The 487,584-nt window shown below is 43.0% G+C and overlaps 5 protein-coding genes and 8 long non-coding RNA genes across 29 annotated transcripts; 8 read left to right on the top strand and 5 right to left on the bottom strand.

Moving 5' to 3' along the window:
* Window positions 1–19,024: 19,024 nt before the first annotated feature.
* Window positions 19,025–25,115, top strand: LOC128344254 (uncharacterized). 2 transcript variants are annotated; one of them, XR_008315751.1, is made up of 4 exons: window positions 19,025–19,395; window positions 21,718–21,805; window positions 23,403–23,534; window positions 24,793–25,115. It is a non-coding gene; the product is annotated as an uncharacterized LOC128344254 (long non-coding RNA). The 2 variants fall into 2 exon arrangements; XR_008315750.1 differs by having other exon boundaries at window positions 19,031–19,395; window positions 23,403–23,482.
* A 5,001-nt stretch (window positions 25,116–30,116) lies between these two features.
* Window positions 30,117–37,072, top strand: LOC128344255 (uncharacterized). The gene is made up of 3 exons (XR_008315752.1): window positions 30,117–33,909; window positions 35,284–35,970; window positions 36,652–37,072. It is a non-coding gene; the product is annotated as an uncharacterized LOC128344255 (long non-coding RNA).
* Window positions 37,073–38,222: 1,150 nt separating this feature from the next.
* CEMIP2 (cell migration inducing hyaluronidase 2) lies at window positions 38,223–132,141 on the bottom strand. 7 transcript variants are annotated; one of them, XM_053294017.1, is made up of 24 exons: window positions 132,025–132,141; window positions 112,272–112,590; window positions 106,656–106,796; window positions 103,987–104,548; window positions 93,524–93,693; window positions 91,736–91,924; window positions 85,522–85,691; window positions 83,508–83,717; window positions 78,703–78,908; window positions 76,201–76,270; window positions 74,801–74,929; window positions 71,446–71,534; window positions 69,468–69,599; window positions 68,566–68,601; window positions 68,053–68,208; window positions 58,148–58,325; window positions 57,125–57,346; window positions 56,355–56,563; window positions 55,501–55,683; window positions 46,257–46,476; window positions 44,209–44,307; window positions 42,456–42,619; window positions 39,485–39,588; window positions 38,223–39,250 (listed from the first exon to the last, which is right to left on the bottom strand). In XM_053294017.1, exons 2-24 carry the CDS (start codon window positions 112,576–112,578, stop codon window positions 39,030–39,032), a joined length of 4,167 nt encoding a protein of 1,388 aa, XP_053149992.1. In that variant the 5' UTR covers window positions 112,579–112,590; window positions 132,025–132,141; the 3' UTR covers window positions 38,223–39,029. The 7 variants fall into 7 exon arrangements, with proteins under 7 accessions (XP_053149992.1, XP_053149993.1, XP_053149991.1 ...); XM_053294018.1 differs by having other exon boundaries at window positions 132,029–132,099; XM_053294016.1 differs by lacking the exon at window positions 132,025–132,141 and adding an exon at window positions 128,207–128,523.
* LOC128344258 (uncharacterized) lies at window positions 129,266–178,081 on the top strand. Of its 2 annotated transcripts, XR_008315755.1 has the most exons (4): window positions 129,268–129,402; window positions 129,601–129,745; window positions 160,412–160,504; window positions 163,644–164,346. It is a non-coding gene; the product is annotated as an uncharacterized LOC128344258 (long non-coding RNA). The 2 variants fall into 2 exon arrangements; XR_008315754.1 differs by lacking the exons at window positions 129,601–129,745; window positions 163,644–164,346 and adding an exon at window positions 177,770–178,081 and having other exon boundaries at window positions 129,266–129,402.
* Window positions 152,509–178,947, bottom strand: ABHD17B (abhydrolase domain containing 17B, depalmitoylase). 3 transcript variants are annotated; one of them, XM_053294025.1, is made up of 5 exons: window positions 178,805–178,938; window positions 176,992–177,072; window positions 164,343–164,817; window positions 157,524–157,703; window positions 152,509–156,872 (listed from the first exon to the last, which is right to left on the bottom strand). In XM_053294025.1, exons 3-5 carry the CDS (start codon window positions 164,807–164,809, stop codon window positions 156,653–156,655), a joined length of 867 nt encoding a protein of 288 aa, XP_053150000.1. In that variant the 5' UTR covers window positions 164,810–164,817; window positions 176,992–177,072; window positions 178,805–178,938; the 3' UTR covers window positions 152,509–156,652. The 3 variants fall into 3 exon arrangements, with proteins under 3 accessions (XP_053150000.1, XP_053149999.1, XP_053150001.1); XM_053294024.1 differs by lacking the exon at window positions 176,992–177,072 and having other exon boundaries at window positions 178,805–178,947; XM_053294026.1 differs by lacking the exon at window positions 176,992–177,072 and having other exon boundaries at window positions 178,755–178,860.
* A 423-nt stretch (window positions 178,948–179,370) lies between these two features.
* Window positions 179,371–233,090, top strand: C2H9orf85 (chromosome 2 C9orf85 homolog). Of its 2 annotated transcripts, none has more exons than XR_008315749.1 (4): window positions 179,371–179,511; window positions 209,244–209,350; window positions 209,702–209,753; window positions 222,519–222,632. XR_008315749.1 is itself a non-coding variant. In XM_053294027.1 (4 exons), the coding sequence occupies exons 1-4, from the start codon at window positions 179,371–179,373 to the stop codon at window positions 232,836–232,838; spliced, it is 549 nt and encodes a 182-aa protein (XP_053150002.1). In that variant the 3' UTR covers window positions 232,839–233,090. The 2 variants fall into 2 exon arrangements, 1 of the variants encoding a protein (XP_053150002.1); XM_053294027.1 differs by lacking the exon at window positions 209,702–209,753 and adding an exon at window positions 232,652–233,090.
* Window positions 233,091–240,562: 7,472 nt separating this feature from the next.
* LOC128344256 (uncharacterized) lies at window positions 240,563–301,696 on the bottom strand. Its single transcript, XR_008315753.1, has 2 exons — window positions 301,337–301,696; window positions 240,563–241,119 (listed from the first exon to the last, which is right to left on the bottom strand). It is a non-coding gene; the product is annotated as an uncharacterized LOC128344256 (long non-coding RNA).
* On the top strand, window positions 256,556–278,931 carry LOC128344259 (uncharacterized). Its single transcript, XR_008315756.1, has 2 exons — window positions 256,556–256,641; window positions 276,821–278,931. It is a non-coding gene; the product is annotated as an uncharacterized LOC128344259 (long non-coding RNA).
* A 13,469-nt stretch (window positions 301,697–315,165) lies between the features above and the next one.
* On the top strand, window positions 315,166–402,130 carry GDA (guanine deaminase). 5 transcript variants are annotated; one of them, XM_053293714.1, is made up of 14 exons: window positions 315,166–315,405; window positions 332,662–332,750; window positions 340,538–340,709; window positions 344,846–344,933; window positions 351,009–351,114; window positions 360,167–360,194; window positions 362,329–362,436; window positions 368,899–369,006; window positions 376,580–376,677; window positions 378,333–378,400; window positions 379,285–379,431; window positions 390,404–390,522; window positions 393,236–393,263; window positions 395,802–402,130. In XM_053293714.1, exons 3-14 carry the CDS (start codon window positions 340,548–340,550, stop codon window positions 395,870–395,872), a joined length of 1,131 nt encoding a protein of 376 aa, XP_053149689.1. In that variant the 5' UTR covers window positions 315,166–315,405; window positions 332,662–332,750; window positions 340,538–340,547; the 3' UTR covers window positions 395,873–402,130. The 5 variants fall into 5 exon arrangements, with proteins under 5 accessions (XP_053149689.1, XP_053149687.1, XP_053149686.1 ...); XM_053293711.1 differs by lacking the exon at window positions 315,166–315,405 and adding an exon at window positions 315,428–315,786; XM_053293715.1 differs by lacking the exon at window positions 315,166–315,405 and adding an exon at window positions 316,101–316,143.
* Window positions 345,647–358,897, bottom strand: LOC128344144 (uncharacterized). The gene is made up of 2 exons (XR_008315696.1): window positions 352,425–358,897; window positions 345,647–349,391 (listed from the first exon to the last, which is right to left on the bottom strand). It is a non-coding gene; the product is annotated as an uncharacterized LOC128344144 (long non-coding RNA).
* Window positions 402,131–439,051: 36,921 nt separating the features above from the next.
* Window positions 439,052–450,770, bottom strand: ZFAND5 (zinc finger AN1-type containing 5). Of its 2 annotated transcripts, XM_053295884.1 has the most exons (6): window positions 450,340–450,770; window positions 445,582–445,734; window positions 445,362–445,473; window positions 444,870–444,970; window positions 441,850–441,975; window positions 439,052–440,707 (listed from the first exon to the last, which is right to left on the bottom strand). In XM_053295884.1, exons 2-6 carry the CDS (start codon window positions 445,730–445,732, stop codon window positions 440,559–440,561), a joined length of 639 nt encoding a protein of 212 aa, XP_053151859.1. In that variant the 5' UTR covers window positions 445,733–445,734; window positions 450,340–450,770; the 3' UTR covers window positions 439,052–440,558. The 2 variants fall into 2 exon arrangements, with proteins under 2 accessions (XP_053151859.1, XP_053151860.1); XM_053295885.1 differs by lacking the exons at window positions 441,850–441,975; window positions 450,340–450,770 and adding an exon at window positions 449,871–450,004.
* Window positions 450,771–450,806: 36 nt separating this feature from the next.
* On the top strand, window positions 450,807–452,915 carry LOC128344886 (uncharacterized). The gene is made up of 2 exons (XR_008316108.1): window positions 450,807–450,936; window positions 451,216–452,915. It is a non-coding gene; the product is annotated as an uncharacterized LOC128344886 (long non-coding RNA).
* Window positions 452,916–480,865: 27,950 nt separating this feature from the next.
* LOC128346267 (uncharacterized) lies at window positions 480,866–486,562 on the top strand. The gene is made up of 3 exons (XR_008316869.1): window positions 480,866–481,036; window positions 481,683–481,763; window positions 484,232–486,562. It is a non-coding gene; the product is annotated as an uncharacterized LOC128346267 (long non-coding RNA).
* The last annotated feature ends 1,022 nt before the right edge of the window (window positions 486,563–487,584 follow it).

Here is a 487,584-nt window from a genome sequence, read left to right as displayed (position 1 = left end):
TGCCAACAAATGTGTTGTTATGCAGATGCTAAGTAGCTCTGAAGGACAAGTGTCCTTTGTGCAATGTGATGCGATTCTCCTTTCTCCCAGCCCTGCAGCAGCTGAAAAGCTTACTTAGCTTGTGCCTAAATCTGGCACTGAAGAGGATACACTTTTCTCTTTGTCTAGTGTCTCTACAGCAGGCATCATGTTGCTGGCCTCTGTTCTGCCCATTGTTCAAGTTTCATTTTTCTGGGCCTGGTTCAGACTTGTGGAATTCCCCTTCCATTTTCTCCTCAAAAGACCTTGTCAGTTTTCAGGATTGGGTGCTGTTCTTTAGATCCTTTTAATTCCCTTTAAGTTCCTTACATTTCTAGCTGCCCAATTTGTATGTATAGTCAGACTTAGTATAACACATTACTTTTGATGCTGTTCCCTGCCCCTTAGATCTAATGTTAGTATGTGTAGGAATCCTGGAGACTAGATTTCTAATTCATTTATTCACATATCTTATGATGCCAAATCTTATTAGAAGTAAAGGTAAACTGTGTCATCGTGATGAAGTTAGCGGAGCGAGCGGTCCCCTAACCCCATTTGGTTGATCATTTGGTTGAGCACCGCGGCAACATATATGGAGACCCCCGCTGGGAGCCTAAAACATGCCTCCCGGCCCCCAAGGGTCTCTCTGGAATGCCCCGCGTGCTTGCGCTGGGCATCATGGAACTTCTGAGGGCTGGCTGGCCCCCAATCTCCACCGCCCCTGCCGCTTCGTGACAGAGCCGGCAATCATGTGGGCGGCCAATCCGGCCACCCAGGGACAGCTCCTTGCCTGTGTGTGGGAACAGCGGGCTAAGCCCGCTCTCCCTGCACTAACCCGAATGGTGTTTCATACCTATTGTGTGAAGCGCCTCACTGTATCCAAATAATCAAGTGTGCTAAACTTCTTTAGCACCAGAGCATACTCTACTGTGTGAGGACTTTAATGTTTCTCCTCACACCCCTCAATGTATTATAGAGCCATCTCTATCCTCTGCTGTCAATGAGGTGCCACAGCTGTTGGCTTCTCCTTCACTTGCACAGGAAATTCCAGCAAGAATAAAGCAACTCTCAGACTTTTAGTTCTTGAGAGAACATTTCACATAAGGTGGCACACTTCTTTCTGACTCTCGAATTACAAGTGCTAGAGTTCCCTGTACAAGCATGAGTTCATGGACATGTGTGCACGCGCGCGCGCGCACACACACACACACGGGATGTGCATGAAACTGGAGGGGGTGAGCAGGCATGCAAGCAAGCGTACGCACGCGTGTCAGGTACTTCCTTTAACTTCCAGTCGAGGAGGATACCAGAGCAGCAGGGAGATACACTGCCACCCTGACGGAGACTTTCCAAATGGAGCACCAGTGGTGAAAACACGGCAGGAAGGATAAGGGCACCCTCCCCTGCCCTTAAAGATGTGCCCTCCACCTTTGAACTGGCAGAACCGCAGGTCATTCGAACTAGTTTGGAGTAACCATAAAGGGCCTCCGAACCAGTTCCATGCACATCTCTCTCTCTCTCACTCTCTCTCTCTCTCTCTCTCTCTCACACACACACACACACACACACACACACACACACACACACACACACGTCCTGTAGACATTCCCCCAACCCCTACCACCACCACTATGAGTATACTCAGTGCATAAATGTTTTAACTATTAGTTTTATGCTGTTTCTATGGTTTTGGGTTTAATTGTCAATAGATTTTAATTGTTTTTACTTTGATGTAAACCGCCTTGAGCCAATTTTTGAAGGGTGGTATATCAATCCAATCCAATCCAGTCAATCAATCAATCGCGGGGAAATAGGATCATACCTGTTGGCCACAGTACATATTGGAATCCTTATTGGGAACACATGGTTAGGGACACCAATGAATGGCCCTTTCTCTCTAACACTATTCATAAGTTATGTTCAACACATGTACAATCTGCAATTATGCCAACATTGTTAAACACATGTACAGCAGTACACTTCCTATATGCACCCTGCAAATGAATGCATATGTACAGTCATTTACACATAATCATGTGTAAGTTTACACATTTACACATAACCATGTGCATGTGTACAGATACATGAATACACATACAATGTCAGGATGTGCATGAACCGAGGTTCATGCACAGGTTTGGCACTGCCCGGTAGAGGGGAGAGTGATGAGCAGGATCTTTAAAAATGAAGAGAACAGATTCTTACCTGCTCTCCGCTACCCCATGCAGCTTCCTGCTGTGACAGTGCTGCTCCCAGGAACCAGCACATGGCACCAGCACACACATTGTGTCCATGCTAGCGCCACACACAGGTTGTTGGGAGGAGTGCCGTCACAGCAGGAAGCTGCATGGGGCGGCAGAAAGCAGGTAAGGACCTAAGTCTCCTGCTTTTCACCACTTCCTCCTCCCCTTGCCTCGGCGCCGCTGAACCTGTGCACGAATCTCGGTTCATACACGAATCTCGGTTCATACACACTCCATAATACAGTATAATGTCTGATTAAGGCTTCTTTTTCTGATCTAGAGGAGGGCTTGGGCAACAGTTCACTGTTCAGAATGCTGCTTGTTCTGTTCTAATACTGCATGTGATTGGCTCCACCAAATCTTACAATATCTGAATGTCCCATATAGATACAGAGAAGTTTGCATAAATATCCTCAAGCATCTGCAACTAATTTTTTTCTTCATGGTAATGGGCTTGCTGCAGGCTGGGCCTCCTAGATTCCCAGACCAGGGAGAATGTTCAATTTCCCTGCCCTCCTCAGTTGTAGTCCCTCCCCTGCTAAACCAAAAACCTCAAAAGCTTCAGCTTTTCCCCATTAAAATTTCCCTGCATGGAGAAGGCTAACACATCAGACAAAACATCAAACCTGAAAATCTCATCGTTTAATGGTCACAGTGCCCTCTGCTGAAATAAGGAGGGTTGAGCAAGAGAGAGACTATAGCTCTATATTCCTTTGAGTTCTGCTCAACCTGTAAGCACTCTGCAGTATTATTGATTTTCTCCTCAGCATAATACATTTTCTACATATTGCAGTTTAACAAACCTTAATATGCCTGAAATATTTGATTTGTCACAAGGGAAATGTTAACCTGAGAAAGAAGGAAATGTACTTTTTAAATGAGTAGGTATTTCAAATAAATTAAAGCATACATAAAGGTTCTTGCTCCTGAATAAGTTCCACAGAAATACTAAATGCTTCCTGCCTCTCCTCTGTACATACAAATGCAGCCTAAGAGAGAACATTCATTTCAGCCAACAAGAACAATTCTAAAAAAGATTTTGTTCTAACCAAGTATGAAATAAACTTCAGTTGTCTGAGAGAACTGATCAATCACAAATCCTTCTTCATTTAATTAATTTTATTTATTTATTATTTATTTATTGCATTTCTATACCACCTAGTATAGAAATCTCTAGGCAGTGTACAGATTAAACCATATTATAAAACATTTAAAATTCATAAAAACAGATAAAAACCACAATAGATAAAAACACACATTAAAATTTAAAATTTAAATTTCAGTTAAAAGCCTGGGAAAATGGGTATGTCTTCAAGGTCCTCCTAAAAGCAAACAGAGAAGGAGATGCTCTTATTTCAGTAGGGAGCATGTTCCAAAGCCCTGGGGCAGCCACAGAGAAGTCCCAGTCCCGAGTTGCCACCAAACGAGGTGGAGGCAACCATAACCGGACCTCTCCAGATGATCTTAATAGGTGACAGGGTTCACGACAGAGAAGGCATTCTCTTAAGTACCGTGGACCTGAGCCATTAAGGGCCATATAGGTAATAACCAGGACTTTGCATTTCGTTCAAAAACCTATCGGCAGCCAGTGCAGTTCTTTTAGAATCGATATTATATGGTCCCTTCGGGTAAACCCAGAAACCAGCTGGCTGCTGCATTCTGTACCAATTGTAGTTTCTGAACTATGTACAAAGGCAGCCCCACATAGAGTGCATTACAATAATCAAGCCTAGAGGTTACCAGCATATGTTCCACCGTTTTAAGGTCATTTGTCTACAGTAATCAAGCCTAGAGGTTACCAGCATATGTTCCACCGTTTTAAGGTCATTTGTCTCCAGAAATGGACATATCTGGCATATTAGCCGAAGCTGATAAAAAGCACTCCTGGCCACAGCCCCAACCTGAGAAACCAGGGAGAGTTTGGGATCCAGGAGCACTTCCAGACTATGAACCTGAACTTTTAGGGGGGATGTAACTCCATCTAAAACAGGCAGATCTAAACCATCTATCAGATCCCGACCCCCTACAGACAGTACCGCTGTCTTGTTAGGATTCAGCTTCAGCTTGTTATCTCTCATCCAGCCCAATATCACCTCCAGGCAGGCACTTAGCAGGGTCATGCCATTTCCTGAGGAAGTTGGTATGGAGAAATAGATCTGGGTGTCATCAGCATATTGATAGCATCCCAGACCAAACTTCCTGACTATCTTTCCCAGTGGTTTCATGTAGATGTTAAAAAGCATTCAAAACAGTATGAAGCCTTGTGGAACCCCACACTTTAGCTCTTGTTTTTCAGAGCAACAGTCTCCAAGTGACACCATCTGGAATCTGCCAGAGAGGTAGGAGTGGAACCACTGTAAGACAGTGCCACTCAATCCCACCTCCATCAAGAAACTCAGCAGGATACCATGGTCAATGGTATCGAAAGCCGTCGAGAGATCCAAAAGGATCAGCAGAGTCACACTCTCTCTGTCGACAACCAGTTGGAGATCATCCATCAGGCTGACCAAGGCAGTCTCAACCCCATAGCCCACCCGGAAGCCAGTCTGGAAAGGATCTAAATAATCTGTGTCATCCAAAACTGCCTGGAGCTGAGAAGCAACCACTCACTCAATCACCTTGCCAAACCAAGGAGGATTAGAGACGGTCAGTAATTAGCTAACTCTGAGGGATCCAATGCAGGTTTCTTCAAATAAGATCTAATAATAACCTCATTAAGACAAGGAAGCATCCTGCCCTCCCTCAGCATTTATGATATTTACCAGACCCTCTCTGATAATATGATTGCCAGATAAAATAAAGTTGGGCAAGGGTCAAGAGAGCAGGTGGTGGGGCGTACAGTCCGAAGCAATTTGTCCACATTCTCAGAAGTAACAAACTGAAAGTGATCCAATTCAGTCCCACAAGAGGGGTTGCTGGGTACTTCTACGATAGACTCTGCAGTAAATGTGGAGTCCAGTTCAGCACAAATACAAGATATTTTATCTGCAAAAAAGTTGTTAAACATATCACAGCAAGTAACAGATGGTTCCAAGTTCAAATTCAAGGCAGAGGGGGAATGAACTAGCCCCCTCACAACCCTAGACAACTCAGCTGGACATGAACTTGCAGAAGCAATGCAGGCAGAGAACTGCTTCTTTGCCGTCACACTGCCAGAGCATAGATCCTCAAATGAGCTCTGTGTTGCAATCTGTCAGATTTGCCCTGAGTCTTCCTCCACTTGCACACTAGTCATCTACCTCGCCGCTTCAACTCCCAGAATTTTGTATATTCTTCTCTCACAAAATATAGTTCCAGAATTTGTACAGCTGTGGGAAAGAAAAAGAGTGTATATGGTGAGAGTTGTCCACCAACTTCCTGAAAACCTCCCAGCACAATTCAAACTGATGGTTATCTACAGTGCTGTAAACAGCCTAGCCCTTACCACAGCTGAGTTTGCACACCCTGGAAATTCATCAGGAATTATACTGAGAAAATGTTTGGCAGAGATGACGACTAAATCCAGCCTCCCACCCTAACTGGGTGCTAACACAAGTTATCTGCTCAGGCTATATACCTGTAGCCATGACTAGCTGGCTGGTCTGAGGAATTGTCTGCGATTTGCCATCCAGCTCAGGATGCATGTACGGAAGCAGGCTGTATGACCACCAACTGGACTGAAGTGCCCAAGCCCATCATATCTTAAGGGACAGGTTTCCAGCCTTGGATCCCTGGATGTTGTTGGTGGACTACTCCCATCATTGGCCACTGTGGCTGGGGATGATGCGAGTTGTAGTCTAACAACATCTAAGCACATAAGGAAACACATTTGGGAAATGTCTTGATTAGCAAGCCAGAGGTTGCCGGTTCGAATCCCCACTGGTATGTTTCCCAGACTATAGGAAACACCTATATCAGGCAGCAGTGATATCTGAAGATGCTGAAAGGCATCATCTCATACTGCGCAGGAGGAGGAATGGCAATAGTAAACCACTCCTGTATTCTACCAAAGACAACCACAGGGCTCTGTGGTCGCTAGGAGTCGACACCGACTCTACGGCACACTTTGCTTTACCTTTAATCCTGCTAACTGAGCAAAGAGGCATCTTTTAAAGTGGTGATTTTCTTGTATTTAGTAGGGGGGGAACAACTGTTCTTTTCCAACCTCAGAACAACATTCCTCCAGTATTTCTGGTGCCTAGTAAGTTATTTTTTAGGTTTTGAGTCCTTTTGAGACAGGGAAACATCTTATTTGTTTGTTTTCTATGGTAAACTACTTTGGGAACTTTTGCTGAAAAGCAGTATATATATTTGTACTAGTAGTAATGATAGTAATAGTCTCCACCAACAACTAGATTAAGGCCAACAGATAAAGCCCTGTTCCTCTTCCCTAAGTAGGGCTTTTGGTTTGTATTGCAGCATTAATGTCTAAGACTATTTTCTTGTACAATTTTGGAAGACAAAAGCATTTTTGGTCACACAAATACCTGTTGATGCTGATCTTGTGCGTTAGTGTTTTATTCATAAGACCTTTTAATTAATGTTTACATTTGGGTTTTGTTTTTTTAATTGATCTGTTGTAAACCACCTTCAGCTTTCATAAGGATAGAAGAATGAGTTTTTAAAAATAAAATCCTAGGACTAGCAAGACCTACCTTTATCTATTTATTATTTTTAAAAATAAGTTATCCTACCCTCCTAGAGCTCCAGGAAGTTACAATCCTGTATGTAAAATTGGTTTTTAAAAGTGTGTGTGTAAAAAGCAGGCAAACTACTCAATTGTGTAAAATTTTTACTCAATAGTGTAAAAATAACAGCAAACTGCAAGTAAAAGTTTCCCCAAAGCAGTAGCCACCAACTTTTCACCAAAAGCTCATTGAAAAGGGTGAACTTCACAGAACCTCTTGTATCTTACCAAGGAACCATATGATGAACATTCTATGAATTCCAAAGCCTTACGGCCACTGCAGAAAAAGTATCACTCCTTCCTTCCAGTGACTTGATCTCCCCAAGACACTGGTCCCCTGTGCAGGATCCTACTCACAACCAGTTTTAACTGCTAAGGGTATGAGTATCCACCTATAGGAGGAGATTGTGCTATCCAAATAACCACCCCCATCCGGAAACAGATCACCTTGTTGGACGCTTAAAATTGGTAGGTAAAAGCACCATTTTGAATGCTTTAAACACTCATTTTGCCTTGTGAAACATTCTGCTAAACCCATCAACATCCCATTCTAAATTACCTGTTGGTCTAGTAAAAATATAGGTTTACCAGTTCAGCATTTCTAACTTAAAGCCACGAGTTATCAAATTTGAACCAATCAAGCCAAGACTTGATGGCTAAAAAGCAGATTTTCTTCTAATCTATAGTACAGCACAGGACTCCTAACCTCCTAAATTTTACTTGGGTTACCTAAATAATCTATAAATACAACAGAGAACCGGGATATTTTAAGACAGTATCCTGTACTGATTATACAGAGATGGATGACACACACTTATTCAATCTCCATATACACAGGTTCCCTTTGATGAGGCACATCTGCTGAAGATTTCTAATAACGAACATCTGGAAATTAATTATCTAGAGTGAAACATAAAAGCTCTTCTTATTCAAAGTCATTTGTGGTGACTATTTTAATCCACCCTCCAACCCAGACATCTTTCACTCGTATCCATAGCAACCACTCTTTGTGTTTCTTTATGCTGAACTTCTGCAAATAGTGTTAATTCAGTTGAACCAGAGGTTATTTCAAGACCCTCCTTCATTATAGTTTTGAATTAGTGGCATACATTAACTTTAATGATTAAAGTGACCTTTTACGAGAAAGGCTTCACCTTAATCAGTTAGAATGATGGGTAGCCCCTTTGTCTGGTTCTTTTTGTCCTCTGGAGACTTGCTGTTTAGACGGCAGCCTCTGTTGGCTGAGTGCCAAGATCTACAACAACAAATGGTCCTTGTAGTAGGCACCAGGCAGTGTTCTATCTGCAGGGCCAATCTCTCTGTATCTGGATCCTCTAGGGATTTTAGATGGCAAGTAACATAGTTATCAGTAAGTGCTGTGCCTTCTTCCGGTTGGAGGAGGAAAGAAGCAGCTCCTTCAACGGTGCCTTCCAGTTCTGTCAGCTGGATCATACGATGCATTCAGTAAAAGTGGCCCAAGAAAACAGGAGCCTCTCTTGTGCAACCAGCCTCTAAACAATATTAAGCATTTGGGAGGGAGAAGAATATGTGCATGAATGGATAAAGAAAATAATTGTACGGTATGAAGTAGTCCTGGAATTGTGATTTCTGACCATGGTGGCATTTTATATAATGGACAATATGTGGTAATTGTTACAATATCATTGGCAGTGACAACACTCTTGCACTCTCCTGCACAGAACTAGGAACCATTTATTTAGATATTAAAACTTTTTGGAAAGATCTAGGAAAAACTCTTTTTCTGTGAACAACAAAACTGATCCCTGGTTGGCTGCAAGTTGTTCTTGGCCTAGTTCAGACCCAGCTTTCCATGAGAAGAGATTAGGGATGTGCACAAACCTAAACAAAGATATTAAAACTTTTTGGAAAGATCTAGGAAAAACTCTTTTTCTGTGAACAACAAAACTGATCCCTGGTTGGCTGCAAGTTGTTCTTGGCCTAGTTCAGACCCAGCTTTCCATGAGAAGAGATTAGGGATGTGCACAAACCGGCAGATGGCCGGTTTGGTGGTGGTGGTGGGTGGGTACCTTTAAGGAACAGGAAGGGTTCTCTTATCCCACCCCTACATACATTTCCCCCACTGATGCTGTGCTCAAAATTGCTGATGTGGGGCGTAAGCTTACCCTCTTGCTGACCTGGTCAGTGTCAGACCGGAAGTGGCTAGAGAAATCTCAGAGCAGTGTATGCCAGGTTAGGACCTCTTGTTAAACATAGCTAGTGAGTAGCTGTATCTCAGTTGTTTGATCATCTTCTTGTAGAGGTGCAACTAGGTAATTTTGGATCCTGGTTCTAATGAGCTTATCCCCTCACTCCACCCAGCAGAATAAGCAACCTTTCCATATATATATATATATATATATATATATATATATATATATATATATACATTTTACCACAAACTCACAGGTCTGGGCCAGAGTGCTTTTGCTAAAACAACAACAAAAACAGACTATGCACGCCCCAATGGATTCACACAGCTTCTTGATCATTCACAAACTAACTGGGACATAACATGTATTCCTTGCTCCACAATTCAAACACAAAACCAGCCTGGACATATAGTGCATTCATAAGGAAAATAAATTAAAACCACAACACATCCCCCTTGCTTCACATTTGTCATGCATACCTTTTAGATCACAATCCACCTTGAGTATAGTACATCTGTGTAAAAAAAAAGTTTGTTTATTCAAATGTAACAATTAGTTCCACTTTCACTAGGTGTGAAGTACATGTGGCCCTTGTTATTTGTGGGGTTTCCATTCCCACCAATTAGTGCAAATACAGAAACCACAAATAACGAAGTCTATGGGCACTGAGAGGTTAGGCTCCGAGAAGGGTGAAAAAGCCTAAAAATGTCTAAAACATGAGAAAGGGGGAGAAATAAGAGTAGAATTGCACAATAGCTTGCTCTCCAGGACTCTAGAAATGTCTCCACATCAGCCAAACTTTTGCATAATGATAATGATAATAATAATAAAGATAACAACAACGACGACTGCACCAGGTGCTAGAGTCCCTGGACATCTGGTGGCAAGTGGGCTACAGGACTCAGGATCTTCCGTTGAGCAACCAGGGCTAGAGACTGCAGGGTTACTGGAAGAAACATCGCTTAACCAGAAAAAAATATACGAAAAATGCCAAGAAGGAAATAATGATCTGCTATTACAAGTCTAGTCCAACTAGAAGGAGGTTATTTAAAAAGAATGCGCCAAATTTGGAAAGAGAAGCATCTAGATACAGATATAACAGATCAAAGGCTAGCAGACCAGAGAAGATTCATAATAAGAAATAAAGTATTCACAGGAGTTGAGCTGGAAGAACTGCAAAGAGCAACACAGGCTCAAGATATGGAAGAAGAGTTACCACCAACTGAAGAAGTTGCTCAGGTGCAGGTGGAGGAGAGGTTGGAAATAGAGGATGCCACTGTTGCTGAATGGTTTCAAAATCAAAACCAGGCAACCTCCCCTTTGCCTTCACCTCAGAAACCTGAATGCCGTTTAACAGAAAATCAACAAGAACTAAAGCAAAAAATAACTGATCACATGAACCAAACAACCACCAGGGTTCGACTTCCAGCTCTAAAAACAGTTGCCAAAAAACGATTGCTTAGGCATTAAAAGATGTAAGTGCTGCACTGGCAGAAATAACTACCAATCATTTGCAAGAAACAAACCAACTAATGTACAGTGCAGCAACAATAACAACACAAGAGCTTGGATATAAGATCAGTGGACCTGTCAAAAAAGAAAGTAGTACATCACCTAAATGGAAGATTAGATTAGAAAATAAAATCGCCAGGCTTAGATCAGATGCTAGTAAATTGAAAGATATGAAAGACAAGAAGCTGAAGAACGACAACACCAAACAGTACCTGATCCAAAAATACCACCTAGATTCAAGGAAAATTAGAGAAGTCCTGGAAATAATAAAGCAGCAAATAACAACAGTGTCAAAGAAGATTAGCAGAAACGAAGCTAGAATTACACAACAGAGGCAGAATCTCCAATTCCATTCAAATCAGAGATGTTTCTACAAAAGCATAGAAGGAGAAACAATGGCTAACAACTGGGAAAACTCATCTCATCATGAGAGACCCAGCAAAAGGTGCAGTTCCAAGTAATTATAGACCGATAACCTGCTTGCCAACCATGTTCAAATTATTAACTGGAATAATAGCAGATGAAGTGATGCAACACTTATTAACTAATAAGCAGCTTCCAGTTGAACAAAAAGGAAATTGCCTGAACACCAGAGGCATAAAAGATCAGCTGCTGACTGACAAAATGATTTTAGAAAATGGCAAGAGAAGAAAAACCAATCTAAGTGTTGCATGGATTGACTACAAGAAAGCCTTCGATTCATTGCCTCACACATGGATACTAAAATGTTTAGAAACAACTGGTGTCAGCAAAAACATTCAGATATTTATTTTAAAAAGCAATGAGCATGTGGAGTACACAGTTAACAATCAATGGTGAGACACTTGGACAGGTTAGCATTAGAAGAGGTATTTTCCAAGGGGACTTACTATCCCTTCTGTTGTTTGTAATCGCCATGACTCCATTTTCACAAACACTAAACAGAACAGGCCTCGGATACCAAACATCTAAAACATCAAGTAAAATAAACCATATGCTGTACATGGATGATTTGAAGTTGTATGGAAAGTCCCAGTCAGAAATCGAATCACTGCTAAACACTGTCCGTATATTCAGTAGCGATATAGCAATGGAGTTTGGACTAGACAAGTGTGCTGCATTAATAATGAACAGAGGAAAAATAACAAAAATAGAAGGAATAGAACTGCCCAATGGAAGCAACATCAAGAACCTGGAAGAGAAAGAATATTACAAATACTTGGGCATTCTCCAGGCTGATAACATCGCACACACTGAAGTTAAAAGAAAAAATGGAAGTGAATACATCAGGAGAGTTAGAAAAATCCTCAAGTCCAAACTCAATGGCGGGAACACCATACATGCGATAAACACCTGGGCTATACCTGTTATCAGATACACTGCAGGAATAATAGACTGGACCCAGGCAGAGCTAGAGATGCTAGATCGTAAGACCAAGAAAATAATGACTATCAATCATGCTCTGCACTCCCGCAGTGATGTAGATAGGCTATACCTACCTTGCAGCTCAGGTGGAAGAGGAATGCTGCAAGTCCATCAAACAGTGGAGGATGAGAAAAGAGGCCTTGAAGAATATATCAAGGACAGTGAAGAAGATGCACTTCAAATGGTCAATAACGCGAAACTATTCAACACCAATGAAACAAAGCAGGCTTACAAGAAAGAACAAGTCAAGAACCGAGCAGAAAAATGGAGAAATAAGCCCCTGCATGGTCAATATTTGCACAATATAAGTGGAAAATCAGACATCACCAAGACCTGGCAATGGCTTAAGAATGGCAACTTGAAGAAAGAATCAGAGGGTTTAATACTGGTTGTACAAGAACAGGCACTAAGAACAAATGCAATAAGAGCAAAAGTTGAAAAATCAACAACAAACAGCAAGTGCTGCCTTTGTAAAGAAGCAGATGAAACAGTGGACCACCTAATCAGCTGTTGTAAAAAGATCGCACAGACTGACTACAAACAAAGGCATGACAAGGTAGCAGGGATGATACAATGGAATATCTGCAAAAAATACAAACTACCTGTAGCCAAAAATTGGTGGGACCATAAAACTGAAAAATTGTAGAAAACGAAGATGCAAAAATATTATGGGACTTCCGACTACAAACAGACAAACATCTGCCACACAATACACCAGATATCACTGTAGTCGATAAGAAAGAAAAGTCAAAATAATCGACATAGCAATACCAGGGGATAGCAGAATAGAAGAAAAAGAAATAGAAAAAAATCACCAAATACAAAGATCTACAAATTGAAATTGAAAGGCTGTGGCAGAAAAAGACCAAAATAATCCCAGTGGTAATTGGCGCCCTGGGTGCAGTTCCAAAAGACCTTGAAGAGCACCTCAACACCATAGGGGCCACAGAAATCACCTTCAGCCAATTACAAAATGCAACTTTACTGGGAACAGCCTATATTCTGCAACAATATCTATAACAACAGCAACAACATTGACAATAAAATTCAGCCATCCCAGGTCCTTGGGAAGGACTCGATCTCTGGATAAAACAAACCAGTCAATAACACCTGTCTGGCTGTGTAAACAATAAATAATAATTTTTAAATAAAGAGCCTCAAAATGGCTCTGTGCTCTAAAATGGCCAGAAATGACACTGGAATTCATTTCCAGACACTCTGCAGCCATGAAGAGGCAAATTTTAGCCTATTTTCATACCACGATAAAGAAACCAGGTATCTAGGGTCCGTCTGTGGATACACGAAACCACGTTTCCCTAAATATGGCTGATGAGGGCCACCTATAGTCTGTGGAGATAAATCTTTCTGGCAGCTTTACTGCAGTAGGAAACATTTCATTAAAAACCACAGGACTGACTAATTTCCTTGAAATAAAAATAAACAACTTCCTGCCATCCTGGGCTACATGTGTGTCCAATTTCAGAACTCTAGGCCTAGCCATTCGAACCGGCAACCTTCTACTTGTTAGTCAAGCATTTCCCCTCAGCACCAGGGTCTATTTAGTCCTGCATCCTGTTTCAACAGTAACCAATGAAATACTTTTGGGAAACCCATCAGCAGGCTATAAAGGCAATAAGCCTGCCCTTCTACTGATCTCCCAAAACTGGTATGTACTTTTGTCCTTAATTGACGCTAGTAGCTCTCTCTGATATGTCCACCCATAGTAACACATTTTATCTCCCTTTAGCAGGCACAGAGTTTTGTTCATTCAGCCCCCAAAGAAGAAAACACCTAGCAGCCCACACTGAAGGATGTGCTGGCTGATGCATAACAGTTTGGCAGTAAGTTACACAATGGTAAGACAAAGGAAGGAAATCAGTAGCCGCCGGAGTGCTTTCACTGTTGGTGCCCACAACTTGTTGCTAACACAACTTGTGCTTCATCCCTATTTACAGAAAAGCCATTTCCTTTATGAGAATCAATTCCTGTTTGTGACATGATGCTGCTGGGAAAAGGAGCAGTCTAACTGTCACCAGCCTTCACAGACATTATCTGGAAGCCTGTTGGCTGCCATCACGTCACCATTATTTCGATAGGTGTATTTGCTCAGAGATGGCATCTTTCTTTATCACTTCCTCCTCTGCTTCCCTTTTGGCTGTCAGCTAAAATGTGAACGCCCAGTAGGATCTCAACACAATAAAACTGTTCATAGAATCTTGCTTGTTAATTGACAATGACAAACTCACCAAGAGACTGGTGGGTACAGAGTGACTGAGGATGCTTAACTCTGAGGAATGCAAGAATGCTCAGTGTAAGGTCCAAGGGGTGTGTGTGTGTAATGCTTCTTGACTTCATTGGTCTTGTAGAATAAAATGACATCTGGAACATTTCACCTGTTATTTAAGCAAACAGGTAAATTAATGATTAAGTTTCACAACTGTGCAATTCTGACCACAGCAGGAAACAGAATATGGCTCAGAAACCAAACCAGTATGCATTAACATTTCATTATCTGTCCCTCCAGTTCTGGCTACATAAGTCCCACAATTACTCAGCTCTTCCTACTGGATAGTTTAACTCAATAAATTGACAGCACCCGCTCTTTGTTGTTCCATATGGTTTTTGTTGGGGTGTTTTTCTGTTCTCCCTCCATAAGATATTCAAACTATCCCAGCCTGGTTAGGTCATTCAGCTACTCTCGTTTTAAAAATATACAATAAAAAACAGATGCTCAACTGTCATTTTATCACAATCTTTCCAAATGGATCATTTGCATGACATTCATAACTATCTTGGCTGTATGCATGCAACAGCCTCTATACAAGCAACTTAAGGTTGGTTTAGTCTAATTTCTTTAACACCTCCAAGAGAAGACCCAGAGCAAACGCTTATGGTTGCATTCGGACATAACAGGGAACCTGAGGTGAACTTACCTCAGGTTTGCCCACCGTGTTGTCCAAATTATTGGAACCATGGTTCCCGGACCCAACCACGGTTCTGATTTCATCGCCAATCCTTGGAATAAACCCTTGGTTTGTAGTGAGTTTCACTCACTCAACCGAGGGTCCGTTCCCTGCAGCTTGACATCCGGATTCTGAATTAACTCCAAAATGGAGTTAAGGGTGGAAGCTCCTCCCATGGACTGTCACGCTATTAGTTGTCCTTCCAGGTCGGAAGAAGCCTGCACAGCCACTTCCACTCCCATCGCCGACTCCTAGACTGGGACTGTGATTGTCTGGAAGCGCACATGAGGGGATGGGATGGAGGCAAACTGCAGGTCTGTTGGACCCACAGTTTGCCATTAAGTGCAAAGAGGACCTATGTCTTTCTCTCTGTTCCAGTTCTGGTGGTGTTGCTCTTGCTAATGCTGGGTTTGTCTGGTGCTACAGTCTCTCAACAGCTTGGCCTGAAGACGCAGAAATTAGCAGTAATTTAGTCAAACACCAAGCTGCAGACCACTTCTCTTCTGAGGAATAGTCTCCCTTCTACAGCTGACAAAGTAATTTGCCACTTGCAATGCATTACGTGGAAACAGTTTCCAAGCTGCACATGTTCATGACCTTCTTGCTTTCTGTATCCAGACTGATTGGAGCCATTCCTCAGAATGCCAGCTGCTCTCCCCATAAAATAAACTGATAAGCCAGTTATCTTAAGGGGCACAATTTTGAACCCCAACATAGAAAATAATCTTGGTTTGCAGCATATCTGGGGCATGATTACTGCCCCATCAATTTTAATTTTTTGTGTCTAATTTATTTTTATTCCCATCTGCTATGTTTAATCCTAGTCACATAGACAATTTATGTCTATGCATTTAAACCAGTTAACAAGTAAATCATACAAGTGGGGTACATTTAATAGTGAACTCTCAGGAGAGGTGGGTGCTCAGCCTTTGCAATCAAGTAGATTCTTGTCTTCTGGAGCTTAAGTGACTTCTCCTGACAACTAAGACTGGTGTCAGTTGCACTGGACCTTGGGACAAAGCCCTGCAATGGACCACTATCCCACTCCACTTGAGGAAAGCAAAATAGTTGCCATGTTCCATGCAAAATGGAAGCCAAAAGGAGGAGAACAAAAAAGAACATGTGCATTGGTAAAATTAAAATAAACTGACAAGAGGAGATGTGAAAAAAAGAATGTGAGGACTCTATGATTAAAGGCATCAAGGTGAATGATAAAAACTATTTTAAGTACATCCGAAGCAGGAAACCTGCCAGGGAGTCGGTTGTACATTAGATAACAAGGGAATGAAAGAGATATGGAGATGGCAGAGAAGCTGAATGAATTATTTGCATTTGTCTTCACTACAGAAGATATAGGGCAGATATCCATGTTTGAACTTGACTGCTCAGGGAGGGAGCCTAAGGAATTGAGTCAAACAGAGGTGAATGCTTAAGAGAGTATGTTCTATGATGTATTGACAAATTAAAAATGAATAAATAATCAGATCTGGGCAATATCCACCTGAGAGTTCTTAAAAACTCAAATGTGACATTACTGATCTTCTAATAAAAGTATTTAATGTATCACTAAAATTGCCAGAGGGCTGAAAAATAGGTCATGTAACTGTTTTTTAGACAGGAATCAAGGGTGTGGGAGGAAATTACAGGCTGATTAACTTAGTCTTTTCTGGATAAATTGGTAACCTTAAAATCAGTAAGCATGGGGGGGAAATACTTGTTGAAGGAGAATCAGCATGGTTTCTGCAAAGGTAAATCTTGCCTACTTTTTAGAGTTCTTGGAGACTGTCAACAGACATGTGGATAAAAGTGATCCATTTGACATTATTTTCTTTGGTGTTTAAAAAGTTTTTGACAAAGTCCTTCCCCAAGGGCTCTTGAATAAACTTATCAGTCATAGGGTAAGAAGCCAGGTCTTTTTATGGACTTGTAACTAGTCAAAGAACAAGAAGTCAGCCCTTGACACAAGCGCAGAGGTGCTCTTACCCCTGGACTTTGGGGCCAAAGTCCGGGGCCTCCACACCCCCTGGCCCCCACCCCCAATCCTCTTTAGTCTGACCTGGATGATGTGGTTTGTGCCCTCAATAACCTACGTGTTTAAAAAATGATGCTTAACTTGCAGTGGGGGCGGGGGGGGGAGGCCCTCCAAAGGCCTTTAGGTCCAGGCTCTAAAATTACCTCGGTGCACCTCTGCACAAGTGGCTGCCTCTCACCCATAACGCACTGCACACCACTTTGAGGAGTCAATAATGGTGGGTGCTTGATCAAGTATTAGTCAGCAAACACTCACAGCAAACTTATAAACAAATGTAATACGAGCAAAGAAAAGGCAGGTGAAAGCCTGCTGATACTCAAGTGTCTTCTTTGTATAGACGAGCAAGTGTCACCATGGTCACGCTATCCCCACCAGGAGGTAGCAGGCAACGGTGGCAAGGTTCCTGCTTTGGTTTCTGTCTGAGGATTCACCTCCAGGGTAGCACTGCTTTAATGTCCACATTGCCCACCTCAAGGGATGGCCAGATATTCATGGGCGACTTCGTAGGGCCACTCAGAGGGAGCCCAGACCTGACTGGCTAATCTAGCCTGTCTTGTCTTCCTCCCAAACAGCATGAGCGCAAGCAATCTCCTGCCCAAAAGCAGGACTCTGGTCACAGGCAGATACATTATCATGTTTTCACACTTGCCTAACAAAACACGTTTCCCCCTTGTCTTGGAGTACCACAATTTCAATTAAATCATACTAGTCTGGATGGACCTATCTAAAAATCTGTACGCCCTCTGTGTACTTTCAAAGGTCGCTTTTCATGGCTGTGCCAGACTCAACTTGTGCAAAAGGCTTCCAAGAAGGCCTGATAAAAGCTAGTCTTATGGGGTGTTTAAGAAGAGAATTGTTTGTATATAGGAAGAATGGCTTCGCTTATTTAAAGAACTGGCTGATCATATAGAATGTATTCACATCAGACATGAATCAATTTCATTTTGCCAAGTACAAGAAGCAGATGGTATAAGCAGAAACCTTAATCATTGCCACCTATAGCTAATGGTTACTGTTTTTGCTCCAAAACAAACAGTTCTGCATTGTAAGTACTTACAGGGTAAGTGGAGTGCACTATGGGTATATATATAGAATCAGGCACACACTTGAATACTTTGTTCTCCTCTAGGTTTTATTACACCCCATAAACAGCATCTGTTAGCACATGCTTATTAATGTTTGCTTAACTTACTGACCTCATTTTTGAAGTAGGCTCATGTATAACTTTTAACAACGGTGTCACAAAATCACTTGTGCTTCTTTTTAAATAGCTCACATTAATTACTTAGGTCTGGCAGACAAATGTGTAGCACACTAGAAGACCATTGATATGGAGACCAAGAAATCAATGTTTGCTAAAATCAACATGACTGTTTATTCTTATGGCCTAACCCCCATAGAATCAGCCTTAATGCCACACTTAACAAAACTCCCTATTCAAGAAGCAAAATGCCAGCAGGTCCAGTGGCTATGACAGGCAGCTCAGAGTCTACATTTTGATTGCTTTTACAACTTAATTGGCTCTGGAGGACTTCATGATGCATTTTTGGGCATCTAATAGTCACACTTTTTACTGCAGCCATGAGCAGAGAGAGGCTGTGATCTCAAAGGTGTGATGTGTGCCCCATTGAGGGGTGGGGGGGGGGCAAGGGTTGCACGAGAGTGCTGCACATTCACCTGGGACTTGTTTTCAATGCAGATGTTCCCACTGCCTAAAAGACGCTTTTTCAGGGTGGGCCACTTTTAAACCTCACTTTTTTAAAGCTTCTAAGTATCTTTTACCTTTTAGAGAAGCAATCTTTACTTATCTAATCTTTAAAAGGTTTAAAAGGAAACCTAACTTTAATATAAACCATTACCTAGGGCTGCTTCAAACAACCCAACATGGGTAGTGAGGAGACTCACAGGAAGTCTTGTCCAGCTCAGAATCTCTCTCTCTCTCTCTCTCTCCCCCCAGCTCTGGAGTACAACTGTGATGCAAACAGCCTAGTTTGTTTAACCACAGTTCTGTATCTTGTCCAAACAGGGGAGCTGTGGTTTAACAATAGTTCAGAAACTAGGATATGAAACTGGATTAGATTGCAGTTTCGTATCCTGGTCTCTCGGTTAAACCACAGCTCCCAGGTTTGGACACCAGGTGGAGCTGTGCTGTGTACAAATAAGGATTCTCTGGCATGTGAGGCAAGGAAGAAAGGAGAGGGGGAGGGGTTTGCATGGGTTTGACAGGCTTTGGGTCACATTGAAGGCCCATCAAGGTTTGCTGGCTTGTCTAGACTGGCCCACTGCCTCGTAAAGTGAAGTCCATAGGCCTTGACATGCACTCTGAATTAAAGCGTGCCTTTCTATGCGGAAATCAGACTGGGACAGGGAGAAGGCAGGATTTGAGGTCAGCTATTAAAATGCCCCAATCGTTTGTGTATGCTATCTAGGGTTTTGCGACATGTCCAGGATTGGCCTGGACAATCCAGGAACTGGATGTTCTGTCCATAATGTAGAAAAAGTGTCATTCTGGGTACAAAATATGCAGGAATTTGAGTGGGAAGATTGCTTTTACTCAGGGCTTCCAAACCTGTGGTACTCCAGATGTTGCTGAACTACACCTCCCATAATCCCCAGCTACAATTGTTGTTGGGGATTATGGGAGCTGTAGTTCAGCAACATCTGGAGTACCACAGGTTGGGAAGCCCCGTGTAACTAATTTTACCCAAGTAGGGTTTTAGAATATGCCTTCCCTTCTTTTGACTGTTCTGTCCAAGAATTCTCTCTGATGAATGTATCATCCCTAATTGTACCTGTGACTGTGGCAAAATACCAACATTAATGATCTTGTTAGACATTGTGGGCATTTCCTTTTCTATTCACATATAAACACTGAGGGCTCTCCACACAAGCAGTGTAGAGAGCTGGATGGGGTTTGGTGAGGAGAGCAGGCAGCCCACTCTCCCTGCAGATGATTATACAGCCCTCCCTGGGCGGCTGAACTGGCCGCCCACACAACAATCGGCTCTGTCATGGAGCCAGTTGGGGCTGCAGGGATCGGGGGCCACCCAGTCCCCAGAAGTCCCAGAATGCCCTGCATGAGTGCGCTGGGCATTCTGGGGAGACCCCTGAGGCTGGGAGGCTTGCTGCAGTGCGGAGGCACCGCTAACCTCGTTTTAGAGGAGGGGTATTTAGGTGGGCTAGCCACTGCCTAAGCCACCCTTAGCCCGCTTTCCAGCGGTCGTGAGAATAGACTCAATGTTGTGGCCAGACTTTGCTTCTGGAAAGTTCCCAGCACATAGTCTACAATCCAGCACACTTAATCCAGACATCAGGTAGAACTTGCAGTGTGTCTGCATGTGTACAGAAAGAACAAAATGAATATCAATCACGTGCCCTATTGTCTCTAAGAAGCTAACTGGGCAAAGAGGCACCTTTTACCATGGTGATTCTCTTTATTTAGCAGGGGGAGAGTACTTCCAGTGACTGTAGCTGGGGTCTATCTTATGTTTCTTTTTAGAATGTGAGCCCTTTGGGGACAGGGTTCCATCTTATTTATTTGTTTGTTATTTCTCTGTGTAAACTGCCCTGAGCCATTTTTGGAAGGGCGGTATAGAAATTGAATTATTATTATTATTATTATTATTATTATTATTATTATTATTGAAGCAAAAACCCTGTGCACCAGGAAGTTTTTCACACAAGGCTTTTAAAACCCTTTAACTTGCATCTCCTCCAGAATGGAGGATGTGCCTTCACATATTGGGCAGGTTTACCCCGAAGTCCCTGAGAGCTATCGGGGAGCACTTAACACACAATTTGAGTTTTCCACTGCACATTAGAGTGCAGCCCGATTTATATGTGGGGTAAAAAAATCCACTTTTTGCGTCTGATTTTTGGGATAACTTTGAGTTCACAGTAAAGCCTCACAGAAAACCCACGGTAAAGCCTGCAGTGTGGAGAACGCACAAGAGTTTTAGATGATGATCATAGATAATATAAAGGCTCTATTTAACCAGATAAAACCAAACAAATTTGTTTTGTTTTACCAACCAGTTTAGTTTTACCAACCAGTATCTACCCAGGATTAGGAAATACATGAGCTACAACATGAGAAAAAAAAATTAAATAATTGATTTATATGACACCTTTAAGGATTTTAAGCTGAAATGAAATGTCTCTTTAGCAACGGAAAGGCTGCATGCACCAAACCAAAACAAAAGAAGTGCTGGCAACAGGCAACATTTCCCCTGACATGTACATATGATGTCCCTGGGTCAGGGTTTAGAGAAATTCATGGTTTAAAAGTTATAGGTGGGATTCTCAGGATTCTAACGTTGTATGAAAATACTGAAATGAACTGAAAATAATGTAACGTTTTTCATATGAAAATAGTGTTAAGTCAGGGGGTGCCAGGTTTATGGATCAGTCCCATAAGATGCACCAAATCTGCAATACGATACAGAAACATGCTTATAAAGATGGATAAAAAAAGAAATATTAACATCACAATGCCTCAGGCATGATATTCAATGAAAACCGATTTACATTTTGAAAACACAGATATGCTGCTATGGTTAGGAAGAAGAAATCAGAGGAACTACAGGTTGCTTACCTGTAACTTTGGTTTCTCTAGTGGTCATCTGTCCTTTTACACTGATGGGCTTTGCACCTGTGCAGAGACCTCATCAGAATCTAACAAGCTCTATTCTCCTGATTTGCGGCTCAGTGACGGAGTACACCTTCAGTAGACCCCAGTGGAAGGACAGGAGGGCGTGTAAAAGGACAGATGACCACTAAAAGAACCAAAGTTACAGGTAAGCAATCTAGAGTTCTTCAATGTGGTTTATGTCTTTTACACTGATGGGCACATAACAAGCTAGCACTCCAGGAGGAGGAAAACTTGGGGGTGGTGGGGAGGAATACACACACACACACACACACACAACATAGACCAGGTGAAGTAAAACAGAAATTTTTTATTTTATACAATTAGAGCAACTCAAGTGAAAATAGACTGAAGGACAGCTCTGCCAAACTTAGCATCATTATGTGACTTGGCATCAATAGCTTAGTGTTTTATAAACAAGCCCATGTAGCAGCCTGACAGATAGTCTCTAATGGAACTGAACAGTCAAAAACAACCAATGCCGCCATAGTCCTTGAAGAGTGAGCTCTTATACTCCCTGGCAATTGCTTTCTCGCCAATCTGTAGCAAAGTTCAGTAGCGGAAACGATGCACCTGGACAGCTATTGTGATGAAACTTGACCTTTACATGGGCTGTCATATTAAATGAACAGACGGAGACTTCCTCCACTCCACCTACCTCTGAACATAGAAGGCTAATTCCCTTCTAACATCTAAGCAATGCAATTTGTGTTCTGCCAGAGAAGATTGATTTTGAAAGAACACAGGCAAATTAATCGGCTGAGGATGGTGAAAAGTGGAAAGAACTTTAGGAAGAAACTGAACATTGGGTCAGAGCATCACTGCGTCTACTGTTCTGGGCTTGTCTGTCTCATGGTGTGTCCTGGCTGGGACAGGTAGGACGGCGGTGGTGGTCCTGACCCAGTTCCCCGCCGTGTCTTGTGCCTCTGTGGCACTGCAGCATTGTCTGTTTGCATCCCTACCGATTCTGAGAGCTTCGGAGTCAGTTATGATAGCCTCGGGGCTGCAGGCAGCGTCTGCGCATGCACAGTAGCAGATTCTGCTGATCCCATTGAGGAGCCTTATCCTTCTTGCTCTTATGTCTCTTGTGCCCGTGAGAGGAAACCACACGTGAAACCGCCCGATTAAGGCTTACAGCCTCAGAGTCCCTTGGGGCGGGGGGGCAAGGCAAGTGGAGCATTTGGTAGCTCCAAAATCTGCTGAGCTGGTTGCATGGACTGTTTAATGGAGGCAGAGGGAGTCAGAATAGGAGTTCCAGGCCCTCCTAGCAGCTAAGCCGCCATCTCCAAGGGAATAATCCCCACTGTAGAAGTTACCCCAGTAGCTTCACCCACCTGCTCCACAGTGGTTGGGTCTGGCAGGGCACACTCCCACAGGAAGAGGTGTAGTCAAGAGGCCCTGTTTCGTCATGCCTGTTTAGAGAACTTGAGGCAGTGAGGGCAGGTCACCATGAGGTGTGATTCAGCTAGAAAAAATAAGCATAACTTGTGGTCATCATAGGAAGGAAAGGCTGATGGCACTGGGAACACCGTTTGAATGTTACCTTACTGGCCATACACCAGAAATAGGGATAGTAGTTCCCCTCACTGGGGGGTGGGTGGGGGTGGGTGGGTGGAATAAAGTTGGATACCAGTCACAAAACCAAATAAAAACCACAAAACTAAAGGGGGGAGGGAGTATGTGAAGGAGGAGACCAGAAAGAATAAACATGAAAAATAAAATACCCTCTATATTTGTTGTGACAGAAAGCTTGTAAGTATGTCACGTGAAGTGTCTTCTTCGGCAGACAAGAACTGAGGAGGACAGTGCGAAGCACATGACCAAGGTATAGTGGAGGAGCCTGTCTACCTATTAGAGAGCCAGAAAAAGATTAGCTTGTGAGTATTCTGGAGGTTTCTTCACGCAGGTGTAAAGCCCATCTGTGTGATGGACAGAGACCACTTACTTGCTTCTGCAGTATATACAGATCCCCTTGGGGAATCCTGGTATCAACCAACCAGGGAACGACCATATCTTCCCCAGTCTCTTCCATACTTACACTCCCAGGGGCACTCTCCAGTGTCCCAACACTCCTCTCGATCCCTAGGGAGAGTCTGACCAACCCGTTTGAGAAGTGGTGAGTGCGCATCTCCCTTGTCTGACGTAAAAGCTTCATAGTCCGACCCACTATAATCAAGGTTGTTCTCCCCCTCCAATTCTTCTCCTAGTCCTGGGGAATCACTCCAGGTTGGATAATACAGAGAAGCTCAATCCACCAATGAACATTTTTGCGGTGGAGACACCTTTCCCCTGGGTACCAACTGCACAGGTGCCATGGCAGGCATGTTACCCAATGGGGCTTGCACTGTTCCATTTTCCTTGTCTGAAGAAGTGATTTTCGGCTTCTTTTTCTTTGGTTCCTCTGAGGGAGCCACCGGTTGGGGCTTCTTTTTCTTAGGTATTGGTGGGAGGTGCTGCCCCACTGGCTGCAACGGTTCCTGGGGAGCTGCCTCCTTCTCCTTCTTGAGAGACTTGGGAGGTACCGTAGGACGCACCAATCCCAACAAAAGAGGGTTTGGCACAGGCAATGCACCCAATGCTGTAGGGGAAACTGCTACCCCAGCCACTTCAGGTGTCGGTACTGAAGGTGGTACCAAGGCTGTTTCAGGCTGCATCAGAGTCAGAGGAGCAGACTCCAGCTGCTCCATCGAAATTGGTGAAGCCATTTTCAGTATCCGCTTCAATGATAAAGCCTCCAACAAATGGAGTGCTAATTCCTACAGGGCTGCATGCAAGCAAGAAGCCTTATTTTTATGACCCTGCTTTGTAAGTTTCTGGCAATGTGTGCAGGACTCAACAATGTGGGACTCCCCCAAACAAAGCAAGCACTCAGTATGGGTATTGGGGGAAGGGATCTTTGATCCACACCGGACACACTTTTAAAAATTAGTTGTACCCAGCATAGAAAACACAGGTACTTACAGCCTTGAAGCCCCATCCTGTCCAGAAGCAATTTCCAAGGGGGGTGGGGGAATTATAACCCCCCAAAAATACACAACTACTCAAAAATAAAATATATTAAAGCGTGAAAGGGAATAGCAGGAGAAACAACTAATAGAAATAAATTTACTGATGATACTTTTCTACTCATTGCAGAGCAAGCAATTCCACAACGTCTACTGAAGCATGGACGAAGACTGTGGGGATGAGGAGAGGCACATCTGCATATAGCGGCTGGGGGCGAGGTTCCCACTCAAATCAGGAGAATACAGCTTGTTAGGTTCTGATGAGGTCTCTGCACAGGCACAAAGCCCATCAGTGTAAAAGACAGAGACCATGTCAAAGAATCAACATAATGTTCTCCCTACTTTGGAAACATGGTTAAAACAAAAACAAAAAAGGGAAGATAGCCTAACAGCAATGAGATAATGAAACTCCCTAAAAAGAAATAAAAGTTCACAAGTAGGAGAAAGTTCAAAGATATGCTAAATGAGAACCTTCTGTTGGGAAAGAATGCTTTTAAAACTTCTGCCCAGTATTTGTTTTTCTAGGCATTGTCCCCATCCCCTGGAGAGAAATACATGATAAGAGTATTACAGTAAAGAAACCTTCAGACTGATGGAAGTAGAAAACATTTCAACATGTCCAGCTGAAACTGGTGTTGATTGTTGCCAATGTTGACTATCATATGGTCCCACCTAACTGGCTTAGAAAGGGGATTAAATGAGAATGGGTTTAGCAACAACTAGTAACCATACTAGTGAAATACAGTCACCAGGTAAAGAAAAGGATGCCACTGAACATCATCTCTTGTGTGGGGGGGTGGACATTAAAGGGCTATTGCCTTCATGTCACATCACCCTGCAGGGGTGATGGACCTATTAGGATGGTCCGCCCAAAAAGGCCGATGGACCTAGCAGGTTTCCAAAAGGCCTTGGAGGGTTTTGAAGTTGGTGCGGCCCGTGATTCTGTCGATGCCCTCCTGGGAACCTGGAATAGGGAACTTACCAGGGCAGTAGACATGATTGCTCCTAAGCATCCCTACCAATCTGCTTCAAGAATAGTCCCTTGATATACCGAGGAGCTGCAAGGTCTGAAGCAGATGGGTAGGTGCCTGGAATGCAAGTGGAGGAGAACTCAGCTCAAATTTGGCAGGATGCAGCATAGGACCCATTTGAAGGCTTATGCAGTAGCAAATGCAGTAGCTTATGCATGTGGCAAAAACCAGATTTAGGTCAGTGCACATTTCATCTGCGGGTTTGCGTTCAGCAGAGCTATCCCAGGTTGTATCATCAGGAAATGGTGTTCATCCCATCTGTATCATCAGGAAATGGTGTTCATTCCCTAAATGCCTGCCTACAGGCAGTAATGGGCTGGATGAGGGATAACAAATTGATGCTGAAGCCAAGCAAGGCAGAGGTTCTCATTGTAGGGGCTCAGAATCTGAGGGATGAGTTAGATCTTCCTATGCTGGATGGGGTTACACTCCCCTGGAAGGAGCATGTGCACAGTTTGGGAGTACTCCTGGATGCAGGCCTCACCCTGGTATCTCAGGTGGAGGCTATGGCCAGGAGTACTTTCTATCAGCTTCAGCTGATTCTACAGGAATCTATTCCTTGAAGAGGATGACCTCAAAAGAGTGGTACACCAGCCGGTAACCTCCAGGCTTGACTATTGCAATGCACTCTACGTGAGGCTGCCTTTGTACGTAGTTCGGAAATTTCAGTTAGTTCAAAATGTGGCAGCCAGATTGGTCTCTCGGGCAACCTGGAGAGACCATATTATGCTTGGTTTGAAATGGTTGCACTGGCTGCCGATATGTTTCCGGGCAAAATACAAAGTGCTGGTTATTACCTTTAAAGTCCTGAATGGCTTAGGTCCCGGTTACCTTAGAGCAGGCATCCTCAAACTGTGGCCCTCCAGATGTTGCTGAACTACAACTCCCAGCATCCCTAGACACATTTTTTTGTGTCTGGGTATGCTGGAAGTTGTATTTCAGAAAGATCGGGAATGCCGCAGTTTGGGGATGACTGCCTTAGAGAGTGCCTTCTTTTGCATGATCCTCACAAGGACCTTAAGGTAATCCGAAAAGGTCCGTCTCCAGCTACCACCGGTTCATCTGGTGTTGACTCAGAGGTGGGCCTTCTCTGTAGCCACTCCTGGGCTGTGGAATGCACTCCCTGCAGAGATCCGTAATCTGAATTCTTTATTGGCCTTCAGGAGAACCCTCGAAACCTGTTTGGCCTGGCCTTCCAGGGTTTTTAAATTGTTGTGAATAGTTTTAATGTTGTAACCTGGTTTTTCAGGGTTTTAAAACTGTTTTGAATGGTTTAACTGTTATTGTTTTATGGTGCTTTACAACCTTTGTTTTTAACTGTTAATTGATTTTAATTGTTTTGTTTTAATGTAAACTGCCCTGAGCCATTTTGGAAGGGGGGTATAGAAATCAAATGAATGAATGAATGAATGAATTAATGAATGAATGAAATCATAAATAAATGTCTCAATTTGGGGTTCTTGGAAGCATCTGCATGCCAGGTTGCTCAAATCCAGCAAGACTCTACACTTGGTCAGAAGAACATATGAAGAGTCTTCATATGTTCTTCTGACCATTAAAAAGAAGAAAGAAACCAGACTCGCTCCTCTCACATTTCCACTCTCTCCCTTCTATTCTTTTCTCTACATTTTATCAACAATTCAAAGCCAGGCTGCCATCCACTTCTTCTCGTGACAGAGCCCAGTGCAGATTCACACAAACCTTGTCCAGGCTTGGGTTGCTTTGAGGCATGTGGCATGAGCTATGTCTAATTTTAGAGTTCCACATTTCCTATTTCCACAGCCTAAATCTGCAGAGTGCTTCCTTTTATGAAGTGCCCTGCCAGTTCATATACCCAATATGGACTAGTGCAGGTATTTTGCAGTGAGCATGGTGGTCATGGAAAAAAGTTATTTGCTTTTCCTTGTAGTCACGATGTCTACAGCTTCAAAGACGCTGTCTTCTGCAAGGGTAAATATGAAAATGGGGAGAGATGTATGTAGCATTAGCACATCTAGGCCTTTTGGTCCTGTAAGCCATTCTCTAATGACTTGCAGACCAAACACCTATTGAAAGAGTGAAATATGCCTGCAATACATGACTGCACTTGCACTACTTGTTCTTAAGGTTATTGTCAACAAAATGAGCAAAGAATTGCTCTGTGCAATCAAAGCATATTGCAACTATATTTGATCCTTTTTTGTAATTCTCTCACAACCCCTGCTACAGCCACCAGGTGTATCCCGCAACCAAGAGATTTTTCTTTATCAATTGCCCCTGTTCAGTTCCACTCCTGAACTGAGTTGCCACACAACAGTATTGCTAATTCACATCGCTCGGGGGTGGGGAGTAAAAGCTGGATATGGTCCATATGCTTCACATTGCCTACCCTTGCCTTGGAGCTTTCGCACTTTATGAAGTGGAACCATTATTTATTTTTACCTTTCTTCCCAGTTTGTGAACAAATTGCGGTTAATCAAACCATACTGCTCACTTTGGTTGAAATACAGGATAACATTTCAAGGCTAGAGACTGACAAGAACCCAAGTTTTGAGTCCAGAACCCAGGGAGACAAGACAGCGTCTTCCAAGTTTTATTTACAAATCTGGGTCCAATTTAGATTCAGGCAGCTACTAGAAACTAAATCATGCTTTCTTACAGCTTCACCTCCTCGAGCAGGAAGAGGAGTGAACAGGAGCCATGAAACAGTGCTGACCCAAGGGAAGATACTGTACAGTGGGTAACTAGTTGATCTCTGCTGACAAGAAAATCTCAGCACTGGAGAAACTCCGGTGGTACCAAAAATTAGGTTCCTCGGCCAATTGAACTTTCTTCTTCATTCCAAGCCATTTCAATGCTCAGCAAAGACACATATGGAAGCCTTGATGCATGTTTCCTGGAGTCTGAATTATTGAAATGTGCCAGTGAAGCTGTGACAGCTCTTCACCTATACATCTGGGAAGCCCCACTGGGAAATCATTCAAGCCCTTTCCTCTGTTTCTTAACTTCTACTGTGATGGACTGCTTGTTACCTTTTTTTGGTGTTGTGAGCTATCAGCAGTTATGAGTTGTGGGTTACATGTAGCAGTGCAGATTCTACATTTGGGCAAGGAATACCATGTAGCATAAGAGTCCTGTAGTGAGAGGGAACAAGGGCTGCAGGCTCATAGCAAATTTAGAGAAGTCAGAGTTGGCACAGCTCCGACCCTGGCTAAATTGACTGTTGGAGAACTTGTTGTATGCCCAGCAGGAAGGATCACCCAGGCATCAATATTTATGGCAGCTTTCTGCAGTTACAGATGTTTCTCAACATGGATATAGCTCCCACTGATTAATGTATATGAATGCATGAAGCTGCCTTCTAATGGATTAGAGTATTGGTCCATTTCCAGCTCCTTGTTATCTACACCAGGTGTTCCCAACCTTGGATCCCCAGACGTTGTTGGACCACAAATCCCCAGCTGCATTTATTCATTTTCAGGTTTATATACCAATTTTCATTACTAAATCCCTGGGCAGTTTACAGCATATTAAAAACAAAAAGATCTATACCAATTTAAAATGACCAATGATAGAGTTAAAAAAACCCCACACACTCACAGAAAAAGGAGCACATCTTAAGATATGTTTTAAAAGTCCAAGTAAAAAGCCAGACAAAATTCTGGGAATGATTGTTGCAGTCCAACCCTGTCTCAAGACCCAAGGTTGGGGACCCCTGGTCTGCACTGAGGCTCAGGATTTCAGGCAGCAGCTCTCCAGGGTTTCAGACAGGGATCTTTGCCCATCCTGTCTGGATGCCAGGGATTGAACCTGGGACCTTAGGTATGCAAAGCATGTGCTCTGAGCTATGGTCCTTCTACCAAACTAGTGGAGACAATTTCCCCATGCTGCCTCTTATGCTCTCACTGTTTGCCTTTTACCTTTCTCTTATCCTGTTTGCAGGATAAGGGACTGTCTAGGGATGTGCAGAACTGGTCCGGTGGTCCGACGGTTCGTGATCCAACTAAACTCCCCCCCCCTCCCCGGCTGCCGGGTCCGGTCTGGAAAGTCTGCATTTTTTTTAAAAAAAATTAAAAGTCAAGCAAGTATCTGTAGCCCCTTCGGGGGGCTTGCTGTAGCCGTGGGTGTGTGTGTTCCCATGGGTTCCCTCTCCCCCCACTGGCCTTCCTCATCACCACCACGGCCGGGTAAGTGAAGCCTTTTTGGCCCTTTTGGGCCTCCGTAAAAGCCAGCGGCCACCATTTTGGTGGCCGCAGCGCATGTGCAAATGCCCTCTTGAGGCGCAGAGGGCATTTGTGCATGCGCGGTGGCATCTCGCTTTTATGTAGGCCCAAAAGGGCCAAAAAGGCTTCACTTACCAGGCCGCGACGGTGATGAGGAAGGCTGGCGGGGGGAGAGGGAACCCACGCAAACACACACACACACACACACACACACACACCCCATGGCCACAGCAAGCCCCCCGAAGGGGCTACAGGTACTTGCCTGACGTCAATTTTTTAAAAAAGAAGTTCACGGTCCGGTACCGGGGGTGGGGGCGGTGTTCAATGGGGGCCAGACTGAACTGGCCTCGAACCGAACTGGGTCAGACGGTTCCGTGCACACCCCTAGGACTGGCTTCTGCTGGAGACTGAAGAAGTGATTGAATTTCAAAGGTCCATCCACATTCCTTTTTGTGAGGATTCTCTAGCTATTTTAGAATATTACAGGTGCCCAATCCAGCTAAGATTAGGGGGGAGTCAGAGGGTAGGGCTGGTTGTTTTTATTTAGGGCCATCTACCACCTAATTAAAAAGTGGGAAAATGACTTGACTAGCAAGCCAGAAGTTGTTGGTTCAAATCCCCTTTGGTATGTTTCCAGGACTATGGGGAACACCTATATCGGGCAGCAGCGATATAAGAAAATGCTGAAAGGCATCATCTCATACAGCGCAGGAGATGGCAATGGTAAACCCCTCCTGTATTCTGCCAAAGACAACCACAGGCCTCTGTGGTTGCCAGGAATTACTGACTCGACACCACACTTTACTTTTAGCTTTCCCCTATGATCCAAGTGCTACTTGATGAGTTGTGAATATGATGACAGCAATACAGAAGAGCCATGAAGCTCTCAAAGAGCCATACAGAATATGGTGCCATTATTTTGGTGGGTGAGCAATTGGTTGTTATAATCCTCTGATTATGCAGATGGCTGCTTGGTTACACACCTGTCATATTAAAGAGAATATACACCAAAATGATTTATTAGTAATGATTAAGGCAGCATATTCTGCAAGGCAACATGGTGAACAAACTCCACACCTCTTGCATAAAAGGCACTTTTGAAGGGGGAAAATATTTTATGAATACCTGCAAAATCATATTTTGTCCTTTGCATTAAAATATGACTAACTGTAAAGAGATGGGAATACTCCCCTACCTACCCCCGCCCACAACTGAATGATATAGTTTGGTGATAACCAGAAGGGGCTGAATGGAATGCCCTCTATTGTCTTTTTAACACTTCTGCCTATTCTTTAGCTTAATGAAAGGGTTGCTATGAAGAGCACTAATCTGTGGATATTTCATGGCATTAAAATATTAGTTACCCAGGACATTAATTTTCTTCCCGAAGACTCCAGAGAACAGTTGTTACATTTTCAGGAATGGAAGGAACATATTCAGGGTGGGAAGTTTGTGACACACAGATGGACCTTTGGATCAGCTGCAGAGCTTTCTACCCCAAAGCTGCATCAGCTGAAAAAAAACAGGGTGCTTACCTGTAACTTATGATCCCTGTGGGGATCCATGGTCACTCACAACTGTGTCTTCTTCGCTTGCGCAGGAGGACCTCAGAAAAATTCTTTAGCTCCTTTTAGGCGCTCACTGGCCATTTAGGCGCAGTGATATCAAAGCCTATGAAGTTGGCTGTAGAGTGCCTCCCTCTTCAGTTCCTGAATCAGCCACTGCAAAGTGACTGAGAATATGGATATACTGTATACAGAAGAAAAAACAGCAAGCAATCCACAGCAGCACAGGTAAGATGATACAGATAAGCTAGCAGAGGTGATGGCCGGGTGGGTGTTGTGAGTGGCCATGGGAACCCCACAGGTAAGCAACCAGTTTATCTCTGTAGGGATCCATGGTCACTCACAACTGGTGAGTAACTAGCTCCCAAAAACAAGGAGGTGGGGACTAGCAGCTATAGCACTTTTATCAAGACTGCCTGACCAAAGTTAGCCTCTGAAGCAAAATGTAAGTCCACAGCATAGTGACAGACAAAGGGCAGGTCGGAAGACCAAGTAGCAGCCCTGCAAATGTCCTTCATACTGATGCCAGCCATGTGGGCAGATGAGGTAGCCATGGCTCTAATGGAATGCACCCTGATTTTAGAGGGCGGCTGAATGCCTTGCGTCTTGTAACACAGGAAAATCAATTGCACTAGCCAATTGGATAATCTTTGTCTCGAAATGGCTAAACCTTTTAGTGACTCCTGCATAGGAGATGAACAGTTTATCAGATCACCGTAAAGTCTTAGTGCGATCCAGAAAATAAAGCAAGCACCTGCAGACATCCAGGGCATGCATGAATGTTCAAGAGGCATGGAGGAGTTACAGAAGAATGTAGGTAACACAATGTCCTGATTAATGTGAAAATCCGACACACTCTTTGGATGAAAAGCACGATCCCAATGCAGGATAACCTTGTCCGGGGGGAAATTTGTATAAGGTGAGTCAACTCTCAAGGCCGTAAGTTCACTGACACGTTTTGCCGATGTGATGACTACCAGAAGGCAGTCTTCAGGCACAGTAACTTCATGGAAGAAGACAACAGCTGTTCAAACGGGGTTCTGTGAGTGTAGGTAACACAAGGGACAGGTTCTAAGGTTCAGCTCGTGGCCATACAGGAGGGTACAGGTTGTTAACCCCCTTCAAAAAACACTTCAAGTCAGGATGAAGAAAAAACCAGCTTGCCATCCCAGCCCAAGTGGTGAGAGGAGATGGCAGCTAGGTAACCCTGAGGGAAGAATTTGAGAGGCCCAAGCCTTTGAGTGAGGTGAGGTCAAATGCCTTTCAAAATGCATAGGACTCAACGCATTTCTATTTGCATTTGTAGTCCCGCCTCAGAGGCCTTCCTCTCATTCAATAGGATTTCATCTAAAAGTTCAGCCTCCATGCTGTCAATGAGAGGGACTGGAGGGCATGGTGTAGGATCAAGCCCCTGTCTCTCATAAGGAGGTCCTACTGAGGTGGAAGGCAACAGTAAAACCCTTTGCATAGTCAGAGGACAGCTGGAAACCAAGGTTGTCTGGGCCACCAGGGGCAGATTAGGATGCGCTGGGTGCATTCTTGCAATATCTTCCCCACCACTCTAGACATTAGCAGAAAGGGGGTGGGGAAAGAGATAAAACAATTTGTCTTTCCATTGCAGATGGAAGGCACCCCGCCAGAGAGTTTGGGCCGATGCCCGCCCTAGAACAGGACAAAGAACATTTTGCATTTTGTGCTGTGGCAAACCAGCCAATATTGGGGACACCCCAAAAGTCAAACACATCTGACAGAATAGTCATTTAACTCCCACTCATGGAGATTAGAAAATGAGAGGTCCTGACTAAATGAGTCAGCCAAATTGTTACCTTTCTCTTTAATATGTATTGCCATTGGGGAGGATGTCAAATCTCAAGCACCCTTCCCATAACTGTAATGCAAGGTTTTTCAGGGACCTCGAAACAGTGCCTCCCTGGTGATTTAGGTAGGCGATAGCCGTAGTATTGTCAATGTGAACCTGAACCACCTGGCCTAGGAGGATGGGTAGGAAAGCTTTAAAAGCAAGAAACACTGCCAAGAGCTGTAAAAAATAAAAATGAAGCTCTTGTTGGGAGTTCCACAGGCCTCTCACCCATAGGGAACCACAGTGAGCACCCCAGCCCTGCGTGGAAGCATCAGTAGTTACTGATATTGTGGGGTTCAGTTCTTGAAAAGAATTGAACCTTGAGAAAGCGAATCAGGCAGGGACCAGCATAGCAGGTCTCGCAAATGTTCTCTGGAACGACTAACCATTCCTTTTTATTGTCCAGGTTTGGTCAGAAAACAGACAGTAGCCAAAGCTGTAGTCTCTGCATTTGCAAGTGTGCGTTCATCACAGTTGTGGTGCAAGAGGCCATGAGGCCTAGCAGATGCTGAATGGAATGAGCCCGTTGTCGTGGGGTTTCCTGGAAAGCTACAATCATGGAAGAAATGGCTTGGATGCATCCTACAGGTAGGTATGCACATTTCTCCCTCACATCCAATATCTCCGCGATATACCGGATGGTACGTTGAGGGGGTCAACACTGATTTTTTCTGATTGACACTGATCCCCATATCTGCCAAGAGAAAGAGAGTAAACTTTAAATTGGACAGTAAAGTAGACATGTCCCTTGCTGTAAAAAAGCCAGTCATCTAGATATGGAAAAACCGAGATGCCTTGGACGTGTAGGTAGGCAATGACAGCCGCCATGCACTTAGTGAACACCCTAGAGGCCATACAGAGACCGAATGGGAGTACCTTGTATTGATAGGCCTTAGCGCCAAGGCGGTGACGAGGCCTTATAGGTCTAAAGACCCCAACCATTCCTCTTCCCACAGTAGCGGTAAGATTGACTGTAAGGAGATCATGTGGAATTTGGATGTCTTGACAAATTTGTTTAGCTCATGCAAGTCCAAAATAGGATGAAGCCCACCATCATGTTTAGGTTCCTGGAAATATCTTGAATAGAATCCAGCATGCGGAGAGAGATGAGGGACTGGTTCTATGGCATCCTTTTGGAGCAGCATAGAAACTTCTTCATGGATAAGAGTTGAGTGAATGTATTTTATGCCGGGGGGGTGGGGCAGAGAGTCAAATTCAATAGCATAGCCTCTGGCCACTATGCACAACACCTAGGCATCGGATGTCACTTGATGCCAGGAGAAAAGGGAGTGCGATGGGTGCCATATGAGGGGACAGTGAGCGATATTTCCAGGTCCAACATATTAAAAAGGACTGCTTGGGTTGGTCCTGGGATTTGGGTTTTGACTGCTGGCCCATTTGGCCCTGGTGGAAAGGGCATCTGCCATAAGGCCTGGAACCTCTACGATAATTTCCCCCATCTTGAGTTGTGTGAACCTGGTACCTTTGTTTGAAAGCAGGGCTATACCTCTGCTGATAAGAGGCCTGCTGAGATTGGGTAAAAGTCTTCGCGGTATAGCACAACTTTTTCAGTCTTTCCATTGTTTTGGCTTTAGAAAACAGTCCTTCTCCACCAAAAGGAAGATTTTCAATCTTCTCTTTCATATTCTGTTCCAATGGAGTAGAGCATAGCCAAGCATGCTGCCGGAGCACAATAGAACTAGCCAATACCTTTGATTCCATTTTGGTGCTTGGCAGTACTCAATTGCTGTCTCGTGAGGTCTCCATATTTTGACAAAGTAGTCAGAAACCTGCTTTTAAAGGGTTCAGGTAGAGCAGAGGCTTCTTCCTTCAAGCCACCCCACAGCGTATGTTGATACTTGGCCATACAGGCCAAGTAGTCAGCCACTTTAAGCGAAAAAGAGCCCGCAGAATAGAGTCATTGTGCCATGAAACCCAACTTATGGTCCTTCTTGTCTACAGGAGCTGAATGGGTCCGTATAGATTTGGCCTGAAGTGCATAATACATCACTAAAGAGTTTGGTGCCAGGTGTTTGAACAAAAAGGACAAGATGTTTTTTGAACTCTGTACAGGTTCTCTACTTACTTGCAAGGGAGGGTCAAGGTTACTAGAGTCAACCATGCTGCCTTGGAAGCAGCCACTAGAGAGGGCAGCATCGGCAATAGAGCAGGATGCACCACAGATGTTGAAGCCAGATAGCTGTCTGTGACAGTCTCTTCCGGAAGAGGAACTTCTATGCCCAAAGCCTTCACCATCTCCTGGATCTGTACCTGGTATGACTTGGTTTCCTCAGAGGGGAAATCTGAAGGCCGGGTACCCACTGAGTCATCGGGTGGAGTACACAGGGGTACCTCAGATACATCGGACTCCAGATCAGATGGATACGAAGACTCATCGTCAGAATCAGAAATTTGTGGGACAGGAGTCCTCAGTGTAGGGTGAGGTAGTGTTCCAGGCCCAGATGGAACCAGGTGCCTAGGAATAGGAGTGCCCAACAGAATAGGTTAATTTGGCCATTCTGGAAGTTCAGGACATTCTGGAATTACAGGAGCAGGTGACAATGGCAGCACCGGTGTGGGTGGCAGTGCCTGAGGTAGTGGCATGGTATGCCAAGATGATACAGGTGGTATTGCTGGTCTTTTGAAAAGGTAAACAGGCAGGACACTCAAGAGATCAGGGATATCCCCTCTAAGATGCATTGCCTTCCACAGCCTGTATTCTTGGAAACCATAAGGCAAGGCAGGTGAATTGTACATAGAGCATGAATGGATATGTTCCCTGGCTCTAAGTCGCAGTGAATCAAAAGACCCTGGAGAACTATGATAGTCCAAGGGGTCAGTAGGAATATGTGATGTAGAGAAATTGAGCCCCCTGCTCTCTCTAAGGAGCAATAGAGGGACATGCCAGGGTAGCCCCTGAGACATAAGGAAATCCTTAAAGGAGGTATCAGAGAAGTAGAACTTATGGACCCTAAGAGGCATTCCAGCTCCTCTCGGAGCAAGGCTTGCAATGCAGGAGACTCTAATGATGGTGTTATTGGTATTGGTGAGGCAAATGGGCTGGGGTCGATCCCTGAATCATTACAATAGGCAATGGCAGTGCCGAGTGTATGGGAGAAATCTTGTGGGCCATCAGTGCAGAGGGAGTCGATGTCGAGACTGCAGAGGGCAAGGAATGCCTCGGTGTTGATTGCAAGTCTGACGTTGAAGCTACTGGTGTAGGTCCCACTCCCATTGACGCTGATACCTTAGTGACTGGTGCCAACATCTGTCTCTTTTGAGGTTTTCGGTGTTGAAATAGCATCGATTGATACACAATCTTTCTCATAGGAATGAGGGAATAACTAAAGCAGAACCTTCCTGGGGCAATGCAAGCAGCAGACAAGAAAGAACTGAAGAGGGAGACGCTCTACAGCTGTCTTTGTAGGCTCCAATATCACTGCACCTTAAGGTCCAGTGAGTGTCTAAACGGAGCGAAAAAATTATTCCGAGGTCCTCTTGCACAGGAGCAGAAGACCCAACTGTGAGTGACCATGGATCCCTACAGAGATCAAGAGGTTGCGGTGCCTAATAATGGAACCTCTGATGCCTGGCTTCACATGCTTCTTCTAGATTAGACCTTCACCATGAGGTTGCTATTATCACCCTTCACCCAGTGAGCATAAGCTCTTGAGATGGAAACCTTCTCTGGTCTCTGTAAATATTAGTCTCCTAGGTAGTGATAGTCTAGATATTGTACCTTTCTTCTCACGGTAAACTCTCTTAAATAATCTTTGTTGGTGTCCAATTTTTTTAAATGTCTGGGCCAAGATCGCTTAACATTTCCTCACAGGAGCCCTGCTTCTTGACTCTTAAAAGGTAAAGTGTGCCATCGAGTCGGTGTCAACTCCTGGCGACCACAGAGCCCTGAAGTTTTCTTTGGTAGAATACAGGAGGGGTTTACCATTGCCATCCCCTGCGCCATATGAGATGATGCCTTTCAGCATCTTCCTATATTGCTGCTGCCTGTTGTTTCCAGCGGGGATTCAAACCAGCAACCTCTGGCTTGCTAATCAAGTCATTTTGCCACTGCGCCATTAGGTGGCTTTTCCTGACTCTTAGATAGGTACAATCCAGCTAGGAGTATGTGCCATGTCCTCCAGTGCAGTTGCAGGAAGAATCTTTGGTTGCTGAACTAGGAGGTGAACTTAGGCTCTTAGCCCTATAGAGCCATTTCCCTTTTTGCTTTTATACTATTGGAGCTACCTTGGAGGCTGTCCTTGTGATGGCAAATAGCAGTCCTGTAAACCCAAAGAATCTAGAGGTTTCAGATATCAAAGGAATATTCCATACTACCAAGCAGTGAACATGCACTTGCTTTCACTTCACTTCACTTCCATTCACTTGCTTTGCTCAGTCAACTTTTCTAAGAGAGGGAATAACTAGCCATCGGCAACATCTATCCCCAGACTCACTTGCAGTCTTGGGGGGGGGGGGAGGGGAAGAGCATGCTTTAGAATTTGGCACGACCTCTAGGAACATAGGAAGCTGCCATATATCAAATCAGACCATTTGTCTATTTAGCTCAGTATTGTCTTCACAGACTGGCAGCTGCTTCTCCAAGGTTGCAGGCAGGAATCTCTCTCAGCCCTATTTTGGAGAAGCCAGGAAGGGAACCTGAAACCTTCCGCTCTTCCCAGAGCGGCTCCATCCCAAGGGGAATGTCTTATAGTGCTAAGGGGACAAGTCATGCTTGCTGCCAGAAGACCAGCTCTCCTCTAGTTCCATTAAATTCTATTGATTAGGCAAGTGTTTGCACTTTATACATTGGAAGCAATAAAATCAATTCCCCTCTTCTCTGCATCATTCTGCGATCAACACAGACTTTTTAAAATGTGTCAAAAATAATGGAGATGAGGGCATAAAGGGTTTAACAGATTTATTATGAAAAGTCAGTTCTGCATTAAGATACTTTGATCCATCATAGCAGCAATCCAGTAGATAGGCTGCTTAGCTTACACAGATTGATTGCAGACCCCCTCATGGGTTTCTTGTGATCAGAGCTATTTCCAGGATGAAGCTCTGCCCATGGGCCTGCCCTCTGCCACTAGGGTATGTACACAAGGATTCATAGGGTGGCAGTTTTTTTAGGACAATGTCCTGGTTTTGATCTCAGCCTTACAGCAAGCCAGGAGGTATGTCAGGTTTCCACTAAATATCTGAGGGAATAAGGTTTCGTTGTCATTGTGAATAAGAGCCTGCACCAACTGTAATAGCACTTGCATCAGTGGAGAATCATGCTAGACTCTTGGTGGAACTGGGTGTTTCTGATGACAAGAGTCTGAGTTTATGCAGGTTCCATGTGCAGCTGCTGCCAGGGAGATTTGGCAAATCTGACACATCCTTTGGGGATTCTAGTAATCCTATATTTTCTTCATAAAATCTTGCAAGATGGTGGCTATTTCCAGCATCTGCTCTGCTTGAGAACACAAACATATAAAATTACTTTTTATTGTATGTACAAACATCAGACATTTCTATTCTGCCAAACATGTGTTTTTTAACAAATACTTTAATTCTTTAATATTTTGTACAATCCAAAGGTGCGCAAATTGGCATTCAAGCATTCAATGTAGGCATATGTCCATATCAACACAGCAAAGTGATGTACTTGGAATAATAGTACATTTTAAAATCCCATAAAATAAATAAGTTAGTTCACATTGTCTTCAGTGCTCATATGCACCATAATTTCTATTGCTTTTAATAGCCTTTTTTAAAAGTTCCAAATCTTTCCGTTGGATGGAGTTCACTCCAGTACAACCATACTCCTCCTGTTGGAGAGGGATATACTTTTCAATCTGGCCTAGGCCCTGCCCTGCAGGACTGGTAAAGAGCTTTATCCAAGATGGTTTAAAGTTTCCTTTGAACCCCAGAAAGCTTGTGCTCCCTGCAACAGAAGATCAGAAGAATGACATAAGTATATTTTGGAACGGAATATGTATATTCACTTTCAGATACAATAACTATACTTTAAAATTCTACTGTCAGCCAAATTTGATTTGAAAATAGGCAAATTATATTAAATATAAAATATATAACAGTAGTTTGCATAGCATCCTTAAAATTAAATGTACAGGAAAAGAAAAGGGAAGGCACATGTTGTTTGTAAAGAGGAACTAACCCATCTTCTGAAGAGATGCTGGTTTTGCTGCTCCAAGGGTCATTAAAGCTTGAGAAATGTTAAGATTTTTTATATTCCCTCTGCTGCTTAATATAACTATTGACCTGAGAAAAAGGGAATGAAGAGGTAAGGTTGGAGGGTGGGGGAAAACATAGATTTACTGCCACTATTCACATTATATTTGATAGAATAGTGTGTTACATACTGAATTATCAAATTAGCACACAGTAGAACCAGCATTGTGGAAATATTTGTTTATATTATCTTTTTCTGGGAAAGACTTCCACTAGTGGTCTGGTGCCGGCGGGGGTCTCCCTTTAAGGGCGGGGGGTTCACTTACCACTTCTGCCGTTTCCCCCCCACTGGCGCTCCGTTTTGTTGAAAAGTTTTGGGGGTGGCAGCATTCCTCCCTGCCGCCCCTGCCCCTGTTGTTGTTTGGAAATACCGGAAGTAGCGGTTGTGCGCGCGCCCGCTGCACGTTGCATGCACACGCTGTGTGCATGACATGTGCACACTTGTGACATGTGCAGTGGGCGCATGCGCAACCGCTACTTCCGGTATTTCCTGACAACAACGGGGGCAGGGGCAGCAGGGAGGAACGCCGCCGCCCCAAAAACATTTCGACAAAACAGAGTGCCGGCAGGGGAAAAGTGGCGGGGGGGGGGAGTGCAACCCCCCCACCCCCGCCCTTAAAGGGAGACCTCCTCCGCCGGCCCACATTGAAACCGGTTCGGAGGCCTCTATAATGGCCTCTGGACTGGTCTGTGCACATCCCTAATTCCCACGTGATATTAGATTAGCCATATCAAAATGCGTTATTCATATAGCCACACTGTGACATCAATACTTGTGTAATTAAACCAAGTTTCCAGTCAAAATAGAAGGTGTTGGTTATAACCTATAAAGCCCTAAACAGCTTAGGTCGAGGATATTTAAGATAATATCTTCTTCACTATGAGCCCCATCGCCTATTGAGATGCTATGCTCACGCGCTGGCAGGGTGTCTCCTAGCTGCCCCTGCACTTCGCCGGCACACACATGGCCGCCGTGTGTGTGCGGAGACCATGTGTGTGCTGCATCATGCAGGGGCAGCTAGGAGATGCCCCACCAGTGCAAGAGCATAGCTGGGGGAAGATTGCGATTATGGAAGTGGAGGCGAACGGAGGAAGAGCATGTATGAAAGGGGATGTGTAATCCTCTGTTTTAAAGGGATGTGCTGCGATTTGGTTTCTGAATTGTGTTTCGTGCACATCCCTAAACAGAAGGGCCCTTCTGCTGATGGAGCACTGTTCTATAAAAGTGTAAGAGCCGTCCAATGAGTGATCTCTTGACATTTTCTTTTATGAAGTAGCTTAAACTTTGTTAATAGGTCTTCTTCTGGAAACTTCAGTTTAAGGAAAAGATTTCTCGCATTTTATACTTTTCCTGTGATGTAGTAATTGACTAACTATTATCAGTTGCTCTAGCCTATTGTTCGTTCCATGTTTGTCCATGCCTCTCCTCTCCTGCAATCTTGAAACATCTTTTGCCAAGGATGCCAAGAGGAATTTTGATTTTTAAATCCAGGAATAATTATTTGATTTGTATGATGCTTTCACCTACAGCCTTAAAGTAACTGACAATATCATTTTTTTAAAGTACAATAAAAACATTACCATCCCACCCTCAAATTATTAAAGATAGTGCTGTACTCTACCATAGGGAAAGGCCTAGCTGTTGGATTGGTTCTAACCAAGCTAGCCATACACTGGCTAACGTGACCTAGGGCAAGTATTAAACCTAAAAAAAAAGGGGGGGGGTATTAAAATCCAAAAGGAGTTTGGATTTTCCATTTCTTTGTTTTCAGATCTCTGTCCTGTGTTCTCCTGTGCATGTTCAACTCAGCATCTCAGTTAATTAAACCTGGGTATACAAATCTGGTAGGATTCTTACCTTACCCTCAGTTAACACCTTTAACCTTTCAGTCAAACTAAGACACAGTCTTATTACTCTTGCTGAAGTCATAGACAGACTGGAAGGTGGCAGATTTCTCTCTTAGTAATCCAGGTGGATTTCTAAACCAGATTTTTGTTCACAATCCTACTGCTCTGTCATTCAACAGAGCTCTTGATTTATAGTGTATGTCAGTGTGTATTTAGTACTGACAGGTAAAGCTGGGGGTGAATAGCTCCCCTTCACGATTCAGTTTAGCAATCACTACTGCTCTGTTGGGGAAAGGATACCTAAAATAAGGTTCGTTAGCAGGGATCCACTTCTAACAAAACTACTACAGCCTCCTTAGGGAAGCACAAATATACTAGTGTTCTTAAGATTATATTCACATCACTCCATTTGTTTAAAAAACGGTAACAATGTTCTACTGCCAACAAATACAATCAGGAAGTGTGTATTCTGTGCTGCTCTTATCATAGCATGCAAAGTTATCTGATACTAAGTGCACAGTTCAGCATCCTTTATTATTTTAAAAAAGCAAGTTTAAAGTTCTGGTTGCAAATGTAGTCCTCAAAACATATGGGCAATTGTTGGTTAAGTCTCAGAAACCAGAATGAGTCTGAGTAAATTCTGGAGTTAGGTAGAGAGAGCAATGAAGAACTATTTCCTTGCCTCTCTTACACAGCGAGCAGAAGAGTTAGATAAACCAAATATATGCACATGTCTGATTTGCACAATTTATTAGGGTTGTAGAATCCATATTTTATTGAAGAAAATTGTATTTCTTTTTACACTGGGTTAAATGTGGCATTGAATACAACTTATACTATCCATTATTTATACCAGATTATATGAATTCCTCCCATAATTTCAAGTATAAAAGAATGAACAATTCATAGCAACAGTAGAAGTCCCTTAAGCACTGTTCTGAGAAAAATGTCTATGATGACAGAGCACCTCTATGTATTGCAAATTGAAATGTGAAACAATCTAAGCACATTGCTCACAGAAAGCTGATCGGTTACACTCCACCACATACCTTTGGGGAATTACAGTTCTTACATATTCTTCTAGCTGCTTGATGTTCACTTCAGGAAAAAATTTCTCTTTTGCTTTTGTTTCTCTGCTAGCAGAGTAATAACAGGCATCAATGACTACGGTGAGTACGCCCACACCTCTGAATGGAAACTTAATACCATTGACCTGAAATGAAATGAGAGACCTCATAAAATATATTTCCCCTTTCCCCTAACCATAATTTGTAAATACAGTAATTTGCTATAACTAATAGATGCAAGTTTTGGGCAGTATAGAAATATGTTAAATAAATAAAAATAATAAAAGAAGTAGTTCCATCATAGTTAAAATAATTTAGCTTACAAATGGCAATACAGGAGAACCTCAATATTTGTGGGGTTTCCAATTGGGGCTGCAGCCATGGATATGGAAACCACGAATATCGGGTAATTGATCCTATGGGGTCGCGGGTTCATGGTCAACCAAAAATGGTAGAAAATGGCCAAAAATAGGCAAATTTTGTGGAGGGAAGCTTCTTACATTGCTTTCCTGCTCCCCCAAGTCATGTTGTGCCTCCAAATTGGTTGAAAATCGACAGTCCCCCACCCTATTTTTTTTTAAAGGACATGAACCATTTTGTGGCTCCGTTGAAGAGAATGGCATCTGGAATGACCTCCACAGTAATTTCTAGCCACTTCTGACCCACAGATATGTGCGGTTGGCATGTCCCCCCCGCCTTTTTCACATATGCCGAGGTCAGGCATCTTTTCTCCAACCACGGGTACACAAAACCGCAGATGTAGAATCTGTGGATAACAAGATCCACCTGTACTGGTTTTCTGGCACTAAATCATTTTTCTTTAATCAAGCAATTATCAATTTGTCTCTTCAACCTCCACCTCCCACTTTCCAATAACTCTCTGGCCAACATCCAGACTAATCCTTAACTGACTCATCAGAGTTTTCTGTTGCACTAGAGGGAGGGGCTATTTCTGGAGATCTCCCCTTCCTTATGTCTCTCAAAATTATGTCCCTAAGGGTCCCATAACTCGCAGGGCAAAAGCTTCAAAAGGTAAAGGTAATTGCAGAATGAAGGGAAGATCACAGAAAACCTTTGCACATCGGTGGACTATTATGCTGGTCTCTTTATAGGATTTCCAGGGCCATCAGGGAATGTTGGGTAAGCCAACAAGTTTCCTTAATGAATAGTTATTAAAAACCCAGACTAGAAGAATCCTCAAGAACCTGAATTTGCCACATTACACTTTCCCACACACACAAAGCTAGTCTTATTTTGCTACTCACAAAAGGGTTCAATAATGTTTACCCTTCTTCTAAGACAACATATACATAGAGGATATAAATCTCAGCACCATATCTGGGCCCAAAGTGGAAGAGAGGCAACAGTCCAAGAACTAGTATTACATCACTGTATTTAAACCACAAGAGCTGAAGCAATCTTTAAGGGGCATTAACAAAACATACAACTGTTGGAGTAGGTAAGTTACTGCTCATTAGTACAAAATCTCTCTCTAACTTGCATTTACCAAAGATATTTTATAGAAAATGTCAAAAGATGCAGCAACTAATAGAAATGCTTTCTTCAGGATTATTTCCCATTTGTGCTAATCTTTAAAGCCCACTGCTTATATGGCAAAGTCCAAGTTTTCAATTGCTTTGCAGGCCTTGGTAAGATAGGGCCTGACATCATAAGGGCTGATATCCTTGCATGAAATTAAAAGCCTGCAGCACAGAAAGATTACAAGCATATTTACCACAATAGAAGCTTCTTCATTCCTTAGCAATTCTTCTGTACTTGGAGAATGAATTTGCACAAGGAAGTAGGTTTTATGAGGATCACTGGTAAATGGCATCTAAATATAAAAAATACAATAAATATTTAAGTGTATAGTAGTATTACAGAACACCTCTTTGAACAAAAATGTGGAATGACTAACATTATTATGCTAAAGACATTTTTCTGTTTTACTGGGAAAACAAGTCTATTCGTATGTACAATTAACATAATAAATTGGGAAAAGGGAAAATTATACGTGGAAGCAAAGGAAAAGTATTAAGTATGATACAGTTCAAATTATTTTTTTCTGTTAAACAGTGACAGGTAAGCTTTGAAAGTAAACAATTAAACAGCACAGTACAGATCTAACAGAAGATATGGCAGGAATAAGTCCTTCTATTTGATGATCACAAAATCACCTTTTTCTTATTACTCTATTCATGTCTACTTGTTTTCATGGATAGTGCTGAAGCATACACATGAGACAAATTCTGCTGAGTGAACCCTAGAACTTAATTTTTCCAACTTTGGCTAGCTCCACTGAACATCAACTACTATACAACGCTGAAAAGTAATCTTTTTTTTAAAAAAATCGATGGTGTGTAATAACACAATTAAGTGCTTAAATCTAACTGATCCCACTAAGAATTTTCTTAGGATTGTGCAAACACATTATTGCCACCACTACTCTCTCAAGAAAAATGATCTAGCTACAATTCTCCAAATGTCAGGAATACATACTTTTCCAATAAAACTCAGTGGTCCAGCAAATAGTCTAGTTGTATAACTATGGTCAAATAGGCTCTACTACTCACTATTCTGTACATTTCTCACACAGCTAATGTGCAGACACACGCAAGAGAAGTATGATTTCCCTTTTAAATAAAAACAATCTTTTTTAAAAAGGGAGATGTAATACTTTTTCAAAAATTGCAAGGCCCTTCTCAAGACCTACCTGTTTCACCAGGTGTTTGCCCTTTAATTTTTTAAAAAATTGTTATTGGTATTGTTGATGTTCACCACTTAAGAGTCTTTGGAGGAAGCGGTATATAAGAATTTTTAATGAATGAATGAATGAATGAATGAATAATTTCAAATTTTGCTCAAATTTTAAGCTTGACACTGTGACTTGTTTCAGCTTGTCCTCCTCTCCATTTGAAGGCTTTTCTCCATTATATAATTTACTAGTATTTTTCAGCCCGTTGAAATAACGGGCGTTAGTTGCCTTCTCCGCCCTCCCCCGCCGCCTCCTCCCGGCTGGACCTTCCGCCTTCCGCGGTGGTTTTGGGTGGGGGGGCCTCCGCGTTGGTGCCGCCTGCCGCTGCCTTTGGCCTTCTGGGCGGGCGGTGAGTTCCACTACCGCCACCAAGAGTGGCGCCTGCCGACCCGCCGCCGCCTCTATCCTTTTCAGCGGGTGGGCCAGACCAGCCGCCTCCGCCTCTCCTCTCCCCGCGGCCGGGCTGGACCCGCCGCCGCCTCCGGCCTCCCCTCAGCCAGGCTGACCAACCGGCCAACATGGCCACCTGGTGCTTGCGGCCATTTCTCCCTCGGCCGTTCTGGGCATGCGCTCTGCGCATGCCCAGAACAGCCAAGGGAGACACGGACGCAGACACCGGAGGACACGGGCGCACACCCAGGCACTTTATTATAGAGGATTAATTTGATTTCTATACCACTCTTCCAAAAATGGCTCCGGAAAGTTTACACAGAGAAATAATAAATAAATGAGATGGATCCCTGTCCCCAAAGGCTCACAATCTAAAAAGAAACACAAGATAGACACCAACAACAGTCACTGGAGGTACTGTGCTGGGGGTGGATAGGGCCATGCAGTTGTACTGCATGCAAAATACCTACGTCTCTCCCACTATTCATCAGTTCATCTAACGTTCCTTCCTTTAAATCTTGCGCCATATATCCATGGCTACAAGTATCCTAGCAACATGGTGGAAAGCCTTGAAGAGAACTGCAAGAGGCTAAGTAAGTAATAGCACATATTCTCTCCATTCTGTGCTCTTTTCTCACCTTAGTTGCACCACATTCTTTACAGAAGCCTTTATTTTTTGTGGGCATTCTCATCACAACAGTTGGCTTCTGGGAGTATTTTGGATAGGCTTTCTTCAGGCAGTTACTGATGGGCTTTGTCTTAAAGTTGGCCTGAATCTTGATTCTTTCACACCCCTGAGATGAACAATAACTGTGGCCATCCCTGTGATATTTGGCTTGAAGAAACAGAAACAGCAGCCTATACAAGAATACATAAAACACACAAATTGCAAAACCAGAAGTAATGGAATATTTTCGCACACCTCTCAAATCTTTTTTAAAAAAATCTGTTTTAATATACCCCACACAGGTTCAAAGTGTACAGAAAGTACACAAGAATCCCAGGGATATTCTGTTTGCATTGTGCCAATCACACTGTTTCTGCTAACCTGTCCTCCCTCTTGACCATACATACCTGTCCTCCCACCATACATTCTTCTAGATCCGCCATTTAGATCAGTGGAGATCATCAGAAGAATGTCTCATTCCAATATGGCTTGTCTGTCAAGCTAGCCTGTCATCCACCCCAAACATCCTCCATCTGGAAGCAGTCCCTGGATTAATGGTGTTGGCTCTTAAGGAGGCAATTCGACCTCTTTTGAAAAAGCCTGCATTGGATCCCTCCGAGTTAAGCAACTACAGGCCTGTCTCCAATCTTCCGCGGCTGGGCAAGATAATTGAGAGTAGTCATGTGCACAGACCGGTTCGGAGGCCATTCTAAAGGCCTCCAGACTGGTCCGGACACGGGGTGGTTTTGGTTCGGGAGGATGGGGTGGGGGGTTCCAATAAGGAATGGGGGGGGCATTACTCACCCCAGAGACAACCACGCCATATTTCATTGAGCACTCGGGCGGCAGGATATCTCCCTGCCACCCGCTTCATTTCCCGCTCGGCGCCACAGCTCCTCTTTTTGAATTCAGAATCGGTCGGCAGGACATCTCCCAGTCCCTGTCGCCCCCTTCAAAGCCCCGCTTGGCTGGCGGCCGCCCCCTTCAAACCCCCTGCAGCCCCCAAGATGACCCCTGCTGCCCCTTCCCCTTCCAAGAGATCAGCACTCGGCAGGAGAACTCCCTGCCGTCCCTCCCTTCCCCTTCCCCGGCTGGGCTGCAAATGGCTTCTAAGAAGCCTTGCTCGTGAGAAGTGCCAGGATCAGGGTTTCACATGAGATCGGGTTCTTGGTGCTGCCTGAGTTTTTTAACTCAGGCTTCTACTCCAGGTCTTGGGCCGTGTGTATACTTCGTACGCAAGCAACCTGAGCATACAAAAAATGCTTATGCATTGCACCTTGGGATTCCTGGAGGCCAGGACTCATTTTCCCGGCATCCAGAGATCCGTGCTGCTCAGAGCAGTGCGGATCATATGGGCATGTGAGCTGTGCACCACACAGTGCTTCGTCAATCGTTTGGGAGGGGAGGGAAGGTAGGTTCGACCCTACCTTCCCTGCCGTCCACCCCAGAAACGGCTGTGTTTATGACTTCATTATTTCCATATTACACAAAAAGGAATGGAAGCTCCGAACTAGTCCATAGCTCAGCAATGGTCCATACTATCCCTTTGTGTCCTTATTGTGCAACAGGAACACAAAGCAGTGTAATATAGAACACAGAGGCCACTTTTGTTTATTCTGTGGGCTTAAGGGACAGAACTTGCTCACCATAAAGTAGTGAAGAGATGGAAAATCTGCTGACATTTGTACTGATTCCTAATTCTATAGATATAGGTTATGGATAAAATACAAAAATATTACTTAAATACATCAATGTTATAAAAACATTCGTCTTACCTGTGAAGCATTCTGTTTTGCAGTAATCAGAGATCATATATATGTGTGTGTGTGTGTGTGTTTATTTGTTTGTTTGACAGATTTGTATGCTGCCAACTACCCAAGTCTCTTTACAACATAAAACAAACCAAAAATCTAACATCGAACAGTTAAAACATTTTTTTAAAAAGAGAGCCGTGTTACCCAGCATGCCTTGGAAACTGACAGGATTCAATTCAAACCTAGGGCAGAACACCAAACAAAATAGGAAAACTTAGACCCTGGGAGTTGTCCACCCCCCAAACTGGCAAAAACGCCTCCCACCTGCAAAGGACCAGAGGAACCAGAGAACATTAAGACATCCGCAGGAGAGTCGTCGGATGGCCTCAGATTACTGTGAAAAAGAATCCTTCACAGCTAAGACCAATGTTTATTTTTTCTGCAGTAATGGTAATCATGCTCAAATAGAGGGACATGCTGAAGCAGAGAATGAAAGAAAGGGAGGGAAGATAGATAGTTAAACCACCCATTGTAGCACAGTATGACCAAGTATCGCCTGAGAAGAATGGAAGGAGATTTTGTAGTGCTTGACGAAGGGAGTGACTGATGACCAGGTTGCCATCTGGCAAATGACCTGAAGGGGACTTTGGCAGAGAATACCGCAGAGGTAAAAGCACTGTGGATGGAGTCTGCAGTGATACCTTTGAGAATTGGAAGGTGCAGGGACTTGTAGACCATGGAGATGGAGGTATGAATCCATTTGGAAAGTGTAGATTTAGAGACCTTGTTTCCCAGAGAAGAGGGGAGAAATAAAACTAACAACGAATCTGAGCGACGGAAGGGCTTGGTCCTGCGGATGTAGATTTAAATTGCATGCCTGACATCTAAGGTGTGCCAACTCTTATTCTGCATTCAGCAGTGATGGGCAGAGGGATGGTAATACTACTTCTTGTGACCAGTAGAAGATGAAGTTCACCTTAGGAATTAAGCTAGGGTCCAATTTAAGGATAATTGCATCCTGCTGAAACATGCAGAATTCCTTGAGGACAGAAAGGGCACTGAGTTCAGACACTCAGCGTGCCGAAGTAACCACTAAGAGGAAAAGAACTTTGTAGGAAAGAAGTTTAAGGGTGGCTAAGCGTAGAGGTTCACAGGGAAGCTGTGTCATGGTATTTAGAACTTGTTGAGGTTCCAAGAGGGGAATCTGTTACCAGGGGTGGGGGATAGACTGTTTGCTCCTCTTAGAAATCGAATGTGGGGGTGAAGCAGAGGAGATCCCAGAGAGCCGAGGTCAAGGATGGAGGCGAGCGCTGATGTGTGTCTAAGCAAGGTGCTAGGGAGGAGGCAGAGTTAGAGACCTTACTGTAGGAATGTTAGTACCTCAGAAACCCCTGCTGATGTGGGGGAAAGATGTTTTCATTGTGCCCAGCGAGAGAAGGCCATCCAAGTCGCCTAATAAGTTCTGTTAGTGGATGGTCTCCTGGAGCCTAAGATGGTATTTTGGACTTGCAAGAAATAACCTCATTTGGCTAGTGCTGCCTGGTCAATGTCCAGGCACAGAGTTGGACCCAGTCTAGGTCCGGGTGAATTACTGGCCCTTGAGATAGAAGATCTGGCTGGTGAGGGAGACCAAGAGGGTCAGGTGGAGAGGGAGACCAGGTTGGAGAACCACAGCCTTCTGGGCCAGTAGGAGGCAATGAGGATGAGATCTGCTTCCTTATGGAAAAGTTTCTGTAGAACCTTGGCTATGATGGCCATTAGTGGGAAGGCGTAATGTAAGCCCATGGGACTGACAGGGCATCTGTTGCTTCTGCTTGGGGAGCTGAAAACCTGGAATAGAACCTTGGAATTTGGCGGTTGTGAGGAGTCATGAATAGGCCTACCATGGGTGTGCCCAGTCCTCTGGTCAGCTGTTGAAAAACATGCGGATTGAGGGTCGATGGTCTGGCAGATGAGCCAGTTTGCTCTCAGGTTGGCAGTCCCACTCAGGTGTTCTGCTGTTATGGACTGAAGGTGTTGTTCCGCCCAAGTGAACAGAAAGGGGATTCCATCATGAGTGAACATGACCTTGTGCTGCCTAGATTGTTTACGTGCGACTTTGCTGTCATGTTGTTGGTCTTGACGAGGACATGGTGGTGTAAATCTGTCAGGCTAGCCAGACAAAGCGTAACAGAGGCAGAAGCATAATAGCAAAATCTTACAGGAATAAATTCGCCAAACCAGGTCCAGTCCAAGTCAATCCAATAAATCCAACATAGTCCAAAGCGAAATCCACAGGCAATGTCAACACAGTCCAGGGTCTAAACACGGTCAAGGTAATACACGAACACAGCCAATTAGCTCACAGGAAACTGTTGTTGTGCTATCAGCAGGGTAGCTATGTTACAAGCGTCTTAAGTAGGCTGACCCCCAGTGCTGTTAATTAAGAGCTGCTGAGTCAGCAGCTCTGCTTGTTGTTCTACACATGTGGCTCCTTAACTCTTGCTGTCTCTTGGAGTGGTGCCTCTCCACAACTGAGACCGGTCACGCCTCCTCCACAAGAGCTGCCTCACCAGGCTCTAATTCATTTTCTACTCCCTGTGCATCGGACCCACTCTCCTTTGCAACTTCTGGTCCTTGTCCACCCTCCTCTGCTGTCAGCTCTGTCTCCGCCTCCAACTCCTCCTTGGAGTCTTCCAGCATGCCCATGACAGGTGGTTCCAGATGACCGGTAGGAAATGTAGATGTGCCACGCATATTGCTCGCAGTTCCAGCCAATTAATGCTCTTTTTTCTTTCTAGTGAGGTCCACTTACCCTAAGCGTAGGGACTGTGGCAGTGAGCCCCTCCAATGTGAGCGGGAACATCAGAGGCTGGCATCGGTGGTGATGACGATGTGAGAGGGGGGTGTCAGTGGAAGACCTTGTTGCATTGCTGGAGATAGCTACCAGCGGAAAGAGACACAGAGTTTGAGTGGTAGGTGTAACTCCTTCTGAGCGTGAGAGATGATCAAGTCCTGGAAGGGTAGAAGATGACATGTGTATGAGAGTGCCATCTGGTCCAAGTAGTGCATTCCAGACAGGCAATCATGGAACCCAGGGCTTGTGCCAGGAGCATGAGGTCTGCTGAGGATTTCTTTTGCAGTGGAGCTATGAGAGTTGAGACAGAGCCCAGAGAGGTGTTGAAGAGAGCTCCCAGATGCAGGAGAGACTGCGACAGGTGGAGGTGGCTCTTCTGGAGGTTGACAATGGACCCATGGGCCTGGAGCAGATGCAGGGATCTTTGGATGTCCTGCTAGCTGTAGAGAAGGAGAGTGGATCAAGAGATTGTCTAGAAAAGGATGGATATGAAACAAAAGGATGGATATGCAATCAGTGCCACCATGATCTTTGTAAACACTCTTGGGGCTGAAGAAAGCCTCAACTGCATTGCCCTGTATTGGAAGTGCTGCTTGTTGTAACAAAAGTAGAGGTACCGGAGATGTGCAGGAAGGATCAGAACATGGAGGTAGGCTTCTGAAAGATCAATGGAAGCCAGGTAGTCATGGGCCTCACTGCCTCTTTAATTGTCTTGAGGGATTCTATTCGGAATGGGTGCTTGAGGATGAAGCATTTCAGGGCTTTGAGATCCAAGACCACCCTTCATGAACTGTCGTTCTTTGTAACTAAAAATAAGATTGAATGGACGCCTTGACACAGCTGGGTCAATGGCACCAACTCTATGGCTTGTATCCAGAGTAGATGCTGAATGACCTGATTCATCTGCTGAAGTTTTGTTGGCATTCTGGAAGGAGAAGTGGGGATAAAATGGATTGGAGAAGGAGAGGAGAACTCAAGAGCTAGACCTCTGGTCACCGTGTCTTGTACCCAACAGTCAGAGGTGGAGTGGTTCCATACCTCCGTGGAGCCTGCCCCGACTGGAGTGGAGTCACTGTTTACGTGGCTGAGATGAGAATTGCTTGGAAGGCTGTGTTCTTGTGTTTCCCACTGCGTTTTTGCCACTGAGTGTGCCAGGCTGGTCTGGAGTTGAAGCTCCTATTGTCCCTGAAAGAGGCTGGATTGACTAAAGGGAGCCCTGTGGGAATGAAAGGAATGAGCATTACTCCTGAAGGGTCTGCGAGATTCTAACCTGCAAGCAGGCACTGCTTGCTTTTTGTCTTGTTTCTCTACCAAGATGGGGTCAAGTGACTCTCTGAATAGCTTTACCCTTGTGAAGGGAATGGATGCTAGGTTAAAGTTGGATTTGGGGTCTACTTTCCAATGTCTGAGCCACAGGCATCTTCTGACTGCCACTGCCGACACCATGGCCCCAGAAGCATGTTGGAAGCAATCAAGGCTTGAGTTGGCCATGAAGGCTGCTGCTTTGGCCAATTTGTTGATGCCTTGGCCTAGTTTGGGGTTGTCAGGAGGTATGTATTGGACCAGTTTCTTAGCCCCTAAAATGGAAGCCCTGACAAAAACTAAGTTGGCAGCCTCAGCCTTGGTCACTGTAGCTGAGGCATCATGAGCTTTCCTGAGAAGCAATTCACATTTGTTGCCTTCAGGAATCTTAAGTTGTTCATACCCTTCCTTGTTCAGGATTGCTCTGGACACCAGCTGTGCCATAGGCCCATCCACTATAGATGGAGCTAGGAGTTTGAAGACATCCTGTGGAAGAGAGTGCATCTTATTAGGGAAGGGAATGGTGGTTCTAGATGAGAAGGGAGAATTATATTCTGCCATTATAGCACTGTGAAATGTGTGTGTTTGTGGGGGGGGGGAGTGAGAGATGAGGAGGAAGAAGAGGGAAACACATTCTTGTCTAAATGGGGTAGAGCTATATCAGAGGGTGAAATAGCACTGATAGCTCTTCTTGCCTTCAACATCAACACCTCAAATTCAATTGCTGAGAACAAATGTGTTATGTTAAGTACTTGTGGAGAGGTCTCCTCCTCGAATAGTTCGCCCCCTTCTATGTCAGAAGATGAAGCGTAATTAGATCCTGTAGCATATGAAGCCACAGGTCTGCCACAGGTCTGAGAGGGATAGGGTGAACACGTGGATTTGGCCCAGGTAGGGTAGGAGCAGCGGGAACTGTAGGGATAACCAGGGTGGAAGGTTGAAGGAAGGGTCTTTTCTGGGTGTGGGGGGGTGCGCTTTCCGAGAAGGATGGATCAGGTTGCCGTTTATGACGGCGAGCAGGAACTCTTGGCACAGAATGTCCTCTTTCTTCCAAGGGAACAGTGTTCTGCCCTGGACTGTAATCAAGAGAGGAGGAGAAGAAGGGTCAGGCTGGAACTCTGGGAAGACAATGAAGATTGGTGGAAATTGGAAGAGGCAGAGGGGCAGGAGGAAGAATGAAAAGTTTGCATTTCCTCTCAATACATTCCCTTACCCAGTTAGAAACATTGTCTGGAAAGGGAGACAGTTTTGGTTTGCTCCTAAGGAGAGTTACTCATGGACATCAGCGGAGTAGTGGTTGGGTCTGGTTGTTGTAGATCCCTGATCAGTCATATTAGAGGTAGAGGAACCCCATGATCCTGTGGTGTCTGTGTTGAGGTTGGAGCCTGTGCTGGCTAGGATGCGAGGGGAAAGCACGGTGCTGCTGGTTTCCTCTCCCACAAGTTGGTGCCAGAGTTGTTGGTTGCAGGCGGTAAAATGGTGCCGGTCATGCCAGCCATTAAGGTAGCGCCCTTGTGGGGTATGAGAAGAGCTGTGGTAAATGGCATGGCTGCCGCTGCCGAAATACCACTTGTATAGGCAAGCATTGACTTAAATGAGCCTACCAGAATTTTGGACTTCTTTTTCCATGCTTTAGTTTTCCCTGTGGTCAGCGCTGCTATTAGAAGCACATGTTTGGATTTTGTATGTGCTTTCTTATGCAGATTCTTAGGGAGATCAGAGCTACCTGTGGTCACTGAAGAAGGCGCCAGGCCTATAGCATGTGGAGAGGAAGAGTTGGAGCATTTTGGTTTGGTGGTTGGTTGAGCTGGCAAGAATGCCAGGCTTCCGTGGGAGGCCCCTCTGAGAAGGAGCTCACTAAACCCTCCCCTGCATGGGAGGGTTCCATGTTGGGTTACAGAGGGACCGCAAGTAAGGATTTAGCAAAATCAGAAGAAAATTGACTCCATTCTGACCCTGGCACACTAGAGATGAAGAATAGGGAGAGACAGAAATAGAAAACTGGCCTGAATATAAAATCAGGAGCTCTCTACAAACGCCATTTCCTGAGGCATGAAAGGAACGGAACTGGTGGTTTGGTGCCACCTTTTTGTTTATTTCTGGAAATGTGCTTTGAATTGAATCCTGCCTGTTTCCAAGGCATGTTGGGTAACACAACCCTCTATTCGAGGATGACCTCCGTTACTGCGGAAAATATAAAAGCTAAACACAAGACACAGGTAGCAATAACAGGAGAATAATCTTTCTCAGGTTGCATAATTATAGTTACAGCTAATGGCCAACATCCCTGCTGATGCAGCAATAATACACAGTCTTGCTGCACAAGTGTATGTGAGAGTGAGACAGATTTTCATTGCTCTCTCCTTCCACCAAAATTACTATTTAATACTCCTATTTCCATGAGGACTGTGCAACCCTGAGGGACATATTTATGAGTGCTAAAGAGTGCTTTCAGGGAGAGGAGGGATTGGCAAAAGTTCCCCGTCTGGAGGACTCTATATTAGTGAATGCTGAGGAGGCACTTTGCTGACCAATATTCATTCTACTAAGCTAGGAGAAGGTTTGAGGAATTTGATTTACAACAGGGGTGGGGAACCTTGGCCCTCCAGCTGTTGTTGAACTACAACTCCCATCATCCCCAGCCACAATTATTGTGGCTGGGGATGGTGGGAGTTGTAGTTCAAAAACAGCTGGAGGACCAAGGTTCCCCACCCCTGATTTACAAGTAGAGGGTTAAAAAAAAAGAGTTGCACATCTGCACAAGGATTTCCCATATTCTCAGTCGGGTGCAACAGACTGCAATCTAAACTGATGAATACAGTAGTCCTGTTTAAAATTTACAGAAGTGCTCTGCAGCAAGTATGCTTTATATGAAAGCTGAATGCATCACTACATATAGAGGAAGTAGTCCATGTTGACTGCAACTGACTATTGTGCAGACTGGTGGGAAAGCATGGCAAATTGTGCAAATATATAGCAGCTTGTGGAAACTGGGTGTGTTGAATAAAAGCATCTGAGCCCTTAAAAGTTTTCAATGCAGAATATGCCCAAAGATGAAAAATAAATTACTTCCTGAGAAGGAAAGTCATCTTTCCTCTGTACACAGAGCAGCCTGCATTAAGGTAACTTTGGAAAGCTGACAACTTGATAAACTATTTAATTCATAATCGCAACTCATGCAGATTTCTCTCAAATGTATCTCTCTCTCTACATTCACAGTATAGTTCTCCCTCCTCTGAGAGTTAGGCCAAACATACTGTACACTATTAAAATGAACATTTAAACCAAAAATGCATTATTCTTTTGATGTGCTACACATTTACCCAGTGCTGTCATCAAAATAAAACATCCTCTCTGTTTGCCTCTTCTGCAATTCTGCCAGTGAAGATACAGAGACATAGTCTTCCACACTAGTGTAAGCAGATGCTTGTCTTTGGAATACATCAAAGGTTACTTGAAAAGAGGTGTCGGGTGGGTAACAGAGGCCCACCTGAATCCAGTCATTTCTAAAAACAGGAGACAACACACATATATTAACATATACTTTTAAAGAAACTGCATAGTTGTCTGCTACTGCTAAACCTGTTCTTCTTCAGCTGCTCTCATGGAGTACTAAACTCTCCCCAATATTTATCCATTGCAGCCAGCCTCACCAGAACTCTGCAGCAAGGTAACAGTTATTCCCACTTTATGCATGGGCAAGCAAAGTTAAATGTAACTGAACAGATGAGATTCCTCAGCAACCAGCTGAGCTGTTTGAAATCAACTTTTTTGAGTAGTCTGTCCACTAGACCATGCCTATTTTGCTCATTTTGGTTTCAGTAAGACTTCTGGAAGGCTAAAACAAAAGCATTATTCATTTTCTGTGCAGCATTGGATAGAGAGGAGCACAATCCAGCTGGACTCTCCCCTACACAAGCAACACTGAAATGATTGGAAACTGCAAAAGAGTGCTCCATATTATTTTCTACATTTCACCGAAAATTGGTTTCATAAGTTGGTTTACAGAAAATGATTCAAAGTTATAAAAGACTAAAGCGATGAAATGTTAAATTATATTTCCCTTGTTTTTGTCACATTGTTTCATATAGATGCAAGTTCATGTAGAGACACTTGGTTGCATTAAATCCTATGCTATACTTTTGAGTCAAAAGTGACCATTAAAAAACAGACATACTTGTTGAAGTTAATGAGGTAAAGGTATGTTGTTTGTGGGGCTTGTCCATTCCAATGTATTGTATAGCCTTTTCCGAGCATCACAACTGGCTGGTATTGCTGGAAAGCAGCTCTCTGATTAATACCCCGTAGAATCATAGGCTGGGAAGGATATTCATCCCGCACCATAGTAATGTTCAAATTCTGTGGATTCCATGCCTGGATATACACCTAGAAAGGTGAGAAAACAAAAAACCCAAGTATTAGAAAAGGTGGTGACCACATCAACTGGAAACAATACAAAATGAAAAAAAGAAAGAGATGCGCACTCTGCCCTCATATGTTTGAATGGATATACAAATAAGTTCAGATCAAATGTGAACTTTGGATGACTTGATGAATTGAAATGAAAATTTTGTTGCGCAAAAGCACAATTCAACACATGGTCTGAATATTCATAAACAAACCACAAGTTAGTGTGCTCCCCTCTTCTTTTTTTCTGTTTAACTTGCCAATTTAGCATTAACCTGGAAATATATATCCAGGTTAATGCTAAACCTGGCAAATATGAACACCGCTGTTATTCTAAGCCCATCAGATAAGCAGAGTTTAAATATAAACCAGTATATAAGAGTATAATAATTGTTATAATTATTTAGGTGTAATTTTAATTTTAAAATATACTTTTATAAATATTTGTCATATTCATAAAATTGAAAATAAACATGGTTTTGATATTCAGGTTTTATGCATATTCATAATAATTAAAACAAACAAGGTATATCCTTTAACCTGAGCATAGGTCCCACTGCAGACCACACCATTCCATCTGGTAATATTGATACAGTCTGGATGTCTTATCAAGTAGTTATCCATTCTGCCAACATAGGTGTCCTTGTATTCAGTCACAGATCCATCTACATCATGGAATATCGAGTTCTTGTCACCATCAAGATCACACTCCTCAAACCAAGGACCCAACCCCGGTTTACCAAAAAATACTTTCAGAGAAACCTTACAAAGAAAAGAATATATAGTAATGAGTCTCATTCAAGAGCAAGTGCTACAGCAGCTCAACATTTATTTGTTTTGTTAAGAAAATTAGTACATATGATGATGATGATGATGATAGGGCTGCACTATTCTGGAATGTGGAGGAGGCTAAACTAATATACACAAGCCATTTGTTTTGTGTCAGATTTGTTAACTAGATCACAATTCTTTATCTTTAGCAACAGCAAAAACAGTACATCTTAGGAAAATGTATAGCTATGGGGTGGGGTCGGGTGGGGTATTAGCCAATTAACTTGAAAGAGAAAGAATGGAGCAGATATATAAATACATGTGGGGCTGTGATTCACATAAACAGTGGCTGACATCCTGACTAAGTAAGTCATGTATTAAGAACATAAGAACAGCCCTGCTGAATCAGGCCCAAGGCCTCTCTAGTCCAGTGTCCTATTTCACACAGTGGCCCAACAGGTGCCTCCGAGAAGTCTGCAGGCAAGAGGTGAGGGCATGCTTTCTCTCCTGCTGTTGCTCCTCCTGTATTAACTAACAAATAGAGTATCAAATACAAGAAATTTCTTTCTAAAAGTCACAAATCCATTGAGTATCAGATATCAGGATATAATGATGTTTGTTTGAGATAGTAACCTTACAGGACTAACAAGTCTCATTACAGCAAATCAATTCAGGAGGAAGAAAAGTGTGTTAAGAGGTAAGCAAGTACGCATAGAGTCTGAAAAAGGGGGGGGGGCATCTTCATTTATCTCTTCCCCATCTACAGAAAGCTGTTTCAACCGAAACACTTACATTTTCACCAAATTTCACAAGGGAAATATTGTTTTTTGGTGCCACTTGCCAAGTGTTTTTCAGTAGGAATCCAATTGCACTCGTGAATCTATCTGGAGTTGGCACAAAATTATTGAATGTACATTTACTAAGATGAATAGGTCCATCATAAATCTGAAATCCTCTGATTGGAAAAGTCCTGTAAAAGCACATACACCATTTAGAAATATTTTATCCATATAAACAGAGTACAGCTAGTGCAGCTGTTGATTTAGCAAAGTGAACTCCGTGGGACTAACTTCTGAGTAAACATACATAGGATTGAGTTCTAAAAATTAACTATGTATACCTTGAAATGCAATCAAGTTCAAGTCCTAAATCCATTGCATAGATCTTATACAATAGAGTGCTTTTGTTCTGTGTTCTATCTGAATAGCAAATAGCCCAACCACACATTTTCCAAATCTTTCGGCATCACACACGAAATATCAGATTGAGGACAGGTATCAAAGCAGCTCTTAATTCTCTCCCTCCCCACCTCCTGCTCTGCCTCTCCTGCTCCTTCTGTCCACATTCCAGGAGCTTCCAACCACTCGGCTATAATAGCCTTCACTCCCTCACTCCTCCTCCCTGTTTCATCCCAGATGCTGCCTTTACTGCCCAGGCAACCACTATTGTATTAAGATTTCAAACAACACATTTTATATTGGGCTTCTGCATTTTACAAATAAATTGTATCAATTCGTTTCAAAGGCCTTGCATCCATGTCTGTTGCTCTTCTGGGGGTACCTAATACTGACATTGCTTCTGACAAGGGATGTGCATGAATGGGTTCGTGCACTCCTGGAAGGTGAGGGAGATTACCTTTAAGGAGCAGGGAGGGTGCTCATCCCCACCCCACTGCATTTCCCCCACCAGTGCTCTCCCCAAAAAAGCTGGTGCAGGGTGGCAGTGTGCCTCCTTGCTGCCCTGGTCAGCATCGTACCGGAAGTGGTCAGTGCACGTGCACCAGTCACTTCCAATACGATGCTGACAAGGGCAGCAAGGAGGTCCGCTGCCGCCCCACACCAGCTATTTTGGGGAGAGCTCCAGCAGGGGAAATGCGGTGGGGCGGGAATGAGCACCCTCCCTGCTCCTCATAAGGTAATCCCCCCTGCCTCCGAACCAGTCCAAACACCGGACCTCCAAACCGATTTGTACAGATCCCTACCTCTGTCTCTGGACTGTGGTCTGTTTATTAATAATGCTTGCAAATTCAGTTTTGAGCACATTCTCCCAAGTTAGTAAAAAAGCATAGGTACACATAGGTGTAGTATACATGTGTGTGAGGAAGTGTGTTAATGATGGATCAGCACAGGAATCACACTACTGAATTAATGGACCTGAGATCCATAAAAAGCCTTTGTGTAAGCAAAGCAACCTTAAGACAGTCCTACACCCTATGACTGGAGTAGGAAACACCAGTATTATACTGCATTTCCCACAGCAAGAACATTAAGCAAGAGTGTCATCCATGTGTGTACATGCATCCCTAATTAGGCCAGTGTTCTCAGACACATCCAATCCCACCTATAGATGGATGCGCATAAAATGTAATTCATCCATAATTTGCTTGCTATGGAAAACTCCTTTAAAGTGTAGAACTGCCGTAAGTATATGATCCTGAGGTTAGCAATAGAGAATTTGGGAAAATTACATGCTCTTCCTTTGTTGGCTTATACATGTCCTATTAATTACATCAGTCCTATTGCAGGAAGTATTTATGCACACACAGTGGTCAACACCCTGACTAATGAAGCGCTTGAGCTTCTAGAGGATGCCATGGAAGGCCTCACATATGCCCGGAACCAGCCATGACTTGGTGTGTGGGCAATGAGGTTAATTTTCAGCACATTATTGCATTAAAATTTATTATTAAAAATATTTATGAAAGTGAGGGGCAGAGGGTTGGAGTCAGGAAAGGCAAGGGGAAAGCAGGATAGTGTCAATGGGCAGGATCTGGTCTCAAGCAACCAACTGCATTGAGTTGCTGGTGCTCCTCAGGAGGATGGGCCAAGAGTTCTTCAATGCTCCTACTGTTGCTGCACGATATTTCATCCTGAGGGCCATGAAAAAAAGTCCCCATGGGCCAGATCTGGCCCATGGGTCTTATGTAATGCAGGCCTGGTCTAAAGATTTGTGTGCCATTCTGTTCGCTTCATTAGTCAGGTTGTCAAACAGTTTTTATAATATAGACAGAGAGATAGATCGGGAGAGCAGTACTGGTGAAAGACTCGCAAGTTAGGCTGCAATCTGCAACACATTTGCTTTAAAGTGATTTCACTGAAGCAGGACTATTTCTAAGTCCCAAATAGGTATTGTTTGGTACCTCATCCGAGATTTGGTTTTTCTTTGTAGAGAAATTTAAGGCAGACTGGTATATGGATAGTAGGAGCATCAATTTTGTTATTATTATTAATTTTTTACTTTTACAGTTTTATATATCTATTTAGAGTTGGTTCAAAGAATTCAGATTAATATACACAAATTGTAATGAGAATCATTGTATTTGCCTTGCTTATTTTATTTTATTTTTCCTTTTTTCCTAATGTCTCATTTGTATTTCTGATAAAACAATAAAAATATTATTTTAAAAAGAGAAATTTATTGTGTAAAGAAAATTATGGAATATAACATGAACTTCTGGCTGTCATCCAGACTTACAGTAGGTTTCATACACCCAACAACATTACGTGCATGCAACAGGAGTGGGGCAGTCTGTCTGATTATACCTTTTCTCTGCAGCTTGATAAGACCTCCTGAAAATATGTCCCCAAGGGTCATGAGACTATAGAACATATTTTCTGGAAGCACACAAGGTAAAGGAGGCATTGGCAAAAATTACCCTTCTATTGCGTGAGTGCAACATTAGTCACCTTGTCCACCATTAGTCTATACCGCCCTGAGCCATTTTTGGAAGGGCAGCATAGAAATCGAATGAATGAATGAATGAATGAATGAATGAATGAATGTTAGCTCCAAAATCAAACAGTTGCTTACTTTATTGTATCAAATTAGAAGTTCCAGCTTTGAACTTACACTCATTAGATTCTACCCATTTCTCCAGGCTCCACAGCACTAATTAATATGGCAGTTAATATGACACTAATTAATAATGTCGGAAGTGAGGTAGAGTGGGGAAGCTATATATTAACAGGTTGCTTGCCTGTAACTGATTATCTTTGAGTGGTCATGTACATTCACAATACTGTGCGCCTACACAGCAACCTCGCAGATAAATTCTCAAGCTCCTTGAGGTGTTCCAGCCCTGTCCTTTGTGCTCAGTGTTACTGTCAACTTTGGCTGTTGAGTGCTCAATGCTCATTTCCTGGACAGCCACCCTGAGCTGACAAGCAATCCTACAAGGACTAGAAAGGTAAGTTAGATAGGTCAGTAACAGTACTGCAGTGGGGTTGGATGGGAGGATCATGTAAATGTACAAGGATCACTCAAAGATCACCAGTTATAGGTAAGCAACCTGTTTATCTTTGTCATGATCCACTGTACATTCACAATACTGGATGATTAGCTGGCTTACCCCTGGGAGGTGGGAGCAGTGATGTCACTGCAGTACTCTCGAGTACTGTCCTCTCAAAATTCATCTCAGCTGCAGACTGTATGTCCAGTACTGTATGGGCTGGTCCGATGCCCATATAGCTGCTTTACAGATTGCTGCTGCTGGGGTACCTGATAACCTATTCTTGTGGAGTGCGCTTTGATAGACAATGGGGGTTTAATGCCTTGTTTTCTGTAAGCAAACACAATTAATTTGACCAACCAATGAGAGAGTCTTAGTCCAGAAATTGATTTGCCTATATTCTTTCCCTTGTATGAAATGAACAGTTGTGTGCCCTTTCTGAAGTTCCTAGATCAATCTAGATAGTAAAAGAGAACCTGGCAGGACAACGAGCAGTTCCCTTAAGGATCCGGTAAGGAGCTTAAGGTTCCCTTAAGTACATGTTTGCGAGGGCTCCCAGGTGCAAGTGGTAACCAGGGAATTAATTATTGTTAAAAAGGTACCTCCCGCCACCCCTCACTGACCCTCCTGGCACTGCTCAGAACACTCAAAACATTCTGACTCTGAATGAGTTCATTCTGTTCCAAGCTCAAAACAGGCCCTTCATTTGAAGGGTATTCTGTTTTTAGCTTGTAAAACTCAAAATGGCCCTTTTTGAGTCGGAATGTTCTGAGCTTGGAATATTCTGCACATCCCTACTGTATACCAAGGCTGTATTCAGGATAGAATCTCATATAGGGTGTTAGACCTAAGGGTCAGCAGCTCACTTGACTCTATGCACCATCATGATAACGACCAAAAAGGCAGAACCACTGAAGTGACACTAAAAGTTCAAAAGGTCCTCAGTCAGAGCTGAAAGTACCAATGACAGATTGTACTGGTTTCTTAGATGGCAGACAGAAATTGTTTAATCGTTTAAGGAATCTCTTTGCGTCCAGATGTGAAAACACAGACTTTGAGTCCCACCCTGGATGCTCAGCAGAAATTGCTGCCAAATGCACCTTCAGGGAGGCACTGGTCAGCCTTTTCCCTTTCAAATCTGTCAGAATGAAGCAGTACTTCATTCCAAACTTGTCATATCATTGCTGCAAAAAGGGTCAAAATCGTTTTGGAAAAATCTTTTGGAAAATGTTTGGAAAATCTTCTCCACTTAGTCATAGTTTCTTCTCGTGGATTCTCTCCTCACATTTACCAGAATTCTGTCTGTTAGTTTATTCATCAGGCAAACTAACTTCAGAACTTATTAACTGTGGTGCAGAATCTTTCCCTGATTCTTAAATAGTAAATTCTGGCACTAAGGCAGACATTGGTAATGTTGCTTGGACAAAATGTAGCAGCATTGAGAACCAGGTCTAATGAGGCCACCGTGGTGTCACAAGGATGCAGCTGGTTTTTTATACTACAATTTTGTTTGTTATTGGAATAAAACAAAACCAATAAATTTGTTGTTATTGGAATCAGAGAATCAGAGAAAACATATCAGACTGTCCTTCCAGTACATCTGAAATGCACACACACACATCCTCCCACCCACGGACTGGGGTCAAAGTCCAGCCCTTGAACAGTACCGAGGGAACTTGTGATTTGATGGGGAAAGATCTATTTCTGGGTGGCCCAAATCTTTCAAAATCTGTGTTAAATATTTCCAGGTCAGTTCTATTCTCATTCTAGGATTCAACTGTTTCTCCTGCTCAACTGGCACACTGTCCATCTGCCTTATATGTAAGGCAACTGCAAATATTCCCTGTGTTATGCACCAATTCCAATCTGTACACTCAGGTTGCCTGCCATACCTTGTTCCTCCCTATCAATTTACATAGGCTATTGTTGCGGTGTTATCCATAATCAAATGGACCACCTTGCCATGTAATATTGGGAGAAACTATTTTGCCACAAGTTTTAGAAAATAAATCTGTAGATCTCTTTGTAGAGTGCTTCAGAGGCCTTGTGATCTTTTGTCCCAAAATGAGCTCCCTAATCCAGCACTGACACATCTGCAGTCCCTGTCATCAACTGTACTGGAGGTTGAAATGGAATCCCCTGGCTGAGGTTCTTTTCTTTTGACCACCACTCCAGAGTTTTAAAAATCTTTTGTGGGATTTCCAGCAATGTAAGTAGGCCATTGTAATTCGGCTGGAACTCTTGCTTCGTGTAACGTACTTCCCAACATACTCAAGTCTCTGAACTGGAGTCAGTTTTTATTTCTTCCAATTTACTTAGACTCCGAGATCTTGTAGTAGAAGTTGCAGCATGTACTGAATTTGAGACCAGAGATCAGTTTTGCACATACCTGTCATTAGCCAGTCATTTAAATACAAATACATCCAAACACAAATACATCTGTATACCCAGTGTTCTGAGGAATGCAATGACTATATGCATGCACTTTATAAACACTCTTGGAGCTGGACTCCGCCACTGTGAATACATAAATTGTTGGTGGCATTGTCAAATACCTATATGGAAGAAGGCAACTTTCAGATCTAGTGTTGCCAGCCACTCCTCTCTTATCAACAAGGAAGAATGCCTTGCAATATGATCATTCTGAATTTCTTGGTAAGTAACGAAGTCCTTCAGACACCTTGTCTAAAATAGGTTATATTCCTCCATTTCTCTTTGAACTATGGAAGCATCTGGAGTAAAACCACTCCCAGAGGTTTTTGCATTTTACTGGTTCTATTGCATCCTTCTTCAGCAAAGTCTTTACTTCCTCTTTGAGAGTAGGGAGTGTGTTTGTTTTTATACCTGTAAAGATGGGTTTCTTGAAAATTCTATTGCAAAACCTAAAGTTTCAGTGCTCAGCACTCAAACATCTGATGCTATTAAACACCCGAAGTAGCCAGTCTTATTGAAGTGTTGCTGCTTCTCGATTGCAAACTCAGAAAGTTGTCAAAGATATACCCTGTTTTTGACTTTGTTGCCGCTTTAGCCTCTGTCCATGACCTTTTAAAGCCTACTTTCCAGTAGGCTTATGAGAGCACCCGGCATTCTCTGTGTGTCTGTCCGTGTGTGTGCCTCCCACCCGCAACTTCACAATGCCTGGACCAATATGAACCAAATTGGGTACAGTTGTAGAGATGCATAGGGTTACCTCAACAGCATAGTTTGTGATTATGTCATCCACGCCAATTCAAGATGGTGAATGCATCAACTTTTGAGGTGCAAGTGGGCTAACTTGTGAATTGCTTAACTGATTTGAACCAAATTTGCTATAGCTGTATGGACACATAGGGACACCTCAATGGCATAGATTGTGACGATGTCATTCACCCCAATTCAAGATGGTCGACACAAACCTCTGAGGCACAAGTGCACTAGCTTGAGGACTATCTAACCGATTTGAACCAAATTCGGTACAGTTGCAGTGAGTGAGTGAGTGAGTGAGATCTCAGTGGTGTAGTTTGTAATATCATCCACCCCGATCCAAGATGGCGGACGCATGAACATTTGAGGTGTAAGAGATCTAACTTGTGGACCTTAATCTGCACCAAATTTAGTCCAGTTGTAGAGACAGTGAAAGGAAAGTAGAAGATTAGTTCTTACTAGAACTTGTTTTTGCTGTGATCGAAACTGGCATCTAAAATCTTTATCTGAATTGTGGTCTCTGTTGGCCCAAGCCCTAGCTCTTATCTCCATCAAAAAGGCAGATGTTCAATTTTCTCCTTCATATCAATTTGTAAATTACAGGATCTCAGCCAAGCATGCCTATTCGTTGCAATTACACCAGCCAAGGTCTTGGCTTAGCACTATGCTAGATGTTTTGCTGTGCTCAATCGCTGTGTGCTTACATCTACAGATACTGCATATGTTCCACGGATTCTCTGATGCATTCTTCAGCTCTTCACTGAACTGTTCCCTGATAATGAGATTGTACTTTGTCATATATGCCATGTGGATATCTTACAGCCAAAGGATGGATATCTTACAGCCAAAGAACTCACAGGTAGAATCATCTCCCCATTGCATTGAGTTTTCTACCCTCCTTATCAGTGGGAGTAGAGTGTTTTCTCCCAGTTTTACTCCCTGTAGCACAATCTACAGCCAGGGTGTCTGGAGGAAGGTGTTTCAACAGAAAGGAGCAGTCAGCCTCCTGTATTCTGTAGAGATTTTCTAGCATCTTGGAGGTAGATGATATTGTGAACAGGCTTTGCTATGCACATTATCCTGATTACATTAGCACTGTAGGGAAGAGCAGACGGTTCTGCTTAAGTTGATACAAAATCATAAACAGGTTCCTTGATTTCAGTCGTTTGTTTTCTCTGTGTTCTAGTCAGTACATGGTACAATGCTGAGAAAATGTTTGTGAACCCCCTAGGATGGTCTGTATGTTGGCACAATTCTTATTCAAAACATGATTAGATTCTAAGCTAAGCTTATCAGCTCCCTGATGACAGGAAGGCAACCCTATTGGATAAGTAACTCAGACAAAATGGATATATTCTGAATATTCATTTAACAGAAAGAGTCAACAACAAACACCCTGGTGTGAAAAAGTATTGGTGAGCCCTGCATTCAGTAACTGGTGGCACCTCCTTGATCAGCCGTAACTGCAACTAAATTTGTTCTGTAACTGGTGATCAGTCTTTCACATCAGCCTGGAGAAATCCTGGCCCATTCTTCCGTACAAAACTGTTTAAGGTCTGTGACATTTAAGGGCTTCTTGCACACATAGTTTGCTTCAGGTCTTTGTCATATTTCAACAGTGTTTAGGTGGGGACTTTGACTTGGCCACTGCAAAACATGAAATCTCTTCATTCATTCTGTGGTAGACTTGCTCGAATGTTTAGAATCATTGCCTTGTTACATGATCCACTTCCGGCTCAGAACTTCAATTCATAGACAGATGGCCTGACATTGTCCTTTAGAATTTTCTGATTAGCAGCTGAATTCATGTTTCCATCAATGATGGCAAACCATCCAGGTCCTGATACAGCAAAGCAGCCTCAAATCATGATGCTTCCACCACCATGCTGGACAGTCGGGATAAAATTCTTACTTTGAAAGGCAGTTTTTGCCAAACGAAACATTTGCTATTGTGTCCAAAGTGTTCAGGTTTTGATTATATTGACCCCATTTTGGATGATTCTGGAAATCTGGATGACCCACAAAGCTTCTGGAATGATCTTCAATGGACAGATGGATCAAAAATTGATTTTTTGGACACAATCACAAACGTTTTGTTTGGAGAAAATCTGTGATGGATAATTTCAGATCACAATCGTTACATCAAATAAATGAATGAATGAATGAATGAATGCTGTTAGGAACAGAGAAATCACGAGTCAGTCTGAAAGTGAAGCCCAAAATATCTTATATAATGTAGTTTACCAATATTTCTCTTGTCTCAGTTAGAAACCAAGCTGATCAGAGGACGCAAGTCCTGACAAGGAGTACGCGACCATTGTTAGAAAGGAATTGAGCATCGAGCACTCCAAATATTAAAGTTAACAGTCACACTGAGCATGAGGAGAGGGGCTAGAGTGCCTTGAGAAGCTTAAGAATTCTATCCACGAGGCTCCTGCACAGGCGGATTACCCAATATTGTGCATATACAGCAGATCACAACAAAGATCTATTAGGTCAGCAAGAAATTATGGAACTGGAGCAGCAGAAAGGCTTGTTCTTATGTGCCCTTCTTAAAAGGTACCTGCCAATTATTCCAAAAGTATCATGATATAAGCTGCTTACCAACTTGGCAGGTAACAGATTTTTTATTTTTTTTTTAGGAAGTGGGTATTCTTAAAGGTTAGCATGAAATTTAGTTCATCATCATGACAGGAACATGAAGCTAGCAACTGACTACATACACCACTCACAAATTTGAGCACAGAGTTTCTAAAGATATGTTTCATTTCATTTGACAGAATGTAAATGTTTAAAGATTAAAACTAGTTGCCAATTTTTGATCATGATGATGAAATAAAAGGCGTTAAGAGTAACTTTAGGAACTAAATGAGTTGTGTGTGTTTACGTACATACGTACGTACACACATGTACATATTCAAATGTGTGGATGAATGTTTGTTCTAGCATAAAGAGGTTCAGTAGTGAATCAGGGTATGAGGGAGCTGTTCCTGCATCCTGATTAAGGGAAAACTGTGCCTTCCAGGAGGAAATTACAAGGTTTGCATATTCAGAATTGAAAGACAGTATATGTAAGCTTCTAAAGAAATATTGAATGCATCTTTAGTTTTGTTTAAAAATAAAGTATTGCCATAATGCCTCGGTTCAAGGCATGGGGAAAAGACCTGGAGGTAAAAATCAGGTTTAATCTAAATATAAAGCTTGGGATTTATTGTTTATTCCATATGGAGAGGGAAAATATTATGCTTCTGGAAGAGCCACACTGTTCCAGGCACTGTATGCTTACCGGTTTCTAGGCAGAGTGCGAGATTTACTGTATGCTCCTCCAATTCCCCAGTATTTGTTTTGGCCACCTGCAAAGCCATAATTCTTGCTTTCACCAACAAATAGGGATTCTGAAACTTTCTGGCTGGAGCCTTCATCACTTGGGAAGCTTCCATCACTATCAAAAATAAACCCAGAGATTACTTTCAGCAATGGTTCTGCAGCAGGAGCACTAGGATGGTTGTCTGACTCTCCAAGAGGCAAGCAGCATTTTTGCCTAGTTTGCATTAACAAAGCAAAGCTCTTTTCTTAGAAGTTCTAAATATCAGTATTTTTCATGGTCACAAGTCTGTAACTCATCAAGCACTGGAACTGAAGTTCAGGACAACATTCTGGACTCCTGGCTCTAAAGAAATACTTCAATAGTTTTGATTGTTGTCTCAAGTCATTAGAATGGCACCAAAATCTTAGAGAGAATAACCCATCAGAGCTCTTAAACGGATACCAAAATGCAGAAATTAAAAGTAACACAAACCTGGCAAAGGTTAAACCTATTCCATTATCAGCAAACCTAGAAGAGAGGGGGAAAAATAACTACTTGAAAAAATTTTTAATCCTCAGACAGCACACAAACAGAATAAGTTATTTTGATGGAGTATACCAGCAACTACACCAGCACACCACACGCCATGACATTATGTTACATTACAACACAAGTGTGTTTCGAGTCAGACAATAAGTTAATAAAAACAAAACAAAAAGAAACATGTGCTTTGCAAAAGTAAAAAATATACAATTTCAAAATAGTGCAGGTTAAATTGTGATCTTCTGTATATTTATGCAGAAACAAGTTCCACTAAATTCAATGCACTTTAATCATGAGTACAAATGGAAAGGATTGCAGCCTAAATATCTAAGGCTGCAATCTTATGTACACTTATCTAGAAATCCCCACTGAACACCACGGACTTACTGCTGAGTACACATGTACAGGACATATGAGTACAAATAGCATATAGAAGAATGAGAACAAGGATGAAAAAGCATCTGACAAAAGTTAGGATTTTTAGGAGTGCCTTTAGGACAAAAGCTAAGATTTGTAAGACTGCCTTTATAAGTCTGGAAATGTGTTATATTTGTATAGTTTTTAGAAACGTCTATGTAATGCCACTCAATTAACAACCACAACCAACACCACCTTTATTTGCTTCATGTCTATTCTGGGCTTTGCCCCAAATTCATATTAAATTCCCATCTAAGTTTGAAAAGACATTCCTTTGTTTTGAACAATGCAGTAAGGCAATAACTCTTAATGAACTCCAATAAGTGTTATTTTTATGCCTAGAAATTAACAGTACAAAGATTTACAGGTGCAGTTAGCTACTGCAACTCTGCTTAAAACAACAATTTCCTTTATACTTGCCCTCTAACACCTACCCAGAGTTCTGAATGATGATGTCTCCTCCTCTGATCCAAGCCCCATGATCATTATTTTTATAAGCAATTAGTCGATCTATCAAAGCAGCAACCCGGGGCTTTTCAGGATCTGCATCTTGGTGAGGTCGAAATCTTACATTTTTAAGAAAGGAGAGATGGGGGTCAGAAATAGCTCTAATACAAAACTCTCTATCTCCATTATAGCTCTATTCAGACATTATGCTGTACAAGCGAACAGAGGCATTTACACTCATATATATTTTTGTGCCTGTATTTGTGTTCATTTGAAAATTGAACCTAGGTACAAGCCCCTCAAATATATGAACAACGTAACATTAATAACTAACTGTGTACACTGTAAACTCATTGTATGAGTGTTGCACATAATGTGTGAATAAGGCTTATATCTCTCTATGCAAACTATATATACTTCTGTATATACTGCTCAGCACACATCAGCTAATGTGCAGAGAAAAGGGTAATGTGTTTGAGTTGTGAAGCTAAAAAGCTTGCTTGCATTTGGCTTAGGACTGAGTGAGCCTAATTGCCTTACCACGAAGGGCTCTATAGTAGTTTCAAACTGCAAAAGACAGGAATGTGCTGAGACAGGCAATTGAAGGGTTTAACATTGTTTTAGTTCTTGAGAGAATTTCAGCTGCAGTCACTGCTTCTTGAACATTTCCTCTTTTCTTGATGAAAAGGCAAGAAAGGCAAGGAGAGAGTTGGAAATAATCAAGGGCCAGTTAACTCCTAGCACAAAAATTCAGTGGTGGTTCAAATGTCTCTATAAAAGCTCTACACAGGTGAATGTCATATCCTCAGATATACAAGCCAAGTCCCTGATAGTAGGGATGTGCATGAGTCACTTCAGCAGCTGTGGACGGGGCAGGGAAGAGTTCCTTTAAAAAGGAGGAACACAGGTCCTTTCCTGCTCCACCACTACCCCACCACTCATCTGGGGCTGGTGTGCAAAGAACTGCGCATGGCTGCGTCCCTATTCCTAGAAACCTGTGTGCAGTGTCAGCACACACGGACACCACACATACATGGCAGTCGTGTGCATGCCAACACCGTGCTCAGGATGCTGCAAAAAGGGAAGCAGCCACGCACAGTCTTTTGCGTACCAGCACTGGTCCTGGATGAGAAGTGGAATGAATGGTGGCGGAGCAGGTGTTCCTCCTTTTTAAAGGAATCGATCCCCACCCTACCGGATTGGCTCGGCTGTGCCCACCTGACCCAGTTCAGCGCTCCCATCCTGAGGCACTGAACCAGTTTGTGCACATCCCTACCTGATAGGGATTTTTACATCCTCGGACACACAAGCCAAATGGGGCTCTGAACTACCTCTTTCTATACAGTAATATCAATCTAAAAACAAATATGCCAATAACTACCAATTCAACAGACAGGCACACACCAGACTGGGGAGTGTGTGTGTGTGTGAGGAACTAGGAGGACTGCAGATCTATACATAGACATGTACCAGTGAGGGAAGTAGGAGAAACAACTTGAAGAATTCAGTTATCAGCAAGATGAAAACGGGTGAAATGTTGTGAACTTGCTGCAAGATCCACATAAAACTGGATTTGAGGGGGTTCAATGTGCAATTTGCTCAGAGACTAAAGTTGAGAGGAGAGCTGGTCTGGTGGTAGCAAGCATGACTTGTCCCCATAGCTAAGCAGGGTCTGCCCTGGTTGCATATGAATGAGAGACGATGTGTGAGCACTGGAAGATATTCCCCTCAGGGGATGAAGCTGCTCTGGGAAGAGCAGAAAGTTGCAAGTTCCCTCCCTGGCTTCTCCAAGATAGGGCTGAGAGAGATTCCTTCCTGCAACCTTGGAGAAGCTGCTGCCAGTCTGTGAAGACAATACTGAGCTAGACAGACCAATGGTCTGACTCAGTATATGGCAGTTTCCTATGTTCTAAACAAGGAGAGAATGCTTTTGCTTGATCATTTCTTGCACAGAATATAGTCTACCTTGGACTATTGTCCAAACACAGATACTCCCTTGGATCTTCAGAACTTGCATTGGTGGTTTTGACACCTTTATCAATGAATAATCCAGCCTGCAATACATGAGAAAAGTGAGAGATTAATTCTCTCTGTCTTCAATTACAAGAAACCAATATAGAGATCTGTGTGTCGCGGTATTGTGCACATTCTCTTGCAGCTCTTAATTATACTTATTTACTATAAAGAAACTAAAGAGAAGAGGATCTGGAAGCCTTCACAGAAGAAATCAAGGAATTACTATGTTCTACAGCAGGAATGAAACATCCCAGAATATCTCACCCTTAGGAGGTCAAAGTCAAAGGCAGATCTATTGATATTCTCTCTTTGAACTAGATACAAGGCTAATGACAAAGTTAAAAGCTATGTCATCACTAAACAGAAACACCATTTAGATTTTGAAGGCTCATTTGCCTTTGGGGCAAAATCCAGCTAACTGACATCATTAACATGATTGCTTCTACTCAGTCAAAGATACAATGCTTTTTTTTTTTAAGAAACAGAAAAGGAAATATGCTAACAAACTCAAGATTATTTCATTTGATATAAATCATTAGGAGTTCAATACTGATGTCAAAGGTCAATTCAATGCTCATTACAGAAATTAAGACTCCTTCCAAGAACATCAGATTATTATTATTATTATTTATTATTAAGTGGCCAGCGACTTACTATTCAGAATACAGGAGACTCTCTTTATCCACGGTTTCATGGATTGCGGTTTCATGTATCCAGGGATAGGTCATAAAGGCCCAGTTTCTTTATCCGTGGCATGAAATATAGGCAGTTTTCTAGGGATGTGCACAAATTGAGATCCAAGCACAGATTTGAAGCTGAATCGGTTCATGGGGTGAGTGACACCTTTAGAAGTGCTCTTCCGCTGCTCCATGCAGCTTTCTTGTGCTGCAGGGGCACACACCACCCGCCTAGCAGCCCATGCGCACTGGCAGCCTCCACACCCACAGCAGCTCTTGTGCAGCAGGTGCACACACATGGCCTCTGAGCACACAGGGATTCATGCACATATCTACTAGGGATGGGCCCGGACCGGTCCGGAGGCCATTCTAAAGGCCTTCGGATCGGTCCGGACCTGAGTGGTTCGGTTCGGGGGTAGCTTTAAGAGCGGCGGGAGGGTTTACTTACCCCTCCCGCCGCTTTCCAGCTCTGGCACCGTAATGTTAAGAGTAATTGGGGCAGCAGGATACCTCCCTGCCGCCCCTTCCCCACTGTTGCTCTAAAAAACTCCCAGTAGTCCTTTGCGCGCGCGCACAAAGGACTACTGGGAGTCAGCGGGGAAGGGGCGGCAGGGAGGTATCCTGCTGCCCCAATTACTCTTAACATTACGGCGCCAGAGCTGGAAAGCGGTGGGAGGGGTAAGTAAACCCTCCCGCCGCTCTTAAAGGTACCCCCCACCCCAGTGCCGGACCGCAGTTGGCGGTTCCGTGCACACCCCTAATATCTACCATTTTTGTCTATCTGCGGTTCCCAAGTGTCAGGAAATGACTTCTGATGTCATTTCGCCTGCCATTTTGTGGCTCTTTAAAAAAAAATACTTAAATTTAAAAATAAGAGGATTTGGGCATTCCTGGAGAACAAGGTACTATGCTTTTCTACCTTTCCCTACCTTTTAGGAGGTTTTTTCCCCAGAGCAAGGAACCTAACCATTCTCATTGACTCATGTTTTCGTTATTCATAGTTTCATTATCCACTGGAATTGGCGGGAACGGAACCCTTGCAAATAACAAGGGCCACCTGTATTACTTGTTCTGCTTCTGATTGGCTCCGAAAATCTTACAGTGGAGACCCAAAGGCAGCACATAACATTTCGTAAATGTCCTCAAACATTAGCTACAATTTAGCCTTAGGTGTTTTTCTTCATGATAATAGGTTTGCAGTCTGGGCTGATCCTGGTAAAGTGTACCCTTCTCCCCACTCCAGCCATGCTTGGGCCCCACTTGTAGGAAGGAAAAGCCTTTGTCCATACCAATTAAACATTAGTCAGCCATCCCACATGTGAGCCACAGCACCCTAGGCTACTTAGTAAAAACTGCAGAACTAAATTCTAGAACTCCATCTTCTTCTTAAGTAACCATCTCAAAGAAGCAAGGAAATTATGTATCATGCCCAAGGACTGAAATGTGTTTATAGCTAAAAACGCAAGCCAGGAACAATAGATAAGTGAAGGTTATCCTGTAACCTCTTTACATTCCAAACCCACCTATGCTTATCTAAAATTATATGAAACCTTTCTTTGGGGTGACTGATGTTGGAAGGACACCAAGATGTTTCTGGAAGAACACCAGAAGCCAGTTGGAAAGAAGACAGAGAACTAGATGGGGGATTATTCCATTGTTAAGTAATTATGGTCAATCATTTTATATAATCAAGGATGATTTTGCGGGGCCTTTTGTGCCTGCTCTGTGTCCTCACGAGCAGATCATGCAGTGCCTTTCTCAAGATGCCTAAATGGCCAGTGGGACTAATTCTGAGGGAGATACAACTGATTGCAGTTGATAAAAGACATTTATTATTATCAATTATTATTATTGTTGTTGTTCTTTACACAGTTAGACAGATGCTATTGACTGGTTTGTTTTATCCAGACATCGAGTCCTTCCCATGGACCTGGGATAGCTGAATTTTATTATCAATATTGTTGCTGTTATTATTATAGATATTGTCACAGAATATAGGCTGTTCCCAGTAAAGTTGCTTTTTGTAATTGGCTGGTGGTGATTTCTGTGGCCCCTATGGTGTTGAGCTGCTCTTCAAGGTCTTTTGGAATTGCACCTAGGGCGCCAATTACTACTGGGATTATTTTGGTCTTCTTCTGCCACAGCCTTTCAATTTCAATTTGTAGATCTTTGTATTTTGTTGTTTTTCTAAAATTATTATTATTATTTAGATTTCCATACTGCCCTTCCAAAAATGGCTCACAGTGGTTTACACAGAGAAATTTGTAAATATAAAGCAATAAATAGATGCGATGTTGCTTAACAAAACAATCTGATATTTATCCCTTCTAACCTTTCACTACAGAATATTCCTGACATCAGTGACATCAACACATATACACGTATATAAATGCAAACACAAAGACACAGGTTAACATCAGGTGTGCGTATAACTAAAAATACCAGCCTTCAAAAGGATTTAGCAGCACACATTTTCACACTTTTATATGTATAATAAGTATCTTAAGAAGTATGACTGTGTTAAATTATTATTTTTCTGGCCAAGTAATTAACTGGAAGCCTAGTTTCAATTTACTTTAGACTGCAAACCATAGATAATATTGCAACTTATCGGCCTCATCATTTACCTTAAAGTTGGAATGAACCTTGTTGTTATAGAAAATTCCAAGTGGGCTGAGTTCAGCTTTGGTTTCAGAAAATAATCCATATGATTCTCCTGTAGACACCTTATGAAATACATACCATATTCCAGCATCCTTAAAATAAAAGAGAATAAACTTAGTCATTGCAGGTCAATCTGTATTCTAACAAAGTGACACCATCATTATGTGCTCTCTCTCTTCCCAGCTATACCATTTAAATAAGTTGAAAATAACTATTTTAAATGAAAAAATTGACTAAAGTAAACAATGGGCTCTACAAAGTACTGGCTATTTTAGGATTGTTAATATGCATCCTTTGGTTTTCTCCTTCAAAAGGATAGAGGACAGCAGTCTTTAATGTCTGCTTCCTTCCATGGAATAAAGCAGAAAGACTGGCTCTGGGGAGCTAATCCAGTCCAGGATTAACCCTTTCTAAAAATTGCCTCGAGGAACACCCAGAGTTAAGGCACTGACTAGCAAGAAAAAACAAAACAAAACTCCAGTTTCATAAGCTTTCTTTCATCTTTTGCATCTTAAAAGCTATTATAATATTCATTGATCAGTTCTTAATCTTCTCTCTGGATTATTTAAATATTTTTACATCTTAGATGGCAAAACAGTCATGCTTACCTTAAAATATAGTGTATATTTATACAGTCCCCCCAAAAAACCCATTTTTGTTTGGCTATGCCACCACACTGCCCATTTTGTCAATGCTCCTGCCTAGCATTCCTATAAACTGTCCCGTTAATTTCAGTGGGACTACTCATGGGTAATTTAGATTGGATTTCACCCTACATAATTCCCAATACACTTAGGCACTGAATTCCAGTTTCATTAAGCACCATACTTGCAAATACTACAACGTAGTTAGAGTAAAATAATTGTTATGAAGTAATACTGTAAATGTTTATTACTGCATTATTAGATTGCTCAGCATGCTGATTATATGAGCAAACAACAATAAAGCATCAAAAGAACTTTCAAAGGAATCCTGCTCAATCCAGCAGCACCAAGAATATGCAAACACTCAGAAATGTTTAACATACTACTTGAAACTGAATTCATGGACTTTGATTTAATTAAAGATAATGTATCTGCTTTGGAAAAGAGATTTTACATTACATTTGACCCAACACAATTCTACTGGCTTATAAACAATAACAACTTGAAGAATATGTTGCCAAAGTAAGAAATGTTTTTCCACAAAAAGCACAATCTCCAAAACAGGGATTATAAAGTTTTCTGAACAAAATACACTTAGCATCTTTTGTGCATATGATGATGCTATGCTGGTTTAAATATAAGGGAAAAGGTTAGTCAGATGCAGACACACATTATAAAAATATGCTCGTCTTGTCAGCCATCATGCCAAGAAGCCTCACCTGTGAGCCTGCAGCTACATTATTTATAAGATGATTATTGGGATGAGCAATCCAAAATGTTGAAACAGCCCTGTGAAACACATTGAAATACTATCAATTGCACATCCTACATGACTCTTAGGTTTGAACACAAGAAAGTTAATCGATTTATTTAAGCAATGTTCATTATTATTTAGAAATTTTCTTCATACATTGAGTTGTAGTACTTAAAATAGTACATAAACCAGCAGTTGTTGACAACAAACTGGAATTTGTTCTTATCCGGCTTTTATAAATAAACACTTTCCTCTATGGAGGATTAAGAGACTGAAGTAAGATAAGAATTTGAATTCTCTGGAAGAGATAATGTGATCAACTTGAACTTTGTATATTAAAATGCTTTTCTTTGTGCTACTTGCATTTGCTACTATTACTATTATTATATACCCTATTACAGTGGGTATAGGAAAGAATCACCCCCTTTGATAGACCTTAAATTCCGGTTCCCTTACATCCTGAAATGAAAACACAAAGAAAATTCCCTTCACCAGCTGTACTTATCCAATGCAACCTATAACATCCAACTGAAAAACATCACAATTACAGTCCAGGAAAAGTGTCAGAAATAAAAAACAAGAATTACTGAGATTGAAAAAGGATCACACACACACACACACACCCCATTGTCAATATTTTGTTGAACCACCTTTTGCTTTAATAACAGCCTTGAGTCTGTTGGGATACTTCTCTATCAACCTTCCACATCTAGACAGAGCAATATTTGCCCACTCCTCCATACAGAACTGTTCAAGTTCGGTCACATTGGATGGTAGGTGTTGGTGGACTGCTATCTTCAAATCTCTCCACAGATTTTCTATGGGATTTAGGTCTGGGCTCTGACTGGGCCACATGAGGATGTTCACTTTTTTCTCCTTCAGCCACTGTGTGGTCAATTTTGCTGTGTGCTTCAGATCATTGTCATGTTGAAAGGTGAATCTTCTGCCCATCCTCAACTGTCTGGCAGAGGGTAGCAGGTTTTCTTCCAGAATCTGACGGTATTTTGCCCCATCCATTTTTCCTTCTACCCTAACGAGAGCCCCAGTCCCTGAGGCAGAGAAACACCCCCACAACAGGATGCTGCCACCTCCATGCTTCACTGTAGGTATGGTGTGCTGTGGATGGTGAGCTGCATTGGATTTACGCCAGGTGTACTGTTTGGTGTTGAGGCCAAATAGTTCAATCTTGGTCTCATCTGACCATAAGACCTTTTTCCATTTGGCATCAGAATCTTCAAGGTGCCTTCTGGCAAAGCTCAAACGAGCTTTAATGTGGCCTTTCTTGAGAAGTGGCTTTCTCCTTGCGACCCTCCCGAACAAGCCACATCTGTGGAGCGCTCGTGAAATTGTTGTCAGATGCACAGAACAACCACTCTTTGCCATGAAGTCCTTTAACTCCTTCAGAGTGGCCATTGGCCTCTTGGTAACCTCTCTAACCAGTTTCCTCCTTGCTCTTCCATCCAGTTTGGAGGGCCGACTGGATCCAGGGAGGATAGCAGTCCATCAACACCTACCATCCAATGTGACCGAACTTGAACTGTAATTGTGATGTTTTTCAGTTGGATGTTATAGGTTGCATTGGATAAGTACAGCTGGTGACGGGAATTTTCTTTGTGTTTTCATTTCAGGATGTAAGGGAACCAGAATTTAAGGTCTATCAAAGGGGGTGATTCTTTCCTATACCCACTGTAATTCTTAAAATTATTAGTCAAAACACTAAGCATTTTGTTTCCAAAGTAGGAACTCACCATGTGTGTCTTACAGTTAACAGCAACCTAGTACAGAGTTATCAAATTTTACTTCAACTAAACATTGTTTCTTCTCCTTTCCAAGGACTCAGGGCAGGCTGAAACACATATTCAGCTGATTTTTAATCACAGACTTGTCAGGCCAATTAGCGAGCAGTATCTAGACCAAGTACCACTGGCTGAAATCCTGAGAACAAAGTAACAGCACTTCCACTGATGCACTGGGGAAGCGGCAATTTGTAATTCTCTTCCCTTCCCCAGGAAACCCTCTTGTGCCATCCAAAAATATGTTTCAAAGGACTGTATAACCCTCATGGACATATTTTCAGGTGGCATAGAGAACTTCCTGGGAAAGGGGAGGTCATAAAAAATTGCCCCTTCCCTGGTGCACCAGTGTAGTCAGTCTGGGAGGTCTGTTGATCTGTTCCTCTTGCTGCACTGGCACTTCCTTGGTCTAGATGTCAGCCACTGAAATTAATGGGAATTAAGATAGTTATGACTAACTAGTCTGGATGCTGCCCTGCGAGAGTTGTTTAGCCTAAGATTAAGGTATCCTGATTTCATGACTCAGCACAGATTTTTATTCTCCCATGACCAAACCCCAAACTGTGTCCATTGCACCACACTGCTTCCTTGAAACCATCAACACTTAATTAAGCCCATGTAACAGAAGCAGCTTAGTCTTTCCTCCCCTCACCCTCATTTAGCCAAGTACTCACATGCAGTCAGTGGCTGGGACTGGCACATAGTTTCCAAATACTCGATCCCTCATGACTGGGCACACTGTGATATTCCTGTCTGTAGGAAGAAGTGTCCCTGGTTTGGTGACTAGCCCTAGATTATGGAACAGCGTATTCCTCTGCTCAATACCATCCTCCAGGAAAAAACAATGGCCTAGTGTGTCATAACCAATGGTGTCTTTTACCTGCAGAAATACATGTTTATGCTATGTCATGTCCAGTTCTCTACATGGAAACTTCAGAAGTGTATTATGTTTTTATAATCATGGCACAGCTGCAATATGAAAGACACTTGGATTGTCAAAAACATAACAGAGCCACATTCATCATTTGTGAGGTTATTAAAATGAGCTTAATCAATTGCCAAATAGATTTCCATAGATGAACCAAAGTGTATTTCATGAATCACTTTCTTCATATGAATCTATAGCTAGATGGTAAGAATCTTGAAGTTCAGAATGAACTGCCAACTCAAATGTAATTTTTCTAAAGAAAAACCTAGGCAGGATCTAAAATTAACTGAGCGGACATCAACAAACTTGTGAGCACAGGCATGTGCGCACACCTTAGAGGGAACACGGCTGACCATATCAAGTGTGTGTACTTTGAGTCTGGGGACCATGGGACTTCTGTTGGTATACTGATCACCCCGCTGCCCAACCGAATCCCTAACTGAGCTCAAATCAAATCAGACTGAAAAGTCATACAAGTCATAAGGGGGGGGGGCATAAAAATGGGTGTTAAAAGATTAAAAGACATGAGAGGACAGAAATACATAAAAGCCTGAGTAATAAAACTGGGTAACAGCCAGGCTATAAGGAGCAGTAGAAAAAAGGGAGGAGCACAAGTCTTTCTATTGAATCAGTACTGAGTCAGCAATTGTAGAGGCCACCTTGAGTCACCAAGGATCAGATTGAGGCTGATGGGACTCACTGCCTACCATCTGCTGACAAATGCTGATTGCAGCTGCACAGTGCCTGGCGACGCTGTATGTGATGGCAGGCTTAGAGAACAGCAAGGAGCTGTAAAATCAGCTCAAATGCCCTGGATACTTGCTTAGCAATGGAAGGATGAGGGAGGCGCAAATGTCTCTATAGAACAAACAGCAAAGGAGTACATGCTCAGGAGTTTCGATCTGCCCTGAGTCACAAGGGCATAATTGCTCTGCAAATGGAGTCCTATAACAGCCTTCTAGCACTGCTGATGGACTTGGTGTCAGGCTTGGCATTGGAGTCCCATAGGGCGGTGGGGGTGGACTTCAATATTCACTTTGGGAACAATTTGTAGAGGGCAGCCTCAGGAGTTCATAGCAGCCATGACAACTGTGGGCCTATCCCAAGTTATCTCGGGACCTACGCACATTACTGGTCACACGCTTGTTCTGCTCTTCACTCTGATCAGGGTTGTGTTCCATGGGTGTGAATTCCTGTGATTTCCCCATTATCATTGACAGACCACCATCTGGTTAAGGTTGGACTCATAATCACATCTCACCTCCGCAGGGGTGAGGGATGGTCCACCAGAGAAAATAACTGGATCCAAGAGGATTCCAAGAAGCCTTGGAAGGATTTAGTGTTTGCACTGCTGGTGATCCTTTTGATGCCCTGGTGGAGAACTGCAACAACAAACTCACTAGGGCAGTAGACATGATCATTCCTGAACATCCTCTCCGATCCACTTCAGAACTGACCCTGTTGGTATACAGAAGAACTACAGGGCCTGAAGCAGCAAGATGACTGGAGTACAAGGGGAGAAAGACTATATTCCAACAGATTACAACATGGAGCACATTTGAAGATCTATGTCTGGCGATGCATATGACAAAGAAGCTATGCTTTTCTGCCCGCACTGTGTCCACAAGCTCAGGTCCAGTGGAGTTATTCAGGGTTGTGAGAAGGCTGGTACATGCCCCTCCTCCCTTGAATCAGAATTTGGAACCATCAAACTATCCACTGACATATTTAATGAGTTCTGTGTGGATAAAATCTCTCATATTAGGGCCAACTTAGACACAGACCCCACAATTATGGCAGTGTGCGATGCGCAAGTGTCCAGCAACTCCTCTTATGTGGTTAGGCTGCATCAGTTTCACTTTGTGACTCCTGAGGATGTGAACAAGCTGCTTGGAACAGTGCAGCCTACCACCTGTTCTCTTGACTCTTGTCTGACATGGCTTATAATATCAGGCAGGGGGATTATTGTAGAAGGCCTGGTAGTGATTATAAATGCTTCTCTTATAAATGCTTCTCTAAGGGAGTGCAGGATACCTCATTGCCTTAAGGAAGCAATTATTAGCCCTCTTTTGAAGAATCTGCATTGCATCCCTCAGAGTTAAGTAACTACAGTCTGTCTCCAACCTTCTGTGGCTGAGCAAGGTAATTGAGAGGGTGGTGGCCTCCCAGCACCAGGCAATCTCGGAGGAAACTGATTATCTAGACCAGTTTCAAATTGGGTGGGCTATGGGATGGAGACTGCATTGGGCGGCTTGATGGATAATCTCCAATTAGGAATTGACAGGTGGGGTGTGACTCTGTTGGTCCTTTTAGATCTCTCAGTGGCTTTCAATAGTATCGGCAATTGTATCCTTCTGAAGCGCCTGAGAGGGTTGGGGGTGTGAGATACGGCTTTGCAGTGGTTCTGCTCCTACTTCTTGGGCAGGTTCCAGATGGTGTTTTTTTGAGACTGTTCTTCAAAATCTTTACTTTTGTATGGTATCCCTCTGGGCTCCATTTTGTCCCTAATACTGCTTAACATCTACATAACACTTCTGTGAGAGATCATCAGGAGATTTGATGCAGGGTGTTGTCAGTATGCTGATGACACCCAGATCTATTTCTCCATGTCAACGTTATCAGAAGTCATAAGCTCCCAAAATGCCTGCCTGGAGGCAATGATGGTCTGTATAAGGGACAACAAAGTGAGACTGAATCCAGATAAAATGGAGGTACTTAATGCACGGGGTCAGAACTTGGGAGATGGGTTTGATCTGCCTGTTCTGGATGGGGTCACACTTCCCCAGAAGGAACAGGTATGTAGTCTGGGAGTGCTTCTGGATCCAAGCCTCTCCCTGGTGTCCCAGGTTGAGGCAATGGCCAGAGGTGCTTTCTATCAGCTTCAGCTTATATGCCAGCTGAGTCTGTTTCTCGAGATGAATGAACTCAGAACAGTAGTACATCTGCTGGTAACCTCCAGACTTGATTACTGCAATGCACTCTACGTGGAGCTGCCTTTGTACTTAGTCCGGAAACTGCAGTTGGTACAGAATGGAGGTAGCCAGTTTGGTCTCTGGGTCATCTGACAAGGTGCTGGTTATAACCTATAAAGCCCTAAACAGCTTAGGCCCTGGATATTTAAGAGAATGTCTTCTTCACCATGAATCCCACCGCCCATTGAGATCATCTGGAGAGGCTTGTCTGCAGTTGCCACTGGTTCGTCTGGTGGCTACTCAGGGACAGGCCTTCTCTGTTGCTGCCCCTGGACTTTAGAATGCACTCCCTGCTGAAATAAGAGCCACCCCATCTCTGACAACTTTTTAAAAGTCTTTAAAGACACACCTCTTCACCCAGGCTTCTAATTAGATTACAGTTTTTTATAGTTGTAATATTGTGTTAAATTATAAATTGTTGTAACGTTTTAACCTTTATATCTTGTTTTAATTTGTATTGCTTTGTTGTAAACTGCCCAGGGATGTCAGTTTTGGGCGATATACAAATGTTGTTAAATAAATAATGTATAATGAAAACAAGAGTGTGCACAAACTGCAGTTTGAGCACTGGTTCGGTGTCGTGGGGAGCGGAGTGGGAGCTTCAAGAAAGTATAGAACAGATCCTTACCTGCTCTCCATTGCCCCATACAGCTTCCTGCTGCAGCAGTGCTCCTCCCAAGTATCCCCACACAGCACCAGCATGCACATGGCATCCATGCATGTGCGGGCACCATTTGCTTGTTCAGCAACACCATATGCTGACCATGCAAATGTCACCCATGCTTGTGCCAGCGCCATGTGCATGGAGCCGCATGGGGGACTTGCTCTCTTCTTTCTTAAAGCTCCTGCTCCCCTCCCCGCAGCGCCAAACTGGCCTGGTGCTGAACCAATGCTTGATCTGCAGTTCATGCACACCCTTATCTCCTGTCACTGTACCTCTCTGCTGAAAAGTGGAGCCATTAAAAGCAATCCCTTGTATGCTCACCACGTCCTAAAACTGGTGTAACAGTAAGCTCTTGGTCACCAATATGAAAAGGGAGTGAAAGAACAGGAATATGAACTTCCAATCTCCTCCATCCAGCTCTAGGGATCAATGCAGATCTAACACTGAAAAATCCCAACTATTGCTAGTTGATAAGAAGTGCTTAGTGCTTGTTATCTGTTCTCCAGATAACAAGAAAGCTGAGAACAGGTGGAAGAGAGCAAAAAAGTCTCAACCAGTCTCTTTCCCCCACCCAGAAGTGCAGTAGTGGTGGTGGAAAGCCAGAAGAAAAACTCACAGCGTGTGTTCTAGCTACCTTCTGACAGTAATGTATATTTTGATTAATATTAACTATATAATCAGCATCCAGGTTAGCCCTCTCTGTAAAGTTCCTGCAGCGTATGTGTGCCTTGCCCTATGTATGGGACTACAGGGTAAATTCTCAATAAGGCTGCAAAGATAATCTCAGTATCATGCCTTAGCCAAAAGACATACTCAGAGTTTTCTAGAAGGGAATTAAAGAATAAAATATTCATGTTCCTCCAGCTCCCATTTTCAAACAATAATTTCAGACTTTGCAGTATTTAATGCTCTTACCAACAAGCCATTTGTTGCATGAATGGTTACACATCTAGAAAAACAATGATGAATTGAGAGGCCTTCTACATAAGTCTTGTAACTGTACCCTCCTTTCTCATCCACATCTCCACAGCGATGAAAGTGAACAGGGTAAGCTCCAAGCAGCTGTTGACCCATTTGTTTGAATTCCACATAGGAGAGATGAACAGACGTGAAATTCTTCACAATCTGGAAGATCATAAAAGGATAATCCAACTGATTATTTATTCATCATTCCTTTTCAGATTAACAATAGTTTGTTCACTTACATTCCTTACAACACCCATTTCATCGATACATACATAATACTGAAGGGCATAATACTGAAATGCTATGGCCTTGATTGCATTCTGGGATGCCTGAATAGTTTACAAGTTTACTGTGGCCTCACATGTTCTTTTGCACATTAACATTTCTTTTGTCTGTTTTTTGTCACATTAACTTGTGCCTTCTCAGGGGTGTACCTGACTCAGATGGGAAAGAAAAACTTGTTCAGGTGGACTTTTCACAGATCTAGCCCCTGCATGACAGGCCCAGCTGATCCATTTCAAGATCAAATCAAATCAAATCAAATCTCTTGATTTCGGTCAGCGACCAGCATGAGATTAAAACAAATGTAGAAGAGAAGACAATCAAACTTCTACTACAAACAATAAAACCAAATAAATTTTTAAAAGTCTACTTGAACGTAGATCAAGGTACTGAAAGTACTACTAAAAATACATAACTAAGAATAAAAGGAGACAGCAGTATTTCATACTTATGAGATTATTACATACACATCAGCATTTACACAAGATCAATGTACCCTTTCTTCGTGGCATCAGATACCTGCTTATGACAAGCCATAAATTCGCAGCATGGACAAAAGGGTGGGGGGAAGGGAGAGCTAGCAGTCTGTCTGCTGAATACGTTTTGTATATGGCTCCATTTTATTTCTTTTAAAAGCCTCTTCGGAGGATGAGCACTTCCCAGTTGTAATATTCCAATGCCAACACATGTATACAGCCCTTAAAGGGGGCAGGGTGGGGGGAGTATTGCCCAATACCATCAAGGGTAAACAATCTTCCACCCCACATTGCAACAGGGTTTAAGGCAGAGAATCACCTTTTTGGAGCAATTCAGGATTGTCTACAGTTGCTAAACAGAAAATTAGTATGTACAGTACTTCATTGTTTGTGTATACTAGTAATCAGCAATTGGAGGCCATTGGGTCATTCAGCTTGCTAATGAAGGAAACAATGCTTTGTGCTCATTGTCTGTCCTGGCATCCCAAGTGCCATCTCCACTTCTGTGTTGGCAGAAGAGGAGATAAGGAATCATACAGATAGGTGCTAGTCAACTAACTGGATTTCAAAGGGTTTCCTACTGCAGCCAGAAAGCTATACAATAAAGGATGCATCTATAGGTGAAAGGCTCCATTTTCCCCTCCCCCTTCCTAGAATAGGTCTCTTATAGGTCAATTGTCAGCTGTGAATCTTTGCAGGGCTGTATTTGTTCAACAGCTGATAAACTGGTCCATAAACCAAAGATTATTCAGATCTGGGTCACTAGTATATTCCCTTCATGTTTCCTTCTATACTTCTGTGTACCTTGCCACCCACCAAGGGAATCCTGACTACAATCCTGCTCCTTTTCTTTATATGACCCACAAGACAGTTCCTCTGTGTCTGTCAAGACAAGACTTCAGAACAAAGGCTCTAGATTTTGTACAAAAAACGTTTATGACTTTTAATATCTTAGAATACCTAAAGAATCAAACACAACTCTGTTCACACTCTCATCATAATGAGGACCACTTCCTTATGCCACATTTCAATCTACTTTTTGTCTAAGTAAATTAAGGCTTTGAGAAATTTTTTAGGCAAGAAAAGTTTCACAGGAAATATGAACACGCAAAGTAAGTAATATTTACAAGTAATACTGAGATTTATAGAGGCCTCTTTGGTCTGTCATTAAGCTGACAGGAAGCAAATTAACACTTCTCCCATACCTTAACGTGTCCACCAAAAGTATCATAACTGAAGAACTTGCACTCTCGGCCAGTGTAGCAGGCATCTTCTGTCTCTCCCTTAATTAAGATGTTCCTGGTGAGAACTCCAACCTCTGCCCTCATGTCTACTCCATCAATAATATTTCCTATATGAAGGAACTGAGGAGTCTCTGTTTCAAAGAGAAGTTCATTTTCATGTTCAGAAAGCAAATGAGAGCAATGCTGTTGATCTATTATGAATATATGTAGCTACCACAACTATCATGCTCCATTCATTTCAAGAATTTGCCTTTGTCTACAGATCACAAAAGTCTTTCAATGGACCTAAATTACAGTCTTCTGCTTGAGGTTTAGGCTGCTAGTTAAGAAGAGATTTAAAAACAGAAGTAAGTGTGTTAAAAATAAGTCCTTGCTGACAAATCATGAATATAAATATTGATCGTTCATCTGGAAGAAAGAAGAGCTCATAACCCTACTGTGAGAGAACTGATTTTGCTAGCAAGTATCAGAAATAACACTACAACAAGCTGCAACTAGGCTATGAAAATTCTAATATCTCAGATATACAAACAATGCAGAAGAGTTTAATAGTTTTTTTCAAAGGAAAAAAAGTGCTTTGAAACCATGTGGTAACATCCTTCTTTCCTGCAAAAGGAACAGGAAGTTATTGCTGAAATAGAAGATTGATAGTGCTTCTTGTTTTTTGCTGAAATTGTATTACTTGCTAACATTTCTACAACAACAAAAAGTAACAAAAAGAGCAGGAGTTTCAATTGTTTAAAAGGGGGACACTAAACCTGTCATTAGCTTTAGTTTTTCCCTTTGACATTCTGTTCCATATCATCCAGATGTTTCTTGCTTAAAAGCTCTCTCATATACAACATAACTTTATTAGAAGCAATTGCCTCCCCTGAATTTCTCCCACACACAAGGTGCCCATGCCCAAGTTAGCAGCTTCTTGAAGGCCAGAGATGTTGAATGAAAGAGGAAGGATTTTCTCAACTTGGCGCTCCCTACGATCTGATACCAGGTCTGCCAAGTGCCATAACGAAAATGATCAGGTATGCCAAAGTTTTCATATCTGGCCTGACCTCATGAGAAACATATAAGAATTAGGTAAAAACTGTAGCTGACAAATATTCAAGACCACTCAAAACTTGATTATTTTGTTAATAGATATTATTTATACAAGACTGACATGTAAAAATGTTTTGTTTTGTTTTTTAAAGTCCAACCAGCCTTGTCTGCCATGCAATTAAAAGTGAGGGGATGCATATCCTCATCCGCCACAGAGCACTATTCCGCCGTGCAAACACTCTGGGGTGGGGGTGGGGAGAGAAGGAACATCCCATAATCATGTTTTAGAGTCCTTTAAAGTAGTATTAGAATCCCAAATGCGAACACAGGGTGGAATAGCATGCCAGGGTGGGGAAGACTCTAATGCCCTTGCTTTTAAGTATGTGGTGGGCAGGGCTGGTTGCTCATCCCACTTAATCCTCAGACTAAGTATGCCACAAATGTGTACGTGCTCTGCTTAATAAGGTTTTCAGTCAGACCTATTTGGAGTTCACCACAACTGCCTTAATTTTAACTTGTCACTATTGTGTTACAATCTGTCCGTTTTATTATGCTGAGTTTCTTTTTTTGTATGTAAGTATGTATGTTTTAACTATGCACTGGTCTATGACCGCAATAAAGGACTGACTGACTGACTGTACGTGTACACATAAAAATCCTTCCTACAATATGGTTTTAGCCACAGAAAGGTCTTGTAGAAGTAGTCTCAAGAATGGGGATTCTACTGTCAGAAATGGCCTAGAATGTCTATCCACAGACAATTACAACCTAAAGGAAGAATGACCCAGCTGAAAATGAGAGACTATTGCTATTTATTTATTTATTAAATTTATATACCACCCTTCCAAAAATGGCTAAATAGCATGTAATTATTTTTTGCCAAACTCTGTACCATCCTAGGTTTATATACATTTGAAGATTTGCACCAAAAGTTACAGTGGGGTACTTGCTCAGGAACCTAATGGCACATCAGGGAAATGGCCTGACTACGAAGCCAGAGGTTGCCAATTCAAATCCTCACTGAAACACTTATATTGGGCAGCAGCGATATAAGAAGATGCTGAACGGTATCATCTTATACTTTGCAATGGTAAACCCCTCCTGTACTCTACCAGACAACCACAGGGCTCTGTGGTCACCAGAAGTCAACACTGACTCGACAGCACACTTTACTTGCACTACAGAAGGAGAAAAAACTATAATAATCAGAAAAAGAAGAGGTAGTATTGGTTTCATGAGCTTTAAAGGTCTTGTGGTTGCAGTCAGTAACCATTTTAGAACTAAATGTTAGCATATTTAAAAGAATTGATTAATTTTTTAAATGTATTTTTTATGAATTTCCTTTTATCCTCACACATTAAAAACTACTTTTCAAGAAAATAGATTTTTATCAGCTTGCGTTTACTAGACCCAAATGTTGTACCAATCTACTTCTGTTACATTAAAGATTTCCTCTTACTAGTATATTGTTCCTCTTTATTCCCCGAGCAGGTCAAACAGAGCATCAAAAACAACAAGCTATATTAATTTGAACCTTGGTCACTTAAAAGCTTATGTAAGTTTCAAATTACTCTTTCTGAAAGTGTGCAACTAGTACCCTAACCTAATACCTAAATCCCATAAAACTTTTACTGACCACCTGTGTAGTAGTTCTTTCATAGTGAACCATGCAAGGAATATGATGTTTCCCCCCAAATATAACAGTACATATAGAAGATGTTTCAAAATAATGCAACTCCTATTAGCATGCATACAGTAAAAGGTAGGAGAGAGAACTTTGTTCACAAGCAAGCTGCTCCTGATGTTAAGAGCTGAATCAAGCTCTTGCATCTAAACTCAGCACCATCCTATAAATGGCTCAGAGAAGAAAGTAGGGAGGGATGAGGCTCTTGACACATTTTTGGAACTCTGAGGGAAATTGGAGATTAAACGAACAGAAAGCTGAGCAACTGCCTCCATGTGGGAATAATTTGCTTGCTTTTCCTTGTTCGTGTGAGAGAGTTGGCACAATCTTCTATATATGCTGAAGTCTGAGGACTAAGCAGAGAATAAAATTTCACTAGTAAGATGATGAGATCTGTATTTCAAGCAGAAAGGGCAGCACACACTGCACAGAAAGAGGTTTGCCCCAGAGAATACTCAAGATTACTGTGAAACCAAAAAGGCAAAGACTGTAGAAAATAAAACTCCTAAACAGGCAATTCTGAGAGCCTCAAGCTATGTAGTTCTTTGCATACAACAGCATATGTATATCAGTGCTACAGAACCATCTCCAATCCTGGATATTTTAGCACAAGTTCTCTCTCACCAGTGTCCAGGCTTGGAAGGTCTCAACTCAAGCTCTCAATTTATCATCCCACATCCCAAGTCAGTTCCAAATGCCTTATCCATATGTTCCTACTCAACTCCAACATAGCCCTTAACCAGGGCTTCCAGCTGGCTCCAAGTCCTACACTTTTCCACCACTCGCACAATCAGTTTTTCTTAGATGGGTCTGAACAAAGCAACTGAAAGCGATGTACTGCCAAGGACAGTTCTCTCTGCTCATGACATGCTCCTAATGGAAGACTGCATGGACGAGGCGTGTATAAACCATGCTCACTGGGCAAAGAGGCACCTTTTAAAGTAGTAATGGTAATGTGTGTCGTCAAGTCAATTTTGACTCCTGGAGTCCACAGAGCCCTGTGGTTTTCTTTTGGTAGAATACAGGAGGGGTTTACCATTGCCTCCTCCTGTGCAGTATGAGATGATGCCTTTCAGCATCTTCCTATATTGCTGCTGCCCAATATAGTACCAGAGGAGATTCGAACTGGCGACCTTCTGCTTGTTAGTCAAGCATTTTCCCACTGTGCTATTAGGTGGCTCTCCTATATTTAACAGGAGGAGAGCAACTTCCCTGTTTTAACTCCAGCACAACATTTGCTGCTAGATCAGGATTCCACTTAGAATGGAATGGAAGTTTCTCACTTTCTGCTGCAGAGGGATTGGGGAACAGAAGAGCTTAATGTTAAATGACAGTTCAGCATTTTTGTATGAATAGTTCTATAAAGTATGAATGACAGAAATGAATCCTTAAACATTCAGTTTACCTGTCTCCAGAAGACCCAGTTGGGCTATAGCTTTCCAAAAAGATCTATGTAAGTGTTTTAAGAAACTGCATCTATTGTTCACACTTTACAAATTTATTGCAGAAAATGTGATGTTAACTGTTGCAACAAGATAGCCATACAAATCTGAAGCCAGTCCAAAGACTGTTTTACATAAAGGGCTAGCTAGTGTAGACTGGAGATCTCCTAGCCATGGCTTGTTGTAGACTAAAGGAATGCATGCTCCCTTCCACAGCCTTCCCCTCTCTTGAAAGCCAATATCCTGCTTAATTCTTCCCTCATTTTCCTGAAACATAATTAAGCATGACATTGGCACTGATGTTAATTAACCATGGTAAAGGCTAATCAGGGCACATTTTAAGCATCAACTTTACCAATGCCTTTTTGTAAGCTGTTATTGGCCGACAACCAGACTAAAGAAGTGCCAGTGCTACACAACAAGCAGCAACACTCTTGATGACTTCCTAACTTACACAGTACCAGCACTCACATGGGAGAGTGCATTTTGACAAGCCTTCCTTCCACTGGAAGTGCTCTGTTCCACTCAGAAATGTGTCTGTGAGGGTCTGCTCCCTATCATCTGGGGTGGTGGAGAGGAGTGGAGTGGTCTGGCAGAGAACGGAACAATGATTCAAGTACCATCTGGTAGCTTGGCCAACATATCCATGCCAACAAGGATATTATGGGTGGAAGAAGTCTTGCAAGATGGGGGATGTGGCCATAGTTCAGCAGTAAAGCATCTACTTGGCAGGTAGAAGGTCCTTGGCATCCTACCTGGAGAGCTGCTGCCAGCCAAGTGGGCAATCTGAGCTAGACAGATCAATAGTCCAGCTCAGCAGACAGCAGCTTCCTATGCTCCAGAGTATGCAGGTGCGAGGCTTTCACAGTTACCATGAATGGTTGGAGGGCCAGATGGTAGAAGGGCCAACAAGGAAAGTGATTAGTGGGGAGAAGAGGAGTAAGCTGGAGGACATAGCTACCCAGGGAAGGAGGAGGAATAAAATGCATCCTAACCTCCCTCCTTGCTTGCTACTGAGGCTCCCACAGGAGTAAGAACGATTCCAGCAAAGGAATAAGTGCCAGGCTGGTCCTCCCTTCCCCATGTGGTCATTTGTAAGACTGGAAGATCAAAGAGGGAAGAATGGAACCTATTAAGCACAGGAAGTCAACGGAGAGTATACAGAATGTTGGGTATTGGACAACCCTACTCCTCTACCATACCTGTTCCCCTGGATGTCAAACACATAGTTATGCAACAGCGACTCTCCAATTTCCCATGATTTCAATTCCATGGTTAATTTTTTAACCTTCATAGCAAGAAATTGCAATCAAACCATGAGACTAGAAGAAATGTAACATGTGAAGGACACCCAAGTTTCCCTCTTACCCAGGATGTGAAACTGGATTCAAATCCTGATTAGCCTTAACTGCTGATGTAATTTAACCACTACTATGTTGGCAGATGAAGGGTGAAAAGGGAATTTACTCCTAAGAGCACAGGTGGGCTGTTCCCAATCCCTTAACTGCAATGAAGAAAGGTGAGTATTATGTCTGCACCATGCACTGGGAATCTCATGCTTTCAGTATGCCTGCTACAAACCTCTGCAGCAAGCGTGATGTAAATTCTGGCAGAAGAAAGGACAGTAACACAATATAGAATAATGAATGCCTGAATGATTAAGAAAACAGCACAAGACTACTGAGTGCAAGAAAACTGAATGGTAAATTAAATCATTAATGAGCTGTATTTTAATCATGCCCAGAGCAATACAGATATTTAAACCAACAACATATGTTGCACACACGATTTGAAACTTCTCTTTAAGTGTTGCACTGGTAAACACAACAGTGTGCGCGCATATGTCAAGGTCAAATGAGGATTTAGACAGTAACAAACATTAAGCAGATGGAAAAGTTTCTCAGAGGCAGATAATCAATATGACTGCATTAATTTTTGACAGTATAATCATAATATAAGAAAATGCATATGTTGCAAACTTTGCTTGTTTGTTGTTGTTTTCAGCTCATACCTTTAATTTTGACTTGATATTTGTTACATTCTGGGCAAGGGAGGAGCGTGAATTCTTCTGCCTGGTACATAGAATAATCAGTGCTTGCAATAACAATCTGGTCATTGGGTTTCCAGGAACTGACATCTTCTAGCAGATCCAATATCACTCCACCTACTGCTTCAACTTGGAAACCCGACTTTGGAACACCTTGTAACAACAACAACAACAACAAAATAAGTGAGCAAATAAATAAATAAAAGCAAGACAATACACCATTTACACTGGAAGGGCCAACTGCCAAAAAGAAGAAGGGCTGTACACTTTCTGCATATCCCACCTTGAATTCTCAGACACAATGCAGGGAAGGGGGATAAATCCATCCTTCCCATGCTGTACTGCTCAGGCTGAAGGTTAGCTGTGCATCCAGCCCTAAAACCTCCCCACCACTTCCTCAATACGAACATCACAAATATTTACATACTACTTTTCAACAAAAGCTCCCACAGTGGTTTACATATATTTATATGTGCAACATATATAAATATATATGCATCTATTATACATATATAAAATATTATACTTATACACATACACACAAATATATAAAAATAAATGGCTCCCTGTCCCCCAAATGGCTCACAATCTTTAAAAGAAACATAAGATAGACAACAGTCACTAGAGGCCACTACTTTCCCCCCCGCCCCCCCACCCATCCCCAAAATGGATTGCTTTAAAAGAGGGACAAAGTCATTTTTCATCAAGTCCTCACAGGCCCCAGATTTCTTCTAGCAGGCAGATGAAAAAAGGCTGCACAACACATGTGGGAGACAGGAAGGGAGCTAAAATATTACTGAGAATCTTCCAACGGAACCACCAAATATGGAGCAAATGGCTGTTCCTAGGAAATACATATATATCAGGGTTTCTTAACCTTGGGCCCCCAGATGTTGTTGGACTACAACTCCCAGAATCCTCAGCTGCAATGACTTTTGCTTGGGGATTATGGGAGTTGTAGTCCAACAACATCTGAGGGCCCAAGGTTAAGAAACTCTGATGTATATAATTCAAATAAACAGTATTTATTAATATAGACCTTTCAAATGAAAATCTAGACTCTGATCAGCTTTGAGACTTCACAGGTATGGACCTTTTCTAAATTTTGCCTACAAAACACAGGGCAGAAATGTAACAACCTCCTTTTTTTCTCATTTGCATAAACCTCAATGGACAGACACCTCTTAAAACACCACCACCACATGTACTGGAAGAGTAGAGTAATTACCTGGCATCATATAAATGAAAGAAATGCCAAGACCACAATTTCCTTTTCCTATTTCAAATTAGGACGCTTCAACTGCTGTACTCTTTTAAGTATATAAAAGCAACTTTTCAGCTACCTCCAGTTCTGAGAACAGTCACCACTTCTGACTAATGGAAGATTTTTTTAAAAAATCAGAGCTGCCAGTTACACTAATCTCTAAGGACTGAACTCTGATTCTGTAGAGAAATAAAATATGCAAGTAATGCAAGAATAAAACATCAGTAGCAGACTGAGCTACCCTTGCCTATTATTTTTGCCTATAAGGACATGGATAAAATATTATTATATTCTTTTAAACTGGATTTTTACTTTGGAACCAACACAAAGCTTTGACTTCCAATGCAGCATGCCATGAAGAGAGCACAGGTGTAACTACAGAAAGATGCTTTCTGAGATAAGTCATTCCTGCTGCATAAGATAGCTGAAAACCATTTCACTACCTGGTTTTTTTTTGTTAAACTCTTCTAATTATATTGTTTTTCTACCTTCAATCCATTCACTGAATGCTCTCACAGCAAACTTCTGACCATCCACTGTGAAGAATTCCCTTTGTGCAAGGGCTTTTCCTCCTGTGCTGTGGTTTTCGTAGTCTCTCACAGATTCATTACAAGCCGAATCTCCTTCACCAATGACACCAACTAAAGCCCAGGCCTGCCTGCAAAGGACAGAGCACATGCTTAAATTCAAAAATTTAAAATTTTGAGCTCTTTACAGTAGCAACTCATGAAACATGCAAGAAAATATCAGCAAAAGGAGTATTTCTTTTCTAGAATACTCTTTAAAAATGCTTGTTTACATTTGAAGAAATAATGTTATGACTTTGGTACACCATGCCATGGATGATTACTTTTTATTTATAAGAGCTGCAATGCTAACTGTGAATGCTATAAGAGCTGAGTAGCTGCAAATGCTAGTCCTACCATTCTATTTGCCAAAAGTAACAATGATTTCAGCATTTATCATATTCTTCATAGTCTTCCCAAGAGTAGGGAGGAAGAACAAAACCACACAGGACTTTCCAGAGCTTGTGTGTTAGTTTTAACATTTCTATACTCACAATTGCAGATAAAGGCAAGAAGTAGTAAATACTCAAAAAACCATCTATATAATTATTTCTCTTAGTTGCCCACCGTGGAGATCCGTGTCTGTGAGGGTTCCCGGCAAAGACGAGAGCAAGGACGGAGAAATTGGGGCCAGATTGGGAAAGAGCCGCTCGAGGGAAGCGGCGGGCCCGGACGCGATGGGGAGGCGGCAGCAGGCCCAGCTGCGAGGTGGAAGCGGTTTCGGGCCCAGCCGCAGTGGTGGTGGGGTGAGGAGGTGGCTGGGCCACTAGGAAGAGGAGACAGCCCAGGAGAAGATGGGCCAGCTTTAAAGTCGGCCAGAAACCACGGGTAAGAGGGGGGGGGGGGACCAGCCCGGGTGGGAAACGCCGGCCCCAAATACAGCACAGATGTTCTGTGCAGGGTTGTCTAGGTTAATTTAAATCTCAACTCAAAATTAACCACGGTATTCTTCTGGGATGCCTGGAGGTGGGATTAGGTGGCACTGTTTTACAGTACTTCTGTTTTTACCTCTCAAGTACATTCTAGAGGGCTTCACTTGGACTATTGGCAAAGCGAGATTTACTGTATGGAGTTCCACAAGGTTCCATACTGTCTCCAATGCTCTAACATCTACATGAAACTGCTGGGAGAGATCATTGGGACATTTGGTGCAGGCTGCTATCAATATGCTGATACACACAACCCTTTTTCTCCCTACCAACTGCATCAAGAAATGGCATGACTTCCCTAAATGCCTGCCTGGAGACAGTAATGGGCTCAACGAGGGATAACAAACTGAAGCTGAATCCAGATAAGATGGGAGGTGCTGATTGTGAAGGGTCTAAACCCTAGAGATGGTTTAAATCTGCCTGTTCTGGGTGGCAGTTACACTCCACCTGAAAAACCAGGTACATAGCTTGGGAGTTGTCCTGGATCCAAAACTCTCTCTAGTTTCTCAGGTTGAGACAGTGGCAGGAGTGCTTTTTATCAGCTTCAACTGTTACATCAGCTACACCGATATATGGAGGTGAATTATCTTAAAACCAGAACTTAAAACAGCTGTACATATTTATCTAGCATATTTTTATACCACCTGATATGTACATCTCTAGGAGGTAACCTCCAGGCAGGTAACCTGGAGGCTTGATTACTGTATGCTAGTAACCTCCAGGCTCAACTACTGTAATGCACTCTACATGGGGCTGCCTTTGTACATAGTCTGAAAGCTACAACTGGTACAGAATGCAGCAGCCAGATTGTTCTCTGGGAGAACCCAAAGAAACGATATAACACCAATTGTAAAGGAATTGCACTGGCTGCCAATATGTTTCCAAGCGAAATACAAAGTGCTGGTTATTACCTACAAAGCCCTGAATGGCTTAGGTCTAGAGCACAGTTTCTCAACTGCCGGTACCCGGACCGCTGTCCCCAGGGGGTTGAGTGCAAGTCCTTTAACACCCCCTCCTTTTCAAGCATGCCAGTCCTTTAACACCCTGGAGATTAGCTCCCTGGAGCTAATCTTTAACCAGGCAGCCTTCGCTGCAGGGCTCTGTCTTCCTCCGGAGTCCCAGACAGCCTTTTCTGACTCCCAGCTAATCTCTCCAGTCTCTTTGATGAGAGGAGATAGCGAGAGCGAGTGACGTCACTGGTGTGCAGCCGGTGAAACACACGAGGCAGGTAGCAGGGCGAGTGAGAGGGAGTGCTTGGCTTGGCTGGAGTGCTGCATGCATAAACTCTGTTCTGAACTTCTGCATGCATAAACTCTGTACTGAACTACTACAGAGGAGGAACAGAGGAAGGCAGGCAGGCAAAAGATAAGAAAACAAACAAAAGTAAGCAACAGTGCTGATCAAATGAAAAAAGAAGGGAAAGATAAGAAGAATGAAAGGGGTGGGGGTGAGGGGCGGGCTGATCATGTACTGACTCAAGAGAAGGGGATGAAGATCAAATAAAATGGGATTTTTAAAAGCAAGCATACAGGAGAGAACAAGTACAATCTGTGTGAACTGAGAAATAAAACGGGGGGGGGGATGAGGGTGATGAAGAAAGGGGTGGCTAGGGTGAGCTACTGACTTACCAAAAAGGGGATGAAGCTAACATAAACTGGGATTTTTAAAAGCAAACATGCAGGCAGGAGAGAGAACTAGTGCAATGTGTGTGAACTGAGAAAACCAGCGGAAAAAAGAGATCACGAGAAAGGGGATGGAGTGGGGGCTGGGTGTAGCAAGGTATGAAATGGTGAATAGAGGAGAGAGAAGGAGAGAAAGAAGGATGAAGAAGAGACCCACTAAAAGTCTTCCCACTCATGTGTGAGTACATAGTACTCCCCCCTCCCTTAAACCTCTGCCTAAAAATCATTACAGTTGTAAAAACCTGGATATATATGAATGTGTGGTATGAAGGGTTAAATCACCCATCCCATTCCCTGTGGTTTACTTTCCTAATGTGGATGCCATATTGATGTGTAAAGTTCATTACCATAACATTACCTTTTCAAGGTAATGAGTGTTTTAGTTGAGTGTACTGCTTGGAGGTTTTTTGGATGATGTTTGGTTACAGACTTCCAGTATGATATGAGATGTCATGTTTTAAGCTTCCTATCAATTAAGTTGATAAGCTGGTTTTATGGTAGCAAACATGCATTGTCCCATTTGCTAAGGAGAGCAAGGGCAGTGATTACCAAATGAAGAGAGGAGGAAAGCTGGAGGGGGAGTACTGTGTGTGTAAGAGAGAGTACTATTTTATAAGCAATATTAAATTACTATTTTTATGCATTTAAGAAGCAAGATATTATGTATACAGGAACTTGACACAAGTTCCTGCCTGCATGTTTATATGCAAAATAGATAGATGAGGAGTAAGAAAAGACAGAATTGGAAGAATGGAGTGTAAGGTTGCAACCTATTTTAAAAATAAGGTAATGTTAAATCTGGACTGGACAAATCTCAGGTGCCAGGGAGCCATGATGTCTCATCCTTTCCTCCCTCCCCCTTTTGAGCCAGAACTTCAAAAGTTAAATATTGATTAAATACATTTTCATTAGTTTCACTTTGATTTAATTGATTGATTAAGTGTTATTTTAATAATCAGCACCCTAAAAATTGACCTCGGCCCCTATGAGCCAAGTCACAGTCAGTTTTGGCCCATCAGGACATTTGAGTGGTGAACACCTGTGAACGCCTGTACTAATAGATAAACTTGAAACCCCTTTGCTAACTGCTGGTCTGGGACTAGAAACTGCACACAAAAAATGTAGCGGTCCTTGAAACTCTGCATGACGAATTTAGCAGTCCTTGACTCCAAAAAGGTTGAGAAACACTGGTCTAGAATACATAGAGCACCTCCTTTGTCATGAACCCTGCCACCTATTAAGATAATCTGGGGAGGTCCAATTACGGTAGCCTCCGGCTTGTCTGGTGGGGCTGGGCTTTCTATGTGGCTGCCCCAGGGCTTTGGAATGCACTCCCTGTCAAAGTAAGAGCTTCTCCATCTCTGGTTGCTTTTAAAGAGACCCTTAAGACACAACTGTTTTCTCAGGCTTTTAATTAAAACTAATTTTAAAACTTTTTCATTCTTTAGACTGGAGCCATGTAGAGACATTTGTATGTTGTAAGATGGTAAAGAATCTTTTTTTAAAAAATTACAGCCACAGCTGAATAAATTGTTACATTTTTGTTGTGTTGAAAGAGCTGGTGGGTGTGGGTTCATTTTGCAATGCGGAAGCAAATCTGTGTATAAAATATCACAACAATATGTTATAAACTGTGGCATAAGATATAAATGAGCTGAAGAAACAGATTATATGCATGGGATTTTAATTAAAAACAACCACCAAAGTTAAAAATGGAGTGAAGAGATATTATTGCAACTTCCACATGTCAGGATGGGCTGAGGGAAGAAGAATGCATTTTGCCTATCTTATAAATAGGAAAACTTTGTGAGAGTTTCCCACCAAGCCTGCACTAAGTGTCTGCCTTGGAGTCTTACTCTTTAACCAAAATTATTTATGTAGCATCAATAATGGCGGGGGCGGGGGGGGGAGTTTCAATGCCCACAGTTGCCTGGAGCTTTGATGATAACAGACTGCCAGTGCTGCAGCTGGACATTTTACTAGACTGGCATAAAACCCTCATTGTGGACGACCCATAAATTACTTGCTCAAGGTCACAAAGCAAGCCAAGATCCTCCTCCGCACCCTCCTCCTCAACTCTTTCTTTGAAATCTATACTGTCTTGACATTACATTCATGTCTTTACAGTTACTCCTGATTTTCCTCCTATTAGCACTGATCTAAGCCAGCTCTGTCTTGACAGCACTGAAGCCAAGGGATTTACTCTCTCCCTACCAACAGTCTTTTCCCTTCAAGTTATATGCCAACTGGTATCAATGTTTCCAGCAATGATTTCATTTAAAATTTCCAAAACCGGAAAGTTAAATTTTAGCAGCACAGGACAATTCAAGAAAGCTGTTGCATGATATTTTCAGTAAGTATTCTGTTCCATCTACTTAAAAACAAACAAAAACCCTTGTATTTACCAATTCATTTTAAACAAAGTAGTCCTATTGCAAGAATGTGGTGGTTATGACATTCAGACCAATCCTATCAACTCTCAAGGAATGGATACAATGCTACCTAAGAGGGCTTATATCACTGAAACAAGAAGAGCTGCTCCCTACGCTAGATTTTAAGTGGGTGTGAGGGGATATCATGTGGGAAGGGCATAGGAGTAGCAATGCAAGTGTGCTTCCCAACCCAAATGAGTCGTCAGGAGTGTGCAAGACTGAACTCTTAACACACATCGATTCTAAGACAATATAGAACACCATAGCAGCACACATGCTAATCCAAATGCTGGAAATACACTCCATGAACTCTCCCAATATCTAGATACTAGGGGAAAATAAGCAAAAGGATGTAAGTGGGAAAGCACAGAGAATAAGGATGAAAAAACAGGACATAAGTCCAGCATCATCACCCAAGGACCATGTGCAGAGTGAAGCCTAGGAAGGCAGTTTTGGGGGTTGAAGGAGACCAATTAGAATACAAGGCACATTGACGAACCAATGTGGAAGGAGAAAGGCCAGAATGGGCACAAGTGGAACTATCAGAACTCCAGCCCTTAGAAGGCTGGGAAGCATTGGGCTCCAGTTATCTTGAACACCCCCATTACCACTCTCCTACAATACAAGCAGCCCGACATGCCTGGAAGGAACTGGCAAGACAACTAAACTTCGACCCCTACGCTCATATGGTGGGGAAACCTGCACATTTTGATAGGTAAACAGCCAATTTTATGGAAGCATTGGGTGGAAAAAGGAATCAGTCAGCTATCACAGTTGATAAATGAGGAAGATAACCTTTGCCTCCCTGAAGGAAGAGTTCCACTTACCCCCAAGCCCGTGCCTGGTAGTATATGCAATTGAAACATAGTATATCGCTCGATTTGGACCTGATGCACTGGCAGCACAGCAACTCCAGATATATTAGTGCATGCCATTAAGGTGTCCCCTCTTTCAAAACTAAATAATCTGTATTCCTTCACGCATGGAGACATGGACCCTGGCTTGGATATACTTAGGGACAAATGGAACCTGGAACGTACACATAAACTGTCACCAGCACAATGGCAAGATATTTTAGGTAGTGTTAAATGTATTAAATGGATCTTAAATTGCACCTTATCCAACAGATTATTTTTAGGGCATATTGGACCTCCCTGCCATTAAAAATGGCCTCAAATAGTAATTTCTGGAGATGCAATAATCCCCATGCCAACTTAATGCATATGTGCTGGGATTGCCCCGCAGTGCAAGGATTCTGATGGGAGGTTATTACATGTATTAATTTAGTGATGGATTCATCTCTTGCACTGAAGGTTCTGAATGCAATACTGGGATATATCCCAACTGAGTGGGGACTAAAATTAGGTCCTAAACAATGGCTATGGAGAAGCTTACTGGTAGCCAAGAGATTAATACTGTGGCGATGGAAATCTCCCACTCCCCCTAGGAATGGGTGCATGACCTGCTCAAGTTAGTGGCACACAAAAAATGGGCCCTCATAAAAGTAAATCAACTGCATAAATGGTCAGAAATCTGGGACTTTATTGAACTATTCTTAGAATAATTAAAAAATACAATTAAAAAACAACCCCAAACACTCTTTCTTATTTACCTGCATCTATTGGTGCAACTGTGTGTATCTCCTTCCCTTCTTCTCTCCCTCCCCTCCTCTTCTTCTCTCTCTCTTTCCCTCTATCTCTCCTTTCTTTTCCCACTTCCCCCCAGCCAGCGTAGCGTGCAAAGGCTGGCTAGGGGAGGGGAGGTCGGGCTCAAGGTTGGGGCAGGGCGGTTGGGAGGGGATGGGGGGAAACGGGGAAAGATGTATGTAAAATATAAAATGACAAAAAACATTATTTAAAAAATAATAAAAATACAAGGATATCAGTAGGCATGAAGCACTGGCCATCTGAGGGAGAAGGTACGACTTACACAGAGTGCGGTGGAAATGGTTTGAAGAATACACATTCTCTCCCCTGCAAAGAAATGCTTTGAAATGCAGCAAGTGTGTATTGAACCATTTTCGTCCATACCTAGAATGTCTATCTTCACCCTTGACAGGAAGCCATTTTATTTATTTATGGTATGTGTAAACAGCTTTGGGAACTTTTGTTAAAAAGGAATATATAAATATTCTTCCTATTCATATAAGATCAGGCTGTCAATGGGAATTATACTTCTTAGCATAGACTTAAAACTGGAATGTTAAAACCAAGTTATATGTAGCATTAAGTCTGTGACTGAAGTCAAGGTGCTTGTTTTTCATAACTCAAATAGCAGCTGTGCAGGTGTGTGTGGGTAATCAGGAGTGGGGCCATGGCATGGGATGGAAGGAGACTTTAACTGTTTGTATCACAAGGAAATCAGCTTGCCGGAGGGGGTGGGGGGTGGGATGAAGAGTAGGAATGCTTCATCTAAACAGCCAATGGCGTCTTCCAATGGCCTTGTCAGTACTTCAAATAAAAGCTAGTGCTTTAAAAAAAACACCCCACACAAAATCTGCTACCCAATCAAGGACACCTTTTTAATCAAGTAATCTAACTGATTTATTACCTAAACACTGCATCCCTAGTTTTAAGGATTCCAGCCTCTTCAAAAAATGAAGGGTTGGGGAACATTCGGCAGAGCAAATTCGCTTTCTGCAATTTGACCTAATGAATCTCCATACCCCACAGTCTCACCTTAAAAACATAGAGCCTCCTAGATTCTATACACACACATGTGTATCCCCTCCAGCTTCTCTAGGAACTCTCCCATGCAGCATGGCAAGATTACATATCCCCTCTGCACAGTGTACCAGTGGAGTTCAGAGCTGGCTGCACAGCTAGACTCCAGTCTCCAGTGTAGTGATATACCGTAGTGCAACCAGCCCCAGACTCTACCACAAGGTTCAGGGAAATACACCGTCTGCTTTTGTTGCAAGTCCTCTTTGCCCAATAAGACAGCTTTCTCACCTCTACCGATGTCATTGATCTAACCAAGTTGCCAGACTCAGGACCACAGTCAGCTGGCTGTGGATCTAACAGCCCGATTACTAAGAAAGGAGAGCTGGCCTGGTGGCAGAAAGCATGACTTGTCCACTTAGCTAAGCAGGGTCTACCCTGGTTGCAAAGGAATGGGAGACTAGAAGTGTGAGCACTGTAAGATATTCCCCTCAGGGGATGGAGCCGCTCTGGGAAGAGCAGAAGGTTCCAAGTTCCCTCCCTGGCTTCTCCAAGATAGGGCTGAGAGTCCTGCCTGCAACCTTGGAGAAGCTGCTGCCAGTCTGTGTAGATAGCACTGAGCTAGATAGACCAATGGTCTGACTCAGTATATGGCAGCTCCCTATGTTCCTATGTAAGAGGAGTACACTCAAAAAGAAGGACCAAAAATCAAAAAAGGAGATAGGGGGTTGCTAGAGCAGGCAGTGCACACGGTCTTCAAAGCGTGTACCTTCGGAGCCAGATGGCACAGCAGGAGGAGGAAAGGAAGTTTGGCATGCGTTTGGATACAGGGCAGAGAAAATGGTGGTAGCTTAGGCTCAGGACTGAAGTTCATAGTAGGGACCTAATTTTCTCCCCATCCTCAGCACCTTGGTCTGGAGTACAGTAACAAAGAATGTAGTGCACTACAAATAAACATATATGAAGATTTTTAAAAAAAACAAAAACGAAATACTGTAAAGTCACCACTTGTTGGGGACCATTATTATAGCTTCTTACACTTATTGAAACTATAGCAATAGCACTTACATTTATATACCGCTCTATAGCCGGAGCTCTCTAAGCAGTTTACAATAATTTAGCATATTGCCCCCAACATTCTGGGTACTCATTTTACCGACCTCGGAAGGATGGAAGGCTGAGTCAACCTTGAGCCCCTGGTCAGGATCGAACTTGTAACCTTCTGGTTACAGGGCGGCAGTTTTACCACTGGAATAACCATCACTTCTTCCGACTCAGTCACTACTGCAACTCAGAATCACCACTTTACCTGCACTGAAAGCAACACTGAATATAAATCCACCCTTTAACCATTTTTATGGTTAAAGGTTGCTTTAACCTTAAAGCAACAAAAATGCATTAAATTTATGAGATAACTCTCACTCAAGGTTACAAGTGTGCAAATTTGGCTGATGCAAGGATGTACTGTACCCATGGATATCTTCATATAATAGTGCTGTATCTAGTTATATAGTTGTGTGTCACAATATTTAAAAAATAAATAAATCTTGAGCTGTTATATATTGAAGCAGACAATTATGGAAAACGTTACTTATGTTCTAAAGTCATAGGTAGCTAGGCAAATCTTACATAAGGATTAACGAAAGAAACACCACTGCTTTTGAAACAAACATGCCAGATTTTTCTCTTAACCAGTTTCAAGACTATAAAAACAAAAAACAAAACAATCCCAGCATGTTTCATCGTTGTACTTGGATTCCATTCCCTTCTTTCCTCACTCCTCATCACTTTTAGTGCCATTCCAAAGCAGAGGAAAAGCACTTCAGGGAATTTTAGTAGGAGAGGCATGCTTTAAAAATCCTTCATGGAAGAATTCAAAGTCTTATGGCTGCAGGCAAACGATGATTTTACTACAGATATTAGTTCTGTTTAGGAAAGGTGTGGGTATCTCACATGCAGAACACAAACTGCAACTTTTGCTGTACATGCACAGGAAGAAACGTCCACCAGTTACAGATCTTGTAGTGAGATTTTAAAGGAATTTCCATCTTACTCCCCATTATCTTTATTTTCTCTTTTTTAAGATTTGGGAGTTTTCTCCATAAGCTGGTCACACATATTTTAATAGGATAATGTACGTGGCTGAATATCAATGCAAGCTGTATTATATTTTTGCAGCAAATGATCAATATTAAAAGGAACAACAGCATTCAGACATTCACACTAAAAATGTCTTAATGTTATGAACTTGTGTGCTCCCTCATCCCTTACACACAGAACTGAAAACTTCTGTTCCTGGATTAGTGCTGCACTATTCACACAGTTTATTGTAACACCCTTGCTCTTGTTTTTTAAATGGGAGGTATACAGCTGTGTGGAGTATGTTAGGTTTGTGTGTTTGGGGGGAAACTTTTGTAAGAATACAATGTTTTAAGCTGTAAAAGGGTGTTATCATTCATAGGATTTACATATTCACAATACTATTATGCTAAAAATTATCTTTGTGACATTCCTGCAAGAATTCATTATTCATAGCAAAAATGCTGAACCTATCAAGCCAATACCTTTGCATAAGGGGAGGCCCAGCAGCAGAACTGGCCATACACAAGGCAATTTTCAAAGACATTTTGATTTTTGAAAAAATACAAAATAGAATTGAATGTGGAGTTCTCCTCCTTTTACCTATAACTCAATCCCTTGATGAGTGTACTTCCTAAAAGATTCTGTATAGTTGTTTTGGTTTCCTCCAGTAGGCTTTTAGCAGCTGAATCTCCCACAGCAATAGCAACAATGCGACCAACATCTTGGCTTTTTAGAAAATCCTGAAGTCTTCTGCTGTCATTTTGATAATCATGAGTATCAAACTTTTCTGCCACCAAAACTTGTGCAGTGTCTTGGTCGATAATTCTCACATTCAGGCCTCGGGAAAACTCCTTTTCAAATGTGTATGAGCCAGAGGCAAGCCCTGAAGAATGCAGAGTCTTTGACAGGGAAGTCCATGACAACTTGTGAGTTCCATGAAATTCCAGTGTTGCACCAGGGCCCACACCCACAAACTTTTTGCCAAATGTTGGCACATAATCACTCTCATCAGATTTGCCATACAAAATGATAGTTGCTTTGGATTTATAACGACATTTCTCTGCTCCAATATGAAGCGCTCCACCATCCTTTATCAGGATAAAACGTGTTCGCAGTGTGATATTTCTGGATCCTTTTTCATCATCACCAAAGACAAGTAATCCTGCAAGGATACAATATTTTTGGAGAGTAACCTATTAGAAAATAGTATTCAACTATTTTTTCCAGGAACAAAATGCTTGCTTGTATTCTTTTTACAACAAATTACTGCAGCTAACAAAGCAGCTATTCAAATGTTAGCGAACATGGGATCTCAGTATACAATTTTCAAGAAGAAAAATTGGTTATCACTCCATGTATCAAGGAATATGCAGAAACAAACACAAAGAACTGAACAAAACATTCTCTACTGCTTCCCACAAGTCTCATCACGTCCTTGCAAACCTACCAACCAAATTCTGCTGTGTAAGGCTCCTAGAAGTCAATGACTAAACTCTATTTTTAATCTTAGCACAAAAGCAGAATATATGTCCCTAAAAATCTTGAAAGTCCAGGCAGTAACTCAACAGACCAGACCAACAATGGTCACAAAATAATCAAAATAGCAAAGCTATGCAATTACATACATGTCAAAGTTATTCTATTCCTTTGTATTAAAAAAAAAAGTTGATATTTTAAACAGAAATACTCATGGCTATGGTCCCCCCCCCCAAGGATCAGCAGTCATAAAGACAGGTAAAATGTGAGAGAAACAGCTACTGAGAGAGACATGGTTTTAGCCCTATCTTCTACTTGCAATATTACTGTCAGTGGATGGACAAATCAGCTGGAGAATGGGGGAGATAATGAGATAACATTTAGTTATCTCATTAGAAGGCACTCAGAAGAAGAGTAGGAAGCAGAGAAGTAGTGGAGAAAAGAATGGTAGGTGCTGTTCACTAAAATAACCTGGGGGGAAATTCTGCTTCCATCATGGAATAGATGCTGATTGTCCTAGACAAGTCTTCCCAGATTTCTGGCAGTAGGATCTACTGCCATAGCTCAGTGTGTACTCTTTCCTCTTGCTCTTCCCAGCCACTTACTAGGTTAAATCTTGTGAAGAACAGAACTGTAATATTTTGCCTCCACTGAACAGGAAGTAAACTGGGAAGAAACTTCCTTTCAGAAGAACTGATTTCAATCATCTTTTTTGAAGCTGCACTGTTTATTCAACACTTTCTTTGTGCCCTGTTCCTTTGCTGAAGTTCATATCTGCCAAGCTGAACAAAAATCTTTACAAATGCAAATATGCGTCATTCACAAGGGGACAGTTATCATTTCTTGGAACTCAGCTAATATGCGCAAGTATAAAAATACAATATACATTTTAAGGATATCATCTTTCTTAATGTGCCAAACATTTAGTGCCAAAAACTGCTGGAACACAATTACACAATATCTTAGCAATGATCCACAATACCTCGTGAACCAGTTTCCCCCCTCACTATGCAATCATGCGAGATTCTGTAGTACTACAGGATTACAAAGGAATCAGGGAAAGTGTTCTATTTATTGGGTTTTTAAAAATGCAATATTCCAGGTAACCAATTACAATAAATAACCATCTGTTCACACTATTATCCCTGCTAACTTGGCAAAGAGGCATCTTTTACCATGGTGATTCTCTTTATTTAGCAGGGGGAGAGTAACTGGCCCTATCCACCCCCAGCACAGTACCTCCAGTGACTGTTGCTGGTATCTATCTTATGTTTTGTTTTAGAATGTGAGCCCTTTGGGGACAGGGATCCACCTTATTTATTTGTTATTTCTCTGTGTAAACCACCCTTTCAAGCAATACAATAAAGGAAAATAAGTTCCCTCACACATCCAACTGAATTGGTCCCTAACTTATTACGAACAGTGCTTCTTATTTCCCCAGCAGCTCTCAGCCCACTGTTTCCTCAGGGCACTCCTGGGACAGAACTAACTAACAGAACAAAGCTTTCTCTTCTTCAGTAGGTGGCTGTGTGTGTAACTCCCTCCCAGTCCTCTGGATTGGTCCTTCTGTTTTGTATTTCAAAGCCTTTCCCCCTTACTAGAAAAGGCCTAACCTCCTAGCAATTGCTCTAAGTGAGGCCTAGTCTTCCCCTGACGCCTTGCTATCACTACAACAGATATCTTGCTTTACATGTGAAGAGGGTAGATACACAAACAAACCAGACTAACTGCCTCCATTGTGTGCAGTTTGGCCCTAGGACATGCTGAACATATCATTATGTTGATTTACATACCTCCGCTCTGTATAACTATAGAGTGTACTGTAGCATCCATGTTAAGACGAAACAAGTCTCCCTGTTTCAGTAAAATTTTCTTTTCTGTGTCATGACCAGGATTCCAGTTCTTAAGGCGAGGGTTCTGATCTGGACAGTTCTCTGCAATAAAACGGGAAACAATTATAGATGGCCCTTGTTTTACGTGGTCCCGGCACCTGTTGCTTGGGTCATAGGGATCCAGTTTCTTTATTTGCGGGGCGAAAATAGGGTTATCCATGGTTCCTGAATAGCTGGAAATGATTTATGATGTCATCTCTTGCCACCATTTTGTAGTACTGAGCCATTGTGAGCCTCTCAGGGAGCCACAAAAATGTAAGAATTTTGCTGTTTGGGGTACATTGCTGAAGATACTGTGCTTATTTCTGCTTCCCCCCCCCCACTTCTTGTGATTTTCAGCACACTTCAGTGTGCTTAGGAACCTAAACCACCACCACCCCCAATCCTCACAGGGTTAAGGTTTAGGAAACATAGGAAACTGCCATATACTGAGTCAGACCATTGGTCTATCTAGGAATCTCTCTCAGCCCTATCTTGGAGAAGCCAGGGAGAGAACTTGAAACCTTCTGCTCTTCCCAGAACGGCTTCATCCCCTGAGGGAAATATCTTGCAGTGCTCACACATCAGGTCTCCCATTCAGATGCAACCAGGGCAGACCCTGCTTAGCTATAGGGACAAGTCATGCTTGCTACAACAAGACCAGCTCTCCTCTGTTTCTTTATCCATGGAAATTGGTGAGAGCGGAACCCGCACAAATAACGAGGGCTACTGGTATAATCAAACTGTCAATCTAGTCTTTGCAGCACAGATAGACATCATGTGGTTTACAGATCAGTTCTAGGCCCTGAAGCAATTTCATCCAGCTCCTGTTGGCCCTACCAGATCTATTTTCATAGGAAAGGTTCTCTCACACCTCTTTTGAATTTGCATATTTCCCAACAAAATGACCTGCATTTTTTCACTAATAAATCAATAGACTCTACTGCACTTCTCCACCATCTCATTTTCAGACATCAGCAATTGTGACATGATTCAGCAAAAGCAATTTTGCCTCTGGCAATGTCACAAGAAGCATGCCCTAGGGATGTCCTTGCTATAATCATTACTGTCAATCCTATCTGCTTTTTAAATCCCTGAATATTTCAGATGGTAATAATGTTTTTATTGTTAATCTGACCCACCCTTCATTTCCATTATATAATTTGATATATATCACACACTGGGAGAATTGTGTGGAAAAATGTGCTCTTCAGCCTCTAATGCTTTATAAGATAAGAAAATCATTAACAACAGTATTCAAGTGTTATAGGAAATATTTAACATGTATGAATTCTCAAACTTTTTATGCTTAAAATACTAATCATCTCAGTTACAGTTTAATAGATAACTTGGGATTACCTTCTTTTCATCCCTTCTGTAAAAACAGATCTTTTAATGTTACAGCTGTAAACTCCCTTCTAGTCACCTTCTAATTTAGAAAGTTAAAGTTTAGATAGTCACCAACTAGTTTCAAAATGACTCATTAGGTCATCCTGTGGATTCCTCTTTATCTTCATCACTCCTCCCCAGTGATTCACTGTTTCCTGCTAGTGTGCTTTCCTTTCAATTAAATTGTGAATGCCAAGCAATATTGTTTCTGCCTGACTTTGCAGCCACTTTTACAATCTGAGTTGTCTGTTATCAGTTGCTTCCTAAAATTGTGTGATAAACTATATTCATTACTACCTTGGGTTACCTTTCTCACTTGGTTGTAATGGATTTTTATACAATTTGTTAGATGCTTGTTTGGTACACATCTATTTGTGTTAAGAGAGCATATATATATTTGCATGCAATGTAGAGTTTAAAATCCTGAATGCCTAATTTATAAGGAAATAAGCTGGCTGTATTAGACGGTCATATGATTTTTGCAGACATAGCACTATTCACAACTGTGGCCATCTACTGCTGAAACCGAATGCGAGAGCAGTTGGATCTTTAATCCAATCCAGCAGACCTTGTCTTCTGTTAGGATTGCCTAAGTGGGAAATGTACAGTATGGATTCATTCCTAGTGGTTTGCAGAAATGTTGTAACTTTGTCTTGCATTCCATTCTTCTTGCATTCCTTTTCACTTTTTTGAAGGTAGCAATTTATCACTATCATATACCTTAAACCAGTATTTCCCAACCTGCATTAAAGAAAAGATTGGGGCACACTGCCTCCCCAATTTTCATTTACTTTAAGATCAAAAACATTTGGGACTCATTTGAGTCCACATCAAACTTTTGAAATTAGTTGCTCCCTTATGCACCAGGAGGGATGTGTCCTTTCCAATGCATGGTGGGGTAAGTCAGCTCTAAAAATGGGTAGTGTAGGGTAAACTAGATCAGGACTTGGAGAGAGAGGGCTAAAGCCTCTTTCCCATGCTTTGGTCTCAATCTGAATTAGGCCTCCATGTCTGCTATTCTTTATATAAAAAAGCAGTGCCAAATAACATTGCCGTGTCTCATTCAACTTTGTTTTGTCCATTACTAGCATCTGCATGAGTGATTGGCACCTACCTTCAGATGCTTTGAAGACATACTATATAGTTTTTATACAGTATACAGCAGCACTTCCAATAATCATGTTATTTGGCACTGCTTTTTAATATAAAGAATAGCAGCCATGGAGTGTCTAGTTCATACTGAGACTAAAGCATGGGAAAGAGGCTGTAGCCCCCCCCCTCCCGCCCCCAAGTCCTGATCTAGTTTAACACACAGACAGACACACACACAAACACACACACAGACAGACACAGAGCTGTTCTTTGGCCCAGAAAGGATACTGCCAACAGTACCAAGGAGCAGCTGCTATCGACATTTCTAATGTAATGCAATCTACATTTCTAACAACTTTAGCAGTTATCAGAAATTGCTTAATTGTAAATGGATGTATTTAAACAAAGAAAAACCCAAAGACACATTTATTTAGGATTCTAACCCACTGTATTCCTTCAGTCAACTTTATCACCTTACTATAAAGCATGTTAAAAGTTATTCTAACAACTCAAAACTGAACATGTTTGCTCCAAAGAAAGTCCACTGATTTCAATGGAATTTATTTCCAACTTCACTTTACTTAGGAATGCATCCCCAAACTGAAAAGAATAGGAATCCTTTTTATTACCTCCAACCACTGAATACGAAATAAAAAACTTTTAATGCTATTTGAAGAAGCCAATTCATTCATTCATTCATTCTTTACACTTATATCCCACTCTTCCTCCGAGGAGCTCACTGCAGTGTACATGGATATGTTTATCTTCACAACAAGCCTGTGAGGTAGGTTAGGCTGAGAGTTATGTGACTGGCCCAGAGTCACCCAGTTAGTTTCATGGTTGAATGGGGATCTGAACTCGGGTCTTCCTAGTCCTAGTCCAACACTCTAACCACTACACTATGCTGGCCTCAATGCTTGGACTTTGGCAGAGCTCTCTTTTAGAAGTCAAAAGCTATTGAGTACCTGCCAAAAATGCCTCTATACATGCTTCTGTCGTATGTATTAATAACATGGACAACATTTAATCCTCTCTGTACAAATCATGATGGAGAATTGGGGGAAGAAAACAGAATCAAGCCCCCAAGAGCTTGGTCTCCTACACTGCTCAAAATTAAACTTTGAAGGCACCCTCAATGCAACAAATAGTCAGGATAGATGCAGATATTCTTGTGAGAAATACTTCCACTTGTCTATCCCCCTCAGTCAGGAGACAAGCAGAATGTGGTAGCCACAGCTCAAGTTCTGGACAATCTTTAAGGCCAGTTCCAGAATATTCCACAAGTATGAATCAGGCCTCTGTTCATCCCACTATAACTGGTCTTCTGCACTGTTCAGTCCCTGCCCCCACCGCCTGCCTATGTTTGTATTCTTTTATTTGGGTGACCCATTATGGGTCCATTGAGTAATATTTACATTTCAACTGAAACCTTGCAATTTTAATCTAAGATATTCAAGGAGACAGCTGGTGGTCACTGGCACTGATCCACCACTACCTGCTCCCTGTTCCCAAAGGGCTCACAATCCAAAAGAAACATAAGGCAGACACCAGCAACAGCCACTGGAGGGATGCAGTGCAGAGTTGAATAGGACCAGTTGTTTTCCCTCTGCTAACTATTAGAGAATCACCATTTTAAAAGATGCCTCTTAACCAATTACTGCAGCTTATACCATCCAATTTATAAATACTGGAGGTACAGTTATTAGAAGGTTCTGCACTATTTTGCTACACTGTACATTTAACCACTGTTAAATGCTAGAAATAAAACCCGCACATTGTAATGTCACTTGCAGTAAGCATTATGGACATGCACAGAAGGACTATGATGAGCATGGTATAGTGATGAGAGTGTTAGACTAAGACCAAGGATAGCAGAGTTCAAATCCCCATTCAGCCATGAATCTCACTAGGCAACTCACTTATCTCTCAGCCTGACCTAACTCATAGGATTGTTTTGAGGGGAAACAACCATGTGCAATGCTCTGGGCTCCTTGGAGGAAGAGCAGGACAGAAAGGTAAATAAATATTTAAACCATAAGCATTATTTAGGACTGAGAACTGCACACCTTGAGATATACAATAGCAACAGAACCTAAATCTTGTTAATAAGTTGAACAAGCTGTTTAGAATAAGTATGCAATGGAGAGAGTGATCATGCCAGGATGTACTGACAGCCCTGCATGTACTGGATTCAATGAATGACAACATAATGAATTTACAGTACATTGTGCATACTGTAACTCATGAGCCTTACCACCTCTACTTTGCTAGAAAAATACTGTGGGCTATAAAGCATATGAACATTTAACCATACATAACTAGGCATTAAATATATGCCCTGTCCAAGACGTGGAGATTAGAGGGGCTAATTGGGGGAGGCGAATAGGAGAGCAATGAAATCACATATTAGGAGTTGCCCCACAACTTAATAGGGACAAGAGACTTCAGTCTGCACTGGATGTCTTTAGATTTCAAAATACGTCGTGGTTGGGTTTTGTGGGGGTTTTTTTGGTTAAAAAGCCAAATAAGTAAATTATACACTGAAACTGCATTTTAGAGAAATTTAGAAATCTTTTATCTGAGGGTAGCTAGTCTATAGAAAAATATAACTTCAGTCTAGTGTTCTTGACAGATGTGGCATTACTGCAGAGTATAGAATGCACTCCTGTACTTAGAAGGTTGTTCATTTTATCATACCATGTCCAGCAATTTCTCTTCAGGAAAATGGCACCACACAGAGAACTCAATGGATACTCACAAATCATTTTATACTCAGCAGGTGATTTTGCTGTATAATCCCAGAAAGAGAGCAGACAGAAGATTTTAATATTATCACTATCACCAGTGTCACCTCTGACGACGACATCTAGGTTTTTATATTAGAGGAAAATAAACATCACTTGTTTATTTTCTTTGTCAGATATATTTTAAACCTTTTATTAATTTACTTTGATCTGCCAAAACAACAGCATATAATATTTTAATTTTTATGTTTCTGCTATCAGTGCTGGTGCAGAACTAGAGACCATACACTGCAAGTTGAAAACAACAACTCACCATCAGGAGCATATTTTGATGCTATGCCCATAATAATCCCAAGTGCAATAAAAAATGAAAAGCTAGACATGGCAAAACAAATCAATGTATTTTTGTGTCTTGTCTTTCTGCTTGCTTCTGCTTGAGAGCGCTGCTTATCTGTTGAGGAGGATACTGTTGCATGAGTGGCTGAAACTTGATTCTTTGGAGGGGGTGGAGGGCGGAATGGGACAATTCTTCCTGGCACATATCCAGAAGATTTATGGCTACTTCCATTTTGAGGTTGAAGGAAGACAGGAGAGCTCCCCTTGGGATCAATGGCTTGCATGTTACACAGTCACTAGAACAAGAACAAACGAGACAATTCAAAATTCAAGTTGTGAGATGAATCGTTTTAGTTGTGAACTTATTTTGGGGTATACATCCCACCAGCTTGGTTCAAAAAGCCCCTTGACAGAGCTAATATAGTGCAAAAAACTTTGTGGTTATTTAAAGATGAAAACAATATGCACGTATTGCTTGCAATGAAAGAAGAATTCAACATTTTGGGAGGGGAGAAACAGAATGTGCAACATATAGAATTTCTCAATTCCCGAATATCATTCTATGAAGACCAACAAATGGAATAAAGTGTAAGTGCATAAGCAAGTATTCCAAGCTCTATAAAAGAAATGGAAGACAAGGAAGCACATATCCAAGTTATGCTATGTTTTTAAAAAGAATCTGAATCTTGTGTAAAGAGTACAATTAAAAACCTGAAGAAATTACTCCCAAGTTTCGAACAGTTACAAACCATTACCTTACTCAAACGAGTAAAGATACTGTAACAGGATTGCTGTACATTTGAGATTGTTAGGAAAATGCATCAGTAAATCATTTTAGAACAGGCATTCCAATAGTGCTTTTCTTCTTCTTCTAGCTTCATGCTAAGCGGGCTTCTTATCTGAGATTCTTAAGTTGGTCTGTGATGCTGTGTTTAGAGCAAGGTTGCTCAATTTTGGCCCTCCTGTAGATATTGGCCTACAACTCCCATAATTCCTGGCTATTGGCTATTGTGGCTGGAAATTATGGGAGTTGTAGTCCAAAAACAGCTGGGAGGCCTAAGTTGAGCAGGCTGATTTAGAGTGATGGCTCCTGTATTAGATTAGCTTCCACCTTTGTTGGGCTCTTGACTGAGTCCAAGCACATAGCAAGGAGCTACTCTGCCCAGCTGGGTGGAGGAAAGCTCCACATCAGGGGCGTAACTACTATTAGGCAAGGGGAGGCGGCTGCCTGGGGGCCCCCATGCCTCGAGGGCCCCCCCAGAGGCAAGTCACATGACTATATATTGTGAAGTGTGTGTGTGTGTGTATCAGCGAGGGGCTCATTTAAAAATTTTGTCTCTGGGCCCACTCCAGCCTTGTTACGCCCCTGCTCCACATGATACTAGCTTTATTTCTAAACTTCAACCTGACCACTAAGACTTTCTAGCCACCTACCTAACATCAGGCAGTATGAAAAAGGACCTTGTTTGTATATTTTTAATATGTGCCTTTTAATATCTAATGTATGTAACTTGCCTCTGTTTTATATTTACTTAAATAAACTTTTAAAAATTCATTCTTGTTTAACCATAAAGCTGACTGTGCTGACTTTTAAATACTATGTTTGCCTCCCCACAGTAACCATTCAGGCCTCAGACGACTTTAAGAGGTTGAGAGATATTTTTGATATAATTCTGAAGTTTCCCCAGCAAGAGGTGGTGGTAGCATTATTGATAGGTTTAAAATGCAACCTGAGGCACAGTGAGGCCAGCTCGGACCCGAGTCATCCATGGCACACATGAAATGTTTTTTAGTGCATGTAATGTTTGCCTGGAAGTCAGCCAGTCTCTTAACTGTAAATAATTTTAAAAAACTAATACGGCATGGTGAATACTTTGGATAATAAACCATTAGATTTTGTGACAAGTCAAAATGTTATCATCCAAAGGTCTGCTTTCAGATATGCTTCCTTGGACCTTGCCAGATTTGCAGAGATCCAGGCCTCAAGTGGCACAAGTGATGATCTGACAAATTCATCAGCCTTGTCCAGTGTCAAACACTGATTGTATTGGAAGTACTAAAACGATTTTGGTTGCAGCTCTGGGTGCTTGCCTCTCAAATAATGGAGTGTATGAAAACCCCTAAAACCAAGTTGGTTCTATAGTTTTATCCCTTACAACAACTTTGCAGGGAAGAAATATCACTTATGGTCCATGAAGGTAATAGTAGAGAGGTATTACTGCGGAGACATCAGAAACCAGTTTTTCACCCTAGCTTACAAACCCACAAAGCAGTCTCAGGGAAAGGATTAACCAATTCGCTAAATACAGTGTGACTAAGCACTGACCAAATCAAGTTCAACAAACTGCCCTCAAAAACCATACTCTTCTCCTGCTTAATCTAGCATTTTGTTCTGCTTTGGTTATGCAATACCATATGTTTTTCAGCTATGATGCATAATAATACAATTATATTAGATTATGCTAAACCTCCCTTGAAAGCTAGACTTTACACCTTTGCACTATTCACTCTTGGTTGTTCTTTAAATTTCTATTTGAAATATCTAGCAATATTCCCTCTGACCTGAAAAAGTAACAGAGATGCAGGCTGGCAGTGACAAACAACATAAAAGGAAAGATTGTGCTGTCAAGTCGGTGTTGACACCTGGCGACCACAGAGCCATGTGGTTTTCTTGGTAGAATACAAGAGTGGGTTTACCATTGCCTTTCTCCCACACAGTATGAGATGCCTTTGCCATTGTCACTGAAGTGAGCATCCGCCTCCAGCACCTTCCTATAGCACTGTTGCTCAGTATAGGTGACTACAAATATATATTTACGAGGCACAGTCTGGGAAGCACACCGGCAGGGATTCAAACTAACAGCCTCTTGGTCCCTAGGCAAGCTGCTTCCCCGCTGCACTACCACTGGACAAAACATTCAGGATAGCTGGAGTCTGTTTCATTTATTCAGTTAAGGACCCATAATTTTTCTTGTGCAGCTTCCTTCAGTCAGGGATACGCTGCATTCATTAAGTACCACCAGAGTTTATCAGTTTATTTAACTGGTTGGTGATAATGTTGTAGGTTTCTCATTTTGTTAGCCAGAATGCTGATGCTCCAGGCATTTATTGTCCCTCAGAGCTAACCTAGTTTAGAGGGCTGCAAGGTTCCCTCTTCTCTGCTTTCTTGCGAAGACTAAAAACCACAGTCTTTTCCATTTAACTTCCCCAGGGGTTTTTGCAAGAGTGAAGCAGCCCACTATTTACCTCCTTGGACTCAGAGGACAGGAAGTCCTCTTTCTCCAACTCTGCTGTTGCATGCGCGCACACACAGGTCCCAACTTCCAGCAGAGTGAGCTTGTAGTACCACAAAACAGGTGAGGAGTGCAACAGCTGATGTAAGTTTTTCATTTTGTTAGCCAGAATACTGATACCCAAAAGTTAAGTTGAAAACCAGAAACATTTCTAACTCGAGTAAAGGAGCAAGGAGTTCAGGTGAATAGATCATGTACAAGTAAACTGATGGGGCATTTAAGATTGTCCAAGCTCTGCACCAATCGTTAAACTGAAACAACATAAGTATAGGATGCTCATCAGAAAGCAGGCCAAGTGAATGCAATTAAGACAAAGGAAATCTAAAAACCAATCTTAAATACTATGCAGAAACATAGCCAAGACTTTTATCTTATTCTTTCAAAAGCTGCCAAGCCTGATATCTTCTTGCTCTCAGACAATGAAATAAGTACACCTGAATGGTTTCAAAGGAGACTATCGCCTGTTAAATCTACATATAGTGAGAGCAAACAGGACTAAAACATCAAGAGGAGTACAGGGTGGAAAATATGCCCACGATCTTCATGTTCCTTAGGCCTGGTCCCTGTGTCAAATCACATGTCAGAGTCATAACTGATGGTTCACAGCCAATCTCAGTGCATTGACATTGTGTATGTTTCCTATTGTCCTTTGTTTCCTATTGAGAACAAAGCTGACATACTGATAAAGTGGGTAGCTTTTGAACAGAATCGCATTTTAGAACTGTAAGAAATTGTACAGCTTCCAGCCATTGGTAAACATCCTGACAACTGCAGGAACTGCTGATAGGAAAACACTCTTGACCATTCAGAATGTTCATTATGTCCTGGGATAGTTTTTGAAAAATTCTTAATGCACATTCTGGTGCTCTTCTGGAACCTGAAAGAAGATAGTAGAGCCAAATCCCCACCCTAAGCCTTTAATTCAAAACAGTAACAAAAGAGGTTTTCATAGTCAGATTTGTTCTTTGACAATATATATTCACTCTTCCTTCTGCTATTCTAAATTTGTTGCTCATAAGCAGAAGCAATATTGTCTTCCTATTTAAATAAATGCTAAACTAGAGATGTAATGTTTCCAAGACTACTGCAGACATTTAGGAGAAATATTGCACAAGAAGTTGGAGTACCTACAGTAGTAATTACTTACAAAACTTTTTTCTTCTAGCCCAAGTATATTTCATTTTACTTAGCACATACCAATGTTGTTTAGTTTTCAAATGATTCTATTTACTTTATTTAAGCAATAAAATGCTAACGTGGTGTAAAGGATAGAGTGCTGGACTAGGAACGGGGAGACCCAAGTTCAAATCCCCATTCAGCCATGATACTTGCTGGGTGACTCTGGGCCAGTCACTTCTCTCTCAGCCTAACCTACTTCACAGGATTGTTGTGAGGAGAAACTTAAGTACGTAGTTTGGGCTACTTGGATGAAGAGCGGGATATAAAATGTAATCGATGTAATGTAATAGTCCTGGAGCGATTATGAGGATCACTTCAAAGAGTAAGAAGTCTGGCCTTCAGAAATTTTTACTCTTATATAATAATAATAATAATGATGATGATGATGTCTTCTTAAGAATGGCAACTTGAAGAAAGAAACGGAGGGTTTAATACTGGCTGCACAAGAACAGGCACTAAGAACAAACGCAGTAAGAGCAAAAGCCAAAAAATCCACAACAAACAGCAAGTGCCACCTTTGTAAAGAAGCAGATGAAACAATGGACCACCTAATCAGCTGTTGTAAAAAGACTGACTACAAACAAAGGCATGACAAGGTAGCAGGGATGATACACTGGAACATCTGCAAAAAATACAAGCTACCTGTAGCCAAACATTGGTGGGACCATAAAACTGAAAAAGTTGAAGAAAATGAAGATGTAAAAATATTATGGGACTTCCAACTACAAACAGACAAACATCTGCCACACAATACACCAGATATAACTGTAGTCGAGAAGAAAGAAAAACAAGTCAAAATAATCGACATAGCAATACCAGGGGATAGCAGAATAGAAGAAAAAGAAATAGAAAAAAATCACAAAATACAAAGATCTACAAATTGAAATTGAAAGGCTGTGGCAGAAAAAGACCCAAATAATCCCAGTGGTAATTGGCGCCCTGGGTGCAGTTCCAAAACACCTTGAAGAGCACCTCAACACCATAGGGGCCACAGAAATCACCATCAGCCACTTACAAAAAGCAGCTTTACTGGGAACAGCCTATATTCTGCGACGATATCTATAACAATTGACAATAAAATTCTGGCATCCCAGGTCCTTGGGAAGGACTCAATGTCTGGATAAAACAAACCAGTCAATTACACCTGTCTGACTGTGTAAACAAGAAATAATAATAATAATAATAATAATAATAATTATTATTATTATTATTATTATATATTAAAAATGTAAGAGTAAAAGCTTCTGAAGGCCAGACTTCTTACTCTTTGAAGCGATCCTCATAATCGCTCCAGGAGGCTACCCCCTTCTGTTGAGAGGAAGCACGAAAGCACTTACCTCCCCACAGACAATCACTGCCTCCTCTCCGGACGGCCAAATCGGCCACCCACACGACTACTGGCTCCGTCTCGGAGCTGGTAAGGACGGTGGTGATCTGGGCCCACCTGGAAGACTCAGAACACCCCATGCAAGGTTTGTTCTGGGGAGACCCCCAAGGCCAGGAGGCTTATTGTTGTTGTTATTATTATTATTTTGATTTCTATACCGCCCTTCCAAAAATAGCTCAGGGCGGTTTACAAAGAGAAATAACAAATAAATAAGATGGCTCCCTGTCCCCAAAGGGCTCACATTCTAAAATGAAACATAAGATAGACACCAGCAACAGTCACTGGAAGTACTGTGCTGGGGGTGGATAGGGCCAGTTACTCTCCCCCTGCTAAATAAAGAGAATCACCACGGTAAAAGGTGCCTCTTTGCCCAGTTAGCAGGGGTTTGTTGGAGCCTCCCGGTCATGGGTGTCCTCGTGAGTTGCTATGGCGTGGAGCCACACTGGGGGAATTAAGTGGACTAACCGTAGTTCTCACAACCGGTCAAAAGTAGGCTGGGCTCCTTTAACCCGCTTTCAAGCAGTCGTGTGAACAGCCGCTTTGTCTAGTTGTCTGCAATAGCAGGCCAACTAGGTAAAGAGTAAACTCTGGTACAACCCAAAAGCATGAAAATCAGTTGAAGTTCTGCCATTAAGTCCAACAGGGGACAGGCTATGTTTTCCATATGGTTTTTCCCTGAACTAGAATATTAGTTTGTCTTTGATTTAGATGATCACAGGGGACAGTAATTTTCAAGTCCGACTTACAGGGTCAAAATTTCACTTGGCAGAACAAGTATCGCCAGAAGAAGATGGGAAGTGATTCACAAGACAGAGCACCTGGATTTCTCCAGCCAAGTAATTTCCTAGTGATCGATGGTGTCATGACAGAGTTACATGAATAAATTTAACTGCTATTTGTATCTTATTTGTTAAGCTACTTTTTAAATGTATAAGGACCTTCATAATATTTCCCTACCATCTAGCTGTAATTCAAGGTTTTACAACTGTTTTCATCCATCATATATATGTATAAACAAATAATCTGAGTCAGCATCAGGGAAGAAGGCACAGTGTCCTTTTGAAGCTGCTTTGACAGCATATTTAGATGTTGGCTAAGAAAATAATACAATTACATCAAGTTACTGTCCTACCTTTTAGTCATAACCTCAATTTGATCAATTTTTTAAATTATTATTTTAAAAAAACCAGGTACTAGTTAAATCAATGCTGTGATCAAGTGTTATTCTCATCACACTGGTTCCCAAGAAAAATGATAAATGGTTGTGGAAGTGTTGAGGGGCAGGGAAGGTTATTTAATCTCAGGCACAGTATCAAGTGATTTACAGGGGAGAGGAGCTGCTATTTTGTGAGCAGAAAGAAGCAGTTCAAGAGAGTATCTTGATTTTCCATATCACGTTTTTCTCACAAGTGGGGCATCTTACCCTACAGTGTCACATGAAAGGGGATGGTTAAGAAGTGCTCCAGATACTTCTTGAGTGACCTTGTAAACCTGCTTGGCTGAAAACAAGTGGATGATGCAGGCAACAAGATACGTAGCAGAAATAAGGAGTGAATGGACCAAGTAAGGTGTAGCACTGCAATCTAACACTGAATGAGGAGTGGGAAAGTCATAGCCTCTTGTTTATGGTTCATTCAGCATAAGTAGAGATGGGGGGCTCTTACAGATGGAGTTGTTCATGAGGGCTATGCAGTAAGAACTGGGAACCAATTTCATTGCCGTTTGTCTACAAACACAACTTCTCTGTGATTTTTCTCCCCCTTTTTTCCTTCCTCATATGGCCAATTTCACCAAGGAAAGCTTCCGGTGCAACACCTGAGGCTCCCCTTCCCTTTTCTCCATGCCCACCTCAATCTATTTGTTGCTTGCATTCTCTGACAAGTGTCAGTAAGAAGGTGGATGGCCCCTTTCTCCTTTGCTGAAGAGAGTGAAATGGCAATCCAGCCGCTTACTGCTGCATGAGTCACCTCACAATTGGTGTTAAGGCGGTGGGCAGGAGAAGCAGCAGCAATGGCCTGAGATAAATCCTGAGAAGACTTAGCAGTCATGGGATAAGGGGACAAGTACATGTGTAGATTGCTAACTGGTTGAAGGACAGGAAACAGAGGGTAGGTATAAATGGAGAGTTTTCACAATGGAGGGAAGTAAGAAGTGGGGTCACCCAGGTATCTGTACTGAGACCAGTACTTTTACATTTATTCATAAATGATCTAGAAGTAGGGGTAAGCAGCGAGGTGGCAAAATTTGCAGATGATACCAAACTCTTCCGGGTAGTGAAATCCAAAACAGATTGTGAGCAGCTCCAAAAGAATATCTTCAAACTGGGTGAGTGAGCGACAAAATGGCAAATGCAGTTCAATGTTGGCAAGTGTGAAGTGATGCACATTGGGACAAAAAAATCCCAACTTTCATGAAGTATACGAACATGGGGTCTGAGCTGTCAGTGACTGACCAGGAAAGGGATCTTGGGGTCGTGGTGGACAGCTCACTGAAAGTCTCGACTCAATGTGCAGCAGATGTGAAAAGGCCAATTCCATGCCAGCGATAATTAGGAAGGGGATTGAAAACAAAACTGCTAATGTTATAATGCCCTTATACAAAATTATGGTGTAGCCACACCTGGAGTACTGCGTACAATTCTGGTCACCACATCTAAACAAGAACATTGTAGAACTGGAAAAGGTGCAGAACATTGTAGAACTGGAAAAGGTGCAGAACATTGTAGAACTGGAAAAGGTGCAGAACATTGTAGAACTGGAAAAGGTGCAGAAGAGGGCAACCAAGATGATCAGGGGCCGAGAGCACTTTCCTTATGAGGCAAGACTATAACACCTGTGGCTATTTAGTTTAGAAAAAAGGCGACTGTGGGGAGACATGATAGAGGTCTATAAAATCATGCATGGTGTGGAGGAGGTGAATAGAGAGAAATTCTTCTCCCTCTCACATAACACTAGAACCAGGGGTCATCCCATGAAATTGACTGCCAGGAAATTTAGGACCAGCAAACAGAGGTACTTTTTCACACAATGCATAATCCACTTGTGGAATTCTCTGCCACAAGATGTAGTGACAACCAACAACTTGGATGGCTTTAAGAGGGGTTTGGATGACTTCATGGAGTAGAGGGCTATCCTTGGCTGCTAGTCAGAGGACTATAGGCCACCTCCAGCCTCAAAGGCAGGATGCCTCTGAGTACCAGTTGCAGGGGAGTAGCAGCAGGAGGGAGGGCATGCCCTCAACTCCTGCCTGTAGGCTTCCAGCGGCATCTGGTGGGCTACTGTATGAAGCAGGATGCTGGATTAGATGGACCTTGGGCCTGATCCAGCAGGGCTGTTCTTATATTCTAATAGAGGCCAAGCTCCACAAGCAGCATCAGGAGTTGCAGCAATGGCAGCAAGGATCTGCCACAATGGAGGCAGTGTTCCACAAGTGGTGATGGGGGCAGTGGCCGGGAGAAGCAGAGGCAATGACAGCAGGGCTCTGGAAACAGTGGCAGGATAGGAGGAGTGGTGGCAATGGTGGCAGGACTCTCCAAGCAACAGCAGAGGGGGGGATGGTGGCAATGGCGGGAAGGCGCCACAAGTGGTAAGGATAAGTGACAGCAAGGGTAGCGATGGTGGCAATATGTCACATTTGATTCAGGACTTGAGAGGAGGTTTGTGTTAGCAAAGGTAGCGCTTTTGCACTTTGATGTTCATTCCCTCCCCCCACATGGCCCCCCTCTGACTTTGCTAGCCCCTGCTTCTCTTGGTCAAGAGTCGATGGTTCAGATGTGCTATGAAAGCTCTGCACAACAACAACATTTTTGTTGCTTTTTGTGAACTGGAGGGCCATTTGCCAAAGGATGCAGGAGGAGCTGTATGTCATCGGAACAAACAGCAACTGTTAACACAGGCAAGTCGCTTTCAACCATCATCAGTAAAAGCTCATGTTTTCCATGTTAAGGAGATTAGTTTTATTTTTACCTTTAAAATGCAAGACAAGGTAGCAGCTCTTCCCCATGACCCTGAAACATCCATATAAAAGGGAAGCCTGCATGATCTGTCCCTAACCAGCCCCAGGCTTGTATTTTATACTGAAGTACCTGTAAAGTGTGCCCTTAAGTCGGTGTCGACTCCTGGCGACCACAGAGCCCTGCGGTTGTCCTTGGTAGAATACACGAGGGGTATACCATTGCCATCTCCCGTGCAGTATGAGATGGTGCCTGTCACCATCTTTCTATATCAGTACCTGTACCCACATTCAAAACTTCTTGTCTAGCAAGGCTGTGAAGTAGCAGCCCTCAGGCACCGTATCTGAACATTTTTTAAATTAAAAAAAATTACAGGGAAGGAAACTATTTAGCCTCAAAGAACAGTAATCACATACATCTATCAGGCAGCAATTTCTACAATGAAGTAAGCTGTCCAAAGAAGTCTGAGGGGGATAAGCTTCAATGTATGCTTTCAAATAACTACAGGAAACTTGCTTGGTGAAAGCACAGTGGCACTGGAGACTAATAAAACAATTGCTGTCACCCGATTAAGCAATCTCTTAGGTCTGATTACTCAATTGAAATCCACATTATATTTGCATACAAGTAGAAACAATAGTTATAGAGCAAGAAACATGCTTTGATTTTAGACAGATGTATCACAATAGGTGAAATCGTGGAAGAAACATCCCCTTCTGTGGGAAATGCCTTTTAAAGTGGTACTTGCCACCTGCAGTCTTTTAAAGTACTTTAATAAAGATAACATGTACAATTAAAGGGGTACCCTTTAGTTTGGGACTTTACAAATCCCAAGTGCAAGGGAGCCATGGCACTTACAGATTTTTATTAAATAACTCTACCACTGAATATCCTAATCTAGGTGCCATGTTAAATTTCTATTTGTCCCAGGCAACACTGTTTCTGTTCTAAGTATGTTACTTGTAAAGTGGATAATGAGAAGTCCATTTGCCCTCACCCTCCAGAATGTCCATCACTAAGTCTGGTAATTTTGTCAAGTATCCACTGTCTGGCACTCAAGTTTGGGGGCTGGTTCCTAGATCCAAAGAAGATTTGTCAAGGTCTCTTTTAGGTCTCTTTTAGCTGACTAACATTGCAGTCCTAAATAAAAACTATTCAGACAACTCAGTTTCATGTGACTTACATCACAGTCAAGTGCAACTTGCCTCACAATTTGAGGGGGGGAAGTAATTTGGATATCCTTACAGCAGTAAGGACTGAGTCCACTAACCTCCAAGTTTAAAAATAAAGCATGTACAATCAAAAGTAAAGGAGCTGAAATCCTAGGCTATTCACTTACCAGAGAGTTCAACATATAAGCTCTATTGAACACACAAATCTTACTTCTGAAGACTTGCATAGGATTGTGCGGCCCAACAATAGCCCAAGGCTAGTTATAAATTGCCAGTTTGCTGGCTCCACCCACTGCTTTCCTTTATGCTGGCTGGTTTAATATAGGCACATTGCACAAACAGCATAAAACTCATTTCTACATCCCTCTTGCCAATATTATTCTTCATAGCATATAAAACAGTATAAACAAGACTAGATGAAAACTAGTAGAATTCTTTGTACATCATTTTGAAAGCTCTGATGCTTTGGGTTTGAAAAATTCCTCAGATAAGTTTATTTCCTTTTTTTTCATTTACTAAAATTAGTTTAATTCTTCCAAAACTACATGGGAGAGTGCCAACATTCAGTTTCTTTACTAGAAATTTGCAAAATGAAGATGTACAATTTAGTTTAAGCAACAATTTACATGGCTTCCTTTCCTCTAGGTCCCATAATATAAGAATACAATCTTAGCACTGAATGAGTACAAAAAATTGTGCTTACCAGTAAACTAAGATTTCAAGTTGTTGTTAACAAACTAGATTTACTGTAACTGTGATTCATACATAGAAGATAACCAGTGTACATTTCCTTTCTTGGACTGACAACCCTTCCTGTTAAATGATACAATTCATTCTGGGCATATACATAGAGAAAATCTGAATTCATTAGATGCTGCTACTGTTGCTACATTAGCGCACAGGCAAAGCAAATAAGACACAGAGCAAGCACCATGGAGAAACTGGTTATTTCAAGTGACTGTACATAATGAAGTTGCATTACATTGAGTAAGACCAGCTACATGACAGGTACTGGCTCGAAGACCCAAGAGATAGTTCTTCCCAGCCCTGCTAGCCAATTTCCATGCAACTTTAAAGATTCAACTTTATTGGTCTACCAGTAAAGTCAACACTGTGTGGATAGACACTAGCCCAAAGTTCCTATGGTTCTATAGACCCACAGCTTCTTGGTTTCGCACCTTGCCCTAAATTGATAAGACTCTTACTATGTGGAAATGCTTGACGAACAAGCAGAAGGTTGCCAGTTCGAATCCCCACTGGTACTACATTGGGCAGCAGCGATACAGGAAGATGCTGAGGCATCATCTCATACTGCGTGGGAGAAGGCAATGGTAAATCCCTCCTGTATTCTACCAAAGAAAACCACAGGGCTCTGTGGGCACCAGGAGTTGAAACTGACTTGATGGCACACTTTATGTCTATAGTTGCCCTTTTATGATTTTATATGTCTTCACATTTTACATAACTTTTAAATGTATTCTTGCTTCTCTCTTTTATGCCTTTTTAGTGATGTTTTATTATGCCTTTTATAAATATTTGTACCCATCTTTTTATGATACTCCTGAGGAAACTTAGCAGTCATGGGATAAGGGAACAGGTACATGTGTGGATTGCTAACTGACTGAAAGACAGGAAACAGAGGGTAGGTATAAATTGAGAGTTTTCACAATGGAGGGAAGTAAGAAGCGGGGTCCCCCAGGGATCTGTAATGGGAACGATGCTTTTTAATTTATTCATAAATGATCTAGAAGCAGGGGTAAGTAGCGAGGTGGCCAAATTCGCAGATGATCCCAAACTCTTCCAGGTAGTGAAATCCAAAACGGATTGTGAGCAGCTCCAAAAGGATCTCTCCAAACTGGGTGAGTGGGTGACAAAATGGCAAATGCAGTTCAATGTTAGCAAGTGTAAAGTGATGCACATTGGGATGAAAAACCCCAACTTCAAGTATATGCTGATGGGTTCTGAGCTGTCTGACTGACCAGGAGAGGGATCTTGGGGTTGTGGTGGACAGCTCGTTGAAAGTGTCGACTCAGTGTGCAGCAGCTGTGAAAAAGGCCAATTCCATGCTAGAGATCATTAGAAAGGGGATTGAAAATAAAAAAGCTAATATTATAATGCCCTTATACAAAACCATGGTGCGACCACACTTGAAGTACTGCGTACAATTCTGGTCACCACATCTTAAAAAGGACATTGTTGAACTGGAGAAGTTACAGAAGAGGGCAACCAAGATGATCAGGGGCCTAGAGCACCTTTCATATGAGGCAAGACTACAACACCTGGGGCTTTTTAGCTCAGAAAAAAGACGACTGCGGGGAGACCTGATAGAGGTCTATAAAATCATGCATGGCGTGGAGAATTTGGAGAGAGAGAAATTCTTTTCCCTCTCACACAACACTAGAACCAGGGGTCACTCCATGAAATTGATTGCCAAGAGGTCTAGGACCAACAAACTGAAGTACTTTTTCACACAACGCATGATCCACTTGTGGAACTCTCTGCCACAGTACTAGTGACAGCCAACAACCTGGATGGCTTTAAGAGGGGTTTCGATAACTTCATGGAAGAGACGTCCCTCAATGGCTACTAGTCGGAGGGCTGTGGGCCACCTCCAGTCTCAAAAGGCAGGATGGCTCTGAGAACCTGTTGCAGGGGAGTAATGGCAGGAGAGAGGGCACACCCTCAACCCCTGCCTGTGGCTTCCAGCAGCATCTGGTGGGCCACTGTGAGAAACAGGATGCTGGACTAGATGGGCCTTGGGCCTGATCCAGCAGGGCTGTTCTTATGTTCTTATATGATGTTATACGCCTCCATGGTTTTCATATAACTTTTAATCCATTCCCGATTATCTCTTTTATGCCTTTTTAAAAATGATGTTTTAATGACAAATATTTGTACCCATTTTTGCTGTTAAACATTAAGGGTCATTTAGTTTGTTTTCTTGTTCTGTCTTCAACAGCCATAGTTTTATTTTAAATTTTACTTTTACTCCCAATTTCTATAGCCTTTTCTCATAGTATATGCTGGTATTGTTCACCCTTAGGCTCTTAGTATCTACTTTTACTTTTAATAAGTAATCACCCCTTTTACTTTATGCTGGTCTATGACTGTAATAAAGACTGATTTGTGGCAACTCATGAAATCAGTCATTAGTGAAGCCTTATAGTTCAGCTTACTTAGTAGCAGAAGGAAAAAAAGAGACATTAAAATGCTGCTAAATATGGAAGGATTCTTATGTATATATCTGGGCCCCCTGTACAAGTATATGGCCTTTTGCACTCCTGTGTATTTACATACAATTCTGGCTTGCCCAGTCCAGCACTAACTTGTTGCCGGGAGGATGAATCACTATTGGGTCCAGCAAGTCTGAAGCAAAAGTATGCAGGATGGCTGGAGGAAATGAAGACTCCTCTTTCCTACTGAAATCACTGCCCCAACATGTGTGTTTTGCAGAAAGAGCTGCAGAGTTGGGGAAAGAAAACTTCTTTCCCCCTCATCTTTACTTTTTCTAAGAATGTGGAGAAAAGCAAGCTCTTTAAATTAGGTTACATGCAAGGGACAATAGATGCCTGGAGTCCCTGCTAAAGAAATGAATTGCTGAGGAATGTGGCAGCTGTGTTCCTCCAAAGCACTCTCAAGGTGTTAGCAGCAGTGCAAACACTGCAGCAGCGGTGTGCAGAGAACCGGAACCTGCTGGTTTGAAGGTAGGGCAGGCTCTCTTTAAGGATGGGCAAGGGTGCTCTTACCCCACCCGCCACATTTCCCCCGCTGGCACTGCCTTTTAAAACATGTGCATGCGGCATGCGCAGTGGCAACTTCTGGTCACTTCCAGTCCGAGGAAGCACCCAAGCAGCAAGGAGGTACACTGCCACCCCACCAGACTGTTTTAAAAGGCAGTGCCGGCAGGAGAAGTGTGGTGGGAGGAGTAAGAGCACCCTCCCTCATCCTTAAAGAGACCCCCCCTTCGAACTGGCTGAACCACCGGTCTTTTGAACCGGTTCCATGCACATCCCTACGCAGCACTGCTGTGACCCAAGTGAAGAGCCAAAGTAAGCCCAAAAAAGAAGAGGAAAAACCACAAGATCCCCCACCCTTCTCCCCTTCCCAGTTCAAAAACTGGAGAATTATGAACTATAAATCTAATCTAGTCTGGCAACAATATAGGCAGTAGTGATTGCCAACATATTTTAGAGCAGACAGAGGCAGCTTGGATAAGGAGCATCAAGAAAAGTTGAGATGAGAGAGAAAACCAAGAATAAAAAGTAACAGTGAGGAGGGTGCATCCGAAATAGAGAGGGAAACAGAACGCAAGAGGTATCAAGTAATGGCCCTTCACAGTTTAACTCATCAAAACAGTAGCAGCGGCGGCAGTTTATATGCATGCATACATATTCACTCGTCACAGATTAGCTAGTCCTGGATTTGACTCCATACCAGCCTCGCATCGGGATGATTAGGGTGGATGTTCCCACTCTTTCAACAGCTACTTATAACTGAAGATATTTTAAGTTGTCTTCGTTAAGGGGTTCTGCGAGTAGAGAGTAGTAGCTCCATGCCCCCCCCCCCCGCCACTTCCGAATCTTGTGTAATGCAGAGAATGCGGAGTGGGAGGACAGTAAAAAGGAAGGCAACAACAATGAAAGCAGCAAGGGCTTGAAGACGAGCGAGGGAGAACAAAAAGGCAAGACAGGAGGCAGAGGCTCCGAGGTAAAAGACAGAAACCTCGAGCCCAGAAAGGGGGTGGGGAGGGAGACAGGCAGGCAGAGCGGGAAGTCCAGCCACCGAGAGGGGGAGAAAGCGTCGAAGCTCCTGAGAGGAATCCGAAGCGCCAGGGCACCCTTGTAGAAACGGCAGCAGGGGCGAGAGTCTGCCGACAGAGCCCAGAGACTGAGGCAGACGGGGTGGGAGAGAGGAGGGGGCGGCACTCACCGTGGCCTCGAGAGCAGGATGTGCAGGAGGCGGAGGCGCGGTCAGGGCGGAGGAAACTGAGACATGGTGCTCCTCGTGGGTCTAATGCAGCCGGCTCACTCCGCTTGCACCTTTAGCACAACTGGCGCCCGACACCCCGCTCCCCACAGCCCCGTGTGGGTGGAGAAACAGCCCTGCTGCCCGACGCAACGTGGCTCCACCCAGACAGCCTCAAGCACCGCCCCCAACCTGCGCTTGGCCGCGTCCTGTTGCATGCCCTCTCCGCTTTGCCTCAGCAGCGCGAGGAGGAGGAGCAGTCTATCAAGTCTAGCTTTTTTTGTAAAGCTGCTGCTGCTGCTGGGAACAGAGCACAGGGGGCGGGCGCGCCCCAGTCCCCAGCAGGGAAGAAGTCTTCGCAGGGCTCGGCTTCACCCGCCTTCTTCGACATGCTGATAAACTGCACACGCACACCTCGCTTCGTTTTCTGGAGCTAGCCTGGTAGTGCGCCGGTTACTCAAAAACCACCCCGTAAAAGTCCGGAATGTCTGGTCTTTTCTTGCCTTGTTTTGACAGGCAGTCGTTTTCAAAAGTTGAAAATATTTGGAGAGGAGGCGTATGCTTTCGCATTGCCTATACTGCTTAGCTTTTAGTCCATTGACGCCTCTGGCCATAACTTTTGCAGGGTTTGGAAACAATGCGAAAAACACAACGCCTCAGAGCAAAAATGGGGGACGGATGTACTTCTCTGAGCGGTAAAACTTCAATTATCTTGAGGCGGGCGGCCGGCCGACACCAATTTTATTTATTTTATTGTTCAGTTTGTATGCCGCCTTTCGTAAAACATCCAAGGCGGTTTATTGAGTAGATGGGGCGCGCTCTCTCGCTCTTAAATTCATATCCGACGTAGTTCGCGGATTTGGCCCAGCGCCCGTCAACCAACCCGTTTTCCGCAAAGGGAACGCGCGTCCTTGGCCTTTACCTTCGCTCCTTGTGCAATCCTTTCTCCGTCAGCAACTGAGCCCCTGAAGGCTAACGGAAAAAACTCTGTCGAAGTAGGTCAAGTGGACAGTGAAAGAAACTAGCTGTAGCCCATCCTCCCCTCGGTCGGATTTACTCAGAAGTAAATGTCCATTGAATTCAGTGGGGCTGCCTTCCTGATATGTGTGCATCATGGGCTTGCAACTCAACCCTGTGCATGATTGTCTGCCTACTCAAAAGTAAGTTCCACCGACTTGACTGGAGTGTCTATCTAGTCAGTGTGTGATAGGGTTGTATGGTCGTAGATCGCCTTTCGGGTGCCACACAGCACTCTCGGAATTTGCCGAAAATTGATCCCCAGTTACATAGCAGCTTCTTTTACCTCCCTGCAGCCGCAGTCCCCTTTAGCAACGCATTTCTTAATTTAACTTCCCCAGCTATCGGCTTGTGATTGGACCCCCTGCCGCCTCTCACACATTCTACTTCCTTTGCACCTTCTGATGAAGCAGACTCTTTGCTGCAAAAGACTGGCACGGTTACATCTGCAGGTTGACGAGGCTCTGTCGTCGCCAGTCTTTAATAGTAAGGCTATTTATTTATCAGTTCTCTCCTCAACTCCGCCAGATATTTCTTGGCAGAAATCGTTGCTACATGCCTACTAAACCCGTACCTAGGCTGCGTCCCGCCTTATAGTGTAAGTAGCGTAATGACCTCTAGTGGTCTAATAGAGAAATTGTTGTTGAACTCGATTTTGGTTACACTTAATTTTATACTGCAGGACCTTGCTGGGCTCTTCAGTTTGGCCATAATAAGCTACAGTATCAGTAACTTGAAAGAGTTACCATATAAAGAGAGAAAGATTCCCTCCCCCACATCCAGCTATAGTGGATTCAACAAATACGAATTCAATAAATAAGTATAAATATCAGATGAAGATAAATAACAACAAATGACTGATCATAGAAACAAACCCCTTACAAATATGGCACCATATGTACTTAACAGAATCACACCACTACTGAATATCACTCTTAGAGAATACATGGAAATCAACACACTGTCATATGCAATTATTTCTTATTTGTAGTTCTTTCTTAACTTTGTTATTGTTATTTCTTAATTATTGTTAGAGTGGCAAATGTATAGGTGTGTTGATATCAATATTATAATTTTCCAAAAGTTAATAGATGCCATTGTACTGCAAATGTTTTGTATCCCTATCTCTCATTTTAACTGTTTCTGTTACTTCCATCAGCTTGGCAATATGTCAGACTTTAGTAATCCATTCACTATGTGTAGAGTATTGAGGGTTGTTGTTTTTGGACAGTTTTTATTTGTTTGTTTTGCTATTGTTGATCTAGCTACTGTTCACAGACTGGAAACCAATGCTCTATGTCTTCTTGGAACGGATTTAATAACTTCTAAAACATAATCTTGGGATTCATCTTAATGCCAAAAACCATCATCCCCCCCCCATTATCCAAAATTTCTAGACTGCAGAACATGTCCACCACATATATAAAAAGCAAGTGTTATGCATACCACACTATATTAACTTGGTAACCTGCTAACTTGGCAAAGAGGCACCTTTTAATGTGGTGATTCTCTTTTATTTAGCAGGGGGAGAGTAACTGGCCCTATCCACCCCCAGCACAGTATCTCCAGTGACTGTTGCTGGAGTCACTGATGTTTCTTTTTAGTTTAGTTCTTATGTTTCTTTTTAGATTGTGAGCCCTTTGGGGACATGGATCCATCTTATTTATTTATTATTTCTCCGTGTACACCGCCCTGAGCCATTTTTGGAAAGGCTGTATAGAAACCAACCAAATAAATAAATAAATATTTTCACCTGTAAAGAACATTTTATTCAACTTGGGGGGGTTAAATGTATTTATTTCTTATTTAATTTATAACACCAATGAGATAATATAAAATTCTCTTTTGTATTAATACATATGGTATAACATAATATTTTACACATTTATGCAGATATAATCAGTCAACTGAATGAGTAATAAGTTAAATCTTTACTTTAAAGATTTACTTGAGTGACAGTTCCACATATTTTGTAGGTAGGCTGTTAGTCTGACACTCTTCCTACATCTCTTATAATTAAGAAGTTGTCAGAGTTCTTCTGCTCAGCAGCAGATCTGAATGAGGCCAGACCAAACTTTTGTCTTCTGGATAACAAAAAATTCTTCAATTAAAGTGTGTTTTCTAACTTGAATATAAGAATCTACATTCTTGTATTTCACGGATTATAATTTAGCAGATAGATTTAGCAGGCTACATTTTAAAAACCAAACTAATTATAACTAAGTTGGAACACAGTTATGGTTTAACATTTTTATACATTAAATTGTTCAAGATAGCAATTAAGTGTAAAATGTTAAAGCAAACAGTCTTGTCTTTCTAATTCGTGATAAATTGTGACTACCAAATATATGATTGAAAGAAATCAGGATTATGCAGCAACTAACTTCTTGTGAGAAAATTGATAATAGTAATAGTAGTGGTAGTATAATAAAGAGTGTTGTTTGTTCCACTGAAAATGTCAGAGATAGCTGGACACTTGCAGCATAAAGAAAAGTATTCTATCTCAGCATGAGCTAGGAGAGTTCTTGTTATATAGCAAAGTACAATAAGCTCTGTCTTTTCAGTCGTTACTCCCAACATTCCAATAAAATAGTTGTCAGAATATTTCTATGTCAGAAAATTTGACCTAACTAGATTGTAATGACCATAATGACAATCTACATTCTGATATGTCATTCTATGTCAGAAACATTGACCCAAATGGGATGTAACTCAATAATTATAATTTAAAAGTATGTTGTAGAATAATATACTTTTATACTTACCTACTTTGTTAGGGGTGTCCAGAGTATCTAATGGAAAGCAGAGAAACCTGAAACTGCTTTCTTCCCGGCAGTTTTCTATCCTATGGTTTGTTAACATATGAGCAAATAATCTTTTTTGCTCTTATAAAGGCTGAACACTGCTACAGGAAGGGCATTATCTGTCACATTGTTCAGGATGTCATGACAGTCTCTATTTTTCTGACTTAACAAAAACAGGAATTGTCTCATGTGACACATGGTTGAGAGCCAAATATTACTAATAAAGTGATTGTTTAACCATTGAAAATGGCAAGCTTTATTACCAGCATTAGTGATGCTGTCCAATATCGAGTGCCTACTATAAAAACCAAAATCCATCTTAACATTCAGAATTGCTGATTATTAATGGCTCTGTCTCTTTCCATGGAGAATTGCAAATGCATAGCACCAGCACGAATAGATACTGGTCCAACTATTGTACGTGGTTCATGGTTGAAAAACGCTGCTAGGTCATGGAATTACTAGATGAGTTTGGACAACATTATCTCAAAGCAGTTTCTCATGTGTATGAAGTCAGAATAATAGTAATCTGTATCACTGAATTAACAGAGAAGATGCAAATGGTGGAACTGAATTAAAAGAACAAGTGTGACTATATTCAGACATTATGTAAAATACTAATACAAAATGTGTACAGTGTACATAGGTGCATGTTGGTACACAGAGTTATCCACACATTATCAGGTGGCTCAAGGTATTGTGGCACCTGAAGTGAGGCACAAAATGCTACCTTGCCCCATGCCCTTGATGCAGGTCAGCCCCCTTTCAAAATTAAACATTGCGAGTTTTGAAACAGCTTGGGGGACCAGAAAGAAGGAAGGTTGCTAGCAGCCTCCTCGTCTCTCCTCATGCTTCTTGCAGACTTTCCTGGGAGTGTGAGGAGAGCTTGCAAAGGTCAGATTGGTCCCAAGGAGCTGCTCCATTCCAACAATTTGCTGCCTGAGACAACTGCTTCCTTTACCTCATGACAGGCCTACCCCTGCACATTATGTTGACTACAGGTACAACAGTAAACTGCCTATCTGTGCCACGCATTTGAGGTGCTTGTACCCAGCTTTACTTTTTAAATGAATGCAGTAATTCTCACAAATTACACATTGAGAGTGCACAAATTACACACTGAGAGTACACCCTTCAGGACATCCTAAACAGATGTCCAGATGCACTCCTGGCACATACTTTGATCATATGTGGGGGTTTGTCCAAATGACCCCTAAACATGCACTCCAAATATTTGTTTAAACAAGTGTTTGGAGTACGTGTTTATAGGTCATTCAGATGTCTTTCCCCCAAGCATGATCAAGGGGTACATCAGGAGAGTGTTGTGATGTCCCTGGAAGACTTTGATCATGCTTTTGGTGAGCCCCCTCTTTCTTCATGGGTGCTGGGCTGGTATGGTTTGAACTAGCCCATAGTCTGAATAGGGCTTACGTTGCTGGGTATCATGACTGCTGATTTCAAGTCTTGTTTACTCTCCTGATATATACATAGACAGATTAGATATGGCACATCATGAAAATTTAGGGGCTACTGTGAGAAATTGGTACATGTGATATCCAGCAAGACTTATCTGCATGCGTAGACTTCATTAACTAATTAAGATAATCTGGTGGTTGTGATACAACATGACTTGAATGTACACTGAAGCAAACCCAGGCACCTTACCATACAGGAGCCTTTAAATGGATTATGGCTAAAGCTCTAATCTCATACACACTAATTTGGGAGTAAGTCTCATGCAACTCAGTGCCACTTAAGAAAACTTGCATAGGTTCAGGCTGCTTTCATACATCATGCGTAAATCAGCCCTTGTATTACCTATCTGTAATTTGAATGCATGGATAATATTGGATAGAATATTAAACTTTATCTATCTATCTTGGATAGAATATTTAATTTGGTTAGTTCCATTTCTATTCCTTCCTTTCCCAAGAGTTCAGAGTTGGAAACAATAGTGAAAAGTAAAACAAGATACACACACTAAAAGAACATTCCATTAACGTAAAGTTTCCTTGCACCTGCTTAATCCTGGTAATTGAATACCAGCTCAAAAAGGGATGTTTACTTATTTTCTGGAAAGTATTCAGGCTCAGACTTCTAGGGCAAGGGCATTCCATATTGTAGGGAAGTGACCAAAAATGCCTTACAGAGTGTTGTTACAGGGTCCAGAAATTGGACTGCCCACACCCCCTTGGCACTTGTACAGAAGTACCTAGTCTGGTTTGACCTGTGTTTGAGAGAGAAAAAGTCCAAGGAAAAGACAGTGTTTAACACTGGGCTAAGGGTAGCCCAGGAAGTCAAGCAAAGGAGCCATAGCTATTGCATCCGATCCTCATAGGAGTCTGCAGAAGACTCCCCAACACCTTGAAATAGACTCTTCATATGGCCCTGAACATTCATTTTCTGAGAGTCCAGACCAGGCTCCATGACTCGTTTTTCTCGTATTTGTATCTAGGTGTTAAAACCACACAGTTCTTTTTCTCTGGATCTGCCTTTGGCAGGAGGGCCAAAGTTGAGCAGGCCTGCCCTAAGGGGAATATCTTACAATGCTCACACATGTAGTCTCCTATTCAAATGCAAACCAGGCTGGACCATGCTTAGCAAAGGGGACAACTTATGCTTGCTACCACAAGACCAACTCTCCTCCCTATTGCTTTGGTATCCCTTTTGATTCAAGTGACTCTAGTCACTACGGCCCTTCTGTTATGATATAGTTCCAATTGTGCCATCTGTTTTCCCATATGTGCCCCCCTGGCAACACAGGGACCACCATCTCTGCCAGTCTCACCTCCCAGAATGCAACAGTCCCCCTTCACTTATAACTCTGCCACAAAGTTTCCTCTATAGCCAGGAAGCTGAGCCATGACCTTCCCATCATAGAATGAAGCTGGTTCTCACCGCTCTTTCCTAGTTCCCTTACCTAAATCTGTTTGGGCTTCCTTATTCTTTCTCTCCATTGTGTTCTCTTTATCGGCTTAATCTACCTTACTCCCCCAAGTTGTTTGTGCTTTCTTCATTCATCTCTCCATTCCCTTTCCCAGTCCTCCAGACCAATTCAACTTACCTTTGCTTCCTGAACTAGCTCATATTTCCCTTTCTCTCTCCTCTGCTCCTTCAGACTGACCACAATCTGCTTTTTCTCCCCATGTTCATGGGGTCTCCTCTCTATTCTTTCTCACTTCCTTCATAGATCTTTGGACGTGACTCAACCCACTTTCTCTCCCTGGTTTAGGTTGGGCTTCCCTCTTCCTTCCCTCCAGTCCTGTTGACCAAACCAATTCACTTTCACTACACGAACTCATTTGGGTCTGGCTTCCTCTTTGCGCCACTCTTTGTCAGACTGCTTCATCAACCTGGATTTGCTTTCTTGACCCAACCTGACTCACATCTCTCCCCCTTAATATCGTCCACTCTATTCCCATCACCAAATCCTCAGTATAGCACATGCATTTAAAACAGCCAGTATAGCAGAGGTTAAGTATCAGCCCCCAGACAGGTGAATTTCCTATTTTATCCAAGTCTCACTCTGTATTTAATAAGAAGCTTTATTTGGATTTAAGTCTGTGGTTGTGACTTTCTGAAAAACTGCCTGCTTTATAGCTTTAGGCAAAAGTTCCCCAGGGGCATAACAGTGGCTCCTCATAACAATGTCCTTATTGTTTACATTTAGGGCATATTGGATATGACAGTAAAAAAACCACCTTGAACGTTTTGGACTCTTTTACAGTAAGACTACCTTCTTCTATATGAGCCTATAACACACATTCATATCCCTCTCAGAAGTCCAAAGTACAGTGGGTGGCCACATGGAGGATAACCTTTTCAATGGCGGGTCTGGCATTGTGGAACTCTCCTAGATGTGCATCCCTTGCTTTGTGGTGTTATTTAGCTGGTTGAACAAGACTGTGCTGTTCCAGGGTGCTTTTGGATTGATAGTTCATCTGAGATAAACTTGAAATATTAATTGCTGCTGTTAAATGATTTGCTGCTATTTTGATGGATAACTGTTGTGTAAGGCATTTTTAATTTTAAAGTTAGTTGCCTTAATGTGGGAAACAAATGTTTTAATTGAATCAAATAAAACATGCTTTCAATTTACATAACAGTTGCAATGGTAGTGCATGAGAGAATTTCAAAGACAATTTTTATTCCTTGTGTGAAAGCATCTTTGATCTTTCAACTGAAACCAACAAGAATAATATATGACCCTTTTGCAAGATTGTTGATCTTCTACAAATATATGTGTAGATTCTGGAAGAAGAGTTGGTTAAGGTTCCAATGGCTTTCTGAAAGATTCTTTGTGAGTTTGTCTTTGGTAACTAGGTCATCTATTACTGGAAAGCTAAAATGCCTATGATGCAACATTGTTTATGTGTCTTTAGATAACGTCTCTGAATACAATCAGATTGCATGCACAAATATTTTTCAAAAAGGGGAAAGAAAATGACAACTTCTAGAATACGCAACCCCTTTTTAATGACACATGACATCATCCTGCAATTGTTGAAGGAGCACTAAAGCCAAAGAGAAAATAAAATTCAGGAAAGATGCCTCATAACATACATTCTGCCATATGACATACATTCAAGGGATATGTTACAATTTGCAATATAATGCAATATTTATTTATGGTACACATTGACCAAGTTCAGATATCTTGCAGTGCCAGAGCAGGCTTTTCACAACTTCCCCTTTCTCAGGTGTGTCCCCTCCCCCTTTGTTAACAAGGAGGGCAAAGATTGTGTATGTTTCCAGTTGTGGCTCAGAACAAGCCAGATCCAACCCAGTGATCCTGGTTTATTTTAGCCAGAGCTTCCAAATAAACCAGGAACTGAAACTATAATATAATATCTGAGGCTAAGTGACATCATGCAAAACCAGGACACCTGAACCAGGCCATAACACTGACATTCAAAAGAATGAGAAAATGGTTAATTTGATTGCCTTCATAACAACATTGCAGATGATTCAGCCAAAGTTAAATACTTTGCAATGTCATTTATCTCAAAGAGAGAGTTAAACATATGCTTAACTCTTTTCCTGTGAAGTGAGCAGAACTTTAAAAGTGCTTAACGTTGGCTCAGTTGTGTCCTCTTTAGCCTACTTTAAGGAAAGTAAGCTGATGAGATCACCTGGCATTCTGTGTATGCCCCTATTAACTTCAAATGCCTGGACCAATATGAACCAAATTGCGTACAGTTGTAGGGGCATCCCATTGGTATAGTTTGTGGTGGTCATCCACCCCAGTTCATGAGGGCAGACACGTAAACATTTGAGATGCAAGTGGGCTAACTTGTGAACCGTCTAACTGATTTAAACCAAATTTGCTATAGCTGTAGCGTCACATAGGGACACCTCAATGATGTAGTTTGTGATGATGTCATCCACCCTTATTCAAGGTGGCAACTGCATAAACATTTAAGGCACAAGTTAGGTAACTTGTGGGCCGTCTAACATAGTTGAATCAAATTGGTACAGTTGTAGTGTGTGACATGTAGGGACAACTCAAGGGCATAGGTTGTAATGTTTCAAGATGATGGATGCTTGAACATTTGAGGAGCAAGGCTAACTTGTGGACCACCTAACTGATTTGGACCAAATTTGGTGCAGTTGTAGGGACACCTTGAAGGCATAGTTTGTGATGATGTCATCCAGCCCGATTCAAGATGGCAGATGCATGAATGTTTGAAGCACAAGTGGGCTAACTTGTGAACTGCCTAACCTATTTGGACCAAATTTAGTCCAGTTGTAGGGATAGTGAAAGGAAAGTAGGCAGATTAGTTTATTTTCTATTTTGTGCTTCTTTAATACTACAATACACTCACTAAACAAGCCAAATGAACCAGCTTCTTTATATTTTATTCCTATCTCTGTAACACTCAGTGGTTTGTACTAGGGGTGTGCAAACCAGCTCGAATCTGAACCAGTTCGGTTCGAAGGTTTGGGGTCGAGCTGAACCACCCCTGATTTGGCTTGACCCTGAACCGAACACACACACACAGTTTGGGGGTTTGACGGACAATTTTTTAAAAATGTTCCATTTTTAAAAAATCCTCCAAAGCTATTTTGGAGGTCACCACACCAGCAAATAGGCCCAGAAAGGGCCGAAGATGCCCGAACTGGGCAATTTCTAACAGAAGCAAGGCCGGCAGGGGGAGGGGCAACCTCCGCAGACCACCACCCCTACCACCTTGGATAAGCCCCCCAGAGGAAGTAAGTTAAAAAATTCTTTTTAATGTTCATTGAACACCCCACCACCACCAATCCGGAGTGGGGGGCAGGTTTAAAGGGGGGCAAAACCAAACTGTCCCAGTTTTGTTCCAAGTTTCTTTTGAACTTGAACTGAACCAGGCAGGTGGTTTTGTGCACATCCCTAGTCTGTACAGAAAATTGCAGAAGAAAATTGAAGACATGTTTTTTGTTTTGCTGCTACTGTTGTTAATTCATCTTAAGTCTGAATAGAGATCTCATATAATAAGCACGGGTTCTTCAGTGATATTATAATAGGCATGTCAAAAAAAATGTTATTCTTTCCTTCAAAGGGCATTTATCACTTGAAGATATAGCCATGATTAAAACTATGCAAAATATTATGATAGCATCGCCGGAATATAGTAGGGGTTGTTGACAATGGCTAAGTGGAGCTTTCTTTTGCTCCACCCATTTCACCATTAAAGGCTTGCTTCCATGTGATTTATCCACATTATTTGGGAAGCAAGCATCAGTGTGGAAAACACATCTTGAAAACATAGGAATTATGTTTGGATTCCTGACTTTTTCTAGTGGTTGTCTATTCTGAGAACCATCAGTGGAACTTCACGCCTCATTCCAATCAGCAACAGCAGTGTGCAAGCAGGAAGTGCAACAGGTTGCCTCTTCAACGTGTTACTTCCTAGTACAGTGATTCCTATCATTGCTGTTCAACAATCAAAGTAGATTGAAATAGAGATTATCCACCTCAATGTGTGGATTGCAGGTGACTAAGCACAGTTATTCAGAATACCTATCACTCACAAACCTGTTTGTGCAGAAGCACTGTAATATGCAGTATGACACATACTTAAATATTAATAAGCTTTGTCTACTATGAGCAAAGGCAGTCCTAGATATTGGCTAGAGTAGGCAAAGCATCATCAGTACTGTCACATGCCACACGCTTGCTGGATCATAGCCATTGGATAGAGCTGAATTCTATTGCTGGATGATTCCTTTGAACACATACTCACCAACACTGTTGAAATCAAGGTTCTAGTCCCAAGCCTTTTAATATGCAATAGAGAATATGTTACTCATAATAGTGACAGAACTTGACAGGAAATGTATTGTGCGCCGCCCACCCGCCGCCACCGTTCATTTTCCCAGTGTCAATGGTTTTTCATCAGTACTATCATACCATTTTGTCATTAACAGTTTTGTTTTGCTTAGACTAGCTTTAGAGCAGTAATAAAACATAAAGCAAGGGATGTAAATTATTTAGGTGTGCAACATTTGTGGTCCTTGTGAGCTGTTAAGAAAATTACAGTATGATACATCATGGTGTTTCTTATATGAGAGAGGGGATTAAGGAGGAAACCATCTAGTACATTTTATTATATTCCTCAGTTCTGTTCTAAGTTCATAGGTACCATATGCTTCCATAAAAGGACATTACCAAAGAATTGTGTTAATGTTTTGTCCCTAACTGTTGACCCAATCTGCAGGCTTCAGGGCTGTTATTCCTTTTAGGCCATTTGCCCCCAGCAGAGAGACCCACACATAAAGAGTACAGAAATCTGCTCAATGTTATTGGTTGTTATATAATGGTCAATGAACAATACAGAGGGCTGGTTCAGATTATACTCCCCGCCCCACGCTGAAATGGGCCATGCAATTAAAAGGGTGACATGCTGAGAGCATGCTTGCCATGATAAGTACACACTCTTGGCACATCCCCCTTTTAATTGTGCAGGCCAGAAAAGAATAATCCAAACTGGCCCTTAGTTTAACATCATCAAAACAAACAGTAAAGAATAGGTTCAGAATAAAAGAATCAGAGTTTGTACACATGTTGCTTTTGTGAACATCTGGTCAGCTGATCCACAACCAATCCTACTAAGCAAGTAAGCAGAGAACTCTAGGAATGCCTGTCTTCTTGAAATGAATGTGTCTTGCATGTCTGTCGATAGGGATATGCACAAACTGGTTCGGAGGTCCAGCGGTTCTGCCAGTTGGGTTACCTTTAAGAAGCAGGGAGGGTGCTCTTACCCCACCCCCATCTCCGCACCACGTTTCCCCCACCGGCTCTGTGCCCAAAATCGCTGATGTGGGGTGGCAGTGATTTTGGGCACAGCGCAGGTGGGGGAAATGCAGCGGTGGGGGTGGGGTGAGTAAGAGCACCCCCCACCTAATTGGCTGTCTGCCGGTTCATGCACATCCCTGTCTGTTGATGTGCATAAGCCCCATTGATCATGTCTCTTAATCCTGTATGGTAACTTACTTCTGTTAGAGTACTTATCCTTATATACTTCCTAGAGTGGCAGCCCTGAAGTCATATGCATACATTTAATAATGAATGTACAAAGCTATTGTGGGGGGAAAGTTCCTGTATGCTTAGCATTGGACACTTGAACAGCTCATTGGAAATCTCTGTTGCAAGAGCTCTGTCGTGGAGGCACCAATATTTCAGCCAAGAAACGAAGCTGGCCCTGTGCTCATGAGGCAGTTTAAGATGATATTCCATTCTTTATTTTACTGAACATTCTACATACTCAACTCCTTGAAACCAATGAATCAACTGTGACTCTCTGAAAAACTGTTATGGCATGTAAAACTAAGAGTTCAGTATCAGTGGAATTATTTAAAACAACCCACCACTTGGTCCTTGAACCAGTGACTCCATCAGTCAGCTTGCAGTAGCTGCGTCCAGGCCTTGGCCATTATGGTGCAAAAGAACTGGTTACACTCTATTAAGTACCATGCACACTGATGGTGTTGCATAATTAGTTATTAGAAGTCACTTTATGAAAAGGAAAGAAACTCTATTTTCTGAGATATGAAACAGCAGAGCAGAAGCTGCACTTGGCTTCCCAACAGCAAAACCACACAATAACAGTCATGATAGTAGGGCTAACCTAGTATGCTTGCAACTGTGGTCCAGTCTGGATCATACTTTCCCACATTTGCTAGTCACATAATAAAATAAACTTTAACTGGAGCCTAAAGAATGTTTTTAAAGTTCACAGCACAGATGGGAGTGGTGTGATCAGAATTGGGATCATCGCAGAAAATAGGAAGTAGATTAAATCTCCCTACCTCTGCCACCACAGTCCCAATCTAGATCACACGCATTGCATGCTGTTGATATCAGGGGGAAAACAACAACAAGTATGCTGGGGCTGATTATGGGACTAATGTCATGTGTCAATTATCTCTCTGACTCGTGAAATAACAGACCAGATCCCTAGGAGAAGAGGAAATGATTCAGTATCTATTTCCAAAACCATTCCATAATACCCTAGCCAGAAAGACAGCTCATGAAACCTCTCTGCCTAATATAAAAATAAGCATGCACACCACACTGAACTCCTCAGAGGAAGAGCAGGATATAAATATAATTAATTAATTAATTAATTAAATGATTGGCTAGCTGCTCACTGGAGGAAGTGAACCTTGTCTTACCTTGCTCACAAGTATAATAGATGTTAGGCTAGCAAGCTTTACTATTAATTCATTTCCCTGTTACTGTCAGACAGTATGCAAGTTTTCAAACAAGCCCCTCATCCCTATGAATAGTTTGGTAGCAAAAAAATGAGGAATTTCGTTTGAGAAAAGGAGGCAGAGCAGTCCAGCTCTACTTCTCTAGTCACAGAAAAACCTTATATAGGCTTGTCCCAGTTATTGCATCTTCTATGGCTCTAGGAAGCCCTTGGGAAACCAAATAGGGTACGGGAAGCAGTCTAGCTTGGGCAGAGGCAAACTTGATATGAGTCCCTGAATCCTTGCACCCATTTCTATGGGTTGCTATGTCAGTGGAACATTTGAGAGTAGCAGGCTGAAAGCCTGTTGCAGTCCTACACATTCATTTGGTTATAAAGCTTGTTTCACTCCTTTCTCATCACTGGATTTCTATTCACAGAAGGCCCATTCACACATTTTGTTCAACACTTGTACAGTGAGTGTACAGTGTACACAGGTATAGACGTTCACGTTATGCTGAATGCAGGTACAGAAGTACACTTCCTATCTGTACCATGCATTTGAAGGGCCTGTATCCAGGTTCACTTTTAAAATGAACACAGGTATAGTCATTCACACAAACAAGTATATGAGTTTACTGACATCTGTACATTCATACAACATAATGTCTGAATCAGGCTTTAATTACTGATAGATGTGGGAATTTGCTCCACCAAAGTGAAAAAGGGGCACAAGGGAGGGAGAAGTTGGCAACCTTCTCTCCTGCTAGGTGGAGCCCTGACTAATTGCTGAATCTGCAATCTGCACCACCTCCTGTGTAGGTACCTACTGTCTTTCTACAAAAGAATTGCTTGAACCAGGGGCACAAGCTTAAGGGTGAGAACACAAGGGCTCTTGTTCTTGTGGAGAGCAGCTTCTGGACTTGAAGAGTGGGAGGGATGAACAGGTGCGGTGAACAGCTAGAAGTTTGAAGAGCAATAATACTGACGAGAGCAGCACTCTTCATTTTATAGCTGTATCTCAATCTAGGTGGGGTACAGAATCCAAGTTACAATATAAAACAAAATGATTAACACACTTCCACAGAATAAAATAATTAAAACAATTTCACAAAGTAAAAGAACCAAACAGTTTAAAATCCGCTTTAACTAAGAGTCTGAGAAAACAGGTGTGTCTTAAGGGTCTTTTTAAAAAGAGATAGAGAAGCTCTTATTTTGACAGGAAGCACATTCCAAAGCCCTGGGATAGCCACAGTTAGCCTGGCCAGACGGGCCAGCAGCAACCATAACTGGACCTCCCCAGATGATCTTAATAAATGGCAGCGTTCATGACAAAGGAGGCGCTCTCTTAAATATCCTGGTCCCAAGCCACTAAGGACTTCATAGGTAATAACCAGCACGGTGCATTTGGAAATGCACAGGAAACATATTGGCAGCCAGTGCAGTTGTTTCAGTGTTATATGGTCTCTTTGGGTTATTCTGGAGACCAGTCTGGTTGCCACATTCTGCACCAACTGTAATCTCTGGACTATGTAAAAAGATAGCCCCATGTAGACTGCATTACAAATATGACAGAGGTACTGACTGGGAGTGGAGAGGTGTCATGGTAGTCAAGCCTGGAGACTACCAGCATATGTACTACTGCTTTAAGGTCATTTGCTTCCAGAAATCAGCAGGGCCGACATATCAGCCAAAGCTGATAAGAAGTGCCCCTGTCCGTTGCCTCAAACTGAGAGACCAGAGAGTGTTTTGGGTCTAGGACCACTCCCAAGCTATGTACTTGTTCTTTCTAGGGGAGTGTAACCCCACCCAGAACAGCAGATCTGAATTATCACTCAAGTTCTGACACCTCCCCACTCCCAGTCAGTACCTCTGTCTTATTTGGATTCAGCTTCAGTTTGTTATCCCTCATCCAGCCCATTACTGCCTCCAGGCAGGCATTTAGGAGATTTATGTCCTGTTGCAGTTGATAGGGAGAAATAGATTTGGGTATCACCAACATAATGATAACACACTGCACCAAATCTCCTGATGATCTCTCCCAGCAGTTTCATGTAGATCAGTGATTCTCAAACTTGGGTCCTCAGGTGTTATTGGACTTCAACTCCCATAATCCCCAACCAAAGGCCACTGAGGCTGGGGATTATGGGAGTTGAAGTCCAATAACACCTGAGGACCCAAGTTTGAGAATCCCTGATGTAGATTTTAAAGAGCATTGGAGACAGTATGGAGCCTTGTGGAACTCTATACGGTAACTCGCTTTGCAGAGCAAAAGTGTCCAAGTCTGGAGTCTACCTGAGAGGTAGGAACAGAACCACTGTAAAACAGTGCCACCTAATCCCACCTCTCTCAGGCAACCCAGAAGGATACTGTGGTCGATGGTATTGAAAGCCACTGAGAGATGCAAAAGCGGAGTCACACTTCCTCTGTCAATACCTAATTGGAGATAATCTATCAGGATAACCAAGGCAGTCTGAACTCCATAGCCCACCCAAAAAACACGTTGAAATCAGTCTAGATAATGGGTTTCTCCCAGAACTGTCTAGAGCAGAGAGGCCACCCCTTTCAGTCACCTTGCCCAACAGTGGGAGATTAGAGATGGGCCTATAGTTGCCTAACTCTGAGGGGCCCGATGTAGGTTTTTTCAAGTATGCTCTGATAGCCTCCTTAGGACGAGGAGGCATCCTGTCTCCCTCAGATAAGCATTTATGATGTTTACCAGATTCTCTCTGATAATCTTTAAGTTGTTTAACTTAACTTGTTTACTTCTTTTTAGTCTCATGTTGTTGTGAATCAAGCCTGATTTGTACACTAGATATGATCTGGAGCTAGCATATGAAATTAGGCTTGTCTCACCAGTGTCACAAAGTGACCAGTTCTTTATACGGTGACCATGTATAGTCTGGGCACGAAAGTAGAAAGAAGACCAAAATACTCTCAAACAATTCAATGAGCTTTATTGAGTATAAAAGAGCAACAGCATCAACCTAACTGAGCAGAAAACAGAACAATCAATCAGAACTGCTAGTAATATTTTAATGATAGCTAGTAATAACATCAACCCAGTGTTCCTAACTATCATATGTGTGTGGATGCATGTAAGGTCAGTATTAAATTTTCCTAAAACCTATATCAATTCAGATATAGATGGAAAAGTAGGTGGGGGGAGTAAGGAAGGCACAGGAGTGAGATGGTTGGGCATTAGGAGTTAGTAGAGAGAAGAGGAAGGGGGGGAAGGGGAGAGGGATCTAAAGCTGTAGAAGCAGCATATTTACTAGGGTCCGACGTAGGACAGCAAGTGTACACAGCTTGGATCTGGGGCTTGGGAGCAATGAGGCTTCAGATGGAAAAGACTGGTGCTAGATTTCAAAGACAGAGTCAGCCCTTGATTCTTTGCCCCACAGCAAGAATCACTGGGCAGTCTCTTGTCTGCAGGCTTCAGGCCTATGTTAGCTCCGCAGCTAGACAGCAGGCACTTGGGATGCACACATGAGCGAAGATCTGCTGGTCAGGCAAAGCTTGCTGCTCTCTGTCCGGTGAGCTCAGTTCTTATAGTTGCTTCCTTATTTGATCTCCATAGAGTCTATTCAAAATATCGTCATTCTTCCTGGATCACAAAAAGGTGACAATTTGCTGTTACCCTCTCGATACTGTTTTTTAATTGTTGATATTATTTCAGGATATTAGGTCAATCCAGGATGATCAGGATCTGGGTTCCATATCCTGTTAACTGTTGTTGGGCAGAGTATTGTTCTATTGATATTCCTAAAGTAAATCTGCATCTCTGAGCTTGCAAATGGGAATCTGCTCTTGTCCCCAGATTTTCTGGCGCCTGTTCCCCCGAGGGTGTTAAAAGGTGTTAGGAAGGAAACATCAAGGTGTGAGAGAGCAGTTAAGTCATTTTCTTTCGTGTCAAATAATGCCTCTAATTCTACATAGCAAATATATCCTCAGAGAAAGACAGGATTATCCCCTGGCAATTCAAGACAATTCACTGGAGAGCAGAGCAATCACCAATGATCGGTATAAGCTTTCTGTAAGAGGAAATGCGAGCTCAGCACCTAGCTTTCCAGAGACATTACCTGAGAGCAGGTTCAGGCAAATTTTAGGAGTTTTAATCATTTACTCCATTTGAACTCCTGTTGCAAGGAGTTCAGTGGTTCTGGCAAAGATACAGAACTCAGCCTGGCCCACTGGACTATGAGTTCTGATCCAATATGAATGAGCTGGGCACCAACATATCCAGATTGCTAGTGTGTGTAAATCTTAAATGCCATCTATCTGTAAAGGCATTCCACAGTGATAGCATTTGGATATGTGTGAGACAGGAAAGCAATCCTGGCCATTGAGTCTCTTGATTACCCATTTCAGAAACATTGAGAAACAATGCTAGATTACCCCTACCTTCACAAAGCAATTACCATCTGTCCTAGAAGCAAGTCATGAGATCTGGGTGTCATGTCAGTTCATCTGAGTTCAGGCATTAATTGATTCCTTAAAAAAATGGAATCAGACACAGGCCTGGATTCCACATAATTCTGGATTGGTAACTCTGGGTTTAATGTTGGAGTCAAGGTGTCCACAACAATGTTTTACATCATATCTGTTTTATTAAAGTTGTGAGCCTCACCGAGCAGTAGTGTGCTGTAGGGATGGGGTATAAATATTTTAGATACATAAACTAGGCAAGAGTCAAGAGATCATGTGGCAGAACTTGCTTAGGACCCAGCAGCTGAATAGGACCTGCCAGATTAGCTGATTAACCCTGCCCCTGCAAAACTAAAACTTCGGGTACTGATTGTAGCCAGACCAACAGAAGGAGTGGAGTATATCTGGAACATTCCTCTGTTTTAGTAGAAACTTTTTATGTTTGCAGCTTGAAGGTACTTCTGGACCTGATGCTGTACTTGGGGGAGCAGGGGATGGCAGAGTGCAGAAGTGCTTTTTAGTAGCTATGGCCAGTATACCTGCTGTGACCCTACTTGAGGAAGTCTGACCTAACCTCAGTCACTTGTACTTTGGTGACATCCAGATTGGACTACTGCAGTGTGCGCTATATGGGTATGGCTGCCCTTGAAGACCGTTCGGAAGCTTCAGTTGGTCCAGAATGCTGCTGCAAGGATGCTCATGGGCACAGGTTGCTTCATGAGTGTTACATCCATCCTACGGCAGCTTCACTTATTACCAGTCTGCTTTCGGGTGTGATTCAAGGTTTCAGTCTTGACCTTTAAAGCCCTGCTTGGCTTGGGACTGGGGTACCTGTCATACTGCATTTGCCCATATGAACCTGCCAAAACCCTCTGTTTGACATCCCATGCCCTGCTTATGGCCCCACCCCTAAATGGAGATCCAGTTTGCAGAGACTAGAGACAGGGCCTTTTGGGTTGTGGTCCCTCAACATTGGAATACCTCACAGAAGAGCATTGCCTTGCTTGCTCCCTCCCTCCCTGTTCTTTAAAAATAAATAGATCTTTTAAGAGAGGCTTTTAAATGTTTTATTCACTGCTTATATCTGGTAAGTTCCTTAGTGTTTAGCTTTTTAACTAACTTTTAATTTGAAATTTAAAAATGTATAATGTTTAAATGTGGTTTTAGTCTGGGCATTTAACTTCTATAAATTATTAACTTTTTATTGTTCTATAGTAATGTTGTGAGGCACCCCAAGCAGTAGTGTACTGGAGAGGCAGGGTATAAATCTTTAAAATAATGAAAGGGGAGGGCATTAAAAAGTGCTGCTTTCCTGGTGCACTGGTATAATTGGTTTAGAAGTTTGGTTAGGCTGCTGTCTTGCTGTGCTGTCACTTCCTTGCTCTGCATGTCAGCCAGGGACAGGCAGCTAACACAATTAAAAACTAAACACACATAACATTAGAACTACGGCAACAGCAAGATCTACCTGTTACAGACATGGATTTATCACTCTACCAGACACAATCTGAATGGGATGCAAGTATTTTAACAGTTCAGACCTGTAGATGCTACATATCATTAGTTCCTTAGCTGTCACATAGGATTTTTCATATGCCCAAGGGTGGTACAACCCAGTCCTTTGGTTCATAAAGCATGTGATGTAGACTTGTAAAATGTTTGTAATTCACCATTATTTGTAGCGTGAGGGAAGACAATGAGAGACTATAGCCATGGGCAGTGTGACCTTCTGTGTATGAAGAACTTCTGTTGGGAATTCCTGCAGTGTGTTTGGGACAATCTTCCCTTACATACATAATCTGCATAGACATCAACCAGCTTTCTGTATAGCTGGTGATAGATACCAGTAGACTAGGGGTTTAGATAATGTACCAGATACCTTCTGGATGGATGGCCTAAGGGCATCATGCGGCGGTGGGTGGGGGAGAACTTCTACTACAATGACTCCAATGTAAGAGCCATTTTATAATCTCTAAACATATTTCAGTTTTAGTTTATGCTTCAGTGTTATAGCAAAATTTGATTTCATTTTGCTGTCGTATATTAGTACATAGAATGATTACAAAGTACAGTTTTAGATATGGTACTTTTACAGTGATCTCAGGAGGCAGGAAATTCTACAGCCCTCTTCAGAGTTATTTTTTAAAAAGTGTTTATGGCCTTATGAATACACCTTTCATGCAAAGCAGTCACTACAAATATACAATCTCTTGAAATAAAACTCATTATTCAGAATACTGTTTCCAGCATATCAGAATTCAAACAAAAAAGCAGCTTTCCAAATCAAAATCTTTTACATACAAGTCTGTAAAAATGCAAATTTTTAGGGATGTGCCAAATGTTTCACCAGCGAAACGTTCTTACTGGAAATGGGCAGTTTCTAGTGTTTTGAGCTCAAAATAGAACACTCTTTAAATAAAGGGTCTGTTTCAAGCTTAGAGAAGAACCACCCCCATTTTGACATTGCAAGCGCTATTTTGGAGGTCCATTTTTTCCTTGCTGATTGGTTTTTTGGCACTGACTTCCGTTTGGCTTACAGTCTCCTTGTTTCTTGGTTGGCTTGTTATCATAGAAATCAAGTGTTGTCATGGGAAACTGTGCCCCCATTGGCTCAGAGGAGGGGAACACTTTTGGAGGCAATTTCAAAATGTATTCAAAGCGAATAGGAAGCAGAGAAAGCCCTTATGCCTCTCTTGAAGAGAACTTGGGTGCCAGCCTTCCTTAAGTTGTGGTTTGGTTTGTGAGATAGTGTTGTGGCAAGAAATGGACAGTGCAGCTGTGTGTGTAATATTTCTTGGTGGTTGCTGTGATAAACAGCTCCATGTCTGGCCTTGAGACTAACTTGTGCATCTGCGCTGCAATCTGCATCGCAAGGTGTACTCAAAGTGTGGCTGAAGTTGCTCTAGTTGAGCTTATAGCTATGGTTGCTGCTGTGGCAGCTGTTGCAATGCTAGGAAGGAGTCATAATTATGTGTTGGCGAGCAACTTGTGCCAATGATATTACTGCACTGCAGGCAGTATGGCTGGCAGTAGATGCTGGTGATTCTTTTGGACATTTTTGGAATCTGACTGAAGTGTGTGTTCTGGGCTGGGAGGGACAGATTCCCTTTTACTGTGCAGTTGTTCCCCACCCCCCCCCGAGGCAGGGTTGCAAGATGCTTTGCAAATCTCAATGCAAAACATGTGCAATGCACTCTGAGTGCAACTTGTTCCAGCCCTAAGGAACAATGGGGAATTTGAAACACCCCATTGTTCTCCATGGGCACCTCCTAGAGACACAGAACTGGGTTGTGTGGTGGATATGCTCTTTGAAGTCCCATCTCTTCATCCCGGCTATTAATGACATTTAGTTCTAATTGTAATTTTAATCTGGTTTTATGTATTTTTTATTTTAGTGTGAACCTTCCTGTGCCACTTTAGGAAAGGCAGTATATAAATCAAATGAATGAATAAATAAATATGCAAGGATACAATAAGAAATAGAGAGAGAGAGACAGACAGACAGAGAGAGACTGAGGAGCATATAAAAGTGTCAAAGGGGATAACTTTGATAATTTCTTTAAATATATCAGAAGCAGAAAATCTGCCAGGGAGGTGGTTGGACCCTGAGATGATGAGGGCATGAAAGAGATTATTGAAAAGCATAAGGAGATTGTAGAAAAGCTGAATGAGTTATTTGCATCTGTCTTCATGGTGGAGGATACTGACCATTTATCCACTCTGGAACACAGCTTTTCTGGCTGGGAGGCTGAAGAACTGGGCCAGTTTGAAGTGATAAGAGAGGATGTTCTAAACTGTCTTGAAAAAACTAAAAATTAACAAAGCTCCAGGGCCTGATGACATCAGTCCAAGAATTCTGAAGGAACTCTCATGTGAAATTGCTGATCTAGCAAAAATATTTACCTTGTTTCTACAATCAGGTTCTGTACCAGAGGATTGGAAAATAGCTAATGTAACTTGAAAATTTTCAAAAAGGAATCCGTGGTGTGGGATTTGGGAAACTATAGGCCAGGTAGCTTAACATCTGTGCCAGGTGAATGGATGGAAAGCATATTTAAGGACAAAATTATTAAGCATATAGAAGAAAAGGCCTTGCTGAAGGAGAACAAGCATGGCTTCTGCAAGGGCATGACTTGCCTCACTAACCTTTTGGAGTTCTTTGAGTGTCATGTGGATAAAAGTGATCTGGTTGACATAGTATACCTAGACTTCCAAAAATCTTTTGACAAAATCCCCACCAAAGGCTCTTGAGGTTCATGTGTGGCTCAGTAACTGATTAAGGACAGGAAACAGAGTAGGAATAAATGGACAGTTTTCACAATGGAGTGAAATAAGAAGTGGAGTCCCACAGGGATCTATATTGGGACCAGTGCTCTTTAAGTTGTTCATAAAGGATCTAGAAGTTGGGGTAACCAGCAAAGTGGCCAAATTTGCAGGTGACAGTAAACTATTTAAAGGTAAAGTGTGCCATCAAGTCAATTTCGACCCCTGGCGCCCACTATTTAGGGTAGTGAAATTCAAAACAGATTGTGAGGAGCTCCAAAAGGTTCTCTACAAACTGGGTGAGTGAGGGACAAAATAGCCAACGTGGTTCAATGTAAGGAAGTGTAAAGTGATGTATATTGGGGCAAAAAAACCCAACTTCATACACCGATGGGGTCTGAGCTCTCCTTGACTCAGGACAGAAGTCTTGGAGTTGTGGTGGACAACTCGTTGAGAGTATTGACTCAGTGTGTAGCAGTTGTGAAAAACTCAAATTCCATGCTAGGGATCATTAGGAAGGTGAATGAAAACAAAAATGCTAATATTATAAGGCCCTTATACAAATTATGGTGCAGACACATTTGGAGTTCGTACAGTTCTGGTCACCGTATCATTGTAAAACTGGAAAAGGTGCAGAAGAGGGTGACCAAGATGATCAAGAGCCTAGAGCACCTTCCTTATGAGGCAATGCTACATTATTTGGGGCTTTTTAGTTTGGCAAAGAGGCAAGTATGGGGAGACATGATAGAGGTGTATGAAGTTATGCATGGAGTAGAGAGAGTGGACAAACAGCCCCCCCTCACAACAGTAGAACCAGGGGTCATCCCATGAAACAGAAGGTCAGGAAATTTTGGACCAAAGTACTTTTTCCACACAGCACATAATTTACCTATGGAATTCTCTGCCACAGGAAGTGACAATGGCTGCTAGTTTGGATGACTTTAAAAGGGGCTTGGACAAATTCATGGAGGATAGATCTGTCAATAGCCATTAGTCTGGTGACTAGACGCCATCTGCAGAGGCAAGATGCCTCTAAATACCAGTTGCAGGGCAGCAACAGCAGAAGACAGGACATGCTCTCACCTCTTGCTTGGGCTTCTCAGAGGCATCGGGTAGGCCACTGTGTGAAACAGGATGCTGGATTAGATTGGTTCTGGGCCTGATCCAGCAGGGCTGTTCTTATGTCTGGTAGGTAATGATGGGTGCTACCTACCATCCAATCCACAAAAGAAATGGGCAAATGGGTGATTTAAGTAATTTTTAACCTTTCCCCCAAACCCCTATAAGATCCTATCAGACTTTCAGGATTTTTTAAAGAAAGTTTCTAGAAGTTGCCCACTTGCCAATTTCATTTGTGGGTTGGGTGGTTGGTAGCACCTATCGTGCCCTACCACGCAACCCTCTTTCATGTGTCTAGGAGTTCCCCATTGTTTAATATGACTGAAACACTCGAAACGTTTTGAGTTGTTCCATTGTAACAGCAGGTTTGACTGCTGTTTCAGAAGAACATCTTGCCATTTTGTGTTTTGTTTTGAACTCAAAACAGAATACAAAATCCGTTTTGTGCACATTCCTACAAATTGTCATTCTTACTGAAAGGAATGTTCTACTCTCCTGTGTAATAGGAACATAGTATATGGCAGTTTCCTATGTCCCTGAGTCAGACCATTGGTTTATCTAGCTCAGTATTGTCTTCACAGACTGACAGTGGCTTCTCCAAGGTTGCAGGCAGGAATCTCTCTCAGCCCTATCTTGGAGATGCTGCCAGGGAGGGAACTTGAAACCTGCTCTTCCCAGAGCGGCTTTATCCCCTGAGGGGAATATCTTGCAGTGCTCACACATCAAGTCTCCCATTCAGATACAACCAGGGCAGACCCTGCTTAGCAATGGGGACAAGTCATGCTTGCTACCACAAGACCAGCTCTCCTCTCCTATCTATGCATCTCCTATCTGTGCATCATTACCAAGCTATAAGTTTTTTCCCCTTCTCCATCCTTGGCATATATAGAACCATAACGGAAACCAAAAACCCAGTTTTGTTCTGTAAAACAGAACTACACCAAACACATTGAAACACATCTCTAGTTAAAAGCTGGGCTTTATTTGAATTGTTTTAATGTACAATTATCAGCGGACGTTTTGTACAGAGTTAACAGTGAATAAAGCTTAGGTCTGACTTAACTATTGATCCAAATCTTAACAAGAAAGGAAAGAACACAGGCAAATAAGTTAGCCCACAGCTGGTAAACACATTAAAATCTTTTACCTTTAACTCAATGCAAGTAGCTGCTATTTTGGATAATTTCTTGTATTGTTCATGGAAAAATTATGGTTTAGATTCTGTAATAATGCAACATCCATAACTTTAACACATTTCCTTCTGCTGGGGTCCAAAATATCTCTAAGTAACCCGAATAATTTGAGGTAGTTCTCAGCCTGAAACCAGATTGTATGTGACCATTTCGCTTTCAGGCTGCAGAATTCAAATTGATAGCATGCCTTTATTTCCCCGAAACTATGAGTATTAGTGTTGCCCAGCTTGATGCTTCAAAGAAGTGAAAAGCAGTTCAGTCTATAATCCATGCTGCTTCCTCCCTCACTGCAGGTTTTTTTTTTAGCACCAGTCCAAAATAAGGTGGCAAGCCTCTCTGGGTCAATGGCTTCTCACCTGAGACAGTGATTATCTCCATTTACCAGATTGCTCACTAGTAGCCCTATAAGAAGAAGTCTCAGTTAAGAATCAGCATCAGATCATACCTGGTGTTGTGGAGGTAATGCTGGGAATTAGCAGGACTTGGTTTTAACACCCATACCGAGTACTACTGTAAGGAAAATGGATTAGAAGTCATACTTACCTCTTGACAGAAGAAACGACCTCTCTTAAACAAAGAAAGGGGGAGGGTTTCTTCACCCACCTCCTCCTAAAAGTTATCTGCAAAACTAGATTTAAAACAATTTGATTCTACTAATCAAAACATAGTTTTGTCTTGTTTTCTCAAATAGGTTTAGTATTTTGGTAGCCTCAATTACTAGATGGAATCAACATTCCCCCAATCTACAGAAGCTAATGTGCTCAACATATGAGCTATGTCAGTCAAAAGGAGTAAGGAACTAGACACAAGGCAACATTCGGTGTGTTTCTACACATAAAAAGGAACAAGTTGCATGCTATTCTAGCCTTATCCATTAGCAATTATGATCACACCCCCAGGCTGCAGCCTGAAGCCTGCCCCTTTACTGGCCAGTAACAAAATGGGCCACTATTCACACAAAATCCTCCAGAGTAGATACAGATGAATACATCACATAGCAGCCACATGTAAACTCACTGCAAGACAACCAACCATGACTACAGCTGGTTGTCTGCAGCCTCAACTCACATAGGGAGGCAAACTCTCTCATTTTTCCACAGCCACAATCTGAAGTGTACATTTGTGTGTGGATAATAAAAGTCACACAAGCTCAAGTTAAAGATGAACCACATAGTTGCAGCTGCCCTACAGTGAATTTACAAGCAGTCAGCACATGATTTTGTCTCATCCAAACACAAAGTGGAATTTCACATTTCAAGTACAGAGGAATAATATAGCTTCTATCCTCAGCCCCCCTCTTACAGCAGGTATTTAGCTACTTAAGAAAATGTTTCTAAAAAATGAAGACACCATTACCTAAAAATGAAGTTATAGCCCAAACTTACGTGAAGGACAATATGGGCCAGCACTGGAATTAAGAGGATTTATGTAGGAACCGCTTTTAAGTGTACAATTATTAATATTTTGAGTTGTTCATGAAAAACAGTAAACAAAGAATGGACACTTCTAAAAATCTTGTAATGATTTGATCTAGAAGTAGACAGTTAATGTTTCCAGTCCCAGCAATTAATCTGGCCAGTTTCCCCTTCTTGTTACCAACATGGCATCTGGCTCACAGTAAGTTCAGTGTTCCAGGGATGCCACTTTGCAAGCAGAAAGTTGATATTTGAAGATATAGGCATTGTTCCCTCCAAATTATTAAATAGCGGAGTGAAGTACGGACTAAACAGGTTCCTTCTTCCATTAAGGATAATAAACTTGCTGCTTTAGTACTGTAGAATAGGGCATGAGAATCTCTTCTTGTGTAGAGATTAAACCTATAAAAAATTCATGTGTACCCTATAAGATAACCCCAATAAGTTCAGTTACACTTTCAAAGAGTCATACTGTTATGGATGTATGCATATTTTTGCTCTATTAGAAGCCACCAAAATTGACACAGGCACTTAATATCATATGCCAAGTAATTTTTCCTAGATCAAACTGTTTTGAAGTGTGAAGCAAAGCTGGTACACACATTGCCAATTCGTGGCCTTAATGTATTTAACAAAAATGGAACCATAAAGGTATCTACCTTGAGAGTGCACGCATACAAGCACATGTAAAAAATACAGTGAGGGTGCTTTTGATCAGCAATAATAGAAAGCTGTATTTATCAATACAACTCCAGATGTAAACTGGTTGCCTTTCCTCCCCACACAACCCAGCCCTACCTGTGTAGCCAATTTTGCCACGGGGAAAAAACTCTGTGTAACCTGGACAATACAGGGAAAACTGCCTATAGCTATTGTGATCATGGCAGCACTTTTGCCTGTACATGGAGAAGTGTACAAATGTGTAACTATATTATCACATTTCAATTGAGTTTTGGCATTACATTTAAATATAGCAACTATGACAACCTCCAAGTGGTTTCCCCCTTAATATGTTCAGTCCTTCATTTATTAAGACATAAAAGCTATCCAGATCTCTAATTAGAAGCCAGCATGACTTACTTCATTTAAGCAAAGTACAGACTAACAGAATGCCTTGGATCAAGGTGACTGTCTAAAGTAGAAGTGAATGATGAAAATGAAGAAAAGAAAGGTCAGGATAATGGAAGCTGCAGATTTTGGCAGAATTGTCTTGTCACGTTGGGAATTGTGCTATTCTAGCTTTTTTCCCCCTTGTCACATAGAATAGACTAGTTTGGAAGAGACTCATTTTAAGTGTGTGGAATTTCTCTTATTTGAGCTTAACACATCAGAACCTAAGTATTCACAATACATAATACATTATACAATATTCTTGGACAATCACAAAAACTAGCAGAACAAGCAAACTATGTAAGGCTTTAAAATTAGAAGCACAGTGTGTATTGAAGAATTAATTTGTTTACAAATTAGGCTACATTTTAGGTCTAGTTTATTCAAGCAAAATTTATTCAAGGGAAAGGCAACTTATTTTACTATGAGTTAATTGTCAACATTCGTTTCACTATATAGGAGTACATTAGCAGAATTCTCATAATAACTGAAACAGTTAGTTCTACACTTACAACCTTCAAATCAAATTTGAAATGACAACTGCAACTTTGCATGTTTGCCAGTATAAAAATCAGATACATATTAGGGTTATTTGTTAAGTTCTTCTACTTTACATGATCATTTCAAGATGGCCACATACAAAGATCTTTACATATCATACTGATTTCAGAGAAACCATATGTAGTACTATATTTAGTTGCTTTAATACGGACCTTGTTACTAGGACTGGTTATAAGAGAATCTATATGTTGTGCCTTTGTTTTTGTAGAGCAACATGAATGGCCAAATAGGCTTTTTTTGGCCATTAATCATCCAGGAAGAGAGAATAAAGACATGAAAGGTAATAACACACTTGTTTGAACTTGCTCCCTATATAACAGGGCCTGTAAATTCCAGTAGTCAGTTTCATTCTTCTTTCTTATTCCTTCAAATGTAATGGCTATTTGTACTTTACAATTGCTTCAATTACACCTGTGCAACAGAATAAGTCACAGTACACTTTGAGATGTTTTAAAAAATATTGTATATAAACTTCTGATATGCTAAAGCATTTGGCAACACTTACAGCATGTGATTTTACATAATTAAAATTTCATTTTCCTCCCTATGATTTTTTTTTACATCTTAAGAAAACTTGCAAATTGACTTGTTTAGTCTACGAAAACTTGCACAAAATATATGAACTGCACAAGCTCGTCTTCATCATCTGTTGTTCCAGTTAGTACTGGTATTAAACCTTCATTAATTGTGTTTACAAATCATTACCTGTACATTTATGAAGGCAACTGACCCGATTTGAAAACAAATCCATCAGGTTTTATGCTGTGGTTAGCAAGTTGTGCAGTTGTGCAACAAAATTCAACAGCAACTAACTATATAAAGCAATTTACAAATTCACCAGTTCCTGTGATACAAACTGTTTTAATCTTTCAAGATATTGTCCGTAAAGCTCAACATCATTATGCCCTGCTCCTTCTACCCACAGTGGTTCCACAGGTCTTTGGCAGCGCTCAAATAACGCTAGGCCATGCGAAAAGTCAATCACTTCATCTTCAGTCCCATGGATTATTAACACTGGAGATGTTATTTTAGAGATCTTGTCAATGCTGCAGGAAGAAGAAAAGAATCAGTATACAGAAGAGCACCTTCACAGAACATATGACTTACTTAAGCACATTGCCTAACATACAAAGTATGAGTTGTACACAGGGAACACTTCCATACTCACACGAAGGGGAAGGGCAAGTTTCAGCGATTCCTTTGCAACCACCTGAGCCTCAGAAAAAGTGTCTAAGGATTGAGATACTATTAAAAACAAATTTTGGGCACGCAGAGGCAGCTACAGAGGGAAAGGCGGGTGGGGGGGGAAATGGCTGAAAATCACTCCCCTCTCTGCACGCATCAAAGTATTCCTTATGCGCAAGTATTCCTTATTACTCAGTAGGTTGGGCATTAGCTCTGAATTCCGTATTTAAGATATCCGAAGTGAATCAGAAGTTTACCTTGCTTGACTGACATTAGTGGAGGCATTCAAATCAGAATGAACCATTCATGTGGTTTGATTTGGAAATGACCAGATAATCTTATTTAAATCGTATTCAAATGGTTCCGTGTCAACCAAACCTTTCTTTGTTTCCACTTTATTGACTTATTTCAAGTAAGAGTTTAACATGTTGTAAAACCTGCTAGGTTTGCCATGAAGAACATGCCGAGTGGCTAATTTTTCCTCTATAACCCTTGTAAGTATTGCAGCTTACTTTGGGAATGCATCAAAGCAGTAGGTCTTCTTAGTATCAGGGAAAGCTACTCGCATTCCTGAGGTCAGAGGAGAATGAAGAATTACAGCAGCACTTTCATAACGAGCAGCAAGATCCACAGATGGTACTGTTCCTATGCTTTGGCCATATATAATCACATTTTCAGGGCGTATTCCATACCTGAAAAAGTAGTACATTGCTTCAAAATTGAGCAGATAGCCTATAAACATACATACAAGTTTGCTACATGTTTGAATATCCTGGAACAACATTAATTACAAAGTCTGAAGGCTAAAGCATTTTCTTTTCAGTTCTTTTATTAAGTGTAACAAACTTGAAATACATTACTTGCATTCTACAAACACTGACGTTCAGAAAATAATTACTTGCAGACCAAAAATACTTTTAAGATGAAAGAGTATCTGGAATCAAGTAGTGTTCTACTTGAGGCTGAACAAGATGAAGCAGTTTCTGCTCCTTTTAAGTAATGATTGAGGATATAAAAATGGTATTTACCATTTGTCTGGCAGGCATTTGTTCTCTCAAACATTTCAACATGTCCATATCACTTGCTGGAATGTAAGAAGAACTATTTACAAATAACCCAACAACTCTCCAAAACTGTTTTTTAACATGACAAGAGCCATGTTCAGCCCCCCAGCCACCTTTTCTTTGGAAGTAACGGCAGAAGTTAATGGTAGTAAGAGGCTGTAAAAAAGAGGTAGTCAGATACTGTGTCTAGGAGCCAAAATATCAGTAAGGCTTTAGAATTGTGTTTTTCTAACCTGCCCCCTCATGATAACTGAGGCTGTACTTTGCATAGGCCTGATAATCAGGTCCGAGGCACTGCAAAAAAATCTGGAGGATTTTTCACCAGAAACAATTCTGATGAAAAACTCATCTGATACCAGTAAAACATTTGACACAATACTGCCTTGGTATTGCATTGAACAGCATCAGGTGGGGGGTGGCGGGGAGCTTATCTTTGTTGAGGATATTGCTTCTCTGAAGAAACTGGCTGCCTTCTGGGCCAAAAAAAAAGTTGGGCCCTCTAACCATAGGGTGTGGGCATTATTTGTAACAGAAGAGACACCACATCGTGACATTGCCTCCAGTATTCTGTGTAACAGGGATTCCAAGATGATGTTACCTACTATTCCCATAATCCCTAGCTGCAATAACCTTTGGCTGGGAGATTCCCAACATCTGGGAATCCCTGTTACAGGGAACACTGATTGCCTCCTTTCTGGCTCACTGTAGAATAAAACTAGGGAAGAAAAGGCAGCATTTTGAGATGCTGCAACCGCAGCTGCCCAAAGAACAGTCAATTTTTTCAGATAATGAGATTTTCAATCAAGGGAACCTCCCACACCACCCTCCGATGCTGTTCAATACGATGCAGTATTGTATCTCACACTTTACCAATATCAGATAACTTTTTCATTAGAATTGATTCAGGTGGAAAATCTTCCAACAGAAATTGCATTTTAATGAAAAATCCTCCAAAAGGGCTTTACCCATAAAAAAGACAACATCATGATGTTGCTTCCTTTCTTGTGCACTAGACGGTGTGACTAGTTTGTTTTTTAAAAATCTTAATTAATCTTTATTAAAATAAATTTACAATGCTAAACAAAATTGATCCAAACACAAACAGCAAAGCATAGATCATCAATCCATCCACACTCTAGTATTGTCTTTGGTAGGAAAACAACCGTAATTTCCCCAATTGGAATAAAGAATAAGATCTGACCAAATTACATAAAAATAATTATTTGTAGTCTGGTTTGCACGGGACCTAATAATATGAGTTAGCTTTTCTGAGATTGCAATATGCCATAAATTCTTGTACCAGATGTCCATCAACCAGGTTTGATTTTCCCAGTGTTTGGTTATAGCTAACCTGGCAGCATTTACCATAAACACATTTTTTTGGATGTAACATCTGTACTGACCCCAGAAAATAAATTTACTAATGCCAGCTGGCAGCATAATCCCATTTTCTGGTTCATGATTCTGCGCACCTCCGTGAAAACCTCTGTCCAAAAAGATAAGCCCTAGGACAGGTCCACCAGAGATGAAAATAGTTCCTTCATCCCACAACCACTCCAGCAAAGCTGAGAGCAATCTTTTGGGGTGTATCCTATCTTTACTGGTGTCGGGTACCATCTATGGAAAACTTTGAGAAAGTTCTCCTTAATTTGGGCTGAAGAGGAAGTGACTAGCTTCCATTTCCACACACACATCCACTCCGGATCTTTGCTTTCCTGTTGGAAATCATTCCTCAAGTCGTCTTAAGGCTAGGCAATGGGTTAAATGTGTTGTTTATCATATAATTCAGGGCTGCCAAAACCAATACTTCAAATTTTGTTAATTGTCTGTTTGCTTGTGCTGTTATTTCTGGGGTGGATATAAAGGATCTGCACTATAAAAGAGGTATCCATGTACAGTGCAAAGGACCCAAAATTTGCCCTATAGCCTCTAGGGATGTCCCCTAATGAGGGTGTGACTAGTTAAAGAAAGGCAGTGATTTTAAGTGCTGCTGCTGCAGGCACTCGATTTCCTCAAGGAAGCCAGATCTTAAGGTACACTCCAGCAAAGCACTGAGTAGATACCGATGTATCAGTTCAAAGCGATCCAAGCCACCCCAGAGGTAAGAGTGCACAATTTGATCATTACTGGGATTAGGTCAATAATCACAGCCGTGAACAGCCCTGATGACACTACTTTGAGCAAGGGATTTTTATGTCATGTCACCGGAATCTACCGGTGACAAGGAAGCCCTAGGGCACACCTAAGCAGCTCTTTGAATCCTAGCCTGATTGCTTAACTCAAGAAATCACAGTGACATATTCAAGACTAAATGGTTTGTGTACGTTCTTTGGCAGGAATCCAGTTCATCCTGCACCTAATGAAGTTGCTTGTCAAAATTGCAGGCCATACCAAGCACTTAAGGAAACATCTTGAGCATACATATGCAGGTATGTCAATATGCTTTGGTTTTCTTGCTACTACATACAAACATGGCTTCTTTTGTAGAATTAGAATGTCAGCTAAGTATTTAGACTAGGTATGAGTGTTCCCTCCCAGTTGTTCGTGTGTGCATGCACTCACACGTTTTTTGTGTCAGCTCAGTCAATTTTAGATCCTGCTCAGGTGGAATCCGGAATGCACCACTCCGAATGCATGTGCGCACACACTGCCTTGATAATGCTGCCCAAAACAAAACTCATTCCGCATACAGATGAAAAAGGTTAGAGAGAACACTGCTAGGTATCTTCCATTTTTTATAGTACAAGAACTAATAAATACTGTATGACAATAAAACTACTAAAACAGAAGCACCCACAGATTGCAACCCTATATACACTTGATTTGATTGATTGTGTGCCGTCAAGTCGGTCAACTCCTAGCGACCACATAGACAAGATTTTCTCCATGATGATCTGTCTTCAACTTGGCCTCTAAGGGGTCTCAGTGGTGCATTCATTGCTGTCATAATCTAGTCCATCCATCTTGCTGCTAGTCATCCTCTTCTTCTCTTTCCTTCAACTTTGCCCAGCATTATAGACTACTCAAGGGAGCTGGGTCATTGCATAATGTGTCCGAAGTATGATAGTTTGCACCTGGTCATTTGTGCCTCGAGTGGAAGTTCTGGAGTGATTTGTTCTATGAACCATTTGTTTGTTTTCCTGGCTGTCCATGGTATCCTCAAAGGTCTTCTCCAGCACCAAAGTTCAAAAGCGTCAGGGCTTTTTCTACCTTGCTTCTTCAAAGTGCAGCTTTCGCATCCATAGAGTGTTACGGGGAAAACCATTGTCCAAATGATTCTAATCTTTGTAGGTGTCGACACTTCACGGCATCTAAATATCCTTTCCAAGGCCTTCATTGCAACCGTATCAAGTACTAGTCTGGGGCAAATTTCTTGACTGTTGGATCCTTTACTGTTGACAGTGGATCCTAAAAGGCAGAAGCTATCCACTACATCAATGTCTTCATTGTCAATTCTGAGGCTGGTTGCTGTACCCGTAGTCATTAGTTTAGTCTTCTTTACATTTAATTGTAGTCCCATTTTTTCACTGTGTTCCTTGACTTTCACTACTAGAGCTTGCAGATAATCTGCTTTCTCAGCTATCAGAGTGATGTCATCAGCATAACGCAGGTTATTGATGTTTCTTCCTCTAACTTTAAAGCCACGCTCATTTTTTTCCAATCCAGCTTCCCTCAGTATATGTTCAGCATATAAATTGAATAAAGAAGGAGAAAGTATACAGCCTTGTCTTACTCCTTTGCCAATCTGGAACCAGTCTGTTTCGCCATGTTCCGTCTGGACTGTGGCTTCCTGTCCTGTGTATAGTTTTCTCATGAGAACAATGAGATGTTCTGGTTAGGGGTGTACAATTCGGATTTTCGGTGATTCGGTTCGGGACCCGAACTGAATCACCCCTGTTCTGTTTTCTGCCCGAATATGGGCCACCCGAATCACCCTTGATTCGGTTCGGATTCGGATTTAACCCGAATCCGAATTGATTTGGGGGGCAAAGGGCCCAGGGGCAAAATTTTGGGGTGGGGTGGTAGTGCCCAATGGGTGGAAGCTACCACCCCAATTTCAGGGGGATTGGGCAAAGGGCTGATTTTTGGTGAATATTTGAAGTTTTAGTGACTTTGGGGCAGTTCGGGGGCATAGCATGGGAACTGGGCAAAAAGAGTGGGGTGGTAGTGCCTAATGGGTGCAGACTACCACCCCAATTTCAGGGGGATTGTGCAAAGGGGTGATTTTTGGGGAAATTTCTGAAGTTTTCGTGTCTTTGGGGCAGTTTGGGGCAGAAAGTGGGGCCTGGGCCAGAAGAGTGGGGTGGGGTGGTAGTGCCTAATGGGTGGAGGCTACCACCCCAATTTAAGGGGGATTGGGCAGAGGGCTGATTTTTTGGGAATTTTTGAAGTTTTGGTGTCTTTGGGGCAGATTGGGGGCAGAAAGTGGATCTGCCCCAAAAGAGTGGGGTGGGCTGGTAGATAGTGCCTAATGGGTGGAGGCTACCACCCATCCCCAGTTTCAGAGTGATTGGCCAGAGGGCTGGATTTTGTTGATTTTCTGAGGTTTTTCTTCATAAAGTGCTTTGTGGTAGATTGATTCGTTCATCATATTCATAGTAAATGCGAGTGTGAAAAAGTGAAAGTGGGGTCATGAGAGTTCTTTACTTGAAAAAAAAATCTCATTTGCTATCACTGAATGAGAATTCACACCTCAGAAGTTTTTCTGAAGGGATGTTATTCCCTTATTTTCTGAGGTGTGAATTCTCATTCAATGATAGCAAATGAGATTTTTTTCAAGTAAAGAACTCTCATGACCCCACTTTCACTTTTTCACACTCGCATTTAGAGAATCACCATATTAAAAGGTGCCTCTTTGCCAAGTTAGCAGAGGTTGTACAAAATGAATTAAGTTCACAGAATGTGGTTGTTGGTGCAGAGTACAAACAGAACCATGAATTTTGTATAGCTTGGTCTCGAGACAAAAGGTTAAAATACCAATTTAATGTCAACTGGCTAATAAAATGCTCATTATTATGTGTTTGTTAAAATCTCTCACAGATGTGTACAAACTTTCACAATGTCCAAAATATACTTTGTAACCACTGTTTTAAAATAATCATACAGGGCAAGCTTTTGGAAACTGATTTTAGGTTAGGATCACAATCCAGAGGCTATAGCTATTCCTCACTAAGACACTAGCTCTAAGTTTGCCTCCTCGTCTGTTCAGTTGCAAACTGTTCAGTCACGACTAAGCACTCCTGAACCAATGAGACAAGTCAGTCACAGTCATGATTAACAGTGGATGCTGTCCGATTTATAGTGAAGGTCAGAGAAAGCCGAACTGTAGACCATGAGCCATTGCTCCCTCTGCACAGCTATAACAGCTCAAGGAAGTGGGGTGGGGGATACACAATACAAACATTTAGGAAGCAATCTTGGGATGCAGAGACTTATTTCTATTATCTATTTACTAGATACACACTGGAAATGAGGGAATTTTAAGAGCAGGCTGGTCTTTTCACATTTTAACTTAAATATGCCAATATTGTGGAGAATTTATGAAACCTTATTCTGTTCATATTTCAGACTCCCTTCCAGATGTTTGTATATCAATGCCATGAAAATTACAAAGCCATCCTATAAATCTACTTGCTTTATTATCAAACTATTATTTTACTATCTCCACTTACTTACAATTCACACGTTACTCACAACTCTAAACACCATCATCTCATCATTTGAACATAAATTTCTTAAGTAGCTAGAATGTGCAATAAAAGCTCATGATTCAATAGGTGTGTAGGCAAGGATTCATTTCTTTGCCGACACACCTACTGCCATGCTCCCACTAGAATGTGACATTGCACGGAATACCATGTTTTCCTATTCCTGTGCTTTATGTGCTGGTTTTATACTAGGTTTTCTCTGATGCAAGTGAGCATTCAAACGTTCAATTCCCCACCAGATTTTTCAAGTGAACACGGTTACAGGATAAGATGCTTTTCTTGAAAACATGAATCAGATATAAGTTTCAAAAGAAGTCTTTTACTCAGTTGGATCTCCTTGTTTATGCAGAATTGCTTATTTTATTAACACATGCTTTGCGTTCCATTGAAAAACATTGGTTTGCTATCCCATTAATTAATGATTCACTTGGAAGATGAGGGATGAAGATATGGATGAGCTATGTGTCTGTATAAAAAACTTTTATGAACTAAGATATTTTACAAGAACATATTCAAACTCGCATAAATGCATACATTCTAAAAGTACACATCTGTTTACCTTGTTCTAAGTGCTACCCAAGCAGCATCGATGTCAGCATACAAATTCTTCTCAGTTGGTTTTCCAGAACTTGCTCCATATCCAGAATAATCATATGAAAATATGTTGCAATTAATCCGTGAACCAAGTCCTATGTAAAAGCTGCTCATCTGACCCAAGTCAACAGCATTTCCATGCGAGAAGAGCAAAGTATACTTGGCGTTAGGGGAACAACGCACAAACATACAGGCAATCCGGTTACCTTTGCTGGTTCTAGTCATGAAACATTCAATGGCATCTTTTTCTCTAGAAGAGTATTGCCAGTCTGCTCGTTCAGAAAGATGAAGAGTCCAGCGACTCCCACTTTCATCACACATCAGAGTATATGTAGGGTCTGGGGGCAAAAATGCCAGTTTGGAAGCAATTTTTCCAGGACATGGTGGACAACAGAATAGGCAGCACAGTTCACTAAATGAAAGATTATTCATCTTCTAATCTGAAAGAAGAGGGAAAAAGTAGTATTAGCTTCTAGTAAGATTCCTAAACAAACCTTCTCAGAATACTAATATAACAGGGATCAGGGTAGATTAAAAACAATGCTTTAAAAAAATTAAACACATACCGATTACCAAGTTTTAAAACAGATTTTTAGAAGTGTTGGCAATAATTTTACCTTTAAAAAAAACCAGGTTAAAATCAATTATGAACTAAATGTAAACATTTGACCTTTTAAAACTGATCTTATGGCCCTCTTATGAACTCCTAAAATGCTACTTTTCCTTGTAAAGAGAGAACTATCAGGAAAATATCTTCACTCTTCATCAAATGGTGAAAAGCTCACCTAGTTACAGAATAGCTTTATATTGGGTCAGCACAAGTTCAGCCATTGATTTACCTGGGTGACCTTTTACTCCTGTTTTATGTCTAGTTATCACCCAGTCTCTGCAACTGACTTAAGAGTCAATACAGTCATCCCTCACAAACTGCGAGGGTTCCATTCTGGGCAAATTCATGATTGGCAAGGTATTAAAGTAAATAAAAAATAGGGGGTTAGGGGAACCGTGGTTGTGAAAAGACTGAAAAAGAAAAAAATACCAAAGAATAAGCTAAAAATCATCTAGAATCCCTTAAAATCACCAAGAAGAGTGAGCAGATTGAATCTCTGGAAAATTTTGAAACCTCCAAAATCAAAGTCATTTTAAATTGTGAGGAGTCAGCAAGGATAACCAAGAGGAATGAGCAGACTGAACCTCTGAATCCCCCTAAATAACAACTACCCATCACTAACAAATTTTGCCAGCAGTTGATACTCAGGTCGCAGTTGGCAAGTCCGGTCACAATTTACCAGTCTGATGACTGGTCGGATGACTGTACTTTAACTAGAAATTATGCTACTGACCATTAAAAGAACACACTAACTTCCTTTTTTTAAAGATTGCAAGCCCTTTTGGAGGGGAGTATTTTTACATGCCTTTTGCTATGCAAACCAAGTTGGGGATTACAACACCCAATGAGGCAGGAATGACCACAATGCCCATGCAAGTGGCTTGCTCTTATCCAATCTAGCAAACAGGCAGGAGTGAAACACAGATGGATCACCAATCAAGGCAAAAAAGGGCTCCAGAAGTGCTGATGGAGGACTCCATGGGAGAAAGGAAGAGATGGAAGACCCAACAAAACCTACTTGCACTTGATCAGATCTTTAAGAGCTGGTGCATTAAACTCACTAAGCAGGTCTCCATTAATAACCTGACCACTGAGTTCTGAATCAGTGGACATTTCTGGATATATAACATAGCCTGGCTGATCCACAGCATGGATAGTTGTGACCAAATAATTGCTTTTCATAATGGGATAGAGGGCCTATATCCAGGTCCACTTTTACAATTAACACAGGTACAGTTGTTCACATAAACATGTCTTTAGTTTAGTTTATTACTATCAATGATCAAAGATCAGCAATGCAATTTAAAACTTTACAGAAAAGTACGGATAAAAAAGAATACATAAAACAACAATAGTAAAAATCAGAAGGAGAACAAATCCTATTTGCATATAAAGATAGCCGTTATCCAACATCCTAACCGAGCCAAGAGTCTAGAAGACAGGACAGGAAGTTAGTTGCTGTCGAGTCCTAATAGCAATAGAGCAGAACTTAGCTACCTTATACATAATGTAAGGAATTTTATCTGCAAGCAAAAAAGCAACATAAAATTCTTCTGAACGACCAGGTAAAGATAATACAATTGGAGTTTCTCTGTTAAGTTATAACCAGTCTGTACAGGTGTTGAAACAAAGAATTCTGGACACAGAATATCAGAATGACCTTAGTCTTGTTTCTGACTATATCAGGAGGAGATTTGATTTTCCTTTTGGAGGTTCGTCTTCTTATTTACAAACTTTAATCTACCCCCGCCATCAAAGGGCTTTTTTCAGGGCGAGACACAATGTACTGCCCTCTGCAGTGCTTTCTGGGAGATTTTTGAAGGTCCCAAGGAGTGACAGACTTTGTCCTTGTGGTCTAGGCTAGGGGATGTTGAAAATGTACATGTTCTGTTGCATTGCATAAGCATGTGTACAAGTGTACTGTATACTTCTTTAGCCCAATCTGAATTGAGCTAAAGAAGGCCAATGAATGAAGAGAGGATTTGGAGGGATGGATTAGAGCTGAGCAAGGAGAAAACCCCTGTCTGGATAGAATGTAAGGGATAGGGGAGGGGAATAGAAAGTGAAACCAAAAGTGAACGGAACCTATTCATGCAGTCCTGAGGCAAACTTTCCCAAGTGTATCCTCCATTGTAGAAGAGAAACACCTATCATGGCAGCATACCATAAGAGACTCATTTGGGAATATTTTAAATGAAGTTTCTGTACCTGTGGATAAGACAGGCATGCATGTGAAATGCAAACAGTGCAACTAAGAAATGCAAGGTCTGGTATGTATGTATGTATTTATTTACTTTTATATCCCGTTCTTCCTCCAAGGAGCCCAGAGCGGTGTAAGAGTCACCCAGCTAGTTTCATGGCTGAGTGGGGATTTGAACTCGGGTCTCCCCGGTCCTAGTTCAGCACTCTAGCCACCATTCTAATACCTACCTTCTAAAAATTAAACCTAAATCTATCCCTGAATATGTATTAAGGTATATTAGACAACAATAATTTACTTTTTCTAGAAAATGATTAAACAAACTTCCTGACTAGTGATTTAAATAATTAAAATTACCGTATTTTTCGGACCATAAGACGCACCAGACCATAAGACGCACCCAGTTTTTAGACTGACCGCCCGCCCGGATTGGGGGCCGAATCGGCCCAAGCTACCGTACTGCCAACGACGATGACTACCCGCCCAGATTGGGGGCCGAATCGGCCCAAGCTACCGTACTGCCGCCGCCGCCCGCCCTCCCTCCCAGCTGCCCGAGTCCTCACCACCACGTGGGCCAATCAGGGACCCGCAATTGGAGAAGGAGAGAGGAGTTCGCAAACAGAGCTCCTCTCTCTGCAAAACCTTGGCCCGAACTGGCGCTTTGGGCGCAAGCCAGTTCGGGCCGAGGCTTTGCAGAGAGAGGAGCTCTGTTTGCGAACTCCTCTCTCCTTCTCCAATTGCGGGTCCCTGATCGGCCCGCGTGGTGGTGAGGACTCGGGCAGCTGGGAGGGAGGGCGGGCGGCGGCGGCAGTACGGTAGCTTGGGCCGATTCGGCCCCTAATCCGGGCGGGCGGCGGCGGCAGTACGGTAGCTTGGGCCGATTCGGCCCCCAATCCGGGTGGGCGGGCGACAGCATTCGGACCATAAGAAGCACCCTCATTTCCCCCCCACTTTTTTTGGGGGAAAGTGCGTCTTATGGTCTGAAAAATACGGTAAGTCCTTCTGTGAAGCAATTTAAATCACGATTTAAATCTAATCAACCCTGAAGCACCCTCAAGCTATAAACCTTATCTTTAAGGGAAAAGCACTTGTTTAGCACAGGCCAAATATCACAATAATTTATCCCAGAAATGATATTAAGTGTTTGCCTGATTACCAGAGGTAACCAGGAATTATATCCCAGATATATCCTGCCACCACCATCTGGGGAATGGTAGAAGCAGGCTTATGTCTTTTTAAGCCCCTTGCCTTCACTGCAGCAGCAACTTCAGCAGTGCTTCAAGTGCTGACAACAATACTAATTCCTGCCAGTCATCCTGTTTCCCCCCTCTAGTATGAGGCAGGAAATGACCCCATAAGAATCAGCCTGCCACCATCACCAAATGTAAGGCCCTGAGCAGGCAAGCAAAAATTTGAGGCGAGTCAGTTTTATACCCTTTGTTACAAAGTTGATTTAACCCTTTTGAACCAGTGTTTAACTACCCTCTCACTTTATAAAACAACATATGTTATGTTTATCATCATCAGTGAAACAGCTAAACAAACACACACTTTGGTGTGTGTTTGAATTGTGCCATGAACTAAATTGATCACATCAGAAGAATTAACAGAATTGCATCCAAGACGCCTGCAAACTGGGCAAGGAGGCACCTTTTAACGTGGTGATTCTCTTTATTTAGCAGGGGGAAAGTAACTGGCCCCATCTACCCCCAGCACAGTACCTCCAGTGACTGTTACTGGTGTCTATCTTAAGTTTCTTTTAGACTGTGAGCCCTTTCGGGACAGGGATAGATCTTATTTGTTATTTCTCTGTGTAAACCACCCTGAGCCATTTTTGGAAGGGTGATATAGAAATTGAATTAATTAAACAACAACAACAACAACAACAACCACCGAGCAGAAAAATGGAAAAATAAGCCACTGCATGGTCAATATTTGCACAATATAAGTGGAAAATCAGACATCACCAAGACCTGGCAATGGCTTAAGAATGGCAACTTGAAGAAAGAAACAGAGAGTTTAATACTGGCTGGACAAGAACAGGCACGAAGAACAAATGCAGTAAGAGCAAAAGTGCCGCCTTTGTAAAGAAGCGGATGAAACAGTGGACCACCTAATCAGCTGTTGTAAAAAGATCTCACAGATTGACTACAAACAAAGGCATGGCAAGGTAGCAGGGATGATACACTGGAACATCTGCAAAAAATACAAGCTACCTGTAGCCAAAAATTGGTGGGACCATCAAATCGAAAAAGTGGTAGAAAATGAAGATGTAAAAATATTATGGGACTTCCGACTACAAACAGACAAACTTCTGCCACACAATACACCAGATATCACTGTCGTCGAGAAGAAAGAAAAACAAGTCAAAATAATCGACATAGCAATACCAGGGGATAGCAGAATAGAAGAAAAAGAAATAGAAAAAATCACCAAATACAAAGATCTACAAATTGAAGTTGAAAGGCTGTAGCAGAAAAAGACCAGAATAATCCCAGTGGTAATTGGCGCCCTGGGTGCAGTTCCAAAAGACCTTGAAGAGCACCTCAACACCATAGGGGCCACAGAAATCACCATCAGCCAATTACAAAAAGCAGCTTTACTGGGAACAGCCTATATTCTGCGACGATATCTATAACAGCAACAACATTGACAATAAAATTCTGGCATCCCATGTCCTTGGGAAGGACTCGATGTCTGGATAAAACAAACCAGTTAATAACACCTGTCTGACTGTGTAAAATAATAATAATAATAATAATGCCATTCCAATTCAAAATGGTACCTTTAAAACTCCATACAACCCGAGACCAGGATACTTTAAAGGATCACTTCTGTCCATCTGCATCTACTCTCACACTTAGATCAATATCAGAGGTCCTGCTCCCTATCCCCTACCATTTGAAGTTTGGAAGGTGATCCCGAGACACGTCTTTCTTGGTTGATGCGTCTGTTGTGAAATGCTCTCATTAGGAAGGTACAATAAACTCAGTCAATGCCTGCTTTCCATCATATGGTCAAAGCTTGGCTCTTCTAGAGGGCTTTTAAGGATGCTATCATCTGAACATTTGAAGGATTATGGGGCAAAAGTGCTCCTAACTTCATTCATTACCATGTTTTTTAAAGTTGATTTTTCATGTTTCTGATTGTTTTACTGAGAAGGTTGTTTACCACCTTGTGTATTACAACTGAAAGGTGGGCTATAAATAAAAAAGCCAACTTACTTTTTAGAACGCTTTTAAGAACAAGCAATGGAGAGACTTAATGTAGTTCAAATTCTACAGATAGATTTCAGTTATTTTAAGAGCAACAATGAGCAAAATAATTCAATTCTACTGACTAGTTGTATGATTTACACAATGTTACCAAGCAGCTGTTTATTGAATATCATCTAAGAAAAACTGCCAAGATTAAACTAATTAGGCAAGTTCCAAACTTATCTTCTCTAAGAGTTATTAATAGTTCACTGTCCACCTGGGAGAAGCCAACGGGCAAGGCATCTCAGCAGCTCTCCTGGATACAGTATGATTCAATGTTTTCATCAATGCCTTAAAGAACAGACCATATTTATCAACTTTGCCAATGACATGTATCTGAAAGGAGCTACAAACCTTTTCAGAGGCATAAAACAAAGTGATCTTGATAACCTGGAAAAATTGGATGGAAAAACTCAGTTTGAAATTCCATTAAGGAATATGCAAGGTTATTATAAATGCAAAATGGGATAATTGCCATTCTAAATTTTGCATAAAGTTGTACCGTCGAGTCGGTGTCGACTCCTGGCGACCACAGAGCCCTGTGGTTTTCTTTGGTAGAATACAGGAGGAGTTTACCATTGCCTCCTTCCGTGCAGTATGAGAGGATGCCTTTCAGCATCTTCCTGAATCACTGCTGCCCAATACAGGTGTTTCCCATAGTCTAGGAAATATACCAGTGGGGATCTGAACCAGCAACCTCTTGCTCTCTAGGCAAGTTACTTCCCCAAAATGTATCAGGGCAGGATGGGTTCTTGAGAGAGATGGAGCCTCATCTCCCTGAGCCAAGAGCTGGGTAGACTGAATGCCCCCAAGCATGCAGGAGACCCTCACTTACCCACACTGGATTTGGGACATGGCGAAACCTCTAGTGCATCATCATCCTGACCTATCCAGAAGAAGCTTAGAACGAGTTACTGCTTGGAATTAATGCTTGTTTCCTATGTGTACTAAACTATGTTTTCAATAGGTGGCCATAAATATCTTGTTATGCCAGTGTTTGATTAGAACTCCAATACACAGATCTTCACATAGAGAAACAGGAAAGGTTGTACAGGGTAAATTATGTTCAGAAAATTCCCCAACTTGAACAGTTTGAGAAACAATGAATTAAGCAAGGTTCTATGAAGAAATCCTCATACTGGGCTATGCAAGATTTTTTTAAAAAATGAACATTGGTTCTGAAAATCTTATTGCATTTTACTGAAAGTCTGAAGACTGATACCTATGTCACTTGCTAATCTGAGAGGGGCTACAGTTTAAATTAGGTTTTCAAACAGAGCAGTAAGCAAAGACCACTCAAATACAGCGTAGTGGTTAGAGTGTTGGACAAGCCTGGGAAGACCCGAGTCTGAATCCCCATTCAACCATGAAACTCAGTGGGTGGCTCTGGGCCAGTCATGTATAAGAACATAAGAACAGCCCTGCTGGATAAGGCCCAAGGCCCATCTAGACCAGCATCCTGTTTCGCACAGTGGCCCACCAGATGCCGCTGGAAGCCACAGGCAGGAGTTGAGGGCATGCCCTCTCTCCTGCTGTTACTCCCCTGCAACTGGTACTCAGAGGCATCCTGCTTTTGAGGCTGGAGGTGGCCTATAGCCCTCTGACTAGTAGCTGTTGATAGACCTCTCCTCCATGAAGTTATCCAAACCCTTCTTAAAGCCATCCAGGAAGTTGGCTATCACCATATCTTGTGGCAGAGAATTCCACAAGTGGATTATGCATTGTGTGAAAAAGTACTTCCGTTTGTTGGTCCTAGATTTCCCTGCAATCAATTTCATGGGATGACCCCAGGTTCTAGTGTTATGTGCGAGGGGGAAGAATTTCTCTCTATCCACTTTCTACACACCATGCATGATTTTAAAGACCTCTAATCATGTCTCCCAGCAGTCATATTTTTTCTAAACTAAAAAGCCCCAGGTGTTGTAGCCTTGCCTCATAAGAAAGGTGCTCTAGGCCCCTGATCATCTTGGCTGTCCTCTTCTGCACCTTTTCCAGTTCTACAATGTCATTTTTTAGATGTGGTGACCAGCCTGTATCTCTCAGCCTAACCTACCTCACAGGGTTGTGAGGATAAACATAACCTCTGAGCTCCTTGGAGGAAAAAGTGGGAAATAAATGTAAAAATAAAAAAAAGTCACTGTTTTGCACAAACATTGAAACAATTATTGCATCACAATTTTACTAGTCCAGCAGAAATTCTAACATTACCTCAGCAATTAAAATACTCTTTACATATAGCTCAACAAAACAAAAGAAAGAATGGTTTCACATGTGTGCTTAGCTGTGGTTACCTGTTTGCATGTAGCAATCTGGAGTAATACGCCTGCACATTATGTCAGCAAAAAGTAGCCCTGGTGGCTAGTTTGTAACATTAATACTTCCACCAGAAGTGCATAAAATGTAAAAACAAGCAAACTCTACAGCTTCATGGCTTGTTTCCGTTGTGCAATACTTAAAAGAAATAGGATGTTGATGTGTAGGGTAAGATTAGAAGCACATTTTGCTTAAAACAAACCCCCAAAATTTGCAGCCTAAAGCCTCTTTGGAAATGTAGATAAATGCCTAAACCAATATTATGCTAAAAGGTAGCACAACATTCCAATTTCCATACCACTAGATAGTTTAAGTATGTGCAGACCACTTGATTAAATCAATACCCCTATCTCACAATGTAATTATTAAAATTGCCTTTCAGGCTAAAATCAAAACTGCATTATCAATAATTATTCTGTTTGTTACCAAAGGAGAGAGTAGTAAGTGATGCTTTTATAGGTCAGCCTTGTCGTCCAAGTCTATACTGAATTCTGGCAAGTGGTTATCAGATCAAGCCTTCCTAGTGGTGCTGTCCCCAAGTTCATATACCTGGCAACAACTCTTAAAGAGTTTTAGACAAACAAAACTAATATTTGCTCAAAACTGTTTTTACTTAATTTAGCTTATTGAAATTTTGCTGCTTGCTGCTTTTAGAGTTCCCAATCCTATTAATGTTGGATTATTTAATTGACTGCTGTTTTAGTTTTAATATTATGTTGCTGTGAATTAAATCCTGCCTCATCAAGAAAAAAACATTAAGGTGGCTTATAAATATTTTAATGTGCATAAATTTACTTAGAAGCAAGTTCCTGGAGTTTAAGGAACAGTGCACATGATTACAGTCTAATTTTTTTAGTAGTGTCTTCTGTGGATATATCTGTGGACATCTCTCTCTGGTGTCTCACATTGGGGCAGCAACCAGATTTCTATCAGTTTTGGCTGACATGGCACCTGTGTCTGTTTCATGAGATAAACGACCTCAAAACAATCGTGCATATGCTGGCAACCTCTTGACTACTGCAATGAGATCTATGTGGGGCTGTCCTTGTATGTAGTCTGGATACTACAATTGGTGAAAAATGTGCCAGTCAGGTTGGTCTCTGGGTCATCTCGAAGAGACCATATTACTCCTATATTAAAATAACTACACTGGCTACCAATATGTTTCCAGACAAAATACAAAGTGCTAGTTATAACCTATAAAGCCCTAAACAGCTTAAGCACAGAGTAATTAAGAGAACATCTTTTTCACTATGAGCTCCATCCCCCATTGAGATCATCTGGAGAGCTCTGCCTGCAGTTGCCACCTGCTTGTCTGGTGGCTACTTAGGGATGGGCCTTGTCTGTTGCCACTCCAAGACTTTGGAATGTGCTCCCTACCAAAATAAGAGCCTCCCCACCTCTGACAGCTTTTTAAAAAGTCTTTAAAAGGGCATTTGTTTGTCCAAGCTTTTTAACTAGGATTGTGTTTTTAAAATTGTTTTAATTTTTGTCTTAATTCATTTTAAGTTGCAAAACCACCCAGAAATATGTTTGGGGCAGTATACAGATATAATACATAAAATATATTCAGATGTTCAAAAGAGATATGAACTTCTTCCCAGATCTGTCAACAACTCAGCTGTACTTCCAGCACACTCCCAGTCTTTCTAACAGGACAACCGATACTAGGGGTCTGCACAGACGGTTTAGTGTGGTTCGGTTTAAATTTGGACCAAATTCAAGCCAAAATGAACCGGTTCAGTCAAACTAATCAGCTGGGCCAGCTGGTTTGACAAACCAGCTCGAACTGATTCTGCACATCCTTAACTGTTACTTGACTAACAACAGTGTAGAACCAATATGGCTCCGGTAAACACTGCTTTTAAATAAGCAGGATGCAAGTGTTACAAGAACAGCCTGTTTGGGAGCTACAGGCAGCATCCCTCTATATGATTTGGAACTGCAGGCTTGCAGTCTCCATCTTGGCTACCTGGACTCGCAGAACCACAAGCCTCCACATGTCATATTAAACTCTTAGTCACTTAGCAGAAGCAGCATGGGGCACTTTTACCGACTGAAAGGTAACCCCCATGCCCCTGTCTCACAATAACAGAGAAGGATTCTGGCTGTGTAAGACAAGTTAATGAGATGGACTATTTCTCAAGACAACAGTCAAACTCCTCTTCTTGTTGGCACAAAGAATTAGTTGAATGAATCACAAAAGAAGCTCAGATAAGGCTGTATCACTCCCTCCTCACTATCACAGCCTTAATGGTCTGGCATGGACCAGGGCAGAAGCTTGTTAGCATGAAAAGCATTCCAGTTCCCACATCTAGGTGGTCTTCGTATCCCACATAAGCTTTGTGCTCACCCATTTACTCTGCCCCATACAGATTTTTCAAACCATTTCATTCTATTCTCTATCAAAACTGCACATACCAGTGATTGGATCATTCGGCATGTATTCTTTTTGTTAACCACCGATGTCATCCTCTGTCACCAGGAGGGGTGACCTGTGTTTGGCCAGAAGGCATCTTTGTGCCTATTTTAACCCTGAGCTCCACTCAATAGTGTGCTCCTTTGGACCCACCACCTGTGTGTGCTTTGGCTCTGGCAATTCTATCTACCACAGCCATTGCTCCAGCTTCGCTTCCATCTCCTGATTTGGACCAATCTTTTGATCCAAACCACAGACCATGCTTGACTGCCTTAGAGAGCCAGTCTCCCCTGGATTTTCCCTGGATCCCTGGCTTGTGCATGACATGCTTGCTTCCCCTCTACCACATCCTTCTGCTTGGGCCCTGAGAAGGAGGATCCCAGCATTCCCCATCCTGCAAGTGTGACAGACACCCTGACAGAATTGGAAGGTATACTAACAATCTCTCCCCTCCTTCCTAAATCTAAACTCTGCACTCCAGATCCTCTCTCTCTGGCAAGCCTTAAAGTGATTTAATCACAATTTAATCACCCTTTAAAAACGCCTCTTCACAAGTCTCTGATTTACACTGCTAGTTAACGTGTTATTGACTTCATCAAAATTGCCTAACCATTTTTCATTCCCTGTACCACAATAAATCTGATTATACCATATTTTTATCTCAAGCCTTTATTTCCAGACCAAAGCTTTTCACAAATTGACACTGCAATGGACTATTCACTCTCGTCTCGCTAATTCCCAAGCCCAAAAGTAGTCATGGGACGTTACGCCAGCATTCTAGAATAGTTTCATTAACACAAGCTATGTTTATGCTTTGCTTGATTTTGTTGATTAACTTTTCTAAGGGACCGATAGCAAGATGGATGAAGGGGAATGGTGATCTAAAGACCTGGGGAGTGGATGGGCAATACAGCAAGAAGGTAGCAAACAGAGGAAAGTCGACCTCCTCCCCTTCCATTTAAGGAGTTGGGGAAAACAATGGTATAGCTGTTTCTGGTTTTTAAATGGGTGCTGTACAAGTCTTTGAACAGGGTGCCTCTTTTGGTGTTCTCACATTTGTTTGGGAACCAGCATGGCATCAATAGGTTAAAAAGGATGATCTATCAAGCAATTCTTTTGTAATGGCACTTGAGAGCAGTTATGGCTTTCTCCACTTGTACTGTTCAACATAAGTGAAAATCACAAGGTGGTAGATAAACAGTGAACCAAGCCACATTTTATGTAAAGTTCTGATGCATTAAACACCTCAATCTTTGTTAAAGTTCTCCTGCTTCATAAGCTTCCCCACAGGGATGTGCACAGAATGTGATTTGTGTTCTGTTCCGAGCTTGGACCCTAACACAAATTCCCAGAACATTCCATCGGAACAACATTTGGCTAGCTGGTGTTTCTGATGGAATGAGCTCAGAACATTTTGGGTGTTCCAAGCACCATTTGGCTGACTGGTTCAGGCACTGGCTTCTGACTAGCTTGTGATCTCCTTGCTTTTTGGTTGGCTTATATCATACAAATCAACTAGAAAGAAGAAAAGAGACCACAAGCCAATTGGAAGCCAGTGCCTGAACCAGTCAGAAAGGGAAATACAGTCAGCCAAATGGCGCTCGGAATGTTAGGACTTCCAATGGGGTTGTTCCATTCAGAGCATTTGTGGAAGAGTATATATGAAAAAGCATTCCAATAGTGCATTTTTTATGTGTATGAAGGAAGAATATTGCATCAGAATTTACTATGCTGAGATTCCCATAATGATGCTCTAAACAACAATAATATCCATATGGCTTAATTAGATACTTTGCACTATTTCATTATACTCACGTCTCTTTAGAAAGCCAATGAAGCAATCATCAACAAGTGGAAGGTCAGAGACTACAGGTTCAGGACAACATAGCTAAAAGACTAAAGTGGTTGCAAATTAGAAGTTAAACAAAATAATAATTCCTTTTTAAAAATTAGACCAGCATAATTTTGGGTAAAGTATGTACACAGGAATAATAGCATTTACTGATTATCACAAGATACATCAAAGCCAACTGCAATGAAGAACTCTTGACTATGAGCATCTCAGACATAAATTTGAACTAGCAGTTGAGTGGAAATTAGAATTTGTAATTCATTTTACTAGATTGACAAGTAGTAATTTGTGGATTTGGGCCCAAATCCAAGAACACTATTATGCACTCAACTAGTAACAAAGAATACCATAAAAAACAGGAGAGTGATCCTAGGTTTCTATGTCTACAAAAATCTGAAGAGCATATTTGACCAGTGTGAACTAACAAATTTCCAGTACGAGACAATGACAAGCAGTATTAAGATACAACTCTGCTGACAAGGAGTGTTTATTCACACTGGCTGTTCTCCATAAACACCTATCAATTTCTAACAAGTAATGTATTTTTAAGGGAAACAATAAAGCCATGAACAGAAAGTAAAGGGACAGAGGAGCTATGTTTCCCAACTTGTGACAATCAGATTTAATAGTATTTACTCATTCCAAAGCACTACACTATAGCAGTTTCTGTTTAAAAAAAAATCCAAAACACAATCTGTCCATTCATAAGCACTGAAATCCAGCATTGTGTGTATTTTACAGTCTCAAACTGGTACCTCTTTGCACCACCACAAGACTGAAGCTTAGGGAGTCTTCAGAACTTCAAGAACAACTCAGAAGCGAAAATGTTTTTAAAGTAAGTCAAACAAGCAAGAGGCAGTTATTTACAGAAGTACGATCCTTCAAACTCGTCAGCCAGGTTTCCTTCAGAGTTTCTATAAAGATCAAGATCCAACAGGGCTGGACACACAAATGATCGCGGTTGGGGAGAGCTTTGTTCAGCAATAAAGCAAAGCTCTTCTCTTTTCTTTTGGCACAGTATGCTCTTTATACCTAAAAGATGGAAGGGCTCTCTCTCTCTCTCTCTCTCTCTCACACACACACACACACACACACGGTACTAATAATCACACTGTGGGTCTTTCTCCCTTCGAGGCGCTACGGGGGTGGGCATGTGCCTGCGTAACACCAACCGGGCCCTCGACAACGTATTACCACCACCGCAGCCCCTCCACACCTCCTCAGCTTCCCTTCTCTCTATGCCTTCTAAAGTGTACGAGGTAAGGCCAGGCTCGGCTACTGGTTTCGTGTGGCTGCACAGCCCAGGAGGCGAGTCTGTGCGGGCGGCGGCCCCCAGACCCCTCGCAGAGAACCAGAAGGAAGGTCTGAGCCCCGCGACCGCGGAGGCCAAGCCGCCCTAAGTCGCGAGGGGCGAGTCTAACAAGGCGGGTCTCTCTACGACTCTCTTCTGCTGCGAGCCACGAGAGGAGAAACAAAGCGGTGGTCGTCCCAATGACGATAGGGAAAAGGAGACGGCGCGGGGACCAAGGACCTTCACCCGCCCGCCTCCGGAGCACAGTTTTCTGAGGGCGCCCCAGGTGAGCAGCCAGTGGCTCTCCCAGGCAGCGTCCAAAGCACTCCCTCCCTCCCCGCCTGCCCGACGAAAAGCGCAGGCTCCCGCAGTTCTGCCTCAGGCACGCAGCCCGCCCTCCGCAAGGCCCGAGACCACTCAACCCGCTTCACAGACCTCGCTCCACGGTGGCCGGGAAGGAGGAGGAAGAAATAGACAGCGCTCACCTTCCGACTCGCGCTCCGCGAAGAGCGCGCGGCGCGTCCAACTGCCTCGCTGGGTGGCGGCGCGCTTGCTCACTCGCAGGCAGGCAGGCAGGCGCGTGCGGCCGGCCCCCTCCTCCCTCACTGGCTCGTTTAACTGCCGCCGCTCGAAAGCAGCAGCCGGTTCTGCTGAGTAACCGTAGAGACGGGCGCTTCAACTGTAGTCCCTCACTCCTTTCGGTGACGGCAGAACAAAAGCCACATCACAGCGGAGGGTTCTGTGTGCGGCCTGGGCGACAACCCGCCCTTACTACAACTCCCCAGTAACTGAATTGGATAAAAGACGGAGAGAAATAACCCTGGCAATGGGAGTCGGTCAAGGCGGGGCCTGAGCCTTGCGGACCGGCAACAATGAAATACCCCTCTCTACTTGGTGCTGCCAGCAGCCAGTGATCCTAGAAGGAAGGCGGGACTGTCATCAGCGAAACCTATCCCAGCTGTCACGTTCAAGTCAGAGGGCCAACAGGAGAAGTGTATTTCATCTATGGTGTTTCAGCCAATCTGCTGACAGGCGCTGAGGAGCGGAAATAATGACGGTTTACTTCCGGGTGAAAGTGGAGGTTGGGAGAATGAGCTCCCAAAGAGGGAATTCGTCTCGCACGCGAGCGCAACGCCACCAGAATGCGCAAGTCTTCAGAAACGACAAATATGATACTAGTGCTCAGCGCAAGGTACGCCTTGTGGATCCCGGGAGACTTATTTCCACCTTTTCTTGTAGGAAAAGAGCGCTATATGGGGAAGACGATGGTAAACGGTTCATCTAGCCGTGTCTTGAACTTTACCAGATCCTGGACTTTGGATACTCTTGCACTATGTGAGATTTATTTATTTATTTACATTTTATATCCCGCTCTTCCTTCAAAGAGCCCGGAGCGATGATACGTCTCATACTACGGATATCAGTATATCTGTAGTTTAAATTATTTTCTCCACGTGGTCCTCTTTCTCTTTTTCTCTCCAGGATGATTTTCCAGTAAGGCAATCGGGTTCCGGCACCTTTAATAACTATTGAGGGATTTCAGCTGGTATAACTTGCCTAAAGAGGTGATGTCTTGCACGTCTAGAAATCACCCCACTGCACAACTATTAGAGGAGCCCTGCAAGCCCCATTCTCCTTTGCATTGAAAGCTAAATTCTAAAATAATTTTTTACAATTAATTGTAAACTGCCCATAGGCATAAGTTTTGGGTGGGGTATAAATTTAAATAAATAAATAAATAATGGTGGTATCACCCTCTCTAGTGCAACCCAGCTAAAGTCCACTTGTGGGTCCCAAGCTACCAGTTGAAAGTCAGGGTTCTAAAGTAAGTACAGGATAATTTGTTCCTTTTTCATACTGATTGGGTTGAGGGGGGGTTGTTGCTGTAAATGGAGATGTTTGTGGGTGGAAGACTGGTCTAATGACCTTGAATCTTGCTTTCCAACTCTATACATTTCTTTTACTAGATTCAAGTCCTGCAGAGTACAATAGAACTTACATGCAAGTATATATGGTCACAAGATTGTGGCATCAAGATGTCTCTAGTATCTTTTGCACAACTTAATTAGAATTCTTTAGCTTGCCAGACAAGGCCAATGGTGCATAGAAAGCAGCATTCCCTAAATGTAATTTCAAGGCACTTTACTCTTATTATACAGTGGCTGAGGATGCTGTAGTGATTGAGTTTAAGGTGGAATTGTTTGGGTGTGGTTAGGAATGGTGAGTCTTACTAATTAATTTTACTGTGGGATTAGGAGGAAGTCTCATCTTTTTAAAAAAGCCAAAAAAAATTAGTTTTCTAGATAAGTGTTTGGAAAAATTAAGACATAAACATGTTTTTTCACCTTTGAAACTGGAGCTGTATCACTTCTGTAGGAGGGGGAATGAACAATTTGTGTAATCTACAAACTAATTTTAAAGTGATACACCTGCTGGTATTGAGGAGACTAATATGTTGTCAGAGTTCAATCATTCAAAGGGAAGGGAATGATCACACTCCTTGCAAATGTCATCACCAACATTTTATTGCTTTATAACTGAAGTCATCACAAAATGTGTTTTCTGACTGTACTAGAGAATCATTAGTTTATCTTGAGACGGCATATAAATGGTCTTCAGTTTATGGACCTGACAAATTTAACTGACTCATCACTGATTCATCACTAGCAGCTAGTCCTGTGCCTGTCAGAATCTGATAACAGCTTGCAAATTATTTGTGAGATTTAGTGTTGCCCAACTCCATTTTAATTTACAAATAAGAACAAGGCTCAGTCTGTTGATAGTCTTTTGATTGTAAATCTGAAACACTTTCATTACTGTTATGTAAATTCTTATTTGTTATGGAAGCTGAAAAATAAAAATGACTATAAGCAGTTTTGGAGGAAACTGATTATCTAGACCCATTTCAAACTGGCTTTAGAACGGGTTATGGGGTTGAGACAGCCATGATCGGCCTAATGGATGACCTTTACTGGGGAATCAACAGAGGGAGTGTGACTCTGTTGGTTCTCTTGGATCTCTTGGCAGCATTTGATACCATCGACCATGGTATCTTTCTGGGTCGCCTAGGGGAGTTGGGGATAGGAGGCAGTGCTTTGCAGACGGAGGTGTTCATTCAAGCAAGACGAAGGTGTTCATTGTAGGGGTTCAGAATCTAAGGGATGAGTTAGATCTTCCTGTGGTAGATGGGGTTACACTCCCCTGGAAGGAGCAGGTATGCAGCTTGGAAGTACTACTGGACCCAGGCCTCATCCTGGTATTTCAGGCGGTGACCATGGCCAGGAGTGCTTTCTGTTAGCTTCGGCTGATTCGACAGCTGCGTCCATTCCTTAAAGAGGATGACCTCAGAACAGTGGTGCACCAGCTGGACACCTCCCCCGGCTTGACTACTGCAGTGCCCTCTACGTGGGGCTGCCTTTGTATGTAGTTCAGAAACTTCAGTTAGTTCAAAATTTGACAGCCAGACTGGTCTCCGGGGCAACTCGGAGAGATCATATTATGCCTGTTTTGAAACAGTTGCACTGGCTGCCGACATGTTTCCGGGCAAAATACAAAGTGTTTGTTATTATCTTTAAGGCCCTGAACGGCTTAGGTCCAGGTTACCTTAGAGAGTGGTTTAACTGTTGTTTTGTGGTATTTTGACATTTCTGTTTTAATTGTTGATTGATTTTAACTGTTTTTGTTTTATCTGTAAACCGCCCTGAACCATTTTGGAAGGACGGTATAGAAATTGAATAAATAAATAAATAATAATCTGACAGGTTGATTCCAGCTAATCTATTTGTTATGATTATGTAGGATTAAAATAAATTAATTAATAAAGGACAGCACAAGAAATGTGATCTACAAATTACATACAGCCAATCCTATAGTCTGGGGAAGATGGCTGCTATTCTGCCCAGTTTAGGCTAGCACAAGTTAGGCAGGATTCTATATTTAGCCAACCAATATCAGCTTAGGCCCTCCTGCAGATGTTGGCCTACAATTCCCATATTCCCTGGCTATTGGCCACTGTGGCTGGGGATTATGGGAGTTGTAGTCCAAAAGCAGCTGGGGGCCCAAAGTTGAGCAGGCCTGGTCTTAGGTGTGATCTTATTTTCCTTCTTGGAAAGTGCTGATTATAAGATTGCAGCCTTTATGGTACTATTCTTACATGCTGAATCAAATTGACCCAAGCCTGTTTAAGTGCTGCAGTTGCCTCCTACTATCATGAATTTGTGAATGATAGCTAAAGGCTATATAATATATTAAGGATTATCCCAGCTTGCACAAAGAGAAGACTAGTGGTAATTAAGAAGGGCCAGCAGCAGAGGCAGACAAATTAAAAAATTAATTTGAAATTTGTCAAGTTTAAAATCAAGGTTATAGTCCTGGGAATAAAGGGCATGATCTTGACATCAGTTGGTAAATGGGGGATGGAAATCTTGGTGATTACTGAATTCTGACTCTTAAACACATTGTAAACCTTGTTCATAATTGATTTCCAGTCAAATCAATTATGACATAAAGGAAAATCCTTTATAGAGCAATACAGTTTCTATACTTGCAGCTTCAATTCAGCCACTGCCACTTGAACACTTCCCTATTTGCAATTAAAGTACAATTTTAAAAACTAGCCAGACACCTATTTAAAAGAATAGGATTGACATGCCAGTTCTGATCATGTGTATTCCCAAGTGAGATCCACTCATTTTAATGAATTTGTTTAGAAATTGGCGTACTTAGAAATGCAGCTTCAGGCTCCTAGCTATGCACTTTAATTCCAGTGATTTGATGGGATTTAGGATTGTTTAACTTTGCAGATGTTAGTCATATTTTCTTTACCAGATTCTTAAACTGCGGATTACTACCTGCTGAAAGAATGTGGTATTTAAGAGAAGCTAAAGCTGGGTGGAGCTGTAGCTTTATGGCAGAGCCCATATTTTGCATGCAGCTGGTTCCAAGTTCAGTCCCTGCATTTCTAAACATGGCTGATACTGTTGGGCCAATGATATGTTCATATGGGATCTTTGATAGAAGCTGAGCATCTCACCAAATCTTCTGGACTCTCTTTGCCTCAGTTTACAGCTTCCACTATGACACACAATTATTTCTACTGTCAAATCAGAGCAACTTCCTAATATCTGTTTGCAAATGATGAGGTTATGCAGAGAGTCATCCTAAGGTGCAAATGGTATCCTCTCTGAAATTCACTTTTCTAGAGATGTGCTAAAGACTGAGCCAGATTTCCTCCCAAGGAATGGAAAACACTCTTATATGGGCAACCATTTCATGCCTATGAATAAATATGTCACTTGTAATTTATAAGCGTTGAACACTGCATGTGACATTGCATGCAGGATGGTGTGTTGATGCCATTTCCCCTATGTCTAGACACCTAAATGGCAAAGCTTCAGAGAGTTGTGTGTATGTTGGCGGTAGCAGTCCACCTAAGCAACACTAGTACTGGAAAAGCCAGTTCATGCATTAGTTTAGCTAGCAAGGGTGTCACAGCCAGTGGCAAAAAGAAAAATTTATATGTATGCAAAGTTATTTGTAGGCCACTGTATAAATAAAACATAATTCCATATTCACCTTCATAAAGCAGGTGTTTCAACAACCAAAGAAAGCCAAATAAAGGGCTTGCAAGCAATGGATCCAACATGAGGGAAGCCTTCTTTAAAGACAGTCCTCTTTTATATGAATCTTTAGATTTTAATCTCCTTCAGTGACTTGATTTGGCATCAGTTTGCTATATCTTAGTCATCTATGGACACTAGCACAATCCAAGCAGAATCCAAGAAGGTTTACCATGCTTATGTCCCACTGACTTCATTAGACTGTGAGTAATTTTTACATAATGATCCTAAAACAGGTTTTCAAAGGAAATGCATTCAGCTTCCAAATACACATGCTTTGGATTGCAGACTTAATTTTTGTTTGGTTTACACCACTATTAATGCCTGTTTAATTTTGACAACTATTTCTTTGGAGGAACTAATAAGTATTACTAGTGTAATTTAGTTGTAGAAGGATAGTGTTGATGTGACCATTGTGAGTTGTAATATATAGAATATTCATTTTAAGCAATACATATTGGCAGAAAACTGGTAGTTTTATTATTTTTTAATTATTTAACATATTTTTATACCGTCCAAAACACAAGTTCTCTGGGTGGTTTACAAAGCAATAAAAACAACCAATAAAAAGATTGACACCTTTCAACAATTAAAATTTTAAAAGTTAAAACTATTAAAACACGATGTTGTGCTGTGGTGGTCATAAGTGTGGATTCATATTCAGCATGATATTGTTCAAAGTAATATGCTACTCTGTAGGAAATCCATGTATATGTTGATGCTTAAGCTTTTTATGCTCTAGTATCCCATAATTGCATAGGCTTTTTTGTTCATACTTTAAACTTACAGGGGGGAAGTGGGGCAGGGGGCGGAGGTGGCAGAGGGATCTTCAGGTAGGACTGGGAAAGAGTCCCATCAGAAATGCTGCAGAGCTTTTGCCAGTCAGTGAAGATAATATTGAGCTAGATGGGCCAATGGTCTATCTCTGTAGAAGGCAGCTTCATATATTTGGATTCTGAGTTTCCTGTCATTTATTTGAGGTATTTTGCTGGTTCTGTGTGCTGTTCTGGGAACATCTGGATCTCGTTATAGTTGGATCTATGGGTAGGCTGGATGAAGGTGGATCACTGATGTGTGTCCCAGTGTATGTATTTTTTGTAGAACTAATTGAAGGTAATGAACAATTATAATTGGTCCAAATATAGCACACCAACTGCACAATGTTTGCATATGGAGGATTCCTTTTAGAAAGTGGGCTGAATTGTGCCCCGAGTATCTTGACTCTGGGACAGACTCAAGCAGTTACGTGTGTATGCCATGATTCTGCATGCATACAGAAAAAATGTGGTACGGATCTCAGCTTCCTGAGAAGCTTCCCCCTTTTTAAAGCAAGCCTTGGCCCTGTCAGTGCAAAACAGGAGCTGTGCAAGGTCCTGAAACCTTGCCTGTCCCAGCCATCAGAAATGTTCAGCCTCCTCTTCTGCCGCTGCCAGGATACAAGTGTATGGATAGTTCCTACTGAAATCCCAGAGGCTGGACAGGCAGCTCAACTAGATTTCCAATGGCTGGGCTGGGGGCAGGGTTTAAGGCTCTTCCATAACTTTTTGCTACTCTTTGTGACCACAAAAACCTGAAGAATGGTGGTATTGTGTTTTTTCACACCCTTTCCGCAAGGAACGAAGGGCAGTGTACATTCTATACTCATAACATCCCTTTAAGGTAGGTTATGCTGACAGACAATGACTGACCCAAGGTCACTCACTGTGTTTCACAGCTGAGGGGGGATTTGAACCTGGGTATCCCAAGGCCTAGTCTGATGCTTTGACCACTTCACCCCTATGGCTCAAAGAAAATTTTGTCAGATAGAAGAAACTGTATAAACTTGCTCTGTGTGTATAATGTATGGGGTGCCGGATTTTATTTTTTATTAGTGTGGAGTAGAAACCATTTTCACCATTATCCTTTCAACTGATAGCAATAGCAAATATTTAGACTTAAGGGACATTCACACATGAAATTAAGGCTCACCCTTGACTGTTTAGCTAAAAATAAATATTACCTCTTGTTGCTCAAATGGACATCTTCATTACAAACTAAATTATTGAAATACAGAAGTGTAAAAAAACAGGAGCACAAAATAACAATAAAGATGCACACCTATAACATGTTACACATAGCCTTAATTGGTAACATTCATGATGTAGCATGAGAAACCTCAAGAGCAGTAACTTTGTAACAATGGGAAAGGGTTGCCTGGCAACAACATACTCCTTGGTAGGGATGTGCACGAACCGTTTTGGTGGTCCTTTTATGGACCGCCGAACAGTGTTCCCTCTAATTTTTATCGTCAGTGAGTGGAAACAGTTTTGTCCTGGGTGGCATTTTCAAGGTATTGTGTGCACATAACTGTCACACACGGAGATATTAATATTGTGATGCGCAATGCACAGTTTTTTATCTAGCCCCCACCTCTCCTTCTGCAGCTTATTAATAAATAAATAGTACAAGAAGGAACAGGGGAAATCAGTTAGGCAAGAGGGTGCAACCTTACCTAACCTGTGCAGAGGTTTACAGAACCGAGGGAAAATTGAAGAAAATAATTTACAGTTTAATATAACCCAGTTTATCTTAAGTCCACCCTTGTCTTCCATTATATAGATCTCTCATTCTGAAAAAGCCTTGTTTTCCCATCCTTTAAAAACCGACTGATTTGGGGAGATGAGGATCATGAAACACTGGGCGATCCAAGAAAGGTGTCAGGGGTGATAAAGGTGACACTAGCTTTTTAAGCCATCTTCTCCACTCAAGTACTGTTGCTTTAAATTGAGGATTAGCTATTTCCTTGTTGTAAACTCACTGCAATTCAAATGATGTCATTGGCCTCATTAGCACTTAACATGAAACCAGAGATTCCACCTCTGTCCACCCGCTGCTCAGGTTCTTCTGAAGGAAGGATGGAATCTTCTCTCTCCGTTTGCTGCCAGTGTGAGCCCGAGTGGTGCCTCTCCCTGCCCACCACCCAGGCTCTTCCCTCCTTCAGAAGAGCCCGAGCGGTGGGCGGGCAGAGGTGCAGCCCGAGCTTGCACCAGCAGCAAACGGAGGGAGAAGATTCCTTCTTTCCTTCAGGAGAGCCCGAGCGGCGGGCAGAGGCGCCGCTCAAGCGCACCAGCAAACATAGGGAGAAGATGCCCTCCTTATGAAGAACCCACAGCGGGAGGGCAGAGGAGGAGGAGGAGGAGGTTGGTGAGGTGGCGATGGGGAAAGGCGGTGGCAGTGGGGAGCAGTAGCCAAGTGGCAATTTCAGGAAGCGCTGCGGAGGGCTTGGGGTGTGTGCATGCGTACACAGCCATGTGCCTTCGAGAGAAGGCTGCCACCGAACCAGTTTGAAGGGCTGGCAGTTTGAAAGATTCGGCGGGGGGATTACCTTTTAAGGATCGGGGAGGGTGCTGTTAACCCCCACCGCATTTTCCCCACAGTGCGGTGCTTAAAAATGGTCTTGCGAAGCAGAAGCATATCTCCTTGCCGCCCCAGTTCATGTCAGACTGGCAGTGTCTGGTGAGCTTGTGCATGTTGCACACTTCATGCACACCAAGCACTTTGGGCCCGACGGGAATGCTGCCGCCCGACGGGACCATTTTCAAGCAGAGCGCAGGCGGGGGAAATGCAGTGGAGGGGGTAAGAGCCCTCTCCCTGATCCTTAAAGGTAAGCTCTCCCACCACTGCCAAACCAGCCGTCACCGGTTCCGTGCACATCCCTACTCCTTGGCTGGGACATCCTCTAATTTCAGAAGCCATATGATTTCCAAAAAAAAAAAAAAAGACATGCGTTTTCTGATTGAGTTCCTCATAAATATGTGCCTCATCAACTGTGCATATCTTAGCTTGTAATTCCTTCTGTTCTTGTTTATCTTCCAACTGAGCCTAACCCAGGTTTGAGTCACTTTCACTTTTTTAGGTCTACTGCACAAAGCAATGAAGGGAACGGGGGCCTGAGAACATTAGAGTATTGTAAGCTTTGGGTGCATCTGCATGGGAATGACTAGTTTGATATGTCAGCACCAAACTGGAAGTGAAAGAGAAATTGCCTGATTAAGGAAGATTGTGGCATACAAAATGCCACACTGGCATTGTATCTTAAGTGACTTGAACAAAGTTTGCCATAATTCTTTTGCCGTTGGCTGTGGACTGGTGCTGGGCATGCACATGGCAAGTGAGGGTCAAATGCTCTGAAAATGGCTCCGATGATGTTCCGTTTCATTCTTCGATGAGATTGGGGCAGCTATTTCAGAAGAGGTGATGAATAGAGAATCGGATGTTGGCAGGCCGGAAGGCCATTATAGGGGAACGGAGTCCAGTAACTTAATTTCTCTTTTCTCTTCCAGCTGCCCTGTCAACTGTCAGGCCTTGGGGAGTAGTTCCAACACCCCGCTGAACCGAACCATGCTACTTTGTAATTCCAGGTTGGCTCAAAATAAGATTGAAATCATCCATGATTTGATTGTGGATGAAGAAGCCAGACTGGCTAGCATAGCTGAGACCTGGTTGGGAGAGGCTAGTGGTCCTGTTTGGTCCAACTTCTTCCCTCAGGGTACTCTGTTGCTGAGCAGGTTAGGGGAAGTGTGTGGGGTGGGGTTGGAGTGGCTGTGGTCCATAAGACTAGTGTCTCTCTTACCAGGATCCCTGCGAGAGAATTGACATTGATTGTGTGTACACCTCAGGCTGGGGACTCAGGATAGATTGAGGATTCTGTTGATGTGCTGTCCTCCTCGGTGCCAGCGTGGTGTAGTGGTTAGAATGCTGGACGAGGACCGGGGAGACGCGAGTTCAAATCCCCATTCAGCCATGATACTAGCTGGGTGACTCTGGGCCAGTCACCTCTCTCTCAGCCTAACCTACTTCACAGGGTTGTTGTGAAAGAGAAACTTAAGTATGTAGTACTCTGGGCTCCTGGGAGGAAGAGCGGGATATAAATGTAATAAATAAATAAAATAAAATAACAGACTCTGTAACTGAGTGATGCTGCTGACAGCTGAATTGGTCTTGGAATCGCCCAGGCTTTTGGTGCTGTGTGATTTCAATGGCTAGTTTGGGCCTGGCTTGTCTGATGCTGCTCAGGAGTTCATAGTGGCCATGACAACTATGAGCCTATCCCAATTAGTCCTAGAACCTATGCATGTTGCTGTTTACACATTGGATTTGGTCCTTTGCTCGGATCGGGGTGGGGGTATTCTGTGGGTGGGGTCTTCTGTAGTTTCCCAATTGTCATGGACAGACGACTTCCTAGTTAAGGTTGTTCTCACAGTCGCGTCTGACCCCTGCATGGGTGGTGGACCTATTAGAATTGTCTGCCTGAGAAGGTTCTTGGATCCAGTAGGATTCCAAAGGGCCTTGTCGGGTTTGGAGTTGGTTCTGCCAGTGATTCTGTTGATGCTCTGGTGGATACCTGGAACAGAGAACTTGCTAGGGTAGTAGACACAATCGTTCCTAAGCGTCTTCTCTGACTGGCTTCAAAATTTGCTCCATGGTATAAGGAAGATCTATGGGAGCTGAAGCAGCAAGGAGTGCAACTGGAGTGCAAACAGAGGAGGATTCATCTTGAATTCAATAAGATGCAGCATAGAGCCCATTTGAAGGCCTATGCTGTGGCAATACATTCAGCAAAGAAGCAGTTTTATTCTGCACATATTGCATCTGCAAGTTCTCGTTCAGCAGAACTATTCCAAATTGTTAGGGGTTTAACTCAAGCCCCTTTTGTTTCAAATTTGTTTCTGGATACAATGTATTTTGTCCCTGGTGACAGTTGCTTGGTGACAGCTGCTCTTCAAAATAGGAACTGCTGTATGGAGTCCCACGGGGCTCCATTCTGTCACCAGTGCTTTTAACATCTATATGAAACTGCTGGGTGAGGTCACCAGGGGATTTGGTGCAGGGTGTTATCAATACGCTGGCAACACCCTAATCTATTTTTCCTTGTCATCAATATCAGGAAATGGCATTAGCTCCTTAAATGCCTGCCTACAGGCAGTAATGGGCTGGATGAGGGAGAATAAACTGAAGCTGAATCCAAGCAAGATGGAGGTGCTTATTGTTTGGGGTTGTAATCTGCAAAATGGGATAGAACTTCCTGTTCTGGATGAGGTTACACTCCCCCAGAAAATTCATAGCGTGGGAGTGATCTTGGACCCGGGTCTCACCCTGGTGCCTCAGGCTGAGGCTGTGGCGAGGAGCAGTTTTTACCAGCTGTGATTGATTCGACAACTCAACCCATTTCTTTAGGAGAATGACCTGAAAACAGTGGTACACCAGCTGGTAACCTCCAGGTTGGACTACTACAGTGTGCTCTATGTAGGGCTGCCTTTGTACGTGCTTTGGAAACATCAGTTAATTCAAAATGCAGCAGCCAGCTTGGTCTCTGGAGTACTCCAGAGAGACCACATTATGTCTGTTCTTAAACAGTTACACTAGCAATCAATATCTTTCTGGGCAAAGTATGAGTTACTGTAGAGAGCACCTTTCTCTACAAGATCCCCACAGCTTATTAAGATCATCAGGAGGAATCCATCTTTGGGTGCCTCTGGTTCATCTGGTGATGACCTGGGATCAGGCCTTCTCCCTCAGAGTAGGAGGTCATTGTTTATAAAGGGGGTAACTCCCACTCCTTGCTCCCAGTATACAGGAAATTCCAGGTAATTTTCAGGTAGCAGGAAGTCCGTCTTCTCTCCCAGAATGCTCTGGGAGTCAGATTCCCCAGTTCCTTCCTGTCTTTGCACGAGTTCATCTGGTGGCTACTTGGGATCGGCCCTTCTCACTTGTTGCCCTTAGGTTGTGGAACACACTCCCAGTGGATATGCCAGGATTATTTTCCTTGGAGGCCTTCAGAAGAGTCTTAAAGACCCATCTTTTTAGCTTGGCTTCTAATGATATTTAATTTTAACTTTAATTTTTAATCTGCTTTTAATTTTTTTATTTTAATTATTATGCATTTGTTATTTTAATGTAAACTGCCCTGAGCCACTTTAGGAAGGCTGGTATATAAATCGAATGAATGAATGAATAGTATCCTTAGTCTTCATTCTCATATTTAAATGTGACCATAGGAGCTTGGCCTTCTGTCTGAGAACCCCACTGGTTTAGAAGAGTACAATGAACTTGAATTTTCCCATTGGCTCCTAACTGAAGGAAAGTGGCTGCCAGCTAATCTTGTATTGAAACCACCTCAGCCCATTTGTTCTCTTGTTTAATATGAACTTACTTAAATGAAATTTTTGTGATCATGTACACTGAAAAGCCTAGGGAACAAACTGCATTGTTTATATATAAAATTTTATATTCAGAATAATAATTAGGTTCTTTAATCAACCTCTAAAACTTTAACTAAACGTCCTAGACTGACTTTTGTCCATTATTTTGTGTCTAGCTATAGCTTGCACTGAGAGAGGATGCAGAAGAATTCTTTTAGTGACCTAGCATTGAGCTGTCTCATCTTAATTTGCAACAAGGCCCATTTTAAGCAGGAGTATTTATATCTTTCTAAACTTGTAGCATTAATTGCTGAATATCTGCACATTTTCATCAGCTATAAATCCTGTGACATTCTTGGCCTTAACTATAACTTTCTCCAGCTGTTGTCTGAAGTGTATATCTTTCTATAACTTCTTGTGAGAATTCAGATGATCTTCTAAACCTGGGCTGCACAACTTTGGCCCTCCTGCAGATGTTGGACTACAACTCCTTTCATTTCTGACTATTGGCTGCTGTGGCTGTGTTTGAACTAATCACAATTTTCCATTTTATCAGCACATGGAAAACTGATTTGTTCAAACCACAATTCACAAGCATATTGGAGCAGTTTGATTCTGGTTTGGAAACTGGGAGTTTTCTGTACTCAGACAAACAAGAAACTGTGGTTGGCTCAAATTATGACTAGAAGCTTTAAATGTCCTTCCCTTCCCTTGTATTCAAAGGGTATGAGGAAATACATGAGCCTGAGGCTTTCCATGACTGCTTTATGGTGCTCTAAAACATGGTTTAGAGGACCACCTGTATTCAGCCCTTATATACTTATCCAACTTCTGGTATAATTGAATGTTTTATTTTTCTGTTACGAGCTAAATAGAACAATATTACCATATTTTTTCCATTAGGTTACGTTCAAATCATAATTTCCTCTGAACTCTTCATTCTATATATGATTCCAAATGGAATATTGATGTGCTGAAAATATGTGTATTTTCAGAAATTTTCATTTGGCTTTTCCTTGTAAAACCTTTTGAGATTCTTTCACAAGATCACACAGAAATGTTTTGCTTTATGCTACTTTCTTGATCTTGGTCATGCCCTTTTTCTTCTCTTTCCCTTAACTATGAAGGTATTGAAATACTCATGTTCCACCTGTGTAATGTCATGACCACCTGCAGGAGACTCAAAACAGCAAGGCAGAGGATAAAGACCTTTCCAAGATCTTGAAAGCCAAGAGAAACTTAGAGGCAGCCCAGATTGATTTGTGTGTGGCTGTGTACTCCCCCCCCCCCATTCTAGTTTTTGTCTTGTAAAACTACCCAAATGTGAGCCAGGAGGAGCCTTTTTCTACCTTGTTTCCCTCCTCCTGCCCCCATTTTCGGTGTATCTTGCAGTTTGTGTGATTTGAGTTCCATGGTAACATTTAAGTCTGGATACCAGAAATTGGGAGGAGAAAAGTACTTTTTCTAAATGAGACGTTCTTCTGTATTGATTAGTGTTAAGCAGTGCCAGTGCATGGATTCCAGGCAAAGTTAGCTTATGGAGAAACAAGACTGAAGAAGGAAGTGTATGTCAAACAGGAAATGTGGATCATGCTTTTGTTTCATAATACAATATTCCATACTTTGTTGCTATTCCAATAATGATCCTTGTGCTTTATCATAGATTCCTGTTTAACAGGCTATGAGTGATGAATGATTTGAGTAGCTCTTGGGGAAAGTATGTGTTCATTTTAGAGTTATATACAAGGAGCATTTCTGGGCATGGCATCTTGCATTCCAAGTACATAGAAACACCACTCAGCTTGCCTTTGTCATCGCTGAGTTAGACATTTTCCTTTCCAGTTGTGATGTCATCATCCCTTAATGGAATAGTAAAGTATTTGAAAGAAATGTGCCAGTTTTTTCAAACAACATTGCTTAGCAATGTTGAGCTTTTTTTTTGGCTGCCAGCCCTAGAACTGCCTCAGATCTTGCTTGGAGCCTCTTGAAACTATTAAAATGGTTAGTGATGCCAAAGTGCTCTCAAGTATACAAAGACTGTATCTTTTCCTCCGTTTCCTTCTGCATACTAATTAATACAAACTAGAAGTGTGAGGAAGAGCAAGTAGGAGTTAGTTGCCTGCCAGTAAAACATTTCATTTCCTAGTTTTTGTTCACTGGTTTCCTCACTCAAGTTTATCTGGCAACCTTCTTGAAACAAACCTGGGAATGGGAAACTTTTCCTTTACACTAATGTGTTCAATGTATTTCATACTAAAATAGCTATGTGTTCTTCAAAACAAGTGAAGGTTACTTACAGCTAAAGCTTGTAGAAATATCTTCCATGACCTAGAATTTCTTAGAGCCAAGAGCTGCTTTCTGTATATTTGCAGAATTTGTTCGTTGTGGCTGTTTTACCTATCTGCAGGTAAGACTGACCCCGAAGGATTGCCTCATACACCTGCTCCCCCCACCCTGCTGGTCCAGGAGGTCCTGTCCTATGAGTACTTTCAAAAGGTGTGGTCTAAAACATGACAAACACTTCACTATCTTCAAAGCTTTTGCTGTTTGAATTTCATATGCCACCTATAGTTTTTTCTAGGAACTTTTGTCAATAGCCTACAAGTCAATGTATGGATATTGAAGGATTATATGGAGATATCAAGTTGCTCAGTCTTCTATTCTGTGTTTTGCCACTTCAGTAATATCAAATTAAATTAAAAACAGGATTAAACTCTGAGGATTTAACAAAACAAGCAGAGATAATAGCTTGAGTGCCTTCTAAAACCATTGCTTTTTCTGATAAGTAATTTTAAGGTCTTGGATTACTTCGTATCTGGATAGAAAAATTCATTCAACAATAGGACTATTGTACAAAGTATTGTACTTTGATTAGAACACTTGACTGCTGCTGAATCCTATATCTGTGGGTATATTATTTTATATCTGGACACCTCAGTAGCTTCTCTGGTGTCATTATGATACTTTTTAGGTTTTTTTAGTCATCAGTTAGCTACCATAGGTTTATTGTGTCTGTTTATATTCCAGAATTATGGTTCACTGCCTTGTTGATTCCAAATTCCCAGTTCATCTAAAATTGGTATTGAACCATTTAGGAAAAGCAATCTTCTGAATTGTGCAGATGAGATTAAAGCAGTTCTTTTTAGTAGACATAAGAATAGTGATTATGGGTGCATGCTGATGAAATGAGGCACTCCCAATAGACTTAGATGTCTTAATAATTTCAGGCTGGCTGCCCAAAAGTGCATTCAGCATTTAATAGCTAAAATTTGCACAACTCATAGAGCTTTTATTTACCAGATAGAAAACTAGCATTCAAAAAGTTCAATGCTCCTTTTGTTCAAGAATCAAAGAAATCTTTACCATGATCCAGAGAAGACGTTGTTGTTGTTGTTGTTGTTGTTGTTTGTATTTGAACACTTTCAATTCATCTTATATAGTCAAAATTTTCACAAAGATCTGCCTAGGAAATGAAGTAATGAGAAAATAAACAAATTACAGAATGGTAATGCAGGGCGGTGGGCAGGGGGGGACCCTCCTGGTTAATATTGTCATCCTTGCCTTTCTGAAGCACCATGAATGAAACTGCAAAGAGATAAGAAATAAACCATATGTCTCATGCTCGTATTATTCTGGCAAGTTAGTGAAAACAGGAAGTCTGCTATTTAGCATCCCCTCCCTTCTGCTGAAAGCCACCTAATGGTGCAGCGGGGAAATGACTTGACTAGAAAGCCAGAGGTTGCCAGTTTGAATCCCTGCTGGTATGTTTCCCAGACTATGGGAAACACCTATATAGGGCAGCAGCAATATAGGAAGATGCTGAAAGGCGTCATCTCATGCTGTGCAGGAGATGGCAATGGTAAACCCCTCTTGTATTCTACCAAAGACAACCACAGGGCTCTGTGGTCACCAGAAGTCAACACCGACCCGATGACACACTTTACCTTCTACCATTCTGCCAAAGCCCTTAAAGCCATGAACACCCATCAGTTTTCTTTCAGCTGAGCCATCCTGTTCAGAACATTGCATGCAAACCTTCTTCCACTGTATAAATGCTTTCAGTAGTCATATTACCACTGTAATTCTTGTTTGATAATGGAGTTTGAAAGATTAGACAAAAGAAATGTCACTGAGTAGATCAAGTAAAGAAATATTTGTGATTCTATTGTCCAGCTTGAGATTAAAGCTGTAACATGACTACTAAAGTGCTCTGTGGTAGCATAACCCTTTCTGGTTTCTCACTAGCTGGGACAAGAGAAACCCAACAAAAAATGTGGAAATTACACTTCTCCTTGGGTTTCTTTACTATAATACCATCTGGTCACAAGGTCTGTTACATTCCACACTTCTGTTATTGCTTGTAGTCTTTGCACAAATGATTTCGCAATCTATAACTAGCTATTGTAAAATACTAAATGTAATGTTAATCTTAATGATGAGAAATTGCAGTAAATAATTAAACACTTAGGTGAGGAAATAGAGTGGGCAGCAGGACCTCCTGTCAAGCAGCCAAAATGCTGCCAATAGGAAGCAATTTTGCTGTGTGTCCCTGTTGCCTCAGTAATCCTGATATTTTGTCGGTTAAATCAACCATCTCTATTGGAGCGTTTGGTTATTGTCTTAAGGTGATGTTACTTCCAAATACCAGGTTATCTACACGGTACCTTATGGGATGAATGTGGAGCAGCACTTTAAAATATACCATATGGCTTCAAATATTTGTTTACCCAATTCAGCTTCTTGGCTCCCCCCCCCCCGAAATACCTTCTCTCCTTGAATCATCTGTCTACAAGACACATTTTCAAATCTAAGGCACATAATGTATTCTAGCTTATTTATGTGCCGCCTGTTAGCAAAGTTGCCCCTTGGTGTGCCATGATAAAATATAATTTTGAATGCCAACACTATTTGAAAATTATTTCTAAACCTACTCTTAGAAATGCATTGAACAGGCTAAGAATGCAAGAAATGCCATCTTCAGTCTTAGATGGCCACGTCAAGAAAGTATGTTATGACTCTCATCTCTGTTCTTGTGTCAGTGACTTTGTAGAGGACATCTCCCACTTATCTCTTTTACTGTTTCATTTCATCAGTAGTTCAACTAAAATTCTAGGATTTTGTTTTGGAGGGGAAATAGCCAACTGGTCTGAAGATGGATTTTAAAAAATTAGTCTCCCATAAGATGATTCTTATGGAGGTGGGTTTTGCCTGGGCTGCTGCCAATAGTAAAATGTTTAACCTATGCTTCTGAGTCTAACAATTTAATAAAGATTTTGTGTCTCGTTTTTCCCCTGCATGCAGAATCTATTTGTACCGTGAATGTTTTATTTTTCTGTAGTTTGATTTGATATTACCTATGGCTAAAACAATAAAAGCATTTATCAATCTCTTTGTTGTCTCACAGACAGGGCAGCAGCCAGCATCTTTTACTCTTGAAGGAACTGGGGATTTCTCCCCCCACCATGAGATCTCCTATTGGCTAAATAATTACAATATTGTTCCAACACTTAATAAATGTTATTTATATCTCTGTCTAACCGTATGATTATCTGGACCTTCAAACTGGCTTCCAGCCCTAGCTGGTTTGAGATTGAAACTACCTTGGTCACCCTAGTGGATGACCTATGCTCAGAACTAGATGGTGAGAGGTGCATTTCTCTTGGTTCTGCTGTACCTCTCAGCAGCATTCAATACCATAAACCATTGCAACCTTCTGGACTGCCTCTTGGCTGTGGGGATTTGGTGCATGATTTTGGAGTAGTTCCAGCCATTCCTTGAGGGCAGGATCCAGAAGGTGGTGCTGGGGATTCTCCTCAACCCTTTGGCCTGTGGTCCAGTTTTGTATTCCATGCTGTTTAATATCTGTATGAAACCACTGGGAGAGGTCATCAGGAGATTTGGGCTGAAGTGTCAATATGTGCAGGTACATGACTCTATCTCTCGTCATCTGATCCTGGGGAGGGAGTGGATGGAGGCACTGATAGGTTAGATGTGGGCTAGTAAATCCAAATAAGGAGGAGGTACTGTTGGGTCAGTAAGAGACCCAGTCAGGATGAGTAGATTCAGCCAGTTCTTGATGGGGTTGCATTTTCCTTGAAAGAACAAGTGCAGTTTGGGGATTGTTGGACCTGGCACTGCTTTTGAATACTGAGGGTAAAGGCAGTGGCTAGGGGTGCCTTTGAACAGCTTCAGGTGGTGTGAAAAGTCAGATCTGGCCACAGTTACCCATCTGGCCATGTTACTGCAACATATTCAGGGATGCCCTTGGAGAACATTCAGAAACTTCAGCTGGTGCAAAATGCAGTGTAATGACTAATGTTCCATCTGGAGCTGTTTGCTGGGAGCATATTACTTCCATATTGAAAGAGGTGCACAGGCTGCTGATTTTTTCCAGATTCAATTTACGTTGTTGGTTATTACCTTTTAAATCCCTTAATGGTTTGGGGCCTGGAAACGTGAAGGACCACCTGCTCCTGAATGGTTCTGCCTAACTGACTAGGTCATTGGAGGGGGATCTGTTCCATATGACGATGTTGAGAGTGGCTTGATTTTCATGAACACAGGACAGGACCGCCTTTGCTATTGTTCTCAGGCTTTGGAACACTATCCTGGAGGGTGTCTGTTCTTTGGCTTCTCTTTCTGCCCTTAAGCAAAAAAAATACCTTGCCCATTTTACCCAGGCCTGTGCTGCTTTCTCTGTTCTTGCTCTGTTTTTATGGTCTGTACTGTTGTTGTTTTATGTGATTTCATGGATTTTCCTATTGTATTCTTGTTTAATACAATAGCGTGGTGTACTGGTTAGAGTGCTGGACTAGGACTGGCGAGACCTGAGTTCAAATCCCCATTCAGCCATGATACTAGCTGGATGACTCTGGGTCAGTCACCTCACTCTCAGCCTAACCTACTTCACAGGGTTGTTGTGAAAGAGAAACTTAAGTGTGTAGTACACCGCTCTGTGCTTCTTGGAGGAAGAGCAAGATATAAATGTAATAATAATAATATGACAAGTATGACAATGTTTCTCAGAATATTAATAGTCTACTAACAATCTCAGGTTCTTTTGATGATTACATTTGATTATATACAACAGATGTAACTAGTTCAAATAAACCAAGCATATTACAAAACTCATATAAAAGAGACACTCCTTGTAATACCACATACAATCTTTTCTTGATTTGTACAATGGAAATTAGCCAAGTACTTTTTAAGAATCTCATAAATTTAGCTAATCTTTTCAGATAGCTCAGATTAAAATACTTTAAAGCCAATGACTTGTTCTTTTATAACTAAAAATCTTTGTTCCAGTTTTAATTGCCACAGTGGTCCTTTAAATATTTTAGCTCCCAGTTAATCTCCCCTAGTCAACAAGTCCTGGAACTTTTAGCACCTGAACTGGGTTCATTCACTTTTCCTCTTGTTCTCTCAAGACAAAATTTAATGTTTTCAACATTAGATTTTTCCCCTGAGTTGGAGCTCATAACTGATGAGATTAGGTACTGCTCATGCTCGAGACAGGCCGGAAGTCAAACTTGCTAGTTCCTGCTGCTGGACCCCAGTTCTGGTCCTGTCTGCTTGAGGCGTGCAGGACTGAGAGTTTGCTCTCTCCGTTGGCTTTTTTCATTGCTAGTTCCTTGGACTTTTTCTTACCTTTTCAGCTGCCGCCTTCCCCCTCTTAGATTGCGCAAGGCTGGGAAGGGAGCTGACTTAGTTTGATTAATTATTTTTCTACCAAATTTGAACTAAAACAACCTTTTCCAGTTCCAATCAGCTCAATTGGCTTCCTTTTTCTTTCTTAGTTGTGTGCTTACTTTCAGATGTTTTTAGTCCTGGTTGCCTCGCTCCTTCAATGGAGCGCGCCCATGCCGAGGAGCTTCTGACCTGCTCTCTTTCAGAAGGCTCTCACCCTCCGCAGGCTTTAGAGCACGGCGCCGATGCGCCCCGAGTGTCACAAGCAGCGTTATCGGCCGCCCAAACAGAAGCCTTCCCCGCTCCGGCGGTGGCTGCCCTCATGGAGGCTCGGCGTCCACTGCACAAAGCCTCCAAAATATCCAGACATCTCAAGGAAGCAGCAAACCGAAACCTAAAAGGTGCAAAAAAGCCTCGGCGTCCCTTCGGCTGAGTGAACGCCTGTTAATACAGGCAGTGTGCAAGAAGACCATAACTTGCCGAGAGGGCTAAAAAGGGAGGCAGGGGCAACGTGCTTCCTGTGGGGGACTTAAGGACACCAGATCAATTTTTGCCCTCAATGGAGAGTGCAGCAGGGGAACAGGCTGGCCTGTGCAGTCCCTCCTTTCCCCATATTGAGCCTCACAACCCGGTGCTGGCGCCATTGGATATTGCCTGCCTGCAACTCACTGTGGACGCCCAAGAATTGCAAGAATCCTTGCCCACAGGTAATACCTTTTCCCCTCGCATGTGGCCGGCACCTCTTTTCCTGCCCGATGACACGGGCTGGTTAAAAGAGTTTTGCGTGGGAATGTCTCCCGCTGTTGGCGCAGCCCCGTCTGCTGGACACCCAGCCAGCCGCCCCTCCAGTTGCCCCCTTGCTGCCCCTGTGCCCTTGCAGGTGGCTTTCTTCCTCCTCGCCTGACTCTAGCCCTGGGCGGGAGGCCATCCCACTGCATGAGCGGGGCAGATTTGTTCCACGGGGCCATCAAGCTGGCCTCTTTCTCACCATCCCAGACAGCTGCAGTGCAGCACAAACGCCCACATGTTCCAAGGTTACCTGCCCTTCCCACCCTTCCTCTCCCCAATGCAGCCTTGCCCTCTCTCACCCAGCCCTCCCCTCCTCCTCCTTTCCAACCCGCTCTACCAGTATTACCCCCGCCCAACCGGGTACTTATTAGACCAGACTCAGATTCTAGTCAAGAGAACCAGGGGTCTCCTACATATTCAAACCCACTTGTACCTATTGACCCCGAGAGGTTAGAGGGAGAGCTATCTGATGAGGCTTCTGCCCCTGTAGCTGCAATTTCAGCACACTTATTTTCCTCGAATGATTTTGGTGTTTTACTTTCTAAGGCTAAGAGGACAGTAAATGATGTGGCTCCTTCTGCCGCTATGCAAGCTTTAGACTTGGATCAGAATGTTTTTCCCACTTTGTCTACTCTTCAATCATCGGTTCCTTTCCCTAACCTATTTAAGCAAGTCATGTTGGCGGAATGGCAACAGCCAGCCTCTTGTAGGCCTATTGGTAGTTACCCGAGGAAGCATTACACCTTCGCCCAGCAGGCTGTCTCTCTTCTGGCTGCCCCCCATATCGACCCTCCCATTGTGCAGATGGTCTCAGGGACCCTTATTAATACTGAGGGACAGGAACAATTAAAGACCATAGAGGAAATGAAAGCAGATTTACTACTAAAGAAGGCGCACAAGGCCTCTGCTACCGTAGTGAGGGTGGTGTCTGCTAATTCTATATTTGCTAGGACTTCCATTATGTGGGCAAAGGAGTTGGTGACATTGGTTCCCCCCGAAAACACCAACCTCAGGCAAGGTATTAACAAAATGGCTAAGGTGGCTGCCGTTATGGCTGACTCCAGCCTCGATTGCATTCAACAGGCATCCAGGGCTCTGGCCTCAGGAGTGACAGAGCACAGATTCCTCTGGCTGAGGAGTTGGCAGGTGGATCCCAAATCAAAGATCACCCTCACTGCCTCTCCCTATTCAGGATCCAATCTTTTTGGCCCGTCCTTGGACCCAGTCCTAGTTCAGACAAGGGACAAGAAAGCAATGCCATGCACATGAAGGGAGTCCAGGAGGACCCTTTGCTGCCCCTCCTCCTCCTTTCGCCTCCAGCGGCTATTCCACAGGGACCAGTCCTTCAGGTCTGGTGAATATAGAGGCCAAACCTTCAGGGGCCCGGCCAGGCCCCAGTGGGTTGTGGCTGACTCTCTGCGGCCGACTCTCTGCAAATCTCCGACAGATGCTTCAAAGCAGCTCCCTGCTCTCTCTTCGTTCTCCAACAAACCCAATAGTGCCCCGCACTTCAAAACAGTTCCCTGCTATCTCTATAGCCTCCTTGATTTGAATTTCTGCATTAAGACAAAAAGGGCTTTGGAAAAGTGAGCCAGGTGCAGCTTTTGGGGTGTTTTGGCATGTTGGACCAAATATTTTCATATAACTGTTTGTTTTAGGGTTTGTTTACCTTTTTTGTGAGCTGCATTCTGATGTATTGTACACCAGAGGTAGGAGGAGACATCCCATTAAACTCAAATTCAAATAAAGTAATAATTGCGTGTCCTCTAATTGCTGGCAGGAGTAGGCTGCTCTCTGCCTCCTTTGCCCACTTCCCATCCCTATAGAGAGAGCAGGGAACTGTTTTGAAGTGCGGGGCGGGCTGTTTGCAAAGAGAGAGCTTGGAACTGCTTTGCAGTGCGGGGCACTATTGGGTTTCTTGGAGAAAGAAGAGAGAGCAGGGAACTGCTTTGAAATGCTTATTGGAGATTTGCATTGAGTTGCCCCTGCAGTGAGTTGGCCATGTTGAGGTGTCCTGCAGCAAGCTGGCCGCAGCGAGTTGGCCCATTCCCGGCCCCAGTGGAGGCCTCGCCACAAGGGAGCATGCAGAAACCAAGGTGTTAGATCCTTCAACCCTACTCCCCCACACAACAAGAGGCAATGACTCCTACCCCATAGGGGGCATGCTTTCACACTTTGCGCTTACCTGGATGTCCTCCACACAGTGGCTACTGGACACCATTTTCCATGGTTATTCCATCGATTTTTATCTTCCTTCCTCCCTCCCAACAGCTACATGGTCACCCTGCATTCCAAGAGGGCAGACAAGCATGAGCGAATGAATCAGGTAATTCATCATCTTCTGGAGAAACATGCCATCGCACCTGTACCCTTGACACAAATATGCTCAGGCGTTTATTCACTCTTGTTTTGGGTCCCCAAAAGGAATGGCTCTTGGAAGGCAGTGTTGGACCTCAAGCGTTTGAACAGGTTCCTCAGGAAGAAGTTCAAGATGGAATCCCTATGTTCCGTCAAAGCAGCAGTTCTCCCAAGTGACTTTCTGGCATCCATAGACCTCTCGGAGGCGTTATTCATATTCTATATTCCCATCCTTCTGGATCACAGGGGTTTTCTCTGCTTCATTTACAATGCACAACACTTTCAGTACAGAACGCTCCCTTTCGGGCTCTCCTCAGCACCAAGAGTGTTCGCGAAGGTCATAGTGACCGTCATGGCGTACCTCTACCAACAGGGGGTGTGCATATACCTGTAGCTAGATGACATTCTGGTCTGGGCTCCATCCTTCCATCTAGCCCGCTCACATGTCCTTCAAACCCTCAGGTGCCTGAGTGATCATGGCTTCATTGTCAACACCGAAAAGCACCATCTCTGCCCAACTCAGTCTCTGCAACATTTGGGAGCAGTTCTCGACACAGTTCCAGTGCTGGTCTCCTTGCCACCGGAAAGAAAAACCAAGCTGGCTGCTCTCATTCGACCCCTCTGTCTTGCTCCTTCCGCAGACCTGATGCTCTTGTCCCAGGTCCTGGAATTGATGATAGCCTGCATAGACTGCACCCCTTGGACCAGGTGGCATGCTTTGCCCACTCCAGGGGCTTCTCCTGCCCTTCTAGGATCAGATCATGGCAGGAGCACATGTGCCAGTGCGCTTCACAAACCACGTCAGGAAGTCCTTTCGCTGGTGGCTATCCGCAGCCCTCGACCGAGGTCTCCGGTGGTTCCCCATCAGATTGTCATCACTACAGATGCCAGCCTTTCGGGCTGGGCAGCAGTCTGTCAGGCACCCAGCCCAGGGTCTATGGTCCAATGAAGAGACAAAGAGGGGGCTCAATTGGCTGGATTTCAGCACAGCCAGGCGGGCCCTGCTTCACTTTCATCAGCTTCTGGAGGGCAGGAATGTGCTACTTCACACGGACAACATCACAACCAAGGCCCACATCAACTGCCAGGATGGCACTCTCTCCAGAGTGCTGATGAAAGAAGCAACCCGCCTCTTTGATTGGGCAGAGATGCTTCTGTTGTCAATACTGGCAGAACATCTCGGCGGCATAGACAGTACCCAGGCAGACTGGTTCAGTCACCAACAGGTGGATCTCGCAGAATGGTCACTCAATCCAGCAACATTCGAGCATATCACAAGTCATCTGGGCTACCTGATATTGGAACTCTTCGCCACCAAGACCAACACGCAGCTTCCCCGCTTCTTCTTACGGTTCCTCAGTCACAAAGCAGAGGACACGGACACTCTCACAGCCCACTAGCCACCAGGACTCCTCTATGCATTCTCTCCACCGACCATCTTCCCAAAGGTAATCACAAAATTGCTCCTAGAGCACACTGAGCTCATCCTAATAGCTCCTCGCTGGACTAGACAGCTTTGGTTCCCAGATATGCTCAATCTGTCGACCCACCCCACCCCACCCACCAGCACCTACAGCTTCACCAGGACCTACTGACTCAAGGTCCTATGGTCCACCCAGATCCAGTCTGGTTCCAGCGCTGTGCCTGGAGGTTGAGTGCGAGAAGTTGATTTCAGCAGGCTTTTCCTCTCAAGTGCAGAATACCACCAGCCAGCCCTCCTCTCAGAGAATCTACCAAGCCACATGGGCGGCCTTCTCCAGGTGGTCCTGCAGGCATCATCAAGACCTCTGGTTGGCAGGAATCCCGGAGGTGCTGACCTTCCTTCAAGAGGGGATGGAACTCCAACTCAGACCCAACATGCTGAAATGCCAGGTGTCTGCCTTGGCTTCAGTCCTGGACCTCTGCTCTCCAGCCTCCAATACTCTTCACCTCCACATTTTGTGTTTCCTGAAGGGTGCCTCCAACCTGCCCCCCTCCCCCATCCAACATTTTCCTTCCTGGAGTCTCAACAAGGTCTTGAACGCCTTGACCCAGCCACCATTTGAACCTTTAGTGTCCATTCCTATCAAACTCCTCTCATACAAGGTACTTTTTCTGACAGCCATCACATCCGGACGTAGGGTCTCAGAATTGGGAGCGCTGTCTATACGCAAAGAACTATGTATTTTTCAACCTGATTCAGTTGTGCTGAAACCTGATCCTATCTGTCTTCCTAAGGTCAACTCTGTTTTCCACTGGTCACAGGACATCATTCTTCCCTCTTTCTGCCCCAACCCCCGGCACCATAAGGAGAAGCTCTGGCGCAAATTGGACATGCACTGGGTGGTCAATTACCTCAATGGTGCTTAATTACCTGGGTGCTTAATTACCTCAATCACACCAAGGACTGGAAGTGGTCAGACTTGCTTTTTGTGTCCTTCCAGAACCCGTCATTGGGGCAGAAGGTTTCTAAGGCCACCTTGGCAAATTGGATCAAATCTTGCATCAAGATAGCTTATGAAGCACGGCGGCTGCTGGTGCTGGCTGGGATCATGGCTCACTCCATGCGTAGTGTGGCTGCTTCCACGGTGCTGGCTGGGATCATGGCTCACTCCATGCGTAGTGTGGCTGCTTCCACGGTGCTGGCTGGGATCACGGCTCACTCCACATGTAGTGTGGTCGCTTCCATGGCCTTCTCTGCCCATGCTCCACTGGTGGACATCTGCAAGGCTGCAACATAATCCTTGATTACTCCATTTATATGCGATTATAAAATTCAGTCCTTTTCACTTCCACAGGAGGCATTTGGCCGTACAGTGCTTCAACAGGTGCTCTGATGACATCCTACCCTCCCTACAAACTGCATACCACTTGGGCATGTCCCATCAGTGATGAGCTCCAGCTCAGGGGGAAAAGGAACATTGGTCTTACCTGTGAAAGGTTATTTTTCCCTGTAGCTGGAGCTCATCAGACCCTCCTAGATGTCATATCTGGGAGGCCTCACTTTTCTGTATATATGTTTGCTGCCATGGCAAGGAGGGCAGCTGCTTTTGGGTGGTGGAAGCTCCCAGGAAATGGAATACATAGTTTTTCCCTCTCTGGCTCCCCATCTCGGCTTGTCTCTTCTTCCATAACCTTTCTTTTCTGTAGTTGTTTATTCTCAGTATACTTATTTTGCTGTCTCATATACTGTACTTCTTCACTACTGTCCCAGAACTGGAGATTGGTAGGAACTAGCAAGTTTGCCTTCTGGCCTGTCTCAAGCATGAGCAGTACCTAATCCCATCAGTGATGAGTTCAAGCTACAGGGAAAAAGAACCCTTCACAGGTAAGACCAATGTTGCTTTCTCTATTGATGGACTTATCATGCCCCTACAACTTTTTCTTTCCATTACTTTGTCTCCTGTGTTTTAACTCATTTGTAACTTAATTGTATACATTCATAATGTGTAAAATACTTGTTCTGTGTTTTTTCTTGCCAAAACGTGACTCTGACCTTGAGCTCTGAGTAATCTTGGCTTTCTCTATTCTTGTATTGCCTCCATAAAGAAGCTTTCATTGAATGAACCAGACAACTTAAACCATCCTTCCAGATACCAGACTAACAAAATAATTTTTTCCCATTTGCATTCCAAAGTAGTTTATATTTTTCAAGCAAAGCTTCTCTTTTTCTTCGGTATAGGGAGGTCGTCCTCTTAACACTGGGTTGTCAGCCACTGCATGCTTAAAAATTGTTTTACCAAATTTATAATTGTACTTTATAATAGTAGAGAGTTATTTTATTTTTTATTTTATTTATTTATTTTACATTTTATATCCCGCTCTTTCTCCAAGGAGCCCAGAGCGGTGTACTACATACTTAGGTTTCTCCTCACAACAACCCTGTGAAGTAGGTTAGGCTGAGAGAGAAGTGACTGGCCCAGAGTCACCCAGCTAGTTTTATGGCTGAATGGGGATTTGAACTCGGGTCTCCCCGGTCCTAGTCTAGCACTCTAGCCACTACACCAGATGAGCTGTGCAAATGGGGAATCATGAGAACTAAGCTTTTTTTTTACAGATGGTTCCTAGTCCTTATGGCTGTGAGGGTGAGCTTGAAAGCACATGAACAACCTCAGAATCCATCCCCCTCCTCTAGTGGTTAGAGATTGCCCCTGTGTAGCTAAAACAGTAATGGTCGCAGGATAATTATGAGGGTAAATGGTTTAATTCCAGGGAATGATTTCAGGACTGTAAAGGCACTGGGCATACAACCAGAACTTCCTTTGTAACTTTCACTACTGCATTGAGTCAAGCCAGTTTTAATGCTCATCAGTGGTTTTCCTCATCAGCCTGCGAATTGCAACTTTGAAAAGAGCTCCACGTGAGATTCTCTGTTGTGCATTTAATTGCCTAATCATTTGGAGCTTGGCAGAATATTGCAAAACACTTAGCACTTCTAACACGTGCCATGTAAATGAATAAGGTCTTACTGTTTTTAATGTGGGATCTTATGTGTAGTGCAATTAGTCCTTCCTTTAATTTGGCCAATTTTTAAAAAAGTGTTAAGTATCTCTCAGAACAACAGTTGTGATATTTTGTTTATCTTCATGAAAAGAGGAGCTGTTATTTCTTGCCTTTGTTATTTCTTTCACTTCTCAGTTCCTCTCCGGTTATAAAGGGTCAGTCACAGCATATCTTGGATTATCTGCTGGCAAGCACTACATGAGCCAGAACTGGAAAGAGATTTCAGGTTCCAAGAAGGGGATGTACTCCCTTATGGTGCTGTGAAGAACTTGAAAAGACTTAATAGCTACAGTAGAAGAGAATTCTCTCTGAAGTTGTTTTGGGACAGTAGGAAAAGTGTTCTTCTGCAACCACTTGTGTTCTCTTTTGGGATAGCCAAGTCACCACCTCACATTAGCTGCAAGAGAAAGTTCACTGAGTTGTTACTTAGGAGAACAACAACATAAGGAGAGTTGAGGTAACTTGGTGTGATGCTGCTTTTACATTAATGCATGATGTTTAGTACTGGAGTAAACACCTTTAATAAGAAAGTTGTCAGCATTGTTTATTTTGACTGATTAGAAACATGCTCCCTTTCATCCTTTCTCCTCAATGGCTGGAAGGGAAAGAGGCTCAGTAAAGAATGGCTGTGACTTTGGCTAGACCTGATGTTATGATTATAACATGTTCTTACTTTAGTATGGTACACACCACTAAGTGTGAGGTGCTGTTAAGGACAGTAGCTTTTGCTGCAAGTCATAGTGTCTAAGAGGTAACCAGACAATGCAGTAATTAGTGTCCACATATGCAGCTACAATACTGTATGAACTGCAGTGCTCTAACTCAAGTACAGTCCATGTAATTTAGTGCTCTCTTTCAAGGTCTGGAGTTCATGGGTGTGATCATTAGATCTTGCCCTTTTGCAAACACATGATTTATCAGCTCTTTTGTTAAGGCCCAGTATGGTGTAGTGGCTGTAGTTCTTGGTTTTGATGTGGGTGTCCCAGGGAAAAACTCACTTAGCCATAAAGTTCTCATGATAAACCTAAGTTTGTCTTATCTCTACCTCACAAGAATATTGAGGATAAAGGTGAATGAGTGGTGCTGACTATAAGAGACTAGAGCATAAGTTGAGGACACTAAACATGAAGGCCAGAATTCAAAGAACTGTGCAACCAGATCCAAGGCGGCTCTGGGCTTGTATTTCTTGAAGTGTCCCTGAATGCTATATGGTAAACTTAGTTTGAAACAGAGGAAATTTTTAGAAGCAGCATGTCTATTAGGTATGCCCAAGCCCTTGTGTTGCTCCTAACAGAGATGTTTGGATTCTGGCCAGTAGTAACTAAGGTTAGCCTGGGGAAGAAAAGACAAAGGGTAGCAATGATAGCCACCTGAAGAACTGTATCACATAGGAGGAGTGGGCCGTGTTGCTCCTGAGGGCAGGACAAGAACAAAGGGGTTGAAACTGCAGGCATGAGCAATTTCCTAACTGTAAAAGCTATTTGACAGTGGGGCAGTCTGCCTTTTGCAGTGGTTGGCTTGCCTCCTCTAGAGGTTTTCAAGCAGATGCCATCCATTAGGAATATTGTAGGAGTGTGCTGCAGTGAACAGGGGGTTGAACCAGGTCTTGACACTTTTAATTTAGATCTAGGACCAGCTCATTGTCCTGGATCTAAACAACTGTCCATTGCCTGGGAGCCAAAATTGACAAAATTACCAGACTTCGTGACATCCATTGAGGAGGAGGACGGTAAATGGGCTTGTTTTCTGCTTTACAGTAACATACTTAGAATCAGAGCTTCCTGTGGCAAGTAAAGATACTATTAAATAACTCTGTCTATGAATATCTTAGTCTAGGTGCCACAGTTAAATTTCTAGGTGCCATGGCTCCTTGGCATCTGGGATGTTGCAAGTCCTGGGCTGAACTATAAGATCTCCAAGATTCCTTCCAACACTAAATTACTATGATTCTAAGGCCGCTGTTCGTATTGACTTGCTCCTTGTATCACCTTTAAAGAAGTTGACTATGGGAGTTGGCATAACTATGGCAATAGGTGGGTTAGTTGACTAATTCTTGCCATACAGTTTCAGTTTCCTCCACCAATCCAGAATAGGGATGGGTAGAATGTTTCTAGCTTGAAATGTTCCAATTTGAAACAGAACGACCCTGTTCTGAGCATGATCAGCACCACCACTGATCATGGCTGGTGCACATGGTCTGGGGTGCATGTGCAGAGGCCAGAAGAGCGCCGTAGGTGGGGCTGCCTCAGCTTGAGATGCTGGGCGGGCTGCTGCTCACAGGGGTGCACAGGTGTGAGCAGCAACCACATAATGATTTTTAAAGGTACCTCCCACTGCCCCTCACCCGGAGTCCAAAATGGTGCACTGAACACTAAATTTCAAAGCTTATTCCATATGAACAACTGATTCAACCGGTTGTTCTGACAGAACATTCCAGGCACTTGCGTTTTGTTCCGAACTTGGAATGGAACGCAAATCCATTCTGTACACATCCCTATTCCAGAGAATTATGCAATGAATGCTGTACATTAACAGGTTTTTTCAGTGAGGCCCTCATGTATCTCTCTCTCTCTCCATGGCAGAGGTGTTTCAAAATAATTTGCATTGCAGGGATTGCTATTCAAGAGAAGACTAACTGTAGGTGTACATAAAGCATCTAGATGTACCAACTGGAAGCTCTTTTTATTGTGTCCTGTGACTAGATGACTAATAAAGTATCTTTTAAAAATAGTTCCTCAAACTAAATAGTTGCTTACTTACATGGTTAGCTACAATTCGGTAAATGCAAACTCTACTGTTTCTTGTAGAAAATTAATGCAAAACTACATGAAGGGCTATGTCAACATTGTAAGGATGTCCTGGAATGGCGCGTGAAATTCAACAAGTACAAACCACTAACAAAGCCTAAAAAATGGTAAGTGAGTTGGTGTTTCATTATTGTTAACTGGTAATATAATTATGTACCTTAAGTGGCGCAGCAGGGAAATGACTTGACTAGCAAGCCAGAGGTTGCTAGTTTGAATCCCCACTGGTATGCTGCCCAGTCTATGGGAAACACCTATATCAGGCAGCAGTGATATAGGAAGATGCTGAAAGGCATCATCTCATATTGCGTGAGAGGAGGCAATGGTAAACCCCGCCCTGTATTCTACCAAAGAAAACCACAGGGCTCTGTGGGCACCAGGAGTCAAAATCAACTTGACGCACACTTTACTTTACCTTTTCTCAGCTTAATATACCTTTTTCTGTTTCTCTTGGTATACAGAATGTTTCCTTGTTCATCATGGGCTGTGAGACTGTGCTTCAGTAGAGTCAAGGTATTCTGAATAGAATATGCAATTGAGCAGTAATTATAAATTAGAAATATGCTGCCTTAGATTACATTTTCTTTGGGCAAATGGCCGTTTACATTTAATTTGTCCTCAAAACTATTCATGTTATTGTAAAATAATTTTTTCTAACAAGACTAGTGTAGTAAGCCAAAACTAGAGCTTCTCAAATTTCACTGCAGCCGTTCACTGCAATACCAAGACAGACTGGCCTTTTTTCACATTCAAGCACATAGGGGCCTACAAAGCAACCCTATGGTCTCTGAGAGAAAGCATAAGGGGCTGAACATCTATCTGATCTCTTCCATCCATGTATATATTGCTCCATGGCACCAGGGCTGCAACTTTCTGAATCAAAAAGGTGTGGATGGTGGGTTATCCCTTTATTTTCTCATTAGAGGTTCAGATGCAAACTTGGAAGATCAAATCCAAATCAACTACCTTGTGCCTCTTTAGGGAAAATTCATCTTACTTTTGAGAATCATAGGAATAAATAAAGGAAAAGCTCATATGTCATAATATCAAAGAAAGATGACAAATGCAAGGCATCCTCTATAATAAAGAGCCACGGTGTAATCCTGTGTCTCCCTGCCCGTGTCTTTCTCGGCCGTTCTGGGCATGCGCAGAGCGCATGCCCAGAAAGTCCGAGAAAGATACGGCCGCAGAGACACGGAAGCCATGTTGGCTCCCGGAACGCAAAGAGGAGAAGCGGGGACCAGGGAGGGCAGAGGTGGCAGCGGCGGGGCCAGCCCTGCCGCTGAAGCGGCCGTTTGGAGCTCAAAGGCCGACATGTGGGAACCGGTGGGGTGGTGGGAGCAGCCCGGGCCCGCAAGCGTGGCAATGGTGGCGGCGCGAAGGCCGGCGGCAGTAGGGAGACCCGGACCTCGGCCTCCCCGTCACCCTCGCCCTGCCCGCCTCACCCGGAATCGCCGGCTGACTCTGGCAGCCGAGTCACTCCCTGGAGTGACCTGGGCAGCTGCCGCTGCTGGCGCCCTTGGTGGTCGCCCGGCAATGCCCATTCCTCGGGGAAGCAAGAGGGAGGGAGGTTGTGCAAGGCAGACTTCTCCCTTCCCGGTCCCTGGATGCCAAGGAGGAGGAGATTGAGGGGCCACGAAAGGAGCCGCAGTGGCGCCGTCTCCTGGGCTCCAGCCGCCTCTGCTTACTAGGCACAGGGCTGCTTTTCCAGGCCACCCCTGGGACGGATCACTCGCCTTGGTTGCCTTCTGAGGAGGTGCCTCTTTCAAACTGTGTGTGGTCCCTTCAGATTGCAGCCCCGTCCTTGGCTTTCTAAAAGCGAAGCCTACTCGGAAGAAGAACGGGATACGATCCATCCAGCAAACAAAAATAAACATGAAACAGAAGCATCCTTGCTGGACCGTGAGACCCCTTTCAGCCAACTCGGCATGATTCTAAATGTCACGGGCGAAGCAGCTTTGTTTTCTTTTAAGAGACACAGGCAGCATTTGCCACGATGGTTTAATCAATTTGCACTGGAACATTGCAAACCATGGCAACAGGATATTAATTTATTCATATTTTGAGCCTGCCCATCACACAGGTTAAGTTTTTAAACCTTCTCATAAAATATCCAATTAAGCTTAAAATAAATGAAGCATGTCAAACTAAAAATCTTATCGCCTTAACCCCTTGTGAGAAATCAGCCAACATGAAGATTTATCTTCTGATAAATCTATGAGTCTCATATGGTTTGGCTAAATAGACTAGTTATAATTCACAACAGTGTGATTGTTCCTTAAAAGCAGCTACTTTATTACCATGGTTGCTCAGCAGTTGCTTCCTTGTTATCCTTTGTAGGAACATAAGCACCACCTTGCTGGATCATGTCTGAGGCTTATCTAGTCCAGCATTTCACACAGTAGTTAGATGTCTTTGAAAGCCATGCAACTAGGAGATGAAGGCATGCTCCCTCCCCTGATCTTGCTCATATGCAACTGATATTCAGAGGCATCCTGCCTCTGAACATGGAGGTACCTATAGCCATTAGGACCAGTAGCCATTGATAGACTTGTTCTCCATACATTTGTCTAAGCCTCGCTCAAAACCATCCAAGCTGGTTACCCTCACTACCTCCCATGGCAGAGAATTCCATGGATTAATCATGCACCATGTAGAAAAAGTACTTCTTTTTGTCAGTCTCAACTTTCCCGGCAATCAGTTTCATGGGAGGAGCCCTGGTTGTTGTGTTGTGAGGGAGGGCGAGAACTTCTTCCTATCTACATTCTCCAAACCATGCATAATTTTATACATCTTGATCATCTCTCCCCTTAGCCTTTCCCCCCCAAAACTAAAAAGCCCCAAATATTGTAGGTAGTAAGGCTTTACCTTGTAAGGAAGGTATTCTAGCCCTTGATCATCTTGGTTGCCCTCTTTTGTACCTTCTCCAGTTCTGCAAAATCCTTTTTGATATATTGTGACCAGAACTGGTCATAAATATAGGTTTGCATTAAAGCATAATAATATTAGTAGTTTTATTTTAAATTCTTTTCCTGTTGATCCCTAGTATGGAATTTGCCTTTTCCCACAGCTGCTGCACACTGCATCAACATTTTCAGTGATGCACAACCCAAAGATCCTTCTCTTGGTCAGTCACTGACAGCTCAGACTTGTATATGTGCAGTTTGGATTCCTTGCCCCAATGTGCATCACTTTACACTTACTTACATTGAGCCACTTTGCCATTTGGTTGCCCACTTAACCAGTTTGGAGAGATCATTCTGAAGTTCCTCACAATCTGTTTTGGATTTCAGTACCCTAAATAGTTTAGCGTCCTCTGCAAATTGGACACCTCGCCTCTTACCCCAATTTTATAGATAATTTATGAATAAATTAAAAAGCAGTGGTCTGACTACAGGTCCCTGGGGGAACATCTCTCCATTGTGAATATTGTTGATTGATTTCTTGCCCTTCAGCCAGTTACTAATCCATGAATGAATCTGTCCCCTAATCCCTTGACTGCTAAACTTACTCAACAGCCTCAAAGGCTGGCCACCTCCAGCCTCGGGGGTGGGGTGCCTCTGGGTACCAGTTGCGGGGGAGTAACAGCAGGAGAGAGGGCATGCCCTCAACTCCTGCCTGTGGCTTCCAGCAGCATCTGGTGGGACACTGTGCAAAATGGGATGCTGGACTAGATGGGCCTTGGGCCTGATCCAGCAGGGCTGTTCTTATGTTTTTATGTTCTTATAAGGGACTTTGTCAAAAGCTTTTTGAAAGTCCAGGTATACTGTGTCAACTTTATCACTTTTATCCACATGACGTTCTCATTAGTGGTGTGCACGGACCGGTTCGGGGCCATAGAAAAGGCCTCCGGGCCGGGCCGGAACTTTGGCGGTTCGGCAGGGCAGGGGAGTGTGTCTTTAAGGGGGGGCGGTAGTGCTTCTCCCCCCCCCCCCGCCGCTCTTCCCCCTCCAGCGTTGGAGTTGGCAAAAATGTTCTTGGGGCGGTAGAGTTCCTCCCTGCCGCCCCTGCCCCCGTCGTTGTCTGTAAGGGTTAAACTAGAAAGAGCTGGCGGTGCAAATGCGCCCTTCGCAGTGCGTGCGCTTGTATTTGCCGCTGGCGCGCGCGTGCCACTTAATGTCATGCGGTGCGTGTGCCAGCGGCGGAGACGAGAGCGCGCGCCGCAAAAGGCACATGCGCACCACCAGCTCTTTCTAGTTTAACCCTTACAGACAACGACGGGGGCAGGGGTGGCAGGGAGGAACTCTGCCGCCCCAAGAACATTTTTGCCAACTCCAGCGCCGGAGGGGGAAGAGCGGTGGGGGGGGGTATAAGCACTACCGCCCCCCCTTAAAGACACACTCCCCCCATTGCCGGACCACGCTTCTGTGGTTCCGTGCACATCCCTAGTTCTCATGGCTAAACACTAAAGGTTTAGTAAGGCAAGACTTAGTTTTGCAGAAGCCTACTGATTTTTAGCTGTGAAAAAGCATGCTGATTCTCCTCTTATGTTTAACTACTTTATATTTAATGGTGCTTTCCAACAGTTTACCCAAGACAGACGTTAAGTAAACTAGCCTGTAATTCCCCACATCCCTCTGGATCCCTTTTTGAAAAGTGGTGTATTTTACCTTGAGTACCATTTTTGTCTTTCATTTGGTAGAACAGTCCCTTGTTTGATACACAATAAATTTAAATGTATAAGTTAATGTTTTCACATCATTAACCATTGTGAATTTTAGAGGTGGAAAGAATTTCTGGAGTCTTGCAAGTCTATATTGTGTTACATTTGGTCTGACACATCTAAGAGAGGAGATGTGTCTTGTGGTAGCAAGCATGACTTGTCCACCCAGCTAAGCAGAGTCTGCCCATTTGAATGGGGGACTACTTGTGAGCACTGTAAGATATTCCCCTTAGAGGATGAAGCTGTTCTGGGAAGACCATCTAGGTTCCAAGTTCCCTTTCTGGCATCTCCAAGATAGGATGAGAGAGATTCCTGCCTGCAACCTTGGAGAAGCCACTGGCAGTCTGTGTAGACAATACTGAGCTAGATAGACCAATGGTCTGACTTGGTATATGGCAGCTTCCTATGTCTACACTATCTATATGTGCATCTGTGCTTGGACTAGAGTTGGAAGAATTAGCTCTGAAAACCAGTCTTACAAGTGTGCATCACAAGGTATCACAGGCAAATGTCAATGTTTGCGTTAGCCAAAGGAGCAACAGACTTTGAGACAAGCCTTTTTGAAACAAAGAAATGAAGCTTGATATAAAGTGCAAATGGAAGTATAGTAGAACCGCGTTATCTGCAGAATTGCGTATCCGCGTTCAGGAAAAAGACACCCAACCTCGCCATACACCAGGGGGTGGAGGGGGGACACATTGACCTCACATATCCATGGGTCAGAGGTGGCCAGAAATGATCATGGAGGTCATTTCCAGCTGCCATTTTTTCATTGGAGCCACAAAATGGCTCCTATCTTAACACAAACAAATTGTTCTAGTAAAAACTAACCAGCCTACTTTTCTTTCACTGTGGACTAAATTTAGTCTACATCTGGACTAAATTTGGTGTAAATCAAGGTCCACAAGTTAGATCTCTTGCACCTCAAATGTTCATGTGTCTGCCATCTTGAATTGGGGTGAATAACATCATTACAAACTGCACCATTGAGGTGTCCCTGTGTGTCACTCACGGCAACTGTACCTAATTTGGTTTAAATTGCTTAGGCACAAATTAGCCTGCTTGCTCCTCAGATGTTCACGTGGCCGCCATCTTGAATTGGAGTGGATGACATCATCACACACCACACCATTTGGGCATCCCTATTTGTTCCTACAGCTGTAGCAAATTTGATTTAAGTCGGTTAAGCGGTTCACAAGTTAGCCGTCTTGCACCTTAAAAGTTTGTGTGTTTGCCATCTTGGAATGGGGTGGATGACATCACAAACTACACTGTTGGTGTCCCTACAACTGTACCTGATTTGGTTCATATCGGTCTAGATGTTGAGAAGTTCATGGGGGGACACACGGGCACACACAGAGAATGCTGGGTGATCTCAAAATGGTGATGTTTGGGCATTCCAGGGGCACAGCACAACTTGGGGGGAGCAGCAAAATATAGTCAGTAGCCGCCCCGCCCCCCCGCACGTTCCCCCTGAAAATCAGACAATTTTCTTCAATTTAGAAGCATCTTCAGTCGACCGGAAACCTAACCCAGCGAATATATTGACTTTAACGCCTCAGTATCTGCAGTTTCCATATCCACAGTACAACTGCAGAACGGATCCCCCACAAATATCGAGGTTCTCCTATATTTGGTAATTATGGTAATACAAGAATTATTTACAGCTCCCTGAGACCAAACAAGGATAGAGAGGGGGAACAGCCTGGTAGCTTGTGCTGAGATATGGTCAAAGAGGAAGGGGGGAGGGAGAAAAGAGCACAGACTGAAAGAGGAAGGAAAGTTACCTGTCCTTAGTCTGCTGTTTTGTGTGTGAAGCCAAGAGAGTATTTCTGAGCATGGGGGTTGAGAATCTGGGGTCCCTTATCAGGCCCCGCTGTTGGAGGGCAACAACTGGCAGCAGGGTGCAGGTGCAGCACTCAAGATTGTGGCTCTGTTGAGCTCACAGCCAGCAAGGCCATGTGTCACCTGAAGATTCAGGATGCCAAGGTCACCCAGGGCAGTAGAGAGCAGGATTTCATGCAAACTGTTCCACTCCAGGAGGGTTAGAAGCTTAGTATTTTCAACTCAGCTCTGCAGTCCAAGCAGTTCAGGGATACAGTAGCCCTGTGATTCCAGCTCAGAGATGGTGAAGACAGGTGAATGCAGATGCAGACATCCATCTGGATGAATTCTCTGGAGCAGTGATTAGGCACCCTGCACTGTCAAAGCCCCTCAGCAGGCTTTGCTACTTCTCAGAGTGATCAGAATAATCAAACGGGAGCTGTGTCTTGAGAGAGATCATACCAAGAACAGAGAGATCACACATGATTGGGGGGACACAGCACCTCTTTTAAAGTTTTATCTGGTTTAAAAGACCCAAAGTTGTGGAAACTATTCATTTTGAACCCCTGCTCCCCAGAAGGGAAGCTTGTAAGGATGTAGAAGTGTGTTTTCCATTCAGATGACGACTGAGCCAAAGGGCTCTCTTGTCCTATATCTGCATAGTGAACTATAGGTTGTTGGCCTTGATTGCATTCTGAGGTGCCTGATTAGTTTAAAGCCTATGGTGGCCATGCATACTCTTCAGTACATTAATGTTTATTTTGTCTATTGGGAATCCTATGTTCCTATAGGATGCACCTGAGTCAGTGGTGGGGAATTCATCTGATCCAAGTTCTGCCTAACAGGGCTATTTGATCCAGTTCAAGATCAAGTTTTTCTCTCTGTGGCACTAGATTTCTGCTTCCTGTAGCTGTGCTCCTGTGGCAAGCCTTCACTTCCCAATATGGACTAGAGGAAAGTGCGGGGAAGCAGTCTGTAACTGCACACACAGGTTATTATTTTTGAAAACATTTTGGACTACTAAAGCCACAAAGCACTTAAATCTAGTATCATCTGCTCTTAAACTGCTTTAGTCCCGTGGAAATTTAGTCCCCTGCAAGCCAGATAGGACTTGTATCTGATTCTTCAGTTCAGTTGATAAGGAAGAGTAACTTTTCTCTTCTACTATTCACCATTCATCCTGAAAGAAGTGCCTACACAAATGGATGCACTAGATGTGCGTTTTGACAGCACTGTTCCAGCACGCTGTGTGTGTGTGTGTGTGTGTGTGTGTGTGTGTCCATGTCCGTCCGTGTGTCCCTGTCTCTATCAACTTTGTAATGCCTAGACCAATATGAACCAAATTGGGTAAAGTTGTAGGAACACATAGGGACACCTCAACAGTGGTTTTGTGATGTCATCCACCCCATTCAAGGCAATGTAATGTTATACCTTGTTAATGTTGTAGTGCAACTGTTATGGTTTACTTTGTTGGGTGTGTATGTGTGTATTACTGTTGTACTGATCTGTGACTGCAATAAAGAATTTGACTTTGACACCTGCCTCATTGTTTGCCTTCGTTTGGCGAGTCCGATATGGATATCATTGCACTGCCCCTGGACAGCACTCTTGGCTTTCAGAAACCCCTTGCAAGGGCTCTGCCGCTGCTCTTGTCAGCTACAACTGTGTTGTGCAGGAACCTGGCCTCCTTCAGCTCTTGTGCAGGAGCTGGAGAATAGGGGAAGTTGTTCCCTTGTGTTGGGGCCCCACTCTATCAATTTTTATGTTAATCACTTCCCCCCCACCCCTGCTCCATCTAAGATGGCAAAACTACTAAGGATGGACACCATATTGAAGGTATCCATTAGCTTGTGAGCTTAGGCATTAATTTGCAAATAATGAGGCATGCTAAGGAAATATTAACATAAAAGCTTGCAAAGTAAAGACTTATTAAATTGGGGCCACAAAACACTTCCTTAAAGTTAATCTAGGCAAATAATCTATGAAGTGCACTTTGGAATGACTGAGACTCACAACGGTTGAATAAATATTGGCTCTTCTGTACGTTCAGAGGCAAACATGTGGCATATAAATATGTTTAACAAATCCCAGCTTTTTACAGATTGGAAAGGGAGCCTCTGGAGGATGTGTGTTGGAGCAGAGAAACCATAGGGAATGCATGATCCTTCCCAAGCATGGGAAGGAAGTGAGCAGTGGAACATGGCAGGAAAGGGTGCAGGCATTTCTACGAAAGCACAGCCTGCTTTTCATTTTTTAAAAAAGTCATGCTTTGTTGCATGCATTTGCATGTCATGTGTAGTTTGCATTCCAGAAGTGGTAATACCTTTGTCTGCGTCACTGGATGATTCATGTGGAGGAAGGCCTTGCCCTTATCTTGTAAACAACCTTTGTGCTTGCTTTTATTTAAAAGGAGGCATATCAGTTTTACTCTCTAAAGCTTCAATTGTAAAGGAAGGGGTGAGTTTGAGATGAACTTCGCAAAATATTAAAGTCCTTTGTCCCAGTTATTGTATAGTTGAACAGGTATGCAAAAGAAAACTCTTTTGCTCGAAATAATCTCTTGCTCCATATACTTCTACCTGATAAAGTTACCATCATTTCTGTATTAGAGATTCTGATTCAAAACAGGCCATTTCAAGTTTCATGAAGGGTCTGTTTCAAGCTTGGAATGGAACGACATCATCCCAAGCACCATTTTCGACTCCCAGCAAGGGGCAGCGGGAGGTACCTTTAAAAATCATTGACAGGTTACCATTCACACCTGCGAGTCCCTGCAAGCAGCAGCACCTTACCTGGCATCTCACACCAAGACTGCCCTGCCTACAGTGCTCTGATCTCTGCGCACATGTGGCAGCCATTTGTGTGGTGGTGCTGACCATGCAAATGGCTGCCGTGCATGTGCAGAGGTCAAAAGAGCACTGTAGGCAGGGCAGTGAGATGTGAGATGCGAGATGCCAGGTAGGGTGCTGCTGCTCACAGGTGCTAGTAGTTACCAGGCAGTGATTTTTAAAAGGTAGCTCCCGCCGCAAATCCAAAATGGCACTCAGAACACCTGAAACGTTCTGAGCTTGTTCCATTGGAACAACCAGCTCAACTGGTTGTTCCAGGCATTTGCATTCTGTTTAGAGCTTGGAACGGAATGCAAATCCCATTCCATGCACATCCCTATTCTGTATTCTTCTGAGATCAATTAGTTTGGTGGTGGGCACATTTCTGAAATTAACAGAAGCATACTGGCTGATCCATGTATACTCCTGTTCTGTTAATAGTTTCCAGCTCAGTCACTCCTTTCTACAAGTGTGTTAAACTCCCTTGTGTTTACAAAGCATTTGGGTTACAGCAGTGAATACTTCTGGTATTGCAAAGGGTAACAGTATTTGGTATGTGTGCAGAAGCATATAGGCATAAGGACTAGGGGTGTGCATGAAATGGATTTTATGTTCTGTTTCCAGCTCAAAACGAAACGCAAATGGCTGAAATCTTCTGTCAAAACAGCCAGTCCGACTGGTTGTTGCAACGGAACAAACTCGAAACATTTGTGTTTCAGCCATAGGGAACAATGGGAGCTCCAAAACAAAAAACAAAAAACCCTATTGTTCCCCATGGGTACCTCCTAGGGACACCAGAGTGGGTTTGGTGGTAGGACATGGTAGGTGCCCTACTTTTAGCCTTTCCCCCAGACCCCCATAGGATCCAACGAGGGATTTGGGGAAAGGTTAAAAATGTTAATAATTGCCCACTTGCCAGTTTCTTATGATGGGTGCTACCTCTCACCCAACCCACGTTCTACCACCCAACCCACTTTGGTGTCCATAGGAGCTACCCATGGGAACGATTGAGTGCTTTGAGTTTCCCCACTGTTACCTATGGCTGGAACAAGCTGCACTCAGAGCATACATACAAGTTTTTATTTGCATTGCATTTTGCAACCCTGCCTTGAAAAACACTGCAGAAGCACACAGTAAAAGAGAATCTGTCCCTCCCAACACAAAACATACACTTCAAACAAAGTCCAAAAATGGCCCCAAAAGAATCACTGACCCAGAATCCACTGCCAGCCATAGTGCCTGTGTTGCAATAACATCATTGGAACAAGTTGTTCTCTCACACATAGTTACGACACCTTCCTAACATGGCAACAGCTGCCACAGCAGCAACCCTAGCAGCAAGCATAGTCATAAGCTCATTTAGAACATCTTCAGTCACATTTTTACTGTGTACACTTTGCAATGTAGAAGCAGATTGTGGAGCAGACCAGAGCAGTGAATGAAGCACAAGTTAGTCTCAAGGCCAGACATGGAGCTAATCAGAGCAGTTGCCAATAAATATTACACACAGAGAGCTGCCACTGTCCATTTCTCGCCACAACACTATTTCACAAACAAAACAAACCACAACACAAAGAAAATAGGCACTCAAGTTCTGCCTTTGTCAATCGGAGATCCAGCAAAAGTAGATAGTTATAGTAGCAATAGCACCGCATATTATACACAGTACTGAGAAAAGAAAACAACAAAGGGGTTATTCTCATGATCACAGAAAATCGGGCTAGCGGAGGCTAGCCCGTTGTGAGAACCACCGGACTCGACTGTGAGCCCGGTGGTTCTAGAGGGGATAACCCGCTCAAGTACCACTGTCCTAAAACCAGGTGTGCGGAGCGAGAGCTTCGCAAACTTGGTTTTGAAGATCATGAGTAGCTGTGATGCGGCTCCGTGCTGTGCCTACTCACGAGGAGACCCCCGGAGGGGAGGCGAAACTTGCGCAGGGCATGCTGGAGCTTCCAGGGACCAATCAGCCCCTGCTCCGCCCCAGCCCCCACCGGCTCCATCACTGAGCCGGCAATCGTGTGGGCGGCCGATCCAGCTGCCCAGGGCTCCCTCCCCACTCACCCTGCTAAATCGGGTCTCACTGATCATGAGACCCGGCTCAATGTCAAACCTACCTTCCTTCTACAGATGTATTCTATTCTTCAGGAGAGGCAGGTACAGTATAAGGGCTCTCTGCATCCCAGTCCCTTTGAGTACATTTTGAAATTCTCTCCCCCCGCCCTCCAGCCAGTGGTGGCACAGTTGCCCAGGAAAACACTTGATTTGTATGATAACAAGCCAGCCAAGAAGCAAGGAGATCGTAAGCCAATCAGAAGCCAGTACCAGAAAACCAACCAACCAAGGGAAAAGCAGGCTTCCAAAATGGCACTCAGAATGGGTCTGTTCCGAGCTCAAAAGAGGCCCCTTATTTAAAGGGCTTTCTGTTTCGAACTTAAAACGTTTAGTTTCAAAATGTTTTGCCGCCAAAATGTTCTGCACATCCCCAGAGGTGCTCTAACCCCCGGACCTTGGGGACCCAGTCTGATCCTCCAAGGTCCAAGGGGGTGGGCTCAAAATGGTCACGGCTGGGGGCCTCTGGCAGACATGCCGCCAAAGTTGAGGCTGTCTGTGGGGAAGGGGGGAGCGGAGCAATCCTTCTTCCCTCTGCACCTCGCTCCTGGCAGCAGCAGTGGGGCCCAGAGCAATGCTGGGCCTGTCCATTTGGGCCAGTGTCTTTTACCAACTGCGAGGTGCGCCTGCACAGTTGAGATCATCGCAAGCCTGTGATGTCATTGGCTTGCAATGATCTCTAAACTGCACAGGTGTATCTCACACTTGGTAAAAGATGGTGGCCTGAACAGATGGGCTCAGCATTGCTCAGGTCCCCGCCGCCAGGGGAGGAGAGGGGAGAAGGACTGCTCTGCTCCCCCCACCCAGCCACCCCTTGGCCTCGGTAAGAATTTAAAAAACAACAACAGAGGTTTGGCAGGGCACCCCCCCATGAGGCTTTGGGGGGCCTCACGCTTGGCGGGGGGGGGTCCTCGAGGCAGTCCGGGCGCCCAAATCATCTGCGTGCACCTCTGCACATCCCTACTAAGAACGAATTTGGATTGCTGCTGTGATTTCAGCAATTTAAAAGAAACCTTTACTATAAAATGGTGTGTGTGTGTGGTGTTGTGTTTTCCTTTAGTTCAGGAATGCAGGCACACAACCGTTTCAGATATCTTCTCCCATTTAGAGAGGTTAAGGCCTGTGGGGGGAAATCCCAAGGAATGCTTGGGTTGGAGATGAGAAAGTTCTAGATCTTATATTTCTGATGTATGGGGGTACAGTCATTGTTTTGCTTCCTTTATCCAAACTGATTTTTCTGTGTATTGAAACAGTCTTAAACTTTTATAAAGTCTGTATAAATCTTCTTCTCTAGACTGTACAAACCACAGACCATTGGGGTACTTCCAACATGTCCCTCATCCCCCCAACCTTTTTTTTTTTTTTTTGCTTATAACCTGATGAGGCATTTTGTAGGGCTTGAAAGCTCACTTTTTGATCCTTTGGTGCTTTTTGTTGTTAGTCCTAATAAAAGCATTGCCTACTTGGGATTGTGGGTCTTCTAATGGATTCTCATGGCTTCCTACAGTTTTGTGGCTGGGCATAGTGTAGTTAGTTTTGTTAAACAATAAGGCATTTATACTTCTACACAGGTTTGATAACTATACCAAATAAAAGTTTTATGTACTACATAATTATTACTTTAAGAACATGAAATGTATTCACCAAGTGTGGGTTCTGATAAGAGAATAGGTATTTCACATTTAATTTTTTTCTTTAAAAACTAGAGGGAAAACATGGCCTCAAGTTCTGAAAATCTACTTTGGCATTTTGATACATGGAAAGAGATTCTGGATATGATTTTACAGCTTGCTGCTTGACAAAGCAAATACTTATGTTAACTTTTTAAGCTGAGCTTTGTTTTTCTTTTAATAGTGTGAAATGTCTGCAGAAGACGATAAAGGATTCTTACCACATTATCTGCAAGCCCTGTGCTTGTGAACTGGATCTCTGTGCTAAGTGTGGAAAGAGAGAAGAAATTGTTGTTCCGTAAGTCCTTCAATATAAAACTTGGAGTTTTATACCTAGATTTCTTAGGTTATGGATTGTGTGATGGCAGATTCCTTGAAAATTGCTCCTCCACGAAAAACTTCTTCCAATAGCAGCTGCTTGTGCCTTGTGGGGTACCACTCTGAAGGGCCCCTGAGGGGGAGCTATTTGGAGGTACAGGGGATGCTTTTTGAAGGGATAGTGGGCTGCAAAAATAAGAGCAAGAACAGCTGCAGAAGAGATTTATTCCGACGTGTTTCGATACCTTTCCCAAAATATATTTCTCAAGGAGTATTTTCACTGGACTGCCTGGAAGAGATATTTCTTTCCACAATCCTAAGCAGAGTGATTATTTTGGCAAGAAAAAATCTCTTCCAGGCAGTCCAGTGAAAATATTACTTAAGCATGATACAGTATCAAAATGCATTGGAATAAATCTTCTGCAGCTGCTCTTGCTTTTATTCTTGTGGGGGTCTAAGTCTCTGTGTATGAATGGAGCAGCCACTCATGCTGGTTTGGATCCCAGTCAATGTATCTGTGTTTATGGTCTTATCAGTACACATAAAGCATAATCTAAATTAGTCTAAGGGTAGCTTGGATGTCAGAGAAGCAGGGAGGAAACACAAATGACTTGTATGTTTAAGTTTCTTTCCTGATTTAAGTCCAAAATAAAATTTGATGACATGTTTTTATTTTTCCTGTAATGGCCAAAGTTAAAGGTTTTGCATTTCCTCCCTCCCTCCCTATGTTGAAATACAAACTCTGGCTTGTCCCTGTATGAAGCAACTTCATCTCATTTTCGATGGAGTTGTGGCGGTTTCTGTTCTGTCATTATGGAAACTTGGGAACAGGACATAAGTCCCATAAGATTCATGCAGTTGGTAGCTTTCCATTCTCTTCCCAAACTTTCACCAATACCCGAAGGCCACAGAGAGCAAGTTCCATTAGTTTTATTGCTTCCACACAAGTGTGCTTAGGGTTGCCATCTTAATTTCAGGCTTGAATTCTTCCCTTATTCACTGGAGTGGTCAGACTACTGCTATGACAAAACAGTGAGAGAATCATAGCAAGGTGGCTCACCAAAAATGTACTTGTTAATATAACTACTCACAGCTTGGCTACTGTTGTCCATCCAAATGTTTAGGACTACCAGAATTAATCTTTAGTCTGTTCATGGAAATGCTCTCTGAGGATCTCTTCAAACAAGTATTTTATAGCACAATAAAAAAATGTGTAGCTGCTATGGTTTTTCTCAAGGTGGTTCTTGTGTTTCATTATCTAGTACTCAAAATAGCAGAATTTGATTAGGAAAACTGTCATTTGCCCCTTAACTTGAGGAGTCTAAAGTTGCAGAAATGCAGTTGTGTGATTCTGTCAGACATCTGTTGGATTGTGCCTGTGACATTGATTGTAGTGAGAAATAGCTCTCTCCAACATGCCTTGCCCCCAACCACTGTCTGGGCCATGTTATGGACTATATAAACAAACAGACCTTGCAGAGGCTGTGTTCACTGCTGTATTCCTGCACTAGAGTAGCATTTATCTAGATCTTTAGCAAGCACCAGCAAGGCTGTCTCGTCCATCCATAATGCCCTCCACTTGCACAAGTAGTTTGCTAGTTGGTGCTGTGCTCCATGAGAACTGTACATTCTCCCTCACCAGCATGAGAGCACATACCACAGGACTAGGCTATTCTCCTGTACATATCCCTCCTTTCACTTTCAATATATTAAGCCAGAAAATTGCACTATTAGCAGTAGATTGGGGCTGAGAACTATATGGAAAACCCAGCACTTCCCCTAAAAAAAAAAAGTCTGGGAAATCAGTGAAAATTAGGGGTGTGCATGGAACGGGCTGGCCTGGTTCGGGCTGGCACCTCCCGAAACACCCGCACCCCGTCTGGGTTTTTTGGGAGGGGTCATGAATTTTTTTAAAAAAATTATTTACCTGTTGCCCCTTCAGGGGGCTTCCAAAAGGCCATGGAGGGGGAGTCTGCAAAGCTTCCCCTGCCCCCGCCAGCCTCTTAAATCACCACCACGGACCATTTTAATAATTCTTAGTGGCCTGTTCAGGCCTCCGTATACTGGCGCAGAGGCCATTTTGGAGGCCGCTGCACACGCTCAGATGGCCTCTGCGAGGCCTGGCATGGCCTAGGGCCTCGCAGGGACCATTTGCGCATGCACAGAAGCCATTTTTTTCTGGTGGCCATTTTTAATGCCCTTTGCGGACACACATATACACACACACCCCGCAGCCTTTAGGAAGTCCCCCAAAGGGGCAACAGGTAAATTAAAAAGTTAATTTAAAAAAAATAAAAATAAAAATTAGCGAACTGGGGCAGGGGCTTCAGTTCGGTCCAGCCAGACTCGTGGTGGGGAGGGTGTGGGACCCTTTATTTACTCTGTCCTCTAGCACTGCACAGCCCAACAACAAGGCAGCCCCAGGAAAACTGACACAGACACCAGCTGGTTTTAGTCAATCAATGATGCATGCTTATTATAGTCAGTTAAACAGCAAGCTAGCTCCTAATTCATTCTCTCTCTCTCTCTCTCTCTCTCTCTCTCTCTCTCTCTCTCTCTCTCTCTCCCTCTCACACACACACACACACACACACACACACTCTCTCTCTCTCTCTCTCTCTCTCATACTCACCAGCCCCACTCCAAAGATGATCAGTCTTTGAAAGGGGTGTTGGAAGAAGTGTGGAGGCCTCACTCTGGGTGGTGATGCTTCTCAGGGATCTTCTGGTTTCCTGCCTGACTTCTAAAGGGATGTTTCCGCTCCGGCTGGTACATTTGCAGTCCACTTCCATTTCCGTGATCACAAGATGTACTCATCTTATCTTTTTGTTCTATTCCCAGTTCTTTCTCCTTTACAATGTCTTTGACAGTTCTCCCCGGTTTTCACCGATTCTTCAGGCCTTTGGCATCTTTCCCAACATTGTTTGTGTACGAGAGAGAGTGGGGCTGGGGCACACTTGATGTTGCTCACTCATGCATTCTTCCATACATACTGTTTGCACGTACTACCTAAGTTTCTTAATTTGTCAAGATCACATGGCTCATAGGGTTACAGAAATGAGCTATTACAAATTAGTATATTGTTTCTTATCTTCTAGATCATTATAAACTTGCGAGTTAGCCAAGTATTTTATGCATCACTACTATCACAAGGCTAGCATAATTCTACATATTCCCCCACTTGATGACTGCTAAAACAATGGAGAAGTAGTCATCAAATTCAGGTGACAATTTTCAAGGGGGATTCAATAGGTTGTGCAGGCTCTAACACACAGGACTTACAGAGCAGAGGTAGGAATCGTATACAGCAGCAAGTAAGTAGCAGCATAAAACAGAAAGCTAGGAAGCCCAGTAGGAGCGAGCAAAACCAAGTGGGAGCCAAGAGGTCAGCCATGACCACCAGTCACCAGGTCCCTCAATATTATGTTGAATTGAAACATCCAGCAAATGCAATTGAGACTCTAAAGTTGCATTTAAATCATGAAATACAAGTTTACAACCATTCTTAATCACTTTACAATAACCCCCCTCTTTGGCTAATAGGTAGTCCAAAGCCACACGGTGTTGCATCAGTTCTTGATTCAGCTCCTCGACCTCAGCTTGGATGGAACGAACAATGATGCCAGTAGCATTAACCATTTTTTCCATACGACAATTCAAACCCAAAATGCTCTTTCTGTTTTCCTGGGTAAGGACCCCAGGGTAGGTTCCCAAGGTCAGAAGACTATTAAATACACCTCCGGCCACCCTGGAACCCTCAGAGATAGACAGTTGCTTTCCCACAATAACCTCATTACAATTAGACCCCATATAGTGTCCTGCCTCACGATGGCGACGAGGCTTTCTGTGGGAATGCAAGTGAGAATGATTTTGAGGTAGTACAACCTGAGCGAGGAAAGTCAAATAACCAATAGCTGCACATTGATAGTTACCAGGGTGATAATTTGTAGCCCACCCATTAAAGAAGAACCACAAATTGGGATCCCGCATCTGCCAACCACCACAAATGGAACCCTCACCCAAATAATAAGGGAAGAGCAAGGGATAGATGGGATACAAATCTATAAATGAGGTTTCATTGAATAAGATATTATAAACATGAGAAGCATTCTGAGGGAAGCCAGAAATAGTCAGAGGAGTAAGTGTAGTTCCCCAATTTATCCAAAAGAGGCTTAGCCTCCACATAACCTTGTATTTTGGAATTCCAAGCACCAGTACTGTGACAACAAAAACACAGGCCTTTGGTATAAGTGTTAAAGTGCATACGGCGCCACGGGACACTATTAAGTTTAGCTGGAGTTTCACTGAAGAGGGTGTCTTCATGAGTCAATCCACCAAGGATCGCTGAAGGCTCTGAAAACAAAGAAGGGATGAAAGCAAAAGAGGAGACAGAAAGAGGAGATTCATAATAAATCTCAGCAGTAGGTCCATAAAGATCAAACAAGATCTGTGCATGTCGAAGCCACCAATTGCTGAGCATTGTGTTCTTATCATGCATAATATAAAGTAAAGCGGGATCATCTTTCTCGGGTTCATCTGAAAAATAAATCACAAGGTTTCGCATGCGCATAGATTACACAATTGATCTGGGGGAGTTCATTCTCTTTGCAGGGTATCCATATGCCTTGGCTTTTATAGAGACTCCCTCTTGCTCAGTACCTTATCAATAACCAAAAAGTCTGATGACATCATCACAGATAAGACAATACCAAAACCCAAAATAAACAAGAGATCAATTTAAACGGGTTCAGCTGAGTTACAACATTGGGACCTTAGAATCCTTTCCTAATTTTCTACTACTATTATGAATAAACACTGAGATATGCAACATCGTTATACATGAACATTGCCAATCCAGTATTCCTGGTTCTACTTGTAGACTGTTCAAGGGTTAATTCACCCTGTTTCAACTTTAAGAGAAGCACAATCATTTACAGAAGAATTATTCAGTACTAGTATTTTTAAGCCCGTTATGATAACGGGCGCTAGCTTTCTCTCACGCCTTTTAGATTTTTTAAATTTTTTTAAATTTTTTTAAACTTTTCTGAGGCCGGGACCGGGGGTGGAGCGGAGGCCTTAGAAATCCTTTTTAAAAATGCAGCTGACGCCGATGCCGCCGACCTACCACCCTCCCTCCCAACTGCCGAGTCCACATTACCCCGGCCCGTGTCAGTCGGGTGAAGATAATCCTTAATTTCAGAGGCGGAGAGGAGCTTGCAAATAGAGCTCCTCTCTGTGCAAAGGCTGTGCCGGAACTGGCAGCATGGACGTAAGGGACGCAGTAGGCGTCCTTTGCGCCCAAAATGCCATTTCGGGAAGAGGCTTTGCACAGAGAGGAGCTCTGCTTGCGAGCTCCTCTCTGCCTCTGAATTTAAGGTCTATCTGCGCCCGACTGACACGGGCTGGGGTAAGGTGGGCTCGGCAGTTGGGAGGGAGGGTGGTAGGTCGGTGGTGTCGGCCGCGGCAGCATTTTTTCCTCCCTCCCGCCCGGCTCCGACGGCGGCGCCAGGCCTTGGCGGCAGCTCTGCTGCCACCTTGGTCGGCTTCCCCCGCTGCCGCTTCACCCCGCCCGGCTTCGGCGGCGCAGCCAGGCCTCGGCCAGTGTCCCCCGCCGCCGCTTACCTGGCTTCTTGGGGCGGCCGCTTCTGGCCGCCCAAGATGGCCGCCAGGTGCTGGCGGTCGTGTCTCCCTGCTCTGTTCTGGGCATGCGCTTCGCGCATGCCCAGAACGGGCCACGGAGGCACGAACGCACGCTTGGTGTCCGTCCACGGACGGACACCAAGCGTTTTATTAGAGAGGATATGACCAAAGTGTTACCCATCTTCAGAACATAAAAGCTCCCTTTTGCTTCCTCATGAAAGTGCTTCCAAAGAAACAACCTCATACAAAAAATTACAAACAAAAATCCTGAGTGTTTATAGAAAATGGCCATAAACATACACTGCACGGTATTAAACTATTTTCAGCAGCTAGTTATCTTACATTTAATCTTAATAGTAAAATATGCTTTAAATCTCTTGATAAAAAGTTCAGTGAATTAGAATAGGTTGCAAACTGGAGTTCTCAATTAGCTATTCCTCTGACTGGCTGATATCTAACTAGAAGTTTTGGCTGGGTTCCCAGGAGATTTTTATTGAAACAGGGCGAGAGGAAAAGACTCCTACTTTTCCCAAGACTCACTACTATGGTTAAAGCACAGGAATTACACCTTTTACATTTAGCTACAATAAGAAAAAAACATAGTGGTCAAAGATCCCTTTTCTTTCCAATTTCCAAAATCAAATACACCTTAAACGTGTCTAAAACCCATATTCAGGAGTCACTAGAATAAACATCTACCCATTATAAACTGCATGTGGTACACAAGGCAAAGGGTGCCCATGTTTGCTCACAAGCACGCTTAAGTCTTAGCACAGGGTATCAGCCTATGAGCAAACAACTAAATTCTACAGGCTTTTTCTCAACTGCTTTTTTCCTCTGCCTGTCTGAGACCATTTTAACTCTTTCTTTGAGCTGAACACTTCATAGAAGCTATATATATTTTCCCGAGATCTGGTTTCCCTCTTTTTTTCTTTTTGTCAGGACAGAACAAATGACACAACAACACCAGGACAAAACACACACTTAAACAATAAAACCTTACACATTCTGCTTTTCATATGAAGCAATCTCTCCCCCCCCCTCAATCTTTTCTTCAACTTGCCAAGTTTCCTTCCTTTCCACATACTGTCTCTCCTTCCATTTAAATTTATTCCACATAAAAACCACTGTTACATTTCTCATACTTTTATCTGCTAAATTTCCCAGGACTCCTAAGACATCTTTTAGGGCTGTATGTAATAAAGCTACTAGCACAGTCTTCTGCTGGACTAACTTGACTCCTGTGATCTCTGGCTTTGCAAAATGTACCCAAATGTCCTGCAGGAGGAGTATGCCTTACTCAGTTCCTCCTGAATCAATCGGTCTTTTATTTACACTGCAGTTACTTCCTCCAAAAATCTCTGGAATGGATCTTCCAGGTTTGTTTCCCTTCTCTGCTAATTTAGTGAATTCATTTCTCTGACACAACTCTCTTGGGCAAAGCGTAATCTGACTACTGCCGTGTCTGAGAGGTTCTGCCTGTATTTCTCAAATAGCTGTGTTCTGCGGCGGTGTCCAATTGAACCCCTACCACCTTATCAACCTCCTTTTGTGATTAGGCCTGGACCAATTGGTTTTCTTCAAGCTTCTGGATTCCTGCCAGTCTGTCAACTGGGGATTCCTGTCACCAAATTGTTGTGTGTACCCACAAGATTTAGCTGATCTGTCTAATACTGGCAACACTCTTTGTTGCAAACATTCCTCAGTGGCAAGTGCTGCCTCTGCCTCTTGCAGAAGCCAGTTTGCAGTTCAACTCTGAACTGACCTCAAAAACCGGACTTTTACAGGATTCCTCTTCCTCTGCTCTCAGGGCAGAGACACCTTAGCTGGTGTGCCGATCTATAAATTTCTGCTCTGATTCCCTACTGTTTTTCCTGCCAACTCTACACTATACCAGTCTATGGCTTTTTCCAAAGACTCAATTTCTTCCTGTAAACGCTTGCAAACAGAGTCCTCAGTTTCTTTTATTTCTCTTTACGCCAGTAACTGTCAAATTACTGAACATTATACATCCATCCTCCATATCCTTTGGAGAAGGAAAGTCTTCTATGAGACTCAATGTCGGAGTTCCCTCCCATATGTGCAACTCAATTCAAAACCAGCGGGTTCCCCCACTTTCTCTTGGATCCTAGTCCGTCTGTTTAATTTTGACTGTGTACCCCACCAATTTTTCCCCTTTCTCAATCAAATCCTGTCTCATAAGCAAGTTTCCATGTTCTATATGTTGTAAAACTTTCACATATCCTGCATTCTTCGCTACTAAGCTCCCCAAAATTTCCATCACATCTTTCAAAGTAGAATGCATCAAGGCTTATTAAAACAGATTTCTGCTGTGACATAGTCTCTAGGTTATGTCCTATACCCATTTCCCTGTACCCCTCATAGATACGGGAATCTACAGCCTGTTGAGCCACATCCAAGCTACAGGCGTCCAAAGTACGCTGCAGGGTTTCTAATTCATCTTTTATACCCTTACAAACAGCGTCTCTCGTATCTTTTGTTTCACGCTTCACAAGAAGCTCCTTCTCCAACGAGAAGGTCAGGTTACCAAGCATTTTATGGCCATCCGCTTTGTCCCTGGGAGCAGGATAGTGCTCCTGCAAAGAAAGCAATGGTGTGTCCTCTTTCTTCTTAAAGAAACTCATAATGGGTACCCACAGTCAAGTCTGTTCCGTAAGCCCTGCTAACACTTGCCTGGTCAGCGCAGTCGCACAAGGACAGATTAGAGTGCCCGCATTCTCCACCAACTATGTGGGACCTTTTATTTACTCTAAGTACTCTAGCACTGCACGGCCCAACAACAAGGCAGCCCCAGGAAAACGGACACAGACACCAGCTGGTTTTAGTCAATCAATGATTCATGTTTATTATAGTCAGTTAAACAGCAAGCTAGCTCCTAATTCACACACACACTCACACACTCATACTCACCAGCCCCACTCCAAAGATGATCAGTCTTTGAAAGGGGTGTTGGAAGAAGCGTGAAGGCCTCACTCTGGGTGGTGATGCTTCTCAGGGATCTTCTGGTTTCCTGCCTAACTTCTAAAGGGATGTTTCCGCTCCGGCTAGTACATCTGCAGTCCACTTCCATTTCTGTGATCACAAGATGTACTCATCTTATCTTTTTGTTCTATTCCCAGTTCTTTCTCCTTTACAATGTCTTTGGCAGTTCTCCCCGATTCTTCAGTTTTCACCGATTCTTCAGGCCTTTGGCATCTTTCCCAACATTGTTTGTGTACAAGAGAGAGTGGGGCTGGGGCACACTTGATGTTGCTCACTCATGCATTCTTCCATACATACTGTTTGCACGTACTACCTAAGTTTCTTAATTTGTCAAGATCACATGGCTCATAGGGTTACAGAAATGAGCTATTACAAATTAGTATATTGTTTCTTATCTTCTAGATCATTATAAACTTGCGAGTTAGCCAAGTATTTTATGCATCACTACTATCACAAGGCTAGCATAATTCTACAAGGGGGTGGCAGGTTCGTTTATAACCTGAACCCCCCCAAACCAGTTCACACATCTCTAGTGAGAATCTTGCTGCCTAAAGATTTCGGTACTACAAATAGTGGTAATTTCCTCCTACTTGTAACTGCTAAGCCACCTAATGGTGCAGCAGGGAAATGACTTGATTAGCAAGCCAGAGGTTGCCGGTTCGAATCACCGCTGGTATGTTTCCCGGACTATGGGAAACTCCTATATTGGGCAGCAGCAGTATAGGAAGATGCTGAAAGGCATCATCTCATACTGTGCGAGTGATGGCAATGGTAAACCCCTTTTGTGTTCTACCAAAGACAACCACAGGGCTCTGTGGTCGCCAGGAATCGACACCAACTCAATAGCACACTTTACCTTTACCTTTACCTTCGTAACTACTAAGGCATTTTGTCATTTAAACTCTCTAACCAGGAATTAACACTACTAGTATTTTTAGCTACAACAGCAATGAATAAAATTGTTGCCCACTTTGGAATGCAGAACTCTAAAAATGATTAAGTAATGTGGTGTCTTAAGAGGCAGATAATATTTAGATTTGTCAGATGATCATTCATAATTAACATACTATAGGGGGAAAAAGATAAACCAAACCTAGATTGTTGTAGACTGAAGCAACTATTTGTATTACCCTTGTACCAGCAGTTTTCAATCTCTTGGCATGAAGCATTCAGTTGTTGTTTCTGGACCAGTATGCTCCGACTGGTTGCAGTATTCTCTGGAGGCTTCATTCTTTTCTTTGTGTCACTAGATCTGTTCCAAAAGGGAACATAACTGTATACAAGGCCTTTCCTTGTATCACACACAAATTCAGGGATAAAGGTGTGAGAGGTGATACAGTTTGTGTTTTGTCTTAGGATTCACACAAATTCAGAGAAGACAGAGAATGAGCTTGTCACAAATGATCAAAAGAGAAATGGCAGAAGGGGAAAACCTGAAGAAAGTGATGAACTGGATTTAAGTGCCATGGAAGATGAAGGTGATCTGGATTTACCCGTGCAGCAGGTTAAAAACCTAAAACCTGAAGAGACTAGCGGTGAATAGTCTCTCCCAAAAGAAGGTTCTGGTACAAACTCAGTTTCTACCCAAGTGACTGAATTATGTAAAGGAAAGAACATTGTTTTGTATTGGCCATTTTTGTTGTGGAAAGCCTCATAGCATTTGGAAGTATTCTGCACAAGATTTATGGCTGCATTTCCCCTTAAATTTCTTACTAACGAAGTGGATTCTACCATTTTAATAAACATTTTCTCTAAGTCACATGTTGAATGAAATAAAGCTCTGTATTTAATGCAAGTATGTTTGCTTTTCCTGTTCTTATAACCACTACTGTACACTCTTTACTTCAACATCCTGTGTTAGCTGATTAAGTTAATGTGCTTTTCTCCAAATTCTTCCTCTGTGCTGACTGCATCAAGGCCTTTTTTGAATCCTTGCAGCTCCACCTTTTGTATACCTTGTTCCTAGTCCCTCATCTATCCAATGACTGCTACTCCAACAAGCCCCATCATAAGAACACAGCAACAACAGCCCTGCTGGATCAGACTCAAGGTTCATATAATCCATCCTCTTTTTGCCATTGGCAAACCAGATACTTCTGTGAAACCCACAAGTGATGCCTGAAGGCAATCGCACCATCCTCTTGCTTGACCTCCTTCCTGTCTTAGTTAAAACTGAAAGCCTTCTCTACTGTGCAGTATTTACTAGTATATATTCAACAAGTAGTAATAGTGGCAGTAATGTTAGATACGACATAAGCAAACCTTAAACATGTACTACAGGTATGTTTTATTATGAAGCCAAAAATGTTTTAAGTGAGTGCTCTTCCTCCAAGGCACTTATTAATCGGCCTTCTGAGATCATAGATGGTTGCTTTATCAGTACCTCTGAAGAATATCTATTCAAATATAATAAGGATATTAAAGGTCTGGTGCACCCTTGTGGCTTCATCTCATCTGCATTGGTGCCCTAATTTCCTCAAGAGTTTAAAAACCAAATCTGATGACATCAATTGTGGGGCCACAGTGGGAGAAATTATTTCTGTGGTTATCTTATCATGGCACACATCCATTTGGCAGAAGAAGCATTTGGTTCCTTTTTCTGCAGAGAGGAAGGAAGATAGCTGCCACAGGAGAGATTTCCTTGCTGGAAATCCACAAGAGCACTGTTTTCTATTCCAATTCTCCCACTGATCCAAATATAGGAAGGGCTGATCCCACAAGGGATCAGCCCTTCCTATATTTGGATCAGTGGGAGAATTGGAATAGAAAACAGTGCTCTTGTAGGAGCCACTTCCATTGTGTTCATGCACTGTAATGGGAGTTTGGAAATGGTGTTTTCACTTGGCCTTCATAAGCAGTTTGCAATCTAATGTTTCTCTATCTAATGTGTCCATTAGTGATGGCAGAACTATAGTGCTTTTTTGCAACTCTTTGAGAAATGGGTTTCTTGTACACCAAACATGCACAGTGAAATAAGCTTATAAGTTACCATTTTGATGTAGCCCTCTGAGGAAATTAGCCCTAATCAGATGTTCTCAAGCATGGATATATTAGGCATAATGTCCACAAAAGCATGCCAGCAAATGTTGCTCCTGTGCTATCCCAGGACAGAGTATGTTCTCTCTGACAGTTGCTGTACACAGACCCAGTGTGGGGATGGGTTTACAGAGCATGTCAGTGTGCAGTCAGCATATGCTTGTGTGCTCCCATGAGTGTTGTGCTTATGTACCGAATCCACACTTTAGATAGTGTCTAGTCAGGCCTGTTTTTTCTGCTACTTCTAAAGGTTCATAAATAGCTGCCACTAACTTCTTACGTTAGAACCTGTCTTCAATATACATCGTTGCTGAACCAGCAACTCCTAGATAAGCCTCACTTCTAATTGTCCCATTGAACAGAATGATACTTTTAATATACATATTATTGTTTTTTTGACATGCCTAGAACTTCCCAGAAACACATGCTGGTTCTGTAATTACTGGCAAAACTGTGTTCTTCCATGAAATAGAAAATATTGGTGTTTGGTTGGGAGAGTTATCGGTATACAGAGGTTTTAACTGCAAACACTGCAGGACTCTGGTAGTTGAAGAACAAGATCACTCAGGGTTGATCTTGATGAGATACAGAGGACATCTAAATTCTAGAGTGTCTGTTTGGTCACTTGCTAGGCCTTGGGTCCACTGAGAGCCTGTTTATTCCTGTGTAAAATAGAAAATATCTCCAGTGGGCTTGTTCAGATGATTCATCCAACTAGCCTTGCCTACCACATAAGGGACGCGAGAGTACACAGCCCACTCTCACTTTCCAGCATACTGTGTTTTGAAGAGTGTATGTTGGTGACTGATTTCAAACTGTCTCTGAATAAGATTTAAATATTAAATTAACATTCAAACCCTCATCCCCTTCCATGCAATTAGGAGAAAACAAAATGGCGTGCTCAGGAGGAAAGCAGCTTGTATGTGTTCGTCTCTCATTTGCATGGTTTGCAGGGCTGGTTAGACATTCTGTTGGCAGCAGCTCAATATTTATGATAGTGCCAAAATTCTGATAGTGCCAGCCAAAGCAGTGTGTGTATAAAAACCTTATAGGGTTCCAAAGAATAATGCTGATGAAAAAGAACGAACCCCACTATGATCTCCTCCTCAATCTGCATAATAATCAAATATATTTTAAATCAGAAATATAGGTAAGTTTATAGGCTAAAATATTGATCTATGATCTGCTTCCAATATGCATAAAAATCACATGTAGTCCAATACAGCTCAGATGCTCCATATACAACCAATTTGTAAGATCTACTCCCAATCATGAAAATTAAAGCCATGCACGGAAATATATGCAAGTCTTTTTGTTGTGAAATCTTATAAGAGCCCCAAAGGATGCTTCTTAGAATTCCAACAAAAATTTGCTCCAAAGCAATTATTCACAATCCTTTGCCATATATAAGCAACTGAATGTTCCTCAAAGCTTGATACATTGTCAAGGAGATTCTTGGTAGTCCTTTACCACAAGCCAGACACATTTCAACTATGGTATAGTCTTCATCAGTGGCATTAGGGGGGAAAATCAAACTCCTTGTAATCCAATGCAGATGGACCTCATTATTTGCAAAGGTTCCAGTCTGCCCTGAAATCATGGATAATGAGACATTAGGTGAATTGGGGGGTTAGGTTCCTGTAGGTGAAAAATTGCTTTAAAATGGCTGAAAAAGACAAATAATTGAAATAAAGTGTTGTACTGTGCTCTGCAAATCTCCAATTGTCCAGCAATGTCCCCCCCCCAACCCCCAGTTTGGGCAATTTACCAGAAGAACCACAAAATGAAGTAAAATGGTGGCCAGAAGTGATCTCTGAGGTAATTTTCAGCCACCAAAGAACCACAGATATGTGGATGTTGTTCCTTTTTAAAAACCACGTATACCAAGTTTCCGTTGCCTGACCATGGATGTTGGGACCGCATGTAATGAGATACTCCTGTACAGTCGCTCTATATGATATTAAAATATGCAAACACTTTAGCAAGTCTCATAGAAACCATATTGACGAAAAAGTCAATATAATCTTATGCAACCCCCCCCCCAAAACCCCTATACAAGTTGGATGGTTCCAATGCCATATGATCTGTTATCCCAACAACAAAATAATGAATCAGATACTGTAATAATCTCTAATCCCAATTACAAATAACTTCCCAAATCCGTAAAAAGATTTATCCAATCCCTAAAATTTAAGATACTGCTAAAATATTACAAAAGTAAAACCATACTTACTAAAAGTGCATAATGTTTAAATATTATCATAAAAGAAAAATATCTGCAAACATCCTTCCCCTCTTATAGCTCTTATCTTTCTGCCTCTCTGGGTTTAAATACTTTAGTAGCACCCCAGGTGCTCAAAGCATCGGTAAGTCACGAACCATGTTATAATTATACATCCTGATTCTGAAACTACTTATCTTAAAGTTCCCATTATAAAATACAATGACTCTGAATGTACGTATCACAAATCGAACTATGTATGGTTGCCCTTAAATTATATATTCAATATGTATGTCCATTGTATATTAATCTATAGGCTTTGAATATCAGTGCTTATCTCATAATTATCTGTGTAAATTGCTTTGGGAACCTTTGTTGAAAAGTGGGATATAAATAATCTTCACATTTGTATGATATCATCTAGGAAATATTAAAAATCCTTAAATTCATGGACACATAAGCCCATCCTAATGTCTTCCAACTAAAACTTGATTGGGATCCAGTTCTCAGGATCTTCCATAAAATTTGCATATTTCCTGAAAGAAACATCACAGACAGAAATTAAATGTATCAAGACAGAGTCATTGGTGGAAGAATTCAGACTGGGGGATGGAGTGTTTAATGAGAAGTCTAGAACATTGGATAAAGAACTGGAACCAAAACATGGGGTTATTAAAAAATAAACTTTATTTAAAGAAAAAAAGTTTAGCTAGTTTTTAAAAGCAAAAAGAAATAACACGTCTAACAATTGCACAAAACTCCCCAAATAATCATGAAAACAGAAGACATTTTTCTTCACTGTCTGGACAAGACTATTAAACATAATTGGTTCAATGATATTCTGTTTGCTCAATCTATTTCCAAAGAGGGAGATAAGTACATGGTGTCCCAGACATAGGAGCAAGCAGTTGCCTGACAGTGGAATGCACAGCAACTGGAACAATTAGGGCCAGACAAAACCATCCCCTTTCTGAATCATCCTGGGGACTGAACTCCTCCAATCAAAAAGGTGGAGGATTAAAAAACTAGCCTATGGGGGAGAAGTTGAAAACCCACTAATCATAGTTGAATAAATAATTACTTTACCTAGGTTAGTGAAAAATTATGAATCCTTCTCTGATTCCCTACATAAGACCAGATTCTCCCATAGGAAATTAAACATACACATGTGACTTATGCTTAACACCAGAAGTTATGTATATGTGCCACCAAACCAGCTCTGCGGAAAACTGTGTGGCAGAAACAGCCCTGACCTCTGGACCAGGCATTAAATGCTTTGCTTTAAACGCTTTGTTTTATATCCTGGACTTCTCTAGAAGGAGAGCATTTCTGGGGAGAGTTTCCTCCTTGCCCCATTGTCAAAGCCAAGACTGTCAGAACTGCCACTGACACTAATGAGGGAAGATGGCAGTTCTGTCAAGGCACTTCCTGGGATGTTAAGCCAGAGTAGCCTCTATTGGGTGTAGAGTACAAGTCTGTTTCTTCTAAGGTAGATCTACCTGTGGTAGATCTCCTGCTCTTGATGAAACTGAAAACCATTTAATTCAAATGTGAGGGGGAAATCTGTTAAACTTAAAACTTCACCATTATTCTCCCCTTTGCACAGAAGAGCATCATTTAGCTTTGTCTTTTTATGAATTCCGTTTCAAGAGATTATGGGTTGTATCCAAAGAAAGTTAGTCATGGCTAAGCACAGTGTTAGTTGTGACTAACTTCAGTCCCATTCATTCAATGTATAACATACAGACTAGTACTTCAACAAACAGAACAAGTTCTGATTGTGTAAGGGAGTGGGGCAGTGTTGACTGATTCTCCCAATCCCTCTGTAGCTCCCTGTGTCCCAAAAATATGTCCCTAAGGGACAAGGGACCTCCTGGAGCAGAATGAGGGGGTGCAGGGGGCAGTAAAGTAAAATCGCTTCTCTCCTCCCTTGCACAAGCAGAACTTCTTCTATTAGTGGAATTATTAGTTGGGATGCTACTCGGTGGGACTTAGTCATGACTGACTTTCTTTGGCTTTAACCCTATAAATGTAGGTTTTGATATGTATATTTTCAGTTCATATTTTTAAAACAAGTTTATTTTCAAAAACAGATACTTAGTATAATTGAATTTTTAAAAAACCAACATTTTTTTAAAAGTACCCATGTTGTATATATGCTTATCAGTTTGCCGACAGATTCTACCTTTCCAAAATTAGAAAGTCAAGAGCATCACCTAGTGACACATTTCTGTTGGGGTGTTTATTTCTCTCCTGTAATTGGACTTAAGCTAAGAATGCATTGTAAGTGCCTTAGATAGTTTAAAGTGTGGTCTGGAATATCAACTCTTGCACCCTTAAGGAGCAATGTTTTCACATTATAAAGAAATATGACAATTTAAGAATTATGGTTGCATTTTGGATCTTTGCTTCTGTTTGAACACCACATATTTGCAGTTACATGTGCCTTGTAGTATACCTCTGAGATTTAGAAAATGTTACGCCAGGAATGAATTATCGAAACTTTGATTAGTAAGTGTTCATCCCCATATCTGCCCAAGTTTATTTAATGTTCTTTACAGAATTTGTGAAATTTCACAGCTGCATTATGTTAATGTATTTCAGTAATGCTTGTTTAGAAACTCTTGAAAGCCCCTACAAAGTCTAGAGATCAGTCTTCCCTCTAACAGGGATTCCCACATGTTGACTACAACTCCCAGAATACCCAGCTGCAATGGCTTTTGCTTGGGAATTATGGGAGTTTATAGTCAGCAACGTCTGGAAATCCCTGTTAGAGGGAACACTGCTAGAGATGGTTGTGCTTGTTGAATTGCACTCGATATTTTTTTTTACATGTATATCCCACTCTTCCTCCAAGGTACATGCTTATTTTTATCCCCACAACAACCTTGTAAGGTAGGTTAGGCTGAGAGATACATGACTGGCCCAGAGTCACCCAGTGAGTTTCATGGCTGAATGGGGATTTGAACTCGAGTCTTTCCAGTCCTAGTCCAACACTCTAACCACTGCGCTATGCTGGCTCTCTTCTGCACCTTTTCCAGTTCTACAATGTCCTTCTGAAGATGCATGATGTCTTCACGTGAAATGCTCGGCAAAAAGTAGGCAGCTTCATAGAGGACCATATCAGAAATCTTTGTCCTCTGCATCATGGTGTATTCGTTAGAGTGTTGGACTAGGACTAGGACCAGAGTGACCTGAGTTCAAATCCCCATTCAGCCTCGAAACTCACTGGGTGACTCTGGGCCAGTTACTTGTCTCTCAGCCTAACTTACCTCACAGAGTGGTTGTCAGGATAAATATAAACCATATACACCACTCTGGACTCTTTGGAGGAAGAGTGGGATATAAATGTAATAAATAAATACAAATATTAACATACATTGCTGCACCTCTGGTGAAGTTCACCTCAGTGAACTTAAAAAAAAAAATTGAAACCAAGTTTCCCAGGATTGTTGCAAAAGCCTATTGATGGTGAAAAAAAGCCTTAAAGCCAATTGTAATATAGGTTGCCTATCTCTGGTATTGGATGTACATAAAACTATACCAGTGTGCCCTGAGAGGAAGGCATGAAAGGAGGCACCCAGGCCGGGGAGAGCATGACATCGGCCCCCATAGAGACCAGCTCTGGCCTATGAGGACTGTTGGGGCAGCCCCTGACCACCACCACCTTCCCAGGAGTACAGAAAGACCAGTGTGCCCTGAGAGGAAGGCAAGAAAGGAGGCACCCAGGCCAGGGAGCTCTTGTCCTCAACTCCTGAAAAGACCAACAGCCTGAGAATAACGTTTTATTAATCTTCTGTAATTTGCTTCTTTTAATATTGTAAACTGCTTTGGGTGCTTTTGTCAAGGCAGAAAGGCAGTATAAAAATCCAGTAAATAAAAAATAATAAGGATTGCTAATTCTAGGGTTTGAAATGGTAGTTATTGTATTTGCATGTGTAGTAATATGTATGTATTAAAAACAAATGAATGTTTCAACTTGTGGGTTATAAAAGATTTGGAACTACTCAAACGCTTTGCTTTTATTTTATTTTTTAAAAAACCAAGAAATGATTAATTTCAGTAGAGCAGAGGGTGGTGTCACCAGCAGTTTAGGGCTTGACTGTCTGGTCAGATAGGAAGTGGACAGTTGCCAAGCTTCAAATTTCTATAATCTCTCACAGGAAATCCTCCTGTGGAGCGGCCCTGATGTTGGCTGCAGTAGGTGGTGCCTACCTTCCTGTTGTCTCTACATCAGTGCAGGTACTAGCAAATAAACTCAGACACTCTACCTGTTTGGGGGTGGAATGAATTGCGAAATCAAAATCCTGAATTTCATATGCAGCCACTTTTACTCAAGAGAGCCATTTGCATGTGACAGACATCCTTTTGATGAGCAGCAATATTGCTGGAAAAACTTACTAATGCTGGGGTTCATTACACCCCAAGGTAAGAGGAAATCCTGACTTGGTAGGAAAGTACGTCATAAAACTTGCAGTCTCTGAGAATTAAAGGGCAGTTTTTGCTGTTGTGCTGGTGATTAAATCTATTCGTTCCATTGGCAAGGCACAGCAAGCAGATGGCATACCTAAAAAGACAAAACAGGAATTGGAAGTGAGGGTGGTGATAGCTTTTAACTCTTCCTGCAATATGACTTTTTAGCCTACTTCCCTTAAGGAAAGTAAGCTTATGAGATCACCCAGCATTCTCTGTGTGCATCTGTCTATCTCCCTTCTCATCAACTTCTCAATGCCTGGACCAATAGGAACCAAATTGGGTACAGTTGTAGGGACACCTCAACGGTGTAAATTGTGACGATGTCATCCTCCCTGATTCAAGCTGGTGGATGTGTAAACATTTCAGGTGCAAGGGGCTAACTTGTGAACTGCCTTACGAATTTGAACCAAATTTGTTACAGCTATAAGGACACATAGGGATGCCTCAATGGGGTGGTTTGTGGTGATGTCCAACCCAATTCAAGATGGTGGACACATGGACGTTTGCGGCACAAGTGGGCTAACTTGTGGACCACCTAACTGATTTGAACCAAATTTGTTGCAGTTGTAGTGAGTGACACAAAGGGACCCCTCAATGGCATAGTTTGTGATGATATCATCCATTCCAATTCAAGATGCCGTTTGAGGCACAAGAGGGCTAACTTGTGAACTGCCTAACCAACACATAGGGACACCCAACGGCATAGTTTGTGATGATGCCATCCACCCCAATTTAAGATGATGGACACATGAACATTTGAGGCACGTGGCAACTGATTTGGACCAGATTTGGTACAGCTGTAGGGACACAGGGACACCTCAATGGCATAGTTTGTGATGATGTCATCCATCCCATTTCAATATGGTGGACGCACGAATGTTTGAGGCACAAGTGGGCTAACTTGTGAACTGCCTAACAAATTTAAACCAGCTTTGGTTCACCTGTAGAGACACACAGGGACACCTCAACGGCGTAGTTTATGATGATGTCATCCTACCCAAATCAAGATGGACATGTGATCATTTAAGGGGGCTAACTTGTAAATTAATATTATAGTGAAGGAAAGGAGGCAGATTAGTTCTTACCAGAACAACTTGTTCAGGTCATGTGACACTGCTGCTGCATTAGCTTAATTGGTTCATTGATCTGTTTCTGAGCTTAGTTCAAATGCTCTTTACATCGCACCTTCTCCTGTGTGATCCCCTCTGCCCACCCAGATTTCACAGGAAGCTCTAATTCATGTCCCACAACCAGCAGAAATGTGGTTGGTGGATGCATGGAACAAGGCCTTTTCTGTTATGGTGCCAGGCTATGGTCCGCCTTGGCTCAAGATGACCTGGATGGCCCCTCCTCTGATTAAAAAATGATGATATTTTTCTGGGGTTTTGGTGTGGATAATTAAATGTTTTTACTCCATGTAAAAATGTATGACTTGTTTTAAGTTTCACTGTACTGTTTAATGCTGTGTTGATATTTTCAATATATTTGTATCATTGTTTTTTTTGTGTGTGTGGTTTAATTGGTTTTATTCCTGTTATTTCCAGCCACCTTGGGAATGCAATATGCAGGATAAAAATCGTTAAACAGACATAAATAGTGTTTTATTTAGAAACATTGCCCCAATTGGTGGCCATAAAGAGTCTTGCACTGGATGGTAGCAGAATCCCAGATTGTTATATGTAACTTTTGGAAGTTCAAGAGATGATAATGTAATCATCTTGTTTTCTTTTTTTATATATATATAAAGTTTTGCACTGCTTAGTATAGGCTAGTTCAAATGTTCAAGCAGTCTTGAACATAAGCCATGTGGAAGCAGTTCCACACATCGAGTTATTTTTGTGAAGAAATCTTGTATGAATATTTAATAGTGTCAACACAGCTCTTTATCTGTCTATATGTCCATACATTTTTGCTTTTAGCTGCTAAATTGCCCAAAGTATTTAGGTAGATACTCACACAAATGGCTTAAGCTGTTGAACTGCCTCTGATTGACAGCATTTTGAGTAGATGCCCAAGTGGCTGTTTGAATATTTGAATCAGGCCATACCTACAAAGCCTGTATAGAAGGTTATTAGACACTCAGGCAGCTGTGTAGGTGCCCACATACTGTGTGAGAGCATCTTCCTGCAGTCTGGATTAGTTTTACCCATATTTCTTTTTTTGCTAGAACCAGCCCTTCCATGAGGCAAGGTAAAGTGGTTGACTCAGGTGGTGGATGGACAGTGGTTGGTGCCACACAGAGGTACACCTAGGTGATTTTGGAGCCTGGACCTAAAAGCCTTTGGAGCCCTGCCCCCCCTTCCTGCAGATTAAGCATCATCATGCTCTGCCAGGTGATCACACCACCCAGGACAGGCTAAAGAGGATTTGGGGGACCTCAGGGGCTATGGAGGCCCTGGACTTCAGCCCCAAAGTACAGGAGTAAGAACACCTCTGGTGCCACTGCTCCAGTCCCTGCTACTGTGAATACTACTCCGCCCTGCTTACCTACTTCGCTTTCCTCCCAACTCCATTGTCTTTCTCCCTCTCTGTCCATATCCCTTCCCTGCTGCTTCTGTTGCTTGTCTCCTCCTCCTGAGTAAAATGGGGAGGGAGCAGCAGCAAGTGCTTCTAGGGGGAGTTGAAGTGGAGGAAGAAGGGGAAGAATAACAGAAGAGAAAGTGGTGCATTTCACACTTTTTAATGGCTAAAAGGGAGAATGAGATATTCTTTCTTGCTACATAAACTTAAACATTCAAAGCACTTGCTCTTTCTGCTGCCTGCTGCCTGTTCTTGCATAAAATCACAGGAACGTCCTATCTCTATAGAATAAAAACTACAAGAGTCCTGCCAGCCTGGGCTACATTATTGGCCCAATTTCAAAGCTCTAGGCACAGCCATTATAGCACTGTGGGTTGGGCAGAAAGTGGGGTGGGGTTGCATCTTCATCTTAAGGTAAAGGGCAGATTCTTCCACATGGGGGTAGAATGGTGGTCCTATGGAGGCCTTCAGATCCAGAACCTTTTGTAAGGCTCTGCCTTGAAACAAGCCAGTTTTAGCCCTTTGTTGCTGCTTTTTTAAAAAAAAGTTCAAAAATTCCTTTAAAATATCACAGGAATGACTCATTGCCTTAAGAAGGGGGGGGGGCACAGAATCCTACCAACCTGGACTGCATATGTGCTAGATTTTATAACTCTATGACCAACCATTCTGGAGATATAAAGGGAGGGGGAGGCATGCCGTTATCCCCTTTTTTGAAGTCAAAGGGCACATTCATCTACATGGTGGTAAAATGATGATCCAAGGAGGGGCTTCAGTTCCAAAAGCTTTTGTAAAGTTCTGACTTGAAATAAGTCAGATTTCACAATTTTGGTCATTTTAATTCCCCTCCCTCCCCCAAAAATCACAAAAAATTAGAGGATTGAGTAATTCACTTGATATTCATTTAAGGGTTCCTGCCATGCTGTCCCACATTTGTGGACAGTTTCTAGGCCCAGCCAGTGATTTTTGCTGATTTTTCCCCTCTGCAGGGGGAAATCTGTTTTCCCCCCAAGGTTTCAAAATGGCAGTTTCTGCCATTTTGTACTTCTGACATCCCAACATGACTCCTGACATGAATTCCAGCTTTCTGACATCAATTTGGAAATTTCTGATCCAATATCAGAAACTCAGTGTCAGATCAGAAATGTTGGATTTTTTTTACTGATGTAGTCAATGCCGGATTAATTCTGATATTTCCGATCCAACTTTGCAAGCCTGAGAGAGCAGTCCCGCCCCAGAAGTACCCACCCCCAGATCATATCAGGAATTAAAGCAGATATCCAGGTTAGGAGGCCAGGGTTGCTCCTGCCACGTAGTTTCTCCCACAGGCAGCTAACCATACAATCATGTCAGCATAGGCCCTGGGTATTTAAGAGAATGAGCCCCACCGCCTGTTAAGATCATCTGGAGAGGTTCATCTGTGGCTGCCGCCAACTTGTTTGGCGACTACTCAGGAACAGGCCTTCTCTGTTGCTGCCCCTGGACTTTGGAATGCACTCTCTGTTGAACTAAGAGCCTCCCCATCTCTGACAACTTTTTAAAAGGTGCTGAAGACACATTTATTCGCCCAGGCTTTTAACTAGATTTATGGTTTTAATTTTTAATATTGGTTTCAAAAAATTTAATGTTACTAATTTTAATTTTTAAATTATTTTAATTGTTTACATGATTTAATGTTTTAAATTATTTTAATTGTAAACCGCCCAGAGATGCAAGTTTTGAGCAGTATAGAAAAACGTTAAATAAAATAAATAAATGTCAACACAAGCCCTCTTGTGCTTGCTCTTCACACTGATATAATTAAAGCCATCAGAACAGTGTAGGAAGCCAGTCTACGTTGCCTTCAAAAGGTTGCATTTCAAGCCCTTTGTCCAGTCACTGAATGTATGAAATGAAACTTTCTCATAAAGCAAATCCTGCACTTCTGATGCCATTTTGAGCAACCTGGAACCCAGAGTAACATTTTATTGACACCCTTTCTTACAATAGTCACTCTGCCTGAAGTCATTTCTTATTATAGGACTTTTCCTGATTCATCAGCAGTGTGGTTGTCTATCATTGCCCCAAGCAGTTATGTTGGGGGACATAGGAACATAGGAAACTGGGACATAAGAGCTTTAAAAACTATTGCTCTTACTTTTCTTTCTACATATGTGTTTTCTATCAAGTTTATGCCTTGTGGCCGTTCTTCCTAAGTATATGTAATCTTGATATGCCAACTCTTTCCCAATACTTTATTGACAACTGGCCAGGGACCAGAGGAGAGGGAAATAGTTTGCAATGCCCTGTACAACCTGTTTAATTTATATTTTTCTGTCATTTCTATCTACCTTGTCCTGTATTTTTGGACAGGGTCAGGTGTGTAGCTACAATTGAACAAGGTGGGACAAATGTCCCTGAGTCCCAAAGGGAGGGAGGCCCACTGACTGGGCAACAGCTCTCTCTTCGCTCTTGTGATTTGGGAGTGTGTGATATTATTTTCATAGAAGCAAGAGAAGCAGTGGCAGAGAATGTGTTGTCTTTTACCATGTCCTTACAGTTCTACTGCAGCAAAGACACGGGGGAGGAGAAGATGGGAGCCTGGGGCCAGGGGCCATCTTCATTTCTTGTTCCAGGACCTACTCCAACCTTGTGGCATTCCTGGACAGGGTGTAGATATCATCAGCAATGTTCACATTTTGTACAGTGATGGATGAGTGTTCACTGCAGCTCAGAGTACATGGTATGGCACTTGAGGACACATGCAGTATTTCCATTGCTATGTTCAAGTATTTCATAAACTAGGGCCATAGGCAATTCTCTTGCTTCAAGCCAGTCCCCATTCTAGGATTTAATGCTAAAGTCCTGTTCATTTAGGAAGTTACTATTCAGTAGCCAATCTCTAACTGCAGTCATGTATTTTTGCTGTGTATGAGCCATAGCTGCTTGAATACGTTATTTTATTTTTATTTATTTATTTACCATATTTTTATACCACCCCAAACCCACGTCTCTGGTTAGTAAAGGCATAGATAACGTCCTTCCTTACATGCAGCTGAAATATGTTACCTGGCACTTACTGGTGAGTGTGGTATAAAAGGATTACAGGCTGGAAGGCCAGCTTTAGGCTTTAGGGGTTTCCTCTTGCCTGGCTCCCTTAAGGTTCGTGGTGCGCTCATCTTGGCTGAGGAGGTGGGAGAGAGGAAGTAACGACTGAGCAACTTTCTCACCCGAGAGAGTTGCTTCTCCACCAGAACCACATGCAAGCTATGGGCACAAATATGGTCTTGGCGATAGGCAGTGGACCTTTCTGAGGGGCCCAGATCTTTGGCAACTACCCAACCATGTGGATTCCTGACATCCTGCCATGCTGAATGAAACAGAATCACTCCACCATAGATAGCAGTGTGCCTTCCATGAGGCACATTAGACCTCCAGAGTGGCAGACTGTGGGGGCATCAGCAGGGTGAAAAAATGCCCTGTCATCCACTGCCATGGGAGCAGCTCTTTACTGAGTAATGCTACAATCCTTGGCAAAGAGCTCCTCCAAGAAGGCACACCACCTCTGCCTCCTGTTCATGCTCACCTACAGACAGACACTGGTGGAGGGAGCCGAATAAGCGCACTGGGCCAGTAGAGTGCTGGCCTAGAGTGTCTCTGTGGAGGCACTCTATGTCAGTACTACTCACTGGCTCAAAACACTTCCTTCTTCCGCTCCCTTCCTTGGCTTTTCAAAACCCAGAGCAGAAGCAGAGGAGATGGATGGAGGAGATTGGAGGCAACTCCTGCTTGCATGCTGTTGAGTGATATGAGTGGGAAGGAGGGATGCAACAGGTGTGTGTGTGTGTGTGTGTGTTGCGTATATACATACATACACATACAATGGGGTGGAGAAATGGAAGGGGTGAGAGAGTGATGGGGGGGGGAGATAAGAAAAACTTTGGCCCCACTTTGTGCACCTCACACCATGGGATGGGGCAGTATATTACTTGCCTACCTCAGGCACCACAGGAGCTTGGTCTTCTAAAGTAAAAAAAGTAAAGTGTGCCATCAAGTTGATTTTGACTCCTGGCTCCCACAGAGCCCTGTGGTTTTCTTTTGGTAGAATACAGGAAGGGTTTACCATTGCCTCCTCGTGCGCAGTATGAGATGATGCCTTTCAGCATCTTCCTATATTGCTGCTGCCTAATATAGGCATTTCCCATAGTCTGGGCAACATACCAGCGGGGATTCAAACTGGCAACCTTCTGCTTGTTAGTCAAGCATTTCCCCACTGTGCCACGTAAAAAGCCATAGCAGATCCCATTTATACACGGTTGAGATTTTTGTCTTTAAACCCATGGGCTACAAACAGATGCTTTGCTGGATGTGTCCTCCATTTGGATATTATTTCATGTAAGCATACATTGGAGAAAATACTAGGATTCACTGTCTCACTAATATAAGCGGCCTTGCAAGACAAGCCTGTCTTTTGGCATTGCTTTTGCTTTGAAAGGATCCTAACCAAATAAATAACACTGATTAATGCAGAAGTTTCAACAGTAACATTTCTGAAATGTGCCCGGGTAGGCATTCTTGTCGCCCTCAGTGTGCCAGGCCAGATGCTGCTGCTTTATTTCAACAGCGGTTAAAAATAAAGGCACACATTGTCCCTTTGTTCTGAGCAGAATAATTAATTAAAATTAATGGGTGCTCTGTATGGCTGAAGAGGAGAAATATGCCCATGCCTGGAGTTCCTAAGCTGAAGCCAACCTCTTCTACAAGTTTGGGCCTGGTAAAAACAAAGCTTCTGAGGTGTGTGGGGGGGGACGAGGGGAGGGGTGTTATCCTAATACAAAATACACCAGTATGTTTGCACAATAGTCAGAAGTTTCAAGGCATCTTAGTAATGCAAATAAGAAGCCATTACTACTCTCCGTATCTTATAGATGTTGTCAATCAGATCTTTAAACCTCCAACTTGTTAATCTTTAGGTATACCACAAATACAGCCCAAGAACAGCAAAAACTATCAAGTGGAAGGAATGATTATTTATTAAAGTGTATAAAATATACACCTTACGGAACCAAAGTTTATCCTTTCACATAATGCTGTAGCTGTAGCACCTGATGTAGTCAGCACACAGCGGGTTCAGAACAAAGTATTTATTCTCACAGTGTACGCTAGAGTTGTGGAAGTCAATGTGCCACAATGTGCTTTATTTATTATTTATTTATTTATTACATTTATATCCCGCTCTTCCTCCAAGGAGCCCAGAGCGGTGTACTACATACTTGAGTTTCTCCTCACAACAACCCTGTGAAGTAGGTTAGGCTGAGAGAGAAGTGACTGGCCCAGAGTTACCCAGCTAGTATCATGGCTGAATGGGGATTTGAACTCGGGTCTCCCCGGTTCAATAATAATAATGTCAATAATATGACATTATTCTCATACTATGTTAATATATACAAGCACATGTGAATACAGCCAGGATTGGGGTATGTGCTACATGGCCTACAACTGTGCTAGATTTGAAGGCAGCCAAATAATACAGTTGCAAATCTGAGTTATTTGAGTGAGAGGCAAAGTGTAGCAATCTTGTTTGTCTAGCAAATGGCAAATATGCTATGTGTGACATTCTTCATGAGATCCCTAAAAATGCCCCTAGATCCAATCCAGATGCATTCACTTGTAAAAGTGACTCGTTTATACAAAGCAGAGATCTGAAAAGCTCACTGTTGATAATGATTACCTGACTGTCAATACTCCTTTGCATGTTTCTATCCGTACTACCTTTTTTATCTTCCTTAACAAGTTCTATGAGGGTTGCTATTGTTATTGCCAAATGAGGGATCTTTTACTTATTTAGCAACTTTCATTTGCCTTTGATATCAGGACTTATCCCTTTTACTGGGCTTATTATAGTTTTCTATTTGCAAGGTTTTTGTATGTTTTTAATATGGGGGAAACAATCATACATGTTGTCCTTTACTTGTAATCCAAAGCAGTACTGGCCAAAGCTTGCTCTGCTTATATAGATCAGCAGTAGGTCTGCCACAGTGTGATTTCTCCTCTATTGAGAAACCATCCAAATATTTATTTATTTATTTATTTATTTATTACATTTATATCCCGCTCTTCCTCCAAGGAGCCCAGAGCGGTGTACTACATACTTGAGTTTCTCCTCGCAACAACCCTGTGAAGTAGGTTAGGCTGAGAGAGAAGTGACTGGCCCAGAGTTACCCAGCTAGTATCATGGCTGAATGGGGATTTGAACTCGGGTCTCCCTGGTTCGATAATAATAATAATGTCAATAAAATGACATTATTCTCATAATATGTTAATATATACAAGCACATGTGAATACAGCCACACAATTTAGGTCCTAATCTGAGATTCTGAGAAGGAAGCTGGTTAAAAAGAAGCATAAAAATCGGAGCCAATTAAGGTTTCTCAAAATGGGCACAAGGCAGGCACTCATAGCCCATAAACAGCATTAAACACTTCAAGCCTTTTTAGGTCATCTCTCCAGGTGATCTCTCCAGGTGTGCATGAGAGCCAACACCGTGTATCAGTTTGAGAACCACAGAACTCTGACCTTCCAGCTATTGTTGGACTACAACTCCCATCAACCCCAGCCACAGTGGCCAATATTTATTTATTTATTTGGTTTCTGTACTGCCCTTCCAAAAATGGCTCAGGGCGGTTTACACATAGAAATAAATGGGGATGATATCAGTTTTAATTCAACATTTGCAGGAGGGCTGAAGTTGTGCAGCCCTGGGTTAGATTGTCGGACGAGATTAAGTTTCATTGTACTTATTTAATTGGATAGCATCCTCCAGACTACATTAGTCATAACTCTGCCCCATTGGAATTGATGGGACTTTGATGGATTGATGGTTTGGAATCTTGATTAGCAAGCATTTACATATGCAATTTTTATTCTTTTCAGTGTCCTTGTGGAAGGTTGTGACTGCAACTTGGGCATATATGTGTAGTACTACTCAATAAAGATATTTGGTTCTTCCAAGGCCATACCTCTTTCCTAAACCACATGGTGTAACTGTGACTCAGCAACCCAGCAGCCTCCCTCAGGCTCTCTTCCTGGTAAATTCAGCTCTAGCTCTGTTGTGCCACTGGGGATTGTCAGCTGCTTGCTAAGTTAGGCATGGTACGGTGTCTCAAGTCCCCTCAAACCTTCGTTTTCTAGAGAGCAGAAGTAAGAGGAATGAATAATTCTGTACGGAGTGGCTGTGTACTTTATCCACTCTCTGAATCCAGCCATAATCTGAGGCAAAATAATGGTCTCTATGAACTGCTAGGCTGGTCAAGTACAGTCGTTCTCAGATCTGGAAAACTGTGAGCACTGGAACTCTTGGAAATAGTGAAGAGTTATTAGACAAGTTATTTATAGAGTAGCTAACTGAACACTTAACGGTTCCATGAAACTGTTCCTTGTGTTGTTTTGTTTAATAGAAAAGGAAGTGATCCTCTAGTGACTGAAAACAAGGCTGCTTTTGAGAAGAAAAGCACATAAAATGACTAATTTTTTTTTTGCTTGGTGACTTATTAAGCAGTTGATGAAACAGCATGTTGCATCTGATGGGATATACCATCTCTCGTAAACACAGGGGGCTTTTTGTATTTAAAGAACAGTCTTGTATTATGACAATATTTATTGTGCAGAAATCCCTTTAGGACACTAGATGTCACTGAAACAAAGGCAGGAAAGTTTGCTCCCAAGATTGTACTTAATGACAGAAATTAAAGGAGGCCCAAGGTTTGTTGCTGGTTGTTCCAGAGTTTCCTGCATGTTCCGTTAAATAAAGCTGCCCCATGTTTTTCTTCATACATGTGGTAGTTCTGCAAGTCCCTGTGAGAAAACCATATACTAATACAGTACTGTGGATTTTTGTTGCGAATGTCTGAAAAAAGCTGCATGAATTAGGAACAACCTAAAACATATGCCTTTTATATATCTACTAGTGTTTTCAGGCCCGTTGCGATAACGGGCGCTAGTAGGGGAGAGTTCCCCCCCGCCCCACTTCCTCTGGCCTTCCCCCCCCCCCACGCCCTCCCAGCTGGCCGAGACTTCCTTACCCGAAGCAGCCCGCGACAGTCGGGCGATCTAAAATCAATTTTTTGCGAAAAAGAGAGGAGCTCCCGAACAGAGCTCCTCTCTGTGCTAAGCCAATGCCCAAACTGCTGCTATGGACGCAAAGGACGCCTATTGCGTCCTTTGCGTCCATAGCAGCAATTTGGGCATTGGCTTAGCACAGAGAGGAGCTCTGTTCGGGAGCTCCTCTCTTTTTCGCAAAAAATTGATTTTAGATCGCCCGACTGTCGCGGGCTGCTTCGGGTAAGGAAGTCTCGGCCAGCTGGGAGGGCGGTTGGTGGCCATGGCGGTGGCCGCGGAAGCATTCTTCTGGGCCATTTTGGCCCTTAATCATTGGGGGGGGGGAGTGGGGAAGGAGTATTTGGGCAGCTGGGAGGGCGGGAGAGTGGGCGGTGGTGGCGGCCGGGCGGACTCTGGGGGCGCCGCTGCCGGTCCGCCCCGCCCCCGCCTCACATTCCCGGCCGGTCTCCCCGGCTGGGCAAGGGCCCCAAGGACTCGCAGCCGCCTGGCTGCCACGGTGGCGCCAGGCCTCGGCGGCGGCTCCGCCACCACCTCGGCCGGCTTCCCCCGCCGCCTCCTCCCCCCGCCCGGCTTCGGCGGCGCGGCTCCGCCGCCGCCTTGGCCGCGCCTCGGCCAGTCTCCCCCTTCCCCGCATTCCCGGCTTCTTCGGGGCGGCCGCTTCTGGCCGCCCAAGATGGCCACCGGGTGCCGGCCGTCGTGTCTCCCTTGCCCTGTTCTGCGCATGCGCTCCACGCATGCGCAGAACAGGCCAGGGAGGCACGGACACACGCTTGGTGTCCGTCCACGGATGGACACCAAGCGTTTTATTAGAGAGGATGTTGTTGTATTGGTATCCTGCTCTTCCTCTAAATAATACATGGGCATACATGGTCCTCCCACCATATTTTCCTCACAACACTCCTGTGTGCATGGTAGGCAGTGTGACCTCAGATATTGTTGACTACAACTCCCATAATCCCCAAGCAAAAGCCATTGCAGCTGGGGATTCTGGGAGTAGTAGTCAGCAACATCTGGGAATCCCTGTTAGAGGGAACACTGGTGGTAGGTTAGACTGAGAGATTGTGATAGGCCCAAGTTCACTTGGTGAATTTCATGGCTGAATAAAGATTTGAAGAGGGGAAAGCAGGTGTGCAGATCCCCCCCCAAGCATTTGAAGAGTTCCCCCTCCTTTTTACTTAATTCTTCCAGTTGAACCTAATCACTCATATCTTCACCCATATTTTTCTCTCCCACAAAGATATCTTTCTTCTCCTCTCAAAAGAATTGAGTGGCTTTTCATGCTTTTCCCCTGTCTGCACGCCTGGAAAAAAAAGAGGCAATAACACCCTCAAACAAGTGCTCAGAACAAAATATATTTGAGTACTACACATATTCCTGGCAAGGTTTGGTCACAACTTCCTCAAGGGCACTGAAAAGAATAAAAACTGCATATGTAAATGCCTTCTGAGCCACCTAATGGCGCAGCAGGGAAATGACTTGATTATCAAGCCAGAGGTTGCTGGTTCGAATCCCTGCTGGTATGTTTCAGACTATGGGAATCACCTATATTGGGCAGCAGTGATATAGGAAGATGCTGAAAGGCATCATCTCATATTGTGTGAGAGGAGACAATGGTAAACTGCTTCTGTATTCTACCAAAGACAACCACAGGGCTCTGAGGTCACCAGGAGTTGAAACCGACTCAATGGCACACTTTATCTTTACCTTCAAATGCTTTCTAATCAGGATACATTAAAAAAAACCTTCCTAGAATAAATAGCTTCCAGACCAAGTAAATCATGACTAAGCACCACTGAAATCAATGAGCCAAGTTAATTACGACTAACTTAAATCCCATTAATTTCAATGGGGCTTAGTTATGACTAACAGAGGCTGTTCTCATGATCAGCCTAGCCTGGGCTAAACTGCTTGGGTGGAGCACATGGGATCCCGGTGCACCCGCCCAGCCTAAATCTGCTCCTAAGCCCAGCTCTAAGCCCACCTCAAGCACTCCCTTAACCTGGCTGCCGGGCTCATGTGTCTCCTCGGCTCCATGGAGCCGAGGAGACAGAGACAGGCATCTAGAGTGCCAGTCTGATGGGGGAATCTCCCAGTGATGTGAATACCGGTTCGTCCCTGGGTCCGCCTTTTTGCCAATCAAACAGACTCAGTGGGGATCAATTAGAGGCAATTTTATTTGCTGCTGCAGCCAGCAAGGTAAATCAATGGGCTATTGCTCTGCATTGAAATACAAATTGGTTATAGGTGCATTTTACATTTATACAGACAATCTGAATGATGTTGACACCCTAGACATAGTATACTTGGCAACAAAATGGTGGACTAAGTATCTAGTACGCATGCGAAAGATTCATTGTTCATCTGGTGATCACCCCTTATTTGGTTACATCCTGTTTTCTTTAACTGTCAGCAAAGAACGGTGAGAACCAAGTTTCTTTAGATACATTTTAGTGGAGAGAGATAATGGCGTTGATCATGAGAGGCCTTGTCCTTGAGCTGGCCTGAGCTGGGGTTACTTTAAGTTAGAGTGAGGTATTCTAAGTAAAATGGAGTTACTTTGGTTTTCTAAAACACATCACCAGGGCAGCGCATTAGTAGCATGGTGCCTTGTGGGATAAGCAGAGGCTGGGAAAACAAGTCCCAGCCTCTGCTGCTCCACACAGCCAGAAGCAGTATGGATGATCCTCCACACTGCTCCTGGCAGCACACAGGTCACGTGGGCACATGGCTAACATGCTGGAAGGATAAAGAGGGATCGTCTGGGGGAAGGTTAGTTGAACCCTGCCTCCACTCCCCACCCCCATCTAGTCCTGTGAATGGCCTTATAATCTGGATGCTCTCCAGTGTTAAATAAGTACCATGAAACCAAAACTAATCCGACACTCTTAACTGCTGTCCTGTGCTAGCTCTCATATGCACCTGGGGAGATCATCAAGGAAGGTCTGAAGTGATTAGGGATGTTTTGGGGCTATGGTGCCTATCTTGAGAATCCTTTGTATTACAAATTGCCTTGAGGATCCCTGAGGTAAGGTTGTTAGGCATAATCACAACCAGTCACTTTGCTGGCCTGATAGAGCAGGAGACAAAATAGGTTTAGAAGCCTTCTTCATTCAGATAAGACTGCAACAAACTCTGGGCAGCTTGCACTTAGAAAACGGAAAGCTAGGCCGCACCCCACTGAACACAACCTAATCTTAAAGAGACAGTACATATATACAACATCTTTAATAGGCTTAATTCTGTGGCTGTATTCACATGCTACATGTGCTAATATATATATTAATATATTATGAGAATAATGCCATACTTGAGTGGTTTCTTTATGGAAGAGAAACTGACATATGGCAGGCAGACTGAGAGCCAATCTCTACAATCAGAACAATCTTTTGGACATTACAGATAAAGAATTACGTGTTTGAATGTTCCTCCTGAATTTAAAAAAACAAAAACCTTCCTGAAAATAGAAACCAAGAATGTAAGGAGGAAGGGCTCTAGTCAACAACAATGTATTCATTATCTCAGGTAATCAAGGAAGTGAATGGAGTTTGCAATTCAGCACAAAAGCAGAACAACCTGAGTTAGGGCTCATTCACCAGTATTTTTCTTAGCCACTTTTGCCTCCCCACTCCACATTGTGTTTGTGCAGATGATAAAGTGACAAAACTGTGTGAGCTAGTGTTATGCTCAGCAAATGACTGTTGTGATTGTGGTAGTTCCAGAAAGTGCTACTGCATGCTATTTTAGAAAATACTTGAGTATTTTCAGGGACAACCACCTCACAAAATAATGTTCTCCACACACTGAGGCTGGGAAAAAGACGGAACATCAGACTTTTGATTTCAAGTTTCCAGAGCACATTATTTCACTTCCTACAAGGTCAATTTTGAATGTCTCTTTAAAATATATAAGGGTTTATGCTGCAGGTAGTATAGAGTGCATGGTGTTATTCCTTTGTTATATGTTGTTGAAAGTACTTTTATTTCTCAGGATCTGTGATTTGGGCTTTCTAGATCATGTAGTTTGACCTATCAAGCAGCTTCTCTGGCAATTAACTTGTAAGCATTAAGTAAAAGGTTTTTTTAAGGCATGTGGTAATGTGCAAAGTCTTATCAATCACAGTTGTGCTGTCTAGTTGGTGTCAACTCCTGGCGACCACAGAGCCCTATGGTTGTCTTTGGTAGAATACAGGGCGGGGTTTACCATTGTCTCCTTCCGCACAGTTTGAGATGATGCCTTTCAGCATCTTCCTATTTCACTGCTTCCTGATATAGGTGTTACATACCAGCAGGGATTCGAACCGGCAACCTCTTGCTCCTAGGCAAGTTACTTCCCTGCTGCGCCATTAGGTGCAGAGGGAGGCTAATGTGAACTGTGATGAACCAGGTCTGTATTGGCCATGATGGCTAAAGTTTGGCTTTTTTGACATAACAGGTTTCCATTTTTAGAAGACCCAAGCCCAGTTTTAGGAGACACTCTGCAAGCAAGCAGACCTAGATGAATTTGTAACATTGAATGTGTTGCCTTCCCAGGCAGCGGCTAGAGGGAACTAGTTCCCCTCTTTGAAAAGTGTCAAGTGAAAACTCAGTCCTTCCTGGAATTCCAGTTCAAATGTTATCTAATGCGTTACGAGGCAGAGTAGGTTGTCTTTTTTTGAGTGCATGACATCCATGCCTTGACCAGCTGTAACTGGCTTTTCAAAAACCTAGCCCCCTGCATTTTGTTATATATTGATTAGTTTCAATCCCAAAGTGCAGGTGAGCCCCTTTTCATCCAGTCATGAAAGGGTTCCCTTTTAAAGGGTGGGTCTCTAGTGCAAAGGAAATACAGAATCTTTCACTTTCTGTGTAGAATCCGCTGCTATGCTATGGACTAAAAATTGCTGTGACTGCTTCTTTCTGCCCTTGAACAGTGTGTTTTTGCATCATGGAGATTACTGGCCTCCTGTACCCTGGAGCCTGGATTTGGAAAATGAACTCTTAGCACTCAGTAACTCAAGTAAGTATATAACCTACCCCATGCAGCAAATAGCCTCTTATTTTATGTTTTATATTCCAAGTTATCTGAGAGTTAATGTAGACGTTATGCTACTATGTACATATCACCTGACATGGTAACTGAGGTAGATCCTTGCCATAACGGTTTGCATCCAGAGTACCTAAGAGAGCGCCTCCTTTGTCATGAACTGTCCTGCCTATTAAGATCATCTGGGGAGGTCCATCTACAGTTGCTACTGGCTTGTTTGGTGGCTACTCTGGACCAGGCCTTCTCTGTGGCTGCTCTAGGGCTTTGGAATACGTTTCCTGTCAAAATAAGAGCTTCTCCATCTCTGAGTACTTTTAAAACTATCCTCAAGACACACCTGTTTTCTCAAGTTTTAAGTAAAACTAGCTGAACCTGCGCAGAGCACCTGCGCGCTAGTACATGATTGCTCCCCTCACCCCCACCACAGCCGCCTACCTCAGAGATCTCTCCACCTTCACCTGAGCTGCACTACTCCTCCTCCATCCCATTGCTTCCATACCCCCCCTGCCCCTCTTGGTCCCTCCTCCATCCCTTTACTCCATCCCCCTCACCCCTCTTGGTCTCGGCTGCAGCGTTGCTGGCACCTATTGGCCAAGCTGCAGCCCCCTATCCCCAGAGACCTCCCCACCCTCACCCAAGCCCTGCTCCTGTTCCTCCAAACAGGAGCAACAGCAACAGCAGCAGCAATTGACCAGACCCTTCCTTGCTGCTGCCACCGCCTTGGCTGCTCGTTCCCCTCAGGCTGCTGACAGGCCCGGGCCCATCCCTTGCCTGCCTCCCTCCCTCCACCAATGGCCTTGGTAGCCCCAAACAGCAGCAGTGGTTGACTGGGCCCTTCCCTGCTGCTGCTGCCGCTGCCGCCATGCCCACTCATTCCCCTCAGGCCACTTACAGGCTCGGGCCTGTCCCTTGCCCTTCCTTCATTCTCTCTTCCTCTCCCTTCTTTTTCTCTCCTCCATTCGCTCTTCCCCTCTGCCTTTCTTTTCCTCCTCCCCCCACTCTCTCTTTCTCACCCCCTTCCTGAGTTAACAAATCATCTTGTTTCCTCATCTAATTCACACAATGGCAGCCTCTTTCTCCTGAAGGGGCTCTTTCCTCCCTCACAATCCCTCTCTTCACAGACCCCTGCCCACTACCCTTTTATACACATAGATTCATCTACTCTACAATCAAGAACATCTTCCGACCAGTAATAGTTGTATTGTATACCTTAACCATCACAGGCTCCTCCTACCTATCTGCATATGGAATCCCCACTGTCCAATCACCATGGTGCCAGAGGCGGTTCCTCCTTTTCTGCATATGGAATCCCCGCTGCCCAATCCCCATGGTGCTTCTACTCTCACAGGCTCCCTCCCTATCTGCATATGGAATCCCCACTGCCCAATAAGGTGCTTCTGCTCACAAACTCTCACGAGAGCTGCCACACACAGGATTAGCCATGGGTATGCCTTAGAATTATATATATAGTTTAATTTAAAACTGTTTAATTGTTTTTATTCTTTGACATTGTTTTAATTGTTTATATCTGTTGTATTTTAAATTTTGTACACCACCTAGAGATACACATATCAGGCAGTATATAAATATGATAAACAAACAAACAATGCATTGTTGTGTGACAGGTTTAATGGTGGAAGGCATTCTAAAGCTTTTCCCACCTTATTCTCTGGAAGTTATCCCATGAGTCATGCCTTGTTGTCTAGGAAGAACTCTCGACTTCTTTCAGAATGTTATTGTTGCTCAAAACTGTGCCAGCAGGCAAAATATGCAGTACTTAAGAGACAGTCCTAGAGATGTGCAAACCAGTCCCAACAGGATGGGTCACTATGGCAGCTGCACAAATTGCTCAGATTAAGGGGATCTTCCTGATGATCCTATGATCATTTGTTTGTTTGTTTTGTTTATTTATTTGATTTCTATACCGCCCTTCTAAAAATGGCTCAGGGTGGTTTACACAGAGAAATAGCAAATAAATAAGATGGATCCCTGTCCCCAAAGGGCTCACAATCTAAAAAGAAACATGATAGATACCAGCAACAGTCACTGGAGGTACTGTGCTGGGGGTGGATAGGGCCAGTTACTCTCTCCCTGCTAAATAAAGAGAATCACCATGGTAAAAGGTGCCTCTTTGCCAAGTTAGCAGGGATCATAATACAAACACACACAATGCCACAAAAGTTTGCATGTCTATTAATTAATTACATTTTTATACTCCCCAATCTAATAGCCCTGGGCAGTATAAAATACTCATGGCATGGATCTCTAAGATGGAAAACAGAACACTCAATACACCATCTGCATATGTCATGCCTTACACATGAACACAAACATCATTTGAGCGTCATGAGTAAGCCTAACATCTGCTCCAAGTTCCTAATATTAAAAATAGGTTTAATGGGAACGCCAATCACTTTGAATTCAAAATGTAAAATATGTTTCTAAAAGGCTCTCTACAGTGCTTTCCAGACAGTACCATTTTAAGCTGCAGATAAGAGATGCTGAGCCCTTTCTCATGATCGTGTGAGATGGCTTGAGGGTGGGCAGCAGGGAAGGGAGCAGAAGCTCACATTCCCCACAGACAAGCTGGATGGTGGGGGTCTGGGTGTGCAGATTATGTGCCCAAACAGTCCACGGCTGCCACAAGCAGCACAGAGGTGCTGGGGTCAGGACGCATCATCTCAGCCCCCAGAAATCCCGCAATGCACCGTGCACGGTGGGATCTCCTCAGTGATGGGCAGGCACCCCTCAGTGCTTCAGCGTTGACTGAAAGCAGCTGGCGCTGACACATCGTCAGGTAAATGGGGCTAAGGGAACACTAACCCCCTTAACCTTGTTTAAGAGCCCAATTTCTTAGCCAGGCTTGCCACCAAGGGATTGCAGGGAGTCAGTCAGCTCCTGGTGATTCCCACAGGCAGGCAAGCCTGGGCTTAGCTGCCCTAGCCCAGTTTTCGCTGCTCATGAGAGCAGCCTCATCATATTTCAATGCTTTCCCATATTTTAAAACAAAACCTTCCTACAAATTAAAAATTAATGTTCCTATGGGTATGAATCTGTTCACTTACCTATCTGCTCAGTTCTTCTGTTATCATTTATTCTACTGATAAATAAATATATTCTAATTTTATATGAGACACCCCCCAACTGCCTAGAGGACAGAAAACAAAATATTAAATGGCCATTTAGGAACATAGGAAACTGCCATATACTGAGTCAGACCATTGGTCTATCTAGCTCAGTATTGTCTTCACAGACTGGCAGTGGCTTCTCCAAGGTTGCAGGCAGGAATCTCTCTCAGCCCTATCTTGGAAGAGCCAGGGAGGGAACTTGAAACCATCTGCTCTTCCCAGAGCAGCTTCATCCCCTGAGGGGAATATCTTGCAGTGCTCACACATCAAGTCTCACATTCATATGCAACCAGGGCAGACCCTGCTTAGCTATGGGGACAAGTCATGCTTGCTACCACAAGACCAGCTCTCCTCCTAGGGTTGACAGCAATGATAACTAGTGTACTTATAGTTCTTTTAAAAAGAATTAAGCTGGAAAGGGTGGAAGTCTAGGAAGCTGGTAAACATGCTTGGCTCTGGGTCTCCCACATGAACTATGATGAGCAATATAATTTTAAGGGTTATTGGCTTAATATGTAACAAATGTTTTTTAAATAAATCGCACTGGCCTCTGGGCAAGGAGAACATCTGAAATCTGATGGAGATTGATTCACTTGACCTGAACCTGAACTATTGTTAATTCTAATGAGCAGAACCACAAATCCAGCCCCAGTTTCAATGGATTTAAGCTAAAAATTTACCTAGGTTACACCCACATACTAGACATGTTCTAACTATTTGAAAATAAAGAACATTCAACCATGTACACTTTCCTTCTGACGTGAGCTTTTGTAGAAGTTCTCATGGCCACAGTAAATCCTGCTCAATGTGTAGATGAGAAACAGTTCTTGTAATTACATACCAGGCTTCATCTGTATGCTGTACTGTTGCTATGCACCCAAATGATTCCCTTGGCACACTTAAGCAAGCAGGAAATACAGAATATGTCTTGCCTTGTTGTCGAATTACCTCTGCTAAGGTAGGTAGCTGTATTGTTTGCGATAGTGTGTACATATGTGCTCGTGCTGCTGCATGTGAACACCAAGGAGGGAGGGGGGATACTCTTTTCACTCAAGAGCAGGCTTCCCCAACCTGTGACCGTCCAGATGTTGCTGAACTACAACTCCCAGCATACCCAGCCACAAAATTGTGGCTAGGGATGCTAGGAGTTGTAGTTCAGCAACATCTGGAGGGCCACAGTTTGAGGAAGCCTTCATCAAGTACCAAAAGATGTAATAAAACCACACAATAGAAGGCAGACCCAGAGGCGTAACTAGGGAAAACGGCGCCTGGGGCAAGCACTGAAATGGAGCTCCCCCGCGTGCCCCCCCCCACATACTACATTATACTTAGGTTTTTCCTCACAAGCACCCGCTGCCGCCGCCAAGCCAGGCCACTGACTGGCCGCCAGGTGCCAGCAAAGCAATGGGGGGGGGGCGCGGGCAGCGCGGAAGGGACCGCTCGTGGGGGAGGGGGCATCGATGCACTCCCTTGACTGCTGCAGCGCTGCTGCACTGAGCAGGAAACATTTGTATTAACAAAAATTAAAAAAAAAATTGTGTCATGGCAGCGCCCCCCATGTGGCCAGAAAAGATGGCGCCCGGGGCATGTGCCCCCCCTGCCCCCCCTATAGTTACGCCTCTGGGCAGACCAGAGAATGAAGTTGGGCTGAAATTCTATAGTGGCCTCTTGCAATCAGGGGTTGCCAATATGCAATACGAAGAAACCCTGAAAAGTGCAAAATGTGCAAAGCCTTTTATGACTGCATATAGTGGCATAGCCACACAGTTGTCCCCCAGGATATCTCCTATCACACCAACCTGTGAACGAAGACTTTCCTGGCTGGCAGCACATGGTGTGACCCCTCTCCCAATACTTTCCAGCCGACACACGAAGTGCCAGGTGGGTGCTGTCTTTCTCTACCTTGCTCAGAGCAAGGGAGAGAAAGCAATCATCCAGCTGGCACTTTCTTTGCAGGCTGGGAAGGAGTGGGAGAGGGGCCATGTAGCCCCTTCCAGCTGCTGGCCATGCCCCCTGCATCTGACATTGATGCAGGGGGTACATGGCTAGTGCAGCAGCCAGTGGGGAGGTCCTGCAGTGGCAGCCCTCTCCTGGATCGCTGGTAAACTCCCTCTGTCCATCTCTGACTGCATAGCCTTTATAAACTCTGGAATTCACAGCACTTCGCAAACCACCTAAGTTAAGACATGTACAGGATGTATACAAAATGTGCATTAAGAACATAAGAACAGCCCTGTTGGATCAGGCCCAAGGCCTATCTAGTCCAGCACCGGGTCTCATGCGGTGGCCAACCAGATGCCTCTGGGAAGCCCATAGGCAAGAGGTGGGGTCATGCCCTCTCTCCTGCTGTTGCTCGCCTGCTAGGGATGTGCTCAAAACTGGTTTGCCTGGTTCAAAAATGAACTGCATTTGAACCAGACCAAGAATATTTGGTTTTGTTACCCTTTGGGCCAGGCCTGGTCCAGTTCAAATTAGAACCGGTTCAGGCCCAGTTCAAGGATGGTGGTGGGGGAACATTAAATTTGGTTTTTAAAAGTAATGACTTACCACTGTCAAGAGTTGCAGCAGCCACGGGGTGGTGGTGTCTCCAGCAGCTCCCCCTTCCCCCAAAAGCCTCCCTCTGGGTCTCTCTGGGCCAGTTTGGATTGTTTCAGGGCCATTTAGGCCCTCCGCATTTGCATGGTGGCTGGTTTTTGGGCTGCCGCACATGAGCTCACGTCAATTGCAAATGGTCTGTGTGCATGCACAGCAGCCCGAAATGGCCCCGAAATGGGTGGGACACTCAAGGGGAGGCCAGAGGGGGAGGAGCTTCTGGAGACCCCCCACGCCACCCCGGGGCTGTTGCAGCTCTCAGTAGTGGTAAGTCATTTCAACCATCACCCTTGAACTGAGCCAAAACTGGCCCGAGAGGTTTAGTTCAGCCTCAGACCAAACCAGATCCGGTTCTGTCTGAGATTGAGCATCTGAACCGGCCTCGTTTGAGTATGAACTGGTTCAAATTTGAGCCAGTTTGCACACCCCTATCCCCTGCAAATGGTATTTAGAGGCATCTTGCCCCCGAGGCTGAAAGTGGCCTATAGCCACCAGACTAGTAGCCATTAGTAGACCTGTCCTCCATGAATTTCTATAAGCCCCTTTTAAAGCCATCCAAGCTACTTGCTATCACTACATCCCATGGCAGAGAATTCCATAGATTAATTATGCGCCATGTGAAAAAGTACTTTCCTGGTTCTAGTGTTATGCGAGAGGGGGAAAATTTCTCTCTCTCCACTCCATGAATAATTTTATAGACCTCTATCATATTGCCCCTCAGTCCTTTTTTCTAAACTAAACAGCCCCAGGTATTGTAGCCTTGTCTCATAAGGAAGGTGCTCTAGGCCTCTGATCATCTTGGTTGCCTTCTTCTGCACCTTCTCCAGTTCTATAATGTCATTTTTTTGAGGTATGGAGACCAGAACTATACACAGTACTCAAAATGTGGTCACACCATAGATTTGTATAAGGACATTATGACATCAGCAGTTTTATTTTCAACCCCCTTCCTAATGATTCCATACATGGAATTGGCCTTTTTCACAGCTGCCACACATTGTATTGACACTTTCAATGAGCTGTCCACCACAACCTCAAGATCTCTCTCCTGGTCAGACACTGACAGCTCAAATCTCATGAGCATATATGTGAAGTTGCTGGGGGCGGGTGGGGGGGGAGGGTTGCCCCAATACGCATCACTTTACATTTGCTAATATTGAACTGCATCTGCCATTTTGTTTCCCATTCGCTCAGTTTGCAGATATCCTTTTGGAGCTCCTCACAATCTGTTTTGGATTTCACTACCCTAAATAGTTTAGTGCCACCTACAAATTTGGCCACCTCATTGCTAACCCGAACTTCTAGATCATTTATGAATAAATTTAAAAGCTCTGGTTGCAGTACAGATCCCTGGGGAACCCCACTTCTTACTTCCCTCCATTGTGAAAACTGTCCATTGATGTCTACCCTCTGTGTCCTGTTCTTCAACCAGTTACCCGTCTGCACATGAACCTGTCCCCTTATCCCCTGACTGCTAAGTTTTCTCAAGAGCCTTTGATGAGGCATCAGCATTGGGTATAAGTACATAAATAAAACAAATTTGACACAGATTGATGAAAATTACGTAAATTGGGTGGCATCCAGACCTTTGGTACAGTGAAGCACAGCTATCAGAAGCTTGTTCTCAGAATGGTAGGGGATTTATGCTTGTACAAGGGCCCCTTTTTGTCTGGGCAAATGACCCTCCTTTCAAAGAAGGAGCTTCAGCTCTTTTGCTGCATAAAGGTATGTATACAACCCATTCTGCTTAACTCTACCCCACTGAAATCAGTGCTATTTAAAAGTGCTTAACTTTAGTTGGATTGTATCTATCATCTTGACTTAAACCATATTTCTTCTTCTTGACTATTACTTTTTGAATTTCAGCTGGGAGCTAGATTTCTTTGTCACTAGACAGTTTTTGCTGTGACATGCGAGGATGATACATTGCTGCTGTACTTCCTCTCCCTAATAGATATATTCTAGAGTGACTTCCTCTCTCCCACGGTAGCTGAGGCTGCAGTTCATTTGTGAAGATGGAAATCATTCCACAGGTGATCGTTCAACGGTGGTTTTGCAACCTCTGGCTTCTGGGCAGAGGGACTCCTCCACCTTCCTGGTCCGCCAAGGCTGCATCCCAGCAAGCTCCATACTGCTTGTGTTGCCACACCGCAACTAAGGCATCAGCATGCTAGTGAAGCTGCAACCATTGGCTATGATGTTACAGGGAACATGCCTAGTGCAATTGTGCCTTTTTGGCATAGTTCCCCCACCTTTGGCAGGGTAAAGACATGTTAACCCTTTCCTCACACCACTTGTACCACTGCCTTTGCAAGAGCTCTGAAGCAATACAGTCTTACACAAGTACCAATATTGATACGGTGCGATGGTGAGTGTGCTTGAAGTTGGTGATGGGGTACTGGGGGAGAGAATGACAACAGCAATGGAGTTCATATTTGTAGCTTTAATTGATGGTGTAAATATACATAGAGGTAGGGGAACCGGAATGTGTGAATGAATCCTGGGGGAGGACCCCATGTGCTGGACCAGAGGAAGGAAACAGGCTAGTTATCTGTTACTCTGGGAATGGACCTTACCAATTTTCTAGGAGGAAACATGTATATGAAGGTAGGTAAAGGATCTGGGGATTTGGCTTACCGTGACAAAGGATGCTCTTGGATTCACAGACCCAGGCCAAACAAAACACTCTTGCCCCCAGTCCGGCTTGTCAGCCACAGGGATTAGCCCTCTCATGAGAGGGCCATTCCATCATGGAACAACAGAGGCACCAGAGCTTTGGGTCTCCATTGGACTGCACTCTCATGAGGTAGATCTTCCAACTATAGCCCCCCCCCCCCACGGCTGATGTGGGGCTCCTGGTATCTCTGGTTAATTAGAAAACTCATACTCCATAATTTTGCCTCTCTCCAATCAACCCTTCCAGACCTTCTTCTTTTAACTTGTTCATACATGATCTAGAAGTTGGGGTAACCAGCAAAGTGACCAGATTTGCAGATGACACTAAGCTACTTAGAGTAGTGAAATCCAAAAAAGATTGTGAGGAACTCCAAAAGAATCTCTCCAAACTGGGTGACAAAATGGCAAATGCTGTTCAATGTAAGCAAGTGTAAAGTGAAGCATTTGGGGGCAAAAAAACCCAACTTCAATATACACTGATGGGGTCTGAGCTGTCAGTGACTGATCAGGAGAAAGATCTTGGGGTGATGGTGGACAGCTTGTTGAAAGTGTTGACTCAGTGTGCAGCAGCTATGAAAAAGGCCGATTCCATGCTAGGGAAAGAGATTGAAAAGAAAAATGCTAATATTATAGTGCCAGTAGTATAGGTACCCATCAGCTGTCAAACTCTATTTGCCTTTGTTTACAACAGAAGCACATGGCTGCGGAATGATGTCATGGCGCAAACATGGGGTGGTGATGTCATGGGAGCTGTCAAAAAGTGCTTATGTTACCGGAAATGGTCAAAGGAGTGGCTTACATCACAGGAAATGATCAGAGAAGACCCCTACATGACCGGAAAGGGACAGAACTAGGGGTATACCCTCAGCCCTAGAAGTTTGGCCCACACCCTCCACTCATACCCCAGAATATGTCCAGGCATGTCCTGAAGGTGGGCATGTGACCCTTCTATGAACACACCTAGCCATCCTGGAGCAATAGGAACAGGTTTCAGACTCCGGAAAGGGCCAAGTGCGAAGGCGTGATAATGGTTGAGTGGCCATTTTGTGTAACTTCATTGGCTGAAACGGGGTCAAGTGACCCCTCTACAAACAAGCCCCACCACCCTGGGTCTGTAGGAACACCCCGTGTCTCTCTGAGCCATCTTGTTTTTGCAGACACAATGTTTGTGTGATCATGGAGTCCCCAGAGAGATCCTTGGAGACTATTGTATCACAAACAGTTGCAAAACCTAGCCTGAGAAAGCTCTCTATTAGCACAAGTTCTGATGATGAGAAGTTTCCACCAGAGCCCACTAATTTCCTTTCTTCTCACAAATATGCAGATGCACACTTTTTTTAAAAAAGCAAGGCTTTTTTCTCTCTGTCCCGGAATATAAACATTTCTGGGATATATCCTTAGGTTGTAAGCCTATGCACACAACAGTTACCAGGGAGTAAGCCCCCACAAGTTCATTAAGGCTTTGACTTGGAAACTGTATAGAATGGTTGCAATCAGGGCTGCTATGATTTAAATCACAATTTAAATCACTTCACAGAACTCAATTTTTATGATTTAAATCACTAGTCCAGAAGATTCTATTTAATCACCGTTTTCTAGTAAAAGTAAATTCATGTTGTTTAATATAACCTTAGTACATATTCAGAGATGTAATACATAAGCCAGATATCATAATGCTGTTTCATTGGGGCAACCAGGTCTTGCATTTCTTTTTTGCACTGTTTGCATTTTTGCATACATGCCTGACTTACCCACATGTACAGAAACTTCATTAAAATATTCCCAAGTGAGGTCTCTTTTAAGCATGCAACCATGATAGGTGTTTCCCTTCTAAAATGGAGGATACACTAGGAAAAGGTTTCCTCCATGTTCCTGTTTGCTTGCCCAGATCTTTTCCATCCTCTCCAAATCCTCTAGTCATCCCTTGGCCTTCTTTATCCTAGTTCAGACACTATTCTGTGGAAGTGTACACATGTTGCCATGAATTAGTGCACCTGGGTTCATTTTAAAATTCACACTGGGATACAGGCCCTTCAAATGCACGGTACAGATAGGAAGTATAATGCTGTACCTGTGTAACATTTGAATGACTGTACCTGTGCACAGGTTTGTGCCTGTGTGTATACTCATTGTACAATTGTTGAACATAATGTGTGAATGGACCAACAAGTTCACAGAATATAATTAGGAGTTATGATTAACACTCATGATGATGATATCTTTCACCTATGTTCTTTTAAAAAATGGTTTAAGAAAAAAATTAAAATCCAATTTAAAATTTAAAAAACTGGATTATTTTTTTAAAAAAATCATTGGTTTCTATCAATGCAATTCTATGCAACATTTACTTTATCAGTTTTGAAAAATCAAGCCATATAGATCACAGACCTGACAGAGAATTTATGCTGAAGACCTCTCCTTTCAATACTACTATCAGTCACCAAAGTTTTAAAAAACAAAATAACCAGCCAACAGCAAACAAAGCAATACAAAACAAACAAAAACTGGTATAAGGACTAGAGAGAGACAGGTGCAGCTATCTGAATATTTTGGACTTGCCTGATTTCTAAGCTGTGCCTGCTAGGTTGACTCATAAATTTGCCCTGCTAACTGGGCAAAGAGGCACCTTTTACCGTGGTGATTCTCTTTATTTAGCAGGGGGAGGGTAAGTGGCCCTATCCACCCCCAGCACAGTACTTCCAGTGACTGTTGCTGGTGTGTGTCTTGTTTCTTTTAAGAATGTGAGCCCTTTGGGGACAGGGAGCCATCTTATTTGTTTGTTATTTCTCTTTGTAAACTGCCCTAAGCCATTTTTGGAAGGGCGGTATAGAAATCAAATTAATAATAATAATAATAAAAAATAAAATGCAAGAATGTTAGAATTCTTTAAAATAAAAAATAAGTATTTCTGTCTTTAAAACACATTTCAGACAGAATAGGTTTGAAATTGTCCAATTAGTAATTTCAATTAAAATATCATGTTGTGTTTTTTTTTTAAAAAACACCCTCCCGAGAGGAGAGCGAGTAAGAGAAAGCTGAGGGAGCAAGCAACAGGCTTTCCTTAAAGTCTCCAGAACGAGGAAGAAAGGAGGTGGCTGTTTGTTATGAAAAGAACTCCCCAGAAGAAGTGTCAATCCACCCTATCCCCCCCTTTTTCTAGATCTCTGAATTTTACTAAGATTTGCTAGTGAAATTTTAAAAAATGGGGGGGGGGGGAGGAAAGGAAAAGAGAAAGGCTCCCAGCAAAAGCTGGAGCCCCACCATAGTCACACAAACTGCAGGTCTTGGAGCAGTAAAGTTGAGAGACAGAGGGGTGCATATGTTACTGAATTCAAAACAATGCCTGCAACATATGTTAGGTGGGTAACATGCCATCTGCATGTGGAGATCTTTGGAACTGTGCCCACTTTGCCCCTGCACCCCTGGAACCATTATAAATGGGTGACAGGCAATTTTACATTACCCTCTCCTGTAATGCTAGCAAGAACACTAGTTCAGCCTTTACCACCCAATTAGCAAGGCCCTGGAATCTTCCAGGGGGGTGGGACTGGGTCCGGTTGAGATACAGTGCCCACACAGCAGGGACAAAGCAGATACCCCCTCTCGAATATGGGGGTGGGTGGGTTGGTCTGGGTATACATGTGAAGCCATATTAGTGTGAGATTCTGCGGAGGTATCTCATAGTGTGAGATCCTGCGGAGTTATCCCATAGCAGGATTTGAAAAGTGCCTCTGTAGATGGACCATGACCGGTAACCAACTGTTCATCAGCATCCCATGGATCAGCAGATGGGTTTGATTGAGACACCTCTGTAGGATCATCAGCAGATGGTGTGGATGGGGTTTCTAAAGAATTAGCAGCAGAGAATGGCTTTTGGCCCCTACAAGTGTTCATGTCCCCCCTCCCCCGCCCCAATGTGTGGTGGTACAGGAATACATGTAGTCATTTTAAATTAATTTCTGAATTTCCGTAACAGAGCCGGCAGTGTGTGGGTGGCCAATCCAGCCGCCCTGGGCTTCCTGCCTGCTCATCTGTGGGGAGAGCGGGCTGAGCCCACTCTCCCCGCAAACCTCTTCCCGGCGAGTCTCACTGATCATGAGACTCACCTCAATGGCTTATATCCAGACTAAGTTACTCAGTAGTACTACTCAGGGGGTATTCTAGAGGACTACTTCATTTCAACAGGACTTCTGAGTAATTTAGTCAGGATGTCAGCCATTGAAACAACAATAATAAAAACAATATCAGCAGAACAAAAACAGCAGCATATTCCCTATTAAAACATCCGGGAAAACAAAAAGATTTTCTCCTCATGCCCAAAGGATATTAGAGTAGGTGCCAGGAGAGCTTCCTTGGGAAGAGCATTCCATAGCTGCAGGGCCAGCGACAGACAAGGGTGGGCCCTGGAGCAAAGCCTTCCATTTGGCCCCTGATCTCTTCCCCCCATAACATGTGATGGGCCCCCACTCCGCCCCCCACCCCCCGCTGGTGGTGCTCAGTGATGCCCATTGTTTGGGAAAGCTTACAGGGCAGTGAGCAGGTACTCCTTCAATGCTGCCACCCACAGCAAGAGCAGCGGCACCATTTTAGATTTCCTAGGCCCAGTCTCCTTGATGCAGTGGCATGGGATTAGCATCTGAGAAATCTAAAATGATGCTCCCACTGCATATAATCAGTGCATATAAGCGAAATAATAAATAAATGCATACAGGTTAAATATAATTAGAACAATCTTGTTTCAGCTAGGCTTCCGGATCCAAAGCAAATCTTTGGACACCCACTGGCCACATGGATACCCTTAGATTTGGATAAATTATTTTACCAATCCTGTGGGATGGTTGTCACTTGGATAAGATAGAAGATTCCAGCTATCATTGTCCCAGCCTGGGTTTTTATACCTTCCTTGTTTACTTCAAGCTCTGGGCCACCTTTCCATACTGTCTTTCTTCCTCCCTCCCACCCATCTCCATCTACAAGCAAAACATAGCAAGCAAAACACTGAAGTCAGTTGCTGGGTCCGAGAGAGAATTACAGCATCTTTATTACGGTCAAAGTCCAAGAATTTTTTTTTAAGCCTGCAATTGATAAGGGAGAATTACTATGCTTCTCCTTTATAAATCAGTCAATCACCCTTGACTACTATTGACCCCCACCTTAATTATCCCTGTGGAGGCCTAGCTCCCACTTGCCAGCATTTGTAGGGTTCTAGCTCCCTCTGTCCCCACACTTCCAAGGTCCCTGTACTTAACAGCTTCACCTAAGGACATTTAGTGGCTCTGTCTCTCTGCCACTCTCCCTGACTCCAATTCCCTGGAAGACATTCACATGGTTTGAACATGAGTGGTATCCTATTAGTCTTCATTAGTGTTTAGTGTATTTGCAAGCTCTGAAATAAAGAAGTCTGAGACAGAAACTGTGCAGCACAAGTGTGGGAAGCCCAATTATATTCAAGAAGAACTGCCGTTTGGTTGGCAGAGTATGTAACCATAGTGATTGCAGTTGCTGTACTTCTATATACAGAGGTAATAGTGAATGGTCGAAAACTGTCAGTATTCCATTGGCAGATAGTGCCTTTCTGGCTTCCTTTCCCTTCCCTGCTGCCTAATTAATTTCCTCCTTCATTCATACTAATTAATATTTAGAGGCTTAAGTATACTGGACACAATACTGGTAAATAAAAAGCATCCTTCCTTTTAAGAGATCATGATTACACCATTCAGTGTAATTTCAGAAGAAGAGATCAAACAGTTTCACAGTCTGAAAAGTACAAGGTGCAATTTAAGGAGAAATGGGATAGATGTTGTCTGGTGCAGATGGTTTCTTTGTCCTATTCTGCCTTAAATCAATTGGCTCAGGTAGCCACACTTTGTTTTTTGGACAACCTGTAAATAAGCTGCAGTGCCCACATCTTACATAGTACTAACTTAAGCACCACTGCATAAGTGATTCCCCTTTCACTCACAGATGTAGACTACAGCCTGTGTCCACTGTTAGAGATCCATAGCCATATAGCTGGCTTGTTACTTAAAATCACTTTATAAATTTCATCACACCAATCACTTTGGTGTGGTGTGATGAACTTGATCGGCTGCAGGTTTTTGCTTGTGGCACACCATAGTCTAGGTGTTGTGTATGGAGGAGCAGATACTCCTCAGCCCTGATGGCAAAACAGGCAAAAGGATGGAATTGTTGACTTTGTGGTCTAGACCCATGGTTCTGTGACTGTATGTATGATATCTGCTGCTCTGCTGAGATGGTAAGAATGGTATCAGTCCCACTGAATCAAACTGACCAGGTCAACATAACAGTCTACATGAATCAAATAAATGTTCCAGATGGTGTAACTTTACTAGCAGCACAGTGATCGTGAGGTAGTCTGATGGGAAAGGGCAATCTTTCCTGAAAACATAGTGCATACTACTTACAAATGCACAGGATACTTGGAAATCATATCAACTGCATTCTTTAATACAGACATTTATTCCTTCAGATTCTGGATGTCTTTTCAACGTATGGAAGATAAACACATATTTGCTTTGTTGCCATACTTGCTTGAACCCATAGGAACATAGGAAGCTGCCATATACTGAGTCAGACCATAGATCCAACTAGCTCAGCATTGTCTACACAGACTGGCAGTGACTTCTCCAAGGTTGCAGGCAGGAATCTCTCTCAGCACTATCTTGGAGATGCCAGGGAGGGAACTTGAAACCTTCTGCTCTTCCCAGAGTGGCTCCATCCCCTAAGAGGAATATCTTACAGTGCTCACACATCAAGTCTCCCATTCATATGCAACCAAGGTGGACCCTGCTTAGCTAAGGGGATAAGTCATGCTTGCTACCACAAGACCAGCTCTCCTCACTCATGTATCCTAATATGTGTGCATCTAGTTTGTGTGTCTTGGGGTGGCTGTGCACATTACACTATCCCAATGTACTGGGATAATTACACTGGGGAAATTATGCAGGTATTAGGGAAACCTATTTTTCCCACCCTGAGGTCACAGAACTCTAATTTGATGGTAAAACCTGCTATCCATCAGGTAGAATTGACTCAGCAAAATAGCACCTACAGCCCATTACAAAGAATATGTGTAATTTAAGGAAATTTGGTCCTGATATATTAGCAGACAGCATCTTTCCTTCCCAATCTCTATGTCACATTAGGAAATTCTGGCTTCACTCAAGCATGCAGCTTATTATAGATGGCTCTTGGTGCCATAGAGGTAGGTGGCTTCTGCTTGGATTGAGAAGCAATGTCAAGCAAGTGAACAGACCAATGGAAAGGTTGCCTGATAAGCAGAAAGGCATTCCCATTGAAGCATGTGTGTCCTTGAGTCAACCTAAATTACTGCCAAACAAATACTAAAAAGCCTGTAAGGCCAGAGTAGCCTTTAACCTATTTAAGCACCCCAGAATGTAATCAAGAACAGAATCCCAAACAAGTTGTGCAGACTGGACACCATAGAACTCTTCTGTTCTGTGCTTCCTCTGAATAGACACAGCCTCACCAACTTCCTTTCTCAAGCCTGGCCCCTTTAACCCCAGAGTTTTCGCTCCTTTAGAATCCTGCAGAGATCAGAACCTTCTAAAAGACCTGGAGGCTGTTCCCACGAGCAGCAAAAATCAGGCTGGGAGAACCTAGCCTGATTTTTGTTGCTCATGTAAACCCCCAGGCTCGCAGGTGAGCCCGGTGGCTTACAAGCGGCTAGCCTGCCCCTTAGCCCAGGTTAGTGGAGTGAGTGCTCCGCTAACCCTGGTTAATGGATCGTGAGTTGCCACAGTGCGGCTCCGCACTGCAGCAACTCACGAGGAGACCCCCGACTGGGAGGCTGAAAAGCAGCCTCCCAGCTCGGGGGTCTCTCCAGCATGCCCTGCGCGCTCGTGCAGGGCATGCTGGAGCTTCCGGGGGCCGTGCTGCCCCCAAACTCCTCAGCTCTGGCTGGCTCTGTGATGGAGCTGGCAGGCCGCTGTGGCTACCCAGAGCAGACTCTCTGCTCGTCTCACTAACCATGAGACTCTTCTCACTAACCATGAGGCTCTTCTCACTAACCATGAGAAGAGCCTCACGGCCTCTCCCAATCCCTGGTTTCCTCAGATCTGGGAAGCATGGTAACCTGTTACTTCTGTGGAAGTAAACAGGCTAAACTCCTGAGCAGAATCCCTAGAGTGATCCCTAATCAGAATCCCCAAACAGAAGTATTTAGGTTGGGTTATTCCCTATATGGGCTTGCCGTGAACTAACCCTTGCACCTGACTGCCTGGGAATATTTATGCTTACCTTTGCTACCTCTGGGCATGTGCAGTGTCATAAAACTGGTGTCATACCAGCACCCAGCTGCCTCTCTTTTCCCTCCTTTGACAAAACCTTTGTGAGGGACCCCACATTTTCCTCAGGAGTGGAAAGTTCTTCCTTTGGCAGTGTACACAAAACAGCAGATATGGGCAGGTAATTGATCTTTCCCCATTCCAAGTCAGAGGCTCAGCTATTAGAGCCTTCACTCTCTCACTCACCCTACTTCTTTATCTAGTCCCTGGCAGTTGCCTTAACTCTCTGTGCTAGTCAAAGTTGCCAACTACCACTGTTTGCATAGTGCTTCTTACAGCAATAAACTTCATTTCTTTGTTTCAAAAGCCTTGTTTCTGAGTCTGTTGCTCCTCTGGGGTGCCCAGCATTGGCATTTGCCTGTGTCCAGACTGAAGTTCTTTGTTATGAACACTTGCAAGCTTGTGTTTTGAGCAAATTCACCCAGCTCAGTCTAAAACCATTGATACACATGTAGGTCCTGAAACTGAGCGCCGGGTGGAAAGAAAAATACAAAGAGCCTTTTCTTATGAGCAGAGAAAGGGCTCTAATGGGGCAAGGGGAGGAGCCTGAAAAAGCTTTCCTCCCCTGCAGACGAGCAGGTCCTTGCCTCTGGGCGGGCGGAGAGCCTGCTCAGACAATCACTGGCTCCTGCCAGTTGCTCTGAAGGTTGGGATGTGTGCAGTTGGAGAGATATTATTCAGATCTAGAGCTCTTTCAGATGGAGAAGAGTTTATATCTGCTTCTTTCTCGGGGGTCTTGTGCAGAACTGCTCACATGTTATAGCTTAAACATCCACACCTAGTAATTCTTATGCTATCTCAGCTCATTGATTGTTTTCTGTCTGCAACCAGGAAGGGAGTTGCAGAACATTGAGGATTGGAGTTCTCTGGAACTTCCCCGTCCCTCTCACTGTCATCATCCTCACCCCACACACCAAAGCTTATTGTGGGCATGCATGGAAAGCAACCTTTTCTGACTACATGGAATTGGGCTGAAAGACACAGAGACAGACACACAGACAGACACAACACAACACAGTCACAGACACACACACCACAATGTTTGAGGTGCTATTAAGTGTCTCCTTTCCGGACATTGTTGCTGATTATTATCAATCACTTCTTGAATTCCCAACCAATCATTCCTCTTTCTTCTTCACATCATTCCACTATAGCGATAGCTGAAATCCTATTCACATTTGCCTGGGAATAAGTCACATTCAACATAGTGGCATTTACTTCCAAGTAAACGTGCATACATTGTGCTGAAACCACCATCTCCTTTCTTTTTAAAAAAGTGTATCAAATTACTGCTCTTGCACTCATTCAGTTACTGTGGGAGGAGAGAATGAGTGATATAGTCCAAGATTATAAAAGAATTAAAATGGCTCTCTGCACTGTCATTAAAATGATTCTCTAGTCTGTAATAGGAAATTACCAAAATGTTTATAGTTTTCCTTTATTGAAAGAATTGGATGAAAATTGTAGGCATGATAGTTGCTTGGGAGGGCATGATACCATATATATTGCAGGAAGATAAATGCAAGGTAGCCCTGTTAAGGTATCCCTTAAAGTTTGGGGTCACCCCACTCAATAGCCTTTCCATTTCTTCACTGAATTGGAAAACCTTGCATGCATCATAGATCCTTCTAAGGCCATGATGTCCCCTTTCAAATTTAAGAGAAATAGCTGGCAAACGTTAAAGTTTTAAGATCAACCCTGTTTCTTTTTTCATAAAGCACCCATATTTTGTTTTGTGTCTTGCCAGAATTGGAACAAAGCTGCAAGGATATTAGCTTTTGGGGGGGTGTTGGGGATGCCCCCCCCCAACATTAGACCCAGAGATACCAACCCAGAATTATATGGAATTCAGGCCTGTGTCTGACTCCATTTTATAAGAGTTCAATTAAATGCCTGAACTCAAGGTGAACTGACACCCAGATCTCAGGACTGCCTCATGTACTGCTCTGTGAAAGAGGAAGCAATCCAGCATTGTATTGTGAAATGGGCACTCACAGAAACACAAGGGCTAGGCCTGAGCTAATCAATATGCTAAAATGTAACTCACTATCAGATAATGTCTGTGGAAGAGGCCAGGGGCTGATCTCCCCTTTCCTGTTGCAAGAAATCTATGTTAATCTTTGTCAGTGATTGCTCTGCTATGCCCAAAGGGGATTACTCAGTTGCTGTCTATAGAAATTCCACCCTAGGAGAACACCTGTAGATTTACTAACACCTTCTGGGACCAGGCCCAAATCTGGGGACAAGAGAAGAGGCCCATTTGCAGCTCAGAGATGCAGATTTGCTTTGGTCCCCTCCCCAAGATAGCAGCTAACAGAAGATGGGATTAAGATCTTTACACTACACTTTGAATCGGAAACATGTTCTTAATGTGGATTATTTTATCCTGATGAGCAAGTTTTTATAATAAAGCCCATTGAACTTTCTGAGTGTGTCTCTCTCTATCTCTGTTTGTGCGCCCAGATCCTACATGGTCACCATCTCCAAGAACCAATTCAGTTTGTGTATGATGTGACTTTCCCTCTTTCCCTCTGAGCATGTACAGAGTGTGAAACCAGGTGTAGTTCACAACAGAGGGCATCATGCCACCTAAATTGCAGGCAGGTAGATATGACATAATAAATGAGTAAAGGTAACTCTTAATAATTAGGGTCACCAAACCCCACAACTCTTTGAGGTCACTTGGATTTGAGAGCTGTGTGTGCTCCCAATTTTCAGTTCTGTGGAATAAAGGTAAGAGGAAAACCTGGGTAGCTTTTCCTCCTACCTTGCTTCCACATAATCACTTCTACCAAGATTTTCCCCTCACCTTGTTTCCATACAACCAGGAATTGGGAACACACACAAGTCCCAAATCCAGGTAGAACACAGTTTTTGATTGTGTGAATAACCTCTTTATTTCTTTGCAGAATGGGATGAAACTCACATGCATAACATATCCTTCAAACACACACACACACACACACACACACACACACACACACACACACAGCTGGAGAAATAGATGCAGTGGTTTCTATGCAGGTACACATTGATCCTTTGAGGTTTGATTTTTTGCCTTTTAAATTGCCACAGTGGGACAGTGGGATTGGGAACTTTCTCTCTCTCTCTCTCTCTCTCTCTCTCTCTCTCTCTCTCTCTCTCTCTCTCACACACACACACACACACACACACACACACACACACACACACACACACACCAATAACTGATGCCAGCCCTACTTTTTCCAAAACTCATAGTCCTCTTCCCTCCACTTCCTGGAAGGAAGTCCCATCAGCAACATCTGAATAAACATGAAGAATAATAGTATTCTTTAAAAACACATCCACATAAAAATAAAGGTGGGGCGGGGGGGGAGATTGTAATAGCAATCAAGTTGCTTTCAGATTGTAAATATGACTTTATGTGATCTTTATCTTTACATCCAGAATTATGGATTCTTTGAGCTCGAGGAGTTGCTAAAAAGGATTATTATATAATACTGGAAGGACAAGTTTCCTCTGGATTTACAACACTGGATAACTAACATGTGTTTCTGGTCTGTATTTGAAATGGTTTCATTTTGGCAAACTGGCAAAGAGGAGTTTTCAGAGATTTGGTTTAACTTTAAGGAACACTTTGTGCTTTGCAGTAATTATCCTGAGAAGAGGTGTTTTAAAAAAATACAATATTTATGTATTTAACTAGTTAATAGTTAACTAGTTAGTAGTTAAATGTTTGTGTGGTTGTTTTCTTTATTTTCTCAATTATATTGCTGACTTGTTTCAGTTGCTGTTTTAAAAAGAAACAAGTTGAGCTAGTAAGAACTAATCAGCCTACTTTCCTTTCACTGTCTCTACAATGGGACTAAATTTGGTTCAAATCCAGATTCACAAGTTAGATCTCTTCATGTATCCACCATCTTGGATCAGGGTGGATGGCATTATTACAAACTATACCATTGAGGTGTCACTGTGCATCACTCACTACAACTGTATCAAATTTGGTTCAAATTGGTTAGACAGTCCTCAAGTTAGTGCACTTGCACCTCAAAAGTTCATATGTCCACCATCTTGGATCAAGGTGGATGACATCATCAAAATCTACACCATTGGGACATCTCTATGTGTCCATATGGCTGTAGCAAATTTGATTCAACTCAGTTAGACTGTCCACAAGTAGGTGCACTTTGTTGGGGCACATGTACGGGCACATGTACCCCAGCCTTAGACTTAAAGGTACCAACCCAGAATTATGTGGAATTCAGGCCTGTGTCTGGTTCCATTTTATTAAGACAGGAATTAATTTCTGGACTCAGGGTGAATAGACACCCAGATCTGCCTGGGTAATGCCTGGTAAAATGAATTGTAGAGGCAGGGGTAATCTAGCATTGGTTATCAGTGTTTGTGGAACTCACAAGAGACACAATGGGTCAGGCTTAATTACCAGTCTCACACTGCTGGAAATTAACCTGCTGTCCAGTAATCCCCTTACCTCACTGACAGGATGCTTCTGCCTTAGTCAAATGTATTGATTAACTCGTCTCACACTTTTTATGTTACTTTAAATATTATCTTGTTACACACTAGATAGAGGTACACAAGGAATAATGTAATTGCTGTCTCACACAAATAGAACTAATTCTCTCACTAACTCCTGACTTTTAACACCTTTTGGGACCAGGCTAGCAAATCTGGGGGCCCATTTGCAGCTCAGAGAGGCAGATGTGCCTTGGGCAATGTCCCCTCCTCAAGATAGCAGCTAACAGAAGATGGGATTAAGATCTCCCTGGACTGCCTGAATAATTAAAAGGACATTATCCAGAAGGTAACAGCAAGTTGTCACCTTTTGGGACCCAGGAAAGATGATGGGAGATCAAAGGAAGATACAACTATAAAGAATAGCTTACTGGACAGAGAAGTGGCAGTCTTGTGCCTACTGGCAGTCTTGTGCCTACAAGCAATCTTGTGCCTACAAGCAAGATCTGCTCACGAGCAATCCCAGAATTTGCTGCTAAGCCGCGGGGCAACAAGCAGGAACTCTGTCCATGGACAGGAGCTGTCTGTGACTTCCACTGCGCAGTGGGAAGTCAAGACTTCCCCAGCCATGGTGCTCTGACTCTCAGCCGTGCTCTGAGCAAACTGCATGCTTGATCCAAAAGCTCCTGTCTCCAGCCAAAAGCCTCGCTCCTTCAGCTGAAAGATCCACCGCTCTCAAGCCTCTGATCCTGGTAATATGCTGCCTCTACAAGCCTTGGATCCCTCTATCCTTTCCCCTTTTTCTCATTTCCCCTTGTCCCTCTACTAATTCCTGATCTCCCCAAACCATGCCAGCCCTCAGCCTTCCTTACCTCCCCCCCCCCCTTTCCATCTATATCTGAATTGTATTAGGCTCTAGGAAGATTTAATACACACACATATGTTAGTTAGGAACACTGGGTGAATATTGGTGCTGGCTAGTGTTGAAATACTGTTAGTAATACTGATAGAATGTTCTGCTTTCTGCTCAGTTAGATTGATGTTGTTATTCTTTTATACTCAATAAAGCCCATTGAATCATTTAGGATTGGTCTGATCTCCTTTATTCCTTGCGTCCAGATCCTACATGGTCACTATATAAAAGAACTTGGTCACTTGGTGACACTATGAGACAGGCCTAATTTTGTATGCTAGCTAATGAGCATATGCAGTATATAAATCAGGCCTGGACCACAACAACTTGCACCTCAAAAGTTTACGTGTCCACCATCTTGAACTGGGTTGGATGACATTGTCACAATTTACGTCATTGAGGTGTCCCTATGTGTCCCTACAGCTGTAGCAAATTTGGTTCAAATTGGTTAAGGGTTTCACAAGTTAGCCCACTTGCACCTCCAAAGTTTATGTGTCCGCCATCTTGAATCAGGGTGGATTACTTCTTCACAAACTTTGCCATTGAGGTGTCCCTATGTGTCACTCACAGCAACTGTATCCAATTTGGTTCAAATTGGTTAGACAGTCCACAAATTAGCCTGCCTGCACCTCAAATGTTCACATGACCACTATCTTTAATTGGAGTGGATGACATCATCACACACCACGCCATTTGGGCATCCCTATGTGTCCCTACAACTCTAGCAAATTTGGTTCAAATCAGTTAAGCAGTTCCTCAAAAGTTTACGCATCCGCCATCTTAGATTGGGGTGGATGACATCATCACAAACAACTTCATTGAGGTATCCCTATGTGTCCCTACAACTGTACCCGATTTGGTTCATATTGGTCCAGGCATTGTGAAGTTGGTCGGGGGGACACACAGACACACACCCAGAATGCTGGGTGATCTCATAAGCTTACTGGAAAGTAGGTTAAAAGGGGGTGGGGGTGGGGAGGGGACTGGCCACAGTATAAAAGGGAGTGGGGTGGGGGCAATGACCAGAAGTGAAATGGCAAAGTGGAGAGGTATACTCAGGTGTGGAACAAGCTGTGTGCTTTTGGAAGCTAACTCTCCTATATGTGACTGTGATGGTTGGCAGCACCATAGCACTGTTAGTCATCTTTTGAAGTCCAAGGAACCGCCTTCCAGGTCAAATTCCTGAGGGAGTGGCTTTAGAATGGAGTGGAGGGTGACAGTTAAATTGTCTGTTAGCAGAGGAAGAGTTAGTAGTGGTTAGGGCTTGAAGGAGCATGTGACAGAGATGGCTAGGTATAGAGTCTCCAGTGAAGATCTCTGGGTTGGTGGGTTGGCTAGTGGGAGGTGGGTAGTTAGTTGTACACACTGGTAACACCTCCAGTTAGCAAGCGTGACTCTTATGTGTGAATGCTGGATGTGTATAGGATTTTTACACTGATCTTTAGGGTGGTTGTTTTCCAGTAAACAGGCTAAAAGTCAGGGAATGCTTGTTGAGTTCAACACAGGCACCTCAGTAACACATAAGTATATCTTCTGTTAAAGGGTCAAGTTTGATTCAGTGTTATTGAAACCATTATGATTGTATAGCCCTGTTTTGGCAGAGAGAAACCTCTAAGCTACTGTACATAAATAAATTTAACATTTTCTTTTATTTTAAAGTTCACTCAGTATCCTGTGAGTTGTACTTCTCCCCACGCAGCCCTCAGTTATATTACCAAGAGGCTGTCAGGACACAAACATGAACAAGAAAAGCTTAGTGGTGGCAGCGAAAGCTTTAAAAGGGAGGAGGAGAGAAGAACACTATTCTCTATAAATCTGGTTCCCAAAGTCATATAATTATTAACCTCCTTAGCTTTGGGAACAGACCCCACTCATTAGTGGTGACTCAGAGTAGTGAGCAGGATACAGCTCATCACAGTGACCATTTACACAGAAAACCACTACTCCTTGAGCTGTCCATTCTTGATTTTGCAAATTTCCCCCTTAGTGCTTTCCAGCTATAAAAAATGTGGTTTGGAGAGAAAGGGATTAGCATCTCTTCCCTTCCAGTGCCACTGCTCTGATCAAATCTGGAATTCATGGTGACTGATTTAATGTAAAAACAAGTTGTTAGTAAGTTGTTAGTTGATTAGTAAGTACTAATCTGCCTACTTTCCTTACACTATCTCTACAACTGGACTAAATTTGGTTCAAATGGAGGTCCACAAGTTAGATCTCTTGTGCCTCAAAAGTTTACGCATCCACCATTTTGTATCGGGATGGATGACATCATTACAAACTACACCACTGAGCTGTCCCTGTGTGTGACTCACTACAACTGTACCAAATTTGGTTCAAATCAGTTAAACAGTCCTCAAGTTAGCCCACTTGTTCCTCAAAAGTCACACATCTGCTATCTTGCATCATGGTGGATGACATCATCACAAACTACACCATTGGGGCATCCCTAGGTGTCCATACAGCTGTAGCAAATTTGGTTCAAATAAATTAGACGGTCCACAAGTTAGCCCACTTGTGTCTCAAAGGTTTACACATCAGCCATCTTGAATTGGGGTGGATAACATAATCACAAACTATGCCATTGAGGTGTCCCTGTGTGTCACTCACTACAACTGTACCTAATTTGGTTCAAATTGGTTAGACAGTCCACAAGTTAGCCCACTTGTGCCTCAAACGTTCACGCGTCCGCCATCTTGGATTGAGGTAGATGACATCATCACAAGCTACGCCGTTGAGGTTTCACTATGTGTCCCTACAACTGTACTCAATTTGGTTCATATTGGTCCAAGCATTATGAAGTTGATGTGGGGGGGGGGGACCACATATGTACACACCGACACATAGAATGCAGGGTGATCTCATAATCCTAATGGAAAGTAGGCTAATAAAAATGACAATCAATCTAATCATGGTTCACCTCTATAATTTGTATTGTCCACAAGCATTTTGCTTAAAAACTCCTGGTGATGTTAAGAAACCTGCATATTAGGGGACAAGAGCAAATTGAAAGTTGAAAGTTCTGGGCAATTATAGTAGAAACTAGTATCTTTCAGCCCGTTAAAATAATGGGCGCTAGTAGCCTTTCCCCCGCACCTTCCGCCCCAGTATCCAGGTCCCCCGCCACCGCCGGCCTCCCCTTTCCAGGCTGGTCCGGCCGCCACCGCCTGTGGCTTCCGCAGCCGGGCCAGGCCCGCCGCTGCCTCTGTCCCCCCGCCCCAGTCTCCAGCCGGGCCGCTTCCAGCCGGGCCACCACTGGCCTCCGCGGCCAGGCCCTTCGCCATCAGCCTCCACTCCGCCGCCGGCCTCCGCTCTGCCGCCGGTCTTCCCGGCCCGCCACCGCCTGCCTCCCCTTTCCGGCTTCTTCCGCTGCCTCCTTCCCTTCGCCCAGTGGCAGCGGCGCCTTGCTCGGCTTCCCCCGCCGCCTACTCCCTCCATCCGTCGGCGGTGGCCGTGGCGGTGGCTCCACCACCGCCTCGCCCGGCTTCTTCTGCTGCCTCCTCCCCCCGTCCGGTGGCGGTGGCGCCTCGCCCGGCTTCCCCGCCGCCTCCTCCCTCGTCCATCGGCGGCGGCGGCGGCTCTGCCCCCGCCTAGGTCGGCTTTTCCCGCTGCCTCCTCACCCTGTCTGGCGGCGGCGTTGCCGCCGCAGTCTCTCCCCTCCCCGCCTCTGCCCTCCCTGCAGCCGGGCTGGACCCGCCCCCGCCGCCTCTGCCCTCCCCGCGGCTGGGCCGACCAACCGGCCAACATGGCCACCTGGTGCCTGCAGTCGTGTCTCCCTCGGCTGACAATTAGCAAAAAGTGGGCTAGGCTCCCTTAGCCCGCTTTTTGCTGATCGTGAGAATCTCCTCAGTGTCTTCATCTCTGTTAGCCAAAAATTCATCAGAAATCATTAATATCTGTTGCAACCCACCCCCCACCAAACCCAGGTTTTAAGATTTCTTTTTTAAAAAGATAACAATAACCACACATAAAAACCCCCGCAAGCATCAGTCCTTTTGTTAAGCTGTATATCAGCTCTGACTCTGCATTAACCAACTTCTGCCTCTGACTAATCCCATATTCTACAGTAGTCTGTTTTGTATAATATCCCATTTTGCAGGAAATGTTGACCAACTTTTCATGACCTCTCAAAAGCAGCACACACAATTAAATAGCAGGCCTTTCACAAGGAGAGGTAAGGTAGTTGGCACAGTTGGTGGATTTCTGGAGCGCCAGCAGGGTGACAAGCAAGCAAGCAAGCAAATCAACAAGAAAACAAGGGGCACAAGACAAAGAGGCTATTCACATGATGGGAGGAAATTGGGCTGGCGGAGGCTAGCCCAATTTCCTCCCATCGTGAGAACCACCGGGCTAGGCTGCGAGCCTGGTGGTTCTTAAGCGGGTCACCCGCTTAAGTACCAGGCAGTTAAACCGGGTTTGTGGCGCAAGAGCACTACAAACCCGGTTTTTCTGATCGGGAGTTGCTCCGCGCCACAGCAACTCATGAAGAGACCCCCCGACTGTGAGGCTGGTCCTGGCTCGGGGGTCTCTCCAGCATGCCCTGCGCGCTTGCACAGGACATGCTGGAGCTTCCAGGGGGCGCACAGCCCCTGAACTCCCCAGCCCTCTCCAGCTCTGTGATGGAGCTGACAGTCGTGTGGGCAGCCACTGCGGCTGCCCGGAGCAGACTGACTGCTCGTCTGTGGAGAGAGTGGGCTAAGCCCACTCTCCCTGCAAACCCTCCCCAGGAGCTCCCACCGATCATGGGAACCGCCTCAAAGTAAGTTTGTTAGGGATAGTATTTTCTAGGGGTTGATTTCGGCTAGGTGGTTGTTTTTGACAGGGCGGTTTCAGCTTCAGTTTCAGTTTTGCTTAGAGAGACAGTGGGTGGGGATTAGCAGCAGGTGAGTCACAGAGCTTGTGGGAAGGGCCACATTCCTGAGGTGGCTCAGTTGGAAAGCTGCTCTTGAGAAGACAAGGCACAGAACAGGGGAGCTTTGCTAACAAATATCAAAGTGGGTTTGTGTGGAGTTTAGTGGGGAAGTATGCGGGGAGGCACACAAACAGTTCCTCTTTATCACAAAGGAGACACCCAGCTTGAAGAAAAGGTGAATAGTACTAGACCTTTGTAATTTTTTTGGAAGACAGAGCTTGATACCTTTAATTAATTGACAACTGCAGCTAAGACCTAGCTTTCAAGTAAATCAATACACCAACAGAAATTCCAATCTATCCCTAGTCCCCAAACTTAAGTACACATATTCAATATAGTTAGATACCCCAACAGGGACTCTGGTAAGGGAGATGTTATCCTTATAGACCACAGCCACTCCACCTCCCCATCCACGTCCCCTCACCTGCTCCTCTACAGAATACCCTGGAAGAAGAAGCTGGGACCAGACCGGGCCACCAGCCTCCCCCAACCAATACTCAGTGATGCACACCAGGTCGGCCCCTTCATCCATAATCAAATCATGGATGAGTTTGGGTTTATTTTGGACTGACCTGGCATTGCAGAGGAGCAAGGTAAGGCTCTGTAGGTTATTGGCAGTGCTCTCCGAGGTCACAAAGCTGACAGGATAGAGCTGACAGGAGACAGCTATTAAATTTCTGACTACTCTTCCCCTGGAACAGCCTTCTGACCTGCCAACGTTACTTCTTCTATTCCCCACCACCACTGGAATAGCTGCCCCACATTCAGCGAAGGCACCCCCTGTCTCCCCATCTCTAGACGAACCCAAACACATTAAAACTACGTCAACCCAGTCTCAGTAACAAAGCTGACACACCTACTGCTGCAAATCCTCAAACAGCCAAACTGAATATTTTATTTATTTATTTATTTTTACATTTCTATACCGCCTTTCGTTAAAAAGAAAACCCCAAGGCGGTTTAAAAAAATTAAAACATACAATAAAAGCAGTAAAAACATCAAGCACTAAAACATCAAGCTAAAAACATATAAACAAGCATAAAAACACGACAACAGATAACAGATAAAAACAGAGAAGCCACAGTAAAAACGATCATGTAAAAGCCTGGGTAAAAAGCCAAGTCTTTAAAAGCTTTCTAAAAGCCGTGATGGAGTCTGAGGAACGAATGGCCACCGAGAGAGCATTCCAGAGTCTAGGGGCAGCAACAGAGAAGGCCCTGTCCCGAGTGCACGAAAGCCGGGCCTCCCTCATTGTCGGCACCCGGAGCAGGGCCCCCTCAGATGTCCTTGTCAAGCAGGCAGTAACCCTTGGGAGCAGGCGGTCCCTCAAATACCCTGGGCCCAAACCGTTAAGGGCTTTAAAGGTCAAAACCAGCACCTTGAATTGGACCCGGAAACGAACCAGCAGCCAGTGCAGCTCTTTCAAAATGGGGGTGATATGTTCCCAACGGGCAGCTCCAGATAACACCCTCGCTGCCGTGTTTTGCACTAGCTGCAGTTTCTGGATATTCTTCAAGGGCAGCCCCACGTAGAGCGCGTTACAGTAATCCAGCGGCGACGTTACTAAGGCTTGGGTAACCGTGGCCAGATCTGCCTTCTCGAGAAAGGGACGCAGCTGGCGCACCAGCCGAAGCCATGCAAAGGCACCCCTGGCCATCGCCTCCACCTGAGCTTCCAAAAGCAGAGCCGGGTCCAGTAGTACCCCCAAGCTGCGTACTTGCTCCTTCAAGGGGAGTGCAACCCCATCCAGAACCGGTAAAATCTCCTCATCCCGATTGGCTCTCCTACTGACCAACAGTACCTCCGTCTTATCCGGATTCAATTTCAGTTTGTTAGCCCACATCCACCCCATCACGGCCTCCAGCCCCCGATTCAGGACATCCACCACCTCCCTAGGATCAGATGACAAGGAGAGATAGAGCTGAGTGTCATCCGCATATTGCTGACAACTCAGTCCAAATCCCTGGATGACCTCTCCCAGCGGCTTCATGTAGATGTTAAACAGCATGGGGGACAAGACCGATCCCTGCGGGACCCCACAGGTCAACGGCCACGGGGCCGAGCAGTAGTCCCCCAGCACCACCTTCTGGACCCTTCCCTCAAGAAAGGACCGGAACCACTGCAACGCAGTGCCTCCGATTCCCATACTCGAGAGGCGGCCCAGAAGGATACCATGGTCGATGGTATCGAACGCCGCCGAGAGGTCCAGCAGAACCAACAGGGACGCACTCCCCCTGTCTAGTTCCCGGCGTAGGTCATCCACTAGAGCGACCAAGGCAGTCTCAGTCCCATACCCGGGGCGGAAGCCAGATTGAAAAGGGTCCAGATAATCTGTATCATCCAAGACCCTCTGCAGCTGGGACGCCACCACACGCTCCATCACCTTGCCCAAAAAGGGAAGGTTAGACACAGGTCTATAGTTGTCCAGGTTGGAGGGATCAAGGGAGGGCTTTTTAAATAGTTGTCTTACCACCACCTCCTTGAGGCATGATGGCATCCTGCCCTCCCTTAATGAAGCATTAACAATCACCTCCAGCCATCTGCCTGTCCCCTCCCTGGCAGCTTTTATTAGCCATGAAGGGCAAGGGTCAAGAGCGCACGAAGTCGCCTGCACACTGCCCAGGATCTTGTCCACATCCTCAATATAATGTACCCTGACCCTCAGTCCTACACCGAAGGCCCGACACCTGCAGGCGGCCTGCACCAGCGGCTGTGCCTCTGGCTGCAGCCCACTCTAATAAAGGCCAAGATCTCAGAAGCCCAATGAGTGTGTCTCACACCCACACCAATCAGGCAGTCTGGCCAGGTTCGTTCTCTCTCTCTCTCTCTCTCTCTCTCTCTCTCTCTCTCTCTGTATAGATAGATAGATAGATAGATAGAGAGAGAGAGAGAGAGAGAGAGAGAGAGAGAGCTCAGCCCCCAATAACAAACAGGCTGCAAAGAGAGGTCAGAGCACAGTGAGCCTGATTGGTGTGATATGATTTTAATCTCCCTGTTCTGGATGGGGTCACACTTCCCCAAAAGGAACAGGTTTGCAGTCTGGGAGTACTTCTGGATCCACACCTCTCCTTGGTATCTCAGGTTGAGGCGGTGGCCAGAGGGGCTTTCTATCAGCTTTGGCTGATACGCCAGCTGCGTCCATTTCTTGAGATGAACAGCCTCAAAACAGTGGTACATCTGTTGGTAATCTCCAGACTCTACTTCTGCAATGCACTCTATGTGGGGCTGCCTTTGTACATAGTCTGGAAACTTCAGTTGGTACAGAATGCGGCAGCCAGGCTGGTCTCTGGGTCATCTTGGAGAGACCACATCACTCCTTTGCTGATACGGTTACATTGGATGCCAATAGGTTTCCAGGCAAAATACAAAGTGCTAGTTATAACTTATAAAGCCCTAAACGGCTTAGGTCCTGGGTATTTGAGAGAACGTCTTCTTCATTATGAGCCCCACTGCCCATTGAGGTCGTCTGGAGAGGTCCGTCTCCAGTTGTCCATGTCACCAGCTCGGCTGGTGGCCACACAGGGATGGGTCTTCTCGTACGCTACCCCTGTGTCTGACATCAGATGTGGGGGGCAGGGCCAGGGGCCACGGCGGCCGCACACAGGCCACCACCAGCCTCCCTATGCTGCTGGAACGGTAATAATGGGTGGCTTCAACTACCCTCACAAAGACTGGGCAAATTCACTTTCGGATATTGACAGAGAGGCCAAATTTCTAGTCTCCAAGTGACACCATCTGGAATCTGCCAGAGAGGTAGGAACGGTACCACCATAAAACAGTGCCACCCAATCACACCCTCCTCAGGCAATCCAGAAATTTATGGTTGATGGTATCAAAAGCTGCTGAGAGATCCAAAAGGAACAGCAGAGTCACACTCCCTCTGTCGATAGCCAATTGGAGATTATCCATCCACCAGACCAAGACAGTCTAAACCTCATAGCCCACTTGAAAGCCGATTCATCCAAAACTGCCTGGAGCTGAGAGGCCACCACCCACTCAATCACCTTGCCCAACCATTGGAGTTTAGAAACAGGTCTGTAATTAGCTAACTCCAAGGGTTCCAATGCAATGTAATGATGAAATAAGCCAAGTTGGGCAAGGGTCAAGATAACAGGTTGTAGGATGCACAGTCCAAAGCAGTTTGTCCACATCCTCAGGAGTCACAAACTGAAAGTGATTCAATCTAATCATATAAGAGGAGTTGCTGGACACCTCCACTATGGACTCTGCAGTAACTATGGAATCCACCTCAGCCCGAATATGAGAGATTTTATCTGCAAAAAAAGGCTTTGAAGACATCACAGGGAGTAACTGTCGGTTCCAAGTTTAAGTTTGGGGGGAATATTAGCCCCCTCACTACCCTAGACAATTCTGCTGGATGTGAATTTGCGAAAGCAATGCAGGCAGAAAATAACTACTTCTTTGCTGCCTGCACTGCCAGAGCACAAATCTTCAATGTGCTATGTGTTGTGACCAGTCAGACTTGTGCTGAGTCTTCCTCCACTTGTGCTCTAGTCATCTATCTCATTGCTTCAGCTTCTATAGTTCTTCTGAATACCATGGGACTGACTTTGAAGCAGGTTGTGTTACTGCCCTAGTGAGTTCATTATTTATTTATTTGATTGATTGATTGATTGATTGATTGATATACCACCCTTCCAAAAAATGGCTTGGAGCGGTTATTCCAAGTTTGCACCAGAGCACTGAAAGAATCAGTAGCAGAGCCAACTCTAAATCCTTCCAGTGTTTCTTGGAATCCTATTGGATACAATAATCTCCTTGGGCAGACCAACCTAATAAGCCCTTCACCCCTGCGTAGGTGGGTTGTAGATGCAAGTCCTACCTTAACCGGATGGTGATGTGTCCATGACAATGGGGAGGAGTCCCCACCCATGGAACACCACTCCGATCAGAGTAAAAGACCAAATCAAGCATGTGACCAGCATCATGCATTGGTTCAGAAACCAGTTGGGACAGGCCCACAGTCCTCATGCCCACTATGAACTCCTAAGCCACTCCTGACAACCCGGTCCTAAAATGAATATTGAAGTCCCCCACCACAAATACCCTAGGCCACTCCAATGCCAACTCTGGTTCATCAGCCCAGTTAGGGACTCAGTTGGGCAGTGGGATGATTGGTACACCAACAGAAGTCTTAGTGTATCCTTGGTCCCTAGACTTAGATACACATATTCAACATAGGCCAGTTCCCTGACAGGGATCCTGGTAAGGGACAGAGTATTCTTATAGACCACAGCCACCCCACCTCCCAACCCACATCCTCTCACCTGTTCCATAACAGAGTAACCTACTGGGACCAAACAGGACCAGTAGCCTCTCCTGACCAGGTCTCCATGATGCACATCAGATGAGCTCCTTCATCCAAGTCATGGATGATCTCAAACTTAATTCAAACTGACCTGGCATTACAAAGTAATAAGGTAAATTTATGCATATTTTCCTCTTATTAATTTTTAAGGTCTCATTTAGCTAGGAACCCACCCCTTTTCACTTCTTTTAGTTTTTAGCCTACTTTTCCAGTAGGCTTATGAGATCACCTGACATTCTGTGTGTCCATCCATGTGTCTGTCCATGTGTCTGTGAGTGTGTGTCCCCCACCATCAACCTTGCAATGCCTGAACCATTATGAACCAAATCAGGTACAGTTGTAGGGATACATAGAGACACTTTTAAAATGTAGTTCGTGGTGATGTTATTCACCCCAATTCAAGGTGGCGGATGCATAAATGTTTGAGACACAAGTAGGCTAACTTGTGGCCCACCTAATTGATTTGAACCAAATTTGCTACAGTTGTAGGGACACATATGGACACCTCAAGGGCATAGTTTGTGATTATCTCATTCACCCCAATTCAACGTGTAAACGTTTGACGTGCAAGTGGGCTAACTTGTGAACTGCCTAACCGATTTGAACCGAATTTGCTACATCTGTAGGAACACATAGGGATGCCTCAATGGCATAGTTTGTAATGATGTCATCCACCTTGATCTAAGATGGCAGTTAGGTGAATGTTTGAGGCACAAGAGTGCTAACTTGTGGACTGCTTAACTGATTTGAACCAGATTTGGTGCAGTTGAAGTGAGTGACACACAGAGACACCTCAATGGCATGGTTTGTGATGATGTCATCCACCTCAATTCAAGATGGCAAATTCATGAACATTTGAGGGTCAGTTGGGCCAACTTGTGGACTGTTTAACCATTTGAACCTGTCATGACTCAGACTTCTGACTCAGAAGAGTCAGAGCAGGAGGATTTGCCTGCTAGTAAGGGCTTAGAGGCACAGCAACAGGATTTGGCAGGGAGACCAGACTCTGGAGCTGAGGATTCGCAACAGCTGCCAGACATGATTTCTGATGGGGAGGAGCCTGGGATTTCACCTATCTTGAGAAGGCATCTCAAGAGGCTAGCTCAGTGGCAGTCACACAGGAGCAGGAGATCACAAGAGAGGAAGCCGAAGTGCTGACTCCGGGAAGCCTGATTGGCTGCTTGTTCTCTTGAGCCATATATATTTAGCAGTCTCACTTGCTCAGATGCTGTTTGCAACTTTTTGCTGGCTGCAGACAGTGTGCTATTTGAATTCCAAAACTTTATCTGAGTTCTAGTTTGCCTTGTTTATGCTTTCCTGCTTTGTTCTGTTAAATCATTGCTTCTGTCGTCCTTCGCTATTTCATTCCATGCTTTATGTTTTCTTTTCACTTATTACTCAGTTATTGTTAGAGGGGGGTACCTAGTTCAGTTCAGGGGTCTTAATTCATTTACTGTTTTTCTTTGTGAGCCTTTTATTTTTCATTCGTGTAGTTCCACTGCCACTTTCTGTTAACTCACCGGGGAGTGCTGAAGGGGGTTGTAAATCCTGTTGGGTTAGCTGAGCTAACAGATTTATGACAGAACCAATTTTGCTACTGGTGTATGGACACATAGGGATGTCTCAAAGACACATGATGCAGAATGCAGCCACTCTGTATGTGGGGGAAAGTCGCATGGTAGCCGGAAGTGAGGGTTGCCTGGGCGCCGCAGCGCGTCCGCGCGTCCTCCATGGCAGAGCCGTCCTCAGTGGCTGCTGGGAGGCGGCGGCGGCTCCTGGGGGAGCCGCCGGGCGGAGAGGCGCCAAAGTGGAGGCCGGCTTCTTCTCCTTCGACTTCATTATTGGCACTGGGCAGCAGTAATAACTTTCTAAACTGTGAGTCAAAGTGGCTGGCAGCATTGCAGAGGGACAAGGGGCAGCAGGGAAGTATCCTGCTGCCCCAATTATTACATTAAATACGGCGCGCTGGACAGGGGCAAGCGGCGGGGGTGTGTGTAAGTAAACCCTTCCCGCCCTTAAAGGAACCCACCCCACAGAGCCGGACCGCAGCTCTGCGGTTCCGTGCACACCCCTAGACACATGAACATTTTAGGTGCAAATGAGCTAACTTGTGAACTGCCTAACTGATTTGGACCAAATTTTGTCCTGTTGTAGGGATAGTGAAAGTATCACAAATTAGTTCTTACTAGAACAACTAGTTGTTCCTTCATTTAGACACCTGTGCTTATGACAAAGCAGTTGTCATTCAAGAAGTGCCAGATTTATGGGAGACAATTAAAATGCCCACTTCCCACAACCATGATAATTGTTTAATTTGGGACATAAAGACATTTTTGGACAATAGACATCTGATCTTTTATTCAGATGAAGACTCTATATGTGTGACTCCACTTGTAGAAAACAGGTAAACAACATGCCTTTCTAACTGGAATTTACTGTGTAACTGAGCCTTGTCTCTCATCTTGTCCAAGGCATACTTACCTCTATATGTATGTACCTATGTTAAGTCCTTGGGGTGGATTCAGTCTTCAGTTATGTTATTTGGTTGTTTTATCAGTTCAGTTGGTTTTTACAGAAACCACTCTTACAGAAGTGACTGTCGCCTTCTTAACTAGTGTTAAGAAATAAGAAATAATTAAAATGTTGCTTCTGGGACGAAAGTTAAGCCTCTTTTTTATATCCTTATAGATCAAGAAATCACTCTGCAACAGTAATACCTATTGTGGAGGCCACAACACTTTACAAAAAAATCTTACTTTTAATCATCATTGTTGTTTTTAATCCATCTAGAATACTCCTGGGATAATGGATCGGTGAGGAATTAGAGGAAGTATCTTCTCTCTATACTCACAGCTATGTAGGTGTAGCAGTATCTACTTTTCTTTTTGTATGAAAATTGCTTCAGTTGAAAGCTGTGAGGTCCTACTTTTTGATTTTGTGTATCTTTTGCATGTGACTCAGGTTACTTTTTTCAAAAACAGCACTAGCACAGGAAGCCAGGGAATAAATACAAACAAAATGCCCAAGGGCCTCAAAAAACGAATCAGCCGCTCATCCTCTTTTGCCTTTTAGGTACAGCTATTTAAGGTTTGGAAAACACACCAGAAATTTATCTGAGTCATGCTGCCAGTTATGAGTCACAGCAACATCCTTCAGTGATAATCTAATTTTTGCTCTGATTTTTAAAAAAAACCAATATTGCTGGCATTGTTGAAGTGGCATTAACGGATGTTAGATAAGTAAGGTTGAGCAACAGGCAAATAATTCCACAGTTTTGGGGAGAGAGAAAACACTCTCACTTTTAATAATGGCACCAAAGATTCAAGGGAGGAGTGATAAAGCATGATCAATCTAAGTCATGAAATAGTGCAACTTCTCAAAGTGTTCAGTGACATTTGACCACATATTGGAACCCTTGTGATGACATTTCCATTAAATAATAATGATGAGATGCAAACTTACCACAGATATTTCCCTGTTAAAATAGTAGTTTCGTTGGGTATGGAATGTATTAAATGATTATGAGATAAGATCCTATCCTATGCATTTTTAGTCAGAAGTAAGCCTCATTGAATTTAATAGTGTTTCCTCCCAAGCCAGTCCTATGGTTGCAGTCCTATACACTTACACTTGTAATAAAACTCTTTGAACAGTGGAGTTTACTTTCAAGGAAGTATGCACAAGATCAGATTGAAAAACTTTAACAGATATTATCTGGAAAATGGTTACAAACACTCTAAAATACAAATATTAAAAACTCTATCATAAATAAAAAGAAATTTGAGGATTTATGTGATACAATGGTATGGTTCTCTTTAAAATGATCATTATTAATTCTGCTATTTTTCTGCAAATGGAGAAAGCACAGCTGAAAAGTCAGTTGAAAAGGGGACCCCAAGACCTTTTGCTCCCCCAAGTCTTGCTATGCTGCCTCATCGTGATGGTGGGGTGTTCCAGGGAGGGATGAGCGAAGTACTCTGGGAGGTATACTCCCAGTAGGGTCACCCAAAGCGCGAAGGTCATCCCAGCTGCCTAGCTAAAGCAAGAAGCTATATAGGTAGGTGCTGGAGGCTGATGATCACTTCAGTGACAATGACGAAGACATCATTTCATACTGCGTGGGAGAAGGCAATGGTAAACTACTCCTGTATTTTACTAAGAAAACCACATGGATAGACAAAATGGAATGATTATCAATGTAGTGCCAGACGATGGACCCCTCAGGTCTGATGATACTCAATGCGCTACTGAGGAAGAGCTGATTATCTCTCAGACTACCGATGGTGTTTATGACGTGGTTACACTAAAGCCTTTTCTTATGTTAAGAACATAAGAATATAAGAACAGCCCTGCTGGATCAGGCCCAAGGCCCATCTAGTCCAACATCCTGTTTCACACAGTAGCCCACCAGATACTGCTGGAAGCCTACAGGCAGGAGTTGAGGGCATGCCCTCTCTCCTGCTGTTACTCCCCTGCAACTGGTACTCAGAGGCATCCTGCAACTGGTACTCAGAGCATCCTGCCTCTGAGGCTGGAGATGGCCTATAGCCCTCCGACTAGTAGCTGTTGATAGACCTCTCCTCCATGAAGTTATCCAAACCCCTCTTAAAGCCATCCAAGTTGTTGGCTGTCACCACATCTTGTGGCAGAGAATTCCAAAAGCTGAATATATGTTGTGCGAAAAAGTACCTCAGTTTGCTGGTCCTACATTTCCTGGCAATCAATTTCATGGGATGACCCCAGGTTCTAGTGTTATGTAATGTTTTTAGATTGTGAGGGGACAGGGATCAATCTTATTTATTTCTTATTTCTCTGTGTAAACCGCCCTGAGCCATTTTTGGAAGGGCGGTATAGAAATTGAATGAATGAATGAATGAATGTGAGAGGGGAAAGAATTTCTCTATATCCACTTTCTCCACACCATGCATGATTTTATAGACCTCTATCATTTCCCCCCAAAGGCATCTTTTTTCTAAACTAAATAGCCCCAGGTGTTGTAGCCTTGCCTCATAAGAAAGGTGCTCTAGGCCCCTGATCATCTTGGTTGCCCTCTTCTGCACCTTCTCCAGTTCAACAATGTCCTTTTTTAGATGTGGTGACCAGAATTGTACGCAGTACTCCAGGTGTGGCCACACCATAGTTTTATATAAGGGCATTATAATATTAGCAGTTTTATTTTCAATCCCCTTCCTAATGATCCGTAGCATGGAATTGGCCTTTTTCACAGCTGCCGCACATTGAGTTGACACTTTCAATGAGCTGTCCACCATGACCCCAAGATCCCTCTCTTGGTCATTCACCAGCAGCTCAGATACCATCAGCATATACATGAAGTTGAGGTTTTTCATCCCAATGTGCATCACTTTATACTTGCCAGCATTGAACCGCATTTGCCATTTTGTCGCCCACTCCCCCAGTTTGGAGAGATCCTTTTGGAGCTACTCACAACCCGTTTTGGATTTCACTACCCAAAAGAGTTTGGTATCATCTGCAAATTTGGCCACTTTGCTGCTTACCCCTGCTTCTAGATCGTTTATGAATAAATTAAAAAGCACCGGTCCCAGTACAGATCCCTGGGGGACCCCACTTCTTACTTCCCTCCATTTTGAAAACTCTCCCTTTATACCTACCCTCTGTTTCCTGTCCTTCAACCAGTTAGCAATCCACACATATACTTGTCTCCTTATCCCATGACTGCTAAGTTTTCTCAGGAGCCTTTGATGAGGAACTTTGTCAAAAGCTTTTTGGAAGTCCAGGTATACTATGTCAACTGGATCACCTTTATCCACACACTTGTTGACACTCTCAAAGAACTCCAAAAGGTTTGTGAGGCAAGATTTGCCTTTGCAGAAGCCATGCTGGTTTTCTCCCAACAGAGCCTGATCTTCTATGTACTTTCACATTTGAGTTATTTTAGGACTTGTGGATGGATGCCATCTGGCCCTGGCGATTTGCTAGTTTTCCATTTTTCAAGACAGTTTAGAACATCAACTCTTGTCACTTCTATCTGACTCAGTTCTTTAGCCACCATCCCCGAAAAGCCTGGTTCAGGAACAGGTATATGCTCAGTATCCTCTGTCATGAAGACAGATGCAGATAACTCATTTAGCTTCTCTGCAACCTCCATATCCTCCTTAATAATCCCTTTCATTCCCTCATTTTCTAATTGTCCACCCACCTCCCTGGCAGGTTTTCTGCATCTGATCTATTTAAAGAAGTTTTTGTTATTCCTCTTGATGCTTTTAGCTAAATGTTCCCCAAGCTCTCTTTTTGCCTCCTTTATTGTCACCTTGCATTTCTTTTGCCAGAGTTTGTGTTCCTTTCTGTTCTCTTCATTTGGACAGGCCTTCCAATTTTGGAAGGAAGTCTTCTTCCCTTTTATGGCTTCCTTGACTTTACCTGTTAACCATGCTGGCATCCTCCTGGACTTAGTGGTGCATTTCCTCATTTTGGGTATACAATCTAACTGGGCTTCTAGTATTGTGGTTTTGAGTAAACTCCATGCATTCTGGAGCAAAGTGACTCTCCTGATTTTCCCTTTCTGCTTTCTTTTCACCATGCTCCTCATTTGGGAGATGTTTCCTCTTCTGAAATTCAAAGTGTCTGTGTTAGACTTCCTTGCTGATTCTCTCCCTGTATGTATTCTGAATGTGATCGCACTATGGTCACTGTTCCCTTAAGGGTCGACGACACTGACATCATGCACCAGGTCCTGGGTGCCACTCAGGATTAAGTCCATGGTCGCCTTTTCTCTGGTTGATTCCAAGACCAACTGTTCTAGGGCACAGTCATTCAGCTTATCTAGAAATTTGACCTCTTTGTCATTACCTGACTGTGAATTTACCCAGTCTATGTGTGGGAAATTGAAGTCACCCGTTATTACTGCCCTGCTTCTCCTTGACGCCTCCCTGATTTCCTCCTGCAACTCCCAGTCACTGTCAGCATTTTGATCCAGAGGACGTCCCCAGTAGCACATTTCCTTTCAGGCCTCGTATTGTTGCTGTGAGGGAAAAGAAATGTTGCCATGTGGGAAAAGAAAATTTGAAGCTGCAAAGACAGAATTACAATGGGAATGTGGAGCTTAAGAAGCATGAATATGTTAAAGCTCAACACAGTGAAAGATGAAATGAATTGACTACAGATTGACATCTTGGGCATCAGTGAATTAAAATGGACTGGAATTGGACACTTTCAGTCAGAAAATCATACTGTTTACTACTCAGGACACAAAAACCAAAGAAGGAACGGTGTTGCTTTCATAGTCTGGAAGAATATAGCAATGGCAGTACTTGGGTACAATGTGGTCAGTGACCAACTAATATCAATTAGATTTCATGGACAACCCTTTAACATGACAGTTCTTCAAGTCTATGCCCCAACAACTGATGCAGAAGAAGAGGAAGTTGATGAGTTTTATGCTCAAGTTCAGTCTGAAATTGACAGAACATGCAAGCAAGATGTGATGCTGGTGGTTGGAGGCTGGAATGCCAAAGTTGGAAAAGGTAAGGAGGAAAACACAGCCAGCCTATATGGCCTAGGAAACAGAAACGAAGCAGAACAGCTGATTAGTTTCTGCCAAGCCCATGATCTCTTCATTGCTAACACATTCTTCAAACAACCAAAGCGGCACCTATACACATGGACATCACCAGATGCAGTACACAAAAATCAAATGGATTACATTATTGGAAGGAGGTGGAAGAGCTCAGTAATAACAGCAAAGACTTGGCCGGAGGCCGATTGTGGAGCAGATCAATAAAGCACAAGTCAATATGTGCTTTATTGACTGCAGAAAAGCCTTTGATTGCATCGACCATGTCAAGCTGTGGAATATCCTTAAGAAAATGAGCATCCCAGAACATCTCATTGTTCTCATGAGAAACCTATACACAGGACAGGAAGCCACAGTCCAGATGGAACATGGTGAAACAGACTGGTTCCAGATTGGCAAAAGAGTAAGACAAGGCTCTATATTTTCTCCTTCTTTATTCAATTTATATACTGAATATATACTGAGAGAAGCTGGATTGGAAGAAGATGAGTGTGATTTTAAAGTTGGAGGAAGAAATATCAATAACCTGAGCTACGTTGATGACACCACTCTGATAACTGAGAATGCGGATGATCTGCAAGCTCTAGTAATGAAAGTCAAGGAGCACAGTGAAAAAATGGGACTAAAATTAAATGTCAAGAAGACTAAACTAATGACAACGGGTACAGCAATCAGCCTCAGAATTGACAATGAAGACATTGAAATGGTAGGTAGCTTCTGCCTTATAGAATTGACCATCAACAGTCAAGGATCCAGCAGTCAAGAAATACGCCGCAGACTAGCACTTGGTAAGGTTGCATTGAAGGACTTGGAAAGGATATTTAGATGCTGTGACGCATCTACACCTACAAAATTAGAATCAATCGGACAATGGTTTTTCCCATGACACTCTATGGATGCGAAAGCTGGACTTTGAAGAAGCAAGATAGAAAAAGCATTGACGCTTTTGAACTTTGGTGCTGGAGAAGACTTTTGAAGAAACCATTGAGAGCCAGGAAAACAAACAAATGGGTCATAGAACAAATCAATCCAGAATTTTCACTCGAGGCACTAATGACCAGGCTCAAACTATCATATTTTGGACACATTATGCGAAGATCCAGCTCCCTTGAGAAGTCCATAATGCTGGGGAAAGTTGAAGGAAAGAGAAGAAGAGGATCACCAGCAGCAAGGTGGATGGACTCGATTACGTCAGCAATGAATGCCCCACTGAGAGAAGTGGTGGCCAAGCTGAAGGCCAAGGCCAAGCTGAAGAGAGATCATCCTAGAGAGAATCTATCAATGTGGTCGCTAAGAGTTGACACCAATGACTTGACGGCATTTAATCAATCAATCAGTCAATCAAGCCCTTTTGAGCAGGATTTGTCTCCACAAAAATCAGATCACATGACCATTGTTGTTATGAGAAGCATCTGAAAAAGTGAAAACTTTCAAGATGAAGTTTAATATTGTTTGGAAGTTTCTAAGGTTTAGCCATTAAAAAGCCATAATAAATAAATAAATCAGAAGACAGTGTCTCAGCAGCCTTGAAATCACTTCTCTAAACGCTTTCAGTCACTTATTGGAAATGCCAAACAACTCTCAAAGCAAGCCTGAGTCTTCAGAATTTGACATTCACAAGCAGCAAAAAAGCTGCAATATAAATAGAGGCTAGATAAATATAGACCTGAAATAGTACATGAAAGGAGGCAGCTCATTTACACAGGAAGTAAGAGAACAAATTTAAAAAAAACTGACAGCAAAGTAACCACTGTGTGATGGAATAATCACACAATATGTCACTATTTTTTTAAAAAAATTGCTCAAGTGTGTATGTCCTGAGCACTGAAAAAATGCTGTCAGACATATTTGCAGCCATAACATAAAACAAACACAAAACCAATTAAAATTAACTTAAAATTCATTTTAAAAATCATTAAAACCACTTAGCCTAGCTGAAGAGATGGGTCTTTATGGCTCCCTTGAAGACCTACAGGGATGATAAACATCTTATATCCATGGGGAGCACATTTCACAACATAGGGGCAACTACTAAGACTGGTGGCACCTGGAGACGTACCTCTTCTGATGATCTCATTGAGCAATGGGGATCTTGCAGTGAAGGGCACTCTCTTAATTAACGCAGGCCTAAGCTGTTCAGGGCTTTAAAGGTGATAACCAGCACTTCATGTTTCTCCCAGAAACCTACAGGAAGCCAGCGCAACTGTTCAAGAACAGGCATGACATGGTCTCTCCAGGTTACCCCAGAGAACAATCTGGTGGCCATATTTTGGACTAACTAAAGTTTCCAAACTATATACAAAGGCACTGCAATAGTCTAGCATGGAGGTCATCAGCTGATGCACCACTGTTCTGAGTAGGGGTGTGCAAGCCAGCTCAGTTCGAACTGGGCTTGACGCTGAGCCAGCTCGGCTCGACAGGTTCAGAGTCAAACCAGATGGGACCAGTTCAAACTGAGCTGGCTCAGAGCTCTACTGGTAAAGGAGAATCCAGTGAGGATTTACCAGTAAAGGGGCAAGGGGGCTTGCCTAAGGGTTCTGTGTAGGAAATAATATGTGCACCTCATGTATGCCATAATGTGTAATGAATACACATAGATCTGTTTCCCACATATACTGCTGCATGTACGTGAGGCAAAACATACGTTACAGTCCACATGTAGTTTTTCTGTATGAAAGAAATAACTGGTAGGAAACTTATATATGAAGCAGGCCTGAATAGCAGTCTCCTTGATCAGAGCCAACCTACAGAAACTACTAAAGAGAATTAGGCAGCCCACATAGAGTGTTATGCACTTTCCACTGTTAGTAGTTCCTTTGACCCTTTTATTTTGATTACTTCTTATTTTGTTCATAAAAATCCAGCAATGGACAAGACTGTAAGTATATTTGCTTAGAAGCCAGTCCCATTCGGTTCAATGATAATCTCTAGAAGGTGTGCTGAGTAGTACAGCTCCATTCAATAAATCTGGCTGACTGAAGCAACTCACACATTTAAAATTTGAAACTTCTTATTTTGTTCATGTTCATGAACTCATAGATCACACAGGGCAAATTTTTTCATTGTTCGATTCCCACATCTATATATTTATTTCTCCTGGGTGTGCCTTTAGAATGTGCGTCCCGGCACCCAGCTGATTGGCTGGGCGGCGGACACGCCTGATTGGCTGAGGCATACCCAGGAGGATTGGTCACTGTGGCAGCGGTGGGCCTGGCCGTGGAGGCCAGAGGTAGCAGCGGGCCCAGCCCCGTCGCAGAGGCAAGGTCCGGGGGGGGGCGCAGAAGTGGCGGTGGGGAGGAGAGGTGGCTGGGCCTGGAAATGGAGACTGGGGCTGAAGGTGGGTGGAGGGAGAAGTAATCTCCAGCCCCAAAGAGCACACAGATGCTCTGTGCGGGGTCGGCTAGTAATGAATAATTTATGTTTAGACAGTCCACTTATATTGTGAAACAAGTCATCGTGAACCTTTACAGGGCAAACTGATCATGTATGGTGCAAACTGAGCAAAGGGGCACCTTTTCAAAGTGGTGATTCTCTTTATTTAGTAGGGGGAGAGTGCAACTGGCCCTATCCACCCCCAGCATAGCATCCCTCCAGTGTCTGTTTCTAGGGTCTATCATAGGTTTCCTTTTTTATATTGTGAACCCTTTGGGGACAGGGAGCCATTTTTTATTTTATTTACGTCTATGTAAACTGCTTTGGAAGCTTTTGTTGAAAAGCAGTACATAAATACTCATCGTCATATTCGTTGTCGTAAAATATATGAACTTTACCCAACGTATGTCAGTAGCATTTTTTAAACTCACTAGTACTTTCTCCCGACCAATTGCATAATCAAGCCCATATAAAATTAACTGATCTGTGTCATAGAGTAATAACTATTTGGAACTTGTACTTTCTGAGCAAATGTTTCATCCTCATGCCCTCACTGAACCTATTGATGTTGAAGTTAATTTTACATATCATGGACAAAGACCTGTCATGAATGTACATTTATAAAATTATAGTAATGCAGGGCTTGAACTGAATCTCTTTCCGCCAGAAGCACTCAGGTTATTATTCTAAAGAGGACCAGCTCCCTGAAAACAGCATTTAAATCAATTTATGTACAACAAAGGGAGCACAATATACTAACAGGAATAAAAGATTCAAAAAGCCAAAAGAGAGACAGTGAATGATCACCTTCTAAAGCTGGAGCCTTCCTCCTGCTGTTTTTAGAGAATGGCTGGCACAGTATTTGCTTTTCATTTCATTCCATTTCAGATGTGAACCTGAGCTTTCGTCCCAGCACAAGAAAGCAAAAGCAGACCTTATAATCAAGATTGATGCTACTGACAGTAAATACTGTCATTGCCATAATGACAATGATGCGAGCCATAATGATGAGAGCCAGCGTGGTGTAGTAGTTAGAGTGCTGGAGTTGGATTGGGGAGACCCAAGTTCAAATCCCCATCCAGCCATGAAACTAGCTGGGTGACTCTGGGCCAGTCACTTCTCTCTCAGCCTAACCTACTTCACAGGGTTGTTGTGAGGAGAAACTTAAGTATGTAGTACACCGCTCTGGGCTCCTTGGAGGAAGAGCGGGATATAAAGTGTAAAATAATAAATATAGCATACAGTAAACAAGCCATGTGGAGAAGAACAAAGATGCAAATATTTATGACAGTGTATCAGAGTACGTGCTGAGAATCCACAGAATAGGTGTTCTTGTTTTATAAACAAGCTTTATAAAGTGATTGATAATGTATACAGCTCTTTTAGTATAAAAAAAACACTTCAGTTCTTACCTTGTTCACCCTCACAACAAGACTGTGAGGCAGCTTGCTAATGTTCCATTGTACAGGCGTGGTACTGAGACTGCAGGCCATTTCTAGCGTAATGCTTAAATCTTACAGATGTTTACCACTAATGAATAAATATAAATACATTTTACAAAGCAATCACGTGCCTACATTGATGTAAAAACTTTACATTAGCCACCCACACAATCATTCCAGAGCTGTAACCATAAATAGGACCTGACGGAAGACTCGGATCCTGCTCATGGATGCAGATGGGAAATATTTCAGTCTACGTGTACTGCTTCCATGTGGAAATAGCCAGGCAATAACTTTTAAAAGTGCCTGTGAACTCCTCAAGTCATGTCCGAAACAACTCTGAGACACAGTAACTCGCCCAGGGCTATCTGGCAAATCTGCTGCTGAGCAAATATTTTTTGAGAACCAAGGCAAACACTGGCTGACATCCAGACTAAAATGCTCCTGAGTAGACCTGTTGAAATAAAGTAGTCCTTTAGAGTAATTCCTGAGTAGTACTCTTGAGTAACTTAGTCTGGATGTCAACCACTCCATTTTAAAACTTCCTCACAACTGAGGAATTAAACAAAAATACTGTTCTAAATGCCCTTAAGAACCAGCAGTGACTGTGCACAGCAGTAGCTGCCAGTCACATCAGGACAGTTTTACTTGTTACAGTCATGTTCTGGCCTTCAATGAATTGTTCATCAGATAATTTGCCAGCTGACTGGTATGTCCTTGGCAGCTCTCTCATTAATTCTAGGAAAACAGGCGAATTGGACCTTGAACTTCCATTATCTCTCAAAGTATGCTTCATCTTACTTTGAACTATCTGAACAACAGGTAGAGCTTTTTCTATATTAGAGGAAACTCAATTCCATACTTCTGTTAAGTTAACCATTCCATCCATTAATAATTCATTTAAAGTCCTATCAAAATGAAATCTGTTTTGGTACTACAGAAGCAAGGAGAAAGATTCAGATCCCACTTCCTTTGGGTAGATACCTTTGCATCTTATTTGACTGTAAGTTAGGGGTGTGCACAAAACCAGTTTGCTAGGTTTGGTTCGAGTCGGAGTTGGGCTCCAACTGGACTGGGCCATGGCCGAAAATGGCCACCGCAAGCAGGGAGAGGACCAAAAGGGCCCCCAAATGGGCATAACAGGCCAAAAGAGACTGGGGGAGAATTGAGCGGTGGCAGGGGAATCTTCAGAGCCTGCCCTGTGGCTGAGGCAGCATCCCCTGGAGCCTGCTGGACCCAGCAGTAAATTTTTTAAAAAGTCACCCCCCCACACACACACACACTTTGGAACCCCGAACCGGCCCTGAGCTGACCTGGGCAAGCCCTTGAGCCGACCTAGTTTGATGGTGAACCAGCTTGACTTCGAGCCAGGTCGCACATTCCTACTGTAAGTTAACCATCACCAGTCAGGAGTTTAAGCCTGTATCTCAAAATGCAAATAGAAGGCGTTTTATGATATATCAACTTCTATGGGCCAGTCACATTCAGTGGTGACTCCCATGTATGTATGCCAAGAACATTTGGGGACTCTGTTGAGTTTGTTGCCAGGCTGTACATACGCAAAGGCACTTTTTGGATTAACTGGTCCCGACATGGACCCCAGGATCCGCACAATTGCAGTGGCCCTATTAAAGTCTAAGTGTTTGTGTGAGTCACACAAGTATAGCTTCCCTGTGCAGAGCTGCTTGTTCATACAAATGCTCTCTCCATCTAAGCATGATTCACTGACAGCCCTGCACACTCCCATGACACTTATATGGAGGCTGCCATCAAATTCTGACTGGCCCTACAAATGCCATTATGGTGCAAGGACTAAAGGGCTGGATTGGAGAATCCTGGGCAGGTCACTGTATAGCTCCTCTGTATCCTGAACTCAAGCAGTGCCCCTGTAGCATCAATTCATGAGTGAGGCCTACTTGCTTCTTAGGCACCCGCCGGTCTCTAATGGTTTTGTCGTATCACTCTTCACCTATATTGACACGAAGGGCCAAATTCCCAAGGCTTGGGGGTAGCGATCATTGTCCTTATATTTAAAAAGGGCAAGAAGGATTACCCCACCAATTACAGACCCATCAGTTTGCTCTATATCATTAGCAAACTTTATGCGAGACACCTATATGGGAAACTTAGGGGTTGACATGTTACTCAAGGTGAGATGCAGCCCTCAAGGCCACCTCACAAGAGCTGTTACAACTCAGAAGGGCATCAAATATGCATTTTGGCCCCACTCCTCTTCAATTTCTACATTAACTCTTAGTGGGCCAGCTCAGCAACCCAGAATTCCACCCTCCAAAACTCGCTGGGAGACACATTGCCATCCTCTTATATGTGGATGATGCAGCCATCCTCTCAAGGACCCCCATTGGCCTTAGAAGAGCACTGAGGGCCCTGACTGCAGGGAGGACTGCCTGGAAATCAACGATCACAAAAATAAAATTATGGCCTTCGCCAGAAGGCCCAAGATCCACTCCTGGCAGACTGGGGGGCATAAGATTGAGCAAGTTGCACACTTCAAATACTTGGGAGTAGTTTTTCATTCTGGCGGCTCTAGGAAAGCTGATGGAGATGCCCAGAGAAGCTCCTCTGCCATTCTGAAATTCCTGCAGACAAGAGGAGGCCATTATGTACCCATGGCCCTTGAACTGTTCACAGCCAAGTCACTAGCTCAGCTCCTCTATGGTGCTCAATTGGGTCCCTTCCCCAACTTTGCGACTCTGGAACTTGTACAATCTAAATTCCTGCGGGCAGTGCTCCAAGTATCAAGATGTGTCTCCAATGCCACTCTGTGCCTGGAGACAGGCCTGATCAAGCTGGAGGCTAGGGTGTGGATGGCCATTCTCTGTTATTTGTTCAGACTACCCTTTTGCCCAATTGGTCTTGCCCCGCTAACCCAACATGATGATTACCAATCTAGCTGGATTCAGACAATTGAGACAGAAATAGCTACTCTGGGCTTTCCCCCCTTGATCTTGCTCAGCATGGACTACGATCAGGCAAAAGCAACCATCAAGCAGCACATTATACACACTGAGCGCCAAAACGATCTCAGTAGTGTCCCAAAATTTCATATCAGTGACGGGCTTAGATATTCTTCTTCTCCAGCAGCATACCTCACCCAAGTGGAGGTTCCAAAGCACAAAAGGGCATTCACTTTGACTTGCTGTCATGGCCTCCCTTCAACAGTGCTAGAAGGCTGTTATAGAAGGACCCTATTTGCAGAGCGACTATGCCCCTGTGGCCTAGCGCAGATCGAAACTACTGAGCACGTTCTCCTCTACTTCTTGTTCTATAGAGACATTTGCGCCTCCCTCATCCTTCCATTGCTAAGCAAGTATCCAGGTCGTCCAAGCCAATTCTACAGTGCCTTGCTACTCTCTGTCTCTAAGCCTGCCATCACATATAGCGTCGCCAGGTACTGTGCGGCTGTGATCAGCATTCATCGGCGGATGACAAGCAGTGAGTCCTATCAGCCTTAATCTGACCCTCGGTGACTCTGGGCAGGCCCTGCAATTGCTCACGCGCCTCCCTTTTTACTGTTTCTTATAACCTTTAATCTGACTGTTCTCTAGTTTTATTACTCAGGCTTTTATTTATTTCTCTCTTCTCATGTCTTTTAACTTTATTATATAGATTTTTATGCCGCCCCCCCCCCGGATTTGTGTGTGTGTGTGTGTTTGTTTTAATGCCTTTCATGCATTTTTAATGACTTTTTCTATTTCTCAGGCTTTTAGGCCCGCATGCTTCTGGTGTATTATCTACTATTTTTAGTCTTTTTAGTCTTTTTAGTATTAATATGTACTGTTTTATATGTAATCACCTTCTATCTACTCTCACTTTTAACATGTAATCACCCTTATACTTTATGCTGGTCTATGACCATAATAAAGATTGATTGATTGGTTGATCTAATGGTTTTGTCTCAGTGTTCTCCTGCAGCATAAAGTTTGACTGTAGACCTCTCCCCTAGATCAAAGAACAAATAAATTCAGCCACCCCACCCCCTGTCTCAATCACTCATCCACAAAGCAAAGAGTACATAACAAGAACCCTGTTTAGGATGTCACATGGGACTGGTGTCGAGGATCAGCATTGTTGGACAACTGCATCGAAAGTAGTCCAGAGCCCTAGGACCACATCTGTGCTTATAGCCTTAGTGTGGTGGTGGTGGTGGTGGTAGGAGAGCTGGTCTTGTAGCAACCATGAATTATCCTCTTCGCTAAGCAGGGTACACTCTGGTTTGCATTTGAATGAGAGACTCCATGTGTGAACACTGTAAGATATTTCCCTCAGGAGATGGGTCCGCTCTGGGAAGACCACCTGCATGCTTACATGCAGAAGGTTCCAAGTTCCCTCCCTGGCATCTCAAGATAGGGCTGAGAGAGACTCCTGCCTGCAACCTTGGAGTTGCAAAGTTGCCAGTCTGTATAGACAATATTGAGCTAGATGGACCGATGGTCTGACTCAGCTTCCTATGTTCCTATGGTAGTAGCTGTGGTGGCTTCAGCAGCAGAATGGCACTCTCTGGGCTATCCAGGTGGAGGAAGTCATAGAGGACAATTTGCAGAGGCTCTCTCAAACTTGAAGCCCTCCCTGAAGACACAAGTAACTGGAAGGCAGTGTTTACCAGTTATTAGCAGGGGATAGTTCATATTTTAAGACCCAACATCCATGACTATCATCAAAATAGAATGTGGACCTTGCCCCATGCACATGTCCCTGTTGCATCTGGTCTAAAATGAGAGAGTATTGGGGAAAAGAACCTTGGATAGTGGGATGACTGGTACTGAAATTGTACCATTTCAATCTGCAACCCATGAAGAGTACTTAGCTCAAAGAAAGAATTCTGTCTAGGAAGGCACAAGTAATTGATGTTGGGATAAGGCAGTATTTACCAGTTTTAAAACTGTAATTAAAAACTCAGATTTGTCCTACTTTGGCATAATGAGTTCTTCACATTCTCTTTATTGTTCTCTTTTATCAGGTTTTGTAGAGTGTCTTCACTTATAGCAGCTTTGGGTGTGAAGGTTGCCCACAGCATGCGAGGGAGAATGGATGGACAGCATCTGTCACTTCATGTGAGGCTGGAATGACAATAGCTGAGGACAAATTGTCAGGTGTAAGGTAGATATGGGAAATAGAGGCGGCTGTCAGATTCTATATGCAAGTCACTCTTTCCCACCTACAGTACCCCGCTATAATGGCAACTGTAATAAATTTTGTAGATAATTCTGCAAAATTAAAAATGCTAGTAAATTATTAGTGGCTGCATGCTGCTGAAGCAGGTTTATTTGGGTGCACTGCCTGCTCTATATTTTTCTGGCACAGCATGGACAAATCCTGCCTGGCATAAACAGGGAATGTCCTTGAATCAAGTTTAAGCCAAAAGTTCACCTAGTCCAAAAAATAACCCACAGCAGTTGCCTCAAGATTTAAGGCAGAGGTTTGCTACCAGACATTGTTTTTTGTCTTTAAAATGTTTTTTTTAAAATAAAAGGGTTACACATATTTTTTTAATTTGTTCAGGTTTTCACCCTTTAAGTGTTGCCAGTCCCTCTGATCTCCTGCTGCTGTCTTGGTCTTTTAAAAATTACTGCTAGTTTTGGGGTGGTTTTATGGTTCTTATTGTTTTTCATTGTTGTCAATGTTTTAATTTGATTTTCATGGAATCTTCGTTTTCATTTTCATTTTGGTAAACTGCCTTGGGATGAGTTCTATAAAAGGTGTTATTGAAACTGAACCACCAACAAACAAAAACAAGCATTGCATTCCATTTCCAAGGAGCTCAGAGCAGCTTCCATATGTTTCCAGAGAGTCTTCAATCCAGGTAGCTTTCAGGCCTGTGTTGATGAGGTACACCCCCATGCCTGGTGATTGAAAATTTGCCTGCCATCTACCCTGAAGTAACTGGGACTTTGGGCTGCGAATAAAGAGGAATCATTCTCCTACCTTGTCCAGACTGAAGCTCACTGGGTGACCTTGGCCTGGCTCTTGGTCATTTTGGACCATACATCTGTTGGCCTGTCCTAATCATGTGGGGTATGTTCATTTTCACATATTGGGTGCCCCGTCCCACCAGCATCTGATTCTCCCTCCCTCTCTCTCTGTGATGCACTTTGCCCAAACTGCTCCTCAGTGAACATAAGAACAGCCCTGCTGGACACAGGAACAGCCCTAAGGCCTATTTAACCCAGCTTCCTGTTTCCCACAGTGGTCCAGCAGATGCCTTTTACAAGCCCACAGGCAAGAGATGAGGGCATGCCCTCTCTCCTGCTGTTGTTCTCCTGCAGCGGTTATTTAGAGGCATCTTGCCTCTAATGCTGGAGGTGGCCAATAGCCACCACACTAGTAGCCATTAATAGATCTGTCCTTCATGAATTTGTCTCTTTTAAAGCCATCGGAGCTAGTGGCCATTTCCAAATGCTGTGGCAGAGAATTCCATAGATTAATTATGCGCTGTGTGAAATAGTACTTCCTTTTATTAGTCCTAAAGTTCCTAGAGGAAGCACAATGGGGAGGGAGGAAGCAGAGGCGCTCTAACCGGTCTGTGGCTTCCAAGGTCTGGGGGCCCTCTAAGGTCTGGGGGCCCTCCAAGGTCTGTGGGGTGGGGGCTCCTTCAGCCACCCTGCATCTGCCGCGCTACGCTGAACTACCTTAAAAAAAATTTCAGCCGCCATGTGGCCGAGTGGTGACTGCTGAGGTGTGTGCCGAGCAGTCCTCCCCCACCCCCCGACTGGCAGCAACAAAGCCCATGACATCATGGGCCCATGACGTCATGGGTTTGCGACTATATCTCTCAACTGCATAGGCGTGCCCTGCAGTTAGTAAGAGCTGCAGGGCCAAATGGACAGGCCCAGTGCTAGACAGTCCCAGTGCTCGCTCTGGCTGCCACCAGGGGTAGGACTGCTTGGCTCATCCCCCCAGCAGCTACCCTTTGGCCATGCTGAAATTTTTTTAAAAACCCAGAGGTTTGGCTCGGCAGAAGGCCCCCCTAGAGGGACAAATGGCGGGGGTGGTCTAGACTCCATTCTTACCTAGGTATGCCCCAGGGGAGGGGGGGAGCACCATGTCAACAGGAAGAAAACAGGAATGGTACATTGGCAATTTATTAAAAGGTATGTCTGAACGCATTTCATGTGTGGAGTCTCCTTTACCCAGCCTAACTGAGCATAGAGAGTCCGGCCACAGAGTAGGGATGGGGAGGGGTTAAACTGCACCCTGAATCTCCTCTGTCCCAGGCTGTTTGCACCTTGTGCTGGCCTCTCTCTGGACCCAGCACTCACCTACTGCCAGCCACTCGTCCTTGGCTGGCTCCTTAAACGCTCCCTCTCAGGCTTGCACCTCCCACCCCCAATTATGGGGCCAATGCCCTTCTTTATTAGCCCATTATCACTAACAACTGTGTTCCCTTCGTCGTCCTCCTCCCCTTCACACCCCCTCCCTTTGGGAGGCGCGCTGGTGATGTCACTCCCACGTGCCTCCTCCAGAGCTCTCCCTGGCCTCAGCTCGCCTGGCCTCGGCTTCCTGCCCACAGTGCTGCTCGGCTGGAAGGCTGGCTGGGTATGGAGTCCGACCTGTCGGTGTTCCGCCCTCCTTCCTTGCCTGCCTGCCATCTGCTTCCGTGGCATTGAACCCTGCCTGGCCTCGTCCTCACCAGTAAGGGTGGACAGTGCAGCTGAACAACGTGGAACTCCTCTTCAGGGAATGTGATTTATAAAGTATGATGCACAACTTTTCAGCAGCTACTAGCTAGTTGGATCCTACCTTTTATTTAATTGCAAGAGCACCATTCTTCTTTTCTTCCTTTGTTCCTAAATCTTCTGGCAATCAGTTTCATGGGATGATCCCTGGTTCTAGTATTGTGAGAGAGGGAGAAAATTTTTTCTCTGTCCACTCTCTCTGCTCCCCGTAGTTGCCTTTTTTCCAAACTAAAAAGCCCCAGATGCTGTAGCGTCGCTGCATAAGGAAGGTGCTCCAGGCCCTGATCATCTTGGTTGTCCTCTTCTGCACCTTATCCAGTTCTACAATGCCCTTCTTAAAGTATGGTGACCAAAACTGTACACAGTACTCCAAATGTGGCCGCACCATAGATTTGTATAAGGGCATCATAATATTAGCATTTTTATTTTCAGTCCCTAGCATGACATTTACCTTTTTCACAGCTGCTGTGCACTGAGTCGACAGTGCTAAGATGAAATCTAAATCTAAATGCTAACATGAAATCCTGCTTTAAAGTATGGGTTCAGGGTAAGGACTGGTCAGCTTCCAAAACTTCACTTTCTCTCTGTGGTACTGTATGTGTGTTGTGAAGGCATGCCAAGCCATATACAAACTGGAGGCATCCTTTCCCATGCCATAAGGGGAGCTGCCAAGCTTCCTGGGCAACCCAATTCCAAGCTTCTCCCAAGGGAGAGGAGAGCTGGTCTTGTGGTGGCAAGCATGACTTGTCCCCATAGCTAAGCAGGGTCTGCCCTGGTTGCATCTGAATGGGAGACTTGATGTGTGAGCACTGTAAGATATTCCCCTCAGGGGATGGAGCTGCACTGGGAAGAACAGAAGGTTTCAAGTTCCCTCCCTGGCTTCTCCAAGATAGGACAATTTTTTTTTTTAATAGGACAAGATTTTTTTATTGAACCAACAAACTACCAAAGCATACAGTACGTGGCCAAAGCACAATTATATATAGAGTGGTTGTTTGTACATGATATATCTACAAAGATATACACACAAGGATTTGGAAACCCACAAGGTTATGAATTATATGCAGGCAGAACTGTAACTTGGGGGTGGGGGATTTCAAGGCACATCAGGTAATCGGGTGGGTTATGTCCAACGTCCATTTCCACAATTTGTCCCATTGTTGTTTAGAAGAGATACTCTTGTCTTTTTGCACATAACCATACAAACTTTTCCAGAAGAGATTTACTGTCTCATCTGCATGAACCTCTTGGTCGCGTCTTCCCTCCCTATTCCTATGCAGGAGCTGTTGGAAATTCTCTGTGGTGAGAGAATCCCTTTTTCATTATAGCAAAGTGCACAGAGGCACAACACAGCGGAATTTGCTTAGGCATGCGTGTATGCTGAGAGTAAAGTAACTTGGAGCCAATTCATAGTTTCAAATCAATATATAAGGCATTTATTAAGGAACTCCATTCTAGATAGGAAAGTGAGGAGTTAGGATCTCTAATCTATCTATCTAGCTGGATGCAGATGGATTCTGCATCTTCTCTGCACACATGGTGCAGGGAGAGGAGCTTGCCATGTTGCAAGGTAGAAGGGCAGGTAGGGAAGAGAGAGAGGAAGGAAGTTAATCCCTAAGAGCACCAATCTACATTTCAAAGGGATAGTGTCAGAGCAGTGGAGAAGGGGTGACCAATGTCTTGACCCTCTAGCCCTCTGACTCACTAGTCTGTCCTCAACTGTCTGAGACAAGAGACAGCACAAAGTCCTTTAACTTCCAACAAGAGCATTGCATAAATGACATACAGGTTTACTAACCTGATTACGAGAAGGGGGACATTCCAATTCCCTAGTATGAGGGCACCCGTTCCGTCCCGTTTCCTTGAAGGTTTCTTTCTGGGACCTCGAAAGGAGGTTCTATCACTCAAACCCTAGGTTAGTTCTTCCCAAGTCTGTTTTTCCAAATCAGGCCACTCTAACAGCTTGCTTACTCCCTGCCACACTCTTTTGGCTACCACACACTCTTTTAAGAAATGTGAGTGGGTTTCCCTGAATGTTTTATCTAGCTCACTAGCTTTCTGTTTGCAAGTGATTTTAGGGCACTCTGGCTGGTCCTCTGGGAGCCATGGCTTAGCCGCATTAAGTGGTAGTACTTGATGGTATAAGCGCCACCTTGTTTCCCATAAATGGAAAGGGACTTTTTTCTCCTTAAAGAGAGTGATAGGGTGATCGGGTTGCAACAAGTACTGTGAAGTGCAGTGTTTGTAGCGTTTACGTTCTAAATCAGGTTTTAAGAAACCCACTTCTAGAATCTCTCCATAAATTGTTTTCCTTAGCTGCTTAACTGAGGAGGATCCTTTAAATAGATCCGGTTCAACCTTCCATTTTTAAAGTGTGAATAACAAATCTCTCAAGTAGTCCGGGTGTTCTCTTTTTAATACTTGTGCGATATTACCATTGAAAGATCCTTTCCCCCACCATGCTATGCCCCATGCTGACTTGCGCCAACGCAGAGCGAAAAGCGAGACCCAGGTTTTTTGCAGGAGGTTGGACATATTATGGACATTCATGAAAATCCAGTTTCCAAAATTGTAGGACATGAATTCAGTTACAAAATAGTGTTGCAGGGCAGGTAGGGCTAGGCCTCCCCGCTCAACCTCCTTAAATGCTACCGCACGGGCCAAAGGGAAGGACGCTGTGTGCCATACTAGACGGAAGATCTGGCTTTCAACTCTCCAAAGGAGATCGAGCGGGGGAGGATAGAGTACCGCCAGGTTATGCACTGAGAGTATCAGGTAAGTCCGGATGTAAACCGCTTTCTGGTACATGGCAAGGCTCCATTTTTTCCACGTGGTGATTTTAAGCATTACTTTTTCTTCCCAATCTGTCCAATTCCCCCCCCCCCCAGACTTTTTCCTTAATCCCATATTCAATCCCCAAAATGTTTACTGTATCTACCCACTTCAATTTGGACTCTGGGGCCCCTTCACTTTTACATTCGATATGGGTAGGCACGAGAGTTGCTGGCGTCTGGAGTCCATTTTAACAAATACACTTTTGTCAGCATTTAATTCTGAGCCTGAGATCTTGCCATATTCCCAGAAGAGGTCTAGTATTACAGAGATTTCATTTTCATTTGATAACAGTAATGTAACATCATCGGCATGAGCTACAAATTTTACCCTAAACTCAGAATGCGGTTCTGAGTGGACAGGTGGTTCGGCTATCCCATCACTCTCCCTCCTCCCCCCTCCCTGGAAGGTCTCACAGGGCGGAGGGATAGAGACCGAGAGTCCTTGCAGATGGGGTTCTCTCTGAATCCTGATCAGGATCGGATCGAGGGCAAAAACATAAAGTAATGGGCTCAGTGGGCATCCTTGGTGGACACCCGAATGCAAAATGATCGGGTCGCCCCGCCATCCATTAATCTGTGGTGTCACCTTTGCATTCGTATAGAGCAGCTGTATCCAAGTAACAAACAGGGGTGGTATACCTTTAGCTTTCAACAATGTCCACAAATAATTGTGGTTCACTTTGTCAAAGGCCTTAACTTGATCCAATAAGAGGAGGTGACCTTTCCAACTTTCATTCTGTATAGAGTAAAAAAGTTCTCTCAGCAGACACAATGAGTCTGTCATCTTTCTTCCTGAGATAGCACTTGTCTGCAAGCTGTGGACCAATTTAGGGGCCACTTTCGCCAATCGATTATTTAGGATTTTGGCAAAGATTCTGTAATCAATATTTGTGAGGGTTATCGGTCTCCAGTTTTGTGGTAAAGTGGTGTCACCTTTCTTGGGGGAAAAAATTAAGAGGCCGTCCCCAAAGGACCTATTGAAACGCCCATTGTCTATGACAAAATTAAATAATTTTGCTAAAACTGGTAGTAGCTGGTCTGCGTAAATCTTATAGAAAGGCCATGTCAGACCATCAGGCCCCAGGGCCGATGTGTTCTTTCCCACTGAGATAACTGCTCTGACCTCTTCTATCGTTACAGGATAGGGCTGTTCTCCAAGATAGGGCTGAGAGAGATTCCTGCCTGCAACCTTGGAGAAGCCGCTGCCAGTCTGTGAAGACAATACTGAGCTAGATAGACCAATGGTCTGACTCAGTATATGGCAGTTTCCTATGTTTCCTATGTTCCTAAGCCTCTTCAGAGGAGGTATGCAGAGCCACAACATGGGCATCCATCCATACATTCACATGGCATTATATAATTGACATATTCACTTCCAAGCAGCATTTCATTGAAAGGTACTTCAGGCCAGGGCCGGCTCTTACCACTAAGCAGAAGATGCACCGCATCGGGGCGCAGTCTGCAGGAGGGCGTCGAGCTGATGATACCTCCTTTAAAAAAAATAAATTCCAGCCACCGCACGGCTGAGGAGATGGCTGCGGGGGTGCGTGTGTGTCCTACTGCCTACACCTCCCCACCAGCGGCGGGAGCAACCGAACAAGAGCAACGCTGTGGCCTCCTGTTTGGCCCAGCGTCGCTTCCCAGTTGCAAGGCGCACCTGTGCAGTGAAGTCTATTAAGTATCTCACAGTTAGGAAGCGACACCGGGCCAAGCAGCAGGCCACAGCATTGCTCTGATATCTTTTGCCACTGCTGGGGGTGGGGGTGTAGAAGGACACACACGCACCCCCACAGCCATCCCCTCGGCCATGCAGCGGCTTGAATTGGCGGGAGGCGGTGAGAAGAAAATGGCACCAGACACAGTGATGATGGAGGAGGTGGCCGGCGGCCCCACAAGGGAGCCCTGCGGCGGGCGGACAAAAATGGCAGGAAGGAGGGAGCCTGGTGGGGAAAGAAAGTGCTGCGGGGGGTGGGGCGGACTGCCTGTGACAGGAGGAGGACTGGGACCTCTGGAACAACGGGGAACGGACTATCTTTTTCTCGCCAAGACTGCTCCATTCTCATTCTCTCTCTCTCTCTCTCTCTCTCTCTCTCTCACCAAGACTGCTCCATTATCTTAAATACCCAGGGCTTAAGCTGTGTAGGGCTTTATAGGTTATAACCAGCACCTTGTATTTTGCCCAGAAGAGTATTGGTAGCCAAATAGCTCTTTAAGTATAGGAGTAATATAATTATAATTATATTATATACATATTATGTACATAATTAAGTAAAATTTTGAATACACACTAGTTGTATTTATTTTGAATTTTCATTTTTTACTATAGCTGGGGGGGGGGGCGCTCAACAGAATGTTGCATCAGGGCGCCAGATCCCCCAGAGCCAGCCCTGCATCAGGCTGGAATTCAGCCCTAGAATTCAGACAGTTCTCCCACCCAGGAAGCGAGGGAGCATTGTTTAGATCTCCCCCAAGGTATTTAAAGTGAAATCCCCCAAAGATAAGTAGGGGAATGGGAAATTAGTTTACTGGCAAATTCTCCTTCTACAGTCTCACTGTCCACTAAATAGCTGTGCCCTCAAGGATACTTTCTTTGGAGAGGGGCTACTGGGTTAGGGGTTCTCTGTCCTTCGCCTTGTTAGGTCAACAGCAACTGACTATGGAGAGGAAGCGCGAGGTGTCTTCCAACCAAATCTTTCTTCAAAAGAACCTCTCCTTAGTGGATAAAGCAGGGGTGTGTGTGTGTGTTGGGAGGGGGGAGACATTCACACCCATGTGCACCTGCCCTGTGCAATTAGGACATATCATCGGAAGTGGCTTGCTGCTGGCAGCCTCTCAGCCTATTCTATCTCAAAGTTGTTGTGAAGATAAATGGTGGCAGATGTGGGGTGGGATGGAACCTGTAGGCTGTCCTGAGCTGCCTGGATGAAGGGTCAGTGGAATAAAAATGTATGAATATATAATCCAAGAAAAGAGAACAGATCTTTCACCTCATCTCCTGTTAGGAGTGAAGGCAGACCAGTTGAAGAGGGAAGTGTGGGGAGCTTGTATACCACCACCACCACCCCGTCCCCGGTTCTTGGGCAGTGGGTCTCGACAAGGCACCCCCACTGGCTGACACAACTATGACAGCGTGTGGGAAAAGCGGGAGGCGTGTAAATTTGATTCAGGATCGGGCTCATCAGCTCCAGTATTCCCTAGTGATAACTGCTTCGTGAGGATCTTGATTCCTACGTCTGACTTTTTCTTTCCAAAGGAAGCTGTTTGATGCCATTTGCGGGCGGCAATGCTTCCCTGACTATATGTGGTAAAAAGGTTTTAGTGGGTTTTTTTTTTGTTTTGTTTTTTGTTCTTAAGCATTGCAGAAAGGGCTGAGTGAGTCAGAGACGCGTTGCACCTCCTGAGCTCAATAGGACCCGCTGAGGAGAAGGGAGCGCGGGCTCTCTCGGATGAAGCAGGACAATCTGTAGAGTTGCGGATTCCACCGAGCAGAAAGAAGAGATGGAGGAGGGTAGGGAGCCTGCCAGTGCTTGAAACCACACCCCAAAGGGGGACAGTCTTTGGGTGGGGGGGTGGAGAGATGCTGACAGGTGCCGTGGGAGCTGTTCTTGGCACAGGAGGAGGAAGGACTCTGGGGAGCAGCAACAGCAGCAGCAGGCGGCAGGGTGTGCAGCCACCTGCACCGCAAGGGAGGTCGAGAGCAGCAGCTGCAACAGGCACCCCTGGTGACCCTCCCGCGCTTTGCCCCGTCCAGCCAGAGGCGCGCGCAATGTGCTCCCCTCACGCTTCGCCGCTCGCGCACATCTTCAAAGGGACCTTCGCGCACGCCAGCTGGTCCTCTCCTATGGATATTCTGCAAGGCCACCTTTTGGGGGTTGAGGAGAACGGGAAGGTGAGCCCTGGAAAGTGGGGGTGGGTGGCGCGAGGGAGAGGGGCGCGCCGGAGGTGGCAGCAGTTGCTGCCTCCTCTGGCATGTGGGCGCCTGGAGGCTGAGCTCCTCCAAACACGAGGGCGTGGGTGGCATCGAGGCTGAGCGGGGGTGGGGGGAAGAATCCGCAGAAGGAACCTGGCTGGGCGTGCGGGGGAAGTTTTGGGACGGGGGACGACAGGGAGGGAGCCGGGCCTGAGGGAGACGTGTGAGAGGAGAGTAGGTTATTTAACACCCACTCGCTTGGAAGAGGCAAGAGTTGCTAACTGCTGGCTGGGTGGGAAAAGTAGAGCAGTGTGGAAACACCGAGAAAAAAATGGGGTAAGCGGTGTAAGTAAGTGTCTTATATAAGAGGGGTTGGGTTGTAGGTATGATCTAGGAGAAATGGGAGGCGGAGCTTGCGTTAAACAGTAGTCCAGGAAGCTCTTTGGAGGTTAGTTCGATTAGACTGTCCCACATGCAAAAAGATCACAGGTTGTGTGGAGGCTTGTGCCTAGATGCTCCATATAGCCTTGATCTATTTATTTGTATGGCATATTTGAGTCTCTGAATGATGCTAGAAAAGTCTCTATAGTATTAGAATATTTTAGTGAATCATGGTGAGTGGGATAGTCCTGGAAGGCATTCATATTATTTTAGGGTAGGTCACAATGCATTGTGTGTGTTGACTATCTAAAATGTAGGAAACAATAAAACATGGGAAAGTGTTGTAGAAATGAGAAATAATTGTTGCTGCTCCCTGATCCTCTATTACAGATTGCTAATATGGATTAGAAATCCTACGAGGTACATAAGAATTGAAATTATGGAGCACTTGTGACCCTCTTATTAATGCTGTTTTTATAGTCATATAAGACAAGTAATTATCATGAGTGGACTAATCTATATTAGCAGTTACTTAAATATGCACTAAGGGTTTGTGAGTACTTTCTGCCAAAGAGTATGAAGAGCTGATAGTGTTGGTATATCAACTGTAGGGAATAAATTACCCCTTGTAATACTATAGTTTGAGTATCTGTGAGAGGAACTGGGGTGTCTTGGAGAGCAATACAAATGGATGTTTGTGTGAAGTAGTGTGAATAGGACAATAGTGCTGAAAGTATGTGTGTGTTGTGTGTGTGGTTTATTATAGGGTATAAGATGCAATCAGTGAATTTCTGGGTATTTTTTTTTGACATATATCAGAACTGGCCTGCTAATGGGGTGTGATCAAGTGTCTCAGAAGGCAGATTGGCAGAAATGCTAGCTTTGGGGTGGTGAGGGTACGTGTGCAGATGCAGTGAGCACCTTTGCCTGCTGCCTCTATCCACCACTGTCAGCATCAAATCCAAGGTCAAGGGAAGGGGGTTGGGGCTAATTTCAGAGGATACTAGATATAAGGTACAAATAATGGACATGAGAAAAGGGGAAGGCTCACAGGATACTAGTCCTAGGGTATCCAGACACTGGATATGAGACCTGTGAAAGGAACTGATTGCAAAAGGATATGAAATGGAGGAGCAAACCACAAGCAGCACACTGAATACAAACACTGTGTATTTACTCACACTAGCTCAAGTGCAAGTCTGGTAACACGAAGTCATAGAATTTCCATTTCCCCCTGAATGTACATAGATTACCCTGCTCATTGGGCAAAGAGGCACCTTTCAAAGTGGTGATTATATTTAGTAGGGGGAGAACAGCTGACCCTATTCAACCCCAGCACAGCTTCAGTGGGTGTTGCTGGTATCTACTTTGTGTTTCATTCTAGACCAGGGATTCTCAGTGTTGGGTCCCCAGATGTTATTGGACTTCAGCTCCCATAATCCCCAGCCCCAGTGGCCCTTGGTTGGGGATTATGGGAGTTGAAGTCCAACAACATCTGGAGACCCAGGGTTGAGAACCTCTGTTCTAGACTGTGACCCATTTGGGGACAGGGAACCATCTTCTTCTTCTTTCTCTATTTAAAGCATGTTGAGAACTTTTTCTTGTTGAAAATCAGTATAGAATTAACAGTAATAGTAGTAATAAATCAACCAAAAATAGCACAGTGACAGTTTGTTATAATGCCTATTTCTTATCAAGCACTTTCACACACATTTTATATGCCTTAAGTTGCCAACTAATTTTATTAAATTAACCTTGTTATGAAGTTAATCTTACTCTCTGAGCCCATTCTCATGATTAGAGAATGGGCTCTAAAGGGGCGAGGGGAGAAAGCTATGAAATTGTTACCTCCCCTACACATGAACAGCCCTCCTTCTTTGGGTAGGCAAATCACCTGCCCAGATGAGCACCAGCTGCTGCCGGTAGCTTCAAGGGTCAGGGTGCTGGGACACATCCACCCCTCCCCTCGCCGGGAGCTCCAATAATGCACTGCGTGAGTGCACCGTGCATTATGGGGATCACTCTCCCCTCCCCGAGTCTGTTAGCCCGTGACTGCAAGCAGCCGCAGCTGACAGACGATCCCAAAAATGAGGTTAAGGGAGCGCTTGCTCCCTTAACCTCATTTCACAGGGTGGCTTCATAGGCGGGCTTGCTGCTGTGGTGCCACTGGGATTGGGCTCAATCCTGGCAGTACACACACACACACACACACACACACACACACACACACCCGGGCTGGGCTCCCTTAGCCCAATTTTGCATGTGCTTGTGAATACCCTCATTGGACTGGGTCTCACGATCAGTGAGACCCGGTTTAGGGCACTGAGCAGGAAGAGTGGGCTAAGCCCGCTCTCCCCGCTTACGAGAGGGCAGGGAGCCCTGGGTGGCCGGATCAGCCGCCCACACGATGTCCGGCTCCGAGACGGAGACGGCGGGGGCTGGGGAGCTCAGGGCCTGCGTTGCCCCCGGAACCCCCAGTATGCCCTGTGTGAGCGCACAGGCCATACTGGGGAGACCCCCAAGCTGGGAGGCTGCTTTTAAACCTCCTGGCCGGGGTCTACCCACGAGTAGCCATGGTGCGGAGCCACGCTGCGGCTACTCACGAGCAGATAGCCTGGGTTTGCGGAGCGCTCGGAGCAGGTTAGCCGCTCCAGAACCACCGGGCTCGGCTGCGAGCCTGGTGGTTCTTACGATCACAAAAATCGGGCTAGGACTAGCCTGATTTTTGTGATCGTAAGAATAGCCCCATTGTCTCACTTCCTGGAGAATTTGGGTGAACCCAATTACAAGAAGGGGATTCAGCAGACATGAATATGAGGTGTGAATGGTTATGAAACATCTTTTTGGATATTTGGACTCCGAGTGGTGGAGAGGAGAAGAGACATGATATATCTTTGGGCCGATCGGGAAGGCCACCCCACTGTTGTCTGACCAGTCTGAACTATAGAAATTAGGCTTTTAGGTGCCCAGGTTAGAAGTACATTCCACCTTTAAGATATACTTACTGCTCAAGTGAAGAACAACAACCAGCTCTCTGACAAGCAAGGACCCCGAGTCTCTCCTTGGTATCTGGTCAGCATCATAGTGAGAGACAGTGAAACATAGTGCGTAAGAATAGCTTCATAACAGGGTTAAATCTGATGTTAGTTGGCAACTTAAGGCATTAAAGGTGGCCCTTTGCTGCACTGCCTCAGGCATTGGGAGGGGCAGGCTTGGGTTAACTGTGACATATATACTGACAACATGTATTTGAAATACTGGTGCTTGTGGATAGACCATTTATATAAGGCCCATTCACATGTTATGTTCAACAGTCGTATGAGTGTGCAGTGTACATAGGTACAGATCTGTACATAGGTACAGTCATTCACATGTTATGTTGAATGCAGGTATAAAAGGACAAAATTATTAAACATATAGAACAGGCTTTGCTGAAGGATAACTCACTAAGCTTTTGGAATTGTTTGAGAGTATCAACAAGCATGAGGATAAAAGTGTTCCCATTGACATAGCATATTTGGACTTCTAAAAAACTTTCCCAAAGTTCCCCATCAAAGGCTCTTGAGCAAACTTAGTAATCATGAGTTAAGAGGACAGGTTCAATTGTGGATTAGTAACTGGTTGAAAGACAAGAAACAGAAGGTAGGAATAAATGGGCAGTTTGGACAATGTAGAGAAGTAAGAAGTGGGGTCCCTCAGGGATCTGTATTGGAACCAGTGCTCTTTAACTTATTTATAAATGATCTAGAAGTTGGGGTAAGCAGCAAGGTGGCCAAATTTGCAGACGACACCAAACTATTTAGGGTAGTGAAATCCAAAACAGATTGTGAGGAACTCCAAAAGGATCTCTCCAAACTGGGTGAGTGGGCTACAAAATGGCAAATGCAGTTCAATGTATGCAAGTAAAAAATGATGCATAAAAAACCCAACGTCACATATACCCTGAGGGGGTCTGAGTGACTGCGAGATCTTGGGGTTGTGGTGGACAGCTCATTAAAAGCGTTGACAGTGAGATGAATCTCATGATCATTGAGACTCACCTTTAGGGGGTTTGCAGGGAGAGCAGGCTTAGCCCGCTCTCCCTGCAGACAATCACCCGTGGAGCCCTGGGCGGCCGGATTGGCCACTCACATGACTGCCACCTCCATCATGGAGCTGGTGGGGGCTGCAAGGATCAGGGGCCACGTGGCCCCCAGAAGTTCCAGGATGCCCCACGCAAGTGTACGGGGCATCCTGGACAGACCACCTAGGGTCGGGAGGCTTATTTCAGCCTCCTGGCAGGGGTCTCCTTGTGTGTTGCCACAGTGTGGAGCCACGCCGTAGCAACACACGATCCAAAAGATGGGGTTAGCAGAGCCTTCGCTCCGCTAACCTTGGCTAAGGGGAGGGGGAATTTGGATGGTTTGCTGCCAGGAGCCGCACGGCTCCTGTGGCAGCAGACGATCAGCAAAATGTGGGCTAGGCTCCCTTAGCCCGCTTTTTGCTGATTGTAAGAATCTCTTCCTCCTGCAGCAGCTGTGAAAAGGGCAGTTTAACATTCCATGCCAGAGATAATTCAGAAGGGGATTGAAAATAAAACTGCTAATATTATAATGTCCTTATACAAATTTATGGTGCGGCCAACATTTGGAGTACTGCGTACAGTTCTGGTCTCCGTATCTTAAAAAGGACATTGTAGAACTAGATGAGGTGCAGAGGAGGGCAACCAAGATGATCAGGGGCCTGGAGCACCTTCCTTATGAAGCAAGGCTACAGCATCTGGGGCTTTTTAGTCTGGAAAAGAGTTGACTAAGGGGAAACCTGATAGAGGTGTATACAATTATGCATGGAGTAGAGAGAGTGGACAGAGAGAAATGTTTCTCCCTCTCTCACAATACTAGAACCCAGGTCATCCCATGAAACTGATTGTCAGGATATTTAGGACCAGCAAAAGAAAGTACTTTTTCACACAGTGCATAATTACTTTATGGAAATCTCTGCCATGGGATGTGTTGATGACCAGTAGCTTGGGTGGCTTTTAAAGGAGCTTAGACAAATTCATGAAGGACAGGTCTATCAATGGCTTGTAGTCTGGTGGTAAAAGGCCACTTCCAGCCTCAGGCAAGACGCCTCTAAATATCAGTTGCAGGGGAGCCATAGCAGGAGAGAGGACATGCCTTCAGCTCTTGCCTGTAGGGTTGTAAGAGGTATTTGGTGCGTCACTGTGGGAAACAAGATGTGGACTAGATAGGCATTGGACCTGATCCAGCAGGGCTGTTCTTGTATTCTTATGCTACCATGCATTCGAAGGGCCTTTATGCAGATTCACTTTTTAAATGAACTCAGGTATAGTCATTCATGCAAACACATGTACAAGTGTACAGACATCTCTACACTCGTACCGCATAATGTCTGAATCAGGTTATAGGCTTTGTACATTTGATATATGGTGTATCTCATGCTATTTATAATGCTAGAAAAGTATACTAGTGGATCTAAGGTGAAGCACTGTTTCTTAAAAGTAGCTAAGGTGTGCACTGTTTTTTGGCATATTTATGCCTGTGAAGATCTGAAAAATAAGTGTTGCTGTTATGGTATTAATGTCCAGCTAATTGATCCTATGCTCTAAATAGTCATATTCTTTCTTGAGGTTCTTTCCTATGATTCAGTGGCAGATCTTACGGCTTACATAATATGTGGTCACCAGATTGTCTATTTACATCAAAGAAGAGGTCATTTCAACCATACTTGTAAATAACTGTTCATGGTGAGAGGTTGCCCACCTCTTCCTTTTTCTCACCCACATTGTTCAAACTTCAAGTAGCACATTAACTTTATTTGGTCACTGACATGATGCTTAGTTTCCACTAGGTCTTGCGGCACCAGTAAGATAATGGTAACATTCATAGTGCTGGCGCTGGTTCTCTACAGCAGTGCCACTGCTTGCGGGTCTGAAGCACAAGCACCTCAAGTTCTAACAGAGATGTTAGGACTGCACATCATGTCGGCCAATGTTATTTCCTAGTCTGTATAAAAACAACGGAAAATCACTTCATGCACACCTTTTCACAGTTGCTCCATTGGTTCTTCGAGTTTATACCTCCACTAGTTGATCCAGCAAGCATCATTTTTGCTAAACCATTAGATACACAGTATTGTGCAAAGCTTGCAGGTGTTGTTGCTTTGGCCATCTGGCCTTATATATTCTTAGAGCCAGTAATGGTGGCCTAATTGGATGTTCATTTAACAAGTTGTGCAATTAGATGTTCCTTTCCACATCTATTTTTAAATATACAGTTAAAAGCTTAATGCAATGTATTATTGTACAAACTAATATTTTCAAATATGTGCAGAGCACTCATGATTGCAGAGACTAATAAATGTGTTTGGCATAGCAACAGCATCTGCTTTTTACTCTTAATGCTATAGACCATTTAACATAGTTCCTTTCTTCCTTACTATATTGCCTTGTGCTTTGTTTCTGCCACATGGATAATATTGTAAAGGTTAGTTTACAAAGTTGAATTTCTTTATTCTCTCTGCTGAACTGGAGTAAGAATCAGCAACAGGCAGCCCAAAAACAGCCTTAAGAGGTACAGTGTGTGTGCCACTTGATTACTGGTTGCTACTGTAACCAGAAAAGTAGTGTGGAGAGACTGACACTTACTGATGATCCACTTTGGTGAGAATTGTCTTCATTGTCTTTTGAAAAGTGGTCCTCTAGCAAATCTAGAGCCAGCTGTTTGGGATGGAGAAGAGAGTGAAGGGAAAAGGCTGTTCTAGGGTGTGGGGTTTCAGAAGTGAGTTTCAGAAGTGAATCCCTGAGATGACTGTGCTAAGGGTAGGTATTTATTATTATTATTATTATTATTATTATTATTATTATTATTATTATTAATTTTTTTTTTACATTTATATCCCGCTCTTCCTCCAAGGAGCCCAGAGCGGTGTACTACATACTTGAGTTTCTCCTCACAACAACCCTGTGAAGTAGGTTAGGCTGAGAGAGAAGTGACTGGCCCAGAGTGGATCAGCAAGCCCAGCTCAAGCATTGCGATATCATTGCCAAAGGGAATAATTGATGCTACTGCTGCCACCACATTTATGTCTTTTGTATGCTGTGGGAAGCGATTTTCCAAATTGCAGCCCTTTTCACCTGCTATACAAGTGAATGGAGCAAGGGAGAGGAACTGCAGCTGAGAAAATCAGGGGGAAGGAACACATTTGCTCCTATCTCAAAGCCTCTTATCCTAAATGCCTAGAGTAGAGTTGGATATTGCTTTTCCCTTGCTTGTTTTCTAGAGTAGCATGAATTCCATCATCCCAGGCAGCTGCTTGTACCACTGGTTGAGTTGGGTTGTGCTGGCCTTGTTCTTCACCTAGAGCCTGTGTCATGAGAGAAGGTCCTGAAAGGTGCCTTACTTTGTCTCTAATGATAAAATGGCTCTAACAACTGGGACTCCAAGGAAAACTTCCTGTTTTCAATTGAAATCACTTGGGCTTACTTAACATTCATCTGGATTTTGGGGTGGATTTTAGGGGTGTCCCCAGAACAGGTTTCTGTGGTTCAGTTTGAATTTGAAACAAATTCAAACTACACTGTGAATTCAAGAACCGGTTCAAATTTGAACTGAGCCAGTGGTTGGTTCGAATGAACTGGTTCACCTATAGGGAATAATGGGGGAATAGAAATAGCCCATTATTCCCCATGGATTGCACCTAGGGACACCAAAGGCGGTTGGGTGGTAGGTCATGATGGGTGCTACCTACCATCTAACTTGCAAAACAATTGGGTAATCAGGTGATTTTAAATGATTTAAAAAAAAAAATTCTGGGTCAGTAGGTCCACCCTAACTTAGCAACATTTTGACTGAGTACACCTGACCTTGAAATGCAGATTGCAGACAGAGAAGACCACCAGAGAGAAACTTCTAGTTCAGCCACATTGCAATACCAATGCAGAATCAGATTGCAGAGCAGAGTCACCAGACCAGAGCAGTGAATGAAGCACAAGGCTAAACATGGAACACACAGCAGTCACCAAGAAATCTCACAGACAGAGAACTGCCACTGTCCATTTCCCACCATCTCATCTCATCTCACAAACAAACAAACAAACAAACAAACAAACAAACAAACAAACAAACAAACCCAACCACCACAACTCATGTAAGGTAGGCACCTTGCATGTCAGGCGGCTCATGATCTGGGGTTTGGCTACACAAGGAGGCGAGTCTCACAATCGGTGAGACTCGCTGGAGGGGGTTCTGCGGGGAGGGTGGGCTTGGCCCACTTTCCCCACAGATGATCCAGGCTGCAGCCCTGGGCGGCTGGATTGGCCGCCCACATGACTGCCGGCTCCGTCAGGGAGCCAGCGGGGGCTGCAGGGATCGGGGGCCACACAGCCCCCAGAAGTTCCAGGATGCCCTGCGTGAGTGTGCGGGGCATTCTGGAGAGACTCCCAGGGCCGGGAGGCTTGTTTCAGCCTCCCGGCGGGGGTTTCCTCATGTGTTGCCGTGGCACGGAGCCATGCTGTGGAAACACACGATTGAAGAGATGGGGTTAGTGGAGCGTTCACTCCGCTAACCTCATCTAAGGGGAGGGCTAGTTAAGTGGGTTATCCGCTTTGAGGTGGTTCTCACACTCGCCAAAAAGCGGGCTAGGCTCCCTTAGCCCACTTTTGGCCGATCGTGAGAATCGCCTCAAGGACTCATACATGTTATCTGGTGACCTGCATACACTAATGAATTCTTACAGATCAAGTATCGGAGATAAAATATTCTTATTACCTCACATCAAACTAAATACATGGATTGGCATCTAAACTAACAAAATCTTTACGCAATACAGAAAATTGCGCTGCAAAATAAAATCATGTAACTGTGCTAAATTGCAGGGTTTTTCAGAACTGTGCTTTTGTGGTCTTGAGTAAAAGTTCCCTGCAAAACATATGAAGCATGCCACAGATTGTTCACTGTGTTGCACTAGCACAAACATGTTTGCACGAGCGCCACACTCATTTCAAACACAAACTCCAGACTTAATGCAACAGCCTTGCACAAGTGCAACTTGATTTTGCAACTGCTGCTTTAATTTGGATATCAGCGAAGGCTTTTTAGTGGAATCAGTTCACATGTTCAGCTGTGAAGCATCAAGTGATGAATAGTGATGAATAACCAATGATAAGACATCAAACAATGTTGTATATGCACTTTTATTAGCCTACTTTCCAGTAGGCTTATGAGATCACCTGGCTTTCTCTGTGTATGCGTGCGTGTGTGCGTGTGCGCGTATCCATGTGTTCCGCCCACCCCCCCTCAACTTAGCAACACCTGGACCAATATGAACTAAATCGGATACAGTTGTAGGGACACCTCAATGGCGTAATTTGTGATGATGTCATCCACCCCGTTCCAAGATGGTGAGCGCATGAAATTTTGAAGCTGAAGAGGGCTAACTTGTGAACTGCCTAACCGATTTGAACCAAATTTGCTGCAGCTGTAGGGACACATAGGGATGCCCAAATGGCATGCTGTGTGTTGATGTCATCCCCTCCAGTTCAAGATGATGGCCACATGAACATCTGAGGCGCAAGCGGGCTAATCTGTGGATTGCCTAACCCATTCGAACCAAATTGGGTACAGTTGCAGTGAGTGACATACAGGGACACTGCAATGGCATAGTTTGTGATGATGTCATCCACACTGATTCAAGATGGTGGACGTGTAGACTTTGGAGGCACAAGTGGGCTATCTTGTGATCTGCTTAACCGATTTGAACCAAATATACTACAACTGTAGGGACACATAGGGTCACCTTAATGGCATAGATTGTGACAATGTCATCCAACCCAATTCAAGATGGCGGACATGTAAACTTTCGATGCACAAGTGCACTCACTTGTAGACAGTCTAACAGATTTGAATCAAATTTGCTACAGCTGTATTGACACATAGAGATGTCCCAATGGTGTAGATTTTGATGATGTCATCTACCATGATCCAAGATGGTGGATGTGTGAACTTTTGAGGCACAAGTGCACTAACTTGAGGACTGTCTAACTGATTTGAACCAAATTTGGTACAGTTGTTGTGAGTGATAGACAGGGACACCTCAATGGTGTAGTTTGTAATGATGTCATCTACCCTGTTCCAAGATGGTGGACTCATGAACTTTTGAGGCACAAGAGATCTAACTTGTGGAACCCCATTTGAACCTATTATCATTATTATCATTATCATTATCATTTATTTATTTATTTACATTTTAGATCCCACTCTTCCTCCAAGGATCCCAGAGCGGTGTACTACATACTTAAGTTTCTCCTCACAACAACCCTGTGAAGTAGGTTAGGCTGAGAGAGAAGTGACTGGCCCAGAGTCACCCAGCAAGTACCATGGCTGAATGGGGATTTGAACTCGGGTCTCCCTGGCCTAGTCCAGCACTCTAACCAGACAGTGAAAGGAAAGTAGGCTGTTTAGTTCTTACTAGAACAACTTCTTAGTTTAATGTTCACAAAACAGAGTTAGGTAGTGTACAAAAAAACCCAGAAAATCTGTCCCTGATCACAGTTTACCTTTTCACAATTTGTTTTTAATAATGTTGATCTTCTTTCTTTACTATCTGTATGATGCCTTTCTAACTAAAATGACATCTTGATGCACTGATTATATGGCATTTTGCTACTGCAGCACTGAGCTATTTCAAAAATACCTTGCTATGAATACTGTATAGGCAGCTCCTCTTCCATGACAACAAGTCTGTTTCCAACACTTGCCATCTGGTGTTACATGTTTGTCTTTCTTACACTTATTCTAGTTAGCTAGTTTGTGTTCAATAAGTGGCATTACTCACTCTCCTTCCAGTTTGACTTTAGCATCTCTGTGGCATTTCTTTTATTGCTCATCAGAAGATCTGAGTATTAAGGCACATGCATCTGTTAAGTAATTGGGTAGTGTGGATGCATATGCCAAAACATGTCACTTCAAATTTTAAAAAAACACCACAGAGAGCTGTTGCCTTGGATGAACCATTAGTAGATAGTTACACAGGTTCTATTTATTATAATCAGCAGCAAATATTTATAGTTCAATTAGTTAAAACAAGGTTTAGTAAGTTCAAGATCATGCATGATCAAGGAAAAATATACCTTGAAAAGATAAATACAAATTGGACCTGTCAATAAATTTAATATTTTAAAACTAAATCCCAATGCAAATGTTTCTTATTGATGCTTTTCATACATGGTAACCACTGAAGGGTCCTCCCTTCAGTGCATTTGTAGGATTAACTTCCAACCTTATAAATAAGCTTGCACTTTCTACAGAGACCACACAATGAGCAACCATTTTTTCTCACTTGTTACAAGACAGTGCTCTCAAGCAAGATTTTTTTTTTAACTCAAATATACTACAGGATGCAAAGTCCATTTGGACCCTCCTGTACAAAGCCACATCCAACCCTTGATCTGAGCATTTGATGCACCACAAATGCTTTATTAACGTCTGGGTCTCTTAAAATAGGATCTGAGTTGAGTTTTCCTTTAAGACAATCAAAGCCTTCTTCATAGGCCTCAGTCCAATGGGCTTTTTATGGTAAGTATATTTCACACAGATCAGTTAAAATAGCAGCAATATTACTGAACTGTACTATAAATCTTTGAAAATATCCTGTCAGCCCAAGGAAGGATTGGACCGGCTTTTTAGTGGCAGACATAGATTGTTTCAGGATAGCTTCAATTTTAGATGTTTCTTGCAATATAAATCCATCACTGACTCAATATCCCTAGATAAACAACTTGTCCTAGCGCTGTTTGGTATTTGGGGGCTTTGGTATTAAATCCAGCATCTTGAATTTGCTGTAAAAATTTACTCACATGCTGTAAGTGTTCTTTCCAGGTTAAGCTGAAGGTGGCAATACCATTTATAGGCTGAAGCTAAAGCAAAGTCTCCAAATCAACTCCCCATATTAAAAAAAGGGGTGGGGGGCAAGAGTTTCACTGAGTACTTCATGATAAGTGTACAGCACATGTTAGTAGACAGTAGGGTAGGACAAGCGTCCAAGTTCAGGAGCTGTGTGTGCTCCCATTTTGTGATGGTGTGATCATAAAAAGCAAGATAGGGAGTGTGGGAAGTGATTGTGTGTGAGGCTCGTGATGGGTAGGACAGCTCTGTCCTATATGGCAGCTGGACCCAGTTGTTTAATGAAGTAGGAGCAGGGTGTAACTATAATAGGGCAAGGGGAGATGGTTGTCTCAGGAGCCCCTGCCTCGCGGGGGGGGTAGAGACATGTCTCCCTCATCCAACGCCCACTTGAGCTTCCTTGAATATGTATTTTAAAATTTTTAGAGGAAGGCGGTAGCAGGGGGGACACATTTTAAAATTTTGTCTCTGGGCCCACTCCAACCTTGTTATGCCCCTGGGTAGGAGTAAAACCCAGCAGGAGCCTCGCAGATGATCAATTGCCCCACCTCTTGCTTTGCTTTTTATGAGCACATGATCACAAAATGGGAGAGCACACAGATCCCAAACAAATAACCATTGTACGAACTAGCCTACTATTTCTCATCCTATTAAAATTTTTTTTTGCAACACATAAGTTTTGATTATATGCCCCAGAGTCCCATTAAAATGTATCAGAAGACCACTGCCTTCTGATAATAAACCAAGTTCCTGGGTAGATGTTTCTGAAACCATCTCAGGTGCTGAATTGGTGATAGAGTGTTCTTGTATTGGAGTTGGAATGAAGCTGTGGCTGAGATGTGTTTCCACCAGTGCCCATAGATGTCATCTATGGACGCCCATGCTTTTAATTAATATTGCGAACGCCCATGCTTTTAATTAATATTGTTTTAATGGTTTTAATGCTGTTTTAAAATATTCTTTAAAGAGTGTTAAATTGTTGTAATGTTTTTAATATTTTGTTTTAACTAATGTTTTACTTTCTGTTTTTATTTTTTTGTAAACCTCCCAGAGACGTAGGTTTTGGGTGGTATAAAATATATTAATAAATAAAATAAATAAAAATATTAATGATATTTACCTGGTCGAAGTGCCTTTCCTCAATAGGTAGTTAGTTTGGAGTGAGGTGTAGTAATAGTTCTAAACTTGTTGCACGCATGCCCCCATGCCTGAGCAACCCCTCTTTACTTCTCATAAGGCCTTCAGGATGTCTGCCCAAGTGCTAATTCCTTTTCTGTCATTTTCTGCAAAATTCCTGTAGTGCTTGGCAAGGGGTTTTCTGTGCAAGGAAACAGCATCAATACATTTTGCAGCTTGAATGACTGAAGTTGTCTCCTCATCTTGCACAGTTCCCACACACTACTCAGGTGTGGTATTACAGACAGCGATAAGCTGTGCTGTTCCAAACACAAGTTTACTCATTCTCCACATACTCCTGCAGCCATTCATCTTCCTTCCTAGTGTAAATCCAAGCTTTGTTTAAATGCAGATTAGATTATGTTTGCAACGCTACCTGCAGGGACAGTGCCACCATTCTGCGGATAGGTCCAAAGAACTTGGCCACTACTCCTTGTGGAGCTGCCCCAAGCACCCTAGCCACACCCCTTGCATCTGACATCAAATGCAGGGGTGTGTGGCCATATGCAGAAATGTGGCTCTGTTTGTGAGACGGTTCAGCCAGCACTGGGTTCCCAGCATGGCTGGGAGTGCATCTCTCTGCCTTTCAAGGGAGGGAAAAACACTCCCAGCCAGGCTGGAAACTCAGTGCTGGCTAAAGCACCTTGCGAAGACGGCTCTGTTTCTGTATATGGCCACGTCTCCTGCAGATGATGTCTCAGATGCAGGGGTGTGGCTAGGGCACCTACGAACCGCTTTTGGAGGGTTGCGCCCACATCTCCACTGGGTTCCTACGTGCCTGGTCACCTGCCAGCAGCTCTTGCTTTCCAAAAAGAATCAGCCCTTTCCCCCTTTCATCAGAAAAGTAATAATCAGTTCCTGGAAAGCAAGAAGTGGCTAGCAGGTGGTGCTACACAAGGTCCCTACTCCGTGGCTGAACAGAGGGCAAAGTTGCTCTGGAAAGGAAAACAAAAGTCTGTAAAAATGTGTGAAGCATGAGTAAACTCATGATTGGAACAGCTCAGGAGCAATGCAACTTATTGCTGTCTGCGATGACCTTATAGCAGTATTCCATTCATAGTAGTATTCCATTCAGTTCTGTAATACCATACCTGAGCAGTATGTGGGAGCTCTGCAAATGAAGCAACCAGTTTATCTTTGTTTCCTCTTCCCTGTAAATACTAATACCTTCCTCCTTTATTCCATTGCCCCAGTTTTGGGGTTGGTGAAGTAACTCTTTAGTCCTCCCTGACTACTCAAAAAACGTGTTCTAAAACCTCAAATAAATACTTGTTGATATTTGAAACTCTTACACTAACAAAGCCAACATCTCAAATTGACTTTGATATATGAGAGGAGAGCTGGTCTTGTGGTAGCAAGCAGGAATTGTTCCATTTGCTATGCAGGGTTTGCCCTGGTTTGCATTTGAATGGGAGACGTGTGAGCACTGAAAGATATCCCCCCTCAGGGGATGGGACTGCTCTGGGAAGAGCCCCTACATGCTTGCATGCAGAATGTTCCAAGTTCCCTTCCTGGCATGTCCAAGATAGGGCTGAGAGAGACTCCTATCTGTAACCTTGGAGAAGCCGCTGGCAGTCTTTATAGATGATACTGAGTTAAAGGGACCTATGGTCTGACTCGATATTAGGCAGCTTCCTATTTTCCTATGCTTCAGCATCATTGGCTTGACTTAATTACTGTCCCTCTCATTTGCATCCCACTGCTACAATCACCAACTGTGACAGTGTCCCTGTGACCAAAGGGTTCTGCCATTCAGGAAACTGAAAATTAGTATGTTTGCTTCTTCAAAGATTATAAGGAGTGTGCGTGTATACGTAGGAGGGTGTTAAGGCAGCCAGCACTCTGAGTCCATAAAAGTTAAAAAAAAACAATACATGCATTAATGCCATCAAAGTATGAAATATATAAATATGTATCAGACCATTGCTGATGAGGAAGTAAACTAGGGATGTACAGAATATTCCAACTCTGAACGTTCCGACTCGAAATGGGCCATTTTGAGTGTTCTGAGCTCTAAACAGAACATCCTTCAAATGAAGGGCCTGTTTCAAGCTCGGAACAGGATGACCCCTTTCTGAGTTGGAACATTCTGAGTGCCATTTTGGTGGGTTGTTTACCTGTTTTTGGCACTGGCTTCCGATTGGCTTGCAATCTCCTTGCTTCTTGGTTGGCTTGTTAGCATATAAATCAAATTGATTTGTATGATAACAAGCCAACCAAGAAGCAAGGAGACCACAAGCCAATAAGAAGCCATTTCCAAAAACAGGAAAACAGCCCACCAAAAAGGTGCTTGGAATGCTAGGAACACTCAAAACATTCCGAGCTCCTTCCGTCGCAACAACTGGCTTGCCTAGTTACTCCGACGGAATGTTTTGGGCTTTATGTTCCATTCTGAGTTCAGAATGGAATGCAAATCCCGTTCCATGCACATCCCTAAAGTTAAGATTTAATGTTTATGTCTCTAATGTTTATGTGGTGCAATATATCAATAATATGCTGAAACATCTTATATCCCTAATCTCTATGTGTCTTTGAGCTGGTTTGGATGATACGCTGAATCAAGAGTATCATATGTGTGGCAGAAGTGTGCATGTCTTCTCTCAACCCAGTGCATCATTGTCTAATTGTGTGGAGGAGGGCTGTACAAACTGCTCCTCCATGTGCAGTTTTAGTAATACCTTAAAGTAGTACCAACATCACATGTTGTTGTGTTGTTTGGATGAATTGCCACCCCCACGTGATTAGACTATGGCACATGGAGGCAAGAAATGTTGATATAACCTGTAGTCTATAGAATTATCAGGGTTTTGTAGCTGTAGAACAAGAACAGCACATGAATGCTTCCAGTTAAGGGTAACAGAATTTTGCAGTGAGTTATCACACCACAGTCTTTACTGTAATGGGTGGACAATATTTTGAAGTTGCCTGGGAAGAACAATTAAGCAGAACATCTAACGTGAATCCATTTTTATTGTAAAAACGTGAGCCTAAACTGAAATAAAAAGCACCTTTACTAATTTACCTATGTACTTCTAAAGTTTACAAGAAACACACACACTGTCATACCAAACATACAGGAAAGGTTGGATAGTACCTTACTGGCCAATGCAATTAAAAAGCGGGACATGCCAAGAGAGTGCCCATCAGGCTATCTTCCTCAGATCCGATGTCTGCAAGCCCTCACATGAGGGTAGTCTGTTCATCTGAATTACCATTTGGATGAACAGCCCACTTCCATGTGATAAAGGAACATGCTGTAAGGGTGTGGGGTTGTCGTCCGCAGATGTCCTGACAGATGCACTCTTGGTGTATTTGCTTTCTAATAGCATGGGTCTGTAAGTTATCAACCAAACCATTCCACATATTGGAATTTCATATTCTTTTTCCCCTTCCTTAGATTGCATTTTTGGAACCAGCTGAAGAACAAGAGAAACTGGCAAAGAAGTGGGGATTCAAAGCATCTGAAATACGGGAACTCAATAATAAGTATGCATTTGTTTTAATTTGCTGTTGTCATAAGGCATTGTCATCTCTTTTTTTCAGTGGTGATTATGATAAAAATATTCAAGAAACATTTTTCTGAGTGCTCATAGTGCTTTATCTACAGTAAATATTTCAACAACTGTAAGGTAGGTTAGTAGTATTATCCCCATATTACTAAGGTGGGAGGCAGGCCTGAGACTGAGAGATGGTGGTTTAGAGAAGGCTACAAAGTGAGTTCATGGCTGAGGTGCAAATTGATCCAGGGACATCCAGCTCATTCTCTTAACCATTTCAAATACTTTTGATCTGCACTTTGATAAGCCACATTGTGCACACGCAGAAATATGAACCCAGTTACTTGCAGGAAATATGTTACTCACAGAACTGGCAGAAACTATTTTGGATACTTTATTTGCAGGAAAGTGCCATAAGAACATAAAAACAGCCCTGCTGGATCAGGCCAAAGGCCCATCTAGTCCAGCATCGTGTTTCACATGGTGGCCCACCAGATGCCGCTAAAAGCCTACAGGCATGCCCTGAGGCATGCCCTGAGTTGAGGGCATGCCCTCCCTCCTGCTGTTACTCTTCTGCGGCTGGTAGTCAGAGGCATCCTACCTTTGAGGCTGGAGGTGGCCTATAGCCCTCCAACTAGTAGACGATGATAGACCTCTTCTCCATGAAGTTATCCAAACCCCTCTTAAAGCCATCCAGGTTGATGGCTGTCACCACATCTTGTGGCAGAGAATTCCACAAGTTGATTATGCGTTGTGTGAAAAGGTACTTCTGTTGTTGGGCCTAGATTTCTTGGCAATCAATTTCATGGGATGACCCCTTTCCAAAAAGCTTTCAACAAAGTTCCTCATCAAAGACTCTTGAGGAAACTTAGCAGTCATGGGATAAGGGGACATGTGTGGATTGGTAACTGGTTGAAGGACAGGAAACAGAGGGTAGGGATAAATTGAGAGTTTTCACAATGGAGGAAAGTAAGAAGTGGGGTCCCCCAGGGAGCTGTACTGGGACCGGTGCTTTTTAATTTATTCATATATGATCTAGAGTTTGGGGTAAGCAGCGAGGTGGCCAGATTTGCAGATGACACCAAACTATTTAGGGTAGTGAAATCCAAAATGGATTATGAGGAGCTCCAAAAGGATCTCTCCAAACTGGGTGAGTGGGCAACAAAATGGCAAATGCGGTTCAGCGTTGGCACATGTAAAGTGATGCACATTGGAACGATCAACCCCAACTTCATGTACACGCTGATGGGATCTGAGCTGTCAGTGACTGACCAGGAGAGGAATCTTGGGGTTGTGGTGGACAGCTTGTTGAAAGTGTTGACTCAATGTGCGGCAGCTGTGAAAAAGGCCAATTCCATGCTAGGGATCATTAGGAAGGGGATTGAAAATCCAAGATGGGAAGAAACAACAGTCCAGAGTTGCACCCTGACCATTAATCTTACTTATCTGGAAATCAGTTAGATGATCTAACTTCAGTGAATACAAATCTAGGAGAAGATTTTGCATTTCTTCTCGATTCTCTAAATACAGACACTATGCCAAAAAAGAAAAAGAAAAAGAAAAAAGTTTCCGAAAGCTCAGTATGACTCCTTGAAATATTATTCATATTCATTTTCTAGGTCTCCCCTCTTAAATTTCTTTTTCTGTCTGCTTGCAAAAATCCTACGGAGAATATACTTATAAATGATTCGCTGTCATAGAGGCTATTCACACATGTGTGCAAAGCTGGGCTAAGGAAGCCCAGAACAGTTTTGCACGTACGTGTGAACTGCCGGAATTGGGCTGATCCCGGCGGCAACATGGCAGCAAACCCGCTTAAGCAGCCACCCTTGAAAACAAGGTTAAGGAAGTGCGTGCTCGTTTTCTGATCATCTGGCTGCCAGACTGCGGGGAGCCCACGCGGGGGGGGGGGGTAGGGGGATCCCCATGATGCCTTGCATGGTGCATCACAGTGTTTCCGGGGGCTGGGATGACACATCCCAGCCTCTGGCCCTCTCTGCTGCCTCAGCACGGGGAATTGACAGGGTGAGCCGGGAGCATGCCCAGCAACGCCAGCGGGATCATCTTCAGGGAAGTACAGTAGTCCCTCGACCTATGAACTACTCGACAACCAACGTTTTCGACTTACGAACGCCAAAAAAGACCGGAAGTAGTTGGCGGTTTAGATTTGGCTTCCTTGACTTACGAATTTTTAGATGCGGTTTCCTCGACTTACGAGTGTTTCCAGACCTCCGTGGGTGCGCTTTTCGACCTACGAAAATTTCGACTTACGAACGTCCGTTCGGAACGGATTAACTACGTAAGTCGAGGGACCACTGTATAGTATAACCCACCTTCCCTGAAGTCCGCTCTGGAGCCCTTCTCACAAATCATGAGAAGAGGCTCATAGTAAGTCATGGAACCTGTTCAGGCAAAATGTGCCTCCAAATACCAGTTGCTGTGGGACAATTAACAGAAAGAGGCTTTTGTCTTCATCCCCTGCTTGTGAGCTTCTCATGGACATCTGGTGGGCCATCATTGCAAACAGGATGCCAGATTAGACCTATCTCTGGTCTAATCCAGCAGAGTTTTTCTCATGTTTTTCTTAAGGAAAAATTCCTTAATGAGAAATGAAAAAATCTGGAATGTCAAGAAAAGTACCTAGGAATTACATAAAGGTTAGTTTGGCACAGGTGCATTTAATATAATTAAATATAATTATAATTCAGTGCATTTCCTTATTAAAACACATGGAAATTCTAAGATAAAAACCCTTCAGTTTAAGAGAAAGGTTAAGAGACTTATAAATTCTTTCATGCTACAGAAAGCACTGAAATAGTGTTAAAGCTCCTGCCTTAACTTCTGCACCAGTAAGCAGTAAAGATGCAGTATATTCTCACATACTGTTTGCTTACAACTAAAACTTAAAATCTATATGAGATGATAGAAAGGTGTGCATGCATTTCCAGTTTCTAAACTTTTATAATTAGCAGTCACAGTCAGAGGGAGCGATCCAGATTGGGACCATGCAGAGGAGACGGGCAGTTTAACCTTTTGCCCTGCACCACTTTTCTGATAAAAATAACCCTAGAAGCTATTATTTGCTTATTAGGAAAACCATACACATATGTATGGATTTTTCTAATGGGGCATATAGTTTCATCAGGGGGATTTTTGCTGGGAAAAATTACATTTACATTAAAAATGACATTAAATTACATTTATTTACATTTTTACATTTATATCCCGCTCTTCCTTCAAGGAGCCCAGAGCGGTGTACTACATACTTGAGTTTCTCCTCACAACAACCCTGTGAAGTAGGTTAGGCTGAGAGAGAAGTGACTGGCCCAGAGTCACCCAGCTAGTATCATGGCTGAATGGGGATTTGAACTCGGGTCTCCCCAGTCCTAGTCCAGCACTCTAACCACTACACCACGCTGCTTCTCATGCATGAGAATAATGCATGAGAAAAGGCTTTAACTACTTCTCTCCTCCCACCCCATATACTTCTTGGTCCCAGTGCAGTTGGGGGAGATGCATGTACTGTTTGCAAAACATTGTTATAGGATCAGAGATGAATTCACACATTTCTAGTGTCTTGTCTAGTTCGCTAGTGTCTTGGCTTTGCCTTGGTCTTTCAGTCGCAGTCCTCTTCCTCTACTGGTTGAGAGTAACACAGAATCAGGCACCAGTGCTATATACATGTTCAATAAGAATGGGATTACGTGTTGAAATTAACAATACAGAAAGCCCATTGGAAGATATGGATGCAACAGCATTGCTAACTTGCTCACTTTTTCACTCCATTCTTGCCCCCAAACACTTCCCCACCATGAGGTTCCATGCATGTTGACACACCTGTATCTGGGTTGCTTCTCCATTCCAAACTGCCCGCTCACAACATAACATTGATTTAGCTTTGATTTATATGTGTAGCTTTAAGTATATGCAAATCTGAAAACTATTAACTCTAGCCATTCTGCTGAAATGAAAGGGACTGCAACCAAAGGTTGCTTCAGCAGTAGGGTACTATTCTGAGCACATTTACTTGAAATGAAGTCCCACCTTTAATCCCAACAAAACACATTTAGAATTGCAGAATGAGTCTGCACTGAAGATGAAATATTCTTTTAACATGGCAGAAACGTTCTTTTTGAACTCTGTTGGTTTACATCTATAAAGCTTTGCCACAACATGTTGGCTGCAAACTCCAGCTGAGTTAATAAGTGTGCATAGCAGGAAACTGGAGAGCAGCATGATGCCTCTTTGTTTTAGCTTCTTGTACAATAGAAAGGGGGGGCGGATTTTAGTGTGTGTGAGATGTGTTTGTGTGCATCATACCCTGCTAATTAATACCCAGCAGAATGTGTAACACATTCATACACAATTCAGCCAGATTTCATTAAAATTAAGTAATAAATTTTGATGCAATCATTTTTGCAAGGTTGAGATTTGTTTTCTCTGAATGTTAGGATTGTCAAGAAGTACTAGCATAAATACTCGTGGAAAGGAAATTTTATTTACAGTGCTTAGCACAAGAGATGCCTGATGGGCTGTTGCAGTATTAATACAGCCAGAAAAGGCTTGAATGTTTGCCAGAAAGTTCATGAATCACGAATGATAATTGACTAAAATGCTGAGAGTAATATATGAAGTGTGGACATGAACAGAAGCAGGCATCCCCCAGGTTGCTGAATCAGTATTCTGTTACTCATAGAAGAAACTCTCATAAAATACATTTTGTATTAAATTTATCTGCAGGGGGGGGAGGGAGGATTCAGAATTAGGAGTGCAATCTACACAAGGATTTATTTGAGCCTCTTCCCCTCCTTACATGCCAGCATGGGTGGCTGAACCATTACAAACCCCAGGCAACCTGGGGAAAATGCTTACTGGTGTAGTGTAGTGGATGAGTTATGAATCTGAAAGTCCTCAGTTTGAATCTCACATCTGCCATGAACCCACAGAGTGGCCTTAGTCAAGCCACACCCTCTCAGGCTCAGTCCCTCCATCTGCTGCAATATGAAGACAATAATACTTACTGTCCATGATTACACGATAATATAAATGTGAAATGCTTTGACCACTCAAAAGTGCTCTACTGTACAGATGCTTAGTGTAAGACAGACACTGGAGATTAAATCAGTCTAGAAACAGTGTGTTCTGCTTTGAAACTTCTTTTCCTCTTCCCTGATATGTGGGGCCTCTCCGGGTGGGCTCACACATAGCACTGAACCTGGGGTTTGGTGGAGCAGCCGGAGCCTGGGAACATGCACTCACCCTGCTTCTGTTCTCAGGAAGAGTGTGCAGAACTTGAGCATTTTATACAAATCCATTAGTCTTGGCATATTTTGTCCTACTTGAGGTATGGAACCTGACATCTGTCCCTCAGTCCAAATCTTAGTTACAGATGTCAAGTTTCATATAGCAAGTAGAGCAGAATATTCCAAGATTGGCAGAATATTGGATTGGACATCATTCTTATGATTCCCATTCGCAGCATATCCTTCTTCAGAGTGTAAGTAGGGTGTGTATGCAATCCTGGGGCTCTGGCCACACTGTCGAACCCACCCTCTATCTACTCAGTAGTGAGGAGCTTCATTCTGAATCTGTATAGGGGCTTTGTCGTTCATTCTTAATTAATGTGTTCCAGGCTTGGTAAGCCAAGGTATAAATTAAGCCCTGCCTTAAAGCCACACAACAGCCCCCTAATGGCACAGTGGGGAAGTAACTTGCCTAGCAAGCAAGAGGTTGCTGGTTTGAATTCCCGATTATACGTTTCCCAGACCATGGGAAACACCTATATTGGGTGGCAGTAATATAAGGAGATACTGAGAGGCATCATCTCATACTGCATGGGATATGGCAATGGTAAACCCCTCCTACTAAAGAAAACCACATGGCTCTTTGGTCACCAGGAGTCTACACTGACTTGATGGCACAACTTTACCTTTACCTTTAGAGCCATACAACATTTGCCTGCATGCAGCTAGCACTGATATTGCTCTTTTCTTGGTTGGGAGGTTTGGAACAGCTTTGACCGCTGTAAAACATATAGGCTGAGAAAAGGGCAGCACCAGTAATTGTTGCACAGTGTCTGGTCAGTTCATTATTTGCCTTCTGAGGTTTCCTGGGATTTCCTGGGGTTCAATTGCATGTCTAGAGCTGGCATGGATGGGACAGAATAAACTGGGCTACGCCCTTGAATATGGATTATTCATTCAGAATCATGCTGAATAGCCATGTTATCACACTGCTTATCTTACTATTTAATCAAAGTTTATTTTTTTAGCTTTCTCCAACCCTTCTTTCTAACCCAGTTGCCCTAATTAGTGTATTTCCTATGAGAATTTATTTAGGACAGGCTAATAGTGGGTGGCACGACTCTGAACCAACTGCTGAATAATAATATTTTTGAAATGAAACAACTCTGGACATAGTTGATTCACATGCTCCAAGCATAAAGATCCTGTCAAAAATTTGTTTTAACGTGATTTTTAGGTTTTAGGTGTTGTTTGGTTTAAATCGTAAACCATCCTGAGATTTTATAATATAAAATGATATTATTAAATATTGTAGTATATTATATTTTTTATAAAATTATATTATACAATATGATAGATATAATTACAATTTTATAGGGAAATTGTATCATATAATATAGCGCTGCAATCTTCTTTCATTGCTGTTTCTTATTTTCATGAATAATGAAAATAAGTTACTGGAGACTAAACAATTGTATCAACCACCAACTTGTATAGAATGCTAATATAGTATATACCACCCCTGTTCCTGTGACAGTTCTTAATTTCAACAGAAATCTTCTCATATCTGGACCTAGAATTTGAACCTGTTGGGTATTACCTGGGAGCCTTTCCGCTACCTGTAGATCTAGTTGGTAGAGGTGATAATGAACATTAATAGAATGCCTGAAGCAGCTCTTGTGACAAAGTAATTCCTTATTACCATCATCACTTGGGGTACTCAAGGCTAACACTGTCCAGTTGTGGGAGAAAGAGACCCATTTCAGATGGTGCTAATCAATAATAGTTTTGGTGCAAACTGTTAGAGGCCTCTAATCTTGACAGTGTCCAAATTGTGGGCTCACCCATCTCTTCAGATGCCTTTCAAGCATGGCACTTGCAACATGTGCAGTTCAGGCATGGAATTGCAGCATGTTGTCACTCAGGCTGCTACTATAAACACCCATTCTGTCATAATTAGGTGACCACAAGCAACCTCCACACTTTTGTGATTAAAGGACAGGACTTTCATATCTTCTCTGTATGTGCTTGAATTCCAACACTCATCATTTACACATGAGCACTACTGTTAGCTATACTGAGATGATATATATGAGGCTATGAATATGTGGCTGCAGGGAAAGATTGTGTCTTCAGGTCCTGTGTTTTGCAAGCTTTCCAACTGCACATACAGGTCTACATGCATACACATTGTACACATGTAGATTCTGTTCCTGACTTTGGGTGGGCACGACAACTAGCAACTGTAATCCCATTCCATCCCTGAATCAATATTCCCATGTATATCATATGAATAAGGTTATTGTTTTTACCAAAAAGGGAAGTATTCCTTCCATCCAATTGTGAAATCTGATCCTTAGATGCTGATCATGTGATAAAGCTCTTTCTCAGTTTTATTATACTCTCATGTTAGCATGTTCTACTTTCATGTTACAGAAGCTAATGTTAAGACAAAGGAATAAAAGGCTTATAAGAATAGGATTTTAAAAGTTGGCATCATTTCTCCCTCCCACCCCATGGTTTTCCTCCACAGTGAGTTCTTCATGCCAGGTTTGGTTGACACACACATCCATGCTCCACAGTATTCTTTTGCAGGAACACGAGTAGATCTGCCTCTTCTGCAGTGGTTGGAGAAATACACTTTCCCAACAGAGGCCAAATTCAAAGACAATGGTTTTGCTGAAGAGGTGTACACTAGAGCTGTGGTAAGTACATTCTCTGTATTCTTTTATGATAGCTTGCATGAGTACTTTGCTGAAGTCTGTATTTCTATCTCACCCTCTTTAGAACTCCAGATGCATACTGAACAACAGTATATGAAGAACAGTTCCTTTTTTCTGAACCTCATTACTGAGTAATGAACAATTTATGGTGGTAAAGATATGACCAACCAAGATATCTAGTAAACTCTACTCTAAAGTAAATTATTAGAATTACTGACTTCTTTAGTAAGGTCAGCAGCCAAATTAATAAGACACAGGAGGTTAAAGATAAAATCCACTGCACTGTTACTTGGGAGTAAGTCCCACTGAACTCAGTAAGTCTTACTTCTTAGTAAGTTGTTATGCTGTTAGGCATAACAATTTTTAAGAGTCAGTTCACTATAATTTCTTTGTCCATTTAAATGAGTTTGGGATATTATGACTGAGCTGTCATATGTTTTAACAAGTCTTGGCTGACATGTTGGGCAGTGAAACTTGAGTGCCTAAAATATTGGTGATCTTGTACAATTACTTAAGGTTGCAAGGTTACACTTCTGCAATGGGAAATGATGTAAGTGTAGTGTTCTGGAAGTACACAACTTTAAGTATTTATGCAAGAGCATCCTTGTGCAAGAGGGTTGGCCTTTTTTTAGGTGCTTGCACCAGCATGGGTTCAAAACCACCCATGTTACACTGCACAGTATGTCAGCCCTCATGTCTTGGGATACTGTGGGAAAGAAAGCTAAGTAAAATGGATAGATTGTCCAGGGTTGTTTTGGTGGAGTGAGAAGCTAATTAAGGCTGCTGGTTGTTTGTGACAAAAACATTTGGCGTTAGGGATGAGCTTCAAGCACATTTTGGAAATGGGGCCCAGGAGCTTTAAAAAAGAGGAGAGCAGGTCCTTATGTGCTTTCTGCAGCCCCGTGCAGCTTCCTGCTGGGGTGGCATGGGTCCCTAGAAGCCCCACACAGCACCAGCAGGTAAATGGTGTCTGCCTGGGTGTGGACGCCATGTGAATGCTGACACCATGCGGGGCTTCTCGTAGGGATGTGCACTGTCCCAGCAGGAAGCTGCATGGGGGCGGCGAGAAGCAGGTAAGAACCTGTTCTTTTTCTTAAAACGCCTGGGCCCCACTTCCAAAGTGTGCTCGAACTGCCGTTTCAACCACGGTTTGTGCACATCCCTACTTGGCATCCTCTGGCTGCAATCCAGTCAAAATTAAATTCTTTTAAAGTACCATTTATTTCAGTGGAAGAAGTAAGCATGTGGTTGATCCTTATCCTTTGAAATCTATCGGACTTAAATGTGTTCAATTCTGTCTGGATTGAGTTCTTTACAGGTCACAGACTCAGCGCTGATTTACACACCCAAATGTGATCATTTTTCTTTCCCCACCCTTTAAGATCTTGAAGTTTCACCTCTCCCACCTCTGGAAAATCAAGGATTGCCATTCTAAAAACAAGAAGTTAGGATGAATGAATTTATTAAAACAAAATCTCTTGGAGAGATTCAGTGGTTGGGTTCTGCTTCATACTTTGAGAGTTAGATGTGGGGTTGGGAAGGAGTTTTTAAGTAGGTCACATTTGCTGTTGACTCCCAAGGTGCGGTAGAGAGAGTGTGTGCCTTCTTTGATAGAATTTGGCTTAGTTCATTTACCTAAGCTACTGAGTAAATGATGCATTTACTCAGTAAATGATGCATTTAATGATGCATCTCCATCATCTTCCGTGGAACATGTTGTCAAAAACAAGCATGCTTATTCTGGTAATGACTCAGCTGAATGAACAAGCCTTTCTGGTTATTGAACAAATAATGTGATAACATTGGTATGGGGGGAGGGTTGTACATTTTTATTGACTGTTTTAAAATGCAGTAAAAGTAAAAGGAGAAAAACACTATGGAAGTGTAGTCAAGAAAGAGCAAACAAAAGGAAAAGCAGTCTGCTAAAAGGAGACTCATATAAGAAGATTATGAAGGAGGAAATATACTGCTCACCTGTTTGTCTTGGGTGAGGCAGATTTGACCCACCCAGTCTTAATGAAGCATGAGGTTGGGTGTGGGTATACATGTGTGTTGATTGGTTGTGGGGCCTGGACAGGCAGAGCAAATGAGCTGCTGAAGTTGTTGCCTGCAAAGTCCCTCACTCAGCTTCTGAGAGGCATTCCCCCCTCCCACCCCAGAGCACATTGTGGGGTTTGCTGATCTGTTTAGGGGGTCAGGAAGGAATTTTTTGGCCCTCCATGAATTGGCTGAAATTGGGGGGTCGTTTTTTGCCTGCCTCACACTGTTCTCCAAAGCTAGGTTTCCTGGTCACAACTGGCAGGTGCACTGCAGGTCTTTGGACACCTAGATCATCTTAATGGTGAGCACCTCAAGGCATGTGTTCAGCATGAAGAGTTCTTTGAATCATTCCCTAGACTAGGCATTATAGCTGCTGCTACTTTACTTGGGGGCAGTATCTGCATATACCGTTTGCTTTAAAAAGGTGTCCTTGTGCAGCTGTGTCATTGCAGAATGACGCAAACTAGAGGGAAATCCTATTGAACTGGTATGGTTGTGCAAGGACATAGTTTCAAACCAAAAAGACCATGGGGGGAAAGTGGCAGGGTGGAAATGAAGCGCAGTCATGGCTGGGTGGAGAGCTCTGAAATTTGGAACAAAGATAGTGGATGATGGCAGGACTCTGTATTTAATATCATGTCAGTCAGTCAATCTAATGGTTTTAATGATTTTTTTTTTAATTTTCAGATGCAAAGTTATTTTTGCCATGTTTCTCTGATGTTAGTGTGCTTTTGTCTTAATCTTTTAAGAATCATTAAAAATAAACAGATCTACCGATGAACATGAAATTAATACACAATCCTGCCATCCTCTACTATCTGTGTGCCAAATTTCAGAGCTTTGTGCACAGCCATTACTGCACTGTGAATTTTTATTTCTGTTCCACATAGTTTGAAATGGTTTCCTTGTGCAACCACACTAGTTTAAAAAGATCTTGCATATCTGCACCTTGCCAATTTGTTTTAAGCTCAAGAGATCAATAATTACAGCTGGGGAAAATTGCTTAAACTTCAGACAGCGGCTGCAGATGCCATTTTGTATTTCCACCACATTTTATCTTCTGATTTTCCAGTGAATACAATGGAAGTTCTGTGGATTGTAGGGGGAACTATACAGTGAGCCACACTTTCCTTTTGGATCCTGGAGGCACCCATGGATTTTTATTTTTATGGGGTCAGGTTCTAGCCACTCATGAGAGTCCCAGACAAAGCTTTTATTCAAGGCTACATGGCAGTAATTTTGGCAGCTGGATGAGCGAGCACACCAGTGGTCTTGCACAAGAGCACCATTTTTAAAAATAAAGAAAAATAAAATAAATATAAAGGGGGAGTTTCCTAAGAACATTGGATTGTGCTTCCATGCAGTTATGTTTCCCTTAGAGCATTGGGATACACACACACACACACACACACACACACACACACCAGGAAACCATGCATGTACATATGCAGTGTCCACTCGTTGTCTTACAATGTGCCAATAGAAAGCAGGAGGCGAGGTATCCCTACCTCTCCTGCCACCGTATTGGCCAGAAATGGGTGGGGTAGATAGGGAGAAGCCTGCTGTATGAACAAACCAAGGTTTGGAAAACTGTAAAAAAAAACCCGTAATCAATGCAATAAAAAGCAGCAATGTGAACAGCCCAGCCCAGACCCATGAAAATGATGAGGAGGTGGAATTTAAAAAGAAGAGGGAAGGAGTCACACTACTGAAGTGTTATAAAAGCACCATTCAGGCAAGAAACAAATCATTTTTAAATGACTTGGAGGTAAAATTATAAACACGTTGTTTCCCTGTAAAGTACCCATTACTTCCTTTTTGTTCTGACTGTTGCCTCTGGTCAAGAACATTTTGTAGATTTTTGAAGCACTATAAAACCCTGCCTAATCAGCGGTGATAGCAAATGAAAAATAAAGCAGAAGACTTTTTAGTTGGTGATTACAATCTTCAAGCTACTTGATCAGCAACTGATAACACTGTGGTGACACCTGAAGTTAGTGGCCTAGACATTACTGTCTAACTCTGTTCATGAAATGAATTTCTCTGAAAGTAACTAAAATTTGAGTTCTTTTTTATAGAGACGAACACTCAAGAATGGCACAACTACAGCCTGCTACTTTGCAACAATTCACACAGATGCCTCTTTGCTTCTTGCTGATATAATAGGTAAAATGATGAAGGTATTTCAGAAGATATTTCTAAAAGTACTCTTGCTAGTTGAAGCCAACCTAGATATCATTTTTTCTTCAGCAGAATGATCTTTATAGACTTATTTTGTGACTGTGATTCTGATCTGTGTAATTTAACTGAGTGATGAGATACAGTCTTTGTTTACCGGGGTAGATGTAGAGCTTCTGCCCTTGTAAGGTCCCCCTTCCCCAATTTTCAGCTATTCCCCACCACCACCATCCAGATGATCCCTTGACCTCAGGTGAACCTTTGTGGAGAGTGCAGGGGATGTCGTGCAGGAGGAGCAGGAAGCCCCATTGAGAGAGCAGACTTCCAGTCATGTAACTTTGTATCTAACACATCCTAATTGCCTTGCTGCCTCAGACCAAATCTCACTCTAACTCTGCATTCTGTTTTCATGAGTGGCCAGATTTTTCTGAAAAGATAACAAAGAAAGCATGATGGAGATAGTCATCTCCTGCCCCCACCCTTGAACTAAACGGAAATTTCATGTAGCTATCATGGCTAATGATCTGGTATGCCTACTCTACCTGCATTTGTCTAATCCTTCTTTAAAAAGTCATCTAAGCCTGTGGACCTTGCCATATCTTATGGTAATACTTCCATAACTTTATTATGCATTGTATTAGTACTTAGTGTTTATGTTACCTGGGAGGCCCAGTTACCACAAACCAAACAAACAAGGATGATTGAAAGAAGCAAAATCACCATTTATTTAACCCAGCGCTGGTGGCTTCTCCCAGTACCTCACGGTAAACCTGAGAGTCGCGCGCAGCTGCCTTTGTTCTGGGTAATTATACTTTGGCATAATTATATAGCTGGGCGTCAACATTCAGCGCCGAGGGACCAGTCGTTTCATTGGTTAACATCATTGTCCGTCATATTACAAATATTATAATCATTGCTAATTTAGACAAACATTCCTCTTAGTACAATGAAGCATTTTATTCTACGTTGATAAGCAAGCCTTCCTTCTTTATCCTTGAGGTGTTATTTTTTGCTGGCCCTTGCTTTTCAGGAGATACAAGGAAAGGGGGGCTCTTCCCCCTCTAGCTTGTCAGCAAATTTATGACTTTACAGCTTGCAATTTGGCAAGGCAACTTGCAGACTCTATTAACCATTTCTTGACCAGTGCAAACCTGAGTTCTGTCTCACACTTTTTGCAAAGACACTTTCCCATTCCATGAGAACAAAGTGATTACAAAGCAGCTTTCAGAAAAGGCATTTTCCCCTCATTCCACATTTCCCCCCTTAGAAGCCATTTTATGGCTTCTCTTCCTGAGGTAACCTTGTATACATAGCCATTATATGGGGGGCAGTTTCTTTTCTTACTATTCTCTCAACGGCCTCTCGTCCCAAGGAGATAAACAGGGGTAATAAACAAGGTATCAATAAACAACCAAAAAAAAAAAAAAAACCCCAATACATAGTTGCTATGAAAAAAAGTGGATCAAATCAACTCTCACCCCGCTTTTGTGTCCTTTTAGGGTCTGTCATGGCCAAAGGAAACCATGGAGAGCCCTCGAATGTAAAAACCAAGAGTCCTTGGTCTTGTTCAATGTCGCAGGATTTTGGCTATCCTGGATGTCCTCCTGATCCACTTGTATTGCTTTGGCTTGTTTGGCTAGTGTTCATAGACAAGCTCGGATGTCCATGTGCTTGAGAGCCTTGGCTCCCTCCTCATGGGCAATGTGGAATAATGTCGTATAATATCTGGCTGGCCTGTTAGCCTTCAGGCCTTCTTCAGATATTTGGCATCAAATCTTTAACTACAGCACTCTGGGATGCAGGAGGATCAGGAACAAGAAACCTGCATCACAGCCTTTTCCTCGAACACAAGACAGGGCAGCCGATGGATGTTCCGTCATCATTTATATAGTACTTTTTGGAGTATTCAAAACTTCACATTTGTTTTTATCAGTCAATCCTCGTTACAGTTAATCTTGTAAGGCTAGTAAGTATTATTATCCCAATATTTCAGACTGGGTGCTTGCCTTCAGGGACCTAATGAGTTCACAGCTGAGATGGGATTTGAACTGGGGACCTCATGGCTTATAGCTCTCATATGTCACCACTATACTACACCAGATCCCATTTTTTTGTACATGTTGTTTATATGGTACAGGCAGGTTTTAACTACACCACTGAATCAGAATTAGAATAAAGTTTATTGTTGTAACCACAGGTCATAACATAGCATATAGATAAAACATAAAAATAGCAACAAACAGACACACACACAAAAACCCCATAGCAAAAAACCCACAAGCCAGACATAACCAAAAACCAACTAATTGATAAAATGCATAAAACTATTATATGCACTAAAATGAAATTATGACATCCTTTAAATCTCTAACGGCTGTTACAACGTTAATAGGTACCATGGGACTAGGCCTTCAATTAGAATAATGAACAATGTAAGGCTAATCCTGAGGCTTCAACTTAGCCAATATGGAGGATTTATCAGGGACAAATCTCTTTCTAAATTAAAAAGAGATCAAGGCAAAAATGTCTATTTAATAAGTAACATAAATTATCACATCTGCCAAGAGATAGGTTACACATTCCACTTCAGAGTCCATAAAATTATCAATAATCTATCCCATTGTTTTTTCTCTTATTACATCATAAAAGGGGCAGTGTAGGACATAATGTTTAATGTCTTCCACTTGCCTCTGACCACAAGGGCAGAGATGCTGTTCCATGAGGACTTCATGAAATCTGCCTTTCAAGGTACTCCAAAGGCATAAATTGTAGGGTGGTAAATGTCTTCCTTAATGTTGTGCTGGTGAGATTGACCAGATATTGTGAACTAAATGAAGTGAGGGTACTATGAAGAAAACTTCAGGTGCTGCACCAGTTCAGCATCCCACTTAATGAGCCAGTCACAGAATTTCCCCCTCCTCTAAGACTTAAGCTCCCTCAGCAAGGGCAAAGAGTACAGCTGCATGATGTAGGACAGATATTTTCCCACTGGTTCCCTTTTAGATAACGCAAATAGCAGGATTTCACTAAATTTTATTCCGGGAGCCTATCAAGTTTCATGAAGTATCTTAACAATGCCAAATGAACTCTTAATGGAGAATTGAGGGGTAGCTCCATTCTTAAATGTGTGGCAGGAGTGCCCTGAGGAAGACCAAAAATGTCCCTTAAAAGGTTGTACTGTATTATTTCCAGCTAGGCAACCACTTTGTCTTTAAAAATTTAAAGTAGCCTCCACTGTTCATCATGTGGTTATTAGTGCTGCATTAAGACATACTCTCCCTGAAAGGAACTCCTGGGATAAACCACCCAGATATTTCAAAGAAGAACATTGCTCTATTTGCTGGGCATTGATTAACCATCTGTGCTTAATATTTCTACTGCTGAAGGTGACTATGACGACGACAAATACTTATATACCACTTTTCAACCAAAGTTCACAAAGTGGTTTACAAAGAAAACTAAATAATACATAAATAAAATAGTCCCCTGACCCCAAAGGGCTCACAATAAAAAAGAAACATAAGGCAGATACCAGCAACAGCCACTGGAGGGATGCTGTGCTGGGGCTGGATAAGACCAGTTGTCTCCCCCTGATAAATATAAGAGAATCGCCACTTTAAAAAGTGTCTCTTTGCTCAGTTAGCAGGGGTACAAAGGCTACCTCCTTTGTTTTATCATCATTGTTCCTCAGTTCAGTTTTTCTTTTTCACAGTAGTTGGCCAATCTGGCCAGCATTCTTCTAAGCCCAATCTCAGTATAAGAAAAAGTGCCATATAACAGGCTTACATCAAGACGGAAACTTTCCATCCATTGAGCGAAGGGGAAAAGAGATTTGGTGAATCCATAGTCTGAACAATGTCATTAATATAAAAATTAAATAAAAAGGGACCCAGTAAACAGCCCTGTTTGACTCCTTTCTTGAGATGCTTGTCCACCCACTCTCACCCTGGCTGTGAGATTGGAGTGCAGTTCTGTCAGTAACCTGAAAAGTAATCTATCAATAATAGAAAAAAACCATATACATAAAATTATGTATATAAACCATGTATAGTAATCTGTGGAAAAATTACATACCATGAATCAATATCGTATTACCAAAAACCCATTGTATCCAAAAGATGCCATACAAACAAATTCATAACCCATCTGTGACAATTCACAAAATGGACAATTGTATAAATGTATTAACAATAAAGAAGCATACAATGGCAATGAAAGAATCCCAAGGTTGTAGCTGAAGGGTCAAAAGGTCCTTTTTAGACTCCCCTGGGGCTTTCCCAGGAGTCAGGGAGGCAATTAACCATCTGTATTCTGGTTCTGAGATTGCAGGCCAGGTTGGAAGTAAGTCTGTTTTAGGAGATGGATATTCTGTAGTTGATTCATTCTGAATAATACTATAGGTGGCTGAAAAATGTTGGAACCATGTTTCTGCTGAAATGTGAGCATCTGGAATAGAATTATACATATATGTGCCACTTGCCACCAATTCCCAAAATATTCTATCATTTTTCCTTATTATACAGAGGCCAAGCTCTTTCCATTGATTGTTATAATGAGAACATTTCTTAACTTTTAGCAACTGTTAAGGAGTTGCTCTCTTCTGCTATTGGGAGCAGAAGTTTATTAGTGACTGAACTGAAGAGTCAGATCTATCCTCCCTTTCTCTAATCTGGAATTTTTGCAAGTTTGTCTCTTAAGCCTGCTTTCCTGGTTGAACCAGCCCTTCCTTACATGGCCCCTCTGGACCTGATCTGTGGTAGTCAACTGGGGATTCAGCACAGGAATGATTTAAGAAAATATGTACTGAATATTTTAACTAGGCAGTGTGGCAAAGTGTCTCTGCCCAACATTTCCTGAGAATTTAGCGGGGCTGAGATTTTCTCACTAAGGCCAATGTGCCATTTGAGATGTCATTCACCCTGGATAAAATCCTCCAGTTTGGAGTACATTATTATAGGGGGAGGTACAAGTTGGAGCACTGCCTAGACAGTTGGCAGGCTGGCTAGAAGGAGGTACAGTACATACAGAGAAGGTCAAGACTAGAGGTGAATGGACAATCTCTGATCTATTGAACTGCACCATGGAATGCTCCTTTACTTATGTTGATTTGGTTAAAAAAATCAGCTTGCATTGTGTCTAGGGGCATGGGGGGCTAGTGCCCAATTGGCCTGTGGACTGAGCTCCCACAAGGATAATTAATGGGGGGAAAGTCAGTTGCTGATTGATAAGGGAGATGTGCAGTCCATTCTCCGTAGGACCCAGCAGCGGACTACAAAACCTTCCTTGTTGTTTCTGGCTAAAAAGCAGAGTTTAGGAATACGCTTGCCCTGCTATGCTGCCCACAATCCCAGTGCTGACCTGCTTGGGATGATCCTCCACTCATCCACCTATCTTCCCTTTTTCATGTGGCTACTCGGAGGTCCCCACCACACAGCAGCATCACCTGACTAAATATATATTTCATAAGAAAAAATTTGATGATCTCATTACTTTCAGAACAATGTTGAAGAAAGACCACTGCTTGATGTGTGGATATGCAATAATCATTATGTCAGGGGGAATTAAGCTTTTTGCCGCCCATAGGCAAAAAGTATTTTGCCGCCCTTTTATCTTAAACAAAAACAGTTTGCATTTTTAATATAAGGTAAAAGGGGGGATTTTCTCCTCGCCCACTACACCCTTGCTGCAGCCACAGCTGCCCGTAGACGGGGGCAGCAAAACTTGAGGAGGGGCAAATTTTGCTGCTCCTCAAATTTTGCCGCTGTAGGCAAATGCCTACTTTGCCTCTCCATTAATCCACCACTGCATTATGTCCTGACTGCCTTAACCCTCCACGCTTTAACAACACTTCTACAGCCCCTGTGTATCAGGAGACACTCACAGAAATGGCTGGCCAGAAAGAGCTCTGCCCCCTGCAACTGTGTTCCAAGGGAACACCTGTGTCTGTAGCTATGAAGTGTGCTTATAAGAACACAATCTATAAGAACTGTTTTAGAAGAAGAACTTGCCAGAAATTTGGTGGAAAACATTATTTTGAGTTTTATTCTCTTTCATTTCTTACAGATAAATTTGGCCAAAGAGCATTTGTGGGTAAAGTTTGCATGGATATAAATGAGAGTTTTCCAGAGTATAAGGAGACGACTACTGAAACCATCGAGGAGACCGAAAGGTAAAATGCTGATAATTCTTGCTGTACAAACTGGGCAACCTATTTTTCTATATGTAATGAAGGAGGGAGACACATTTCTTCTTGAATATATTTTCAAGTGCACTTATTTAAAAAGTGTCTGTTCCTACTTGCCTTATTACTAAAAGCTTACTACAGATCAGTAGGGGAAACTATTACACATGTTCTGAGATTTCTCTTGGGCTGTTGAAATAAGCCAGTTGAAAATGCAGGCGCAGCGCCAGGACACGAGCGGCCTGTGCCCAGCTGCAGGATAGTGGCCCCTTTCACGCCGCCCCCATGTCTGACGTCAGATGCAGGGGCTAGCCATGCTCCCGCATCAGATGCAGGGGGCATGGTCTGGCTCCCGAATAGAGCTGCACAGCTCTGTTCGGCAGTTAGAGCCTGGCGTTTGCAGCGCAGCCAGGAGCGGTTCTTCCCTGCCTAAAGGCAGGGGAAAGCTGCTTCTGGCCGTGCTGCGAACACAGCGTTGGCTGTCCAACTCCCGAAGGGAGCCATGTGGCTCCATTTGGGAGTCAGGCTGGCGCTGCGTTCTCAGAGCAGCCAGGAGCAGCTCTTCCCTGAAAAGCAGGGAAGAGCCACTCCTGGCCATGCCGCGAATGCAGTGCCGGCCATTTAACTCCCAAATGGGGCTGCACTGCCCCACTTGGGAGCTAAACCAGCACCCCCCGCATCTGACGTCAGATGCAGGGGCGTGTCGGGGCCATGAAGTGCAGCCCCTGATTGGTGGTGGCCCGGTTTCCTTGAACCCATTCGCCCAATGGTGGCTCCGCCCCTGTGAAAATGAATTGCAGTAGATTAACTAGTGACTGTGCTGACCTGAAAATGTTTGAGTACATATAACTTTGCTAGCAAATTAAAAGTCACAGAGGCTAGCAAAGCCTATATCTATATCCTAAAATGTACATAATGCTTAAAATTTGTACAATAACATATTGCAGGCAGATGAAACTGGTTTATGGATTATTTGTGCACCCATATTGGAGTGGGGGAGGAAGGGAGAGAGAGAGAGAGAGAGAGAGAGAGAGAGAGAGAGAGAGTTGTAGGATCAGGTAATCATCAACAGCATTTAAAGTCGAAGTTTCAATATACATTATTAAGCATTAAGATATATTGATCCTTCATACAATCTATTATTATTTTATAAAGTACTTATCATGTACTGATTGTTGTGCATTAAAAGGAACAACAAGGCCCTGCCTGTATGCTCACAATCTAATTAAGACCAAGAAATACAAAAGGGAAGATAGGTGGAAAGAGGTAAAGGGGAAATGGGAGGCTATAGCTCTTACATTTCTATAGTCCTTATACCCAAATAAGCATCCCAGGCAACTGCTAGTCCATCACTCAGTTTCCATCTTGCCACCATTTCAGGAAACCTTCCACCTTCACCCTCGCTGCCATTTCTCTGCCATTCCTTCAGCTGCTTTTATTACATTTGCTGATGGCTAAAAAAAATAACTACAGTGTATTTCAGTGCAATGTAATACTGTTCAGTTGAATGAAATGTACTCTGAATGAAGCTGGAGAAGACATATTAATAGCTTTGAAAGGGAATGTAAATGGCTTCTTTATAAAGAGGTTTTAAAGCTGGCTGGTCAAAGCTACTAGGCCTACATTCAGCAATATGTTCCATACAGTGAACACTCCTCTAGGGGCTTTCCCCATGATCAGTCAATATGCCCCACAGCCTGTTCCCCTTTTTGTATAATAGTCCCTTTATATCTCTATTTATCAACTGTAGTGCCATATACTGTCTGCATGCCAAATATAGGGAGGGGGTGCGTGAAGAAGGTTCAAGAGAGGGATAACTCTCATAAGCCTGCAGAATAAGCCTGCAATGGTTCGCCTCTACTTCCTGTTTAAGACATTAAACTGCTATTCCTTCATTCCTCTCCCTCAGTGCTGGAAAGGGAAAGCATGAAGTTTCACTTGCAATATCATAAACAATTACTAGTAAGAGCTTATGACACCTACAGAAACACAAATCTCACTTTAGAGTAGAGTTTAGGTTATTTTGAGAGTTTGGGATGGGGCTGTATGTTTTATTCTTCAGAGCTAATAGCTTGGGGATGTAGGATTAGACTGGATAAACAGGATGGCCGGAAAATATCCCTCCCACTGTTCTGCAAATTAGTTTTAAAAAACTAATAGGACTTCAAATTAGTTTTAAAAAACACTCAGGAGATTCTGATTATGTATTTCCCACATCACCTTGTATTCTATCCGGTAATTTTTTGTATTTTGTTGTTTGTACATTTGTCCCAGGGTTGATCCTGTAGAGAGTGGAGGGGAGGAGTCAGAAAGAAAAGGCAGGGGAAATGGAGAAGGAGAAAAATAAAGCTTAGTTAAACAGAAGATTGCTCTGAGTTTATGAGGGAAGCAGCTATAAAGCATTTGGCAACAAAATTATGAACCAGCTATGTGTGTGAGCCTGCAAAGCGTGTGAATGTTCCTGCAACCTCATTTCATTGCATTACTTGAAAAGCAATCTACATTCCTGAACTGCTGCATGCTACTGCTGCTGCTGCTGATTGTTTCTCCAGCTCCCTGACCTGCACAACCTCTGAAGGTACTTTTTTCTTATCACTCCTGGATCCTGTTTTTCACGGGATGCTCACTGCAGCATGGCTTAGATTTCACCACCACCTTTTTTCTTGTCCACCCCAGGAGAATCTGCTCTTCCCTGGAAACAATGGAGGTCCTATTTCTGCAATTACCTCTATAGACTTCTGACTTTACTCTAGCAAAGCACAAGACTATATTGCTTCACTGCCTGGGCCCTGAAGGCCAAAGAATATATACTCATTTGCCGTTTCCTACCAAGTTGGGATGCCAACCCTTATGAAGTTGCTCTTCAAGCCTTAGATAATCATTTCAACCCTACTTTGAATGTGATTGCTGAATTATACAAGTTCTATGTTAGATTCAACTGCCTGGTGAATCTATTGATCAATATGTCACAGCATTGCATGCCTTAAGTTTAAACTATGGGTTTGCCAACTTTATTGATGAAATTATCAGAGATCAGATTGTTATGAACACAAACTGCTCCAAACTGCATAAAAAACTGCTACTGGAACTGAAATTTACCTTGGATAAAGTTATAGAGATGGCTAGGAGGGTGAAAGATGGTCTTCACTGTGCCAAATCACTCTCTTTGGTACCCCAAAACCAACTTCCTGAAATCCAGGCTGCTCAGTCTAAATCCTTCCAAAACCAATCTTCTCATATGGAACCAGTGTTCCCTCTAATAGGGAATCCCAGATGTTATTGACTACAACTCCCATAATTCCCAGCCAATGGCCATTGCAGCTGGGGATGCTGGGAGTTGTAGTCAGCAACCTCTGGAATTCTCTGTTAGAAAGAATGCTGTATGGCACTGCCCCAGAAAGTGGCAGCACAAGAAAGAAAGAGCTCCCAATGCTACTGATGTGGAGACTGCCCACAAAGGCAATTTTGCTCACTGTTCTGCATGGAAGGTCACTTGCAACAGGTTCAAGAAAAGGGGACACTGCTGTGGTTTGCAAGTCTGCAGTCCACTCCATTAGTGATTAACTATATGATAAGGATAAGGCAGATGAACAACTTCTCGACAGCGGTTTAAGTATGACAGACTCAGAGCCTGCGTCTCCACATTGTCAAGTAAAACCTAATGGCCATGAAGTGTGGATAATGGCTGATTCTGGTTCTCCGTACACTATCATTTCCCATATGCTTTACAAGAAGCTCCTTACAACATCAGATCTGCAGACTGCATCTGTAGCCTTCAGACATCCACCCATGGGGATATGGAGGTTTCCCTATTGCCATAAATGGATACTTCACTGCTGTCCTAAATACAAAGGATGTACTGCAAAAGATAAAGTGTATGTGTCACAAAAAGGAGTCTCAATATTGGGCTGGAAACATCAGAAAGATCTGTGGATAGTGTTAGTCCCAAATAGCACAGAACCCATATTGCTGATGATGGAGCATCATCATGATTGCTGATTTCTTGCATGTCTTTGCTGATACTCCTGGCACTGCCATACGTTTCAAATATAAAATTCAGATGAAGGCAAATGTAATACCTGTACAACACAAAGTGAGGAACTTACCCATAGCACTGTGCCAACCACTTAGAGAGGAACTCATAAGACTACAGCATGCTGAATCATAAAGGCTGTTGGTTCCTCAGAATGGGTCTCTCCCATTGTTCTTGTACAAAAATCAAATAGTACACTTCAAATGTGCATTGATTTTAAGAGATGTGAACTTGAACATGGTAGTGGATTGTCATTTATTACCCAGTTTTAATGAACTGCTGCTGCTTCAGTGTTCACAACTTTTGACTTGTCTTTGGCCTATCATCAAATTCCTCTGCTCAAACGTTCTCACAAATACATAGCCTTATCAGATGTTATCCCAGAACATATTTTTTAATTCAAAAGACTGCCCTTTGGATTAGCCTCTACAGCTTCAGTATTTCAAAGAATGAAGCATACAATTTTTGGGACTACGGATGGCATCACTTATTTTCAGAATGACATTTTAGTGTATGGTAAAACCATTGAGACGCATGATGCTAAACTGACAGAAGTCTTAAGAAAATTCTGACAACATGGACTTACTATCTCTGTAGAGAAATGCCAGTTTTGCACTCACTCAGTGACGTACTTGGGACACACAAAGGCTGTTCTTATGAGCTGCCAAGCCTTGGCTTGACTGCCCATGGGAACCACCAGGATCCATGCGGATCCTGGCGCTGCTGCGCCACCAAACCCACCTCTTTAGCCCAGCTATTAGCCGAGGTTAAGGGAACGAGTGTGCCCTTAACCCAGCTGTCAGGATCGTATCTGTGCTTGGGCTGCTTGCAGCCTGAGTACACACAGAGATGTGCACCTAGAATGCCTGACTGATGGGGGAATCCCCCTATGTAGTACTATGCTTGGCACATGGTGCATTGTGGGATTCTGGAGGCTGGGATGTTTCGTCCTGGCTCCTGGAGACCTGCACTGCTTGGTGCAGTATGGATTGTCTGGAAGCGTGGTTTCAGCTCTTGACAACATTTGTCTTCTGATCTGGGAGGAAGGTAGATGGAACCCTGCCTTCTCCCCTCTTGCCTGCCCACCATGTAGGCCATGTGAACACCCTTACAATATCTCAGAGTGCTGTACAACCCAGAACAAACTTGGTGAAAGCTATTTGGGAAGCATCAGATAAACAATCAAACAGATGCATTTTGCTCATTTTTAGGACTCTGAGTATTAGTCTAAATTTGTTAGACAATTTTCCTCAAAGGTTGCTCCATTGCATCTTCTTTTTAAAAAGAAAACAACATTTAACTGGAATGCATCCTGCAAGGCTAGTTTTCATACTGTCAAACTGGCCATTGCTGAAAGCTCTGCTCTCATTTCTTTTGACACCAAGAGGCACACTATTGTAACCACTGACGCTTCTGAATATGGCTTGGGTGCTGTCTTGACCCAGGAAAAAGGGGAGAGGGAAGTTACAGTTGCCTTTGTTTCCAGAGTGCTTACTGCATCAGAGAAGATGTATTCTGTCATTGAAAAAGCAGCACTAGCGTGTTTCTGGGTGGTGAGGCACTTAAGGTCTTACTTGTGGGGCACAAAATTCTCTTTACAGTCAGATTATAAACCCCTATCTGCATTATTTACTACTTGGGGATTGAGTCAAGCAACCCCAAGAATAGCCAAATGGATCACCTGACTTATGGACTTTGATTTCCAGGTGGAATATCTTCCAGGTATTCAGAATACAACTGCAGATTGTTTATCTTGGCTTCCACTTCCAGGCCAAGAGCAGATCCCTCTTGGAGGGAGCCAGCGTAGTGTAGTGGCTAGAGTGCTGGACTAGGACCGGGGAGACCGGAGTTCAAATCCCCATTCAGCCATAATACTAGCTGGGTGACTCTGGGCCAGTCACTTCTCTCTCAGCCTAACCTACTTCACAGAGTTGTTGTGAGGAGAAACATAAGTATGTAGTACACCGCTCTGGGCTCCTTGGAGGAAGAGCGGGATAGAAAATGTAAATTAAATTAAATTAAATTAAATTAAAATTAATTAAATCCCAGAAGATAAAAATGAAGGAGTAATAATTGTGCAAATAGCTTCATCCACTCATGGGAGTGATCTCATCTTCTGAGTGGAAAGTGGCCCTCAATGCTGATCAACTACTTACTTATTGAACTTAATCCTTACATAACTAATGAATGGCCATACAAAAACAGGATACCTGAACATCTTCAACCATACATGCACATTGTGAGGGAGCTGTCCCTTCTCAATGAGCTGGTGCTGAGGACTGACTGGTGGTGCCAACCTCCTTACAAGCAAAAGTGATCAAAATTGCCAATGAAGGTTACTTGGGCATGAGCTTGACTAAAGGCAAATCACAGAAAGTTTTTGGTGGCTAGGCATAGACACACGCATTGAAAATGTAACCAGGCACTGATTATATATGGTTTGTGCTGTATGTAACAAATCACAGAAGACCTTTACCACCCACTTGACTCCAGTAGAGTATCTCAGTTGTCTCTGGGGAAAACTTGCTCTGGATATAATAACCTTTATAACAAATAAAGATTTGTTATAGTGATGGTAGATTAGTATTCCAAGTGGCCTGAAGTTTCATTTGCTGACAACATTACTACAGATAAAGTGATACAGTTCATGGCTGCAGTTTTTGCAAGAGAAGGTCTTCCTAAAGAGCTAATGACTGACAATGGGACACAGCTTACCTCATTTGAAATGGAGCAATATTTGCATAACCATGGGATGAAACACAAGACTATTTCCTTGACTAAAGGCAAATCACAGAAAGTGTTTGGTGGCCAAGTATAGACACACACATTGAAAATGTAACCAGACACTGACTACATACTGACTACTGGCTACATCCCTTGACAACAAGGGATGGCTTAGTGGAAAGAATGAACAGATTAATGAAATAAAGTTTACAACTGGCTACTATTCAACAGCAACCCTGGAAGGAGGCAATCCGTGAAAATCTATTTGCTCATTGAACTACTCCTCATTCTACTACAGGAAAATCACCTTTTGAACTACTGAGAGGATGCAAAGTTACCACCAACTTACCCAATGGCAACAACTGATAGGACTTTCTGTGCCATCTCTCCCTGAAGATGCAGAGATTCGTGATTGGGTAAGGAAGAAGCAACAATAAATAAATAAATAAATTGTATGTAGATCAGAAACAGGGTGCAAAACAGCAAACATTTCAGGTGGGAGTTTTTGTTGTTTATATTTGCCTTATAAAGTGAGAACGGGATGCTCCTGATATTTGGGACTAAAACAAATAATCGAAATCTGAGGAGATTCTATCATATTGGATGATGGAAAGAAATGGAACAGTTGGAGACTTTCCAGCATGCATACTATGAGACAAGAGGAAAGGGAATCTGATCTCAAGAGGGGAACTGAAGAGGAATTTGATCTTGTCTCCAGTTTTGACCCCACAGATTGGGCTGATTAAAGTGATGGGTGAGCCTCAGTACCAGAAGAACAAACAGCTCCTGTGCCAGAGAACTCAAGACTTAGGAGAAGTGTGTGTGACAGGGGACCACCTAAAAGACTTAAAGACTTTGTCACTAAATTTTTAATCCGTTCAATTTTGGTTGTTATAAAGGGGAGGAATGTGTGGTATTCTATCCAGTAATCTTTTGTATTTTGTTGTTTTAACATTTTCCCCGGTGGGGATCCTGTAAAGAGTGTGGAGGTTGAAAAGGAGGGGAAAGGGGAAAGAGAAAAATGGAGTTGTTCCTGAATAAAGCTTAGTTAAACAAACATAAGATTTTTTTGAGTTAATGAGGGAAGCAGCTATAAAACTTTGGTCAAAAGATATTGGGTAACCCACATTTTCAGTACATGAATGTTTAGTGTTAATCATCAATGACTAGCTGTAAATGCCATCTACAGTTTTGGAGGGCAGCTTAGCCAAGATCCCTTATCACCTTGGTGTTTGTTTTTGTGGCACTGCACAAGTGGGAGATATTCCCCATTAATGGACCTTTCCTGAAGGACTGAATGAAACTGAGAACACATCTGATTTGAAACAGTGCCACACTTCACACAGCCCTAGAATGTAATTGCGTCTTGACATTTCTGTATGCATAAGGAAGCACTACTTTTAGCACCCATATTTAAGTTAGCTTTTGGTGGCATGCAAAATAGCTAGTCTTGGTTGTGGCTGTGCATAATGGGTACTGTGCCTGTACACAACAGGTTCACCATTGGTAGAAAGCCAGTTGCTCAGACAGCTGTGTCAAAAAGATTTATAGCAGATACTACAGTACACACTCAATGTGCTCACCCATAGTGTCAAAGAAAGAAAAAATGCTATGAATTTCAACTGTAAAACTAAAGTCTGTCCTTTCTTCAGAAGCATTCACAGACATTCACATTTCTGTATAAACTTTATAAGCAGAAACATGCTCATAAAAGGGGGATGGAGGAAGAAATAAAATGTTTTGTGTTCATACAGGAAAGCTTTAAAATTAGATCTAAAAATTCACTAAAATCTTCAGTGTGCATAAGTAGTATAAATGAAGCTTAAGGGAATGCTATCTAAAAATAGGACTATAAAAATATAACACATTCAGTTTTGCAATATGCAGCCAAATTTTTTCTTTTAAAAGTAGTTTTTCTTTTAAAAAAAATACTGCCACTGTAGTATATAATCATGCTTTCACTTGATTTTATGTTATCTATTTAGTTGTCACAGGAAGCAGAATAATGACCATTTGTGTGCTGTTAATTACCACCAGCTTTTGTCGCTTTGAGGTCAAAATCCTTAGTTGGTGTATGTTCGCAGTCTCATTAACCTCTATGAAATGTTGTTGATTCCTGGATTGATCTAGCATTCACAGTTTCAAATTATTCTTACCTAAATTGCTTTCCTTCTGTGTACATATACATATACATATACATGAGACTGATCCATATGTAAAAACCACTAAAATGCAATACTAATATTCTTTCAGTGTTTTAATTTCTCTTCTCTATCTTTTCAGGTTTGTTAGAGGAGTATTGGAGAAGAAAGTAAGTACACCTGCATTCTCCTCACCCTGCCCTCCTGCAATGATAGCTTATCATGCCAGGGTTTCAGTGTATGCTTTTTTTCTATGGGTGGGTTCACATGACCCTCTGCAAGTCAAGAAGCAGGGAACTGTCAGTAAAATGTCAGTTTGCAAAAGCGCATGCTCCCGTCCCAGCAGGTGTGACGTCTGAATCCATCCAAGTCCAGTTCCTGTGCCACGTTACCAAGATTCTACCAACTTTGTCAAGCCAACTTCAAATCTTGGTGACAGAAGTCAGTAAAATCTTGGGGAAAGTGGGATGGGAATTGGACTTGAGTAAATTCAGATGTCACGCCCAACAGGAGCACGCTCTCTCTCTCTCTCATGTACCGATATTTACTGACAAGTTCCTTGCTTCCTGACTTGCAGCAGGTTGTGTGAACCCACCCTATGTAAAAGATAGGTTGTGGGATGTTTTCCTACGTTTGTGGTTAGACAGTATGGACAAGCTGAGAGGGATCTGGATGTGGGGTGTTTGGCTTTGCATTTCAGCTTAGGGCCAAAACTAGAGGTGATGGTGACAGACTAACCTCCTTCAATGAGTATCTGCCTCTCATTGATTTTTAGGGGAGGAGCCACATCTCAGTAGCAGAGTACAAGTTTTGCATACAAGAAGTCTTAAGTTTAATGGGACTTCAACAAAACACCTTCAGGCTCAGTAAAAGGCAGCTTCATATGTTCAAGTGCACCTGGTGCTTTTAAAACCTGTCTCCCTCCCAACCCCTACTTTATACTTGTTTGAGCCAGAATGTCATATAAAGAGATGGGTTTGCCACTATCAGATCCAATTTGGGCATAATCATGGATTCTTGACTAAGTCTATCTCTTCAGTAACTAAGAACATAAGAACAGCCCTGCTGGATCAGGCCCAAGGCCCATCTAGTCCAGCATCCTGTTTCACACAGTGGCTCACCAGATGCCTCTGGGAAGCCCACAGGCAAGAGGTTTGTGCATGCCCTCTCTCCTGATGTTGCTCCCCTGCAACTGGTATTGAGAGGCAACATGCCTCTGAGGCTGGAGATGGCCCACAGCCACCAGACTAGTAGCCATTGATAGACCTGTCCACCATGAATCTATCTAAGCCTCTTTTAAAGCCATCCAAGTTGGTGGCCATCAGCACATCCCATGGCAAAGAATTCCACAGATTAATTATGCACTGTGTGAAAAAGTACTTCCTCTTGTTTTTCCTAAATTTCCTGACCTTCAGTTTCATGGAGTGATCCCTGGTTCTAGTGTTGTGAGAGAGGGAGAAAAATTTGTCTGTCCACTGTCTACAGCATGATATTATACCCCTCGATCATGTCTCCCCTTAGTTGCCTCTTTTCCAAGGAAAAGAGCCCCAGATGCTGCAGCCTAGCCTCATAAGGAAGGTGCTCCAGGGTCCTGATCATTTTGGTTGCCCTCTTCTGCAACTTTTTCAGTTCTAGAATATCCTTCTTAAGATATGGTGACCAAATCTGTGTGCAGTACTCCAGATGTGGCTGCAGCAAAGATTTGTATAAGAGCACTATAACCTTAGCATTATAATTATCATATTAGCATTATAATATAATATTAACTGAAGAGTATGAGTGAGGACTGTCAGAATTAACATTCTGCTCCCCACAAATAATCAGTGGATTTTATCTCCCCCCCCACCCCCGTTTTCCTGATAATGTTGTATTTTGTGTGTTTCTCTGTGGTTTTAAATATACATATACAAAATACAGCAAGTCATTTTAAATACACAATAATTTTCATGCCAGACATGAATCAACAGACAAGCCTTCTGGTAATTTAGTTGAACCTTCTTCATGAATAATGACTAATTGAAGCCTGAACTTGCACATACTGGGTGCTTTGTGCTAGCTAGCTGACATCAGTGTTTTGCTGTGTATACATTGTGGTTGAGTCACAGCAGAGCAGAAACAGTGTAATAGAAGTAGTAGCAGCAGTAGTGTGCTTTGAAAAAGGTAATATTTTCACATGTAAAAGTGACCCCTTTTAATAGGGGAGTATTTTAACTGTTAAAGAAACAAGCTAATCATAGGTATAGCTTAGCATTCTGTTGTGCACAGTTAGCTACTGTCTATCTGATATTGTTTGAATATTTCCAGTATTCAAAGGTACAGCCCATCATAACGCCCCGTTTTGGACCATCCTGTACACAGGAATTACTTCATAGCCTTGGTAACCTGGCAAAGGCCAGTGACATTCATGTGCAGGTAAGATTTTTGTTTTGTTGGGGGAGGGAGGGGGGAGTGAAAGCCCACCCATCCAGCAGTTTTCAAATAAACTATAACTTTTTAAAAAAGTAACCCTCTGTTTAGCTCACAAGTTCTGATGTCAGGACCTGCCATCATAATATACATAGGAAATGGAATGCCCAATGCAATCTCAGTGCAATTTCCCTTATGTCCATATGTTCAGCTTCAGGTGAAGAAATCATCCCTGTGCCAAGGGCAGGAGACATACAGAGCAACCCAGGCACTGGACATTTATAAACAGCTATCTGAGAGTCCCTTAGCTGGGGTTTTTTGTTTTGGTACAATGCAAATCTAGCATACAGAAGCCTATAAAAATAGCACATGATGCAAATCTGTGTATTCAAATGCCTTGTTTCAACATGATTTTCATAGAATTCTAGCCCGTTTTAGACATTCTGTACAAGTGTACAGATGTCTGTGTGTTCATGTTTACATGTGTTTGTGTGTGTTCATTTTAAAAGTTAACATGGATAGAGGCCCCTCATATGTATGATACAGATAGGAAGCGTACTTCTGTACCTCTGTTCAGCATAACATGAGAATGACTGTCCTGTGTACAGATGTGTACTTGTATACACTGTACACTTGTTGTACAAGTGTTGACCATAATGTGTGAATGGGCCTTCTGACTTACAGTGTCATTCAGATCTTAAATTAGAATCAAGTGCCATTAACTAGTAAAAGGAACCTGGTTTGGTTGTACAACAAATGTGCAGGTATTAATTAATTACTAGGGATGTGCAGAACTGGTCCGGTGGTCTGCGGTCCGATGGTTCGGTTCATGGGTTCATGATAGAACCGAACCCCACCCCTGGTTCTGTCCTAACCAGAACTCAACTGCCGGTCCGGTCCGACAGGTCTGCAATTTTTTTTTCATTTAAATAAAAAATAAATACCTGTATCCCCTTCAGGGGGCTTGCTGTAGGCCGCGGGGTGTGTGTGTGTGTCCATGAAGGTTCCCCTTCCCCCCACCGGCCTTCCTCATCACAGCCGCGGCCGGGTAAATGTAGTATTTTTGGCCCTGTTTGGCCTTCGAAAAGGCGAGCGACGGACATTTTGGCCACCGCTGCACATGTGTAAATGCCCTCTGTGAGGCCTGGCATGGCCTACGGCCTTGCAGAAGGCATTTGCACATGTGCGGCAAATGCCTTTATGGAGGCCCAAATTCCTTTACGGAGGCCCAACAGGGCCAAAAATACTACATTTACCTGGCTGTGGTGGTGATGAGGGAGGCCGGCAGGGGGAGGGGGAACCCTCACATACCCTCTCCTGCGGCCTACAGCAAGGGGCTACAGGTAGTTATTTTTCAATTAATTCATTTAATTTTTCATTTAATCCCCCCCCCAAACCTGTTGGACTGGACTGGACTGGGGGGGGTTTGATGGACTGAACTGGGCCAGATGGTTCCATGCACACCCCTATTAATTACTGTTGAGAATCCAGATGTCCCCCAAAGTGGTGCTTTTTTGTGGGGAACTATTGCCAGATATCAAAGAATACTGCAGTTTGAAGTATTGTGGGGAAAGAGTTATTCAGGTGTCATAGAAACCTGTTGACTAGTGCCCACAACATCAGAGATGATGAGCATTTACTCTTGCCACTTGTACCTACACTAATGTATTAATATTTTATGAGTTTCATATATATATAGATAGACACACAGAGAGAGAGAGAGAGTACTCAGATACATTATGTGTGCACTAGCCTTATAAGGCTAGTTCTCCCCCCCCCCCCGTTTCTAAGCAGTCTAACCATTTCATGAAGCTTTGACCTTTTTTCTCGCCTGCCTTGCAGTTTTTCAAGGTTGCGTATGCTCAGCCCATTGCACAAATCTCATAATACAATTTTTAAAAGTGGTGCATATGCTATTTCCCTACATCAAATCTACCCTCATGTATAATAATGCTCTGGGTGTATATTTTGTTGGATATATGCTGGGTATATATGCCATGTTGGAAAAGTCTGCTGGAACAAGTTCTCACATTTGCACAGAGACTGACAAATACTTTGATATAGTATAATAAACTTATATAATAGCAATTGGTATAAACAATGGAATATTTAAAAATACCCAAATGCATAGAAATTGAGGACACGTGAGAAGATGAGAATACAATCAGAATAGAATAGAATAAGGAAGAGAAAGTGTAGCGCTAAAACCACGTTTTCATGCTCTTCAGTCTCTATTAAGATTTTTCCTAAGTTTGTAAGAAATCAGATCCAATTGGCACAGTGCTGATCTGATGCAAAATTCTCTGAAATACCCACATTGAATTGGCCCACTGGGGATAACACATTTTTTCCTTTGGGGTGGCGGGATTAATCTGTAACAGCATTTCACTTCAAACTTTAAAAAAATAACCTTTTCAGAAACCCCGCCCTAGACCTATTCTAATTAGGGTGGCATCAAGCCATAATAAGGACCTACCATCCCTTATTTTGACCTATTACAACAAATAAAAAGCGTAGGCATTTCCATGGTTTTTCATTATGTTCTATGGGCAAAGCATCAGATCTGATCTAGTTTGGCCCTCTGCATTGGCTCATTATATGGGCTGCTCATTGAGATCAGTGAATCGATATAATTGTATTTGAATTGAATCAGAATCAATTGTATTTGAATTGAATCGGAATCAATTGTATTTGAATTGAATCGGAATCTGATCTCTGTTCTGTACACAGCCTAACATGCTACTCCCTTCATGTGAGTGCAGGCAAGAATGAACCTGAAGTTATTTCCATGTAGGAAACATTGTAGTGCCACCACATCTATAAACTGGCATAGGGCCAGTTTGGCTGATATGCCCGCCCACCATGTGATTAGAAGCAAGGGTGTGCACATCTCCCCTGGTTCCACTGGTATACTACAGCTACATGTTTGGGGGCAGTTTTGATGTTCTACACCCAAGTGAGTATGTGGGGTGTGAAATGGCATGCTGAATGCGATGTGTGTGTGGAATTAAGCTTGGGTTCAGAGTACTTATGCTCCCTTTTGAAATAAGAGCATCTCCTCTGTTTGCTTTTAGGAAGACCCTTAAGCCTTATTCTCAGGCTTTTAACTGAATTAATTTTAAATTATTGCATCTGTTTTTATTTTACAAGATTATTTTTATTTAACTTGTGAAATGTTAACTGTTCTTATTCGGTTTTATACTTGTGTTTTAATTTTGTACACTACCTAGAGATGCACATATCAGGCGGCATAGAAATATGATAAATAAATAAAATAATTTACAGGCTCTCACTTCTAATTGTGTGGTGGGTAAGCCAGTTGGACTTTGTTAATGCAACTGCCCTGGGTTGATTGGTGAACACTTCAAAATTGTGTTTGGGCATTGTGTGGGGAAATTAGCTCAGAGTGGAGCAGTTCCACATCAGAATCACTTTTGTGCAAAGCTTTGGTGGCTGGAAAATGATCTGAGAGACAGATTGAAGTTTAAAAAAACAAAATTTACAATTGATTCCGATGCTTTGAATAGGTCAATGTACCCTGTTATGTTAATGGAGTGAATGGACGTGCAACATGGTATCTCTTAGGACAGAAGAACCTAGTAAACTAATCAGTATTTTAATAAGTACACCCCTGAGTTTCTATCGTCCGCTTAGCTTTTTTCTGATAGGAATGGAGTTGCATCGCAAAGCCTTATCTGACTTCCCTGCTGAGGTAATTGGTTTTTAACTTGTTTGAGGGATCTGTAGAGGGGACATAGACCAAGAGGGGGTCTGTCTCTGTGTAGAGAGAGAATCTAATGAATAGCTAACTTTTGCGAGTTAATTTAAGTCTACTTAGGCATCCCCAAACATAAGCAAAGGCGTGAGGCTAGTTCCCTTTCCATTTGGCTCTGGAGCTGCTAAATCTGGGGTAACTGTCCCACTGCCTGCTAAGTGACTGATCCCCATGTGCTAACAAATGGAGAACTCATGATCCCGTGAGACTCCTGAGCATGTTGAAAATAAGAACCTCACACCTGTGGTCTCAAACAAAAGCAGAGCACCTTCTGGAAGCCAGCAGAAAAGCAGTGCTAGCAACAACTTCCTGAACCAGTCGATCTAGTAAGTCACCTCTTATGGCCATTCTGCTACTAGAGAATGTTGTGGTCCTTTGACATTCAAGCCACACTCTTAATTTTTCCATTATCCTGTCTGTTGGGTAAGATATGATGCAGAAGCTGTTTTGGAAGCTGTTTGGTGGGTTTGTTAGCTACCTTCTTTTCTCACTTCTCCAGAAGATAGTAATCTAATGCAGGATTACTAAAGTGTGGTGAACTGACATAGAACATGTTATATAATCTAATACAGGCTTCCCCAGCGTGCGGCCCTCCTGATGTTGCTGAACTACAATTCCCATCATCCCAGCACTGGTGGAGTGGGACTGCCGGCGGCCTGTGTGCTGCCGCCGCTGTGGCCCCGCTGACCCCACCCCCACATCTGACGTCAGACGCTGGGGCTAGCCATGCCCCCACATCTGATGTCAGATGCGGGGGCGTGGTCTGGCTGAACGGAGCCTTGAGGCTCCGTTTGGCCAACTCAGTTGCCCTTTAACTGCTGAAGGGGCCATGCTCCTGGGCTGCGCTAGTCTTTTAACGCCTGAAGGGGCCACATGGCCCCTTCAGGAGCTACTTAGGCTGGCACTGCGTTCGCAGCGTGCAACCACGAGCGGTTCTTCCCTGCCTTTGCAGGGAAGAGCCGCTCCTGGCTGGCACTGCGAACACAGCGCCAGCCTTTGTTTAGCTCCCGAAGGGGCCGCGCGGCCCCCGCTCAAGAGCTAAACTAGCCTCCCTGCATCTGACTTCAGACGTGGGGGGCGTGTCAGGGCCGCTCTTGCGGCCCCTGATTGGTCAGTGGCCCGGGTTCTTTGAGCCCGTTGGCCCAATGGTGGCTCTGCCCCTGCATCCCAGCCACAATACATTGTAGCTGGGGGTGATGGGAATTGTAGTTCGGCAACATCTGGAGGGCCGCAGGTTGGGGAAGCTTGATCTAATGCACAAATGGCAAATTACAAGCCAGCTCCCCATTTTCATTTGGTACTTTACCATTCTTCACTAATCCCTATTTGGTCCCATTTTGGTTCCGGCCTCATCTCTAGGGATGTGCACAAACCGATCCACAAGCCATGTTGGAGGCCTGTGAACCGGTTCACATATTGCCCGGTCCGGCAGTCTGACACCGGGGTGTGTGTGTGTCGTTTTAAGGGCGGGGGAGTTGTATTTACCCCTCCCGCTGCTTTTCCCCCTCCGGCGCTCTCCCCGGCATCGGACCGTGCCTCTGCGGTCCGTGCACATCCATACTCATCTCATCCCATTCCCATCTTTGTAGACTGGGTTAGCTAAATGTCTGGTTTCTAAGGGGCATGTGGAGAACCTGGCTTAAAGAGATTGCTAGAAAAAGAAGCCTAATGAGCACTCAAAGAGGCAGTGGTTAAAATCAGGTTATTTTATTTTATTATTTTTACATTTTATATCCCGCTCTTCCTCCAAGGAGCCCAAAGCAGTGTACTACATACTTAGGTTTCTCCTCACAACAACCCTGTGAAGTAGGTTAGGCTGAGAGAGAAGTGACTGGCCCAGAGTCACCCAGCTAGTATCATGTCTGAATGGGGATTTGAACTCGGGTCTCCCTGGTCCTAGTCCAGCACTCTAACCACTACACCACGCTGGCTGGTGGTATGTGAGGTCCTGATATTTGGAAGAAATAAACAAAAGCCAAACTGAATATGGACCCATTCCAGACAGGGAATATTCAATGTTGAATGTGGAGGATTTAGTATTTATAAAGTGTGTACAACTTATTATTCATCCCAGTCTTTCTAGCTGAGGTACCCAATGCTGTGTGTGTGTCCCTAGCTGGATGAAGAATCACATTCAAACTGGTTTTATATGTGAGATTCTGTAGCCTGAACCAAGAGCCAGGATTGTATGTAGTTATTTTTTTTAAAATTTAATGTTTTTTGAAATTTTATATTTTTCAAAGCCTTTCCCAGTTCTCCACCCCCACCCCGAGCCCAGCCCTCCCTTTCCCCCTTAGCACTGATTGGGGGGAGAAGAGGGGGGAAAGGAGAGAAGGAAGGAGAAAGAGGGAGAAAGAAAGCAGAAGGGGGGAAGAGGATAAGGGGTACTCACCATTGCACTAGTAGGTGTGGGTGGATCAGAAATCTGGGATAACTTCCTTGAACTATTCTTAGAGTAGTTATTTTTAAAATGCTGTTCAGGAAGGGTGACAGAGGCTGGATTCATTCCCACCAACTTCACCACTGAACAGCTGATAAGGGAGGATTCCAACTTTACAAAGAGCTCTGTCAGACTGAAACCATTGTGCATTTGGGGGTGGGAGCAGGGATTGAATATCTAGGTTTTCTTGTTGTCATTTGTTTAATCCAAGCACGTATTAAAATGCTGACCATTGTCTTTTTTTCCCTTACAGAGCCACATAAGTGAAAGTAAAGGGGAAATCAAACTTGTAGAAGAAATGTTTCCTACATATCAAAACTATACAGAGTTATATGAGAAAAATAATCTACTTACAGACAAGGTATGGGGTTTTTAAACAGGGCCCAATGGAGGAGGGGAAAGGGATACTTTACTTGGGCCTAATAAAGTCCAGTGGAGCCCAGCCTGGACTGCGAAGTTATTACCATGAGGAAGAAATTGAGATTAAGTTATAGATCATGAACATAAGAACAGCCTTGCTGGATCAGGCCCAAGACCCATCTAGTCCAGCATCCTGTTTCACACAGTGAACCACCAGATGCCTCCGAGCAGGGGCGTAGTACAGTTGGTGGGCCCATAGACAAGATTTTTAAATGGTCCCCCCTCACTGAAGCTCAGCTCATGAAGTAAAGAAATCTTAAATGAGCCTGAATAGTGGTAACAAAAAGCATAGTAAAATAAGGTTTTTAAAATTGTGGACGAAGCAAGTCATTTAATGGTACTAGAGAAAGACATGCTGTTCTGGTAACTACAGGTCTTAACACTCACATCAGTTTCGGAGGATGAATACAATTGAAGGAAGCCCGGGCGGTTTGGAGAGATCTTTTTTGGAGTGCCTCACAATCTGTTTTGGATTTCACTACCCCAAATATTTTAGTGTCATCTGCAAATTCAGCCACTTCATTTTTTACTCCAACTTCTAGATCATTTATGAACAAGTTAAAGAGCTCTGGTCCCAGTACAGATCCTTGGGGGACCCCACTGCTTACAATTGTGAAAACTGTCCATTTACTCTTACCCTCTGTTTCCTGTCCTTCAACCAATTATCAATCCACATATCAACCTGTCGCCTTATCCTATGACTGTTAAGTTTAAGTTAACGCAAGAGCCTTTGGTGGAGAACTTTGTCAAAAGCTTTTTTGAAGTCTAAGTATACTATGTCAAGCAGATCACCTTTATCCACATGCCTGTTGACACTCTCAAAGAACTCCAAAAGATTAGTGAGGCAAGACTTTCCCTTGAAGAAGCCATGCTGGTTCTCCCTCAACAAGGCCTATTCTTCTATGTGTTTAACAATGTTGTCCTTGAGTATGCTTTCCATCAGTTTGCTTGGCACAGAAGTGAAGCGAATTGTCCTGTTATTTTCCAGATCCACCTTGGATCCCTTCTTGAAAATTGGAGTTGCTTCCAGTTCTCTTGCACCGAGCCTGATTGTAGGGATAACTTACATATTTTTGCTAGGAGATCAGAAATTTCACATTTGAGTTCCTTCAGAACATCTGGCCCTGGCGATTTGTTCACTTTTAGTTTTTCGAGACCGTTTAGAACATCTTCCCTCATCACCTCAAATTGGTCCAGTTATTCAGCCTCTAAACCTAAGAAGCTCAGTTCTGGAGAGGGTATACTTTATCCTCCTTAATAACCCCTTTCACGCCCTCATCTTCTAAGGGTCTAACTGCCTCATTGACAGGTTCTGCTGCTGATATATTTAAAGAGATTTTTGTTATTTCTGCCTGTTCTACTCCTGGTTCTACTCTGTCCACTTCAGGTATATTTGAAATATTGCCACCCTCACACCTTAGGGGATTTTGCTTGCCGAATCAGATACCGCCCTGTCTGTCGGCAAATCTATTTCCATTCTAAATTTATAATTAATTAATTTTAATTTAATTTAATTTTAAAAAACCATTTTTCACTTTTCATAAGAAGTTCCAAAGTGGCTTACAACATAGGAATAAAAATACAATAGAACAGCAAGATATGGTGACTCACATACACCACAGCGCTCCAGCCATGGAAGGCCTGGACCAGTGTTTTCTCTAATTTTTTTCGTCTGTGTGCGGAATTATTTTTGTTCTGAGCGGCAGTATCAAGGCAGTGTGTGCGCACATGCATTCAGAATGGGGCCTTCCTGATCCAACCTGAGTGGCACACACACATGCATCCCTTAGAGGGAGCACTGGCCCGGACACACGCACTGCCGTTGTTCATCTCGTGTATCTTTACATCTAGCTTGTCTTTGCATCTAGCAAATTTAGAGAGCCTCCATGGCTCATATGAATTGCACAATCACTGCAGCAATGAGACTCCCATTGGACTGCAGAGACTCTGAGAGTTCACTAGATGCGAGGATGCAATTTGGGAATGAATGGCAACAAAGTGCATTTCCAACCCTTCTGTGCAGTGCGCTATGCTGTATGTGAATCAGTTAAAACATCACATGAGAAAACCATACAAATGCCAAATCAAAGAGAATTAACACAATTTTAAAAGCATTTTCAGTTAGCTAGTAGTGGGAAAAGCCAGCCAGAACAAATGTATATTTAAAATGTCAAATGGGGGGGACCCCCCACAAGGAGAGGGCTACCACAGAGAATATCCTATCCTATGGATCTGCCAGATGGACCTTAGATAGAGGTGCTACATGCAGGAGGCACTCCCTACAGCCCTTATAGTCTGGGCAAGTTCTTCAGATACTTTCGACCCAAACTCTTTGTGAGATTTGCGAACCAATCATAAGTACTGGGCCAGTTCAGAAGATACTATCTGACCAGCTTCCCAGTTCTGTAAGGATATGCATGTGTGCAGATATCTCATCCACCCCCACACATACAGCATGCCGTTCTTCCCTGAATAGTAATGTGGAGGGGGAACATCTGAATTGCCCCTAACAGCAGTTAAAATAACATTTTTAAAGTGGTATTTTTACCATGTGATTGGAACAGTTCAGATGGTCTCCCCCGATGTGACTATGTGGGGATGGAACAGTGCACTGGGATATGCTTCTCACACAATTGGATAGCTGGTTGGATGGCATTGTGAGAATAGACCAAACAACATTCTGAACAGGGGAGAGAGGTGGGGGAGGGAAACTTCAGAATTTGTAGCATATCATGTAAAGTGGATTTGAGAGCATATCATGTAAAGTGGCACAGTTTTCTCTGTCTCTCATACAAAAAGTCCCAGAGTTTCTTACTTCCTCTTTGCAATTACAGTGCACAGGCAGGAGACGCCAACAACACCATAATACATCTGGAACATTTAGGGCCAAACTGCACATTACATTAAACTTGTCTTTATAAGATGGGCTTAATGCAGAATGGCCTAGATATTGTCCTTTTATCTTTAAAATTTAGTCACAGCCCCTCTTATCAAACCCCAATGTGTGTGACATGCAGTAAAAAGTTAACACCTTCCCACTGTTCCATTTCCACCTTGAAAATCCTTCCTGAAATGGCAATTTGGTCCTAAAGTAGTGATTTGCAGCGAATTGCCACTTGCAGGGGGACATTTTCAGGGTAAGAACATTTTCAGTGCACGAGTCAAATGTTAATTAATACTCTCCTTGCCATATGTCACACTTCCAGGTTGGATTGGGGGACCCCCACATGCCATATTTTTAAAGATAATACTACCACTTCAGGTCCACTTCCACATTAAGCTTCTCTTGTGAAGATGGGTTTAATATCATATGTAGTTTAGCCCTGAGTTCTCAGGGACACTGAGTGCCAGTGTTGCTGATAGGATTTACTGGTCTCAGAATATATGTGAGTAAATAAGGTATGCTTCTGGTCTTCAAAGCTCATTTAAGTACTGATGGTCACTCCCAGGGATAGTATAGGAATAGTGTCTAAAGGACATTTGTTACTCATGTCCATCTATTTATTTAAAAGTCTTATATAACAAAAAACGTCCCAGGGTGGCTAACAAAATTCAAATCATCCATAGAAAAAAACACAATATCTTTTATATATATATATATATATATATATATATATATATATATATATATATATAAAAACCCAACCAGAATCAAAGTACAAAGAATAAAAACATACAAATTGAAAGAGATAAATCAAACTAGCCCAATGATTCAGAAGGCTCACCTAAATAACACCTGGATATCCAGGTGTAAAATAGGGCCAAAAAGGACTCCCAAATGGCAAACCTGCTCTGTCAAGGGGAGTGTAATCCCATCAAAAACATGTTGATGCACCATCTCTGAGTCAGCAGTTCTCCTGAACAGAAGAGCCCCTGTCTTGCCCAGATTTAATTTCAGCTTGTTAGCCCACATCCACAGCCTCCAAAATAATGAATATTTGTCTATGCCAAACCATGGAGTCAGAAATTAAAAAGAAGGGGGGGGAAAGGACAGAAAGAAACTAAAGAGCATCAATAAATTCTCAAATTTTTCAGGACAGAAAAGGCCTTTTGGGGTGGTGTATAAAGGGCACCCATGTTATAAGTTTGCACTGTCCTTAAAGAAATGATGCTTGGACTCATAGATTTATCTGTGAGGATAATGCTATATGTTGTACTTTACCCAATAGAAAGAAAAACTACTCTTGAGATAAAATAAATGTTGCTTATCAAACTTAACTGGTGATTAATAAAACGTGTATGGTTTAGTTTACTGAGGTGTGATGCATCTGTCCCTAAGAAGAGGGCAAAGGGCAAATGTATAACTATCCCATATCTGATCACATGATTAAGTGCTGTCAAGTTGGTGTCTCTTAGCAACCACATAGACAGATCCTCTCCAGGATTATCTGTCTTCAACTCGGTCTTTAAGGTCTCTCAGTGGTACATTCATTGCTGTCATAATCAAGTCCATCCACCTTGCTGCTGGTCATCCTCTTCTTCTCTTTCCTTCAACTTTCCCCAGCATTATGGACTTCTCAAGGGACCTGGGTCTTCGCATAATGTGCCTGAAGTATGATAATTTGAGCCTGGTCATTTGTGCCTCGAGTGAAAATTCTGGATTGATTTGTTTTATGATCCATTCATTTGTTTTCCTGACTGTCCATGGTATCCTCAAAAGTCTTCTCCAGCACTGAATTTCAAAAGCGTCAATACTATTTCTATCTTGCTTCTTCAAAGTCCAGCTTTGCATCCATAGAGTGTCACAGGGAAAACCATTGTCTGAATGATTCTAATCTTTGTAGGTATAGACATGTCATAGCATCTAAATATCCTTTCCAAGGCCTTCATTGCAACCCTACCAAGTGCTAGTCTGTGGCATATTTCTTGACTGCTGGATCCTTGACTGCTGATGGTCGATCCTAAAAGGCAGAAGCTATCCACCACTTCAATGTCTTCATTATCAGTTCTGAGACTGGTTGCTGTACCCATTGTCATTAGTTTAGTCTTCTTGACATTTAGTCATAGTCCCATTTTTTCACTGTGTTCCTTGACTTTCACTACTAGAGCTTGCAGATCATCCGCATTCTCAGCTATCAGAGTGGTGTCATCAACGTAGCTCATTGATGTTTCTTCTTCCAACTTTAAAACTACACTCATCTTCTTCCAATCCAGCTTCTCTCAGTATATGTTCAGCATATAAACTGAATAAGGAAGGAGAAAGCAGACAGCCTTGTCTTACTCCTTTGCAATATGGACCCAGTCTGTTTCACCATGTTCCGTCTGGACTGTGGCTTCCTGTCCTGTGTATAGGCTTCTCATGAGAACAATGAGATGTTCAGGGACACCCATTTTCCTAAGGATATTCCACAACTTGACATGGTCGATGCAATCCAAGGCTTTTCTGTAGTCAATAAAGCATATTGACTTCTTTTTTGGTATTTTTTGGCTTTCTCAATTATCCAGCATAACATCAGCAATGATGTCTCTTGTTCCTCTGCCTTTTCTGAAACCAGCGTGAAACTCCGGCATTTCCCTTTCCACATAGGGCTCTAACCTGAGTTGGATGATCCTGGGCATTATTTTGCTAGCATGTGAAATTAAGGATATTGTGTGATGGTTTGCACAATCTGTTACATCTCCTTTCTTTGGTATGGGTATATAGACTGACCTCTTTCAATCTGTTGGCCACTGTGTTTTTCACTAAATTTGCTGGCATAGTTTGGTTAGAGCCTTGACTATGAAGATATACACCCCAGTATTTCTCTAATTTACAATGTTTGACTCCGGAAGTGACGTGGCATTCAAATCATAGTGCTTATATTTCTGTGAATGGCTTACGCAGTGCTCATTTTCAATATTTGTATTCAGATCAACTTAGTCTTTCTACAGAATATATTTTGCATTTATATAAATCTACATCATATGTATTTGAATGATTAATGTCCGCTTTTCATTTACTGGGTCAGTTGCCAATTACTGTAGTTTCTCTTGAGAGCTAGGCCTATACCATTATGATGCTGAATCCACTTCATTTTAAAATTCTGTGGTATTCCATTTTTTTAATACTGTTTTGGTACTTCCAACTTCGTATGCAAATCCCCAAAACACTGAAGGGAGAAATATATACTTTTGTGTGCATTTGAATTAATTTCATAGTAAATCTCAGTTTTTCAGATGTCCTCCTTTGTGATAATTTCCCTTAAGAAGCACTCTGAATTAATTATGACCTCATTATAACACTAGTGAGTGTTATTATAATCCTGCCTTTGAGTCATATATTGTAATTTTTTCTTCTTCTGAGGGAGGTTTTTCAAAGACGTGCAAGGTACCCAACTGCCACTGAGTATCTTGAGGGAATATGATTAGCTTGTCTTTGAAAAATCTCCCTTTAGATTTTCAGATTTGCATAGCATTTTATTAGTTGAATTAGCATCAATTAACAGTTTGTATGCACAACATCAATCAATTTAACAAGATTCAAACATAAGTGCTATACTCCTAAATAAAGAGCAGACTTCAGATTAGTTAGTCATGACTAAGCAACATTTTAATCAATGAGACAAGTTAGTAATGACTAACTGAAGTCCCGGTAATTTCAGTGGGAGTAACTTAGTCTGGATGTTGCCCAAAGTAATTAGCGATACAGTTTTCTACTAACAGCAGTTAGGTTTGCATATGGCAGTATCTTTATATAGTGAATTTTTATCTACAGCTGTGACAAAGTCTCTTGAATATCTATGGAACAAACACTGCTGTCTGTTATAGCAACTATTTTTCATTTAAGAAAACATAATATTTTAAACAAACACAACAAAACATAACAGATTCCAGTTCCCCATTTTTCATTGTATTTTTGTTGTTTGAATGAACTTGATTGAGGATTTGTTGCAACCCACACTAGGCTTCCTAGAGGGAAAGAAATATGGACAGAGATGAACTACACATACAACATGTGGCAGCCTTTTCGGCACAAGATAACACACTTGTATAAACAGGGGGTCCATTTTGACTGCAATTCAAAAAGTGGCAGTCAGGTACAAGGGATCTGGAAGACCAGAAAACAGATTTGACCAATGTCACACTATGGAATACACACCAAGGGTTCCCAAACTTGATTTGCCAAATGCTGTTGCCACAATGGCCAAAGGCTGAGGCACTTGGAGAGCTGCAGTTCGACAGATTCTGGCAATTCTCATTTATGAACCCTCGGTATAGACAATGCCTTTGGCTTTTTTCACAAGTGATGCTCAAACCAACTTTTGAGATAACCTGTATTGGCAAGTATGTACCTTGATTTAAACTTGGCTCTTTTTTCTGCTTTCTGTCCCACACTAATATTCAGAAGTCAAGATTTCAGACTAAAGGGGATTCTTTGGAAATGTACTTGTAAAAAAACCACACACACACACACACACACACAACACCAACCCATTATTCATACAAACCATGATGGGCTGCTGTATGTGCAAGCAAAATGGTAGTAATTAATGATAAAAAAAAGTGGGGGCAAATTACACTGTTTTTGTCTTTAGACCATAATGGCTCATGGCTGCTATCTTTCTGATGAAGAGCTGAAACTTTTTAATCTTAGAGGAGCTGCCATTGCCCATTGCCCTAATTCAAACATATCGTAAGTCAAAGTGTATTCATTACTATAAATGAATTAAATAATCTAGAATTGTGTTTCAGAAAATGCTGTCTTTCAAATCTCAGTTTTGAAGTAGCCAGTGTTTCCCTATGGATAATTTGAATGTTAAGATAATTTTAGAATGGTGTAAGCACAGGACCAGCCTATTTGTAGGGGAAATAGACATATTCACTTATCCTGTTTAGAAGATCCAAAGAAGCCTATTGTCAGCAGGCTACTGGAAGATCACTCCTGGGTGCCCTAAAGTTGCCAATTTGTTTATCCAGCCCTGATCCTGTTTCTGTAGTGAACAATCTAGCATGTGAAAATTAAGCTGATGAAGCTTTCTTGACATGGAAATAAAGTTATGAGAAAAGCTATGAAAACAGTCAGTGTTACTGTGAATGCTGTTTTCAAAGCTGCAGTTTGTCAACGTGACTGGTTGTTGAAAGCATTGAACTGGGATGGCAAAGTGCTTTCCACCAGAGCTTTCTAGAGTGACATCACTGAGTCAAATGGGAAGTGGGGATAGAGCCTTCATCCAAAACAGATTAACTGGGGTGAGGGTATGCCTGCTATTGCAAGTGGTCAATATCCTGACTAATGTTGTGGGCATGCAGTGATTGTCCAGCTGCAGCTGTAGTGTCCTCACTTCAAAAGTGCAGGTGCTCACTCAAAGGGAGGCAATTTCCCCCAATCTCCCCTTCCCACCAAAGCTCTGAACAATATGCTATTGTGTGTCCCTGAGGATTGCACAATCATCTGGGACATAATTTTGGGTTGTTCAGAGTGCTTTTGGGGCTAGAGAGATCAGCAGAAATTGCCCTCCCATGTGTGAACACCCACACTTCCAAAGCGGAGATGCTACAGCTGCAGCTGGACATCCTTTCTCCTCTTGCATGCAGCATTAGTCACGACGTTGGCCACTGCATTTCTCTCTATTGGTAACATAATACCTTAGATCAAAAGTGTGTGTGTGTGTGTGTGTGTGTGTGTGTGTGTGTGTGTGTGTGTGTGTATTTAAAAGATTTATATGCCACCATTCATTCACAGTGGCTTACAACAAAATTCATTAAAAGAAATATAGAAAAGCACTGTAGACAATGCATACCATCTGCCCTGTAAATGGCATTCCTGTGTTGAGTTTTTCCTCTCTCTCCCTTAACATGTTGGGATCACATACTCCATGATGTGACATCAACATGATACAAGATTCTCTGCCAGCAACAGCCTATGTTGCTGCCAAAGTCAGGAACACTCACAATGTGATGCTGCTGCATCATCTGGTGAATGTTCCCACATGTTATGGTGGAGATGAGAAGAACCCCACATGGGGTTACTGTTTGTGGCAACATCCGATGCATTACATGGCCTTGTTATCTTCCCATATACAAGGAATCTCATTTCCAACAAAATGGAAAAAGTTAGTTATTTTAACTACCCTTTAATGGCCAATATTTATACTAGAGTATAATACTACATACATACAGATTTACAATGGAGATTAGCATACATAAACCCTTTATTATAAGCTTTACTGCTGGCTAACACTTTATGAAAGTCTTTTAATGGCAAAATTTGACAACATGTATCTGCTTGAACACACTCTGATTTAACTGTAACTATTATTCATTTTTCTTTTCCTGCTTCCAATACAGACTACGTAGTGGTCTTTTAAATGCAAAAAAGGTCCTGAAATACAATGTGAAGCTTGGCCTTGGCACAGGTTAGTAATTTAATGGGTGACCTAAAAAAAAAAGAGACAAGCCAAATATTCATATTGCGCTATCATCATTCTTGTTAACAAAAAAGCCACATTCCTTTGTGGTTTGCTTATTGAGCATACTGTTTTAAAATGTAAAACTTCTAGAAAATAATTGGAATATTGTCCAACAAAATTTCTCTTTCTGTACATAAAAGTCAGCTAAGAATAATTTCCTCCATGAAACAGCTGTAGTGGGACAATTGGCAATGCCCACCTTGGATGGAGGAATAACTGTCCTGAGACCAGCACAAGGCATGATACAGATTGTTCCATGCCAACTCTCAGGACTGGAATGGGAGATAAATGCAGCATTGGGGAGCAGGTGACAACAGTGGGGTAGGAAAATCTTTGTCTAAGCTTCCCCTAAGCTTTGAATTAATAATTTGCCCTTTTAGCTGGCATTATGGTGGTATGCTAGGCTTGGGAGTGAAGAGCCTTACTGACAGACATGCTTTCCCATGGCGCCTCTGCCTGGCTGCTAGCCCATTTGTAGAGGATAGTTAAAGAGATTGCCCCAAACTCTGGAGATGATTAGCAGATCTAGACAGAGGAGAAGTGAACTATGAAACATCTGGGTTGCTTTCAGATAGGTGTGCAGTGCAGCTGATTTCTAGGCTTGCTCAACAACCCTAAAGTAGAACAGTGCATGGGTGTCCACCTTTATCATAGCATCCCACAGGAGGTATGGCAGCTGCAAGGGTGGTTCTCTCCAGAGGAAGCCTGATGTATGACACATTGATGGCATCATAGTCAACTAACCAACCTGCATATCTGGTAAAAATACATGTTTTTACCCAGTATATATTCCATGCAAGCTGATTTTGTAACATTCTGCTCCATTACAGATGTTGCTGGTGGTTATTCAGCTTCTATGCTTGATGCAATAAGAAAAGCAGTCATGACATCAAATGTCCTTCATCTTAATGGAGAGAATGAAGCAGCCTTATCTCTGAAAGAAGTTTTCCGACTAGCAACCCTTGGAGGAAGCCATGGTAATGAAACTCCTTTTTGCTTTTCTACCCTAGAAAATACAGCAGTCACGCTTTAGGGTAATATTATCAACCTCCTGAATAAAGTTAGAGCTAGACTTACAGTTTGAACAACACAAACTTACTTATTCTAAAATGCAATTTCCTTGTGGCTATCCAATAATCTGAAGTTCTCAGAATCTGAACTTCATATTTCATATTTACTTTTGAATGAGTGTTTCATTTTGGAAGGATAATTTTGGCTTTTGAGGAATCTCTCTCTATGAGTATATATGGGGGTGTGTTAGTGTTCAGATTTTGGTGGCAAGATAGAGACAAACAAGTCATGCACTTTTCTATCCTTTTCAGAAAAAGTATTTCCAGAAAGTACTCTTGTGTTACAAAATCTTAAGACAGAAAGTGTGTTTTCCTGACTTGTCTGGCTATGTGTAAAATGTGTGGTATTTGCTCTTCCAAGCATCATTTCAGAATGCAAACTTTCAAAGTGGTGTGGCCAAAGTGGCCAAATTAGATGTTACACACAGATGTATGCAACATTACCCAGGCAATACTTTAGAAGAAGAGGAAGCTGCTTCCAAGCAGTGATCAAGATTGGAGAAACAACAGTGGAGGGATAGAGATTGCATAACAATTTCCCTAAATATTGTTTCCCAACTCCAAAATTCCCCTTAAGAAAACTCCAACTCCAAAATTCCCCTTAAGAAAAATTTCCTTTCACAGGGTGCCAAATGTCTGTTTGCAAGGGTATCTTTGCGGTCCGCAAAGCTACAAGGGTCTATTTGGCTTCATCCCGCTTTGGCCTGAAGCAAAGTGCCATCTGGTTGAGGCCAAAGCACAGCAAAGCAGGCCAAACCCTTTTGGGCCCCCTAAAGCTGTGGCCCTTGCTGCAGCCTCAGCAAGAACTACAGGTCCCAGCAACCACCTGCCCCATACTTAGGACTCAGTGGGAAAAGGAAATAAAGTCATTTTAAAAATCAAGCCACAGAAGGTGGTTGCACTCGGAGGTAGAGACAGAAGAGCAGTTTGTCTTCTGTAAGTAGATTAGGGGTGGACCTAAGCTTTGCCTCAGAGGACCAAAGAGCTCAACCTAATGCAAATCACTCCTCCAGAGTGGGGCAAAATTGAAAAGGGAACCCCTCAGATGTTCCAAAGTGACCTCAGAAGCAAAACAGTGCACAGGCCAAGCACTCACCACGAGGATGAGCTGCTGATGGGAGAGGATAATTATATGTGGCAAGGAAACAGTAGATTGAACACCCCTTCAGTCCCTCTGCTGCTTCTGTGGTACTGAATGTCCCTCCAAAAATGTTTTTTACATCTAACAAGGGCTATTGGGTAATGTTACAACTGTCTATGTAACATTGAGTTTGGCCTACATCAGTTTTCTCTGATTAGCTTTAACCTGCAATACTTTTGATCTCTTACTGCCCTCTTGTGTTTAACATGGAAACTGCATCAGAGACATCACGGGGTTGGGAGTGGGGAACACTCATAGGTTAGAAGCAATGCTGAGACTTATCTATTACTGAATAGTATGATTGCCACAATTTCAAATATGCTTTTCTCCCATTGATCAATTTCATTGTATGTGTAATCCTATGGCTAGTATGCAACATTTATAATTTTTTAAAGAAGCATTGATTTCAGATAAAAACTAGGAAAAACAAAGGATAACTAAAGAAAAGACAATGCATCTCCCAAGATCATCCAGCAATACTGTTCTTATTGCATGCATTGTTTCCATGGTTGTGCAGACTGGTGTTGTGCATACATTGCTTCCTTAAATCAGACTCCAAAGGTCATAATTTTATATGCAAAATTATAGCTGTATTGTGTGAGGAACCTTCTCATACAAACTCAGAAGGGGTAGATTTCATGTCATTTTTCACTCTCCAAATGCAAGAAATAGACACTTCACAGCCTCAAGTTTCAGGAGCTGCTTTCTGTTAAATTTCAGATCTGTCAGATCTGTCAACTCTAGGATGCCACATTTTTCTGGAGTTAACTAGAAAGAAACACCGCTTATACCAAAGATAGTGTAAATAACTGCTTGACAGAAATATCTGGTTTTCAACTAATTAATAGCATTCAGTGAATGATTTGATTTTAAACATTTCCAAAACATTTCTCACCTAGCAGGACTATTAATTAAATCATCAATGTAAGGAGCTAATGCAAATTGTATTAATAGGTTGCCAGTGTGGTGTAGTGGTTGGACTTGGACGGGGAGACCTGAGTTCAAATCCCCACTCAGCCATGAAACTCACTGGGTGACTCTGGGCCAGTCACACATCTCTCAGCCTAACCTACTGCACAGAGTTGTTGTGAGGACAAACATAACCATGTACACTGCTCTGGGCTCTTTGGAGGAAGAGTGGGATATAAATGTAATAAATTAAATAAATAAATATGTAGTCCACCACAATGGAAATTAGTGCTGGTTACGAAGTGACACTTTAGACATATCTACATTAATAGGTAAAGTGTGCTGTCAAGTCGATTTTGACTCCTGGCGCCCACAGAGCCCTGTGGTTTTCTTTGGTAGAGTACAGGAAGGGTTTACCATTGCCTCCTCCCGCGCAGTAGGAGATGATGCATTTCAGCATCTTCCTATATCGCTGCTGGTGTTTCCCATACCAGCAGTTATTCGAACCAGCAACCTTCTGCTTGTTAGTCAAGCATTTCCCTGCTATGCCACTACATTCCAGACAGCTAAATTGTTAATTCAAAGACTGGTTAGGAAATGCACCACTTATCTGTGTGACTTAAGGAGTGCTCCACTGTTGTCTTTTGTGAAAGGGACGATTTCTTCCCTTGAATGATTCACCTTTTGAAATAGAGTCTGCTCTCCAGTGGTTTCCTCCTCTTGTGTGCAAGAGAGGCGTGTGGGGGCATCCCATCTAGTCTTTGCTATTCTGACCTTGGGGCGCATTGCTCCGCGTTTAGCTCATGCCGAGCGACCAGGGGTGTGTCTTGCCAAATCCAGGCAGGTGAAAAGGTCATATTGGAGGCTGCAATCCCAAAGTTTCAAGCTGCATATTAATAATAATAATTATTATTATTATTATTTATTTATTTATTTATTTATTTATTTATTTATTTATTGTTAAGCGACGTTTCTCCCAGTAACTTTGCTGTCTCCAGCCCTGGTTGCTCATCTGAATATCCTGAGTCCTGTTGCCCACTTGCCACCAGATGTCCAGGGACTATAGCACCTGGCACGGTCCTTGTTGACCCGGGCGACGACCGATCCGGTATAGATTTATTAAAGTTACGTTTCACCATATTGTTGATGGGAGAGGCACTCTTTGTCTGGCTCCTCTGGTGAGACCTGTCCAGTATGGTTGGACCTCTGGCATAGCTCTCACCTTCCTCGGAGCACTCAAGCCCCACAACCACGACAAGGTAGTGAAGAGGTTATTTAAAAAGAATGTACCAAATTTGGAAAGAGAAGCATCCAGATACAGAAATAACAGAACAAAGGCTAGCAGACCAGAGAAGATTCATAATAAGAAATAAAGTATTCACAGGAATTGAGCTGGAAGAACTGCAAAGAGCAACACAGGCTCAAGATATGGAAGAAGAATTACCACCAACTGAAGAAGTTGCTCAGGCGCAGGTGGAGGAGGTGGAGGAAATCGAGGATGCCACTGTTGCTGAACTGTTTCAAAATCAAAACCAGGCAACTGCCCCTTTGCCTTCACCTCAAAAACCTAAATGCCATTTAACAGAAAAGCAACAAGAACTAAAGCAAAAAATAACTGAGCACATGAACCAAACAACCACCAGAGTTCGACTTCCAGCTCTAAAAACAGTTGCCAAAAAACAACTTGCTCGGGCATTAAAAGATGTCAATGCTGCACTTGCAGAAATAACAACCAATAATTTGCAAGAAACAAACCAATTAATGTACAGTGCAGCAACAATAACAACACAAGAGCTCGGATATAAGATCAGTGGACCTGTAAAAAAAGAAAGCAGTACATCACCTAAATGGAAGATTAGATTAGAAAATAAAATCTCCAGGCTTAGATCAGATGCTAGTAAATTGAAAGATATGAAAGACAAGAAGCTGAAGAATGAAAACACCAAACAGTATCTGATCCAAAAATACCACCTAGATTCAAGGAAAATTAGAGAAGTCCTGGAAATAATAAAGCAGCAAATAACAGCAGTGTCAAAGAAGATTAGCAGATATGAAGCCAGAATTACACAACACAGGCAGAATCTCCAATTCCAGTCGAATCAGAGACGTTTCTACCAAAGCATAGAAGGAGAAACTGCAAGAAACGTAGAAACACCAAATAAAGAAGAAACAGTGCAATTCTGGGGGAAATTATGGGACAATCCAATAGATTATAATAAAAAAGCAGGCTGGATGAAAGAGGTCAAAAAATGTAACCAACAAATGCAAGATCTAATAATAACACCAGAATTAATAAGTGAAAGAGCAAAGAAAATTAAAAATTGGACTGTGCCAGGCGACGATGAACTGCATGGCTTTTGGCTTAAACACCTAACAAGCCTTCATAAACAACTATCAAAACAGTTCAATCACATTTTGCAAGGCGGTGATGTTGAACAATGGCTAACAACTGGGAAAACTCATCTCATCATGAATGACCCAGCAAAAGGTGCAGTTACAAGTAATTATAGACCGATCACCTGCCTGCCAACCATGTTCAAATTATTAACTGGAATAATAGCAGATGAAGTGATGCAACACTTATTAACTAACAAACAGCTTCCAGTTGAACAGAAAGGAAATTGCCCGAACACCAGAGGCACAAAAGACCAGCTGCTGATTGACAAAATGATTTTAGAAAATTGCAAGAGAAGAAAAAAAAATGTAAGTGTTGCATGGATTGACTACAAGAAAGCCTTTGATTCATTGCCTCACACATGGATACTAAAATGTTTAGAAACAACTGGTGTCAGCAAAAACATTCAGATATTTATTTTTAAAAAAGCAATGAGCATGTGGAGTACACAGTTAACAATCAATGGTGAGACACTTGGACAGGTTAGCATTAGAAGAGGCATTTTCCAAGGGAACTCACTATACCCTCTGTTGTTTGTAATCGCCATGACCCCACTTTCACAAATACTAAACAAAACAGGTCTCGGATACCAAACATCTAAAACATCAAGTAAAATCAACCATCTGCTGTACATGGACGATCTGAAGTTGTATGGAAAGTCCCAGTCAGAAATCGAATCACTGCTAAACACTGTCCGTATATTCAGTAGCGATATAGCAATGGAGTTTGGACTAGCCAAGTGTGCTGCATTAATAATGAACAGAGGAAAAATAAGAAAAACAGAAGGAATAGAACTGCCCAATGGAAGCAAGATCAAGAACCTGGAAGAGAAAGAACATTAAAAATACTTGGGCATTCTCCAGGCTGATAACATCGCACACACTGAAGTTAAAAGAAAAATTGGAAGTGAATACATCAAGAGAGTTAGAAAAATCCTCAAGTCCAAACTCAATGGCGGGAACACCATACAAGCCATAAACACCTGGGCTGTACCTGTTATCAGATACACTGCGGGAATAATAGACTGGACCCAGGCAGAGCTAGAGATGCTGGATCGTAAGACCAGGAAAATCATGAGTATCAATCATGCTCTGCACCCCCACAGTGATGTCGATAGGCTATACCTCCCTCGCAGCTCAGGTGGAAGAGGAATGCTGCAAGTCCATCAAACTGTAGAGGAGGAGAAAAGAGGCCTTGAAGAATATATCAAGGACAGTGAAGAAGATGCACTTAAAATGGTCAATAACACCTGTCTGACTGTGTAAACAAGAAATAATAATAATAATAATAATAATAATAATAATAATAATAATAAATTGAAATTGAAAGGCTGTGGCAGAAAAAGACCAAAATAATCCCAGTGGTAATTGGCGCCCTGGGTGCAGTTCCAAAAGACCTTGAAGAGCACCTCAACACCATAGGGGCCACAGGAATCACCATCAGCCAGTTACAAAAAGCAGCTTTACTGGGAACAGCCTATATTCTGCGATGATATCTATAACAATTGACAATAAAATTCTGGCATCCCAGGTCCTTGGGAAGGACTCGATGTCTGGATAAAACAAACCAGTCAATAACACCTGTCTGACTGTGTAAACAAGAAATAATAATAATAAATAACAATAGCCTTCCAGTGTAACATAGATAGTGGGTGCTCTCTGGGGCTACTTTGAAATCAGGCTGTCTGACAATAGCATGGCAGTTAAACTGATATAAAACCGAAGCTGATGCAAGACTGTTGTGTAGCTCTGCCCCTTGAGAATAAGTGAATTGCTCAAGTCTCAAAAAGGCACTTTGTCCTGAGTCTTGTGCAATATAAACCTATTATGATGCACAGATAAAATGTGTTTCTTAAATATGCTCATGACATTTATACTAGCTCATATTATGTAAAGTAGAATAAAGCTAAATACAGGTGGGCAGTAAGATCTTTATTTTTTAGTACACATGTGTACACGTGCATGTGCGCATGCAAACACACACACTTTTACACAATTTTTTAAAAATATCTGCAAAAATATCCTACTGATTTTTATTTCTTCCATATTATTTTTTCCAACATGACGTACACCACTCCAGTTTCCTTTGTTTCCAAAAGGTCTCTGATGCTGTTCCATTCATGGTAATGTTCCACTCTGACCAGCAGGAGACAGGCTATATCAAAGATTTCTGGATAAATGTTACCGGAGAAATCTGGAGATTTCTCCCAATTTTAGGGCCACTTCTTCCTTCAGTCACTCGGTGGTTTTCTACCTTAGCAGAAGGTGACAGTTTTTCTCCTAGTGCTTGAGCAATTTTTAAAGAGTGCTTTTGAAAGGATAGTTTTTTCTCCTTCTGTTAGAATGTTCGTAAGAGCCAAACTACATGTTACATGAAATGCATCTAAAGTAACACATTGAGAACTGCATGCTTAGTACTAGCCATCTCTCTTTCCAACAAAATGCAGCTGCGAGGGCCCTGATCTTAGTTCAGAGGGATGGTGGTGTGCGGAGAGGTTAACCCTTGCCCCCAAAGCTGCTATTTGTCTCCAAAGTCAACATTTGCTGCAACAATTGTAACTGTGTGAGCCCCTTCTTCACTCACTATTTGAAAGCCGTTCTGAGTTGTTGAATAGGCTTTAAGGTTGGTATTAAGCTGGTCATAGGCCGAAATAAAGAAATTGAATTGACATGGCACAACTTGTCATTTGGCTGCTATTTTCGTTATTTAAGCCCTCAGGAAAGCTTGGCTATCTCTTCTCAATATCACATAGCTCCCTCTCTCGTATCTGATGAGACAGCCTTGTCAGAGTCAGGGCAATGAAGGAGTTGTCCAAGTGCCCCAGAAGGCCGCATGGCTTGGTCCACAGTAGGCATTCACTTTTTTCCTTCACCTACATAAAGTGAGTGAGTCTTGTCTCTTCTCATCATTGTGCAAATGCCCAGTCCTGGCAGCGGCACTGTTGACTTTATCTTCTATTGATCTACCAGCACAGGGACTGAGCCCTGGGAATAGCAAACAGACAAGAACATCTTAGAGCAGATTCCTTGTGAGCAGATACTGAAAGGCTTATTTCCCACACCCTCCTTCCTTGTGGAGTGTATTAAATATGCAGAGTGTGGGGCTAGACTGTTTTAAGGGATGAAATATATAAGAACAACACACAAGAAAGAGATGTCTTTTGGCATCTGCTCCTGGATGCTCCAAAGGGACTTAGATCCCAGAATATTGTCATGGGACAGAATCAGTCTCCAGCAGTTTCCCCCCAAACTGGTGGACAGTTCTGAAACCATCTCCATTCTGAAATCCTAAAATATTTGACTACATGAAGCCTCTTGTTACTCCAAGTTGGGCCCAACCCTTTCTGAAGTTTTTTTTTTAAAGGCTGTTAATGGCTCCTTCTTAATAATGGGTACTCGGAGGACTCCATCTACATTCACGTCAACAGTTTTTGCTTCTCTATTATTTATTTATTTATTGAACTTGGAACTTGATTACGACTAACCATAATTAGTCTGTCCATGAGCTGGTATGTGACAGCATATTTCAGTTGCTTGAAGTAGCAGTGCAAGATCAGGATTGTCTCCCCAATGGAACCCGAAAGAATCAAGCTTAGATTGGGTGCCAGTCCACGGGGTTGTGGGGGCAACCCTACAGCCACAGACAATGCGTGGTTTCTGGAAGAGGCAGTTTTAGATATTAGCTTTCACGTCTTGGAGACAATCTATTTAGCACTGTGACTGCCATGAGGACAAAGATTTGGGAAGTGGACATCCTAGTCCAATCCAGTCTTATAGAGATGGCCTAAAGCAACAAGCAGGGTGGGGCAACAGCTCTTGCAGATTACAGAAGGAGACATATCTGCTGTTTACCTGGGCGGACTTAAAAATCCATAGCAGCAGTTCATATCAAGGGAGTCCACAGTCAGCAAGCTGACTGAGTCACCTGGCAGAAACCAGATCCAAATGAACGGTCTCTAAATGAGGATATGCTCAACCTCATTGATCAAGACTTTGGAGGTCTAGATACAAATATGTTTGTCGCCAAACACAATGGAAAGATTATTTAGCAAGCACAGTGGTGGACTATCATTGATGGCAGGTGTGCTGTCTCAGAAGATCTGCCTCTCCTACTCATCGGCAAAGTGCTTCACAAAACTGCAGCATATATGGCACAAATTATTCTAGTTGCCATGCAGTCTATCTTTCTCCAAGATTCTGGCAGTTAGCATAGTGTCACTTCTCTCTATAAATCAGGGGTTCCCAAATTGTGGTACTCCAGATGTTATTGAACTACAACTCCCATAATCCCCAGCCACAATACATTGTAGCTGTGAATGATGGGAGTCATAGTTCAGCAACATCTGGATTACCACAGGTTGGGAACCTCTGCTCTAGATCCCATTCCAGGCCAGTTGTACAAAAGCTGACTCATCATCCGAATCTATTCATCTAGAAATTGATTGTCCGGAAGCTGAACTAAAACTTACGAGGCATTAGGTATTCACATGAGTTGTTTCTTAACTTTGAGCAGTACTTAGTCCCCTAGCAGCATGTAATATATTTGTTAAATATTTGTTTGTTGATGTCAAGAATATAAACCTTCACCTACCAAGGCAAAGATTTAAACCATATCTGGCCTTTCTTCAGGGAGGAGTGGATAAGGGCCTCAGGCCCAGTGGCGTAGCAACACTGAGGGTGGCCCTGGTGTGCCTCCCCTAAGGTGGCTCCCTCTTCTGCCTGCCTTTGTGGGCCCCTGCTGCCCAGCCTCCCACCCAGCGGCAGTGGACTGCCTCCCTTTGCTGGGCTGCAACCCAGTCTAATTATAGGGGGCAGGGGCAGGAAGGCATATCCAGCAGCCCCTAGGCAACGGTGCAGTGGCATTTCCTGCCCCCTATGTGCTACGCCATGTAAACTGAATAGATAGGTGGCTGCTTTGAACCACGTCCTTGCTTGTGATCACTCAAGAAAGGCTCGCATGCATCAACATACCCTTTCCTCTATCAGGGCAAGTACTGGTTGGCCATAGTATGGGCCCCTGACAAATAGGCAAGTCCATATGTTTAGTAGGGGGGTAGCAACTATCCCTGTTCATCTCAGTATAATGTCCTTTCCAGTAGCTGTCGGCTAGTGTACCGTTCATCTCATTTTAGATTGTGAGCCCCCCTGGGAAAGGGACTCTCTTTTCATGGCTCTTGCTAAGCAAACTGCTTTGAAAACTTGTTGAAAAGTGGTGTATATATATTCTAAATAATAATAATTCATAAATGCCCCATTGGGAATTTTAATGTGGTCCTCAGGACTCTCACCAAGCTTCTGTTTGCAATCTCTAGCTGGCATACAGACCAAGGAAACAGCATTGCAACAAGCGGAGCAGGGTAACAGTGCTTCCCAAATAACTGCACCAGTGCACTGGGGGAGGGAGAATGTCATGACGTTCATCCCCAGGAAGTCCTCTGTACTACCTGAAAACATGTCCCTGCGAGATACCCTAGGGAAGGGGGGGTCATAAAAAATGGCCCCTTGCTCAATGCACCAGTGCAGTTAGTTGGAAGCAGTGCTTCCAAACACTATTGGCCTGCTTGCTGCACTGGTGTTTCCTTGCTCTGTATGCCAGCCTCAGTTTGCTGTCATAATACTTCCTTTATCTCAAGATCAGCTTTCTAGTCACTGTGACATTGGACAGTAGGGTTCTTGAGTTAGGTACTATCTATTCAAATTAAGGTATGTGTGTACGTAAAATTTGTCGTGCCATCATATGAGCCATTATGTTATGGCACAGGAGACCCTGTGGAGAACTGCCAACTGGATTATTACTTGTGAGTTGTCCTGCTTGAGTTCTCTGTTCCATTCTAGCTCTCTCCATAGAGAATTTTCAGAGAAGATGGTTTTAGTTCCTTCAAAGAGTAGGGGTTGCAGATAATCAATAATATTATTCTTGTTGCTCAGTTTTATGTAGCAGGCTTTGTATGTGGCTGAAAATGAGACTAATTCACTTCATTGAGAACTGGTGTTCCACAGATGGGGAGTGGTCTTTTGTGAAGTCACAGACTGCAGCTGGTGTAAACTTTTGAGTGCAAGTTATCATTTTAGTGCTTATTATCTACTTTGGATGGAATCATCTGGGTAGCTGGAGGAAGGAATAGTCTTAAAGGGAGTATCCTGAAACATCTTTGATATAGGTTACGTTTACACAATCACAAGAATCTTGGTTAAAAAGTTAATCAGGATTAGTGAGCCCAGAAGAGCTGGTTGTGTGAACCCAGAATCCCAGGTCAATCCTGATCAAACTGCTCTAATTAACCACCATTTAACCAATGGATTAGGATTTAAATCCTGGTTATGTAACTAGGATTGAATCCTAGTTATGTATACTGGTTAAAGGCTGGCTTTGCATACAGATTTTGATTGTGTGGAAGATAAAAGGTTAATTTATTATTTGACTTTGCTTCACAGCCCTAGGTCTAGATGCAGTAATTGGAAACTTTGAGGTTGGCAAAGAATTTGATGCACTGCTTATCAACACCAAAGCTTCAGACAGTCCTTTCGATTTGTTTGCTTCTGATACCTCTGAGGTAATTCTGTACTGAATGATAGAAATGTTTTCCATGTGTGGAGGATCCTGCTTAGACCAATAGGTTGGATAGGCCACATGACTTTATGTTTGCTTTATCCCTATTAGGATACTGTGGAATGCCTGGCAGTCCTCTTTCAAGACTGCCCCTACCCACCCCAGAGAATCAGCAAGATAAACAATCTGATGGGCAAAAAACCTGCCAGTTTAAGACCAGAGTTAAGGCTATCTCATTTTGGTTCAAGCTCCATGAGGCTGGGAAACTGGAACCTACGGCTGATGCCTTAACACAGGGGTTCCCAACCTGTGGTACTTCAGAAGTTGCTGAACTACAACTCCTATCATCCCCAGCCACAATACATTGTAGCTGGGGGTGATGGGAGTTGTAGTTCAGTAACATCTGGAGTGTCACAGGTTGCCTTAACAGATGTGCCATGTGATCAAAATCCTTCCGATCTTGATTTGGGCCTCAAAGACCATGGAAAACAGTGAGTGCATGGAGGGCAAGCTGTAAGCAAACACAGTTTGTGACATTGTACCACATTATTACTAACACATCTGATAAGGCATTGATTGGTCTTGGATTCCAATTTCCCACCTTTGTGAGCATGAGCCAAAACAAAATCGCCTTAACTCTGGACCTAAACTGATAGATTTTTTTTTAACCATTACATTTCCATGATTTGTGAAAAGGAAGTTTATCAGTACAGTATTGGCAATGCAATCCCCTCTCCAATTTAACGTTTAATGTTGATTCTAAGGAGATAGTGAATTGTATTATATCTATACCTATATTTCTCTTAGGCATACCCGTTGCTAATCCCATGTGTGGCAGCTCTCACGAGAGTTCTCAAGCAGCTGCAAGAGAGTGACGGGATGGGCGGGAGGCGAACGGTGGTGGTGGGTGGGTAGGCAGACTGGTGGGCATAGAAAACAGCAGGGGTGGGCAGGCAGAAGAAGGCAGTGGAGGCCGGGCAGGAAGAAAATGGCAGTGGAGGGCAGGCGGAGGAGGGGAAAGTGGTGGTGGTGGTAGTGGTGGAAACAGCAGTGGGCGGACAGGGGAGAAACAGTGGTGGTGGGCGGCACCAGGGAAGTGGCAGTGAACTAGAGGTGCAGGTGCTCTGTGCCCGGCCCAGCTAGTTTTATATATTTATCAGACTTCCAAGATGGCTCTGGGGCTAGGGATGCGCACGGAACCATGGCTGGGTGGTTCAAAGGCAGTGGGTGTGCCACTTTAAGGGCGGGGGAGGGTGCACTTACCCCTCCCACTGCTTTTCCCCCACCGGCGCTCATTGCTGTGAAAAGCCTTCGGGGCGGCAGTGTACCTCCCTGCCGCCCCATTGACCTCCTTGGCCAGAAGTACCGGCACTTCCGGCCACTTCCGGCCGAGGAGGTCAATGGGACGGCAGGGAGGTACACTGCCACCACTAAGGCTTTTCACAGCAATGAGCACCGGTGGGGGAAAAGCGGTGGGAGGGGTAAGTGCACCTTCCCCCGCCCTTAAAGCGGCAACCCCCCCATCAAACTTCGAACCGGCCCTGTGTTTGAACCTGTTCGGAGGCCTGTAAAAGGACCTCTGAACAGGTTCATGCACATCCCTATAAGGGGCTTGACAGTGCTCTGCTTTTCTTAAAAGCTCCTACCTCCAGTTCTGGGGAAAGCACAGCACTACATGGAGATTAGCACAGGGTGAAATAGCCTTCAGACTGGAGATTCTTTTTGCAAAAGTGGGTCCCCACTTTAAAAATAATGAATATCACTGTCCTATGGAATTTTCCATCGTAAAAACAAAGACCTCTTCACCTAAAGTTTAGGAGTTAGGAGAGTTAAGTTAGAGAGCTGGGAATAGTTGGATAGCATTTTGTGAATAGGCAGTAAGTAGGCTAAATTTCATTGACAATACCTCAGTGGTTTGGTTTTATATATATATATATATATATATATATATATATATATATATATATATATATATATATATATATATATGAGAATTAGGTGTCAAGTGGCCCAGCCCATAGAAGACAATGCAACCTTCCTATCACAGAAGTCAAGTGTGGTTCTCCTGTCAGTGCTCTGACAGTGAAGGATGGGCAGCAGGACACTGAGGTAATTTTGAGGCTGAGGGAGACACTTTCTGCCTGACAGAGATTGATGAAGAGAGGATTGGGAAGGAGAGAGAAAAGGGATGCTGCAATCCTGGGCAGGCTTACTCAGAAGTAAGCCCTTTTGAAGAGAGAGAGACTTGAGCTAATATATTCTGTATCTTTGCACTTCTACACAGCTAACTACTTGTGGGGGGGGGTTTTCTGTGTTCACATTTGCTTGCATTTGTATGTGTGCACGTTTGTGTCTTTGTGTTTCTGTGTGTGTGTGTGTGTGTGTGTGTGTGTGTGTGTGCGCGTGCACATCTATTGCATAAGTGCACGTTTCTGTGTACGTATGCTTGTGTTCATGTTGCATGTGTGTGTTTGTGTTGTGTACATGTGCACATGTTGCATGTGTGTTTCTGTATGTTTGTGTACTTGTGTGCCCAGAGGATCATGTATTTCAACATGACCATTCTAAAATATTTTACAAATAAATAGATTTACATTCTGATGTTTTAAATATAAATATTGTTTGGGTTTATAGACTAATATTAGTCTTTTATTGGCTGCTTTTATGAGGAGATAGGAACTGCTTTTTGAATATGTGTTTTTTTCTCCTGTGTTTAGGATATTATCCAGAAATTCCTGTATCTGGGTATGTACCAGTTCTTACTATACAGATATTTCCATTTGATTGCAAAGCAGGTATATTTCCGCCATGAGCATTAAAGGCACTTTTAAAATTCAAATCTCCTTGTAAAATGTAATATGCTTTCTTTTTATAGGGTTCTTTGTTAACCATGTGAAATAATAGACTCCTTTAGCCTATTAAATCTATTCTTATAATATACCAATGTGTCTTATTATTAAATAGTACTTCACAATACTTTAACTGAAGTAGGTCCATCAATCAACACCCCCGTTTATTCCGATGACAAGGGCAATAAGGGTAGATCCAAAGACCTGTTTTCCTATATGTAGGTTGGCACTAGATAATGTCGTTGCATGTGGGTAACTGATCGACACTGGTGTATGCTGGTGCAAATCTGTTATAGACTTAGCTGATCTATACATAGTCACGGCCACAAATATTTATATACCACTTTTCAACCCAAGTTCTCAAAGCGGTTTACATACAGGTGAAACTTGGAAAATTAGAATATCGTGCAAAAGTCCATTAATTTCAGTAATGCAAATTAAAAGGTGAAACTGATATATGAGACAGACGCATTACATGCAAAGCGAGATATATCGAGCCTTAATTTGTTATAATTGTGATGATCATGGCGTACAGCTCATGAGAACCCCAAATCCACAATCTCAGAAAATTAGAATATTACATGGAACCAAGAAGACAAGGATTGAAGAATAGAACAATATCGGACCTCTGAAAAGTATACAGTGTACTGTGCTTGATTGGCCAGCAAACTCGCCTGACCTGACCCCATAGAGAATCTATGGGGCATTGCCAAGAGAAGGATGAGAGACATGAAACCAAACAATGCAGAATTGCTGAAGGCCGCTAATGAAGCATCCTGGTCTTCCATAATACCTCATCAGTGCCACAGGCTGATAGCATCCATGCCACGCCGCATTGAGGCAGTAATTGCTGCAAAAGGGGCCCAAACCAAGTACTGAATACATATGCATGCTTATACTTTTCAGAGGTCTGATATTGTTCTATTCTTCAATCCTTGTCTTCTTGGTTCCATGTAATATTCTAATTTTCTGAGATTGTGGATTTGGGGTTTTCATGAGCTGTACGCCATGATCATCACAATTATAACAAATTAAGGCTTGACTTATCTCGCTTTGCATGTAATGCGTCTGTCTTATATATCAGTTTCACCTTTTAATTTGCATTACTGAAATTAATGGACTTTTGCACGATATTCTAATTTTCCGAGTTTCACCTGTAGATATAGATTTGAGGGCTGTCTTAAGCCTGGTCAGCCGGAGTCTGAATGGTGCAGCTCTCATAGGAGTTACAGAGCAAGCTGCTTTATACTGAATCAGCTCATAGGCCCACCTAGCTCAGTACTGTCTACTTGCGATTGGCAGCAGTTCTCCAAGTGAGAGAGCCAGGTCTCACGATCAGTGAGACCCGGTTTGGGAAGCTCAGCGGGGAGAGCGGGCTAAGCCTGCTTTCCCCGCAGACTATCAGGGCGGGAGCCCTGGGCAGCCGGATCGGCCACCCACATGATTGCCAGCTCCGTGACGGAGCCGGCGGGGGCTGGGGAGTTCGGGGGCCGCGCAGCCCCCAGAAGCACCAGTATGCCCTGCACAAGTGCGTAGGGCATACTGGGGAGTAACTACTCATGAGTAACTGTGCCACAGAGCTGCGGCTACTCACGATTTTTAAAAAAATGGGTTTAAGGGGCAAGCTACTTGAGCGGGTTACCCGCTCAAGAACCACCGGGCTCGCAGCCGAGCCTGGTGGTTCTCATGATTGTAGAAAATCAGGCTAGAGGAGGCTAGCCTGGTTTTCTACAATCGTGTGAATAGTCCCAGATTTTTTCTCAGCCTTACTTGGAGATCCTGCCAGGGACTGAACCTTCTGCATGCAGAGCAGATGCTCTAGCGCTGAGCTGCAGCCCCTCCCCTAAGGCAGGGGTGGGCAAGCTTGATCCTCCAGCTGTTCCTGGACCACAACCCCCGTCACCACCAGCCACCACTTATTGTGACTTGGGAAGATGGGAGCAGCAGTTCAACAACAGCTGGAGGGCCAAGCTTTCCCACCCATAAGGCCTTTATCCACACTTTCAGGGAGGATGCCGAAGATGAAGAGACTCCACCAGAAGCAGGACCAGTCAGCAAGGCTTCTGCTCCTACCCTACACAGCCGCCGCCTCACATTAGCATTCCTCTCCCTCATCCCCACTTCACATCCTTCTCTTCCTCACAGACACACCCTTCTCCATTCAGAGTAAAGTGAGTGCATATCCTCCATTCCCCCACCCCATTGCCCTGCAGAAACTCTCGCCATAGAAATCAGACTTGAACTTGTCACTGTTCAGCACAGGCAGGCAGTGGCAGAGGGCACAAGCCTCATGCAAGATCTTATGACTGAAGGGCACCTCACCTGCAGACGAGAGTAGCATGCTAGTGTCTTTGGAAATTATAAGTGTATATATTATATGTGGTACAGTATGCATACATTCAGGCAATCGTCTCTTTTGTCTTTGCTATTTCAGGTGATGACAGGAATATTGAAGAAGTTTATGTTGCTGGCAAATTGGTGGTTCCATTTTCAAGTTCAGTATAAACTTAGATCCCCTTTCTGCAAAATGCTGCGTGGGTAACTCTGTAGCTTGGAAGGAGTGGGTGAAAATGCAGTGCCTTGTTGTGATGCTGTGCTCACTTTGTTTAGTATGTTTCTAATTTGCACAAAATATGGTAAATCTCATCAGTTACAACAACAAAAAAGAAGTGTGCCAAAAATGTATCCCACCTACAGGAGAAAAAGACCACAAAGTTTAAAGATAAAAAACCAAGCTTTCCACATGCACTCAAAGAAGAATATATTTAGACGTGATGATTTTAATAAATCTGCAACTCTATGTTCACTTACCTGAGAGTAAGTCTCACTGAGCATAGTGAGAGTTACTCCAGAGTAAACATGCATAGGATTGAGCTGCAAGTGGCCTAATCTCTAAATTTCTGTTGCACAGGAATTTTGGGTCCTTTCTCATTAATAATACAAAGGATTACAAGCACTGACTGAGATTCAAAGAACCCTACGCATGAGCAGAAAGCAGTTCTGGATGTGTACTATGTGTGCGCGCATGCGTGTGTGTGACTGATTTTCCCCCTATTTGCCTCTCTCCTTGCCACATCACATGCCACATTAGAGGGCTCCCCAACCCTCAGGAGTGGCCTTTCAGGGGTTTCAGGGGGCTGGAAAGGCCCCGATGTATATGTAGAACACCTGACTCTTTCAGTCCCAGTCACTATTTATAAATGACGTTTGAGCAAAACAAAACATGGTTAAATGAGCAAAACTTAAGTCCATTTATTTCATCCCTAATGACTGTAGAAACTACTCAGGAATTATTTTGGGGAGAAGGAATAAGAGGGAGATAGGCCAGGGAAATCTGAACACAGACTTGAATTTATCCTTGTGTTCAGCAATAGTTTGTAACTATTTCTTAAATTTCCATAATGTCCTGTTTCATTTCCCCTTGAAAAGCACTTTTCTTGGCCCCTGTTAGGAACATATTCTACTATTTATTTTATTTTATTTATTTATTTAGCTATCAAATTTGTATGCTGCCCCCAAACTTCTGTTTCTGGGCAGCTTACAACAACATAAAAGAAGTTAAAACACAAAAGTAAAAAACTTAAAACAATTTTAAACCACAATTAAATAAAAAGCTTGGGTAAAAAGGTAAGTCTTTAAGGACTTCTTAAAAGTTGTCAGAGATGAGGAGGCTCTTGTTGGAGATGAACTTCCAGTGCATCGACCTTTTGCACCAACTGTCCTAATGACCACTAGGGGCATTGGGAGTAGAGACAGTGAGTCAGGGTCTCCCTATCTGTCCCTACTCTATGACCCCTGAACTGACTCTGCAGCACTTCCTGTGCTGAGTCACAATCCTTCCTTTCCTCCTAGAGAGCAGATGGAAACATCTATCTCTCTCCTTACCTATCCACTATGTAGTCCTTTAGATTAGAGATAGGTCTTTCCTGTCTAAGTGTATTTAACCAATAAATGTTTGGTGTTTAGTCACACAAGGATCTCCATGTGTTTTCTCTAAATAGCTGCAATATCCAAACCATCCTCTGCTACCTACTCTGTAACTGGAGTGTGTGCTTATTCCTTAGTGCTCTGCTGTTTTACCTATTGTGGGTAAAAATCAACAACCTCTAACAGCTCTCATCTCGACAGGGAGTGCATTCCAGATTCTCACCCATTTCTTCTTGTAAATTCTACTAAATAATTTTGAATGTAAGCTTTGCCATAGATCATGTTTGTACAAACATTTGTATAAATCATTTGCACAAACATTCCCACATATCTTATCCCAGTCCTTAAACTGCCCTATTCTAGACTAATAGACCAAGGCTGGCCCTAACTATAGGTAGGATGAGGCAGCATGTCTCAGGTTGCAGATGGTAGGGTACTACTAAAAGAGAGCAACATGGCCAATCATTTCGTTTGCTATCATATTTTAACCAACTAAATGAAAGCACCATTTGGGTTTACTGCCCCAGTAACCCAAATGTCCTGGGCTATCTCTGCGATAGATAGCATGAATGCATATTGCATAGTTTGGAACTAGTTGAATAGCCTCTTATAATAGATAAAGAGGTCTTTCACACAACCTTGCTGGGGAGGTGGGCTGTGGGAAAGCCGCTGCCCTCCCCTCTGCCGCACCATGCTCCCACACGAGCAGTGGGGCGGTGCCAGCGGAAGGAGACGCTGGGAGTGGGAGGAACTCCCCACCCCCACCCCCGCTTCCCAGGAGCTTGGCACAGCTGCTCTTTCCTCCAGCTCACTCGGGGGGGGGGGCAGTGTGGGGCACTTAACATGCACAGCCTAACCCAGGCTGAACTGCCCTGGCCTCGGTCAGGCTTCACAGGTGAATATCCTTAAACTGTTGTGAAGGAGTGGGCAACAATTTCAGCAACAGGACTCCCATGTTATTGCTTAAGAAAAGGATGCCACTGAGGACTAAACTGTCGGAGAAGTGGCTCAAAAGTGCATGACAAATGGTCATTGAATAAAGTTTTCAAGGCTAAAGGAAACATATTACCTATCCCCTCTTGAAAATGGAAAAGCCACTTCTAGAAAGGCAATCAGGAACAGAGAACTGGCAAGAGGAGGGTGCTTCACCTTTCGTCTCTCTCCCATTTCTCCATTCTAAATCACCCCTGAGGTTTCCTCTCCATGTGGGTTTACATATATGTTTTCTTGCATTTGAAGCCACATAGCGAGGAAAGCTACTGGGGGCAAGATTTGGAGCATGGAATCAATCGGCAGAAGAGAAAAGGGTTAAGCTTGCTGCTTCACCTATGTCAGTTGTCCCCTGGGAAACAACCTTTTCCCTTTCAAAAGGGTGTCAGGATGATGTTACATGCATTTGGGTCTACGAACAATATCTAATTGGGTCTATGAACAATGCCTTAGGAAATAATTAAATTTTGCACTAATCGATCATTTGCCTTTCCATTGATATGGCCTTAAAAACGTTCCCATATTTTTCTGCCTGTAGGAAGAGTATCAGTTTTCTTTTAATAAGACAGACAGATCCATGTCTTATCCGTATATGATTGTGAACACATACTTTGGAGGCCACTATATTCATTTTAGAATTAAAAATTATAAAACTATGTGTAAACCTGATCATGTGCTATTTTTACAACAGGTATTTGAAATGAATTTTTCAGCACTTAGCTGTAAAATGTTTTAAATAGCTTTGATATTTTGATCTATATAATGCTTTTTAAAAGCTGCAGTACTTGCAAACCTTTCCTACCTTTAAATATTAGAACCTGCAACAATTGTAAAGTAACAATGCAAGTGAAATGGAAGGAAGCATCCAGTTCTGAAACACAAAACAAGCTCCTGGGCAGTATTCTGTATTTCAGTCAGATAGACAGAAGCTGCGTGCCCACAGGCTGACTTGTGAATCCTTCCTCTCCCACCTGACCAAGAATCTTGACCAAATACTAGAATTGGCCACGTTCTTCAGAACATGGACAAGTGCTCTATGGGGTCGTAAAATTCTTAATCAGTGGAAGTGAGGGTAGAAAACAGAAAGTTCTCACGACCGATACCATTGGAGCTGGAGACGGCTTGGAGTAAGGTAGGACACAACTTGCCTTCCACCACCCACATGAGCGAAGGCTCACCTGGGCTCCGCCACACACACACCTCATGTCCACACGATCAGCATGGCAGTGATGTACTGTGCAGGGATCTGGAGGAGGAAGTCATCCAGTATCCCACAATGCATTGCGCAGGCAGCAGAGCGGCTGCCCATATGAATGTAGCAGTTCCCAGCTTCCTGGCTGCTCTATATGCAGCACTCATTTGTGAAGATTTAACCGGGCTGCCGGGAGCTGTTGCAAACAGCCCCGATCATACATACGATAGAGGCTGTGTGGCAGAATGGGGCTTACCACCACTAAACCTTGGTAAAGACCACGGTAAAAATATTGAGTAGCTGTGATCTTGAGCAGCTGGGTAGGAGCAGGTCCTGTGACTCTACACGAGCCTCTCTACCCTGATTTTCCTGCTCCTACCCATCTTTGACCGGTCATGTGAACAGCCTCAAGAGATGTTAATAAGGAATGATAGGAGCTTATTTGGGATGGACTCCCATTCTCACTTTTGGAGGGAGAAGTGTTCCCTGTCACTTTCTAGAATGAAATTCACTGAAGAATTTAAGGACTCTCATGTAATTGCTGGTGTAGTCTTGTGGAAGAAAACATCAGCAATGAGATGTAGTTCCCCATTTCAAAGCTCTCCTCAGTCATCAACTCAGTAGGTGGCCTTAGGCAAACCACTGCCTCTTAGCCTCAGTTCCTCATCTGTATTAGGGGAACGATGAAACTGGTCTAGCTTTTTTACTGTGATAATATATGTTAAGCACTTAGGGAAAGTGCTATATAAATACTAGCGTTACAAGTATTGTTATTGTCCTGCACTCACAGACTGGCAGGTGTAAAGGTAAAGGCCTGGACAGAGCACCTTTGGGAGGATGCATGCATTACAAGCGTTAGTATTATTCGAAGTCACTTTTAGGATGACTCCTACTGTGCAATATTGTCCATGGGGGATTTTCAGTGAAAAAGTGTCTCACAATTGGACAGACAAAGCAGAAAGCCCTGTCTGTATAGGCAGGGTGCCACAAAGGGAGTGGCATTGACTTAGCCAAGCACCTGTCCCTAAAGGCTGCACACTGAGACAGGGCAGCCCTTCTCTGAAGCCAAGTGAAGGCGAATGATTGGGGCCCAGTTCTCAGCCGCATCACAGCAGCTGCTCACTCATCAGCTGCTCCAGGGATGGCCTGGAAAGGAGGGAAGGCAAGATGGCCCCACACTGCTTCTCTTTAGCCCCTTCCTTCCTTTTCATAGAGCAAGAGGAGAAGGGAGATTTGAAAGAACAAAGGGTGTGGTTTTAATGGGGGGGGGAGAAAAATGAGAGGAAAGGGATGGGATGCCATTTGGTGCTTCACTTCAGGCAGCAAAATGACACTGCTGGCACTGAATGAGTAACAAAACCTTAGGGAAACCATCTGTTGAGAAGCCTCAAGTTCTTCATCATTCATTCTCTGAAAGTTTTACCCTGGATGTGTCCCCCACCCCACCCCCACACTTACGTTCCATATCAGCACACTACTTAGAAAATGAAAGGAAAAGGTGGATTATGGAAATTTAGCTTATTGGGAAGAAAATTGCTTAAATGTGCACTTTGTAGAAACAAGCATTTCCTTTTTATTACAAATGGAGTTGATTTAAATTTATAAACCTGTCTTTATCTTACTGTGCCACTTGTTAACTTTCCGTTTGAAAATGTTAATGAAATCTGCCACTGAATATAACCTGTGCTTTATGCAGTCATTTGAATGATTCCCATGTGGCAAGTAGAGTTCTGCACTTGAAAATGTTGCCTTGGCTTAGTGTCTGTGCTCTGCAATGTTTGCAAGCAGATGGCTTAATGAACTCAGGAGAGAGGCTGCACTTTATTTTGCCAGACTGATCCCCACCCCTCATATACTAAGCATATAGAGTTTTGCTGTAACTGAAGGCAAAAATTGAAGACTTCACTCCCCTCCCCCCCCCCCTTTTACAGCAAGGCTCCTGATTGTAAATCTAACCTAAACCCCAAATGGAAATATGGAGGGAGGGGGGTTGTGTGAGGATCCAAACTCAGAAATATTGTATTTTTCAAATGAGCACCACAAAAACGGCTACAATCCCGGCACTTCACATGAGCAGCCCTACCCAGGTAGTGCTGGCCAAGCCTGGGTAGGACTGCTCGTGTGAACAGCCTCAGTGGCTGATTTAGCACTAGCACTGACTTGCTTGGAACAAGAAAATGAGTTCTTCCTTCTCTTTTTCATTGGGAAGAATCCGCTATGTAACTCTGCAAACACTGGAACTTATGAAAGAAAGGGGGGGAAAGTCATGTTTAACTCTGCAAATATTGAAATTTATTTGCCTTTGTGCACAAGCTGCTTTGTTCATACCTCTGAGAGATCTGGCAGGTCACTGGGATGTTTATGTTACTGACTAAAGTCAGAATGTGTGGCACTTGGCCCCCTCTCTTTGGCAAGCAATAGGAAATAATGCTGGTGTGAATGGTGCTTTAATCCCATTTTATTTTGAAAAAATGTAATACTGCTGATCTGAAGAACGTATCTTGAATTTCTCTTGAAAGGCCTTATTTTCTGATTCCATTCCCCCCCCCCTGGATGAGAAATGCATTTGGAATAGTGATTGTTGCTCTGTGTTCTGGCTGCTTTGTTGTCAGTTTTGCTGATGTAACAAAATAAAGAGTTGTGTTTACATTAAATACTACCTGACTATTTGACTGAGAGAAGAGAAGAAACCATGGCCCATTGATTAACCCTGCAAAAACATGGATGTTTAAAAAAGGGATAAATTCTGACACTTTGTGTTCCAGGGGTGCCTCCCCTTCCTGCTTGGCTACTGTGAGTTCTAGGAATTGGAACGGGGAGTGCAGCTTGTGGAGGAGTTCAGGGGACAACCACTCTCACCACCTGTTCAAGGCCATACTTTAGAAGCGGGGAGAAACTGTGTTTGCTAAAGATATAGGTGTTTCCCATAGTCTGGGAAACATACCCATGGGGATTCGAACTGGCAACCTTCTGCTTGTTAGTCAAGCATTTCCCCGCTGCTCCCCTCTGTTACCTTAACTTAAAAGAAGAAATTGCTTCTTTTAAGCAATTTAACCCCAGCCTGGTGCTAATAATAGAAAAGATCCAGGCAGGGAGAAAATTGCTTGAAGTAGCCAAATGCAACAAAGTAAGACAGGGGAGGGGGGCAGGGCAGGAGTTTATCCTCTGCCACCCCACATGCTTTTGGTTTCTATTCTATCTGTCCTTTATACATGAACAAAGCATGCATGTATTTAACTGACATTGAGGCGCTTTACACGATTGCTGTGAAACGTGTCAGTGAGGTCTGTGGGGAGAGCAGGCTTAGCCCACTCTCCTCACAGATGATTGGTGGTGAGGCCATGGGCAGCCGGATCGGCCGCCCACACAACTGCGGGCTCCGTCATACAGCTGGTGGGGGCTGCGGGGATCGGGGGGCCATGAAACCCCGGAAGTCCAAGGATGCCCCACGTGAGTGCACGGGGCATTCTGCAGAGACCCCCAAGCCCAGGTGGCTGCTTGCAGCCTCCCAGCCAGGGGTCTACTCATGTGTCACCACACACTGCAGTGACACACGAGCAAATAAATGAGGTTAACGGAGTGCTTGCTCTGTTAAGCTTATTTAGGGGAAGGGGGAATTAGGCGAGCTAGCCGCCTTGTGTTTCCCACAATCACTGGGAAGTGGGCTAAGCCCACTTCCTAGTGATTGTAGGAATAGCCTCATCGTGTTGCCTTGTACATTTAGTTTGGCCCTGAGGTACAGAAACTCCTATGTCAGGAACTGACATACAACAGGAACTCCTATGTCAGCCACTGTTTTTTTAACTAGGCTGTTCCTAAAAACTCTATAGTAAAGTTGGTAAAGTTGTACTATTGAGTTGGTGTCGACTCCTGGCGACCACAGAGCCCTGTGGTTGTCTTTGGTAGAATACAGGAGGGCCTTACCATTACCATCTCCCATGCAGTATGAGATTATGCCTTTCAGCATCTTTCTATATCGCTGCTGCCCAATATAGGTGTTTCCCATCGTCTAGGAAACATACCAGCGGGGATTTGAACCAGCAACCTCTTGCTCCCTAGGCAAATTACTTCCCTGCTGCGCCATTAGGTGAACACATTCTATAGCACTAGAGGAGGACACTACAAACAATGTTAACTACTCTCAAGTCTCATTTATTATAATGGAAGAAAGGTATGCACTGTTTTAACTTACTCCTTCAAATTGACATTTTGAAGTGTTTAATTTTGATTGGATCAAGCCCTAGTAAAGCAAGCATTTATAATTATGAAAAATTGATTAAAGGTCATCTCTTTGGTTGAAACTGCTCATTTATGCCATCAACAGAAGAAAATAACCTATAATGACACTGGAGAATAATATATTTTAATCAATAAGTATAAAGGATTTAGCACTTGCAGCAACCTTTGGATCACAAGTAGGCCTGTATGAACCAGCCTCGCTGTGCTTCAGGGAGTACTTCAGCGCTTCAAACAGGTCCCCTATTCACCGCAGATCCTTTCAGCCCTGCTTCAGGGGAGACTGGTTTGCTTCAAGCGGGACCCAGCCCTCCTCCCCACACACAAAGCTACTTATCAGGATGGGAAAGTTCAGGAAAAGGGTCTCTAGCCTTCCTCTTTGCTCCCTGCCCTGAGGAAGCAAACAGCGACTTGACTTTTAAAAGGACATAGTTTCTCCCCCACCCCTTTTTCCAGTGGAGTCCCAGGAATGGTGCAGTTGTGCCTGGATTGGTTGTCTTTGGCTGTATCCTTTGGTAAGCAGTTTTAGGCATAGAATGGGAGACTGAGGCAAAAAGGTTTGAGGGGGCAAAGGTTTGGGCCTGATCTGCTTTACTCTGAAGCCACTTCAAAGCCACTTTGGTCTCCCTCCAGGCAGCACAGCCAAAGGGCACTGAACCGGGCCAAACCTAGAAAAGTCCCCACAGCTTCACACAGCCCTAATAACAAGCCAAAGGGTTTTGTTGTGTTTTTTTTAAAGGAGGAATACAAGAAATGCAACAATTTGGTTACAACACACTACTGCCAGATCTACTTTGTTACTGACCCTCAAAACAAAATCAAGCTCAAAATGTGATTGATGCCAATTAGTTATGTGTAGGTCTACATTTACTAAGCTATACATAACGAGGGCAGTGCTAAGCTATGGAGGCTGAATCAAAGCCGTGACCACTTTGGCCTGCTTTAATCCAATTTGCCCACATTACACCATCATTGGTTTTCCCACATTACACCATTCCTGCTTTCCACAACACCCCTCTTACTTTGTATGACCCATCTTACTTCTGTAACATCTAAGGTGTAACTGGATGTTTTGCAGGGATCTGAAAACCTAGGTCCAGGAGGGTCATTAGGGCACATGGGGCATGAGCCCCCAATGAATTGCTCAGAGCCCTGAATCTCATCAGCTACCTCCCTCCAGGATGACCTCTTCCAGAAATAAGTGCAGCAGTGGAGGCACCTGAACAGGGCATGGGAGAGAGCTCCTACCCTCACTTAGCTCTCTGCTTTCCCCCTATAATATTAGAGTCATTAAAAAAACATTTGTAATTATTGGTATGGGGGGGATATGAATTATCAAAAGGTGGGTTGTGGGCCCAGGGCCCAGATCTTTTAAATACCTAGCAACACCCCTGCCCAGGTCTCTGCTGAACATGTGTATGTGGGAGAATGCAATTGAAACAGAGAAACAGTGACCATGAGGGAAATGCTTAACCTGTCCCCTTTCTGACACTTCCCCCTTGCAACCCCCTAGTGAGAACTTGAGATGTTATCACTGCAGTCCCTGGACTGAGTCCCATCTGGATTGTCCCACCCAGTGGAAAAGGGGAGACTGAATCTTAAGCTTTAAAAAAACAAACACACAGTTTGGTACAATTGGTTCATGTTAGATCTAGATGTGAAAACAGGGTAAAATCTCTGCTCAGCTACAATAGTCAAGCCCATTCACATGAATGGGCTTGACTATTGACTCAAAGCAGCACGGATTTCCGGAGGCCAGGACAATGTGTGGATAGCCTCCGGATATCCCACAATACACCACGCTATGAGCATGGTGCATTGGGGGATACCTCCATGAGACAGGCGTTCTAGGTGCCTGTCTCTGTGTGCTCTCTGGGCCAGATTTGAAATTGGGGTAAGGCAGGTGGGCTGCGCCACGATCTGCCCGGATCCCAGTGCTGCACACGACATGAGCAGCCTAACCTAGGCTGGAGTGCCCTAGCCTGGGCTAGGCTGCTCGTAAGAACAGCTTTATTAGGTGACAAGTCCCTTTGTCTCTCAGTGTAAATTTTCTTATGGGAGTTGTGTGGATAAACAGTTTTTCTAATTCCTTGAAGGGCAACGTAAATGTACTTCAATAATATTTTTGTGTATAAAGGGCAAAAAATAAAATAAAATCTAATGACATGATGATTTGCTAATTGTTCTAATCACATTTCAAAACCAAGCCTTTTTTTTTTTTTTGGTCAGACAAGAACGAAAGGCAAAGAGCAATTTTCACTATTATTACTTGTCAGATTCTGCATATTCCCCCAGAGGCCAAACCAAACTGTTTTGACTCTTGTTTTTTTAAATGTTTCTTTATCCATCCATCCATCTATCCTATTTCTATACTGCCTGACATATGCATCCCTAGTCGGTGTACATAACTTAAACAACAACAAATATAAAATGATTTAAACAATTTTATGATATAAAACCAGTTATTATTAATCATTTAATTGTGCTCCTACACTGAATCCTCAACTGAGTTTGAATATACTTGATTAAAAAGTCCCATCTGCACAAGTTGGAGAAAGCCAAGTATGTATGTTTTGGAGCAGCAGCCTTGCCCAAATGCCTGTGCTTAAAGCACTGTTCTTTCCCTTTTACTGCCCACTGTGAAAATATGTCATAATAATTATTACTGCCCTTGTAAAACCCATATTGTACTGGTTGCTTACAATTAAAATGGGCAAAGATAATGATGCATGCTTCTGTTTAGATTTTATTCCCAATTGGATATTTGTAGTAATTCGCATACTTCAATGGCCATGGAAACCAGTTAGTAAAATCCAGATAAGAACAGTATCATAATATTCTTATTAGGAGGACCAACTAAAAAAATATTAACCATCAGCAGAAAGTGACATCTTCCTGCCTGCCTTCCTTGAAAACAGCTTGCTTATGCCCCGGCCTTTAGATTTCAGGTTTTTCACGTGATACAAACATGATTTCAAGTTGCATTAATGTGACACCATCCCCTCTGGGAAGAAAGTGCTACATACAAACTTGCTCTTTGTTGTCAGAGTCTTAAGAATCAGCTGCAAGGAGATAGCAAGAATATTGCCCCTTTGATTAATTCAGAGCAAAGACATTTTCATAAATGTATTTTGCAATTCAAGTTGGACGGCACTGGCAGTTCAAACACTAGAATCGAGAAAAAGACTAACTGGAATGAACCAATTTCAATCACAGACCAGAAAAATAATAGCTAGCTCTCTCACACATTAAGATAATTGCCTAGAGTTTCCTATAATCTTAATGGCATTATATTGTAGCAGGCATAGCCATAGTCCTGATCTGTTCAATTATAGCAATATCAGTTCGTCCTCTAAAATTCCATTCTCTCAGAATGTCTCTATATTTAGATTCCTAGAAGAGCAGCTTTTTAAAAAAGTGTATAGCCCTCATGAATGTCGAGGTAGATGTGGTTCCAATCCAATGCAGAGTTGTATGCTGAAATCTGATTGAAACGATGGGATTAAAGCTCATCTAATTTAATGCTGGATTATGATCCGAGTTTGCAAAGGGCTCCAAAGTTCATTTGTGAAGCTTTGTTGTTCTTCATAGCAGTCACTGTCACTTCATCTCCAGTGATCAAGGCTTCAACACTGCTATATAGCCAGCTTCTGAGCAGAGAAGAATGTAGTGAAAATGGGGAGGTAGTTCACCTCAAAGCAACCATAACAGGAATGGAAATGCAGCACTACCAGTATTTATTCTCTTACACTAAATGACTATGACCACAATTTCTTTTAACACATCAGAATCCTACTTTATAGGGAGCAAGCACATAAACAATAATGTAATGAATGGCAAAGCAAAGCAATGTTTTGTGACACATAAAATTATGTCCAACAGTTCCTCCTCAATGTTATTTCTGCATATAGTCTTATGTTAAATCAGCAAACTCTAGTTTGTAAACACATTTTCCCATTTCTGGGTACCAGCCATGCACAGAGATTTATTTATTTATTTTTTAAGCTTAAAATCTGAAGGTACTGGGAACATGTTTTTAGGCAACTAGGTAACTGGATTTTCCCCTAGGCAAAATAGATGCAAAGGACAGAATATTCTTGCAGACCATTATCCCTTCCCACTTCCATGAATCATCAGAACATTTGCAGCCATTATGTTCTGTCTCCTAAATTGTCTTTGGAGGGGGAGAAAGTACACCCTTTGCCAGCCACTTACAGACCATGAATGAAAGGGTTCATACAGAAGTGAACAAGCACTTAACCTGTTAGCTTTCCATGCCAATAACAAGGCTCAGTTCTGTAAAGACTTGATCTTCAATTGTGGGTGTAAAGATTACCGGAGGAGATCCTTATTGATAGCAAAAAAACTTGCCTTCAAATAGCTGTTGCAACAGAGAGCACTTTATAGAACTAGTGTGGTGTCATTGGTAGAATATTTGGTTTGGATGTGGGTAATTGTTGCATGAGACTGACAATGAATTTCTTGGTTGAGTTGAGATATGAACCAAACTGCTATTGCTCAAAGCTGGCAGGGAAACTAAAATGAACCCCATGTACTACTCCGAGTCTTTGAAGCAGGGTTGAAATGTGACATAATGCCTAGGCATCAATTTCAGTTTTTTACATTTCACTGATGCAAAGCTGTGTATTAATCTGCTTTAAAAATATTTTTCCAATCGTATTTAACACCATCTGTTCACAAGCATCTGCACTTAATGGGCAATATACAAACTAGTTAGTCATGACTAAGTCCCACTGAAATTCATGTGAGTTACAGTAGTCATTGTGACTAACTTGTCTTAGTGGTATTTACTCATGACTAACTAGTTGAAATGTTGCCCAATCACTCCCAAAAGGCTTGAGAGTGGACAACTTATAGCTTACAATATGAAAAAGGAAGATTGGGTAAAAGGAAAGGAGGGTGTGAGTGTGACATCATCATCAACTACCACCAGCCATTTGTGGTGTTAAGCAAAAGTATCATTAAAGGCTTAAAGAGAGCTTTGAAAAGGAAAGGAGCTTGGCAAATCCAGCGGGGTTATTGCTTTGCCCAAGAGGAACTGCATGAGGAAAAAAGTAACAAGCTTGGAGATGTGAGAAGATGGCTTGGGAAAGACTTGAGATGAAAGGATCCAAGAAGGGGGATTCTTTGAGGAATGTAAAGAGAAATGCAGGATCAGGAACAAATTTGACCCCGTGTCAGATTTCCTAGTGGTTTTGATTTCCTCTGCAACATGCTCACATACTAGCATCAGAAGCTATTTTCTATTTCTTATTTATTTATTACATTTTATACTGCCCAAATAAATAGCTCTGGGCAGCTTACAATAAAATTATTAATTTTCATAAACAATGGAATCTTTACCTTAGGCTGTAGTACAAGTTTAATCACCTATGTTATTCTTGTGACAAATTCTGCTCTCTGGATTCTTCTTCTTCTTCTTCTTCTTCTTCTTCTTCTTCTTCTTATTATTATTATTATTATTATTATTATTATTATTATTATTATTATTATTCTGCTTTTCAACAACAAAATTTCTCAAAGCAATTTCCATAGCAAAAATAATAAGAAACTTTTTCCTGTCCCAAAGGGCTCACAATCTAAAAAGAAAACACACTGGTGATATGAAGTTCCAGCCACTGGGTGCTTTCCAGATTAGCCCCTGCAACGGGGTCACGTTGTATCTCAGAAGTGTGCTTCCACACTTCCAGCGCCGTGACACCACAGTCCCTATGGGGACAGCAAGGTGCTGTTCACATTTCCAATGCCTTGTTTTGAATCTAATTGCTGCAATATAGAGCTAGGACGTCGTATATCCAGCATTGAAAAGTTGCTGTTTTTTTCAGGTTGTTAGTTTACGTAAGACTGCTCCCCCTGCTGTTTACATTTTGAATGCGACTTGTCTGAATGGAGGCATTTTACTGCTGATGAGCAGCTAGGCTGGAAAGCGCCCTGGAGAGAGATGCTGTGTTGGGCTGAATAGGGACAGTTCATTTATTTATTTATTCTTCAAATTTCTATACCCCCTGATACGTACATCTCTAGCAAACTAACAATTGCTCTCCCCCGGTAAATACAAAGTGCCACTACTTTATAAGGTGCCTCTTTGCCCAGTTAGCAGGGAAGAAGATAAGTGATGGGAGGTAATCAGAGCATTAGGCAGAGTGCAGTGGCCCATTTTACATGTTTTTGGTGCCATTAAAGGGCAAGCAAGTTGCCAGTTATTTAATTTTCTATGTTTATTTTTTATTGCCATAGAGGATATCACCTGGAGAGTTTTCAGACAGCAAGCTTTACCATGAATTTTCTGCGAGGCTTTACTGTGAGTTTGAAGTTGCCCAAAAAACCAGACACAAGAAGTTGACCCTTGCTGGATATAAATCAGGCTACACTCTAACACGCAATAAAAAATCTGAATTGTGTGTGAAGTGCTCCCAGATAGCTCATAGGGATTTCAAGATAAATCTGGCCGATATGTGAAATGCACACCTTCCTTCTGGAGGAGATCTGCGAACTAAAAGTCCTGTGTGAAAAACGCCCTGGAGTTTCTGCCTTAGGCACCAGAATGCTTTGGGTGATGTATGAATGCCCCTATCATGTGACAGGAGGTTGTCCAACTCCTTGATAAGGTTTTTAGCCTACTTTCCTTAAGGAAAAGGAAGAAAGTAAACTTAGGAGATCACCCGGGAGAGAGAGAGAGACACAGAGAGAGAGAGAGTCCATCCATGTCCCCATCAACTTCTCAGTGCCTGGACCAATATGAACCAAATTGGATACAGCTGTAGTGACACATAGGAACAACTCAATGGCATCGTTTATGATGATGTCATCCAACCTGATTCAAGACAGCAGATGCATAAATATTTGAGGCTAGGGTTGCCAACATTTCATTGCCAGAATAAGAGACACAAGTTTGGGCTGGGCCGGGAGGTGTATGCAAGGGTAATCAAGAGCCTGAGTATCAGTGATGTATATGTTATTGAATTATATTAATAATAATGTTGTTGTATTATATTATTAACTCTTATTATTATATGAATTATATTTTCAGCTGCAGCCTGAAAATTAGTACCTTTATTTCCTGCAGTGGGCTAACTGATGGGAGAACATGCGGCTTGAAAAACACACACTAACTCACAGAAAAATGACCACAGATATTTACAGAATGTTCCCCAGCCTTTCATTTTCTCACTCCACCCCACAATCCTTGGTTCCAGCCTGTTAGCTGCCAGCATTGTTATTATTTAGAACATCTTTATATCATACCACTTTTTAACCAAAAAGTTATCAAAACAGTTTACACAGCTGAAGGAATAAGATGCCCCCACACACAAGAATTTTACATTTCATGGTGGTTCCATTGTTATTTTTTAATTGCGTGGTCATGTTTATTTGTAAGCTGTTCTGGTTGCTGTTGCAGAAACACATGGGGGATGGGAGGAGTGGAGGGGAGGGTCATCAAGTTTTTAAAATAAAATAAATAATGTTATGAAGAAAGGATGGAGTCAAAACCATGCATTACACAGAAATCTACATGAAGATCCCGATCCACCTTGTGCTCACCCTAACTATTCCCCAGAGCAACGATAGCTAACTTGGGGCTCTCTAGATGCTGTTGGACTATCATTCCCATCATCCTGAGCCGCAACACCTGGGAATGATGGGGGTAATAGTCCACCAGCAATGACAAAAGAGCCTCAAGTTGGCCACACCACAGGCACTCTTTTCGCCTCCAGCAGTAACCACACCCACAGGAAGCTCCAGTTGAGTTAGCAGCAGAGGAGCTCTTCATGCAGAGTCTGACTGGTCTCTGGAGACAAAGCTTCCCACCTTGCCACCAGCAGAAGCATCTCCTTTTTGGCACAAAAGAACCAGGGTGGGGGGGGGGAGGTCTCTCCCCCACCCCCGCCAAATCCCTGTTTAGGTTGTTGCAGCAAGAAGAAGTCTGGCAAAATAAATTCAATACAGGAGCCAGAGAGAGAGAGAGAGAGAGCTCAGCCATTCAAAGGCTACAAACAATAAATGTTCTCATTTCTAATTCTTCTAAGGCACTATAAGAGTCTTAGCAAAGCAGTTTAAGTTTACTCTGCTATTGAAAAGACAGAAGGCGGGTGGGGGACCAGAGAGTGGGAAAAATCCACATGGATAAGGCATGCTTTCTTCCTTTCCTCCCTGCTTTCCTTTTCCTTTTCCCACACATGCCTCCCCTTTCCATTCCCCCCACTTCCAGCCTGCCCAGGTAACCTCCATACCTTAAATTTTATTATCAGTTTAGTGCGTGTGTGTGTGTGAGTGAGAGAGAGAGAGAGAGAGCGCTAGCTGCTGTGTAGCAGTCTGGAGAGGACTGAGCGGATCCTGTGCAAACCCCATCCATCTGCCTAACAGCTGATTGGCCAGTGGGCCCCAGGAGTAGCTCAGCTGAAGTTACAGCAGCAAGGAAAGAGCTCTATGGAGCTCAGGCTGGATGTCAGCATGCTGCTGCCTGCCCCCTGACACCAAAATGCAGGAGAGATGCTGTCCAAGACGGGATGAACACTTCCTCCCTGAAATAAGGAATGTCCCTTGTAATCCAGGACAGTTGGCAACCCTATGAGACACAAGTGGGCTAACTGTAGTCTGTCTAACCAATGTGAACCAAATTTTTATTTATTTTTTATTTTACATATTTTTATACCGCCCAGAACTTACATCTCTGGGTGGTTGTACGGGTGTAATGAGTGACACAAGGGACGGCTCAAGGATGTAGTTTATAATGTTGTCATCCATCCTGATTCAAGATGGCAGATGTGTGAACGTTTGAGGCACAAAGTGGGCTAACTTGTGGACCGTCTAACTTATTTGAACCAAATTTGTTAAAATTGAACCAACATGTTAAAGTATCTGATGAATACAACAAATGATCAGTAGCGCTGGAAAAAAGAAATCCATGCATTTTGTAATCCATATAACATGTTAACATTTTGATGTGAAGACAAATTTAAAGAAGAAATTGTGTATCTTTGCTGAATTGCTCTGAGCGGTAAAGAGAGACTTTCACATTAAACAGCTTCTCATTCCACCACTACTGCTTCTTGTCTCATTTGATACAGTACTTCCAACCTTGGAAGTATTTTATTGCAAATTCCTAATTATTTCTGGGTGTTTGTTTTTAAATTAGCAAAGGTTTTAGGAACGTTAATAGCCTATATAATAAATATTTGAAGTTCTTGCCATTATTTTTGTAGACTTAGATGGTGGCTGATTTGCTTTTCTAAATCCACTTATTTCAGTCTGAAATCCATTAGCTTGGGCTTATGCAGACTGAATGCCATACTTAGTAAGCGACTTCCTAACAGCCATTCTACAGAAAAAGCGAGAGCAGTTTGCTTCATCCACCTACATCCCTAAAGCCTTTATGCCACTGTAATCTTGGTGGGATATAGGATGAAGTGGGCAGCAAGCAAGCAGCATCACTGAAGAAGCACGGAGCTATGTTCTGCAGGGGGAGAAATGCAAGATCTATGAACTGCTATGACTCGGTTGCTTCAGAAGGTGTCACTCTTTTCTCCAATCTAACATTTCATGGAGATCACTGTTTGCCAATAGGGGAGATCTGGGCTTGCCAAAAGGGAACAATGGATCATTGTTTGCCAATAGGAAATCACTGCTTGCAGAGAGGGAAGAATAGGAGATTGCTGCTTGCCTATAGGGAACAATGGGAGATAACTGCTGCCAACAGGGAATAATAAGAGATCACTGCCTGCCAATAAGTAATAATTGGAGAGCACTGCTTGCCAACAGGGGAGAGCATAATACAAGATCACTGCTTGCCAATAGTTTCCCTATTGGCAAGCCACAATTTCCTATTATTCCCAGTTGGCTAGCTGTGATCTCCCCTACTGGTAAGCAGGGATCTCCTATTGTTCCCTATTGACAGGCAGTTCCCTGTGGACAGGCAGTCCCATTATGCCCTGTTGGCATGCTGTGATCTCCTATTGTTCCCTATTGGCAGGCAGGGATCTCCTATTATTCCCTGTTGGCATGTTGTGTTCTTCTATTGTTCCCTTTTGGGAAACCCTTTATTCCCTATTGGCAAACAGTTATGTCCATGGTTTCCTATTAGCAAGGATAGTCTTCCTGTAGTCCCCTATTGGCAAGCCTATTAGCAAGCAGTGGGTTCCTTTTGTTTCCTATTGGCACTCCTAGGTTTCCTATTGTTCTCTATGGGCATGCATGTGTTTCTATCGGCAATGGGTTTAGTATCGCCTGCCAGGGGCACTTGGAGCCACTGCAGCAGTGGCGATGGGAAGGTCCTCTTGCTGCTAGAGAGGTAAATACAGCTCTAGAAGGGTGTGCGTGCCTTAGACAAGAGGATTGCTCCTGCACAAGCACCCTGCTGCTACTTGTTTATATCAGACTTGCTTGGCTGGCTGGGAAGAGGAGGTAGAAAAATGGGTGGGCACTGAGCGGGAATGTTGGGAGAATCCCTCCTGGGGTGGTGGGGGTGAGATGGATTGCCCCACTGCCCAATGCACAGGATGGAAAGGCTTTCCCTCCAATGTGTGCATGTTGACTCGGGAGCAACTGGTATGAATGGTGCACAGAAAAATTCGGAAGGAACCAAGAGGAAGAGCATCAAAGCAACCCTATGCGAATAGCCCTAAGGTTTCTTCAAATTAATTTCATTGTGATTATATTCTTCCATTCATTCATTCATACAGCTAATAGATAACCTCGCTCTAGAATACCTCTCTTAATCCCGTGGTTAAGCCTATCATAAGAACATAAGAACAGCCCGGCTGGATGAGGCCCAAGGCCCAGCGGCATCCTGTTTCACACAGTGGCCCACCAGATGCCGCTGGAAGCCTACAGGCAGGGGTTGAGGGCATGTCCTCTCTCCTGCTGTTACTCCCCTGCAACTGGTACTCAGAGACATCCTGCCTTTGAGGCTGGAGGTGGCCCACAGCCCTCCGACTAGTAGCCATTGATAGACCTCTCCTCCATACAGTTATCCAAACCCCTCTTAAAGCCATCCAGGTTGTTGGCTGTCACCACATCTTGTGGCAGAGAATTCCACAAGTTGCTTATGCGTTGTGTGAAAAACTACTTCTGTTTGCTGGTCCTTGATCTCCTGGCAATCAATTTCATGGGATGACCCCTGGTTCTAGTGTTATGTGAGAGGAAGAATAATTTCTGTCTATCTACTTTCTCCACACTGTGCATGATTTTATAGACCTCTATCATGTCTCCCCACAGTTGTCTTTTTTCATTATCAAAATGTGGGGAGGCTGTGGGCCCAAGTACCTAGCAACACCTTTGCAAGGGAGAGAGGAAGAGTGATAGGATTTTCCATGCAAAAGCTGGTATTAGCCGGTATGTTCTGAATTTCTTCTAAAAATTAAAAAAAACCCAATCTTTCCCCAAGTGTATTTTAGTGTAAAAAGTAGTGAATTCAGCTAATTTAAGCATAGAGGAAGAAAAGGAATGAGAGAAAGAGCAGAGAGGAGGAGGAGGAAGATAGGTGGTGTGAGATGGGCGCAAAGCTATGTGTGACTCACCAGAGGTGCATCAGAATCTAATCTGGCCCACCACCAAATTTTAGTTTGACACCCCCTGGCATAGTGCATTTGCAAGAGAAAAAATCCAAGCCCCAATATTTATATGGGGGGTGTGTGTTTTATTTTATGGGGGGTAATTCTTGTTGCACCCCCTGTTATTTCCTGCTGGATCCGACCCTGTGAACTAGATTCAATGTGAACTAGATATGCACTGTAATCATAATGGGGATGTGAGTGTGCGTGCACTATATATTGTGAAGTGTGTTTTTGTGTGTATATCAGCGAGGGGCCCACTTTAAAATCTTGTCTCTGGGCCCACTCCAACCTTGCTACGCCCCTGGACACAATGGCTGATTTCTTTTAAACCACACAGACTGCCATCCATGGCAGGGGGGTGCAGGCCAGTCTGGAACTCATGCTTATTGATCTGGGCACCCTACTAGTCAGGCAATGCCCTTTATTTTTCAAATATGTAATTGTGTAATATGTATTGTTAGGGCTTGAACAGCAGTTGCAGATGCAAGTTTCAGAACTAGGAGAAATGCAAGAGATCTCCAGCGGAAGTGAAAGGGAGGAGTCTTGCTGCATATCCATTGCTAGTTATTGAAAGAACTGCCACACAGCCATTTGGAAAGGAATAGGAGACAGTAAAGTCTAAGAATCAGGTCAAGACATGTCTCATATATAGGCTTTTGCCTGTAAGTGCAGGTCCCCACTGCACTTACCAGGAGAGCAGGGCTGACTCCAGGTTTCAGAGCACCCTCACAAAACTGCCCTCCATGGACTCCTCCCTACCTGGGTGAGTTTGGAAAGAATCATTCCAAGATCACCATACAAAGGATGAAGAGGTGGTAACAGGGATCAGCTGTGGGCCCTTCTGAAGGCTCTAGGCAATTGTCCAATGATGCTGACCAGCCCTGCATCAAGACAACAGGATTCTACAACTATCTCAATGACAGGTATCCCTGCCGTTTTTAGGCCTCTGACATCTAGATTCTAGAAGAAACATGCATTATTGAAAACTGAAGGTTGAACAATCAGTGCTTGGAGGTCTGAAGTTTTGGAACGCTTTTGATGTTTAGCCAGTTTAACCCATAGAATTTTGGTGTAAGACTATTCCATCTGATCTTCTGTGGTACCAAAATCATGGCTCATTTGCTATGGGAACATTCTAGAAGAAAGCCTAAGAACAATGTCAGGGGTGTCTAGGAATACACCACTTGTTCTTTTAAGGATTAAAACCAGAGCCTTGCCTTTCAAGATGAGCCCTAATGTATCTGAACATTATTGGGCTAAATTAATGGCCATGTCATAGGACAGATAGCCTTTAATTTGTTTTAAAGAACAATTGCAGGGCTTCTCTCTGAAATCATTCTCTAGATTTGGATCAAGAGCTGAAAAACAAGGACTTAAAACATGGATGGATAAATATTTGTTTAATGTGATTCGTCCCTATTTGCTAGCCTGAAGATGGTGCCATGGTTTCATCTTATTAAACATAGTCATGGTTTTGAAAATTGTCTTAAGAACATAAGAAAAGCCCAAGGCCTATCTAATCCAGCATTTTGTTTCATACAATGGCCCACTAGATCTTTGCGAAACCCATAGTGAAGAGCCAAGGGCATGCCCTCTTTCCGACTGCTACTCCCCTGTGACTGGTATTTAGAGGCATCTTGCCTCTGCAGCTGGAGGTGGCCTATAGCCCTAAGACTAGTAGCCATTGATAGACATATCGTCCATGAATTTATCTAATCCCCCCTTAAAGCCATCCAGGCTATTAGCTGTCACCACATCTTGTGGCAGAGAATTCTATGGGTTGATTACATGTTGTGTGAAAAAGTACTCCCTTTTTTGGTCCTATGTTTCTTGGCAATCAGTTTCATAGGATGACCCCTGGTTCTAGTGTTATGAGAGAGGGAGAAAAATTTCTCTCTACAACTTTCTCCACACCATGCATGATTTTATAGACTTATATCATATCTCCCCACAGTCGTCTTTTTTCTAAACTAAAAAGCCCCAGGTGATGTAGCCTTGCCTCATAAGAAAGGTGCTCCAGGCCCCTGATCATCTTGGTTGCCCTCTTCTGCACCTTTTCCAGTTCTACAATGTCCTTCTTAAGATAAGGTGACCAGAACTGCCTGCAGTACTCTAAATGTGGCAGCACCATCATTTTGTATAAGGGTATTATAATATTAGCAGTTTTATTTTCTATCCTCTTCCTCATGATCCCTAGCATGGCATTGGCCATGCTGCCATATATTGAGCCGACACTTCCAACGAGCTTCTGCAAGTTCCCATTAAGCAGGGTTTTAAACTTTCATCTCATTTAACAGATGCCTTCTGCTGTTTTAGATAGGCAATAAAGAATCTCATTTTTGATCAATGATACTTGAACATATGCAACTGCCTTCTAATGAATCAGGCCACTGGTCCTTCTACCTCAGCACCAGTTACACTGATTAGCAGAAACTCTCCAGGGTTCCAAACAGGGATTTATCCCTGTGTACTGCCTGGAAATGTCAAGGATTGAACCTGGGACCTTCTGTATACAAGCATGTATATTATTTACTGAGCGATTGCCCCTCTCCATATACTGTACTGTTTTTACCATCTTCAGTACAGATGCTGTATTTGTGGTATAGTTGTAATAGAGACTATGCTTCACTATATATTTCAGCATTCAAGTCCTGAGGAAGTTCATGCATCTCTGTCTTGGCTCTGGCATGAATATTGGTCAAGTCAGCAGAACGTTTAATACATTTTTGATAGGACAAAAATAAAAGAGGCCACTTATTTAACTATTTGTATTTCAGTATATAAGCCTCTTTGACTTTAGAAGCAATGAGATAGCATCATCATAGATTTTATGGGACACATTCTTTGGAGCAATCATTTTATGACCAAATGTGATGGCATATCCAGCTTTGTTTGAATTAATATTTTGGTTTTAATAGTTTGACTTTAAACTGTAATTTGATTTTAAACTATAATTCCAAAGCAGACTGAGACATGGAGGCTGTTCTCATGAGCAGCCAAGACTGGGCTAGGCCAGCGAAACCCGAGCTTGGCTGCCCATAAGGCATCTGCTGTGAACTGCGTGGCTCCTGGTGGGGCAGAGATGGCAAGCCCACCTAGGGAGTCTGCTGCTTAGCTGAGTCTGCTGCTTAATCCAGGCTAACTGCTCATGTGTCAGTGCTGGCTTCTCCCAGATAGCGCTGACACCGGAGCAGGCTCCTGGTTGTTGCTGGGGGGTTACCCACAATGCATCACACACTCTCACGGTGCATTGTGGGATTTCCGGATGTGTCGTGGCCCCCAAACCTCCATGCTGCCTGGGGCAGCGGCGACTGGGCATGCAATCCATGTGCCCTGAAACTCTTCTGGATCATCTGCAGGGAAGGTAAGCTGCTTCAGCCTTCCCTGCTGCCCACCCCTAAAGTCCACTCATGGGATCATGAGAAAGGGCTCATTTTATCCAACATGACTTTTTTCTCAATAATTAACTAGGAGATGGTGCTATAGTGGCATCTTCTTCCGTTCACTTGTGGATGCTGTAAATATACAAGTAAAATGTATCTATTAGAACCAGGAATCTACAAACCTCTAAACAGCAAGTCTCTCTTCTACAGAGAGACCCTAGTCTCTCTGTGGTCCTCATCACAAATTATGTTCAACACATGTACAATCTGTGTACACTTTACACAGATCTGTATGCTGGATGGGAATCCCAATGAAGAAGAAAGGGAGAAAGTGGTAACGCTGGAAGAACAATGATCACAGGCTGATCTGTTTTGGGAAATGAAGCCAGAAAGATAGGATGGGGCATGCTGGTGAGAGCTATTGAGGCTTTTAAAATATATATATCTAGAGACAGTTTCTTAAGCTGGTGAGTCAAAACTTTGTACCTTGTTGTTCTTAACAAGGAATGTCTCTGAAAGAAATGACAGCTGAATAGCTAAGGGATATGTAACACCCCTCAAGGCTTTGCCTGTGCTTTCACACAAAATGAATGGTCATCTAAGGTCACTTGTTGCATTCACATACCTGCCAACATGTCCCTATTTTCCCCCGAATGGGAAAACAGGGAAATGTTGGAAGGTATGCATCCAGGTATGTGATCCATCAAGTACCACCATCTGATAAATCCTGGTATCAGCTATATGCTTGCATTTAAAAGAAAGAAAGAAAGAAAGAAAGAAAGAAAGAAAGAAAGAAAGAAAGAAAGAAAGAAAGAAAGAAAGAAAGAAAATACTGCCCTTTGTGTAAGTATCACAGGGTGGGCAAAGGTGGTTGAAGAATAACTAATCTTTTGAAACAGGCAATGCCTACATACTCATGCTTCCCCTCACCCACCCACCCTGCCACTCCCATGAAGGATACAATCTCTGCCGGTTTCCTTTTCTTTGCTTTCAAGTCTTACCACTTGTTAGCTTTGAAAAAAAAATAAAAATACCATTGCTTGCTATAAACAAATGTGTGGTAGTTTAACTTTCTGTGGGTAATGTTAAAACTACACCACTGGGGTTTCCATTTATAGCAGAATGAAGTACAAGGAGGGAAACCAGAAAATGCCCTGGGCTAGGTTTTTGAAAGCTTCCTTTATTTTGGAAAACAAACTAAGGTATTTTTGAAAACTCAGGATTGGAGAACCCCATGGGTGCAATGTGGTTTTTCTTCTCTTAGCAATATATTAGATTGCCTTGGGCACTTCCATTTATGGAGGGCAATGGCAGGAAATAAAATTTTAATAATAGTAAAAAAGATAGTAGTCCACATTAAAGGCATCCATCTCTCTCTCCCCCTCCCCCCCCCCCTCTCTCTCTGGAAGGAAAAATGAGAGGGAAGAAAACCAGTATTTGTTTTTAAAAGTTTTTTTTAGGGTTTTTTGGTTTTTTGCTTCAGTCTCAGTGAGGTTATTGTGATGCTAAAAGCTATAATGACGGTCTTAAACTGTTGAGATTTATTTACAGCTTTGGCAAGCAAGGCATATGTGGAGACCTACTCGAGGTCGTTCACTTTAGCACATGCCGTGCAAGACAGACAGACTAGCTGCTGCTTTCTTTCACATTGGGACTGTCCAAGGGTGAAGATTTTCCTGGGCCAGGACTCTGAAAACCATGGCTGTCACCAACTACATAAGCCACAACAGTTTCACAGACAAAATGATTCACAAAACAAGTAATAAAGGAGCAGCAACACCAATATATGGTTATGTCAAGAAGATTAATGATCAATGCCAGAATCTACATTTTACTGAACTAAGAAGTTTTGTGGTGGCAACAGTGAAGTCTCTGGCAGTAAGACACCTAATATTGCAAGGCGGTAGGGTAGGTAGAAAAGTCTCTGGCAGTGGGTGCCACTGGCAGAGCTATTCTGCTCCTAGAGACAGGGAGAGAGCTTAAGCCTCTGAAAGGGACCACCAGGGATTTAGGAAGGGTGAAGGCAGAAGGTCAAAGGAGGGGGATATGGGTGTGACTTACAGGAATGCCTGACAAAAAAGAAGAAGAGTGAGACTCAAAAGGATGAATCTAAAAGGGAAAGACATGGGAAAGTCTAAGAGTGATCCAATGGAATGCTTTCATTGGGGTGGAGGCCAAAAGAGGAATATGAAAGGGGAGAGAATTGGGGGTGGGGTGGGGTGGGGTGAGCTGCAAGGTGAGGAAAGATGAGGTTTACATCTTGATTTAAAATAAACAGCCAAATCTTGGACTGTAGGCCTCTCTAGTAGTAGGAGTATTGCCTTATGCAGGTCCAGAATGAGTGCTGTGGAAACAGAAAAACAACTACTCCATATGTATATTCTCTCCCTCCCTCCCTCTCCCTCTCCCTCTCCAAACAAACACCCCCACCCACACCAACCGCCCAGTGCTATTCCAATACCACTAGTAGCATTCACCTGTATAAAATTGCCCTGGGTGTGAGATACAAGACATTAATTTTAATATCAATTTGAGAGTTATAAAACATGCTAATTCATGGGCAAGCAATTTGTCCAAAACTTCATGCATATAACTGGAAAAGGTCTCGACACAATCTTGTGCATCCTTCACTATTCTTCAGTCACATCTAACAAAAGAAGATGGCTTCTGAACTGTGCCCTGCTACAAAAACACACTACATGCAGCCACAGACTCATACCACAGACCTTTCTGCCTCTGTGCCACATTTTCTTGAAGGCCAGTTGGTGACACAACTGTCTTCCAGCTATCCTTGAAACACAGACATTTCTCTTCTATTGAAGGATTGTCTTGCAGATGGGTAGGCTGGGAAATGGCCAAAATTCCCTTGATAACAAAATTTAAATTACAATTGTCTTCCCTAATGAGCACTAGTCATTTATTCCTGAAGAGCAGTTAATCCAAAGTATATCAGTAATTTTGGAAATTCTTCCATGAGAATGTATGCACTCACTGGAGATTATTGTGGAGGACAAACATTGCACTGGGATGTTACCCACCCTTTTGCCTGAGATTCATGCCACACCTCAAATCTCTATTTCTCAATCGTTTTTTTCTTGCTAACTCATTAGCTCCTTCCTCCTTATCACAAATATGTAATCCAATGCAGAGAGCCAGCATAGCATAGTGGTTAGAGCAGGCCTGCTCAGCTTCGGCACTCCTGCAGATGTTGGCCTACAACTCCCATAATCCTTGCTTATTGGCTACTGTTGCTGGGGATTATGGGAGTTGTAGTCCAAAAACAGCTGTGGGGCCAAAGTTGAGCAGGCCTGGGTTAGAGTGTTGGACTAGGAACATAAGAACAGCCTTGCTGGATGAGGCCCAAGGCCCAGCAGCATCCTGTTTGACACATTGGCCCACCAGATGCCGCTGGAAGCCTACAGGCAGGAGTTGAGGGCATGCTCTTTCTCCTGCTGTTACTCCCCTGCAACTGCTACTCAGAGGCATCCTGCCTTTGACACTGGAGGTGGCCTATAGCCCTCCCACTAGTAGTTGTTGAAAGACCTCTTCTCCATAAAGTTATCAAAACCCTTCTTAAAGCCATTCAGGTTGTTGTCTGTTACCACATTTTGTGGCAGAGAATTCCACGTTGATTATGTGTTGTGTGAAAAAATACTTTAGTTTGCTGGTCCTAGATTTCCTGGCAATCAATTTCATGGGATGACCTCTGGTTCTAGTGTTATGTGAGAGGGAGAAGAATTTCTGTCTATCCACTTTCTCCACACCATGCATGATTTTCTAGACCTCTATCATGTCTCCCCACAGTCGTCTTTTTTCTAAACTAAATAGCCCCAGGTGTAGTAGTCTTGCCTCATAAGGAAGGTACTCTAGGCCCCTGATCATCTTGGTTGCCCTCTTCTGCACCTTTTCCAGTTCTATAATGTCCTTTTTTAGATGTGGTGACTAGAACTGTATGCAGTAGTCCAAATGTGGCCACATCATAGATTTCTATAAGGGCATTATAACACTAGCACTTTTATTTCCAATCTCCTTTCTAATGATCCATAGCATGGAATTCTCCTTTTTCACAGCTCCCACACACTGAGTTTAGCTGTCCACCATGACCCCAAGATCCCTCTCCTGGTCAGTCATCAACAGCTCAGATCCCATCAACGTATACTTGAAATTGGGGTTTTTTGTCCCAGTGTGCATCACTTTACACTTTCCAACACTGAACCACATTTGCCATTTTGTCACCCACTCACCCAGTTTGGAGAGATCCTTTTGGAGCTCCTCACAATCCGTTTTGGATTTCACTACCCCAAAGAGTTTGGTATCATTTGCAAATCTGGCCACCTCGCTGCTTACCCCTACTTCTAGATAATTTATGAATAAATTAAAAAGCACCGGTCCCAGTACAGATCCCTGGGGGACCCCACTTCTTACTTCCCTCCATTGTGAAAACTCTCCATTTATACCTACCCTCTGTTTCCTGTTCTTCAACCAGTTAGCGATCCACACATGTACTTGTCCTCTTATCTCATGACTACTAAGTTTCATTAGAGTCTTTGATGAGGAACTTCGTTGAAAGTTTTATGGAAGTCCGGGTATACTATGTCTACTGGATCACCTTGATCCACACACTTTTTTGACACTCTCAAAGAACTCCAAAAGGTTTGTGAGGCAAGATTTACCTTTGCAGAAATCATGCTGGTTCTCTCCCAGCAGGGCTTGTTCTTCTATGTGCTTTACAATTTTATCCTTGAGGATGCTTTCCAACAATTTGCCTGGAACGGATGTTAAGCTAACTGGCCTGTAATTTGCCAGATCATCCCTGGATGCCTTTTTCAAAATCAGTGTTACATTTGCTACTTTCCAGTCCTCCAGTACAGAGCCTGATTTCAGGGATAAGTGATATATTTTAGCAAGGAGGTCGGCAATTTCACATTTGAGTTCTTTGGGGACTCTTGGATGGATGCCATCTGGCCGGGAAAACCTGAGTTTGAATCCCCAGTCAATCATGAAACTCAACCTAACCTACCTCACAGGGCTGTTGTAAGAATAAACATAACCATGTAAACCGCTCTGAGCTCCTTGGAGGGAATAGCGGGATATAAATGAAATGAAATGAAATGAAATAAATAAATAAATAAATGCATCAAGGTTGGTTTGAATGGCTACTTGGAAAAGATAAGTTCATCTAGGTGATTTGCATAGCTTACTTATAATCCATTTGGTCACACACACACACACACACACACACCGCCCTGATGAATGAATAATCTACAGTTCTTGAAGTAATGCTAAATTCCATAAACTGGGGACATCCCCTCCCCTCCACCAAGAGAACATGAACATCCTTGACCAGCAATGATTGCTGCAAAGTCATATTAAGAATCTTGTGAATTTCGAGCCAAAATGAAACAATAACTGGACAGGACCAAACCATATGCCTAAATGTACCCTCATACAAATTATATCTCCATTATCTAGGAGTCTTCTCGGCAACTAGCCCTTGTTAAACATTCTATGAGGTGTCCAATAAGTACAAAACAAATTTGTATTAGCCTCGTTTTAAGATCCAAAGAGACACGTTTCACTGCCATTGATTTAATCGAATAGGGTATTCAGGATCATTATTCCAAAGGTTTTGGATATAATTAATGTAAATCTTATCTATGAGGTTGTTCTCATGCACAGCCTAACCCAGGCTAGGGAAGCCCAGCCTGGGTTAGGCTGCATGTGAGAATTGCCGGGATTGGGCCCATTCCTGGTGGGGCAGCACCACTAACCTGGCTTTTAGCCAAGGTTAAGGGAGCAAATGCTCCCTTAACCCAGGCTTCCGACTCAGGTGCGAGCTCGGGCTGCTTCCTGCCCAGCCACCCACAGAGATGGGCACCTACAGTGCCCGTCTCCTAGGGGAATCTTCCAATGCATTGCACATGTTGTGCGGTGCATTGTGGGATTCCCGGAGGCCAGGGTGCGTCATCCTGGCCTCTGGAACTGTCTGCTGTGACATGCAGTGCTGCTTGTCTGGGAGCGTGGTCTACACTCCCAAAAACATGTGCTCACTCATCAGGGGAGGGGAGTTTAACCAGCCTCCCCACCCCATGCCTGAATGACCTCTATGTCTTTAAGCTTCTGATAAAGCAAGGTTACAGGTTGAGGAACATCTAATAGATGTTCCAGGTCTAATCATAGAGGTGGAATTTCAGAAATTGCAATCACTATTATTTGACAAAGTTATTACACAGAGGTCATTCACACAACCAAAAATAGTGTTATACCCAGGTTTGGGAGCAGTGTGTGCTTCTAGTTTTTGGTTGTGTGGCAGCAAGTTAAGAGGAAAACCAGGGTAGAAGTTATTGTGTGGAAGCAAGGTAGGAAGAAAAGCTACCCAGGAGGAAAAGCTACCCTAAAATTGGGAGCCCCACTGGGACAGGGAACTGTTTTCTTGTTCTCTTTTGAAATGAAAACTTCCCTGAGAACTTCTTCATTGAAACACAGTAAATATTTAAAAAGTTAATTTAAAAAACCAGGGAAACTGGGGGAAAATGAACTTCAGCAAAATAAGAACTATTGACAACTGCTATTGCATCAGAGGATTGTCTCAGAAACCTATTTTGGAATTTGGCCTTCTGTAATCAGGTCGTCAAAGCAATGACACTCACCCAGCTGACCTTGGGTTTATGCTAGAGGCCACTTGAGGATAAAAGTCTTCTGTATTATGATCAAAGGCTTCCACTTCTTGCTGTATTATATTGCTATATCTCTACAACTTTTATCTAGTAAGATAGCTAACCAGTACTCAGGCTAGACAGAATGATTTAGCCTACTTTCATTTGCATCTTTAAGATCCTTAGACTTCTTGAAGAGGCTAAATGAAGATTACTGGCTGCTACTTGTAGATAACTGCTAGAAGTTCTTGGGGGAGGAGAACCCAGACAACACACAGAGGAAATTTCACACCTTCTACCCACAGTGAGTTGATGTGATTTCCCACTGCAAATAGGGTTGTGCCAACATTATGTTCCCTGAATGTGAGACACAAGAGGTGAGGAGGCTCGGGGGCGGGGCCATTTTGGGGTGTGGGGCTATGAACAGCTTGGGAAGGAGGGCTGTGAATAGCTAGGGAAGGGGGAAACGAGACGCCTCTGTGGGGAAGCACGCAACAATGTCCACACATGGCTTGAGGGAAGCTTACTTACCACCCTGAGAAGTGGTGAGGAAATCAATAAACCCCTCTGCTGCCATCTGCAGCCCTGGTGGGAGCAGCCACTGTGAGAAAGCACAGCCACATGGAACTGGGAAGCACCACACCCACGTCCCCTCCTTCTACCCCACCCCTGCACCAATGCCACATGTCTGTGGTATAATGCCAGCGTGGGGTAGTGGTTAGAGTGCTGGACTAGGACCGGGGAGACCCGAGGTCAAATCCCCATTCAGCCATGATACTTGCTGGGTGACTCTGGGCCAGTCACTTCTCTCTCAGCCTCACCTACTTCACAGGGTTGTTGTGAGGAGAAACTCAAGTATGTAGTACACCGCTCTGGACTCCTTGGAGGAAGAGCGGGATATAAATGTAATAAATGAAATCATCATCATCATCATCATGTGTGTGGCTGCACCTGCTGCTGGGGCTTCGGCAGCTTGGCAAAGCGGAGGGAGAGGAGCTTTATAGTAATCGTGGCTCTCCACTGGCCTTAGGAACGGGATGGGAACTGAAGAAGGGAGTCTGTCTGGACGGGGGCGGGTGACTTTCCCTTTCCACCTCGCCTAGTCAAAAGGAGAGCTCAGCTGTGGAGTCTCCTCAGGACGCCCTCCAGCAGGTGGTACAGCAAGGCAGAGCCCAGCGGAATGGGGCCGCCTACAGAGGCGTAACTAGGGAAAACAGTGCCCGGGGCAAGCACTGAAATGGCGCCCCCCACGCCCCCAACATACTACATTATACTTAGGTTTTTCCTCACAAGCACCCGCCGCCAAGCAAAGCAATGGGGGGGGGGGGGCGTGGGCGGCACGGAAGGGACTGCTCGTGGGGGAGGGGGCGCCGACGTGCTCCCTTGACTGCTGCAGCACTGCTGCACTGAGCAGGAAACATTTGTATTAACAAAAAAATTAAAATTTTAAAAAAAATTTCTCATGGCGGCACCCCCCACGTGACCAGAAAAGATGGCGCCCGGGGCACGTGCCCCCCCTGCCCCCCCTATAGTTATGCCTCTGGCCGCCTAGACGAGGTCTGCAAGCCGAGAAACAGAGAGAACAAGCACAAGCAATGAAACATGGAAGAGAGCTGACTGCCTGCTCGCTCTTTGAGCCTTGCAGGGGAGAGCTGTTGGCAGCAGAGAGCTTTGGCCAGTTTCCTAGCTGAGTGCTGCTGCTCACATCCATGCATAACTTTGCTGGTGGTGAGAGCACTCGAGCTCCACTCCTCCCTCCCTCTTTCTGCACTCCAGAGGCTCTCCTCAAGGGAGAGCTGGATGCAGAAGAAGCGAGAGGTAAGGAGAGAATTTGATTGGTGGCTGACAATGGTTGCCCTTGTGGGAGGGTCTCAGAAGAAGGCGGAGGAATGGGGAGGAGGAGACTGATGAGAAGGGGAAAGGAGACGGGGGGGGGGGATAGGAGGCAGGCGCAGGCAGGGAGCTCCCAAAATGAGGGGCGAGGGGAGAGCTATTTTTGGCTGCAAAGCGGGACATCCCTCCCAATGCGGAACAGTTGGCAACCCTAACTGCAAAGGAAGTATATGAGATAAGTCACAGGTTTCTCTGGCATTTCAGTGTACACTGCAGTGCCAGTTCAGAGTGACGCAGGACTGGAAGGAAATGCAAATGAAAGCAAATGTCGCAACTCTGTATAAAGGAGCAAGGGTAGTTTTGAGTCTCTTACGTAAAAGCAGATGGAAGAGATTTCCATCTTGTTACCTTTGGCAATAGTTCTGTTCCTATAGTATACCCTCAAATATTTTGGGCCTTAAGTGCCATTTCCCACATTAAAAAATATATATATATATATATCTCACAATATGACTTTTCACAGTCATATTTATAGGGTAAGCCTTTCTTCTGCATAGATCTCCATGTAGTAAGTTCAGCCACTAAGCATGGCCTAGAGACTCTTTGAAAACATGGCATCTGCTGGGATTTGGTAGTCACCATCTTTCTATGGTGTATATACAAAAGGTAGGCTTAGGACAAATGAATGTGGTTTTTTTAACTTCCTGTGCATTTCTACATAGCTGCTATCAGCATAACCATATTCAATGGCCTTCCATTTTTCTGCACTAATATATCATTTTGAATCTCCCCCTTGTTCCTGGGTAAGGGAAATTGTATGATGCTTTTCAATGCGAGCAAGTCCAATAATAGAGATAAAACTCAGGAATGGTAGGGCAAGGGACCTTCCTATTAAAATAGGAGCACATCAAGGACTAGTAGTAATCTTGTTCCTGTTCATCAAAGTAATGGCTGTGCTAACTGCAGAGATCCTCGAAATGCACCACATAATACATTATTTGCAGATAACTATGTACAATGCAGTGAATACCAAGAACTGCAAAATCTGGTGGTAGGGATTAATGAAACAGAATGGACCAAAGATCAACATAGAGGAAACAGAATATATGATATGTGGCGTAGATAAGAAAGTAGGGAAGAGCTAAAGATAAGAAATCCATCACTGCAGGGCAGTGCATGAATTTAAATATATTGAGTCTACAGTGCAGGAGGCGGCATCACACAGGCTGAAAAGAGCATGAGAGATTTGGATTCAGCATGGTAATAAAAGGGTGGGGATGAGGTTGCAGGGATACATAGAACACAATGGTTTAAACTAGCAACTCAAGATAGGCAAAGGAGGCAATGAATAATGGAATTAAAAGGAATAATGAGAAATGGATTTTAAAAATTGCAAGGATTGCATGAGAAATGAAGGGAGGGAAATGAGGTGAGTGGGGGCAGGGGACAAGACCAATTGGGTAAAGGTTCCAGAAAGACTGGGTGGGATAGTTTGTCACAAGAGCTGGCCTGGTGTAGTGGTTAGAGTGTTGAACCAGGACTCGATAGACCAAAGTTCAAATTCCTGTTCAGCCATGAAACTCACTGGGAAGTTCTCCATACTGCAGGCTTTATCGTGGGTTTTCTGCAAGGCTTTACTGCGAACTCAAAGCTTTCTCAAAAGCCTGACGCAAAAAGTTGATTTTATGTTACCCTAGATATAAATCGGGCTGCACTCCAACGTGCAGTGAAAAACCCAAATTGTGTGTTCAGTGCTCCCTGTTAGCTCACAGGGGCTTGGGAGAAATCTGGCTGATATGTGAATGTACTCTCTTCAACCCGGAGAAGATGCGAGCTAAAGAACTTTAAAGGCCCTGTATGGAAAAAACTTCCAGGTGACTCTGGACCAGTCACTTTTCTCCCAGCCTAACCTACCTCACAGAATTGTTGAGGATAAACATGTTTACACTGATCTGGGCTCCTCAGAGGAAGAGCAGGATATAAATGTATAAATTAAATAAAAAGTGGCCAAGATATGTCAGTACCAGAATTAAGAGTTTGAAGGCACGAAGAAGACTCAGGCATAATGCCCCCGCCACAAGGATCTATTCAATAGCATGTAAAAGTAAAAGGCATGGGCCTTCTCATGAGAGCAAGTTGAGGCAGATGGGCTGAAGATGGGCTCCTTTGGTGGAGACTCGTGGTGGCCCAGGAGAGGACAGGAGCTGGTGAGAGCAGCTCCACCCCAAACCAGGAGAGGGGTGTATGGCGGGGTAGGTGTGGTTTGTGAACTGCATTTTCCTCCAGGTCTCTTGGACTGAGAGGATTTTTGAGATGATAAACCAACAAACAACAACAAATATTTGTTAGCCACCCCATAACAAATTGTTCTCTGAGTGACTCATAATACCACAACATTATTTTTTATTTATCATTTTAACACCGCCTGATATGTACGTCTCTAGGCGGTGTACAAATTTTAATATTAAAAATCACAGATTAAAATACATAACATAATTAAAACAAATTATTAAAATTAATTCTAATTAAAAGACAAAGGAGGCGCTTTCTTAAGTAGCCTGGGCTCAAGCTATTAAGGGCTTTATAGGTAATAACTAGCACTTTGTATTTCACCAGGAAACATATCAGCAGCCATTGCAGTTCTTTTAACACCAGTGTTATGTGGTCCCTTCGTGTTGTCCCAGAGACCAGTCTGGCTGCCTGATTCTGTATCAATTGTAGTTTCCAGATTATATACAAAAACAGCCCCATGTAGAGTGCATTGCAGTAGTCAAGTCTGGAGGTTACCAGCATATGTACCACTGTCTTAAGGTCATTCATCTCTAGAAATGGATGTAGCTGACACATCAGCTGAAGCTGATAAAAAGCACTCCTGGCCACTGACAACCTGAGAAACCAGGGAGAGTGGGTCCGGGAGCACTCCCAAGCTAGGTACCTGATCTTTCAGGGGGAGTGCAACCCCATGCAGAACAAGCAGCAATAAACCATCTCTCAGATCCCAACCCCCCCACCATCAGCACCTCCATCTTATTTGGGTTCAACTCAGTTTGTTATCCCTCATCCAGCCCATTACCACCTCCAGGCAGGTATTTAGGGAAGATATGCCATTAAAATAATGTTCTTCAGTCACTGTTGTAGATATGGTTTTATTTGCTGCTGTGTTTGTTTTAGCTGTAATTTAAGTTTGGTTTTTTTAAAAATCCCTTCTAATGTGGTATCAGTGAAAAGAAAAAAAACCACTGCATACAGGAGAGATCAGCATGGTCAGCAGAAAATGTTGCAAGCCTCGATAAAGCTGAGACAGTAGAGCACTTTACAAACAAAATTTGGAAATGTTCTTTTTGTATTTGGAAACTGTAAATTCATGATATTCATTAGGAAATCATCATTGGCATCTATTTTTGTTTACTGATATGTAGCTATGGCGGTGGGGAAACAATACTCAAAGCAGCTTTTTCATCTTCCTACCCAGAACACTGAAATTACTATCCCTCAGGGCAGCATATTGGGAGAGCAAGTTATTTCAGAGCAGATGAGGGGGAGAAATCATTAAAATGGTAATTTATGCAAAAATTTCTCTGTACTCTCTCCTCCAATTTATGCAAAGTGATTATTGCAATGATTCATTGTCTCATGAATAAGACTGCTAATAATGCAGACAAGCTCTCTCCACAGTCCTTCCATTTTCACTTTTCCTCAAGTGTTTTAAACTGGCGGTCTCCTCTCTTGCCTTCGAGACCACTTCCCTCTTAATTTTGAAATAGATGCTTCCTTTTGCTCTCAATGTGCTTAATGTGCAAATGACATTCTCCCCAGACCAAACACTTCCTCCACAGTCTTGTCTCATGTGGTCTCATTCCCAGCTTTGTCAAAGGCTAGAGGTCCCTGCCCCCTGGAATTTCAGGTTTCACCTGAATTTTATGCATCTCACCCAGATTGCTTAGCCCACCCAGATTCGCCCCGATTTCAGCTTTCTTTCTTTTCTTTTCTTTTCTTTTCGCTAAGCTCTAGCCCTTGTAGAAGCAGAGTTATGGAGCAAAACGTGCAGTCACTATTCTGCTCAACAATTATTTTCAAGCCAATTTACATAATATGCAAATTAGGCACCCAGGTTTGGAAAGCCAGAATATGGCAACTCCAGTCTGCATAGACTGCAGACTTAAAAACAATCTTTAATCAATACGTGCCTGCAGGGGAGGGTGGGTGGGTGGAGAGAAACCTGTGGTGCGAGCTGCCACATGCCCAAACAGTGCCCAGCTGCCGCTCCTGCTGAGAGCTGCGAGGAGACCAGCAGGCAGTGGAGAGGGCGGCACAGCTTCCTTCTCCAGGCCCGCCTGCCGGCCAAATGGCAAGTCAGGCCAGACTGCGGCTGAATCAGGTGGGGAGGGGGCAAAAGGGTGATTTTCTTCAGATCACTACAAAGCTTAAAGAAAAGTTATAGGGTTATGGAGAAACGAGGGGAGGTTTTTACTGACTTTCAACACTTCTTTGTCAGAACTGCTCTTAACATTCAATCTAAGCCTGCTCAGAGTACTAGGCTGCAATTGTATACACGATGCTACGGCCTGCTTGAGTAGGGAACTGTTAATCTGATGAGAAATCTTCAGCTGACACAACCAGGCCGTTACAGCCTCACTCTGGCCACCCTCCCTCCCCCGTCTCCCCCACCGCAAATACTTGAGATCCCAACCACCCGTCTGTGGTGCTAGCCTGAATTTTGGACCCCCCTTGCATTATGTGAGCAAAAAGGTTCTTTGAGTGAAACTAAGTAGTCGATAAAGATTGAAATACCCATGGATGGACAAACATTTAACAAAGCATTTTGTATGAGAAAAACGTATTAGTCATCACACAAAGAAATTTAAAAAGGCGTATTTATAGCTAGCTTTTTACATTGCTGTCTAAAGCTGGAGAAGGTTAGCTAGGCAATTGGGTTTGCAGTTTTGTTGCCAGCTCTTTGTCAGATTTGAGGTGGAGGGCCATAGCGGTTTGTATAGCTCCCCAGCCTTGGCCAAAGAGCTGATAACTTATGTTGCTCCTATGCGGGACGAAAGGATGGACAAAGCATCAAATGTTGGTATTGCTTCTCTTTAAAAACTCACTTAATACGTTTCTCTGGTACTCCTAGGTTTCCTGAAACAGCCCAAGAAGCCCTGCATTAGGTCAAGAGAGGGTTCTTCAGGTCATTAGTGACATCAGGCACAAGATTTCGGGCCATACCCATACCTGTCAACATGGCCCTATTTTCCCCCCTCCCCCCGCCCATTCATTTTATCTGAATAGGAAAATAGGAGCATGTTGGCAGGTATGCATAACTCTTCCTGGTAACAATGACACCTAACATTTTGAGAATTCAGCAGGAAGGTAAAGGGGATGGGAGAATCCCCGTTTGGTCTGGCTTTTCAAAGCACACCAGATAAATTGCCTAGAAAATAGGATAAAATGGAAGAAGAGTGAGGTGAATCAGCTTGAGTATGACTAGCAGGCATATTATGAAGTTTTCTGCTTTTTAGGAAGTCAGTCAAACCAAGCAGCATGGATTTAAAATCAACACAAGCTGCTGCCCATTAATGTCTTACCATTACCATTAATGCCTTATGTGAAGTATGCTGCAGTAGGGAGAAATCTAAAGCAGCCTCCAAGTGGCAGCTGGATTGTGTGCACTGGCCCTAAGTTGTGGTGTTCACTCAAAGGCTATTTTTAAGTGGTTAGCTAGCCCAAATTATCCAAAATGGGAAATCTTCCTTATTACTCCTCCTTTGGAACATCCTTCATCATTCTGAATATCTGGACATTATTCAGATTTATCCATTAATTGCATAAAGTCCTCAGGATTTGAAGCAAATCAAGGGGCTACATCAAGAGATAACTCACCCTGCAAATGAGCCACACAGGCGGGGACCTCTCACCATTAGCAAGAGCAGCAGTAACATGGCCTTTAGTTAAGGTCACACTAATTGATATGTACCATATCAATGAGTAAATCTGGGCCAGTTCACTCAAACACGGCCCTATCATGCTAAGAAGTCAGCAATGCTCTATGAGTGTGTGTGTCCTGATGTCAGCTGAAGGATGACCCCAAATGCTGTTTAAATGCGTTTGGAACACGTTTAGGGGCCGTTCAGATGAGCAGCCCCCACACCCAGAGGTGCACTTAGGTAATTTTGGAGCCTGGACCTAAAGTCCTTTGGAGGTCCCCCCCACCCCCACCCCCCGCAAATTAAGCATCATCATGTTTGGCTGGGTGACCACACCACCCAGGACAAACTAATGAGGATTTGAGGGCCCCCAGGGGCTGTGGAGGCCCTGGACTTTGGCCCGGAAGTCCAGGGGTAAAAGCACCTCTGCCCACATACAAGAAGGATGGCTTAGCAGCCTTGCTTCTTCCACTGTTCAACCACCGCTCCACAATGCACACACATGGCTAACACTTATGTTATCCCTGTGTTTCCATTTCAAATAAGCATCAATCCCTCACCTTGTTTACTGGCCCTAATCTTGTGCATTTAACCATTTCCCCGAGAAAGAAATTTAGCAAAGGAAACTTCCTTCTACAGCAGGAGCAGCTTTAGTGGTTAGGTTTTTTAAAATAAGCAAAATAGCTATCACATTCTAAAGAAAAGATTAAACATACATTTTGCAGTCTAGCAGTATGGCACTGTGTGTCAGATTGCTGTTAAGACACAGCAACAAGCCAGTAAAGAGCGTCAGCAACCACAATAGGGAACCTGCCAATCACAAATGCTGATTCTTAAAACAAACTAGAATCATTTTTTGACGACTTACCTGATTAAGCAACACAGTTATTTACGGTTAACACAGTTGCTTAATTTTAGTCAGAGGTCAACACGTCCATGGTAGTTGCAGACATTCACAAAATCTGAGTCATCACCCGGTAACTAAGAAATGCTATGCTGCATTAATCTCACAGATCGCTAAGTAGAGAACGCAATGCCATGGATATAATTCCGAGGGAAGCATTTGTGGCAGTTTGAGTTTATTCCCTTCTTCCTACAGCTATCACACAAAAGGTCAAACTTTTCTTTAACCAGAATAAAATATACCACATGTCCATTTTATTAACTGTCAAGGAGGTGAACTTGCTGTGCAAATAATTATCTGAAAGGCTATAGAAAAGTATATAAACAAACACATGGTTAACTTTTATTCTCCAAATTTCTGGATATTCCAGGTATATGAAAGCAACATAGGCAAATATCTTCAATATTTAGAGTTACTTCAGAAATATATGTTATCTTTGAGTTGGAATAATTAACCCTGAATATTACATTTTATTCGGTTTTCTCCATCTACCAAATCAAGTGGTTTTATGGGATTTGAAAAATATGAGCTAGGCTTTTTAGTTATCTCCTAGCACATAAGACTATATTCCTATCAGGTTTTCAGGTTCTACAAGTCTCCACAATGCTCTTCACCAACATTAGAAACATATTCAAGCATTTGTTTAGTATTTCATACAGCATCCCAGCTGCTTGGCCTGCAACATTAGATATACTTTGTCTCCCCTCTGCTTTATCACAAACTTTAAGATCACTCTTAAAACTATCATCTATACACTAACTTCAAACTACAAGTGGACAAAAGTTCCACCAGTGGCTTTGCTACAGCTATGGCAGTATTCTCCTGGTGTATCTCAGGCTCAGCTAAGCATGGTCTTTTGCATTTTTAAAAAAATTTGGGTCACTTTTAAATGCTTTTTAAAAACCCCAATTAAATTCATGCTTCTTTAATCTGGATTTTAATATGGTTCCTTTTCCTCCACCTAGTGTTTGGGATGGGGTGATCAAGGAATAGAACAGAAACTCATACTCTGCAATACAGGAGTGCATGGGTGGTACAAAAGTACCCTGAACCCGTTGTGACTCCAATTGACTGCAAAGGCTCAACTTTGTGACCAAAGAGTAACCAAACACAGCCACCTTTAGAAACCTTTTCTGAGCACAAGACACATTGTCAATTGAGAAATACGTATTATGGCACTCCTGTAGACAACCCCTATATATTAACAAAAATAGCAAAATGTCTCATTTTCTGCAGTATCACCCCCAAGGGAAAACAAGGCACCCAGTAGTATTTGGTAATTATAAATGAATATGTTCTCTGGGATACTATCCATGGAAAAAAGTTTCAGGAAACAAAGCTAATAATTTCATTATAGGAAGAACCACAGAGCTAAGCACCAGCTCTGCAAATGTGTGGTCTTTGAGCCTAATGATAGGTAATAGGCTGTACGCAGTGTTACAGCACATCTGTTTGCAGATAATTTTAGGGCTCTGTTAAAGCACAAGTTCTCAGTGTCACAGGCAAGGCAGATGCACAGTTAAGCTTTGATTAGGGTGTCATTAATAGTCCTCCCCTTGTGAGGTTTGTAACTGGTACATATATTTTCATCACACACTGCTGTTTGTTACTAGAAGTTCCCAAACCCATTTCAAAAATCCACTATTGGAGGCAAGCTTGTTCCTATAGTAAGAAACTAAACATTCTAGTAAGCAGAGGAATAGCCCCAGTGTTTTTTTTAATAGATAGTATTTTTAAATGCTAACCAATTCAAAAATAGCCATTCTAGTTGCTAGCAATAATGCATACACATGTACACACTTATTGCTAATTCTGCTTGCCCCCAAATATTCAAAAGTAAGTAGAACATTGAAAATTAAACCATGAATTTGGATAAATGCATTTTATTGTAAGTCACCTTGAGCAGCAGTGTGCTGGAGGGGCAGGATAGAAACATTTCAAATGAAGAAATAAATCAGAAAAAGGGGTGGGTTGCAATATTACTAGCAGCAGAAACTGCTGAAATAAAATACAGTTTGAAAACAAAAGGGAAAATCTGCACACACTTTGAAATATTTTAAGTTTGCTCACATAGAAATAACATGTCACAGATGAGTTCCATTTCCATATTGTACAGGTGTGTATATATTTGTTCACACCCCCACCCAGAAGTGAACTCAATTGGCAGGATTCTAGGCTAGAGTGATAATTTTGTCTTATGCATCATTCACCAGACACACAGATTTTCCAGTGAGATCCCAATAGCTTCCAAAAAACCCCACATCACACTGCATCATGGTACAGATATACAATTAAAAAAACTTTTTCGGAGCGTAAGGAATCAGTCTTAAATCTTCCCCCTCTCAATAATGATCCTGTGAAGGACTGTTCTTTTATCATTATTATAACTAAAAATCAGGGGTTTGTATTCTCTTTCAAAGGACATTATTTTCCACTTAAAATAGACATATGAAGCTACTTTCTTTGGAGCCAGAACACTGGTCAGTCAAGCTAATGGGTGGCAGCTCCCTTTGATTTCAGACAGGGGTCTTTCCCAGCCCTACCTGGAGATGCCAGGGATTAAACCTGGGACCTTTTGCATGCAGAGTACATGCTCTGCCACTGAGCTACAGGCCCTCCAGAGAAATACATGAATGCTGTTCCCATGACAACCAAAGCAAGCTGGTGTTGTAAGAACTGGATAATAAATCTAAGACACTCACATTTATTTAATTCTGGCAGTTTAAAGTCAAATCTGCAATTCATGAAAAGTTCTCTCAACAGGATAATAAGCTGAACTTGAGGAATGTCACATTCCCTCTCATCCCATTTTGCTAACTCAGCAAGAGTGGAGATTCTCTTTATTTAGCAGGGAGAGCAACTGGCCCTATCCAGCCCCAGCACAGCATCCCTCCAGTGGCTGTTGCTGGTGTCTCATTTTAAAAAAAAACCCCAAAAAACACACCAAAATACCGTGAGCCTTTTAGGGACAGTGAGCCATTTTATTTATATCTTATCTATGTAAACTGCTCTGGGAACTTGTGTGGAAAAGCAGTATATAAACATTCATGCATTCGTATACCAGATTTTAAGTCACTCTTACAAATGTGTTTATGGGACTGCATGTTTCTATCAGATTGCTAACACATCAGTACTGCCATTTACTGTTTGAACTAAAATTAAATAGCATAAAGTTGAATCCCATTTCTTTGTGAACCACACAGGGCTGCAACTTTCAACATCAACCAACTACTTTAGTTGCCAGGTTTGTATTAATATTAGTTAGCTTTTCTAGTATTTGGGAAGCTGTCTAGGCTTGCAGAGTTTGTGGCTGACAGTGAGATAACCTGCGCAATAATACTCTGCACTGTAAGTAAAGTGTTACAGTGTTTTGTTATACAAGCCACAATACCCTTAACCGTAGGTACACACATTTTAAATACCAACTCTATACCTACTCTATCGTAAAAGATCTTGGGTCAGTAATGCCTTAGTCTATAATCATACTACAATGCCATATACTTTTGGAAAGTCTGAAGTGCCATAAGGCAACTGGCAAATGCCAAGAGTCTGCACTAGAATGGTGACAGGGAAGGAAGGCCCTTGTGTTATACTGCTGCTTGGATAGCTGCTCTGCTAGCTTTACACATATGGAGGGATTGTAGTTATCCAAACACAAATGTAAAATACCTATATTGCGGCTTTAGATTAAGCAATTACTTCCTGTTAAAATTTTGATTTACAGCAGGGAGAGAAGGTGCACACATTCTACACCATATTATAATAGGTAACCATTAAACAATTATTATTTATTAGATTTCTATGCCGCCCTTCCAAAAATGGCTCAGGGCAGTTTACACAGAGAAATAATAAATAAATAAGATGGATCCCTGTCCTCAAAAGGCTCACAATCTAAAAAGAAACATAAGACACACACCAGCAACAGTCACTGGAGGTACTGTGCTGGTGGTGAATAGGGCCAGTTACTCTCCCCCTGCTCAATAAAGAGAATCACCATGTTAAAAGGTGCTTCTTTGCAATGAGAAAACAGCTATTGGCCACCAACTGTGCTTTAATTTAAATTTGACCTGTTAAGATGAAGAAAAATAAATCACAACTCAGTGACTCTTCTCATTAAACTGAATTATTTCAGGGTCATATCACCAAGAAATCGCATTAACAGTAATATAGCACAAGGACACTTTCAAAAACCTCAGAAAAAATCTAGTACCAAATCTCTTTGGGACACAGGCATTTTGTCTACTAGTAGCTCTCCTATGAAAGGTGACATTTTTATTCATTCAAAAACTATTCTAGAAGGCATGACCATACTTTCAAATACCATGTCTCTTAACTCTGTTGCAATTCATCAGATATCCACTAGGCCAGAGGATGTTCTGTTCTTCATTAGGGCACCAATCTCAACCATTATCACATTTGGGAGAACTTTAGAATAGGCGCTGCTTTGTACAAACAGAGCTGGAGCAGCAGCTTTAGGGTTGCTTTTAATTTGAATCCAAGAGTAATCCTCACTGTTGCGTGTGCTATGGCAGCAGTGGACATGGTAGCAGTTATCACACTCAAGTTTTCTTTTTTTAAAAGCACCCAAGATGCCTGCACTTTTCTTCAGTAGTTGTGTAGAGTGAAAGTGTTCTTTTGTTCAAACTGCAAGGAACTGATCCACAATAGCTGAAGTCCACATTCAGGCAATCAACCCAGTAGAAGGTAGTAAATCTGGAAAAATGCTGTCAAGAAAGCTGCTAAAAGAGATTCCAAGTGGAGAGATCTGTAGATCAAAACTCTAAGGCCCTCAAGCAGACAGAGGTTTTCCCTCTCTTTGACCATGATGTTGCTTTTATTTGCTGGACATCTGCCTCGTCATGTTTGTATTCCAATTTATATGCTTTGCTCACCTGAACAGATCTTCATCAGTTGATGTATAAATAAAATCCAGGGAGGGGAGAAGAAACACAGAACTCCTAAACCCAAGGATAAATTGGAACCGATAAATCCTAAATTAGTTACTATCTTTTAGCCACAGATTTCAAGTTAATGTTTTGAAACTCCAATGAACCATCACAAAAGTAACTATATCCCTCTGTACATGATTTTATTATTTACATAATACAATATAGCATAGATGCTGGGTAGCATGATTATGTGCAATACATAAATATGAACTATCTGTACACATTTGTATATCTAATAACTCAACTGAGGACAAAGTTTAAAGCAAAAACCTGATGCTTTTAATGAAGAAAAACTAAGACTGAACACTGCAATAGAAATCAGAAGTAGTGCCCTGTGTATACACAACTATTTACAGATGAGAACAGGCATTACCACTACACTAGTCTAAACTGTACTTGCTTATATAAAAAACACAAGTTCCATACATCACAAAAAAACCTTCCATTATAACACAGAAGTGATATTACCAGACAAGCATCAGTGAAGTATACTGCCTTTTCTAGAGTTGTTATTGTACAATGCTGTAGATAATGCAGCCCATGCAATACACCCAAGAACACTACAGTCCTACACCCAAGTACTATTGAAATGATAAAGCAGCCCTCAGAGTGGTTCCAGGTACCACTTAGTCTACAGCAGCCATATTGGGTATGATTTTCCCATGCAAAATGGTGCAATCTCACTACATTTGAAAATTATAAAAATTAAGAGCTAATATTCTCTTGAACCCAGAACACATTCAACAGAAAATGTATATGAAAAATTAAATGCTTGAATACATTTGCAAACTAGGTCCATCAGATGCATGTATTACTTGACAGAGCTGCTGTGGTTAAGTTTATAAAAAACCATATGTAGCAGTTTGTAAACTGTAAAACAAAGTCTTATGGTATTGTGCTACACAACTCATTTAGCTACACAAGGGTAAAAAGCAGACAAGTCTTCTGTTGTAGGCTAGTTCATAAAGTCCTGAAAAGGAAGTTTCTTTCGGGAACAACTTTTTAAGTAGTTGGAGCAATTTTCATCAGTTCCAAGGATTTCACCCTCCAGATGCCAATTTCTTGCTTTGATTTATTAGGTAACCTTAAACTGAAGCTTATGGCACCTGAACACTCGTTTTCATTTACAAGTGGCTCCTATGCAGCTCAGCTTCAAAACAACGGATTGTGGAAATTAAAAAGGAGAACAAAGTTTGACTATGGTAAAAGTAGACTCATTTTTTCCTGGTGTATATTTTAAACAAACAGGCACGTAGCACTATCCAAGGATGATATACTTCAATTACATTCCCAAAAGGCAAATCTGCTGCAAATCTGCAGATTTTATGCATCTGTTTGGCACATGTGAACTAGACAACTCTGTCCTTTGTGCATGTCTGTTTTCCAGTGCAGATCTTACTCTTTCAATTCATTTTTGGGGAGGGCATGTACACATTTTAAAGGGCTGTATCTATCCAATTCTGCCTGTAACACCCACAACATCCTAAAATATCAATCAATAAGACAGACTAAAGTAAAACTCTGGAGAACATCAAAGGAAAATGGCCATGCATCTGCTCTTTAATGTTTTCCTAGGATATTTTAAAATAAAAACAAAGGAAGTCAGTCTTTTCACCAAGAAGAAAATTGTTTATATTCTCTGGATTTTTTCAGCCACAACAACTGGATTCTCTTTCCTGATTTTTGCTGCAGCTTCTGCTTTGTAATCATATGGGCAGTTGTGCTTGTCAGAATAACGGTGAAGTCCACAAAACAGGTTTCCACACCGGCAGTCAAACCCTGTGAAAAAACAGATCACCTTGAATAACTGAATGGCGAAGAGTTAAGGATTCATAATTCTAGAAATGTAAACTGAACTCCAATTGAGAAGAGAGCCAAAATTTACATCTCATTTCAAAATGCTGTAAAATGCTTCCCACCCAGAGCAGGTTTGAACCTAGCAACCAACTCCAGACTGGTTAAGTGTGCATAATACAGAGCCCCAATACAGGTGGCCCTTGTTATCCACAGGTTTGGCACATGCAGTACTGAGTATCTACAGTTAGGCAATATATACCCAAACTAGTTATCCGTGGTTTTCAGCTTCACCTGTCCGCAGTTTCCAGCAGTGCAGCCCTGCCCTGACATGGTTGTGCTCCTGATGCACATGCTCATGGGTTGTGAGGAGTTTGAGGGGACAGTGGAGTGCTTTGGTCTACATGTTTAAAGTGTTTTGTGCTTCTAGAAGCCATTTTGGGTAGCATTTGGTATCATTAGGGAGCCTTCAGGAGGCATTGCTCTGGAGCTTTTTAAAGCCATTCCTGTGGAGCCTTTGGGAGCCTTTTTTTGAGCCATTCCTGTGGAGTTTCTTGGAGCCATTTTCTGGAGCCTCTTGCAACAATGTGCTGCCCTTGTAAGATGCTAATTATCACTTTTATAAATTTAATTTTAATGGGTTTTTTAAAAAATTCAAAGTAAAAATATGATTTTAGTTTTGTAATTCCAGCACTGTAATTTAAATTACAATTAAAAATTCATTTTAACTATCCACTGAAAATTGATTCTCCTCTCACTCCTTGATCCTCTATGTTTTCACTTGAATTGGATTTAATTTTGTGCAGCCTCTTTGGCCAACCTACCAACCAATCAGGCCAAAGGCCTTGTACTACTAAGTGCTGGACTTCCAACAGTGGGGTGAGGAAACATCATGATTACACATTACTGGAGAAGATGGGGGGCATTGCTAGAGTAGCTGAGGTGGCAAAAGTAAAGTGCTGTGCTCCATCCTTATTTCTGCTTTTACCCTGTCTTTTTAGAGATTTTTGGGGTCATTTTCCTGGGCTCCGGAACCTAACCCCCCACCCCCCATTGACTTAAGGTTTCATTATCGGTGGTTGTAGGCCAGACCGGAACCCCCACGAACAAGGACCACCTGTACATACCTGTAAGGCCAACCTTCTTTCTACACATAAAACATCTGTTCTTCTTTGGTTTGGGCATTTCAGGTGTTTTCTCTTCATTTTGAGATGTACTAGGTTGAGTAACTGTAGGACTGGGTTGAGTAATAACTGTAACAAACCACACACACACAGCTGATTTGATGTGCTTTGCTGTTTAAGTCCAAGCTGTAATTGCACATGTGTGCTCCAAGAAGCAATGCATAAAGAATCAGCAAAAATGCAATATAGGGCCTAGTAGGGCCTAGCGACTATCCTTTTCTCTATTTTACTTTGGATACTTTGTTGTGACCATTATTTCTAGGAAAAAAGCAGCTGACAAGTGACTCAGCAAGCAGTTCTTGAAAACTACATCAAATGTTATCCGGTGATTTATTTATTTTTTAAAATAACCCTGCTCCCTCCACCATTCAATGATGCTTTCCTTCCTCCCCATCTATATGTTTTCTTCTGATCTCATTATTAAGAAAATTCAGTAATAGGTTCTTTTACAGCTAAGACAATGCACTGTCTTAGTTGTATTTGATAAGAATGTGTCAGCTAGAGGGGAAAACAACTCCTGGAATGAAATTTTGTTGAGGCACTAGGAAGCAGAACCTACTACGGTAGTTCCCAAACAGCAAACTGTTACTTGTTCTTTTACAAGGCCAGCAATAGGTGTTGAAGACCATTGACAGGAGAGATGTAGGAGATTTGGGGCAAGACCATTTGCGTTCTCCTATAACAAGCTCTACCATGCTACCACATGAAACTACTTTGGAAGCAAATGGATACTTTGGATATACTTCTCTTCTCCCTACCTCCATCACATAACCCTTCAACACCTGAAGCTCACAACTACAGGTAGAAAGACACAGATGAAAACCATATTAGGTTTAAAAGTATGTGTATATACACACCTTAAAGATATGCAGGACTATTACCATAAATGAAGAGCTGAGCTATTATGATAGCAAGCCCTAGACATAAAGCAATTTTACTAGCATGCCTACGCACTTACAGTTGGAGTAGATGTCCCTCTGCCAACCTTCCAGACAAAACAGTCTATAAAAACGGGCATATTATTCTGCGCCCTTTTCACTTACTCTGTTGCCTATTTACTTACAACAAGAATACAAATATGAATTTTTATGTTATTAAGCTTAAAATGAAAGACAGTGTCTGCTGGGGGACACTAAACTTTAAATAGTCCTTCAGAGTTAATCCTTGTGAAGCTACAGACCAACAAGAAAAACTACTAGGAAAAGGTTTAGACCTTTCAAAGACCTAAGTTAAAATAAACAAAATCATACCTCAAAGCCCCAACACTATCACCATTAAAATTCATTACACTTTTTTAAAAATACAAAAGTTCATCCAAATATATTCACACTGCTAGTTATGTAATTCACTCATTTATCAATATATACTGAACACATACAGAAGAACACCCATGCAAAGTGCCCAAAGCATTTCAATTAAGGCAGCTAGTAAAAATACATCACGATCTTTACAAGCACTGAAGTTCTTCCAAAATGCCTCAAGTTTCAGGACTAGCCTGCACATACACAGGGACAGTACAAGAACTTTGGGCGCCTGAGATGGGTGCCAAATGCCACCCGCTGCTCCCACTTCAGTTTGCCTCACATACTGCCCTCATCTTCGGCTGCCATCTGGGTCTGTGACAGCACACAAGTCACTCTGTCATCTTCCTTCTCAGTGTGTTGTATGCAAAAAGGATGGGGGTGACAGGGGGAAACAGGTGGTGTGGAAGGAGAGTAATGGGCTAGACTATTTCCAGGCCTCCACCTTTTCAAATACAGCACACCAAGGATGAGGATGGAATGGCTCTTTGCACTTTGATCCTAAGCCAGGTAGTGGAAATGGAGAAGGATGGCAAATGAGAGGACCTGCAAAGGTAGGAGACACTCCCAACCCTAAGGTGGCCATTTCAGTTCATCTTATGAACGCTGCACATGTGGGAAAGTTAAGTAATTATGCTAGTGGCTGATCATTATGAATACTTCTTGGAAACAATGTTAGTATAGCAGGGAGAATGTTTTGTTACAGCACTTCATATGCACTGAAGGTTTTCTATTAGCAATCAGCTGGTTTTTTGTTTTTAAAAATGAACTAAAGGAGCATTCAAAAGCATCACCACCCACATGCAGTCTGAAGTGGTACAGTCCATTCTAAGCTCATACTGCTGCTTTAGCATCTAGACTAGGTCTTAGTTGCTTTCAATAAATGTTGGGGCAGGTGGCAGGCTACTGCTAGTAATCTTACTGTCTATGTAGGAACTCTCTATATTCAGATTTCATGCCTTTTATGTGCACATTTCTTTTAAAGGAATGAAACCTATCTTGCAGTAGCAACAGATTGCAAGTGACAGCATATATACAGTTCTCTATATCAGGGATTCTCAACCTTGGGTCTCCAGATGTTACTGGACTTCAACTCCCATAATCCCCAGCTCCAACAGCCTTTGGTTGGGGATTATAGGAGTTGAAGTCCATCAACATCTGGGGACCCAAGGTTGAGAACCCCTGCTCTATATCAAAAGGAATTGGAATTTGTATTCGGAGACTTAAGTAGATTCTAAATAATAAATGAATGCCATCAGTTAAACAGATATGAACATGGAGATATCTAATCAACTTAATCAAAATGTCATGAACTTGGCCTAGGTGTGATGTAACAGCAGCTGCTTGAGAGGACTGAAACACATTCAGCATTTCACATGGATCCCACCCCCTCAAACTGCCACTTTATATTCAATATATTCAAATTACTGAATGAATTATACTTAAGTGACTCATGATGTGAACATATTTATATGAATAGTCTGTATAGAAGCGTATCAATGGGGTATTAAGTTAGTGATCTTATATTGTATGATTTTGTCATTTAACAATAAAAAAAGATACTTCAAATGCCAAAGAGTTTTCTCTTTGGTTGTAAAAGGTTTATATCTGCCAGTTTTCTCTGAACTAACTGCACTTAAGTTACTTTTAAAAGAGTCATACCTGGCTCTGTTGTCTCCGTTTTCGGAGTTACTTTCTCCTCTCTTGAAATGCTCATTTCTGTCATTTGCTGTGTTACAGGCAAGGCGGCAACAGGCACATTTCTGCTTGCATTCAGTGAAATGAGAGCAATTTGTTAGTGCTGTAAAACAGACTAATCTTTTATAAAACTTAAATTTAAAAACCTTGAACTTATTTTGATAACTACTGCCAAACCTACTGGCTATAAAAATCTGATGTAGATGTAGTAGACTATTACAACTAAGTGTCCTTGTAATCTAAACTTATGATGCAGTGATCTTAAGATATTATTACATTAATTCTGTTGTAACAAATCTAAAAGAACATTTAATTGCAGGAATAACCAACTCTGGCAGTTATCTCCTCTACAAACTATCTGTAATACCAACCATTGTGGTATTAGATCAAAGATTCTCTTAAAACGATCTCCCACTTAATGCATGTCACCACCATAGTGTTATACACTTTTCTTACCTTGATTTGTCAGATGTGCTGCCAGCAGCACCTTCACAGTTGTTTAAACTAGTGTCTGCTCTCTGTACAGATGTAGAGTCTGAGGTAGGGCTGTTGGAACCACTCGATGTTCCTGAAAACCAGGAGCAAATAGATTATGTAAAATGTATAATATATAAAAACGTAAGAGTTGCAATAATTAGCATTTCAGTTGCTGTTTCACACTTCTTCCAACACATACCCATTGGACTGATTCGGCCACTATTTTGCTGTCGTTGAAGATGTTCTTTATAGCAGACTGAACACATTCCATTAGTTCTAGGATTCCCATAAAATCCACATCCTGTGCTACACAGCATGGGCCCTGGGGTTTGGTTGGTCTCCTGAGCCATTTCTGTGTTGAAAAAGAAAAAATGCATTAGAAGCTGGCACATGATACAGCCATTAAGACGCTGACATCACAAAATAGCACTTCACAGTAAAGACCTAGTCACCAAAATGGGGAAGGGAACAGGACTGGAGGTTCCAACACACAGGACAGATCTGATGTATGCAGGATATGCATATTCGTCTCCCCTACCCCTGCCTTTAAAAAAAGGCACTGCACAAAAACTGGCCAGGATGAAGAACTGCACCTATATGCTGCCCTTATCCTGCCCATCATACTGGCAGCAGAGAGCACCTTGGAGGCCTGAGCCTTCCTGCTGGAATTAGGAATTATGCTGAAAAAAGCAAGCTATTGTCTAAAAGGGAGGGGGAAGCAGCTGCATTTCTCGAAGTCCAATTCTGTCCATGAATGAGTCATTTAACTGTAAGAGGGAATGCCCCCTCACAGTTTAAGAGACTGAAGAGTAAATGGACAAAATATCCAGGTGCAAATGTTTGCTATCTACACTGCACTGCTTTCAATGGAATGTGTACTCAAACTCACATTCAAGTGCACTGCCAACAGACAGCACCTACACTTGGAGACTCAACATATTTCAGCCCATGGTTCCTCATCTATCAAGTGATTATAGAGCTACAGCTATTCCTGTTTTCTCTGTTGGATTGGTGGGTGGGGGTGGAAACAGGTAGAGAGGAAAAGGAGAAAAGTTCCTCTTCTTTGCCTTACACCTTTCAGGGGTGAAATTAAACAAATACAATAGTAGTAGCAAAATATGCATATTGCAGAATTGTTTTGCTGGTCAATTCTTATTTATCACCATTCCTGAACTGTCACAGAACTTTGTGCAAGAAATCAACAGCATAGAAAATGCAAACATCTGAACTTGAAACTTTTGACTGTAATATTACCCATTATTGAAAATACCCTACCCTAATGAAGTTCAAAGCTGCAGAATTAACACATATGTTCATCTATACAAGTAAACTCCAGGTATTATCCATCAATATGCCTTGCAGTACTAATTTCGGCCCAAGTGCCATGCTAGTCTAAATGGGCAACATACAAACAAGTCAGGGTGGGATGAAAAAATACTGCTGAAATCAATGAATCAAGTTTGTCATGACTTAAGTCCTGTTAATCTCAATGGGACTCAGTTATTGAGAAAAAAGGGTTTGGGCAGTACAGTATTCCTAGTTGGAGCAATGTCTACTCTAGCAGCATTTCCCAGAACAGAGCAAGGTGTTAGGACAGCTTGGGCAGGAAATCTGACACACTGCTAACTGAAAACATGTTTAAACCCTTCAGTATACAAAAATCACTTATTACTTCCTACAAGATTAACAGCTCCACAGATCTACCTGCAAAGATCCTCTCTTCTATGCGTGCCATGAGAGTCAAAGTTTAGCTACATAAACACTGCACCTTCATTAGCAGTTAAGCTAGACTAGAGGATGCAAATCCTCTGTTCCCAAAGACACTATAATTGGATAACAGTCTGCTACAAAAATGGAAGTATTCTGAAAAAAATTAGGACAATTTAAACAGCAAGCAACTTTTAGAAGCTAGCATTCATGCTTTTTGAGTAGATATACTAAAACTCAAGCTTTTCACTAAAAACCACGAGTTATTGACGTTATCCAAGTTATGAACCAAGAATAACTTCAGAAATTACCTTCACTCTAAATAGCCACAAGCGAGTCCCGCACTGGACATTACATACAATGGGACACTGTTCTACAAGTTTACATACAACCTTTTATATTCATGCTCAAGGAGGATAGAAGAGAGGCTATGTTTCCATTGGATGGTTTCGTCCAATAATACACAAGTTAAGATTGCAATTTCTATTCTTATAAGATCATCCTTCACACTGAAATCAGCCTGCAATTTTAAATAAACATGTTTGGGAAGATCTGCGCTCATACAAAACACATCCCTATTTTTTAAAAATGTAAAACGGACATGTTTTACACTTACTATAGCTAGAAATGCAGTCTATTCAGAGTTATGTTAAATTGGAAATAGAAAGTCTATCCAGCCTACTGAGTCTTCGGGAATATACAACCATAAACACAACGCTGTCTTCAGCAACAGTCAAGTGAAACCATTTCCAGGCCTCTAGTATTATATATAATATGCACCATCCAATTTTAAAACCCTGAGATGACATCATCAGTCATTATGGGGAAAAGTAATTTGTATCTCCAGTGACTGTAGCAGGGAAAGTGCAAACCATATATGGCTGGACAGGGGCCATTATAGGGAAACAAATTTTGCTTGCAGGTCGCTCACATGTGCCAGCTGAAACTTTATAATCTCAAGCTACCAAACTTCCTTTACACCTTTAGCTTTTCACTGGAACGCTAGCTTATGATACCATCACATGTGTGCCTACTTGCTTTAATATTTCTCAGAAACTAAGGTCACATGGGTGAGTGCATTAGCTTCCGCTTGTCACAAGGCTGCAATGTGACAGGCTGAGCTAGAGGCTCAGACAAAACCTCGTCAACAGGGGCCTCTGAAATCAGCTTCTATTTATATCTCAGAAGCCTGCCCAGCTCCTGCACAGCGCACAGAACTAAAGCAGCAAAATATGTTTCCATTATGATGGGAAAATATATGAGCTGATTAACGACTACAGAAACCACAGTGAAAAGAGACAGCAAGTGGACAGCAAAGTAACCTGCTTAGAATTTTTTATTAGTTATAACCCTGAGCAATCATAGTAAGAACAGCAAGGAGTGATACTGGGCCCAGATGATTACTGTCCTGCCACTTCTAAATACACACTACATATACACACCAGATGGTTTCCTAAAAGATCTACTTAGCTTGGGTCCTGACCTCCAACTAAAATATGGCACAAATGTGCAACTTTGTAGATTTGCCCTTACAAAAGTACTCATGTATGAGCTCCACCAATACACGTATGAAGTCACAGCTACAGAATATAGAGATATAATTCCACTTCAGTATAATATGTGTAGTTAAGTGTCAAAGAAGCTACAATCTCAGCTGTCCTAACCTTTAAGGACCAAATAGTAAGGAGCAACAACAAGCAACAACAAATTCCTTACTATCTCCAAGAGCAAATTTTATAAGCCACCATGCATAAGTACATTAATGTATTTTTTTAAAAAATATCTTAAGGAAACATAGAAGCAAGGATTAAAAATCCAAGCGACTACTGAATTTATATCATACCTGTGGAAACTGCACCAGTGATGACACTAAATCAGCTGGCTGACCTATATACTCATCTAAATATCCTACTCTAGAAGGCAAAAACATAGTGTAATATTGTGCCTGTTTACTCACAACTATGTACCACTGTGTTCAATAGGTCTTACCTAGGTAAGTGTGCACATGATTGCAAGCTAGGTAAATGAGGATTTATGTAAGGAAGAAAAAATAGTATAGTAGCTGCCTTTCACAATAAATTCAGAAGGGTGGCGGTGGGAGGGAGGCAAAACAGCAAGGAATGGACATATCAGTGGCACAATTGAAACCAGCCAAGTGAGAGAAACAAAGGAGAAGGAGCTGCCAGCAACCCAGAGCATGGGGGAGAAGGGGGGCAAGCAGGAGGGAGGGAAGAGATAGTTTCTAGAATGCCAAGGACTCGGGGAAAAGATTTAGAAAATGGCAGGCGATGATGGTCGGGGCGGACTCTCCTTGCAAGACTATGGGGGGGTGTCAGAGAGAGGGTGGGGGGAGGAAGCAGCAAGCAGCAGGGGCCCTGCTCGAGCGCAGTTGCTACCCTTCCCTCTCTCCTGATCCACATCCACCCAGCTGACAAACACACACGAGGCCTCCTGAAAGAAAACCACTGAGTCATGGCAAGGCCAAGGCAGCCTGGGGAAAGCCATACAATGCCCCCACCCTCCGGGTCAGCGCGCGCGCGCGCACGAAGATACAAAACCCCCTTGTTCTTTGGACACGAGCCGGGTGACGGGGGGGAGGAGAGCCTCGGTCCCACGCGAAGCCGGGAAGGAGGAGGAAGCCCCACGGTCTCGCTCCAGCTCTTGATCCCGCTTTCTTCCGCTTCCACATCTCTCCCCCCGCCCACCCCCGGGGCAAGTTTTGTGTCAGGTTTTGGGGGTTTTCGTTTTAACTCTTCACTCCGGCCCCCTCCTTTCACCCACCAGCCAACCCTACGACGCCAACTGGGGGAGGCAAGAGACGTGGGCGGAGGAAGAAGGGGCCTTCTCCTCTCCGCCGCTCGTTCTCGCCGGCCACCATAGTCCGCACGACAAGCGACACGGAGCCCGGTGGGCCCCGCCGCGGCCCTTTGTCCTCGCTCTTCTCGGCGCGCCCCTCCCCCCCCCGTTTTTGTGGCGAGGGAAGCACACGAAGCAGCGCGCTCGCCTCCCCGGCCCTTCCCCGCCCACACGAAAGACTGCCGCGGCCCACACAGAAGCCCAGACTCCGAAGCAGCAGCAGCTCCTCCACCGACTCCCGCGGTCTCTCCCCACCATTTTGCTTGTACGCGGCGGCGCGGGGGGGGGCAAGAAGGAGGGGAGGGGAAGGTACCAAGAGGATCGCCTTTATCCCACCGTCGCCGCCGCCTCACACTGAGGGGAAGAAGAAATAAATTCGCCTCACGCGACTCACCCGCTCGTTGGGTCCTCGAGAGGCTCCTACTTGCAGAGAAAGCGGACAAAGAAAGCGAAATGGAGGAGCTGCTGTCCCGGTTCTAGCGGGAGGAGAGTCTCGGAGCTGCTGCTGCAAAGCAGCCGCCGCCGCTTCCTTCCTTTGTTCCAACAGCAGGAGGAGGAGGAGGAGGAGCTGCTGCTGCGCGGGACCAAACACGCCGCGGGTGGGGAAGGGGGGGGAAGAGAGGAGAGGAAGATGGTTCCTTGCCGCGCGCTGGTGATAATGGCGGCAGCTGAGCCGCCCCGCCGCCACGAGCCTCCGGGGCCTGGTGGAATATACACGGCCTCACGTGCACAAACCGCCGCCTGTCTAGCGCGCGCGCCGGCCGCCGAAGCGCTCTGAGCGAGGCTGGGTGGCTGCTCGGCCTGCTTGCTTGACTGGCGCGAACGCGCTCGTTCACCCCTGATGGGAGTCACTCGCGGCTGGAGAAGGGGAGGGGCGGGAAGGAGGAAGGGCGGCCCAATACGTCATCATTCCCCCTCCCCTCCCAACCCCGAGTTGGGAAAGAGGAGCTGCGTGGGGCGGGGGCGGCGGGACGTGTGGGAGAGCGACAGCGTAAGCCCCGCCTCATAGTTAGAGTCATCGCCGACGTCACTGTCATTCCCCAGCAGCGCTTTCTCGTTTCTTGTCTCGCTCCCCTCCCTCGTCCCCGTCCAAGTCCGCGGGCGGGGGGGAGGAAGGGGGCCCTCAACGTGTGGGGAGGGAAGGAGGGAGGATCGGAAGGCAGCGGGGCGGGGATGAACAGCGTTTTGTAAGAAGTGCAGGGGTTCCATCGGGAACCATGTGATTTGTTGCATGTGTCTTTCTATTTAAGTAATTATCCTTTTGTTCCAGATCTAGAAAGGAAGAAGAGGCTTGGAGATTTGAAAAGGGCAGTAAAAAAAGAGCCTGATTCATCCAAACCATAGTAATTCAGATATCCTACTGATTCCATGCGCCTCGCTTTGAAGTCAGCATGCTTGGGATTGTCAACTTTCTAGGGTTAACCCCGCCCCGCCCTCCGCTTCCTGGATGTGACCCCCAAACGGTGACGTGTGACAAAAGTACTACTGCAAATTATGCAAGAAAGCTGACTGTGTATTGTCTTCGAATTAATGCGAACTAAGAAGAATGTGCATACAAACCGGCCACTGTGATGTGCACGTTTCGCTGGATATCATAGATAATAGGCAAACATTAAGAGGATGGAACTCACTGGTCTGGTCTGGTCAATATGCATAACTTCCAAATCATGTTGGACGACATGAGTATTCCACCCATTGACTCGTCAATGTACATAAGCTCTTAGTGGAGGATCCACGTGCTGATTTGGAAGTATGTGAAAACCCCTCTTGATTGCTGAGTGCTCTGCACGTTCTCCATAGCATCCCTCGGAGGCTATGCATGCTGACCGGAAAACATGCAAAATCCCTTGTCCTATCTGTTCATTTGTGCACATTCTCCAGTATGATCTATGAATGGGTGGGTGGCTAGTTTTTATGCATTCCTTCATTAACCACTCTTCTCTCTTCCCCCTCCCCCCCACTTTTCTACACACCCACACCTCTGTGGCAGTGGCAGCCTGATCCTGGAGAGAAGGAGACTGCAGGGTTGGCCTGTGCATCTCTCCTTATCAGGAAAGAATACTTCTGAAAAATGGCCACAAAACCAAGTTTTCACCTATTATGATTGTTTTATAATATTGTATTTATTAACTTTACTAACCACCTTTTGTTTGAGGGACCCCTGGGTAGGGTGTGTGTGTGTATCTGTCTGTATATATAAATGCACTCACACACTTACAAAACAACAGGAATGCGAATTTGTAATCGTGTATTTGTTCTCACAATTCCCTTTTGCCACTGTTAGCAAATCAGCAATTTTACTGATTTGAGTGGGATCAGAAATTTTATTGTGGCTTTAATTAGGGTTGCTCTTTCTAAACTGGCCTGACCATTTCTCCTCTCAGTTTCTGTGCTAACAGTAGGCAATTTACATCTACATCTGTTTTAATATATTTACTTTGTTTGATCTAAGATCGTAAATAAACAACTAACTAACTATATTTACTATATTTTTAATATATTTAATATACTTTTATTTATAAGTATGTATATATTTACGTACTTACAGCTTTTTATTTTTCTGGGAGACTGATAACTATGTTCTGATAGTTGATTTTCTGGTTGCTTATTAGGATTTCTCATAAATACAGGTTTTCTGGTGCTGAATTTCCACTCTTGTCCCCCCAAGGTGATTTTGGCTGTGGTCACAACATATTATGACCATGGGTATGCAAGACCCATGTGAATGAACAATGATTGTGTCTGGGCAGTGCTTTGTGTAGTGTTTTCTCAACAGTTGAATGCTCTGTTTCTCTTCTAAAGAGCTATTGATTGATAACTGCTGGTGCCAATAGCTGAGCAATTCTTGAGCACTACTAACATTTACTTTTATCACAGATCCAAGTTACTGCATTTCATTCAACACAAAGCCAAGCCACTGTATTAATATCTGAATAATTTATAATTAGAAATAATGTCTATTTTCTCAAACTCTGTTGGCTGTTTTGTTAATACAAGTGAAAAAAGATACAATTTTTGTTCATGAAGACGATCAAACATGAATATAAAATTACTGAAAATAAGATAGGGACTACAAGTCATGAGAGACCAGTTGAATCTTTAAAACCATTTTATTTCCTTTGCTTTCCTCCTCTCCGAACAGCTGTGATGTTTGTCCTATATATCTATCACATGGCACATATGCTCATAGTGAAACCTAGGACTGAAACCATATCCCACCCTGCCATTTATTTATTTATTATAAATGTATGTATTAATCTATCATATTTATGTACTGCCTAATTATAGACATCTCTAGGCAGTGTAGACATCTCTAGACGGTGTATATAATTCAATTCTTCATTATTCAATATTATTGATATTTAATTGAGATCCTTTTCTACCACTGGGTTCAAGATGAGTGTAATCAATACTAATATTATTGGTATGGTAGAGCTTTGTTTTGAGTATGTTTTTAGGGTCTGAGCCTGCAGGTGTCACGGCAAATAGAAGTGTGGCCCTTTAATCTCCTCCTTCTAAGTTTGCACTGCTAGGGTGTAAACATAGATATAAACCAGTTGGCTCTTTCACTCAACTGCATTTGCTCAGAAAGCGGAACCTTTAAAGAAGATAGTGCTAAGAGAGAAGCTGTTTCCTGAGGTCAGCTGCGGTGACTGTGCAAAAACAGAACTGTACATGTTAATTCATGATCCTGTTTGGATTGAACAGCTGCAGAGAAACCTCAAGAGTTCTGGAGAATTGGATTGAAAAAAGACTCCAATGAGCAAGCAGAAGGTGTTCTGCCCACATTGGCGGGGGTGTTCACATTTTCTCTATCAGCAGCAGCCTCCCCAATTCCTCCTGAAAACTGGTTCAAGAGAGTCAGAGGACCCTTCAAAATAGTTTTTTGGAAGGTGCAGATGCGGGAGGGGAGATGATTGATTGATTTGATTTCTATACCGCCCTTCCAAAAATGGACCAGGGCAGTTTATACAGAGAAATAATAAATAAATAAGATGGCTCCCTGTCCCCAAAGGGCTCACAATCTAAAAAGAAACATGAGATACACACCAGCAACAGTCACTGGAGGTACTGTGCTGGGGGTGGATATGGCTAGTCACTCTCCCCCTGCTAAATAAAGAGAATCACTACATTAAAAAGGTGCCTCTTTGCCAAGTTAGCAGGGGTTGGTGACTCTCTTCTGCATAATCCAAAGTGCCTTCGACTCATGTATCGGAATCTTTAGATCCTAGTCCGTATTTGTTTCTTCTACTTCACCTTAATGCTTGATCTTATGCATGCTTACTCGAAGTAAGCCCCACTTTAAGTGAGACTTTCTTCCAAGTAAGTGTGCATAGGACAGCAGGCTTATATTCTGTGCATACTAACTGGAAGTAAGTCCCATAGAATTCAGTGGGATGTATTTCTGAGTAAATAGGCATAAAGGTAAAGTGTGCTGTCAAGTCAATTTCGACTCCTGGCACCCACAGAACCCTGTGGTTTTCTTTTGGTATAATGCAGGAGGGATTTACCATTGCCTCCTCCCACACAGTATGAGATGATGCCTTTCAGCATCTTATATTGCTGCCACCCAATATAGTACCAGTGGGGATTCAAACTGGCAACCTTCTACTTTACAAATAAGATACGTATAACAGGAGTTCTTTATTTTTAACCAGCCTATTTAGGATGACTTGTAAAATGGCAGCAAGGGGGAACTGTAGTGCCAAGTTAGGAACACCAGACGCTTCCAGCCTCAGTTCAAGAATCCTCCACACTGAGGACTTGTTGCTGGACAACAGCCTGTGGGTGGAGTTCTACCAGTCCTAGGTCCTGCCACCTAATACCTCCTGTTCTCCCTCATTTTGGATGGGTCATTGGAAATACAGTTTCCCAGATATAGCTCACCACTCCTTAAAAGACTCTTCTAATCACTGAACCAGTTTTAAACTGATTACCATTTTTTTTATGTTTAGGAGTTCAATTCTGGTTGAGGTTCAGGGCAGCCAAGAGGTTTTAGACTTGGGGCCAGCTGGTTCTTGTTTATTGAAAAAACCTCATGGAACTGATTGTTGAATTACAGTTCTGTTTGACTCCTTGCTTTCTACCATATATCTTTAAACTCAAATTTTCATTCATCTAAGTTATTATCTATGGTTTCCCCTGTCAAAACTGTTACTACTATCAAGGGTTCGCTTCCTGTCTCCAGTTCTGATCTTTTGTACCATTACTAAGTCACTCCTGAGGAAAGACCAATGTGACCTTTTATACCAAGTTCCTAACAAATGGTCACAGGTCTTCATGCCGTATCTGAACCTCCCCATTTTCATGAGTTCAGAAGGTGAGAAGCAAACAAGGCATGAGTTTTTGCTGTTATGTCTAACTGCTACGCAGGAGGACAAGTGAGGTAAACAACCAGAGCATATTGTGAAACCAATGATAAATCATAGGTAATACAATCTACTTCCTCTAACCTAGTTTCCTGGCTAAATAAAACCAAGGACACAGTTTACTGTGTTGACTGGGAGCTGCAAACTGATGTGAAGAGCAGTCCTTGCAGATGATGCAGATGATTTCTTTCCCAAGCCCAGTGATTTAGTTTTATTTCAAAGTAGCCTTCCAGATTATCATCAGTAGAAATTTTCTTTAGCTAATAATTGGGACGTAAATTATGCTTAGTTTAGTCATAGAGATTTAAGTATTTGACTAATATCTTATTGCCAACAGAGGCGTATCTAGGGAAAATAGCGCCTAGGGCAAGCACTGAAATTGCGCCTCCTGTCCGAACATCTGACACCCATCTTTCAGATAATTTTACCATAATATTAGCTCAAAAATACAAGTCAAGCCCGTTAATATTTTAATATTTCAAAAACTATTTAGCAGTGGATGTAGCCAGACCAAAAAAGGCTGGAAAACTACAAATTTCAGTATGCTGGGGCTCATGAAATACCCAAATACTATGTGGAGGTGTACTTGGAAAACTAAACAGAAGTGCCTGTCTAATTCTCTACTATGCATGGTAGCATCACTATTACATAAGTTTTAAAAATAAATGGAGAATTTGACTTTTCCCAGATACTCTGAAAATAATTAAAGGATATGCAGAGTCAACTGTGTCACTGCTTGGAATATATTCCAGTATTTCAGAAAGACAGTTAAAATGAGAGAAAGAGAGCAAGAAACTCCCAGTGGGCCTTCATATTAAGGATTTCACACTGATTCAAAGACAAACTCACCATTAATAGCCATATTAGCAAGACATCACATTTAACTCACTTATCACAAGAAGCAAAGTAAGAGCAAATGAATACAATCCTAGTTCATAAGCTTCAGCTCAGTACTCACAAGCCCTGATTCTCTGTACATAGTGCCAAATTGAATATGTGTACAGTGACTTACATTATTTTAATTTTTTAAATTTTTTTTACCTGTAGCCCCTTTGGGGGGGCATCCTAAAGGCCATGAGGGGGTCTTCAAAGGTTTTTCCTCCCCCCGCTGGCCTCTAGGGCCTCACAGGGAACATTTGAGCATGTGCAGTGGCCATTTTTAAAAATATATATTTTAAAATGGCTGTTAAAAACAAAATGGCTACCGCACATGCTAAAATGGCCTCTGCAACACCTGTCATGGCCTAGGGCCTCACAGAGGCCATTTGAGCATGCATAGTGGCCATTTTGTTTTTGGTGGCATTTTTTTTTAATTTTTAAAAATGGCACCCCCTTCAAGTGGCGCCTGGGCCACATGCCCTGCCTGCCCCACCCTAGATACGCCCTTGATTGCCAATAATCATGAATGTACATATTTATACAAGAAATTCATATAGCTGTGTCAAAAGAATCAGATGGGAACTGGGAAATTATGCAGATATAAACAGTTGCCATTTTTTCAGTCCCTTCTATCAGCTAATGTTCTATGTTGGAAGATGCTGTGTGATAATTTTATCTGCTACCTCACTGGATGATTAGCAATGACTATCATTTTATACACAATTACTTGTGTGTACATTCCATTGAAATCAGTGGGGCATGCACACGGGTAGCAATGCATAGGTCTCTGCTTTTCCCAGTCTAGGATTTAATGAAGAATCTCTCTATATAATTCTCTAAGGCATACCCGTGGCTAATCCCGTGTGTGGCAGCTCTCGCAAGAGTTCATGAGCAGAAGCACCTGACTGGGCAGTGGGGATTCCATATGTAGATAGGGAGGAGGAGCCTGTGAGAGCAGAAGCACCATGGTGACTGGGTAGTGGGGATTTCATATGCAGATAGGGAGGAGGAGCCTGAGGAACCGTGGTCATTGTGCAATGGGCATTCCATATGTAGATAGGAAGGAGGAGCCTGTGATGGTTAAGGTCAGCTGGAATGCAACTGTTACTGGTTGGAAGATTTTTTGACTGTAAAGGAGAGGAATCTCTCTATATAAAAGGATAGTGGGCAGGGGTCTGCAAAGAGAGGGGTTGTGAGGGAGGAAAGAGCCCCTTCAGGAGGAGGTTGGCGTGGTGTGAATTAGATGAAGAAACAAGATGAACAAGATCTGTTAACTCAGGAAGGGAAAAAAAGAGAGAAAGAAAGAATAAAAAGAGGAGAGGTGAAGAAAGACAGAGGGGTCAAGCGAGTGGAGGAGAGAAAGAGAAAAAAAAAGGGCGAGGGACAGGGCCTGAGCCTGTCAGTGGCCTGAGGGGAACGAGCAGCCATGGCGGCGGCAGCAGCAAGGAAAGGCCCAATCAACCACTGCTGTTATTCGGGGCTACTGAGGCCATTGGCGCAGGCAGGCAGGCTGGCAAGGGCCGGGCTGGGCCTATCAGCGGCCTGAGGGGAACAAGTGGCCATGGCGGTGGAGGCAGCGAGGAAGGGGCTGGTCAACCGCTGCTGCTCCTGTGGAGAGGAGTAGGGCTCGGGTGAGGGTGGGGAGGTCTCTGGGGATAGGGGGCTTCAGCTTGGCCAATAGGCACCAGCAACGCTGCATCTGCGACCAAGAGGGGTGAGGGGGATGGAGGAGTGACCAAGAGGGGTGAGGAGGATGGAAGCAACAGGATGGAGGAGGAGAAGCAGGAGTGCGGCTTAGGTGAGGTAGAGAGATCTCTGAGGTGAGGGGGGCTGTGGCAGGGGGGTGAGGAGAGTAATCAAGTACTAGCGCACAGATGCCCTGTGCAAGTTAAGCTAGTGTTTACTATTTTGCAGGTGAAGGTCTAAAGCAAAGGTAGCATATTCATATTTACAAGATGTCTCTTATATTAATGGTGGCCCATATTCTCTGCAGCTTCATAAGGCCAGAGCAAGAGCTCCATCCCTGCATGCAGCCAGGACACTAGTTGTGTTGCAGGCTTATTTCACAGCCCAGTATGCAGAGAAGGCAATAGAGAAGCAATTTTCACTTCTCTCCCCTCCCCACTGAACCCTGTTCGCTAGTAGAAATCTGTTCCTTAAGGTTCTGCAGCCTGGTAAGTCCTAAACTTTTGAAAATCTGGATCTGAAGTTGGGGCGGAGATTCTTAATAGAATCTCAGGTGGAAGTTGGTAACCAGATGTGTCAGCTGCTTCAGTCAACACACCTCATGGGAATGCATGCTCCCTGGAAACATCTGGTTCCTTCCTGCTTACTTTGTACCTACTTGCAGGTGATCGTGAGAAGCTGCCCATTGGCTTTGTTTGCGGGTTAGTCTTGGCATAAATATACAAAGCAGGAGGCAGGAGTGCATGCTTCCGTTGTGTATAACGATGGAACCTGCACAAGTCTGGTTCCCGCCCTGCTTCTCCCAAGAGTCTACTGACTTCTTTCTCCAAGATTAGGGGTGGAAGTTAGTAGAATCTTGAGAAAAGCAGGGTGGGAACTAGACTTGGGTGGGTTGCACTCTCACCACCCAACATTTTACTGAAATACCCCACACTTCTAGATTGGGTGGTGATTGTGTGAACCTGTCTTATATCATTATCTATGTATTAATCAATCAATCTATTAAAGATTCCTGGAATTTTTGGATTTGTTATCAAATCTATTTCTAGGGCTACTTAGTTTTCTTGGACACCACTTCCTGAACCTAAAAACCCCATGTCCAAAAGAAGCCAAGCCAAAGAGGCTGTTCTCATGAGGTTCACATAGGTTTGGCTGCCCGTGACAACCGCCAGGATCCACGTGGATCCTGGTGGTGCTACATCGCCAAGCCCAGCTTTTAACCAAGGTTAAGAGTGCAAACATGCCCACAAACCGGCTGCTGGGATCATGTGTCAACGCAGGCTGCGTCTAGATCTCACTGATACAGAGGTGGGCGCCTAGAGCACCTGTCCCCCAGGGGAATCCCTCAATGCACCACACTCAGCGTGTGGTGCATTGTGGGATACCTGGGATACGTGTCATCCCAGCCTCTGGAGATCGGGTTGTTTGGGAGTGCAGTCAGTGCTCCCAGCAGGGATCATTCGCTTGTCTGGGGGGCAGGTAAGGACTGCACAACCTTCCCGCCGGGTTGTGTGAACAGCTCCAATGGCTTCTATTTTATTTCTTTATCATATTTCTATACCGCCTGATATGTATATCTCTATTCTAACTGGATAATGGACTTGGGGATTCCCCAACATCTGGACACAGCCGTAGGAATCCTTTCCTCTGAACGATGAAAACCTCTTGCATAGTTTAAAGCATTTGAGCTCACATATGACTATTCAGATTACAGCAAAAGGCACATTGGAGGCGCCTGCACACAGCTGTCCAGAGCACCGTATGACAGATGACAAGAACATAAACTTACTGAACCAGAGCAGCCAATTCCCTTCTTATGCTCTAAAGGGGCTGTGAACCCAGAGACACTTCACTGTATCTCCCCCTCCACCATCTACTATGTCCAATATTTCTTTGTTCTTCTAATCTCCACTGTCTTGAAAGCTTCACTGTATAATTTCACGGCTTTGACATATTTTTGTCTTTTTGTACAAGAATAACAAGATTGAATGTCCCATATAAAAAGACCAGAAGCAATAGCTTGACTCCAGTATAAGATGATGTTAATATAGAATGCAATATTTAAAGGAAGTGTGTCTCAGGCAATCGGTTTGATACCTCAAATGCAACAGCTGAGCTGTCTAATTTAAAATGTATTTTAAGCTGAAATGGCATTACTGACCTCTGTGCAGGAATATAATTGTGTCTTTCTATTTGTTATTTTAGAAATCCTATTCTTTATTCCTTTGGAAAGCTGTCACTTTCAGAGAATGAAGCAGAAAGGAGATATTGACAAGTTTTAGCAACTTTCTGTTTTTAGCCCCCCCCCTTTAAAAACCTTTTTTTAGTGTATGAATTATATGTCATAATGAACAATTTGAGCCAATCCTTTTCTGTGTGCTTTTCCTGCCTCCCTAAATTTGCTTCAGTCTTTGATTTGCTTACATGATGAAGTTATTCTGAGAAGGCTGAAACAAGTTGAAAGGAAGGGAAAATGTCCTTTGTTAATTACATAGGAAGCTGCCATATACTGAGTCAGACCATTGGTCCATCTAGCTCAGTATTGTCTACACAGACTGGCAGCAGCTTCTCCAAGGTTGCAGGCAGGAATCTTTCTCAGCTCTATCTTGGAGTTGCCAAGCTCTATCTTGGAACCTAGATGATCTTCCCAGAGCAGCCCCATCCCCTAAGGGGAATATCTTACAGTGCTCACACTTCTCGTCTCCCTTTCATATGGAACCAGGGCAGACCCTGCTTAGATAAGGGGACAAGTCATGCTTGCTACCACAAGACCAGCTCTCCTTTAGATGTCTGTTTCATATGATAAAGGACTTTGTAGACAATAGCATGGTCATTTTCCTGAGTTGTATTTGTGGAGGTGGATGGGGTTGATGATAGTAAGGATTTGATGATAATGATAACAATAATGATGATAAGCATTTGAACACTTTAGAGTGTTCGAAGTGTTTCACATTCATTTTCTAAGTAATCTGACCTGATTGTGATTTTACCAGCTGAGTTTATTCTGCCCACTCCCAGAAGCCTCCCTGGTTGCAGCTGCATCTCCAGGCTTGAAGATTGCACTTCTGCTCTGCTCAGGAGCTGCACTGCAATGTGAGCTCCCAGTTTATGTTATACCTGGGGACAAGTCGATTAGTTGGCAATGGACTGGTTGCCCCTAGAATTGGGATGCAAGTAACACAAATTGCAAAGGGGATTAGCTTCACACACCCTCTCTCTATGTGGGGGCCAGGCTAAGCAGAACTAGCTACTACAAGATCATTTTGGACTTAGGATGAACTCTAAAACTCCCCTCATCCTCTCGCAAGAGAGATAACACCTGATGCTAACGAAGCAATTAGGCCAGGAAGGGAAGGCAGATAAGACAAGTGCAACAGCAGACTCCATTACAATAGGGATGAGTTAGTGACATAACTTTGAAGAGGTGCCCATTGAAACTTTTGATAGGACTATTGGGAAGCCCTTCCCAGCACAGGATACTGTTGGATGCACCTGCACACTGCAATTGTCCTCACAATCAGCCTTGAATACAATAGGTGATTCACATACCTTCCTACTCAGGAAGGATGATCAGACACAATGCATTCTGAAAAAGCCTGTCTGGACTCTCCTATTCAGCAGAGCGTGACATCAGCAAAGTGCCATCTAGGCATGTTTTGGAATAGAAGTATCCCTAACTCCATGACTCAGTTTGCTTCCTCCTGGGACTTCCACTGCAAAACATCTCAGTGTTCCCTAACTTCCATTGTGCCTCTCACTCAGGACCCCATCGGACTGCAACAAGAACGCCAGCAGACCACCTTGGTGTTCCTCTCTTCATTGGGGCCACCCGAGCTGAAATCTCTACCTGCCTGGCCAGGTAGAGGCTCAGCTTATTGTGCCTGGTTTGAGATCGATCCCCCTGCCGATCTATCCAGCTGGCCTTACATTGGAACCTTCCTCGTGAGCAACCCCAATAACTCCTTCAACTCTCCTGCTTTCTACTTCACCTCCCCAGACGGGTGCTAGTCTCCAGCTGGCTGAGTTGGATCTTCTTGATCACAGGTAATATAGCCTCTTGTCCGCCTCCTTCAGGGCTGAATCTATCCCTTTCTCTTATTTCTGAATCCTTGCCCATCTATCTTAATGTACCTCATTAGATTTTTATATATGAAATCCTGTTCTTGAGCTTAACCATCTAGCCTTAAACAATCTGGTTTAGAAAAACTTCTAGGGCGTTTAGTGTGTTAGTTGGAATATTTAAGATGACTATCGTTTGCTGATCAAAGATAGTAATAAAGAAAGTAAAATAAGAATACTATTGGCAACAGGTGACTATTCCCTTGGAATTCACCTTGAGCCAAGGTTTAGCCCTAGAACCTGCTCAACATGGAGGATGTTTAGTAGTAATAAAGATGCTGCCTTGGTTGACACCTCAGTTCAGAGAATGCCAAGCTTTGAAATCAGTGGGACAGATTAGGCATAACTAAATTTCTCAAAGAGAAGGGGCAGGATATCTTTGAACATGTGCAGAGTGCTTTCCATTCACCACTGTATAACCACAGTTGGCTAATATGCATGTAGGATTTGGAGGAGGCCTTCCAGGCTTGACTCTGATGACCTGAGTCTTGTTACTTCTCCTTTTAACAATTAAGCTCTCCATCTGTTTAGATCTGTACATGTGTGCCTATCAGCATGACGTATTGTCATCTCTTTCCAGTTACAGATCTTGAGAAGCAAGTTTGCCTTTCGCAATGTGTTGTGATGACGTTGGCCCACTATTTTTACATTCCTGATCCTTAGTCATCTGGCAGCTTACTTACTGTTTCATCGGGTATGTTTAATTGCTCTATAATCCAAGGGTCAAGAACTATGGAAGGCAGTCAGTAGCTCAAAGAGAATATCCTTTGAGAGCTAGCCATATATTTTTTTCAGTATTTAAAAAATGCTTTGGGCTCTCTAGAACGATTCAGTGTCAAGGTAAGACCTGGATTCTTGTTGCTCAGTAACTTCTTTTTGTTGTTGTTGTTCTATTTCTTTTGAGTGGCACACTTGTTACAACATATAGCAAGACACGTGTGCACCTTAATCAATCAATCATCAAAATACTTCCCCTCCTCATCTGGGTTACTCAGAGACTTTTTCAGCCCTTTTGTGATTGAGATTCTGGGTGGCAGAAAGGTCGTCTCACATTCCATTGTCAGATGTGAGAGAAGTGTTTGGTCTGTAGTAATGCTAATGTGGATCTGAAAAGTCATGGAACTGCTTGGGAGACCCATAAATATATCGTATATCTGGGCTGAAAAGGGGGTTATTCATAACAGACTACAGACCTTTTTATATAAAGGGGGGCGGGATCCCCTTCACACTACATTTCTATGTTGCCCATAGAAAACACCAGCATTTTATCTCTAATCAAATCAAATTATACAGTTATTGTCTCCTGTTGCTTGGCTCTCTGAGTCATACACTTTTCTAAATACTCTTTATGTTGTTGATCATTTATTATATTGGCTTTCCTATACCCTTGCAATTCATTTTGTGAAGTTTCTATTACCACTTTAAGACTGGATTTTCTTTTGATGCTGCTTTTCCTGATACCATATATCAACCATCTTTATTATGGTTGGGATGTGCACGGAACTGGTCCGGAGGCATTTTATGGGCCTCCGAACCGGTTCAAAGAACCAGTGGTTCCACTGGTCCGACGCCGTGGGGGGTGGCTCTTTAAGGGAGGGTGAGGGTGCACTTAACCCCCCGCCACTTTCCGCCCGCTGGCGCTCTGTTATTTTCCAAAATCCATGGGGCGGCAGTATATCTCCCTGCCGCCCCTTCCCCCATTGTTGGACGGAAATGTGGAAGTATAGTCTGCACATGTGCCTGCTGTCACACATGTGCGTCCGCTGTCATATGCGTGCCTGCCACACGCAATATGTGTGTGTGACGTGTGACATGCATGATGTGTGAGGTGAGTGCGATGGCGGGAGCACGTGCAGACTATACTTCCGCATTTCCAGCCAACAACAGGGGAGGGGTGGCAGGGATGTACGCTGCTGCCCCATGGATTTTGGAAAATAATGGAGCACCGTGGGGGGAAAGCAGCAGGAGGGGTGAGTGCACCCTCCCCCGCCCTTAAGGAGCCACCCCCGTGGCATCGAACCACAGTTCCGTAGTTCCGTTCACATCCCTATATTATGGTCCAAGAGCAGCTGGGTAGTGGAGACTAATATCCCCACGCCACCTTTAAGTCTCTCTTGGTCTGCCCCAGGAACCGCCCCCATTTTGTATGACTGGTATCCATTAAGCATAAGGTCATCCGCTGCCCAGGTTTCCTGTACCAAGGTTATATTGAACTGGGAGAGGAAGTTGGTGGAGTCTGCGTCTCTGAAACAGAACCACCTAGTCACACTCCACAACAGGGCCTTGATCTTGGTTTGTGGGATGTCACAGGATCGGGGTGGTAGTTGAATTCTGGGTGGGAGAACTCCTTATAGGAATCAGAAAATCTCCAGCAGCCAAGCTGGTTCTGGGGCTCTTGCTGAGATGGAGAGGGAGGGGAGCATCTGCTAGTAACTGCCCTTCTGGCCTGAGGCGGCACTGGTGAGGCACTTGGTTGGTCCAACACTGCCTTCACAGAAGCCTGCTTTCTTGGGTCCAGTCCAGGGAGGTTAGCAGAGAAGATCTGAGTGCTCACTGGCTTGGGCATATCTTGTGGAGCAGCAGCCCCAGAATCTAGGAGGCATCCAGGGAAGGCAGGGGGAAGTTTGAGAGACAGAGCTCCAGGGTTGTCTCTCTTTCACTGTCACTTTCATTTTCGTTTTCACTTTTGGTTTCTCAATAAAAGTTTGACGAGTATACTTTCAGCAGCCATTTTTTTTGGTGGGGGGAGTTACCTCCATCAAGTTGGTCCGGCTGCACATGTCTGAAGCATGACCTGATTTTTGAGTTGAGGGGCAGGAGAGTCTTGAGACTGCGTGTGATAGCTGAATTTCCGTATCCTGTTCCAGATTCAGATCACTTCCAAGTCTGAGGCTAAGCATGAGACCCCTTTTATTCTTGGCTGTGGTCTTATGTTTTGCATAACTGCAGTATGCTTACTTTTTAGCTGGAGCAGTTCATCTTGGATGGGATTGTGAGGCTGCAAATTAGCCATCTCTGTGGAGGAAATTAGTTGAGGCTTGTCTTGATTGGAGAATTTATTGTGACTGGGGTTAAATACTTCGACAATTAAAAAACCACAACTGTCCTTGTGACAAGGTTATTCATTTGCAGGTGATGTGTCAAGCGCATTAGTTTTGAGACTATTTGATGCATTTTTAAAGGTTAGAAAGAGTCTTTTCATATTCAGTCTGGATGGGGAGATAATAGTAAGAAACTAATACAATAGTTTCTGGCTGTGAGTTTGAGAGACAAGACAATGAGTTAATAATTGCCTGGTGGCTAGCCCAGTTGTAATAAATCATATCTGGGAAATTCAAGCACAATCTGAGATGTTTGTAGAACTCTATGGAAATTTTGGGAAATGTTGATTCCCAAAAGCCCTGAAGACATCTTATGTGTGGGGAGTGTATGTGTGTATGTATGTATGTATGTATGTGTGTGTGTGTGTGTAAATTTTATGGTACAAGACCAAACATAGTGTGTGGGGAATGAGTCAGATGCAAGGGGAGGGGCTGGTCGGGAGTTGTTGATGTCAACTGCATTTTAATCCCGTTTATTCTTTACAATGAATTGGTCAAAAACCTGTCTTAAACTGTCCATTCCCCCCCCCCCATGATGTTTAACCTGCCAAGAATAATGAATAAGGATTCCACTGAAATTAAACAGGCATCGCTGAGTTGCTGAGTGAGGAAGTCAATTGGGTGGGGTGCATGGCCAAGAGCTATGGGACCCCTGCCTCCCAGTTTCACGGAACTTCACCGCTCAGCCCTCTGATGAGACAGTATTGGAAGAGTTTTATTTATAGCTGTGTTCCGAGATGTCGATTTGCATGAAGTGGCCTCCTTGGCTGAAGAGGAGGGAGATCCCATACCCAGAGATGCAAATCTATTTTTGGTACTCACAATGCTTGCATCTCCTGCTGTAGCCTCTGAGGGGGAGAGGAAGGCATTGATTTTGATTTGTTTCTTCTTTCCAATGCACCGTCCACTATCGTCGGCAAGACTTTTGCTGGCAGGGCTCTTGCAAGATCTTTCCCTCCCCCTGGGGGGAGGCAAACCCCTGGAAGGCATGCCCAGGAAGTGGGGGAAGCCCAAGTTGGGGCAGGAGCTTGTGAGTTGAGTCACCATCTTGGCTCCGCCTCCCCCTGATACCATATACACAGCCACTGGTCTGGTTCAGATGTTATGAAGAAATAATGTTACAAATACGAATACAATGAATATTTATATACCACTTTTCAACAAAAGTTCCCAAATCAGTTTACATAGATATAAACAAACAAACAAACAAACAAATGTGCAGCATTCACGTGTCTCTGGCTCACACACTCCCACCTCCCCTTCATGCATGAGCAGAGAAAGTTCAGATTGGGAACTTCTGGTCCTAGTTTAGAACAAACTGGAATTTGCTGATGTTTGAATGCATCAAACATTTGAGCCATATTGCACTTGATGCTGTGAGGAGGCAGCTGGTAAGAGGCAGCAACCTAGGTTAAATATAGAAGGTATGTATAGACCTGTGGCACCTGAATGGATTGGTTGTAAATCTCCCAAGGACTGCTACCTGCCTGGAGGCAAAGAAAGGAATGGGGTGGTTGTAATTGCTCAAATTGGACCTCTTCAAAGTAAAATCTGGCTAGGCCAGTATTGGCAAAGTCAGCTGTGGGTAGTTATGAGAATGAAAAGCCTGTGGAATTATCCAGAGCAGTCTCTGGATTGTGATAATATATGTAAAAGAACAATTTGATCTTCTCTTGTAGCGCCGAGGGTATATTTTTCACTGTGTTAGCCAAATAAGGGTAATCGTGAACATACAACCTGACTAGCACACATTATGATATAGGCCTGCTTCTGAGAAGCCCTGACAAACCTGTTAGGAAGAAAATGAAATATTTTCCTTTTTTTTTTTTTTTTTTTTTTAGGAAAAAGGTATATTTTTAACACTTGCAACTAGCCTGGTGTTTGCCTTGGCCAACTAGCATACCTCAAAATAGCAGCCCTATCAACCATAGGGTTTTTAACAAGTATAAAAATAACAAAACAACCCCCCCACCCAACACAACCCTCTCACTAACTGAAGAGGGTCTGTGTGTGATTTTTTAAATTATCTAAATGCATCAGCCTGAAATGAAGTCTTAACTTCTAACTTCATCGCATATACTCCAAATGTTTGCATTATTAGGGGAAAATATTTACACATTACTTTCATTAACAATGAAAAGTTAAGCCGAGCAACTCCCACATTCTTCTTGGCTTTGAGACTGCTGTTGTATAGCTGCAAACTAAGAAATATTCTGTGTTGTCCTTAAGCTCTTTAGAATGCTATTGCTCAACATCATCTTCCATTATGCAGTTGGCAGTTTGTTTTCTAAGGGGAAATGTACAGAGATTGTGATGGAAGAAGAACCCAGATATTGGTACCCTGCCCACTCCCTAGTTCCACACCTGAAGTTGTCCATATGCACTTCATCTGTCTTTTAAAAAAGTTTTATTTACAAACATGGTTGTCAAGCCTAGGGTCTCCCAGTGCTACGATTTGAAGGACTACCTTCTTTTTGAAGCCCATCTTCTTCAAAGGCCATTCTCCAGTCTTCTCACCGGACGGCAGATGGGTATTGAGAGAGAGGGGATTGTATCCTAATGTGCAGATGCATCCAAATTATGAAACTTACTCCTCACACCTGTTTGCCTGGTGACCCTTGCTTATCATAGCTGGATGGCTGGACTGAATGGATCATGAGGATGGTGAATGCCTCCTCCTCAGAGGGAATAATGCCAGACCCTTTAAAGGGAACTGTGGTAACACCTCTATTAAAGAAGCCCTTAGTGGATTTTGCTGGTTTGAATAACTATCTGGTGGTCTCCATCTTGCCATTTTTGGGTTTGAGAGAATAGTGACAAGCCAACTCCAGGAGTTCCTGGATGAACGTGATTAGCAGGATCCTTTCCATCTGACCTTTGTCCTAGCTTTGGGACTGGAAGTGCTTTGGTTTCTCTGGTGGTCAACTTACACTAGGAACTAGATGGGCAGGAGGTGGGGAGGGGGGTATCTCTGTTGGTTTTGCTAACCTTTTGGTGGTGTTCAGTACCACCAACGATGATCCTTCTGGACCACCTATGAATTGGGACTGGGAGGCACAGTGCTGTGGTAGTTCCAGTCCTAGCTGGATGGCATATTCCAGAAGGCGGTTGGGGAAGTGCTGTTTGACTGATGGCTTTGAAGGCCTCTCAGGGTGCCATACTCTCCCATGTTATTTAATATCTACATGAAACTGCTAGGCGAAATCACCTGGAGGTTTGAGTGGAGCTGTCATCGACATGCAGATGACATGCAGCCCTCGCTGCTGGGATAACACTCATTTAGCTTTCTTGAAATGAATGTTATGCCAGCAGTGAGGGCTGCCTGCCTAGAAATGAGCTCTCGAGAGCTCCCAGCAGCGGTGGCGCCCACCGGCTTGAAATTGTTTTGTGGGGGGATTAATTTATCATGGACCAGCACGGACCAGCACTCAACTCCTCACGGACCGGTGGTTGAGAAACACTGCTTCAGATGAGCAGCACTCCCACTGGTTATGCAGGGGGTGATTTTCATCCATCTGTCCCTGGAAAAGACATCCTGAGACCCAGAAGGTGAGTCCCTGAGGACTGTGTGACCTGCAGGGACCCCTTCCAGGCCGTAGAGCACTTTTCTAGGGGCAAGGGAGATCAGCAAAAATCTCCCCTCATGTGAATGCATTCATTACCTGAGTCTGGAAGATGGGGCAGCAGTGCGCGCAAAGCTTCATCACTTCATGAGAAGTGCTGGTGCCTTTTTTGGATGTCAACCAGTGCCTGGGAGCAGGGATGGAATGGATGTGGGTGAAGAAATGAAGATTAAATCAGGACAAGCTTGTGATCAGTAGGAAAGCCAATCTGGAATTAAGTGCGCCAGGGGTGGTGGAATCTGTTCTGGACAGGGTTGCTTTCTCTTTAAATGATCAGGTTTGCTGTCTGAGGGCAATTCTGGGACAGGCTTTGCTCCTGGATGCCTGGGTGGCAGCCATGGTTAGAAATGCCTCTGTTCAGCTTTAGCACGTGTGCTAGCTGTGCCTTTTTCTGTGACCACTATCACCCATGCCTTTGTCACATTTGTTTGGCAGCTCTAATGCACTCTATAAGGTTGTTCTCATGACCAAATTGGCTGGGGGTGGGAGGAGCCTACCTGCCTTCCTCCACATGAGCCAAGCCTGAAGAGGGTTCTGCCACATACACACTCAGAGGAGCAGCATGACAGGAAGCAAGGGAAAGGCAGACCAGGTGCCAAATAACCCCACAATACATTGGGATATCTCCCTGCTGCTGGGCCACTCCTTCCCCCATCCTCTATGGCCAAGTTGGCTGCCAGCAGCCCAGGAGGAGTTGCCGGCAGCCTGAGCACCCAGTGGCATAGTGAGGACACTAGTGGCCCCCGCCACCCCTCCATGCCCCCTGTGTCTGATGCAGGGTGTGTGGACTCATTGGCAAGCAGGGCTGCATGCCCTGTTTGGAAACTCCCAGATGGGGAGCCCAGCGCTGGCTGAAACCTCTCAGAAATGGAGCTGGCATCAGACGCAGCTGGCATCAGACACAGGTGGCATGGTGGGGGCGCCAGGCACAGCCCACGGGGCATGGTGGCCTGGGTTCTTTGAACTCTTTCATGCAATGGTGGCACTGCTCCTGTGAGCACCCACACAACTAGCCTCCTACCTCACTTTTAGCCTGGGTTTAAAACCAGGGCTACCTGGGGTGGAGCGCCAGGATCGGGAGTGATCCTGGCACTGCACACGCCCAGCTCTACCTGGGGTAGCCCTGTTCTAACCTCGTAGGGCTGGTTGTATGAATGACCTCTGGCCCTCATAAACTACAGTTGGTTTAGAAGGCAGCATCCAAGCTGCTTTCAGGATTCTGGTATAGAGATCTTGTGACTCCCTTGCTTTTCATTTGCATTGGCTCTCAGTTAATTTCTGGGCTCAAGGTGCTGTTTGTTATGTTTATAACCCTAAATAACACAAATAAATGAATGGCTTGTGACCAGGGTAACTTAAGGACTGCCTTTCCTCTTCGTGATCCTGCCTGAATGTTAAGCTCTTCAGCAGGACCTTTGGTTTGTGTGCTGCCACTTTGGAGACTTGTCTGGCAGCAACACAGATCAGAGCCTTTGCAGTGGTGGGGTGGCACCTTAGACCAACACCTTCCCTCTATAGATTCATCTGGCCCCTTCTTCGACTGTTTTCCTTCATCTGATCGAAACATGTTCAAATAGGCACTCTGCTGTCTAAAATTTAGTGCTGTTATTTCTATGATCTTCATACTATGTGATTAGTTGTTGATCTTTTAAATCTTGTACACTGCTTTGAACATTTTATGGAAATGTAGTATATCCATTCAATAAACCTTTTATATATTTTGAAGTATTTGTGCAAAATAATGCCATACTTATTATAGATGTGGAGTTTATATATGTGATTTCCTTTTTCTTTTTAAAAGTCATTTTCTGTTGTATTTCACCTACAAGTAGAGATACGCAGAACATCTCAACAACAGAACGTTTCAACCCAAATGGGCCATTTCGAGTGTTTCAAGCCTGAAACAAAACACTCCAGCTAAGCCAGGGGTTCTCTAACTTGGGTCTCCAGATATTGTTGTACTACAACTCCCTCCATCCCCAGGCACAATGGTTTTTGGTCAACAGCATCTGTTACCCATTTGAGAAATTCTGAGGCTGAACTGCTGTGATATCATAGAATATTCATCAACATTTACTTACTGAAGTATGAAAAGTCTATGATAGAATATTAACTATATTCAGCATTTGTAAGGAAAGTGAAATGTCATTTTGCCTGAGAGAGAATCTCACACAGGGCTTATCAACAACAAGGGGCTTTGTGTTATTGAAGCAAAGCAAAATGGGGAGGCAAGAGAATTTAGGAGATGGAGAAACTGAGGGATGTGTCTGTGGGAGAGCAGAGTGATTTATAACACTATATTCCTATTTACTAGAAAATTGGAGGAAGGATAGCCAGCACCTGATAATGTGAAGGAGTGTACTCATGGATGTAAGGAGTGGAACTAAAGTGAAGTAAGACAAAACCAGAGCATGTCCTTCTTCATTGCCCATTCTACAGAGACTCCTGCAATATCCTCATTTCCCCATAACTGACTAGGTTACCCAGCTGCCCTGATCAATTCTACGCTTCCATATTTCGCTCTGACTGCAACCTCTCTACAACATAAACGTTGAGAAGTTCTGCACAGCTGTGTGCAAAATTTGCCAGACTCTGACCACCAGTAAATGCTAACTAGACCTGATGCAGTACAGGGGTGTGCAAACCAGCATGGCCTTGAGTCGGTTCAACATTGAATTTGGCCAGCTTGAGGGCTCACCCCGGCTCACCCTCGAGCCAAACCAGATCTGGCTGGGCTTGAGATCGAGGCAACGCCCTCTGGCCGGTCCAAGGGTTCTAATGGAATTTTTAAAAAAGAACTCACCGTCTCTGGGTGGTGCTGCTGCAGCCACAGGAGTGTCTCCCGTGGTCCCCCCCCACCCAATTGACCTGGTTTGGGTGGTATTCGGCCAATTTTTGGCCATTTTTGGCCTGTTCTGAGTCTCTTCGTGCTGGCGGTGGCCATTTTGGAGGCTGCCACACATGGTCATGGGCAATCTGTGTAGTCATGCAGATGGCCCGTGCACATGCACAGCAGCCTCCAAAATGGCCTCCGCCAGTGCAAAGAGGCTCAGAACGGGCAAGCAAATGGGCTGAAAACTTCCCAGACAGACCCCTTGGTTCAGCTTCAATTCAAGCTGAACCAGAGGGTCTGTTCGGGGGGAGGGAGCTCGAACTGAACCAGGCATACCGATTTTATGCACACCCTATCTCCCTGATGCGTGGGAGATGGCAATTGTAAACCCCCTCCTGCATTCTACCAAAGACAACTACAGGGCTCTGTGGTCGCCAGGAGTCGACACCAACTCGACAGCACACTTTACCTTTACCTTTAATGCAGCACAGAGCCCCACCTATAATCTACAGGCCGTTTGCAATTTTATAGTTTTTGATTTTAATTCTGAAATAATCTATATATTAATTCTATAACAATCTTTTATTTATATATTTTAGCTGTCCCTCAGTTTTAACAGTTTCAACCCATACAGTTTCCATCTCTTCCCATTTGTAAACCTTTTAGTCTCCTATCTTGTAGCAATGCAACTGCCGATTCATGGTGCTTACAGTTTCTGTGCTCCGGCTGCCTTACGATAGCCAAAGACTGTAATACAGCCTTTATAAACCTTATAGGTTCTAACTATCTGGCAACTTTATAGCCTCCTTACTGTTTATACTCACTCAGTCTTAATAGCCTTTAGCACCTGCCAGTGTTACTTTTTTTTGCTTTATGCTGGTCAAAGGGCATAATAAAGTTATTGAGCGATTAAAGTAAGTTTGTATATGTGATGAATCTAAGAAACATAAATGGTAAGGAATATCAGTTGTTTAGCTGTGTCAAAGTTTGTTGTGTTTGGGGAACAAAAAGGGTTTTGAAATTAATAGGAAATACTAAGAAATAGCTATGTACTGCCACAAAAGAGCAGGTGTGGATGAAACATATGAGTGCTGATTTGGAAATGCAAATGCATCATCCTAATCTTAAAAGAATGAAGAAAGTTAACATGGGAAAAAGCACTTGGATTAGAATCCATGTTGTGGTCACCAAACTTGACTTTGTATTCAGTTATGCCAGAATATGTTGTCTTGCACTCACATGCGTGTGTGTGTGTCTGCACGCACATACATACATAGATGCACAGGTTAGCAGTTTTCCTGGAGAAATGAGTGTTGTGCCTTAGCACTGCAACCTATATCTTTAAAGAGACCTACTTGCAAATTCTATTGCCACAGACAGCATTTTTTTCTCTACCTCTTTTGCTCCTAAGGTGGGGAAACCATGTGACAGATCTTTGGGGGCCAGATCTGGTCCATAAGCCTCCAGTTGCCAATCCCTCTGGTAGAATAGCATTATACAGCCTACGTTGCTGTGTTATTTATCATGTGAAACCTTTCCCAAATGATGGCAAATTGTTAGTAGAATCTATTCTGAAAATGTGAATCACAGGAGATGCACAATGTTGGAGCCATGCTCATTGTGAATTGTATGGGAGCTATACAGTGTACAATTTTCTCTAATTAATTATGTTTTGGAATGTATTGTTGCAACATTTCCAGGAATCTATTTAGAAAATATCACAAGTGTTTTGAAAACTGATGGTTTCTGAATTGTCTACACATTTGTATAGAACCAATTATCCTCCAGTCAGGAACACATGGCATAATACAGCCCAATCAAATTTTTTCTCCTTCTAATATAACTTATGAAAATGTAGGAATTTGCATTCATCCATCTGCCCATGCAATCCTTGCTTGAGATATATTTTACACATTGATGATTTCTATTATGTATTATTTTAGGTTGTTTTGAAGATTGGGCTGGAGTTGTATTTTAGTAATAGTTTTTGCGGGCAAAATATTTATCAGTTCTAAATGATGCCTTGACAGCATCAGAAAGCAGAAAAGGCTATGAAGTCCATCTAGTATAATGTCATTCACCTCCCAGCCCTCCAGTAATCAACTTCTGCAGCCCAGAAGCCAAGTAATATGCAACCTAGAGAGTGCACAAACATTGCCTTTGTGTTCCCGTGGCTAAAGGCGGGAGCCTTAACTTACAATTTCTGTGCTATTTGAAGTGTAAATGCATTTTAAGAGCTGAAGATTTTTTTAAAAAAATCTTAGAATATTGTGATATTTCCATTCTTTTAAATAGGTAAAGTTGTGCTGTCGAGTCAGCGTCGATTCCTGGTGACCATAGAGACATGTGGTTTTCTTTGGTAGAATGCAGGAGGGGTTTACCATCGCCATCTCCTGTGCAGTATGAGATGATGCCTTTCAGCATCTTCCTGTATTGCTGCTGCCTGATATAGGTGTTCCCCATAGTCTTGGAAACATACCAGCGGGGATTCGAACCAGCAACCTCTTGCTCCCTAGACAAGTTACTTCTCCACTCCTAGAAGAATTGTAATAAGTCTTAGGGCAGAATTGCACATTGTACATGAATGCACGTAGCAAAAGCTTGATGGCTGCTTTTCCTAGGGAAAAGAAACTTCAGAAAGTAATTAACCCTTCCCCCCACAACTTTTCTGCTCCAAATTGCCCTTTTGCAGCTGTTTTCTTCTCTGCTGACATTTCAAATACCTGTTTGGATGGGATTTAAACCTATGAAGTGGGATTTGGCAAACGTTTGGGAATCTCTGATATCATCTGCTAACACAAGGAGAATTTACACATGGAAAATTTGGTCAGTCTGTGAGAAGTTACAGGAACCAGGAAACATATTTATTATTATACCCCCGCCCCTCCAGTACATTACTGCTCGGAATGGCTCACAACATTTATAAAAATGTTATAATATACAACCAGACTAACCAAATTAAACAAGTTAAAAATCCAAACTAAAACCACAATCAAAATTAGCTTTTAAAATTCCAAATTAAAATCTTAAAGCTAAAAACTAAGAATTCTAAAAAACTAAAAACTAAAGAACCTACCAGATATGCACAACAGGTGAAACATTAAAAAGCCTCTTAAAAGATGTGTTCTTAGTTGTTTCTTAAAAACACTGAGAGAGGAAGCATGGCGAAGCTCTTCAGGGAGGGTGTTCCAAAGCGGAGAGGCCACAACCAAAAAGGCTCTGTCTTTAGCCCCGCCAATTGGATCTCTGTTAGTGGCAGGGCCATAAGCAGGGCCTGAGATGACGAGCTGAGGGCACTGGCAGGTTCATATGGGCGGATGCGGTCCAACAGGTAGCCCGGCCCTAAGCTGTGTAGGGCTTTAAAGGTCAATACCAGCACCTTGAATCTAGCCCAGAAGCGGACTGGTAGCCAATGAAGCTGATGCAGGATGGGTGTAATACTCATGAAGCGATTTGCACCTACGAGCATCCTTGCGGCAGCATTCTGAACCAGCTAAAGCTTCCTAACCATCTTCAAGGGCAGCCCCACGTAGAGTGCATTTCAGTGGTCCAATCTGGACGTTACCAAAGCATGAGTGACTGGAGTCAGGTCCGACTCCTCCAAGTAGGGCCGCAGCTGGCGCACCAGCCGTAGCTGGTAAAAGGCACTTCTGCACACCACTGCCACCTGTGCCTCCAAGGACAGCTTTGGATCAAGAAACACCCACAAGCTGCAGACTTTGTCTTTCAGAGGGAGTGTGACCCCCTCCAAGACCAGATTTACCTCACTACTCAGATAATCAGTTTTACCAACCCAGAGCACATCTGGATTATGTTTCAGCATGTTTGCCCCCATCCAGTCCAGAACAGCCTCCAAACTATGGTTCAGAGTATCCACTGCCTCCCTGGTATCTGCTGACTTAAAAGATAGGTAGAGCTGGGTGTCATCAGCATACTGATGGCACTGCGGCCAACACCTACGGATGACCTCTCCCAGACTTCTCACCAGATCTACCAATTATAGTAACACTTTTTTTTTAATTAAGAAGGGAAGGACCCTGGAGGATCAGTGGGAGAGCACATGCTTTCTATGCAGAAGGTCCTCCCAAGTCCAGTTTCCAGGAAGGTGTTTTGTTTTTATACAAAGGGACATTAAAAATTGGCACCTGCAGAAGCATAAGAAAGGGGACAAATGTCCCTGAGGAAAGGAGGATGTTGACTGGGTGAGAGCTTGCTCTTTGCTCTCCCTTCACACCTCTCTGAAGAAGAAGGTGGGGCAAGGCTACAGAGTAATAAACACATATCTGTGAACACACAATGAGACCTTCAAGCGCTGCTCAACTTCTGCCCTCCTGCAGATGTTGGCCTACAACTCCCATAATCCCTGGCTATTGACCACTGTGGAGGGAATTATGAGAATTGTAGTCCAAAAACTGCTGGGGGGGTGGGGGCTAGGTTGAGCAGTCCTAGCAAGCAGCATGTCATCATTGGTTCCATTCATCTTGTGCTTTCTAACATATCGGGCTTTTTAAAAAGATGCCCTGCCTTGCCAGTAGACACCATGCTAACACACTGTGATATATCAGGATATTTATATTGTCACACCTGACAGCATTTTGTGGTGGGTTGGTGTGGGTGGGGAGCCAAGGAGCCAGCATCCTCAGTGCAACGAAAGGTCAGTGCCAAAATAGCAGGGCAGCAGTAATAGCTGGAGAGGTACAAAACTAAATAGCCTGGGATCTCACCCTGTGTAGAGAAGAGAGTATGATGTGAATGGCACGGAAATCTTGTGCCTAGCAAAGCAGCTACCCAGAGTAGAGGAAAAAAAGGGAAACCAGAAGGAGCAGACTAGGAGTAGGAGAAGGCTTACAGTGAGAGCAGATGTATTTATTTATTTATTTATTTGTTGTCCTCCTCCTTGTAATGAAAGAACACATTGTTCTGCCTCCACAATTTATTGTATGGAGAAAGGGAGTAAAGTAACTGATTGAAAGAGAAAGAAAGAATGTGTGTTGAACAGGAGTTCAGCAAGGCAAGAACTGAGCAGATAAGAAATCTGTCAGTGCAACAAGACTGCTGTTGTTATGTTTGATTAATCTAATGATGCCCGTGTATCTCTGATGCCTTTCAGTACTACTTGTGCTTTTGATTTAATCTGGTATTAAACCTTACAAACAGACTTTGTAAACCCCATAGGGCAATGGTGGCTTGTCAGCTGTGATTAAGTTTAATTACCATAGTAGAAATGGTGAATTTGCCTTCCCCACCCCTTCTGATCTCAGCTCATCAGTACTGGGGTATCTTTTTTAGGGTGGGGGTGAAAGAAGAAAAATACAATATCAGCCAGTCATTAATGTTCCTAGCTACAAAGTTATGGCATTCTATAAAAGGCAAGTCAGATGCTCTGACTGTTAATTATGAGGGACGAGAGAGAGCAATAAATAAACTGTTAATCTAGTTAAGCTCTCCTTTCACCCATATATCCTATTTATGCAGAATTATTCTGATAACATCTGTAATGTAAAACTATTTTAAGAGTCCATAATTCTAAATACGTATGGAGAGGTTAAGAGATGAGAAACCATATATTGTACTTCTTCCTTAGCCTATTTCAATTTAACCAATAAAAATAGCTCTGAATGATGGCTTTAAGGCTCTTGTCCAAAACCAAAGCCAGGTCCTTGAATTGACATTTTAGCCTTCAAGAGCACAGTTTCAGTTCTGTAATGTTTTGCTGTAGCTTTAACCCAGCCTAAAGCCTTCATTTTGTGGTTGTCAAGATCCTTCTACCCCTTTGCAGCATTAAAGCAAATATTAGGCTATAAATGTGTAATATTTCACAAACGATATTCTGCCCTCAAGCTCATTTTCCAGCCAACACATGCATAATCAGAGGTTCCAGCACAGGGCAAGCCATTCTGTGCTGCAGTCTGAAAAGATCAGAGAGGTTTTCACACAGTGGTAAGGAGTAGATCAGAGTCAGTTATGCCAATAAAAAACCAGCATCAAAATGCACTGGAGAGCTCTCTATGGGAGCAGTTTCCCAGTGCTCCAAATTGCTAATACGAGCAGAACATATGAAACCCCTTCCACTTTCACAGGCTGGAGCCCCCTACCCTCAGCAAATCACTTAGGAACATAGGAAACTGCCATATACTGAGTCAGACCATTGGTCTATCTAGCTCAGTATTGTCTTCACAGACTGGCAGCGGCTTCTCCAAGGTTGGAGGCAGGAATCTCTCTCAGCCCTATCTTGGAGAAGCCAGAGAGGGAACTTGGAACCTTCTGCTCTTCCCAGAGTGGCTTCATCCCCTGAGGGGAATATCTTGCAGTGCTCACACATCAAGTCTCCCATTCAGATGCAACCAGGGCAGACCCTGCTTAGCTATGGGGACAAGTCATGCTTGCTACCACAAGACCAGCTCTCCTTTCCTATCCACTTAATGAGGATAAGGATGTGAAATGATCAGGGGACAGACCTGCATGAAGACAACTGACCCAACCAGTAACTGTGGCTGATGTGAACATGCCTCAACTTGTTGCCCAAGACAGTCCTGTTCCTATTGGTAGCCATATAGCCAGCCTGCTGTGATGAGAGCATCTCAGGAGAACACATGAAGGGAGGAAGGGGGGAAAGAGGGGAAACCCAGCAGCAGGGTCATTTGCTGCCCTAGCTGTGAAGAAAGTGACATCTCCTTACTCTACTCCCTTCATCATCAGAGGTAGTTAAAAGGAAGTTTAGTGTAATAGGCTTAAATTCCATCATACTCTTATTACAGAAGGAGGCTATTCTCATAACCACGTGGAACCAAACTAAGGAGGCCAGCCCTATTCTGCCTGGTCGTGTGCTGCAATGTGAGTTGAGCAACTCCCGGCATAATCAGAGGTTATGCAGCTCCCGGCAGCAAACCTCCAAAATACCCCTCCCCTTAAACCAGGTTAACGGAATGAACCTGGCAACTCATGTGGCAACTCATGAGGAGACCCCTGACCAGGGGGCTCCAATAAGCCTCCCAGGCTCGGGGGTCTCCCCAGAATGCCCCATGCACTCACACGGGGCATTCCCAGGGGCTGGGTGGCCCCCAATCTCCACCGCCCCTACTGGCTCCGTGATGGAGCTGGTAGTCGTGTGAGTGGCCAATCCGCAGGGACTCAGGGACAGCTCCCTGCTCATCCGCGGGGAAAGCCTGATAAGTCTCAAATGCTTTTGCTGCTCAGTTCCAGATAAATGTTAGTGACATAGAACTCTCCTCCTGCACTTGGATAACATGCATTTGAGAGATGGAGAGGCTATACTTACGACCGTCATCAGGGGTGGGGTGGGGTGGGGGGCAGGGTTTCGTGTATCTTCTACCCAGACGATCCCTGGAGCTCCTCATGGGTATGCTGCTGCGTGCCCACATGATCCATGTTGCTCCGTGCAGTGTGAATCATCGGAGGCCAGGACTCATTCTCCTGGTCTCCGGGAATTCCACAATGCACCGTGTGATGAAAGCAGTGCATTGGGGGATTCTCCCAGGAGTCTGGTGCTGTAGGTGCCCGACTCTCTGTATTCTTGGGTTGCATGCAGCCCGAGCATACACATGACCCTGGAGCCGGAGTTAAGGGTGCACAAGAGAATAAAAACAATGAATAAAAAGATTAAAACATTTCAACAATTAAAATTAAAAAGTTAAAACTATTAAAACACAATTAAAACAGTATCTAATTAAAAGCCTGGGTGAACAAATGCGTCTTGACTGCCCTTTTAAAAGTTGTAAGAGATGGGGAGGCTCTTATTTCAGCAGGAAGTGTGTTCCAAAGCCTTGGAGCAGCAATGGAGAAGGCCCGTCCCTGAGTAGCCACCAGATGAGCAACTGCAGTGAGACCTCAGATGATCTCAATGGGCGGTGTGGTTCATAGCGAAGAAGATGTTCTCTTAAATACCCAGGGCCCAAGCTGTTTAGGGCTTTATAGGTCTCTCTCTCTCTCTCTCTCTCTCTCTCTCTCTCTCTCTCTCTCTCTCTCTCTCTCTCTCTCTCTAGTAGTTTCAGCATTTGCAGTTTTCCATGAATGTAACCCTCGTGATATTTGAGGGTTTCCTGTAGTCGATAGTGAAGAGCAACGAATGTGTTATAACTGTAAATAGCATGTGTCAGGTTGTTATCAGCAAAACCACCTTATAGTAAGAAGGTTTGCTTAGCAGCAAAGAACTCTAGCAATTACTGGACCATTTATTCAAACCAGTATCGATCATTTATTGACCCTTTCACTTTAGATTCTGTTTATTAACCTTTATTAAAAGTGTGACTAATGTTTCCCTGTAATCCATGCAATCAATTAGATGTGATTATGGTAATTTCAGATTCCAGATTTCTTTTCCTCTGCCAGAATGATAATGAAGCTGCTGAGGTCTGTGTGCATGCGCGTGTGCGCGTGTGGGAGATACAAACATAATTGCCTATTTAGAATTTCCTGAGTGCATTTTTGTGTGTTTATTTAAACATTTCTAGAGTTGATTCTGTGTGCTTGGTATTTTTCCTCAACATATACAGATATAAAAAAATCAGTACTGGAAAAAGTTATTTCGTTGGGCCTCAAATAAATTGCATATTACAATTCAATTAAATTTAATGATGTACAGAAAACCAGACATTGAAGAGATGTCTCCCATTGTGGGAGTGTTGCAACAGCATTTACACAATGCTTAGTAGGTGCAGAGCAGCCCTGCCTCTGTAAGTGGAGTGGGTGTGCTTTACAGCACATCACAATAGCTCATGCGCCTCTCTCTAAGATGCCTGGTTCTCTACATGGTATGTAAGTCAGTTTTTAAAAAATTTATAATTGCTGAATCTCTCTCTCTCTCTCCCACCCCCACCTTCATTAGCAAAACCTTGGTTATTTAAATATACCTGCTTGCTTTGTATCCAATGAAAATCTGGCAGCTTAACACAAAGATGTGTGTAGTGCAAGGATGCTGAGAATGGCTTCAGCCATCAAAGTTGAACCTAGAGCTACTTGGCTGTGTGAACTAGGTGGAGCATTTATATTTATCCTACTAAGCAACTTGCCAGTTTTAATGCTATAGAAACTAGTGATACTGACAGATTTTACCGAAGCACAATTCAGAAGCTGATTCTGGCAGTTTCTTCATAGACTCCTTCAATGAAAGAAAAGCATGATGATATGAAGGGGGAATAAAGATTTCCCCATCTTATGTGCTGCCTGACTACCTCCCACTCATTTCCTGCTTCCAAGTCCCCTCTTCTCCCACTTATATTTCTTGTGGCTCCAGAAGCAGCAGCAGCACAGAGAAATATTTCTCTTTTTTCTCCCCTTTGAGATGCTTGGCATGGAGTCATCACAGTGTGCCAGATGCAAGGAAGGATGGAAATGGTAGTATTTCCAGCTCTACTGACCCATAAGAACAACCCTGCTGGATCAGGCCCAAGGCCCATCTAGTTGAGCATCCTGTTTCACACAGTGGCCCACCAGATGCCTCTGGGGAGCCCACAGGCAAGAGGTATGTGCATGCCCTCTCTCTTGCTGTTGCTTCCCCCTGCAACTGGTACTGAGAGGCATCGTGTCTCTGGGGCTGGAGATGGCCCATAGCCTAGACTAGTAGCCATTGACAGACATGTCCACCTTGAATCTGTCTAAGCCCCTTTTAAAGCCACCCAAGCTGGTGGCCATCACCACATCCCATGGCAAAGAATTCCATAAATTAATTATGCAGTGTGAAAAAAGTACTTCCTCTTGTCGGTCCTAAATTTCCTGACCTTCAGTTTCCTGGAGTACCCCTGGTTCTAGTGTTGTGAAAGGGAGAAAAATTTCTCTCTGACCGCCCTCGCCACTCCATGCATAATTTTATACACTTCAATCATGTCTCCCCTTAGTCACCTCTTTTCCATGATAAAGAGCCCAGATGCTGTAGCCTAGCCTCATAAGGAAGGTGCTCCAGGCCTCTGGTCATTTTGGTTGCCCTCTTCTGCACCTTCTCCAGTTCTACAATATCCTTCTTAAGATATGGTGACCAAAGCTGTATGCAGTACTCCAGATGTGGCTGCACCGTAGATTTGTATAAGGGCATTATAATATAACATTTTTATTTTCAATCCCTTCCTAATTATTCCTAGCATGGAATTAGCCTCCCCCCCCTTTTTTTACAGCTGCTGTGCACTGAGACAACACTTTGAAAACCCATGGGAGAAGCACCTGATGACTGCAGTTCCAAGCCCTTCTTGCATCTGGTATGTTGTGATGTCAGGCATCAGAGAACAGAAACATGTCCCTCTATTGCGCAGCTGTTTCTGGGGCCACAGGAAAGGTCAATGTGGTGAAGGAGAGAGGCAGAAAAGGGAGGGGGATTATTAGGGTGTTTGGGTGGGGACCAGATCACACCTTTGCACACTCTCAATGACATCATTGAGGGTGAGATAGGAGACCTTAGAAATGGTGTTGAAAACCACAAAATGAGACAGGTGGCTACTAGGGAGAGGGCCTTTCCAATGGTGGCACCTTGTCTATGGAATAGCATCCCCGCTGAGACTTGCCTGGCATTGTCAAGCAAGTTCTTTTCAACACCAGGTGAAGACCTTTCTGTTCCATCAGGCTTGGCACTCAACACTGACTGGCAACAACTCTCCAAGGTTTCAGGCAAGAGTATTCCCCAGCCCTATCTGGAGATGTCAGAGTTTGAACCCGAGACTTTCTGCATGCAAGGCAGATGCTCTACTGCTGAGCTACGACCCCATCGTAGGCACATAGTCATATTTTGACCTTCAAGAATAAACATCCCCTGCTAACTGGGCAAAGAGGCACTTTTTACAGTGGTGATTCTCTTTATTTAGCAGGGGGAGAGTAACTGGCCCTATCCACCCCCAGCACAGTACCTCCAGTGACTGTTGCTGGTGTCTATCTTGTGTGTTTTTTTAGAATGTGAGCCCTTTGGGGACAGGGAGCCATCTTATTTATTTATTATTTCTCTGTGTAAACCACCCTGAGCGATTTTGGAAGGGCAGTATAGAAATCGAATTATTGTTGTTATTATTATTATTAATAATCCCATCACTAACTCATTGAAGATTAAAAATGTGTGCCCATAGCAAGGTCCCCAAATAACCACTGCCAAAAGATTACCTTTGATGGTCATTGTTTTTGTGTTTCTTTCTCTTGGTGCATATACAATCAGGGACATATTTTCAGGTGGCACAAAGGGCTTCTCGGGGAAGATGAAGTCATCACCTACCCATGAGCCAGTGCTATTAGTCTGGAAGTGCTATTATTCTGATCCTGTCACTACACTGGCACTTTCTTAGTTAGGGTTTCAGCAACTGTTTATGGAAACAGAGAAAATGAGGTCATTCACACAATAAAAAACTGTGCGTGCTCCCAATTTTTGTTGTGTGGAAGCAAAGTAGGAGGGAAACCTGGGTAGAAGTGATTGTGTGGAAGCAAGATAGAAGGAAAAGCTACCCAGGTTGTCCTCTTACCTTGCTTCCACACAACCAAAAATTGGGAGGGTACATAGCTCCCAAATCTGGGTAGAATACAGTTTTTGATTATGTGAATTACCTCCATGTGTTTTAATTGGGCTGATTTTATTGGAGACTGCCCTCTAAATCCAGCATTGTATAAATCCATGAGGAAGTTGACCTTTTGTTAAGCCTAATAATTGAGTTCCTTTCTTAGAGATTTTAGTTGCCAAAAATGCCCTGGAAAATCACTTAAAAAACCTAAAGTGTTGCTTAGGGCTTAAATATATGAGAAGCTGCCATGGAACTATGAATATTAAATGTATTTTATCTGAATACATTGAATGCTTACACAGTTACATTTTGCTCCAGTAAGCAATGAAAAAGAAATCCCTGATCCTTAGTTTAAAAAAACCAAAACACTTCTGCTATTATTCACATTTTATTAGGCACATCATTTACTCAACATGGATATTAATTTATTTTCTATGTTGACAAAAATAACATATACAACATTTTAATGTTGTGCATTATATGCTAGATATATTATCATTATAGATATATTATCATTATCATGCTAGAGATGTAAAATATATTAGGCAACATACATAGTAAATTAGTCATGACTAATTGAACCACCTAATGGCGCAGTGGGGAAATGGCTTGACGAGCAAGCCAGAGGTTGCTGGTTCGAATCCCTGCTGGCATGTTGCCTAGACTATGGGAAACACCAATATCGGGCAGCAGCAGTATAGTAAGATGCTGAAAGGCATCATCTCATACTGCGTGGGAGATGGCAATGGTAAACCCCTCCTGTATTCTTCCAAAGAAAACCACAGGGCTCTGTTGTCGCCAGAAGTCGACACCAACTTGACAGAAAACTTGACCTTTAATTGAGCTTAAGTCGGTCATGACTAACTTGTCTTATTGATTTCAGTGGTGCTTAGTTGCAGTGGTGGCCAGTGAGGGTGTGTGTGTGTATGAGGAAGCAGGCAGTGAGAGGTACTTTTAAAAGTCCTTACCAATGATACTGCAGGTGACTGCAAGCTGCAGAGAGTAGCAGCACGCCGCCCATCATCCCGAGCGGCAGCTGCCCTGCCTACGGCACTCACCTGGTTTCTGCACATGTGTGGCAGCCTTTTGAGTAGTTTTAAAGGTACCTCCCGCCACATCCCCTCCCCCGCGCCACCCTCACCTACCACCACTGCTTAGTAACTCACCTGGATGCTGCTTGTCATTTGCAGAGTCCTTTCGCAAGAGGATTTAGTTTTACTATTTCATCAAGAGGAGGAAGTCATCTGCAGCAGTATCAACAGGCCAAGACACAAAGATCAGAGCTGAGCGCAGAGCAAAACTGAATGTGAAAGAATTGTTTAGGATGCTCCAACGGGCTTCAGCTGCCATGATCATAAGCAACGTTTGTCTTATCTTGACAACTATTTAAGATTGCAGAGAAGGCTGCCAAGAAGATGATGAGTACTCTTCTCTGGGTCCTTTAAAACTGGTCTTGACAAGCACTGGGGAATAATCTGCAAGAAATGTTGATCTGGCAGAGAAGTGAAGTGGATGAGCTAATAGACTTTCTTTGCCTTTAATTCCTATGATTCACATTTCATCAGCCAACACTTGCTATCAAGACAAGGAATTTTGTGCCAGCCAAATTGGTGTCATTTTAAAGCTTGGATTGCTGTCAGCAATTACTTCATATCTGCTAAATGGTGTTCAATAGAACTGTTAACCTGTGTCATGCAAGCACACCCCAGATTGTAACATCAAAATGAGGGCTCCATTTTTGGAAGAACAAACCACAACTGATTTCTGAAAGCAAAGGCAAAAAGGACGTGAAAAATGCTAGCCCTCATTTGCATGCACAATGCAGATAGCCATATGGCAGGTTTTTTTAACTATAGCAAAAGTGTTAGGCTTGGATGTGGAAACCTGGTTCCTAATTCTCTGACATAAAGCTCCCTAAGTGGCCTTGTGTTGTGCCACTATCTTTCCCCTATATGATAATCCATGTATGTTATAAGTAGGGAAAATTTGGAGTTCCTAACTCACATCTTGGATATGCCTTGCATCAAAAATCCCATTCACACGCTATATATGAACACTAGTACAATGAATGTACAGTATACGCAGGTACAGATCTGTACACAGGTACAGTTATTCACAAGTTACATGCAATGCATATACAGTAGTGTACTCCCTGTCTGTACCACGTATTTGAGGGGCCTGTACCCAGGTTCACTTTTAACATGAATGCAGGTACAGTCATTCACACAAATACATGTTCAAATGTACACACATCTGTATACTAGTATAGCATGATGACATCTGAAGGGGCCTAAGGTGTCTTACCCCATGCAGTCATTAAAGCTATACTCTTCATTATTGTGCTTAACACATTTTGGAAACATCATTTCAGAAGATAGAATACAACTTTTTTTTAATGGGCAGCACTGCCAAAGCTGAGCATTTTAAAGTGCCTTTGGCTTCAAAGGAGGAGATGTAAGCCCATGCTTAACTCTTCTTGTGAAACCCATGGAACTTAAACACACTTATCCCCTTGGTTGGACTATAAACACTATGACGAAGAAGAAGAATATTTCTATACCACTTTTCAACAACAATAGTTCCCAAAGTGGTTCACATAGATAGATATAAATAAATAAAATGGATCCCTGTCCCCAAAGGGTTCACAATCCAAAAAAGAAACATAAGATAGACACCAGCAACAGCCACTGGAGGGATGCTGTGATGGGGATGGATAGGGCTGGTTGCTCTCCCCCTGCTTAATAAAGAGAATTGCCAATTTAACCAGGTGCCTCTTTGCTCAGTTAGCAGGGCTGAGATCCTGACTAAGGAAACACACACACACACTGTGAGGGACTGTGGGGATGCAGTAGGAGTCCTTGTGCAACTCTCCCAGTCCTCCTGTGTGTGATGCTGCACAAGAGCCCTTTGAGTTTGGAGTGCTGTCCATGCTCCAGAAGTGCTCTGTCTCTCAGTAATGTGCGCAGAGGCACTCTTACCCCTGGACTTGGGGGCCAAAGTCCAAGGTCTCCACAGCCCCTGCCCCCCCCATCCTCTTTAGTCTGTCCCGTGTGATGTGGTCATCCAGTGGAGCATCATGACACTTAATTTTCAGGGGAAGGGGCCTTCAAAGGTCTTTAGGTCCAGGCTCTAAAATTACCTAGGTGCACCTCTGAATGTGCTTCCAATCTTACAGAGTGCTTCTGGTGTACAGGCAATGCCCTGAACTCCATGCCCCAAACTCACACTGTGCAATAGTGTGTACACAGGAGGCCTAGGGGACCTGTCTGAGGGCCCCTGGTACATCTCCATAGTCCCTAGAAGCATGCACACTTCATTAGGATGTCAGCCATTGGATTTAAGCCAATTGCTATTTTTGTGGGTTTTCATTTCCTATGAACTCATGATTCATACACTAGAACAATGATTCCACTAGAATGATAAAACTTTGATTTTCAAAGCATTATGGATATTAGCTGATAACTACTAGTTCAATCAATCCCCCTTACACCTCCAGATCTTGTCCCTAAATTACATTTTAAAAAAACAACGACCTGAAACCTGAAGTTAAAATACATCTGTGCATTCATAATACATTCATAACAAAATTCATATTTTGTTATGGATGAATTTAAATTGTATAATTCAATATAAAAATAGGGTTTAGATTGGGGAAATGAACTGGATAACACATAGTCCTGGTTATGGGCTGGCTTGATTTTGATTCAGGAACAGAATCACAGATATAAAACAAGGATTGAAACTTTGTATGAACAGCCATTTAAAAAGAAAATAGATGTACCTTATAAATAGCAATTAATTTGATTGTATAGTAAGGATGAATCTTAGAGGGCCAGAAGCAATAAACAACTTGTTTTGACCAGATTATCTAGGCCAAACATGACACAACACGGGACCTTCTACCTTCGGACATATGTGTCATTTCTTCACAGTAGTTTGAGTTGCATCATGCGTGGGATAGTGATGACTCATCTTTGCCTGCAGATAGACAAAATGATACCCTACTGCTGTCAGATTCATGTTTACTAATTTATAATAGACTTGCTCAGCGAAACCTAATGAATGGATTGTGGAACAGTGCCACACCACAGATGCACTTTTTACAGTGCTTCATTCTATAACTTCGTTCATTTTTAATAACCAACATTAACTCCCAGATATGGATAAATTTTTGTTTGTGACTTAGGTGATGGTTCTGTTTCAATCCAGCTGACCCATATTTTTTAATTCACAACTATTTCAGATTTATAGCTATAAAACTCCAGATATATATAGATATAGATAGCTATAGATATATATAAACTCCATAGATAGATAGATAGATAGATAGATAGATAGATAGATAGATAGATAGATAGGTTGGGATAATTAATAAAATATCTAGTAGTAATAATAGCTTTGGAATAGGAATCTAGGAAAAATGTTTTAGAGTATATACTTCTAAATGATTAGGAAATACATTGCATGGAGTGCTGGCTTCTGCAGAGATGCCTTTTGGCCAGAAAATTTGCAGCTGGATGTAGTTTTGAGAACAGGCTAGACC

Source organism: Hemicordylus capensis, chromosome 2 (assembly GCF_027244095.1).
Source record: "Hemicordylus capensis ecotype Gifberg chromosome 2, rHemCap1.1.pri, whole genome shotgun sequence".
NCBI classification, from domain to species: Eukaryota; Metazoa; Chordata; class Lepidosauria; order Squamata; family Cordylidae; genus Hemicordylus; species Hemicordylus capensis.
The sequence above is the reverse complement of the archived record's forward strand: the minus strand, read 5'-3'. Positions and strand labels throughout refer to the sequence as shown.

Coding starts and splice junctions, on each gene's coding strand:
- CEMIP2 (XM_053294017.1), bottom strand. CDS start 112,578: ATGCAAGCCATTGATCCCAAGGGGAGCTCTCCTGTCTTCCTTCAACCT. Junction 104,549..106,655: donor TATAGTTATACAGAGCGGAG/GTATGTAAATCA, acceptor GTATCCTTGCAG/GATTACTTGTCTTTGGTGAT. Junction 44,308..46,256: donor AAGAATGTGGTGCAACTAAG/GTGAGAAAAGAG, acceptor TTTTATATTTAG/ATGCCATTTACCAGTGATCC.
- ABHD17B (XM_053294024.1), bottom strand. CDS start 164,809: ATGAATAATCTTTCATTTAGTGAACTGTGCTGCCTATTCTGTTGTCCA. Junction 157,704..164,342: donor TGGGTAGCACTTAGAACAAG/GTAAACAGATGT, acceptor CTACTTTTTCAG/GTATGGAATACGCCCTGAAA. Junction 156,873..157,523: donor TGCTTTGATGCATTCCCAAA/GTAAGCTGCAAT, acceptor TTCTTCCTGCAG/CATTGACAAGATCTCTAAAA.
- C2H9orf85 (XM_053294027.1), top strand. CDS start 179,371: ATGACGGTTTACTTCCGGGTGAAAGTGGAGGTTGGGAGAATGAGCTCC. Junction 179,512..209,243: donor ATACTAGTGCTCAGCGCAAG/GTACGCCTTGTG, acceptor TGTTTCTTGTAG/AAAATTAATGCAAAACTACA. Junction 209,351..222,518: donor CTAACAAAGCCTAAAAAATG/GTAAGTGAGTTG, acceptor TTCTTTTAATAG/TGTGAAATGTCTGCAGAAGA.
- GDA (XM_053293711.1), top strand. CDS start 315,475: ATGCTGACAGGTGCCGTGGGAGCTGTTCTTGGCACAGGAGGAGGAAGG. Junction 344,934..351,008: donor GCTTCTTGCTGATATAATAG/GTAAAATGATGA, acceptor CATTTCTTACAG/ATAAATTTGGCCAAAGAGCA. Junction 369,007..376,579: donor ATAATCTACTTACAGACAAG/GTATGGGGTTTT, acceptor TTTTGTCTTTAG/ACCATAATGGCTCATGGCTG.
- ZFAND5 (XM_053295884.1), bottom strand. CDS start 445,732: ATGGCTCAGGAGACCAACCAAACCCCAGGGCCCATGCTGTGTAGCACA. Junction 445,474..445,581: donor TGGCCGAATCAGTCCAATGG/GTATGTGTTGGA, acceptor CCTGGTTTTCAG/GAACATCGAGTGGTTCCAAC. Junction 440,708..441,849: donor AAAGAAGGTTGGCCTTACAG/GTATGTACAGGT, acceptor GTTTTTTCACAG/GGTTTGACTGCCGGTGTGGA.